The 404,092-nt window shown below is 50.4% G+C and overlaps 24 protein-coding genes and 3 long non-coding RNA genes across 74 annotated transcripts; 12 read left to right on the forward strand and 15 right to left on the reverse strand.

Moving 5' to 3' along the window:
- The first annotated feature begins 4,330 nt into the window (after positions 1 to 4,330).
- Positions 4,331 to 7,543, forward strand: LOC144584094 (uncharacterized). Its single transcript, XR_013538139.1, has 2 exons — positions 4,331 to 4,581; positions 6,561 to 7,543. It is a non-coding gene; the product is annotated as an uncharacterized LOC144584094 (long non-coding RNA).
- SDHB (succinate dehydrogenase complex iron sulfur subunit B) lies at positions 7,186 to 13,110 on the reverse strand. The gene is made up of 8 exons (XM_078379466.1): positions 12,959 to 13,110; positions 12,353 to 12,501; positions 12,136 to 12,221; positions 10,774 to 10,910; positions 9,821 to 9,937; positions 9,103 to 9,204; positions 8,402 to 8,524; positions 7,186 to 7,870 (listed from the first exon to the last, which is right to left on the reverse strand). Exons 1-8 carry the CDS (start codon positions 13,052 to 13,054, stop codon positions 7,793 to 7,795), a joined length of 888 nt encoding a protein of 295 aa, XP_078235592.1. The 5' UTR covers positions 13,055 to 13,110; the 3' UTR covers positions 7,186 to 7,792.
- An 881-nt stretch (positions 13,111 to 13,991) lies between these two features.
- On the forward strand, positions 13,992 to 34,569 carry ATP13A2 (ATPase cation transporting 13A2). 3 transcript variants are annotated; one of them, XM_078379457.1, is made up of 29 exons: positions 13,992 to 14,199; positions 17,020 to 17,093; positions 17,262 to 17,429; positions 18,003 to 18,061; positions 18,785 to 18,884; positions 19,324 to 19,403; positions 19,639 to 19,716; positions 20,321 to 20,423; positions 20,629 to 20,763; positions 20,947 to 21,013; positions 21,300 to 21,431; positions 22,321 to 22,488; positions 23,194 to 23,304; positions 23,706 to 23,752; positions 24,395 to 24,583; positions 24,706 to 24,912; positions 25,439 to 25,552; positions 25,872 to 26,028; positions 26,327 to 26,447; positions 26,540 to 26,664; positions 27,769 to 27,911; positions 28,182 to 28,295; positions 28,764 to 28,843; positions 29,416 to 29,568; positions 30,326 to 30,422; positions 31,136 to 31,359; positions 31,584 to 31,735; positions 32,210 to 32,382; positions 32,845 to 34,569. In XM_078379457.1, the coding sequence occupies exons 1-29, from the start codon at positions 14,190 to 14,192 to the stop codon at positions 33,013 to 33,015; spliced, it is 3,552 nt and encodes a 1,183-aa protein (XP_078235583.1). In that variant the 5' UTR covers positions 13,992 to 14,189; the 3' UTR covers positions 33,016 to 34,569. The 3 variants fall into 3 exon arrangements, with proteins under 3 accessions (XP_078235583.1, XP_078235584.1, XP_078235585.1); XM_078379458.1 differs by having other exon boundaries at positions 20,354 to 20,423; XM_078379459.1 differs by lacking the exon at positions 24,706 to 24,912.
- Positions 34,570 to 34,947: 378 nt separating this feature from the next.
- MFAP2 (microfibril associated protein 2) lies at positions 34,948 to 43,463 on the forward strand. 10 transcript variants are annotated; one of them, XM_078379473.1, is made up of 9 exons: positions 34,948 to 35,525; positions 38,990 to 39,076; positions 40,644 to 40,721; positions 40,934 to 40,966; positions 41,129 to 41,215; positions 41,430 to 41,468; positions 41,851 to 41,938; positions 42,269 to 42,342; positions 42,680 to 43,463. In XM_078379473.1, exons 2-9 carry the CDS (start codon positions 39,040 to 39,042, stop codon positions 42,781 to 42,783), a joined length of 540 nt encoding a protein of 179 aa, XP_078235599.1. In that variant the 5' UTR covers positions 34,948 to 35,525; positions 38,990 to 39,039; the 3' UTR covers positions 42,784 to 43,463. The 10 variants fall into 10 exon arrangements, with proteins under 10 accessions (XP_078235599.1, XP_078235602.1, XP_078235605.1 ...); XM_078379476.1 differs by having other exon boundaries at positions 40,647 to 40,721; XM_078379475.1 differs by lacking the exon at positions 34,948 to 35,525 and adding an exon at positions 35,686 to 35,710.
- Positions 43,464 to 43,617: 154 nt separating this feature from the next.
- CROCC (ciliary rootlet coiled-coil, rootletin) lies at positions 43,618 to 76,015 on the reverse strand. 6 transcript variants are annotated; one of them, XM_078379447.1, is made up of 39 exons: positions 75,646 to 76,015; positions 73,255 to 73,396; positions 71,798 to 71,949; positions 67,966 to 68,016; positions 67,333 to 67,416; positions 65,690 to 65,881; positions 65,094 to 65,177; positions 64,594 to 64,691; positions 62,168 to 62,333; positions 61,614 to 61,720; positions 61,105 to 61,332; positions 60,557 to 60,653; positions 60,249 to 60,353; positions 59,804 to 60,052; positions 59,445 to 59,644; positions 58,465 to 58,647; positions 57,870 to 58,014; positions 56,948 to 57,094; positions 56,217 to 56,447; positions 55,558 to 55,751; positions 55,146 to 55,273; positions 53,909 to 54,078; positions 53,543 to 53,722; positions 52,664 to 52,798; positions 52,224 to 52,367; positions 51,709 to 51,947; positions 51,349 to 51,508; positions 50,326 to 50,493; positions 49,211 to 49,595; positions 48,883 to 49,076; positions 48,598 to 48,718; positions 47,766 to 47,929; positions 47,183 to 47,398; positions 46,576 to 46,800; positions 46,279 to 46,428; positions 45,708 to 45,908; positions 45,146 to 45,277; positions 44,738 to 44,908; positions 43,618 to 44,531 (listed from the first exon to the last, which is right to left on the reverse strand). In XM_078379447.1, the coding sequence occupies exons 1-39, from the start codon at positions 75,913 to 75,915 to the stop codon at positions 44,454 to 44,456; spliced, it is 6,486 nt and encodes a 2,161-aa protein (XP_078235573.1). In that variant the 5' UTR covers positions 75,916 to 76,015; the 3' UTR covers positions 43,618 to 44,453. The 6 variants fall into 6 exon arrangements, with proteins under 6 accessions (XP_078235573.1, XP_078235572.1, XP_078235576.1 ...); XM_078379446.1 differs by having other exon boundaries at positions 60,249 to 60,349; positions 60,520 to 60,653; XM_078379450.1 differs by lacking the exon at positions 75,646 to 76,015 and adding an exon at positions 75,115 to 75,421 and having other exon boundaries at positions 60,249 to 60,349; positions 60,520 to 60,653.
- A 190-nt stretch (positions 76,016 to 76,205) lies between these two features.
- NECAP2 (NECAP endocytosis associated 2) lies at positions 76,206 to 81,949 on the reverse strand. 3 transcript variants are annotated; one of them, XR_013538135.1, is made up of 8 exons: positions 81,786 to 81,948; positions 81,361 to 81,461; positions 80,670 to 80,774; positions 80,067 to 80,148; positions 79,874 to 79,982; positions 78,734 to 78,911; positions 78,218 to 78,401; positions 76,206 to 77,628 (listed from the first exon to the last, which is right to left on the reverse strand). XR_013538135.1 is itself a non-coding variant. In XM_020782029.3 (8 exons), the coding sequence occupies exons 1-8, from the start codon at positions 81,878 to 81,880 to the stop codon at positions 77,580 to 77,582; spliced, it is 810 nt and encodes a 269-aa protein (XP_020637688.3). In that variant the 5' UTR covers positions 81,881 to 81,949; the 3' UTR covers positions 76,206 to 77,579. The 3 variants fall into 3 exon arrangements, 2 of the variants coding, with proteins under 2 accessions (XP_020637688.3, XP_020637686.3); XM_020782029.3 differs by having other exon boundaries at positions 78,218 to 78,308; positions 81,786 to 81,949; XM_020782027.3 differs by having other exon boundaries at positions 78,218 to 78,305; positions 81,786 to 81,945.
- A 585-nt stretch (positions 81,950 to 82,534) lies between these two features.
- SZRD1 (SUZ RNA binding domain containing 1) lies at positions 82,535 to 89,548 on the reverse strand. Of its 2 annotated transcripts, none has more exons than XM_020782031.3 (4): positions 88,538 to 89,548; positions 86,203 to 86,252; positions 85,538 to 85,795; positions 82,535 to 85,152 (listed from the first exon to the last, which is right to left on the reverse strand). In XM_020782031.3, exons 1-4 carry the CDS (start codon positions 88,706 to 88,708, stop codon positions 85,050 to 85,052), a joined length of 582 nt encoding a protein of 193 aa, XP_020637690.1. In that variant the 5' UTR covers positions 88,709 to 89,548; the 3' UTR covers positions 82,535 to 85,049. The 2 variants fall into 2 exon arrangements, with proteins under 2 accessions (XP_020637690.1, XP_020637689.1); XM_020782030.3 differs by having other exon boundaries at positions 85,538 to 85,798; positions 88,538 to 89,511.
- Positions 89,549 to 89,624: 76 nt separating this feature from the next.
- On the forward strand, positions 89,625 to 100,711 carry FBXO42 (F-box protein 42). The gene is made up of 10 exons (XM_020782037.3): positions 89,625 to 89,932; positions 93,794 to 94,066; positions 94,606 to 94,722; positions 95,029 to 95,163; positions 96,844 to 96,997; positions 97,154 to 97,264; positions 97,360 to 97,456; positions 97,956 to 98,012; positions 98,890 to 99,009; positions 99,397 to 100,711. The coding sequence occupies exons 2-10, from the start codon at positions 93,811 to 93,813 to the stop codon at positions 100,564 to 100,566; spliced, it is 2,217 nt and encodes a 738-aa protein (XP_020637696.3). The 5' UTR covers positions 89,625 to 89,932; positions 93,794 to 93,810; the 3' UTR covers positions 100,567 to 100,711.
- A 2,406-nt stretch (positions 100,712 to 103,117) lies between these two features.
- On the forward strand, positions 103,118 to 107,441 carry CPLANE2 (ciliogenesis and planar polarity effector complex subunit 2). Of its 4 annotated transcripts, none has more exons than XM_020782039.3 (5): positions 103,124 to 103,465; positions 104,494 to 104,646; positions 105,454 to 105,578; positions 105,775 to 105,911; positions 106,624 to 107,441. In XM_020782039.3, the coding sequence occupies exons 1-5, from the start codon at positions 103,354 to 103,356 to the stop codon at positions 106,889 to 106,891; spliced, it is 795 nt and encodes a 264-aa protein (XP_020637698.2). In that variant the 5' UTR covers positions 103,124 to 103,353; the 3' UTR covers positions 106,892 to 107,441. The 4 variants fall into 4 exon arrangements, with proteins under 4 accessions (XP_020637700.2, XP_020637698.2, XP_078235597.1 ...); XM_078379471.1 differs by lacking the exon at positions 103,124 to 103,465 and adding an exon at positions 103,509 to 103,672; XM_072977381.2 differs by lacking the exon at positions 103,124 to 103,465 and adding an exon at positions 103,689 to 104,041.
- A 1,161-nt stretch (positions 107,442 to 108,602) lies between these two features.
- Positions 108,603 to 123,417, forward strand: LOC110073153 (anoctamin-7). Of its 4 annotated transcripts, none has more exons than XM_020782033.3 (23): positions 108,603 to 109,461; positions 110,794 to 110,914; positions 111,186 to 111,358; positions 111,566 to 111,673; positions 111,835 to 111,971; positions 112,388 to 112,445; positions 112,611 to 112,721; positions 113,126 to 113,291; positions 113,610 to 113,700; positions 113,943 to 114,039; positions 114,593 to 114,736; positions 115,690 to 115,827; positions 115,937 to 116,035; positions 116,404 to 116,506; positions 116,786 to 116,897; positions 117,566 to 117,623; positions 118,097 to 118,194; positions 118,393 to 118,529; positions 118,757 to 118,962; positions 119,467 to 119,609; positions 119,703 to 119,793; positions 120,798 to 120,960; positions 122,476 to 123,417. In XM_020782033.3, exons 1-23 carry the CDS (start codon positions 109,315 to 109,317, stop codon positions 122,505 to 122,507), a joined length of 2,733 nt encoding a protein of 910 aa, XP_020637692.3. In that variant the 5' UTR covers positions 108,603 to 109,314; the 3' UTR covers positions 122,508 to 123,417. The 4 variants fall into 4 exon arrangements, with proteins under 4 accessions (XP_020637692.3, XP_020637695.3, XP_020637693.3 ...); XM_020782036.3 differs by having other exon boundaries at positions 120,798 to 120,932; XM_020782034.3 differs by having other exon boundaries at positions 117,569 to 117,623.
- Positions 114,679 to 201,355, reverse strand: LOC110073156 (uncharacterized). 2 transcript variants are annotated; one of them, XR_012080502.2, is made up of 6 exons: positions 200,492 to 201,355; positions 199,427 to 199,621; positions 197,815 to 197,967; positions 119,676 to 123,717; positions 115,426 to 115,534; positions 114,679 to 114,808 (listed from the first exon to the last, which is right to left on the reverse strand). It is a non-coding gene; the product is annotated as an uncharacterized LOC110073156 (long non-coding RNA). The 2 variants fall into 2 exon arrangements; XR_002299518.3 differs by lacking the exons at positions 114,679 to 114,808; positions 115,426 to 115,534; positions 119,676 to 123,717 and adding an exon at positions 157,958 to 159,974 and having other exon boundaries at positions 200,492 to 201,351.
- EPHA2 (EPH receptor A2) lies at positions 149,451 to 175,904 on the forward strand. The gene is made up of 17 exons (XM_020782032.3): positions 149,451 to 149,582; positions 158,251 to 158,318; positions 159,078 to 159,738; positions 166,517 to 166,672; positions 167,255 to 167,587; positions 168,301 to 168,425; positions 168,603 to 168,762; positions 168,878 to 168,980; positions 169,600 to 169,655; positions 169,992 to 170,117; positions 170,317 to 170,499; positions 170,614 to 170,675; positions 170,933 to 171,142; positions 171,751 to 171,900; positions 173,513 to 173,706; positions 173,904 to 174,059; positions 174,672 to 175,904. Exons 1-17 carry the CDS (start codon positions 149,492 to 149,494, stop codon positions 174,775 to 174,777), a joined length of 2,940 nt encoding a protein of 979 aa, XP_020637691.3. The 5' UTR covers positions 149,451 to 149,491; the 3' UTR covers positions 174,778 to 175,904.
- A 307-nt stretch (positions 201,356 to 201,662) lies between the features above and the next one.
- Positions 201,663 to 218,096, forward strand: FAM131C (family with sequence similarity 131 member C). 4 transcript variants are annotated; one of them, XM_078379469.1, is made up of 7 exons: positions 201,663 to 201,812; positions 202,677 to 202,751; positions 214,329 to 214,438; positions 214,735 to 214,837; positions 215,414 to 215,596; positions 216,087 to 216,197; positions 216,852 to 218,096. In XM_078379469.1, the coding sequence occupies exons 2-7, from the start codon at positions 202,724 to 202,726 to the stop codon at positions 217,133 to 217,135; spliced, it is 819 nt and encodes a 272-aa protein (XP_078235595.1). In that variant the 5' UTR covers positions 201,663 to 201,812; positions 202,677 to 202,723; the 3' UTR covers positions 217,136 to 218,096. The 4 variants fall into 4 exon arrangements, with proteins under 4 accessions (XP_078235595.1, XP_078235596.1, XP_078235594.1 ...); XM_078379470.1 differs by lacking the exons at positions 201,663 to 201,812; positions 202,677 to 202,751; positions 216,852 to 218,096 and adding exons at positions 212,686 to 212,898; positions 216,671 to 216,823; XM_078379468.1 differs by lacking the exons at positions 201,663 to 201,812; positions 202,677 to 202,751 and adding an exon at positions 212,689 to 212,898.
- On the reverse strand, positions 207,797 to 211,867 carry LOC110073163 (uncharacterized). Of its 2 annotated transcripts, none has more exons than XM_020782052.3 (5): positions 211,731 to 211,867; positions 210,803 to 210,848; positions 210,211 to 210,270; positions 209,533 to 210,057; positions 207,797 to 208,677 (listed from the first exon to the last, which is right to left on the reverse strand). In XM_020782052.3, the coding sequence occupies exons 1-5, from the start codon at positions 211,739 to 211,741 to the stop codon at positions 208,456 to 208,458; spliced, it is 864 nt and encodes a 287-aa protein (XP_020637711.3). In that variant the 5' UTR covers positions 211,742 to 211,867; the 3' UTR covers positions 207,797 to 208,455. The 2 variants fall into 2 exon arrangements, with proteins under 2 accessions (XP_020637711.3, XP_078235593.1); XM_078379467.1 differs by lacking the exon at positions 211,731 to 211,867 and adding an exon at positions 211,632 to 211,726.
- Positions 218,097 to 218,352: 256 nt separating the features above from the next.
- CLCNKB (chloride voltage-gated channel Kb) lies at positions 218,353 to 233,448 on the reverse strand. 6 transcript variants are annotated; one of them, XM_020782044.3, is made up of 21 exons: positions 233,281 to 233,448; positions 229,763 to 229,980; positions 227,859 to 228,001; positions 227,589 to 227,717; positions 226,851 to 226,979; positions 226,214 to 226,353; positions 225,773 to 225,850; positions 225,440 to 225,518; positions 224,647 to 224,772; positions 224,267 to 224,351; positions 224,053 to 224,154; positions 223,151 to 223,235; positions 222,500 to 222,673; positions 222,194 to 222,263; positions 221,903 to 222,013; positions 221,177 to 221,390; positions 220,815 to 220,948; positions 220,410 to 220,510; positions 220,046 to 220,129; positions 219,525 to 219,611; positions 218,353 to 218,554 (listed from the first exon to the last, which is right to left on the reverse strand). In XM_020782044.3, the coding sequence occupies exons 1-21, from the start codon at positions 233,446 to 233,448 to the stop codon at positions 218,507 to 218,509; spliced, it is 2,505 nt and encodes an 834-aa protein (XP_020637703.3). In that variant the 3' UTR covers positions 218,353 to 218,506. The 6 variants fall into 6 exon arrangements, with proteins under 6 accessions (XP_020637703.3, XP_072833491.2, XP_072833492.2 ...); XM_072977390.2 differs by lacking the exon at positions 233,281 to 233,448 and adding an exon at positions 228,864 to 228,993 and having other exon boundaries at positions 229,763 to 229,957; XM_072977391.2 differs by lacking the exon at positions 233,281 to 233,448 and adding an exon at positions 228,864 to 228,993 and having other exon boundaries at positions 227,866 to 228,001; positions 229,763 to 229,954.
- Positions 233,341 to 236,908, forward strand: HSPB7 (heat shock protein family B (small) member 7). Of its 2 annotated transcripts, none has more exons than XM_020782056.3 (3): positions 233,341 to 233,480; positions 234,573 to 234,709; positions 236,496 to 236,908. In XM_020782056.3, exons 1-3 carry the CDS (start codon positions 233,402 to 233,404, stop codon positions 236,685 to 236,687), a joined length of 408 nt encoding a protein of 135 aa, XP_020637715.3. In that variant the 5' UTR covers positions 233,341 to 233,401; the 3' UTR covers positions 236,688 to 236,908. The 2 variants fall into 2 exon arrangements, with proteins under 2 accessions (XP_020637715.3, XP_020637716.3); XM_020782057.3 differs by having other exon boundaries at positions 233,342 to 233,480; positions 234,576 to 234,709.
- A 3,813-nt stretch (positions 236,909 to 240,721) lies between these two features.
- On the forward strand, positions 240,722 to 250,032 carry ZBTB17 (zinc finger and BTB domain containing 17). 2 transcript variants are annotated; one of them, XM_072977386.2, is made up of 15 exons: positions 240,722 to 240,871; positions 241,772 to 241,978; positions 242,459 to 242,647; positions 243,130 to 243,336; positions 243,817 to 244,002; positions 244,349 to 244,635; positions 245,136 to 245,278; positions 245,543 to 245,843; positions 245,956 to 246,043; positions 246,534 to 246,650; positions 246,969 to 247,089; positions 247,301 to 247,431; positions 247,771 to 247,983; positions 248,591 to 248,680; positions 249,485 to 250,032. In XM_072977386.2, the coding sequence occupies exons 1-15, from the start codon at positions 240,865 to 240,867 to the stop codon at positions 249,724 to 249,726; spliced, it is 2,529 nt and encodes an 842-aa protein (XP_072833487.2). In that variant the 5' UTR covers positions 240,722 to 240,864; the 3' UTR covers positions 249,727 to 250,032. The 2 variants fall into 2 exon arrangements, with proteins under 2 accessions (XP_072833487.2, XP_072833488.2); XM_072977387.2 differs by lacking the exon at positions 243,817 to 244,002.
- Positions 250,033 to 251,366: 1,334 nt separating this feature from the next.
- Positions 251,367 to 307,182, reverse strand: SPEN (spen family transcriptional repressor). Its single transcript, XM_072977382.2, is given in 16 exon segments — positions 251,367 to 252,713; positions 253,290 to 253,448; positions 254,886 to 255,080; positions 255,428 to 255,841; positions 256,192 to 256,761; positions 256,763 to 264,095; positions 265,049 to 265,149; positions 266,559 to 266,672; positions 267,941 to 268,054; positions 268,525 to 268,650; positions 269,785 to 269,936; positions 270,839 to 271,039; positions 275,707 to 275,867; positions 289,398 to 289,877; positions 293,188 to 293,508; positions 306,336 to 307,182. Coding segments are annotated over 16 exon segments (10,656 nt in total). The 5' UTR covers positions 306,419 to 307,182; the 3' UTR covers positions 251,367 to 252,581.
- Positions 307,183 to 307,285: 103 nt separating this feature from the next.
- Positions 307,286 to 350,162, forward strand: LOC110073176 (uncharacterized). 3 transcript variants are annotated; one of them, XR_013538136.1, is made up of 6 exons: positions 307,286 to 307,811; positions 309,212 to 309,388; positions 334,805 to 334,907; positions 335,121 to 335,237; positions 347,187 to 347,294; positions 348,256 to 350,162. It is a non-coding gene; the product is annotated as an uncharacterized LOC110073176 (long non-coding RNA). The 3 variants fall into 3 exon arrangements; XR_012080515.2 differs by having other exon boundaries at positions 347,187 to 350,162; XR_013538137.1 differs by lacking the exon at positions 347,187 to 347,294.
- Positions 320,356 to 328,737, reverse strand: FBLIM1 (filamin binding LIM protein 1). 2 transcript variants are annotated; one of them, XM_020782070.3, is made up of 8 exons: positions 328,095 to 328,737; positions 324,972 to 325,218; positions 324,152 to 324,234; positions 323,514 to 323,622; positions 323,191 to 323,360; positions 322,797 to 322,975; positions 322,554 to 322,671; positions 320,356 to 321,703 (listed from the first exon to the last, which is right to left on the reverse strand). In XM_020782070.3, the coding sequence occupies exons 1-8, from the start codon at positions 328,140 to 328,142 to the stop codon at positions 321,590 to 321,592; spliced, it is 1,068 nt and encodes a 355-aa protein (XP_020637729.2). In that variant the 5' UTR covers positions 328,143 to 328,737; the 3' UTR covers positions 320,356 to 321,589. The 2 variants fall into 2 exon arrangements, with proteins under 2 accessions (XP_020637729.2, XP_020637732.2); XM_020782073.3 differs by lacking the exon at positions 328,095 to 328,737 and adding an exon at positions 327,764 to 328,084.
- On the reverse strand, positions 330,859 to 335,743 carry TMEM82 (transmembrane protein 82). The gene is made up of 6 exons (XM_020782074.3): positions 335,328 to 335,743; positions 335,139 to 335,211; positions 334,134 to 334,308; positions 332,907 to 333,315; positions 332,128 to 332,315; positions 330,859 to 331,761 (listed from the first exon to the last, which is right to left on the reverse strand). The coding sequence occupies exons 1-6, from the start codon at positions 335,407 to 335,409 to the stop codon at positions 331,648 to 331,650; spliced, it is 1,041 nt and encodes a 346-aa protein (XP_020637733.2). The 5' UTR covers positions 335,410 to 335,743; the 3' UTR covers positions 330,859 to 331,647.
- On the reverse strand, positions 340,283 to 347,696 carry SLC25A34 (solute carrier family 25 member 34). 2 transcript variants are annotated; one of them, XM_020782075.3, is made up of 5 exons: positions 347,292 to 347,696; positions 344,872 to 344,937; positions 342,921 to 343,073; positions 342,252 to 342,386; positions 340,283 to 341,216 (listed from the first exon to the last, which is right to left on the reverse strand). In XM_020782075.3, exons 1-5 carry the CDS (start codon positions 347,694 to 347,696, stop codon positions 341,040 to 341,042), a joined length of 936 nt encoding a protein of 311 aa, XP_020637734.1. In that variant the 3' UTR covers positions 340,283 to 341,039. The 2 variants fall into 2 exon arrangements, with proteins under 2 accessions (XP_020637734.1, XP_020637735.1); XM_020782076.3 differs by lacking the exon at positions 342,252 to 342,386.
- On the reverse strand, positions 349,969 to 370,459 carry PLEKHM2 (pleckstrin homology and RUN domain containing M2). 4 transcript variants are annotated; one of them, XM_020782067.3, is made up of 20 exons: positions 370,206 to 370,458; positions 364,897 to 365,003; positions 364,308 to 364,417; positions 363,055 to 363,154; positions 362,042 to 362,129; positions 360,999 to 361,185; positions 360,260 to 360,319; positions 358,611 to 358,848; positions 357,277 to 358,050; positions 356,619 to 356,688; positions 356,205 to 356,295; positions 355,779 to 355,843; positions 355,387 to 355,475; positions 354,895 to 355,027; positions 354,230 to 354,420; positions 353,331 to 353,396; positions 353,067 to 353,226; positions 352,752 to 352,931; positions 352,364 to 352,480; positions 349,969 to 351,451 (listed from the first exon to the last, which is right to left on the reverse strand). In XM_020782067.3, exons 1-20 carry the CDS (start codon positions 370,266 to 370,268, stop codon positions 351,314 to 351,316), a joined length of 3,027 nt encoding a protein of 1,008 aa, XP_020637726.2. In that variant the 5' UTR covers positions 370,269 to 370,458; the 3' UTR covers positions 349,969 to 351,313. The 4 variants fall into 4 exon arrangements, with proteins under 4 accessions (XP_020637726.2, XP_020637727.2, XP_078235586.1 ...); XM_020782068.3 differs by lacking the exon at positions 360,260 to 360,319 and having other exon boundaries at positions 370,206 to 370,459; XM_078379460.1 differs by lacking the exon at positions 362,042 to 362,129 and having other exon boundaries at positions 370,206 to 370,255.
- On the forward strand, positions 370,271 to 375,324 carry LOC144584092 (uncharacterized). The gene is made up of 3 exons (XM_078379482.1): positions 370,271 to 370,914; positions 371,459 to 371,580; positions 373,420 to 375,324. The coding sequence occupies exons 1-3, from the start codon at positions 370,562 to 370,564 to the stop codon at positions 373,485 to 373,487; spliced, it is 543 nt and encodes a 180-aa protein (XP_078235608.1). The 5' UTR covers positions 370,271 to 370,561; the 3' UTR covers positions 373,488 to 375,324.
- Positions 374,986 to 389,142, reverse strand: LOC110073169 (protein DDI1 homolog 2). Of its 3 annotated transcripts, XM_020782065.3 has the most exons (10): positions 388,816 to 389,140; positions 384,906 to 385,035; positions 384,282 to 384,554; positions 383,883 to 384,009; positions 383,537 to 383,664; positions 382,587 to 382,715; positions 382,340 to 382,443; positions 381,935 to 382,124; positions 378,190 to 378,252; positions 376,990 to 377,086 (listed from the first exon to the last, which is right to left on the reverse strand). In XM_020782065.3, exons 1-9 carry the CDS (start codon positions 388,951 to 388,953, stop codon positions 378,236 to 378,238), a joined length of 1,236 nt encoding a protein of 411 aa, XP_020637724.1. In that variant the 5' UTR covers positions 388,954 to 389,140; the 3' UTR covers positions 376,990 to 377,086; positions 378,190 to 378,235. The 3 variants fall into 3 exon arrangements, with proteins under 3 accessions (XP_020637722.3, XP_020637724.1, XP_020637723.1); XM_020782063.3 differs by lacking the exon at positions 378,190 to 378,252 and having other exon boundaries at positions 374,986 to 377,086; positions 388,816 to 389,133; XM_020782064.3 differs by lacking the exons at positions 376,990 to 377,086; positions 378,190 to 378,252 and adding an exon at positions 380,340 to 380,570 and having other exon boundaries at positions 388,816 to 389,142.
- A 704-nt stretch (positions 389,143 to 389,846) lies between these two features.
- On the reverse strand, positions 389,847 to 395,765 carry DDOST (dolichyl-diphosphooligosaccharide--protein glycosyltransferase non-catalytic subunit). Its single transcript, XM_020782078.3, has 11 exons — positions 395,540 to 395,765; positions 394,444 to 394,554; positions 394,258 to 394,344; positions 393,626 to 393,729; positions 393,034 to 393,128; positions 392,671 to 392,764; positions 392,179 to 392,327; positions 391,593 to 391,740; positions 391,365 to 391,485; positions 390,739 to 390,845; positions 389,847 to 390,336 (listed from the first exon to the last, which is right to left on the reverse strand). Exons 1-11 carry the CDS (start codon positions 395,724 to 395,726, stop codon positions 390,187 to 390,189), a joined length of 1,353 nt encoding a protein of 450 aa, XP_020637737.1. The 5' UTR covers positions 395,727 to 395,765; the 3' UTR covers positions 389,847 to 390,186.
- Positions 395,766 to 397,012: 1,247 nt separating this feature from the next.
- On the reverse strand, positions 397,013 to 402,781 carry SH2D5 (SH2 domain containing 5). 2 transcript variants are annotated; one of them, XM_072977403.2, is made up of 10 exons: positions 402,446 to 402,780; positions 402,097 to 402,287; positions 401,359 to 401,439; positions 400,972 to 401,046; positions 400,315 to 400,461; positions 399,724 to 399,960; positions 398,754 to 398,928; positions 398,337 to 398,442; positions 397,948 to 398,107; positions 397,013 to 397,664 (listed from the first exon to the last, which is right to left on the reverse strand). In XM_072977403.2, exons 2-10 carry the CDS (start codon positions 402,226 to 402,228, stop codon positions 397,443 to 397,445), a joined length of 1,335 nt encoding a protein of 444 aa, XP_072833504.2. In that variant the 5' UTR covers positions 402,229 to 402,287; positions 402,446 to 402,780; the 3' UTR covers positions 397,013 to 397,442. The 2 variants fall into 2 exon arrangements, with proteins under 2 accessions (XP_072833504.2, XP_078235591.1); XM_078379465.1 differs by lacking the exon at positions 400,972 to 401,046 and having other exon boundaries at positions 402,446 to 402,781.
- Between the last annotated feature and the right edge of the window lie 1,311 nt (positions 402,782 to 404,092).

Raw genomic sequence — 404,092 nt, forward strand, 5'->3', positions numbered from 1 at the left:
CGGTTGAGATTCCTGGGGGGCAGCTGTGTCGTCAACGTGGGGAGACGGGCGTTTCGGATTCCAGGTAGCCAAGCCTGACCAAGAAGCCTTTTTTCCCCGTCTTCAGATCAACGCTCAAAGTTTGTTGGGGGGGGGTTTGATACATTGGGTGTTCAGCGGGGCGGGGGGGGGGGGTGTTTCCATCTGACGAGCCCCTAGAAAAGTTTTCAACCACCTTGGCAGCCTTTTCTACACAACGTCAGGTCCTTTATTATCTTCCTTTAGTAGTCGCCTGCGGTAGTTTGGAAATCTAGGCTCTCTCTGATAAAACCTATCGTGGGGGACCTGTCTTACTCTACTGCAGTCCCCCCCCCCCAGTGGTTGCTCAGGAGGGTCTAATCTACTGTCTCCCCACCCACCCCATTCAAATAGCCAAACACCCCCCCTTTTTAATGGATCTTGTGCTCTGCAGAGGTTTCGGCTCAGTAATTTCCAGGGGTTAATGTTTTCCTCTTATTACTTATGCGTTGCTCACAGTGTTAAGCTGCAGCTTCGTTTAAAAGATTTCCTCTTGCCTGATAACAAGCTGCTATAATAACTCAACCGGAAAATGAAATTAAAGTGCAACAAAATGAATATGCATTTGTAAACAAAAATAGTGCTGCCTAAAAATACTGTACTCCAATTTTGACTTCTCTACTGAAACATCAATCACTGGTCAATCTTATTTTTCTTGAGCTGCGCTGACCAAATCTATTAAATAAATCGGGAACTTGGAATTTCTAATTTGGCCATTGTAAGTGTGCATTAAAAAAAAAAAAAACAGACAAAACAACAACTTATGCAACGTTGGCTTTATTTCAGGGAATCGAATGTTGCCTAAGGTATGTTCTCCCCCCCCCCCCAAAATCTCTTTCAGTGGGTGTGGCAAAAACAAACAAACAAAAAAATAGAAGACATTCCCAAACAGGAAAATAAAGCAGTGGATTTGTCTGTTCTAGGCATGTACTTAATAAACAAAAACTGGCAGCCACCCCTGCCTGTGTGTTCTGGATGGAAAAATTGTATGCAAGAAACATAATGCCTAGGTTTCAAAGTGAATGATACCAATTTTCATCCAACAGCAGAATGTTAATTCAATGCTCTTGTTTAATTCAATGTTACTCCTCTCGGTGGGTATTTGAACCCAGGCTTGCTGATTTATTAACGCGCTCTCTCTACTACAGCAAACTGGGTATTTTTGTTAACAATAATCATGACAGGAATAACGATGTTCTACAAATTTTTGGGTTAATGACTGATTTTAACTTTTAAATATTGTCTTTTAATGCTGTGAGTCGCCTTGGGTCCTATTTTTAGCAGGAAGACAGGGTAGAAAAACGTCAAATGAATAAAATCTTCATCGTCGTCTAAGTTGGAGGGCTATTTGTCAGGTTCTATGGATGAAGCAGATTTGTAGGAAGCGATCCGGTGAGACTAAATATTTTACTTTGCCTTAACAGGAGCATCGGAGACATGAGGAGGAGGTGCTTGCAGCTTCCTGGAGCCACTGAAAGTTCTTCTATGAACGTGTGGACGAGGAGCTTCCGTTTTCTCTATTAGTATTAGTGTTCTTATGCTTTATTTTCTTGTTCCCTGTCAAAAGAGAAAGAAACAAAATGCAAAGGAATGCTTTTCATGTTAATGTGCTTCTTAACGTTACTACGGCAAGCTTAGTTTTTTCTTTATTGGATGACAGGATGAAGGCAATCCCTTTGTGGGCTTTTCTTCAAGGATGCTTTGGTGTCTCTTCCTATATAGAGGAAGGTGTAGGCATTCTATAGCTGTCTTTTCGGCAGGGGAGTTGGTGCACGAGATTTAATTCTGTATTTTTCTTTATAGGATGACGGGATGAAGGAAATCCCTTCATAGACTTTCCTTCAGAGGCTATCCAAAACAGACAGGATACACTCTGCAAGTACTCACTAATCTTCACTTGGAGACAGTTGCTCATCATACATGAGAGTGGTCGTAAGACCAGATAGGCGGGATATAAAATAAATACACCCCTGCCTCTAGCCTTGGATCAGCATTGCTTCTGAAGAAGCCCGGGAGTCTGGCCTTCCGTGGGGGTGGGAGTTAATCATATACGGGCAGTGTATCATAAGGAGCCACTGTAGGCTCAAGAAGTACCCATTATTGTAGCTTAGTAATCAATCTAGATTGGCTAACACAGTGGTTCTTAACCTTTGTTACTCAGCGGGTGGAATTAAAAGCAGTAGAAATGAGCCACAACCCCAGGTCCCCTTGATGCTGAGAAGAAAAAGACGGCTCCCTCGCCTCTCCAGGGTGAAATAATAAAATCACAACACAAACAAACAGCCCAGAGTGGCCTTGGCTGCCAGATGGGCATTATATAAATCAAATAAATATATAATTAAATAAGTAATTAAATTAAAATATATAAAAGAAGGAAGCATGAAGAATTTCAAGTCGTTTAATGTGAGGGCGACGACTACTAGGCTGAGTCCTGCCCTGCATTTCCCATGGGGTTTGGAGGCAGAAAGAGGGAGGGAGGGAGGGAGGGAGGGAGGGAAATCCACCCAGACCCCCTTTAATCCTTTCCTTAAGGGCTAGCCTCATGGGTAGGAGACCAACCGTAACTCTGCACATGCCCAGAAACTTGGTGGCCTTTCCCACCTTGGATCAGATTCATCTCCTAAAGGACTACAAAGCCCATCATGGGGTGGGGGAGAAGGGTCCCAGCAGTCACCCCACCCTCCCCCACGGGCCTCCTTACCCACCCGCCGTCCCCGGTAGGAGCGGGGCACCGTCCACCGCAGGCCGGGTCTGCCACCGGCTTTGCAGCTGGAACAGCCTCTGGGTGCCGCAGGGGCAGGCCGGACAAATAATGGGGAGACACGGTAGGGAAGGAAAAGCGTGATGCACCGGCCTTTAGCGTCCCAGCGTCGCCATGGCAACGGGATAGAAGGGGCGGGCCCGGAGGACCTGGTCTCCGAGTGCAAAGGGCTAGAAGGTCCCCATGGTGACTTGCAGGAAGAGGCGGGCCCTGAGGACCTGCCCTCTGATTTCCATTGGCTGGGAGTGGCTCCATGGCGATGCGACAGGAAGAGCCGGGCCCGGAGGACCTGCCCTCTGATTTCAGAAGGCTAGAATGGCTCTAGGGCAACTTCCAGGAAGAGGCGGGCCCAGAGGACCTGCCCTGTGAGTTCTGAAAGCTAGAACGTCAGCATGAAAGGCCCTCTGAGTCCAAGCGTGCTAGACGGTGCCTCTACTCCCTTGGCCAGCCACTTCTCGGCTCCCTCTGCTGGCAGCCTCATGCCGGAGGACCCTAGCCATTTCAACCCCCCCCCCAGGCTTCCCGGCTGGGGGAATTAAAAGCGCGGCTCCTAAACGGCTCCTGATCTATGGGGGGGGGGGATATCCTGAGAGGGACCGAGGAGGAGGAGGAGGACGAGGTGGAGGTGGAGGAAGAAAAGGAAGGGCGCCTCGCTCTCCCAGGGACTGGGGAGGAGGAAACCTCCTCGTGTCTTTTTTTCCTGGTTCGTCTCCCAAGGTTCAAGAGGACGACTGCAATTCAATGGACTTTCGGTGCTTGTCTATTTCACCTGCTTTTTATTAGTAACCCCCCTCCCCTTTTCTCCTTTATCAGCCACTTGTAAAGGTGGTTTTAGATATCTGTAATTTCTCATTTGAACTAAGTGTCCTTTCTTTAAATTAAAATATTTGTGTGCCTTAATAAGATTACTGCATGAAACGGTAATAAATAAATATAGTTATAAATGGTTATTATTGTTGTAGTTATTGTTATTGTTCTTATTATTATTATTATTATTATTGCTTTTTACCCTACTGTCCACGCTGTAACAGGTGGCAATTTATTTCTTTATTTCTTTATTCTATTTATACCCCGCCTATCTGGTCATTTCGACCACTCTAGGCGGCTGTTTAATTGGTACACTGTTTAATTGGAAAGGTACCAGATGTCTGTGCCTGGATCTTCTTTACTGTTGTCCACGTCCGGTAGCTAAAATAAGAGAAGAAAGTCATGGTCCAAAAGCCTTTTCCTGAAGTCTTAAAAATAGCACACACTCTCTCACAAAAGAGAATGCGGTGGGGGGGGGAATGAGAAGTTTCAGTTTTTTTGGCAACCCCTTTGCGCATTCAACCGGAAAATTACCCATGCGAGTTCAGATGTAAGACCAGCCGGCAATGAACATACTTTAAAGAACACACATTACTAGAATATTAAGAAACAGATTAATTTTATTTTTTTATTCAGTTTGTATCCTGCTCCCGTTAGTGTCACAGAACTAGTCAGCCAGGAGGGCTGGGCGCCAGAAGGGGTGGGGTGGGGTGGGGGAGGGTGCGAGGGCGGGCGGGGCAGCAATATGACTCGCTGGCCTGGGTGCGGGCGGGCCCCTCAGGTGCCTCAGGTAACCGCCAGGGAGCCTCTTCCGCCCCCTCCCATTTAGGGCGGGAAGGCGTCCCATTGGCCAGGATGGGGCGCCGGCGAGGCTGTGAGGGAGCCATTCGAGCGGCGCTGAGGCGGCAGCGGAAAGGTTTTCTGGCGGTGTTTTCTTCAGTCGGCTGGAAGCTCAGGTCAGGCCTCGGACTTGGGTGGGGGTGGGAAGGGGAAAAAGGAGAGGCCGAGCGTTTAAGCCGTTGCCCCGCCTTCATGGCTTTCTCAAGAGGGACGCCATAAGCTTGAACCCCCCCCCCCTCTCAGCTGGGACTCCGGTGTGGCGGGAAGGGGGCAAAGCGGAGGGAGGGAGGGAGGGAGGGGGCAGCGGCCCTCGAGCCAAAGCCTTTACGCGGTCCTGAGGGGAAGGGAAACGGGGCCTTCAACCCGAGGCCTTCCTCCCTCACTTTCCTTCTTCCCAAAGGGCTTCTTTTTAGGGAGGGAAGTAAGCGGAGGTTTCTGAAGGGGGCAGAGAGAGAGATAGGGGAAAGGATGTTTCTGATTCTGAGGTCGGAGGTTGAGAAAGAAACTGCAAAAGAGACAACCCCCCTCCCGAAAGGATGAGGAGCGGGAACCCTCAATGTCCATTTCTCGAGGCAACCTTCTGTGACTCGGCTTCTCCAGTTGCGTGTGTGAGAGAAGCATAGGAGGTACGGAGGCCTTCTCTAAAATGCTGCTTGCACCCCCACCACCGCGCCGCTTGCCCCCGGGGATGCCCTCCCCCCCCCATCTGCTCTTTGGCCCGAGGGAAGCTGCCAAGTCCCGTTAAGAACCCCTTTCTTCAGATAAATGTTTTGAGAATGGGGATGGGGTTGGCATAGCGTTTTCATAGCCAGGTGTTGCCTTAACACAGGAAATTAATAGTATGAAAAGCCCCCCCCCCCCTGGTGTTGCAGAATGTCGGTGCCAGTCCTACGAGGAGCCTGATCCTGCCAAACAAAGTCAGCCCCAAAAGAGAAGGGAGAAAAGAAGGCCTCTTGCTTGGTGACCTCCTTGCTGGAATGCTCCCTTTCTCAGACAATGACAAGTTCCCTCCCCCAAACTAGCTGTTTCATAATATTTTTGTAAACTTTTTGGACTCCCCTTTTGAGCCAAAAGGGTCACAGAAGTCCAATAAAGGAAAAAAATGTTGAAGACAATATTATCTCACTCAAGCCCCCCCCCACCTCAGGCAGAGACAGATGAATTAGATTTAAATTGAATTAATTAAAATCACAAGATGAATTGCTGCGAAACAGATTGACTCAAATCACTGGAGACCTGCACTGCCCAAAAGTGCTACAGGTTTTAATCCATAGGTCAAATTGAGGTCTTTGAAATATTGCACATATTAAGTGAAAATTTTCCAGATCTCTGTTTTTAAAAATACATCCTGAAGCCTAGGAGGAGGAGGAGGAGGAGAAAGGGCGCCTTGCTTTCCCAGGGACCAGGAAGAACGCCCTCCCGAAAGAGAAGGGGGGGATTCCACATCCCATTCTTCCAGGCAAGCTCCTATTACTTGGCTTCCCGTTAGAAATACACCCTCCCCTCTCTCTCTGTGGGTGTGAGTGACTGAGTAACTGAGAGAGAGAGAGAGGAAGTGGGGATGCTCTCCCCAAAATGTTGCTTTCACCTTGCTTGCTAAAAGGTGCCCAGGGGTGCCTTCCTTCTGCTTTCTGGCCTGAAGGAAGTTTGCAAGTTCCTTTAAGACTTTATTCTCCCAATAACTTTTGCAAATTAGTTGGGGGGGGATGGGACATTGTAACAGTAACTCCCTCATATGTATTTAAAAGTGGGGAAGGAATAGGGAAGGCTTATCCCCAAAAGCAGCTGCCCCCCACTTGCTAAGGTATGCCCAGGGAAGCCCCCTCACACTCTTTAGCCTGAGGGAAGTTGCTTTAAAAGTCCATTTCTTCAGAGATGTAGTTTTAGAAGAGGTAGTTGTGTTAAGTGAAGTTGTCCACAAAAGCTTACATCAAGTCTTTGTGTGCGACATTTTTCTTTTTTTTTTTATTTTCTTTATGTTTTGTTCAGAAACTTGTTTTGGGAATGGGGTTGGGGGGCATTGCATATTCAGGGCCAGATATTTCTTTTCAAGTTAACACTATTATAAAGTACACACACCCCATTGTTCTTGCAGGATGTTCACCTGCCAGTCATCTTCGTGCTAGTCATGTGAGGAGTCTGATCCTACCCAGGAGGCAAGGACAGCCGAAAAGAGGAGAAAGAAAAGGAATATCAGAACTATTCCTGGCTAGGTAACCTCCTTGATGGAAGCATCCTCTCTCCACAGATAGCAGGTATTGTCCTTGCACCCCCATTAGTTCTATACTAATCTCTCTGTGAGTCAGAGAGCCTTTTTGAGTCCCCTTTTCCTCCAAATGTGTAACAAAAGTCCAATAAAGAAAAAAAATTGAAGAAAATACTGTTCACAAAGCCCTATGACCTCTTCTCAAGTTGTGGTACAGTTAATTTCATTTAAATGGAATTGATTAAAAAGAAGATGGAAGTCACTACTAAAAAGATTCTGGACCATTGAACCATCCTTGAAATGCATATTTCCTACTTGTCTGGAGTTGGGGGATACACAGGAATTAGGCAAAATATAGTTGCAAAGATAGGTGAAGCCACATGCATGTGCACACACAAAAAGTGGTTTCATGATTCTCATTTGCTAGTGTGGAAATGAGATTCTCCTGTGAACTATGAAGCTTGCTCGGGAAACCCATCTCTTTCACCCTGACACAACTTACAGGACCATAGAAGACACACAGGCTATACATTTAATAAACAAGTAAGTAAGTAAACAAACAAGCAAACAAACAACTAAATAAATGAGGATTTTTTGGATACCTTCTGATAAACCCTAACCCTTAACAAGCCATGAGATTAAACACTTTGTGATGAAGTAGACAGCAGCCATCCCAAAGAGATGGACTCAGTGCAATGGCAGAGCATCTTTCCCTCCACCTTAACCCCAATCCATTCTGCACCTGTGTGTTGCTCCTTCCCCACATACCTGGCTTATCTAGGAATGTTTTCCCCAAGAGTTCAACCTTATACTGAGAAATATGCAGTGGAACCTTAACCCTGCTTTAAGCTGGCCCTCCCGCATATGCTCTGGCACTGTCCAGTCTACATAGAACACAGTTGATAAGGCGCCCGTCTTAGGATAGTCAGATCAAAATACAATAGAAATCTAGGTCAAAATACAATAATGAAGCACTTTATTCACCTTTTGGTGTGTGTTTGAACCTTGAAAAGAAAACACACTAGAAGGCAGGATGTTACACCACCCAAAGTAAGAAAGTAAGTGAACTGACTCCCTGCTATAGAAGATCTGCGTATTGTGAAGAAAAAGTGCTGTCATGTTTACGCAGTGGCTGCTCGCTCCTTATAAGTGGCCATCATCTTTTTGATCTCAGCAATGGCTTTCCCTGGGTTCAGCCCCTGTCAAAGGAGAACAAAGTGAGCAGATGAAAGTAGAACAACTATAGCATCTTTATTTACTCAAACCCAAGGCTGCAGCTGTAGCTCTTGGCGACCAACACCACCAGAAATCAAGACATCATCATTGCATGACTGAGATGAAGGGAAATTAAACTGGTTCAGAATCTCTAAAAGGATGCAAAGGCAGGAAGCAATTCTCCTTTGTGTCGAAGTGCAGAATTATATTTAGAGCTAGAAAGAGGACTCGTGAAACAGTCGTTTCATTTCTACAATAACCTCCTGGTCCAACGGAACAGCCTGCAGGTTTGTCACTCGAGCAACGTCTGTCCCTTCCAGATGTTGCTCTCTGCACTGCATCCAGCATATCCTTCTGAAATAGCCAACTAACAGCAGGTACTGTGGCCCCACAGCACACATAGCTAAAGGCTCTTCATGAAGTTGGGGCATCCAAGTGCCTCACCCCCTTGTCCCCTAGAGGAGAGGCAAAGGCCTCGCCTACCCAAATCATGCAATGAAAGGAAGGACAATCACCTTTGGGCAGGTCTGTGTGCAATTCATGATGGTGTGGCAGCGGTAAAGAGAGAAGGGGTCTTGCAGCTGTGCCAGGCGCTCCTCTGTGTAATCATCTCGGGAATCAATCATCCAGCGATAAGCCTGGAAGAAAAGAAATGGCATAGGAATCCTGCCTATCACAGGACACCAAGATGCCCAGAACAAGAACTCCCATATTTTATTGTCTTCTCTTAGATAGGTATCTCACTGCCATGGATTTTTTCTGCCATGACGTCTTCTGTCTCCACTCACTTTCTTTATCTAACGAACCACCTCGCCACACTCTACAATCATGGTGATCTAGTAGGAGCTGTTCCTCACCTACCACTGGTGTGCACAATGCAGCCTATGGCTCCCCTACGGCTTTCAGATGAGCTGCCTCCAAGCTGGAAATAAATGCCTGCTCCACCTTATCTTCCCAGCTATCCTTGATCAGTTCTCTCCTGCCTGGTTCCATGCTGCAGACCGGCAGCAGTGCCTTGACCTGGCCACCGTCCCCGTCCTTATCAAGTGACTGTGAGGGTTCCAAAGGAAGCCCACATCATGATAATTTCAGACGCATCAACAGCAATTGCTACCCGACTGAAGAGCGGCCTAGAGGGTTAGGAGCTCTCTCCACCGTCCTTTGCTACAGTGCTGCAGAAATCCACAAACCCCTTTGACACCCCTATTCCTCTTACCTGCATAAGCACAGCAGGGCCCAGGTACTTATCTCCATTCCACCAATAGCTGGGGCAACTTGTACTGCAACAGGCACAGAGAATGCATTCATACAGCCCATCCTGGGGAGGAAGACAATAAGCTGTCAGGAAAAGGAAAATAACCATGCCATTTCAAGTTGGTAGGGTTTGCAGGAGAAAGCCCCTAAAGAAACACCATCACCAACACCGCACCCAAAAACATGGGTCTGCAGATCAGTCAGGGACCAGAGAGGTCAGGGCCTAGTCCACGACTAGGAGACGTAGCACGTTAAACCGAAATGCTTTGCTCCTCAGCAAAGACACACAAGACACCAAGGGAGGAGACCCCCAAAAATAAAAGAGGCTCACAGCCCTTTTAGGCACGCGTTGCATGCTAGGTTTACTTTTTGCACATGTGCTTTTAGTACATGGAAACAAGGGAGCTCTGCTTACACCAGGTCCTGGGCTGAATCTCTGGAAACAACCTTGATGCAGCAGGGACCTCAGACACCTAGAAGCCTGGTATGCAGCCCAGGTGCAAAGCAGAATCCCTTGCTGTGACATGGGAGAGCCCAGAGTTTCAGCAAAGTTTCGCTGGAATGACTGCCAGAGATGGCAGTCTGTAGGAAAGGGGACACATGCAAGCATTGATGTATTCCAAAACATTGCAGTGAAAGCTCACACCAAAAGAATAGAAACAAAAGGAAAAATTATTAACTAGCTTTTCCCGATCTTCTATGGACTGGAGATACTGTTCTTTGCCTTGATTGGATTCATCTTTTTTCTTCAAATAAGGCTGGATAGCTTTGTACTGGGCATAGAAGTTGCTTAAGTCCTGAACGGGAGAAATGAGAGAAAGTGAATGCTGATGTAATATGTTGGATTACAGTAGCTGATATCTGAGGGAAAGACTTTAAAAGATATATCTACAAAGCCCTATCTCAGCCAACATCTCTCTGTTGAAAAGTCTTGAAGATTCCGTCATTGGTGATTACAGGATGTGGGGTAGTGTTTCCATGTGCATGAAAACGGACATTTGATGTATTAAATAATGTATGAACATTAAGAACTGTATCCACCTGGTGTTTAAGGAGAAAGGCTCCCCTGTATGTGAGGATATCTGTGTGCTCCCTTCTGCTATACTGCTTCATCACTAACACATATCTATAGCATAAATTGTCTAAAACATCTGTGTTCTCCTGTCTTCATAAGGACTCAAAGAGCAAGAGCTCACTGGCATTCTGGCTAGTCAAATACTGCCAATTTTTAGACCCTGCTGTCTTGTAGACCCACACAAATGAGTGGACATATCCTAGCTGCACCTATACACACACAACTCACAGTGGAGCCATGAACTGCACTCTAGAGGTGGTGCAAAGAGGAATCACAGGGCAACTGTATGAATGGAAATTAGAATATCCTAGGTATGTATCCAAGTAGTGAAGTAAATAAATTGTCACTCTAATAAAACAAGTTGCATTGCATTCCAATTGCAATTTTTTGGCCATAACAACTATATTCCAGAAGACATTGAAAACATGGTTAATACTTGTCCTTGTTACCCCATCAGCCCTTCTTTCACCATTGAAATATTTCCATGATTTCAGCAAACCAGCAGAAAACTGAAGAAAAAGCTCCCCAATCTTGTCAATGGGCCACATGGATACTTACAGGGACAAGATCCTTCACCACATACATGTGGGGGAGAGGATAAATTTTGGTGACCTTGCTCAGGTCCGTATCGATCCTTTTCGTGCATGCCAAAGTATTGCCCCCACTAATGTTCATTGCACAGGAGCCACAAATCCCTGTGGGAAGAAGCCAGGTAATGGCGTGAGTGTCTCCCCTTCCCTGGTTCTACTCAGAAATTCCTCAGCAACGTCCTCGCCCTGTGTGCAACCCAGTCTGCACAGAGAACCCCCAAGCCTCCCACTTGCCTCAAGGGCAGTTTTAGTCAAACTTGGCTTGGAAGGAACGTTAAGGACGAGACAGAGCGTCCGACTCATGGCAATTGAAACAGGTGGTGCATCATCCTTCAGCTTCCCCACAATCCCTGCCGTGCCTATGGTGCACACAAGGAGCGCACCATTATAGCCATTAAACTTAGTTCCATTATATGTCCACTGACCAATGTAAGGAAAAAATTAAGCCATTACAGTGGGGTCTTGACTTAAGAACGGCTCGAGTTAAGAACATTTTGACTTAAGAACCACTCTCATAGGAAAATATTGACTTGACTTACATACTTAGATTTGAGTTACGAACTTAAAAAAACCCACGTGGGAGGCAGGGAAAGTGCAAAATTTGAACTTTCAGTTAACTGTTGGCCAGTGAAAAGGGTGCCTGTCTGCTTCCTCACTCCTCCCAGCGTTTAGAGAGTGGATTGGGAGACAGTCTTCAGACTGCCTGGTACTTGTACTGCCTGGACTGTATTTTCCCTGCCTTCCCTGAACCTTTCTTGACCTAAGAAAAAAAAGAAACAAAATATCCCCCTCTAGTGGTCGAAGGCAGAATAGCAGCTTCCCATTAGTTTCTATGGACGGAAAAGAGCAGATACGGATCAAATGGTTCTCAATGCATTCCTATGGGAAATGCAGATTTGACCTGACAACTTTTTGACTTGAGAACCACCTTCCAATACGGATTAAGTTCTCAAGTCAAGACCCCACTGTAAATTCTGGTCAATATACAAGACTAATATTAGCTGAAACCTCTTCAAAACTTTTTTTGTAACTGTTCCACTGAAAATAATGACATGCCACAAAACTGAAAATGCAACTACAGGTATAATATGTTGGCTTTCTAGTCTGGCCTTGCCTCAGCCACAAGAGTCTGTGTGTGACTGTTGCAAGTCAACAGAAATGTTGCTACTGAAAGTGGACTATCAAAGGCAGTCCTTGGAGTGAAATGAAACGCAAAACCAAACAGCCTTAGAATGGACCCGTTCTGGCAAAATTCTCACCCTGTTGAACCTGCTGCCTGCCTGAGTCTGTGGCTTCTCAGAACACCAGCCCAAATGACAAGCACATTTACCTTCTCTGCAGGACCGGCGGAAGGTCAGGGTGGAGTCCATTTCATTCTTAATCTTGATGAGGGCATCAAGGACCATCGGTCCACATCTACCATGTTTCCCCAAAAATAAGACAAGGTCTTCTATTAATTTCTGCCGCCTTCTTTCTACAGCATCTTCCTCCCTGCCACCTCCCGGAAGAAGGGAGCCCTACTTACTCTCGCCTGCACATTCACTCACTTGTTTAAGTCTATTTCGTACGTCTGCATGTGAGGTTTCTCCCCGGGGTTGTCCGGGTTCCAACGGTACACGGCGAACCTCTTGATGCGCCCAGACGCCTCGCGGGCAGGAGCGGCGGCGGCGGCGAGGTGGGCCGACCTCCGGCAGGCCTGCACCGGGAAGGGGGAGAGGAAGAAAAGGGCAGCCGGTGAAGCCTTCCCGCCGCCTCGGGCTCCGGCATATCCGAGCCAAGGGGGAGAGAAAGGGAGCCGAGGACGACCAGGGCCCTTCCTCCTCCTCCTCCATCATCCCTTCCTGGGCTCTCCCTTTCCGGCCGACTCGGCCCAGCGAGCGAGAGACCATCCCGGCCACTTCACACGCGCGGCCCACTTGCCCTCAAGCCGCGCTGCCCAAGCGGGGGAACCGGCATCCGGACGTGGGCCCGGGGCGGGCGGAGGAGGCAGGCAGGCGGCCGGCCCTCCCTCCCTCCCTCCCTCCCCCCCCCGCTACCGAATGAGCCGGAGGCCACCTTCCCGCCCGGGGTGCTCGGGGGAGGGGGGGACGCTGCGCGGCGGCACCCAAGCGGGTCTCCGGAAGCGCAGCCCGCTGGGAGGCCCGCCGCCCCACCTGGAGGAGCCGAAGCAGGGCCGGGCCGCCCCCGTCGCGGCCAAAAGTCCTGATCGCCGCCATCCCCGCCCCTCCGGTCACAACAGACGCCGCCATCTTGCGCCCTTGACAGTGGCCTGGAAGCGACTTCCGGCGAGGAAGGAACGGAAGCGTCGGGGCGTCCCGCCCCTGCCGCCATATTGGTTGAGGCGAGGAAGCGCACGTACGACCCTCTGCGTGCGCATGCGCTCCCCCAATCACGCTCCCGCCGAGCCGCGGCGTTCCCCCGCCTTGCTCGCGGACCGAGCGCTTGGGTCAAAGGTCACCGGGTGACGTTTCTTCATTTACGAAATGCGGGGCTTTCGACCAAGAAAATATTCTGAGGGTTGCGTGCTCGCCTTGCGTGCTTCCTGGGAAGGCTCTGCGTTCGTTTTCTAATTAATACATTAAATGGGTCCCAGTGTCTTTTTTAATACTACGTCTCCGAAGTGGTTGAGCGGCCTCTCTGCCCAAAGTTCGGGGTGCCTGTCGCCGGGGGGGGGGGCGAGAACGAGCCGGCCCTCCTTCTCTTTGCCCACGAGAGCGGGCGGCCGGCTCCTCTCTCGCCTGCCCCCCCCGGGCACCCCACACGTCGCCCCACAAAAGGCATCCAGGGCGGCGAGGGCCTCCCGGATGATGGATGCGTGTTCTAGGCACCGGGGGGTTCGGGGGGGGGAGGGAGAGGCGGCTCCTTCGGGCTTCTTTTCCCGTCCCTTTTGCCGAGCGTCGGCCCTCGTTCCCCTCCGGCCGGGTCTTGAGAGAGGGCCTGCGGGTGGAGGGGGGCCGCCGGTCCCCGTGGTTTGCCCCCTAGCCTTCGGGGACGCCGCTTCCCCTCCCCGCCCGCGTTGGAGCCCCGGGCAGAGGCTGCCCCCCCCCGAGCCCCACCCCCACTCCCGGGGGCAGGAGCGCCTCCTTCCTTGACCGGCGCAGACCGAAGACTCCTCAGGGAGGGAGGGAGGGGCCGGCGGTGGGGCGGGGCCAGGGAGAGAGAAACCCCGCCCCTTCCAGGCCCCGCCCACTCCGCTCGCCCGGCCGGCGCCCGACCCAACTCCCACCACCACCACCTTCCCCGCGTCAGCGCTCGCCGGGGGACCTGCGGTCGCCGCCCGCCCGCCCTCCCGGGCAGCCACTCTGGAGCCGCCACGCCGCCGCCGGGGAAGCGCGCCTTTGGCGAAGGGAGGCCGGCGCCGCAGGGCCGGCAGGTCCACCGGCCATGAGCTCAGGTGAGGAGGGGCGGGAAGGAGAGCCCAGCTGGCCCGGTCCTTCTGCCCTCCCTCCTCCTGCTTTGGAGGCGAGGAAGGCAGCCGGGGGGGGTGCCCCGAGGGGGGGCCCTGGGCCGTTCCTCTCGCCGGGGCTCGCTCTCACCCCCCCGGGACGGAATGCCCGCCTCTGGGTCGCGGGGGCCCCGCGGGTCCCGTCGGGTGGGGGGGCGCCTGGAGCTCCCCCTCCTCCTCCTCCCGCGCCCGCTTTCCGCCCGGGAGTGGCTTCTCGTGCCGCCCCTCCCTTGGAGACCCTCCGGATCTCGCCCCTGGACGGGCCGGGAGGCGCCTTCGTGAGGGCGACGAGGCACCCATCAGGGGCGAGGTCCGGAGTCAACCCCTGAGTCCCTCCTCCGGGAAGGAGAGGCGGCCCCGGTGGTCTGCAAGCGGAGCCCCAAAGAGGTGCAGAGAGAGGGAGAGGGAGAGTTCGAGAGCATCCCCGGCTCGGCTCTCGCGGCCCCCGGCGGAATCCCGCGCGTGCTCACCCGGGGGGGGGGAGGGAGCAAGGGCGGCGGGGGGGGGGAGTTGCGCCTGCAGCGCTTGGGCGGCCCCCCCCCCTTTCCATCTCCTGGCAGTAAGTAGGGCAGGGGCTGGAAGTCCCTCGAAAAGCCTCGCCAGAGCAGACCCGCCGCGCCCCCCCCGCCGGGGATTCGGGGAGCCTCCTCCGCCGCCGCCGACCTGCTCCGTACTACGTTCTGCATTTCTGCAAGTATTGCTGTGATGAGGATGATCAGGGTCTGGAGGGTTTATTGCGTCGATGCCTATGACTGCTACTCCTGCTTGGGAGTGGGGGGGGGGGGCTCCGGGCTCTGCCCTCCCCCTCTCTTGTTCTGGATATCATTTTGGAGCCCACCGGAGACTCGCCTGGGGAAAGCCGGCCTCTGAAGCCCAATGGGAGGTGGCCTCTGTGGGTCTTGGCCTCTGACCTTCTGGGCTTATTATGGTTAGGTGGCATGAAGGGTCAAGCAGCAAAAAAAGAAGAGAGGAAGAAAATAAATCCTAGGCTTGCGTAAGCCTGGGCATTTTCTGCCTTCAGCAAAAGCAGGGCAATGTATCTTGTGATGAGAATCCTAGCAGGTTTCACTTTTGTTTATTTTTAAAGAAAGGCTTGAAGCTGCAGAACCAGCAAAAGGGAACAATTGGCAGAGGTTGCTCCAGAGTTTTGGGGATTTGGTATGGAAAACAAACTTGGTTGGTTTTGGCACAAATCTATTTAATCTGGGGGAGAAGTGAATGCAGAGTTTTCTTGAAAGATGGGCTGCCACTTCTACCCAAACACTGCATACAGTTTGTCATGTTTATGTCAATCAGATTTCCATAATATCTTCTGACTTGAAGTAGCAACTAGCAAGGCCTTCAATAAAACCTGAGGGACCTTATTTCAGTCTTCGGAGATTTCAGTACACACTGACCAAGCATTTTTCATTTCCTGAGAACCAGGAACTAGAGAGACTGGCACCTACAGAAAGAAGTGTTCTTGGGCAGTTGAAACCTGTGGCAGCTCTTTTAATTTTTTTTTTCAATGAGGTTTTCACTCCCAAGAATGTGAATAAAATTTATTCAGCCTTGGTCCTTTAGGAGTCTCTGTGCCCCCCCCACCCTTCTACTGTCAAAACACAATCATAATAATAATATAAGGCTGGTTCCATTCTGTTACAAGGTGACCTCAGTTTAGGAAATTGCCTGAGTTCTCCCCAAAACCTGGCTTTGGTGTTGCTCTCCCTGATCAGTGGGGAACAAAAATCACTTTGTACACGCACGAGGTCCTCTTTGTAACATAATTCAGGCTTATGAGCACCCACTTGGGTTGGTCTGCAGCCATGGGGGGGGGGAAATGTAGGTTATCATCTGGCTGATTTCTGGGCCATGATGGACCACCTGCGTCTCCCCCGCCACCGCCATGCTGTCAGGCCAAAAACATAACTGAGGCACCTGCCGCTCTCCACCTGCCTCGTTGAGGGCAGAATGGCCAAGGAGGGTCCGTTGGCTCAGCTGCATGAGCTGCCCGGGAGAGAGGCCTGTAACAGGTCTGGTGTGAACACCGTTCCACACCCCAAGCGCCTGCCAACTCCTTCCCGTGCCTGTGTTTGGAGAAGAGGTGTGGTGGGCATCCGTCGCCAGGTGTCACTGGGAGTGCTGCTGCGTTGCCACCTCTTTGTCTTCTATCCAGAGAAGCAGCAAGAGGAAATCACCCAGAGGAGAAATGGCCCAGAATAAACATTACCCCCCTTTTAAAATTTTCTACCACGTTAGCAATGCCAACAACCAGGAGTAACAGGAGGAAGAGGGGAACGGCAGAAGACAGGAAAGGGGGCCTGGCAGCTCTGAGGGACAGCCTCCAGACAAACCCCGGTGTGTGCCACTCTTTGGTTACAGGCACACACCTTAGAGGGAATCTTGGTTGGTGCTCTTTTGAACGAAGGCTTCAGAGCAGTTTAGCTTGACGGGGAGCTGTCTGTAGTCGGAGCGAATCTGCTGGGAAGGCTTCAGGTCTAACTCCTTTTTGCCCCTTTGTTGAGAGTTCTGAGAACAAAATGAGTTTACAGCATACATGCCTTTAATGAAAGTACTCTGCTGGACCTTAATTCCTCTTTTTAACTGTATTTCAAAGAGCATCTTCTAATCTGTGATTGCATCAGACTTCAAGTTAATGAAAGTCAGTGGCCTCTGTAGGGAAAGAGCACAAAGAGTCTTTGAAGCTTCCCCTCCAGCCGGTGAGGGATCCTGACGGTGAGAGAGAGGCTATAAGGGAGTGGCTGAAGGTGGTTCTTCTTACGTTGTCAGGTAGCCGTCGCCTCCAAGCAGGCCGCCCCTCTGTGTACAGGACCTTCCAGCCACACCCGCCCAAATCCTGTATGGTAAGTACAGAGTTTGAGGGAAAGGGCACCTCTCTCTGGGCTTTCTGAGACAGGGAGAAGGGTGGGGGGGAAAGGGTGGCAGCCCAGAAGTGGGGCTTCTCCTGCACAGCGGCTTTTTCTTTGCCAGGCAGGAGTCAAAGTGCTCCGTTTTTTTCCTTCCCTTCCCAGGACGTGTGCGGCTACCAAAGGAGGCCGTGGAAGGTTGCGCTCTGCCATGTCTTCTCGGTGCTCATGGTGGGCTTGCCGCTTGTCCTCTTTCACTGGAAACCACGGTTCGAAGTCCAGGCCAAATGCAGCCGTTGCCCACTTCGGAAGGCCGATTGGGTGGTGATCAGAGTACGTGGAATTAAGGGAGGGGAAAATGTTTGGAAAGTTTTGGCACCAGGAGGGACGTGAAGGCAAATGTTGGACACGTGTAGTCAAAACGTCACCTTTTTACAAGGGGCAATCGACTGTGCGGAGAAGGGTCTAGCTGGAAGTAACCAGTCCTGGTCCTTATTTATCAGAGGAAATTTAGAATAAACTAAAGCATCATACAGCCAATCAAAAATGTACTTTAAACAGCACAGTAATGCTATTAGAACTGTTCCTTCTTTGTTTGCTTCCTGTCGATAAAAGCCTCTTGTATAAGAGCCGTGAAGGGCCTGCAGTCCAACAACTGTGTCTCGTGATGACCCAACATGTGGTGTTGTGGGTTGTCAGTTGAGGCCTGCCAGCATTTCCAAACCGCCCTCCCCTCGGGGAGTGTATTTAGGATTCCTCCTCTGAAATGTTCCCACTGGGAGGAGGGGAGGGGAAAGATTTGTGCTTCTGCAGGGAGGTTGATAGCTGGGGGTGGGAAGATTTTGCTTCTCTCTGTTTAACCATGTGAACCACGCTTCCAGGCAGCTTCTTCCTGTTCTTTCGTAGGATCCCTTTGGTCAGTATTTCACAGCCAGGGTCCAAACAGAGGAGATGGAGGAAGGCAGGTGAGTAAGGCACAGAGCCAGTTCCCAGAGGTCATGGGTACAGGGCCAGCTTTTAATACCCTCCCTGTAGAACCAAAAAAAGTCAAAATCATGGCAGGTTGCTGTCAGGTCAGGTCTGACCAAACAGCTCCCCATGAGCCCTGCAGAAATTCACACACCTCTTTGGAACAAGCAGAAGCTTGATTTCATCACAGCTCACATGTATTCCAGTTAAGGATAAAATCCAGAATGACATGAGGCAATTCGATCCAAAAAGATCTAGATTCATCCGGGCATGAAGGTATAGGACTTTTCATTGTTTCCATGATTCCGGACGATGTCAGTTTGTCTAATTTTGGAAGGTTTATGTATCTACATTGCTTCTATGTAACCGTCTTGAGATTAAATACCTAGAAACCATTCTTACAAGGATAAGAAAAGATATAGGTTGGAATGCTGTAAAAATATATGAAAGCTAAACTTAAATGGAAATTCTCAATTTGGAATTCTATCCAATATACACTCATGTGAAAAGTGTAATAAAAGAATGAGAAGAATGTTGAAATTACATTCTAAAAACACAGGAGTGTATATCCAAAAAAGACACATTTAGAAAGCATCAGGCAGACATTTCTAAACTTGCTTGGGTGGAGAGTTGACTGATTGCTTTGCAACTTAATTGTTTTAATGCTTTACACATGTAAAACTTTTTAATTTTTTTCTTTTGGCCTCTTCCCTGTGAAGCCTTGAGCACCAAAGAGATGACGGAAGAGGCAGCGTTGCTGTTGGAGTGACAGATGATGGCGAGGAAACCCGAGACACTGTTGGGCTCCACCAGGAGGCAGTGGGTGTCCTTCGTCTCTGACAAATGTGGTTAGAAATTGCCCCAATCAGCCGTTGCATTTTAACATAGTCACTTTCTGGCCGCTTATTAAAGTTTATGTTCTTCACTCTTGTGAGGAGTTGGACGGTGGGGGGGGGGGGGGAGAGATCCACCACGTGTGTACAAGGTTTGCATGTGACATCTTGTATTGTGACAAGTTCTGCTTGGAACTCTACAAGGTACGGCTGATGGAAGGGGAAACCCATCCAGTTGTATTGTCCGGGGCTAACTCTCTTTCCTAACTTCTCTCTCTCTCTCTCTCTCTCTCTCTCTCTCACTGGGGCAGCCTTCCCTCTCCCTTCTTAGCCTTTTGAATGTGATTTATCTATGTAACTTCCTTTTGCTCTTCAGTATCAAGGTTCATGAAGATTCTTTCTAATGACACTTCTGTTCTGTTTAGAAAAACATCCTTCGATACTATCTCTTTGAAGGTTTGCGCTACATCTGGATTGAGAAATGGCAGGTGTTTTGCAAGGCCAGGTGAGCGTGCCCCATAAGGATTCCTTCTTTGGATTCTTTGAAAATCACTGTCCTTCATTTTTCCACCTTTAAGTAGAAAGGTGCCCTCCCCCTTATGTTTTGAAATATTCACAAAGTTTGGTGAATTTAATTATGTGCAGCTGGTGGTAGGTGAGGTTTTTGAACAAATTGAATTGCTGTTTTACAGTGGTTGTCACAGGCAGAATGTGACTCATCTTTCATTCATACTTTGCAGTGTGTTAAATGATAACTGGACATGTTCAGATATCCACCTCTCGCACTGTGGGCTGAGTATCGAAGAACAGGTTGCACGGTAAGTAGGCGTAACCCTTCTGGATAAAGGAAGTTAGTTAAGCCTGTTGTGGAGCTTAAGGAAGCCTGGCATATTTGTAAACATCCGCAGTGTTTGGGTATCAGAGACATATGGATTTCATTGATTTCTCAACTCACAGGGTAATTTAAGATAGGGTTTCTAATGTTCTGATTTTTTATATAAATTCTTGTGATGAAATCAGGGGACACAAGACTTTCTTGCCGCAGTTCCTCTGTGTGCACCCCTTGCCATGACTTTTCCTATTACTACTGAGCTGTAGGAAAACAAGGAGGAGGTACGAACAGGTTATTTCCAGAGGACCTTGGCTCTGGAAAGTGTACATTTCCACGTCCTTTCAGGCACAACAAGGAAACTCTTGAAAATTACATGTGTTTTTCCATTTTCCAAAGTCCTTGCTTTCTTCATATTCCTTTCATTTAGCAGTGTTTCCTTTGAACCCTGTCTCCCCCATGCCCATGAAGCTAGGATTGTCTTGAAGCGTGAAGTAAGGTGGTCTTTCGTCCAAAACTGAGCTTGGGAGGGGCCTTCTTATCACCCTCCCTGTCCTAAATCTGCTCTGTATGTGCTTCTCTCCACTCCCCAGCCTAACCCTCCTCATGCTCTCCACCTTTTCCAGGAGAAAGCTCTATGGACCAAATTTAATTGATGTCCCAGTGAAGCCTTACATCCAGCTGCTGAGGGATGAGGTGCGCTGTGAGGAAGGATGGGTTTTTTTTTTTGGACGGGAGAGGGACTCTTTCCCAGCAGTAACAAATCCCTCCCCACACGTTCCCACCTCTGCCCCGTGATCCACCACTTCACGGAAGACCCTACAGGTGGGAAGGCCTCCACAGCCTCTGGAGTCTTTCTAAACTTGCCCTCTTCCTCTGCTTTCTCTCCCGGATTCTGTAGATTTTGAACCCATTCTACATCTTCCAGATATTCAGTATCATCCTGTGGTTGTGTGAAGAATACTACTCCTATGCCAGTTGCATCTTGGTCATCTCCGCCTTCTCCATAGGGATCTCTCTCTACCAGACAAGGAAGGTGGGTCACATGAAGGGAGGGGTGAGAACGGAGAGCCTCAGGTGATGTGCGGAGGGCACACGCCCCCTCCCGTCCCCTTTCGCTTTAGAGATCCTGCCCCTGCCACCTCTCAGAGGTCAGCTCCCCTTGCATTGCCCGGGGCAGGGAAATGGCGGTCCTGACCCTTCTTTTTGGTTCTCACAGCAAACGGTCACCCTAAGGAACATGGTGAAGATGTCTGTCTGTGTGAGGATCTGCAGAGCTCCCGGGGGTGAGTGAGTGCCTGCCTGTAGGTGGCTCTTATAAGAGGAGCAAGTCAACGAGGATCGGGGCCTCCCCTTTGCCCTGTGACAGGGCACACTGCTTCCTGCATCACTCCTGCAGGGCTCTGAGCCGGGGCGTGGGCAGCCACCGGCTTCCCTTTCTTTCCGGAAGTTAGACCACGGCCACCTGGGGAGAGGGACAAGATGAGCAGGAAGTGCTCCCCCCTCCCTCAGTCTGGGACCCCGGGAGAAAAGGAGAGCTGACTTGTTTCCATTAATTTTTTTTTCTTACAGAGGAAGTGTCGGTGAGTTCCATAGACCTTGTGCCTGGTGACTGCTTTGTGGTGCCCGTGGATGGGTTGCTGGTTCCTTGCGATGCCGTCTTGATCTCCGGTGAATGCCTGGTCAACGAAAGCATGCTTACTGGTGAGAAGCCATGAAGGGGGGGAAGTGGTCACAGAGATGGCTGTCCGCGGAAGGGGAGAGGCGGGGAGACCTCTTGTTCAACAACTGTTCCACACATGGGCTGTTTATTGCCTCTTCTCCGTTAATCAGTCGGATTTTATACCACCGGCCGTTCACTGAGTTGGGAGATGTTGTGCATGGCTCTCTTCCCACTCTCCCCCCCAGTCTTTACAATATTTACAAGAACCACTTTCAGAGGTATGTCAGGCCACAAGAGGGTGTCAGGTCAACAACGGTGGCCAGGTGTGCTTCTTCGCAGGAAGGGACCAGTCCTGGGTCTTTGGCGTCCTACTCTTATACTCTAGCCACTGAACCCCAGGGCTTTGTGGCGAGAAGGGTTAGCCTTACCTTAACAGAACAGTCAAGCTACAGTGTGCTTTTATCGGGTGGCACTTAGGTTTGGACTCTTACAATCCAGTCAGTGAAGAAAACCTCAGCCACCATGTAGAGTGTGTAATGGCTAAGCAGTGGCTGCTAAATTGCTGGAAAGGAGTCATTCAAAAGGCTTCTGTAAATCAAAAGCCATGTGATAGTATAACAACACATTACAGGAGACCACAGTTCATTTCCATCGGACGGCCACTGAGAAATTGTCCTGTAGTCCCAGGAAGCTTTGCCATTTTCCTTTGAGGAGAAGGAGGGTATATATAGTAAGAACTGATCTCAGCTCAGCTGTCAGGCCTGATACCTTTTTTTTCTGTACCTTAAAAAAAAAACAGAACAGTAAAACTTTGATCGCATCATGTTGTCATTTCTTATCGTATTACCCGCATCTTGAATAGCAGAGAAAGGTCAATAACGTCCATCTGTTCTTCTTTTCTTTTTCAATTGCCCCTTCCCCCCCCCGCAGGAGAGAGCGTGCCGCTGACGAAGACCCCTCTGCCCAAAGGCGCCCCGGCAGCCAGCCCCGTCTACTCCCCTGAGGAGCACAAGCGCCACACCCTCTTCTGTGGGACTCAGGTCCTCCAGGCCCGCTCCTACCTAGGTGCTGAGGTGCTGGCCGTGGTAACTCGGACAGGTGTGTTTCTCTGCCCCCCCTCACTATCTTTTGCATCAGGAGCTTTCCTTCTCTCAAGATCACCCCTGAAAGGGCTGCAATTAATATGTAAAAACCCCATTGTACCCCCATTAAAGAGCAAATGTGTCCATACAGATACAGGACGACCCCAAAGGACTTTTGATGAAGCCACTGGCCGCAACTCTATAAGGGTGGGCAGGGTTTAAAAGGACACCAGGATTCCTCCAGCAGGCCAAGGCCAAGCTGCCTTGAGGGCTGCAGATGAACTCAGTCCCCAGACAGAGATTTCTGACTCAAGGAAGCTCAATTTCTTCAGCTCTTCATGGCATCCTGGTTAGCTAGCCCATTCGTTTGGGCCTCTGGCTGTGCAGCCTGAGGTTGGGAGTTTGATTCCCCCCACTGTGCCTCTCCTGAGTACAGCCAGCCTGTCTACCTTTGGGCAAGCTGCACTGTCTCAGGGCGCCTCCAGGAGAAGGGGAGGATAACTTTTGAAATACCCTTCGGTATAGTTTTGATCTGGACTCGGCTTTGTAACCACGGCATTCACAGGAATGCACTCGTGTGTTTTTTTTCCCAGCCCTCCACCGAGGGGGCTGGTGCCTCTGGTGCTCGGCTTTGCATGTCTTTTAGGCAGCCTTCCCTGTGTTTTCTCTTCCTTCAGTGAGAGTCTCGTTACAGTTTTTTTGTTCTTCTCTTCCTTGCCAGGCTTCTTCACAGCTAAAGGAGACCTCATCAGCTCTATGCTTTTCCCCAAGCCAGTGCATTTTAAATTTTATAAGGATGCAGGGAAGTTTGTTGCCTTCCTTGCCATCTTGGGTAAGACATCATCCAGTTTTTAAAACTAAAAACAAAAACTAGCTGCATCGGGCACTGAGCCCAACTGGGGTGGGTCTGGGAGAGAACGACAGTGTTTGGACAAGGTACTCTGGCATTGGTACCCACAAAGGGGGGGGTCGCCCAGGTTCTCTCCCGCAGGAAGGACCTCTGGCTCTGTGACCGACTCTTTGCTGCTTAGGCTGACTCAGGGCAGCTCCCTTCCTCGGCTGCTGATGTCGCTTTGCAGAACACAGGTCGTGATGCTGTGAATAATAGCTTAACAGAGCCACCAAGGTTGCGTGTATTTGTTTCTCTCCCCCAATTTTCTTCCTTGGTGTCATATCTCCAGTCCTTGTACTCCCTTGTGAGATCATGGTGCTTTACATTTACCTCTCTTCCAGCTGCTCTTGGTACTACCTACAGCATTATCATCTTAATTAAAAACAAGGTATGTAACATTCCTGAGGACCCAGGAGGTGGGTGGGTGGGTGGTGGGTGGTTTGGTATTCTCCCACTATGGGCAGGTGATGGATGCTTCTCAACACAAAACAGAGGAGATCCTTGGTGGTTCCAAACCCACCACTGGTTCTGTTTCTGCCCCCAGATCTCTGCCAGCATACAAGGACCCACATGCAGAGTACCAGCTGGCAGCAAGGCAGACGGTCCCTAATGCTTTAGAGGAGGCAAGCGTTCATATGCTCCCTTGCCAAATTTTTCAGATCCTAAAAAACTTTTTTCACAGCCTAAAAACCTTTAGGGACAAGGCTTAGATCTCCACCGGCACTGCTGCCCACAGAAGGGCTTATTTGGAATGGAATGGCTTTGTTTCTAAAGCATCCTTTGATCCTGCAACCAGCTTATTCTCCTTCTCTTCCTTTTTCTTCTTCTCCTCCTGCATCCGGTGGCAGGAAGGATGGCTGCAGATTTTGCAGTCCCAGGCAACTCTTCCTGCAAGGCCCCGGGGTGGTGTGGCACAGCACAGCCCCTTCAGAGGTCAGGGGATGCCATGATTTAGGATGCTGCTGCTGCAGACAGAGGATCCAAAGTTCAGCCCCAACAACTGGTTCCCTTATATTTTCGTGGTGCACAGGTTCCCCTTGGGCAGATTATCACCCGCGCCTTGGACATTGTGACCGTGGTGGTGCCTCCTGCTTTGCCGGCTGCAATGACCGTTGGCGCCATCTACGCCCAGACACGCCTGAAGCAGGATGGCATCTTCTGCATCAGCCCTCCCCGGATCAACCTTTCTGGGAAAGTTCACCTGGTCTGCTTTGATAAGGTACAGATCTACTTTGATGTGGACCCGGGGGTGGTGGTGGTGGTGGTGGTGGTGGTGGTGGTGCCTGCCTTATTCACCTGCTTCTTTGGCTGGACTTTGAGTTCATTGGTGTCTTCCACCAGACAGGGACCCTAACGGAGGACGGACTGGATGTCTGGGGCGTCGTCCCCCAGGATAATAACTGCTTCCTCCCCCTCGTCTGTGAGCCGTACGGCCTGGCACCGGGGCCCCTCCTCCATTGCCTGGCCTCCTGCCACTCCATCTCCCTGCTTGGGGGTCAGCCTGTTGGGGACCCTCTTGACCTCAAGATGCTGGAATCCACTGGATGGGTGAGGAGGAGTCGGGAGAAGAAATTGTCAAGAGTTTTGCTCTGGAGAAAAGTATAAAAGTTCTCCTTGTTGTTGCCTCTCCCTTTGAGCACCACACGGAGAGACAGATATTGCAGCAGAATACCTTGGATTTTTTTTGTCCGTGAAGAAAAAGGAGAAGTACGGGCTTCTGGAGCCCACATCTGTGATGCCTCCTCAGATCTTGTCCAATTGAAATGGTTCTCTCCTAAGAGGAGGCGACTGCTGGCCTCTGGTAACGATGTGGCCCTTCAGGAAAGCCTCTCCCCCAATCCATCCCCATTTCCCCAACATGCCGTGGCTGGGGCAAAGGGCCAGACTCCCTCTGCAGAGCGCCATTCCTCACTTCTTAGGATGCGATGCTACCAGAGTCAGATCAGGATACGAGGCCCCCACGTTCTCCCTTCCTCCCCCTTGTGGCACCACTTGGGGGGCAGAGGGAAAGGGGGGCGGGGGGGAGGAGAGATGGCTTCGTTTCCTTCTAATCTCCCCCCTCTTTTCCATTCAGACCCAGGAGGAGATTGAAGATCCAGAAGGGGAGGCAGGAGTGGCCCAGCTTTTTGGGACAAGAGCCCAGGTCTTGATGAAGCCCCCAGAGCAGGAAAAGGAGCCTCACAGCAGGGTAAGCCTTCCAGATCTTGGCCCATCCATTGGCAGCCCAAGATGGGGCTCCATGAAGATCTGGACAACAACAACAACAACACGAAGAAGAAGAAGAGCAAAAAGGGGTGCCTGGTTTCCTGACAAGGCCGTCTAGGGCAGCAGCCCATGGGATGGGGGTGGGGTTGAGGGTTGGGTCATCTGGCAGAACAGGGGCCTCTTCCACCCCCCTTGCACCTGATGGGAAGGAACCAGAGTCCTCTTCCTTTCCCTCCCCCCCCCCCCACAATCCCTTTCTGGAGACCCAGGTGGCCACGGCCGTCCCGTTTCTTCTTTCGAAGGACTCCCCACGACCCCTGGCTGTTCTGCGCCGCTTCGCCTTTTCCTCCTCCCTTCAAAGAATGAGCGTGCTGGTGAGACCCCCAGGCGTTGGCCCCACGGAGGCCTACATGAAAGGAGCCCCAGAGACGGTGGCCAGTCTCTGCACGCAAGCATCAGGTCTAGCACCCCATGTCTCCCTTTCTTCAACCCCCCCCATCTCACCCCCCTCCTTCCCAGCAGGCTCCTCCCTTGGCATGGCTCTGCGCGTCACCCCCCCCCCCAGCTCTTCCTGCGGAAGGCCAGGGCGCACCCTCGGTGGCCTGCCATTCCCTCTCACGGGGGAAAGGGGGCGGGGGTCCCGTAGGGGCTGCTTCCCTTCTGGACCTGTAAGGTCACGCTGGTCATGGGGGCTTCTTCCCCATCTTTTGCAACAGCCCGTGGCTCGCTTTCTAAAGGTTCACACTCGGCCTTGCAGTCCCTGCAGATTTCTCCCCGACCCTGCGACGTTTTACCAGTGACGGGTTCCGTGTTCTGGGCCTGGCCCACAAGATCTTGGCTGCCACCAGGACTTTCGAAGATGCCCAGGAAGCAACAAGGTAACTGAATTACAAGGCATCTTCTACTTCTCTTCCTCCTTCTCCTGCTGCTGCTGCTGCTGCTGATCAAAGCTTTCTCCTTGAATCAACAGGGACTCTGTGGAGTGTGAGATGACCTTCCTTGGGCTTCTGGTGATGAAAAACGTCCTCAAATCAGAAACGGCTCCTGTGATCCACTTGCTGCGCAGCGCTCAGATCCGGACAGTCATGGTCACAGGTAGGAAAGGGAGGCAGGCCGGCCTGTTGCTGGGGGTGGGGGTGGGGGGGTAGTGCCTCTTTTTCTGCAAACCTTTGGTCTCCTGGTGAGACGCAGATCATGGAAGGGGAGCCTGTTAGGGGTCTTCCTCCATTCACGAGAGGAAGTGGAGAAGATGCTCAGGTCCAGCTGTAGCCAGAGAGAGGGCTGTGTGAAAGTCCATCCCTCTGGTCTGGTCCCGCCGTGAGGCCTCTCGGCTACCCTCTGCTTCAGTCAGATCAGGATCAAGGAAGACTTTGAGGTGGGAGCTGGAAAGTGGTGCCGAGGCAGTACTTCCTCCCCGCACGGGGCTTCTGCTCCGAAAAGCCTCCGCCAGCTGCCTCGTTCTATATCTCTTTGAAGGAAAGTTGTAGCGTGCCAGGTGGCGCTAAGAAGTAGAATTTCCCAGATTGATGAAGTCACCAAACAAAGAGACAGTATTGATAGCAGAAAATTATATTAAATCAAGTTTGTTGCAGGATACATACATACAGTTTTGTCCTCATTCAGTCCAGTGGTCATTCACAGTAATATCAACAGAGTTTAGGCATAAATCAGTTCAGAGTCCTTGTAAATCAGTCCAGCAGTCAGAGTCTTCTTCTCCAAGGTTTTCTCCACGACGTCATGTCAACACCACCACCACAACCAGAGCGTGCTGAGGCTTGCTGGTTTTATTCTTGGCTCAGCCAATCCTTGGCTTTCTTTCACAGCTGATACAAGTATCTTGTATCATCCCAGCTGTATAAATTGTTACATTTACATTCATTCTTAGCATGGATCCTGACAAATAATTACAGTATTTTAGTTCTTTACAACTGCCTCATACAAAACTGGATTAACAATTATTTTCAGGTTTACATCAAACCTGTCAAAAAGGGTAATTGATATTAACAGACGACCATACTGAAAACGGTCATTTTTCATTTTGGAAATAATTATGTTCAATTTGAGCTCTCTCGGTAGAATGTACGGACCTTATAAATCGATCCCTGGTCCTCTCAAGCTGTCCGTTTGTCAAAGAGGGAATTGGAAACAGAATGTTTAATGTCGTTGTTGTGATTTTCCTCCTTGCCTCCTCCACGTTAGGGGACAACATGCTCACTGCTGTGAACGTGGCCAAGAGCAGCCGGATGGTGGAGGTGGAGGAGCAGGTGGTCTTTGCCAATGCAGCCCCTCCTGGCCAGGGTCAGCCAGCGGCACTCAAGTTCATCCCTGCTGAGCCGCCAGAGGTGAGTGAGACGCCTTTCGGTGTGGCTCTTTGGCGGGCCGCAGGCTGAGGCCTCAGCAGTGGAGGGACCTCAAACCCCCCACCACCACCACCTGATGGCTCCATGGGCAATGGTTGGGGACCAGAGAGGGCCACTCCTTCGTTTTGGGGGACTCCCATCGGGAGACAGTCCCACTGCCGGTGAGCGGTGGCAGAAAAGTTCAGGGATGTGTGTAGAAAGGTAGGCTGTGGGACCGGAGCCTCCGTAAGTTAATGGTTGGGTTCTTTTCAGGAGTCATACCAGCGGGAAGGCGGCTGCTTCCCAAAGCAGAACGGGTGCCACTTCGCCTTGAATGGAAAGTCCTTCGCTGTGCTTTGTGAGCACTTCCCAGAACTCCTGCCGAAGGTAGCCCTGGGGAACAAACTCACAGGCCGCCATCGAGCCCCTCATCATCTTCCCTCCCCCCTCCTTCCCCCTGCAGACACTTAACCGACAATCGTTCCCCTGCTTGCTTTTGCGAGAGTTCCCTCCTGGACAGCAGCCAAGGGCACAGGTTGTATGGACAAACCAGTGATGTCCTTAAACACCAGTTGCAAGGGGTGGGAAGCATCCTCTGGTGCTTTCGGAGCCTGTTCCTGGGCCTGATGGTTCAGACTGGAGGCAGAGGCTGGATGGGCAGCAGAACAAAACCTGTAGGGTAGACTGGAAGCCTATTCTTTGCTGTTTGGGCATCTTAAACCTGCCTAGCCTCCCGGGAGGAACATCGTACATCTCTCCAAAGGCTTCTGCAAAGTTGTGGTTGAGATATCACACTGTCATTTGTGGCATCCGGCTATGAAACCAACAATGACCCAGCTCTCTCTATGTTTGCAGATACTAGTCCGGGCCACCATTTTTGCCCGGATGCTTCCTGATCAAAAAACACTCTTAGTTCAGAAATTGCAAGACTTGAGGTTAGTGTTTGAGGTTGAGGTACAGTATATATTTTTGCATAATGGCTCTATCATGTCTAATTTTGTCATCTGTTTGTGCCGTCTTTGGACATTCGCAGATGAGGTGTGACAGTCGCATCTTCTTCTTGGCAGAGTTGGCATTTGCTGTTAGCACTGATTCCTTGGATCTTAGCTTTCATCCCGTTTGTTTGGAGCACTTGTTCTTGTGCAGCAATAATCCAATGTTTGGTTTCTTTTTTCATGATCCTCTGTTTTAGCCATGTCCAAGTTGAATCATGCTTTCCATCGATATTCCTCAGGTGTGGTCCATGTAGTGGTTTATTTTTCCAACCATATAATTTATTTTCACATTGTTGCTGATGTTGTTAAATATTTAGGAGTGAGGTGTAACTCCATTGTGGGGGTGTGAGAGGTTAGGCAGGGTTAATTCAAGGTGGCCGCTTCGGAGCCCTGGGAGTGATTTTGCCCTCTGAAGGGGTTAATGGGGTTGCATTGCTGATCGTTGGGCGTCCAAAGGGGCAGAGAGTGGGGTAAGAAACCTGTATTCTGGATGCTGCTATTGCTTTTTGCAGCTACTGTGTGGCCATGTGTGGAGACGGTGCCAACGACTGTGGGGCACTGAAAGCGGCTGATGTGGGGATCTCCCTCTCCGAAGCGGAGGCCTCTGTCGCATCCCCCTTCACTTCCAGAACAGCCAACATTGAGTGTGTCCCAGTCATCCTACGGTAGGTCAGAGGAGCTGCTCTGTTTGGGAAAGAGCTCAAGGTTAAATTCTCAGCAAATTCCAAGCTTCTCTGGGAGAGGGCCTGGTGGTGTTTTCCGTGAAGCTCAGAACATCCAGCGCTGTTCATAAAGTGCGGGCGAGAATTTAGTTTGTTTCTTTGAAAAATTCACATTGTACACTTTTTTTGGCAGATTAAGTAACTTTGTAGGACAGCTTTAAATGCAGCAGCAGGCATTTTTCTCTCCCACACCTGCCCATTGAACAGTTTGTTTGCAAACCTCTAAAGTAATAAAGATGTTCCTTCTCTTTCCCTGTGGGGCTGTTGCCTAGAAAGACTCTTTGCCTGTTGCAGCTGGAACCTGTCCGGGTTATCCTCCTGCTGCTGGGAATAGGGATCGGAGCAGCATCGGAGGAATGGGGGTCTTGGAGTGCAGCTTCTTCTCCAGTACATTGGGCCCAGTGGTGTAGAAGCTCATTGGTACTTAAGCAGACCTCTGGGTACCTCGTGTAACAACAAGAAGCATGTGTTTGTTTTGTTTATTGAAATGCTTTCTAATATGCAAGGAGAGGATTCCGTTGAGTTCATGGTCTAATGGGAGAACCTAACAAAACTAAAACGACAACGGGTGTACTCTGGCACGTTCTCCTTCCATAACAGCTCAAGGTCTAGCCTATGAGGCTACGATGCCTCTTCCGCTCCCACTCCCACCCTCACTTCTGATAAGTATGTTTTCTTCCGGGTGACCTTTGCCTTCTAGGGAAGGGAGATGTTCCTTGGTCACCTCTTTTGGAGTTTTCAAGTACATGGCCCTCTACAGCCTTGTCCAGTTTGTCTCGGTGCTCCTACTCTATACGGTAAGCTTTGTGGGCCCAGGGGGCAGCTCCTGTCATAGTCCTCCTTTCGTGTTCTCCGCCTTCTACTCAGCTGTCCGGTATTCTTCCTTCTTGCTACAGATGGTAGAATAGCGAGTAAGACACCTGTGCAACTGTTAGAGTGAACATCTTCTGTCAGAAGGTGGGAGGAAACGGTAGGGAAAAATAAGGCGTGTTGTGTTTCAAGGGGCAAAACCACCAGCGCAAGACAGCTGAGCAGGCCTGATTTTCCAAGCAGAAATGATGCCAGTCAGTTCAGTACTTCGTTCTTCATTATGGTGGAATGTTAAATTCACACTTACTGTAATTATGCAGGACATCTTTTTTACAGTTGAGCGAATCTTTTTCTTCCAACATTTTTTTATAAAGCTACCTCTGTTGCTGCTTGTTGCAATGTCTAGAGTTACTGGGGGTTTCGGAGGTCATTGCGGCTGTGAAAATAGATTTGTACGGCATATGTATCTCCACTCAGGGTATTTTGTAAAAGATTATGGCAGAAATAGTTTTCTAAGGACATGATGAGAAGTAAGTTTCCAGGAAAGGGTCTGATTTCCACAAGAGACTCCAGTTCCTGGGACTCCCACTTCCTCCTCCTCTCTCTCTCTCTCTCTCTCGTTGTGCCTGTCTGTCTGTCTGTCTGTCCATGTTCAGAAGGATGAGAGTCTCCTCTCCCTGTCCGTCTTCCTCCCTCCCAGATTAACACCAACCTCGGCGATCTGCAGTTCTTATTCTTCGACCTGATCATCACGACCACCGTGGCTGCCCTGATGGGCAAGACGGCCCCCGCGAAGCACCTGGGCCCCCAGCGCCCACAAGGCACTCTCCTCAGCGTGGTTGTCCTGGGCAGCCTTCTCCTGCAGACGGGGCTCATCATTGCCATCCAGGTCATCAGCTACTTCATCACCGTCTCCCAGTCCTGGTGAGTGGCAGCTGCCGGCCCACGAGGCATGGCAAGGCTAGGGCGGTGCTGGCAGAAGCAGGGGCATGCTTTCTGGCTGGCTGGCATTCGCCTCCTCTGTAGCCACTAACTCAGCAGCCCATGCAGGCCGCCATTTTTCTGGCATGAGAGATCCCCTCGCTGTCTGCCCCTCAGATGCCTCTTTGGGACGCAGCCTTGACTCAGCCTTTCTCTCTTACACCCAGGTATGTTCCACTCAACAAGACGGTGACAGCCCCTCACAACCTCCCCAATTATGAAAACACCGTACTGTTCTGCATCTCAGGATTTCAGTATCTCACCCTAGCTGTGGCCATGTCAAAAGGCCACCCCTTCCGCAAGCCACTCTACACAAATGGTAAGCTCGCCCCTCTTCCTTAGATCCCCCCCCAACTCTTCCCCACTCATCTAGTCCAGGGGCAGCTGCAGGGTTGCGCAGACGGCTTTCTGAGCATCCTGACATGGTGGATTTGGAAGTGCTTGTATGTAAGAGAGACGCACACACCCTGTTGGAGGGCTGGTCACTCCCTGCTGGGCTTAGTCTTTCTTCCCCCACGGCTCTGCCCTAGGCTTCCCTCTTGCTCCTCCCCTCTCTTTTCTGACTAACTGCCGTCACCTGTGGCCATTGCCCTTTCTTTTCATATTTTTTATTCCTGTTCCCTGAAGATACGTGGCTTAGGCACACACGGTGACTCGCTTTCAGCATGAGAAGCAGGGCATGTTTCTGATCGATCTGCTGCTTCTCACCACCTCTCTGCTGTATGTTTTGTTATTGTGGAAACTGGGGAAATTTAAAAAGGTTTCTCTTTCTCAATTATCTTTCATTTTCCAGTGGTGTTCTTAATCGCCTTGATACTTCTTTTTGGCCTCATGATCTGGCTCACCCTCTACCCACTGAGTTTCATGAAAAGCTGGTTACAACTGAAGGACATCAGTGACCTCAACTTCAAGGCGATCTTGCTTGGGATGGCCACGCTCCACTTCTTCTTGGCCTTTGTGCTGGAGGTATGTAGGACATCAGTGGATGTTGAAATGGGGGCAGGGGCATCACAGAATTCACATGAAATGGTAGGATGTTAGAGAGGTAGAAGCTGCTTCTACGTAAAGGATGGCCCGGCCCAGCTAAGGAAAGACGCAGGCAGGAGAGGAAAGGTCGTTGTGGAATTGACTTCTGCCAACATTTACCTCTGAGAAATGGCTGGGTTTAAACAAGGTTAGGACAGTTCTTGGAGGGGTAATAAGTCCACTGCTGTTAGTCATGATTGATTTATGGCATCTGCATGTTAGGGTCTGTTTCCCCACAGGGCAGGGTAGTGGGCAGAGCTTGTTGGTGACCTTTCTGATTCATACATACATTAGGGTGGCGATGGTAGTGGTGGGGTATTTAATTAGATAGATTTACAACAAATCTTACCAGTACACAAACTCACACACACACAAACATCAACCCTACAATCCACCTTTCAGACTGGTTTGGACCATGGCCTGCTCAGCAGTTTACGGGCGCTGCGGCGTAAGAGGTCACCCAAGAAGCTCTTCAAGAGGCTGGAACGAGAGTTGAGCCACCAGCAGCCCCCTTGGCCACCCTTCCATGAAGCCCTCTTTGCCAACAGCAAAATTTCCATTGCTTCCAGATGATCACAAACCACACCACTGCCCGGCTCTGTTCTCGCTCTGTGTGAACTCCAGGGACTCTTGAGCCTGCATGACATGCATCTTTCCTCTAACTCTGGCTACTTAAATTATTTCCACCAGAAGCCGTGCTGTACATTGTGGCTTCTTAGCTCTGCAAGCCAGAGGCCCTGATGATACCAGCAGGCCTGGTGAAAGCCGGGGGTCCACTCCCCTCCACCCTTCGGGATATGGATTGTGCGCGTTCCCATTGCTCATTTCCCCTGCACGACGGCCAAAAGGCACTCTCCTCCCCATGGGAGAGCCAGAGGGAACAGAAATCTGCCATAGCAAAACTCCTGGCCTACAGCCCTCGAGCCTTCTCACCATCACATTATGGGTGTGGAAGAAACTGGCCAATTCTGTCCTCTTTGTAATGTTGGAGAGGGGGCTGGTTGGTAGGCGTTGGGAGGCTATTTCCATTCCTGTGCAGAGGCAGGGGAGGTGCTGATGGTAGGTGCAGAATGCGAACCTACTGTAGGGATGGCCATTCTCGTCTTGGCTTTGGGGATGGGCCTCCTGACTCTCCACCAGGTTCTGGAAGATTTGGCAGCCTTTAGAGATCATTCCAAGTTCAGCAAAGCTGCCCCAATTCTCCCTTGAGCGTGGGGATGCTCCTTGCCTGCTTTGGGTCTCTCTAGAGCCACATCCGTGGGAGCGTCAGTTGGTTCAGTGTGGCAGCTTTGGCAGGTGACTGATGGATCCTTTCCCAACTATGGCTGTCCCCAGACGTCCCCCACTCAGCGTGATCAAGAGCTTGTGAATCGTGTTTCTGGATCTGAGGCAGGCCCGAGTCCCCTGTACCTCTTCCAGGTGATCTGGAGGGGAGTGTGCCGTTTTCATGTTGCACCCAATGCACTGTCAAGAGTGAAAAGAAAAATGGGCGCTGCTTCATGACATCTGGGTCCAATCTGGAAAGCAACCAGCGGGGAATCCGTGCTCGTTGCATCCAGGCCTGGCTTGCTGGAGTGCCTGCTCTTTTCCAGCTCTGCGGCTTTTTGTCCATGCATTCCTGAAGTGTGTCGTCACTTTCTGAAGGCATGGATGCTGTAGGTGCCACAAAGCAACTTCTGCACACAGACCATTTTTTTTATTTAAGTGGAACATAAACTTGAATAGTTTTACTTGTCCACTTTGATTCCGATTTGCAACCAGCTTTGTTTTTTTCCGGGAGTCCACCAACATCAGCATAAGCAGCTGATTGCAGGGAAAGGGATGGGGAAAAAATTGCCACAACTGAACCACATCTGAGTGCCATCTCCTAATCTCCCTTTCACCCCTCTCACAAACCAGCCCAGAAAAGAACATTTATGTGAAAACTGCCCATGTGATGAAAGACAAATGAGTGCCCTTTCTCGTCTTTTGAGATTCAGGATATGATTTCCCCTTTCATAATGCTTTTTAATGATTTTATGTAGCTCTATTAATCCTTTTCAGCCCTCCTTGTGAAACAAATGTAACAGCACCTGTAATGTTTCAAAACAGCAGCTGTACAAATAAAAAAAAGGTTGATTCAAAAAACGGAAACACCCAATAGAGCTGTAGGGGCAGATCAGGACAGGTACGTGGGTGGTTTTTGCATGAGCTGGAGGTCTTCTGTGAACGGCGCTGCTGCCAGGCGGTGCCCCCTTCCATAGGCCACAGATGAGGCCACGCCGACCGGGCTGTTTAGTCTGGCCTCTCCTACCCCAGGGTGCAGGGACGGCCTGGCCTCCCTTCTTCTTTGCCTCCAGCGTTTTAGAAAGGTGCCTGGCCTCTGGGTGTGTAAGTGGAGGTAACCCATGGTGGCTAACAGTGGTCTGGCCAGGGCCTTTTCTTACCCCCTTAACTTCTGCAAGAAGAGCTGAGCAATGCAATGCTCCCCTGTTCCCGTTGGAGACCCCTGGCCTCCTCCTCTTTGTTCCCAAGCTATGGGCTTCCTGGAAATATGTCAGCCCAAGGGTCCTCCCGTCGTCGTCGTCTTCTTCTTTACAAATGCCAGTTTTCTCCCTTGTAGCAAGGGAGCAATTCCGCCACACACACACACACACACACATCCATATAGCTTTTATGCGCCCCCTCCTTATGAAAAGACAGGTACTCCCTATGAGGCAGCATTCAGACCTCCTGCTGGAGTATGGTGAGGGCAGGACAGACCAAGCAAGAAGGCACCGTCTGGGCAGGGAAAACAGAAAAGCAGAAATGAGGCCCAGAGAGGGAGCGTGGAGCTGCCGTGTCCCAGTCGTTTTTTTGGGGGGGGGGGCCGTCCAGAGAGAGAGAGAGAGAGAGAGAGAGAGAGAGAGAGAGAGAAGCTGCAGCCTCAAAGCCAGGCGGCATTAGGACCCGGGGAGGGGCTGCGTTGGAGGCCACTTACTCTTTTCGCCTCTTTTCAGAAGCAGTCTGAAGAGGTCCTGAGTTAGAGAGAGAGAGAGAGAGAGAGGAGAAGAACTGAGCTGAAAGAGAGAGAGAGAGAGAACAGGAAAGAGACCTCCTCGCGGGTAAGGGACGGGGCGCACCAGAGGAGGGGAGGGCTGTTGTGGGGGGGGGCTGCGGGGAGGGGAGGGGGCCTGCCCTTATACCAACTTTTGGACTCAGTGTAGCCTGTGAGGCACTTGAGCAAACATACAGCATCAACTTGGCCTTGCCTGTGGGATCGTGTCCCCCGTGATTGGGGCTGAGCCAGGTGGGTGATCCACTGGGCTTTTCTTTCCATCCAGGGACTGAAAAGGAGCCCCAACAAGCTCTGAGAACAGATTTGGGGGCTCTTTTTGGTGGTCAGAAGCCCTCCCCACACCTGCCGGCACCCTGCGATTTTTTTAATTGGGTGAGCACTTTTTTAAAAGTGTGTGTGTGTGTGTGGGGAATTTGTAGGTGGAAAAGCAGCCTCTGGGTGCAGCTTATGGGCAAGCCCCTGGAAGGGCTGATCCCGTGGGCTTTCCGGCGGGGGGGGGGCTCCCCCTTCCCTCCAGTCTGGAATGTGTGGGGGAGGAGCTCTCTCTTTCCTTTTAGGAAAGGGGCTCCTTGAAAATTCTCCAGAAGGAAAGAGGGAGGGAGGGAGGACAGCGAGAGGGTCTGTTTTACCCCTTGCGTTTTTGGTGTGTGTGTGTGTGTCAGGTTCCCCCTTTGTTTTCCAAAGTGTCTCAGCTTGCAATGACAAGGCCAAGGGGGGTGGGGGTGGGGGATAAACTTTTCCTGGAAGGTGGGACTTGCAAGATCTGCCTAGAGCGGTCTGCGCTTTGCCGGAGAGGGCTGATTGTTCCCAGATGTGTCTTGCAAATACATCTGTTTTTTCTAACGTGTTAATCGCCAGTGTTTGGGGGACCGAGCGTCTCCCTTTGCTGCTCTCAACAGATTGGCATCTTGGGCTGTGTCCAGCTTGAGGCTGCGAATGAGGACAAGGTCACTCCCCCATCCCAATTCCCAGTCATCCCTCTGTGCATGCTCAGAGGTCTTATGTGGTCTACTCCGCCCACCCAGATACCTTGCATTTTCAAGCAGGTCATCGACAGAAAGACAAGGGGCTGATGTTGGCCACAGAGTCCTGGCATTTTTCAAAAAGCCTTCTTATGCAAAGACAGGTACCCCTGCCAAGCAGGACACGGGAGTCCAGACAACCTGCTGGAGTTTGGTACCTCTCACCTCTGGAAAAGGCCAGAGGGAGGCTCATTGATCACGTCCTGCTGCCAGGCTAGTGAAGCATCAACCAATAGTTGTGCCTCTGAGCATATGAAGGGGACCTCCTCTGGACCGGATCCAGCATTTCTGGGCTGCCGTTCTTTCAGCCCTGTCACATGGAGGCCACTGACATCTTACTACTGGATGCATAGATATGTGTAAATATGTTTGTCTTCTCTCTCTCTCTGTGTGTGTGTGTGTGTGTGTGTGTGTGTGGAAGGGAGAGAGGTACCTTTGCATGAGAGTGCAAGAGGAGGATGTGTAAACTCACAACATCTTTGTTGTGGAGTTCAGTATGGCGTGGACATGCTGAGGCAACTCGCTGTAACCCATAAATGACTTCTGCAGAAATGGAAGAAAAAATTCCAGGAAACTTTCCTGAAGTGCAAACTGGGATCAGCTCCAGTCTTTGCAGGCAGTGGCTCGGGATTTGCCTTCCCTTCACTGCCAAAAAGCGCCTCGATTAGGTTTCAGACGTTGGCAGACACAGCTGGCTGGGCCCGAGTAGAGGACAGGACGGCGGTGTGTGTGTGTGTGTGTGTGTGTGTGTGTGTCTCTCTCTCTCTCTCTCTCTCTCTCTCTCTCTGTGTGTGTGTGTGTGTGTGTGTGTGTGTGTGTGTGTGTGTGTGTGTGTGTGTGTGTGTGTGTGTGTGTGTGAGAGAGAGAGAGAGAGAGAGAGAGAGAGAGAGAGAGAGAGAGAGAGAGAGAGACCGATCCTTACTGCTCCTGTAGTGTTGGACTGACCGTCTTGTTCATGCATGCAGAAATCAAAGCAATTGGAACATGGATGGGATGGTTGTCCTTCCCCAAGAGAAGGTTTTGAACAATGGCTTGGTCTGGCTGAGGCCTCAGGCTCCCCTGCTCACGGCACCCCTCCCTTCCCCCTCCCCAGAGAGAGAAAGCCAGCTTGAGAACAAGCCCTTCTTGGCACCCTGCTACCAAACCCAGCCACAAGGACCCAAGAAACCCAAAGGAGCTCCTGTCCTTTGATTGCCAGGTGCCTGTTCCTCAGAGATCGATGGTGCTGGAAGAGTTCAGTCCAGAGTTCTGTTCTGGAGACTGCCGGAGAGGCCAGACAGCACGCGGCTCTTATCCTTGAGCATTTTGGCAGGCTCAGCTGGGAGGAAAATGCACTTTGCACGTGAGCAGAAGTCCTGTTCTTTCATGAATTCCAGGGGCTCTGTCCCGTAGAGAGGAGGTCCAAGCTGACCCCATGTGGATTCAACTCACATTCAGGAAGATTACAAATATCACCAAGGCCTGCCTCTAAAGCAAGCTGCCATTCAAAAGAGAAACCGTGTTATTTCCTCCAACTCCAGACGTGCAGTTTGAAAAACAGATCCTAATGAGTGAAGCCTTTTGGAGATATTTGTCCCAGTTTTGTGTCTCTTGTTCAACTCGCCATCTGCACAATCAGCTTTGGACTGGCTCCCTGCCACCCCCAAATGCGGCTAACCACACATCTGGCAGCTTTTATCCTTGGTTCCCCCTCGGGCCCCCACAGACAGCCTCCCCCATTTGAGGGGGGGGGAATTCCTGAGCCAGTGGGAGGACTTTGTTAGTTCTGCAAAAGGGCACAGGATCAACACCAGCTTTGCAAAGTCTGCAGAAGAGGTTGTCAGCTGGGTTGACTTTGGAAGGGTGATGCTGGGGGCCGGCTTGTTGCTCTCCTGGACACACACACACACAGAGACACCGGGGGATGAGGAGGGAGGGAGGGAGGGGGAAGGGCCGAAACACCCCTCGCCAGCCAGAGTCTGGTCTCTGCCGGAGATCCTTTTGCGGTTTTGCTCCTCACTGGGAATAGCAGCGCTTTTCCTTCCGTTGGACCAGAACACACCCTGCAGCCTTCAGAGAGTCTGTCGGATGCCCAGCAAACTCTGTCATATTTACCCAGCGCTAGACGCTTCCCGCTCTCGATTTGAACAGCAACAACAACTGGATAGCTCCGAGGACATGACACGGAGGGCCTTGCATAAGACAGTGCTAAGATCGTTCAGACTGGCCACGGCTGTAGGAGGGATGAGCAACCTAGGCACTGGAGCCAGGGGCGGGAAGTGGAAGGCATTTGTCATGTACTATATACCTAACATCTGCAATCCACGGTCACACACTGACAAACCTACAAGGCGCTAGTGAGCCTCAAGGGAGGCCAAAATGAACACGGAACTGCAGTCGATCTCCAGCACGACCACCTTGTTCGAAGAGCAGTGTGGGTTCTTCTGCCCGCAGCTGAGTCTCTCCCGTCTGCCTGCCAATGGCTTCCCTTTGCTGTGCTTCCTTCCAGCTCCTGCTACCTGCCGGCTGACAGCCCTGCGGTGCGACCCCAGGCTGAGAATGGGTGCCCTCCCTCTCTTTCTCCTCTGCCTGCCAGGTGAGTAGGGGGTCCGGCAAGGGAAGGATTTCAACAGAGCCTCCTTAAAAACCGTCCTGCCAGGCGCCTCTGGCTTCCTGGCTGATCAATGCCAGGCTGAGCATCCATCGGAAGCAGCTTAAAGGGAAGAGATCTTTCATGGAGGCCTCCTCCGGGCCCTGGCAGCAGCCGGTGGGAGCCCTGAGCGAGGCTATGGGGAACCCTTCGCCCACCAGCCTCCGCCTCGGGGGTTCCCCAGACATGGAGATGGACACCACCGCAGCTGCTCCCAGGCCGTAGAGGGGCCAGAGGCAGCCTCCCCTCCCCTCCTCTCCGGGGTGGGCCAGTCGAGAGAGGGTCTCTGAGCCTCTGGGGTTCAAAGGGAGGGAAGCGTCCGGTGGGTTGTTAGGGCATGACTCAAAAATACCTGTCCCCCACCCACCTGGCATGACGCTCACCCTTGGTGGCAAGTCCTGGGAAGACAGGTGGACAGGGTGGGGCTCCCAAGGTGCCCTCACCCCCCCCCACAGGGAAGCCCTAAGCAGCCCTGTCTGCTGGACAAGGAACACCCCACGGCCACACTCAACTAGACTTCATGGGATGGCCACTCCCTCTTGCACGAGGGCTTTCTCTAAAACAGAGGGTGCAAGTAAGGGCTGGGGGGGGAACCACCACCCCACTCCCTGCGCTAAGGGGAATGGAGGTGCCCCAAAGGACAAGGAAAGGGCACCATGTTGTGTTGTGTGTTGTGGAGGGCAGGCACCTCTCAATGCTGGGCCATTAAGCATCACTGATTTCACAATTTAGTATTCAACACTACGTAGAAAAGCTGAGCCCATAGAGCCAATTTGAGAGGGTTGATTTAAGCATGCGGAGGCAGGCAAAGAGCGGAGAGAAAGGAGCGCAGTTGTTCAGCAAGGCTTGCCGGGGACCTTCTTTGTTAGCCACACCAGGAAGTGGGGTCGTGGTGGTGGTGAGGGGGGGGTTGTTTTCACTTGTGTTTATATTTCTAGGGCCTCAAAAGCTGCTTTCCCCCCCTTTCCCAAGGGGGAGGGGGGCCGCTTGGGTGTGAGTTTCTTTCTATACTCTTTTAATCATTGTCTTGTGATATTGTATTTATAGGACAGGCAGGAGGAGCGCAGGGGTGGGGGTGGAAATGTTAAAAAATTACATAGACCTTTTAAAGGGTGAGCGAATAAATTCCATCTAAGCAGGAGCCAGACGTAGTGTTGGCAAGTTTTTGGTAATGCTTAATAGCAGCGGCAGGAGGAGGAGGAGGTGGCAGTGGCTGTAAGGGAGGAACAAGGGTTTGCCACCCCCTCCAGGAAAGCTCCTCAACCTGCCTTCCTGACCTGGATAGAGGTGGGGGGGGACAGGAAGGCTTCCTCAAGAGCAACATCATGGCAAAAGAGGCTCTTGGCCTTTGGGCCACCAAGATCCCGGGGAGGCTGTGCAAGGCAAGGTTCTTCCTAAGACGGGGGGGGTCAGGGGAGCTCCCCGTGTGGGGCAGACGTGAGCCCATGACAGGAGGGGAATGTGAGCTAGGGATGGGAATGCTTCCCTCCTGCCCCCTTTTCTCTTTGAACAGCAGCCCTCCTTGCTCAGGGCCAGTATGACATTGAGGATCCCACTTACCATGACACGCCGTATGTCCCGTATGAAATCGGTGAGTCTTGCCGTCCGACCTTTCTGCCCTGAATGTGTCACATGGGGTGGGCTGAAGGCAGCCCTCGCGGGGGTGGGGATGCACGGCAGCAGCTCCCTTGGGTGCCCCCTCCAGGGGTAAAGAAGGCAAGAGGCTGGAGGCCAACGTCTCCCTGGAGAGCTGCTTTCACCAGCAGCCCCTTTTTCTCTTCCTGCTTTTTTTTTGTTTTCCAGAAAATCAAGACTACTATGACTATGCTGGCAACGGTGAGCTCCCTTCCCTTTCAGCCTGGCTTTCGGGAGGGCGGTTTCTGGGGAGGGGGAAGGAGGCTTCCCCAGACCCACTGGGGCTTTGACTTGGGTGTGAGAGTCAGGAGGGTTACCAGAGCCGTTGAATGAAGTACACTGAGCACCCCCTTCCTGTTTCAGACATCTCCCCACAGACCCCAGAAGAGCAGTATCAGTATCAGTCACAGCAGCAGAACCAGCAAGAGGTCATCCCGGCCCCAACCCCAGGTAAAAGGCACCCCCCCCTCTCCGGCAGGAGCCTATCGGGCGTCTCACACCTCCTGGGGGGCGGAAGGGACCCACCCTCATGGCTAGGGACCACCTGCTGGGGCCCTTGATCTGCTCCAGGCAGGGAGACGGGCCTTCCTCTGCTCCCGTCTCACCCTTTCCTCTCCATCCCTTTCTGTGCCCTCGCGTTCTCCTTCCTTCTGCCTCTTTTCAGACCTGCCAGAGACTGAGCCCACCGAACCTGGTCCTCTAGGTAAGGGTCAAGGCAGTTGCCATAAAAGGCTCTGGCCGGGGGGGGGGGAGGCATCCCCGGGGAGGAGGAGGGCCGCTTGTATCTCCTCAAGGCCACCATTCTCAACTGGGGAGAGCTCTTCATCCCAATGGAAAGCAACACAAAGCGGAGGAGTCCAAGGCTTCGGGAGTGTCACCATCCTCTCCGGGACAGCCCCCGGAGCGACTGCTGCATCACAGTTGCCAATTCTGCAGCCGAAAGCAAGCAGGCACCCGGCCCGCAGCTGACCACAGGGTGGGACCGAACTGTGATGGACCGGTGCCACCCAAGACAAGCCGGAGCCCTCACCCGGGGGAGACCTTTTGCCTCCCGCCGTGACCTTATGCCTTGCCTTCCCTTCTAGACTGCCAGGAGGAGCAGTACCCCTGCACCCGCCTATACTCAGTCCACAAACCCTGCAAGCAGTGCCTGAATGAGATCTGCTTTTACAGGTAAGCCACCCTTTTTCCCTTGGCCTTCACCTGAGGTCAAGCAGAACCCGAGACATGTTTCCCAACACACCACAACTATAGATACATCATCTATACATACAGACACAAACACAGTGGGTCTGTGCGTGTTGTGCCTACGCATAAACACATGCACACAAACCACCCAAGACAGGCGTAGCTTGTGCATCTACACCACAACGGACATCGACCAAGAGTCCAAGGTATCGAATCCTGGCCTTGTGCGTATCCACTTTGGTGAACGATTCCCATCCTCCTTTGATGGCAGTGGTCACGGCGATACCAACTGAGGTTTCCTCCTTTCACTTCCAGCCTCCGCCGGGTTTACGTGATCAATAAGGAAATCTGTGTCCGCACCGTCTGTGCTCAGGAGGAGCTCCTCAGAGGTAAGCAAGCAGAAAGCGTGGCCGTCACCCATGAGGCCACTGACGTTATCTGTGGCACACCAGAGTGCACGGGGGGTGGTGGGTGGCTGAGTAAGTGAGAATTGTTACTGCATGTTGGACCTGCTTCTGCCCTGATGTACACCAGGGACAGACCGCTGAACGAGTCAGGTTGCCTGAAGCCCGAGTGCTTCGAACGGTGGGCGAATGGGTGGCAGCTGTTGTCCCCCAGGGCACGCGAGAGTTGCCCATCCTGGGAGACTGGCTCAACCCTGGGCAGAGCTGTGGCCGGTGGCTGACGGGCAGTTCCCTCTGCCTCTCTCCCCCCCCCACTCCACAGCTGACCTTTGCCGGGACAAGTTCTCCAAGTGCGGCGTCATGGCGACCAGTGGCCTCTGCCAGACCGTGGCCATCTCTTGTGCCAGAAGCTGTGGTGGCTGCTAAGCTGGGACGGTGGATGTGGAAGCAGCAGCAGCAGCAGGAGGAGGAGGAGGGGCCCCCCTTTGCACCCCAGAGGCTGTGGAGGCTGCTCTGTCTGCAGCCACGGAAGGAACCAAAGAAGCCTCATCGGAACACCAGGGCTTGGTCCCTGCACTCCCTCCCCCTCCCCTTGGTGCTATGGGATCATGGCACAACACACAGGGCCACTGTGTGTTCATTAATAGCCTAGTGTGTTTCTTTTTAATGTGTGTGTGCATATTCGTGTGTGTACTGTTTTGTATTCTTGGGGTCTTTTCTGGAAGAGCTGCTGGGGAAGGGAGCAATCAAGGAAAAACTACACCCCCCCCTTCCCTGGAACATTCGTTAGGGAACCTCAAAGGACTGCTGCCTTGCCAAACTCCCTCCCTCCCTCCCCCCCGCCCAGGCTAAGCCCCCCCCCAACACACAGGTTGCTCCTGCAGTTTCGCAGTTCTGGGGGCCACACAAACAGAGGAACAGCCAGGACTCAAAACCCCTGTCAAACCACAGATTGCATTTAACCCCAACCAGCGAGTTGACACTCTGGAGGATGCTGGTTCTTTTCTCCATCTGTAATTGTGACTCTCCATTTTCTATGGGGAAAAAACCCTCTCCCCACCCCTTCCTACAAAATGTTTTACAACAATAAACCAAAAGTGTTACAACTTGGTTTCTGACACATTTGTGACAGAGCTGGAGAGCAAAGGGTTTCTGTTCCCCATGGTGTGGAAACGTGCAGGACACTTTTTGCTCACGCTTTCCCTCCCCCTCAAAGGAAGCACAGGTGGGTTCATATAAACTGGGAGGTGGGCAGGGGGAGAAGGGGGAAAAGGCACCTTTATTTGGGCTGGGTCAGCAGGGGGTGGGCCACAGTTCAAGCCTATCCATAGCAGGAATAAGTATGACTATAAAAAAATAGTTCTCTACTTTTCTTAAAAGTTAATTGTTATATAAAAAATAATCTAAAACAAAAAAAAAATATTATGATGTATATATGTACACAATTAGTCTCTGTATTAGGGTCAACCTAGCCTTGGTGAATTTTAAGGGCCATGAAGGGTGGCCTTCTTGTCTCCTGGGGTAGGGCTATGAAGAAATGTGCCTACTCCAAAGGAGACTTTTAGGCAGGGTGGCGAACACAGTCCCACCTCCAAATAAACCGGGCCATCTAGCCAAGAACTCCCATCCATGCTGAGAAGCCACGGCTGACGCAGTAGCAGCACAACAGACATTCCGGGGGATGATCTGGAGCAGGAGAGCCCCCCCCCGAAAGGCCACCAAAGAGGGGAAACGGTGTTCTTACAGGATAGTGGCCAGCAGGTCCCAGCAGAGGAGACTTTCCTTCCATGACACTTATCCTTCGGGGGCTCAGCCTTTCCAAAAATGGTTTTGACTGTCAAGCAAACTGGTGCAGGTGAAAGATCTAATGACTTCTCCCAAACTGTCAGTGTGGGGACCTCTTAGGTCCCTCAGGATTCCCTATGAACAGCTGGTTCCTTGGCCGCTGTCACAAGGCGAACCCTCCTCCCCTACCGAGCGAAAGCTGGGGGCTCCGGCTGGAGGTGGTGGCTTGGGCCAAGGGGCAGGCAAGGGGGAAGAAGGGTCTCTCTCTTCACAGCCATGCCGTTCTCAGCAACAGAAGGACGTCCACAGCCTTATTTTCCAGAAAGGATGGTGAGGGGAGCCTGGCCCTTCTGGGTCTCCTGCTGGAGCTGTTCCTTCAGTATTGAAATCTGGCAGAAAGGGGGAGAAGGACAGAGACCCTGAGCTGCACAAGGCAGGAACGGATGTTGAGGGGGGGGGGAGCGGTGGCAGTGGCAGCAGAAGGATCTGGGAAGGTGACATCTGGCCTCTAGGGCTGCCCTCCCAGGTCCTTCCGTCACACATGCGGGGGGGAGGGGAGAAGGGGGCTTGGATGGGGACAAGGGTAGGATCTCACCTGCTCCTCCAGGCCTTTGATGTGCTGCCGATGGGTCCGCTCCTCCCGGGCATCCGAAGGGCCTTCCGCCTGGAGCTGGGAGCCGTGCAGGCGTTCTGTCTCCACCTGCAGCTTCTGCCGCTGTCGGGTGGACGTCTCGGACAGGGCCTGCTCCAGCTCTGCCACCTGGGCCTGGAAAAGCGGGGGTGGGGGTGGGGGTGGAAGAGGAGCATGAAGGGAAAAGAGGCAGCCTGGGAAACACAGGAGAGCCCAGCCTGGCACGCTCGCCCTTTTTTGCCACCGCTGCTGGGCCGCCCAGGAGCTTCTCTGCCATGAAGCTACACCAGAAGGAAGCTCCGTTCCTTGAAGAGAGTAAAAGCAGGTGGAAAACATGTTGTGGTTTCTCTCTCAAAAAGGGAGGGCGGTTACCTCAAGCAGCCGGATCTGCTGCTGGGCCTCCATCAACTCCTGCTCCGCTCCATTGAGCGACCGGTCCAGGCGCCCCTTCTCCACAGAAAGCCGAACGGAGTCCTCGTGGGTTTTCAGCTTCTCTCGTGCCACCTGGCGAGCCGAGCAGAAGCCCACCAAAAAACAAGAGGGTCAAGATCCGAAAACAGACTCCTCCCCCTCGCAAAAAAAAAAACCTTTTCCTTGCCACTGGAGCATAAAAGGCAGCCCAGGGGTTCAGGACCCCCCCCCCCGGCACTCATGACGAAGCCACCGTCGCTCCGACAAAAGCCCTCTCTACGAGGCCAGGCTTCCCTCGTGTCGTTCAAATGACTCATTGACTTCTATTGTGGACTCCCATCCACATACCATCGGATTCCCATTTACTTTCCTGACCTTACACCGCCCAGTGGCCCAAAAGGTATTCGCCAGAGGCAGAAAAGGTGGCAGAACGGGCGCCCAATCCTACTGCTCAGGCAGTCCCTCTGCTGCTACTGCTGCTCTTGAGAGGGTGGGGGTGCCGCCGCCCCCAAAGGGGACTCACCTTGTCCAGAGTCTTCTTGAGGGCATTCTTGTCTTTCTCCAGGCGCAGGGAGCAGCGCTCGGCCTCCCGCTTCTCCCCCTCCAGCTGAGCCAATGCCCGCTGCAAGTGGCCAAGGCGCTCCTGCAGGAGACGCCGGTCCTCCTGCACCTTCTGCAGGCTCCGCAAGGCCACAGCCTCCCCCTCCTGGCGCTGGCGCAGCAGCTGCAGCAGCAGCAACCGAAGGAGAGCAGGGAAAGAGAGGAGGGGGCACGCACACACCCCCACGTGAGGCGGGTGAAGAGCCCGACAGCGCTTCCCATCCCCTCCCCATCCCCTAGAGAAAGTCTCTCCTAGGCTCCCCTGGCATGTCCTCTGTCTCTGACCCCCTCGGGGACCCTCTGGGCCTGAAGCACCACCCCAAACCTCCCAGGATGACTGTCGTGAGACCGGTGCCTTCACTCTGCATCGCCTTCCAACATATCACCCACCTTACCTTTCAAGGAACACAAGTCCTCGTTTCTACACAAACCCACTACCACCCTAAAGGCAATGAATAGGGGAGAGAGAGAGAGAGAGAGAGACTCGGACTCACTTCCTCGTGCTGCCTGAGGAGCCCCTCCAGCTCGTCCCGTTGGAGCTCGAGTTCTGCCCGCTCCCCTCTCAGGGACTGCAGTTGCTCCGTGAAGGCCCCGTTTTGCTTCTTGGCTTCTGAAAGCGCCTGGCGGGCTGCCTCTAGGCGCTCCTGACATAAAAACCAAGGGGTTGAAGGGGTTGGCACCCAGCGCTGCTGGCCTGAGGAGTGGCGTCACTCTGCCAGGGCCGTGGCGGTAGCAGTGGCCCACACAAAGCCCTCTCTGTGCCCTGCCTTCCCCCCCCCTCCAGACCCTACCTGTAGGACCCTCCGGTCATGCTCGCTGGCCGTCAGGGCCTTCTGCAGCTCCAGCCCCTTCTCCTGGGCGGAGGTGGCCCTGTGGTGGCTCTCGGACAGGGAGGCGGTCAGCCCCTGCACCTTCTCCTTCAGGGAGCTCTCTGCCTCCACTGCCTTGGCCAGGGAGAGGTGGAGACGATCCAGTGAGAACTGCAGGGAACTGGCCTTCGTCTCGGTTTCTGCCACCTGGGAAACGGGAGGCCGTGGGAGTTGGGTGGGCTCCCTGCAAGGGGCCTTCCGAAAGCCTGGGCCTGACTTCTTGGGGACCATGGCAGAAGGAGTGGGAAGCTCCCTTCCTCTTGTCCCAGAGGAGACCAATGGAAGGAAGGCTTCTTGTCCTCCCACCCTCTGGGAGGCCTTCCCAGCACCTGTGCGGGGGAACCAGACCCGGGACCTCGGAGACCTTTGGGCCTGGTTTCAGCTTCAGGGCTCCTCTGAAGGAGAACGAGGGCTCAAGGGAAGCCCCATCAAAAAAGTTCCCCCTTCTACTCCAGGGGTGTTCCAGAGTGGAACGGCCCTGTGGATCCCCCTCGCGAGGAAGCCTGCCAGAAAGACACGGGGCCCGTACCTGCCTCTGCAGGAGGTCCACCCGGTCATGGAGCCCCTTGACCTCGGCCTCGCGGTCACTCAGGGCCCCCTTGGCCCGCTGGAGCTCTCCCTCCAGGGACCGCCGGAGGAGCTCGAGCTTGGTGCCGCGGCTCTCGGAGGCATCCAGGACCTCCTTCAGGCGCCGCTTGTCCATCTCCAGCTTGGCCTCGTTGGCCTTCATCTTGTGGAGCTTCTCCTGGGGAAGCCGAGGGAAGAAGGAAAAAGGAGGCCTTTTAAGGGTCTTCCGTGGGACAGGGACGGGGAGGAGCAGGGAGCCTTTTTTCTCTCACAAGGAAGGAAAGGGGAAGAAGGACCAGGCCAGGCCAAAGCCCCTTCTTCCTGCATCCCCTCCCCTCCCACCTTGGAGCCTCATTTCTTCTACCCCTTCTTTTACTCCTTCCTCTCTGTCTCTTTCTAGAGAGTACAGAAACTTTTGCTGTATTTCAGGAAAGGACCAGAAAGGGTGAGGGTAGGCAGAGAAATCAACTCATCCCGAAGTGATTCACATACCAGTTTGAGGGCCGTTCAAAGGCCCCTTTCCACTCCCCTCCCTGGACACTCACTTGGGTGGCTCTCCGCTCACTCTCGTCTGACTGCAGGTTGCGCTCCAGGGTGGCCAGCTTGTCCGCCAGGGCCTTGCGCTCCCGCTCGTTGCGGCGCTGGGTCTCCTCTTGCAGCATCAAGGCTGTCTGGGCCCCGCTCAGCTTCTCGTCCATGAGGCGCCTCCCTGAGGAAGAGAACAGGGCTCTAGACAGTGACCGAAGCACGGTCTTGCCGGGCCACCACAAGCAGGCCAGCAATGCTGGAGCTCTGACTCCAAAAATATGTTTTAAGGTTCTGGGGGAAATCCATATCCCTCTAGAGTACACCATTTCCCCAGCCACAGAGCTGACTGACAAACTTATAGGAGGGGCCAGTGAAATGTTCTCCATTTTCCAGGTTTGAAAGGAAGCAACCCCTCCCAAATCGCTGGCTGATCCTCTGGAAAGAGGCATCATTTACTCCCAAAACATGCACCATCCTGCCAAAGGGCAATGGATCATTCAGGAGCCAAGTTGCTTCATTCATGATCAAACTTAGATACATGTACACAGAGAGAGACACACACAAAGGCACACACACGTTTTGTGGACACTTAGGTCAATGGTGGCCTGGACAAGGTGTTTTGTCACTTGCTTTGTAGTAACACACAACGAGCAGACCTTCCTGCACCCTGTCACCCTTTGGGACCAGCAGAAGCCTCCCTCCTGGGACAGGGAAGTCCACTCCTACCTCGCCCAACCTCCCAAATTCTGGATACGAGGCTAAAAGCAGCCACACAAAACAAGTCCTGTCCGGACTTTAGGGCTGGGGGAGGGGGAAGAGTGGGGCCTCTGTGGCCACCCACCCACCCACCTTCTTCACAGGCGGCCAACTGTTTCTGTAGCTGCTGCACTCGGGCGCTGGCCATGTCTCGTTCGGCTTCCATCTCAGCCAGTCGGCGGTTCAGGAGACCCAACTGGGAACGGGCTTCATCCTGGATCCCAAGCAGGCAGAACAAGAAGGAGCGTGGAGGAGACAGACAGACCACAAGGCCACCAAAAAGGGCTGGCGATGCCAGGGCCAGGGGCGGCGATGGGGGCAGCAGATGCCCCTGCGAGGGACGAGACCCCTCCCTCTGCTTGCTGCCTTGTCACCTACCCGGTCCCTCTGTGACTCCCTCAGCTCTTGGAGAAAGTCCCGGAGGGCCGCCCGCACCACATCTGGGTCGATGTCAGCGACCAGCTGCTCACTACGGGAGGGGGAGAGGGTGCGCTCAGGGGACAGAGGGCGGGAGGCCGGGCTGCTGGTCAGGGCAACGGGACTTCCTGGCCCCTCCTCTGGGCTTGGGTCCTCTACAGAGAGAGAGAGAGAGAGAGAGAGAGAGAGACAACCAGCCCTCAGGAAAGAAATTTTGCTTCCACAGGCCAACAATAGGGTGATGGCAGAACAGGCCCGCTCCGGCTCCGGCTCCTGTGGGGGTCCTTACCTTTCAGCGGTAGGAAGAGCCGCTTTGGGGAAGCGCTGCGGCCTCGGATGGCCGGGCTGGGGGCACGGCCACGGCACCCGATGCCCAGGGTGCGCCGGAGGGCAGAGTGGAGGCTGCCCAGCTTAAACTCCGCATCCCGCTTCATGGCCTCCACGCGGGCCAGTTCAACCTCCAGGCCGTGGACCCGGCCCTCGGCTGCGCTCAGGCCCAGGCTCAACGCCGCCACCTCGGCCTGGGCCTTCTCCAGCTTGAGTTCCAGGTTGTGGGCGTCATCCAGCAGCTTCTTCTCGTGGCCCCGGGCCTCCTCCAAGCTGCCCAGAAGCTCCTTCTCTCGCTGGCGAAACTGCCCCTCCAGGTCGGAGAGCTTCCGGTGCAGGTTGTGGAGCTGGCAGGGAGGAAGAGGAGGAGGAGGAGAGCCAGGCCGGAGGGGGCGGGTCTGGGTAACAAGTCTTCTAAAAGGGTCCCAAAGCAAGGCCACTGGAGGAATCCCCACGGAAGAAGAAGGAGAGGTTTATCCCTGAAGGAGAACTAGAACTGGGCTCTCCCCTTAAGGGCAAACAAACCGATGGCTCTCCAGTCAAGATCCCACAGCAGAGACCCTGCAGCAGGACAGACTGTGGAACTCATAGCACAAAGGCCTCCTTAGCCCCCGGGTGGGGTGGAGGGAGTGTGATGCTTATATACCACCCCATAGCACTTAAAGCACTCTCTAGGTGGTTTGCAAATGAATTTTACACCTTCCACTCCCCCTCAGCAAGCTGGGTCCTGGTTTTACCAACCTTGGAAGGATAGAGATTTGAGTCAGTCTTGAGCTGGGGCTACCTGGGATGGAACTCCAGGCCGTGAGCACCGGTTCTGGCTGCAGGACAGCCGGTTAGCCCCTGTGCCACGAGGCCCCTAAACACACCACAAAGGTCTCCACTGACTTCAACCTAGAACATCCCTGCAGGCCAAGGATCAGGGGAACCAGTGTCTGCCATGAAAATTTGATGGGAACAGAACAGCAGTGGCTGCTGAAGCAGCAGTGGAACCCCTACGGGAAGGAGCAGCCGTCTGCCCTGCAGGGCCTGGAGCTGGTCCCAGAGAGCCCTCCACCGGGCGAGACCGTCCCTCACCTCCTTCTTGGCCGACTCTCTACTGGCTTCGCTCTCCACCACCTTCTGCTTGAGACCGAAGGATTCCCGCCTGCTCTCCTCCTCCCTCTGCTCATCCAGGGTCACTCGAGCCTGCAGCTCCGCCACCTCCTTGCTCTTCTTTGCATTCTCGCTGTCCAGCATCTTGACCTGTGGGCAAGCCAGTTAAGCCAAGCAAGTGGGGGGGGGGGTGAGGGAAAGGGGAAAGAAAGTGCTTCCATGAAAGATTCCCTGGAGAGGAGGCGGGGAGGGTTTCATCAGAGGGCTGAAAAAGACACTGACGGGGGAATACTGCTGTGTTACTGTCTGTCTGCTCATCCCAGTGCAGGACCTGCTGGTATTTGTACCCTTTCAAATAACTGCTGGATAGCTCAATAATTTAGATCTCTTGTCTGCACACCCAGAGGTTGGGAGTTCAATTCCCCCTCGGGGCCTCCCTGACAGGGGCTGCACTCCATGATCCACAGGGTTCCTTCCGGCTCTGCAGTTCTAAGATGATGATGGTGATGATGGTGATGCTTATGCCACACAGCTGACAGTAGGACAAGATTATGAAAACAGTGATAGCTTTTTTTCAACCCTGCCTCCACACAGGCACCAAAAGAGGTGATGGTAGTTTAAAAAGAGAAAGAAATATCACAACAAGGGGAAAAGAAAATAGGAGGGAGAAGCAAGAGAGGACAAGGAAGCGCTGTGCTTCCTTCCTTCCTTCCTTCTTTCAAGGAGAGGCAGGTAAATCCCCCAGTGAAGGACAGGGAGCCCGCAGGGGTCCAGCAGCGAGGCTGGGAGACAGACCGCGGCCCCAGTCCGTGAGAAAGCCAGCGACCACACGCTGGGCCAACTGCTCCCCCTCGGCCTGGCCTCCCCTCTTCCTCTCCAGCTCAAGCAGGCACCGAGTTGAGATGGGGATCTGGCTTCTCCTCATCATCCCAAAAGAGTGACAAACCACTCAGCTCTCCCTCAGCCTCCCTTCCACGGTCCCCCTCCCCCCAATCCCTCCGGCACCTGTCGCCGGAGCTCCTGAAGTTCCCGACGGGCTTCCAGCCGCGACCGCTCCACCTCTTGGAGGCTGCTGCGCACATCGGTGGCCTCTTTGCCGACAGCCGCCCGGGCCTCCTCCAAGAGGGAGATCTTCTGGTCCTTCTCGTCATTGGCTCGCTTCAAACTAGAGAGGGAAAGAAAGAAGCCTCAAGAACCGGCCACCCCTGGTTCTGGCTCAGAAAGCTGTCAAACAGCTGCAAGTGCTGGAGGAACGCCCGACCGCTCCCTCCCATCGGTGGGTAAACAGTCCCTGTGATGAACCCGCGGCAGTTGTTCCTCAGGAGGCGCCGGTGATCCTAAGAGCAGGGGCATCCTCTTCCTCACCTGATGCGCTCGCTCTCGGCACGCTTCACAGCCCCACGCAAGTCCGCATTGGACCTCTGAAGAGCCTCTTTCTCTCTGGTCTCGTCACTCAGGGCCCTCCGCATGTCCAGGGCCTCCTTGCGCTGCAACTCCTGGGCCTCGCGGGACTCCCGGACCTTTCGATGTGCCTCCGCCAGGTCCCTGCGGACGGTGTCACGGGCCTCTTCCATCAGGCGCAGCTGCACTTTCAGTTCCTCTACCTGAATGACGAGACAGGCAGACAAGCGACCCGCGAGAGTCTGGTCCCCCTCTCTCCAGGAAGGAGATCCTGGACAGGCTGGGGGGCCGTGGTTCTAACGGAGAGGCCTGCTGTGAAACAGACAATAGATCCTCCGCCCCTCTAGGAGAGAAGGCCCTCCTCAGCACCACTTCAGCTCCCTCGTTCCGCTCCAGGAGGCCACACCGGCCCATGTGGTTTGGCTTCCTTGGCCCCCGTTGGCCTGCCTGTCTCCACCCCATGGGGCCCACTCACTCACCTCCCGCAGGGCAGACTCTCGCTGCTTGGTCAGGTCCCGGGCTTGTTCGTGGAGCCCTTTCGCCTCCCGCTCGTGATGAGCAATGGCTTCTTCAAACTGGGCGCGCAGGTTTCGGAGCTCTGCGTTCAAGGCGCTCACGGTGCTCTGTTGCGGGGCAGTAAAGTTTTTAAAATGAACCATGACGACTCAGGCCTAGACGTGCCTGGATACATCCCGCCCTGACTGGACCGTAAAAGCATGTGGACAATTGAGCCACAGAGAAATGCTGCCAAGTAGGTTCAAGAAGAGCCGAATTGTGAAACCTGGATAATCAATGCAAACCAGCCCTGTTTTCATAGGGAGAGCTGTGGGTAAGAGGGCCCTGCCGCCAACCACTCGCACGCCCTTCTCCGTCGCAGAGTGAGTCCCATCTCCGTCCCTCCGCCTTCCTGGCATCTTACCCGCTCCTGCTCCTGGCGGCTCCGGGCTTCACGCTTGAGCCGCTCTGTCTCCATCTGGACGCTGGCCAAGCTCTGCTGAGCCGCCGAGAGCTTCTCCTGCAGGATGGCCTTCTCCGACTCCTTCTCCGAGAGAGCCTGACGGAGGCAGAAGCCAGTGAGGGAGTCAGTGGGAGCCCCTGCTGGCTGCGCCCTGGGCTTCCTTGCCCGCAGAGGGCAATGGGTCCAGATAGGAAGGAAGATCTGTGGCTCCCTGTGCCCCTTTTTGTTGGTAGAAGAGGACCACCACAGCAGAGGCCACCCTCGCCCCAATGCCTCCCCTCTGTTAGGATTACTCCTTACGGAACAGGGTTGCCTAATTGTCCCTTTGCTCTGCCTTCACCGAAGCTGCCTGGCCTTGGAATCCAACCACAACCAAAGATTGTCTCCCAGGGTCACAGAGATGAGGTAGGAGGGTTAAAAGTTCAGTGTACCCATCTCCCTATTTCCATTCAGCAGCATCAGGCAAGTAGGCAGAATGGGGGGGGGAAATGTTATTTGCTGCAAAAAAACTGAGATCTTTGGCACTAAGATCAGCATGCTCAGTAAGGAGCCACTGTTTGGTGGCGCTCTAAACAAGACAGTTTCTAGTCCTCATCAAGGAAGAGAAAGAATCACACCCTTCAGATTCCCTGAAATGGGAAGTTTATCTTCCTGAATTATTTCCTACAGGTAAAAAAAATTAAAAAATAGAACGCAGCAGAATTCAGATTCGTGCATAAGCTTGTCACCTGATGACTCTGGTGCCACAATCACCACACACCCTCTTTTGCAAGTAACCCCTCCTGAGGTGTGTACGCACGCGCACGCACACACACACAAACGCAGGAGCCCGGCCTTCACCTGTTGCTTTTCGTTCTCGGCAAGCAGGAGGCTCTCGTCTCGCTCCTGCTGAAGGGCCGCCATCTCCTCGCTCAGCTCCTCTTTCTCGGCCTCGCAGCGGGCCAGCAGCTCCTCCCGCTCTTGGGCCAGGAGCCGCAGAACCTCCTTGTGCTCCGATTCCAGCTCCAGGCGCAGCACCTCCTGCCAAGACAGCCACAGAGCTCCGTCAGGGAGTCCCCTCCCGCGTAAAGGCCACCAATGGCATGCAAGCCATGGTGGCCAGTGAACAGCGGCACCCCACAGCCCTGCAAGGGGGTACATGGTGTCCCAAAGGGCCTGCATCACCCTCACAGCCCCAGCCACTGCGCATCCTTCGTTGGCACTCACCTTCTCCCTCTGGAGACGATCCACATCCTCCTCAAAAGCCAGCTGGGCCTTCTGCCGGGCAGCCTTGGCATCGAGCTCTGACTGAGTGAGCTTCTGAGTGGCCATCTCCTTGTCCCGCTCCAGCTGGCTCACCTCGGCCTCCATCTGCTTGCGGGTCCTGGAGAGCTCCACTGTGTTGAGAGGACAGGAAGGCAAGAAGCCATCTGTTCAGAGAGCTGGAGGAAAGGGACAGAGAGGGCCCGGAGGGGAGGGGAAGGTGCCCCCTCCCATTCAGAGCGTCCCAGGGTGTAAAAGAGTAGCATGGCTCCAATTCAAGAGCTGGAGGCAGGCTGGAAAACGGGGAAAGCTCAACCCCACACAGGCCTGCCTCTTCCGGGAGGAAAGCTCTGCACCCCCTAAGGAGAAAGCGGGTTGCGGTCTCCCTCCAACAGCTCTGCGCTCTACTGCTTCCCCATTATTCTCCTTCTGTTGCAAAAAGGCCAGCTGGATTTTTCCAGGGCTAGAAAAGCTGCCTTGATCATGAACTTGATCTTGCCCTTTTTCCTGGCTGGGAACCTTTGAAGTCCTTTCTATCAAACACTTTTGAAAGAAGCAGACATGTTAAGTCTGTCTCTGCCTGTGGGCAAAAGAAAAACAAAAGCCAAATGCTGTAGCGCTTTAAAGACTAACAGCTTTATTTTTTATGTGAGTGGTCATCAATCCAAATATATTTTCTAAGACATGAACAATGGAAATATCATACACCATACAGTCCTTCTTCTCCTTATGCCTGATGGAGTGGAATTGGATCCATAATATCTCACACTGAGATACATCTGTTTGTCCTCAAAGTGCTATGATAGTTTGCTTTTTTTTTTTCATTTACCAACAGTTTGTGGAAGAGACTCCTGAAAGGGACTCCTACCTTAGGAGGCAGGAAAAATAAACCCCTCTGCAAATGAAGAGGAACAAGTCCTTGACAGAGGAACCAACACAGAGACAGGTGGACAAGGTGAGACCCAGAGGCCCTCTCCACTCTTCAGAGGGGCCACAGAGGGAGCTGAGGGAAGAAGACAGGTCTTCCCGACACCACAAGACGACTGTGGTGCGAGGAGTACATGGGGGGACCACATAGCAGCAGAAGCACAGAGCCCCTACAAAGGTTGCCACCCAGAATGGGGCCACAGGAAGGAAGAGAGGGAAGAAGCAAGAAGAAGGATCTGAAAGAAGGACCTCCTTCTCCGAAAATCCCCCTTACCCTGCAAGGCTTCCTTGGCCAGAAGCAAGGTCTGGTTATCCGCTTCCAGCTGCTCCTTCCGGGAGTCCAGCTGTGCCAGATGTTGCTGGATCTCAAAGAGGGTCATCTCTAGAGTGTCCTTTTCAGACCTGGAGAGAGAGAGAGAGGGGAGGGCAAAGCAGAGTCTTGTGTTGGTTTTGCTACAGAAAACACAAGCAGCTCCTGCTTCAATGAGCGAAGCTGTAACACACCTTGCCGCACCTTCCTGCCAACTGTTTACAAGCACCCCTGCAGCTTGGTTACCATCTGGCTGTGCCCAGGGAAGCCGCTCAGAGGGCAGACTGCATGCATTGCCCCACCTGCCACCCCCACAGATCGATCAGGCTCCAAAGAGGACCCCCCCCAAGGGGCCTCCATTTCCCCCAACACCCACCTTAGGCCAGAACATTCCTCTAAGAGCCCTCGATTCTCTCGCTCGGAGGATGCCAGCTGTACCACCAGGCAGGCTTTCTCCTTCATCAGTGCCTCCTTCTCCTTGCCTGCCCGGAGCAGGGCCTCGCTGTGACCCGCCAGGTCCCTGCGCATTTGTGCCAGCTCTTCAACAGCTGAATTCCTCTGGCGGGACATCTAAGCAGGCGAGCAAGCAAGAAGGAAGGGATGTTAGCACCAAGAACCACCACAGGGTCTCCCTGCTGCCACAGCCACTCCCAGCCCCTCTTTTCATCACTGGCTCGCTGAACTTGCCCCAAAGACGGGTCCTCGTGCCTTTAGGACTGGTCCTCCCCCCTGCAACCACTCGTGAAAAAGATCACGGATCCAGGACTTGGGTGTAAAAAGGCTGGGTCAGAGGGCGGGGGGGGGGGGGGGGGAACCACGACATGTCAATACCAGGCTCCATTGTGTGGAATTTAAAGCTGACCCACCCAGCAGCCAAGGCTCCGTGAAGTTCAAACTCTGACCAACCATTCAGGTCCTGGTTGTAGTTCGGGTCTAGCAACACTCAAAAAAGCCACAACACACCCTAAGGTGCCTCCAGCCAATATCAGGTTGGCAAGGCCTGTTTTGCAACACCACCCCCACCCCCGGACGCACCTGCCCCAGCTGCTCCTGGAGCTGCCCCTTTTCCTTCCGCAGCCCTGCCAGATCCTGCTCCAGCCTCTCCCGGCTCTGCTCCACAGCATGCAGGGAGTGACCCAGCCCGTGCCGCTCGGTGTCCAGGTCCAGCTTCTCCTGTTCCAGCCGCACCAGCTCCTCCCGGAGGGTGGCCTTCTCCTGCTCCGCTTCCTGCTTCTTCCCCCACAGAGAGGATTTCTCCTCCTCCAACTGAGCCCCGTGAGAAAGGACAGAGAGAGAGGACAGGGGAGGGTGGCAGACATGAGGGTGGCAGACATAAGGGGTTCTGGTCTTCCTTCTGCCGTGGCTGCCACTGCTGCTCACTCACTGACAGAAGATCGGCGGACCTTTTTTTAACCTGGGCTCCAGGGAAAACCTTCCTGACATTCGACTCCTTCCACAGTGCTTAGGGTTAGCCCTGGGCTTAATCCTTTGGAAGCTGATCTTCCCTGGAAGCCAAAGGCTGTGGCCCATGCAAAGGCCATGAGCCAGATCTCCCTCCCTCCCTTTCGCCCCGACCCCCAATCCCACCCATTAGGCTCTCTCTAGACTCCCGGCAAGCCTGCTAGATTCCTGGGGACTCTGGAAGCCTCCCATACCCGCTTCCCCAAGCTAGAGGTCAGACACTGCCCCCACAAAAGGCCACCAATCAGAAGCATGCCAGACTGAGACACTCTCCTTGTGAGACGGGCATGCAGAGGCCTCCTTACCTGGATGATGATCTGGTTGAGCTCCATTTTGTCTTGTGCCAGGCCCTCATTGAGGGCACTCATCTTAGAGAGGGAGTCGTGCATGGAGGCCTCCTCGGCCTTCAGACGGTTCAGGGCCAGTTCCACCTCAGCCCGGCTCACTTCCGCCTGGACAAGAATTCCAGTGGTGAGGCATCAAGAGAGAGGGAGAGAGAGAGAGGGAGAGAGAGAGAGAGAGAAAGCATAAAGAGGTGGCTCTATAAGCAAGTCACGTCAAAGAACCCCTGTTCCATGGGAGGACAGCTTTGCTACCCACTTGGGTCTACAGAGGCACCTCTAGAGAAACTCCATGAAACCCTGATTCTCCCAGGTGACTGTCCTTCCTCTGGGAAAAGCACACGATGGGACAGAGGCCCACGGAAACTGTTTTGTTAACTTCTGTGGTTTAGGCTATATTTCCCAGACTTTGTCATGGGAGAATCTCTGCAGGTTTCTAGGAGTTACAGTCCACAGAATGCAAAAAGCCCCTGCCTCTAATAAACTCAACAGCTTCAATGGCAACCTAAAGTAGACACATGGGTGTGAAACAATTAGAACAGATACTTGTTCACTTTTCGATATTTTCCAAGGTCAAAATGATTTCTCTAACACTCTAAGAGGAGAGAAGTCCATGCCACAAACCAAGAGAAACATGAGCAATTGACTTCAGTATCTGAAGCCCCAAGTGATGCAGACCCCCCCCCCCATATGCCAGGTTCACCGGAATCTGCAGGTGCCTCCCCGGGTGTTCCCAAGCTAGAAGGCAGATGCTGAATCCTTGCAGGCTGGCGTTCCCGGCCACAGCCATTCAGGCGCACGCTGGTCCTACCGAGCGAGAGAAACATTGCAGATGGGGAAACCGACACCCCCTCCACACACCCAACCGACCAGGGACCCTACTGGCCTTGGCAAGGGCTTCCGCCACCTCGGCCTTCTCACTTTCTGCCACCTCCTTCTCCAGGACAGCCTTGCTCAGAGCCTCCTTGACCACAACCAACTCCTTCTTCAGGCTGGACTTCTTCCCTTCCAGCTGCTCCAGTTGCCTGTGGCTGAGAGGACAGAAATAGCTGGGAGTGTCACTGGGTCAATACGGAGTCAAGGAGACTCAAATGGGACACGATAGCGGCCAACCTGCTTTGTCAGCAAGGGGACATATATTGGCTACCTGACCAGAAGCCTCCTGCATCTTCATCTCTAAAGGGAGACAAATTTATTTTAGACTGTTTTGACATTGCAAAGGGAAAACCCCGTGTCAAGTCTGGCTCCTGAATGTCCCCCCAAAAGTGTTGAGCTCTCTTCTCATGTTTAGAAATACGTCCAAAAACACGCTTCTTCTTAGCTGCCGATCACCTGCTCATGAAATAAGATCCCACGGACGGGGAGATGTTCAGCCCAAATGTGGCGGAGGCTCCACAGCCTCTTCCAACAACAGCTTCTCTGCCTCCCTCGCCCAGAAGGGCCAGAATCCCCCAGCCCTGAAGGTCCCCACCATCACCAACCTCCGCTCCACCTCCTTCTCGGCCCGCGCCTTGTCCTTCAGGAGGTCCTCCTTCTCTTCTGCAAGGCTGTCACATTGGCGCTGGACGTCACCAAGGGCCAGCTGCAGCTTCTCCTTCTCCTGACGCAGATCTTCCTGCGCCTGCTGGGCACTTTGCAGGCTCTTCTCCAAGACAGTCTTTTCACTAGGGTGTATTGGGGGGGCGGAGACGGAAAACTTTAGCCTTGTGAAGGCAGGAACCCCAGCAGCCTCCACACACGCACACACGCACACACACACACACACAGACCTTGTCATGTGGGTCTGGAAAGGGCAACCAGAGATAACCGCTGAGGCCCAGTGGCTCTGCCCCTAAAGCAGGCTCAAAGGTGGATGGCTGCAGTGAGGAGCCTTCTGTCAAGACCTCTCACAAGTTGCTTTGTAACAGCCCAACAACAAGAAACCCCCATTATATTTTTCCACCCTCTGCTTCACGCAGAGAGTTCTAAGCAGCTGCGGGGGGGGGGGGGAGTTATCCATTTTAATACTTCTAACAGCCCTGCAACGAGAGACAAGGTTTGAAAGTTTGAAGAGGGACCAGCCTGACACTAAGCATGAAACCCTGGTGCTGGACTCAGAAATAGGAAACAAGGTTTCTACCACTGCCTGACTCCCCTTTCGCAACTATTCCTGGGAAGAATAAAGTGTATCTCAAAGACACGCACACACATACCTCCCCTTCAGGCAAGTCACCTTTTTGTACACCCACCCACCACTGCATAAAAAACAGAGATTGCCTCATGATGCTTGAATAAACACACTCACTGTATTGCAAGAACTAACGAGGAAAGAGACGGAGCCGAGAATCATCCGGAGAGGCAGAGAATCCCCTCTCCAGCCAAAGGTTTTTTAGAATTTTTTTTGCTAGGCATATTTCTTGGAAGTGCACAGAGCCTGGGAAAGAACAGAGACGCCCCCTCCCTCCCTCCTTCCTTCTCTCACCTGCCAAGGAGATCGGCCATGGAGCGGAACCGGCCGGCCTCGCAGGCAGCATCCTCCTTGGCCTGCGTTAGTCTGTCTTCCTCATCCTTCAGCTCCTGGACCTTCCGCTCAAGGGAACGCTGTTCATTGTCGCTTTCTGCCAGCTGCTTCTTCAGGGACAACATCAAGTCTTGGGTGGCTTCGTATTTTCCCCGGAGGTCCTGCCACAACAAAGACGGTCAAGCCCAGGCTTGAAGGGGGCGCCAGAAGAGCCTCCCAGCCTTCTTCCGCTCACTGCTCTCTCCAGCGGGTGTCCGTGGCCCTCTTGGGCTCCCTTCGCTCTTCTTGGCAAGGACGGGGGTCCCGGCTCCCTTCCTCACCTGAAGCTGCCGCTGCCGCTTCTGCAGGGCGGACTGCACCAGGGCCAAGGTGGCCTCTGAGAAGACGGGGGAGAGGCTGCGGCGGGGAGATGAGCCGCGCCTTGGGGAAGACCGCCGCCGCGGGGAGGGGGTCCGGAGGCTCGAGGACAAGCCGTGCAAGCTGAGGCTGGTGGCATCGCTGTCAGAAGCCTCCGTGAGCCGGTCGGCTGCCGGGAGGTGGATGGCGCTGTCAGTGTCAGAGATCACTGCCTGCAGGACAAAGCAGGGAAGAAGCCCAGGGTGGGGCCACTTGAAAGGGACTCCTCGCGCCCCCCTCCCAGCTCCCCAATCCACTTGACAGACAGACAGGCCGGACAGGCCATTTACGTTTGTGCTACTGATGGCCACCACCAACCAACGAGGAAGGCAAGCGTCCTTCTTATCTCCTTCCTGCCGCCCTCCGTACCTGAGCCAGGTCTCGAAGGGTCTGCTGCAGCATCTCCGACTCTGTTCGCAAGGCTTCCATCTCCTCCGTTTCTGCCGCCCTCTGGTCCTGGACACGAGATGCTTCCTAGAAGGAGAAACAGGAAAGCAGGCAAATTAAGATGGGAGTCTCTGGCCTCTGGATCTCCCGCCTGCCGCCTTCTGCACTTGCTCCTCCTGGACGGCCCAAACAGGGCCCAGCGGCAACTCCCTCTTGGACTGCCACTCATCGCTCCCCCACCCCATCCCCCGACCTGCCTCAGTCCTAGGCCTGGTCCCTCCTTCTCTCACCAAGGTCTCCAGCTTCTGGGTCAGCATCTCAATGGTCTTGCTCTTCTCTGCATTCTGGCCTTTCAAGCGCTCCAAGCTGGACGTGACCTCATTGATTCTGATGTCAGGACAGAAGGCCAAGAAGAAGGCTGGCATTAGCAGTACCCCACCGAGCCGGCTCTTGGGTGCCTCCCGCCCAGGGGAGCTAAAGTTGACTCACAACTCCTCTTGATCTGTGGGGGTGGTGGTGGTGGTGGTGGTGGTGGTGGCCTCTGGAAGCTCCCAGGAGCTTCAGCACTTTCCTCCCGAGCACTTTCCTCCGACGTGGGCTCTGCCAGCTGACTCGGTTTCCCACCTCTCAAAGACAGCAACAGCCTTTCCTTCTTTGGGACTTTGAACTTGGGAGCCCCTAGAGTCCCCTACTTGCCGGGGGGGGGGGGCAGAATCCTTTGCATACGCAGCCCCTTCCCCGGGAGCCTGTCTACGCAAAGCACACCTTCTGCCTCTCCATTCCCAGCCCTCCTGATCCTGCTGCCCCCCTCCTCCTGGTGCCTGACCCCAATTCCCACCTGCTGCTGAGTTCTGCCTTCTCCAGGTCACAGCGGACCTGGAGCTGGATCATATCGCGGACCTTGTCCTTGAGCTGCTCCTCCAGCTGAGCGGTCAGCAGCACCTGCTTCTCTAGGGCTGCGCTGGCACTGCTCTCCGAGAGGCGCACGTGGCTCCCCAGGTTGAGGCAGGCAGCGTGCACCGTGCGGCTGGAGCGGGACAGGTCGTGCCTCATTTCAGAGAGGTCCCTGCCAAGGAAAGAAGCCAAGGCACATGTCGGCAGGGGGACGGGCGGCATGGGCTGCACCGCCAACCTGCCAGGCCACACTGGGGAAGGGGCAGCACCGCTCTGAAGCCTCACCCAAGCTCAGCCCGGGCATAGGGGGTGCCCATTCGCTGCCTAATGGGCAGAAGGGAAGGCTCCCCCGGTGGTCCAAGGGACCTTTGGCAGGCGAGACTGTCACCTTCAGGCTCGCTTGAGTCGGCAGCAGGGAGGAGGGGCAGCCGCCCTCCCTGGCCAAGCACTGACCTCTCTGTCATGGTCTTCATCTCACTGAAATGCCTCCTGAAGCCCACCAACTGCCGCCAGAGGGTGAGCAGCCGGTTGTGTTCGTTGCTGAAGTACGTGTTAAAAGACTTCAGAGGGGAAAGACAGAGAAAGAAAGGGAGAGAGAGACAGAATCACACAGATCAGCAGAAAATCAAAAGAACCTGTGCAGACATGGCTCTGGGCAAAAAGAGGGAAAGAGTTAGAGGTCGAACAGATATTGCAGGTTCCTGCAAAGACCTGTTCACCTATCTCACCAAAATGCATGGAGGAAAGATCATCCTTGGAAAGGGAAGCCTCTCTCTCTCTCTCTCTCTCTCTCTCTCTCTCTCTCTCTCTCTCTCTCTCACACACACACACACACACACACACACACACACACACACACACACTTACACACACACACACACACACAGAGAGGTGCCAAAGACCTTCAGCCCTTGACTTCTCCACCCCACACATATGACTTATTGTGTCCCGCTCTCCGAAGGGAACCTGCCCCCCCCCTCTGACGCCAGAAGCCTTAGGACTCCAACCTCCTCTTCCCGTCTCCACTCTGCCTCCCGCTGCTCCAGCTCCTCCCGTGCTTTCGTCCAGTCCGTCGTCAGCTTCCGGATGTCCTCGCTGAGGGCCTGGTTAGCCGTGTTGGCTTGGTCCAGCTGTTCCCTCAGCATGGCATTCACCTGGGCCAGGCTGGCACTCCTGGAGGCAAAGGGGCAACAAGCAGGCCCATTATCAGTCTCAGGCTGGCACATCCAGAAAGGAGTTATTTAGGGACCAAGCCTGCCAGGCCAGGGACAAGAAAGATAAGAAATCCCCTGGAGTCTTGCAAGTGCCTGCACTCCACCACAAACGCACTGAGACTGAACAGAGCGGGAAGGAGAGAGCACAAAGTTGTGAATGGGCGACCAAGGAGGACGGTCGTGAGGGGTTGCGAGGCTGCCGTGGTCTCCTCTGCCCGCTCAGATCATTCTCTTTACAAACTAGTGTAGCGTTCACCCTGGTTATGTGATAAGTAATGTCCTGCTGATGAGTTATAAGCTAATGTGGTTAAGAGGTGAGGCCACAAGAGAGGTTCAAAGGCGTCGCCTGAGAGAGGAGAAGTCAGTTGAGTCGAGTCGAGTCGGGCTGTCTTAGGGATCAGAGGGAGGAGGCGGGGCCTGAGGAGTGATTAGTCTGAGTGAGAACTGTGGTAATTAGTACAGAAGAATAAAACTGAGGCTAGATAAACCTAAGGAATGTGCTTATGAATTGTTCCAGAAACCAACTGTAATCAAGAAACCTGTTCTATTAAAAAATCAGTACTAACTGGACCTTCATCTTTGCTGAGGAAAATAAGTTGATGAAGAGATCAACTGGTGGCAGTGCGTCAAGAGGTTTTGAGTTTGCCTTTCTGAGACCTGTATTTGGGGAGACGAAGAGAGGCCACGAGGGGCAAACGCCACAAATGGGTGTCCAGGGGCGGGATACGAAGCAATCCGGTCAAGCCAGAAGTTTGAAAGTGAATTTTTTGAGTCATGGGTACCTTTTTAATCAAAGGTCTGTGGTGAAGAACTGGGTGACCTGCTAGAGCTTTTGTGGAAAAGCTTAGTGGTGGGGCTTCTGATCCCAGATCTGGGGGAACTAAAGATTGGGAATGACTCTGAAGGAAAAACTCCTGTTATTTACCTCAGAATTTGAGAGAGGTAGCTTAAAATCCAAGGCTCTGAAAGTTAAGGGAGCGCTTGTGGATAAAAGTGGAAGCCAGAGGTCAGAACAGATCTGAGGGGATAGAAAAACCCAAGCAGAGGCTTGAGAAATAAAATTATTTTGGTGTCTGAGAGCAGGGATAGCTGAGACATAGAGAGACACAGTTACTTAAGGTTGTTAGCTGGAGAACAGCCAGAAAGAGCTCCTGAGGGAGTTACTGGCGTTCAAACAGAAAAACAGGTTCTTTTTAAAATCCGTACAAACACTCAAGACTAATTCTCTCAGAAGTACACATTCTCTTGAGCAGATGAAAAATGTATTAGAACAATTTTATTCTATTTTGCCTAGGGAATTTTGTTACTTAGTTAAACACAAAATTCCTAGAAATGTAATAGAAGCAGGCGAGAATTTTGTTACTTAAAGACAAAACTCCTAGAAATTTAATAGAAGCAGGTGAAAATGCAGATTCTATAAGTGAGATACAAAACCCCAGGTTCTCTGAGGTAAAATTTAACAGGCAAAACTAGGACAACAATAAGAGACCCTTCAATAAAAATTACCTCAGAATCACATCAGGGAAAGAAGGCCATAGTAGCGCCTCGCATGAGTTGCCAGGGCTTAGTCCATAGAAGTAAATGAACTCTGAGGAAAAGTTTAACAGATCTCCTCAGAATGAGAGAAGGACTTATGGACAGTGCTATAACTGCAGCAAGTTTGGGTATGGAAAAGAAAAATAAAAATGGAAAAGAGGATGGACAGACCATCCTGGTTACAAACTGTGGAAACCACTGAAGGAGACTGTAACGATGGTGGTTCTGTCTCCATGGCAACTGGCACTAGCCAGGGCCGTTCCATGTTTTCTTGTAAAGACAGAAAATATTTCACTACAGAACCCTGGTGAGGAAATTCTTATTAATGAGAAAGTCTTCTGTGGGAGTGGTTTGATACCTGCTCCAACATGACCCTGTGTCATCCTGATGTGGTTCCTAAAGAACAAATACTTCCAAACCAAACTGTTACAATCAAGGGAATAAGCTCTACCCCAGTGATTTTACCTACGGCTAAAGTAAAGATAAACTATAGAGACTGGGTTGGAATTTGGGATGTGGCAATTTCTGATCAAATTCATCAGGCTAGATCTCACTAAGCATGTGCAGAGTGCTTTTGGAGGTAACATGTATCCTGGGAGAGCAGTGTCTCAGGGGGTTTTTAGTTTGCCTTTTGTGAGCTCTGTGTTTCAGGAGAGCAACAGTCACAAACGTCACAAACTAGCCTTTGCTGCTCTTCCTCCAGACGGATCAAGGCGTTCTCTAGGTTGTTGCTGTGCTCCTCGTCCTGCTGGAGGCGCGACTCCGTGATGTCCAAAGAGCTCTACAGAGGTGGGAAAGGAGAGAAGCAGCCGCCAGTTAACACACACGGGGACCAAAGGGAGATTCACTCCGGGACCCGACACCCTACTGGATCACGCAAAGCAATCCAAGGGAGCAAAGGTGATCTGAGAAGGGATGATTCGAGCCTAGATGGTCTCTCCCCTTCCCCCATGACCAGAATTCACAACCCTTTCACGTGTGCAAAGTGGAGGGATTTTAAGCATGTGCAGAAGACTCTCTCAGACCCCTCTCTTTCCAATATCTGGAGTTACAATTTGGAATAGATTTTAAACATCCCCACGATCCTGTTTCCATGGTCCTTCACTCCATACTTGCTTAAGGAATGGCCTCCTCACCTCCCCCCCCCCGTGATCCTACTCCCCTGGAGGCAGGGAGCACTGACCACTAGCCGCTGCTGCTCCAGCTCAGAAGATTTCTCCAGCAGCTGCTGCTCTTGCTCCCCACATTTCTTCTTGTACTGGACCACCTGGAAGGAAGGCGAGAAAGATGGAAAAGGTGACCCTCGGGAGCCTAGAGCAGTCCTGGGTCTACTCCTCCCCTGGGCCTCCCTATGGACCCACCTTCTTTCTGAAAAAGGAAACAGGCTCTGGATACCTCCTGGTCAGGGCACCGCCTGCCTCAAAATAAACCCTGGGGGGGAGGGGGGGCAGCCTGTGATCACCCCATCCTTTCCGAAGACTGGCCGTGGGAAGGTCTCTCTGCAAGGGACCCTCCCAGTCAGAAGCAGGCAGCGGGAAAGAGGCCGGTCAAGCCTTGCCTTCCACCAGGGCTGGCCAAGCCACCTCGGACTCAGGTATGAACGGAGAGTCCTTTGGAACGGAGCCCATCCGCCCCCTCGCTCCGTCTCAGTGGGTCTCCCTTCTGCCATGGGAAAAGGGGTGCTGGACCCACATCGCAGGGGTGTTCTCAGGTGGGGAAACCGCGCAGGTCAGCCCAAGGGAGGGGAAGGGAGGGGGAGGGGAAGGGGGGGTTTCCCACCTTGACCTGGAGCTTCTGCACCAGCTGGGCCTGGCGCTGCTGCCCCTCTTGGTAGGCCTGCAGCTTGCGCTTGTAGGCGGCTTGCTCCTCGTCCAGGCGCCGGCGCAGCTCCAGGTTCTGCTGGGCCAGGCTCTGGTTCTCCAGCAGCTCCTGCTCCCTCTGGCCCGTCTCCAGGTGCAGGGCCTGCTCCAGCTGAGCAGAGGGCCAGCGATGGAGGAGGAAAGAGAAGGGGAGCAGAGTGAGGGAGGGATCGGCTGAACAACCCTCCTCCATCAAGGACTGGGGGGGGGGGTGAGCTTCAGGAAGGCAACTTCTGAGCCAAGGAATGGAAGTTCATTCTTCACTGAGAGGAGAACCTGCCCTCTTCCGAGTCTGAGAGAAAGAGAAATTCAGGAATGCTTGTGGAAAGCGGGACGACCCTTTGCCTTGGCTTAGTTCTCGTTTTCTTGGACTGACCAACTTCCCCGGACCAACCCCGGGGGGAAGAACCTCAGGCGCCCTCTCCTCCCCACAGGATGAGGGCCTTCTTCCCTGACCCCCCCCCCCGAGAGAAAGAGGGCCCCAAAGCGTCCAAGGGGTCTGTGTGGAAAGGGCTTCCCAAGCCCATTAACCTTCCCCTCCTGCCTCCAGAGCCACAGAGCCCACTCGCAACCCCTTCAGGAGCATCCAGGAGGCCAGAGAAAATCCAGGCTTTTTTTAAAGAAAGGAAAGGCTGGCCCTGGCCAGTCCTGTATCATCCAGAGATGCAGCTGCCAGAGGGTGCCCACCGGTGGAGAGGGGGCCTGAAAGACCCCACCGAGAATGAGCCTTCCCCCTGCCCTCTCGTGGGCTAGGGCTGCCTGAGGAGAGAGAGAGGGTGAGGGGGTTGGGGTGGGGGAGACTCTCTGTGTGTGGGTGGGTGGGGGTTGTCTTCCCCTCCCTTCCCCTCCCCACCCTCTTTCCTCCTATGGGTCCCAAATGTTTATTTTTCTTCACCAGGAGAGGGAGAAAGGGCCCCCCTTGCCCTTTTCTGGGCTCCTTGGAGTGTGGGGTGTGTGTGTGTGTGTGTGGGTGTCTTCTTTGTCACCCTGCTGGAGAATCCTGTGGCCAAGGCCCAGCCTGAGAGTGGGGCTGGACCCACGCAGGAAGAGGGAAGTCCCTCCCGTGGGCGTACCTGCTACCCCCACCCCAGCCCCCTGGCAGAGAAACCAGAGGGATTTGGGAAGGAGAGAGCAAGGAAAGAAAGGGGGAGGCTGGGTGGGTCTTTCCTGCCAGCTCTAGAAAGGGGGCAGTGGAGGGGCTGCTCCCACCCCATCTCTTCCCCTTCCCTGGTCAGGATGCAGGAGGAGACCCCAGGCGTCCCCAGCCTTGGCTTGCCTCTGCCTTTCCTGAAACGTTTTCCCCCCCACCCCTTCCCCATGGCACCGGGTTCTGGGGAGCCCTATTGGGGTACAAAGGCACCTACTCACCTACAAAGGCACCCCATATGTCCTCCCACAGGGCAGCAGATCCCTATCTGGGGCTGGGGTACCTTGCATTCGTAGCAGTCATGTGGAGAAAGACCCTCCAGTGCCAAGGCAGGGCCCACAGAGGGGCGGGGGAGGATGACATCTGAGGTTCCCTTGCCCCCCGTTTCTGCCCTGAAGGCACGGGGCACTGCTCACCCTCCGACGGCTGCTGGCGCTGAGCTCCGTCTCCCTTTCCTGGGCACCCCGCCCTGCGGCCCGCCAGCAGATGTCCAGCTCCAACTTCCAAACCAAGAGACATTGCCTGGTCAGTGGGCAAGGGGGGGGGGAGGAAGAGGGCAGGAGTTCTGGGGGCAGTGGAGGGGAAGGGCATGCATCTGGGGGTTAGAACACCCCCACAGACCACCCTCTGACTACCATGGGCAGGGGGGGGGGACGGGAAAAACAGGGCTGCTCTTTGTAAAGAAAAATGCCCTCCCAGTCGGTGGTGCCAGACTCTGCAGACTCATCCCTCCCAGGAATGTGAGTGCAAGACACAGGTTCGAATGACCCAGGCAGCACTTGGGGGTGTGTGGGGCTGCCCCATCCAGGAACCACACAGATCTCAGCCCGTCAGAGAGAGGTTCGGGTCAAGGGGGGGTAGGAAGAGGAGGGGAGCGTTCTGCAGGGGCTAAGTCATTACTTATGAGAAGTCACGCTGAATGTCTGAACTACTCTATTAAAACAAGGACCCTGCCCCCCCCCAGTCAACACTCATTGAGGATCAAGGGGACACTCCCGACAGCAAAGAGTTCCAGGGTGTGGAGGGAGGGAGGGAGGAAAAATACCCACATCTGCATTGGTCACCGGGTCAGGACCCTTGAGGCGCAGGCTTTCCTCCAACTGGAAAGCAAAGTGGGGCCAGTGAGAAAGAGGAAGGGGAGAAGACAGGAGCCCAAAGCAATTTTAATTCCCCACAACTAGGATGGAAGCAGGATCCTGCTCACCATCCCCATTAGGAGCCACAGGTGGTCTCTAGAGCAGTGGCTCTCAGTTTTTCTTCTTCTTAAATGCTCGCACCCCACCAGAGACTCTATCCCGGAACTACGAAGGAAACAGAAGGACCACTTTTCCCAGAGAAGGCCCATACAAGTATCCGATGACGAGGTTTTTTAATGGCCCATGCTGGGTGAAATCCAGTGGCTGACCATAGTGAAACAGAGTGCAGGAGGCCCCCTGAATCGATGGCAACTTGGGAATCTCCTCTGGAGGCCCTCTGGAATCAGCAGAAGCGCCTGGGTGACTAAATACTGTAGTTTTCAAAGCTAAGCAACAGGATTTCAGCCAGTTCAATTAAAACCATTACAGCACCTTTCGTGGAAAGTAAAGATATAAGACTTTTTCTTTCTTACCATGACAATCACCTGCAAGATTATTATTAATACGGAAGAATATACACGCACACACACCACACACACAGATTTCTCAGGGCTGTTGTGAGATCCCACCCTCCCACCTGGACCGCTGGCATATGTGGCACAGGATGGCGACCACTGGTCTAGAGCACCACCGGCTGCCTCCACCCACCCAAGCTGTTTTAAGCAACAAAGGCAGAAAGGGAAGTCCCACAGATCCAGGGAAGCCCGTAACCTCTGGCCGTGGCCATTACTTGCTGCTCCAAAAAGCAAAGGGCAGAGGCAAATCATTATTTCAGCCAACCCTGAAGATCACTGTAGCCCAGGGCTAAAATCCAACAGGGCAAATGGGGGTTGTATGGAGGAACACCTTCCCCCTCAAACCCGCCCCAGTCTCTCGGCAAAGAATCATCATCTCACGCACCTCTACCACCAGACAATCAGCCCCGAACATCCCCCCACCATCCCTGTTACTTGCCCGCTCCACTCGCTTCCTGACATACAGTCCCACAGGTTCTTCAAGGGGTGCTGAGGGGCCCAGCCCCCCAGGCTCCTCCATGGGGCCAGACATCAGCCTGCCTTTCCTCCCCGCCTAGTACAACACGGAAGCCCCGCAGGGGTATCCAAGGCAGAAACAAAGAGGCTCGGGAAGGCGAGGCTGCCGGGCAAAGCAAGCAAGCAAGGGATGCCCATTGTCTCCCTCAAGGCCCCCAGGAAAGGGGAAGGGGCCCTTTTCATCCTCTGAGGCAGGAGGAGGAGAGGAGGGGAGGGGAGGCTGGGCAGTGGTGGAAGGGGACCCTCCTGCCCCCCTCCTGCATCCCTGGGTGAGGGAGTGGCCAGTGGCCGGCTTCTTCTTTCCCGCCTCCCCCACCCCAGCCGTCTCCCCCAAGAGGACCAGAGCACGGGTGGGGCTTCCTCCCAGGGGCAAGAATCCTCCTCCTTCTCTCCTGGCCCTTGATATCCAGTTTCCTTTGAAGACTCGCCTGCATTCAAGGGGCCGCATGGACTCTTTGCTCTGCATGGTATCCCAGGAGGACAGGAGCCCTTGAGCAAGAAAAGTGCCCCTGCGCGCGCGCGCACACACAAACACACACACACACACACACAAACCCATCTCTATAGGGAAGGGGAACCCTCCACAGGAACACACGGCAGGTCCTGCACCCACTTCACGGGCAGGAGAGCCTCTCCAGGCACTACCTTCAAAGGGACAAGCCAGGGGGCATCGTTGGAAAAGCCCTTGCCCCCTCCCAGACCCCCTCCAAAAGAAAACCATGGAATGGGGCAAGAACCTTCTCCCCCAAAGACCCGTGAATTCCAAGCAAAAGAAAGAGTCCTGCAGCAAAAGAACAACAGTTATGGGCTGAATCCGGTGAAATCAGAGCTGCAGAGGGACTGCCACACACTCCCTATTTTATTTAACTGGATCACAGAGAAACTGGTTGCTCCAGTACAGTTCTTACTCCAGGCCCTCATCATTTCTGCAAAGCCTTTTTCAACATCAAGCCAACTAGTGTTTCTTTTATCAACCCCTCCCCGCAAACTAACAACACTGGTATGAGCAAATGTACCCTTTCCCCGGGCGACAGCTGCCATGGAAACCTGTGCCCCCTTGAATTTCTCTAGTGGGTTGCCATGCTCACTGGAACACAAGAGCCCAGACCCTCGTAAAGAGACAAGATGCCCCCCTCCCTCCCTCCACTGGCCACCCTGACTCCCAGCCAGCAAGTCATAACAAACAGTGTTTTTAACAGGAGTTTTGAAATTTTACCCCAGCAGCCCAAAACCTTCCTTCCCAGCACTACTCAAACTCCTGTGAAGTGAATAAGACATACAAAATATATAAACAGGTAGCCATGATCTCTAAGCAAGCAAGACACGAGCTTTTCAAAATTTTACACAGTTGTTTTTTCATGTATTCCTTAGCTCACCTTCACAGTCCAGATGAAACTGGATTTAATTGCTTCTAGCCTTTGGAAGATGAGACATCCAGAAGATGCCTGTTTCTGATTTTAGCTCACTGTGTTAATGTACAGTAAAAAAGTTTCTCAATAGAAAAAGAGAGGAGTAGGTTTTTGGCTTTACATAGATTGAGGATTGAGTATCATGCCAGCTAAGGGTATAAGAAAGCTGGCCATCCTTTGTTCTGGGGCCCCTGCTTTTTGGGCACCCACAGTTGTGATTTCTGAGTTAAAAAATATAATCGCATTTTCGCTCAAGAAACTCTCTGGTCTTTGCTCAGTTTCCTGAGGGATGTTCACTTTTTGGAAGGTTTTAGAGTGACACTCTCTTGCTGGTCCCTGTACTGAATTCTTCAGAAAAGCTTTCATGATTAAGGCCCAAAGAAGGCTTTAAGGCTTGTCCTATAGGTTTTGCAAGAATTCTGAGGTGCCTTGAGCTATGATTGCAGTTCTTAAACTCTTAAAAAGCTGCTTTTGATTAATCAAACAAACTGTTCTTCCTAAAACAGTCACATCCAAATAGGATAACGCTGAACATTATTGTTTATGACCAAGTGTTTGGTTCCTCCATTGGAATGGTTCCCCCAAAAAAGCACTTGCCCCCCCATGGTGCCTTTCACAGCCAAAAGGCTTGTCCTAACAAGTCCGGGTCTCATTCAGTCAACCAGACATGTCCAGGCAGGCTCAGGACCTTGGAGGTGAAGGAGGGGTGGAAAATAAACAGCCCAGAATGCTCATGTCCACCCTCTGCAAACAGCCCCCCCCCCGATCCCTTCCACTAGGGTAGGAACAAAATTTCCTTTCCTTCCTGCTGCTGGGAAGCAGGACGGAGGGACGCCTATCCATTCACTCAGCAGTGAGACTCAAGACAGCAGGACAATTGCCTCCACTCAGCGCAACAGGAGTGGACTTCTGCCTTGCCATCAGGCAGAGCATGGTCGTGCAGTCCTCCGAGAAGGGCCCCTTCTAGAGTTAACTGTGCACGTCCTCCAGTAAAGGGGGGACAAGAAACTGTTTTACAATCAGCATCTGGGAAAGATCTGCAGAAAGCGTGGGGCAAGATCACCACCACCGGCTGCCCCCTCAGGCGCATGGCTTACTCCTCGCACCTTTTCCTCCTCACCCCCTCGCTTGCTCAATGTACATACCCTGCAACCTGCTCCGGAGAGCACGAGCACGCTTTCCTGGGACCAAATAGAGATGACACGATCCTGCTTGACTTGGGTAGATGGATTCTAAGGTGGGATGGATCCTCCAAGCAGCAGGAGCCCCTCCCTGATCCCCGTCTTCCGGCCACGTCCCACTTACCCGTTCGCTAATGGCGTTGTATTTGATGGCCAGCTCATCGCGTTCAGCACGGCTCTGGGCTAGGAGGTCTTCCACTCGGGAGAGCTCCTGTTGCAGGATGTGGTTTTCCTCTTGAAGGGAAAGCAAGGAGGTCATGGTGCCGTGGCTGGCGGCTGCAGGGAGGGAAAACAGAGGTTCAGCCAGGGACGCTTCAGCATGGTCTGAAAAGCCCAGGAAGGAGGGCCTCTGCTTCTTGCTAGGCAGGCAGGACCAGGCAGGCTGGCCAAGTGACTTCCTGGCCCACTTGGTTAGGTCTAATGAGACAGGTCACAAGTATAGGCCATGTTGGCTTGAATATTTTTCTTTCTTTCTAATTCTCCTGCTAGAGATAAACTCGTGAACAGACATGGTGGGATGCCAAGGCAATCACAATTGTGCTTTTGCAGGTGGTGGCTTAAGCTATAAGGTACATAGACAGAAAGCTAATCTGTGAACACTGGCAAGCATGTGGTGAGGGCAGACAGAGGACTCATCTTCCAGAAGGAATTTTGAAGCGTTCACCTCTTCTTCCTGCATGTGAATATTCATCAACCGGGGTAAGCATGGAAAATGTGCTGGAATATCTGTTCCATGAAATGATGTTTTTTTTATCCAGAAACTTTGTCTTGGAACTGGTAATTATGCATTCTGAATGCATACAATACCTTGTCAAAAGATTTGGGTGAGATAGTTGTAGGCTTGCAAAACGAGATAGGCTACACTCTTTTTGGGGAGCACAATATTGGCTTGGTGGACTGAATTCGGATTGACCCAGTAGCAAAATTCTTCATAAGGACATATCAGTTCTCCGAAAAAAAAATGCATGCATCAATTTACACAGCACTCGAAAGGTGCCAGCATACCTAAACTGGGGCGGGGGGGGGGGGAACGGGACGGGACGTGTGTTGCTTCCTACCCCCCTGCCTTCTCTTTCTTCCTCTCTGTCCTCGTCCATCTGCCCAAAAACCTGTTCACTTCCCAGGCTCCAATTAGCAGAAGAATTTCAGGAGAACCAGCAGCAAGATGCTGGCTGGGTAAAGAAGCCCCGAGGCCACCTTGGCACAGCCTGAGCCTCTTATTCTGGCAAAGGCTGGGGGAACAAAGGAAGGAACCTGCAGTTTAATGAACGGGAAACAACGTGTTGGGTTTCAGATCCCTGAAGGGTGTGAAGAAGCAAAACAACATAGAGCAGGAAAGGCACAACCCATGGAGTCCCTGTCTCTCCTCCTGGGAGCAGGCAGAGAGCGAGGTCCTTCCTGCCAGGCCCTGCGCCTAAAAAGTCAGGCCAAGCCAAGGGCACAGGGATCTCAGCAGGATCTGGCTCTTCTTACCAGGAAGATCCAGGGAACTTGCAGGAGATCGGGCCACACTGGCTTCTGGCTTCCATTTCCCCAAGTCACCAAGAGGCTACCAAGACAAGTTCTTATCTCAAACGGTACCTTGGTGATCACTCTCCGAAAGATTCTTAGTGATGATCTCCCGGATCCGTGCCGGCAAGCGGGTGGGGGAGGATTCCTCAGATGTGCCCCGGACAGAAAAGTTTTTCCCTTCAGCGGAGACCAGAACGCTGCTCTCGAGTTTCTGCAACACAAAAATAACAGGCTGCTTCAGGCTGGAAGACAAAGTCCGAGAGTGCGACCAGGCATTTAACAACTTCCTCTGGGACCGTGGTTCTCCAAAGGACCTTTCAGAATTCACCCACTGAAATTCAGAGGCTGGGCCCGGGGGAAACCGGGACGGGGGGAGTAGTTGCACCAGCTGGTTCAGGAAGGGAAGAGGGGCTTATTTTTTTTTCTTTTTTGAACAAACTATGAAAATAAAAAAGTTCCACCGGCCCATTAAAAAACAGACACATGCACAATATATATATATATCTAATTCCCATGTGCTCAGCACTTCAGTCCTGGAGCTTAGGGAAGGAAAGTCTCCTCTCGACACCAGCCAGATTGAGTCTCCACTGAGCCAAACAAGGTTCAAGATGAAGCCCAGGTCTAAACTGCAACCGGAACCTTCTCTCTCTCTCTCTCTCTCGCTTTGCACTTGGGAGTCCCCAGTTGAGAGACTTACAAGGGGTGGGGGAACGACCCCCCCCAACCCGTCTCTCTCGCCTGTACCGGACCTTCAAATCAGACCCACCTGTGCCTTGGAGGCTCTGGATCTTCTGCATAAAAGGACAGACATACTGTATAGAGAGCCCTTAATGCCCAGGAATCCAATCAAAGGAGACCTGGCTGCAGCCAGGTTATCCCACCGGGAGGGTTCAAAGGTCGCCTGCAACACGGGGGGTGGGGGTGGTGGGGGTGGGGGTGGAGGGCGCCCACATACCTGCACGGGGGTGGTGGCGGGGGCGGGGTGTACCGAAGGCTGTTCTGGGACGGGCGGGAGGGCAACTTGGGGCCCCTTGGCTCCAGGGCCAGAGGGTTGCTGGCAAACATCTCAATGGCGTTCCCAAAAGAGCCATTCATCCATCCCATCTCCTCAACACACACACACGTGTATGTGTGTGTGTGTGTGGGGGGGAGAGTGATATCTCGGGTTGCTTTGCTAATCACGAGAGAAACCTCGAAGCCGCCGCCGCCGCCCAACCCCCTCCCGGCGCCCCCTCCCGACCTGAATCACCGCCTCCAGCTTCAGCTCTGCCGCCTCCGGGGCGCTCATCGGGGGACGGGGTTGGGGGGTCCGGAGGAAGGCGCCCCCCTCTCTCGCTCTCTCTCTCTCGCTCGCCCCGCTCCGGCCACCGGGTCGCGCTGCGGCTGCGGCTGCCGCCGGGAGGGGGCGCGCGCGGGCAGGCGGGACGGCCGAGGCTCCTCCCCCTTCCCTCCCCCCGCTCCCAGCCCAGCCTCGCCTCTTTCCAAGGCGGGCGCGCTCCGAGGCGAGCCAGGCAAGGAAGGGGAGCAGGGGGCGGGCTTTCCCTTCCTCTCCCGCCCGGAGTCCGGCGGTGTCTCTGGGGGGCCCCGACGCCAGTTCCTCCTTCCGCCGCCCCCCCGACAGGCTCGTCTCGCCCCGGACATGAGAGGGGCCTCTAGCAGCTGCTAAGGGATCCGGAGGCGTCCCCTGATCGCCGGGCGAAAGTTCAACAGGGGATGCCCAGAAACCGCGCACCGGTTGGGCTTCTTCTGCACCAGGCGCGCCCGTGCAAAGCCGACCCCGAGAAGCGGAGCGTGTGTGCGCGCGATTCCACGCTGCCCGCGAGGCCGGGGCATGTGCAGAGTGCTTTCCCTCCCGGCCCACCGAGCCCGCCCTGGCGCACCGCTTGCCCCTCCCTCCTGCCGCCCGGACCCCAGGCCCTCCGGCCGGACCTTCCTTGGCCTCTCTCCGCCGCCAGTGGAGACCGCGGCGCCCGGCGCTCCCCTCCCTGGTCGCGGCCTCGTCCGCCCCACGCGCCCCGTTGCTATAGCGCTGGCCACCGGCGGCGAGTGAGGCTGAGAGGAGGAGGAGGATGATGACGACGACGACGACGGAGGGGCCTCCACCCCTTCTCCCCCCCCCCCCAAGCAGGCGGCGTCAGGCAGCGCCGGGGTAAGCGGCTTAAAGCAGGAGCCGCCGGCCCGCCGGTTCTTCTCGCTCTGCAACCCTCTTTCCCGCCAGCCCTACTGACCCGGGCCGGGCGGTCACCCCCCTCCTCGGCGCCTCCCGGGCCTCTGAGCCGCCGCCGCCGCCCCCGCCCCCGGTGCTCTTCTGCCCAGACCCGGCCGGCCTGCGAGGGCAGGGGAGGAGGTGGAGGGCCCCGGCCCTTGGGGCACCGGAGGCTTCCCTTCCAGCTCTGGAGAAGGATTTACGGCCGGGGGGGGGGGGAGGAGGAAGGGCAGGGGATTGGCGGTCAATCCTACCCATCCAGAGAAAGAAGCCAAGCCGAAGTCTGGCGGCCTTCCGTGCCCCGGATGATGATCCCTGGCGCTGCTTTCCTCCGTGCAGGGCGCTGGAGATGCCCCCCCCCCCCGGCACAGGGCTGTCCTCTGCCAGAGAGAGGATGCTGAGCAACATGCAGATCGACCGACCCTCTGTATTCCTCTATCATGGGCTCCTCCCCCCCCCCCCCCGTTTGAAGAGAAATCTCTCCTAGGGAATTTGAAGCAGGGCCTCTGGGCACCTCCGGGCATGGCCTTGTCTTCGCCTCTTGTTCCAGCCCCGTTTCCTGCTACCTGTCAGGTTTGGGCTCTCAACGGGAGGTCAGAGTGGTAGGTGTCCAGGCAATGGGGTGACTCAGAAGGCAGGGCAGCCAAGTGTGTACCATGTGTGGCACTTGGGGGGGGGGGGACCTCTGAGTTCTCGTTTTAACAAGCCAGACACCCCCCCCTTCTCCTTTTAGGGTCCTTGGCCTAAAGGAGTCAGGCTTGGCCCTGCGAAAGAGGTGCTGCTCAACTTTATCACCAAATTAAAATAAAAGGCATTTGGAAAGATATTGATATCTATTTTAATTATGAACCAACTCAAAATGGATCACATAGAGAAAATCATTGAAGCCACATACTAATAAAACATATCATGAAAACCTATACCTAAGGTATGGATGTATCAATAGTATTTGTTAGACTTTGAAAGAGAATTCCACTCCCAAGCCTTAAGATAGCCTAGGAGACCGTTTGTCCTTCAACCCCTCTTAAGGCCTCAGTCCCATAAAAGGCACAGAAATCTAGGAATTCTTCAGAAAAGGAAAGGCTGGAAACACCAGGAACAGCCAGGAGTGAAACATTTTAGAGAAGGAATGACCGTCCCGTTAACTGCTCAAAGGATCTGTGGGAAAAGGCCACCAAAAGGAGCAGGAGAAAAGGCACCTCGCCACAGAGAGCCGCCTGTGATGCCCCACTGGGACCGTCCACCCAGAATGCCCACCCAGGCTCCCTGCTCAGGCTCCCTGCTGCAAATCCCCAAATCCCAGGAACCTAAAGCCTGCAGGTGACAGCCTCGAACAGAGCGACTTGCATTCTGGAAAACAGGGCAGAACTTGCAATGAAGGCAATGAGAAATCTCTAGGCTGCAGGCACATGGCAGTTCAGCCTGCTCTTGCGTGTGCAGTGAAAACCCACCCAAAGAGCCAAGGAAGGAAGCACCGCTGGTTTCCTTCCAGGCGCTGCAGTGCCAGAGAGCGTTAAAGAAAAAAACCCTGAGAATGGCAGAGGCAGACTCGGGCACAGCCAGGCTACCTCCACCAAAGGGCCCTGAGATCCCTCTGGACCAGGGAGCAGTCGGGACACTCCTCGGTCTCTCTTTCTGTCCCTCACACACACACACACACTTTCTTCATCTTAAGAACTTCCTCACTAACACTCGAGTTGAGTAGCACTCCATTCCCTCACTCTTGACAGAACATCGGAACAGCAAAGGGAAATGCTTTTTTTTTTTACACAAGCACCCCGCAAACCCTCCAAAACCTCTCACACCCTATGATCCTCAAATTAGTGGAAAAATGGCAGGGTATCCTTCATTTCCGAATAAAAATAAAAACCTCTGTCCCACCCCTTTTTTGCCACGAACCTCCAGCCGCCCCTCCTCTCCTCCTTCCAAGCTGTGAGGTGAATCAGTTGCGTTCTGAGTGCAAAAAAGGATACTACTTGGGGGTATTCTGGAGAAGGATCAGCACCAGATGTGGAGGTCCCCCTTGGGGAATACAGAGCCAAGGCCTTCGCTTCTCTCTTCCATGGCGCTCTCAAGACATGCCAACAGCGGAAGCCGTCCTCCAGGCCTCACTGGTCCACACCGAAAAAAGGAAGGAGGAGCAGTCCCTCTGGAGACTTCCCTCCAGAGAAGGACGGGGTGGCCCTCTTTAGAACTGGACCCAGCTGGAGTTCTGCTGAGCCTGGCTAGAGAAAGACCTGCAAAATGGCAGAGACAGACATCACCCATCAGCAGGTGGGATACAGGTCTTTCTCCTGAACAGGTAGTGATGGAAGATGAGGATGATTCCCTCTACGGGCAATGATCTGCACGTTATATTCTGTCATCACATGAAATACAGTGGCAACGTTTCAGCCAGCCAGAATCCAGGGCAAGAATCCCCCAGTATCCAGGGATATGGTAGGAGAGGGTGGTTTGCAAACAGAAGAGCCAGGAGGGGGAAATGTGTCACTCCCTCTAATATACAAATAAGTCCATGTTTTTCTCTCATAATTTGTGAATTGAAACAACCTTACGCTGCAACTGTCCAGATTTAACCATGAAGCTTGGCGTTGTTCTTTGCCATCATTCAACTCTGAAACTTAGTTTAGAAATAAAACATGAAGACCATTCCAGAGCAGTGTGTGAACTGCAAATAGCTGCCGTTTTGTTTGTACCTGCTTGCTTACATCAGCAGTGCTGGTCAACGTCCCCTTGAGAGGCGAAGGAAGGAGGAATCGCCTGGGAAGGGAAGCATAGTTTCAGCCATCCAAGCAAGAAAAGGGTTTAAGGGATACATGGACTCACCCAGAGGCTTTGGTGAAGTCTCCCCATATGTCGGCAGCATCTTCTCCTGTGGACACCAGGGACTCCTGAGGCCAAGGCATGGAGGGATCTGCTGACAAAGTGGGGGATGGGGTCAGGTTGATGACTGTCCCTGTGGTGAACCTTCATAAAACCGCTGGCCTTTAGATGAGAAAGGTGCCATTCTCTGGTGGGAGGGAGGGGAGGGGACATGAGCTTATTAGGCCACACATTAGGATGTTCCATAAATGCTCCCACAAACACACACACCACAACCTCTGTGATGGATCTGCTTTGGGACTACTAAGCAGGATACTGTTTTTTTTTGGGGGGGGAGGGGAGTCGTAAAGTTGAAACAGTGGACCATTGGCCAAGGAGGCAGCACAAGAGTTCCCTGGGCTCTCATCTCCACACAACCCCTTTGAGGATGCTGCTTGGGAGAATTCTCCAGGGATCCGTTCAGTGGTACAGTCAACCAGATGAGTTCCTGCAGAGGATGGAGTAAAAGGAAATACCGACCTGCTTCAGCACCACCTGCCTGGGAACCTGTCAGCTGGGGTGGTGGATGATGTTCCTCCCCAGGCAGTGGGACAAAGACCGGGGTCTTGCTTCCTGGTGGGGGTGGGATCAGGCCAGCACCTCCCAAGCCTGCCGACCGTGACCGGGTCCCTGAAGAGCCTTCCTTTTTCTTCACATTCTAGAAACAAACCAAAACACATTCAGCTTGCCCAGCAGAACACAGGAGGTCTCACCAATTCCCCAGGAAACCCCGTGTCCACTACGGAGGATTCCCTTGCCCCAAGGAAAGGCCAGCCCAAGAGCAACGAGACAGGCTGGATGCTGGCCCAGCCCTATCTGCAGAGCACAGTGAAGAAGAAACCACCCCTGCCTTCCCTTTGAGGCTTCAAACTCTCTGCACTCAGACTAGGCAGCTGAGAAGAAGCAACGACAGTCCTCTGGGCATTCAAGGGGTTCTCTTTGCTGGCAGCAGCAATCCAAGGTCTTCTGGCAGCCTCAGTGAGGAGCTTCAGGTGCCGCCCCCCCCCCCCACTCACTACAGGCCACACTCAAACAAAGGGTACCCTTTGGAACCAATGTATCTCAGGCTAAGAAATAAGTGTAGACACAATCTGTGGTGCAGCAAGTCATGTCACTTTAGGTCTCTACACGGACTTAACTCGAGGCACTTCAGGTACAGAAAAGTATGCCTCATACTTCATGCCGCTAAAGATACATACGCCTCTCCACACACTTTAAAGACAAATGCTCTTTCCTCCCCCACCATTTTCTAGATCCTTTGTTTGAAAAAAAAAAAACAAGATCATATGGGCTGGCTAATCTACCATGTGGCCAGATACAAAAAGGCTGTGTCCCCTCTGGGGAGAGGCTGGTCAGCATCTGAGAAAAAAACAGCTTTAATGAGTAGAGAATTTGTGAATGGTGCTTTGGAAATCAGCCAGACAGTGCCCCTCCTGAGGGAATGGCCATGGCACAGGGGGTTCCAATCTACTGCAGGCCTTCTTCCTGGACCATCAGGCCTTCTGCACACTGCCACCCACGATCATGTAGAGTGTTTCAGTCTCATAAACTCCTCCATCCTCTGACTGCCTGATCGCTCAGTGCTGAAGGCAGCAGAACCAGCCCCGAGATGCTGCTCACCGCAATGCTGAGCTTGATGGTCTCTCCTTCTTTGAAGCCTAGATCCAGTTTGGGCCCCTGGTCTGGATTCTGGGCCTGTTTGGCCAGCTCACTTTGCTGCTTGACCCACCTGCAAAGAAGACAACTGAGAGGATCAACACAGCCGAGGGAAGTGGAGGAGGGTTCCACCTTGAGCGGGAGAAGGAGCACTCACTTGAAGTGGTCCTGAAGTGCCACGTTGAAGTCAAAGGCATCCCCTCGGTCTACAAATCCAACTCCAATAAAAGCCCGTCGGCCTGCAAGGAAAGTTGGGTTCAGGCATTAGCTACAACATAATGACCAAACAGGAAGCATCCCGTAAAAAGGAGAAGGCAGGAGCAATGCAGCTGAAGACTAACTAGGAGGCAGGTGGGCCAAAGCAGGCTCTTCCCTCCAGCAAACCTGAAGACATCCCATCAGGATGGATGCAAAGTGGGGAGAGGTCAGTTATAAAGCTACCATTGAGGGAAAGAACTGGGAAGGAACATCCTAGCAAACAGAGAAAGGGGGAAATCACACACGTCCCCAAAGGCCACTTCTGCAATGCTGCAGTTGAGACTGTTCACCCTTGGTGCCACATGCCAATGAAAGAGCAAATTAGGCTCAACATGGAAAGGTCCCAAATCCCACCTACCTGCCCAGGCAGAGCTTTGAACCCAAAGGCAGGTGGCTTGTTTTGGACCACGTCAGACTCATCTCCAGCCCAGCAAAAGCATGAAACAGATGCACCCAGCACTGCACACCAAAAAGGACTAGATCCGAACCTCCACGCCCATACCATTCCCGTCCTCGATCCGGATGACAAAATACCGACTCGAGTCTGTCACACCTTCCACAGCGATGCTAGGAAACTGGTCTACGGGTGCCTGGGCAAACAGTTCTCCTGGGAGGAACAAAAACCAGAAGGTGAGACAGCCGTTCATCAACCACGTGTCATTACCCCCCCCCACACACACACACAGTGTTTTCTGCCTTGTAATCGCTCCAGGCGTTTCCCAGCAGTAAGGGAGCCAGTAGCTTTGTTTCCCTTCACACTTCCTCACTTGTATTCCAGTTTAATTTTGTAAAATGCTTACTTATGCACTTATTTAAAACAATAATAATACCTAATTATTATTTTTTATAATGCAGCAGTAGTTTTGCATCAACACTGAATACTATTGTACAGTACCTACAAAAACTAACGCAACTAGGAAATACTGACTTTCTTTCTCCTGGATGTTCGCCTTTTAACTGTGGGAAACACAGAGTGTTATCTCCAGTATAAGGAGGCTTTCCGAAAGCTCTGGATGTTCACTGATAAACTCAGAAGCTTCCAGAGAGCCCTCTGAGGAGTCATCAAAACCCTTTCCTCCATCATTTGCTTGGACCCACCGCTGCCTTCAACAAGGTTGTTCCCTGCCTCCCTTCCATCATCCTCGCGGGGCCCAAGCTTCAAGGCAGCTGCCAGGAGCTTCCAGCAGATGTACCTGAATTCTTGTCCTCCAGCTTGATGTAGGCCACGTTCCCTCGGGCTGTGATGCGCATCCGGCCGCTCCAGGCAGGCTGGTCCAGCTGCCATTCCGCAGCCCTGGAAGGGGGAAAGGGAAGGGGAGGCGGTCAGGCCCCCGAGGGCCGGCCGAGCCTCTGTCGGGCCCTTGTACTGACCCCCCACCCCCACCCCCACCAGCGAGGCCGGCTCCCTCCCTCCTTCCCTCCCTCCTCTCCTCGGCCAGGACTGCGGAAGAACGAGGGGTCGGTCGGTCGGTCGGTCGGTGGGTCGTTCCTGCCCAGCCCGCCTTTCGCGCCCCGTCCTGAGCGGTAAGAGAAAGGCTGCCCAGCCCGGCCTCTGGCGGAGCCCTCTGCTCATGCTCAGAGGCACCGTGGCTCTAAAGAGCGGGCCCCCGCGGCTCACCTGTAGCCCCGGTTGGAGGCGCGCGGAGGCACCCGGTAAACATGGACTTCCGGCTTCACGCACAGCACCGACTCGTACTCCTCGGGCGCCGCCATCCTCGCCCCCGCCTCCAGAGAACCCGGAAATACGGGTGCTGTTTCCCCCCCTCCAGGAGCGGCGACGCATGCGCGAACCCAGCCGCCTGGTAAAGAGGCTCCTGTTTCTCGCCCCTCACGGGGCTGGCTGCCACTTCCGGGCTCCCGAGGGTGCCTGCTTCGCACGAAGGAACGTAGCCTGACGGATGGGGCCGGTTTTGCCCCGCTTTTCGTATCCAGGGAAACGTGAAGGAAGATATTTATCTCCCGGCCTCTCTGATGCCGCTTCCCTTCTCTTCGCACGGCGCCATCAGTCAAGACTCCTACGCCGGTTCCTTCCCGAGGCCTCCGAAGGGGAGCCGGAAGTGCGAGGCGGCCCACTCGCTGACCACAGCCCCTATACAGGGAGGGAGGGGGGACCCGGCGGCGCCTCTCGCGGGTTCCCGGCCGAGGCAGAACCACGTGACGCGGGCGAGGGGAGGGGGAAGGGGAACGACGGGGGGGGCGCGCGGGCGACCAAGACCTCGCCCTCCCCCCCGCGCCCCCCCCGCCCCCGGAGGGCCCAAAGGTCCCCCCTCTCGCAGGGCTCCAGCGGGCCTCCTTTTCCCTTGCAGGGACGGCAAGCGGGTTCGTCTCGTGTCTTCAAATACCGTGGAGGAATAATGAAGCCGTTGATTTAAAATGTAACCATTTATTTAAAATACAATTTATAAAATGTTTTCCTCTATATGTCCAAATGTTTGTGGGCTGGTGTTGCTTCTTTGCGTACCAGACCAAAAGACCCAAACACTAAAGTGCCCTACGGGAAACACACACATACAGAGAACTTTGCCCGTCACTTTGGGAGCAGAAGGAAAGACCGACTCTCTCTCTACTCCCTCGTGGCAGACGGAGGAAAAAGGCACCCTCTCCCTACCTACAGGCAGGCAGGCAGGTCCACACGTGGGAATGGGCTGACAGGAGAGTGCCTGCTGTTGTGTGAAGAGAAAGAAAAGCTCCTTGGCAAGGAAGGAAGGAAGGAAGGAAGGAAGGAAGGAAGGAAGGAAGGAAGGAAGGAAGGAAGGAAGGAAGGAAGGAAGGAGGACAGTGAGATGATGAGGATAAAGCAGAGTAGAATGACAAAGACATGGTGAAAAAAAAGCCCTTCTTACATCTCTTCCATTTCATTTTCAGAAGAAGCCTCTCCTTCTCTCCAACTCCAAATCCACACATTTTTTTTTTAGAAGTCTGTTGCCAGATGTTTCCCAGGACAGTCCGGCAGGAAGAACAGACCCTTTTACACCTACGTGAAAGAAAAAGGAGACCCAGCCCTTGGCAGGGGCTCAGCAGGCCTTGGATCTGAAGGAAAAAGGGGAACACATTCAACACAGCAACAGCCGGTCACATCTTTTGCTTTTTGTACACAGGGAGCTTTATTATTATTGTTACTCTGCTGACCAGCGTTGTGTTCTGAAGTATTCTTGTACATGTCTTGTTTTGTCTTACAAAGACATTCCCTCCCCTCCCCTCCCACCCCTAGGCAAAAGTTCCACTTCTGATCAGAAAAAGAGGAGATGTTTCAGTGTGTCAGACACGCCACCCACATTAGTCAAAGTTAGGTCCTGTTCCACACCTAGCATGCCCTCCAAATTCAGAGAGTAGAACAAAAAGGCAGACTGGAAACACAGTGAAGCAAGCTAGCCCACGGTCCCTTGGAGGTGGTGCTGGAGGAGGGGGGCCTAAAGCCCACCCACCCAATATGGCTGCTAGAGAGGAAAGGGAAGGCCTGGCCGGTGGATCCACCTTTTTGGAGCATCTACAGCACAGCAGACCAACTTCACAACATGTGCCGTCTCTCCTGCTGTCCCAAAGCTTCCCCCCCCCCCCACACACACACATTTGGCTCAACCGCCCTAGAGCTGCCTGGCTTGGCCTGACCTGGCTCCTGTGCATCTCACTATTTCTGCCAGGGCAAGACTAGCAGCGATGCTGCCCTCAGTTGCCCTGCGTTGCCTATAGGATTCCTCAGTGCCCGCTTTCCAAATATCCCCGCACCAAAGAGCAGGACCCTAACCCTTGCCCTGGAACCAACCCACACTGAGGGGAAAGACATCCGTTCCTGAGCCACAGCCACAACCCTCGGAACGCTGCTTGGGGCCCCATCCGCTTCGGTCACAAGCCTGCCCTTGCCCAGGACCAGAAGGACTCCCAACAGACTTGGAGCGGCAAGGCTAAATGTCGTCGGGTCAAGGAGGGCTCACAGATCAACAGCCACTGATTCCGTTATCAGGCCAGCACAAGCAATGGGCGCCCACTGGGCGGCCTCGCCCAAGGGCACTGGTGGGAGAGGAAACTAGTCTACTCCTAGCTCACGTTCCTAGCAGCAAAAAGCACCCCCTCGACCCTGCCTTGCCCTGCCCGCCCCCCAGGGCTCCATGCGACATGAGCAGACCAAGCCACTGCCGGTCCACCTTCCCTTCGTCCAAAGAAAAACAAGAGGAGCAAGGCAGTCCCTTCCAAACCTCATCCCACAGACATGGAAGCCCTGCCCTTCGGACTGCCCTGCATCCGTGCAGGCAAGTCATCGGGGCTGCGCGAGGAGTTCCTCACGTGCCAATTTTACTTCAGCAGCCATCGTCCCCGACACACCTAGAGGCGCCCTGCAGCTGGGCAACTTCTACAGACTCTTGCTTCGCAGAGAAAGCCCTCCAACCGCTAACAGGGTCCCTTCTTCCCATGCCATCTCCTCCCCCAAAACAAACCAACGCAGAAAAAGAGGGGTGGCTGCAACCCCCTCAAATCCTTCTCAAAAGCCACAAAGTAAAGCACGCTTGCTGAAAGGCAGCACTCCGGCCACTCATGCCCCCAAACCTAGGCAAACCCACACGGATAAGTTATTATTGCTGCTGGGGCTGCCCTGGCCGGCTGGCGGGCACTAAGAGGGGAAAAGACACCAGCCCTGGTCGCCCTCCTGCCACCCTCACCAGCTGTCCTTGGTGCAGCAGTCCCCGCAGAACGCAGGGCTCACAGTGCAGGGGGCTGGAGGGCACAGCAGCCTGAGCAGAGGGGGCTCTTCTTCGAAGCACCCCAGAAGGAAGCCTCCTGCTCAGGTTCAGGTCGGTTTGTCCACTGTTGCTGCTGCTGCTGCCCCAGGGCAGCCCAGGATGGGGGAAAGAGCTGGCTCTCGCGCCGTGCGGCTGGCCGACCATTCCTATCTGCGCTGCTTGAAGCCATGCGAACCATCCGGGCCAAGTGGCTGCCGGATCACATTGCTGGCTAGACGAGCCTCTTCCGGATGGGTAATCCTGGTGGGCCTGTGAGAGCAAGAAAGAGAGACAGAAAGCGTAAGATTTCCCAGCTATGACGTTTCATCAATCCACATGCAGGTGGAGGCATCAGACAGGATGGTCTTTGGGTCAGGAAGGGCCACAGGGCCAAGACACAGGTCTCCTCCCAGAGGGTGCAATGGAAGCCCCTCCCCCACCTTGCTAACCCTGAGGGGGGCTCCCCAACATTTCATCTACCCAACACAGAGCTTCACGGCGTCTGCAGTGGGCCAGGCGTGGATGGAGGACTGGGGGTCCTTCAACAGCTAGGCCTGGCTTTTGGACCCTGTGCCCAACACAACCAGGCACACCAGAAGACGTTTTGAGGCTCCGTGGATAGACCCCACTGGGCCCCATCCTGGCTGCAGCTCACCTGTCGAGGATGGGCTTGTCCTGCTCTTCCTCCTCAGGACTGGCACTGCCCAGGATGCGCTTCCGGGCTTCTGCGTACTCAGCCTCCCGCTGGGCGAGTGACTTTACCGGGAAGGCAGGTCTGCTGGCTGAGTTCGGGTTGCTCAGCACCCCGTTGCTGGTTGGCCGTTTAAGGATCCGGATCTGTGGTGGGGGTCCTGTGGGAAGGCTGTCGTCCTGAATCACAATCGGCACTTTCGGGGGAGACTTGGATTTCCGGCTACTGAAAAAAAGAGAAAAGGTCAGTTCCTGACAAACCCAACCCAAATCGTTTCCCACTTTAAAGATCAATCAGTGTGGGAGATGGCTACCCTGGTTCCTTTTTCATAGCACAAAAAGACCCTCCCCCCTCCAGGCATAAGTATGCAGACAGATACACCCAGGTGTCGCTCGGCATGTGGCTCTCTGTCCCGCTTCTATAGTACTTCATGCAACATGAAATAAAACAGAAGGAAGACCTCTCCTCCCTCTGACTTCGTTTCATAGGGTGGCCAGCAGAACAGGCCAGATTTTCAAGCAAATCAACAGTGTTCTTAGTGGCAGAGTGCCATGCCCTGTCTCCTTCAGTCAACATTTCATTGTAAGTAACTTCTGGATCTAAGAGAATCTCCCCAATGGCTGTCTTACCTTTCCTTCTGGGTGATTTTCAGTTTCTTCTCCAAACGTCTGTCTATTTCCTGCAAAGAAACAGGACTGAGTCAAAATTCATTTCAAACATATTGAAAGCTACTTTGCTTTCAATTGCCATTCAGTCCAAACCAGTTATCATCCAGCCAGTCCAGAGCAAAGCTCCTTCTACATGGCTCAACCACCTTCCATGACCACAAGTTGACCTACAGCCTTGGTGCCGACCAAAATATTTCCAGAAAAACACAGAAGGATGCTGTGGCATTTGACAGCAGTTCTCACCTTCCAGGTATCATAGAACCTTTTTGTTCTATCAGCCACAGAGAAAGGCAGCTGCCCGCTTCACAGTGAAGAAGAAGGGAAAGGGGGAAAGGCAACAACGAAACAGCCTCCCCCCCCCCCCAAAAAAAGAAAATTATTAAGGCTGTCTGCAGAGGAGACGGGAGAGAGTCCCTGGAAAGAGAGCCCTGCTCTGCTCATCCACGCTGACGTGGCTCCAGATCTCTTGCGCTCGCCTGACATCAGATCTGCCTACGACTATTTCTGCCACTGGCTCTAATCTATCACCCTGTAACACAGCTGGTCACAGTTGGTTAAAATTAGGGTCTGACTGACTCACTGCCCGAACAGAGTAACTAAGACCCATTAAAATAAAATGGCTGCATGGATAATTGCAACACACTCATGCATGGCCACACCTTTGACAGGTAGATGGGCACATTGAGGGGTTCTCTGCCATATTGATGCACGCTAGCAAAGGAAACAACTCTCACCACCAGCAGAAAGAAATTGTGCCCAATCACTGCTTGCACATACTTCTCATTTTCCCACCAGACAGGCACCAGGCCTGTTTCCTGATGCCCCTTCCCCTTCATGCTCACTGGCGTGCTTATCTGTGCAAGTATCTCCAGGGAGAACTGAAATAAAAGCGCACAAAATACAAAAACAAATCCCTGGGACATCTTAAAGACTAACTATTCTGCTTCAAGATAAGCCTTTGTGGATCAAATCCACTTCCTCAGACCTTGCCTGTGGCTTCTTCTTCTCTCTCTCTCTCTGTCAGATAAAACAGCCATGCATCATCAGTCTACACAACCAGCCCCCACGTCTGCCACATGTGGGTCTCTGTCATGTGGCACTTCCCCAGCCAGACACCCAGAGAGACTCTCGCCCACCTTTTCTGATGTTCAGAAATTAAATCAGGTGTCAGACTTTGAACGAGGCAGCAATCTCAGTTCACCCTCGACGAGGCAGCTCTTGCAGGATGACTTCGGGGGAGCAAAAAGATCTCCTCTCCCGGTGTGTTCAAGCCTTCTGAAACCTCTTGCCCCAGAAGAGGCAGCTAAGCCTGTTCTGGGCATCTGAACGTTTGTCGCTGGGGCCTCTTTCCCCCCCCCCCGACACCCCACAAGGGCGAAAGGGAAAAGGAGGGTCCAGGCACAGGCCCTACGGCGGGGGATCAGGAAAGGCTCGCCCCTGCGAGGAGGCGGACACGCGCCCTCCCGCCCCCCCCCCGGCTGCCCCCGACCCCACGGTCTGGACAGCCAGGGGACGGTCGGTTGCGGGGACCGAGGGGCCGTTGGAGGGGTGTGTGTCGGGGTGTGTGTGTGTGTATGTGTTTGGGAGGGGGGGTGTCCGGCGGCGCAGGAAGGGGTGGCCGCCAAAGGCACCCTGCGCCCCGCCCGGCGCTCCGGTCCAGTTGGGGGCCTGTGCCGCCCGAGGAATGGGGCTGCCTGGGTGCCCCGGACAGACCGGCCCAGCCCCCCCTCCCCGGGGGGGGGACCCCGCGAACTCCCATCCCCGGCCAGGGAAGCGGGTGGGTGTCTCTGCCTGGGCGGCCGAGAGGGACGAAGGCGGCGGACAGGGTAGCGGCGTGCCCGGGGGCCAGCCGTCGTCGTCGTCCCCCCCCCCTCCGGACTTCTCCCGTCCGAGGCTCCCCAGAGATGAGGGGCGACAACTCCCAGGATCCCTCGACCAGGGGCGGCGCGCCCGGGGATCCTGGGAAGGGTAGTCCCTGCCCCAGCAGCCGGAGGGAGGGAGGGAGGGAGGGAGGGGAGGGCGGCCTTCTTCGGGGCAGGGTCACCAGCCAGCGATCGGGCCGGGCCGGGCCGGGAGGGAAGGAAGGAGGAACAGCCCCCCGAGGGGCCCCCCCGGTGCGGGGGCAGGAGCGGCGCGAGAAGCACGTGCTGCCGAGAAGGGGGCGCGGCCCCTTTAAGAGGCCTAGCCTGCTCCCTGGAGCCCGAGGCGCCTCCCCGGCAGCCCCAGGGGTTGACCCGGCCCCTCCATTCGCGGCGCCCACCCCAGCGGCGCCCATCCCGCCTCCCGCGCAGCTCACCCCGCTGTCCGCCGCTTCCTCCCAGCTCTCGGCGACCTCTTCATCTTCCATTGTAACTCCCCTCCGCCGCCAGCCTGCCCGATACGCATGCGCGCGGCCGTCCCAAAGCTGGGGCTGGAAACGGCGGAGGCGGCCGCCAGGCGCTGCTGCTCCCTTTCTCAGAATGCGCATGCGCGGCTCCGCCTTTGCCGCTTCCCGGGCATCTTCCAGCACATGCGCCCTTTCGAAACTTTGGCTACCCAGTGCGCCTGCGCAGATGCGTAGGGGGCGAGTGCCCTCGGGCGTTTGGGTGCGTGCCGGGCACGCTTCCGCCAGTTCGTTCGGTTCCCACTCCTGTTTCCCGACTTGGACAGGGAAGGCAGAGGCCTAGGAAATGACTAAGTTCCATTGTTCATGCCACCGTTAATAAAAGGCCAAAGGCCGACCATGTCAATTAGGAAAATAAAAAGAACACCAGAAGAAAAAAAATCTTGGCTGCTGTATTTTAATGACAGCTTTTGGAAGCCTTAGGTCCCCAATTCCATCATCGAAGGGGTGTTATCTTAAAATACCGGCGAAAGTATTTGGTCTCGTCTGCTTGCAGGGACTAACGCGGTTAATTCGTTGTAAATTAGGGATATAGTTTTCATGGACGCCTCCGGGAAAGCAGAAGCAACGACGGATCTCGCAAGAAACGGACAAAGCCCGAGTGTTTTGTGATCCTTGCAGAACCTAAGACCAAAGGCAGCAGCTCTCGGCGCTGATTTCCGAAGGGCGGACGGAGTCTCTAGACGAGCCTGCCTAATGAAAGGGGAGCGCTGGCGGCGGCTCTGCCGGGCGGCGCCCAACGCGGAGCAAGCAAGGGGCCGCCACTGCGGGGGCTTTCTTTCCCTCGGGCTCAGCGAGCTCCGCGCCCCGGCAGGGCGTCACATTCCCTCCCAAGATGGCGATCCTGGCCCTCTGCTCTCGCCACCACCAAGATGGGAACCTGTGTACCTCTCGCGGCACAATTGCGACAGTTCCGTTCTCCCTCCTCGACATGGCGGGCGGGGCGGAGCCTGTGACGCGCGGGCTCCTCCCGCGGTCACGTGACGGGAGACGCTCCGCGCCTGCGCCGTGGCGCCGCCGTCCCCTCCCTCCTACCTCAGTGTGTTCCCGTCCCTCGGCGCCCCCTCCCTTCCTCCCCCCTCCCCCCCGCGGCCGGGACGGTGGCGGCGGCGGCGTCAAGATGGCGGCGTCGATGGTCGCCCGGAGAGCTCGGGCAGGGGGGGCTTCGCTCCAAGGCGGCTCGGGCTTCCCAGGGCGGCCGCCCAGGCGGCAGGAAGGGCTGTGAGGCGGCGGCTCCGGCGAGGAGGACGAAAGGGAAGAGGAAGAGGCCGGGAAGCAGCCGCGGCAGCAGCAGCGGAAGGAGCCCAGGTGAGGGGCGCCTCCCCCCGAGACCCCCCCCCCACACACACACCTGAGACCGGGCTGGGCCCACCTGAGGGGATTTCACCGCCCCTCCCCGCCGCCTCTGCCGTGCCGGGGATCGGGGGGAGGGAGGGTGGTCGGGAAGAGCCCCTTCCCGCCTCGGAGAGGCGGCTCCCCCGTCGCAGCCATTGCTGGGGTGGGGGTGGGGGCTGGGTGTGTATGTGTGCGGGGGGGGGGAAAAGAGACAGGAAGCCCCTCCTGTCTTGGGGAGGGCTCCTAAGGAAAACCCCCCGCCGCCTCTCGGTCGTCGCCTGGCATCCCAAGGGAGGCTTTCCGGCCGAGGGAAGGGGCGAGGGAAGGGGTGGAGGAAGAGGAGGTGGGCTTCCCGCTTCCCTCAGTTGGCCTTCCTTCGGGGGTGGGGGGGAGCGGCGAAGGTACCCCATAGAAACGTCTCAGCTGTTTGCCTCAGACTCTCACAGGTGGAGGTGGGCGTGTGAGGAGGGGAGGGGAGGCGAACGGGAGGCCCAGTGAGTCCTCTGACCCTAGAAGCGAGGCTCCTCCTCAGACAGGACCGGGTGGAGCATTGCTGTAGGGTGGGGCCACAATACGGGCAGGGGGCACCCCCTTCTCAAACGGGGGGGGGGGGAATGACCCTTTCGGGCCCACCTCCTCCTGCCTTGCCCAAGGGGCTTGCCGAGGGCTCCCACTCTCCACCTCAAGCCGCCATCTGGGCTGTGGAGGAGGAGGAGGAGGAGGAGGAATTGGGGGAGGGGGCATGACTGAGCAACCGGCCACACCGGGGTCCCACCAGGCTTCCAGGAGAGGGAGGGCCCGGGGTGTAGAGACACCCTCCATTTCCTCTGACCAGTATTTGTACCTTAGGAATTTCTTCACGAGGGAGGAGGAGACACCCACCCGTCTCCTTGCCTGTCGCGGAGAAGCATGGCTTTTGGTCGGCTGCCACTGAGCTGATGGCGCACACTCTTCTCAGCCACTGCTGCCAGATCTCCAGACCAAACAAGTTGTGTCTCCTTTTACCGTCCGCCCCTTTGCTGCTGTGATGTGGCAGAGCAGGCCTGCCCTGGTCGGGAGGGTGCCTCTCAGCAGCCACTGCCACCACCACTAGGCTCAGCCTTCCTCCCACTTTTTTCATGGGGGATTTTTTGGCACCCCCTCCTCCTGACTTTTCCTTGCTAAGAATGGATTGAAAGAGAAGGGCTTCCTCTAATTCGGTAGCACTTTTACTTACAAATGTTCTTGGACCTTTAGCACACACAAAAAGATTTGCCCACTGTTTTCTTCTTACCAGAAGTTTAGGCTTTTGTGAAAGTGTGCAAAATTTGGAAAAAATCTCAGGACTTAATTTTTGGGAGGTAAAAATATTTTCTTCCTGTCTGTCCACATGCTGACCAAGATAAGTGTAGTTAGTGTGGAAGAGTCTGTCTGTGCAGACACTGTGCACTGTGACCCCAGTCTGTACACCCTGACTATCTGTTGCTGTTTCAAGGGCAGTTGCAGGAGAGGCCAATTCCCGTCCTGTATGGTTTGTGTGCCTCTGGATACAGGTGGCCAGCAACCAGCTTTGCCCCAGGTCACTATATTATTTTGTCAAGTGCTTCTTGACCACCTACAGTTGAGAAAAGTTCTTAGGAGTCACTGCCTGATTTTCATTGGAAGTGTAAATTAAGCACACACACACACACCCCGATTTTTTTCTATTTAGCAGATCACATATTGAGTGGGTGACTTGGCACACATTCCTCCAACAAGCCAAGGCTGACTCTGATGGACATTTCTCAGTCTGTCCCCACGAGGCTGGCCTGGTGCGCGGATCAGAGTATCTTGTCAGGCTGAGACGCTGGAGGTCTCCCATGATGAGCACAGCCAGGCAGACCGTTTCTCCAAGCCAGTCTAACTGTAGTAGTGGAATTTCAGCATGACTTTTTAAAGTGGGGAGTTGTGTCCCCAAAGAGTTCCCTACAGTCTTGATGGAGTTGTCTTCTGGAAGCATCTCCAATATGAGCATCCTCTACTGGGCAGAATGCAGGCTGAAGGTCCAGCTTTTCCCTCGGCAGAAAAGCACCTGCCAGCTGGACTTCAGTCTGCCTTTTTTGGTGGCTCTGAGCTGCTGCTTTTGTCTTGCTGGAGGAGAGCCATGTAGTTGTGGCTCCTGCAGGAGCTATTCAGCAGATCTTGTTTTTGCTGGCTGTACCAGCTGGGGCCTTTTACAGTGGCGCGATGGCCTTCATGGTAAGCCTTTGGTTTTTGGAACTGCTGACGCTGCAGGATCCATCCTTGGCAACAGTAGCACCAAAGAGCACTTTGTTCCTCTTACGGGCCGTATTCAGACAGTGAAGGTGCCTCGGGGAACTGGATTGGGCTAACAGGGACCCTGGACTGTTCAAGGCTCTGCCAAAGCTCAGCCAGCAGCCTCTTTGCAGAACAGTTTGCCACTTTGATTTTTTGCTGATTACATTGGAGTGAGACTAGTTTTTAAATTCATCCTGTGTTCAATACCTCTCTTGGCTCATCATTGGCCGGCAGCCGTTTCCGACTGATCTCTACTCAGTCTCTTTCTGGTCATCCTGGATCAAAGCTGAGTGGCACTTACTCTTGGATGGCCCTGATGGAAAAGGCTACTTACTTTGCAGCGCATACCATCTTTGCCCTGAAAAGGGAAGGAAACAGAGCCCAACGAAACCTGGGACGTGCCCAGTAGTTCCTTTCTGTGAAATGTGGAAACTGATCATATTTGCCTTCTGGGAGGCCTGCATCCCATTTCTCTCTCTCTCTCTCTGTATATATGTATGTTTGCCACTGTTAATTGAGATTCCAATAAAACCTGTGCAAGGTGAAAATTCATAGAATACTCCTGCTAGTTTCATGGCCCTGTAGAAAGAAAGCTCCTATTAACTGAAAAGCCACTGTCTGCTAGGTTAGCCAAAGAAGACAGGGCAGATTTATGCAGTGGATTTAACATCTAGAAAAATAAGACGAGTGAATACCTGCTTGTCAGGAAGCCCCCAGATGAATTCCTGCTCACCCAGAAAGGGTGTGTGTCTCTTTCTTTGCTGACGGCACTTTTCGGTTTCATGTCTGGGCAGGGATTTCTTTGAGGGTCTCTCTCAGAACTAATTAGCAAAGATGTGGTCCAGTTTGTTTGTTTCACTGTAAGAGGAAAGAATAAGAAAGTCCATGCAGCCTTCTTGAGTCTAGTCAGTGTGCTTTCATGCAAGCTTCTGTGACTGACAGAGCTCCACTTTCAATATGTGGAGGGGCATGTCCAAGGCACCAGTCTGGGCCCTTGCTGGCCCCTTCCAGGCCTCACTGCATCCCCACCTTTTCCCTCATCCTCATCATGCCATCCTCGTAGGCAGCTTCTGGGTAAACAAAATGTGCCCTTCCTTCATGTGTCTAGAAGACCCCAATGCCCCTCTTCTCCAGACACATTGGGGGAGGATAGTGAGGATCCAGAGGAATGCAAGCAATGCCCTGGCCTTTGCTCTGCTCAGGAGACACCCAGAACCTCTAGGCAAGTAAAGAGGGCATCCCCAGCGTGTCCTCAAGGGAGCACAGGAGCCCATGCCCCCACAGGTGTGCGCACACATGCACTTCCACCCCCCCACACACACACACAGAGGAACCCATGGAAGGAACCCTTTTCCCTGTGCTCTGCTCCTCCCTTCCTTTCTCATATTCCCTCCTAGGACAGGGAAACAGTGACGGCTGGGCCTTTGAAAAAAGGCCCACCTGCCCATATTGTCTGGTCCAGACCTTTGGCTGGTGAGCCGGTCCAGAGAGGGTGGGGCTTCTCCCCGATCACTTCCCACTGATGGGCAACCTCTTCCCCCGCTCTTTGTGTTGCAGGGCTGCAGTGGGATGCCATGGCGAATGCCTTGGGCAGCGAGGACGACAGCTTCATGGCCGTGGACCCTGATGACACCGTGGTAGGAGGCGGCCTGGATCCGGATGAAGGTCTGAGGGCCGGCGGCCAGGAGGAGCTGGAGGCAGCCCAGCCCTGCCGCTCCATGCAGGAGCTCCCGGAAGAGGTGCTGGAGTACATCCTGTCCTTCCTCTCACCGTACCAGGAGCACAAAACGGCTGCCCTGGTCTGCAAGCAGTGGTACCGCCTCATTAAAGGTACAGGTGCCCTTGTGTGGCCTTTACAACCTCCAGCCTGGAAATCCTCTGGAGAGTCCACCCTGTTTGCCAGGAGGGCAGCAAAGATGGGTGTCAGGGAAGGGGACGGTGTGTCAGGGATTGTGTGTGGGGAGACGGTGCGTCAGTGGATGGTGTGCCAGAGGACGAGAGGACGGTGTGTCAGGGACCATCCAAGGCTTCTGGGGCAAAATGCTGGCCAGTGCTTTAAACCAGAGTGACAGAAATAGCTTGTGATGTTCCCTCGGTTTAGATGCAGGGTCCTTTCCCAGCATAGCCTGGAATAAAAAGCCGGTCCTGCGGTCTTCGTTCTGTGGCGGTTCAGCTTTCCTGGTGAACTGGAGTCGGGAAGGACAGATGTTTTCTGAGGCTGGGATGGGTCGGAGGCCCTGGGGACTCTTCTGGCTCCCCAGGCAATTGGGGGCTCCTTCCTATTTTCCTGAAGCCCCCATTGGCTTTGTGGCTGGGAACCATTTCTGCCCATAACCTGTCACCGTCTTTGCCTCCTCCTCCTCCTCCAGGCGTGGCCCATCAGTGTTACCACGGCTTCATCAAGGCAGTCCAGGAAGGGAACATTCAGTGGGAGAGCCGCACATACCCCTACCCTGGCACCCCCATCACTCAGCGTTTTTCCCACAGTAAGTCCATGGTTAAGTGGGGATACCGGGGGGAGGGGAGGGGAGAGGAAGCCCCCCTTGGGGTTGCAGAGTTCCTCAGCATCTGGGGGGCTCTGGAGAGGAGTGATGGGCTGAGCCAGAACCTGTGTGGATGCCGTAACCCATACGACCGGAAAGCCGGAAGATCAGGTTGGGGCAGAAGGGCCTCCAGGCTGGTTTGCAGCCTGGAGGCTTTCATGGGGAGTCCTTTGTTTCTGAGCTTCATCCGGCTGTAGTGCTGACCATATGCCAGTATCCTTTTTGGCTCTTTCCCTCCCTATTTCCCAGGCGCCTGTTACTACGATGCCAACCAGTCCATGTATGTCTTTGGTGGTTGTACTCAGAGCAGCTGCAACGCAGCCTTCAACGATCTCTGGCGGTTGGACCTGAACAGTAAGGAGTGGATCCGGCCCCTGGCTTCAGGTGAGGTTCCCGGGGATCTGGCTCTTCTAAACCAACGAGGGCTGCTATGCATGCTCTTAGAGGCCCAGCAGTGGCAGAAAACAGAAGGGAAATCTCTCCCTGGCCCCCGGGATCTCTAGGCACCAGGAGGCTCTTTGGAGACTTATTGGGCTTGGTGGGAGCCCACTCTGGTCCGTACAGCCAAGAAGGTGAGGGTCTTAGGAGAGCTCAGGCTACTTTCCCTGAAATAGCTGGGGTGGGGGGGGCCTGTGGAGATTCCAGAGGACGAGAGGGCAGGGACCGCCTTCTTAGCTCCGTGGCAGTATCTCCCAGTACTTCCGGTCTTGGCAGAGGGCAGGAGGACTTGGAGCATTTCCATTTCCAAAAAAGGGGTGGGGCTTTCCAACATTGTTTCCCAACTAATTTATTTTCTATGTTGTTGTGATGAGGAAAGACTTTGAGGTGTTTGGGCTTCAGGGAACTTCTCATCCCCCTCTTCCTTATATCTGGTGGCTTACCTTACGCAGATCTTGGACTCAATGTGAGGCGCCTGCAGGGGAGAGAAGCCTACCCTGTCCAGCGTAGCTACTTGCCTCTCTCTCTCTCTCTTTCCCCTCAGGGAGAGGAGACCTCTCTTTCTCTGTCCCCATTTTCACCTCTCCTGCTTTCTGGGGAGAGGGAACAGGTGGGGCACCTGTCCGCTAATATTTCTGGGTTCTTGTTGCCATCCCTTTTTCCCTGCTGGGCACTTGGGAATGACAAATATTTCTGGCCCAGCATTTGGCCCTGACGTCTTCCTGAGCAGTCAGTTCTCCCCTGGGAGTTGCCAGCTTGCTGACTTTAGCCCCTTTTCCTCCCCACTCCCCAGCCTTCAGGAGACTAACTTTAGCTACCTCTTTTTTGCAAAGCCTGGCAGCCCTGTAGATTTTGCAGAAATGAGGAGCTGCAAATAGTCTTTCTAGCCCCAATTTTGGTATCAGAGCCTCCCGGGATGCCAAGCTCCCAAGGATCCCAGCCAAAATCTCCCCTCCCCCAAAAGGCCTGCTTCCTTGTCTATGTTTTGGGTTTTTGTCTTTCAGGGAAGGGGGGCAAGAAGGCACTGAAGTCTCTCTCCTAACCCCATTTTCACAGTGGAGGGGAAAAGGGAGTTCCCTAATGGAAATATGTTCCTCTGCCTCCGTCTCCTCTCCCCTCCCCCCCAAAGCTTTAGTGGCTTATGGAAGGAGTTTTTTGTCTGGGACTCAAAGCCACCCCCCCTCCAAGCCTTTCTTGGTCTTCCTCTGCCTGGTGGCCTTGGCCAAGCCCTTTCAGTCCTGCAGCTCCTCAATGCTGCACATGCTGGGGAAGGTAGACTCAGTGAGGGTACAATGGACCCACCGCTCCTCAAATCCCCCTTTCTGGCCCCATTCTGCTTCACTCCTTTGCAGAAAACAGAGGCGGTGCGGCAGCTTTTTCAGTTTCCACTACCAGCCATGTTACCTGTTCAGGGTTAGGGGCCTCTTGAGGCTCAGGTTCCCTGGATCATTCGTCGTAGCCAGCCGTGGTTCCTGCAAGCCAGGAAGGGAGGTGTAGGGATATACAGGCAAGCGGCCCAATAGCTGGCCAGCCCACTGCTCCAAGCTGGACCACTTTGTGTCCTTTTAGGTTTAGGGTCGTTTTCAAACTGGCCTTCTTGCCATCTCTTTCCCTCCTCTCATGCAGGCTCGTACCCTTCTCCCAAAGCCGGGGCCACCCTGGTAGTGTACAAGGACTTGCTGGTACTGTTTGGAGGCTGGACACGGCCGAGCCCCTACCCCTTGCACCAGCCAGAGAGGTTCTTCGATGAGATCCATACCTACTCGCCCTCCAAGAACTGGTAAGGAAGCCTCTGGAGGCCACTGCAGCCCATCTGCCGCTGCCATCTCCTGCTTCTGGTTTCACCTGTCCAAGGAAATGGAGGTGCTGCATGTGGCCAGTCCCTCGCTGATTCGGGGCTACTGGGGGCTTACTCCTGCTTCCTCTTTTTCCTCAGGTGGAACTGTGTGGTGACGACCCACGGCCCCCCTCCCATGGCTGGCCACTCCTCCTGTGTCGTACAGGATAAGATGGTGGTCTTTGGCGGGTCTCTTGGGTCCCGACAGATGTGAGTCTCTTCTCTGGCTTCACCCAGATGCTCCCTGTGCCTTTTCCTTCACCTTCTCCTCCCCTGGTGTCACTCTTGCCATTTGCCTCTTGCAGGAGCAATGATGTCTGGGTGCTGGACCTGGAGCACTGGTCATGGTCGAAGCCCACCCTCTCAGGGCCCAGCCCCCACCCGCGCGGGGGCCAGTCTCAGGTAAGCACCTTCTCCTTCAGCCTTGGCCTGCAAAGCCAGCATAACCTTGTCCCAGTGCCTGCCAGCTCCAGGAGAGCACCCTGAAGCTCTCCCTTGTGGAACGAAAGTTGAAAGGATCCAAAGTGCCCCCCCCCAATCCAGTCAGCCCAGTAGCCTGTCCAGCTTGGCTTGGGCTCCGCTGCCCAATGGCCATGACTCCTTCAACATCAGGGGCCATTTTCTGCTGGACCCCAGCCTTGCTCCCCATAGCAGCCCAGCCTTGTTGAGTCTGGAGGGGAAAAGGGTCTCACTTGCCATGAGCCCACCGAGCCATCCTCCTTCCTGGAAGGGCCAGGGACTGGGTGCTGCTTTCTGCAGACGGGCAAAGGGGATTGTGTCCGGTTGCCACAGGAGAGGCTTAGAGAGAGCAGAGTAGGACCAGCAGCCATTTTCCCACAGGAGTGGACCAGGATCCCCTGGGCTCCTCCAATGACTTCTGCCCTTTCTCTCCCTCTTACAGATAGTCATAGATGATGAAACCATCTTGATCCTGGGGGGCTGTGGGGGCCCCAATGCAGTGAGTAGACAAAGCTGGGAACTGGCATGAGTGTGTGGGTTGCATGGGTGGAGAATCTTGGAGGGCCAATCCTCCCCACCTTGCCTTGGGGGTTGTGTTTCCTCTTTCTGCTCCCCCCCCCATTTTTATTTAGCTTCCCCCCCATTTTTATTTGCTCAGGTTCTTCACTTTTAAGGCTCTAGTCCACATGTGAGCAGCCCATCACCGGGACATAGATGGCCCAACTAATCTCCCCTGATGCATCACTCCTTCCCTAAGCAGAAAAGCTTTCCTCCCCTGGCCTGCTGGACTTCATGGTTTCTCTCCCTAAGGATAAAACAAACCTTGTCCAGAGGATGAGCAAGGGCTAGAAACATGTTTCTCCCTATCAAACCCAAGCCAAGATTTTTACCAAGTTTCCTTCTGGACTTAGAGCCTTCCTGTGAATTTTGTGCATTTTTTAGATCAAGAGCCCTTAGTTCCCCAAAGCTGCGTTAGGAGCATATGGATCAGGCCAGCTCCTTGGTTAGAAATTGATTGGTCTCCTAGATGTTGATACTTTACAGTTGTTTGTAACAGGTGCCTCTTAACAGCTGGCCTCAGTTTCCATAGTCTTTAGGGATCTGCCTTGTATTTTTTCTTCTGTGGCTAAAAGATAGCTTTCTAGCCGATGAAAAAAATTCTAGAGGACAAGGCCCAGCCGTTGAAGGTGTGCTGCTTTTTTTCAGATAGCAGGCACAGCAGGGGAGCACAAGGACTGGACAGGGAAAAAACAGTAGTTTTAAGAGCTGGGCAACAGTGTGTTTTTTTTTCTTTCCTGGGGAGGGGTCTTCCTCCTCCCAGTCACGACCCTCAGTTTGTACCCCAAGTCTCATCTGTCCCCTTGTGGCATCCACAGCTCTTCAAGGATGCCTGGTTGCTACACATGAACCCCACCCCTCCGTGGACGTGGCAGCCCCTCAAGGTGGAGAATGAAGACCAAGGAGCCCCCGAGCTGTGGTGCCATCCAGCCTGCAAGGTAAGGGAGGGCCGGATGAAGTGTGCATCATGGCCTGTGGAGCCTTTCCATTGGGGCAGGGTGGAGGTGTGGGGAAAGGCTGTGTGCCTCTGAGCAAAGCCCCCTCTTCTGCTGCAGCCTTTCCATGGAAAAGGACTCTCTTTTCCCTGAACCAAAGGGGGCCTGGGAGTGGGGGCAGATACCATTTTGAAGGGAAGAGTAGCACACAGTCACAATCCAGTCCTCCAATGAGCTTGGGCCCTGGGTAGGCAGTGATCGTCCCTGGCAGCCAGCAGGAAGCAGCCAGGTAGCCTTGGTGAAGGGAGGCTGAATGCCCTTTCTACGCCCTGCAAAAGCCGGCAGCTGTTCTCTGGAGATGCAGGTGGCCTTTTTGCTTCTCCTCCTCAGGTGGGCCAGTGTGTCGTGGTCTTCAGCCAGGCTCCAAGTGGGAGGGCACCACTCAGCCCCAGCTTGAACTCCCGCCCATCTCCCATCAGTGCCACCCCACCTGCCCTAGTGCCCGAAGCGCGAGAGTACCGCTCTCATTCGCCAGTTCGGACTGCGGACGAGGCCCCCTGTGTGAATGGTCGGTGGGGCACCCTGAGGCCCCGAGGGCAGAGGCAGACTCCTTCTGGGTCTTGGGAAGGGAGCCTCTCCCCAGCCAGGGAAGACAGCTCCCCTGTGCTGAACGGAGGAGGCAGCAGCAGCAGCGGGGGCCTCTCTCCTGGCCCCACCATGCTTGGGGGCCGGGCCTCCCTTGACAGCCCCATCCAGGCCCTCTCTCCCAGCACCTCTTCTGTCCTGGAAGGGTATGACCTGAAGGTGGGCCTCCCCCTGCCACCACGAAGGGGCTCTCTCCCAGATCCGAGGGACCTGCGTCTGGCTGCTGTGGATTTGAACTGGGAGGCCAAGCCCCTTTCCCTGATCAACCAGCTGGACGGGGGCTCCGAGAGCAGGACGATCGGCTGCCTCGCCCTCGGGAACCCTCCAGAGCAGACAAATGGCATCCACACTCCGCCCTCGGTCAGCAGTTCTCTGGCAGGAGCCGTGTCGCCTGGTGCCCTGAGGAGGAGCCTGGAGGCAGTGAAAGCCCTCTCCTCAAAAGCTCCCCCCGCTGTGGCCGTTTGCAGCCCCCCCTCCATCTCCTCGCCGGGATCCCCAGGCAGCCAGGGTGGCAGCAGTAGCACCACTGAGGCAGCGGCAGCAACCGGAGTGGCACCGGCCGCCCCTCGCCCTGCCTCGGCCCAGGGCGATGGGCACGCCTTACCACCCATCGCCCGCCGGCTCGGCCACCACCCACCCCAGTCTTTGAACGTGGGCAAACCGCTGTACCAGAGCATGAACTGCAAGCCCATGCAGATGTACGTCCTGGACGTGAAGGACATCAAGGCCCGGGGCCGGGTCCAGTGGAAAGCCTTCAGCAGCAGCTCGGTGGTGGGTCCGCCGGAGACAAGCCTGCATACAGTGGTGCAGGGCCGGGGCGAGGTGATCATCTTTGGCGGCCTCATGGACAAGAAGCAGAACGTCAAGTACTATCCGAAAACAAACGCCTTGTATTTCGTGCGAGCAAAAAGATAATGCGGACTTGCTCTTCGCCGCCGCCCCCGCCATCCAGTCTCTCAGCACCTTCTGTGGAGCCAGTGCGTCCCCTCCCTTTGCACTCTGTGAAGCAGGCTGTGAACTTGGGGTCTTCCCATTAATAAATACTTCTGAGCAAATGGCAGCACCAATGGTTCCCTCTGGTTCCCGACATGACCCAGTTGCTGTGAGAGTCTCCGACAAGGGAGAGAGAGACCAGCAGAGGTCGGAGCAGGGAAAGCGCAGGAGCTGCCATGGCAGCCACTTGCTGGGCATGGCGCTTTCTGTAGGCAGGAGCAGCCAAGGGCCTTGGGCCATCTAGGCCCTTCCTTGTAGAAAGGCCAGGGGTGCCATCCCCAGGGATCCCTGCTTTGTTTCTGTCCCACAGGTGGCGCCACTCTGTGGGGCATCCTGCCATTAACACCTGCATTTTGCCCTCTTGTGGAGATGCTGGGCGGAAGCTGCATCAGTCCAAAGGAAAACTTTCTGGGGAGCTTACCTTTCCTTGCTCTCCTGCAGCGGGGAAAGGGGAAACCAGCCTGGCAAATAAGCAGGGTGGGGCCTGTTGCCAGGAGAGGGGGGAAGCAACAGCCACAAACTCTTGTGGGGTCTTTGACACGGGGGGGTGCTCTTGTGTAGCAGCGATCTGCAGCACCAACAGGGAAAGAGGACTGACCTGGCCACTGCCTCCGTCCCAAGGAAGACTGGCCTGGATGATGCATGGGACGTGGTGTTCTTGAGAAGCAACAGACGGAGCCCCAGGTGATGGGAAGGGCCTTAGCCCACGTTGGTGGCTGTGGCAGGAACGGACCTATAGGCCTAGGGAGTATTCCTTACTGGAGGGGGACGTCTGGAATAACAAAGAGCCCTGACTGCCCTAAAGCCCGGGGGGGGGCACCGGGTAGCCATGCAGAAGGTAGATGAGGCCTGACCAGCTCCCGGCCTCCACCCTCCCTCCTGTAGTCCTTGTGCATAGATGCACTCAGCATACTGTCATGAAGTGGCTTGGCTTAAGATCATCTCTTCAAGAAGAGATGATGGGCTGGGCTGGAAGCAGCTTCCTTCAGCTCCTGGCTGGCAGTGAGTGGATTCAGGGGAAGTGGCTGTTCCTGGCAATGCCATGTGAGACTTCGGCAGTTTTGCTGTTGGTTGTGCTGTGGTCCCGGAGGGGTGTGTGTGTGTTTCTCTAGTTCCACAGACCAGATGAGTTGGGGGAGGGGAGAGTTCCCCCCCCAAATTGTCCTGCCTTTACTCCTCTGCTCTTTCCACTCACTCTGTGGGTGACACCCTGAACTCAATCCTCCCCACCACATGTGCGGGTCAGTTCCCTCATTCCCAGGCAACACTTACCTGAGGGAGATGGGTTTGCCTTACTTGATTTCCCCACCCAAACATTTGCTTTGGCTGGCATGACGGGGGCACGAGGCATGTGTGTGCAACCAGGGCTCAGGTGGGTTTGATATGGGCTCCCTCCAAAAGTTTAGGTCCCTGATCCATTTTTAGAAATGGAAAAGTTAATGTGATATTAAACAATCATATTAAAAGAGATCTTTTGAAATCTCCCCCTTCTTTTTGGAGGTTAATAGTACTCCACTATCAGATTTTTTTAAAAGAAGAAATTTAACAAATAAATAATATTTAAAACTTATTTGCTGGCTGCACTCACATAATTTTGTAAAGCTCAGCCTACTAACACCCAAATCCCTCCATTTCCTAGATCCAAGGAGATGATGGCACAGCCTCCACTGCACAGAGCTGTTTACTTGCTGTGGAATTATGGGAGCTCTATTCCCAACTGAACAAATGGGCTCCAGGTTGGAAAAAGTGCCCTTGGCATCAGTAATGCACAAAAAAGCTCATTGTGTGCCCAAAAACCTTTACAAGAATGGGCACCACAGGGAGGGGCACTAATTTAACTGTGTGCATCATGGCATTTTTACAGCCAGGAGCACAACAGGCTATATCACAGATATGGCTCTGAATTTTGCACCAGGGTCAGACTGGCATCAGGGAAGACCAGTGTTGTTGTTGTTCATTAAAACACCCGACAATAATTCCACATGCATGACTCGCAACCCACAACTGCTGACCTGGTAAGGAGACAGTTGCACAGCTGAGTGGTTCCCAGTCACGCAGCCCCGTGTACAGGTGAATTGTGCACACACAGCTCAATGGGGTAGAAACCCATATCTTGTGACCTGGTGGAGGGTGTGATTGTTGCTCCCAGGAAATATAAGGCAGACTTCAAAGTCACAGGCTCCTCACTTTCGCCCCTGCTCCCGGCAGCTGCTCTGATGGCAGTGAAGCTGAGCATCACTCCCTTTCGAAGACATGCTTTTTTCCTAGACGCGAAAGGTAGTTTGTTTCTCTCCAAGTGCCAGGAACCTTCCCTAGAAAGAGAATTCTCGTCAGTCACAAAAAGGCACTCTGTCCGTTCTCTCTTGCAAACTCTCCCTATGATCAGCGGGGAGGGAGGGGGGATTTGGCTTTGAGAATACCGACCCGGGCTAGGAAGGGAGAGCCCGCAACGCCTTCTTCCTCAGTCTAGCAGAAGGCGGGAGGGGCCGGGCCACGCCCCTTTACGTCATGACGCCAGGAGCAAGGAGGGCGGAAATGCTCCCACGGAAGCTGGCCGGGCGGAAGTCGTGATCGAGAGGAGCGGCGCGCGAGGAATAGGGGCGGGGCGGGCATAGAAGCAGCAGCCACCACCGCCGCCGCCGCCGCCCCGGTCGGATCCCCTTGGCTGCCTCCTTTGCAACGTTGGGCAGCCTCGGCACCGGGGCGGAGATGGGCACGGTGGTCCCTCCGGGATCCGTGGTGGTGTCCGACTGGCACAGGAGCCAGGAGGGCAAAGAGTACTTCGGGACCCTGCTGCGGCGGAACAGGCGCCGCTTCTTCGGTGAGCATCTACCGGGTGGATGGCCGCTAAACCCCGACCCCTTCGGCGTGAGCAGCACACAAACCGGAGTGGGAAGCAACGCGGCCCTCTGGGTACTTTTGGACTGCGGCTTCCATCATCCCCTGCCGTTGCTCTTGCTGAGGCTGATGGGAAATGCGGTCCAGCACCATCCGGAGGGTCCCGCCTTCCCGACTCCGGCTTTAACAGGTTAGGGCAGAGATCGGGGAGGAGGAGCCCGAGGGGCTGGAGCGGGAACCGAAAGGCCTTCGCTGCCGTGGGGCGGCCTGGGCAGAGCGGCGGGCTTACCTCCGGCCATGCCGAGCCTCTGATTCGGTCCCGCCCCCGCCCCAAAGGAACCGGGTCCGTCCGAGTAGCGCGGCTTTGAACCCCCCCCCCCTCTGGTGGCTGATCCTTTGCACCGCAGCCGGCTGAACTCCCGTGTCCCCGGAGGGCTCCACTCCCACGTTGCGAGGGAATTTTCGCTGCTGAGAAGGCGCAAATCGTTCCTTAGTCATCTTTTCCAAGCCAGGCGAAGAATCCCGTTGTTTCAGGTGGGAGGGGGCAACACTCGTCTTGGTGAGAAGGCGGGATGGGGAATAAGGATGCTTGGGACTCCAGCCTAGAGCAGGGAAACACGAAATAGAGATGTGATTTATTCATACGGTGAACAAAGCTGGCTGCATTTTGCACGGCCATTGATGTCAACACAGCGGGCTCTTCAGTTAGAAAAGAGACTTGAAATGAAGCCAAGCCACCTGAGTCCTAGTCTAATGCTAACCACTTCACTGCCAAAATTATCACACTTGATATTGCCTTTTAGTAGAGAAGTTCTTCCACCATGCTCAGAAGCACTCTTGTCTTGCTTTCTCACCTTTACATTGCATTTCCCATATTTTCTGGATCTGACCTCTGGACGTTTTTGGGTTCGGGCTTTGTTTTTGGGTCAGACTGAAGACTGGGGAGGGTTGGAGCTGCAGCCCATAACATCAACCCCCCCCCCACTAATCTGATGCGATGATCCTTTCCAGGAATGATCGAGAGACCAGTGCTGTCCCCACAGCTGGCTGCAGATGTTGCAGGCTATAAGGTCTTTGTGTCGGGGAAGAGTGGAGTTGGCAAGACAGCGCTGGTGGCCAAGCTGGCTGGCCTGGAGGTTCCTTTGGCGCATCACGAGACAACAGGTGATGCCAGCCGGGCCTGCAGGAATGGGGTCTCCTTCTGCTTCTCCTTGCAACTTCAGTCATAGCGCTGAAGGGGGACAAGTCACTGCCGCCTTGCTTGACCTCGTTTTGCCTGCCCATAAAAAAAGAAATATTATAGTAACTCAGAATTAGGTGAAGCTGGCAGTGTTTCGTAAGTTTTTTTTTTCCTTTTAGGAAAGGATATTTTCCAGGTGTGATAGGAAAGCAAGGTCTGTTCTGTAAGTCACTGTCAGGTGGATGTGAATAGCTCCTTTGCTGAACCCTGGCCTGGTGCCTAGTGTTCTTGTTGCTTATCTATGTTTTAAAATACAAATTAGGGAGAAATATGACTTTTAATATGGCTCAAACATGTATAATTGGCAAATTCACAGAACTCTTCACCTGATGACACTTTCTGTGGTATTCAGAAAGTTACAGAATTCTGCAGTGGCTCCAGCAAGAAAAAAAGTATCACCTTTGCTTTTTTTTAATACTGAGACCAACAGAGCAGTGCAGATACCTTCTTCATCCACATGCCTGGGCGGATGGAATGGAAATGCAACAAAGGGATATGAATAACCTGCCATTACCATCTGAACATCAGATGTGGTGGACTGCCGTCCTCAACAGGCAGCAGCCACACGATAGCTCTTATGTTTTTAAGGGGCATGAGACACGTTGGCTGCCCTTGTAAGAATGACTGCAAATAAATCTCTGGAACCACGAGAACTGTAAATTGGCTACCTTCTAGGCAGAGGGCCACCGTGCCTGCAATTCCAGCTGAGATGAGGCTGTTCTGTGTTTCAGGGATCCAGACCACCACCGTGTATTGGCCAGCCAAGCTTAGAGAGAGTGGCCGGGCCCTCTTCTTCAGGTTCTCCATCTGGGACTGTGGGGATGCCGTACTCAAAAAGTTCGACCACATCCTGCCGGTGAGGGAGCCTGTAGGGGCACAGGCTGGAGGTGGAGGGGAGCCACACACTGGTATATGTGGCCAGGCTGCCTTCTGCCAAGCCAGATGGGTGGACCTTGTGCAACCCGCTAAGAGAGGTCCCAGGGCCTTTGCCAGAGCTCGGCACATCCTGGTCAGCTGCCAGTTGCAGCCGGTGTTTTTTGTTCACCTTGCAGTCTTGCACAGAGAAGGTGGACGGATTCCTTTTCCTGTTCTCATTCACGGATCGTGCATCCTTTGAAGAGCTGCCTAGTCAAATCTCTCGTGTGACAGAAGGTGCCAAGAATGCGGTCAAGATGGTGATTGGCACCAAGTATCCTTCAACTGTTGTGTGGGGTGGACTGATGCTCTCGAGTTAGGACGTTGTCTTTCAGCAGAAGGGGGAGGCAGGCTTTACATGCTCAGAGGCATTTTGCTTTAGGGATCTTCTTATAAAGACAGCAAATTTCTTGTGACCCAAGGAAGCACTTGGCATATCTTTGAAGCCTTTTCCCTCTGAGAAGAACTCTTTCTTCAAGGGCAAGCCAGCAGTTTTCATTTAAAAAAATGGAGGGTCTGAACTGGGCCTCTGGCATCCATTTTTCCAACATAATCAAGCTTTAAGGAAACAAAATGCAAGCATAGTCTGGACCCTCATATACACTCAGATAATATTTAGACTTGCACCAGCTATTTAGTTTTCTTTGCTTCGCTTTTTTGATTCACAGACTGGTTGATTAATATCCAATCTTCACTCAATAATTAATCTTCAGGGAGGTTCACAACACATTCAGAAGTATTGTTCACAAAAAGACAGATCCTACAAAAACACAGCAGAGTATCCCATATCTGTTATACTGTCCTCTTAAAACAATTACTCTTTGGCCTGAAGGCTAGGGACTCAAAAGTGCGGAGGCTTTGCTGTCCTCTTTATGATCCAGTGGAAAATAATTTTGCTGGACCCAACATTTGTGGGACAGTGGGAGATCCTCTGTGGGTTGTGTATCAGTCACTGGTGTTCCATCTCCTTAACTATTTCCCTCCAGGTTTGATCAGTTTGCCCATAGTGATGTGACTGAGCATGATGTGGCTGCATTCTGTCACACCTGGGGACTGCCTGTCTTGCGAGCAAAAAGCATTAATGCACCACTGCTGGCTGATGGCCAAAGCTTGGATGGCCGAGCTGGATTGTCCGACATGGCCCACCTACTCAACGGCCTAAGCGAGCACCTCTGGCGGCAGGACCAGTGGGCGGCAGGACTCCTCCCACCATTGACAAGCCCTGGGTCCTCAGAAGAGCCAGCATTCAGCTGAGACAGTACCCCCAGAAGCACACACATCAGGCAGGCTTGTGTTGTCTAAGAAACTGCTGGATGGCACTGGGATGGTATTTGAATAGAAGCTTCTGACAAGTCTCAGCACAGAGGCTGATTGGCCAAGCATTAGACCAGCACTGTCGTGCCAGTGACCAAAAGGCAGATTGGGCCGAGCCAGGATGACAGAGAGAAGCTTGGTTGGCCAAAAAGCAGCCCTCAAAGACCTGGTGGTCCTTTAGGAAAAGAGACGAAAAATATTGACTCATGTGCTTTTGAGGCCCACAACACCCTTCTTACTGGTATTCCCCCCCCTCCCAGAATTGTGGGATAGACAAGGGCTCCAGGCTGGCTTGAAAACAGGTGACACCTGCCTTCTTGCCTCACTTCAGTCTTGACATCATAAGTCTCTAAACTGAATCATGTCTCCTTCAGATGGATATGCCTCACATCTAGAGAGTAGCTAAACTTGGGTCATGTCCTCGTGCCTTTTCCGTCCCTTTCTATATTGTGTTCCGGAGAGTGGATTTAATAAATACCTTGAATTTGGACCTCAGAGAATGTGAATATTTGTATTTGGATGCCATACATAAATCATGCATCCTCAACGGGACTGGCATTGCCATTATACTAAGCACATGCCAGGCCTTAGCCCCCAGACAAAGAGCCACCTACCCCTTTCCATCCAGGGGGTGGAGATGACCATAAATACTATGGAGATCCCATTTCCTTCCCATGCCAATCTTCCACTGCCATTCATCTCCAAAGATCGGTCCCAGGCAGATCCAAGGTGCTGAGTATGAAAGGAGAACACATGCTTGGCATCTGTGAAATGGCTCCGAGGCCAGCTAGTATTTAAAATCAGCATTTCCAGGGTGCAGTGTTTATTTGTGGGCGGAGACAGCCCACATTTCTTAATTTCAGGCCATTCTTGCTTCAAAGCAGTTGGAAAATTCTGCTGTTCGGCATCCGTGCCTGTCTCTCAGGGCTGAAATCCACCACCTATGTTTTCCTCTTGCCTTCTGTGGATGGTAGCATACCATTCCAAGGACTTATAAGACATTCTCCTCCAGCAGTTGTGCAACAATGATGTCATGGGGTGTCCTGTCAACACAACTGTCTTGTGTTTGGAGGAGAGCACAGTCTAGGCCATCAGAGCTGTCAGGGAGCACCCTTTCCTGTTCCACCCAGGACGTGCTGGCTATATGCAAGGGCTGCACGAGATCAATCCATTCTCTGCCACATGGGTCTAATTTCGGTCCCCTTCTGTCTGGTTTACTGCAACTCTTTCATCTGGGTCTGGAGCAGCGGGAGGTGGATTTAATGCACCCCAAGTGGGCCTGGTTTCCTGCCTCAGCAGAGAACACCCAGCCTGGCCTTCCACTTTTTCCTTCACTCTTCTCCTTAGAACCAGAGTAAATATTTAATGGGCCAACAGCTCCCCGGGGGGTGGGATGGGGGTCTGTGTATAAACTGGAGAGCAAAACAAAAGGATGCTTTTTGGAATAAGAAGTAACTAAGTGAGGAGGTGCTTAATGAACTGGTTAGCACCATTAAAAAAATCTAATATAACTTAGATTTCTTTTCTCTAAAAGCTGTGCAGGGTCTGACAGAGTTCTTTCGCCAACTAACTCCCCAGTTGCTGGCATTACAACCAGCATCCCATGGCATCACAGTTAGGCAACACTGTGACCCACTGGCAGACCCCTGGTGCTTCCCTGTGCCTGGCCTGGCCTCTGCACTTCAACAGGACAGAAGGAGGAAGGGTAGCTGAGTGTAAGCAGCTCAGTGCTCCCCTTCTAGGATGGCTGGTGGAAACGTCCCTGGAGGAGAGGGCAGCCAGGCTCTGTTTCCAATAAGTCTGGCACAACAAGCCCCAAAAGGCAAGAGAAGGAAGGGCAGCAGGTGGAACAGGGCGGCCTTAAATCCTAATCCCAGCACTGGGGCCCTCTTCACCTGCTGCCCTTGCCCAAGGGGGGAATGGAAGGAACAGCAGCTGGGCAAGCCCCTAGCAGCAAAACAAACCAAGAGGCCAGTGTCGCCTGACAGGCTGACTACTTTCTCCTCGCCTCCATTGTCTGGCCACTGAACTCACCAGGAGGAGAAAGGCTGTGTCTCCGCCTTCGCCTCCTGCTGCCACTCAGCGACGCAGCAGGGAGGCCGGCCGGCAAGCGAGGGCGGAGGCTGGGGAGGCGAGGCAGTCGACACCCCCAGCCCGATCCGCCCAGCTCACCTCCCTTTGGCAGCTGGACCACAGATGCCATAAGCATCCGCCGCTGCCAGTCCCCGCCCGGGACTAAAGGCTGCTTCTCCTCCATTGCGTCCTGGCTGCAGGAAGAGCCACCGCCGCCGCCGCAGCCCACTCCCCCACTTTCCCTCAGATGCAAGGAAAGCCGGGCCTGGATCCCCTCCTCCGCCAACCCCATGATCCGCAAGAAGGGCTCCTCCTCCACTTCGGATGCCCAAGACACTGGCTGGCTGCTCGGCCACGAAAAGAGCCCCTCGGGCTTCCTCAGCGCCCCACTGCCCAACGGAGGCCTCAGCGGTGGCGGCGGCACCAGCTCCAGCTTCGTAAGTCCCCTGACCGACCGGTGGCCTTTCCTCCTCCGCCAAGAAGCGCTGGGAGACAGCGCAGGATGGGCTGGGGTGGAGCAGAATGGAATGGGACAGTACAGGGTTAGTGCTACTGCTCAGCACTGTCAAGTTGCCACCGTTGTACGGCACCCCTATGAATCATTGACTTCCAAGCAGGCTTTCTTTCACAGCCCTCAGGTCTTGGTTGTGGATTCCTTTATTGAGGCACTCTCTCTCACCTCAGGTCTTCCTCCTTTCCTACTGCCTTCCACTTTTTCCAAAGGCAGGTAGGACAGGACACTTTGAGTGCCTATTTCCTCAGCCCGTGGCTTTTCCTTTGGGACACCTGATGGCAATGAAAAAACACTCTGTTCATGCTCGGAGTAGCATTCTGACAGTGTCCCAGCTCCAGAGCAAAGCCCTCCTTGATTTTCAAAAATTTGGCAGAGTCCCAAAAGAGGACATAAGGGGTTCTCAACAGGAAGTTCCACATTAAATGGGAGATTCTCGATCTTTGATTGTTCTCCAGAAAAGGAAAAGATCAGCAGATGTTGTGGCCATCAAGCAAGACCGGCCCAAATGCCCTTGGCCACACACTGCAACCGAAGGTGGAGGCGTCCCTCTCCTTTCTTCCACGTTGTTCTGTGCCCTCAAGTAGCCTCCAATCCATGGCAACTCTATGAATGTGTGACTTCCCCAATGCCCTGTCACTCACAGCCATGCTCAGGTCTTGCAAACTCCAGGCTGTGGCTTTGCTTCTTCTATCACTCCATCTCTTGTCTGGTCTTGCTCTCTTTTCCAGCTGCCTCTTCTCTGATGGCACCACCCTAACATTGAAACTCACACAACCCAAGCATAGGTCCTCTGTGTGGTCCGTTATACTCATCAAATGTTTGTGCAGTTAGGCAAGGCAGGCGCAGGAACCGCAGCACCCAAAATGTTTGCTCTGGTGCCTCAATACCTAATCTATGCCTAAATTTAAAAAAAAAAATGAGAGAAAAAGGAATTAAAAGAATGACTGGGTGGGCTGAGGAAGATGGTGCATCGTCTCCATCTCACCAGGTCTCTGTGGAGGGCGGCATCTCCCATCCCGCACCTTAAAGTGAGTGGCAGCACGTGGCCTGAAAAGTCCGGACAGGGAACAAGGCACAAGGGGGAACATCAGATCATATGGAACAGGAAAGAATGAATTAAATGACTTGGGAAGGCCCAGATAAGTCTCCCATCAAAGTCAGGCATGCACTTCCCCAAAGCCTTGACTGTCAGTTTGGGGCCAGACTGGACCAGTCATGTGGACTCCTCTCTCCACCTCGACTGCTCTCTTGCCAGGACATGGGCGGGAGCGATGATGATGAAGACCCAATCTACATTGACGGCACAGGAGGTTATGATTCTGCCAGCGACTGGACTGCCAGGGACAACTACTTCAGAGACGGGAAAACCAAGATTGGTAAGCGCTTCTCCTTAGTGATCTCCCGGCCAAGGTCCTCGGTCTTTTCCTCAGTGGCCCGACTTCTTTGCATGTGGAGATCCCCTGGTGAGAGCCGAGCTCTTGGTGTGTGCCAGGGGGGTAGGGGGTGGCAGCATGGGCTGCTGGAGAGAAGAAAGGGTTCTTTTGAAGGAGGGGAGAGGATGACCTGCACCCTCCAGCCTGCTCAGTCTGAGACAGCCTTGGCCAGCCCTTTCTCTCTCTCTACTTCCTTCTCCTGCTGCAACTGCAGACTTTGTGCTGGTTTGGGAGGAGAAAGTGCGCCCCTCAAAGAAGCGTCAAAGCAAGCAGCACCACGAAAGAAGCAGGACAGGGGACAACTGGGAGCAGCCCCTCAGCAGACACGAGAGGTGGAGGCGAAAATTTCTCAAGAACCTGCACAATGCCGGACTCTTGCTGGAGAAGGTAAGCAGCCGGGGGGGGGGGGGGAGTGTCTTCTTGGGCTGTGTTCATGCTGCAAGAGTGACCTCTGAGCTGAGGGTTCTGGTAGCAGCAGAGGGCTTGACTGACAGGTGGGCAATGGGGCTACCCCTTGGGTGGGCTATCAGCAAGCCCTCATGGGCCAGACAGACCACCCCTGCCCACCCACACTCCCGTCTGTTCCTTCCATAGGAGGAGACACTAAGCGAGCGCAAGACCATTCACTACTTGAAGCTGAGCGCCCCCTGGGAGGTGCTGATGTATTATGCTGAAGAGCTCTGCATGCGTGCCCCGCTCCAGGTGGGTCCTTGGGAACAAGGCTGAGCCCTGGAGGAAAGAGGGGCTGCTGGCCTCCCTTGTTCTTGTTCCAGGCTGTCCACCAGGCCCCTGGTGCTAGAACACCCTGGCCTTCTTCCCAGAAGCTCTCTCCCCAGTGGCTCCTCCCTGTCACTCCCTCGTAGGCCCACCCCAACCCAGACAGGAACCGTTCGGCCGACCTGCTCCAGAAGCTGCACATCCCCAACGTTATGGAGCAATGGGTGCCAAACAAGCCCATGGACTACTACACCTGCGCCTTCCGCAAGTCCAAGCTGGATAAGTGAGTGAGGGACGTCTGTGGCTTTGGGGGGCACAGGGAGTGACCAAGGCTAAGCGAGGGGGCGGGCCCTTGTGCTTTTGCCTGACCTGCCAACCCTCTAGCCTCGGGGTGGGCAAAGACGTCCTTGCACTCAATGCCCAGCAGCTCCCACCACTGCCTCGGCTGGCGACAGTGGATTAATGCCCATCTTTCCCCATCTCAGCTGCTGATCTGTCTTACTTTATAAAATGGGTGCATTCCTAATACAACTATTTTTTTCATACAATCCATTGTGTTGCAACCTCATCACATTCCTGTTGTGTGGGCCACCACTATTGTTTTTAGCCCTGTAGTAAGCTGGGGCTGAGTGGGTGTGGTTATCAATTGAGACGTCTCCCACAGTCCCATTTTCCAGTCCAGGACCCTCTGTGTTGCAGGTTCCTGGGCAGTGACCTGCATGACTCCTACTTCACCAACACCCAAAGGCACCGCATTGTAAGTGCTGTTGCAATATGGGGTGGGAGAGGAGATGCGTAGAGTGTTAAGCCGACACACATCCGTGGCGCTGCAGCCCTTGACACCCTGGCCCCGCCCCCAACCCCTTTCTCACTGGATGGTGCTGTGCCCTGACCACCCTACTTCTCCCTTTCCCATGGTCAGGTGTACGAGATCTTGGCCCGAACTCTCTATGGGAAGCGGAAGCATGCTGAAATTGGCATTGACCGCCTCCTCAACGAAGGGGTATACTCGGCCGCCTTCCCACTGCATGAGGTAAGGAGGGCTCAGCTTGGGAAGGGTGGGAGCAGGATGAAGGGCAAGGACTCTGAGAAGAGCATGAGCCTGATCAGAGTCCCTCGGGGTGGCCAGAGGAAAGGCACTCTGCACCTGCTCCTGTCCCCAGGCACCCTCGAGTCCTGCTTCTCCTACTTTCCATGGAGAGTTACATACGAACTGCATGGAGCAGTCTGTGTCATTGGTCACCAATACCCTCCCAATTGCTCTGTGATGTCCCTCCTCAAAGACAAAGGGCAAGTAGGCCATGTGATTCTGCTCAGGTTGTACCTCCACTGCTGGACCATGACTCTGGGAAACTGTTCCAATGTGTTCTTGCCTCTCTGGATTGTAGGTGATGGTACAAAGTTCCCTTTATCCTTTCCCTTCTTTTCTCCCCCCAGGGGCCCTTTGAACTTCCTGAATATAATGTGCCAGGTGAAGAACTGAATCCCCGGCAGATCCTCTTCTCTTTCTGGGCCCAATGGCGCTGTTGGTACAAATACCAGCCCTTGGACCACATCCGGGAGTACTTTGGAGAGAAGGTGGCCATCTACTTCGCCTGGTTAGGTGAGATATGCCCAGACCAGGGGCCCTCGACTCTCCTCTTCTTTCCTTGCTTAAGCATTTCCCTATGTCAGCTTAACACCCTAAGTTTCCTCTTCTGAGCACTGTCTGGAAAGAAACGTTGCCACTCTGTATGTGCTGACAGCAAACCTTTCCCTTTCAACAAAAGAGACTCTGAGGCTCAGGCGAGTCCCAGCAGTTGTGGCCCAGGAAAAGGCGAGGTGGCTGGGGGGGGGGGATGAGAGTCTTTACTCACCTTCCATGTAGCCTCTGGGTGGTGCTCACCAACATCCCTTGGGTTCTCCTCCTCTTCCCTGGCAGGATTCTACACCGCCTGGCTGCTCCCAGCGGCAGTCGTTGGCACACTCGTCTTCCTGGCTGGTCTCTTTGCTATGGGGACAAACACGCCTGCGTGAGTTAGGGAGACAGCCAGCCATTGGGTGGTGCCAGTCTGCTTGCCAAGACTGGGGTAGAGGGAATGGGGCAAGTTCAAGGGTGTGTGTGTGTGACTGTGTTCACTGGCTCTGCTGGTCTCTGATGGAAGGAGAGACCTGGGTCCTCTTCAGACCCATCTGGCAGCATTTCTTACATTTTCACAGCTCTGACAGTGGGACTGAGAAAAGCCCCCCCATCTCCTCCTTTCCCGCTTCCTAGGCAAGAAATCTGCAACAGCGCAGAGGAGTTCCTCATGTGCCCTCTCTGTGACACCTGTGGGACCTGGCACATCTCTGAGATCTGCCCCATGGCAAAGGTGAGGGGTTGAGCAGAGGCTGGGTTGCTCTTGCTGAGACAGCCATCAACAGCCTGTGTCCAAAAGGGACACAGTGAGAATTACTGCAGGTTCGAGCCCCATCTCTGCTGGGAGTGAAATCGGTACAGGCTGGGCAGCCTGTTTCTTCACCTGTAAAATGTCAATGAGTGACTCAAAGAGCAATGCAAAGACTATAGCAATAGATTAGTTCATTGCTTCCTGAGAAAGGGGTGGCACTGCCTATCCATTCAGTGGCTTGGTACTTATCTAGGAAGGCAGATCTGAGACTTTCTCCTGTTTTAAGTTGAAAGTCCATGGCAGGGGCTGTCCCGTTTTAGCTTCACAACCACCCTGGGAAGGTGCCTGCCCAATACTCAGCAGGCCTTCCCCAACATCTGCCCACTTGGCCACACTGGGTTCCTACAGGACAGTGGCCAGGAGGTACTGCCGTGTTCTACCATTTCCATGTGAAATCACAAACTCCTCTGTTCAGGGAAGGCAGTTGCTCAGGGGTCTCTCTCTCTCTCTCTCTTTCCACTGGGGGGGGCCACAGGTGGGCTACCTCTTCGATCACCCAGGGACCGTCTTCTTCAGCATCTTCATGTCCTTCTGGGCGGTGACCTTCTTGGAGTACTGGAAGCGCAAGAATGCCACCCTGGCCCACCACTGGGACTGCACGGACTTCCAAGAGGAGGAGGCAAGTGAGGCTGGATCCTGGCTAATATGGTTCCCCCCTCCACCTCACCCTTAAATAGCAGAAGGGGTATCCCTGTGGGAACAAAAGATAGATACCCCTCAATCCTGTGTGCTTGTACCTCTATATTCCTGCCCTATATTGTGTGCATATTCTGTGGGTTTGTGGAAGTCTGCTAAAGACAAGTTATACAGCCAAATGGGTACAAAACTCTGAGGGTGTTAGTGTTAAAATATTTCAGATGAATTTTTTTTCATAATCTACCTTTCTGTGGCACATAGACAATCTCACAGACACTTAGGAAAAAGGGGAAAGGATGAAGATTTTAAAAACATATAAAGCTAGGAAATAAACAAACCTAAAAAGCCAGAAACCAGCAGAAAAAAAAGGATAAACAAAGAAGATGGACCATATGATCCTTGCAAGTAATGTTGCTACAATGGACATTCTAATCCTGGAAACAACTACATCTGAATAATTTGTAAACCTTCTCTTATTCCACACTGGACTAGCCATCCTTATTCCCATTATGATCCTAACCATATCTGTTTGGAAGTGAACAGACAGGAATGGAGAGTTGGAAAGGATCCCTGAGGTCACCGATTTATCATTCATGTAATATTTATAAAGCCAAACTACATGTCAGTAAGAGAATCTGGTGCTGAAACATGCCTAGCAGATGGCCAACCTACCTGTTTAAAAACCTTCCAAGGGAGTCCTCTCGACTGTCATACAGCAATGATCTCCTAACCTTTGGCTGTAAACCTTTTTTCTTATTGTCGGTACCCACTGGTTTCAGCTCTGCAATATGCATTAAAAATAAAAAGATTGTTTCATTTGCAACACCTCTGACTCCCTCAGTTCCACTTGGGGTTGCTCTAATCCCCTTCTCAACCACCCTCACTTACCATCAGGGCACATGTGTGTTATCGGTTTGTGTTTTCCCCTCGCTCCAGGAACGGCCCCGGCCAGAGTTTGCCGCCATGGCTCCTCGCATGGAGCAGAACCCAATCACAGGAATGAAGGAACCCCATTTCCCCAACCACGACCGAATCTCCCGCATCCTGACGGGGTCCATGGCCATTATCATCATGGTGAGCTGGCTTGCAGCGACCACTGGGCCTCCGGAGGAGGACTGAAGGGCATTCTTGCAGTAATGACCTCTCACCCTGCTCCCATTTCCTGATTTCTACCCCCCTCCAGCTCTGCGTAGTGATGATCTTCTTGGTATCAGTGATCATGTATCGTGGGATAGTCAGCACCATGATGTACCACACAGGGAACATCATCCTGATGACACAGGTGAGAGGCAGGATGGAAAGATGGGAAAGACATACGGCAGTGCATGCATGACCTAGAGACTTGGCTCCCATTTTCAGGAGAAAGGGCCCTCTCGGGAGAAGGCACGGGGCACAGAGAATGGTCAGTATTCAATGGCTCTTTCTGTGATGGCTAATGCTTTGGATTCTGTAGAAAACACACACCTCTCTTTTGCACACTTATTTGCGCAAATGTAGAGAAAAATGTACAATCATATTGACTTTTAGCTTCTACGTACAGAAACTGTCAATGGGTGCCAACAGCTCTGGGGCTCCACAAAGGCCTTCCCTCCTTCCTATAGAGTGGTTAACTAGTTAACTATGGTCAACTAGCAATTCTGTCTCTTGCAGGCAGGAAACATTGCCAACATCAGCAGTTCAATGGTGAATCTAATACTCATCCTCCTCATGAGTCAGGTCTATACATCCCTTGCTGAGAAGCTCACCACATGGGGTGAGTAGTAGGAAATATATGCATGCCCTCTGCTCCTGGTACCATGGCCAGTGACTCCCTGTCCTACCATGTGGCCATGGCTGGCTGGCTGAATTTGGGTCATTTTCACACACCCTGGCCTGTGGTACTAACGCCCTGTTGGCACTTGTGGGGCAGGGCATTAGCGCCTGCACTTATGTAAAACTGATGCTGAAGCCTTCTCCTGTGCCCAATAACTGGTGGTGCTCAAGGTGGCTCCACCATTCCTACGAGTCATCCACGCCTGTCCCCTCTTTTCAGAAATGCACCGCACACAAACACAGCATGAGGATGCCTTCACCTTCAAGGTGTTCATCTTCCAGTTTGTGAACTTCTACTCCTCCCCGTTCTACGTGGCTTTCTTCAAAGGCAGGTATGGTGGGTGAGGAAGGTGCTGTTTGTGGGGCAGGAATAGAAAAGGATTTCTGAGAAGAGCCCAGCCCTTTTCAGACAGCAGCAGATATTTTGACTCCGGGTTGCCTAGCCAGGATAGCCAGTGGTGAGGAGGAGGGAAGTAGAACTGCAAAAGCCTCTAGAACAGCCATAACCTTCCACACTGAAAGAGTGTCTACTCAGCTACAGGCAGCAGGAAGGGCTTCCCAAAGGGTATGTGCCAGATATTACCCAAAAGGTGCCCAACTAAGACAAATACCAGCAGGATTCAGCTCTCTTCACTCTTGCCTTTTGCGCAGGATTGTCTTGGCTTATGCTGGCCAGGATCCTACCACACAACTTTGCAAAAATGGAAGTCAGTCAGAGGAAGCTGCACTTCCTGGCCTCCAAGTCAGTGTAGTAGTGGTGATCTTCCTGGTGGCCACACTGCTACCAGGTGGGCCAAGAGGCCCTGGCTATACACAAGGCTTGGCCCATTCCTTCTGTCTCTCACCTGAAGGGCTGCCTCCATAGTTCTCCATCAGCTTGCAAGTTTCCCGTGCCACTCCCTGCTTTGTTTTTGCCATCACTGGCCTCTTTGATTAGCCAGAATGGGACTTGCTGGCTGGAACTGGGTTTCTCATATTCAGACAACTCCCTTTGTCTCAGCAGGTTTGTGGGGTATCCTGGTCAATATGGAAAACTCCTGGGCATGAGGAATGAAGATGTGAGTATTTCTGGGGAGGGTGGGCAGAAAGTCTCCCTCATCCAAAACTCTGCAACTTCTGTAGCTGAAGCCAGTCAAGCAATTCCCAGAAGAGAGACTAGGAAAGGGTTGTTGTTGCTGTTGTTTTGCTTCCTATGGAGCGGAAGCTCATTTTGGTCCATCCTACTGTCACTACTGATCAAATGGGTAGTGCAGAGTTTTGAAAAGGAAATGTTATGGCATCTGCTGAAACTGAGGCAGGACTGGGATGAAAAAAAAAAGTAGAGAACACCATTTTCCTCTCTCAAGTTGCTCTGCAACTCTATGCCAGTGCAGAGCTTCCTATGGGAACAGGCAGTTGCCATCTGGGTTTCCGAAGAGACCGCTTAAATGTGAGCAAGGGTGGCTTCGTTCGAGTGTTCCTGCGCTGAAGGGGGACAGCTCCTTAACTGGTCAGGCCTTCACTTGCCCTGCCTCTCTTCTCCTCCCTGCAGTGCGGTCCTGGTGGGTGCCTGATAGAACTGGCCCAGCAGCTCTTTATCATCATGGTGGGGAAGCAGGTGGTCAGCAACATCCAGGAGTTTCTTGTTCCGTGAGTGGAAGGGAGGAGCAAAGGTCTGCGGGGAGTGGGGGAGCTGGAGGCTTCTACCTCACAGACTTCTTCGCCTTCTCTTTGTTGCACCTGGAGAAATGCATGCTCTACATGCGGACCAGGATGCAAGGGACTCATGGTCCAGTCCCTCCTCTCACGTTGCGCGTCCAGCATCTCCTCCACTTTCCTCTGCTGCAGGAAGCTGAAGGCCTGGAACCAAAAGAGGAAGTTGGCCCGGGTGCGAGGCTCCCAGATCTGCCAGGAGACCAAACGATGGGAGGAAGACTATGAGCTCATTGAGTGCGAAGGCCTCTTTGAGGAGTACCTGGAGATGGGTAAGTGGACAGCAGGGGCAATGGAGGGGTAAAGAACACCTGGTTCTGCAAAGCTTTATCCGCCCATCTTCGTCTTTTACGAAACAGAGGCAAGAGCAAGACCACAGTTATGAAGCAGCATCTTCCTTCTTGCTCAGAAGCTTCTCTCCTGCCTGTTCCCCAGCAGGAGACGGAGGAGGCATCCGCCTTATTGCTCCTCTTTGCTTTTCCTTTCCTTTCTTTCTTAGTGCTCCAGTTTGGCTTCATCACCATTTTCGTAGCTGCTTTTCCACTGGCACCACTCTTTGCACTGCTGAACAACTGGGTGGAGATCCGCCTTGATGCCCAGAAATTTGTCTGCGAGTACCGCCGCCCTGTGGCTGAGCGTGCCCAGGATATCAGCGTCTGGTTTTTCATCCTGGACGTCCTGGCCCAAATCTCTGTCATTGTCAATGTGAGTCTGTGGAGAACTCGGCTCCAGCCACCCTCTTCTATGAATCAAATCTTCTCAGTGCCCGGGTGGTGCCTTCTCCCATGCTTATTTCCAAACTGCTCACTCCCCTGTCCCCAATCCGAGACTAGAATGCCTCCATCATAAGGCACGAAGGGCCCTTCTGTCATTGGCCATTTTATGACAGACCAAAGTTATCCAATGCTTGAGTGGTGAGAAAAGTTGCCAAGATGGGATTTCTGACTCTTTACCTGAGCAGAATGTCTGTAGGAACCTGAAGCCCAAATGTGGGAGCTCATTAGTTCTGCAAACCTCCTTTTGTGTGGCTAGAATGACACTGTGAAAAGCACACGATCTGAATGCAGGCGTATCTCCAGCCCATGGGACGCTGGTCTGCCTCAGCAGATGTACCCTTTTCGTGCCAAACTGACTTAAGAGGAAATGCCTTGTCTGCGTCGTCCTCCCTCCACCAACCTGGTGCCTGCTGGGTGTCTTCTCTGCCCACAGGCCTTCCTCATTGCTTTCACATCCGACTTCCTGCCACGCCTCCTGTATCAGTACGAACACGACAGCCAACTCCGTGGCTATGTGAACTTCACCCTGGCTTATTCGCCACCCAGCTATGTGGACAGCAACCACACCATGTGCCGGTGAGTAGAGGGGGAGTCACTCTCTCCACCACCACCCCAAAGACCCCCCCCCGTCTTCTCACTGACCTGCTGGGATGGCTTCTCCCTCTCCAGGTACAAGGCCTTCCGCGACACCCATGGCAACTACACCCTCTTCTACTGGAAGCTGCTGGCCATACGCCTGGGTTTCATCATCGCTTTCGAGGTGAGAGGCATGGCATGGGGGATGAGGAGCTGGAGCCTCGAGGAGCTGGAGCCCAACAAGCACATCCATTGGTTCCCTGGTGGAGTGGCTGAAAATAAGAGGCGGCTTATTTTCACCTCAGACCACCCTCACACCGCAGAGGTCACCTAGCTGTTTGCGACAAGAGTAAAGTGTGGCCACAAATGAATAGCTCCTCATCATTCATTTCCCCGTATCTGTTCCAAAGAGAATGGTTGGATTTTCCTTGGAAGGAATTCTCACATCTTGGGGCACAAACTCTCTCCCCAGGGGATTTTTTTTTTAAAGAATAAAGACAAAAAATGCCACTTTGGCTCCTCTTGTCCAACTTAATACTAGCTGGTGCAATTTTCACATAAATTGTCTTGTTTAATTGACCATAATTGGCTTATTTAATTCAATTTGCTTGATTTTAAAATTTAATTAAATAACCTCCTGGATTCCTCTTCATGTCTGGAGGCAATATTTGATTTAAATCCAGGAAATAAATGTCATTTGCTTTACTTTCCTGCCAAGCTCATAGATTCAGATATGCAAGTGGAAAATAACATTCACCGTGGTGCAGTTTAATTTTAATGTGCCATTGAAGACTCTTTTTTTTTCTTTTTCTTTTTGCTGGGTAGGAGGCAAATCCCTAGATAACTTGCCCCTCAGATACACCTCACCTCCCTGAGACTGAGCTACAACTGAGGAAACCATCCAACTACATCTCACTGAAAACTAAAACTCCCATAATCCTCTAACCAGTCCCTGTATATGACAGGTAGAGGCTTATGGGAGTTAAGAGTGCTCACATTAATGCTTCCAAGACACCCTTTGAACTCACGCAGGGATTTAAAAGGAAAACACCATCTCTTAGCATCAGTCATTCCATCTACAAAATGAGACCAATAACATTGGCCTACTTGTCCAGGTTGTGCTAAGGCTAGAAGGTTGGGAATGTGAAGCTCTACGCTCATGTGTCTTGTCCCATCTCCTTTGCCCAGCATGTGGTCTTCTTCTGTCTGCGCCTCATCGACTGGCTGGTTCCAGACATCCCAGAGTCCTTGGACTTGAAGATCAAGCGGGAGCGCTACCTGGCCAAACAGGCCCTGGCTGACAACCAAGATGTGCTCCTGACGGTGAGTCACGACTCCTCTCCCTCACCAGGTTAGTGCACACAAGTAGCTCCACAGAGGGCACCTTTTATATCTGTGTGCATTTCTGTGAGTGTGTCTTTTTTTGGTGCAAACACCCAGCAGCAGGGGAGGAAGACAGGGTGCTCGATTCCTCTCGCCCCAGAAATCCATCTTGGGCTTCTTCTCACTGTCACTCCAGGCAGGTTCAGTCTTGAGAAGCAGTGAAGTCAAGTAACTCATATCTTTAACTTTCACGAGTCTACAGAGGAATCACCTTCCCTTGTCATAATCCAAGACCCTGAACGCCTGGCTTCCTGAAATTGTTATGGAGGCAGGTGTAAACCATGGCATTTATTTCAATCTTCATTTTTAAAAAATACCAAATTTAAGTCCTTCGTTTGAAGGTCTTCACCATCTATCACTGTTTCTGGGTAGCTTTCAGCTGTGTACATGTTTTGTTATCTCAGCATGTCGTCTTGTGGTGCAGCATGGGCAGTGTTGTACTTCCGAGGCTCCCTCATAGTAGGCTTCTCTGTAGTAGCATGATTGACTGGTGTTCTCAAGGCGAGAGGAATTATGGAGAGAGAGAGAGGAAGAGGAGGAGGAGGAGAGAGAGAGAGGACTGAGTTTGTGGCCTTGGAAACAGTGGAAGAGGATGACTTGAGACCAGAAGAGCAGCACCTCTATCGATGCCCAGCCAGGATCCAGCAAAGATATTGTGAAAGACCAACCAGCTGGTCTCCAGACACCTCCCAAAAAGGAGTCACGTCTGACTGCCCTTTCCAGAGGAACTTCTCATCCTTTGGGGGAGATTGTCTGTGCACAGCAAACCAGGAATTGGACGGTGCAACCAAACTTCTGCTCATTTTTTTTCAGTGGAAGAGCCATAATGAACCCATGCTCACGGCCATGTGTTCAGCAGCAGATGGGAAGAGAGGGGAAAAGAGAAAGGTCCCCAGAGGCTGGCAATGTAGAATGCTATGGCAGAGGGAAGCTGTGGGTGGCCATGGCTTAGGATCCTGCTTCCCAGGCAGAGGCTTCCAAAAAGCCCCAATGAGGGAGTACTCGCAGTGTTCTTTCTCTGCTTTTTTTCTCAGTAGCAGCTGGAAGGTGGCTGGTTCCATCTCTCTTAAAAACAAAGGCTGGGAATAGCATTTCAACTAGAATTCATCCAATCTCTCTTTGCAATTTAATTCTGCAAAGCTATTGATGCTGGTGGCTGACCAGGACCTTGTAGCAATGAGTTTTCTTGCCCGCCATGGCCTAAGGCAGTTTTCCTTGGGCTTGGTTCCGAACATAAGTGCACCCTTTCCCTCCTACTGCTGTTTTGATCTTGAGGAAGCAGCCCCTAGGACTTGGATGTTCTGTGGTGGGAACCCAAATGCCCCTCCCTCTTGCTTCTTCACACCTCCTCCTGGTTTCCTTACTGAGGTACCATTCCAAGCCTGATCTCCTCAACACTAACTGGTAAGATATCAACCTTCTTCCTAGACGCAATGTACTAACTTTGCTGCCTTCTTGGATTTTTATTTTTCATTCCATACAGCAAGCAGCTTTTTATCCAGCAGCATGATCTAGTGCAGTTGGAAGCGAGGACTGCCAGCACTGGTTCTCCCTCCACTGTCAACCATGTGGCTCGGCTCCAGTTTATAGTGAAAAGGATCCCAGAGGATGATGGAGACACAGAGAGGCTCTTCCTGTCTCTGCATAAGGCTGAGGAAGACTTCAAGATGGACAACAGCCCCTGTTGTGGTGTGCCACCGGCAGGCCTTTGGGCTACGTCGTGCTGCTTAGCCTCCACTAACACCCTTGAAGGAACTGCTTTGCTTCCTGGCTTTCCAAGGACCCTCGCTTCCAGCAGCAAGAGAGGTCCGAGTCAGTTCAGCAGAGAAGGCGCCAGAAGGGCTGGCAGAGGCAAGGCAGCAGGTGCGAACAGGTGTGGACCAGGAAAGGCTGGGCACTGGCAATCTGCCTAAATTGGAGGGGGGCAATGAGGGGAGGACTAAGAGCACAAAAGAGTGAAACCTGGCTGCCCTTGGATGTCCAGCAGTGGGTCCACCCTCCTTCTGCCAGCACGGGGGGGGGGGGGATGCACCACAAAATCAGGAGTGAGGAAAGCCTTTTGAGGGCTGCATGCTTTGTGGAGCAACATTCCAAATCCGGCGTTCCTACCCACTCGCACAACATTGCTCACAGCTCCGAGTCTCCGTCCCAGACCATCCTGTGACCTGAAAGCAACTGGGGTGTTGTGGACTGCAACGCAAGGAGCGAGTGTCTCTTCCTGTGCCCATGTGCCACTCCAGCTGCACCTGTGGGGTGGACAACTGCATGCCTGCCTTTCTATTGTCAATGCCTGCCATGTGTTTTCTCTCCCTGGCATGCTCTCCTCCCAACAGCCTCAGAGTCCCCTCCCCACATTGCCTGTGTCACGTCCCTTGGTTGCCTTACGTGCCCTGGAAGCAAGAATAAAATGTGGAATGATACCTACCATATGCCTTTGTTCCCTGAGGGAGTTGGGGGGGGGGGGCAGCAGCAGACATCCAAGCAGGGCTGCTCCCAGTTGCCATGGGGATTCCCACCACGGGGGGGGGGGGGGCTTTCCTACAAGCAAACAAACAAGAACTCCTCCCAGAATAAGGACACTTAAAAATGGATTGTTCTAATGAGACACATGTCCCTGGAAGTCTGTCACAATCCTTGGTTGAGTGTTTTTCAAATATACGTCCTGCACTTCCAAGACATGAATCTGAGACTTTCAGCTGAAGGAAGAAAATCCCATCAAAGGAACCTGGACGGAAGGAAAGAACAGAATAATGTTTAGCTTTTCCTTCTTCGGTTAATAAAGGGACCCCCTCCAAGTCACTCCCGGGGCACTCGAATGCAAGACAGGGCAGTTGTTTGGAACATGTCACAAAAACAGAAACGTTCCTCCTGAGCATATACCTCAACATTAATACTGAGTCACTTCAGCCAGTATATATATCTATACACACAGTTAGAGAAAGACAGAGAAGTCCCATAGACCAATCCCTTGGCTGGCCAGCCCTTTGTGCCAACATCTCTACGAATCCATCTGTGGACTGGAGGAAAAGATGGGTTGGGAGGCGGGACCTAGGAGAAGGCAAGAGGTTGCTAGACATCTCAAGGGCCCTTCCTCGGTTCACCAGACCCTTTCATCATGCCAGCAAGGGGCTGGGACAGGGAGATGGCCTGTTGCATATACCAGAAAAATGATCTAGCAGATCTATAGTGCTTCTGCCCACGGAAGCTCATTTTTTAAAAAGGCATCTCCCTAGCTCTCATATTGATCCTCTAGAATAAACATTAAAACGCCAAAGACGCCAAAGCCAGGATGCGATCACCTGTGGTGAGATATTTAAAAGACATGCTTGACATGACTTCCTGCATGTTCTGTGCCACTAGGAAGCTACTTGGCTAACCAAGCATGGTGAACTGCTGGGGAGGCCAAGGTGTGTTGCCTACGTTTTCACAAAGCCTGTATCCTGAGGCTGGATCTGACTACCAAAACCAGGTCAGGCCTGGAACCAGTGGAAACGGATGCTGGCCTCCCCCTACTCTTTCTGAGCCAGGATCCTCTCCCTGCTCCCCACACCAGCCGAGCTATACTGCTCCTTCCTGAGCCCCAGGTAATCCCTTGCCTCTGGGGGCAGCTTTCCTTGGCTAGAGCCTCAGTTCCTCAACTGAGAGGAGAACAGGACAAGGAAAAAAAAAACACACCCAACACCTGTTATATTTATTCCCCCTGTGCTCTTCTGGAACTGCCTCACATACCCGAGTCCATTCCTCTCCACTACCTGCCAAACCTGTTTTTATGACTGTTGGGTGTGTGTGTGAGGAATGAGAGGTAACCAAGGGGAGCCAGCAGGCAAGTCCATACAGTTTGCACATTCTCTACTTCTTCTCCCCCCCCAATGTCTGCATTTTAACGTTAGAACTATTTATTTCAAATATTTCACCTTTCTCCTTTAAAAGGATTAAAGGCAGCTTACATGTTTAAAAGAAAGAACAGAGCAGGGCAATCAGAGAGTAACTGAGAACAACTGCAGTGCAAGGAATTGGGTTAATCAGTAGTACTGCAGTCAGGCGTCTCCTCAAGACCTTTACTAGATCCCAATAGATTCAGGCAGGCAGCTCAAGGTTAATTCAACTTTCTGTCCTTCAAAGGTCAGTAGAGTGGTGCCCCGCTTGATGATGATAATGTGTTCCCTTAAAATCGCTGTTAAGCGAAATTGTCGTCAAGCGAAAAACCCCACTGAAATGCATTGAAAACCGGTCAATGTGTTCCAATGGGGAAAATACCTCATCGTAAAGTGAAGATTGTCCATAGAGAACCACCAATCAGAGTGCACATTTGAGGTTGTTGTGATGCTATGGGAGGCCAGTTTCTAAGGCAACAGCAAAAACTAGCTTGAAGCTGGTGTGTGCCCCTCTAAGCAAATGGTACCCTTCTTTTCATGAACACTTGAGGGCAGCATAAACCTTCCAATGTGACACACCCCTGAGATGCCTGATGGAGAATCTCTCTCCCAAACATCATGCTAGTCACTAACACATAGGAAGCTTGCAGGATCTTTGCTGTGGCTTTGCAACTGGCATTTCAACTTATCTTTTTCTGGTAAGTGCAACCTGTTCCACCAACAGGTGTCAGCTGATGATGGAGATTTTGGGACGGGATATCATTAGGGTCTTACACAATGGATACTACAAGTAGTAAGGGGGACAAAGGCAAGAAGGCAGCCAAACCCGCACACAAAGTGAGGCCCATTTGAAGCAGTATCACATACCTAAACACGTGATGTGCCACTATTCTCCCTGCCTTACATAATGCCTGAATTTCCCCATGCCTACATTTACAGCTCTCCTCTAATTACACTTAATTTTTAGTCTCTTCTTTAAAATTTTAACGAGGCAGGCAATAAAAGGGGGCTGGGTTCCACCCCACCCAGTTGCGGATGTTACGACGCTGTCTGTGTTGTTGTCTAGCTCCTCTGGGAAGAGGGAGAGCAGGACCTGAGCACCCCAAGGAAGCAGAACAGCCATTCCTTTTTGGCCAAGTTGCAAGTGGCAGAAGGTTTCTTGGCTTCCGGGTTCTGTCTGTCATCATCCTGGCACTGAACAAGACTCCAAATTGACTTAGGTGCAAATGCCTTCATCCTCCCATGGGTGCAAATGAGGATACCATAATTGGTATAAATGCAGAAGAGCATTTAAATGGGTTTCCCAAGGACACATGTCAGGACACCTTACAACAGTCCTGACAGGTAGGCCAATAGGAACAGTGTGTGCTTGGGGCGAGGGAGGGTGGCGGCATAGAGGCTGGAACCTGGCTCACTGTGTTTGAAGCAGAAGTGAGATTTGAACTGATGACTTCCTCTGGTGATGGTCCCCATCTGGTAGACGGAAAAAATAAATCCTTCTATGTCTTCCTTTTGAGTTCCCTCAGTCTGGCCAGAAGCCCTTTGTCAACTTGGGTTTATCTTTTTGAAATTTTCTTCCCTCTCTCCCCTACCTCAGCTACCTCTTTTTTTCCTGTGGTCCTGGAAAAAGGAGAAGGACTAGGTCAGTTGTCACACAGGTCTAGACTCTGCCATCCTTATGATGTTCTGGCTGGAATTGAAGTTCTGGTTTGTTCGGAATCACCTGCAACCACTTTTCACTGATTCATCTGACACTCACTGTGCTCTTACATCTGGGGTCAGAACAGTGGTTCTGATAGGGGTAGATTTCTGAATAGAATTGTGATGGAGATGACTAAATATGCCCTGTGTTTGGAGCAGGAAATGTTGCACTGGCATTTTTGTGCCTCATTCGTTCTAGTTTTCCACTCTGCTTATGGGCAATAAGTGCATCTTCTATCAGCATATGACTGCTGGAGATAACAAAGACTTTCCTGAATTATAAGGCATAGATTCTTGGGCAGGGATCAGCTGAGGTACCATCTGGATGAGAAATAAAGAGCCAAGGGGACCAAGGAAACTGTAGGTTTTCACAGGAATAAGTCTTAATCTCTTTCTTTGAATGGATGCAGTCTTAGAGCAAACTTTCCTGCACTACAATCCACTTCTGATGGAGTCCTGAGCTACACAATGTCAAGTGTTTCTGCACATGGAAGGATGAGCAGAGAATGGCTAGGAAGCATAGAAATTCTCCCCTTGGCCCATCCAAAGGTCTCCAGCAGAGAAAAGCCCTTTCCATTTTCTGCCCACTAAGCTCTCTTCTTCATGGCAGAGGTTTCCAGAAAGCAGGCACAGGTCCACCACTGAACATCACTCCTTGAAAAATTCTAAGATTGCTTGGGACAGCTTTGGAGAGAACATAGGAAGTTTAAGTCAGCCATTCTGGTCTCTTGGAAGTGAGCAGAATCTATTCAATATATTCTGGTAGGGAATGGATGCTGTCTTGTAATGTTGGGAGAATGGGGGGATGGGCAAGTGTTCCTGTGGCTTGCGGCCAGACCTATTTTTTGCAGTTCAGTGATCATCCAGGCCTGTCCCCTTTGGGAATGAAGTGGCCGTTGGACAAACGGCTTCCTTAAGCCTCCCATCCATCTTCTTAGTCGTGTTTTGCTGCAGGATAATTGCAACAGTTGTTCTCGCTAAGAAGAGGAAGAACCGGAAAGTGGCAGGCCAACAATAGAAAGGAGACGAGAACCTTGACGAATGGGCAGATACGCCTTGGATTCTGCAGGGGAGGCAAACAAACCTGCCTTTGATCTTGAAGGAGGGGTTGGCAGCAGGCCAGGGCTCTCAGATGGGCCCTGTGAGAAATAAGAATCCCAAGTCCCTCAGTGCCATTCCTGCTTCTACCCAGGACCCAAGCGTAGCACCAGAGGAGAGTGGTATTTCTAGAGGGACAAGCTTGTTTTCAGATGATTCCCATAAGTCCAAAAAAAAAATAAAAAAAAAATAAAAAATAAATCAGGAGGCCCTTCTAATGATGATACATTCAACCTACTACACACTTAGTACAAGGCATTTAGGGTAGTGGCACCCATTATGGGGAACAATCTTCTCTCTCTCTCGTATTGCAGCAATTCTTATTTCTTTGGTCCATGCTGAAGACTTGCCTATTTTTGCAAGCTGGGGAGGTTTAGTTGAACTTCACTTCAACGTAATCTTTACTCTTTATATATTTATGCTGCATGTTTACTGTATACATTTTTTAAATTTTCAGATATAAACAGTTTATATAGACTTGCAAGTGAATATAGCTATCCTGTTCCAGAAGGAAAATACTAAGATCCACCATCAGGCAATATTTTCACTAGTCATACAAATCTGTGGGCAAGCTTGTAGGGAGGGAAAGACGACCATTCTTGCTAGATGTGGAAGGCTTCCCACAAGGGGACACGTATACACTGTGAAATTTCTTCACCATAGCCAACTTCCACCCACGCCCACAGAACAGTTTTCACATCCCCTTCTTCAAATAGTTATCTAGCTCTGGTCAATTTCATCGTCTAGAACACACCTGTCCCGGTGATGATCAGAAACAAAAGCTTGCAGGATGTAGCAAGCTTTTTAAATCTTCCTTGGACTAAACAAGTTGTGTTCAGCACTTCCCCCACACCTGTTTCCTCCTTGTTTTGCAATGACAGTCAAGAAAGTTCTCTCCATTCCTCTTTGGCTTTTTTTCTCACTGTCCCAAGTTTTTGCCATGATACACCAGGGGACATAGATTTTATCTTGACAGGTGAAATATGCAAGCTCACAAGCCATCATCTGGGTCAAAATGAAAAGGTTGGAGAATCTGTAACATATAGTCCAGTCTTACTTCTTAAGATGTAGGATCCACACCCACCAACATGTGGTCCTGGGTTTGTAGGACTGCTTTTCCATTAGGTAAAGGTTCCCCTTGACAATTTTGTCCAGTCGTGTCCGACTCTAGGCGGCGGTGCTCATCTCCGTTTCCAACCCAGAGAGCTAGCGTTTGTCCGCAGACAATCCTCCGTGGTCACGTGGCCAGCGTGACTAGACACGGAACACCGTTTACATTCCCACCGAGGTGGTACCTATTTATCTACTCGTAATTTTGCATTTTGCATGCTTTTGAACCGCTAGGTTGGCGGGAGCTGGGACAAGCAACAGGAGCTCACTCTGTCGCATGGATTCGATCTTACGACTGCTTGGTCTTCTGACCTTGCAGCACAGAGGCTTCAGCGGTTTAACCCGCAGCGCCACCCACGTCCCTTTCCCATTAGGGCACCATATTTAGCATGCACACAGAAATACCCATGTTTCTCTGAATTCTTTCTGAAAAAACATTTTCCCTGCATGCCTTTTGGCATTCAGGATCAGGTAGATATTAAATTCAGCTTGTTCTGTTCTCTGGTTTTTTAATAGTTAAGAAATTGCAATCCTTTCTGAGGCCTGACTGTAGTCAAGACAACCTAGGTGGATTCAAGGCACCTGGTAAGTCTGTCTTTCTGTGCCCCATAGTAAGATTGGGGAGCACAGTTTCCCCCCAAGTGTATTCATTACCCAAGCTCTAGCCTCAATTGCTAAATATTTATTTTACAGTAAATCATGACCTCATTGCATTTGACTGAAGAACTAGATGCCTTTCCATACTAGTTTGGTCAGAGGTGAGTTTCTCAACCCTTGGATTGCAAAGCAGTGCTGCTCCCCAAGGCGGGTAACCTAGAAGCTTCCTTCTTTCCCACATGGCCTGATTTCAAAGGGTGAGAAAGGCAGAGGTAATTGACAGGAGGGAGGAAGAGTCACTGTGGAGAAAATCCTGGGGCCCTGAGGAACCACAACTAGCCCTGCCTTGCCTCTTCTTAAAAAGAATTCTGAGGCTAAACCTGACTCACGGGCTGCCTGGCCAGCCCACTGTGTCCACCAAGTGTGTCTGAGAAGCCCATGAGCAGAACCATCTACTGTACTTACTCCCCAGCAAGTGGTGTTCAAGGCAGACTGCTCTGGCTAAGGATGATGCCTGCCTTCCCCCCGCCCCAGAACACTGACCAGGAGGGGGGCTCTTTTCAAAGACCACCACACGTTTGGAGAAAGATCTAGGCATGCCAGCTTTCCCACCTAGCAGGCCAAAACCATCCTGTGGAGCATTATGGAGACCGCCTCATAGAAAAGTCTTGTCATTCCAGACTATCTTTTCATTTGTTAAATTCAAATGTGGCAACATTAAGTGGCAGGAACCAACCACAAATATCTGTCAGCAGTCCAGTTCTACCCCCCCCCCTTTAAATTCCCTGTCATGGGCCCGTTTTTTTTATTTGCTTGTTTAAAATATTTTTACCCCACCTTTTTCCTTAAAAAGGACCCAAGGAGGCTTACATCATCAAAGACACATAGAAACAGTAAGTATATACACACTAGAAAGGATTTTGTTATATATACTTTTAAAAGGCTGGCCACCTTGGGTTTTCCTGTTTGCTTCTTTTAAGTTAAGGAATTTTTTTTTTGGGGGGGGGGATGTGAGTAGGCAAAGTTGTCTACCTATATGTGAGAAGAATTAGCCCACAGAGACTTACTTGGTCAAGCAGCTGGGCTAAAGTTTAACAGGGATGGGCCTGGTGAGGCTTTTTTCAGACGTCTTACTGTGAGGTGGGCTGCAAAATAGAAGTTAAGATGGCATTTCCTTCTCCAAAAGGGGCTACATTTTGCTTGTTCCCTCCCTCCTATGCCTCAACATGCTAACTATCCTGGAAATGACCAAATATGTCCTACAAAGTGTTCAAAGCTCATGTTTCCTCAGAATTGTAAACAGCCTGATAACTATTGATGAACTTCTTAGGGGGATGTGATGCTGCAGAGAAGAAAGACTCTGAGGGCAGCTACTTTTTTTTTAAGATAAGGAAATCCTCTCCTTGACATTGGCTGCCTCTTTGCTGGGCACAAGAAGGAATGGGTGATAACGACACCTGCTGCTTATTAGTCCAGAAACGGAAGGCGTTTCTGCACCAGCAGCTGCACTAAGCCTGCTAGATCTGGGATTCAGCCGTGGGGGCTTAGTTCCTTGCAACTGCTTTGAGCAGGTATCCCCCGCAAGCTTTCTTGTGGGCAAGCAGCCCATTTGAGCACAGTCTGTGTGTGTGTGTGTTGCCCACTTCAAGAAGGGCAGATCAGAGACTCCCTTTCATGTGGCTGCCTGGCAAATGGCAGGAAGTCCCAGAGAGTTGCTTGAGCTGCTCATTCCAGGGGCTGCCTCCCCAAGGAAGATGAACAGAGGCAGTTTTTTAAAGTTATACCATGTATTAAAAAGGAAGGGATTAGCAAAAACGATTCCTGTGAATCATTACCTTGATTTGCTATTCCTGTAAAGTTGGGGTGAGCTGTCACCTGGGTGTGCACACCGCATCGGGTTGCTATTGCCAAACTAGGCAGCCACCAAAAGGCTGGCTTGAATAGGAGTCCTGAGGACAGGGAACACCGTATGACGTTACGCCTATTTATATTACTACCCAGTGGGCTTGAGTGTTCATGTACTGATAAACAAAATGCAAAGAACGTATCTTTGAGCAGGTACCTTTCCTAATTTGGCAAACTCAGCATACCTTGGGCTTCACAAAATAACAGCAAAGACAGAAGCTCTTTTTAAAAAAAAATATGAGACAAGTTCTCATCCTTTTTTTCTCTAATACTGAATTACGGCACCCTGGTCCCCGTGGTATTCAGGGACCATGCCAACCGAGTTTGAGATCCCAGGATTTCTCTGGAGTGCAATTCTGCAAAAGCCGGCCAGCCAGCTCCTCCTCCTCCCTGTCCACTTTTTCCTTGTGTGCAATCTGTTCAGGCTGCACAGCTCAGCTCTTTTCCTGCGGTGGAAACAGAATGCAGCTGCTTGGCTATTGTTCGATTTGTTCTTTTGAGCTTTCAGCACGGCAGCCTCTCAGCAAGCTTAGACGGATGTCCGGCATGCCTACAAGCCAGCACGCTGCCCCCATCCTGATCCACATCACTGCCACCTCCATCTCCTCTGAAGCAACAGGGGGGAGACCAGCTGTGAATTTCTCTTGTGTTGCATTCTTCGACTCTGCTGCCAGCTGCTGATCAGGAGTTGGCTCTCATGACTTGTAGCTGGTAAATCCCATCCAGTAAGGTTGGCACGTGGCATTTTGCAGCCTGAGGGAGACATCCATCAGCCGTCCTTTGCCCCCTTCTGGCAATGAATTCAACAAGATGTGATCCTGGAGCTGGCTGTTCTTCTGCATCAGTCTCGCTGATGTAAGGAGGAGAAGCTCAACAGCATATCACTTCCATGAGTCATCGCAACAGTCCTGTAAGGCAGGCTGCTGTAGCAGGTGGAGATCCATCCACTGTGGGGCAAGGATGTGTGCTCGGTACCATAGAAGAAGACCACAAAGAGCCATTTCTGTCAGATTGTTGGGGCTACATTTGTCACACCTTTCTCTGTGCTTCTCCTTGGATCAAGGCACAGCAGTGGGGAAGAAGGGAATCTGCCCTTACCTCTCACACCAATATGGTTATGGATCGGCCTCCTAAAGGAAGGACAGACATTTCCTTGCTGTCTGCTGGCTTCTTGTTCAGCAGGTTGGGAGAATAACTATTCCTGCTCTGGGGCTTGATTCTGAATGGACCGTATTGAATTTTAATGCAGTTGCTCTGAATGATCTTGAAATATTTTCTTGTAGTTAGGAAGTGTAATACTGTGGTCGTAAACCCCGTAAGCTGATCTGAGTCTTTAAAACAGGTACAAAAATAAGTTATTTGCTGAGGTATTTGGTCATGTCTTCATCTGGCACGACTATGCCATGAGACTGGACTGATTGCAAGGATCCAGACTAGAGGTGGTTGCCTGTCTCCCGAGCAACCCAGAATTCTCATACTCTGCATGATATGTGGAACGGCCTTCCATGGCTGCGTCTGCTCCACATCCCTCCCCCAGTGTAAGTCAAGGGGCTTGCTAAGGCTCAGTAGCTATTTTTTAGGCCCTCAACCCTTGAACTTCCTGTTTGTGTTGCTAAGGCCTGTTTCCAGGACTGAATGAAAAGGAAGTGCCAACCTCATCAGGTCTGGACGATAATGCAGCCTGGCTACATGCTCCTGGCCCTGGCCCAGGCCTGTGCTGGGAACCAGCTCTCGCATTCAAGCCTAAAGTCCCTGAGGCTTTGAATGCTTTATCAGCCAGACAAAAAACAGGAGGTGGGCTTAAGGCAGGAATCCCCAGCCTTCCCCCTCCTGACTCTATTACTGCAGCTTACTCTGGTTATTCTGACCGACCATCATCCTGTGGGAAGGAGAACCCTGTATCAAGGTACTCACAGAAGCTCCGTTGAGAACCAGCAGGGAGTTAATGGAAGAAATATGAAATGTACAGCTCACAATCCATCCACCTTGTGTTTTCCAGAGGATACGCATGGAGAAGAAAGCAAAAACCTTTTGGAAGAGCAGAAAAGAGTCCTGGCAAGAACACTTTGGGAAGAAAGAAAGCACACCTAATAAGAAGCAGTCCCGGAGAAAGGCACTGACTCTACCATTAGTTTTAAGTTCAGACTGCAATTACAATCTTGAGTCACGTCTCTGACCGTGGGCCTGCTTGAAAACAGTGGAACATATCTCTGACCACAGGATTGTGCTGTTAGAAATTTTTCTATGTTTTCCCCAATTCAGTCAGCTATCTGCCACTTTCTTGCATTATAAGGAACAACTTGTGTGTGTGTGTGTGTGTGTGTGTGTGTGTGTGTGTGTGTGTGTCATACACCTATATCCATAGGATTTATGCAAACCACTGCATGTTTCCTAAAAAAGGACGGTAGGAATCAATAACAGTGGTACCTCGCTAGATGACGACCTCGTAAAACGATGAATCCACATGACGATGAGGTTTTGTGATTGCTATAGCAATTCCTGAAACAGTGACTCCAATGGGAGATTTTCGCTGGCCGATGATTTGGTCCATGCGTCACTGACCATTTTTTCGCAAGACGACAATTTTTACAGCTGATCAGCGGCTTCACAAAATGGCTCCCCTGTGTTTTCGGGACCCATGCTTTGCAGGACAGGCATTTTAACGGCTGATTGGCACTCGCAAAATGGCTTCCCTATGGGCAATCTTCGCAGGACGACGATGTATTTTCCCCATTGGAACGCATTAAACGGGTTTCAATGCATTCCAATGGGGAAACGTTTTCCGCATGATGATGATTTTGCTAAATAGTGATTTCTATGGAACGGATTATCGTCATGCAGGGCACCACTGTATACAATAAATTATGCCTTAACCCTCTCTCCATTGAGGAACCCAGTAACCAGCTCCCCACCCAGCGCACAACTCCTCCCCTTCTCTGGACTGCCTGTGCTCAGCTTCTGACCCTGAAGGAAGAGGCAACACGGGGCCATGCTTGGCCTCCACCTCTCAGGGCTCCTGCCTGGTCCTGTCTGCCTTCCTCACACCTGCAGGGCATCCTGCTCCCTCAGGCTTTGCTGCAGGTGACACCATGCCCTTCCCGCTGACTCACACCAGCCTTGTCTGGCCCTGGCTCTTTCTCACCTCTGCGGCTTCTCTGCTTAGCAACCAACCAGCTGCCTTGGGCAAACAGGAGGAAGGAAGCAGTACAGTCCACTTCACTGAGACCTTGAAAACTGACACGCCTTGGGAAGGAATGTGGTCTGCATTCTTAGCCTGTGTGCGCCAGAGAAGGGAGGGAGGGAGGGAGGGGGTAGCACCAAGCTCAGCAGACGGGAGGTGGGGTGGGGAGATAAAATGACACCTCCTTCCTGCCATGTCACCCTCACAGTTATAGGGTTCTTCCAGCAGTGTTGGACACTGGTATAATTTTATAAGGCAACACAATAATTATCTAAACTTGTAAACTATGCTCTTTTTTTAACTACCAGGCCAAAGCAAACAGATTGCTTTTAAAGGCAACAACATGAAAGGAAGGCAGAGGAAATCCAAAATCCTGAGGAAATATCCCCTACTTTTACTTGGTTTGCAACAAAAAAGAAAGTATTCGCATTCCACTAATTTCTTTCTAAACAACATGGAGACAAACTCAATTAGATATCATCACCACCACCCCGTTGCTAACCAATAAGCACTTTCACCAGTCACTATACTTGGAAGAGCCACGTACCTGGATTTCACTGCTTACTATGAGAGGAGCCTTGCTATCAGAAAAGGTGGCACCCTCCAAGAGCTCACAAGCAACAACCCTGTGCTTTGTACTGAACATTAACTACACAGGGTTGCCAGCTCCTGCCTTTACCTAGAATGTCTTCTGGCTGCTGCTTCCCTACGGGGATAACATGGAACCAGTGGGTGCTCCTCATGCATCAGGAATCCAACTGGGTGTGGGCAGAGATGACACAGAGGGAAGTTTCCCTCTACTCGGCTTGCCTTACCTTGCTAAGCATTCCTCTCCCTTGAGATGTTCTGGGGTAGCTTCTGATGCAAGACAGCTTTTGCTCAGCTAAGAAACAAATTGAAAAGGCAAAAGGAGCCCCCTCTGCCACTACATAAGGTACAAATGCAAAGATGCCCATTTCCATTGCAACGGAGATACTTCCAACACTGTTCTCCAGTTTGGTTTTTTAAAAACAGCTATGGAATCTCAGTTGCATTTAAACATTTCCAACAACCAAAGGCCCCCAAAAGTGTACCCAGTAAGTACTCATCTACCCATCTGCCTCTTGTTCATTGTCAAATCCCAGGTAGCCGGCTCAAGGTTGACTCAGCCTTCCATCCTTCCGAGGTCGGTAAAATGAGTACCCAGCTTGCTGGGGGGGCAATGTGTAGCCTGTATAATTAAAAATTGTAAAACCGCCCGGAGAGTGCTTGTAGCGCTATGGGGCAGTATATAAGTCCAATAAATAAATAAATAAATAAGTAATAATAGCCATACATCATACTTGTGCTGCTATGAAAAGAAAACCATGTTATTTATTTATAACGATTTCACAGAAAAGTAAGTGTGAGTTCTAGGAAGCTGGTGACACTAAGCATCTGTCACAGTGTTAATGGTTTAGCTGTGCAAAGACTCTTCAGGGCTATATACTGTGCACAGCACTCTGGAGCATGTGCAGAGTAAGCTGATTTGTTCATTCACCAGGTGAGAGTGTTGAACCAAGACCTTTTCTTGCAGCTGTCCTGCCTCAACCAAATGTTTTAAAAACAACATGCAGAGGAAAAGAGACATCAGCGAAGCTCACTTGAAGAGAAAGATAAGATATATGCTTCATGAGTGAATAAGCAAATGAGGAAATCACAAGCAGCCTCCATACATCAAAAAGTTACCCAGGGGACCACCTTCAGGCTGCCTGAAGCAATAGGGACTGAAGCAACACCACCAGCAGCAACTCCACCACATCCAGTGGAGTTCACCCCAGATGCTTCTACTTGGTTACTTCAGTGTTGAACCCCAAGGACTTGTTAGCGACTGACACAGAGAATGAGAGGAGAGCCTTGTGGCCCAAGGCAGCAATGACTGTGTCATCTGCGCTCCGGATCCCTGTGTGAGGATCCAGCTCTGGCTTTGAGGGCTGTTGCACAGCTCTGCTGCTCCCGCCAGGGAACCCAGCCTAGTGGCTGAGCTCCGATGCTTCCTGTCATCTGAGATCAATTCAGATGAGGCAAGCAGGCAAAGGCCTGAACACCTGACCCTGCCAGGACGCCAGCTGCTCTCTTTTCCCTGCCCAGGCCATCTTCAGGCCCAATTGTTTTTGAGCTACCTTAAAAGAGGAGCGGAACAGCAGATTAAGCTGACCCCAGCGCCCTCTGTTCTTCTACCACCCAGATTTTGGCCCCGTCATGTTGGAAGGAAACGTGCTATTCCTTCCTTTGACGCTGCCAGGACAGGAAGCCCTCTCAGGAACACGCAGCACATTCCAGACAGTTCATTATGAGCTTCAACCTCCTTTGGCAAGTTTGCCACTCAACCATTCTGGCTCACTTGGGAGATTTCTGGGCCAGGTTTCAGGTCCCTCGATCCATTTAGGATCCCAAAGTGGTTTGTAGTAATCATGTTACCACATAAAAAACGTAGGTGTTTAAAACTGAAGTGAATCACAAGTAGTTAAGCAGAAAACACTGTGCAAGGGAAGGAACAAGACAAACCTTTTGCTGTCATCTGGATATGCCTAAAGAAGGGAAAACATGAGCCTCCCCACAGCGTGAATTCCACCACTTTGGAGCCAGTCTTTGGAGGGTGTTATCCCTGTCCTCCAAACTTTTCATGGAGGAAGGACCTGTGATAACATCATGCCGAGGCCGCAGGAAAGGAGCCAAGGAGCACCAGCTGCCTCTCCCATCAGCCCAAGGAAACTGTTGCCCCTGCCCTGCCTCCGAGAAGGAGCACCAAGGTAACTACTAACAGAGAGCTCTTTCCAACTCCATGCATGCCAAAAGCTGCCTGCCGACGACAGCACACAGCTCCAGCTGCCTACAGGTCTGGAAGAGAAGGCAGCGGCGTAAGGGGAAAGAAGACGCCGCATCCTCCTTCTCTCCCTCCATCTCCCTGTTGCTGACCAGTGTGAGGACATCAGCCAGGGAAGCTCACACTGCTCACATGGAACCGAAAGGCCTGCCTCTGGCTCATCGTTTTGTTTTGGCCTGGCGGAAGGAATGGATTCTCTTCCAGACATTTCACTTTGAGACTGCTAAAACTAAGGATGGAACCGCTCTTCTATTTTTTTAAAGTTGATATGGGGTGCCTCAAGAGACAAGCGGTACTTCAAACGCAGAAAGTGCCCCACAAGCACACAACCATGTGTCCGCTCCCACAGGGGTTCACCGTTTGTCTTGAAGGACTGCCCAAAGACAGTCCTCTTCAGGAAAGAGACTTCTTTTTGAAAGGCTGGGGTCCAGTCCATGTCTGACTACAGACTGAAAGACCAGGAAAGAGGAGATCAAAGACTTTGATGTCAGCAGTTGCTAGACAGCAGGCTCAGGGGCAGGAATACCCATCACCTGGTCCGCAGTCTTAGGCACATGAATGGGATGCCTTGAGAAATTCAAATTACAGAACCATTTCTCATTTTGCATCTACATATTTGGGTAACTCAGCATCTGTAATGGCATGCAATTGCTCCTTTGCTTTGGTGATGAGCTCAGAGGCCACTTCAACCGTCTGTAAGGCACACAGCTATCATTTAGTGCTTTAAAAGCTCAAACTGGCAGCTTAAGCCGGTGTCACCAGCAATCGTACATCTGTTCTCAGAGGGTGGCCACATTCTCCATGGGGGTAGCCCCTGTCAGCCATCTTCTAAAAGCAGACCCATGTACAGGAATTCCCTTTGACGGTCAGTCCGTCGGGCCCATGACATGGAGGGGCTGCCTACAGTGCAGAGAGACATCCTAGGCAATGCTCTGTACAGGAACTTTGCTGGACCGCCCCATCCTCAGCTGGGCGCTAACACGAGGATGGACCCACACATCACCACGGAGGTGCGCGTTCCTCCACCAGTGGAAAGCTAAGCTTGGCTGGGGTGATAGAAAACATCTACCTCCTGTTAACTCTCTGGCCCTAATGGGGGCACCCACCTACCTTGGAGAGGGTGCTTTTTTTCTCATCCCACTTTACAGAAAGCCCTATTAAGAGGGATACCATTTTTCCAATAAATCTTGCTTTCCAAGCCCTTCAGATCCAGCTGCCTGGATGGATACCCTCCCCATCACCCTTTCCTGCAAAAAAAATTAAAACAAAATAAAACATCAGAGCAACAAATCCTTGTAAATAACACACTTGGACCAGACCTGGTTTTCTAACCATCAAAATTAACACAAGAGTCTTTTCCTTACTGCTTATATACGGGATGTTACATTTATACAGTTTGTGAAGTGTCTATCCAGATGTAAAACTAAGCCTCTCCTCTTTGCCAGAGAGAGAGAGAAAGGTGAACAGAGATGCTTTCCATGTGAATATGAGGGAGGGGAAGCTGCCTCTCGCTTTCTCTCCTGCCCATCAGCCAGGTCACACCTTTTGGCCTCCAGCAGAGCTGCTTTGTGGCTATTTGATGATGAAGGAAACAGCTCTCCCTGTCACACACTAGCCCTCCTCCCCACAGCAGGCCTGTTTGCTCCTCCGCCCATTAATAAGGATGCTTCCTGGCCTCCCACTTGTCAAACCCTCTTAATAGATTTACAAGGGGATGAGGGACTTTCTTCTTCTTTTGAAGAAAGCCAGGCTTGTAAAGTGCTCACCTCCTGGCCCCTGGCAGCAGCGGAATTTCAAAGTTAACTTGTTACAACCAAAACTGAGAGATTCCCCCCCCCCCCAGGGAAGACAGACAGTGTTTAGGGACGCCTGAATGAACGGAAAGACCCCAGCAGGAAATCCCTATAGAACAGAAACCAAGGTACTCGTAATGGTGGGAAAAGAGAATGACCAACGGCTGAAATGGCTTTGGAGGCTGCTTTGTTGTGCAAGAGTAAAGGGGAGGATTTTAACCCCCTCAAAATTGGGGAGCAGATATCCTGTAGGGCTGAAGAGAGTTTGTTACAGGCCTACATCAGGGGCCTACACAGAAGGACAGTTTTATGGGCAAGAATGTCATACCTGAACTTGTGTTCCAATCCTCTCACCTAAGATACTCAAGAGTATGGGTGGTGAGATCTGTCAGTTTTGATGATGTTGTCTTCCTCTTCAGTGTTCTTTTACATTTATCTCTCTTACCCCCCCCCGCGGCTATGGCTATATTTGCATATTTGGAATTTTAAAAAACCCTCCTTCCTCAACCATCTGTGTTGGTCAAGCTCAATAGGTTTAACTATCCCCAGAACAAAAACCTTAGAACTGTAGAGGAGAAGGGGCCCAAAATATACTTATCTTAGTTATCAGCAGATTCTGGAAGGGATAAAGTATAGGGAAGATTATATTTGATCTTTCTTATTGAGTAGCTGTCAAAGGGGAGAAGTCTATCAGAACAAAATGCTGATTTTTAAGAGGTAAGTACCTAAAACCTGCAACTGCAAAATATAAGATTACTCAATGTCATCTTACTTTTTTATCTCAAATTATTATTTTTTTAATTTATAGGAATCTTTCTGAACTTTAGAATGTTCGTATCAAAACTGAATGAAGCAAACATTCATCCCTGGTCACCGAGTAACTGGGCAAGTCAGCTTGATGATTATTAACCTTGTTGTGAAGACTGAAATAATTAGGAAACTGCAAAGCACTCTGATCACGGAGAAGAATGGCAGGAACAAGTTGCAAGAGCCACAAAAACAATATGTCACTCAAAATTCACCCCAGAGCATCCAATCTTTATGATGCTTGTGCAGTAAGAATATGTGGCCACTTGCAAGGACCACATCATTTATACAGAATGGTATTTTGCGGAATGGGGTCATATTAAGATTTGTTTCTCCTCTGAAACAGGGCCAGGAAAGTTTCCTCTTGTCAACAGAGAGACCTGGCACCTGATGGGGATATAAGAGAAGGCAGCCACTCTGCTTCCTGTGTACAGATCATGACAATAACGTGGTGACGGAATGGAAGAGATTTCCAGCAAATGGCCCACGTTTGCATTCCAGCATTAAATACCACTACCGTAGTACTAACACTATAAATAAGAACCAATGCATGTTGATTCATGATACTGTAAAAGAGTATTTGCCTGTATATCTTTAGTTGGCTAGCATTACAGACATCAATGAAAGATATCCAGAAAGAGTACCCAGCCTGAATACAGAGAGCTGAAGAGAGAGAGGAGAAAAAAAAAACATTTATCCAACTGTTTAACCCCAGGGCCTCCCTCTCCTTCCTCTTCCTCCACCTATTTTATTGAGAGCAATATTGTACTGCAAAGCCTCTTGGGATGGAGACTTGTCCTTCTGCGAGGCCCCATCCCCATGTAGTCATCCTATTATTGCCTAGAGAATGTCCAGTGTGGCATAGTGGACAGAGCAATAGTCTACGACCAAGGTTCCCCCCATGCATGGAAACTCACTGGGAGATGTGGCGGAACTAGTAAAAAAAAACCCTTAAGCATCTTATTTAACTTTGAAAGCTCTATCAGGTTCACCTTGAGAATACCTAACCTCATCCATGGGAGTTCAGCTAATGTCTTCCATTTCAGTGGGTCTGCTCTGGAGTTCAGGATTCAACCAAACTCACTATATCTTACATACAGAAGATTCCTGCATGTTAAAAACTTTATATAGATTCTATTAAATACTTGTCACACTATGTCTTTTGCCAAGTTTTATCCTGACAGTCTTTAGCTACTGGTAAGATTGTTTATTATTTGAAAATAATAATTGGGTATTTTTAAGGTGGGGTAGCAATATTTTAAATGAATGAAATAAATAATAAGATTCTACTCCACCTCCAATATTTGGCTCACACAATTATTACAGAAGCAGTGGCACTAGAAATCTTATTTCACAGGGAGCATCATGGTGCAGCGATTAAACTGCAGCACAGACCCTGCTCACAATCCGAGTTCAATCCTAGGCTCATAGCCAGCTCAGGATTCACTAATCCTTCCATCCTTCCGAGGTCGGTAAATTGAGTACCCCGCTCTTGGGGGTGGGGGTGGGGTGGTCAATGTGTAGTCTGCATAATCAAAATGTAATCAAACCACCCAGAGATTGCTTTAAGCACTACAGGGTGGTATATAAGCAGCACACGTTTTGCTTTGGTTTGCTTTCCCTCCAATGGGCCCCAAATAGTGTTATTTGGCTCTCCTCCAAGCTCACTTCACCCCCAGAACAACACTGAAGACTAGATCCAGCTGTGATTGAGAATGACCAGCCCAAGGTCACCAAGACAGTTTCCATTGCTCCGCAGGGCCTGGAAGCTGAATGACCAGAGTCCCAGTCAACTACACTCAGCACTCCTTTAAGAATCTGGGGTTGTATCTGAACGAGAGAAAATGAACAGCCCTGGGCATTTCCCTCCACACTTGAAATGGAAGGCACATTTTTTCTCCTCTTCAGGTTCCATACTGGAATCAGGACTACCTAAAGGACAGGAACAGATACAAAGAGGAGTCCATGCCTGCAACTGCTTGCAGGCCTTGCAGGACATTAGGATCCAGGACCTGCTGATGATTCCAGGATGTTTGTTTTTCTTGGAACCTTAAAGTTGGGATGAACAACCAAGGTGAAATACACCCAAAAAAGAGAAAAAGCCCAAACAACAGTAGGAGAAACAAAGAGTGGGTGGAGGAACTGGAACTGCCCCAAAGGCCGCTAGTCTATCTTTCCTGCCACCTACCCTTTATTCTTAGTCTTGGGAGCCTAACTTCCTCCTCTAATGATTTATCACCCTGTTCCTGGTTATCCACCAATTAGAACTAATCTGCTCCTGTCAACTTTTCCTCTTTTTTTAATGTGGATCTGCACCTTCCCTTGGGGACATACTGCTTTCATTGGTCAGCCCACGGACACATTAGAAAATCTCACCCCACCTGATCTACCACTGCTGTGTAGCCCTTTGACCTGTCTTTACAGGTCACAACAAAGAACCAAGTTTTCCCAGCCAGTCATAGCTGGAAGCCATGGAAGAGGCCTCTAGGAAGATGGATGCTTAGAAGCAAGCAATGCTCTACCCAGAAAACGGATTTCACAATTAGATTATGCAAATATTCATTTGACTCAACACCTTACACACAAGCCACAAAATTCCGTATTAAAAAGAGCCAGCTCCGAGGACAGAACTTGGAAGCTCATCAATATGAAAAGCAGTCAACTGAACATAAATTATATGCAGGTCTTGAGTTTGTCTCAAAGGCTAGAAGTTCAAAAGATCAAGCCTGTTTGGCAACCATACTCCCTTGTCCTGGAAGCTCTGCCTCCCTATCCTATTGCATGAGCAGAAGGCAAGCTGGTGTTATTGAGCAGCAGCAAGTCCTCAATATGTCCTCTGCTCATCCTCTTGAAATGCTCCACCTGGCATTCCAAACAGGCTCTGGGTCTGAGCCCAGCTTATGGTTAACCCCTAAGAAACATACTGAAGTCCTCTGTACTCTCTGATGCAAAGTAAAGAAAATGACATAGCTGAGGGAAAAGGGATCTTTAAAAAAGCAGAGGTTAAGAAGCTGCTAAGGACACCACGTGCTCAAGCAGTGCTTGTTGTTTCAATGGCACTTTGCACTCTACCTAAAAAGCAGGCCTTTGGGGGCAGCAGCTTTTTTCTTGCTGTCGCTCTTCAGAAGGTAGTGATATCACTGGGGCTACAAAAAAAAATTCACCCTTGTTTTAAAAGCAGTAGAACTGTGGAGCTACTGCGGATCCATTTCACTTGGTCCCCCTCATAAGGGCAGGGTTTTTTTGGTAGACAAGCAAACACTTGCTTTGGCTCCTTCCAGGGAAAATTCCTAGGATCTTTGCTGGGTGACTTGCTCTGTGGTTGCACAATAGTTCTGAGGGACCACTGTGTCCTACGGATATCTGGCTGGATTGCACCACTCACCTCTCTTGAAAAACACTGATAGCAAGGGAACACTTTTTCAGAAAAATGTATTGCCTTCTCTTTGACCTTTACCTTCACCGCCCGAAGGGACTTGGTATCCTACCTCAGAATTAGAATGCCTGGGATCTGAAGCGACAACAGCACAAACATTATTAAAGGCTGCCAGGGAGAAAAAAAACAAACAGACCTGTACAGTGTGGCACACTTTGCCCTCTAAAAGGAACTGGAGATGGACAAAAGCAAGACTATGTGCTGTCTGGTGCAAGTGAAGGTCCTGGTTGGCAGGGCGAACTCCTAAGCCCAGAAATTGTGAACTGAATGTTCTGCCTGCTTTAGGCACCAGAAGGCCTTCAGTCAGTCTTGCTTGGGGATTATCCTGCAAACCACTTCAATGTTTCTGGCAGAGCTTTAATCCTATCATCTCAAAAGGCCCAGCAGAGCCCGTGGGCACAGCGGCTGGCAGCTGCCGTTTATAGCAAAAGAACAGCAGCTGGAAAAAGAACTTGTCGGGCCTTTCCTGGTCTCTGCGCCTTGTTCTGGCTGCCTCTTGGTTGCCATCTGCACTCCTCAAACAATTTGGTGTTATGGCTATAAGCTGAACTTTTACAAGCTACTGGCTCACTTTTGTCTGCCGGGCCCTGCCGTTTGGCCTACGGGCCTCTCCAAAACTTTACAACCCTTTCCCATTCTTTGTGAAGGTTTATGATGGCAGAATACCAGACAGGTTTAGATTTTTATAAGAGTCGCGGGGGGAGGGGGAGGAAAACAGAAGGAAAACAATAATTTCCCAATGTACGCTTGGCATGTAATACCAAAGGAGTCTGCATTTGACACTGAACGTCTTTTAAATGAAGCATTAGATGCTCAAGGGAAGGGAGGCGATCATTAAATATAAAAACACAAATTGCAAAATGAAAAAAAGGCAGGGGCAGACATATGAGGAAAAAGTAAACAGAAATCCCAGATGTAAGCAAAATGATCAGGCACATTTTCTGTGCAACAAAACGGAAAAAAAAACCTATTTGAGACATTTCTAGTTTAGAAAAACATTAAGATTGTAAGATTGAGGGAGCAAGACATGGTTTTATGTCTCATCGATATAAACATATCCATGTGCATAATTAAATACAGTGTGTTGTTAGATCTTTAATTTATTTCTAATCTAATATGTAAGGCTGAGCTTATTTTATGTTGCTCAGAGCAGATTTGGCAGGGTTCAAATCTAATGAGTTTTAAACAATGCTGCCAATTGCTGGAGGAAGATTTTTCTTCCAGTCTCATGATACTAAAATCTAATGAAACTGGGGTGTACATTCAGGACAGTCAAAGAAAGCATGTCTCCACAAAACATATGCAGAGCCGTAGTTGTAGTCCTGGGTTTAGAAGCAGGGGACCTGAATTCAAATGTTCCCTTGGCCATCAGACCAACTGGGTGACCTCAGGAGAGTCACTGTCTCTTGGCCTGACCTACCTCGTAAGGTGTTGTAAGACTGAAACGGGCGGGAGGAGAAACATGCATTCATCTTCAGCTCAATGGAGGGAAAAGCCAGACACTGACGTAATAAACATAATGTTAATGCTTGGAAATCAATGCCACCAGAAGTGCTGTTGTAAAAATGTTGGTGTTAATATATGATTGAATTACTTTGTTTTCTTGTATACTTCATCAATAAACAATGCTTATTTTCGGTATTTACAGTCCTTTTTTTCAACAAACATGTATTAACTATGCACAGTTTCATCATTTCCAACTTACAGTGACCCCTCATAAGGTTTTCTACTTATACAGTACAGTACTCAGAAGTGGTTAATCATGCTACTTGCCTAATCCTACCTTAACCCTGCCCCTTCCCTAACTCCTTTCCCATGAAGCACAGTGGGCGTCAAGCACTCAACCAACCAACCTAAGTCATGCTGGTTAAAGAGAGGCAGCAGTATCACCAAATACCCTACTTACTGGGCCGAACAACTGCCAATATGACAGGCATGGGCTTTTTTGCCCCCACAGGGCTCCGTCTGTAGACTTCTTGAACACATCCATTTTGGTTTCTACAGGCAGAGGGATCATGGACTAGAGTACACCTTCGTCTGATCCAGTTTCACAACCCCTCTTGATTCAGATTTTTGTAAACGAGAAGAATCTGAAATTCTGCAGAATTCAACACACTGTATATTTTCTGAATTTACTGTTTAGTCTAATAAGATTTTACCCATCTGAGAATTTTGATCAGAATGATAAACAAAAATACTTCATTTCAGAAGGTTGAGGGAAAGCAGTTATTTGGCTTCATCCAGCTTAGTTATGGAATAATTGTGAATGATGGAATAACCAGTACCAAATCTATGGCCATATGAGAGTAGGTGTGGTTGTATGGGAAACAACAGCCTAAGGGATTGATACATAGATAGATAGATACACTGACAGACAGACAGACAGCAGACAGACATGTTTCTATTTAGACATATAAATATTAAAATTTGGCCATGTATATATTTCAAATTGAATAGCTCAGCCTTCCCATTGGCAATGTCTATAATAGCCCACTTTGTACAGTTGTTGCAAGTGAGGATTACTGAGAGTATGAAACTTTTTAAGACAGACATACTCACTGGGCAATATTCCATGATTTCAACTCGCACCTTTAGCTCTCCCATTCTGACAAACATCTGAGAAATCATTAGCTTTAGAAATGCAGAAATATCCCCTCACCTCCACTAAAGGCTGCTAGTTCTCAAACTTCTGTTGCTGGAACTTTGTTCTGTCCCCCCCCCCCCCCCCCGGACACAGAGTCTAGTTGCCAAATTTGAACAAAAGTGGTGAAAAAAATTCTTTCCATACCTCCCCTTTGGCTGAATTCTTGGGGAAAGGTTTCTGCATTAGGTCACTGAAGAGGAAGAAAAACGGAAGTTTTTTTTAAAAAAAGAGGTGAATAATAGATTACTGATGTCATTGCACGTGTGTGTATAACAGGGAAACATAAGCTGTTTATGCAAGTTACAAAGAGGATTCCATGGTCCTCATGCACTGACTTGTGGGCTTCCCAGAGGAAATGGTCTACTTGATGTGTAAACTGGCCTATGTCCACTTTTGGTCTGACCCCATTTAAGGGTGTGTCTTGGGTTCACTGATATTGGACATTTCATGTCTGCTTTTGGCTGAAAGAGGTCCTCTAAAACAACAAAGAGCTTTGTGGCACCTTTCAGAACAAACAAGTTTTACTTTGCACATTTATCCTTTGATTGACACATACCCTATGCCTCAAAAAAAGGGTCTGCCCTCCACGATAGCTGATTTCTTCAAACAAAACTTAGTAGCCTTTTGTGATGCAGCTCCTCACTTAGAGATGTCTCTAAGCACAGACCTTCAATGATCAGAGGCCTTTTAAAATTATTACCGTCAAATGACAAAGGGGGAAGGGGAAGCTCTGCAATCTGAATAAGATGAACTAATCCCACAACATTTGCCATTATTATCCAAGCTATGTGGTTTCTTATGTGGTTTCTCAATTACCGGTAAGTTACGTATGGTATTTTTGCCAATTTTGCTTTGCAAGATTATGTGCATATTCTGACTACTGTTGCTTTTAAAATGGTAACAGGATGTGGAGGATTCTTCCTCCCATTCCTATCCTACTACAGGACTGTATTGACCAAGGTTTTGTGGTATCATGGAATACTCGTAAGTATTTTAACTACTCATACTGAAGCTGTCAGCTCCGGGGAGGGGGGGGGGAAGTTGGTCCATGTAGAACCCAAGTTATCGCCATGGCTGGGAAGACTAAGCACAGGGCCTAGGAACACGAGAACCCATGCACTTCTGGCAGGAAAAGCTGATCAGCAAGAGGATTTGGCCTGCTGATCAGAAAAGCCAAAGAAACTGGGGAGATCTCTCTGAGTCACATCAGTCTGAACCTAACCACCAAGCGTTTGGCCACTCGTCTCAAGGCAGGCTGCTAATACAGCACACCTCAAGTGCCCAAAGTAATTGTAGCACTTCCAAAGCAAAGACTGGGTTGTATGCTCTGTTATATGACTGAACAATTAAAAACAGGAAAGCATGCATTTTCTTCAAGATGGGTGTGACAAATAACCTGTAAATGAGGCCCATGCTTTCTTCTGTTCCTTCCTGCTTCCAGCTTAAAAGTTGCTTAAATATCAGCTTTATTTTGATTTATTCTATGTCTTTTTATGTTGAAACCCTCTTTGAGACTCAGGAGAAGAACTCATTCCCTCAATATCTAAATAAATGCTTAAGCAACACTTCCGTTACGCACCCCAATTACCTTTGGTGCAAAATGGGTGGGACGGGACCAGCCTTTGCCTTTAAACTCTTGTGATCAGTTTCCTTGCAAACACACACCACAGGCTTCCAGTCAGCCACCAGAGAGATGAGAATGTGGCAAAGGGTTGATAAACACTCTAAAGAAGGAACCCGCATAATAGAACTTCTTCCTAAGCAAATATTGTATGTTCCAAAAGAGAGATTCTATTTGTATTTCCTTCTATCTATAGGGATGGGAGAAGCACAGCACCCACTTGGATTGCTTAGCTTTGTTGGGTTTATGACCATAAAACAAAGACTGCTTGCTTATATTTCTGATCACAGTTCAATGTAAGCATAATCAGGCTATGGTTGTTGTAGGCTTTTCGGGCTATCTGGCCGTGTTCTTTAGGTTTTTCTTCCTAACGTTTTGCCAGTCTCTGTGGCCGGCATCTTCAGAGGACAGAATATACATATACATAATCAGGCTATGTTTCACCACAAGTGTCCTTTGGGAATAATTGGTCAGGATAATGCAATGGAAGTGAAAGTAGAACTTCTGGTGGGATGGATCTACTTTCTGTCCAGACTTGCTTTCCACATCATGGTGCCCTCCAAATGTGTTAGATTAGAACTCCCTTGGCAGCTAGATGATTATGAACATTGTTGTCCCACTGTTTAGACAAAAAAAGATTAAGCTAAAGGAGGGGGCCTTCTCTGTTCCCCTCCCTCCCATCCTTCAAGAGGATGCTAAAAGACTATGCTCAAGAGACATTCAAAGCTATCCCCTCCTGAGCTATTCTATCTGTGCCCTCAGTGTTGCCATAATCACTTGTACACCATTTGTAGTATCTATTGTTTATTTGAGACGTTTACTGTTTGGTGGTAAAGTCACTGTGAAATTATGTTGCTATAAATCACTTAGAATAATATTCTGCATTAAGTTAGTGTTATATAAATGCACAAATATATAAATAAATTTGAATCTACATGGACCCTAAGACGATCGTGTACGATCTGTGGGGCCAGCAAAGTCTTTGTATGTCACCTGGTCAATGTAATGCACTGAATGTAAAAGCCACACACAAGACACAAGCAGAAAAAGCAGTGTGTGCACGAATGGGGCAGTATATAAATCAAATAAAGAATAAACAGCACCCTTCTGCTCACTCATATTCTCCAACTAGAAGAATTCAGAAAAATGGTGTGAGCTTGTTTTCCTCTGTATGTATCACATGCCATCAGGTCACACTCAACTTACAGTGATCTTGGTAGTTTTCAAAGTGAGATACTGTATTTAAGTGGTCTTATCAGTTCCACCCACTCTGCTCCCCATGAGCTTCCCATTCAAGCACAGGTCTCCTGAGTCCTAATATGTTTGTTTCCATTGCACCAGCCTAGATACTGTTCCTTTACTGAGTAACAATAAAGAGAACTACATTTCTTATACAAAATATATTTCTTAGTCCACAGTATGGTCTTGGTGCTGCGTTCTGAGCAGAGACTATGAATGGTCACTTTGCCATCCGTTTGCTCCCAAGTACAAGAAGAGTCCTTAGTTGGGTGGGACCCAGGGGCTCCTCCACCTTCATTACCAGGCTGGTACTCCGTTTATAACAGAGACGTCCTAGAAAGCTGGCTGAAGAGGAACATAATCCAAGGAAATTGTCACTGAACCTGGAGATCTCCTTTCCTGTCAACTTCCCTGCGAAGCAGCCCGGGACGGATGCTCTTTTCACCAGGGCAGGGCGGGGGAAGAGCCACTCTGTCTGGGGGCGTGGCTTCCTGACGTCAGCACAGGGCATGAATGAACAAGGCAGGAACTTTCCCACCAGCTCTCATTGAGCTTTTCTGTCGAAAGAGGTACAGCGATTCCCTAAAGAGAAGGAGGGAGCAAGCGGCCAAGCAGCAATCTGTTTAGGCACTCGCTCAGGCCACGGCATGGCCAGTCTCCGTGGGGTCAGCGGCCCCCTCCTGTCCCCCCTCTTTGTCCTGCTCCAGGTGACGCTCCAAGGAGTCCAGACCCGGGAGGGTAAGTCGTGTCTAGACTCCGCTATCTCTCCCTCCCTTTTCACAGGCATACCCTGGGTGGTGGGTTTCTTCTTCTCTCCGATCAAAGGTCTCGCTGCCACGCACTGGCTGCCGGGTACAGTGTTTCAGAGGAGCCCGTAGGGCCACGGGGCTGGGGGGGGGGCGTGGGGGGGAAGAGAAAGCCTGTGAGACGCCCATCCGGCTCTGGCTCTGCCATGCAAGCTGCCGCTGACTTGCTCACTCACTCACATGGCTGGGAAGACTTGTGGCGGCAGCAGTGACCAGGCTCTGCCATCTGGCCAACATTTCTCCCCTACCTGCTTGGCAGGCTTTTCCCAAAGCAGCTTTTCAAACTTTCTGCCCCCCCCCCTTTTGCGAACAGTCCATGTGAAGAAAGAAGTTTTCGCGGGTGCTCTCAAAGACAGAGATACAGGAAAGTGACCAGCGGAGGGTGTGTGGGTAAGGGTGGTTTGGAAGTGCCAAAACTGAAAGGAGCTGAAAAGTACCGAGGTCTTCGTAGCCTTGTGGAATCAAACTAACCCTGCTCGATTCCAGGGCCAGCCAAACTGTGAAGTGGCTGAAGAAATCCATCAAAATCCATTGTAGCTCTCTTTTAAGCCACAATGAGCCTGGAATCAGTGCACACATGTAGAGGGATCACTTCTTCATAATTTGTCTTAAATTGTGATAAACTGCATTGCGGGCAGTAGAATCAGGAAAAAAGTATCTTTATCTGTAGGAATAAATTGCTTTTGGCATGAGCCTCAGGGTAGAAGGGGAAAGGGCAGCTTCTTCGGTGGCACTGGTAGACCTGTTGAGGAGGATCCGTGGTAGGTTAATGGAGCCTACAGGGCCAGTGCCCGTCTATCTGTGAATTCCACGCATTGGGGAATAGCACAGGAGGGTCTTGTCTTGGTATCTTATCTGTGGGCTTCTTAGGAACTTCTAGCTATCTGCTGTCAAGGGAGGGCAGCTTAGGTGAGCCGTTGATAGAAGACTCCATTACAGTATACTTCTCTTCCTCTCGTTCTGAACTGTGCGAATAGGAACGATCCTGAAGTAGTTAGTAGTCTTACAGGTTGAAGGAGCATTGGGGTATTGGGAAATTCTTTCTAAAGATTGCTGAGGCACTTCTGAATCTTCAGTAGCACTGGGAAGAGACTGAAAGCTCAATTATTCACACAGCATTTTTAAAATTCCAGACTTGGTTCAATAGATACAGCTTTTGCATGGGAGATACCAACTGATTCAGGGTTACGGAATGCTGAGACTTGGGCCTAATGGAAGTCATTTTTCTTCCTTGGAAGAGATCATATAGGGGGGCACTTTGGCAGGTGAGGGATTGTGACTGAATAAGAGTTCTGTGGAATTCAGAAAACTGCACTCAAATGAAGATGGGGGGGGGGAGGGAATCCATTGTCCATTTCTTTTCTACAAAACTAACCACCACAGCTCAAATAGGAAACTGCACAGCCCAGATCGGAGACTGGGTGGAATTCTGATTCAGCACCCTGTCAAGTGAGGTGATTCACACACCTTGATTACACAAATGCACAGTGCCAGGTTGGGCAATGGAGGCAAATATTCCGGTTGCCACAAAAGAAGGGTGGGTCAAGGGGGGGCAGTGATTCACCATTAGGGGCTGGATGATCAATTCAATTTCAAAGCTTAATGGGATGTTCTTACAAATGCATCAGCAATGGTTCTTCTAATGCCATGAGGTTTAGGCAAATATATGATCTCAGTGCCCAGGCCTCTGCCTTCTTTTCCTGTTCCAGCGTTGCCCTTAAAAAGTGTCTGCTCTTAGATATGCAGTTGTTAGGGCTCATCTCTCCCAGTTCCTGAATGTGCCGCTGCAACTTGGGGGCTCGAACAAAAGCTAGAGCAGTTTTTTTCCCTCATTTCCCTTGCTCAGAAACGCAGAACAACTCTTTTCAAACACATACATCTTTTGCAACTTCAGATTTTGAGGGCCACCCATTTGTATATCTGCCATAGTAAGAATCCCCCCATGTCTGAAGCAGCCAGTCCACGGGCTTGAGTATTCAGGACTAAAAATCATGGCCAGTCCCCCTTGCCCAGCACTCTGGCGGGGCAGAGGCCAAGGATGGGAGCAAAGGCTGATTTCCACTGGGCAAGTCCAGACACATCCTTGGGTGTGCAGGGTTTTTTCCCCTCCAACCTGAAAGCCAAGATTTAATGGAGCCAGGAATCTTATCTCACAAGCAGGTCTCCTCTCGGGGAGATGTGTTGGGTAGCATTTTAGCAGAAGTGGTGAAAACAAATCCTTGACAAATGTACAGAAGACTTTTTCCTGTCTTTATTTATTTTTTGCCAATGATGCGATGAGTTACAGACTTTGTTGCCAGAGACTATCGACATTCTTTTCCCCAAATCAGTTACAAGTGCATCTTTCGAAAAAGGCTGGTAGCGTACAGTAACTTATTCTTCTTCTGTGCAAACAGGGATGTTGTTGTTCAAAATACACAGAAGTTTTCATGGGGTGTTGGAGACCCCTAAAATGTAGAAGTCCAAAAGGTGGGGGTATACTTTCCTAGCCCACAGTACCATCCATGATAATTTGACATACATAAGGCTAACAGTTTTTCTGATTTTTGAATTTCGAATGACATCTTTTTCATGATATATAGAAAACTTGCTAATTAAACCTTCTAAAAAAGAATGAACTGAGGTGGTGTCATGTACGTACACATATGTTGTGCACGTATACAGAACAAAATTTGAATGGCATATACGTCTGGATAGCAACTAGCAGCCTTGATCCAAATCGAGTCCCTATAGCTAGCATCAACGCCCCTCTCCCCTTGTCTTGCTGAAGCAGTAGTCAGAGTGCGGCAGAAGCCAGAGAAGTGGCCGATGTCTCTCCTACTGTATTCCAAATGCATAATGAAGTTGGGCTAACCAACAAGTCGTCTGGAGACAGAAGGCTTGCTGAAAAATGTGGGGTTTGGCTGCAGAATCGCTTCTAATCTCAAAAGGGCAGATGCTGTCCTTTTTTCTGCACATCCATCAAATTGCTTTAAAAAGCAACAAAAAGGGAGTGTAGGGTTGTCTGAAGAGGAGAGGCATCAGTGGTGCAACTAGACTGAGTCAAACATACTCTGTAATGCCATGCCACAATGCTGCTTCTTCCAAACCTCAAACCCAAAGGGCCCCGCTTGGCTTGTTGGAGAGAAGGCAGGAATGTTAATGAAGAGCCATGGATGCCTGGGCTTTAATTACGCTGGGGAACTAAAGAGATGAAGAGGGTTCTATCCAGTAAACAGCTCTCTCCAGTCTGATTGTCTTGGCTCTGTTAACTGTGGACTCGTGCCTCTACTAATGGAACTGGGAGGTCTGCAGTTTCAGAGCAGCACCCAACATTCTAAAAACATGACTATGGGACAATGAGACAGACAACTATTTAAGCCACCCTTTGCATCTCTCTGTTGCTGTAAATGCACCTTGTTCATCCATGCAGATCTCAATAGCTGAAGACACCAAGAGATTAGACTCATGGAGTTTCTGCCTATCTGGGGCACATGTGTGGCATTCCTTCTTTCTTTCAAGGTGCCTAAAAGATGCCAGCATTTCTCCCTCAGAACCACAACATCTCTTTTCTTGTCTAACACGAAACAAACTCCATGTATTATGACTGAAGTTAGTCATTTGCCTCTTCAACCAGCCTGTGTTTACTTGCTGGAGAAAATGCCCATAGTAGTTATCTTTTTATCCTTGGACTTTGCTAACTCCAGATCTGCAGGAGTTACTTCTGGCCATTGATGCTTAGGCAAAATCACAGAGGAATGTAGGCGTTTTCAAAGGTTGAATCCTGGGACTGTATTCACCCACTCATCAGCCTGTCCGTTTTTTCCAACGTAAGCATTGAGGAACCTTGTGCCTTGAAATGGATAAATAAGGTAATAGATACAAGGGAATTGTAGTACAGTGGACCCTCGACTTACAGACGGCTCGACTTACAGACTTTTCGAGTTACAGACTTCTCTGGCTGCAAAATTTAGATTCGACTTGCAGCCGGAGAATCGACTTACAGACCAGAAAAAACCCAAAATGGAACAAAAATAGAATAAAACCCGCCGGTTATGGGATTAATTGGTTTTCAATGCATTGTAGGTCAATGGAGATTCGACCTACAGAATTTTCGACTTGCAGACACCATTCCAATACGGATTAATTCCGTAAGTAGAGGGTCCACTGTACTTGTTAACCCTTCTATTTAATCAGAATTTCCAGAGCTCAAAGTTGGATCCACTGAAGGATCCTCTTCACCTCTAGCTTTCCCCTCATCTCAGCTGGATGTTTGGGGCTAGCAGAGAGAGAAAGAGAGAAGGCAAGAGAAAGAGAGAGAGAGAGAGAGAGAGAGAGAGAGACCGAGACATTTGATTTTGGGCTTCATTATCATTGAGCTCAGCTGCTGACTGTGAACCACTTTGTCAGGAATCTTCAGTCAAGCATAGACTGTGGTGTGGTTTTCTCTTTTCTCCCCATCTACCTCTGGGTTAGGCTTTCCATGCTACTGAAGCAGACAGTTTAAAGAAATTGAAATACTATAGTGAAGGGTAATATTTAAAATTAACTCTGGAAATTGGTGGTAAGAAAAGCTGTTCCAGATGCTGCTTGCAAATACTTTGAGGGAGAATCCAGGGAAACTTTGGACAACACACAAGTGCTGGCTTTGGTTTTTTGATTATAAGTAAAAGGAGAAGCATTTCCTCCTTCTTTTAACATTAAATAAGCAGAAGAGGCTCTGATCTGGTATTTGATTTTCTTATTTCAAGGTAGCTTGGAAGAGACAGCAACTCCAGTCCAGCTGTTAAGAGAATATATCAGAATTATGTCCGAATTGAGTCAAGCAAACACAGATTCCAATTCCTTTTTAGCCATGAGGTTCATTGGATTGGTGGTCACTCTCTCTCCGACAAATCTACTTCACTGGGATGTTGTAAAGGTGAAACGGAGAGATTGAAATCATGTATGCCACCTTGAGTTCACTGGAGGCAAATTTGAGTGACTGCAGATGCACCAAAGCAGGGTTCCTGCTTTCTGCCTGCCACAGGATCTTGGCTAGGCAGATGGGATTCCTACTTCATCCATCCAAAGAGATTTTGCATTAGCTGCTGATCTCAAAAGGTACACAGAACCAAATGTCTGGAGGAAGCTGGAAATGATCTTCATTCCTGCTTTGGAAGCCTGACATGACAGTAGCTTCTGCCAGGTTTCTTGACCCAGAAGAGGGCAAAGACTGAAATCCTGCCACATCAGGATTTCACATGCAGAAATTTCACATGTGGCCGTCAAAATGTCCTCAGTTCACAGGATAGGAAGCATATTCTGGATGTCTACTGGGAATCACACACTAACTACAGAGGTACCAACATTGATAAACTACAATTCCCCATGTTCTGGGTGGTAAGGGTAGGTTTGAGAGGTTTCAAAAGGCTTAATGCTGCTGAGTAGGCACACACCCTTTTGAGAGAAAATAGCTGCCATTGATGCCTGTTTTCTCTGTAGATCTAAATGCAAACTAGAGCTTTAAAACAAATTACAGTAAAAGATATGTACATGTTTCTGTCCAAGACTTGGATTTAGCTATCCCCATTACAGTTCTTAGGCAATCCTACCAGCACCGGTCCCTGCTTTTAAACAAAGGCTCAGTACCGCTCTATTCCCGAGTTGGGAATTCCCTTCTGGAATCGACTGACATCTCTTGGAGCCATGGGTGCCTACCTCTTTAGCACCAAGACCTCGGTGACCACAATGACCTCAATCCTAGTGGAGACTCACATGCAAGAGGGACTCCATTCGAACACAAGAATGGGGCAGAGTTATACATGTTCAAATGTGTCCTATGCTAAGCCTACAGGAGCAGCAACAGGACTAGGGTATCTGGGAAGGGATATCTTTATCTTCAAAGAGCTGTAACTCTTGAGAACAAATTGCTAGAATCATGACAGGATACTGGGCTAAAATACAATACAATAAATTATAAAAGGCATATAGGTATTGTATTATATTGTGAGTCTCCAGTCTCTCCCTCTCTCTTTTTAAAGCCTTTATTAGGAAGAGTCTAAGCATTTTGGTGGCATATGAAATGAAATGCACATAAAAAGGATGCCAACCTTTATCCGACACACAGGTATTGCTCACTCTGCAGAGCCTGTATGTGCCGCCTTCAGCTTTCTCCTCCCCAGTGTCAGCTGTTATTTCACTTACTCATCTCTCCCTCCAAGCCTCATCTATCATTTGGACAGACTGCAAGTTTTAAAACAGCATGCATCAAGTTTAGCAAACCAGAATCTAAGCAGTCTTTGCCTCTTACAAGCAGAGCTCATGTTGCCAGAGATCAGGCTGACTTGTTTTCAACAGGAGTTTATGGCACTTATTTCTTATCTATTCATTTATTTTATTTATAGGCCACCTTTCTCTTTCTAAGGAGATCCAAGGCAGTATTCAGATGTATTCTGGCTCAGAGTTTGCTGAGTGTGTATGTGTCAAAGGGAATTTTCACAGGCACAGGGCAAACACTCCAAGTGAAATTTGGTGTCTGCTCTTGAGAGAAGACACAGAACAGTGGAATAGCCAAGAAGGAATCCTCATTTTATCTTGGTCCTTAAATGTAGAGCACTTTAATGCCAGTGCTTAGATCTGCAGGAAAACAGTGGTTGCGTTCAGTCGTTTAGTCGTGTCCGACTCCTCGTGACCCCATGGACCAGAGCACGCCAGGCCCTCCTATCTTCTACCGCCTCCCGGAGTTGTGTCAAATTCATGTTGGTTGCTTCGGTGACACTGTCCAACCATCTCATCCTCGGTCGTCCCCTTCTCCTCTTGCCTTCACACTTTCCCAACATCAAAGTCTTTTCCAAGGAGTCTTCTCTTCTCATGAGATGGCCAAAGTACTGGAGCCTCAGCTTCAGGATCTGTCCTTCCAGTGAGCACTCAGGGTTGATTTCCTTTAGAATTGATAGATTTGTTCTCTTTGCAGTCCAGGGAACTCTCAAGAGTCTCCTCCAGCACCACAATTCAAAGGCACCAATTCTTCGGCGATTAGGCAGCAGGAAAAGAGGAAGACCAAATGTGAGATGGATTGACTCCTTAATGGAACTACATTACTGTGTTTGCAGGGCTGTTGAGGACCAGCCATTTTGGTAATTGACCATTCACAGAGAGACACCCACAAAGACCAGTGAAAGCTGAACCCAAAGAGGTCCTTTGGTGGCCAGACTCTCAGGTCTGTGGGCTCCCTCTGGAGAGGTCAACAATGCACTATTTCTTTGTGTTTTACATTCTGCCTAGCTCATCCGCGATGCAATTGCAGTGCCTCTCTGGCAGCCTTTGTGGGGAGGGGGCACTGCCTTCTGCTAGTTCTAAATACAATAGTTATTCAGGTGCAAGTAAGAGGAGAAAGGCTCCCCCCCGCTCGAAAGGGTAAGTCTTGCTTTGTAAACGTCTGAAGCAAAAGCAGGCGGATACCAGTCCCTGCCCGCCACTGGTGGCATCCGCCCACCTCAAGATGCACCAGGCTTGTTCTCTGTGCTGGAATCTGACTTTAATGAGGGGTTTGGAGCTTGGCAACAAAACATGGGTGTTTCATCCAAAAGCTGTGTCTGGAAAAGATTTGTGGAGGAAAAGAATCTCTGGAGAGTGGAACGGAAGGCATAACAAACCCCAGAGACTGGCAGGAGTATCTGTGGGGGAGAAGGAAAGGGCACAGACACTAAGAAGGATCTCTTCCTTTTTAGAGCGAGGTAGAGCACATGTTTGTATGCAGAAAGCCCAGATTCCATCTCTGGCAAGATAGGGCTTGAGAACAAAGCTAGGAAAACACAAGAGAGCCACTGCCTTTGTAAGCAATACCAGGTTAGACTGTAAGGGATCTCCTTAGGAAAGAGGTCAAAGATAATCAGACAGTGTGCCTGCTTCACCCGTGGGAAGTTTTCTGGTTCAGACCCTAGCTGCATTTTCAGATTTTGGGGATAGAGATATACTCGTGGTCCGTTGTTTTGTTCCATGAGCTCATGGACTATTTGTTCTGAAATCATTCACCCCTCCCAACAACCCTGCCTTTCTTTTAGCCCAGGTAACCCCACTTGCCTCCAAGTGAATGTTCTTTTGAAGAGTACCTTGTGATTTCTGCTCCAAGGTTGGGGAACATGGTCCTTAGACTATGTACTTCCTCGTTCACAATTCCCTGGTGATCATCCACCTCTCTGTTTGCAGTTCTTTGCCCTTCCATCTTAGGGCTCCTGCCCTGTTTCCAAACAACTGGCCTCTGTTTTTACAGCCTCAACAGGTTAGTCAGCACCTTCTTCTTAGCTTGAGGAAAAAACATGATATACAGTAAACCAAAAGACAAACTTTACTGTGAGATAAAAGCCAGATAACTGGACTTCCGGGGTTTTTTAATGGCACCTTCCTACCATCACATTTTGTACAGTTAAGTACCGTGCAGTTAAGGTGGTCTTGCCTACGACAAGAAGCAATGCACAATCTCGTTCAATCTGATAATCAGCCACTGTAGACCAACAGCTTCTCATCCTGACATCCATTTGCAAGATTTGCTTGGTTTCCTTTCCTTTTCTATGAGGTGTTTAGTTGGAATAGGATTCTGCTAGGCAATAACCCTCTTTTGTGTTTCTTTTCCTTTCCAGTTGTCCTGCTTGATTTTGCCAAGGCACAGGGGGATCTGGGCTGGCTCAATCATCCCTATGGGAAAGGTGTAAGTTTGAAATCTTTTACGGCATACTGGTTCTATTTTAATGGAAAGACAAGTTCCTTCAATATTTTGTTTTGGGGTTGAAGATCTAAAACTCCACTTACAGTGATAAAATATATAATTGACAATAAACTACCCTTTTAGTGGCACTTGAAACAGATACCTTTAATTGTTTAAATATATGCATAACAATTTTCCCGGGATTCAGGAACTCCAAGTTGAATTATTGCACCTAATGCAGATGGTTTTGTACACACCAGAAAAAAATAGAATCACGGAAGGGGAAAGATTGTGTGTATTTATTTTTTGTAAGCAGATGTGCATTTTGGGGAAAAAGCTCATCTAATGGGATTGATTGAGGTGATTACTGGAAATAACTTTTTTCAAAATATTCAGCAACTCATGGAAAATAAACCAATCACTACGAAGTAGCCAGATTTGCTGAATAAAATCTCCATGTAATATCCCTTGGATGTAAAGTCAGCACGGAATTCTGTGTCCACTGTGTCCTCCTTTTTTGTTTCCCAGGACATCTAACTGGCCACAACTGAAAACAAGATCCCAAATAAGAGTGATTTAGCTTGACACTTGAACCTGCCCTCCACTTCTAATTAACTGTACAGAAAAGTAGTCACTATCAGTTTAAGGGTTAAAAGCCACTGTAGACTACATACTGTTCCCAGAGGAAGTTATTTCCACATCTTTGTGAATTTGCATGAAAGAACACTCAATTTAGTGACTATGCTCTTCTCCTTCTACTAGTGGGATCTTCTCCAGAACGTCATGAATGAGTCGCTTATTTACATCTATTCTGTCTGCAACGTGATGGAGGGAGATCAAGACAACTGGTTGCGGACAAACTGGATCTACCGCAGTGAAGCTCAGCGCATCTTCATTGAACTCCAGTTCACGGTTCGAGACTGCAACAGCTTCCCCAGTGGGACAGGCACCTGCAAGGAAACCTTCAACCTTTATTACGCTGAGTCGGACTTTGATTACGGCATCAATTTTCAGAAACGTCAGTTCCGCAAGATTGACACCATCGCTCCAGATGAAATTACCTTGCGTGAGGACTTTGACACACGCAATGTCAAGATCAATACAGAGGTGCGCTCAGTTGGACCCCTAACTCGCAAGGGTTTCTATCTTGCCTTTCAGGACATTGGGGCTTGTGTGGCCCTCCTCTCGGTCCGTATCTATTACAAAAAGTGCCCAGGAATCTTCCACAACATGGCAAGTTTCCCTGAAACCATTGCTGGTGCTGATTCACAGCCCTTGGCCAAGGTGCCGGGGACATGCGTGCAGCATGCTGTGGCCCGAGAGGAGCCTCTCATGCACTGCAACTCAGATGGAGAATGGCTGGTGCCCATTGGTGAATGCCTCTGTCGTGAAGGGTATGAGAAAGACGGGGATAGCTGCAGAGGTAAGTCTGCTCTCATTTTATTTTGTTTTTCTGTTGTATTTCCAGCCTGCTTTAGTCCTAGGATTCTCAGCAACATTACAAAATTAGGTCCAGAGTCCAATAAAAGAGCCAACAATTGAGATGAAACATGGAATTTATGTTACTTCACACCTTTCCCATTCTTGCTCTTCAGAAGCACCTCATTAAAGGCAAGTCACTGGTTCTCCCTTCTCCCTCCACAGATCTGTCTTCTTGTGCTGTGGAAAGAGGGAAAATACTACTCTTAAGTGGTTCACTCCTTCAATTCTTTTGACTTTTCTTTGCATTTCCTGTGCAGATGTGGAAAGAGCAAGAGATGTCTCCTGATCTTGGTGGTCAAAGTGTGGTTTGTTCCACCTTGGCAGTTAGATATTTTGCCAGGATCAGTTGCAGGCAACTCTGAAAACTCAGTGCAGTGGTTCTCCTTTAGGTGGGCTGCTATAGGCAGCCACACAGAAGCAAGCAACTTCTTCCTTATGGGCTATTGGTGGTGCCAAAGCAGAAAGGGAACACCATCTTCTGCCTTGGATGTGCTACCACCTGGCAAACTTTTCACCTGTCAGGAACAGATCAGGAAGGCTTTGGATGCTGCAGGTGCTTGACAGAGCCCAGGTAGGCATCCTTAGGGAAAATAATTGTTTTCCAGTGCTGCCAGTGGTTATTTGACAGGTGTTGTTCAGAAGTGAGGCGGTGCCACTGCTGCTAACTTTCCAGGTTTGAGTATAAACCAAGGGTCTTGGGTTTAATTAAGTAAGGGTTTAATTAAGTAAAGAGAGAATCGGGTAGCCCCGAATGCTAATGGTACAGTACTTACTTAGGCTTCACCTTCCACTTTTATTGAAAGTGAGCCAAATCTCCAGAGAGAACAGAAAGCAGAAAGATGTTATCCATCCCCACTCAAAGCCCTGTTTTTGCCAAGTGGGGAGCCAAAGGAGAAGAGGGAGGGCAAGAGATAAGAGGCAAAATGCTTTGCTTTAGGAATGTGTCTGTATTTTGCAAGAAGAAAGAGATAAGGAATCTTTAAGGTTATGGAGCAATGCAGGCCTCCTGAACAAGCATTTCACATCCCTATCTACCTGATAGAGGATACGGTCAGACTTCCTTCCTACCTGCTGCTGCCAGACAGCTATGTTCTCAGGAGTGAAACGGGGGGCCTGAAACACAGGCAAAGGAATTGCTGACAACCTGCTTCTTGAGATGCTAAATGCCTTTGTTTTGAGGAAAAGCAATCTTTGCTTTTTTCACAGTTCTTATTGCGGATGGGCAAATAATTTGTCAGAGGTCCATTATTCTGTGCGGCACTACCTGTTTTCTATCCTGAAACTTTCAGCATTTAATCAACACATTTCTTAAGCTCACTATGCATTATTATTTTTTTGGGGGGGGGGGAATGTGCAAAAACTCATGTGTACACATTTTTAAAATTTGCCCTGCCAATGCTGTTAAATTCATATGAACATGTGCATATTTCCATGTAGGAAAAACATCTCACATTTCAAAGTGGGAATGCCATATCTCACGTCATCTATGGAGGAAAAAAAAGACACCCCAGTATTAGGGCTTTACTCCTGCCTTCTTTGATTCAGGATTTGCAAAGCATGAGTACCCTCCTCAGCTGACCCATCTACCTCTTTAGAGTGTGAACTCCAGGAGGCCATCTTTCCCTTACACACTTTCTTTCCTGGATCACGTTTATCTCCAGTAAGCAACCCCTCTCCTTCCTTCCTTCAGCTCAGCTAGAAACAGACTAGAATAACATTATCCAGAGCTTTTCACTTTCCCTCAGACTATTATGGAAACAAGTGGTGTTCATACACAAACTATACACCCAGCATTCCCCATCTCACTGTATAGGAAGGGTTCTAAAAACACTGGTTCTCTGTCCTGTCTGAATGGAGGCATTGTGCCCCAGGAATGGGTGGGTGTGCGTGCGTGCATGTGGGTAGGGACCCCACTGCCTAATAATCCTCCTCATTAAACCCGACAAAGCTGTTGGAGCTGTGAATAGTGAGGGCTGACACTTCCCTTTGTCCCATTCAGCCTTCCTCCCTCGCATGTCTCCTCACACCTCCAATCTTGATTCACATTTTCTCCTCATCAGCCACAACTGAGTCTTAACTTCAGGTTCCTAGAGATAACATATTGAACAAAGAGAGTCCTATTTACTTGTCCAACACCTGCTGGTACCAAAAGTCCAAACACTTTTGTAGTTACATATACATATTTAAGATTTCACCTAGTGATGAACTCCGCAAGACTTAAACCTGCTTTCTCTAGTGCTTTGAAAGCAAAGTCACTCATACGTTCTTTACTCTGCTCAGTTTGTAACTCTGCATAAAACATGTTTGCCTGAAATATAAAATAGTCTACTTAATATATTCATCTCTTTCACGGCATTACTACATGTTTCCTAGAGTTTGTAAGCTGCCCCCTAGGAAGAACTGAGAATCTCCCAGTGGTGGCCAACAAGGTAGCCAGTTTTTAAAGTTGGAAAAGTTGCTGTTGACTCATGAAATTGCATTTAGACAAGGTGGCAAAAGTATCTGTATCCTTCATTGGCAACCCCACCCCTTCCCAATTCTGGGAAAATCCCTGGCACAGCAGAGAGCAATACTAGAGTAAAGGGGAGAAACCAGTCTTGGGGAGCAGACAGGCTGCTCTGCCATGTGGGGCACTTTCTGTTAACCTGGCTGTCCCCACCCACCACATACCATCCTGTTCAGCCTAAAGCAGCCGTTTCCTCCCGCCAGTGGGGGGAGGGTGTGTGTGTGTGGAAAAAGGAATTTGCCCTTTTGTGTAAAGATACTCTGACCTTCCATCCTCCATGGGGAGGCCCATAGGGAGGAAACAAAGGCAGTTTATCTCCAGAAATAAACACAGATACTCTTTGCTTCCTGTGCACAATCTCCACCACCACGCTTTTTTACCTCCTGCTGCCAGCAAATTCTCTTGGGCCACCAGCAATTCCCTCTCCTCACCCCTCTTTTGCCTCACCCTGTTTCGGCTTTCAACAAAACACATGCCGAAGGGAACACTATTCCTTGGGAACCCACTAAGGTTGGCTGCGTTATCCTCCCAGCAAAGTAAGTCTCTCTAAAGCCCTGCTCCTTCAATCAAGCCCCTTGGCAGGCATGCCATACCACCGCACACCGACTCAAGCCTTATGCCAGCAAGAGTTCAGCACTGATTAGTAGTCAAGTGGTATAATATCTAAAAGATGAATTATTCAACAGGGCCTGGTGCAGTCAAGCTCCATATGTATGCACAGGGTTGGGGGGACGATGTTCTAGTTATCAGGGTTGAAAATTTTGTCTTTTCATTTTTACTAAGGTAGCTGCAAGTTGGAATTGACTTTAAAAAAACACTTTGTTCTCCTTTTAAATGGGCAGCAGACTACTTATTCAAAATTCAAGCAAGTGTTTTCTTAAAATAACAGGTGACAAGAACCAACTTTTAAAAGTGCCTCTTTGGAGATTATGCATCTGTGCATCATCTGAAAACAGACAATGCACCACGACTTGCTTGAGAACTGTTGGTGACTTCAGTACCGCTTTAAATTAACAAACTAATCTATTTCTTTTCCTTTAACTCAGTTACAAAATTCTCTTTTAGTCTTCAGTGGTTAGGAAAAGGAAATAGTCCCTGTAGGGATACTTTAGACATTACTTGAGTTTTATAAAGAAGAGGGAAATGTTTAGCCTACAACATCCCCTCTTTAATGCTGGGACACAGCTTATGGCAATGACCTGTCCCAGCAGGCAGCACTCCAAAGGCATAGAGAGAATCCATCTAATCCAATTTTTCTAGCCTAAAATTATGTGGGACTGGTTGGGTCCATGTTGCTACGAAGACTCCACAATAGGTCAAGAGGATGGTGTGAGTACGCACCTGTTCAACATCCCGGTCCCCCCCCCCCATCTTCACCACGATCACCACTCCCTTTTAATATCGGGGAAGCAGCTGCTGGAGTACCTGCTGGTGGAAGCCCCAGGACAGCCTCAACATGCCTGAATTGCTCACCAAACTTTCTTCCCGGAAACAGATTTTGGCCAAGGAAAGGGGGAGGGGTGTTATATGTCTTCAGATTGATTGGAAACTGATGCTTATGAGGGCAGCTAAAGTGTTCCAATTTGTTAACAACCTAGGCAGCCTGCAGGAGGTCTCATCTTGTGATGGGGTCTCCCCATCCCACTGCACAAGCTTGAACGAGCTATCCCACATCCCTTGAACCCTATTCTCATCAGGGAGGGAGGGGAAGTACCCACCTCTTCCTTCTCTACCCCAACCGGGTTTAGCACTGTGGATGCAAAAGGGGGGTGGGGTGGGGTTGAGGGCATCCCCTCTTGGGTTGTTTTAGGGGATTTACCTCTCTGCAGGATGTGCCCCATGTCTCCCAAAGTCTAGGGTGTACCTTTTCAACAGCTGTGCTAGATGCACTGGTTCTATAAAACTGGTCCTGGGACTTATGCCTACTACTAAAGTATATTCTCCAGTCAGCAAGAGATTCTCTCCCCAACAATGAAGTGGCAGTGCTTTTCCTTTATATGCAAGAAGTCCTTGGCATCTACAGGTACGGAGGGAAATACCCCACCTCCAAAGGACAAAAAACTGTTCCTGTCATTCAGTGTACACAACTCAAGAGCTAAATGAGCTGAGGTTCTGGCTCAATATAATGTAGATTCCTGAGTTACAAATTGCCTAGTGAAGGAAATGCATTGTTCACAGGTCCTAAAGAATGCCTCGTTACGGTCTGTAGGCCCTGTTTAAAACTCTTATTTCATTGTAAGAGACATATATTTCTGTTCTAAAAATGGAATATTAAATCACCCTAATAATAAGTATTTCAGGGACTAAATGCCGGCATTGAAACTGCCAATTTCAGGGTTTGAGTATGGTGTTACCTGCCTTGCATATGTTCTTTTTTCCTTTTGCATATTATTTTCTATCAACATCCACACACTTATTGTCTTAGTCCAGACAAGACTCAACACTGAGCACCTTGTGTTAGTTACACAGTGACAGTTTGTTCTAAGCAAGAGACCACACACAAAATATTGATGGAGGTTTACATGGGATGCCATTTCTAAATAATCAGCTTTCAAGGACTAGCCCTCTCTCTCTCTCTCTCTGTAACTTCACCAATTAGATATATTGGTGTGTAGTTAAAACTGGAGTGGAACTAGAGACATAGCAGAGGCAAAAGTTTGGAAACACCAAAGATTAAAGCTGATAAGAGCAGGAGTTAGTTGAATGAAGGGCATTTTGCAACTCCCCTTCTGGAATCTCAGGCATGACTGAGTGGAACTGGGAAAGCTCCCCCCCCCGCCCGCCCTCTGTATATACATGTGGCTGCAGCCATAGAGAACTCATACATGTTTCTCTGCCATTTTAACCTTCTTTTAGAAGATTTTTATTTTTCCTTAAGTCACTCCAGGTCTGATGTCCTGGAATATGGTACAGATTGCTCTCAGGCCATACTAGACCACTAACCTGTGCTTGGCAAGTGTCATGAATATGTGCTTCTTCACTAGCATAATTCTTCCTTTGGCTTACCCTGGGCAAATTTTCTGTGACTGTGGAAAAATTCAATCAATGCAACACCTAATGCACATCCAACTTATGTCCCATCCTGTGGACAAAGGAAGATTTGGCAAACGGCCAAGAATACTCTATCATTGTAGTCTACTATTCACGCTATTTATTTTATTGTATTTATTAGGTCTCCTATTGTATTTTATGGTATTTTGTTTTGCACTTTTATAATTTATTGATGTTGTTATGTTTTGTGATTCTATTGTTCTTACTGTTTAGTTGTTTTAAACCGCCCAGAGTGGCCTTGGCTGCCAGATGGGCGGTATAGAAATGAATATAAATAATTCTGGTAAAAATAATCTAATTATCTTAACATTTAAAATTGTTTTTAATTTAAACTATATTTCATATATTTCCATAATTTGAAATTGTGTAACACTCTAATAGGAATAACAGAAAGACCCTGGGCTGGACAGGGCAGGAGGAAAGTTGCTGCTCCCATTGTCATGTTAGCAAAAGAGCAGTTAGGCATGTAGTGAATCTCTAAGGAACTTAGCTTCTTTGTATCCCAGTAAAAGGGAAGAGATAGAATCAGAGACTTTGTGGGCAGAGCTTAATCCTGTGGGAAAAATTATTCAGCTCGAAAATACTGTGTGATGAGTAACTCAAGTACAGTACAGGCAAAGGCCAGATGTTAATTTCCTCTATAGTCATGGTGCATGCATGATGCATGTGATATGCTATAAATACTGAAATAGCACCAAAGAACTGGGGAGCTATGTTCCATCTACATGGGAGCTGGTATTTTTAAGATACGTTTGTCCAGTTTTCAAAAGGGTATTTATAAATAGGTATAGAAACAAAGTATGTATCAGTTTAAAATGTATACAATTCACTTTGCTGCTAACAGTTAAGTTCAAATCATGATGATGGTCTATTGCTTCATTTTAAAACACAGCTGAAGATGTGATTTCAAAGCATGTACACAAGAATACCTTGAGTTTGGTCCTTGTGACTTGTCCTTTCCCATTTTATATGCAGGGAGAATAAACAGTGAGTTTTGTTCGTGATCAACTGTTAATCCATGTCCATCTTTCAATTTACATCCTGATCTTTCTAACAGAAGCCACTATCTCCAGTTTGTTGGCCCATCTTTTCTTTTGTTCATGTGTCCTATCATTATAAAGCCCAGGAAGATTAACCCACTGTCTTCATGCTCTCTTTGCAGCTTGTTCTCCTGGGTTCTTCAAAGAGAACATCTCTAACAGTGCCTGTTCGAAATGCCCCTCGCACACACTGCCCTCTTCCGAAGGCTCCACTTCCTGTCCTTGTGAGGAAGGCTATTTTCGGGCCTTGAGTGATCCTGTCTCTATGCCATGCACACGTAAGTGAGATCAGAGTAGCAGCGCTGCTTATGTTCCAAGGAAACGTAAAGGCTTCAAGCCCCGCTCCAGTTCCTATTATTATCACGAACTATGACCACTTGATTAAATTAGGACACCCAGCTCATTTATGGGTCTGAATGTGCCTACTACATATGTGGATATGCAACTGGGGATCCAATCTGACGACACACACTCATGGAAGAGTAATAGCTGCACGATTCTTCATTCTGACTGCATAGACCTTAACCTCCACATGCAGAGGCATTTTGTCAATGATTATTAAACAGCAACTGGGGAGAACTATGGGCACCTTGCTCAGTTTGAATTGGTTAGAGGAGGGCAGATAGAAAGTGATGACAGTGAGATGCTCTCATCTGGGCAAGGCAAGGGTTGTTATGAAGAGCAGAAATCCACCAGAGGTAGAAGAAAAGAACCACCAAGTCCAAAGGAAGGAAGCAGGGAGAGTACTAGCAAGACAGATATCAAGCTAAGCAAATGACTAATCTGGTGGGCGACCTTCCACTCTGTATCAAAGGGGATCCTGTTTTTTTAATAACACTTCTCTGTTCTCTGCTCCGCAGAGCCGCCTTCAGCTCCCCACCGCGTCACAGCAATTGGCCTGGGTGCCAAGGTGCAACTCCGGTGGTCAACACCCCGGAACACAGGAGGCCGCAAGGATATCACCTACAGTATTACATGTGAACAGTGTTGGCCAGAGTCGGGGGAATGCCGCCCCTGCGACTCCACCCTTCGGTACTCAGAAAACCCAGACCATTTTGCTGGCACATCCCTGACCATCAGTGACCTGGAGCCACACGTTAACTATACCTTCACCGTAGAGGCCCACAATGGAGTATCCTCTTTCAGCACACAGCGTAGCTACAGCGTGACCAGTATCAGTGTGAACCAGACAGGTAAGAGGCAGACACATTAAAGGGACCCAAGCAGCTGGTGTGGATTGCAGGACTCAATTATTTAGGATAATGTAATTTTTCCTGAAGGCATGATTTCTGCCTTCAAGTCTTGTCTGAAGTCTTTCCAGAGTCTACTGAGATCTACTACTGGGATCAATTAGGCTCATCTTGGTATGACCCAGCACAGTTGCAGACAGTTTACTGTGTTTCTGTAGTTTTTTAACATGTTGATTTCTTAAAAGCAAAGAGACTGGTGCAGCCATATATGGGGAAAGTTGCACAGCCTTATTTACTTATTAACTGATATATTTCTAACTCACCTATGTGAGTGGACCTCACACATCAGAGAGTAATCAATAAAAGTTATTACAGATTACCTTTACAGTACTGGAAAAGGAACAAATTGATATAAATTCAACTAATAAATGAATAATAAAATAAAATACAAATGGCCTATCAGCATGATAGATGTTTCCCATCTGCTGTAATATATGTAGGACGATGATATTCAAATAAGTAACTGCCTTGTGACCACTGATGAGTCTTTCCAGTCTGGACATTTTATATGAATCTATGGCTATTCACTGACTGTTTATTATGGCAAATCAGGTGACTTGGCAAAAGCAGTCACATTACTTAGACGGGGGTGGGAATGGTGGGGACAATTCATTGCACATTAGCCTTGCCTAATCTTTCTCTTTCTCGTTATTAAGAACCTCCACGAGTGACTTCAGTGACAATGGACAGCCGTACTGCCACCAGTCTCACCCTATCCTGGACTGTACCTCCACGGCAACAGAACTATGTCTGGAAATATCAGGTCACTTACAAGAAAAAGGTACCTCTGTCTTGTCACTTCGCTGTATTTAATTTGCTTCTTCAAACTACCAGCAACCCTGCCTCCCTACTTCTCTAACATTCTTGCATGCTGTAGGAGGTTTTACTTGCTACTCTATCAATGCTGATTTTTTAATCAGCTCTGTGCATTTACATTTTTTTTTGTTTTTTTTGGCAGAAGGACGAACACAGCTACTCTGTGTTACGCTGTGATGAGAATTCTGTGACCCTTCCTAAACTTAGCCCTGGAACCAAGTACTTGGTGAGCGTCCAGGCACTGACCCAGGAGGGTCAGGGGGCCCACAGTGTGGAGCAAGAGTTTGAGACACTTCCAGAACGTGAGTTTTTGGTGGGCAAAGAGAAGAGGGGCTGGGGCAAAGTCCCCAGGAGTGAATCAAGGCGCAATAGCAGTCACAGTTCCCTAATCACAGCTATCATTCCTTTTCTCTACAGACTCTGATGGCACTAATACCACAGTAGTCCTTTGGGGTTCCATTGCTGGCTGTCTCTTTATGGGTTTGGTTGTCCTAGCAACTGTGTTCTTCATTCGACGAAGGTATGTATTTTACTCTCCCTCCCCCCATTTATTTACAGATAGAGTCAGATTTTAAGAAAGCTGAGAGAGGCTATTTCCAAAGTCAAAGACATACATGTCACTGAGTTACCTCCGATTAATCAGTCTTTGCAGATTGAGAAACAAAACAGAATCTTATTTTCCAGAGGCAACAGTAGATGAGCATAAACTTCTTCAAGTGCCTTCGGAGTACTGTCTTTAACCTAGTTTCCAAACAATACATTACCTGATCAACTTGATTCTTTTCACTTGTATTACTAGTGGTTGCGTGACAAAATGGGAGAGGACTGGACCTTAAGCTCAGCTCCCAAAGCACCTGATGCTGATTAGACACTTTAGAAATCAATGCAAGAAAATGGCAATTTGTAGCTACAGTACATTGGTCTTTGTCTACATTTCAAGATAGATAGATAGATAGATAGATAGATAGATAGATAGATAGATAGATAGATAGAGAGAGAGAGAGAGAGAGAGAGAGAGAGAGATGTGTATATGTGTGTTACAAGGCTTTGATAATGAAATCTCTTCATTGTATAGGAATGGTGATAGGACACACTACATTGTCTTTAATACTCTCGGTCAAACCCTTTTTGTCATTCAGGAAGAAGAAGCTGAGGTCCCGGCAAACATCAGAGGATGTTTACTTCTCTAAGTCTGGTAAGTAATAATTCCAGCCTAGATCAGTGCACTTGATGCATAAGCAACATTTCCAAAAAATTGAACATTACAAAGAACAGGAAAGGCTCCAGAGCCACAATGTGGTGGCCAACTTAGACCCTGAGGATGAGCATTCACTGTTAATTGGAAGTAAACTTAACTGAGCATTCTTCCTTGCCCTTGGTATTCTGCCCCATATATGGAGCCAGGAAGGAAAGGAATAAGTGGTGATACTTGGTATGAGAGCCTAGTGTTGGTTCAACTTTTCTACAACTTCTGTCTTTGAAGGGAAGAGTTCCCCTTGCTGAGGAGATCCTCTTTATCTTTTCACCCCAGATCAGCTCAAGCCCCTGAAAACCTATGTGGATCCCCACACATATGAGGACCCAAATCAGGCTGTGCTGAAGTTCACCACTGAGATTCATCCTTCTTGCATTTCACGGCAGAAAGTCATTGGGGCAGGTAAGATATATCACAATAAGCTCACACTTAATTAATGTGTGTGGAGGGTTCTATTCTCTTGGTCCAGTTGTGACTAGCTCAAAAAGGTGAGTGAAAGCTGAATACTGTCTTGAGCCTTTGGGTTGATGCCCCCCCATCCCCAAACTTCTATCCTTGACTGAAAAGAGTTGTTTAACTCTCCCTGCTTTCCTCCTACCAGGTGAATTTGGAGAAGTCTATAAGGGGACCCTAAAAAGTGGCAAGAAGGAGATCCCAGTGGCCATCAAGACACTAAAATCTGGCTACACAGAGAAGCAACGCATAGACTTCCTGAGTGAAGCAACCATTATGGGCCAGTTTTGCCATCACAACATCATCCACTTGGAGGGAGTAATATCAAAATGTAAGAACCTGTAGTCGGAATTCCATGAGACAACTGATTCTAAAATGCCCGCTCTTGAAGAACTACAGCAAGGGTCTGATTTTATGGATTGTTTCTTCTTCTTTTTCTTTCCAGATAAGCCTTTTATGATCATCACAGAATACATGGAGAATGGTGCTCTGGATAAATTCCTACGGGTAGGTCCAAGATTTTCTCTTTGTCAGCCCTCTGCTCATGCATACAGTGAGAGGCCTGAAATGCATACAGCAGATTGGCTGGTCTCAACTTCCTAAGCACTCTTGACAGAAGCTTGCAGATTTCCCCCTAGAATTTCCCTTCAGAGGGGGATAAGAAGCTTATTCTGTACCATAATTGATCTTCTGTTTTAAAAGCCTGTCATTAGTTGTTTAGCTCACATATGTGGTCCTGAATTGCTTCCTTCTTTTCTTAACAGGAAAAGGATGGGGAATTCTGTGTTATCCAGCTGGTAGGCATGTTGAGGGGCATCGCCTCTGGTATGAAGTATTTGGCCAGCATGAACTATGTCCACCGCGATTTGGCTGCTCGCAATATTCTTGTTGACAGCCAGCTGGTCTGTAAAGTCTCTGACTTCGGCCTTTCTCGTGTCCTGGAGGATGATCCTGATGCCACTTACACCACAAGTGTGAGTACTACCAGCATGCTGGCCATCATCTTCAGTTCTGACTATTTCTCAGTATTCCCAGTGAAGAGAGGGGATCCATTTTTGCTATGAATATTGTAGGGAATGGGATAAAAAGCTGACTAAATTACATACATTATTGGCATCTGGAGGAGGTATTAGAAACAGAGAATCCAGAAGCAAGTGTGGAATTCAGGAGTCCAGACAGAGGAAATTGTTGGTAACACGTGATCAATGGCATAACTGTGCATTGCTGCACATTCTCCATTGGTAGGAATTCTGGTTGAGATCCAGGCACAATGGGGACCTGAGAAGAACCAAGCAAGGCTTGAAAAACATCTGAAGGAAGAGAAACAAAGGAAAGAAGGAACAATCCCCAGGCCTTCTAAGATGGATGGCTGTGGTTTCTGTCCTAAGAGGTCAAACTCCTAGTCATTGGCATCCATGATTTGACTAAGTCTGGTTTAGACACAGCCTCCTTATAGGCCATTACACAAAAGTAAAAATACACTTGGAGAGCCAGGGAATTTGATTGGTCTTCTCTCTTGTACATCAGAGTGCATTTTTTGAAACAAAGGTCTGGATACTCATTTCCTTCTTTCCCCTCCCAGGGTGGGAAAATCCCTATCCGATGGACAGCTCCTGAGGCTATCTCTCATCGCAAGTTTACTTCAGCCAGCGATGTCTGGAGTTATGGAATCGTTATGTGGGAGGTGATGTCGAATGGTGAACGACCTTACTGGGAGCTTTCCAATCATGAGGTGAGGCCTTGGATGTTCCTTTGTGGATGTTAGCTTAGGCATCAGTGATGTCCTCATTGGGAATGTTGGTGGATTCCTTATTCCCACTTTCAGGGAGAAAATAGTTTCAGTCACCTAATCCATTTGACAATCTCACTTTCAATTCTTGATGAAAGCTTTTCATTCTAACATACCAGTGTGAATATTTTCTTTAACTTCCATTAGTCCTGGTGATGGGCTTTGTGATGTGAACTGTACCTATCCGTTATTCTTTCTGACCAGTCAAGAATGAGTCATCCATGAATCTTGATTGAATCTTACATGCAAAGAAATGGAGAATGCTAATGTTGTCATTATGTGTTACCAAGTCACCTCCAGGTCATCTCATAAGGAGTTCTGCTCAAGTCTTGCATACTAATGGCTGTGGCTTCCTTTAATGGATTAATCCATTTTATGTAAACACTTCTTTTGAACTTCTGAGTTTACACTTGATTTTATTATTTGTCTTTCTGCCACTCCATTGTATCTTTAAAGTTCTCCACATCCATTTTTTAAAAAAAATATTTATCTCCTGTCAGCTTTCTCCATTGTTCAGCTTTCACAACTGTACATACTAATTAAGAATTACTATAGTACTAATGATCTTGGTTTGGTTTCCAGAGATACATCCCTACATTTAATAATATTTTCTAGTTCATTCATAACCTTCAACTTTCTTTTTCTTTCCTGGCTGAGGTTCTTGATTGATACTGGATGAAGGCACAAAAAAATCTAACTGTCATCCTCACATCTCTTCTAGTTCTTCCAGTCTCTATTAGTTCTCTCACTCCAAGTACTATCATATTTAAAATTTTCTATTTCTTGATTTCCCATTTCAAACTTACTTTGACTTGTACTTCTCACATTCTTTGTCCCAATTATGTGTCATAGAGCACAATACATCACAACTAGGTGTTATTTCTGATTTAATCCAGTGGCTTCATTTATGACAGTGCTATCATAATTGCCTTTGTTCTTCTTTAGTAGCTGACTAAATGTGGGAGTGCCTTCCAACATTGTCTCTCATTTCATTTTGGGTCATCTTATCATAGAGTTTTCAAAGTATAAATATTCAGATGTGAATCCTGATTTCTGCTCACTAATAACAAGATAGCTCGAGCATCGCTGCCACTGTCTGTAAAATATCCTCCTGCAGTGTTACCTTCCTCTTTCGCTGCAACCCAGTATCTGCTTTCTATGTTAGGTTGACAGATCGCTCAGAGTTTCTCCTCACCCATCACTACTACAACTATTAATTCTTTGCTGCTAAAGAAGATGGGTACATCTTATTCTCGTGTTTCATCTTTGACCATGCCACCATGAGTGATCCTGCAAGGAATCTAGAATTAGAACGGATCTAGCCTTCCAAAAAGTAGTGCTTTAAGGTTCCAAACCCTCTTACTAGTTTTAGGTATGCATCCATGAACGGAAGTGATTGTCTTAGACAAGATTAAAGATAAGTTATCTGTCCTGCAATATCTGTCTCTGATACAGCTTCTTGTGATAGGCTGACCAATTAGTACTCCTTCCAGACTGACATAAGCTGAATCGATTTACTGTTGTTCAATCTTCTACTCTTCTTGTTCACAAACAGGTGATGAAAGCAATAAACGAAGGCTTTCGGCTTCCTGTACCCTTGGACTGCCCTTCTGCCATCTACCAGTTGATGATGCGATGCTGGCAACAAGACAGAAGCCATCGGCCCAAGTTCACCGATATTGTGAGCATCTTGGACAAGCTTATCCGTGCCCCTGAATCGCTCAAGACATTGGCAGAGTTCGATCCTCGGTAGGTATCAGTCTGAGCAGAGCTACTTCCTTTCCAAATATCCACTTTCTTTTCCAGTTCCTTCATTTGGAAATTGATTTTGCCCTTCTTTGCTAATTATTCCCCTCAAATTTTTGCCAAATGCCTGCCCTCCACACCATAGAAAGGAGCTAAATCTAAACAGTGGGGTGTGGCTCTTTTTTTTCCCCCCTCTGAAGGATCTCCATCCGCCTACCCAGCACCAGTGGCTCAGAAGGGATCCCTTTCCGAACTGTGGGCGAGTGGTTGGAATCCATCAAAATGCACCAGTATACGGAGCACTTCACAGCTGCGGGGTATAATGTCATTGAGAAGGTGGTGCAGATGTCCAATGAGTGAGTTTGTCTTCACAAATAGTGCCCGTGGCAATTTTCACTTTCTCCATCCTGCTTTACCTAAGTAGCAGCTAAATAAGATTGTTTTTCTTTTTTTTTTCTGGTGGGGGGAGGCAAAGTGCTTTTTCTTTAAAAGACGTATCTGTTCTCCTGACAGAGGAAATAGCTGGATTCCATGGTTTTATTTTAAAAGGATGTTCTAGAGTCACTGAGAATATTATGATCCAACATGACCTCTTCACCATCCGTTTTAAAGAGAGAGGCTCTTCTTGGTTCCACCTTTGAGACAGAAGCTCATGCTCTTTAATTGTACATGGACTTCACGGAAGATAATCTATAGCAAAATGCAGATGATTAGGCACACCTTTCTCTTGAAATCCCTGCAGGAGGTCCTAATGCTGCTTAACCTTTTTCATATGAATCTGGCCTTGGAAATTCCTTGATACTGCTATATGACGTATGGAGACAGCAAATGTCAAGATAAATATTGGAGGCAGCAGAGAAGACAGATATTTAAATTAATAGAGATCATTTGCTTACCTCTACCCTCATCCTGCATATCACAATATTGTCACCAATCTCATTAGCTCTCCCTTTTCTCTCCATTTCCAGTGATATTAAAAGAATTGGAGTACGTCTACCAGGACACCAGAAGCGCATTGCCTACAGCCTGATGGGATTGAAGGAACAGGTCAGCACCACTGGCATTCCAATTTGAACTGGGCAAATCTTACCCTTCACTTGTAGTAGCTCTGTTGCCTGATTTAGCTACTCAGTGGTCAAGCCAAGGACAATTTGGCAAACATAATTCCTGGCACATACTTGAAATGAAGAATCCAAGTGACCTCTTGCAAAGGATGCCAACTTACAAAGAACGAAGCGGACGTCTGTTTTCTTCTGAGTTTCCTCAGCATCCCTTAATATTTATTGCTTGGCCTCTTATTTCATATGCCTGCTGACGTCTGCAAGCATTATTCTGTGGTATTGGAAGGCTCCAGGATGAGGCGTCAGGCTCTGCCGCACATTCTAGCTTCACACTGCCAAGCAGAAGTGCCAAAAGCCACATTTCATTCATTCTGCCGTGTCTCTAGCTTCAATAGTTCCTGGGGCTACCAGAAGAGCATTGCCACGCTTTCTGCCAGTTCACTTTCTCCTACTTACAGTCCTGCACAAGACCAACCAAAGTACTGTACCAGAGAGCTGTTTGTTCCATTGTCAGTATGTCCAAACCTGCTTTACTGTTCCAACAGCCTACTCTTTTCCACATTCAGAAGCCTGAAAAAATGTTTTTTTCTTATAGACATGTTTTCTCTGTTGCAGAGATGGAAGAGAGAGGACTCTTATAAACACAGCTTGTCTTTAAAAGCAAACCTCGGCTGTTTCAGCTTCTGCACATTCTTGATTTCCCCTTTTTTGTTCAAGCACTAAAGGACTTTTCCTTCAACCTTCTCACTTTTTAAGAAGCCAAACCAGGTTGAATGAAGAATAAGGCCTTAGACAGACTGTTCTTGTAACATTTGAGTTTCAGCTTTGAAGTGTTTTTTCCAAGGATAACCAACTATGACTCTCCAAAGAGTTATTTCATGCCTGCCTGCCTTTATTCCGTTTTTTTTAGCCCATCCCTGAAATGCACTCATGACTTTTACTGTCAATTATTTTCCGTTCATTATTATTACTTTCCCTTTTTAAAATATGTTAATTTATTTTTTATATTTATTGATTTAAAAGCAGATACAGTATGTTGCTAATAAGGATAATCATGCACCATTTATACATGTGAAGTTTACTTTGTGTGTGTGTGAATATTCTCCAGCTTTAATTAAAAAAGTGTTTTTTCCTTTGTTATTGTTCCTACAGTGTATGTTTATACATGTTGAAAAGACTTTGTTTTCCTTAAGAATCCACCTACTGAGCATTACCAAGCCTCACAACCAGAATCAGAAAGGTCTGGTCTTTGTGGCTTCCTCCAGTTCAGGCAGGAGACAAGTGGAAATAAAGGAGCTAGAATTAAGGATGTCAGACACAAGATAGGGCTTTGGAACCCAGTACATGATTAATTTTATGAACTCTTGTTTCCACAAGATATGGTCAGAGCATTTCATCTAGCTGGATTTCAAAGGGACCTGCTTCTGCTGCATTGCTCTTTTAGTCCTTTAGCCTTACAGTCTACGAGCTATAGAAATGGGCAAGACTCCACCTGGACTTGAGGAGATGACTTATAAGCATAATTTTCTTGCTTTAAAAAACTTCCCCAGCAGTCCTCATTTCCAGCAATGTTTTGCTTGCCTCCATGCCATGCTCTTGTGAGTCTGCTTTGCATTATTGTCAAATGATTTAGCTAGCAATATGCACTTTCCTTGATTGGTGGGATTGTAAAGAAAAAGGAGGAAGAATTAGAACAGATGTTAAAAAACAGTATGAAGGACACACCTTCCAGGGACTGAGGCACTTCAGGAGGTAGCATGGGAATCCCATCTCCAAGAGCACTGGATTATTACATCTCTGCACCCTGGAAACTACGTTGACTGGAATCTTCTTTCTCCCCAGTATGCCATCTTACAACAGGGTGGATGTAGGAACTTTCGAATCAAGGGAATGCAAAAACACCCTCTTGCCTCTTCCCTCTCTGCCCATTGTACTGACTACAGTCAATATTATGTGGACTACAGTCCCTGTAGGTTAACTCAATGAGTCTATCTGTTAAGTGCCTAATAGTCATTTTAAAGTAGTTACTCCTCCTCCCCTGCATGATAATGCCTGTCTTCTAAAGGTTGCACAACAATGTTAACATTTTAATTCCATAGTGAATGCCAGCCCCAGAAGGGAAAAAGATGGCAAGTCTGATAAAGAGAGATGTGGATGCAGCTCAAAAAGCCAAGCTACAAATTAGTTCTCAGTCTCTCTGTAGAGGAGCACAACAGCAAGGCAAACTATCAAGCAGCGTCCCTGGTCTTTGTTGCCGAACAGGAACAAGCCTCAGCTTGGGCTCTTGACTAAGACAAGGCTGCAGAGCAGGTCCTCAGCTTGTTGGTTCAGATTTCTAAGGTGGTTTATCCATGAACTGGTGGTATGTTCACTGGGAAGTGCACATTTTGAGGGTGAAGGAAATTAAAACTGATGTTTGCAAATTACTTAGAAGTCCCTTTGGCCTGCTTGGGATAAGGAGAACATCTAGTCAGCCAAGACAGCAAGGCTTCAGCTACAGTGGACCCTCGACTTACAGACGGCTCGACTTACAGACTTTTCGAGTTACAGACTTCTCTGGCTGCAAAATTTAGATTCGACTTGCAGCCGGAGAATCGACTTACAGACCAGAAAAAATCCAAAATGGAACAAAAATAGAATAAAACCCGCCGGTTATGGGATTAATTGGTTTTCAATGCATTGTAGGTCAATGGAGATTCGACCTACAGAATTTTCAACTTGCAGACACCATTCCAATACGGATTAATTCCGTAAGTAGAGGGTCCGCTGTACCTTTGTGATGTTGATGCTTGCTCTGACTGGCAGCAGCTCTTCAGAGTCTTGGAGACAGAGAAGGCCTCTCTTTGTTTGTTTAACTTCACCCAACAGGAGCATGTGATCTACCACTAAACTATGATCACCTTCTTTGCAAGAAACATCTAAAAATTGGAAAGTGAGGGTGGATAGAACAGGAAGAAAGGTACAAAGATAGGCAGCAATTCTGGCACTCTAGGAGGAAAAACAGAGGGGAGGGGACTGGAGAGGCTCTGCTGAGGGTACAGCTAAGTACAAATCCTTTTGATTGAAGCCTCCACCTCCTAGAACAAATGCAGAACCCTCAGGACTGGACATCCCCCCCCCTGCACTGTAGACAACTAAGGAACCCTCTTTGACCACTGGGGTTAATGTCTTAATTGAAAGTCTCTGCCCCACCCCCTCTGCTCCCTTCATCTCCTTCCCATCCTGCACAGCCCAAAGCCTCTCTCCTGCTAGGGCCACCCCTTCATTGTCCTTCTAACTGTCCTGTGATCCCAGCATGAAGGTTGTTTCTCTCTGAGATCAAGAGGCCCATTTTCTCTAAACCCTCTTTTGTCCCTCTTTCAGTAGGCGAACAGCTTTTTTGCATTTTAATGCCCATTTCCAGGGAAGCATGTGCCACTTGCAATTAAAAGCCCTGTAACAAAGATCTAAGAGACAGAACAACACATTTTGGCACATGGAGGGGGATGATTATAGCAGTGGGAAGGAAACTGGGGGAAGATTTCCAATAAAAATCACACTATCATCATCCTGTCTGTTGGTGACTGCAAGATCTGTTCTTTACTCTGCTTGCCCAGAATGGGAACAAAATGGGAAACCCATCACTTCATTTTTTAAAAAAGAAATATATTCTCAGCCATTTCACAAAACTGATCCTTACCTCCAAAACTTTCCTGATCTTTCGGCTTGAAGCTTAGATCAACACGGATGTAGCTTCGAAAGAAGCGCTTATATAAACTACAAGAATGCAAAATGTATGTTTAAAATTCCCAGTCACTTTAAGTTATATCATTTAGTGAAAAGGTAAAGAGGAGACTCCTTTTCACAACGAAAACAGGATGAGGTCCATCCCAGAGATTGCAATGCCTTTGTTTCATTTGCTACCAAAACTGCACAGCTGAGCAAGGGCTTGGGTCACCCACAGACTAGAGGCCCTACCACCTTCACTTCCCAGGGATGTAATAAGTGCTGTGGCAGACCCCAACATTCATGTGGTGCAGCATTCTGCTTTCTGCAACGGGCAGCTAAATACTGAGTGGTTTCACTTGGCAGAACCAGCTGGGCACAATATTTGACACATGGAGGGATTACATTTGGAACTGAAGGAATACAGACTTAAGTCTCCAATGAGTCATGGCAATTATGAGGCACCTTGGGTCAGTCATTCTCTCTCCGTCTGGCCTTTCCTCCTAGCTTTACTGATGCTAAAGCACAGCAAAGGAGGAGACACGAATGCTGCCTTGAGTTCACTAGAACAAAGTCTAGGTATACATTGAACTAACAAATTATACAAACATACATCCTGCCCTTTCAGTATTATGCCTGACGCCCACTGATAGGTCAAATCTGCCACCCATTTCCACCACCTTTTAAAGGCAGTCATGAAATTGGATGAGCCCCCTGCTGTCGTTTTTAGCCCAGTCTTCTGTTCATATAGTGGCTACACACAAATGCCTCAATGGGGAGCCCATAGGAAGGACACAGAAGTTATAGCCCTCCAACACTCTCCCCCTTGCGGATTTTCAATGGTATACTGCCTATGAAAGTGGAGGTTTCATCACCGATAGTGGATAATAGCAACAGACAAATGCCCCCCATTCATCAGTCTCATGTTCTGAAATCAATTACTGGGCATCACTACATCTTATGGCAGCCAGTTCATTTAAAAAGTGCAATCCATTTAGAATTTTTAAAGATTTGATTCTTTACAAAATACTGTAGAACTATCGTAATGTGGTGGTTACAGTGCTGGGATCAGCATTAAATTCTCCCCTTGGGAGTGAAAGTCTCTGGGTAATTACCTCACATGCTTGCTGTAGCTGTGAAGAGAAGGAGAAGGAGAAGCAGGTACACCACTCTCACTTTTATGGTGGAGAAGATTGGAACCTCATGTGACCTATATGGCACAGCCAGGTAAAATCCTATTACATAAAAATTAAAGGCAGCAATGATTAATAACTGTGTGGTGTCAAGTCAGTTATGACTTCTAGCAACCATTTTCAGGGGTTTCCAAGTAGAAAGTATTCAGAAGTAGTGTACTGTTCCCTTCTTCTGGAGGAATTATGGGACTGTACAGCTTGCCCAAGGCCACATAGGCTGGCTATTATCACAGAAGGCACAGTGGGAATTGAATTTCTAATCTCTGACTCCCCAGCCACACACCTAATTTACTGAGCTATCCAGCCAGAGGGAATTATGCTGGCTAGCTATTTGCTAACCCAGTCAAAATGTGAGTGCTTAACTTCCAACACCCTAAAAAGTATGACACCGAAATATCTGTAGGATCACCTCACCTAATATTAATCTGCCCATGACATGAAGTCATAGAGGAAGGTTGTTCTCTAAGCAGTTTTGGGGTACACATCAAGGAATTGTTCATTTGTTGCACCCTCAAACATGACGCAACCTCCTCATGAAGCTATGAATGGCACCAATATTTCAATCACTGTGCCACCAGTTCAAAACCGATTTTAAATCTACTTTGCAGTAAGTCTAATGCTTAAGATGTAGCTATCTCAGACATCATTGCTAATTCTTCTGCTTTTCTTTGTTTTGGTGCCATGGCTGGACCTCCATTGGCCTAGTTTCATTTAACTTATTTATGCAACAGCCTGGTATAGGTGTTAAAATGTGGCTTCAAAATGATGTAATAAATATATATATATTGGTATCAGAAACATTTAAAAGGCATCCACTAAATATAGCCATTTCGTTATCATGCAGTGAAAAGGAACTGCCACAGCCTACCCTGTAAGTATCAGCCCCGTTTCAACCTGCCAGTCAAGGGCATTTCACTTTTGAGTGCTCTTTTTCCTTTGGTGAGGTTGAAGCCAGGGCAAGGCAGAGCAAAGCAGGAAGGAAAAGCTCAGGGAAGAAAGACAGAAGGCAATACTGTCCAGCGTCCATGCTTCTGTATTCCCACACTTAATCACACAAATTGACAAGAGTGCAAACTAAAAGAAAATATTTCCTATGTGGGAGTATTTTAATAAGACTACTCAGTAGGCAAGGAAGCCAAATCTAACAGATTATTTATTACAATTAAGAGTCACAATGTTTAATGGTTAAGAGTGAAACAATGTTGTGAATAATAACCTATATCATTATAAATCAATATACTTTAGTAGCTTTAGTATCACAATAGGAAAAAAATTCTGCTAAAGCAACTTATCCCTACTTCTTTGTTAAATTTTGTTGTAAACTAAAAATGTGCAAGTTAGTTTCCCCTTCCTTCTTGTGAACCCACACTTTTCTGTAAACTAAAATACCCTGAAATGTGCTCCCACTCCATGCTGGGCCATTATCCTCCAGCCCCAGCTACAATATGCTGCCATAGCACTGATTCTCAACACATCTGGAATGAACTAGCACAATAGATTAGTGAAGTTCCGTTATTTGATGTTAAGCAATTTAGCTTTAGAAGCTGTCCATAGATAGCTCTTCCAAGTCTGAACCTATTCCCATATCACCACTTGTCAGAAGGTGGGTGGCTCAAGAGAATTCTCTGCCAGAGCCCAAGACAAATACTGGAGTTGAAATGTACTATGATGCAGAAGTCTCCCTTGGGGCTTGCACCCAATCTAAAAATAACAGGCTATAAACATTACTGGGTCTGTTTCGCCTGATTGCTGCTGTGATAAGTGGTACATCTGGCAGAGAAATGCAACCCAACCCAAGCAGCAAGAGCAGACATCAATTTATTGAGGAGCTCGGGAAATACTGGCCTGGCCTAACTCAAACAAGGGCTTCTCTCTGATCTCATAAGCCAGCCAGCCAGCCAAAATGCAAGTGCAGCTACTGTCTGGGAGGGAGAAGACAAGAAAGGGACCTGGGCATTTACAGCACAGTGAGCGTCCAAGGTTTGTGACAGCCACTAATATACAAAGAGAGCCCATTTGCTGGGCACCAAGTCACAGTGCCTACCCAGTTAAACTTCCTGCTTCATTTTAACGACTTCCAGGTATTAAATGTCCCCTTCAACTTTTTGTTTTCTGCAGTAAAGCCAACACACTCTTGCGGGACCTTAAAAGACTAACAGGTTTATTTGGCTTAAGTTTTCATGGACTGTAGCACACATGTTCAGAAGCATGAACTACACTCATAGAAAACATACATTTATGAATATGTGAGAAAAACAAGAATGTGAAAAGTAGTACAAAACGTATTGCTGGAGTTACAGCTGCTTTTGCTTAACAAGTACAGATCTTGATCAATCAGAGGTGACAAATACAGATCTCTATCCCCATTGTTAAAAGTCACTCAAAGATCATTGATACATTAGAGGTATATCTAAGCACAGATAAGCAGATTAAAACGTATATATGGTGAAGAGCACCCATTGTTTAAGCATAGTACAAAGCACCAGTTTCACCTAGCTACATAGACAACTGGTTCTGGATTTAAATATAAGGGTGTAGAGGGAAGATAAACGCAAAAATTACAAGAAGGGAAGATTTTCCAAATGGTTGTCATAGATATAGGAATAGTACAGAAAGCTGACTTATATGTGTGCAGCAATACAGTCTCTGATTTGGGTCAATTATAAAAGTATAAACATCTGCCCGCCTGAGGACATAAACTTGTCTACAGACACTCATATTAAAACATAGCAGATTGTCTTTAAGTTGCCACAATATTTTTGCCTTCTTTCTTTCTTTATTTATTTTCCTTTTGTTTTTGCCCAGTAAGACTTATACTGAGACTCTGGCTCCATCCAGGTCATGTTTGTCAACTCCAAAAGGCAGCAACAACTCTCCAGGGATTCTGGCAAGATTAATTTTTTTGGCCTCCCTTGTATTACATGGTAGCCTCTGATCCAAATATTAACAAGGCCCATTTAACTTCTACAAGCAAATAGGGCTGAGTGAACTCAGTGTGATATGGTTAATACAGCAGTTTTGTGGTACGACAAAGATAAGCTGATTATTTTTACTAGCGAGATAAAAAGCTCCCAAGCCAAAAGAGATCAAATAGATGCCCATCATGTTTTGTTTTGTTTTCCTTTTCCACCCACTGAGCAGAATTTGAGCACTCCAAGGCTGGAGACATATTCATAGTAAAAGCTGGGCAAAGATCTGTCAAATCTGCTTGTATCTGGATTTGTGCATTAAGTGGGGGGGGGGGGGGGTTGGGGCCTGATGGCCTTAGAGGCCCCTTGCTACTCTATCATTCTAGGATGTCATTTCTGTAGCTTTTAATGTTGTAAGCTACCCGGTATCCTTTAGGAGAAAGGTGGCATATAAATGTTTTAAACAAACAAACATTCATACTATTCTTTGTAAAATACACACAGATTATTCAAATATATTTAAATATCTCTGTTTCTAGTCATATTGTGCATATGATACATATTTGTTGCTTAGCTTTTGGTAATGCAATCACAGATCATTTCTTTTTAATCCCTGCATGAAGCAGGAGGCTGGACTTGACAGCCTTAGCGGCCCCTTGCAACTCCATCAATCTAGGATGTTATTTCTGTATCTTTTAATGGTGTAAGTCATCTGGGATTCTTTAGGGAAAAGGTGGCATACAAATGTTTTAAATAAATATCTAAAATAAACACAGAGGTTACCATTCATATACATTTAAATGGAGTTGTATTGTGCATATTATGCATGTGTTGTTCAGCTTATTTAACACAACTGCAGACCATTTCTTTAGTTTTATTCCTGCATGAAGCAGGGAGGTGGACTTGATGGCCTCAAGAGGTGCCTTGCAACTCCATCTTTCTAGGATTCTATTTCTGTATCTCTTAATACTGTAGGCCACCTTGGATCCTTTAGGAGAAAAGTGGTATATAAATATTTTAAATAAATAAATATTCATACAGTTCTTTGTAAAATATACACAGAGACTGCCATTCATATATATTTAAATATCTCTGTTTACATATTATACATATTTGTTGCTTAGCTTTTGGTTACACAATTACAGATTTTTTTTCTTTTCCTATTCTTTTCTAAAGTGTAAGTTAGCATTTTGCTTAGGGTTTTTTCTGTAACATTGTAACATTTTGTTTGGTAATACATTTTTCCTGGGTTTGGCACGGCCTATTTATTAACAGTATCAGTGTCTGATTTTGTCAAACAAAATACATTTGATATATTACAGCTTCAATGTAACAGTGAGTGTTGTCAATGTTTCTGTCATTACAGCTTAGTGCTCTTTTTCCTGCCTGTAGTTCCGAATGAGATCAGAGATGGAGTTCAGTGAGACTGGTGTGATCTCCCCCTGCTTTTTGAATAATACTGGCTTTCATGTCAGATTTGTGTCTGTCTTTCCTTCATGGGGAGGGGGAAAGATCTGTCTGACCAAGGCAAAATGCTGTGTAGCATTTCCATACTTCAGTCTGGACTATTCTATCCAACAGTTACAATTCCTAAACATCACTGCTCAATTACATAGCTGACAAATAAACACAACCATGTAGCAGAAAGCAACAAACAGTTAGACATGCTTTCAGGCTTCCAACTTCCACACAGAAAATGCGTACTATAAAATGCATTACTTACAACCACAATCAACTATTTAAATAAGGCATTTCTCAGACTTCAATACAGAACAAGATGGGGTGGGAATGAGGGGAACCAGATCAACAGCGCTGGACTTGTACCAAAGAAAGCAATTTCTACAAGGCAAACCCAAATCCAAAAATGACAACAGAACATCTTCAGTTCCAACCTACACTTGCCAGCTCAAACCACTCAAAAGTACCATCTGCAATCTACAACAAGCCTGGACAATGACACATCTTTTGCCAACAACATTTCACAGCATTTCACAGAGGACAAACAGATCAGCTTCTTTCTGAAAAGAATAAACTGACACAATCTTACATTACAAGCAGTGGGATAAGCACTTCAGCCTCACTGGACAAAGCAGTCTGGTTTTTTTGTTTGTTTTTTTGGGGGGCGGGGAGACAACATGATCATGTTTTAATTTATTGTGATTTTAAACACATTTTAAATTGTTGTATGCCTCTTTCTGTATCTTTTAGTGAAAGAAAGGCAGACTATGAATAAAGTAGGTAAATAAATAGCTGAAGAGGAAAAAAAAATTAGAGGCTCATCTACATCTTCCTTGGTCCAAACAGGGACAGCTGCTTTTTATCTCTAGCCATATGTTAATCAGCTCATCCATTTCTGGGGAAGTATACTTGGTCCACAAAACTTTACAATATAATACAGAAGTTCAGTCTACGTTTGTTTGTTTTTTAATTTCCTGCAATACAGTTGCACAAGCTAAGGTGGCGATCTTCAAAAAATTTTCCAGTCAGATTTTTCTGTACTGCCATGAACTGCTACACGTTGTAGGACCACCATTAACATTTGCTTATCCGTTTTGGAGATGTATTTATCTTTCACAGACTCTTAACAACCACTTTAAAGATCTGTGTTTGTCAATATTATGAACACTATCATTTTTTTGCATTTTTACTGCCTCTCATGTTACCCTCCTTCCCTGCATGGGTATAACTGTACCTCTGATGAGGCTTTTTTTATGCACGCCAAGAAACAGGCTGTTGTCCATGAAACCACATGTCAAAAAAAACTTGTTATCTTTTAAGCAGCACAAGGATCTTTGTTAGTTTTGCTACAACAAACTACACTCTAACAGGACTGCCTTTCTGGAGTTTCTGCTTAAAAAAACAACAACACACCAGGGATCTCTCTTCTCTAAACTCCCCTCTGTGTCTGTTGCTGCATCATTAGGAGGCTTACATGCAAGCAGACACTGGTTTTATCCCTGACATCTCCAGATAGGGCAGGGAACAACTCCTAAGGAAACCCTGAAGGGGATACTGCTATTCTAAACAAGACTTGAGATGTCTCAATAGAAGACTCAGCTCCCCATGTTCTGTTGCTTTCTGTAAACTACTATTTGGTGACTATGACTGGTTGGTTAAAATATGGTTTCCCTCTATATTTGTTAAATTAAATTTACTGTGAACTTTGGGAGAAACAGCGCAGAAGCTTGGACAATGTGACAACCGTTCCACGATTTTTAAACATCCTTATGGAAAAGAAGTGGACATCCTAATACTGTATGACTTAGAGCATTTCTGGAACATTTAGCTCCTACAGTAAAATTTAAATGTGTGACGGACAAGCATCCACTTGGGACCCTGAAAAGGGGTAACGGAAGCCAACTGGAATGTGTGTATGTGTGTATATTAAATATATCACTTTTTTTTCAATTGCCTGACATAATTTGTCAGTTTTCAGCTGTTTGCTGTTCTTATTTTTGAGCATGGATATGGGAACCCTGCTAAGTTTCCAGAACTCGCGTGTTATTTCCCTTCCCACAGTTTCCAAAAGGGAAAGGGAAGAGACTCAGTGACCCACATGGGTCACTTGGCACAAAAAGTGGCTTGGAGGAGCAGTGACCCTTTCAAACTGGAGCTTGAGAAAAATGAGTCAGCATGAGAATACATTCAGCTTGGCTGCAAAGAACACCAAATGCTCAAACCCCCTACCCCCCCCCCCAATCCTCCTCAGCATGTGGCCGAGCAGGCTCTCCGGCAATTCAGCTTCTAGCCTGGCTGTCATTGTTTGATATTGCGCGGGGGGGGGGGGGGAGAGATGCCTTGAGGTTGAGGGTAGAAGCAATTAATGGCCTAAATTCAGGGGCCAGTAGCTTCAGTACTGTTGTCTAGCTAGGGATTTATCCAGCAAGACAGGAAGTACTGTATACGACTAGCAAATAATTCACACAGACCTCAAGCAGTAAAGATGAGTGTAAATAAGGCCAACTGGATTAATAAGTAAAATGTGTCCCAGTTAATTCTCCACAGGCAACGGCTAGCAAATTCTGTTGTTACATAGTCTGCACCCTGTCCTGCTTTGATTTCCATATTTGTCAATTCATTTTTAAGCATGAAATCAAGCATCATATTAGGCACATTCATATTAAGCACATTCTTTAATGAACTTTATGTTTGATTCAGTTCTCAGCACTGCTAGGTGAAAGGATCTCCAGCAGGAAATGAAGATAAAGGTGTATGTCTCTCTAGGGGTTTCAGGCAGAAGGCAGAGACACTATGCAGTACAAAAAACATGCCAGAATGAAGATGAGGAATTCCAGCCATGATGTTCCTCCTTCTTAAGTATGCATACTAATGTGGGTTTGAAATACATATCTATGCATGTATTACTTAATTAGGATATGAAATAAATTTAATTTACTGTTATTTATTATTTAGATTCCATCATTCCCTTCGTGAGCACATGACTCTCGCTCTCCCCTTTGTGTTAACAACCTTGTGAGCAAAGTCAGACAAAGTGTAGAGACCTGTTCAAGGTCACTCAGAGACTTCCATGGCTCTGGAATGACTTGTACCTGGATTCCTATTTTCCCTAGTCCCACTTCACCACTCTAAGCAAAATTTTCAAATTATATAATTCAAACTTTAAAAAAAATTATTGCTCTCTAATACAGTTCAGTCTTTTGGTTCATCATTCTCTGTCTTATGGTTTCATACATAGGGTTTATTGCAATTCTGCTTTTTTCTTTACAATAATTTTACAGAACCACAAGCATTTAAACTTCCTACATTCATCAAAAACACATCTCAGTGAATATTTTCCTTTACTGTACTTTGGCAAACTGAGAAGGTTCTTGGAACTGCAGAATGGAATTTTAGCAGAATCTCTGGTTGTCTGGAGAGATGTCTATTTGAAACAAGAGTCTTTGGAAGCAGAAAATACCATTACCTTCTTAAGGTCTGATCTGGGGTATTTTTCAACTCAAGTATGGGAGGGAGGGAGGGAGGGACACAGCAAAGGCTACCATGATCCTCAGAGGAAAGCCATTAGTCTAAAAAGTGCAATGAGCAGTGGAGCAATCTCTTGTAGAGCTGCCAAGTTAAGGTTGAGCACCTGTAAACAAGCCATGATAGCCACAATGTGGAAGGCTCAATCCTTTCCTCAGGGCATGGGACAATGGCTTCTCTGCATGCTGCCGCAATCTCTTTTTATCCATTCACCTCCCCCCCACTTGGCACCTGTCCATGCGTCTGTGACTCATCTCCATGGCTCGTACTCCCTGGAGTCTGGCGCCTTACTGGTGGTGTAATTTGCTCCCATTTTATTTCACTAGCTTTTCATTCTTCTGGGGGCAGAAAGAGCAGCCTCAGTAATCACTCCACTGGTTTGCTTGCTGAACAAAGCATAGTATGGGAAGGTATGTAGGCCACATCCCATGAATAAAATAGCTATAAAACAGACCTCAAATGAGATAGCCCACCACCTCAACAAGGCTTTGTAAAAGAGAGTAGGTAAAGAAGTGTAGGCTTCTGAGCAGAAAAATTCCCTTATATGCTGCTCCATTCAACCTAGAAATCCTGGGTACTTTCAAAACTAGGATTCTATAAAGAGAAGAAACTGTTACCATGGTACAGAGGAATATAAAACTCACCACGGTTTTAAAAACAGGCGGATTTCCCTGCCACTTGCCCCCACCCTCTGGAACACAAAGGCTGAATTCATGCAAGAGCATGCCAGCAGCTCAAGATTCAGGTGCAAGGACACACTGAGATTTTAATAAAGGCATGTCCTACTCTTGTTTTTGCACTATCTACAAAGACCACATGTTTTTACATTTTCCCCTGAACTTCTGTCCTCATAAATTTGCATTTATTTATATCTACTTCTGCCAGGCATGTCCCTCCAGAATGTCTATGAGGATTAATATGAGACAGCCCTCCAAACAACTTCATTTCAGTTCTTATACGAGGGATTCTTTTTTTAATAGAAAAAGTGGCATTTAAATTATTGACTGACAAACACTGACACAGTAACATAACCCTCAGAGAAGGGGACCTACTCTCTATCCTATTAGGCCATCCTATGTGTTGTAGGATTCTTGCATATGGACCAGTGGCACATGAAGCCTCAAGTTTAGTTTAACTGAGATTTTATTGCAAAGCTATCTAGCCAGAGTTTTGGATTTGCATATTTCTTACTCCCAGTTTTCCTTCTTATTAAAAAAACCAAAACATTTTGCCTGATGGGAAGTTCTAGAGAACACAAAAGCTTTTCCATTATTGTGGAATTATAACTCATATTGTGTAAATATAATTGCTCCTAGTAAGACAGACCCTGCCTGTGGGTTTTCAAGGTTATTGTCCTTATAGGCCAACACAGTTACTTTATTTCTCACTGCGGCTTATTTGAACGGAGCACATGCCTTTCTTTCACACATAGTACATCTCCCAGGCTTGCTTCATCCCACAGACTTTTCAATGGCTTTAAGAGCCCAGGTCTGGGTACATGTTGAATACAAAGCATGATGTTCTGACCATGACCTACAGTGCTACTAACAATAACGGACTAGATCATTGATCCATTTAGTCCAGAAAAATCTATTCTGACAGGCAAGATCACTGCAGCATTCCTGGCAAAGGGAGGCCTTCACCAGCCCCACTACCTGAGCGAACTTAAACTGTGGGGTGCCATAGACCAAACACCTGGGATTTTCCGCATGGAAAGCACGTGGTTCCCTAATGAGAGATGGGCCTTCCCCATAAGGCCTCTCATCCTATTACCTATAATTAAAAAAAAACCCCACACAAACAAACAGGTTTCACTGGCGAGCCAAGGCTGCAGGAGTGTCACAACAGCTCCACGGTGGAGTCTGAAAGATGCAATGCAAGTACATTGAAAGTGGGCTAGAGATGGGACACAAATCTGGCTCCCTTTTCCTCACTTTTTCAAAGCACAAATCCCTTTGCCTATTCCCTCTAGTAGTCCATGACTCCCACTTCTCATCCCCTTGACCTCTGCCTGACTCAGCCCTGACAGCCACGGGGCTTAGAACCATGGCAGCTGCCTGCCCTCAGGAATGCTCCGGCAGGATCCCATTTACTGGAGAGATTTATGAGGAGGCTTCTTCTGTCTGTGGAGTCACAGAAGGACAAACTAGGGAGAAAGAAGGATATGCATAAATGCATTCTTTCTCCTGGCCATCTTCACATTGAAGGCTCCTTTCTCTTTCTGTCCTACTCATATCAACCTGCTTGTTTTCACCAAGCTTCTGGCCCCCCCCCTTCCTGAGCATCTAAAGCCCCCAGCTGAATCTGCTGCCCCATGGCCAAATATCTAATGAGGATTAGGGATACTGTATTCCTGTCATGTGCCTGTTCATTCTTTGAGTTACATTCCAAAGATTCAACCATTTCAGTTTGTTGGTGCAAAAACCACAAAAGCCTGTGGCACCTTAAAGATTGCACACATTTATTACAGCTGAAGTTCTTGTAGACTGCAACCCCTCTCATCAGATGCATAAAGAGTAAATTAGAATGTCAGCACCCATGGGTGATGGAGAGGTGGGACTGCAGACAATGGGAGTCAGTTAAATTAAAGGCTGCCAGTACCTTTAAGTACAACAGGGAAAGTAATGGCAGTAACCACTACGAGAATGGATTAGCTATACTTGATTAGATCAAAGGCCTTTCTAGCCTGGCATTCTGTTTATTTATTTATTTTATTTATTTATTGGACTTATATACCGCCCCATAGCGCTACAAGCACTCTCCGGGCGGTTATAGTGGCCAATCAGTTAGTGATTGGTTATAGTGGCGGTTATAGTGGCCAATATAATATAGTGGCCAATCAGTTGCCATTAGGGAGCTTGTTAGCAGGTCAGGGGTGCAACCTCTGCCTCATGCTCTCCAGTAATGGATAGGCAGAGGTATACATACTGCCTCTGGTACTCAGCACGATTTATAGCCATCCTGACAAATAGTCACGCCTGGTCCTTGTCTGTATCTCTTTATTCAGTCCCCTTGTAAAGTCATCCAAGTTGGCAGCCACTGCAATACCTAGTAGCCCTGAATTCTAAAGCTGGCAAAGCTGGCTGGATAGCTCAGTGATATAGGGCTCTAGTGTCAGAGGTTGGGAGTTCAATTCTCCACTGTGCCTCCTGGAGGTAGAGCCCTGGGCAAGCTGCACAGTCCCAAAATACACCCAGAAGAAAGGAAGGGTAAACCGCATCCAAAATATTTTCTAACTAGAAAATCCTGCAAAGGGTCACCATACATCAGAACAGACTTGACAGCATATTATTATTATTATTATTATTATTATTATTATTATTATTATTATTATTATTATTATTATTATTATTATTATTATTATTATTATTATTATTATTATTATTATTATTATTATTATTATTATTGTTGTTGTTGTTGTTGTTGTTGTTGTTGTTGTTGTTGTTGTTGTTGTTGTTGCTGTTGCTACTACAGACAGCAAGAGCCTGTCAGAGATCGGCCCCAGGCCTGCCACATCCCCCCACTCCCATCTGTGAATATGGTATCTCTCAACAGAGTATGGGCCCATAAACTATCCCACTAGGGAACACTTTTGTAAGGGGCACATGGCACAGCTCTTCCAAAAGTTAGAACCATTTGTATGGTTGGTACAGAGACTACATGTCTAAGGCCCTGAAACGGATAATTAAAAGAGGAAGCTAGAATTCTCCATACTGATTACAGTGAGAAAGATGGTTCCCCATGTTGTCTCATGAAGAACAGTAGTCTGTTTCCTATCATTAAAAGTCCAACACATAAATTAAACAATGGGCAAAGAAACAATGCATAACGTCTCGCTGTGTCTCTCCCTGCCCACCCAGACAGACATTGCCACGACAATGAGATGCATTCCACATGCCTCTGTATTCACACCCCTTCAGCTTCTGGGGTGTCTTGCATAATTTCTTTCAAGTATCATTTTAGGTGATAGACCTCTCTCTGGGAGCTGACCAGCCAAAGCTGGGTCTGGAGAAGTCATAATGTACAATGCAGGCCAGAGAAAAGTCCCAACAGCTCCAGTACAAAATTAGGCCACTGTATGCAATAAGTAAGGAGGCAGCCGCATTTAGCCCCTTGCCACTTAAATGTTTGCACAGAGCCTTCCTGGTGTGATGCTGGAGTACATCACCTTTCCTCAGGAGAGACCAACTAAATTAAACTTCCTAAATGCGGGTGAGGGGGAGGGGAAGGAAGGATAAGGGGGACCAAGGAACAAAATATACTCCAATGAATATGCTTTTGTTTTTTACCTTATTTCCTTTTCTTGGCTGAGTCTCATGCTCTGCCAGATGCTAGGACCTATGGTTCTTGTGTGATGTTGTCCTGTGTAATTACTACTAGAAACTGGAGTTTTGGGTTAGTGCATATCCAGGCAATGAAGTGGCTTCTGAACACCAGCATGACTGTTCGCTCTGCTCAACTTGATATGCCTTGGGTCCATTTAAAGGAGAAAGGTAGGATAAAAATATTTTTAATAAATAAGTCATTAAGGCTGCCTGTTCAGGCTAAGCAACATATCCCTGGCAGCAGAGCTTAATTATTTACAGACTAGTTAAGTTTATATCCCTCCTTTCTTCAGTGAGCTTATGGTAGCATATATGGCTCTCCTCTGCTGCACATTAACCTTCTAATAATTCTGTAACATAGGTCAAGCTGAGAGAGGGATAGAGAGAGGCTGGCCCAAGGTTACCTAAGAAAGTTGGAGACTTGAGGGGGATCTGCAAAATCCCAGTGGAGTACACTAACCACTACACTGTTCTGATTTTGCCACACAGTTCTAGACCTGGCTAGCTGCTACTGAAAGCAGAGGTCCTTCATCACTCTGTAGTACAGCTTCTATTTCTGCAAAATGAGCAGAGTCCACCATGAGTGATGAGACTCTCCTGAATCCAAATCCAACATACGATGCACAAACTCCAATCCTGCTCCTCTTAGCTGCCTCTCACATATCCTCTCCTTCCCATATACTGTATATATATAAGCCCCATATCTATACCCTGGAGACAATTCCAGAGAATCAATTCTAGTCAACATTTGTTCACTGAAGCTTGGTTTACTTATTTACTATAAAATCAATATTCTCCCTTTTTCTTTAACCTATCACAGAGTCACATTTGTACCTGTTTTCCTGAATCTAATTTAAGAAGACCAATTTTTACCATATAGCCACAGGCTAACTGTGAAGACAATGTAGTTGATAGTGTAGTCTGGTATCAAGTCACTGCCTGTCTAAAGGCTACATTTTGATATTATTCAGAGAATATTCTCAACTCAACCATGGTATAGTAAGAGTTGACATCCATGTATATAGAGTCTCTTCAGGGGGTTTTCAGCTGCAGCTGACTTTCACAATAATTTAATACTGATTCAGTATTTGCAACATTCACATCCCACCTTTTGTCCAATCAACTGGAAACTGTGTGCATGGCTCCCTTCTTCCCCACTTTACTTGCTACAAACCTTGGAGACAGGCTGACACGCTATGCTTGGCCCAAAGGGGCCCATTGAGCTTCATGGTCAAGTGATTTGAACCCAGATTTCTCAAGTCCTAGTCCAAGACTCTAATCAGTACAGTACACACAACTACAATACTTAAGAGGAAAATGTGGACACCTACCATTTAAAATCCCTGATGTTTGTGCTATAGAAAGGCAGTCAGTGCATGCTTAGTGACTTGAGGCTAGATCTGCCAAATCCTGCTGCTTTTGCTTTGTAAATTCCCTACAATTACACAAGTTAACATCCCCAAACACCCTGTGCCAATAATTTGTGGGGCAAAGAAAGGCTAAGTAGGAAAAGGACAACTGGCTTCCAATAGAGAGTGTGTCCCAATCTAGTTGCCAAGACATGCTGGTCAGTCATCAGAAAGGATCAGGAGAAAACTTGTTTACCAGCCAGGTTTAAGCCCACTTGGCACCTCCAGGCCCAGACGCATCAGGAATCCTATTCTCCTGCTAAGTCCCAAATGAATCTCTGCACACACGCCTTACTTTGATAACCTTCCAGATCAGTTACAGGTCAGTGTGGCCCAAGCCGGAAGGCTGACACATCAGCAGCCACAGATAAAAGACTTGGATTAATAGTCTCCTTACAAAAGTGAGATTCTCATAAACATTAGACAATCTAGCTCCTTTCTCTTCCACCTGAATAATTTTCTAAGTGTGATTCATTCTCCCATGTCTCTACCCTCTCTATCCAGGATGGTTTGGATCTTGTGCCAAAATGGTCTTCTTTGTTTTGCTTTTCTGAACATTAACACCAGCATACTAATAGCTCTATACTTCCACCCACACTTCCTACCTTTCTAACAGAGCTTGTGCCCAGAAAGAAAGAGGTATGTGAGCAAAGGCTGTTTCATATTAATGCCACCTGCACTACAAGTTCCACTGTGAACGTGTGTGTTTGTAGGGGGAGCTTCTGATGGAGGCTCAGTTACACCTTGCACATTTGCCTACTTTGGCCATCTCCATTAATTTGCCCACAAAGAAATTAAAGGCGAGATAGTGGTACACCAACTAAATCAAACTAAATTAGCTACTCCTTGTTTCTTGGTTTAATTCTTTTTAAATACTTGCATACTTTCTGTTTTAGCTTTGAAATATTGTATTTTTAATTATGTAAGCCATTTTGGGTCCTTTTAAGGAGAAAGGTGGGATGGCTATCTCCCAGGCATAGTCCATAGTTGCACCACTTTTCCAACTTAATTTGGTCATGGTTTTATTACTCTCCACAGCTTTTCTATTGATCTAAGCACTCTCTACTTTTCAATGCCAATAAAGGTTTGTATGTAAAGATATATAGACAGATAGATGGTAGGCAGGTGGGCAGGCAGGCAGATACAGTAGAAAGTTGAATTAACTTCTAATTTATTTCACCCTGATGATGCATTCTAACTCTCATTTCTCTTTTTGGAAAACAAACCTTAAAATAATAAAGAAGCACATAAATCTTTGAGTCAGATTCTGGCTAATTAGCAACTCAGATTTTAAGAATTGTCTTCATTTATATACAAGTGAGCTCGAAGGTTTAGAGGAAAGCTGAATTGTGTTCTTAAGAGCATTTAACTAAAACTTAACACTTGCAGTACCTTGAGCAGAATAAAAGAGGGTTCATGATTGCACATCAGGTAACAGGACCTGATAGCCCTTTAAGAGCTATAAGCCAAATGGTGAAGCATAACTTTGCGCACAAAGGCTTCATGTTCAGTATCTAGCACCTGAAGGTAGGATTGCTGAAGAGTCCCATGTGAAACCTTTGAAAGCCAGTTTTTGAAAACAGGATAGCTTTAGATGTGTCATTCCCACCAACAGCCCACTTCTACATTTGACATGCGCCTCATGTATGGAACAGACAATGCCATTCCTCAGAAGTACCTTTTTCATACTGCACAACTTAAGAGGAAAAAATCATGAGGCAAGGCAGTTGTTTGCAAAGCTGAAGAATAAATAAAGGCAACAAGGGGAAAAATGTTTATTTGAAATGTCATGCTAGAGAAGAGCTTTAGGGATGTCCATGGTCTGGCAGGAAGACAAATATATTTGTTCTAGAGTAAATCAACCAAACTCTCAACAACAGCTAAATGACTTTGGAAATACCCTAACACTCATCAGAAAATAAAATAATGTCATGAAAAGTTGCAAGGCAGAAAAAAAAAGGAGAGGTATAATATGGATTGACTCCATAAAGGAAGCCTCAACCTTTAGTTTACAGGGCTGCAAATGATAAGATAGTCTGGTCATTAATTTATACGGCCACTATAAATCTGAAGGAACTCAACATACGTAATGGCAAACCAACAGTTTGATTCAATGTCCGGCCATTTTATAAAGCAGTGGTTCATTTCCTGAGGGTCCCAGTGACAACTGCTGGCCTCTCTAATTAATAGAGGGAGATACCTCACCTGGATTAAACAACACTGGACTACATGAACCAGTCTTCTGGCACAGAATAAAGTAAGTATGCAAGTTCAAGCATAGGATTTCAGAAGGGAGGCTTGAGCTCAAGTAATTTTGACAAAACTCTAAATGGATCTCTGCTCTCGGAGCCCCACTGGGATTGAAGTGGTTTATAAAAAATTGTGCCGCTTATATACTGCCCCATAATATTAAAGCACTCTCTGGACAGTTTACAGTTTATTTATACAGGCTACACACTGCCCTCCCCAGCAAGCTGGGCACTCCATTTACCAGCTTCAGAAGGGTGGAAGGCTGAATGAACCTCAAGCCGGCTACCTGGGACTGGGAACAGCAGAGTTCCAAAAGGACACTCACAGTATGCTTCCAACACATCACCAACCTTTTGCAAGCACAATTCTACACATAACTGGCCTCCCACATTTTGCTTAGCCAGAGCTGTTTTGATTTGGATCTGCTTTGATGTGGATTCCTGCACTCAGCAGGGAGTTTGTCCTACAGAAAAAATTATTCTACAGTTCTATGATCCTTTCAATTTCACAAAGCTCATCAAGCTCGCATTGAACAATTCTTACCTCACGCTGCAAATAAAATTAAAAATTGAATCTATTTTAATCTTTGCTAGTTGAAGGCTGGGAAGAAACGTACATTGCCTTGCTTGGTTCCAGCGGCCTAATATTTATATGAATCATGAATCCATTAATCCATATGCCGGCGCTGCAAAATGGAACAGGAAGCGCAATGTGCCTGTGACTAGCATAAAGACCGGAGGTTTCAGCCTTGGGTGAATCATCCTCTCGGTCTTATCCAGCGGGGAATGTATTTGCACTGCAGTGGGTGGGGATCTTTTCCACACATTCTTGTGCCCCTTCCTCAGCCAATCCTAGCTTGTGCTTTGATAAGATCAAACAGAGGAAGGAAGGAAGTTTGTGGTTGAACTGTTGTCTCTCCAAACACACTATACTCTGTTGTCAAGTGAGGGATATTTCTCCTACAAGTCACACCTTCCTATGGGCAAGCCTCCCAAGAGGTTCCAGTTTTGATAAGAGGGATAAGATAAAGTCTGTGCCATGAAAAGACGAAAAGTGACGAAAAGATAAGAAGCAACTGACACACGACCAATGATTGAAGCAACCATGAATACTAGGATTTTCCCACCAGTAAAGGCTACATGTGAGACACAGGCAATTGCCAAAAGTTGCCAGGGAGTACCTACCCCAGCTGTTAACTCTCACGAGTGATGCACAGTGGCTTTGAGGAGAAAGATGTGCTCTCCATCTAGAGCTGCTATATCTTTCACACACAGGGGTTGGGAGAAGCAACAGGGTATGGCTATGACAATTTAGTATTAATTTATATAGAGAAAATATAGAAAAGACATAGCCCTCAAAACGCTGAGGGACTGATTCCGCCACCATCAGCTATGTTGGCTAGGACTGATGTGAACTGAACTACAACACCCCCCCACAGGACCATAAATTCTTTATTTTCAATCCCAAAATGTATGATTGTAACTGTAAGCTTCCTCTCTTGTTTCATATTTACATGAAAAATATGTTTTGTAACATTTTCATTTTTGTTTCCTCCTCTAAGAACAAAAAATATTAAGTCACTATGATTCACCTTTAGTCACTGGAATAGTGTGTAGGAGATAAAACATACAGCAGAAAAGATAAATAAACGGAATGGATTTAGAGAAGTCAAGTTCCAGCCTACCCACCCAGGCAAATGTTCAGAAGTTCTTCTCTGTTTATTTAAACCTGCTAAAACAGGTCAAGCTGTAATTATGTTCTCCAAGTCCTTGTGCTGCAATTTTTAAAGAAGGGTGTCTGCATCTTCTCATTCAGTAAAAGGCAGAAGGCCCATTCTCTTTGGGGTAAGTCCTGACTGAGTTCGATATAACCATTCTACCTCAAACACCTTGCTGTGGTAGCTTTCAAACCTACTATTTCCCTAGAGTTGGGAACATCTTGATGTGGCTACTTTCTAATAAATGACCACAATGATAATGATTTAGATGTTTTCTAAGGTACAGCCAATGAGAGGAAGAAAGCTGTCCAAATGAAAAAAACACAGACTGTAAGCAGGACGTTTTTGGTGTGATGATATGAGCCTGCCCATAGTTCTGCCTCCATACGATCTGACGTTTTGGAGATTCCATGATGTACAGCCCTACAATAAACTAAGCCACTGTTATAGGACATCCAAATTATTACTGCATCCAGATGGCGGGGCTCTTTGCCTTTGACATGTGTCTGATGCTACAATGTGGTAAGCATGAAAATGTGTGTAAAATAGCATAACATACCTTCCAGGGCGATTGCAGAACTGCCATGCAGCTGAACCACAGCAGGTGGAGTTTTTTTCATGCAGGGAAGAATCATAGTGGATCATCTTAGCAATGAAACCACAGGACTCACCAAACTTGTTACTGTAGTTCGGGATTTATACAGCTCATATTCTATAAATTACAAGAAAAAAAGACATGAGCACACCTCATTCAAGTGGACGTACCCAACCATCTCAGCTGACATAACACTGTAATCTGATGGTGAGGTTGTAGAGAGCCTGAAGTCAGTTTTTCTGACTAGAACCTTGAAAATGCATCACGCTGGCTATAGGATCTGAGAACTATAGATCCAAAAGGTAACTTGTCCAAACACCAGTTTAGAGCTAATCTGTTTCTGTTCTTAATACTGAGTTCATAACAGTAACTCCATTTTGCAAACTGAACTTTTGATTACAAGCGCAATTTTAAAATGCATGCGTAATGGTCTGCAGCAATCTTACTGAGAACGAACCACACTTAAAAGGAATGTAGCTCATTTAGAGAATTACAGAGCAGACAATCATCTCAAGAGCCTTTCCTTCTTGTGGAAAGAACCTTGGTATTTCTGAGATTTCCTCTTCCTGCACAATATTGACCTGCTTTGAACTTACTTGGGCAAGGAAGGAATCTACACAGAACAAAAGGATCTCTGCATATTAAGTCTAGCTTGGAACACAAAAATGTGTTTCGATAACAAAATTTTATCTGATTGCATGGTGGCAGCACCCATGTTGTGTCCCTCCAGCTGTCATATGATGATACTCTTGCTACTTATCAGAGGGTAAGTTATTATGCCTTCAGACTAACAAGAGGAATTATGCTTACCTTACATAAAGGAAAGCAAAAGTATATAGGGCAGTTCTGACACTGCACAAGTCAGATTCACCAAAATGTCAAATCACACACTATTTCTAGGCACACACTATTATAAGGACCCTTATAATTTATTACCAGAGAATGGTCTCAGTTGATGTAATGATTCTAAATGTTTATCTCCTTGATTATATCTGAATTATATCATTCATATGGTTGAATGGGTTTCCAGTTTTAGACAATGTGCCCATGAGAAGCCGCTTCAGAAATTGTACCATTAGGCCCTTGTTGCAGCAACCCCACTCCAGAGTGTCTCCCTCCTCTCTGCTTTTATACGGTATAAAACACTGTCTTGAAAAAGCTGGTGCCACTTGGCTTGTTGAATGTAGGAAAGGAATTTTTTGTGTTGTTTGTGTCTGCATGTGAATAAGGGAGGAAAAATTAAGACAGAAAAAAAACTGGTGAGCTAGTCAGATGTTCCCTAATTAGCTTGAATAAATATAGATGTTTCATCTCTTTGATTTATGCCAGGAATAGCACTGCCAAAGTTTTCTTTGTGTAACCACCGGGCAGATTTCACAGCAATGCTCTAGATTTATGTGTATGAACAACAGAAAAGGGCTGTTTTGGCAGGGACTCCTTAAAAATCTTTGCATAAACCCCCAACAGCCGATCTCAAGGGTGTGATCACCTATTTCATGGCTGGGTGCCATTTTTAGTAATCAAATCCATGTACATGCAACAGTGGCCTTAAGGCTGTAACTATATTTTTACCCACCCTGCTGATGCTCTGCAAAGCTCTGTTTACACGTTGCTGCCTACTCCTGAGACGTAGTCCAATTCCTTTGAAGAAGAAATGCCAGCCGTTCTTGTAATAACCTAAATAAGTAACTTTATATCCACTGAGTAGAGAGCTATTTTCTTTCCCACGTCTATCTGCAACTTCTGTAGACAAGAGGGCACTGGAATCAAACTGGAATGACATGGGTGTGGAAAGTAAGGAGACAGGCCCATAATAATGTTCCTGCTGAGGTATTACAAAACATTTTATAAGCTTAAAAAGTATAATTATTGAAGAAATGAATGATGATGCCACAAACAAAAGTGCTGCAGTTATACACGGAGTGGCAGTTTGCACTATTGGAAGGCATTCACAAGACATTCTTAAGAATAATTAATGTGGATTAGTTAGTGCTTAATAATACCCATTAATCACTCTATTGAGTTCACCAGGAGTGTGGCTAAACGGTGGTATTTTTCCCACAGTTTCAAAACATGTTTATAAATGTCACAGAAAATAAACAAAGAAAGGAAGTGGATGGCTACATCCCCCTCCTTCGTCCTGCTTTGGGGCCGGGAAGGGGCGGAGAGGGGGGAAGAGATATGTAGGACCAAATGCTGCAACCACAGGCTAGATAACGACCTCTGGGTCATTTCAAGGATTTCTTGTACAGTAGAGTACTGTATTTTACTTAAAGTTTCCCTTCTCGAGGCAACTGAACCCAGGCTATGTTTCTTGGGGCTTTTTATCCCCACCACCTTCTGGGAATAGTCTCCAGCTAGCATCGCTTCCTTTTAGCTGGTTTTCGCTTCCCTGACACCTAGAAAGGCAGCTCTCCTCCTCGAGTCACAGAGTTTGACTGAGGGACCGAGGAGGCCCTCTTCCTTCCCACACCCTTCCCAGTGCCTTCAGCTTTCTGGGAACGCCAGCCCCGGCCATAGGAGAGAGCGGGAGACCCCTGACCTCCCTGCCCCTCTGGGGTGGCAATGGGGTCCCTCCTGGCCCTTTCCCCCCCCCCGGGGCAAGAGGCTCCCCTGGAAGCCCTCCGGCTCCTTCTCTCACCTGTTCACACACCACCTGCCTTGCCGACCATCCGGCTTGTGGCTTCCCCCTTCGGCCCTTCCCTAGGCCTCCCTCCCCATTTCCTTCTCATAAACTCCCCTTCCACCTTCCAGAGTGCCGACCTTTATTTTAAAGCTCTCTTCCCTTCCACTAACTTTCTTTCTCCCGCCTTTCTTCCCTCTCCTATCCCCTTCCTCGGCCCCTCCGCATGGCCTCCTCCCTTTCTTCCCCAAGGTTTTTACCCCCCTCGGAGGGCTGGCTTGGGAGGGAGGCCACGGCTTCCTTGGTCCGGGCTGGCTGAGCCCTGAGCGCCTTGCTCTGCCTTCTCTCAGGGCCCGGGTCTTCTTTAGCCCTTCGTCTTCCGTCGGAAGGGCCTCCAGAACTGGGAATAAACTAATTATCTCCCCCCCCCCTTTACAAACAAACAAGCACCCGTCTTATTTACGGCGGGTCTGCGCTTTCTCCCCGAGCCTTCTCTCCCTCCTCCTCCTCCTCCCGCCCTTTCCCTTTCCCTCCTGAGGCCCCGCTTCTCTCGCCTCGTCTAAATAAACGAAGAGGCTTCCCCTCAGGGGATGCTTCTCTTCTCTTCCCCTCAGGGGATGATCCTCGCCGCCTTTTCCCCCCTTTTCGCTTTTCCTGTGGACCTCGACCTCCACCTGCCCCCCCTCTAAGAAAACCCCTCAGAAAGGCGACCTTCCTCCCTCCTCCTCTTCCTCAGGCTCTTCCTGGCGTCTTTTCCTCCTGTTTCTTCCTCACATTTCCCACATTAAAAAAAAAACCTACAGCACGTGGGCTTTCCTTGGACCCCCGGCTTAGTTTTCCCTCACAGATAAACCCCCTTCCCCTCCCCCTCACCTCAAAGCCACCCTTCCCCCCCTCCTTCCCCTTCCCGCCTTTTTTTCCTCCCTCACGCGCCGCTTCTCTCCCTCCGCGAGGGGAGGGGCTCCTATTTATCTGCTTCGCCCCGCCCCCCTCGGGATTGAGAGAGAGAGAGAGAGAGAGAGGTGTGACGTCACGGCAGAAAAATGTAGGAAACAGGTGAAGAAAAAAAGGAGCCCTAGGAGAGAAGGGTCGTAACTCGCATGCGCAATAGCGGGTGTTCTTTTTTTCCCCTTCCCGCCTTTTCTCCTGTCCCTTAGCTCCGCCCCCTTCTCCTTCCTTCCCCCCTCCCTCCCGGAAACTTCCCACGAGGAAGGGAAAACGCGGCCCCCTTTGTCCTTCCTCGGGGGCGCTCCTTGCCCTAACCTAGGTCTTTTCCTCTAGGCGGCGCCCCTGGCTCTCCTCCCCAGCCGGGGAGGAACCTTCACAACAGCCCTGCAAGGTAGGCCAGGCAGAGACCCAGGTTGGTCCAAGAGCACCCATGGGTCCCAGGGCGATTCATAGAAGCCAACAGGGTGTGTGTGGGGGGTCTGGTGGGGTTCCCCGTAGGCCAGCCGCCCCCCCCTGGCCTCCACCTCACCCCGGCTGACTCAAGGCAGGGCCACCTTCCCTCCCTGGATCTTCTTTTGTTCTCTGTCTTAACAGGAGGAGAAGGAGGAGGAGGTGAGAAGGAAGCAAAAGTGGCCGCTGCACTTCCTCCTCCCTGGCAACAGCAGACTTCTTTCCATGGCTTGGTTACAAGGGGCATTTCTCACTCAGGGTTAAGATGGGCCTCCTGGCCTCACAAAAGGCGGGCGACGCCGGGTGTCCCAGGGCCAGGGAGACCCGAGAGCCCGGCCTCCTCCTCTTCCTCCAAAGCGGACGCCAACACCGCCGAGAGAGTGGTCGATTAATAAACGCATAAACAAGCGGGCTGGTGTTGTAACCCCGAGGGTAAGAACGGGTTGTTTCCTGAATGTCGTAGGACCGGCCAAGGAAGAGACACAGGGAACTGAACAGATGTCCCTCTTCAGGGGTCCCCACCGGCAAGGCCAGGGCATCTGGCCCCCCAGAAATCGCAGCAGGATGACTACTTAGAAGCCCACAGCAGGATCTGGGGGTGACGGAGGAAACCCACACCTCGTTTTTCATTCCTCCGTCAGCCCCAGCTGCCTGTTAGGGGCCTTGTAAAACAGGCAGCCTGTTGCAAAGGATGCATATATATATATATATTGGACCATAAATAAAGCTCATTTGATATTTTATTGTCCTCTCTGGAGTTTTTCCTCTCCGTTTTTTTTTAATGAGCCCTCCTTCTTTCTGTTAGGTGATGCAATCCTGTGTAAGAAATTGATACTCGCGGCAGCTGCTCCAATGGTGCTGGAAGAATCGGAGGCATCAGGTGGGGGCAACAAGATTTTTTTTAAATGTCTTTGTGTGTGGGGGACTTACTGTATTCTTTTTCCAGGAGGGAGGAGGAGGTGCACACCCTTTGTTAGCTCTGAAAATAACCCCTCCTTTTCATTTCTGGTTTCTGACTCAGACGTTAAGTTCTGAGAGAAGCCACAGAACGATGAAATTTAAATAGGATTCATTGGGGCTGTGCTGTGTTGTCCAGATCAGTTCATTCCGCTTAACTGCTTCCATACATTTGTAGCTGGGATGACGGCTTCAGTGATATGATGGCCAAAGAGAAAACTGGAATCAATCTGTTTGAAAGTAGGGTCTCATTATGAGGTGGTGGTAGACTCTCTCCTTTGGTGGAAGCTTTTAAACAGAGGTTGGGTGGCCTTCTGCTGGGAGTCAGTTTAGTTACTGTCTAACCCCTGCCTTGCCAAGGCATAAGTGGCTCCCTAAAACTCTGCACATTGAACAAAATGTGAGTTTGGGGGGGGGAATAAGGTGGATGTTCTCTTCCTGTCTTAAAAAGAAGTAGCAGAGTGGGTGCATTCGGAGGAAATGGGTTTCCTTTCCCCCTCCACATGTGAACCAGAGGCCTTCAAGTTCATCTGCCCATCTTCCCGGTGAGGATATTTGTGGCAAGGTTATGCCACTTATGCATCCCAGAATTGAGCAGCTAGAAGCAACCCTAAGGCTCATCTAGTCTAACCCCATGGCAAGGCAGGGGTTAGACAGTAACTAAGCTGACTCCCAGCAGAAGGCCACCCAACCTCTGTTTAAAAGCTTCCACCAAAGGAGAGAGTCTACCACCACCTCATCATGAGACCCTACCTGTTGCCATTGGAAATAAGCCCACCTGCAGCCCCAGTGAGCCGTGCCTGCTGCCAGTCCTAGGCGGTGATGGACTGAGAAGCTGAGCCAGTACAAGGCAGCTCCCTACACTCTTTTAAGTACATTTTGGAGAGTTTCTGCCTAGCAATTGAAAAGCTCTCTCACACACACACTCCTGCCGTGCATGGGCGTAAATATGCCGGCTGAGAGCTAAAGAAGTGGCATGACCTGGGAGGGACACCAAAGCCAGTGGGCACATCCAACAGGTTTCCCCCCTTCTCTTAAAAGGTGGCATTTCCCCCTGGCCACCCCCCCCCCATGTGCTGACAGATGTTAGATTGGGCACCCCTTACTTTCAAAAACCAGTTTGCTTTTCATCACCTCCACATCTGGAAAAGGGAGTGGGAGGCCAAGAGGGTGTCACAGAGGCTGGGGAAGTGTTGGAGAGAGATTGTAAAAGAATGATGGCTTTTCCACAGACACACAACTGCTCCCTGATGCTTCCTGGGGTGGTGGAATTTTGCTGCTGGCTCTGCCAACCGGGACTCTGGCAGCTGGCCAAGATCCCTGACACTCTGGTGGGGGAGGGAGTGCTATGCCAGGGCATCACCGTCTGCTCCACAGAATGGGCACCCTGGCAACGGTGGCACTTTGACTGGGGGCAATTGGACTGTATTCAATTCCAGGCAGAAATCAAGATCTCAAGAGTTCTTTCTTTGTCTCTTTCACTGTCTGACACACACCCAGAGGGCGGCACCCTTATAAATGGCAGTGGAGCTGCCGCTGCTCCTGATGCCTTCCCCCCCCACCCCACCCCCAATGCCCCTGAAACAATGAAGTCTGCAGGGCTCCACACAGGGCAGGCAGGAGCCGTGGTGAAGTGGTAGCAGTTTTGCCTGGTTCAAGACAGCGCGGCCAGTGGCTTCATCAGCCCCGTCTCCGTCTCCAGCCTCTTTCCTCTTTGCTGGGCCCAAAACTAGCACTGGCCAAAGGCAAAGCAGCTTAGAGGAGAATAAACCAGGACCTGTCAGGCAGAGGAGAGGGAGGACCACCTCCTGCTGCCACCAAGGCATCACTTTCCGTCAAGCGGGGCACCCATTCCTCTCCCGAAACTCTTGGTCTGCAACTCCTGCAATCCCTGCCCCTTTGGCTCTTTCGGCTAAGCCTGATGGGAGTTGCAGTCCTGGAAGGTGGCATGTGCCTGCATCCGTGTCAATCAGAGAGAGTGCCAAACCTTAAGCCAGTTCTCTCCCAGTGGTGTGTGTCTTTGCCAGCTTCTGAGACGCACTGCTCAGCTGAACCGCCACATTGGCACATGGGGTAGCCCCAGATCCTTTGCTACCATGAGAACACAAAGAGACCGAGGCACCTCTTCCTCTCACACAAGTGGCTCAGACTAACAACAGAGATGATGGGCAGCAGCAACATATACATATATATATAAGCCTTTGATGGTTCAGCAGCTCCTTAGAAGGATATATTTAAAAAGCCCAGTTCTGTTGGCACTGATCAGCAGCATTTCAGGCAGAAGCCTTTCCCAGCTTTGCCAAGGAATCTTGTGAATTGAACCGGATGGGCTGAACCATGCGCCAACTTCTGCACACAAAGTGGAGGGCATACAGCTGTGCCGGGGTCCCTCCTGTGTGCCCTCATCCCCTCTCTCTCCCCCTTGCAATTCCCCAAGAGGCCCCAAGGATGCCAAGGGCTTGGGCTGCTGTGTGCCATCCATCCAGCCTCCAGGCAGGCCTTGAGAATCCCAGCACAGGTGGCTAACTAGAGCCGTCCTGTTTGGGTTACTTGGGCGGGTGACCAGGTGCCATGTCGAGGTACATGTATGGATGCGTCTGTGGTGCTCCTCACCAGTGGCAAACAAACCGACACAAGAGGCACCACCATGGGCTAATTTGGGCTGTTGTAAGATCTGGTCTGGAATCGCCCCTCATGGAAGAGACTCCCACGACGGGTGTAGGCCACTGATCTTCCTTTGCTGCATTTTTAAGAACAAGGGAAGAGAAGGCTAAGAAATGGGGCCTCTATCTAGGTGGATGTCGTGAAAGGCGTGTCTGGTGCTCCTGAAGCAGTGGGTGCTACCAGGCGGGAAAGAGGAGGCCTGGGGGTTATGGTTCAAGATTCCTCATCAGGTGGAGCTGCCAAGCTCATTCTGTGGCAAAGAAGGTGGTTCAGCAGCTCCTTAGAAGGATATTATTCTGTAATCCATCAGGGTGAGGCATAACGAGATGCTGGTCGGCAGGTTCTGACACAGGGCAGCCACATTGTTCTCTGATGACACACAGCAGGGCAGTTGTGCCATCATCCCCTTAAGGCAACATGGCCTCAATTGGAGGGAGGCATGAATGATTAATTCCTGAAGAAACAGAACACCCGTGGCCTCTTCAGAGGCACTCGTGTCTGTCCTTTCCTCTTGCTGAGTGGGAAAAGGGTTCCTCGCCCTTAACAGTTTGGCTGCCGTCTGTGCCCCACAGAGCAAGGCACCTCTCAGCCTGCTATTACAGGCAGGCGTCCAACCTGTACAGCATCCGGTCCTGTCTATAGCAAAGTGGAAACCCTAGAGAAGGAATAGGGAGGGATGAGACTGGGAGTCCAGGGTCCTGCTTCTTTAACAACCCTTCAGAAACCCACAAATGGAGATCCTGCATTTTTGAGGAGGGAACAAGGATCATAAAACAAAGACTACGAAGCCTGCACAGAGTGCACTCAATTTTCTCACTGAAGAGTTACAAGAACTCACAGCTGTCAAGAACTAAGCAGAAAGTCAGTCATCTCAGCACCAGATTCCTTTCTTCTTTGCAGGCAAGGCCACGCTCCACACCAATTGCTCCCTTCTGTTCTATCTGGGAATCTCATTTGAACAGCCCTCCCTTTAAGGCTGAGTCTCAAAACACAGGAAGTCCTAGCTCACCGCCTGCCCCCCCCTCAGACGTGAGCCCCCATTCCAACATAAGGCTTTCCAAACACCAGCTCCTGTGAACAAGCAACACACTTCTTCTCATGCAAGAGGGGAGAAACCTCTTGTAAAAACATTCATACTTGTGTAATAAAGAAACTTAGTCACATAACCCATAAGCAAAAGTTAAAAGCACAGGTAAGTAATGTTTTTATTGGACTGATAAAACAAAAAAGCAAACTTTCTGGTTCCTCAGAACTCTTCGCCATTATGTGAAAGAGTATAGAATGACTCTGAAAGCTTGCTTTTTTTCTTATCCAGTACGACACCTCCCTCTGCTGGCAAGGTCAGACAACTACACGTGTGTCTTTAGACCTCTCAACAGCTATACAGCTGCCGGGAGCACTCGTGTTTTCCCACACAGCCTCCCTACCAAGTAGGATAGTGGTTGCTCGGTTTTGTGGCTCTGCAGGGCACATGTCTGATTTGCTTACCAACCAAACAGCAACCTGAGGACCATCTAAAATAGCTTTGGCCAAATACCGCCTTTCTGTCAAAAACAATAAACCAGAGGTTCTGCTGCAATGACACCTCTTGCTAAGGAGAGACCTGCATCTCTCTCCAGCTCCAACTATGCAGAATGGATGTTGACACACAGCAGAGACTTCTGCCCAGCCATCCTCTCCACAGAGAACACAGCACCAGAAGAGCCCCAGTGGCAGAGCCCTCCTCGGCCTATGTGTGACCATGATGTGATTGGGGAGGGGAGGCAGACCCCTTTACTAGGCAGGACAAGGTACCAGCAGGGGAAACAGAGACCCCACAGGCGAGATGTTTTGTGCTATTAATTTTATGGCAATGCTACAGTTTCTTTTCCAGGAACAAAAGTGGTTCCAGGAGAAGTTTACCATGACCACCACTTCCAAGTCAGTTCCCAGGTAAGGATTTGAACACAATCCTTCTGAGCCCTAGTCTGCCACTCTATCCATTATACCACACTGTCTCTCCCACCCACAGTCATGCAGAGAACTTAAATAATACCAGTTGGGCCAAGTAGAATGAAATGCAAACAACCACTTCAGAGCTTCAAAAGGCATCAAATGAATTTATGTGGCCATTTGTGGAAACAGTGTTGATAATTAACTGAACAGTGCCTAGATTTTGTAATGCCTGCAAGCAAGGTGAACATTGCGGTGGCTGGGGATTTCCCTGCCTGGCTACCTGGAGACCAGGTCCAACTTCCACCCTGCCCAGAAGTGGCCCAGATTTTCATCCACATTCCAGCTCTCTGAAGCAAGAAATGATTCAGCAACAGTACCATCTATTTATTAAACATCTAACATAGCTAAAGTGTCCACAGCAGTTTGAGAGACCGCATAACCACTATAGCACTTATATGGTTTGGGAAACAGGCTTATCAACAGCATGGAGTAGAAAAGGTGGCCTATCTCACAACCAGAGATTGTCTAGAAAACAACATGGCGCCAGGAGGGTGTCAAGCCCTGCCATGGCACACTTTCACGGAAGCAGGCAAGAATCCAAATCATGCTCAGCGGAAGAAATACTGTCTGACACAAAGCCTCTTTAGCTGACGAGCGCTCATCCAGTCTCCAAAAGGGAAAGGCTGGCGCAGAAGTCTATTGCCAGGAGTTTGTCAAAGTGTAAAACAGCCCAGCAATTGTCAGCTGCTTCTCTGATTGCTTCAGAGAACTTTGTGGTGGAAGAAGCTTCTGAATCTGGGCCGAAGTTAGATCCTGATTTTGAAGAACTAGTTGTAGAAAACCTCAGGATTTCCCTTTGACCTCACAAGGTCAACATGCCCGCAGCTGAGTGGAGACATGCAGAAGCAACCCCAGATTACCACTCGTGTTGATCGCTTGGCGGCCAGAAGGTGTTCCCAACGGGATGCTGGATCTGTTGACTATCTGCTCCAGATTCCAGTCATTTTGACAAAGTGACCTCTGCTAATCTATCCAGAGTGCCTTGTTTCCAAACCTGGCTGGCCCTGCCTTCTCAAACCCAATAAGGGCCCTTCTGGGATCACTGGAGGTTTGTATTTTAACTCTTCTGCTGCAGATTCTCCCACTGCCAGATTATGGTGCACAAATGCAGAAAAACTGAAGAGGAGTTGGAAGAAAAGACAGTCATTGAATTCAGATGAAGCGGCTGGTCTGAAGATCCCTCGATTTGCCTGCAGGAGGGAGAGAGAAAGAGACAGACTTCCATTAGAAGTCAGAAAGGCTTTCAGCTGAAGCTGGAAACTCAGCTGGCACCAGCGCACACACCCCACAGCCGACAATTTCGGCAAGAAGAGCTCAGCCCTTGCACCCGTGACCCTTCTATCCTTTCTGCCATGCCTGCCCCAGGTGTCGTTTCCCCACAGATGGTGCCTCTTGACCCAATCCGAGAGTGATCCCAGCCTAGGAAGTGAGAGATGTATCCCCATTCACACAGAGCTGGTGCTCAGAAATCATGCACAGGAAGTGAGAAGTTAAACTCCCAGTGGAGAAATGGAATAGGGTTTCATACAGGCCTGGGGAAGAAGGAGGGCACTCAGCCCCACTCAGGCAGACTTTGGTCCCTGCATGAGAAAGATGATGTAGCTTTAAAGGAGTCGGGGAGAAGCAGCCCAGTCATGGGTGGTCAGCGTCTCATGAGCCCCAGTGGCAGCAGAGCCTGAAGCGCTGGCCAAAGGAAAGCATGCGGACCTCAGCAGGTGAACCCTTTCACCGCTCATCCATCTAGAGGCATCTCTCTCGTGGTCCAGTACACTTTAAAGCAAGGCCTTTGGGATCCTGAAAACTAGCCTGCTTCTTAAAAAGGACAATTCCTTCCAGGACTTTTTTCCCCAGAAGGAGCACTCCAGGACCAATGACTGGAGGGCTGAAGGGAAGCCATAAGCAACTCTCTCCAAGCTGTGACCGTCTGCAGGAACAGGAGCATCTCCCCCCCCCCTTTTCTCTTGACCCCCAGACTGTCCTGCAATACAGAACTCCCATCAGCTACTTCACATCCTGGCTCCTCCCCAAACACACACAGAACTCGCCTCTTGTGGAGGTGGAGGAGGAGCGTCGCCCAGGCCAGCATCAACGGCGTCCTTCCGCAGGAGCACCCGACTGTCATCCTTCCCGGGGGCTTCTGCTCCTCCCCCTTCATTCTCCTCCAGATCCACCACATCCTGGCTATGAGGAGCCACCTCGCCCCAATGCTTCTCCACGGTGGCCTCTAGCGCCATGTGTTTCTGCCTAGTCAGCTCGGCCAGGGTGGCCTCGAGAGCCAGCCTCGCCTCATAGGCGCCTTTTTCCAGCCGGGCAGCGCTTTTAGCTGCCTCCTGGCAGGCCGCTTCCACCTTCCGCTCCAGCACGGCCACCTTGGCCCGGAGCTTCTCCGCAAGGTCTTCCTTCTCCTTGACTTGAGCCAGGGCCCGCAAAATGTCTGCTTGCAGGGCCGCCTTGGTCTCTTCGTGTCTGAGGTTCAGGCCCTCGATCTGTGCCTCCAGCTCCGTCACTTTTGCCTCCTCTGCTTTCAGGCGTTGGTGGGTCTCCAGCCAGTCCTCACTCAGAGCCTTCACCTGGTTTGACAAAAACAAGTGAAATGTTTCTGGGCAAGCTCAAACCAGCACGGCATGATGTGGTTTACAAGGATTTATCTTCAAAGTCTCTTCCTTGCCCTGAAAACTAGAACTGTCTCTTTCTTCTGCCCGCTTCCCCCATAAATGTCTTACCTTCAACTGAACACTTTCCATTTGGGCAAAGTCATCCTGAAGCTGTTTCTGCAACGTTGTCTAGGAAGGAAATGGGAAATGAACAACAAGGCATGGAAGCAAAGTCTCCCGCCAGTGGCGCTTCCCTCCCAGCATTCCCAGGCCCCTTGCAAAAGGAGACTCCGCCCCTGCTGCCTCTGGAGAGACTGAGGAAAGCCAGAGGCTGCTGCAGGGCCGCCAAGCACCAGGCTTCTGCAACATCCCTTTTATTTGGAAGCCTCCCTTGGGGGGCTTCTCAGAGCATTCTCAGAAAAGGGAAGGGTGGGTGGCTGCCATGCAGGGCTCTGTCTAGAAGTCTGTCCAGCCACCAAGAGAGATAGGGGAGACAAAGAGAAAAGAAAAGGTGAATCGGAAGGAAGCAGCATGTTGAGGGACTACAGCGTGTGTGTGTGTATGGGTGGGGCTCTTTTCCCCATAAAAGGATGCAGCTGGGCTCCAAAGAAAGCACTGCAAGAGATAATTACACAGATAAAGAGTGCCTGAGAAAAGAACAGGCCCTTCCTTCCAGAGGAACCCAGAGCCACACCAGCAAGCTTACAAGACAGATACTCACTGTATTATCTTCTGTGCATTCAGTTCCAGAAACATTATCTTCACACCTGGAAAAAAGAAAGACAGCCAAAAGGCCTAAGAAAAAAGCAGATTTTTCATCCAGAGGAAATTGCCACCTCTTGCTCTAGCAGAAACATAGACTACCACCACTTGTTAAAAATGCTTTGTAAGAAAATAAAGCTGTGGTTTTCCTTTGTTTCTTATCTGCTGTGCATCACAGCTGCGATTTTTAATCCATTACATATATTCTTGGCATTTTAAATTGGCTATTACTGTGTTTCCCTGAAAATAAGACAGGGTAAGCATATTGAAAAATTCTACTAGGGCTTATTTTCAGGCTAGGTCTTATTTGGGGGGAAACAGGGTAACAACAAATGCAAAAACAGCCTGACATTTCTGAAAAGGTAATGCTTACAAAGTGTGTAACAGAAGCAGCTCTACAAACCTGCAAATTGTGGGGCTTTACACAAAGTACTCTTTACAAATTAAATTAAATTATTTATTTGCTGATTTAGGAGACACTTTGCTCAGTCCAGCTTTCAACGAACACCATGGCAATAAAGCCACAACAGATAATACAGTATTTAAAAAAACAGGCAACAGAAAATGTAGCAAACTCTTGTGCTAGAATGTTACAACAGCAACCTAAAAGGCCAGAATAATAACTTTCATAGCTACTGCATTTACGGCGGGGCAGGTTTTTAAAAACCACATTAGGAAGTTGAAGTCGAACTTAATGTTAAGTTGAACTTAGCATTTACTTTTCCCGCCACCCAAAAGTCTCCACGTTTTGCATGGAGTGAGGCGGGAGAGCCTTCTTATCTGCCAACCTGAAGCAGGCTTCTAAAAACCACGGATTTTCTCCTGTCCTCCGCCACTAATTTTGCTCCGTCCTGCTACGGAAGTTGACCTGCCCAAACCCTACTTACTCTTTGGACATTTTGACGCTCTAGCCCATTGACTCTTCTCTCCACGCGTCCATCTAGGCTTCCATTTAAACCATCGACCTCCTGCGCCAGCGCTCGTGATTGGTGGGCTGCTCCGCCCTTCTTCTCCGATTGGTCAATTCGAAAAGCACGCGATTGCGCCGAGAGGCTACCGGGACGCTGGAGGGGGAGGTACAAAACATTAAAGTGGTCTCGACGCGGGAGAAGATTCCTAGAGCGGCGCGACGGCAGAAGAACACGTCTTTTAAGTAATCCTAGAGAGGAAAAGAAAGGCGGAGTTGCCTTTCCTGGCGCGTAGTGGGGGGGGGGAGGTGAGGGCGGAGGCGGGGCTCGATCCGGGGCCTGGACGGAAAAGGGAGCGCTGATTGGCCGGCGTGTCTATTGTTTTTAAAGCAATTAGGAAGCCTCGCCTTCGAAATCTGGAATCTCGTGGCTGCTTGTTTTTATGACAAGTCCCAGATTGTAAATCCTTTTCCCTTTCAACATTCCTTGGAGGTTCTCTGCCCGGTCTGTGAACCAGGCGACAGCTTTCCAATTCCAATCCCTTTTTCTTTAATAAATACACGAACGCAGCTAACTAAGGAGCAAGTTTGCAACAATCTGGTTTCCATGGGGGGGGGGGAGAGGGGCGGCCTCCCGCGTGCATTTGCTTTTCAGCATTTTTATTGATTGATTTGATTTGATTTGATTTGTATTCCCCTCCCCCCCAAAAAAATCTGGTCTACGCGACCACTCTGAGCATCACGGCGACCTGGCTTATCTCCGGGAAGCCCCGCTGCTGTGGGAGCTTTTTTTTGTGCCCTGTCGGGTCCTGGCCCAGCCTTTCCCTTCCGCATTTTTTCTCTTCCTGGAGGGTGGGGGTGGGGGGCACAAAAGAGCCTCCCCAAAAAGGGGGAGGAGCGGGGGGGGACATAGTTGCCCCCCCGGGACAGCGGCAGCCTCCTCTTCCGGCTCCAAAGCACCACCGGCGTGTTTGTGTGTGTGCAGGAGAGCCCCCCCGGCCCCCGGGGCGCCTGCCTGCCTGCCTCTGCCCCGGAGATGCCGCCTTAGCCGGCCCCGGGGCGCCCCCTGCTGGCCATGGGCTGCCAGTCCTCGACGGAGCGCGCTTCTCGCCGGCCGGGGCCGGGCTGGCCCGGGGGCTTCGCGGCAGGTGAGCAAGGAAAGCCCCCTCGGGGCCACGAAAGGAGGGAGGGAGGCCGGCCAGCCGGCCGGCGTGCTTTGCCTGCGCCTCGCCCGCCCCTCCCGGCACCAGCGGGACTCGAGCCGCGGGCAGGTGGGAGGCGTGCGCTCGCCGGCGGCTTCCTTTGGGCTCCGCGCCCCCCCCCCCCGAGCAGGAGAGCGCGCCCCTGACGCCCGAGCCGCGGGGCTGCAAGGCCACCGTCGGGGCGAGCCGGAGCCGCCGCCGGGTCTCGTGTTGCCGGGCGGGGCGGACAGGGCTGGGCTGGGCAGGACCGGCCGCGGCGTCTCCTCCGCCTCCCGCGCCCACCATGGGCTTGTGCGTGACCAGAGGTGAGCCTCCCCCAGCTGCCCACCCCCCACCCTCAGGAGGGATCGGGAACGGCGGTCCTGCCTGGGGCCACCCCCTCTTCCCTGCCACGCTGCCTCCCTCGGCGGGACCGCTCCGGCCGCCCCTCGCCCGTGAATGAAAGCGGCGGCGGAGGGGGGGGCGTCTCGTGGACAGTTGGGGCCGGGAGGGACCCCCCCCCCTTTGGACCCCGGCCGGGCAGAGGTCAGGGCGCAGGAAAGTTAGCTGGTCGGCCTCCCGACGGCTGGCTAAGGTCAGATTTCCCGTCAGGGCGACTGGTTGCTGATGGTGGCTAAGATAAACCTCCATGTGCAAGCACTGTCTATCTCTTAGAGGCGGCACCTGCCTGGCTAATGTGGGGCGCGCGCGGGGGGGGGAGCATCTAGTCCCACCAGCGGTCCCTGACCTGCAACGGGACTGGGGTGCCTGGCGCCTGACCTCTCTTTCGTCCTTTTGCCAGGCATGGGTGGGATTCTGTTCTACACCTCAGGCCTTTGGTGGGTTTTAGGACTTAGCATGGTTTGCAATAAATCCTTTGCACTCTGCACATCCTTGGTGGCCCTCTCATCTCTTCGGTTAGGATGTGTTTTTGGCCTGAGCTCCACAGGTGCCAGAGGAAGTAGGAACCCAAAAGAGCAGGATGCCTTTTGAAGCCGGCCCCTGCGAGCACCAGCTTTTGGGCGACGAAGGCCTTTTCTTCAGCCCTTCATGTGGCTTGAGATCTAACAGGGCAGCCGGGAGGGGAGGGGAGGGAAGCTCTCCTTCAGAGGAAGCGCTGGCAAGATGCCAAGAAGGCAGCGTCAGTGCAGTCTCTTACCTCCTCTAAAGGAGGGAACCTGGTAGCAACATGGAGAGCAGCCTAATGGGAACACCTGCCAACACCTGGAGCAGCAAAAGGCTTCTCTCTCCACTCCCTGGGACAAAAAAAAAAAGGGGGGGGAGGAGGAACCAACCCTGGGTTTTAAGAGGGGCAGGAGATGGCGGGCACAGCAGTGCCACCTAGTGGTCTTCCTTGGGCCTCCTGGTGGTCACTTGTTCTGCCTGCTTTCTTGCAGATTTCTTCACAAGCAGCCATAAGGAACAGCCAGTTCACTCCCAGGCAGAGGGCCCCCTTGTGGCCCCCCAGGAGAGCCCCAGCGCCCCAGAAAAGGACAAGAGCAAAGAGGTAAGGTTGCTGAAGGGACCTCGGGATGGCCCCTCCCGTGGAGATTGGGGAGGGCTTCAGGCCAAGGGGGCTGGAAAACAGGAGTGACTGGGGTAGGAGAGATTGTTCTCCCTGAGGGAGCCCCCCCCTCCCGAGAGCTGTCATTGCCCCTTCCTTTAGACTGAGGACAGATTGGAGTGAAGAAGGCAGCACCCCCCCCCCACCTCCCCACACACCTCTTTCATGGACAGAGACATCATCTCCTAAACGGCAGCAGCCGGGCCCTTCCCACCACCCCCTTTTCTTCCTTCCAACAGAAGAATGGCCAGGTCTCCTCCAGCGGCCTCCTCTCCAGGGCCAACCCAGGCTTCTCCTCCGGGGGCTACAACGTGACGGCCCTGGCCACGTCCTCCCTGGTGGGTAGGTACCGACACCGGTCCTCTCCGGAGGCCAGTGGCTTCCAGCGTGGGCGACTCTGGTCTTGGGACCCCTTGGAGGAGGGCCTGCCAGCTTGCAGGTACACAGTACCTGTTGAACCGAGTGGGGAAAAGGGCCGGCTGAAGTCCGATGGCCGGCCGGGTGCCTCTCCTTGCTTTCTCTGGAGCACAGGCAGGAAGGGGGCAGCTCCTAAGCAACAGGCCAAGAAGTCTGAGGAGAAGAGGGCTGGAGAAAGGGAGAATGCAGCGGGGTGTGTGTGTGTGTGTTGTGTCCTGAGGCATTGTGGTCTGCAAGCCAAGCCTTGGCCTGTTCCCAAAGCAGCCTCCCTACTTTCGGTTTGTCTGCGCTGCTGAAGCCATGAGACCTTGTGGAGATTAACAGATCTCGGTGTGTTTGTTTCCATGGCAACTTCCAGCCCTATTTTGGCACAGCCGTGGCCAGGTTCTTCTGCCCTCCCTTCCCCCTCCCGCCAGCCTTTCCATGCCTCCTCAGAGCCTGCACCCCTGGGCTCCCGGTTCCTCCTCTTCCTCTGTCTCTGCCGCCGCTCCCCTCCCCCAGGCCTCGTCCAGACCATCAAAGACCACATCACCAAGCCCACCGCCATGGCCCGGGGCCGCGTGGCCCATCTCATCGAGTGGAAGGGCTGGAGGGCCTCCCAGGCGGGCTGGGATCCTACCCTGACAGGCGAGGAGCTCTATGCTGATCTCACGGATGAGCTGAAGGAGGCTCGGTTCGCTGCAGGTGAGCCAGGGCGGAAAGGGGCGGGGGCCCCCTGGGGGAGCCCCCTGGGGCCTGGGCAGGGAGCCCCTAAAACTGCACCTCCTTTCCAGGTTGCATGCCGGACAGAGGGATGGTTCCCCTCTTTCCCAGCCAAAAACACCTCATGGAGTCGTGGCCTTGCTACACTGGGCTGAGGTGGGGGGGGCTTCATTTGCCTCCCACCTGAGTCATCCCTTGCAGTTACCTTGCATTCATCCCCATTTAACTCAGTGGAGCTGACATCAGATGAAACCTGCACAGGTTTGCTCTGGATGTTTATCTGTCTCCCAAAAGCCATGATTCACTCCTGGGTAAGGATGGGAGGCCTCATTCCTGCTGGAGCAGGGAGCTCCTTTCAGGCCTGACCTACTAGCTTCAGGGCTCCCGGTGGGGACTTAAGAGGACGACCAGCCACGGCTGCCTCCCTTGCCCAAAGCACCTCTGGCTATCCCTTTCCTCCTCCCCCCCCCAGGTGTTGCCGAGCAGTTTGCCATAACGGAAGCCACCCTGAGCGCCTGGTCCTCGCTGGAGGAAAGAGAGATGGATTACGGAGGGGCCACCCAAGAGGTGGTCCAGCTGCAAGGTAGGTCCTTGCCCCTTCGGCTTACCCCCGTCCCCTTCCTCTGCTCTCTGTAACCCTTGAAGGCCTGGGCAAAATGGGGTGTGCGGGTTGGGTGCTCTCAGGAGGGGAGCAAGTGGAAGCCCCCCCCCCTTGGTCACAGATGGCCACAGCCTTCGCATCTGGAAACCAGCCTCACTCCAAGGAGCTTCTAGGTTTCAGAGGGCATTTGGGCTCCTTTCTGCCTTACTACTCTGTTCAGGCTCGGCTCTTCTTTCAGCTCTTCCTCCTCCTTTTTTCCCCATCCACTCCCCTGCTGTTGAAAGGTAGCTCCTCAAGGTGGGAGACCTTTCTGTCTCCATTTTATGTCTCTTCAAGTTCCCACAAGTGTAACTCAAGAAAGCTTCCCGACTCTTCCTCCTAGTCAAATGCTTCCAGTTCTGAGCCTCATTTGATTCAGGTACCGCAGCTGCCCTGTGTATTCCCTGCCCTTTCAGCGATGAGCTCAAGGTGGCTTACGTGGCTCTCCTGCTTCCCAGTTTATCCTCATGACAGTGAAGTCGACCAGGCTGAGCGTGTGTAGCGGTCCCAAGATCACCCGAAAACCCGAGGGATTCAAACTCAGGCCTTTAGAGTCCTAGTCCAGCACTCTGACCTCTGCCACTCCTTTTCCTCTAGACCTGGAAAGCATCTACCTGCAGGGGAACGTCCTTTGGGGCTCAGAGGGCACTGGGGGCCCTCACGTCACAGAAAGCCTCCCGGTCTTCTCCCCGTCTGGCCAGGAGTCCCCCGTTCCAAATGGACATGTGTGGCCCAGGTGGGGGGAGCTGCCCCCTTCCGCCCGAGGGGAGCAGCAAGAAGAGGAGAGCATGCCTGGATCCCTCTGGCTTTGGCGCAGCAACACCTCCCTCCGATACGTGGACAGCAGCTCCGTCTCTGAGGACGACGTCTTCTATAACTAGAGGATGGCTGCACTGGAGGCCGTGGGTGGACGGGACGGGCTGGCCAGAGGAGGCCGCTGTCCCCCTCGGTGAGCTGGGCTCCAGCCTCCTCTCCCCCCCCCCCCACCCCAAAAGAGAAGAGGATGCCTTTTCTCTCAGAAGGCTGCAGTCCCTTTGGAGACAGGTTCCAGGAAGAGACAGGAACGGGAGAGGCTCCTGTTTGCCTCAGCTGCCTCTCAGTGAAACTCAGAAAGGGAACTGTTTTGAGAATATTTTCTCCTTGAGGGGTGGGGGCAAAAAAACAGAGATGGAGGTTATTGTTTTTTGGACGACCATTCTCCATCCCATGGCTGACGTAGTTTTAAAAAAAGCAAAACCAAAACCAACATTGTAGCCCCTCGCCAAACACGCACACAAAGCAACATCCTTGGCAACCCCACCCGCTCTGCTTATGGCAAGCAAAACCCGAGGGTCCTTAGGCGGCCATCAGCCCTGGGGTGTTTGGGCCGACCCCTCTCCTGGCTTTTGGTGCCTGTTCTGTGCTTTTGGATCAACACGGACACACAGGCAAAGTGGCTCCTTCTGCACTCTGGGCGAGGGTGTGAGAGGGTGACCGTCTCCGCTTGGAAGCTGTCTCTGGTGACACAGCCTTGGGAGCACTGCCTTCCTCGCGCCTGCCAGAGATTCTGACTGCAGAGGGTTCAGGTCAGCAGAGCAGGACCGGGAAGGGATCGGAGCAGCTGATGATGATCAGGCTGCAAATCCTGGCTTGGTGGGATGAGCCCGGCCTCCTCTTGTCCTATCTGGCCGGTTGCTTGGAGCAGAGATCCACTGACCACTGTCCAGGCGTGTATGTGTGTGCTAACTAACAATCCAGAGGATCCCTTGATGTTTGTTGGCAGTTTGCTGCTCACAGGCTGTTGTCTCTCTTTGGTTCCTTGTCACGTGTGTATATTTGTAAATAAAAGATACGCCGTGCAGAGTCGTGGCTCGTCACCAGATGGGTGGGGTGGACATTTCATATATAAATAAACAAGGCAGATCCTGATCTGAAGGGCCCAGCCCCTCCTGCGTCGCCCCATTCAGCCCAGGGGGGCCATTGTCCGGGCCCCTGGGGCAGGGGGGATAGCTCCCCAAGGAACGGGCTTTGAAGGTGGACAAAGGGCACCGGGTTTTTAAAGGGGAAAAGGCATTGTGTTATTTCCACGTCCCCTGCCCCCCCTCCAGTCACCACAGGCTTATAAGAGATGGAAAATATTTGCATATTTAATTTGCAGTCAGACTAAATCACAGGCACCTGAGTGAGTGAAGGAGCCGTTCTCTCCGCTTCTCCGTCATGCTCGGCGCTCCCGTTTCTGCCCTTGTGAGGAAGCAGGGGCTCCGCCCATCATCCTACTTGGTGGGTTTGGGATTTGCCAGGCCTTCAATGGCTTTCCGGAGCTAAAGGGGGGGGGGACCAGAGCTGCCGTCAAGACCCAAAGGGCTGCACGGACCTTTACCCGGCCAGCCCCTTGGAGCTGGTTTGGATGGGGGGGGCTCTCTCTCAGCCCCTTTCCCAGGTTGTTGCGGACAACCCTGTGAATGAACTTAAAACTGGGGGGGCCAGGATGGGGGAACTGGCCCCGGCCAGCGAGTTTCCCAGCTGCAAAGGGGGGGGGGCGTGAGAGGGGTGAACTCTCCTGCTTACAAGCGTCTAGGTCAAGGGCTTGTTAGCAGGTCATGTGATTTGCACAAAGCTGAAAACAATGCCAGGGCAAGGAAAGCAGCCACCCTCCACCCCCACCAATCAGAGCTTTTTCAAACAAAAGGATTGATTCTTGGTGAGAGAGACCCATTTGGGAAGAGGAAGGCGGGGGAGGGGACTCCCTTTTGCAAGGGGGGGGGTATTTTCCCTCCCACCTTGACTAAAGGGCACTTCCCTGGGTGCTAGAGCAGGGCCTCCCCAGAGGATTTCAGAGACATGGAGGACGTTCCAACCCCCCCCCCCCCCACACGCTTATGCTGTTTGGGGAATATGCCAGGCACTTTGCCTTAAGGTTTGGAGACAGTCTGCAGGCAAGTGAAGGAAAAGGGCTGGGGGGGGGGGGTTCAGCCAAGCCCCAGCCGGCTCTTCCCTGCTTACACCTGTGGGGGGGGGGGCTCACTCCCGGGAATGTGCGGCCTAAGGATCGAGGGTAGGTGTTTGCGTGCACAGCCACCTCTCCGTTGCCTGCTTCCTCCCTGGGGCTGCCTCGAATGACCTTTTTGCGGGGGGGGGGGATCAGGGGTCCCCTTCTGGCTCAGCCATTCTGGGTCTGTGGCCGTCCCTTCCCGGAGAGGGCGAGGCTCCCCAACCAGGGCCCAGTGAGGGCAAGGGGATCCAAAGGACCGGCCCTCTTCCCGGGTCCCTCAAGCGCATCAGACTCCTTACCTCGGACCTGGAGACGACCCCCACCACTTGGCCCAGCTGGGTCACAAATGCCCACTGGAGGCTCAGCAGCTCAAAAAGGTTGTGGGCCTGCCAGAGAGAAAGAGGTGGTTGGGAGGGTGAGCCGAACACCCTCTTTTGGGACTACAACTCCCTGGATCTCCCAGAAAGCTCTGGGCAGGATCATGGGCCAACGAGCCCCTCAGCCATGGCAGGATTTCTTGTCTGGTGCCTTCTTTTCTGCAGCTGTCCTCTGCCACAGGAGACGGGGGGGGAGGGCTGTTCTGAGCCTCTCCCCTCCCTGCCTCCTGTGCTTCCACTAAAACGTCTCCCTCCTCCCCCCCTGTGCCCGCCCCCCCTTCAGACCACATTTTCCTGCCAAGGACAACCAGAGGCCGGCTGGAGTCCAGGCAGTTGTTTCCCAGCAACTGGTAGACTGCTGTTGCACAGGGCAGCTCAGCTCAGCCACTGTAGGCAGAAGCTGCCCCTCCCTGAGTGCTGCAGCCCCCCCGCCCCTCGATCACCTGGTGCAGGGATGTCCAAGGGGAGAGCTGGAGGGTCACAGGGCTGAAAGTGCAGACTTCTCCCAAGGTCTGGCGAGAGGGAGGCTGTGAGAGGGAGGCGCTGCTGAGTGTGGCTGGAATGGGGGGGGGGAACGAGTCTCACGTCCCCCTCTTCCCCCCCCCCCCACACAAACCCCCGCCAGATGGGAAGGGCCTCCAGCAAGAGCTTCGAGAACCTCCCCTTGGGAAAGAGGAAAACTCCCAGGCTGGGCCATCCGGAACAGGAATGCCTCCAAGCTCCTGGGCCAGTCGGGGCCCTGATCCTCTTCCCCCCCCCATCATCTCCCCACTGTTAAGTTGGTCTCAAGGCCCTGGCAGGACCCACCTGTTCCCCGTCTTCCTTGTGGGGCAGGCTGGCCTCATCGTGGGTCTGCAGGAACTGGATGAGTTCAGATCTCCGGATGACCCCCAGCAACATGGAGGTCTCTGTGTGTGGGAGGGAAGAGTTGGGTGAAAGGAAGAGCCCCCATGGGTTATACTGGGAGCGGGGGAGGGAAGGGTGCACCTGCATAGCAAATTGTAGTACCCTAGTCTTTTGAAACAAAGCGAAGGAAAGTTTGCAAAGCACAGGAGGTGAGAGAAGTCCTTGTGGTGACATCCGCATGCTATCAGCACCTAAGGAATCCCTCTTCCGATAACTGGTTGTTTGCAATGGACAATTTGGCCCAAAATTGGGTGCCGCACCTCTGTCCGCGGTGGGGAGTGCCCTCTCTCAGGCCACCTGCCTCACCTCTGCTGTCCACCACGGGGTATTCTGGATCTTCGGTGGAAGTGATCACTTGGAGGACTTCCTGGAAGGAGGCGTCCTTGGGCAGGGTGACAAAATGGGTCTTCATGAACTCCTGGGTCGTGACCTGGTAAGAGCTGTGTAGGCAAGGAGGGGAAGGCGTGAGTCCCACCGCTGCGGCAGCGGCTGCTGCTTTCGGGAAGGTCCCAGAAAGGGCGTAAGAAGACTTGGGCCTGGTCAGCCCCCGGGTGCCCCTTGTGGCAAGGAGTTCCCCAGGGCGACTGTGCAACAGCAATCCTAGCTGAACACGGCCACTGCTGGCGTTTCGGGGAGGAAGCGGTCTTGGGGGCAGGGGAGCTGCTCACCCGATGTGCCTGCTCCGGATGCGAGGCAGGTAGGGAAGCTTCTTGACAATGATGGTGCCGTCGTAGAAGGAAGGCTGAGACTTCTGGGCAATGGCGTTGGCCACCAGGACGGCCAGGATGACCGGCAGAATGTGGGCAATCTGCCCCGTCATCTCAAAAGCAAGCAGGGCCGTGGAGAGGGAGTGGGTGACCGAGCCGGAGAAGGCGGCTGCCCCTGTGGGGAGGAAGGCCGGGCTGAGCCTTGGGACCTTGGCCACCGACACGGCCCTGCCCCAAAAGGCCAAGCTGGAGGAGGCGCTCGCAGCTGCTGCCCAACCAAGGAATGTCTCCCCCACCTTCGGAAAGGAGGCACCTCCTCTTGGCCCCCTTTCAACCTCAGGGGGGCTGAGAGGGGGGCCTCTGGCAGAGACCGAGGAGGGACGGACTACGAGGTGGACAGCCCTTTGGGAAGCAGAGCTCCCTTCAGCCCAGAAAAGGTGCCGGTGTCTCACGGGACTGCCTTTTCCTCATCTCCGTATCTTCCCTTCAGTGTGCCCTGTTTCCATTTGGTCACTGGGAGGCCAACATGGGTTTAATTTGCGAACCTGATGGCTGAGGAAGAGGTCTCGGAGGAAATCCCATTAAAAGAGGGGAAATATGAAACTGGCAGAGAAAATGCAATCCCCTTAAACTCTGATCCTCAGCCTCCGCGCCCACCACCTTGCCCCCTCCACTGGGCAGACTCACCTGCCAGGGCATACGCTCCCGGGGTGATGGGGCTGACCAGACCTTCCGACCAGATGCCCTCGGGAAACAGGAGGGCGACCACTTCCCCCACCAGGCGCCCGATGGCAGCCCCTGCCAGAAAGGAGAGAAAAGCACGTCACCCTGAGTGAAGCGCCTTTACACCACAGCCACCGCAGACATTCCGAGCACGTTTTAGACAAGATTAACCATTTTCTATCTTCAACTTTATATATATATGAAGCTAGCCAGAAGAGAGGAAAGGCGGGACACAGGGGTGCTGGAAGCGCTTACCATACACAAAGACCGGCATAAAGTACCCAGCAGGCATGGGCATGGTGGTGGCTAGTATCAGCATCCAGAACTAGAGGAGGGAGAAGAGGGAAGGGGCAGGAGGTCAGTCCCAACCAGCCTGTGTCATTCCGTTTCATGACTTGATTTGCATGCATCTATCTTGGAAAAGGAATACCATCCTCTTTTAAAAACTCCCTTATGTGCAAAACTCAGCAAGGATAAGGCAGGGCCATCAAGCAGATGCAGAGAGAGGGAGACGGGGAGAAAGGGGGGGGGGAGATTCTGGCCAGCTGCCGTCCTGGATACCTTCATCCCCAGGAAGACCACCAGGGTGCCAAAGATGGAGAGGTTGGGGTCCCACCACTCAAGCCACAGGTTCTCGGGGTCGACCTGGAGGGGCCTGGTTAGCGAGGCATTCTGGGAAAGGACCCCCCAGGTGTGGTTGTCCAGAAGGGAGTTGAGGAGTTCCTTCATGGTCAGCTATGGAAAGGAAACAGATGGATCAGTTGTAGGGCTCCCCCCCTCCCCGCTGCCTAGTCTCCAATCACCCTAATGCCTGCCTCTCCTCTTTCCTGTTCTATCTTCACAACAGCCCTGTCCGCTGGGCCAGGCCGCGAGAGCGAGAGGGGCGGCGACGGAGGGATGTGGTCAGTCCGCGATCACCCATCAACCTCCCCTTTGGGTATCCAGACCACCATCGCGCTAGACCCAGTTGCCAAGGGGTGGAAGGGAGGCCATCCCCTCCTGCACCATCAGCCAGTCCGTCTCCTGCCTGCGCACTGGTTGTGTACCACACTTGGTGCCTCACACGCACCTACAGGCACACACCCCTGCTCGGGCGGAGCGGCAGAGGACCAAGCCATCCGTAGCTATGTAGCCTTGAGAAAAACAATCCTCTGTGTATGCTCCGATGTGCTCTTTCTCTGGCAGAATGGGTAGAAAAAGAGTATTGCTTACCCTTGAGGCCATGAACTGCCCCAGACTAAGTGGGAAGGTGATGGATGCAAGCACGAGAGCGACCAGAGCCGAATAAAAGGGTTTCCTGGGTGGGGGTGGGGGCGGGGGCAGGGGAAAACAGATCAAAGAATAAACTTGGTGTTATTTTTCAGAATGCAAGAAAGGAAGCCCAAACTTCTCTCTCCACAGATGTCTTGGCAGGGAAGCCAGAAACCCACAAGCCCAGGTGGAAAGAAAGACTCCCTGGCTTGGGACAAAAACAGTCTTCCTTGCACTTCGTTTGTGGCCCTGGTTCTATCAAAGCTGGGATCAGGGAGCTTCAGAAACGTCACATGGCCCTTCCATCGGGCAGGGGGAGGGGGAGGGGGATCAATGTAAACCGGTACGCCTAAATAGACCCGTTGGTTCTTGGGAAGACTGGCTGTGGGGATCACGGGAGGGTTAAACTCTGCCCTAACATGGACTGGCCTGGGTTGCCCTCCACTTTCCGCAACACTTTCAAAAAAGGGGGCAGAGCGTTTGAGCTTTCTCCGGGCATTCTGCGCCCTGCTTGGTCGCCTTGTTTGGGTCTCTCCAAGCCTGAACCTGGGCAGGTGTTTCGTACCCCTTGTGTTGTGTTGTGTATCAGTCGAGGAGGAAGGAGGTGCCCCAGGATGCCTCCAAAGGCAGAAAGGAGAGACCAGCAGCTGTTTGTCGGTAGCTTTGCAGGGCAGGGCAGTGTGGCTCCTCCCCTTTTGCGAAGGGTGGAACAGAGGCTGACGGGCAGGGAGCCTGGCAGAGCTGATCCATGGCATGGGCAGAAGCCCTGAATATGCCCCCAGAGAGAGAAGGGCTCCCCGTCTCTCCACAGAACCACCCTTCGCACTCTCAGCAAAGCCGCCCCCCTTTTCCCAGAGACCTACTCGGTGGCAAGGAGCTTCGCTGTGAGGGGGTTGATCCGGACGTAGCCCAGGAGCCAGCGCTGGCAGTAGAGGTAGGCGCAACTCACCACCCCGCAGATGGCTCTGCAAAAAGAGAAAGATGGCAGAGGGAGAGGCGTGGATCTGGTGGCCTTCTCTTTGGTGGCCGGCCGGCCATCTGCCCTCTTCTCCCAGCACCCCCTTTCTCCAGCCTCACCCCAGGATCACGAAGAAGAAGGTCTCTGGCAGGTCAAAGGGCAGATCAATCTTAAAGCTGGTCTTGAAGAGAGCCATGATGGTTGCTGAAAGAAAGAAAGAAAGAAAGAAAGAAAGAAAGAAAGAAAGAAAGAAAGAAAGAAAGAAAGAAAGAAAGAAAGAAAGAAAGAAAGAAAGTCCCGTGTTAAAAACCGGCTGCAGGTGGAGGGGGATCCCCCTCCAGTTCCTCCCCCCCTTTCTCTCCTCACCCCCTCCCCGTCCCTCTTCCCCAGTTCTCCCACTCCTTCCCTCTCCCACCAGCTCCATCGTTCTGTGTGTTCTCACAATGAACCTCTCCCCACCCCCGGACTTGTCTGTTTCCCCTTCCTGCTTTTCCCTCACCTTGTTCGCTGTTGAAGACAGCCAGGAGGCGAAACATGAAGGCTCCGCAGGTGGCTGAAAAAAAGCCCCTCCAGTAGTCTCGGACGGCAAAGTGGGAGGACACCACCTCGATGCTGAACAGGACTCCTGGGGTGGATGGGGAGAAGGAAGGACCCGGCGCTTGGCCATCAGAGAGAACGTGGAAGGGCACAAGTGGCATCTCACGAGGAGGGACGGGCCAGCAACTGGCCCCCGGTGGGCCCAATCCGGCCCCAGCGGCTAGACCGGGACCTGCCAGTTCCCCCAGTTCAGAGGGGGCCCCTCTGAAAGCTTAGGTTGATCTACCGCCTTCCAGCAGGGGGCGGCACCCCGAACAGCAGCACAGTTGTAACACCTTCCAGGAATGAAGTCTGAGAAGTCTTTTCAGCTTCTCCCGTTGGAGGCTGATGGGTGTCCTAGCGAAGGAAGGCTGGCCTAGAGGGGCAGATTTGGCCCCAGCGCCTCAAGGGCTGCACTGCTCTACTGAAGGCAAGCCAAATCCCCTTTTCCCCCTTCGCTACTCACTTTGCAAGTGTGTCCGCTGAGTCTGAGCCATGGGCAAGCTCAACAGTTCTCTTGCTAGCCTGCACCAGGCCTCCTGTCCTCATTCCCCCCCCCCCATATCACACCTGCTCGCCTTTTGCGAGGGGTGCCAACCCCCCCCTCTCTCAAAGGGAGCTTCACCCCACGTGCCCTGGGTCATGGTCTCATGCTGAACGCTGGCTTCAGCCCCTGCCCTGCGTCCCCGAAGGGCTGCAGTCACAGTGACACTTACCACTAATGGGAGCCCCAAAGACCGTGGCCACACCCACAGCCGCCCCCGCCACCAGCATCTCGTTCTGCTTGCTCTTATTCTGGAAGAGAGAGGAGGAGAGGAGGAAGAGAGAGTGTCATCCATGCCAAGAAAAGCCGCCTTCCCATCATCCCCATGTTTTACTCATGTTAGTACCATCTGGGAGGTGAGGAAGGAGGATCTGAAAGGAGTGTCCGGCTCAGATTCTGGAAGAACTGGGAGATCTTTCAGTGCATGAGCCGAGGGGGTAGAAAGGGTGGCCCTTGGTCCCCCTCCAACCCCACGGTTCCCAGATGCAACGACTTTTGGCCATACCTCGTACTCCCCCGAGACGGTGGTCCGAGCCTTGCCCAGGTAAGCAGCCAGCATGCTGGACAAGTGGACAAAAGGGCCCTGGAAGGAAGTCGAGCGGTTAGAAAAGCCCCCACAAGTCCCTCCTGTGCGTGGTGGGGCAGCGGGCAGGCACACACGCACACACAACACGCACGGAAGACTTGGAGAAGGTGAGACAGGTGGACGGGGGGGGCGCTTTCGGCATCAGAGGTCGATCTTAGCCAAAAGAGGAAGAAGGCACTTATCCCTCCGGCTTCCCGGAAGCGCCACCCTGATGCTTTCCGTGTCTGCTCTCTGCTGCGCTGGGGAATGTGTAACTCCTTGCTTCTGGAGCTCGGACTCCCATCAGCCACAGAGGAGCATAAACGACTGGCCATGGGCCACCCTTTCCCTGATGACGTTCTCCGCGGCTGGGCCCCTTACCACTTTCCCGAGGAAGATGGTGCTCCCGCAGGCCAGGGTGCAGGTCAGGCCCACCACTTTGGCCCCAAAGTTCTCGATGGCCAGGTACTCCTCCAGCATCACCCCGGTGAGGATCGTCTTCAGCTCTGGGATGCCGGACCCTGGCCGAGAGAAAGCTGGTCAAAAGGGGAGGCAGGAGGTCCGGGGGTGGGGGGTGGGGGGGGAGCGGCCCTGGAGTCATCCTCTCCTCTGGAGAGGATCTCCCTTGCCCTGGCTCCCCATTCCTCCCACACCTCTGCCCTCCCCGCTTCCCAGCTGCCCGCAGGGGCTTCCACAGACAGGAAGACTCACGGGCCAATTTTCCTTTCTTAAAGAAAATAAAAGAAGGAACAAGGATTGTGAAGTTACTGGTTGAAAACTTTGTAAGGAGTAACTTCCGCACGTTCCTTTCTAAACTCTAAAAGGGGAAGGTTCAAAAAGGATCTTCCCTGGTCCCTGGGGCTTCTGGCACTCCAGCCTTGCCCACTGCTGTGAAACAGTACAAATCCATGGGGCGTCTGCTTCTGGACAGAGATTGGGGTCCCCTGCTGGGACAGGACAGGCTGAGCATGGTGGCTGGCCGTTGCTGACCCCCCCCCCCCGGTCCCTCCAGACTCACCTCCCGAGTGTGGGGTGATGCTCTGTGCAAAGCCGGTGGAGAAAGCTGAGAGCGCAACGGGGTACATGGTCCAGGAGAGGAACTTCAGCACGACGTAGTCCCCCACCTCTTCGTAAAGCCACATGTGGGCTGTGGAAGCCAGAGCAGAGAGAGGAAGCCATGGAGACCCCGAGACCTCTCTTGGCTCTCGGGGAGGCTGGCAGGGCAGAGAGCGCTTCCCACCCTAACTCCTTTAAGGGCCTGGCGGGAAAGCTTGGTTTCTGAGGAAGGCTTTGAAGAAATACAACCGCTCAAGAGCGACTCGTCACCGAGTATAATAAACAGCCTCTCCAAGACTAGAGCTCTGAGGGAGGGCTCAGAACATCCACTTTTTGGGCCCTACCGGCTGGGGGAGCCTGGGCAAGGACCCCCACCCAGTTCCACCATCCTGCTGAGCTTATACTCCCTGCTCCATGTTGTGCACCCAACCCCACTAGACCTACACCCAAGAGCGGAAGGAAGGCCGCGTCACCCAGGCTCACCTTGGGGCCCCCAGAGGTCCCTGGACTACAACGCCCCAAAAGCCCAGCCTGCACACCTGGCCGTGAAGGCTTCCGGAAGGTGTCGTCGTCCACTCCTATCTGGGGGCCCAAGGATGGGAAGCACGGCTCTGGAAGTCAGGCCTCAGGGGCATGAGGAATCCAAGTCAGATCGGGGCCCGGGGCCCGGCCGGGAGAGGCTCAAGGGCGAGGTGGTTACCGTTGGACATTTTGGCGACGGTGAAATCCATGGCAAAGCTGACCAGGGCCATAATGACGCCCAGGGCGAAAAGGAAGTACCAGTCGTCGCCCACGCGGAAGAGCTGGCGCTTGAGGCACGTGAGGCAACCTGGAGGGAGCAGCAGCAGAAAGGCCCCAGTCAGGCCAGCGGGTGGGGGGGCAAGTGGAGCGGGGCTGCTTGTCACTGGGATACCCTTCCCCTCCCCCTCCCCTCCCTGCCCCCCCTCCGTCCGCAGGGCCCTCCTCTTACCTCTCACCTTCCTCCGTGTTCTGGGCCAGGGCCGCCAGCTTCGTTCCAGCATCAGAAGCCCCCCAACCTCCTCATCCTCCTTCTCTTGGGGGGCTGTCAGGGGCTGCGCTGGGGCCATGAGGTGCTCCCTGGGAGGCCAAGACCTGCAGAGAGATATTAAAACATATATACACTGATGAGATCTGGTGGTGTGCATGTGGGGAGCGGGGAGGAACGTGGCACACCATGGGGGCAAAAGGGGCTGCCTGGGCCATTCCCACCCGGCTCCCTAGAGGGCCGCCGGCTCCCTCCACAAGCACCACCGAGGTGCCACAGAACAGCTGGCCTCACCAGTGTCCCTCCTTCGGGATCGGGACAGGGGGGCCCTTTAAGCCACAGCAGAGGGGGGATCACCATCCTCCCCCCCCCCCCCGAGGCCTCAGCCAGGCAACAAAAGCCAAGGCTTCCAGGAGAGGGCTTCCCACCCCCCCCACCCCCAATCCTGGGTCAGGCACTCTTTGCTAAGCTCAGAGGTAAGCACGGAGGAGACCCTTCCCTTTCCACGAGGCTGGGCTGTGGTCCTTTATGACAAGGCATAGAATGACCCTCTCTGAAACAAAGGAGTAACTAGTACAGCAGTCCTGAAGGCTTAAATCCTAGGTATGTTTGCCAGGATCCAAGCCCCAATGGGCACGCCAGACCTCCCTCTCCCTCCCTCCCTCCCTCCCTCCCTCCCTCCCTCCCTCCCTCCCTCCCTCCCTCCCTCTCTAGTGATTTTTATTTGAAAGAAACAGCATTTGTACAAAAGCAAAGTACCTATCAATTATTGTTTTTGACTCAAGACATCTTAAAGATCCACAACAGCAGGGAGAACAGAGTGCAAGCCACCAAACTAGCAGGGCGGAAGACAACCTCAGCAATACGGATTCCAGCTCTACAAACATAACCTTTGGCTGCCTCTCCCCCCCCCACCCTCCGCGCGCACCTCCTGCAACAGGCCGACTCTTCCCTGCAAACCACGCTTACTTGGGAGGAAGTCCTGTTGAAAGCAGGCAAGTTGGCTTGTAGGTCCCGGATGACAGGGTTAGAAAAGGGCCCCCCTTTGTTGCTTCGGCTGCCCCCTCTGTGCCCGCGGTGGGCAGTGAAATCTTGTCACCTTGAAGGAAGCCCCTGGATTGAATGGGGGCCTGCCTCCTAGGTGGGGAGCGCAGGGGCTGGGAGACGCCGCTCGCTCGCCGAAAGAAGAACCGTCGGGCCTTGGAGGCGTCAAAAGAAGCAGGCCTCTCGTGTCCGGGGGCCCACCATCTCGCCAGAGGTCTGGCTTTCCTCGCCCACTTGGGCTGGCCAGGTTTGCCTCCACCCACCCACCCACCCACCCCCGTCTTTTTCTCTCTCTCCACCACACCTTCTCTCTCTCTCTCTCTCTCTGACCTCCACCTGTCACAGGTGTTGTTGTGGGTTGGCAAGAACGCCCTTGAGAGAGAGAGAGAGAGAGAGAGGCACGCAGGGAGGAAGGCAGCCCAGCCCACGCTGGACACGACTGGCCCAGCAAACCAAACAGAGGGACAAACCCCTGAGGGAAGGCGGCTCGGGCCCAGACTGGACCACACTGGTCGACTTCGCTCCCTTCCTCCCCCCACCCCTGATGCACACCCACCCCTCCCAAGGTGCTCGCTGATCCGAATTAAAACACCCCAAGGCCACGCTTCAGTTCCACGGAGCCTCCTGGGTTCCTGCTCCCAGAAACCTGCCGTCCCCCTTTCCGGAGGCTGAGGTGACGAATCAAGAAGCCAAAAAACTGGCAGGAGCAGGACCTCTGTTCCCTCTCCCCCCCCCGTCCCCCCACCCCACCCCCAAGATGGAAGCCCCTGCCTTGCTGGCTGGCTGGCTGGCCGATTCCGTGGGTGGGTTCGATGCCTGCTTACCTAGGTAGGACCTGTGTTGTGGATTCTACATAATCTCCAACCGAGGGTTTTTCCATGAGGCCAGTTTCTGCCACTTGGGGAAAATGAAGTGCTTTTAGAGACGCACAAGGTTCTTCGTTGGGCAGAACTCTCAAAATGCCCCCAGGCTGCACCTTGGAAACAAATGTCCTGGAAGTGGAAAAGATGCAGAAACCAAGGAGTTCTTGTTTCAGGTTCATCTGTAAAATATTTTGAAAAAAGAAAATTAAGGGGAGGAGGGCCAAATGGAATACAAGGGACCCCCTCCCCTCCCCTTTCCCACACAGCCAAACCAAAGTGTGGGGCTCCTTCACTGAAAATGGTGGTGGTGGGGGGGGCTGTACAGTATTCCTCCCCTCCAGAGCCCCTCTGCTGGCACAGATGGGGATGTCTGTCGCTCAGCACCTTCTTCTTCCGGAGGGGAGGCCAGGAGCCCCGAGGGCATGGCTCTCGGCCAGCTGAACTGCCTCCAAGAAGGGCCTGAGAACTGTTCCAGGATGGGAAGCGGTGGGGGGGGCGAGAGAGTTTCCAATCTCCCCCCCCCCCCATTTGGTTTAGGACCCGTGATATTCTGGGCCAGGAAAGGAGGAGGCAGCGGGTCAAGAGCGGCAGGAGGGCTTCCATTTCCGCTTGCTTCCACTTGGGGGTGAGGGGGGGTGTTGTTTTGTGTGACCAAGGGGTAATCAACACCTCTTTGAAAGTGTAGTTTTGCAAATAAACAAACATTTCAATGTATTCTCGAAGGGATCTGATGGTTGTTGTGGGTTTTTCCGGCCCTTTTGGGAACAGCTTTTGTCCTTTTCAGGAGACAGGGTGATCAGCATGAATTGATCAACAATACATCCACAATAAAAACACGCAGATCAGGACAAAAGCTTTATCCCACAGCTATAAATACTCAACTGTCCAACAATCAGCAACAGAGCATGGACAAAGTTCCAACTCCAGTCCTCTGAAGATGCCAGCCACAGAGAAACGTCAGCAAGAACAACCTTCAGAACACGGCCAAAGAGCCCGAAAAACCCACAACAACCATCAAAGAAGCATTTCACCTTTAATCGAAAGAGGGAGCATTTCCTAGAGACTCACCAGGCAGCCTCTCAGCCAGAAGGGGGCTGGCGGTTCCCCCTCCCTTGAATTTCCCTGGAGATCCCTCGGTTCCATTTCACGGTCCCCCTGTTCCTACCCTCACCCCCACTTTTCACCAATCCTCGCCTGGGGAGAGGAGGCTCCGCTCCACAAAAAAACTGGCAAGTCTTTTAAGCTGGCGCTATGGGCTAAACCGCAGAAGCCTCTGTGCTGCAGGGTCAAAAGACCAAGCAGTTGTAAGATCGAATCCACGCGACGGAGTGAGCGCCCGTCGCTTTTCCCAGCTCCCGCCAACCTAGCGGTTCGAAAGCATGCAAATGCAAGTAGATCAATAGGGACCACCTTGGTGGTAAGGTAACAGCATTCCGTTCAGTGTCGCACTGGCCACGTGACCACAGAAGATTGTCTTTGGACAAACGCTGGCTCTATGGCTTGGAAACAGGGATGAGCGCCGCCCCCTAGAGTCGAACACGACTGGCCTAAATGTCAAGGGGAACCTTTACCTTTACCTTTAAAGAGAAACCAGCTTTTGGATGGGGGTGGGGTGGGGAAACAGAGGTCATGGCCATTGTTTGGGATCAACCCACATATCATCCCCCTCAAGCAGGGCTGGCTCCCATCAAGGCATTCTTATGATTATTATGAATGTTTCCCAATTCCGGTGTGTCTGTGTGTGATTTCTTTTTCACGTGTTTGCTCAACAGTGGGGCTACCTTGTTTTTGTGTCTGTTTATCTGCTGTGGTTTTAAGGGAGTGCTTTTCTTTTCTTGTTGTTCTTTTGCATTCTTGGGGGGGTGTAGGATGTGGCATGGGTGGGTGGGTGGGGGACCAACATTTTGCTCTCCCACTCCCCCCCCCCCCGTGCAGCTTTAGGGCCTCCAAGGAGGATTTGCCTGCCCGCCCACAGCTGCTCCCAAGAAGATGGGGCCCGGAGGCATCAGGTGGGGCTCCGACAGACCTCCTGGGGGAGGGTGGGTCCGCCTTCAGAGCCCTCCCCCCTTGCAGGCAGACAAGCTGGCCCGCCCCCAGGGGCAAAACGTGACTCAGGCTGGCGGAGCTGCCAAGGGGAAGGCTGAGCCAGCAGATGCATTTAGACGTGAGCCTGTCCCTTCCACAGGCCCTGGGACAGCAACAACACATCACGCGAAATGCCTTTGGGCCCAGCTCATCCCTCCTGGGAACAGTCAGGAGGGTGCCATTCACGCCTCCCCGTCCCCGCCAGCCCAGCCCACCTCCGGACAGCCCAAAAGTCCAGCGTGAAGCCAAAGCACATTCCAGACATCTCTGTTTTGGTGCTGGGCCTGAGATCAGAGATGGGGGCAAAGTGTTGTGAGCAGGCTGGAGAACCAAACCTTACATGGGCGAAGCCTCGGGGAGGGAGGATCGGAGGGGCCGGGCGTGTGGGTGGACACGTGCCGGGAATCAAGGGGTTATTAATAAACAGCTGGTCAAGACCCGGGCCTGGGTCTGCCTCCTCCCCATGTGGGTCCAGGTGCTGTGGCCCAGTCTGGCCCCTGCAACGGGGGGTGTTGGTGGTGTTGGTGTTGGGTGTCTTCCCCCCCTCCTCCTTCCAGGACGGGTCTGGTGGCTGCCTGGCGCCCGGAGGCAGAGGCGGGGCCTGCCCTGCCCCTCGGCCCGTCCCGCTCCTCCCAGGGTCTCCGCTGGGCTTCCCTCTGCTAGAGGCCTGGGCTCTGGGGTCTCTAAGCAGAGGGGGGGGTTCGTCCTTGGCCCCTGGAAGCCAAGGTCCAGCTGGGGCCCTCCCCCGCTTTGCTCCCTGGCCCTGGGGACCCCTTCTGAGGCCACCGTCCTTTGCAGCAGCCAGGCCCGGCCCCGTCTTGTCCCCAAGGGCACCACAGCCACACACTTCCGGCCTCCAGGGGACCTTTTCTATTTTCCTGTCAGGCCAGAAATTTTCCACTTTGGATTTGGAGAGGTTCTACGCAGCAGGCTGACTCCCAGCCGGCACACTCACATTCTTTTTTTGGAAAGCCAACGGCGGCTGAGAGAGTTCGGCTGAGGAGCCAGTATTATCAAGGCCGGCAAGAATGTGAGGCACGAGAAGGCTGACTCCTCTCTCTCCCTCTCCCTCTCTCCCCACATACTCCCTCTATTTGTTTGCCCCCCACCGCCACCCCACAGGAGAAACTTTCCACCGGGAGGGACAGAGTGATACTGGGTGCCCTAAATTTAGACGCTGTGACAAGGGCCCTGGAAGGCGGCCCAGAACCTCCCAGGGCTTTATAAACGGGGCTGCCACCGAGGACCCCACAGGGCAGCTGAAGCTGCTGAGTCCCAATTCCAGGAAGGGGAAGATAACGCCAGATCTCGCACACCGCTCCCCATCCTCACTGAACGGGGTGGCTGGCTCTGAGGATCACACCTCCTGCCGAAAACGTTCTGCAGCCACTTACACATCGGAAACGGCCCTCTGTGTCGCTTGGTGCTGCCGCCGCCGCCACCGCCGCTGCTGAGCTCTGGTGCCAACATCCCCGACACCTTCTTAGCTGAACTTGAGCAGGCAGGGCTCCATCCATGGAGAAGGCCCATGGGCTATTTGGCGACAAATTTGGAAGCTTCATGCGGCCATGCAACGAGCCCCTAAGCTTCTCAGGCAAGTCCTCTCTGTATGTGGGGGTGGTGCAGGGCGGGAGAAAAGGTGGGGAGCAGCAGCCAGGAGCCCCAGGGGGAAGGGTGAGTTTCCTTTTAAAAAAATGAAGCACCACAAAATGTTTTGTCTTGGTTCCATGCAGCAGGATGAGAGAGAACCTGGTAGCCCCTGAAAAACGTCCATTTCTTTGTTTGCTGGAAGCCTTTCCACCTCAGTCCTCAGCCAGATAAAGATCCCTACCCACCAGCACCCAGCCTTGAAAGATGCAGCGCCAAAGGGAAAAGGGGAAAGCAGGCCACCTGTAGAGTGACCTGGGTGGGGCCTTGGGGTTCCCCAGGAGCGGCCTGAGAGCATTGCTTCGGGCCCGGTGTGGCCCCTGCTGATGGGCATCGGGGGTTCTCTGGGGCCGGAGGCAAAGCAGGGGGAGGTGTCGGTGACCCTTTGCCCGACTCTTCTGCCTGGAGGTGCTGGAGAGCTTCTGTTTGCACCTGTTCTTCCTCTGGCTAGCAAGGCTCCTCCTCGGCTTCTCTGGCCTCAGGTTCTCAGGCGGCTGACGGGACCCTCAGGGCATTGGCTGCCTCTCCAGCTTCTGGCAGTGGCATGTGATCCTCCTGTGGCTGTTCATCGGCTGCATTCAAAGAAGCGACTCTGTGGCCAGCTTGAGCCTTCAGAACAAAAAAAGAGGTGGGGGGGGGAAACGGGACTTGAGGCCAACCAGCAGCGCCAGCCTCGGGCTCAGCAGGGCCTCCCTCTGGAGCCCAGCCTGGCTGTGCTGACTTGGTGAGGATCAGGCCCAGACCCTTCTTCGCACACAGGGGCCTCTCCTGGTTGCCTTTTTCCTTGTCCCAGGCAAGGGCCCCCAAAGAGGAGGTGGTTGACAAGAGGATGGGCCATTCTGGTCTTGATACCCGAAGGCACACGGGGGGATTCTGGAAGTGGCCCTCCATTAAAAAAAAAAAAAAAAGGATGACTTCTCCTGAAGGCCGCAGGGCCCCAAGCAGCGCTGGGGAGGGAAGAGAGAGGCGGACGTGGATGGGGGGGGGGAGTCCATGGGCTGAGTCACAGCTTCAGGGGCTTCTCTCTCTCTCCTCCCAGCAGGCCGAGCCAGTGGGATGGGCAACATCAAGACCCTGGGGGACACGTACCAGTTTGCTGTGGACGTTAGTGACTTCTCTCCAGAAGACATCATCATCACCACCTCGAAAAACCAGATTGAAGTCCATGCAGAGAAGGTAGGGTCCCCCTCCCTGAGGCAAACCCCCCCCCACACACAGACACTTTACCATGACCTAAGAACAGAAACATTATGTCTCAGAGAGTGGAGTGTGTTTTGGGGTGGGGTGGGGGGCTCTCACCTGCCATGCGATCGCTTGCTTGGCCACCTTTTGTCTCTTCTACCAGCACCTTCCCGATGCGACGCCTGCACGCCCCTTCTCCTCTTCCTGCCAGTTGCCTGCCTTCCTGCTTCCTGGCTTCCTCTGAGCCCTCCACCCCACCCTCAGGGGAAGAGGCTGGAGAGCCATGAAGGCGAGGGTCTTTGAGGAGAAGACCGGAAAGGAAGCTGGACTCAGGCATCTGTTAGGGCAGCAAGAGTGACACATGTTATCATTCATTCACATGTTCATTTTACCTATGTTTCAACGTACTTATACCAGTATCTCAAACACAGCTAAAACAGCTCAGATTATTTTCAAAAATGTAGAAGACTTTTAAGCAGTTGTACAATTCCAACCACACAAGATGAGAAGAAAGGAGAGACCCAATTGCGGTTTTGCAAAGTGCTGACCCCTCCTGGGGAACAGCCGCGTTTGACCTTGGTTCCCGACCCGAAGGCAGGGCTGGGGCCCCGGCCAGGCCTCCAAGGACCTGGGAAGTGACAGGAGCAGCCAGGGGATTCTGGGCGCTGGGCCTAGCTCGAGGGCCTGTCTCCATGGCCTCTCCTTGGGGGAAGAGAAGGCCTGTCCAGTTCAGAGGGTCTGGAGAAGGTTCTGGACACCGACTGGGGAGGAGGAACTCCTGTCTTGAGGAAATAAAAGGGGGGGGGGACCTGAAAAAGGATCAGGCCTGTGGGCGGCCCTCAGCTTCTCCTAAGCCACAAAAGCTGAAGCTGGTGCCCGTCTCCTTTCCAAAAGGTCACTGAGGTCCTGGAGGAAATGGCTTCTGGGGTGGCCTCTAGGCGGCCATCAGTTAGAGAACAGGCCGTCTGTGGTCTGGTCAGCCTCCTCCTCCTTCCTCTTGCACTTGAGCAAAGCCCCACAGCAGGAGTATTGAATCCTGAGCAGCGCAGGCAGCCTCCAGCTGGCCTGCAGCCCCAGTGACAAAAGCTGGGTACACACCGATCTTTCCTGCCACAATTGGACTTTGCCTGGCCTCCTGCAGGGAGAACGCAATGTTCTGGATGGTAGCCATGGCGACAGAAACATTCTTCACTGAGCCATTTTCCTTGGCCACAGCCTTTCCCCCTGCAAAAAAAAATATGATTGGAGTGGAAAAGACCAGACGGGGCAGCAAACGATCTGGGCTCCTGGCTTTTTTTTTTTTTTTTGCAGGGTGGGATGGGGGTGAGCTGGTGGTGAAATCCCCAGGCCAGTCTTCCCCAGGGAAGAGGATGTTCAGGGAGAGCTTCAGGCCAGCAGAAAGACTGGAAGCCATCAGGTCAGGCCCATTTTTACAGACCAGGTAACTGAGGCTGGCAGCCAAGGTCTTCTCCCAAGGCCACAGGCACGGATTAGGACTTGAACCCTGGGCTGATCTTAAGAGTCTAAGTCTCTCAGAATGGGGCAAATATTTATACCAGAGGGGAACAGACCGACGGGGCCTCCCAAAGGGCTGAAGCAGAGGGAAGCTGTTTATAGCTGTGAAGGTGGCAACAACGCAAAGGGTCCCCACGAGGCCAACGCCCCCCCCAGGTGGCATTCCCTGTAGGGTCCACCCTCAAAGGGTTAAGGACGAAGGTGGGCTGGGGTGAGGGCCAGGACTACCAAACCCCCACTGGACACCTCTCTTTCCTCCCCCCAGCTGGCGGCTGACGGGACCATCATGAACACGTTCACCCACAAGTGCCAGCTGCCAGAGGACGTGGACCCCACCTCGGTCACCTCCGCCCTGGGCGCAGACGGTGCCCTCACCATCAAGGCCCGGCGGCGTCCAACCAAGGCCCCGGAGCACCTGCAGCCCCAGCCGACCTTCCGGACTGAAATCAAAATATGAGCACCCTGCCTGCCAGAGCGCAACACATGGGAAAAGGGCTGAGGGTGGGGTGGGTGGGTGGTGTCAGGAAGCCTGGTACAAAGTTGGGTGGGGGGTGAGGGGAGGGGGGTCCTGGAAGGCAAGAAGAGGGAGGCCTTGTCTTCATTCCTCGCTGGGGGTCTCCCTTGTACATAAGGGCTTGTCCTGAGTTTGTTATAAATGATTGCTGAATCTGCCCTCCATTTTCTCCTCCTCTTCCTTTCTTTCCTTGGAGAAGCCTCCCTTTGCAAAAATCAGCCCCCTTATGCTGTGCTTCTTCTATTAAATACAGGGAGTTAGGAGAGAGAGCGAAAGCAAAAGAGAGCAAGAGAGAGAGAGCATGGGTGGAGGGGGAAGGTTGGAGGGGAGAAGCCTGGTGTTCTGCTGGGTGCTCTCTTTTTCACAGTCCTGTTCTTCTGAGGGCAATGAGGACTAGAAACCTGTACTTCCTTTTTTTCTCAAGACAGAGAGAGAGAGAGATTGTGTGTGTGAGAGAGAGAAAAGAGTTACCAGGTCTCCATATGCACCGAGTAGAAGAAAATCCTCTGCCAGCCCAGCTCTCTAAGATAGAGGACCCCTCCCTTTCTGGAAACGAGGAGGGTCTAACAGAGCCCCCCCCCCATCCACGGGCAGCTCATGCCCTGCTCTGCTCCACAAGACACAGCCCTGGAGCTGCACCTGATTTAAGGCCAGGGCTACCGGCCTTAAATATGTCTCGGGCCGAGTTTATTTCTCTTCCTCCGGAGAGGGATTGGAGACAGCTTGGGAAAGCTTGTTTTGGAGGTTGCAAAAACCAACTTGGGAGGATCCTGGGATCTACTGTTCAACGTGTTGCAATTCCCCCGGTTCTGCATTTTGGGGAAGTGAGGACAGCCGCCGCTATCCGGGGGGAGGGGGGCGATCTTCCCTCGGCCAACATCCACCTGCATCTCGCCGCCTGCTCAGTCCCACTCCCCTCCTCCTTCTTTCCCTGCTTTCCCAGCATAGGCGAGGGGGAGATCCTCACTGGGACTGGGAGGGCACCCGGCTGAACCCCTGCAGGGCACAGACGATCCACGAGCGAGATCCTGAAACAGAAGACTGGACCACTACATTAAATCAAGCCATGAAGGCCACAACCCAAAAACGCACTCCCTCAGCCCTGGGGAGGAAGTCTGGGGGTGGGGTGGAGGTGAGGGCATCCTTCCAAGCGAACCAGCGAAGGCTCCTGTTGTTCTTCACCAGGGCAGATGAACAGCCAGGCCTATCCGCTCCTGGCAGCTTGGCCGAGGGATGGCAAGGGACGATGGGGCTTGAGGTTCCCCTGACTGGTGCGACATCTCGTCCTGTCCTGGTTTCCTACGTCCATTACTACGCAAATACCTGGCCACTTCCCTCAAATCCAGCAGCAGGAAAGAAAAGGCTGCTGGGAAAGGCAGGCAGGGGGTGGCGGGAGAAGGACCCCCAGCACAGACCAGCTGGCAAGCCCTGCCCTCGGCTGGGTCTCAAGAAGGGGAGCTTCGTGGCCCAGGGGGAGACTCAGCACAGGGGTAGGGGTGGGGGGGGGCTGGTGTTTGTCCTGGGTGCCCCGTCCCGACGTTTTCTCTCCCCGGCCATCCTTTTCTGCAGGCTGAGGGCCAAGGGCGTGGAAGGAGAGAAACGGCCAGGGACAGAGTGAGTCACCAGCTGCAAATAGACGCCCCGCCTGACAAAGGACACCAGCAGTCACTCTGTCAGGAGGACGCAGCCTCCGCTGGGGGTGGGGATGGGGGCCCGCTTTCCCTTCCAGAATCTAAAGTTCTTTTCCCCAATGAAAAGGCTACGTACCCCTGTGGGCAGAAGACCCGGCACCCCCTGCCACGGCCGCCAGCAGGAAAAGCCACATCGGCCCAACCCTCTCCCATGGGTATTCCTTTAAAAAGCACGTGTGGGGAAATCTCTTCTGTCTTGTGAGAGATGGCAGTTTCTAAACGGCACCAACCACCTTCAGATGCTGCAGCAAAAATCCTGATTCTTTGCCTTCCTCTCCCCCCTCCACACTGACAGCGGGTACTTTCACTGTGCACCCCCCTCCCTTTGCTATCCCTTGCCAGTGCCCACCCATCCGCCCTGCCCCTTTCACAAAGAGTCTGAGCTGTCCAAAGGTCCTCACGCTGACACAAGAGCACCAAGGGCTGCGGGCAGACCAACAGCCTGAGGTGAGACAGAGCGGGGAACAACTTCAGACTTAGGGAAGGAAGTGTATACACCACACCACTTCCACTATGGAAAGGAGGAAAGGAAGGGGGGGGGGAAATCTGCATGCAGAAAGCTGGCAGGTCAAAGGGAAGGCAAGGTTAAAACCCTGAGACACTGACTTTCTAAGTGCGAGGGTTTATTTATGTATTTTTTGCAGGGAGTTTTCCAGGGCCATCGGCTGAGTCTCTACTTGCCCTCTGACAGGCTACAGCCCAGATTCAGACCGATGGGCCTGTCTGGCACCTTGGAATGGATCCTGTACTGTCTGCCTGTTTCCTGGGGATGGGGGTCAGCCGGTGGTGCTGATTCCCTCAGGAAGCTGGAATTCAGTAGGAGGGGAGGGGAGCACACCCCTCCCCACCGAGAAAGATGTTCCCTGGCCTCCTCGCGCCTGCCCAGGTAGGGGGCTGAGCTGGGGGCCAGGGCAGTTGCAAACCCATCCGGCCTGCCTCCCGAGTGGGCAGAGCAGTGGAAGCCGCCTCGGTTCACCCTGGTTTTGTCTGCAAAACAGCACAGGTGGTGCCATTTGTTTGGCCCTGCAACTGGGCTTGTTTGTAGTTACCACAAGCTCTCTTGTCAGGTTTGTTGGTCCAAGGCTTGGATTAGCTCAGAGGTCATCCTGCCCTCGGCGGGCTGGCTGGGAGAGGCCATAAATCGGGGAGGGGGGCAGGGGGAGAGAGGGGGGCAAGGGCATCAGGAGGAAGCCCCCCCCCCGTATCTGAGCCGGAAGGGTCTAACCCGGTGCCATTCAGGGCCAAGCCCCTCCCTCACCCCTGGCCCCAAAAAAGAGGCTTCTGCAGTATAACCTATATAAGGTCAGTGAACAGAATGGCAACCCATCAGTCCTGGATGGAGAAAAGGTATACAGTATATGAAATAAGTAAATAAATATATAAATACATAGGTTTACGCCAGTTCGGGGTTGATGGGGCGGCCCTTCCCAAGACTGGGGGGAGGGGCTGCCTTCGACTTCCCCTCCCCCGTTAATGGAGAGCTGCCCCCCCTTCCTACCCAGGGGGCCCCAAACCAACCTCTTGGACGGGTCCTGGGGGGGGGGGGGAACGAGGCTGGGACCCCCGGGGCCTTTCCTTTCCCGGCCGCCCTGACCTCTGGAGGGAGGGCCTTGTGTTGTGTCGTGTTGTGGGTGCAGTGGGGCTGGAGGGGGGGGGAAACTCTCTTTGTCCTCCTCCTCCTCCTCCTCCTCCTCCGGGAACGATTTCCTCTAAGCTCTCCTCCAAATTTAGCTTCGCAAGCCTCCGACCTTGGACTAGGAGTCCCAGAATCCCGATTGCTACAGGGGGATAATGGGAGTTGCCGTTTTTAAAAGGGGGTCTGAACCGCTCGCCGCCCTCCCCAAATCCCGCTTTGCCGGAGGGGGGGGCTGTCGTCGCCTCACCTGACGAAGGGCTCTGCACAACTCAAAAGTTGGCGCGTTTGGCGAGGGCGGGGCTGCTCCGTGTCAATCAAACGGCGAACGCTCCGCCCACTCGCGGGTTCCCCTCTGGTCCGCACCGTTGTTCGGGGGGGGCGGGTGGACGAGCGAATCAACGCCGCCGAACCGGTCCTGCCCGCCCTCCCCGCCACCGCCCCTCACGGGACCCTTCCTCCCCCCGAAGGGCTCCCGCCCCAGGCCTTGTCCCTCGGGCGCCATGGCAACGGCGAAGCGGCCCTTTGGTCGACGTCGGCATCACGTGCCCGCGACGTCACCACTTGCCGTAAAAGAGAGAGGAGGCGCATGCGCACAAAGCCCCAAGAAACACCGCGCCGATGTATCCTTCAGTACGCCTGCGCCCTCGCGCGGTGTTTCGGCGCCGCGCCGCCGCGCAAGAAGGCGGTGACCAAAGCGACGCCGCTTCCGCCCTGCCGCAAGATGGCGGTGCCCTTTGTCTGTTCCGTGTCACTCTGAGCGCCGCCGGCGGCCGGGATTATGTGACGCGGGGGGATGGCAGGTGGGGGAGGGGCGTGAAACCCGGTGTGTGTATGTGGGGGGGGGCAAGGGGGGTGGGGGGCACAGGAATGGGGGGGGCGAGGGCGGGGGCTGTCAGCCAGTCCTGGGCTGGGGCAGGTGAGGAAGAGGCCCGGGGAGGGAGGGGGGGTCCTGGAGGGGCGGGGCTGGTTGGGGGCCGGCAGGGCGGGAGGAGGAGGGGGGCTCCGTCACGTGGGACCCGGTTGGGGGGGCTGTGTTGGGGGGGCAGCCGGCCTCTGAGTCACCCATTTCGCTCGGCCTGGGCCTGGCCTCTAGATGCCGCCTGAGACACCTCCGCGGGGGGTGGGGGGAGGAGGAGGGCAGGTCACCCAGGCGAGGGGTCTCCCACCTCGCCCCTGCCTTTTGGGAAAAGGGCAGAGGCTCACCCCCCCCCTCCCGCTGTCCTGGCTGAGAGATTCCTCTCAGGGAAGGATCGAGGCGACGGGGGCGGGGGGGGAGATCCATGGGGGGCAGAGGCTGCTTCTGGGGTGGAGGCGGGGGCTTCAGGAGGAGACCGGCCAGAGTTGCTGCTTTTGGTCTTCTGCCTGCCTGCTTATGAGTCGGTGGTCTTGCCTTGAGCAGGCGGGATAGGAGGGTGGAGAAAGGGGGGGGCTCCTGGAGAGGAAGGGGCTTCCAGAGGGTGTGCGCGCGGTGGGGCAGGCACGGAGGCTGAAAGCCGGCACTGGACATGGAGCCAGAGGGGCCGACACGTGAGCGAAGGGGCCGGCAGCGGTGCCGTCTTTGCTGGGCTTCTGGCTGTCAAGCGAGCGAGTGGCAGGACCTTTGAAAAGGAAACCTCAAGCCGAGGGAGGGTGCGATCTATGGAGAGAGAGGTGGGGCACATGGGATGTGCTGACGGGGGGGCCTTTGGGTCTCTCCTCAGCCATGGACTTCCCTCAGCACAGCAAGCAAGTCCTGGAGCAGTTGAACCAGCAGCGCCAGCAGGGCCTCCTCTGTGACTGCACCTTTGTGGTGGACGGCATTGACTTCAAGGCCCACAAGGCGGTGCTGGCCGCTTGCAGCGAGTACTTCAGGATGCTCTTTGTGGACCAGAAGGACGTGGTGCATCTTGATATCAGCAATGCTGCAGGTGGGTCCAGGAGAGAGGGGCCAGGCCAGTTGTGGGGACCCCGGGAGGAAGCCGGTTGCCTTTGTGCCCGGGCTCCTGTCTGCCAGGAGGGATGGATGCACCTTGTTCTGCTCCAGCCACGTGGATGCCTGTGAGTCCAGTAACAGCACAAAGGGCAGGGAATAAGCAGAGACGGTCTTTGAGGACCAGCTGCTCTCCATGATGGGGTGGGCAGATGGGGGTTATCGCCTTTCTGCAGGGCAGGGCAGGCATCTGTCAGGAGCCCTCGCCATCGGCCGGGAGGGTTGGGCACTAATGGGGGGCTGCCACAGGGAAACCGCCCCGGGCTAATGCCCCTTTTTATGCTAGGCTGCCTAGCCCGACTGGACTGTCAGGTCCTGGAATCCTGTCCAAAATGGGCTCCGCTCCATCTGGGAAGGGAGGAGGGTGGGCTGCCCCTCCGGTCCTCATCGCCACCCCACCCCCCGGCCTCTCTCGCAGGTCTGGAGCAGGTGCTGGAGTTCATGTACACGGCCAAGCTGAGCCTGAGCCTGGAGAACGTGGAGGACGTCCTGGCGGTGGCTGGCTTCCTCCAGATGCAGGAGGTGATTGGCGCCTGCAATGCCCTGCGGGCCCTCTCAGCCCCCGCGGGGAACAGCAGCCCTTGCCTAGAGGCCCCGGTCGCAGCTGGTAAGGAGAGGGCTTCCTGCTTCCTCCTGGCATCCTTGCCTTTGCAGGGGCATCGGTCGGGCTTGGCAGGGCTGGGCCTTTAAGGAGAAAGGGAGTCATTCTCGCCCTCAGGGAGCCTTCCTTGGGTTGGGCTTCAGCCAGGCTCTTCTGATGCCCTCAAGGGTCAGGTGGGGCGGTCCCAGCAGCTGTGAGACCTGCCGACTCAGGGAGGCCCTTTGGCTTTCTTGAGGCACCTGGAGAAAACCTCCCCCCCCCCCACGGATTCCTCAAGCAAGGCTTAGGCGGCTGGGCATTTCTTTGCCCTGATTCCACGCCAGGGCCTCTGTGATCCTTCTGCGGAGGATTGCCCCCCTCCCCGACCATTTCCCAGATGGGGAAGGTGGGCCACTGACAGCCCCCTTTTTGTGTCTGCTGGAGAGGATGGGAAGGCGCAAAGGGCCACGAGTGTGTCCTAGTTGGTTTGGGTCCCCTTTCTTTCCCAGGGCCGGAGAAGAGAGCCTTTGGGCAGAAGGACGAGCCAGAGCCCTCCTGCGAGGCGGGGGAAACAGGGCCAGGGCCAGAGAGCTGCCACAGCAGCCGCCACCGCCACCCGAAAGCGGAGGCCATGGAGGAGCCCCCGGAGGCGGCGGAGGTGGCAGTTGCGAGGGCAGCAGAGGGAGAAGAGGGCAGAGCCCTTGGCAAGGGGCCAGGTGAGTGCCAGGGAACCAAGGCCTGCGAGCAGATCCATGCCTCAGGAGGGGCAACTCTTTTTCACTCAACCTCTGCCATTTTGTGCCTTTTTTTTCACCGCTCGGTGCTGCAGCAGAGTTGGTGGAGAATGGAGAAGGGGTGGCTTTCACCCTGCCTCCTGGAGGGGGTGCTGGGGGGGTGGGGTCGCCCGGGTGCCCCTGTGTGTGTCTTTCCGGTAACCCTGTCCAGAGGCAGGCATCCTATCGCCAGGCTTTCATGGCTAATTTTTTTCTCCTTTCTCCCTTTTGGTGTGGCTTCGCTTTCCAACCAAGGGAGGGGCTGCCACCCTGGCCGCAGCGGGGGGGGGCCTGTTCCCCACCGTGGGACAGGATCAGTTTCCCTTCCCTTCTTTTCCTCGCTCTTGCCGCCCAGGTGCCTTGCTCTTGTTTCTCTGGCCCTTTTTGAGGGCTCAGGTTGCCACGGCTGCCCCTTCCTTGCAGGTGCAGAGAAGGCTGTGGAAGGTGCCGATGCTACTCCTGCCGCCCCTTCCTCCTCCTCCTCCTCCTCCTCCTCTGCTGCCGCCGCCGCCGCCGCTGGCGTCCCTGAGACCCTACGGCTGGAAGGGGCCTCCCCGGGTGAAGCCAGTGCCACTTCAACGCACCTTCCCGTAGGGACCGCCGAGGCAGGTGGGTGGCTGCAGCTGTGACGTGGAGCTTGCATCCTGGAAGGGGGCAGGGTGGGGGAGGGGGTCCGGAGAAGGGCCCCAGGATCCAGCCTCTTGCCTGCTCACATCAGCTTCGTTCCTGTCTTCTTTGCTGCTTTTTGAGCTCTCTGTGCTGGAATCTCTTGTAGCGAGATCTTATCGTTTATGAGTATATCTTATATACAGTACCTCCATCTTGTGTTTAGTTTAGAGCTGGTCCCTCCTGCTATCCCCCCCCTTTTTTTTTCCTTTCTCCCTCTACTATCTTTGACCCTCTGGCTAGAACTCTGCCCAGCTTCTTCACCTTTCTGTTCCTACTGGTCCTCCAGAGCCCTCCGCCTTGAAGCTCCCAGCAGAGATGGAGACGGAGAGGGAGACGGGAGGACAGCAGGAGGAGGAGGAGGAGAGGGGCCTTCCCTCTGAGGCGGAAGTGGATGCCAAGCCCACAGAGCCCAGGCCAGCCCTGTTGGCCAATGGCAGCGCCCCTGAGGAGGTGGAGGCAGGGGGCACCGACCCTGGGCTGGAGAACCCAGGAGAAGCCAGGCTGCTCCGCTCAGGAACCTACAGCGACCGGACGGAGTCCAAGACCTACGGCTCCATCACACACAAGTGTGAGGTGAGAAGGCAGCCTGAGGGAGAGAGAATATGGGGCCCCCTTGCGGAGACGTCCTTGGCCCTGCCTTGGGCAGGCAGCTCCCCAGGGTGGGAAGAAGAGTCGTGCCAAGGGGACGTGGCTTTTCCACGGAGGGGCCCTGGCCTGACTCAAGGTGGGGAGCAGAGGGTGGGCCAGAACCGGTGGCTCACGGGACCAAAATAACCTCACATTTCTCGGACGGATAAGGGAGGGGAAGATGTAACGCCTCCATGACGTTCAAGCAAGGTGTGGAGGGAGGAGGGCCACTTGGGGGGGGGGAGCCTTGTCCCCCACCAACTTCCTGCCTCACCATTTGGATAATGCAGAATGAATCCCAAGCTGGCTCTTGCATCCAAGCCAAGCTTGCTGTTGAGCCAACATGCAACTCTTGCGGTGTGTGTGCGGGGCTCGGGGAGGTGGTTTACAAAGATCTGACTTGGAACGGGGTTCTTGTGACTCCCTTTCTTCCGCCCCACCCCCAGGACTGTGGCAAGGAATTCACGCACACTGGGAACTTTAAGCGCCACATCCGGATCCACACGGGGGAGAAGCCCTTCTCCTGCCGGGAGTGCAGCAAAGCCTTCTCGGACCCAGCAGCCTGCAAAGCCCACGAGAAGACACACAGGTGCGTGGGGTTTGCGTGTGCATGCATGCGCAGGGCCAGAGGCCAGCAAGGCTCATCTGGGGCATCAGGCGATGACTGCGTCTGGCCTTGGCAGGCGGTGGGTTTGGGGGCGACGTCTCAGGCCTCCCGAAGGCAAGGTGGTGAAAGGGCGCCTAGCTGTGTTGTCTGGCTGCTCTTTGGGTGTGTGTGTCTCTGCCTGTCTGTCTGTCTTGGGGGGGGGGCTGGGGAAGGGCCTTGTTGAGTGTGGCTCCTGCCCCCTCCCAGCCCACTGAAGCCGTACAGCTGCGAAGAGTGCGGGAAGAGCTACCGCCTGATCAGCCTCCTGAACCTGCACAAGAAGCGGCACACGGGGGAGGCCAAGTACCGCTGCGAGGATTGCGGGAAGCTCTTCACCACCTCGGGCAACCTGAAGCGCCACCAGCTGGTCCACAGCGGCGAGAAGCCCTACCAGTGCGACTACTGCAGCCGCTCCTTCTCGGATCCCACGTCCAAGATGCGCCACCTGGAGACCCACGACACGGACAAGGAGCACAAGTGCCCCCACTGCGAGAAGAAATTCAACCAGGTGAGGAGAGGAGAGCCCTCCCCCCGCTTGGAGGGGCTGGGAGGAGCGCCTCGCCGTGGCCTCCCCACCCCTCGGCTCACGGCCTGCCTCCCCCTCCCCCATTTGCTGGCAGGTTGGGAACCTCAAGGCGCACCTGAAGATCCACATTGCCGATGGGCCCCTGAAGTGCCGGGAGTGCGGGAAGCAGTTCACCACATCAGGTAAGGGGGCAGAAGGGGAGGGGGGCAGCTGCCTCTCTTTCAGGCGGGGGCAGACGCTCTGGGAATCCACGGCTGGGCAGGGATTTCCTTTCCACTCTAGGAGCCCCCCCCCATCATACAACCAGTGTGGACTATCTGCTCTAACAGCGGCTGGGAGCTCCCCCCCCATTTTAGAGGACAGCGGCCTCTCCTTGAAGTGTGGTCCTTCGTTTTGGGGCCACCCGCTCCCGTTCACGGCCCTGGGGCAGGGGGGAGGAACCACGTCATCCCCTCTCCTGCTCCAGGGGGTGGTGGGGAGGTTTCTTGGCACTGCCCCCTGTGCCCTCCGAGACGGTACCTTCCACAAGCCCACTTTCAGTTGCAGGGCCATCGGTCTCTGCTGTGCAACGGGGACCGAGATTCAGTCCAAGGCCCCCCACCCCACCCCTGGCGCATGCCTCCCCAGCTTTTCATGCCTCTTCCTCTCAAACCCCCCCTCCACACCATTCAGGCAACCTGAAGCGGCACCTCCGCATCCACAGTGGGGAGAAGCCCTACATCTGTGTCCACTGCCAGCGCCAGTTTGCAGACCCCGGGGCTCTCCAGCGCCACATCCGCATCCACACAGGTCAGCCTTGGTCCAGGGGTGGGGAGGCAGCCAGGAGAGGAAGGGGGCTGGGCTGGTGGTGGTGGTGGTGGAGGGGTGCTTGAGTTTGGGGCAGAATCTGGCTTTTGCCCCTGGGAGCAAGCCACCCCCACCCCACCCCACCCCACCCAGATTGGGAAACCTGCTTCCACCAGAGAGCAAAGTTTAGCCTTCAGGTTAACGTTCCAGCCTCGGCAGGTGCTCGGAGGCCTCTTTCCTTTGAGAGGCCTGGCCTGGCTGGGCTCTGGCTGGGGCTGCCGCCGTCCTCCTCGCTTCCCTTCCCCTGTCGTTTTTCTGTAGGCGAGAAGCCGTGCCGGTGCCTGATCTGCGGCAAAGCCTTCACCCAGGCCAGCTCCCTCATTGCGCACGTGCGCCAGCACACTGGGGAGAAGCCTTATGTCTGCGAGCGCTGCGGCAAAAGGTGACGGTCTCCTGGGACCACCGTCTTGGGCAGGGTGGGCCGGCGCCTTCCCAGCTGTTGGCTTGGCCAAGGATGGCTGCCGGCTGATGTGCACCATGCCTTCCTTCCACACCGGTCGGTGTTTCTGAGATATGACAACAACTAGGTAACATTACTGGGCATGGCCTCCTCCTCCTCCTCCTCCTGATCTGCCCCCTTTCCTCCTTGCCAGGTTTGTCCAGTCCAGCCAGTTGGCAAACCACATTCGGCATCATGACAACATTCGGCCCCACAAGTGCAACGTCTGCAACAAAGCCTTTGTGAATGTGGGCGATCTTTCCAAGCACATCATCATCCACACAGGTGAGTCACGGCAGCTGCGGGGAGACATTTCCTCCCTTCCCCGAACCCCAGATGTGTGTGCAGGGCGGTGGTTTCCGGCTTGTCAAAAAGGATACTGGAAAGGTGAGGGAAGGCCCTGGAAACAAAAAAACCACCAGAGGACCAGGAGAGAAGCAAAGAGCCAAAGGTTTGTCGTCTCGGGCGCTTCAAGAGTCCCGTGTTTTATCGGGTACAAGCTTTCACATAAGCTTGTGTAAAGGTTTGCCCACGTGGGCAACGCCTGGTGACCGGAGGAAGCAGGCGGCTCTTGGGGGAAGGCGATGCCTGAATGGTACCAGCTCCGTTCCTGCTCTCGTGCAGGTGAGAAGCCCTTCCTGTGCGAGAGGTGTGGCCGTGGCTTCAACCGGGTCGACAACCTCCGCTCCCACGTCAAGACAGTCCATCAGGGCAAAGCCGGGATGAAGCTGCTAGAGGCCGAAGGAGACGACGTCGATATTGTCACGGTGGCCTCCGACGAGATGGTGACGCTGGCCACGGAGGCCCTGGCGGCCACGGCCGTCACGCAGCTCACAGGTGAGTCAAGGGACAGGAGCTCAGAGGGAGGCTGTCCTTGGGATTCTCGGGCGGGTTCCAGGGTTGAAGATCCGCATGTTGTCGCCCCCGGGACTGGTCTGGAATCTGTGCAAGGTTTGCCCTTTCCCTCACTTTATTCGGCCTCGGGCATCTTGGACAAATGAATCTGGCGCCAAGCAGTCACAACGTCTCGCTTCTGACATCACACTCACTGCGTGCTGAGAGTGTTGGATTTACACAAAGCTGGACAGGACCTACCGCTCCTGGAGGCCCTTCCTGGGGGCTGCCCTCTGTGGAGCTGATGTGAATTAAAGCCGAAAGCACAGAGGAGAGCCAAAACCCCACTTCCCGCAGGGTGCTGGTGGTCTTGGGTCTCTTTGCCCTTCCAAAGGTCAGGGTGGACACCCCTCCCCTGCAGGACAGCCTTTACTCAAGCAATAGCTTCCCCATCCCCTTCCATCTCTTCCGCCCCCCCTCCGGCCCCCAGTCCTGTCTCCCTGCTTTCAGCTGCTCCCGATCCTGAAAGGAAGGGCAGCAGTCAAAGAGGGGGCTGGCCGGCTGGCCCAGGTGATCTCTAACTCCCCCCTCCCCTTCCCTCCCTCGGCAGTGGTCCCTGTAGCGGCTCCGGTGACGGCAGACGAGACGGAAGCACTGAAGGCTGAGATCACGAAAGCGGTGAAACAGGTGCAAGAGGCAGGTGAGTTTCCTGGCTGGTGCCCTGGGATGGTTCCCTTGCCGGTGGGGAAGGAGCTTCCTGCTGCAAATCTTCGGGGCCTGTCTTCTTTACAGATGCCAAGGGCCTGGCAACATAAATGTTGCCACAGGGGGGCAGCACATCCCAGCCTGATGAAACATCCCTGCTCTGTGCTCTCTCGCCCCTTTTCCTCAAGAGCCCCTAAGATTGCAAGGGAGGTCCTGCAGGAACAAAAACCAAGTGGGTGTGTTTTCTGCAGCATAAATTTTCATGGCCCACACGAAGCTTCCTTCAGTGAACTCGGGCCTTTGGTCCATTTGCCCAGAATTGCCGAGAGGCTTCTCTGGTGGTCACTGGCCACCCCTGAGCCGCCTGGCGAGCCTCTCTCAAAGACCGCCTGCCTTGGTTAAACAGCCTCCTCAGTCGCACACCCACACCGCCACCCGGTGTTCTCGCCTCACAGCCCTCTTTGGGACATGGCTTTGAAGAAACAGGAATGACCCGACCCCCCCTCCCCGTGCTTTGCATGCCAGCATTTGGGATTTTTTGGGGGGGGGGGGAGTAAGAAGGCAAGTGACGACTGCTCTAAAAGGGGAAGAGATCCATTCCATGGAGGTTTGTCCCTCGGCAGCGCCTGTGTTCATTCCCACCCCAGTAGCAGAGGAACACTAAAGGGAGGGTGCGGTGGTGCCCACATGCTGCTGGCAGTCTTTTCCCCCATGTGGCCTCTTGCTGCCCAACTGGGGGCACAGCGTGCAGCCTTTGGCCCCACCCAGCCCGGGGGCTGACCTCCTTCTGTCTTTCCAGACCCCAACACCCAAATCCTCTACGCCTGTGACTCCTGCGGAGAGAAGTTCCTGGACGCCAACAGCCTGGCCCAGCACGTGCGCATCCACACCGCCCAGGCCCTGGTCATGTTTCAGGCCGACACGGACTTTTACCAGCAATATGGGGCGGCCACTGCCTGGCAGGCAGAGCAGGTCATCCCATCGGGGGATCTCCTCTTCCGCACCCGGGACGGGAGCGAGGCCCCGCAGGCGGCAGAGTGAAAGTGGCCGTGCCGCCGTCTCCCCCCAGCACCTGAGGGAGCAGAGAAGCAATGGGGCCCTGGCTTGATGCGGAGGCTGCAGCTCAGGTTGCCTCCCCCCCCCAACTCCCTCAGACCGTGGAAGGGAGGAGGGTGGTTTGGTTCGGCGAGCAATCAGGCCCTTTCTCCTGCGCTCCGTCACAAGCTGTTCTTGAAAGGAGAAAAAAAAATGCTGAGCAGGATTGCTATAAAGAAGAGACATTTCTGTATGGGAGAGGATCACCACCTGTGTTAATATGTAGAGGAAATAAATGCCATTATTTTCTAAGCTCTGTTTAAAAAACATTAGCCAGGTGCAGCCTTTGTTCAGACCCAACTGGATGCTCAGGCTTCAGTGTGAGGGTGGCCTTCACTTCCAGTGCATGCTTGAAAATATGGCACAAAAAGGCAGAGGAGGGAAGGGAAACAGCCGTTTTGGGGTCTTTTCATTCCTGACACTCCAGTCACTTTTTTTTGGGGGGGGGGGTGTTAACCTGGCCAATCCCCCCCCTGCAGCCTTGAGCATTTGAAGACCATGGTTCCTTCTGAAGCAGAACTGGATTATCGAAAGCCTTTCTTCCTCTCATCTATGCCTATCCCACTTTGCTATAGGAAAGGACTCCCCAATCCCCATTTGCTAACTGATCGCTTAGGAATCAAGCAGCAAAACTACTGAAAAGTCCCAAACTACTGAGTTCAATGCATTAGCTCTCCTTCATCAGAGTAACGGGACACTTGCTGGCTGCACCACCTCAGAATCATGGACACACCAGAAGCAGCTGCCTAGCTGGCACAGCAAGAGGGAGGATGCCGGAGTGAGGGGAGGGGGGGCGCAATTCCCAGGTTTCCACCAGCCCATAGAAAGGCAAGACAGGGAAAGTTTCTGCTACTGCTTTGGCACCAACTGCAGTCAGATTTCTGACCGGCACCTTCTGCATGCAGAGCATCTCTGGATCTGTTCTTTGAGCCCTGGCCCTGGCCCTTCCTCTACCACCTGCAGGATACACACCCGGGTCGTTCTAAACCGCTCTACATTTTGATAAGCAATTTAAACAAGCCACACCTTTCTGCTCCAGAAATACAAAGGGGAAAACAAAAGGCACCGCTGGGTGAAAACCAACTTGCAAATGGTCACAACAGCCAACACAATTCTGTTTTTGAAGAGCTACACATTCAATTTCTCAGCGGCACTGGAGCCTCATGAATAGCAGGTCCTTCACTGGGATCCCAGTGGAACACCTCTGGCCTAGACGTCACCTGCACTTTGGAACACTACTATTGAACTGATCCTTGGAGGGTGATTCAAAAACTGAAGCCACCATGCCCAGGCTCCCACCTGCTCCTCCCACTTTTTAAATTTTATTTTAGTGCAGATCATCTGCTGTCTTCTTCCTCACGCACCTCAACAGATCACCTTTCCCTGTTACAAGAAAGGAGTCCATATTTCAGATTTTTTGCTGCTATGAATTCTTGATACACGAGCCCTAAAATTAAGAGGATGGAAATCGGAAGCTAAACAAATTCATTTCAAAACTAATGTTCAAAAGGGTTCAAAACTAAAGAGGCTTCCACAGCCAAAGCTGGTGGGACTGTGTGTCGTTAACCACACGGCACCCTTACTACTGGAATGTTTTGTATTTTTTAATAAAGTTTGTAATCCAATGGACACACAAAACAAAACTGCGCTGAGAAAACAGTTCCATAAATTAAGTGTTAGGAGGAGGAGGACAGGGCCAGAAAGATAAAAAGTCTGTACAAGTGTATAACACTTCCACATGTTGAGAGGCAGCCGCAAAGGTGGGGAGGGAACCATGTCTAAATGAAGCGCACTTACAAATGAGTGACAAATACAAAGTCTGAGTATGAAAATAAGATTTTCTCTGAAAACACATTTTTTTGGCACAGATTAAAAAAAAGTTATGTTGTGGGGATCAGATTTCTTTTAAGTCAGTTTTATATGTGTGTGTATATATATATATACATATACATATACATATATATATATATATATATATATATATACATATACATATATATATATATATATATATATACATATACATATATATATATATATAGTTTATATACACCCACCCACAGAGTCCTGCAATATCCTGCCGAGAAGGAAAATATAGCTCTCCCTTTTGTGTTTTGCTTTTGGTGTAAACTGCACATCCCAGACGGAGGGGCACGAGGCAACTGCAGCATCGGGGTTGGGTGGAGGCTGATGGGGCAGTTCAAGGAGCAAGGGAGGAACAACTGGGAGAATCAAGCACTCTGTGTATGTGTGTGTGTGTCAGGGAGGAAAGGAACGGTGTGAAATGCTCCTCGACCCGCTGACAGGTGCACCACCTCCCAGGTCTTGCATCTCTCTCACAAGTCCAGTGTGTCCGTCCGCCGGCTGGATGAGTGTACTGAGACTGCCACCCGGGATGCCACAACACACCTCTCAGCTGTGCAAAGGTCCAAAGCCACTAAACTAGTGCAAAGGCAGTTCTGGTTCCTTTTCCGTGCTTTTGAAACTTATTCCCTCCATGTTGAAAAGACTTCCTTTTGTCTCCTCAAAGAGGAGGCGCGACAAGCCCGGCTCGGGCTGCCTCACTGAGCCCCTCGGGTGACCGCCTTCGCTGAAGCAAAATGTAAACATACAAGCCAGTGGGGGGCACCACCCCATGAGCATTTGGCCAAGGCCCCAGAGGTGGGGGTGGGGGCCGGAGGAGCCCCTTCCTCTCTTCCTTCTTTCCTTCTACTGAGTCCACCCTTCCATCGTCCGTTGCCTCTGTTTTTGCTATAGGGCCTTGGAGGGGGGAAAAGACAGGTCCACAACTCATCCGCTGCTCAGACCGAGGCAATGACAATCATGAGGTGAGGAGAGATGTTGGAGATGCTGGCCAGGAGGTCTGGGGCCAGGCGGGAGAGGTGGTTCTCTGAGAATTCGCAGGGCGGGAAGATCTGCAGAACATACGCCGGCTGAAAGACAGCAAGGAGCAGAGTCAGGAAGGGGGGGGGGACCCAGCCCGACCCTGGGCCACTGAGAGCTTGAGGCCCAGAGGGTAAGAGGGAGGGACAGAACAATGAACAGAGCCCCCCTTGCTCATTTTCAGGCCCTCCCCCTCAATAACTCTCCCATAGAAATGTCTGGAAAATATTGGGGGAATGTTGAAGCATTTAGGAACCTTGAAAAAAACTGGATAACCTCCTTTTTTCATTGAAATGAGGAAAATGCTTGCTGGAGTAAAATGCTTTTACTCACTCAAAATGCCAAGAATCACAACGTGAATGTAGGGTGATGTACCAAATGAGAGGCCATGGATGCCCGTGCAAAGCCAGTCCCTCAGAGAAGCAGGGAGGGGGGGGCTTCGCATTGCCCGTGGACTGCCAAGCCAGAGGGGGCAGGTGTTTGCCCTTCGGCAGGCTCAGGGACTAGGCGCTCTCTCTCTCTCTCTCTCTAGACAGTCGAACAAGGCAAGGGTAGGATTGAAAGCCTGCCTACCTGAGGGGCAGGTAAAATCCCACCCAAAAACAAGAGAGACCTGTTCTCTGTACCTGGTTGGAGCCTGGATTGGGAACGTTGATGATGCCGGCGGCTTGCTTGGCCTGTAGGTAGCTGATGAAAGCGGCCTTGAGTGACTCCGTCTGGCTCACCACATCCTCTTGGTCTCGGCCGCAAGGCAAGGCCAGCAGCAGGCAGTAATCACTCTCCACCTAGAAGACACGAGGCCACCAGCTGACGGAGGGGCTCAAGGGGCCCCCCATGGTCTGCCTACCCGTTGGGCAAGGGATGCTGCTCCTGCCCGGGCTGCAGGGAAGGTCCCTCCTGGACCACTCGGGGAACCAAGGTGGGCTCCTCTTCCGGGGCACAGCCCGATCAGTGGCCAGCACAGACTTTGGACTATACTTGCAAGCAACCACCAAGAATGCCTACTCCCACCAAGATCTACCTGTGTCACCCGCGCGAGCCAGGAGGTGAGGCTGAGGAGCCTAACGCCGAGGGAGGCCTGGAAGGAGAAGACAAGAAATCGGGCCTTCTCGGCGGTGGCTCCTCGCCTCTGGAATAACCTCCCTCCTAATATTTGCGCGGCTCCCTCGCTGGGCATTTTCAAAAAACAACTAAAAACATTGATGTTTCGGCAGGCCTTCCCCTTTGTCAGTTCCTGACTTCCCCTTTCCTTCCACTCCCTAGTTCTGTCCCATCTTGCTATAAGCTTTCCTATGTAAAATTGCTTTTAATTATATCGTTGTTCGTTTGTATTGTTGTAAGCCGCCTAGAGTAATCTTAATTGATTAGAAAGGCGGGATAAAAATAAAATAAATAAATAAATAAACGTATGGCTCTTATCGCAAGGGACGTGGTGGCGCTGTGGGCTAAACCCCAGAAGCCTGTGCTGCAGGGTCAGAAGACCAAGCAGTCGTAAGATCGAATCCACGCGACGGAGTGAGCGCCCGTTGCTTGTCCCAGCTCCCGCCAACCTAGCGGTTCGAAAGCATGCAAATGCGAGTAGATAAATAGGTACCATCTTGATGGGAAGGTAAACAGCGTTCCGTGTCTAAATCACACTGGCCATGTGACCACGGAAAGATTGTCTTCGGACAAACGCTGGCTCTATGGCTTGAAGAGCGGGATGAGCGCCGCCCCCTAGAGTCGGACACGACTGGACAAAAATTGTCAAGGGGAACCTTTACCTTTACCTTTATGGCTCTTATCTAACCTTACTGGGCCCTCTTCTGTTTGTTGACCACTCCAACCAGTGGCACACATATTCAACCTGATGTTGCCAATCCAGGGCAAGGAGCTGTGTGGGGATACCTGCCGCCTTCTTGGTGACACGTAGGGCAAAACACACGGTTCCCTCCCAAGCTTGTTTTATCTTAACGAGCCAAAAGAGGCAGAGAAGGTCGTCCTGTGAGTGTGGGTTTCTGCAGGAGCCTCCTCTTCCCCATTCCTGCTCCACCCTTGAGACAAATCCTTGGCTCTTTCCTGAAACCACCCAAACCCTGCCCACACTTCCAATGGAAACGGCCCAGGGCGCAACAGCCGTTCTCTTCTGCCAACTAAGTGGGGGGGGGGGGGCTGAGATCAACCTCACAGGAGCACCTCGGATGGCCAGAAGGGAAACCAGGGCACCAGAGGGGGCCCCTTACCATCATCCTGCGGGCCACGCCTTCCAGCTGTGATGCTTCTAGTCTCATGCGCTGGGCAATCCTCAGGGGGGGCCCTCCCTCTGGGGCGGGCAGGGAGCGGTGGGCCAGGACGTTGTTGCCGGAGACAAAGTGCAGCTGGACGGCCGCCGTGTCGTTCTTCAGCGCCAGCAGCCCTTGCCACACAATGGGGTACTTCTGCAAAAGGAGAAGCATGTGAAGGGGGAGAAATCTCAGAGGCAACAGGAGGACTCAGGAGGCCGGCATAGGAAGACAGGCAGGACACAGCACTGGGGGGGGGGGGCAGGGGAAGCCACCCTCTCTTCTCCTGGCACCAATAGGCCATGGCCTAGAGAGAGCCTGCCCCCTTAGCCATGGGACCTACCAGCTCCCCCTCTGCCTGCAGTAAAGTCCCAGTTCATGTCCCCCTGCTTCTGCCCCATGGCTGCTGCCCTCCTCCCAAGGAAAGTGGGAAAGGATTCCTGAGGCTTTGCCCTCTCTGCCCCGGCCCCTACTAGAACATCCACAGTTAAAAGCCGACTCACGGTCAGAAGCTGGACCATGTCCACGGGCCTCTGGGAAACAGTGTGAGCGGCTGGGTCGAGTTTGAGCACCGACTGGGGTTCGGGCCGTGAGACAAGCAGCCCTGAAGGAGCGGCAGCGGGCCCGGCGGTGGTTGGGACGAACAAGGAGGTCTTCTGCAGGGAGGCCTGGTGGGGCGACGGGAGCTCCTGCTTGACCGAAACAGCCACGGGGGACGGGAAGGAGGTCTGGCTCGCTTCTGCCTGGCCTCGCGGGAGGTGCAAGTGCGGTTCCATCTGCTGCAGGTGCCGGCTGACGGCCGAATGGTGGGTGGGGTCTGGGCCTGCCGCCTGGGCCCCCTTCGGCTCCTGGGAGAGCTGGGGAGTCTTGCTGTGAGCCGGCTGGTTGGGGTGCGAGTGTTCCCCTTCCGGAAGGCCCTGCGGGGGGGGGGGAGAAGCAGCAGCAAAAGCAAGTGGGGTGAGGGGAGAAGGCCACGCAGGGCAGGCCCCCCCATCCCCCTCCCTCAAATAGAGCTGGAGGAGGGTCTCCTCTGCCACCAGTCCCTCCCAGAAGGAAGGAGGCAAAAGACAAGGGTTTCTGGTTTTGGCTCAGCCTGATCCTTCCTGTCTGGGAAGAGCAGGGGGAACAAGGGAGACCGTGGTGGCCAGACCTCCACGGCCTCTGGGTTCCCATGCCTCGGCCTTCAATCCTGGCTTACAGAAGGAAGGACTCTACGAGGGCTCCATGGGGCTGGCGTTTTTGGATAGGATGAGGGTCTTCCCCTTACCTGAGAGGGGGTCATGCTCCGGGAAGGCAGGCCGATCGGCGAAGCCCCAGAGAAGGGTGGGTGGCCCAGCTGAGCGGCCGGATGGTAGCTCCTCATGTCGCTGTAGACGGTCCGGTAGTCGTGGAAGGAGCTCCCCGTGGGATGCATAATTTGTACGCCATGAGGGACGACCACTGGCTGCGTCAAGGGCAGCCCCGGGAGCTGGCTGCTCAGGAGCCGAGATTCACTGTGGGGAGAGTGCGCCATCTTGACCTCCGACGCCTTGGGCGTCTCTTTGCCCGACTGCAGCGTCTTGGTGGCTGGAGGAGTCTTCACTGACCGCCCCTCTGGCGTCCTGGACTGCCGGCTCTCCGGGTGGTGGTCGCTGCCCACGGCGGCCATGTGCGGGTGCATCATCATCCTCACGTCCCGGGGTACGTTGTATTGGTCGAGCCGGAGACCCGTGGGATGCATGCGGTAGTCCGGCTGCATCACCAGAACGTCCGACTGCACCGGGGCTGATCCCCGGCACACTGGGTGGTGGTAGTGCATCTCCTCCTCGGAGGAATGCTGGGAAGACAGAGATGGCATGACGATGTCCCGGAGGGGGGGCCGGCTGGGGGGTGCTGGAGCGCTGGGGCTGCAGGGCCGCCCGTGGGGAGTGGAGCGCCTCCGGCCGGATGCCATAGGGCATGCCCTGCAGCGGAGGGGTGTTCATCCTCACTTCACCCTGGGTGAGGTGGCCCAGGGACACCGTCTGGGTGACGCTGTGTGGGGGCATGATCACGGACTGCTCTGGGTGCATGCTGGAGATGTACTGAGGCACGGGGATTCCCGGGCACGGAGACCCCTGGATCCCCAACATGGCGCTGTTCCCCGACAAAGCAGGGGAGGAAGGACCGCCCGGGTGACAAGCCCTGGGGAACTGAGACGGAGAGTGGCCACTGGTCCGTGGGGAAAGGGGCTCCTGCTTGGTGGCACTCAGGTGAGGCCCAGCCCGCTCCCCGGGGCCTCCACCTCCGGCACTCACATGGTTGGCCTCCGGATGCATCTTGACAGACAAGGAGGCGTGATGAGGGCTCACGCCGGGGCTCAGGCTGGCTGGCTGGAGAGTTTTCGCCTCCCCTTTCAGGGCAGCTGGGTCTGGAAGCTTTTTGTTGGTGGAAGAAGCTATGCCCTGAGGGAGGACCATCTGGTTGTGGATGAGGATGGAGGGTGTGTTGGCCGACTGGGAAAGGACTTTGACTGGGCCGGGCTGTGAAGTAGGGGCCTGGACCGAGTGGTGGGCTGGCTCTGACTTCTCCAGACTACTGCTCCGCTCTTGCTTGATGGAGGTGAGGATGGGGGAAGGGCTGTATGGCTGGGTTCCCAGTGCCAGAGATGGGGCAGATACACTCCCATACCCCACCACTGGAGCCTGAGTGCCCTTCTGGATTGCTGGAGAGGAGCCGAGAGGTTCTTGCTTGATCTGAGACTTGGAGACAGACTGCTGGAACTCAATGTCCACAGCGCTCGCTGGCGGGATCTGGCTGATCTTGGCGCTGATCCGCTGAGGGCCTTCCGTTTTTTGCCCCGAATAGCTCAGGAGGACTACGCCTTCAGAGGTGTTGACACGCAGGCCTGAGCTGGATCCTGTTTCCACGGGACGGTCTTCAATCACAGACATAGACCCGGGATGGAACCGACTGTTGTCGTTGGTACTTGGCCTCTGCTTGTACTTGGGCGAAAGGGCGCTGACAAGGCAGGTCTGGGGCTGAGGCGCTTGCTTTACCAAGGTGATCCTGGGGGTCTCTTCAAGGTCAATGCTATGGGGCATCCTGCTGATCACAGAGGTGGCTTTGGGGGCAATGACTGAAATGATCTTCTCTTTCTCTGGGAAGACCGGGGCCTCTGCGGCCGCCAGTTCCAACGTGTTGGGGGCCGGGACTGCTGGCTTTTCATCCGAACCAGCTCTAACAGCCTCTGCGGGAGGATGGACAGAGGCCTCCTCCAACCGAGGAGCGCTGACAGGCTCAGCGATGGCAGCCGTGACATGTGTGGAGGCTACGCCGGCAGCACACACATACTTGGGCTCCATCAAGATCTTCCGCAAGGTGCTGGAGTTTGTGTCTATGTCCGATGCCTTTGTGTCGGGAGGCAGAGCCGGCGGTGGGGTGGAGCGGGCCCGGGCCTCCTCGTGCTTCACAATCCACTCTGTCACCTTGGTAGTGCTGGAATGAAGTGGAACCACCCCGGCAGGGACAGGCGCTGGGAACTTCATGGCGGCCAAAGGCGTAACGGTCTGCAAAGGGGCGCTGGGGAGAGTCACAGGGGTGTTGTCAGGTGTGGAGCGCAGCTTGAACCCACTCGAGCCCACTTCGTCGGCTGGAGGGGAGGGAGAGTGACGATCCAACGGATCAGGAGCTTTGCGCAGAGGGCTGCTCTCCGTGGTGGGTTTGTGAGGCATCACATCTAGGGTGGCCACCTTGCTCACGTCAGGGACACCCACTGGGGAGGCCGTGGGAGGAGAATGTGCCCCCTGACTGTCCTCTTTCATGGCCCCTTCGGGTTTTCCTTTGGCATCACTGGCAAGAGGAGATTTGCTTGAGATGTTTTCCGGCTCCACTGTCCTCATTTCCGGAGCCTCGCCTTTCTTGCTCATGCTGCGCTTGCGTCTTGCCCGGGTGACCTTCTGGCGGCCACGCTCTTTCCGAGAAACCTCGGCCTCCTGGATACTTTCTGCTTCCTGAGCTGAATTTGAGGATTCGCTGAAGCTCACTTCTGCCTCCTTGCTTTCAGTGTCTGCTGCAGATCCGGGGACGGGTGGGCCAGGCGGCTCCACAGACCCTGCTTCTGCCTCAAAGATGTTGATAACCGCTTGATCCGTCTCGGGCTCCATCACCTCCTCTCGTGGAGGCGCCAACACCAGCGGTACAGCCGGTATGTCAGGTTCTGGCTCAGCCGGATACGTTGGGGGAGCAGGGAAGTTCTCAGCCTCTCCGGAAATGTCGTTAATGATGGACCCAATGGCGGCAGCTAGTTCCGTTTCACTAGCCTGATGAGCAGGTTTGTCCCCCTCTTCCTCCTGGCGTACCTCTGATACTTCGGCCGCCTCTGATACCTCGGCCGCCTTGTAGGGGGTGATTGCTGGGCTTTCGGTGAGCTTGGCTATGTTCTCCACTGCCCGCTCCAGCTCGATCTGCTTGGCCAGCTGATCGGCCTCAGGGGAGTGTGTAGATTCACACTCTCCTTCTTGGGCCACTTCCTGAAAGTGGTCTTCGGGATCATTCTTTACGAAGGAGGGCGACAGTTTGTCTTCCTTCAGAGGGCTTCTGGTTTTGGGGGGTGAGGCTGGCAGAGACTCCCCCTCCTCCTCGCTTGGCCGGAGAGCACCTTTGACTTCATCCACGTTGAGACGGATCTCAATGTTCTTCAGGCTCTTCATCAAGGATGCTTTGTCGACCGCTTTGACGTTCCTGGATCGTCCCCTTTTGGCCTTTGTCACTTTCTCTGGGACAGGTTTCCGTTCTAAAATCTCAACTGGGCAGGGGTCAGGTGGGCTTTTGTCCACTTCAACATCTTTCCTGTCTCGCTTCGGTTCGCTGGCAAGAGGCTCCTTCTCCACCTTGGGCTTCCCGCTGTTTTCACCCACATTCAAGCTTTGGCTGGGAGATTCAACCGTCTCTTCAGGCTCCGGGGAGATCTCGGCCTTCAGCTCGTTCTTCCCTCTCTTGCCTGAGGGGCCGCCGGCAGCTGATGAGTGGCCGTGCATTAGCTTCTGGGATCTGGGGGACCTCCATCCCTCCACAGGCTTAGGGATTTCGACCGTCTCTTTCACTTCTGTTTCTTCGGCCTCTGGCTGTGCCGGTTCGGCTTTGATGGGGGAGATCTCCTCCTCGGGCTTGCGGCGGGCCTTGGGAGGTCTGCCTCTCCTCGGAGGAGTTGGCACCGTTGTGGCATCGGGAGGTTCTCGTTCCACTCTTTTCCTGGTAGACCTGGTGATCTCCACGGGCTCCTTCACAGGGGAGGGTCCTTCGTGATCCCCCGTGGTGGCATAAACAGACCTGACGTTTCGACGTCTGGTTCGGCCTACCAGCAAACTGGGCTCAGGGGTCTCTGGTTCTGTGGCAGCACCTGGGGATTTTGAAGCATTCCGGGATCCCTTCTCGGTTTCTACTTTCAGTTCCAGAAGTTTCAGGGCTTCCCCACGGGGAGAGCCGGACCTTTTCAGCTTCTCGCGATCAATTCTTTCACTCTTCCTTGTAACAGGCTTCTCCGGAGCACTGGCCACAGACGACTGGACGGGGGTCTTGCAACGTTTGTTCTTCGACGACTTCTTGTCTTTTACAACAACAGGGGGCTCAGCTTCTGCCTCCGTATCAGAAATGGGAGGTAAAGCTTCAGACGCTGCTTCCGCCTTCTGGCCCGCGGATGGCTCCAAGTTCAGAGTGGGTGACAATTCTTCCTCTTTCACCTCAGGCACATCCTCGGACTTTGTGACCAATTTGGGAGGTGGTGAGACTGTTTCCCGTTCTGGGTCAGTGCTGATGTCTGCTTGGGAAAAAGAAGATCCCGGTGTTGGTGGCTTGGTATCCAAATAGGAAGGATGTTCCACAGATACAGAGTCACCTTCAGCAGCTGCAGCTGGAAGAACCGTCTCTGTCCTGTTGCCCTCTGCGCCTGGCCGGGCTTCCGCCTGCACTAGAAGTTCTGTTTTCACAGGTTCCAGGAGCTCCGGAAGAGGCTTTGGCTCTTCAGCAACAGGCCCGTGCTCTGGTGGCTTCTCATCTCTTGAAGAAGAGGCCGCCTCCACCGGGAGCTTCTCATTCACCACCTTCTCAGGTATGACCAGTGAGGAGGCTTCCTGTTGTGTAACCATCACCCCGGCGGCTAGCCCAACAAGCAGTGGAGGTTTATGCTCTGGTTCTTTGTTCTCAAGCACAGCTTCAGGGGTCTTGGGCCGATTTTCCTTCTCTTCCTGCTTTTCGGCTTCTTTGGGCTTCTGGTCTTTCTCCTTCTTCTGCTGCATTCGAGTGAGTTCCACAAATCGGCTGTGAAAGAGAACCACTGGCTCTGGCGTGAAGTCCGACAGGCTGTTGGTACCATCCAAAGAGGTCTGCCTGCCATACAGTCGGCCAGAGAGGAAGTCAAGGTCATCTTCTTTTCGCTCCAGATGCTGTAGGCGCTTAGAATCTTGTTCAAAGATTGAGCTGTGCAAGAACCGAGAGGCAAACAGCTCCTGCCTTTCTTGCTGCTCCTCCTTCTGGTCTTCTTTTTTATCATCCAGCTTCCCTTCGGAATCTGTCCTGATCTTCTTCTTTTTCATGTACCATGAAGGGATAGGCCTTGGCGCTGAGTCTACTTTCTCTTTGTCCTTGTTGTTTCGAAAACTAGCAAACCTCGAGTCCCAGTCGAGAAAAGACCAGTTCTCTTCTCTAGATGATGAGAGAGATTTCGCCCTCTCCAGCAGTGCTTTTGTGTCTGGGGTGATGGTCTTGTCCAGTGCAAAAGAATAAAACTTATTCCGTTCTAAAGATGTTGGCAGCCTTTCCTCTCTCTCCCGGAGCTTCTCTTCCCTGTCCCGCAATAAAAAAGATAACCTGGAGTTTTCCAGTAATGAAGAGGTCTTAGGAGAATGGGGCTTACTATCACCATCATCATCCGAGTCTGAAGGCACCTCCCCGGGCTCCAGATCCCTTACGGACCGCTTCCGTATGCTTTTCCTTTTGACAATGCTGCTCGGAAAGCTAATCTCCACTCGGTTGGGCTCCTGTTTCACTTGGGCTTCCCACCGATGGGATTCCTCTTCTGTAGTCAGGGTAGATAGCTTTATTTTAGCCATTTCGGCCATCTGCTCTCGTCGACTGGAATCGTAGGGGTTAAATTTCAAGGCCTCTTCCCTGACAGCCACATTGGAGTACGGAGGGCCCTTTTCTTCCGTTTTAGGCGATTCTTTGGTTTCTTTTAATGGCACTGAACGCGGGGAATCCAGCATCTCCTCTTCCTCGTGGAAGTGGAAGGGCCGGAGACCAGGGGAACAGGCCGTCCTCTCCGAGTCTTCGCTCACCTGCCGAGAGCTTCGGTAGTTTCTCTCTCTCTTGGTGCTGATCTCAAAGTCAAAAGCATCGGAAGATTTCTTCCGCTTACTGGGAGGGGAATCGTCGGTCACATCCTGAGGGGGTTTTCCCACTTCGTGCACCAGGCTGCGCCTCTCGTACTCGTCGAGGTCTTTCTTGGGGCTGCCAAACTTCTCATGCTTCGCAATCTCCATTTCCATCTGCTGCTTCAACCGGCGGCTGAGCTCCATTTGCTTCCGATAACTCTGAGTGTGGTCAATGTCGATGGGGATTTTCTCCTCCATCTCGGAGGGGGGAGGCTTGTCTTGGACATGCTTGTGGTCAGATGCTTCCTCTGGAAGGCTGCAGTAGCTTTTCCAGGTGTCCTCTCTCTCTGCTCCTGGATCTTCTAACAGCTGTGTGTGCTTGTGCTGCAGTTTCATCAAATTTGCCTTTCGAGAGGGGATCTCGGGAGCTTCTGTGGCCTCCTCCATTGTGTCTCCCAACCGAGCGGCCAGGTCCAAACTGGGACGAGAACCAACGCCTCCGGAAACACCTGTCGGCTCTTGAGTATCCTTGGGACTGGCAGCGATGTTGAGCCTTTCCAGTTTGATCTTCTTGGACTCCCGTTTAAGCATCTCTTTCCTTGGGGGTTTTCTTTCCGATTCACCCATCGCATCCATCTGCTTCTTGGAAACCACCCGTGCGTCCTCTTCCTCTTGACTACCTCTTTTGATTTCCATTTTTTGCTGCTTCTCAGGCTTGAGGTTGGCATCAGCAAAGCGCCTCTTGCGAGCCTCCAGCTTTTCCAGATCGACGGGATTGGCCACCTCGCTGGACTGATCCACTTTCAGGTGCTTCTTGGGCTTCAGCTTCCCGTCCTTGTCCACCATTTCAATGTGACTGGCAAGCACCTTCTCTTTGGGTACCTTCGTTCGGACGGGTTCCAGTTTCAGCAGATCTGACTTGATGGGCTCCATCTGAGAAGCCTGCATTTTGGGCTCAAGGGAGGGAGACTTCACGGCATCGTTCTCCGGCCGCCCTCTTAGCTTCTCCAAAGCCGGCTGGTCCATGACTTTCCCTTCCTTTTCTTTCACGCGTGTCAACACCACGCAGGGCATCAGCTCCAGGCGGTTCTTTGCCGTCCCATCTTTGTCCAGTCTTTCCCGGCTGGGTTTGCTGCCACTGCCTTTCACTTTCTCAGGACTGGGCTCTTCTTCGTTCTCTTCAGCCTCTGAGGATGGAGAGCTGGGAGAAGGCACTTTGGCCTTGCGTTTCAGCTTCTCTGCCTTTTCCCTTTCGAGTTTTTCCAGCTTCTCTTTCCTCGCAAGGCGCTTCTCTTTGTCAGGTCTCTCTGGCTCAAAAGCACGCTCTTTTTCTGTTTTTTCATTTTTGGGATATCGCTCGAGGCGTGTTTTGTCTGGCTTCTCATAGCGCGGGGGAGAAAGCGAGCTGCAGCTGCCACTCCGCTCGGAAGACCGGCTGTAGATCCTCCGCTCAGAGTCACTCTGCAGCCGCTCCGACTGCGATGGAGACACCCCAGGACTCTGCGGCCGCCGAGAATGAGTAGGACTCTGGCTCCTCTCGATGGGCCTCCTTTCATGGTCACGGTCCCGATCGGATTCAAACCTTTCACGCTCCCGCTGTCTGTAACTGTATTCCCTTATGTCCTGCTCGTAAGGGTCTCCACGGTAATCTCTGTACTCCCGTGGATCGTCGTAATACCGTGGGTCATAATAGTCTCCTTGGTAAGGATCCCAGTCTGCATAAAATTCCCTGCCACGGGCTGGATAGTCTCTCCGAGGGTCTTCTGGATAGGTCCCTGGCGTCCGAACAGCCTCGTAATAGGTACGATCAGCAGCATAATCATAAGAACCTCTTCTTTCATCCCTATCAAAGCAAGAGTCATTAATATTTTAGGTCAGCCAAGGTGGCTGCAAATACAGGCTCCATCAAACAACAAATTAAAGCATGGCTCTTTTCTAAGCTGCCAGCAAAGACTTTAGTTCTCTTCCTGCTTATTTCACCATGGAAGACAAGATGTCAAGGTTTTCAGGGAAGCTTGTTATGTGACTTTTTGGGGGCGGGCGGGCAGGGGGAGGTCACTCTTGACAGCAAATTAGGGAGGAGATAAGAGCTAACTTCAGCAGGAGATGCTGAGCACCTAAAAGGGCTGTGCAGCACCAGGTTCTAATCAGAGAATGTGGAGCAGTAAAAAGCAGCCAAAGACAAGGTATACAAAGCCCAAGGAAAAAAAACTGTTTCTGCTTTCTATAAATCAAGATTCCTGGCCATGGAAGAAGAACTTCATCATCATCATCATCATCATCATCATCATCATCATCATCATCATCATCATCATCATCATTATTGTAGTAGTAGTAGTAGTAGTAGTAGTAGTAGTAGTAGTAGTAGTAGTAGTAGTAAAACAAACTGGCAGCAGAATAATGATATGTTCTGAGCCTTATAAATGTCTAGGCAAAGGGAAATGGTTTGTAGAGACAAACAGCACAATCCGGCAATTCTGACACCCCTCCCCTTTAAGAAATGAGAAATATTTAACTGCTCTGAAAGATAAGAACTGCTTTATATACTGTTTATAAGAAAATAAATAGCCAACATTCATAGACACTTCTCTCCTTAGAGAAGCACATGGTATTACACTTGGGGCTTATTCAAAATGGTCAATATTTTATTTTTATTATTTATCAAATGTTTCAGCTACTTGCCCACTTAAAATTCAGAAGCCACAAGTCTCTCTTAAACTAGGGATGGTTTTTAAGGCCCTCAGCATAAGGTGACCCACCCAGTCCTCCAGCAGATGCCCCGCCCAGAGCACTTGCCTCCTCTCGGCCAGCATTTCGTAGAAGTCTCTAATGTCTTGACCCGTTTTCTCCATGGAGTGATAGAAGGCCAACTGGCTCTCACGGTTTGCAAAATCCACCTGAGAAAAACAAGGATATTTACAGTCTTATGACATAAATGAACATCCAGTCATGGAAAAGTGCTGCCATACGTCTTTAAAATAAGGGGAAAGGCACTCAAAATCCCATTAAGCAAAACTTTTACATCAGAAGAACGGCCCAAATCCAGGATGCAGGCTAATTTCCATGGGGTACAAATGTCCCCCAAGCCAGATAAGGGCATGGTCAGGCTCTATACTCACATGGCATGGCATTTATGATGGCAGGAGTCTTAGGTGGCTACAGAACCCCCATCTGACCCCATCATGGTCAGCCATCAAGCAGACACTCCCGGGCCTACAAAGGCAAGCAGCCACTGTCGACTTTCCAGTGGTTAAAATTAAGGTGGTCTCCTCTGACTGCCTTTTGTTAAAAGACCCACCAGACAATTCTCTCTGTGCACACAGATGCCGGGCAATTTATGACACATCCACTTATTTCTCAGGAAGCTTCATAAAGACTGCCATGCCCAGTTTCCCATTGCAAATCAAACAAGGCATCCCAGAACACTACCTCACTTCCTCTGAACATGGGAGTCTGAAAGGTGCTTGGTAACACTTCTGAGGTTTTACCAAAAACCTTTTGCAGTTGCTGACTCTCCAGGAAAAGCACAGCAAAAGAACGGACAGTCTTTGTGTTGGGGCGTATGCTTCAAAATTACCCAACCATGTAGATTTTGGGTCTACATTTTGTGTAGTTTAACAATTGTGAAGCACAGAACACATCTTCCGTCTGCCCGCCTTGTCACTGGCTTTCCATGCATTTCTGACATACTCAGCAGCTCCTGTGTGTCTGCGTGCGTACACACCCGCACAAACAGAGCCACAGGAGAGACACCTTCTCCAAAGTGGTTTGACAAGCTGGGCAAAGTGCAAGGCCACTTCACAGCCTTGTCCAAGCAGGGAAGTCCTCTCCGTGTAGGAGAAACAGGCCCTGCCTTAAATGAGGAAAGCACACAAACATTTACTGAGCCACACTTTGAACTGGCCACACACTTAGCGACACCCAGGGACTCCCCCTGGCAAAAGTCCTGGATCCAAGGCAGCCCACAAACACAGACGGACATGTTCAGGAATGGTGCTGGGTGCAAAGCAGCCGCCCACACACTCGTACACGTGCAAAGATGTTAGTGACACAAAGAGCAGCAGCCAAAGAGCTTGGAAAGAAAACAAAAAACCAAGCAAAACAAATGACAGACAGGAAGGAAGGCCTACAAGGGGCAGCTGAAGGTGCCCTCACCCCTCTGTGAAGCAGAGACGGGGGCTGACCACAGCAAAACTAATTGCCCACCCCCACCCCTGGGGAGTCCCAGGCAAGGGACCCTGGGCCATTCCCTGGCTGCCCTATCAGGTTCTCCCACTTGCTCCTGAAGAGGTTTAATTTTGCAGACCTTAATTTTATTCCCACCGATTTTCCGCCCCTTGGTGTCTTTTACAGCTGCTTGCGCATATTCAATCTCTTTGTAGAGAACGAGAGCCATGCCTTTTAAGCGGTCAAACACCACCTGCAAGAACAAAACAAAAACAAAAAACAAAACAAACCAAAATAAGACCCTCATCCACAGGACGGAAAAATGAGTCCCAGTAAATGGCGGTGGTTTGATAGGAGGGGAGGGGCAGGGAGGAGAGGGAGACCCTCAACGGCCACAGAGGAGAAGGGAGTCTTCGGCGTCTCCCGCCCAAGGCAGCCTGTACGGCAACCGGGACAGCGTGAGGGGCCAGCCTGGATGGGGCATTTTGTGGTTTGAGGAGTTTTTATGCCTTTATTTTGTTTTCGTGCAATTTGCTAATTTCACCTGGGAGGAGAAGTGAGGTTTTAAACATCCTTCAATTTGTTCTTTCCCCCCCTTTTCCAGGAAAAGGACGACAGGGATGGCTCTGCCCAGGGAGGGGTTCAGCATCCTCTTTTCAGAGGCAAGTTCCACTGAGACAAGGCAAGAGCTCAAGCGGCCATTGGAAGGGAAAGGCTCGTCCAAGCAAGCCACCAGGCTCCTCCCTCTTGTGCGGTGCGAGGAGTAATGTGGGGCTCTGAGCTGGGCCCTCTGGCTGAGGGCTGTTGCAAGATGGCCTGGGCAGGTCCCTAAGACTTGGGCAGAGGGACTCGTACCAGGGGCTGGGAAAACCTGCCCCAGGGGATTCCTGCTGGCTGGGCGCAGCAGAGACCTTTGCCCTTTGTCCTCTCCCTCCCAATTTGCCCTGGGAGTCAAACACCACTCGAAGAGCCTTTTGAGTGATTTTACACCCCTGGACTACCCCACTCGTGGCTTTTGGCTGGCTGTTTTGCTTTGTTTTTATTATGATCTTGCACTGTTTTTATCCTCTGCTGTTGATTCTACCGTAGACTGTTTTGTTACCATTGTGTGTGGCTTATCTGATACCCTTTTTAATGTACTTCGGACTCATCCCAGAGAATGTTGCTACTGGGCAGCTTGAAAACATGATACATGAAATATGCCACCTTCCATAATACAGCATGCCCTGTTCCTTAAAGGATGGTGTGATGCTCCCTCTGTTTCAGGATCTACCCAGAGCCTTCCCTGCAAACTGGGCTTAGCGCTCGGGGAACTTTGCATTTCTCAGGTTGAGAAAGGGGTGTTAATGCCTGCGCCATAGTTTTTAAAAAGCCCTTGGAAGGAAGGACAGGTTCAAGCCAGACAGAGACAGAGAAAGGACACAGCTGGAATGGGGCTGCTGGGAAGGACAGGGATGTGTCGAAGAGGAAGGAAGGCAGGAGAGACTCATGCTGTGTGTGGACCTGCTCCTCCCCACCTACCTTCACCACGGGACCGTAGCGGCAGAAGTGGCGTGTTAAATACTGATCCGTGATGTTGGTCGAAAGGCCGTCCAGCCACACGCAGTTGGTGGGCATACTCTTCCCAAAGCCCAGCTGGACACAAAAGGGCAAAAGCTCCAATCAGCTGAGAAATTCACATTCATCTCACTGAAAACCCACTAACTTTCCCACTGCAGGAAGGTGGGAGCGCGCGCTAGGCTGGGCTGGCTTTAATTCAATGTCAACCCTCGAAGCGTCTGCGGATACAAAGCCCTGCCTATCCCTGCTTAGGAAAGCATCTCACTCTGCCCAGGCTACAGGCAGGCCAGGAGGGCTCACCTGCCTGGAGCCTGGAAAGGGAAAGGATCAGGGAAAAGGCCAAGACAGCCTCAACTCCCCTCAGGCTGCAGGAACCTGGCCAGGCCAGGCCACTGAGAGGCACTCGCACCTCCTCCCCCCCCCCCACCAGGATCCACAAGGAAAACAGGAAAGGCCCTTCAGCGATAGAGGCAAGGGACTGCACCCTCGCATTTTCTGAGGCTCCACGTCACGGTCCAGCAACCTCTTGGAAACAGGGGGTTTACCTTCAGCCGGTTGTTTCCCAGATACTCTCCATCCATCTTCTTAATGGCTTTGCACACACTTGCAATGTCACAGTACTGCAGAAATGCATACAGAGGCACGCCGTTCACCTTCTTGATGTCAATATCCTGTTGGGAAAGGGAAGCATTGTCTAGCTTGAGACAGAGGCAAGGCACGGGGAGCGCTCCACCGAGGTGGCAGCTGCGCCAGGCGGCAAGGGCCTGCTGGCCAAGGAGAGCCACAGGGAAGGCCTGGCTTCTCGCCTCTTTGAGGGCAGAGCCCCTCTGGGGATGAAGCTGCCCTCCTCCTCTTCTTGGTCCTCCACTAGAGCAGGTATCAGCATATTATGACTGCGCTTGTTGGGAAAGAGGGGAACCCTGACCTATCATATTTGGAGGACATCAAGTTGGAGAAGGCAGGCCTCATTCGGAACCTGGCAAGACAAGGCAAAGAGCTAAGAGGGCTCAGCAGTGCCAGGTGTTAGGGAAGCACACCTACAGGGCAGGGGAACAGCCACCATTCACCCTCAGGCACAGCATCACACTTTGACGAACAACAGCAACAACAATATAACAGTAGACGGCTGCTCAGCAAGGTATCTCAACGTAAACGTGGGTAGGCACTCTTTCTCCAGCAATCTGGTCTGAGGACTTAAACCTTTCTGGCCTAAAATCCTGAGGCTGGGATGAGTTTAAGTGGGCAGAAACTTCTGCTCTGCCCACCTGCTCCAGAAGCCAAGCCCCTGGAAGAACGACTCCTCTGCCCAAGCCAGAAATGGAAGCCAGACAGCTTCTCCTCTGCTTTCAAAGCAACACCTCTGCCCTCCTTGCGAACACTAGCCTAGAGATTCAGGCCTCTTAAAGAGGCTCCTCAAGGAAGAGGACATTCGGCACTGGACTGTTCTGGGAAGATGAGACACTCATTCCAGGAAGGCTTCTTTCCGCAGAAGCATTGCATTTGTTTCAGGCAATGGGTAACTAAGACAAGCCCTGTCCACAGAGGCTCACCTTGAGAAAATAATCCTTTCACCCTCTCCGACTGCCAATTAAGCAGCCCTTATATACTGTGCTCACAACCAATATGGAGAGGACTTCCCTCCTTTTTCCTGCCTTGGGGAGGGAGCAGGGAGGAATTAAAAGGCTCAGCCACATTTGGCACAGAGAAGTGGCAGCCCAAAAAGGCCACTGGACCCAAGGCCCCTGCTGGACACACCAAAAGGAGGAGCCCTCGGCCTGTCCATCTCTAAGACCTGAGGCACCCACCACGATCCCTCCAAAACGCTGGAAAATGTTGTGAAGGTCATGATAGGTGGTGGTTTTCTCCAAATTGCCAATGAAGAGAGTTCTTGTTGCTTTCGGGTGGAATTCATCAAACCTTTCATCCAAAGGTCGAAATTCATTCTCACTTTCTGTTTCTGAATGTAAAAAAGAAGAGAGGTTATCTCAACTTCTGCAACGTTTTTTCCAGATCAATCATCTCCCCAATATTCCTGTGTCTCCTGTGTCTGTATCATTCACATCAAATGGGTTGCTCTCCCCCTCCCCCGCCCAGCCCGGAAAACAACTCTAGGTCTAGTAATGTCAGGAAATTAAGGGCTAGGACAGTCCGCCAGTCTCTAGGAAACCATGGCAACTTGAGGAATGCATTCCATTAGTGGCCCTAAATTGAACAGACTAATCTGGAAGGAAAGCTGGTAGAGCAAATTCAGACTTGATTCGGCTGTAATATGCGATTTTCAACTATAAAAGCAAATATCTAGATGTAACTGGTGCAGACCGGACTGCACCAACTAACATGTGGGCTAGAACGGGAAGCCTCCTGCTGCAGCTTCTCCCCTCCCTCCTTTAGTCCTCTAAAAAAGAAGCACACCAACAATGGGTGCCTTCTTCCCTGACCCCACCTCTGAAGGGCTGGTCTCAGGCCCAGCTTGTGCTGAGGGGCTCGAAACCCGAGAGGAACTCTCCATCTGAAGGGGCTCAGCAGGAGCCAAGGTAAGCCACAGAAGGATGGAAAGGTGATCCTGCGGCTGGCTTTCCTCTCCTTCTCAAACAAGGTTTTCTCACAGATGGGGCCTGAAACAACAGCTAGGGAGTCTCTGTCTGGGCTACTCCAAGGATCACGGCACAAAAGTGAGCTGGTTCTAGAATTCTCCGAAGCTGCTCACCCCCCCCACACACACACCCCAGGCCACTGGGTGGTTCTAAGTGTTCTTCCTGGTGTAGCTGTCCTTTGGTCACACTACAGCTTCCTTGGCTTCTCCTAGGGGCCCCAATCGCTGCCATTCCCAAACAACAGCAGTCCCTCCCTTGCACTCACCAGGCCCGATCCAGGCCGTCACTTCAATCTGCATGCCAAAGAAGAGCTTTCCCTTGGAAGCATTCAGGGCTTTCTCCTGGTCTTCCTGCTGCCGGAAGAAGACCAGCCCGTAGCGCTCTTCGGAGGCCCCGTGGATCTGCACCGAGGTCACCTTCCCATACTTCTTGAACTCATGGAACAATCCATCTTTAAGGCTGGTATCTACACCCCAAGGAACAAACCAGAAGATTCATGTTTGTGCTTAAAAATGATGGCCCAGCCCACGCTTCTCTTTCACCTTAGATGTGGGTTGAAAAGCACACCGGTAAAGCTGCTGGTTGGGTTTGGCCAGCACCGCTCTCCAGCACAGGCCCAGAATTCTCTTCCTCGCCGAGAGCCTGTTACGTTCTGCATGCCTCTAGTGAGTCTGTGGGTGGCACCAGCAGGGAGAGGGGCCTAGAGAAGCTTTTTGGAGGCCAGAAGAGGGCCTGAAGAAAACTTCTACTGGTCAGAAAAGGCTCTGAGCAGATCCAGTGATTCTTGCCCCTCCCTTCTCTTGATATAAAATTATATCAATTATTTGGTGGGAGAGGGTCCTTTCCCTAGGATCCTGCCAACACAAATTTACAGACATGCTCTGTAGAGGACCTTATCTACTCTGGATGTTCAGCCTAAACATTCAACCACGCTTGGGCGTAACATAGCAAGTCCCAGTGCTGGCCTGCAATTATCTGGTTTGGGGTAACCTTGACAATGTTTCACTTGTGGGTCCCCTAAGACGGCCAATCTATTCCAAAAATGGGACAAACAGCTCCATAAAAGAACACCAAGTTTTCTTTGCAGAGCGATTTACCATCTCATTTTTTTCCTGAAATTTCTGAGCATGTATCCCAGGAAACCAGAAGATTAGGCCCATCAGAAAGAAACCTAATTTGGCGGCGGATGAAATTGGCAACTATAGGCCTGTCGCCAATGTTTCTTTCTTAAGCAAAGTGGTTGAGAGGGTGGTGGCCGACCAGCTCCAGGCGCACTTGGACAAAACAGAAGCCCTGGATCCATTTCAGTCGGGCTTCAGGCCGCACCATGGTACAGAAACGGCATTGGTCGCCCTGTGTGATGACCTGTTGAGGGAGGCTGACAGGGGCAAAGTGTCCCTGCTGGTCTTCCTCGACATCTCAGCGGCCTTTGATACCACTGACCACAGTATCCTCCTGGGGAGGCTCTCCGAGTTGGGAACTGGCGGCCTGGCATTGGCCTGGCTCCATTCCTTCTTGGAGGACCACCCCCAGAGAGTGCAGCTTGGGGAGAGTGTCTTGGCCCCGTGGAGTCTCAATTGTGGGGTTCCACAGGGGTCGATTATCTCCCCAATGCTGTTCAACATCTATATGAGGTCGCTGGGGGGGTGTCATCTGAGGGTGTGGAGCTCGGTGTCATCAGTACGCTGATGATACTCAGATCTACATCTCCTTTCCATCTACAGCAGGAGATGCCGTTCTGTCCCTTCAGCGCTGCCTGGGGACCGTACTGCAATGGATGCAGGAAAACGGGCTGAGGCTGAACCCGGACAAGACGGAGGTGCTAAGGGTGGGTGTCCCCACAGTGGGGGGTTTGGGAAACTCCCTCTCTTTTGGGGGGGTGACCCTCCCTGCCAAGGATGGGGTCCGCAGTTTGGGGATCCATCTGGACCCGGCGCTCACTATGGAATCCCAGGTGGCGTCCATGGTCCGAACCGCCTTCTACCATCTTAGGCGGATAGCCCAGCTGTGGCCCTATCTCAATGTGGGGGCCCTCACTACCTTGGTACATGCGCTTGTAATCTCAAGATTAGACCACTGTAACACGCTCTACGTGGGGCTGCATTTGAGGCTGCTGCAGAAACTTCAGGTGGTGCAGAATGCGGCGGCCAGACTTCTCAGTGGTGTGAAAAAATACCAACACATTTCACCCACTCTGGCCACATTGCATTGGCTGCCCATCCGATTCCGCATCAACTTCAAAGTGTTGATGCTCATGTATAAAGCCCTAAACGGTTTAGGGCCTCGATACTTGGCGGAACGCCTGCTTCCACCAAGATCTACCCGTGTCACTCGCACGAGCCAGGAGGTGAGGCTGAGGAGCCTAACGCCAAGGGAGGCCTGGAAAGAAAAGACAAGAAATCGGGCCTTCTCGGCGGTGGCTCCTCGCCTCCGGAATAACCTACCCCCTGATATTTGCGCGGCTCCCTTGCTGGGTATTTTTAAAAAACAACTAAAAACACTGATGTTTCGGCAGGGCTTTCCTCGTCAGCCAATTCCTGATTTCCCCCTTTCTCCTTTTCCTAGTGTCTGTCCCATCTTGTCCAAAGTTTTCCCCTTACATAACATTGTTTTTTAATTATATTGTTATATTTTGTTGTAAGCCGCCTAGAGTGGTCTTAATTGACTAGATAGGCGGGATATAAATAAAATAAGAAGTAAGATACAGTGAACCCTTGACTTACAGACGGCTTGATTTACAGACTTTTTGAGTTACAGACTTCTCTGGCTGCCAAATTTAGGTTTGACTTGCAGACTGAGATTTGACTTACAGGCCAGAAAAAAACCAAAATGGAACAAAAACGGCCTGTTACGGGATTAATCGGTTTTCAATGCACTGTAGGTCAATGGAGACTTGACTTACAGACTTTTTGACTTGAGAACCGCCTTCCAATACGGATTAAGTTCTCAAGTCAAAACCCCACTGTAATAAGAGGAAAAGCAGAAACAGATGGTGCATTATGCTAATACATGACTTTTCTGCATTACCTTATGCAGAATTCTGATACATTTTAAAAAGAAACACACCTGTACCTACAGTGGTGCCTCGCACAATGGGTGCCTCACACAACGATGAATTCACACAACGATGGCTTTTTCTGATAAATTTGCCGCCTCACACAACGATGTTTCCTATGGGGGATTTTCACACAACGATGTCTCTTTTCCCTCATTTAAAAGTGCCTTAAACTGTTTGAAACCTGTTTTAAATGCTTGCAATCGTTAGCCCACCTCCTGAAACCTATGCAAACTTAATTTGGTGTTGTTCTGAGTCGTTGTTAATTTTTGTGGATTTTTTGTTTTTCCCTCATTGAACTCTATTGAACTGTCCGTCCAATACATTTCAATGAGAGAGAAAACAAAAAATCACAAAAATTAACGAAGACTCAGAACAACACCAAATTAAGTTTGCATAGGGTTCAGGAGGTGGGCTAACAACAGCAAGCATTTAAAACACTTTTCAAACAGTTTAAGGCACTTTTACAGGAGCGAAAAGGCACATCGGAAAGAGCTTCAAAAGCAGGGAAACGGAGATCAAAGAGCCCTTCCTCCATTTGATCCAGTAGATCCATATCATTATTTTCTGGGATGTTACGAAATCTCAGAATATTTGATGCTCTGTCCATTTCTATTGTCAATGTTGCTTCTTCGTATTTCTTTAAGATTTCTTGGGTTTTGTCCTTTTCTTGTTTCAATGCTTCTATTTGTTGGCTATTTTGTGTGCTTTTCTGGACTAGCTGTTGGATTTGTATTTTATTCTGTTGGACTTCCTGATTTATTTCTGAGATTTGGTTAGTTAATGTAGTTATCTGTTGATTAATCTCTTCCATTTTATTCTCTAACCTGGCTTGGTTTGTGCCAATCGTTTCTTCTATCCTTTGTTGATTTATTTTTATGTCTGCAAACATCTCTAGGATAGATTGCATTTCTTTACTCTGTTGTTCCTTTCGTATCATATCTCCTAAAATTTTCTGCTGAGCTGGACTTGCTGTTGTTGAGGATGCATTGGAGGAGGCTCCTGATGATGTCCCCGCCTTTTTTACACCTTTGGTTGTGCTAGTACTCATTTTCTGAGACTCCTTGCAGTCCTTCCTCTTCAATATATTTTTTCCAGTATTATAAATCCCACATATTCTCAAATATTACTTGAGAGGGCAAATCATAACCCAAATCAATTTTCTTTTAACATAGTATTACATAGTATTACTAATCTGTCCCTCTTATTACAGTCAAGTATTTGTTTATAACCTTTGTATTGCTATCAAGTACAGTATTTATTTATGATATATATCCAGGATTCAGTTTAAATTTCTAGTTCTTTGTGTAGGTCTCCTTTTAGTATTCTTTCAAGAAAAGTTTTATTTGTACAGTTCCAAAGATCCCAATTGGATCTTATTAATGGCTTTCAATGGAGAAAACAAAAAATCACCAAAAATTAACAACGACTCAGAACAACACCAAATTAAGTTTGCATACGTTTCACAAGCTGGACTATTGATGCCAAGCATTTAAAACAGGTTTCAAACAGTTTAAGGCACTTTTAAATGAGGGAAAAGAGACATCGGAATGCCATTCAAATTCATTGAGTCGGCTTCAATACATTTGAATGGAGGAAACATTGTTTCACTCAACGATGTTTCCTATGGGGATTTTCGCTCAAGGACGGCAATCCGTTCCTATTGGAACGGATTAACCGGTTTTCAATGCATTCCTATGGGAAATGGTGTTTCACAGAACGATGTTTCACACAACGTTGATTTTTTTGGAACCAATTAACATCGTTGTGTGAGGCACCACTGTACATCTGGTGCCTCTTGCAGGCTAGAAATATCTTCCAGCTCTCAGTGATCACAGGAGGCTCCTGATAAGACTGACACTGGGACACAGCTGAGGAAGCAGTGCCAGCCCAAGGGGTCCTTCTCTGGAAAAAAATTGCAGGCTCCTGCACTGGCACAAGGAGGCTTGTCTGCAACAATTGGATCAGCACCAATCTATAATTGCAGTTCCAGGTGAGGCAGGCAGACAGTTCTGAACAGACACTCCTTCCATTTAAGGTAGGGACACACAATGCTGACATTCATCCCACGCCCTTACCTGTGGATCGTACTGGAAGATTCTGGACCTTAATCCCAAAACTTTTGCGGGGCTCATCTTTCTCCAGAGATGGAAGCAACTGGGAGGTGGGTGCCGGAACAGCCGTGGACTGAACAGAGCGGGCGGGGGACTCATCACTTGAACTGCTACTGGAGTCACTGCTGTGGAAACAAAAAGAGCAATGAGAAAGGGGCATCAGACAGCATAGCAGGCATACTGCTTTGGCAAGCCGTCTAGGACTGGTGACCAGTTCAGAGTGAGACCCATGAGACACCACTGAATGCTAGGTTCACCCTGAAAACACAGCAGAGGAGGACAGAAGAGTCTTCCGAATAGTATTGTGCAATCGGATGCCTGCCGGTTCTCATCAGGGGCAGAGCTGCTTGAATCCACTATACCCCACTTTTGCAATTATAAGCAGTTGGGTTATTCTCATTTCTCCAAACTGGTGGAGCCACTTTTGCTCTCATTCTGTGCTCCAAAGAAAGGCAAGGGAAAACATGTGGCAAAAGGAAACAACGGAACAGGTTGAGAACCCCAAAAGGTAAGAGAAGCCCATCCCATCCACACCCCATTAATCATACTAGGAAAGAATACCACATTTCAAGACTTAGGTTTCTGAATCCGAAGTGCCTTTATTAATGGAGTGAGTGGACACTTGTCTAGCAGAAATCCTCCAGTGACTTCTGAAGGAAAAAGGGACCAGGCCAAGGTTCAGAACCACATCTGGGCCAAGAAAGCTGGAAGCCTCCTGCCCCCTGAGAGAGGAGAGGAAGACACATTCAAGACTCTCACCTTGGCAAGAAAGAAAACTTTCTGGCCACCAAATCTGCACCTCCAAACAGCTAAGAGGAGACGAAGGAGACAAAGAAGTGTGTTTGGTAGAGGGTGCGCACGTACAGGACAAGGAACTAAAGACCAGAGGCATTCTCATGTTGAGTGAGTGGAGGGGGCAAGGCCTGTAATGAGGTGGCCCCTACCACCTACTGTTCTTCTAATCGGGGTGGGGTGGAGTTGGTTGGACCACATGATCCCAGCTACCAGCCATTCCAAGAAGTCCCTGTAGACTGCCTTCTGGATGAGTAGAGCAGGAGGGTGTTGTGTCCCTCCCCTCCTGCCTACGAGCTTCCCACAAGAGCAACTGGAGAGCACCTCAGGGGCACAAATGCCTTTAGTCTGAACAATCACCATCATTTTAGAACTACAAACTGTAAAGCTGCTCCCTCAAGGGGATGGCGATCAGACCCCCACCACAGGCACTCCTCTACCGACTCACCAACAACAGCTCTAGTTCCCTCACCCAATTCACCACTGATTCGTGGCCTCCAGCAGCAGGCATGGATTGGACAGAAGGAAGAAGCAGCTGCACAGGAGGCTGCGCCTAATCTGCCATGTCCTTGCTTCTTCCAGTCTGTACCTCATGGGGTGAGGCCAACACAGCTGCAGACCCTGCATGAGGAGGATTCAACTCATAGACCAGAGAGAGCTGAGCCACCAAATTACACCGATCAGTGCGAGGAGGGGCATTTATAGGCCCACCAAGGAAGAGACAGCGACACACAGGAGTAAGATCAGGGCACAGCGGGAGCTCTTTAAGCAGGCAGGGCCCTGTGACAACGGTCAAGGAGAACTGGCCTCTTCCACTGGGGCTGAAGCTGCCCCAATTATGTGCCTGTTGATCTTCAAAGTGTGTTTTCTAGTATGGAAGACAACAGTTCGTTATCCCTGTTTTACACAAGCAGACACATGAAAGATAAACGAAGGGAACTAGGGAAGCAATCTGAGACTACTGGTGACATCCCTCAGCATGCTGGGGCCACTTCACTCAAGTCTCACATGTTCCAGACAACAGGCTGGGCAGGCAAGCTTGATGACAGGTTGGCAATCCAGGCTTTCTCTCCCCTTTTCCTGAGCTGCTCTCTCTCCAGCTCTGTGCTCACGAGACCGCTCATTTCCACAGAATAAATTACAGCTCCCCCAAAGGCCAAACCAAAGCTAAGGGAGCCTTGGTGATCCACCAGACCAATATGGGTCTCATGGCAGCAAAGAAGAGGAAAGTGAACAGATGCAAATGCTTTCTCCTCTCTCTCTCTCTCTCTCTGTGGTTGGACTCCAACATCTGCCAGCACTGGAAGTAGGAGGCAAGAAGCTTTTGACACAGACCTGGAGACCCAGATCCAAACTCCTTTTCTAACAGGAGCATCATGTGGCAGACACTGGGCTATACACAGTATTTTAAGATCAACCCATGAAGGGTTGCTGTGGGAGTTCCCAACTGGGCTTCACTTACTGCACTCTCTGAAAGCAATAGGATCGGACCTCTTCAGCAAACCATGATGGCAGGAACAGAAGGCTGGATGAGAGATGCCCTCGGTCTGACCCAACAAGACCACCTTTATGTTATTCCATATGCATTAGGTGGCCAATGAAATAAGCTTTCCTGAACTGAATACTGTAGTTTAATGGGCCAATGTGGGCACATGGTCTATGAAACTGTGAAAAAAGCAAAACAGACTTTATTTGCAAGGGTAAAAATCTCCACTTCTCTCTCTCTCTCTCTGCCCTAGAGGGCTGGAATGAGGGAATGCAGCAAAAGGGCCAGCTTGGCTTAGTCGTTTGACAAACCGCCATCCTGTTCAACAACATCAGCAAAGTTCAAGTATCCTAAAAGTGCTGGTTGTTGAAACAGGGACTCAGAGCAGCCCATGATTGCAAAGGCTCAGTAAACAGGCCAGGAGAACAGGCACCAGAGAGGATCTGAAGTCATCTTTCTTTTGTCTTGAAAAGCAAAGCGAGTGTGCTCTCTAGGAAACTCAGTTGCTAAAAAATAAGGCAGACCTGAGAATGAAACACTTAAATGAAACAAGTAGCACATTAGAGCAAGCTGTGCTTGCAGGCAAGAGAACACTTTGGAAACTGCAAACTGAGCAGTAGAGGAAACCGTGCAGCCCTCCCCTCTGCTGCCTAACTGGTACCACCACATGTGACTATTGGAGGTTAACAAAGAGAGAGGGGCACCAAAGGGAAGTGTGAAGGAGGAGAGGTTTCTGCTAAGCCCAGGTGTTCATCTTGTTCTAGAGAAGGTCAATGGGAGGCCCAGACAACTGTAGAATAACTGTCCCAAATGCATCAACAATATGAGGGTAACTATGTGTATGAAACGAGGCCTTTCTACTCCTCCTGCCTGGATGACTCCCTTGTCAATATTCTCCCCCTGGAGCAAGTTCCAAACCTCATGAACATCCCATCATCAATATCAATCATCTATCTGTGAAGTTGCCAATGGAAATGCAAGTTTATCCCACATGGAGCCCTTTTCCTGCCTTCTTCCTTGAGACACCATTTCAACTGGTTTCTGGCAGAGGGGACATATCCTGCTTCGGGCTGGTTTTCAAAGAGAGGCGGCAAGGTTTACACCCCCACTCCCTGAAGTTCCTCAAAGCCAAGATGTTTCAAACCAAAAACAGGTTTGTAAAACGCCTCTTATGGAAGATTAACATTTCACACCAGTGTATGCGGAAAGGAACCCCCTCTGACATTTCAGAGCGACTTTATTTAGGTGGCTTCCAAACAAACTGTAATCTGGTCAGCCCACAAATTATAACAGAGCCAACCTCTAGTGAACCCTAATCCACCCTCATTTTTCAGACACACGTAGGTGGAAATCGTAACAGCTCATTCCACCCCTGCCCAAACATGGCTGTTGAGGAGCCAGAAAACACAGGGAGCAGGAGGACGCCAGAGCCTGAGGGCAAGGGCTCCTCTCTAGCAACATCAGCATCCACTCATATCTCGAGCACATAGCTCTTCCTCAACTCGTGTCTCTCCAGATGGAAAAAGGGGAAAACCAGTCGCTTACCTCAGGAGGACAGGGAAGGGTGAGGCCCCTGGCTTGCCTCTGAAACAAGGCAGAAGGCAAAGTTGGGAAGGAACTAACTGAGCTGGGCCCATGGATGGGGATTGCCTGAAGATTCAGCATATGCTTTTACCAAGGCCAACTCACTCTGCACTGACCGCGGTGACCCACATCAGGTGGGGAATCAGCTGACGGCCCCTGTGTGTCATGCCCTGCGAGTAAATACCGGCATGTGACTAAGCATGTGTCGATAAACAACTCCTGTATTTCCTCCCAAGGTAAAAATAAGCACAGAAGAAATTACTCTGTGCTCAGAGCTGCTTAGTTAGCCCAGCACCACAACCGGCTTCTTGATCTGCCTGCTGATTAGAAGGCAGGAGCAGAGGAAGACCGGCTGTGGGCATTAATTAGCCTCCTAACTGCACCCCTCGTAGTCAATAGCATGAAGACTTTGGAAAACAGCAAGTCCTCCAGGAAAACATGCAGATCTTCATTTGAACTGGGAAGTGAGGGCCTAGGAGGGTGCATTTTAAAGCAGCACAGAGAGCTGTTCCTGCACTTCTGACACCTGCCTACCAACTCTCCCTGGGTGGGAAGGAGGATGGAGAAGCCCTCAAGACATCTTGCCTTCCCCAAGTAGCCACCTCAGATGTGTGTGTGTGTGTGTGTGTGTGTGTGTGTGTGTGTGTGTGTGTGTGTGTGTGTGCCCGTGTGCGTGTGGGAGTGGGGGAGATCTGACTTATACTTCATGTTTACTCATCAGCCCAACACAAAACTGCACATGGAACCAACAGGCGACTGAGATTTTAAAAAAAGAGCAAAGCAGTCACAACAAACACATCCAAACCATGAATTAGAAACTGAGGGCACCTTTAGAACGAACTGGCGTTCTTTGGCTTGACCTTCCCTCAATGGCAGGCAGTCCACATCCTCGGACCCATGGAGAACAACATTCAAGCCATGGGTATGCAAGGATAACTGGTTCTGGTTCCAGGGGTGGGGCAGGAAAAAAGTTGATTCAAAAATGATAATTACATTAATTAACATTGATCAATGCACTTCCAGTGGCCTCAGTACCCATGTTAATTCAATTGTCATTTTCTGTATCACATTTCATTCTACCACACCCCCTTAGAAAACAGGAGGCTTGGGCAGAGTTCCTTCCCCTGCTGCTGCTGCCCTGGCACATTCCTGGTTCCTAAAAAGCAGCACCTCAGGGCACAGTCAGGTCGACCATCCTCACAGGTGCCTCAAATATCTCCAGCTGACCAGTTTGTGGAAGCTTTCCAAACTGCTGACGACTTCCTCTGACACAGATAATCAGATGACAAGATAGTGACCAATCCAGCCCGGTTATCCAGGTGATCTCAGGATAAACAGTATCATGGGTGAGGTGGCAAAGAGGTGTTTGGGTGGATGGGTATTTTTGGGACACTCAAACTGCCCAGGTCCATACAAGGTCCTTGTATGAAAGCATTATTTCTAAAGGTAAGTTTCAAGTCATGCCTGTCCCAAAAAATTCTGCAGCAGACTGTGTGCTGAAAGCACATCATTTCCTCTGATTTAACAGGATAGCTTTAAAACAACATCGGAAATATTCTTGGATGGCCTGTAGAAACTGGGATAGCTTCCTATTTCTTAGACTGTTATGTTTCTTCCCAATTCTGCCTCTCCACTAAAACTGGCTTCTGATCACATGCCTGTTTAATGGGTAGAGATGCTAATCCACCACTCCTATAAGATTTGTAACCCATGAGATTTTCTTACAAATTCTTGTTGTGACCCACACTATATTAATGTCTGTATATTTAGTTACTAGTTTGTTTTCAATGGATATTTTGGATTTATCAGCTTTATCTATTCAACAAACTGTAAGGAGCAAACAACTCTTTTCCAAAAGGCTAGTTTAGAAGCTACCCTTGATTGCGGCTACCCGTTCGGTTCAACCTGGTCTTTGCAGATGCACTCCAGCTGAGATTTGGAAAAAGGAGCTGATCACTAAACATCACGAAGCAACAAAATAATTAATTAAAATACTTATATCTTTCGCTCTGTGAACACAAATTGGCTAACAGCATAAGCAGAAACAATTTAATTTTATAAACTATTTCAAAAGAAGCAAAAGAGAAAGCAAAGAAAACCAACAACCATGAACAAATAATAATTTAACCATTACAGTGAAAACTGCATAAAGAAGCAAGTGCTTGTTTTCTACATTGAAGAGAAGGTTTCAACTATCCTCTGAAGACCACTAGAGCAGGGGGGCCAGGTGAGTCCCCTTTAAATGGAATTTCACAGCCCCCATACGGCTCCCAAGAAGACAGCCTCCTAGTAGTAACCGCCTGCCTTTCCGGAGATGCTGGGATACAGCTGCAGGTCCATAATAACATTTTCTGTAGGCCAGCGAGTTCATCTAAGAGAAGGCCAGCCTTGAAAGCAAACTAGGGACACTCATGTGGAGAAAGCTACAGAGCTGGCAGAACCTGACAAACCTCCATGACTCTTCCCTGGTCAGGGCACACCAAGCAGGTCAACCAATCAACCCGGCAGGAAACGATGCAAGAAGACGCAGGGCACACACATATGCCGCATAATTTCCTAGTCTTGACACACCCCAGCAACATCCTGCTAATCAGTTGCCAGGTGACATACTAAGGAAGTACAGCTATTCATCATGCCACATCTTTTGGCACACGCTGTGAAAGGCAACTGGAGGCTGAATATTATTCTTTTCCATAGGAGTGGCATGAATCACAAGGTACATAGCAGAAGCATAAAATACAGGAGAGGGTGCTAGTGATAAAACCCATCTTGCTTTTTGACAATGATCTCCTCATACCATCTACTGATTTCTTAGTCACTCTGGAAACTGAGGCACAGAAGGTTTGGCCTGATCCAAAGGCACTTCCCAAACGTTCACCAGGCCATCTGCAGGTTTTGTCCAAAAAAGCCAGGTGGGCTGCCATTTGGGAACCTCACATCACACCCTCTACATTATTTCCTATTCTCGGTCTGAAGGAGGCAGTACCACCCAAAAAGTGCTTTGTACATTAAATGACCTGTACTGCCTCACCTGCTCTAAAAATTTATGACCACAAAATGCTCAAAACATGCAAAAAGCACAAGGGATGTGAAGGATGCTGTCAACACAACCAATTGTTCCCCAACACAGATTGCCAGCCTCTGTGGGAGTTCTTGCCGCCAATCTGATAACAAGACAAAGAACAAGATTTCTTTCTTTCTTTTAATGTTTCCGTAATTCACACATAATATCTCTCTCTCTGCAAAGAACACAGAAAACAAGCGGAGAACTGGCTGATGCATCAAAAAGATACAATGTGCCCATCAGAGGCTTTGGAATTTAAAACATCAATGCAAAGTGCAGCAGGCATTCTCGTTTTCCAAAATCTGCATGCAACAAAGAACCTACCCTTTAAAAACACATCTGAAAAACACTTGTCATGAATACTAGCAAATATCTCGCCATCTTGCAGGTGGGTACAGGGGAGCAGTGTTTCTTGTTTTCACCTGTGAGAAAAGATGAACTAGGATTTCCATGCACACTACAACCTCATTAGGAAAAAATAAATGTCCAGTTCAGGGAGGCTCCTCTTTGCATGAAAGCACCTGCGGACATGGACTGGCAAGAAGGATCTGCAGGGTGAGGGGCAGAGGTGGGCTTCCGAGACTGTCAGAAATAAACTATTGGGAAAAATCTTTTGTTCTTCTCTTGATGAGCATGTCAGTGAATGAGAGGCGACGCTACACTTTACCTGATCGAACAATTTGATTTAGATATCCCTTAATCCAGATTCTGTCACCACAGGTACAATAACTTTGTTCCTACCCGAAATAGCTGATTATCCTAAAGGTGTGATCTGAAATGTCTCCACCACAGGAGACTAAAACAGAGTTTATATGCTGTATGTGTTTAAACTTCAATGCCCAGTACTCTATAAGTATAGGAGAGATTTCCTGTGATCATTTTCAAGCTAAGGAAGACAGTCTCCTTGGGACTGAAAGGTTACAGACTGCTCCATTCAAAATATATATTATTTAAATATATATATTTTTAAAAGTTTTTCCAGGCTGTAATCGCAAAGCAGAGACTGGGAACAAAGGGCCCCCCAGGTGTGGCTACACAGTCACTTTCAAGAGCCGTACCCAGAATAACCCATGACAGAGGGGAGATGCAAGGCCCAACAAGGTCTACAGAGGTTTAAGTTGTCCCTGAGGCAAAGAATGCATTACAAACCTGAATGCCAATTTAAAGACTGAATGCTTATCGTCAAACAGTTCTTCATGTCAGAATAAGCAGTGAGAAGGCCAAGTTTGCAGATTACACAAAACTTTTCCAGGTGGTGAAGAGCAGAAGGGATGGTAAAGAGCTCCAGAAGGATCTCTCCAAACTGGGAGGATGGGTAGCAAAATGGCAAATGTGTTTCAATATAAGAAAATGTAAAGTAATGCACATTGGGGCAAAAAATATATCAACACTTCAGTTCTCAGTTAATGGGTTCTGAGCTGTCTGTGATGAATCAGGAAAGAGATCTTGGTTTGCTGGTCGACACCTCAATGAAAGGGTCAACCCAGTGTGTGGTGCCAGTGAAGAAGGCCAATGCCATGTTAGGGATCATTAAAAAGGGGATTGAAAATTAAAACAGCCAACATTATAAGGCCATTGTACAAAACACTGGTAAGGCAGCACCTGGAGCATTGCATACAGTTCTGATCACCGCATCTCAACAAAGACATTGTGGAACTGGAAAAGGTGCAAAGAGAGCAACTAGAATGAGGACTGGGCTGGGGCACCTCCCTTATGAGGGACAGCTACAGCATTTGCGGTTCTTTAGTCTAGAGAAAAGGCGCCTGAGAGGGGACATGATTGAGACGTATAAAATGATGCAGGGGTGGATATAAAGTGGATCGAGGGAAACTCTTTTCCCACCAACACAATACCAGAATCAGGGGACATTCACTCAAATTGAAGGTTGGGAGAGTGAGAATAGACTAAAGAAAAAAATTCTTTACCAGCGTGTTGTAAATCTGTGGAACCCCTTGCCACAGGATGTGGAGATGGGCATATGGCCTAGAATGCCTTGACAAGGGGACTGGACAGATTCCTGGAGGAAAAGTCCATCGCAGGTTACAAGCCATGATGGGGATGTATAATCTCCAGGCTTAAAAGGAAGGTACCTCAAAATGCCAGATGCAAGGGAGTGGTATCAGGAGACAGGTCTCTCTTTATCTCGTGTGCTCCCGGAGGCATCTGGTGGGGCCACTGTGAGATACAGGAAGCTGGACGAAGAGGGCCCTTGGCCTGATCCAGCAGGGCTCTTCTTCTTACGTTCTTAAGGACACTAAAAAGCAAACCCCAGAATATCTTAACCCCTCCTTGAAATCAGCCAAAGGCAGCAAGAAACTCTGTGAAGGAATTAGAAAAGCAGCACTAAAACCCAGAGGGGGAAGGGACAATGAGTTCTAGAAGCTTAAAAACAAGCAAAATTTAACGTAACAGGCAAATCAGGGAAACAGACTGCAATATTTGTCAGAACCTTTCCTCAGATTAGCAAGAGACTAAACATTACTTCTTAATATAAATAACTCTTCAGGAAATTTGAAACTGCCGAAAGTTGTCATTTACATACAGAAAGGAAAATATTATGAAGGCACCAATTCCTGTCATGAACCAGGATACAAAGGTCTTATTTTGCTGTTCTTTTCCTTTGTTTTTATCTTTTGCCTGCTTATTTGCCCCTCATTTGTGAAGTAAAAATGAAAATTTTAAAATACACAGGAACTAATTAAAGAGCCTGAGGAAATAAATAAGAGGGCGAGCGAGAGTGAGCACAGTCCTAAAAATCGAAGAGTGAAATGAAAGGTGCCACGGAAGCAGCCCTTCACGAGACCCGGGCCTTCCCAAGAGGAGATCAGACTCTGCGGGAAGGAAGGACTGTCCCGGAGGAATCAGCCACCTCTTCAGACCTGGGACGCTCCCAGCATGCGGCCCGGCCTGCCTGAGTGCTGCCCAGAAGGCACTGCCCATCACACACACAAACAGAGCCCAAAGACTTGCGCATTCTCCCACCCTGACCCACACACCCGCCTGCTTTGTATCTCTCTCTCTCTCTCTCACACACACACACACACACACACACACACACACACACCCCACAGGCAGGGAGGACGCACATCTCACACAGCGCCTCCTGGGAGGTGGCAGGCAGCCAAATCCAACCGGATGATTCCAGCTCAGACTGGTTCTGGAGACACAGACAAGGAGCTCCTCGCCTTGCCAACATGATTTGGACACAGCAGCGGCAGCAGCTCCGTCCCACCGAGCACAAGACGCCTACCCCCCCCCACCTAGGACGGGGCAGAGGCCTGCTTTACGGCCTCCACCCCATGTTGGTGGGGAAAGGGAGAAGGCTAGGGCACCCATCCCCTGAACCAGTTTGTCTCACAGTGGGATGTTTAATTGTTTTTTGTTTCTCCTCTGTGTTACTGTAATGCCAGTGTTTCCTAAAGCATATTTGGGAAAGGACAGAGACTGAAAGGTTTAAAGGCTTGCTCTTCTAGCCTTTCCCCTTTCTCCCCCCCCCCCATAAGGATCTACCTGATTATGAGCTCCTCCTCACCCGCAATTGCCGGCACACAGTTTTCTGTCCCCCAACCCAATTGGGCTTGTTTGGCCCAGTAAAGATCTTGCCCTAGCCATGGCTCTTGCTGTAAAAAGCATTTTGTACATTACTTCTTTCCTCTGGGGATGTGCTGAAGGTTGAAGAGAAATACACAAATTCCACAAATGCCAAATTAGCAAATGTTCTTTGATCTGCACAAATGCTCGTTCCCCCTCTTACACAGGCGTCTCTACTTAGACCGAGGAAGGGGGGGGGCACAGACGTTTTTGGAATAGAAAACTTGATACAAAAACTTCCTCCTGGGTCCTGTCTCCCTACACGATTTCCTCTTAAAGCAGGGAACAATCTTCTCATAGAAACAACACATCCGAGGAGCCTTGGAAAGGAACCCTGGTTTTTTTTCTCACACATACATACATGCATACACACCCTGGCAATCTACATTCCACACTGCTGAGCAGTAGGGGATGGCTTAAGGCTACGTAAGGGAGAGGAGACGTGGAACCAAATGCAGGCAAGCAGACATGACAGGACAGCTTCTCTCTCTCTCTCTCTCTCTCTCTCTCACACACACACACACACACACACACACACACACACACACAGAGAGAGAGGGGGGGGGAGGTACTTCTAGCAAGGAGAGCCTAACATGGCACCCATAGAAGAAACACACGGGAATTTCTGCCATCAGGGTCCATCTGAGTAAGGTTTCACCAGAAAGGAATTTTAAAAAGTGAACAAGGCTGCCTTCCTCTGAAGAGTTGTGGGGAGGAAGGAGAAATCTGCATTCAATTAGGAAAGTAACCCGATAAGCTCCTGAGGAAAACTCTCAGAGGCTGCTTGGCCCGGTTGCTTGAGATCAGAAGGTATCCCCAAGCGTGTGAGCCCGCTGCCTCCTCTGGCTCCCCCCTGCCCCCCTCAGCACCCTCTGGATGGACAGAAGCTCCGTGGTCTGCTCAAAGCCCTTATAAGGAAGGGCAGGATAACAAATAAATCAAGGCATAGCTTGGTGCTGGCGGGCCACTCACACTGAAACTGCCGTTGTCGAGACTCAATTCTGGAGCTCCTTCCCCAACTGTCTCCCCCCCCCCCGCAACAAACAGGAACCTGCAAATCCACTCGTGCCTTCACCTAAATACCATCGGAAGGCAGTGAGTCACCCCCAGTTGGCAAATGCTTGAACAGGGAAAGCAGGGGGGGGGCACTGCAGGGAAAGGACAGCATTATGTAAGGAAATTAAGTCTGCCAGCATCTGCTTTCCCTCTGGGAGACGAGTGGGACAAGCAAGTCGGCAACCCGACAAACAACAGCAACAACAGACAAACTAAAAAGAAGGCCTTGCAGCATCTCAAAGGTGAACTCACAAGCCAAGTTTTAGAAATCCCAAATATTTAAGTCACATTGTTTTATGGTCTTTTTTCTAGTTTTCATTATGTATCTTTTCATCTTTATGTTTTGAGACAGACACAAGAAATTGACAAAAAGCACTTTCTATACAGGCTACTTCTTGTATTAAGGATAAATTTAACTGGAAAAGTTCATTTAGCTCAAACATAGTATCTCCGCCACAAATCACAGCAACTGTGTTATAAAAAATAATTAATTCAAGTGTAATTCAGTGGATTATTCCACAATTCTCAAAATATTGTTCTCGTTTAACATTTATATAAAGGTACATTGATTCTCTGAAAGTAACATGATTTGAAAGATAACTAGTCTCCACGTCAAGAACCAATTACCTTCAAAGGCCAAAATGACAGAATGGCCTTTAATACATGAGAAAGTTTTGCCAAATTACTGTATGTCAGAGTCATGTTGATGCAAGTCATGTTTAAAAGCTCAAATCCAGAAATTTAGCATTGGAAATCAAGCATTAAGTACAAAGCAGAAGGGCCTTGTGACTTTTGATTACACGTTGAAGGCATGAATGTAAGTTAGTTTGGGCTGGTTGGTCAGAATTTATATCTTTCCCTACTGTAGCAGTGTTTGATTTGCACCCCTTCCCTCCACAAGCCTAATCTGGATTCTACATGTAGGTCTTGCAACCTGATAGGAAACAAGGGCAGGTTCACTCGCCACCTTCTGTACTCATTGTTTCAGTAAATCTTGTGTTTAAAGGCTGTAAGCCTCCTTGGGTCCTTTTCTAAGGAGAAAGGCCAAGCAAAAATATTTTAAATGTATAACTAAATAAAAGTAACTTTGGGTTAGGGTCACATTCTGTTCCAACCCTTTTTCCATTCTCCCACAGTCAGAGTCCTTGCAAAGTTCAAGCCATGTTATTTTCCTACTCCAGCAGAAAACTAGGCAGCCAAAGCCAGAGGTCGGCCCGAAGCTCCAGCCTCCTTCGATCTCTTTTTCTAGCCATAAACTAGGCACTGCAAGGACATGTGTGGCCACAAGAGAGGCTGCTAGGAAATATGCTGGATGGCCAGTGACAATGGGGTCCCCAATACGGAGTCCATCCCGCCCCTTGTTCCTTCAGGAGGGTGGCATTTAGGATGCCCAGTTTAAATTCAGGAGCTCAGATGAGGAAGAGGAGCTGATTCTGTACTGGATGCTCAAATACTGCAATTTGGGCACTGGAAGAGGTGAACTGTGAGCTACAGAAGTTCAAACTGAAAAAAAAGTCATTCGGTCTTTAAGGTGCCACAAAACCCTGTTCATTTTTAAATGAACACAACTTTTTTTTGTTTATTATCATTTAAGTTATCTATTTCCTAAGCAACAGTTCCTCTATATTTCTATTGAGTTTCTATAGGCAATAGCCCCTGAGAGACTAGGAGGGTGTCATAAGTGAATCCCAGTCCCTATGAATGGGGCCTCAGGATGGCACCTGGGGATGAAATGGGGTATTCTTCCATTAGCTATGCATAGACAGCATGGAGGAGGCAAAAAGTGTATGTGTGGGGGAAAGGAGCCAGATCTTTTCAGAGAGTGTCCTCCAGAGGTTTCAGACCTCCACTCCCAGGATATCTGATGACTAGTGAAGCTGGCTATGGTTTCTGGGAAATGAAATCCAAGATACCTGCAGGGCCAATGATGGATGACACTGGCTTGAGAAAAGGTATTGCTGAGGAAAGGGATGTTTTGATCAATACCAGGAGGAAGAAAGTAGCTCCCAGATCTGGGGTCACAGCAACAACATGCCAGCATTAGCATCCCAGGCAGTGGGGTTGGTGGGGGTGTTGACCTACCTGTCGCTGCTGGTGCTGCTGCTGCTGCTGATGGAATCACTGCTGGAGGACCTGCTCCGGGGCCCGCTGCCACTGGGCGACCGGGTCGGCCGTGACGCCTGGCTCGCCAGTCTCTGAGGGGACTGGGTCCTGGACTGAGACGAGTGCGGCGACCGGCTCCGGCTGTGTTGGTAGCTCCGCTCTGGCCTCCTCCCTCGGACCTCCCGGGTGAGATCGTCTCTGTAGATATCCCTGTGAACCACGCTGGGCAATGTAAACTGTTCCCGGGCCCGAGGTTCGTAACGGGGATCATGAGCGTCAAAACGGCTCGGGCTGCGGCTCCGAGAACTGTAGTAGAGTCCGTGTTGCAAAGTCCGCTCCCGAGGGTCTCGGTAGTAATCCTGATCGTAATGTCTTGTCCGATCAAATCCTCCTCCTGTCCCCCGTTCATGGTGTCCATAGGCACTGTGTTCATAAGCACGCTCCCTGTTATCTGAAGCCCTGCATTGGGAGGGAAGGAAGTGGGGAAACACAGATGTCAGTCAGGGTACAAGGAGAACATCTTGGCATCATGCAAGAAAGTAACATCTAAACATTTAATTGGCTCTCTTTGCAAGGAATGCAAATGCCACATGGCTGCAATCTGTTAAGCAGGACTGAGGAACTCGTCCTCTCACACAACTCCTCACTTATATCCAGATAATGGCAGCCTGGGCATGGATTGTGTTTATCTGATTAAACAGGGCTTTCATGACAAGTGTTCTAACCCCACAGTACTTAACCCCAGCCTATATCTTAAATTTGGCAGATTCAGATTTACTTCTAGGAAGACATAGATCTGGATTCTGAAGAATGATTAACATTATAGGTAGTTTTATTGCATAACTCTGTCCAAGAGCAGTCTTACAATGTCCATCACTAGCCATGAAAGCCTCTGTGACAAGCAAGACCCCAGAAAATGCAGTTACTATTTTTAAGAACACACTAGGATATCTCACATTCTTGACAGATCGGTCCTGGTGACTATCAAAGTCAAGGTATGGACCACTGTTAAGTGTTACAGATAAGGAGGAGACAGAACCGGCCCTATGAAGCTTTAAGATACTGAAGCAAGATAAATAGATCGATTGCTGATTTAACGAAGAGGTAGAGCTGTTTTTATAACCAGTTTGGAATTATTAACATATTATTTATCAGCAGAATGCTGGAGTTTCTGTACTTGATATCTGGGATCACCATTTTGCGCTGAAGCAGGCTGGGCAACTTTGGAAGTTTTGGGAGCTTACTTGCTCCCCCACCCAGGCTGCACCAGAGTCCCCAAATAAGAAAAATGTTTTCCCCCTAAAAGGACACTTGCAATTCCTGTAGTTCCATTTCTAGTTTTGTTTTTTAAACTTAAGGGCCCTTCTGAGATTTTTTTGGAGGGGTTGCACCTCACTTTGTTATGAAACAGCTGCCTTGTTTATTAAAAAACAAAAACAGGTCCAGTAACAATGTCCTCAGAGGGCCACAAAAATGGCCTTGGGGGCTGGGGCGTACTTTGCCTTCTCCTGCTGTGGTATCTATTGTGTGCACCAGACTTTAAAGAGATGACTGGCAACATCTATGTCCCCAACCTCTCTACAGCCTCAAATCCTGATAGCTTTCACAGGATTTAAAAGGGGAGGGGGGGGGTCTGGAAGCTCTGGCTCCTTTAGCATTCTAAAGGATCATCGGATGGCCCATTTTCAGTGGCACTGCATGGAAAGAAGAGGAAATAAATCTGTGCTTGCTAATTCCATAATAGAATCAGGGCCTGTATTAAATTACAAAAGTGGAAGAATCCCCCTTTGATTTTCCCTGACATCCAATTAGTGGCTACTTCATTCCTCTCAATGTGTGGGTACAGATGTCTTCCTTTTCTTCTGGATTCCTGTGTTCCATCCCACCCCCATCCTGCAGTCTTAAGAGTGGATTAAAATCTTCCCTGGGTATGAACTTGTCCTCTGCTCTAAATGCACCCCAGACTCTTAATCCCTGAGAAAGTCTTAAGACTTTTGTCTCTCCGAATTCCTGCTTCTCAAACAAAATGCAAAACAACATTCCAATATCAGTGTTTAAAATGCATAACATACATTTTCAATTATTTGCAGCTGCATGCAAATATGATAGCCAACTATGTGTTTGTGTGTGTACATCTTTTTTAAAAAATTATTTCAAGAGCTCTCTTCCTCTGCCTTTTAAAGAACAAAATCAACAAGCACTCTGCACTTATAGAATGCTAAATCAGTGAGTGCGGATATGATAAAATAAGAGAAGAAGGAGCACTCCTCACAAAGGTTACTATTATAGCAAAAGAGCTCCTAATCCATTAGAAGGACACAGAAGACAGACAAAAGAACTAGCAGAGCTGAAAAGCTAATGGCTACAGTAGCACTGAGTATCTATTAGTACTAATTGCTACCAGAGTTAGTGGAAAAAGGGATGGACTTGGGTTAGGAGAGGGGCTAAGATACACAGGGCAGGACATACCAACCTTTTCCAAGTGTGGAAACACGACCTATTTTCCCAATTAAATCTAGGGAGAGAATTGTGAACATAACTTCCCCAATTTTGGCCCCTCTTACAGGGGGTAATCCACCTTCTTAATGGGCAAGGGTGTCAAAGTTATATTTTAGATGAGCGAGCAAGCGAAAATCTGAGTGACAAGAGGAAAAAAAGAATTCCACCAGACGCCAGTAGTCCCAGGTTGGCTGGAGGACTCTGTGGTCACCCCAAGACTTGGTTCTTCGGAGAGCAGAAGCTTCTCGGTACATCCAAGGGAAAAGAGAATCTCCAGCAGCTGGTAAGAAAAGGGAAAAAAAAGGCACCAAGGCAGGAACCCAGGCCTTGTGCGAGCAGGACCTCCTCTCCTCCATTTTTGTAACCATCCAGTCAAGTCCAGTTCCTTTGATGTATCCACCAGGTGATTATCAGCACCAAGTCTTTAGAGCTAAAGTGTTTTTTTTTTTATAAATGTTCACGGGAAAAGAAAGGTCCAGCCAGAGTAGGTAGTAATCCACTCTCCTCAGCCACTGGGAAGGTACCATCCCGCAAATTCAAGGTAGCAGCCATTATTCCAGCACCTAAACAGGTGCCCTGTAATTTCCAAGGCTTGGCCATGCGTCCATCTCCTTCACTTTTGCCCATACCATGAGGAACAGTAATCCCAAGATACACGGAAGTCAGGTAGATCCCAACGTGGAAACATCAAAAGCTGCCTTCTGCTGTCTTCACCACACCATATGTATCCCCATGGTTAGAGAGTGTTTGTAGAATCCGATTTGGTGCATTTTTAAAAGTCTCTAAGAATTTTTTTTTGAACAATCCAATTTTATTTGTAAACTATAGAACCAACAAAACCCTGAAAAACTTGGCACGAACCTTTGCCAAGACTGCGCAGGTCCTACAATTCTGCAGATACTCCACCCTGGGTCGCAAGGCTTCATGTAATAAAATAGCTCCATCTGACAGTAAGGATAGATCCGAGTAAGACCTTAAGGTTATCCAGGAAATGGGACCATTAAGTCCTAGAAGAATAGCTCCACAACCGAAGCTGCCCACCGGAAGGCTTCCATCTTAGGATCAGATATCCAATCAGCTGCAGGAAATATCCTCCATGGATCCACAAGATCCCGGCCAGTGGGTTGGGAATCACTTCCGTTTCCAACCCCAAATAGGAAACGCAGATAATTCCCAAAATTTTAAATCCATCTGGGGGCCCTATACAGGAGTTTGTGTTTCTCACCACATCAAATACAAAATACCTGCCTAGTGAAACCTTGGAACTTACCCATCAAGTCTCCGCTCATAGCGTCCTTCCCGTGCATGAAGTGATGGAGGTGGGCCATATGTGGGCCCACCACCACCTCCTCTGAACCCAGAAACCTCTCTACTACGAGACGCTATGGAAACTGTATCATCCAATCCACGAGCAGCGCTAGGAATGGTTCCTGGTTCATTGTAATCCGTCCGGAGGTCTCTGTCTCCCATTTTGTTGACTGAGTTATGTGCCTTCTGGGCACTCTTAATGTCCACAAAATCCACAAAGGCAGCCACGCCGCCTTCCGATCCCCTTTTGGGGAGAATTTTGACACTTTCAACACGTCCATATCTAGAAGAGAAAGAGAGAAAAAAATCATATGCATTAAGGTGGAGACATAAAGCAAGTTTACATATTACTATGCTGCAATTTTCCAGCAGTGAGGATGGAACCCTAAGCACGCTTACTTGGGATTTATTTCAGCAGATCTTACAGCCATGTAGTCAAGCTTCAGATCCAGGCTTTTGTTCAACAGAAGCAACATGTCAAACAAAGCTATTCCCTATTGAGCAAATTATCCTCACTTTGGGAATATATCCGCCTTTACTGAGGTGCTAAAATCCTATCTCCCTCCCCCTCCATTCTATCCTATATTAAAAAACAAAAAAATACACCTTGGGTCACAAAAGCATGGTTCTTTGGTTTATCCAACATATGCAAGATTGTCTAATCAAAATTTAAAAATGATATATTAAAAGTTGTGTTTCCATGTATTTATCACATTGCTGCAGTGCATGTCAATTCAATCAATGTTAAAATAATGAGAGACTGAAACACCATTTTATTAACAGCACTTATTTGCAACCTGTATGTACTTTGTTCAGCAAAAACCTTTGATCTCTTAAGCAGTCGATGCAAGTAATGGTACGGTTTTGCAGCCAAGAACAAATGACAGAGCCGTGCCTGCAGGCTTCCAAGCTGAATAAGGTCAATGGCTAAGGTCGGAAAGAGGGACTCATTTAGACTACCACTCCTAGAATCTTTAATTCCCCTTTAGGCCTGGACTTCAAACTGTAAAGACAAATACTTGGTATTCTGACACCCTGGATGACTGTCCTTCAACAGCTAGACCCAGAATCTTAAGGCAGAGATCCTAAAAAGCAACCATTAGCACCGCAGAAACAGTGGGAGTTTTTCCTCAACCCAATGACTGTCCAACCAGTAAAAGAAAGATTAGACAGCTTAAATGAAAACTAAGGGATATGAACCACTTCTGACTACTTGCCAGTAAGATCTATGCTTTACGCATGCTTGGATTTATCCTTAATTTTTTTTCTCTTAGAGTTACAAGGTCTCCAGGTTTAGATATGAGTGCAAACTATGGGATTTGTCAACATTTTTGTGTGAAAACTGGTGGCAATAAGAACAGGAGCAAAAATCCTGCCAGCACAGAATATTACTGGATGTTGCGAGGAAGCATCACCAGGAGTCCTTGTGATCTTGCCACATGGAAGCAAAGGAGCCACTCATAAAACAACACACCCATGTGGGCTGAGCACACGATGCCTTTGCTCATGAGAGGAAACCCCACCAACAAGCTCTGACAAATACTGTTTTATGAGTTAATGTTCACCGAAACAAGCCAGCACACAACACAAGAGGGGCAAACAAGCTAGCACAGTGGAAGAGGCAGATAGTAAGGTCTGAATGGCTTAAAAAAAAAAACACTGCTCTGGAGGGTGATGAAACAATTCCAGAGATAAAAACTGCTACTCAACCATAATGGTCACTGGCTACGCTCCTGCTGTCTCTGCAGAAACAACACATTTGGTGGCAGTGAGATATGTTTATGGGCCCAAGACCAGGGCCAAATGCCGGTGGCTCCTGGGCAGGTGAGACAGGACAGGCACTGGAAGCCCTGAAGACCAGGAGAGGACACCAGGCTACCAGTAACAGCTTTGACTGTTTGGGATGATGGGAGCTGGAAAGTATAAGGATGAAGGACAGACGGGGAAGAGGGGCAGAGGCAGAATATTGCATGTGACACAGAAGGAGAAAAGGAAATCCACACAGGCCAGCTTTCTCTGTGAACAGCTTTTCAAGCCTGAGATGACATAGACATGTGTTGCCAGGTTTCTGCCAGAGACGGCCCTGCTTTAGGCAGCTCCAGCTCAGAGGAGACAACACTCCTCTGCTCACACTTAGAGGCTCCAAAATGTGCCGCCATTGGGAGGTGGAGAAACAACTTTTCCCAAAGGGAGGAGGAGAGAGCAACAGTCACTTATGTGTGCCACTGTGTCCTCCCCAAAAGGAAGGCCCTGCAAGGTGCTTGGCTTGCAAAAAGATATTTTTTTGGGGGGGGGGATCTGTGCTCTCGCCCTGCCTGCAGCTTTTTCACTGTGCATAGCCTTCAGTCACCCACCGTGAAGATTACTCTGCCTAGTGATCCGACCTGGCCCCACCCATTGGCCACTTTCCCAACAGCTCCGGTGGTGTTGGCAGTTACCGCTGGGAGGGGAGCTGCATTGCTTCATGCTATCTGATCTGGGAGGGAGGAAGGGCGCGAGAGAGGGAGGGAGGGAGAGAGAGAGGGAGAGGGAGGGAGGGAGGGGGAGGGGAAAAGATCTGCAATGCTGCATCACGGGATCAGCGGCTGCAGCAGAACAATGCGCGCACCAGACGAGGAGCTGCTCCAAAGGGCTGCCGGAGGACAGGCAGGCAGGCGGCAAGAAAGAGAAGCCGGTGATCTTCTTTGCTGGGAGGCACGGCCAAGACCCCTCCCACCACCACCACCACTGGCACCAGCCGGATGGGGCAGAGAGCTAGAGAGGGACTGCGGAGGGGACAGGGTGGAACCCCACTTTGCCTGGAACCCCAGGGTGGGTGGGGAGAGAAGACAAGACAAAGAACAGGATGATGCTGTGCCGCCCTCCTGACTTTTACCGAGCCCTCCTCCAAGGCCCATTCCCTGCCTTCAGACCCCTGTCAGGCCTTTCCAGGAAGGCAGCTGAATTCCCAATCACCAGCAAACAGGAGGAGGAGAAACTCAAACCACCAGAGGGAACAACAGGGGTGCTACTCACTGACAAAAACAAAGTTGTCTCTGTGCCCCCCCCCGCCTCCTTTAAGCTTGCACCAGGAATACCAATCAATCAATCAGTACCTTGCAACACCTTGACCAGCTTGTGATACTTTCTGCTTTTTGATGGCACCGTAGAAGCTACCTCTTTCAAGGACAGTCCTCTGGGTTGCCCAGTCCCCTGCTAGTTCTTGAACAGATAGAATTTCTCTCTCTCTCTCTCCCTAAGGTACCAAGAAAACACTGCCAGAATGTCAGGGGTTAAAACTAGAACCCAGGCACATCTGGAACAGTTATTCAGGGCATGTTGTTATTGGTTTCTCTCCACAAAGCTAGGCCACAAGCACAACGATGCTCAAAGCTCAGTTGTATGCTTTGCCTCCCTTGTACATATCTATTTCTCACAAAGGGCCCTGGAGGCAGTGGGTACTTTTCCAGGCCATGTGATGGCTAACATTTTATTGAAAGAGAGGCTCTAGCTGAATAGAGAAAATGAGGAGACCCAAGGAAGCTGGCTGCCAGAGCCTATCCTCGTGATCTGTTAACAGCCAAAGTTCCTCTACTCCGTACTGGCATTTAAATTTGTTAGTAATGATGAATAAGCTGGTTGGAAAAACTGCTTCATGGGGAAAAAAAACAGAAGAATCCATAGTGCATGGCTGGGCGGGATCCTCATCCTTCCAAGGAAGACTGACAGTAAACACTAGTCCAATTCTGCATCTACATTAAGACTACACTTGCATTTTATGCTGCTATTATTGGTCTATTTAGTCTTCTTTAAAGAAGGCAGTGAGACAAAACTTGTGGTCTGAAAAGGTCTGGAAAACCTCTCTCTCTCTCCTCTACAGAAAGCAGAACTGAACTGCTGCTGCTGCTGATTTGCTGGCAACAGACTCCCATGGCCCAAGGCCGAAAACAGTTTAATTAACAATGCTGATTAGGACAAAACCATATTCACAATGGTTGCAAAGCATGCTTAGCAAGAAAAAGGGTGCACAAAATACAGCTGTGGGAGGAGAAACCTGCACTCAGTGGCTTGACAAGTATTTATCTTTAGACAAGCAGAAACTTTATGCAGATCTGCACAGCAGGTGGGGCCAGGGAAGAATAAGCAGGCACACTCTGTGCTGTGGGGCATGGCATAATCCCAGGGATGGACAACCACAGAGGCTTCAGGTGCACCTGAGGAACATGAAGAAGAGAGAGGCTCTGTTCAGTTCCATGCCGGATCTTCAGTCTCTCCTTTCTTTAAGCTGTCATTCTGCCCTGAAAACACCCATCCATCACCAGATTTGGGAGGCTAAGTGAGCTTGGGTCAGTTCCTGGATAGGAGACCTCCAGGAATCTCCAGGAAGTTGGGGGGAAATATCAAAAAGCCCCAGAGAGCCATTGCTACCAATCAGAGTTGATAATGCTGTGTGAGAAAAATGGAGGATCTGAACTGGTATCGGGCAGCTTCTATTGCCTACAAAAATATCAGGGCAATGCTGTAACTTCTCCTGGAGGCTGCCCCTCCCCCAAAAAAGAGAGGAAAAGCCCACTGGCTGGATTTAATTCTCCTGCTAGGCCCTCTTTGGCTTTCCCTCCAAGATGGTGCTTCTTCAAAGCGTCAGCTGACGAAATGCAAGCCGAGGGCAAAATCAAAGTTCAACATCTCTTACAGGGCAACTCCAGTGCCCACAGACCACTGCAATACACTAGAAATTGCACGCTCTGAGTAACGGACATTTGGTCACAGAGGATCAGTACCAAAAATATAATACCAGTTTTAATTTTCAAGTGCCTGATGCCCCCCTTCAATATTTTCCCCCAAAAGTTGTCTGTTTTAGAGGAATTCATACACTGTAACTGAAGTCCTATACTGTCAATTTATGTGGATTAACTGATGGATTGAAGCTCAGAGACAAAGCGAAGAGCTAGCACTAGGGCAGCAATGACAGAACAGAGGAAAACAAATTCACAACCCTAAGTCCATATCAGCAACAGGATGAGGGGCTTCTGGTCTCATGAATTCCACAACTGAGGGAGGCTTGTAACACTAATAGAAGGGGAAGGGTGCTCCTCCAATGACAAGATGAAGTTAATTGATAGGTTTTCACTTTGAATGGTTACATAACCAAATGATTATTTATAATATGAAAGGCACCCAAGACAGCATTCAGCAAAACACAAGACCAGACAACACCTGAGAATGATTTGGCATACCCAGTCTTCAATTAACTTAAGGGAAGTAATTTTAAAAATAAACAGTTCCCCAAAGCCCTATGGATAGGTGAGCATGTCAGGGGAAGGGGCATGAGGGTCCTACTCTTCCAGACTCCCCCCCAGCAATTGTCCAGAAGAGTCAAACCCAAGCATTAATGTGTCTAGTCCACGAATGCCAGACACATTCTAAAAGAGCATTAAAGGGTTCACCCTGAAACAGCAAAACATCATGTAAAACAAGTTTGAAAATGAGGCCATGGTGGAACAGACGCACAAAAAAATCCAAAGGTGCTCACCATAAGCAACAGACTTACACCAGTACCAATAACCCTCTGCAATACAAGGACTTTAGCTACACTTTCTGAGCCATAGCTGCTGCACGACTGAAGCCTAATAAATAATTAATGCATGTAATTAGTGGTCAAACTCCTTTTATATAGAGTCCAAGTATCCACTAGTCATTTTCCCTGCCGTGATTATAAGAAATGTTCACTGACTGAGAATGCACAGAAGCCATGGACATAAGACTTTAAAACAAGGAACTAATTAAACTCAGCTTTGCCAACTCCCAGCATTTGTGTGTCTGTTCTACAAGCATTCACGTGGACTTATGGCGCAGAGTCTCTGGGGAGACCCATGTTGGGGATAGTCTGCATCAGCCCATTGTATCATTCATGAGCACTACCTAAGCTTTACATAGCACTACTCACTATTCAAAAGATGTTACTGATAACTCTACATTATAATCTAGTCCCTGTATAAATTTTAGATTTCCCCAAAGTTTTATAGCTAACAAACAACAGCATCATGAACACTAAAGTTTATGATTTTTTTTTTGCTCTCGTTTATTTCTTAGTTGTTTTTATTTTCTCAAATATGTCCACTTTCATGCAGATCAGCTAAGATGCCTGGAACAAACTTAATTCAGATTTTCTAGAATATTTTTTTCAAGACAAACATTCAAGCACCAATGGCTAGGAAGGAAATCCTATACGTCTGCAGGGCTACCTTCCATGAGAAGCTTTGTGAATGGTTACAGTCAAGCCCTCAGAAAATAAGGCAGAGGCTGCAGCATAGAATATCTGGTGCTGCATCATTACAGCTTGATCAAGCACGATAGAAGAATCCTATGAAAAAGAGCAGACAAAGCTCCTTCTCAGTCAACCCGGACAAATGATGAAGACTAAGGAAAACACTTTGTAAAATGTTTCACTCTTTCACTAAAACTTTCAACAGGCCTGACTGCTTTGAGGCTCTTACTTTTTTTCCTCAACTGTTATTTATAGAATGCTATCAAAGTGCAAAACGCTCTCAGTGTGGTACGAAACGTCCTCCGCAAAGGAGATTCAAAAAATAGGTCATGACTACTACCACTTTAAAAGAGAAAGGCCTGCTTAAGGTCATCCAGAAACTCATACCCACATTGGATGTTGCAAAGGGAATTCTCTTCATCCCACAACATTTATCTGCCCACTTGTCCGGCAGGCTATTTAATGGAAGAAAAAATGCTCAATGAGTCAACTTGAGAAGGCCACCGAGTCTCACCCAGAAACATGAAGACCTCTTGTTTCTCACAAAGGACAGAATCATTCTGGGAGCATGAAAGTGGTGATCCAGCTCCTGCAACCTAGAAGCCACGGCAACCTCCAAATTTTCAAGGAAATGTGACACTGAGGGGGTGGGGAGAACCTGAGGCAACAACTGAAACAGTCCAACAAATCAATTTCTGCTAATATTAAGTACTGTACAGTCATTTTGTCTCACAGGAATTCAGCTCATCATGAGAAAGGAAAACTCTACATTTTCTGTTACATTCTTCCCAATGACTCATCCTTCCTTCTCTGCACCAAACCCTCCTCTCCTCTTCTCCCTCCAGCTGCAAAGCAGAGTGTGCATGCCAGTGCACACATGGAAGGAAAATGGCATTTTTAAAGGGAAGTAGCAGCTTCTATCCTGCAGGAACTTCAAAGCACCTCTAGCTCTCCTTCAAGCTTTGAAAATACACTTAGGACTTCCATTCACCACACAAAAGCAGAGTAGCTATCAAAGGGAATAAATGACAGGTTTCCAGCTGTACACAGTGGTTGCTGCAGAGGACAGGGAAGTAGAAAGCCCACAGCTTGAACCTGCTTTTCCTGGTTGCTGACTTAGTAGCAAATGAAAAAGGAGGAGGGGAGCAGAACTTGTGTGCTGGGAAAACATGAAATGGAAGCTGTTAGAAACAAAACCAGGAATCTACAGAACGGCCATTTTTCTTGCAGGAAAACATGCCCAGAAGGATATCAAGAGTAGTGTGATGGGTGCACGTCTTCCTCAGAGATTTAAACCACAAAGACAGATGTTTTTCCAAGTATCTTCCGAAACACTCATGTTTGCGATGCCGCTTTTTAACTTTGCAAACATCAGCTAAAATGCTGGTGAACATTACCTTCATTTATCCTTTCTAGTCAAACAATGCAGAGAGGTGCAAGCTCCTATTTCCCCTCTTTAAGGAAATCAAAATGGAAACCTCTACACTTGGCATTTGTGAAGAGGACAAATGTTACTATATTTACCAACCTTCTCTCACAAGCTGCTGCACATCTGTTTCAGTAGTGGGAAATCAAATTTTATAATAGCTAAGGTACAATTATAGCTGTGAAACACTTAAGTAACAACTAATCAACTTCTGAGGTTCCTTACAGAATCCAAAGGAAGAGTACCTAAGATGCCTTAAGTGTATTTCACGGAAAGCATGGAGAGAAAGAAATTAATCTAGCCTCTACTCCCCAAACATTCAAGAGCATTAGTAAGGATGAGGACAGAACAATTAACATTGTGCAGAATTGATATGATCAATTTATCATGTCCTAGAGATAAAGAAATGCATGATTCAAGAATTACTCGTCATCCTCTCTGTCACATCCATCATCATCACCTTTTAACATAGTAACCTAACAGTAAATTTCAATAGTAAACTCCTTGAGAACACAGACTCAATTTTTCACCTTTTGAAACTCTGTAAAATATTTAGAACAGAACATTTTCAAGAGGTATTTCAGCCCACTGTTGCAAAGCCAATAAAGGCCCCTGCAAGTACCTTAAAGAATAATAAAAAAGAACTTTTAGTTTTACAGTATTTGGCATGAGCTTCCATGGACCTTAGCATCTCCCACAGAAACCACACTTCAGGGCTGTTTTCCAAAGAGGATCATGTTTACTTGAGAACTGACAAAAATACTGGATAAACCTTCTACATGTTCTGCATGCATTTTCTCCGACAAAGAAACAAAGTTACAAAACAAAATAAACATGGCATGTAAGTGACTCATGGTTTTGCAAATGCATTTATCACCAAGTCTGGCAAAGACAATGAGTTTGCTTATATGTGATGCTGTGAAACGCATTTGCCACAAGCAAATAAAATTCCCTTCAGCCTTCATACAGTATCTTAATACCCTTGACATTTTTTTCTGGAAGTGTATTTCATTCTAAACCACTTTCTTCTTCACCTTCAAAAAAATCAACATCTCTAAGGAAGTTTGTAACCCAGAAATATGGATCTTGTTACAACCAGAAATATGCATGCAATGAAAACATCTTGTTTCAACCTATTCTCCTCTGATGATTTTCCAGCAACTCTTATTGGGCTACATTCTGCTAAGGATCGGTTAATTTGAGAGAGCTCTTTGCTTCTGTAGCTACAGGATGGTAATTACTGCTTGCCTGCCCCGGTGCTCTGCGTATTCTTTGTCCTATTCACAGGCTGGGGGAAGGGTGGGAACTTTATGCCACAGAGACCAGCTTAAATCTGAGAAGGATTTTTCCCCTCCTAAGGAAGGACAGCCTTTTCCAATCATTAACCCTTCCCCTGGACAGGCAACTGCAAGATGTCACCTTTCAGGTGGATATGGAGAGCCCAGTAAGGCAAAGCAAAGGAAGCTGCCAAACCATCTCTGGCAACTGATTCCTTTCCCTACCCATTCTAGGGACATACAAAGGGAGGTTTGCTCTATTGTGAGGATGCTGTACCAACACAATGGCCCTCTGCCAACCAAATCTCAGTTCAGCAGATATGAGATATTTAAAGCATCTGGTAAACCAAGTGGCCGGATGCTGAAGAAAAAATGTTTTTAAGTACAGGATTAATTCAGCAATAGGCAATTGACTCATTTACTGATGTTTTCCACAGCAAATCCTAAATATGAGAACCAAATATATCCACATGGCCAGCTTTGGAGACTAGCAGTTATACTAAAAACACATTCAGAAAAATGAAAGAGAGACCCAGTTCATTCAGGCCCTTGTTTTCCTGATCTATCACTAAAGCAACAGCACCACAGCAACTTTGCTCAGCATAAAAAAAGCTCTGTGAAAAGCAGGTGAAGACGACCGGGGGGGGGGGGGGGGGGACAGATTTAATTCTCTGCTGAGGAATCCATCCACAATCCTAGTGCTTAATCTCAGATAATCCAGCAAAAGCAAACCACAACCATTTTTCTATCACCACCACCCCCAACATATTTTAGCAGAAAAAATTTTTTTGCCCAATAGAACAGAATTATATTTGTTTGAAGCCTCTGGCAGTCAGTATTTCCAAACAAAGGTTTCAGATTCTTGCCAAAAGGGGGAAAAGCTGGAGGGGGCATTTTCAGTTTTATGCAATAGCTACCAAGAAATACCTTGCTGGACTTGTACTAGACTTTAACCTAAAATTAAATCTTCTCTGTGTTTCATACCATACAGCACAAGCTTGATCCTGACAAAACTGAGAAGGGAGTAGTACTTGGTTCTTTGCAATGGATAAAGAGCTTGCTCAAAAGAGGATGTTCCACATGCAGTCTCGTGTGCATGTGTAAGAGAGAGAGACACACACAGAGAGAGCACACGATTACACTCCACCACAGCAACTGCTCATTTCTAAGTCATCTCTTCTCTTTGCACATTTCAAGAAAGCTCAGGCAGCTGTAACAAGGGAGCTGGGCAAAGTCTCTGGTTACATTGCCTGCTTTACAAAACTCCCCCTGAGATGGGCTCTGTTCTTTCCTACATCAACTGGGTCCTGGCCGCCATTTTAGAAAGGCATTCACACCAGTTAAGCCACTGCACTCTGCACCACTTGGAAAAGAAACCTCCAAACACGCTTCTCCCTCCCCTCCCCAGCCAACAACGTACAAAGGAACATATTTCCTCTTTAAAGCATGAAAATGCCTCAGAACAGACAGGGCTGCCAAGGGACAAGCCAGGCTACAACCTGCCAAGGAGAACAAATGCTGCAATACACAGCCTGCGTCCATGTGCGCTTCTCTCAGTGCATTCCCCCCCAGCCAAATCACAAAAACCACAAGGAAAGAAAATTGAGCCTTTGCTCCTGCACATTTCAATTTGTAGCAGGAGCACCAAGAAATGCAAAGCTGCTGTGTCCACCCTTCCTGCCCCAACACACACCATTTTAAATATTAAGGGCTGAAATAAAATTGAATGCCTGTCTTCTAATGCAGCACAAGCTGCCTGTTCTCTCTTGCCCAACCCATGAGATTAAGCTGCTAGGTGGGGGACGAATGGAGGCAGAACAAAATATTCCTCCCCCCAACCTAAAATTACAGGCTCTGGTCATTGTCATAAATTTATACCCGGTCTGGGAGCAGGCATAGACCAAGGTATCTGACGGTCTTCACAGTTTCTCCCCTGCTTCAACCACCAAGCTGGTTTCTCTCATTAGCTAGTAATAAAGTCTATTTTTCCCATGGTGACTCATTAGATATGCTCAATAATTTCCCCACTCCAGACAGCAGTAAGAAATCCACAACTCTTTTCAGATTCTTGAATGGGAAAAACAAAATTAGCTGACCAAAGCAGTTCCCTAGAATTCAGTGTCCTGCTGCTCTTATATAACGCCACAAATGCTACAGCCTGAAATTACTCCCACAACATGGTGTCCTTTTCTGCAACTTTTGCCTCCCCCCCCCCCAATGTATCCATTATTACAAAAGTCACAGACACAAAGCTGGCATTATTAGGCTAACTATCATTAAAGTGTCCAGAGAACCATGATTAAGATTCCTTGTGAATAAAAGGGCATTCAAATATAATTTTTGCTTCAATGGCTCTATAAAGCAGAACAACAGAGATTACGAATTCAAATAACAATACCAATTTAGACTTGGAGTCAGCCATCCAAAAAAAAAAAAAAAAAAAAAAAGAGTTCCACAGCACAGAAGCCAAAACAAATGGGGAGGATGATAGGTTTTCCTTGAATTTCCAGGTTTGTGCCTTTTTTATAACTCCTTTACTTTGTCTCAAGAAAGAGCAAATTGAACAAAAATGTAAATAAAGGAATGATGCAGTCACTGGATCATGAAACAAAAGCCAACTAGCCAAAACTCATTAAGGTTAAATCCATGTTGTAAAAGCAATATGTATATGTATATATATATATATATATATAAAGAATAAAACCTCCTTAATTCCTGTAATGTACACTGGCAATGTGAAAACATGGGAAAAAAACAAATCTCTCTGAAGGTAAGAACAGTTTCCATTACAATCCCTGGAGCTGACGGCACTGGAAGTGTGTCCTGGCTCTGAAAGCCACCCAACTCTCCCATCTTCCAGTGATCTTGAGCCCTGAAACTCTGTCGTTTCTTTCCTTGATGTCCAGCCATATTCCTCAAGGTCCATGTGAAGGAGGCGATCCTTAATCCTTCCATATGGAGGGGTTTTTTCTCTTCTCCAAGAGCAGTTCCACTTCCTTCTCTCAAGAATCCCAGATATTTCCAGTCCCACCAAGTCCACAAGGCTGGAACTGCGGTAAAGCCGAGAGATATTTTCCCAGGCACCCATGGCTGCCACTGCTGCTGCCGCTCCTCCTCGTCCTCCAGCCTGGCTTCGTACTGAAAGGACCGTGCCCAAATCAGGCCTTCTTTTCTGTTCATTTGTTCTGTCCACACAGCCCTTGGTGGATCGCTCATTTCCCCCACCCCACATCACAACCACATGCTTTTCATCCATGTAGCCCCTGCCCCACAAGCCCTTCTCCAGGTAGGGCCCTCTGTATTTAGTTTTGTTTTTTAATTCGTTGACAAATTAACATAACCTCCTTCCTTCACTTCTCCCTTCAACTTCAAGAGGAAAAGGCCCTCTTCTTGGACATGAAAGCTCCCTTGTACATATGTGGCATTTCCCCTTCTCCTTTCACCTCTTGACCCCCTCCCTCCAGTGTCTAAACTGAGTTTCCCTCCTTTTCCCTGGGCTCTTTTGTGTCTTTCCTCTTCCTTTCCCCTAAGAAGGCAGGGTGCCCTTGCTTCCTCTGGCCCTTCCCAAACCCTCTCCTAAGGCACCTTCCCGATTTCTCTGTCCTCCCATTTCTGGACTCTGGAACTCCCTTCCGCTTTAACCAGGGGGCTCAGTTCCCTGTGTCACCCCCACCCCCTCTCAGATCATAGCTTGGATCCAAAAGGCTCTCCTCTCCTCCTCCAAACACATGCAGGGAAAACACCATGGCCTCCCAAGGTGTTTCAGGCAGAGGGAAGGGGGGGGGGAGAGGACTCCTTCTCCCTGCCTGCCCACTGGCCAACTGGGCCTGACACTCAGCTGAGGGGCCTATTTTTAACATCTGCTTTTGTCCCCATCCCAGCCCTCTGAGTCACCCCTTTTCTACCCCAGGGGCCTCCTTTACTCCTTTACTCCCAGTCAAGACTGGGGTACGGGTGGGGCACAGGACCCCTCTTTCCTCCCCAAGGCTGTCGCAGGAGCCTCTCCTTCTCCTCTTCCCCATTTTAAGGCGCGTGGGATGCGAATACCTCCCCTCCTCCCGTATTTGAATCCTGGCCCTCTGATTCTGGCGGACCCCCCATCCCTTCCCTTCCCTTCCCTTCCCTTCCCTTCCCTTCCCTTCCCTTCCTGCCAGACTCACCGCTTGAAGTGCTCGATGATCTTCTCCTCGCGGACGTTCTCCGGCAAGTTGCCCACCCAGAGGTGCCTGGTCTCCCGGACCATGCTGCTGCTGCTGCTTCTGGGCGAGCAGGCGGCCGGCACCGAGGACGACGACAACGACGACGACGAAGAAGAAGAAGAGGACGACGACGACGACGACGAGGAGGAGGAAGGCCCGGGCGACGACGACGAGCGGGGAACCTCGGGCCTCCGCGGCGGCGGCGGCTGGTGGTGGTGGTAGTGCTGCTGGAGGGGATGCTGCAGATCGGGCCTTCGCCGCCGCCGCCGCCTTTGCGTTTGCTGCTGCTGCTGCCTCCGCTGCCGCCGCCGCCGCCTCCTCCTCCGCCGCCGCCTTCTCCGCCGCCGCCGCCCGGCCGCCTCCCCCGGCTCGGCTCGGCTCAGCGCCGCCAGGAGCGGGAGCTGCTCCTTCGCCGACTCCCGCCGCCGCTTCTGCCTCGCCGGCGCCGCTGCTGCTGCTGTTCCCGGCCTGCCGCTGTCGAGGCTCCGGCTCCCGTTGCAGCTCCTTCTCCGCCGCCGCCGCCGCCTCCTCCCTCCGCGGCGCCGGCGGGGGACACCATCCCACCGGGGCCCCCGGCCGCTCTCCTCCCGCTGGCGGGGTAGTGGCTGCGGCGGCGGCGGCGGCGGGGGGGGGATGGGGCCGCTCCTTCGCCTCCCGCTGCTGCTTCTCCTCCGCCTCCTCCTGATGCTGCTGCTGCCCCGCTGCCGCTGCCGCCGCTCCCGCTCAGGCTCCGCGGCGCTGCTCTTCGCCTCCCTCCGCCTCCCTAATTTCTCCTCAGCAGCAGCACCAGCTGCCCTCACAGCGTCGCTCGCTCGTTCGCAATCGCTGGCGCGCAGGCGCACTCCAGCCCCCAGCCTGCTGACCAACCAGCGGGCTCGGGCGCCGTCCTCGCGCTTTGGAAGCTGCCTCCTGATTGGCCGCCCGCCTAAGGAGGGGCCTCGGAGGGACGAGGCTGAGGGGAAAAAAGAGGGAGGGGGAGGTTCCCCCCCCAAAAAAAGAGAGAGAGAAAGAAAAACCGCACAGATACACACACAGAGAAAAGGAAGCCGCCTGCGCATGCGCGCTGGGACGTTTCCGCGCGAGCTGAGGGGGAGAAGGAGGGAAGGGAAAGGGCTCTGTGGGGGAGGGGTGAGAGAATCCCGCTGTCCCCAATACGCCTCTCAGCGGGGAAGCGCGCAGGCGCGCGACGCTGCCTTTGCTTTCTCCCACACGCAGCCACTGGAGGCCCTTCCGCGCGCCTTTCCGTGCCACGCATGCGCAGCCGAGGCTGAGGCGGCCCAGTCTCAACGCTTCAGTGAGGTAAAAAAAAAGGAAAAAATATGGCAATGGAGGAGCAAGAAGGAGGAAGATTGGGTAGGAGGTTTCATTCCCTCCGTAAATAAGGGATGGGAAATGCCTCTCCCCGCCCTCGTCGAAGGGTCACAAAGCGCGCCTCAGGTATATACCCCAAAAAAACACACGGAGGCTCGCGGGTTTATTTCGAGGGCCCTGAAAAAAGGCTCCTCGGCTCTCCCCTCAGAAACGCTTCAGCATTTCACATTATCCGTAAAAAGGGACCGGTGGGGGGGGGGTTATTGGGCGGCCCTCGGCCGTGCCTCCCTTCTGGGGCCACGACAGATTTTCAGTGATTTGAAAAACTATTAGGTCCATCGATAAAAAAGACTTCTAAAAAAGGCTTGTTTACCTCAGAACACTCGGAAGAGTGGTTAAAAAGAGCCAAAACAAAGCAAAACCCTACCGCTGTGTTGCCAGTCCCGGTGGTGGTGTTAAAAAGAGAAGAGAGGTGGGTTTCCTGCCCCAAAAGGGATTTTTGCAGGCTGCCCCGAAAAAAACGGCACATTTCCACAGTTTTCATTCTTTCCTCTTGTGGGCCCAGAGCTGTGAGAAAATTGCGACGAATGACTATGTGACACCAGAATGCTTGTACTGTACAGAATTAAAGCCTATATAAATATTTTGCTTTCATAAACATACTTCTGTAATTATTTTATACCCATGTTTATGCAGCACTTTGCTCTGGGTTGTGTCCAGAAAAACACACCTTTCTCTCTTGGCCCTTAATAATAGCCTGGTGAGGTGGACTAAGCAGAGAGATGGAGGTGGGGTGGGGTCTGGCACAAAGGATTTCAGCCACCACACAAACTACACTCCTAGGGTTATTCAAACTGCCATATTATTACATTTTCTCTCCCCCCCCCCCGTAAGAGTTGAAAGAAATATACTGTACTGTATATATAAATCTTGGGTCCTCAGGGTTGAAGTCAATTAATGGATAAATTATACACTATATGAAATATTTTCATGGTCTAAAATGTGTCCTGTTTATTGAGGTACAGTTTTATTTTTATTTTTCTAAAATACAGGTAAAAGTAGATACATTTATTGATTAGAAACTTTTACCTTACCTGTTTCCTTAAAAAGAACCCAAGGTGGTTTCCTTCATTACCATACATTATTTAAAGCTACAAACAATGAGTATGAGAAGAGTAAAAAGGATCAAGCGAATACCATATTAAATTAAGGTCTGTCTTAAAAGAAGCTTTAAAGATAAACAGACATTTTAGGTGGTAGGTTTCATGTGAGGTAGATACACATACAAAAGCAGTTTTCTTTTTAACGTTTTTTTAACTTATATATATATATATCTGCATGCAGATTAATAATGCATGTCTGCTCAGAAGTAAGAATAGGGCTAACTTCCAGGTAACTCAGTTAAGACTTAACAGTTTCTTAGGACCTAAGCATTATTAAACATGGTGTGGGATTTTTTTTTTTTAGTTTAAAAAGCATGAAACTGTTCATGGACTGATTAAAGATTGTGGTCTAAATTCATGCAGGGCAAAGAAGAAGTCTCAGAGGCTCTGCCATTGTTCCTCCACAAGAACGGGGCATGCATCTTAGATGTGTCTAAGATTCTTTGGCAATAGAGAGAAAGGTCTTGCCAGAAAATGCTCACATGGAAGGTGTTCTACACAGGCAGACGATACAGACAACAGTGGAAACTCTATATTAAGGTAATAGTTGTTGGATTATATGCAACTTTTTTCTTGGGACAGGACTTACAACACAGTGTTTGTCATGGCTTTTCAGTACAGATTTACATGAGTGGTTGTTGGGCATCAAGCAATGAGCAGGCTGATGGGCTTTGTGGTGATAGGATAGCAAAGAGTCTCTTAGCAATAGATTAAAGAAGTCAGCCACACACACAGATGGATGTCTGCCAGCAGTACTCCTGGTGGGCGACTCAGCAAGGAAGCAGAATGAGAAGTCCTCTGTCCCTCATTAACATTACAAGGTCACAGGTAGTGACAGCATTACAGATAGTAGACAGGGTCCAGATAGGACAATGGTTACATTAGGGTTGGTCTGGGGAAAGGCAATTAATCCAGCCCTTTGATTGGCCTAAGGAAAGGCTTTTATGCCAAGCTCTCTATGATAATGAGAAGGAGGGAGAATGATGGCAGCTCCTTCCCTCAGAATCAGCCACAGGATGCTAGGAGAGTTTTCCCTCACTAGAACACCCATGTGGCTTAGCAACCTTAGGAATGGTACCCCCCACAAGTGGTCTTTGTCCAGTGAAGCTATTTCCTTTGTACTCTGTTTTCACCCCCTCTTCCCAGCACACAAATTGCAGAACATTATGTATACCAACAGAAGGGACACACAGGGAATCCCTCTCCTAGTACAGTATTCATCTCCAGCAATTTGGGATTAGCAGTATCCTGAGCATTAGAACATAGTTTCTGACTAGTTTAGTTTCTGTGATTGAAAGGTACCTCCAGGCTATTATTCATTAGTCATATTACGTTCTAAAAGCTCAGTACAGTATTTTTGAGTGAATGGGATATAGGATCATTGCGGGTGGGGGGTAAACTCTGACTTAGGCAATTACATGTGGTCTCTGTATTATATATCCCTATTGCTGGAAATATCACTTAAAGAGTAGATAAACATTCTACTAGCTGGCAAAGTTTAACATAATAAATGTATCGGTCATGAAGGTGTCAGAACATGCTTTACTTTTATTGTAGCAGAGAGAGAGAGAGTATATACATACTGCATACACACACACTGCATATGTATAAACACACACACACACACACACACATGGTGTCATTATCTGTATACTTTGTCATATATATAATCTGACAAAATGAACCACTGTAGAAAAAGACCCCAAAACAGTAAAAGAGTAAATAATCTATTACTATTTGTAGCCTATAAATCAGATGAACAATGGAACAGTAGGGAACATTCTTAATAGGACCTTAATAATAACACACTTCCTCTGAGAACAAACAAAGTGCAGTTCCCTTACTAATGTGCAAAGATGCCCCATCCAGGATTAAATGGTCAAAGGGAGTGTTGGGCTTGTGGGCTAGAGGTGTGATTGTTTGAAATGGTATCACCCTTCAAAAACTTTTAGTTTAGAGACGTTTCTACAGAGGCCACCCTGTTTGTAGTTTGTAACATAGAGTGGTTGTGAAGCTTTCCACAGAGCAGGTCCTTCTGGGGACATAAGTGTTTCCATTCAGAAGTTAATTACTGTGCCTGGTGTCCCAGTGGCGGGTATTGCAGCATCACTAAGGTTTGAATTCCAAGCCAGATGGGCCCCCAGCCTGTTCCCTGCTGAAACAGGGCATAGAGGGCATTCCCCAGCTCCCAGACCTCCCCCCATTTGCCTTGGTGTATAGTTACCAGAGGCACCCCAGGTGGCAGAGAAATGTCTCCCAGATCGAAGACAAAACCCACTCCCAGTAGTGTAATTGTTGCCAGCAGAGGGGTGCCTCATTAAATGTACCAGAAGGCTTCATTAGCTGTGCAGTTTAATTGGGGCTCCCAGACCTCTCCCACCAGCCTTTCCAGCTCTTGCCTTTCTTCTTCATCTTCCCACTGCCTGGCTGATCCTGTTGCCGATGATTGCAGGAACAGTCGGTATTTTGTATAGAAATGTGGCATTCTGAATTGTGCCTGACAGAAATCCACCAATTCAGTGACAAAACAGGGGAAACATTAATAACCAGTGCAAGTCTGGATGCTTTACTTTCTTGGCTCCTACCAGTCTGGCAGCCTGCATTATGATAATTCTACAATTTAGAAAGGGCTCTTTAGATTGCAGTTTTATTTTAGTCTCAGAATGGCCCAATCCCTGAACTTTCGGGGGGGGGGGATGTGTATTTATCTGAACGATATCTTCAATTTGCAACCCCCATTCTCCCTTTGTTTCTTCAATCCTTTTTCTTAGGAGAGAAAATTATTTAAAGAAAAGAGACAGAATAACTGCATAATGCCAGAACCATTCAGTCCAGTAAAATCCCACAAGTACAATACTATTCTCAATGTCACAAAACCATATTTTCACATAGATTATCCAGATATCCTTGGCCATTAAGAGAAAGGAATCTAAAAGTGGCTTCAGCCAATACTAAATCGTAGGATAATAATAGGTTGGAAGAAATTACCTTTTCTCCATTGTTATCAAACTGCTGGCAATCTGATTAGAGAGAGCATTTTAGAAGAAAAATGTGTATTTAGAATATTTGTATCCCACCTTTCTTCTGTCCCTTTTCTCCTCAATAAGTTGTAAAGTAAAATTAGTTTTTCAGAAAACCACTATAGCTATATGCCTGAGCAGTTAACTTCTGTGCTTCCTCTCTCAGCAGAGGGAGAGGACAGTAGCCCATTCCTGAAAGTGTGGTTTGTGGTGGGCCTTGACAGAGCCCAACAAAAAGTAACAAAGGAAAACACTGAGTTGCTTTCCACGGCATGGCAGTCAAGGATGACAAAGGTGGAACTAGGGGCCACTTGTAGTGGTGGCAGTCTACTATATTCAGGCCATGTGTATTTGAATACCAGTTGCCATTGCTGTCAGGTCTTGCTTGTGGACTTCTGGAGGCATATGAGCAGCCACTGTAGGAACATAATGCATAATGCTAAACTATGTATGCCTCAGTCCAATCCAGCTGTCCTGTTCTTATTTATCTGAATATGTATGAACAGTGTTTCAGGCGCCAGGGTCTGCAAGCGGTGTAGGAAATACCGTAAGTATCAAAACAGTATATAGAGTGGGCGCTTCCAGACAGAGGCATAGGAGCTTCTGTGTAACACTCTTCAAAGCTCTCCCCTGCATTTTATTCTCCTCATAAAGGCAGAATAATCCTAGAGGCACATAGAGTTCTACCAGGTTGACAACCTACTAAGCAGAAACTGAATTATTTCAGAAGAAACAGCTTGGAGTTCACAGAGCTAGTGGGGGATTCAAACTGTGGGGCCAAGCAACTTGGTGCTCATTAAAGAAATCAGCTCATTAAAATAATGCCCCAAACTGTTCCTTTAACAGCTACTTATCTGCTGAAATAAGCAAACATTAGGGATAAACATTATCAACCGTTACTTAGTTACTCCTGTGAATAATAAACAAACTATTGTTTCTTTATTACTTCCCCCAAGGTTCTCCCCATGTGCCCTTAGCCCCTGTGATTTCTGTATCATCTCAATGTTTTTATCCTCACAAGGAACCCACAGGGTGGACTAGGCTGAGAGAGGGGATTTGAAGGCAGCCATCTCTGGCCAGCCTTCAAACAATATCTTGAAAAAAATAAAAAGTGCCAGTTGACAAGTTAACACCCTGGCCATTAACACACAAAGTGTATGTTGAAGGCAGAGGTGTTCTGAAATCTGAAGACAGCACTCTTGACTTCCAGACCCCTTTCTCTTTAGCCGGAGATGCCTGGCTGCTGTCTCCGCTGACAGGGAAGAGAAGGGCACCTTCTCTGAGGCAGTTCGGTCTGATTTCATCCTCCTCACTCAGTCCACTCACAACAGACGGGGGGGGGGCTGGAGCAATCAATTGTAAAATGGAATTTAAAGCCAGCCTGTAATCCTAAACAGGGTTACTTGAAACAGGGGTGGGGAAGGCTTTCCAAAAGTACGTGCCATTCATTGAGTTCGTTTCCTCTACTGGGGTAACCTTTGTTGGGCTTTTGACGTGTGTGATATATTCAGACTCAACATAGCTACTCCCTCCACCCCACGAATTTCCACTGAAATTAATAGGACCTTTTTTTTAAAGTGTAAAAATAGCTCACTAGCGTAAAATATATGGGTGTTTTATTTTCAGAAAGCCTGCGTTAGGGACAAAGGCATGTGTCTGACCCCCTTGCAATCTTTCTCTTCCTTCTCTTTCCCATCTTTATTTTCTGGTGTCTCTGTGTTGCTCGCGGGCATAGCAAGCCTGATAAACTTGAAGCGGGGGGGGGGGGATAAGATTAGTGCCAGCCCTCCGTCTGTGATCCAAAAGAAGAGTAGCACTGTGGTTTACACCGACTGGAGAGTGGGGGTGGCTCTCAGATATGTGCAGGGGGGCGTCGAAATGGGGCTGGGGGAGGCAAGGTAGAAACAGTGGGCAAGGGGGAATGGAGGAGGACGCTTTCTTCCGGGCAAGTGACGCCTCCCGGGCCCTCCTGGTGCATGCTCGGTGGAAACACCAAAACTAACCGCCGAGCCCCGTGGCTCCGTCCTGCCCCTTCCTTTCTTTTCCCCTGGCTGGCTCCCCTCTCCTCCCCTCCCGTGGGGCACCTGGGCTCCCGCCGGGTAGGAGCCCTTAGCCGCGCCCCCCCCCCCAGCATCCCTTGGCTCCCCCGCCCTCCCCCGGGCTGGCCAGAAGGGCAGGGGAGCGAGCCGGGGCAGCGAACCCTTCTGGTGCGCGGCACTGCCTTCTTTGGAAACTTCTCGAACAAAGCGGCCAATCTGGGGAGGGGAGGAAGGGAGAGGGTGGGGGCAGAAACTCCCCAGCCCTTTCTCCCGGCTCAGAGAGGAGGAAGGCCGGGAAAAAGCACCAGTGTGGGGAAGGCTCGCTTGCTCGCTCGCTCTGCCGCCCCGCTAGGCCGGCTCGTCCTTCTCCTCTTCCTCCTCCTCCTCCGCCACAGTCAGTCGCCATTACACGGCAAAACAAAGCACACACCCGCGTTGGGGATGTGCGGGAGCGCTGGCGTGGTGGAGACTGATTAAAAGAAGCCTCTCGCTCGGAACGGGAAGGGGAACACTATGAGCCTGCCACTTTTAAGCTTTTGTGCTTCATCCTGAACCCTTCTGAGGGTTTGGCTGGTTTGGAAGGCATCATTTTGCTTGGCATCTCCCGGGAGGTTTTGCTCTCAAAGGCGCTCGCTCGCTCGCTCGCTCTTAATTTTTTTTTTTTAAATATAAACGCTTGCAAGTCAAGTCTTTACCCTTAATATTTCAAGGAGAAATCTGCATCGCTGTGGATTGAGCGTGAAAAATATAGACTAAATCATTCCTGGATTGTTTTTTTTCTATATATTTTTATTAAGCGAGAGGGTAGCCCTTGCATTTTTGCTTTTTTAGGGATTGGCTCCCCTTCTGCTTTTAGGATATACAGTACAGTACAGTAGTTAAATGCGAACGGAACTATACAAAGGTAATATATGCAAGCAAGAAAAAGTGTATCTGCGTGAGATAGTGTTCCGTTAGGAACTTTGTTTTAAGGCAGGGGTTGTGTTTGTGTGTGTGTGTGTGTGTGTCTTGAGTTGTGAGTGCAGACGAGTGGGGGAGTGCATTTCTAGGGGCCTCGTTGAAGGTTTTTAGAGGATGGATGCTTAGCAGAATTGCAGCTGTCGCGGGGAAGGAAAATAAAGGACGTGTTGTTTAGGCGAGGGGACGTGGTGGGCCAGAGCAGACAGAGGGGATCCCAGATACGGTTGCGGGGCTGACACCGAAACGCCTCTCTTCCGATGTCGCTTCATGGCAGCGGGGAAGATCTCCCGGTAGGGAAGCAAGGTCGTTTTTGCGCCCACGGCTCAGGGCAGAGGGATCCGGTGGGCTCGGCTGGCAGATGGTTGTCGCAAAATGTCATTGCCAGAAAAGGACTTTTCCGGGAGGAATCGAGTGTGTTCCGAGCGGCCCCTAACGGATTGCCGGTTTTGATTTGACTTGAGTGGGTGACAATTATAAGCCTGGGGTTCGGCGGATAAAACCAAAGGACGAAAGGCTTTGTGAAGGACAGCAACCCACTGGGAAAAGGAGGGGGCTGGGAGGAGAGCGCCTGGCTCCGCGGTGCTCCTGGATGGGTGGGTGGGAAGGAGGGTGGGTGGGAAGGAGGGAGGGAGGGAGGGAGGAAGGGGAAGTCGATGGCCGCCGTCATCCTGCCCAGCGGAAAGAAGGCAAGGTCGTGCGTGGGGCTCCCGGCTCCGGAGGGAGGACGGCGAGCGGAGGAGTGCCTGCTGCTGCAAAGGGGCGCGGGCGCGGGCCAGCAAGCCGAAAGGGGCCGGGCCCCGCCTTTCCAGAAACGGGGAGGGGAGGTGTGTGTCTGGATCGCATCGAAGGGCATACCTTGGCTCGGGTCAGGGGTCGGATGCTGGTGGCGGGAAGCAAGCAAGGGCGCCCGCGACCAGCCTTTCCTCCCAGGGTTGAGAGGGAAAGAGGGGTGCGGAAAGGCGCGCCGTCATGTCCCCTTCCTCACGCTCAGGCCTGCTTCGGTATAAAGTGAGAGCAAAGGAAGAAGAAAGAGGGGCTATGTGAGCTCGGCTTCCCTTGGTCCTTCTCTCAGTCCCCCGCTTTCGTTTTCCTTTGTCCCTTCCACGGGCGCCATTTTGTAACCTCTGCCTGGCGGGGCGGCCATTTTGTGGCGGCGGAAGGCGGGCTGAGAGGGGTGCGGTGCAGTAGCCCCGAGCGGCCACCGAGGGCGAAGGGGGCGCTGTCCCCGCGGCCTCGCCCGGTCCGCCTTGTCTTTCGCGCGGCGCTGCTCCCAGAGGCCGCCCCTGGATTGGGCCGGAGCGGAATGTCCTGCTGGGTCCATCAGCCCCGGCCTCTCGTTCCAACCGGGCCGCTTGGACCGCGGGTGACGTGTCATATTTGTGAGTCCGAGCCACCACCGCCCTCGCAGCCGTGGCCCGCGGGGCGGCGCACTTCGGGCTTTCTTGGGACAGGAGGCTTCCCGGCGAAGAAGCCTCTTCTTCCGAGAGGGACGCGCCCCAAACAGGCCGCTCTGCCCATCTCAGCAGCCTCTCAGGAGGGGGTTCGGCCTTCAGCCTGCGGGATCCAATTAAAGACAGGAACATAATCTGTGAAGATACTGTACTCAGTGATCCCGGAGAAGTTAGGGTCGATGACAAAGATGGACTCATTTTGGACGGAGAAGATAGGTGGTGTGAGAGAGGGATCAGGGAGGGCCATACATGTGCATCTGCCTCCTATTTATCGTGCGGCCCTTTCATTTATCCTCAGATTAGGACCCCCCACACACGAGAAGGACCACTGTTAAGGTCTGTTAATTATCCATGTCAATGGGTGGAGAAGGACTGCAGGAGTGGGATTATCCCTCACCCCCCCCCCCCCCCAGTTCTTTGTATTTCTAACCAGCCTATATCTGATTAGGGGGAAGTGAAGTCAACATATATCAGGGATCTCCTACCAACTCTCCTCAGACTGAAGAAGCTACTGTACTTGGATGAGTAGCAAAACGTTTCAGCCCAACAAGAACAAGAAAGAAGTCCGGTTGCCATGACTCAACTTCCAAATCCAATACAATTGTCCCTGTCTTTATTTGGAAGTTGAGTCATGGCAAACTGGACTTCTTTCTTGTTAGGTTGAAATGTTTTGCTACTCATCCAAGGAGCTTCTTTAGTCACAAATATATTCATAGGGGAATTGCTAATAGTAGTAATAACAACTACTGTACAACAACCTTAGTAGGGACTCCATGGATCATCAAGTCCAGCTTCTGACAAGGAGGCCCTGGGGGTGGGATCAAACTCCGAACCTCTGGTCCCGTTAAGCATAAAATGCCTTGTTGGGAATAATTTAAATTGAACCATGAAAGAGGCAAACTCTGTACTACTCGTTAATGTGCCTGGCATACATGCATTAGTAATGCAGTAAAAGCACTTTTAAAAAGTAGTGTTAGTACATTTAGGTTGGGTTTGTTTTTCATTCATGATTTTGGACGGCTACTGGAAGTTGTCTCGTCCCCTATCCTAAAGGTTATTAAGGCATATTTTGAAGATCCAGTTTACTCTATGTACCAAAAAAAAAAAAAGCCAGGAAGCTTTCAGATTAAGCTTAAATCAAACCCGACGTGATGATTAATAAAGAGAATTCCTAAAGATTAAAAAAAATCAGAAAACAATGATGAAAAAAATAGAATAACTGAGAGGAGAAACAGATAACATTGCTCAGAGACTAGAGAGTCCCAGACTTGGCTTCTTGTTCACCATCCCCAATCTCTCCCTCCCTTCTCTGTGTCAGTAGTGAAAAATTAATGTGTCCACGGTAATATTTTGTGTCCTTTCTGTGTCTGGAGATGTATGAGCCATGTTTCGCATTGTGTATTTCAAAGGAAATAATTGCTATTTAGATTACCTTTCTACTCACCTTTTGCAGTACTAAGTAGTGCTCAAGGGCCAGTTTGCAGTCGGCATAAAACATAAAAACAAATTAAGCAATAAAATCATTAAATTAAACAACACCAAATAGAACAAATCAGTTAGGGCTGCAAAGTTGACTTAGAAGCTCCTAAACATTTTTATACAGTACTTCCTTTTCTTGTAATAAGGGTCCAGGATGGCTTACATAATGAAAAGACAATATTTAAAGCTAAAATTAGTAAGTATATATAAATACTGCAAAGGATCAAGGACTATTGTATATGAAACTTCCCACTTTTTATTTTATGTGACAAGAACTCTGTAACACTCTTCCTAGGAAGTCTTTGTGTTGCATAAATATTTTCAAATTAGATAGTTTATTTGTATATAATTAATGACTGTTAACAGCAGCAGTCACTTATATATCTTGTTTTTTTTATAAAGCTTCAATACAGTTTATGGTCAGGCAGAATTAAAAATATTGAAATATAATTGTGTAATTTAAGTAGATACTGGCCACTAAATACTGGAGAGATACTGGTATGCTTTAACGGAAGAGTGCAGTATTTTTTAAATGTGGTAGTGTTTGAAATACACAGTTGTTCTTTGGGGGAACAGGTGCCTTATAAAGGAGGATGTATCCATTCAAAAACCATTTCCAATTCTCAACATTTCTTCATTTTTGATTGTATGTTTTCAGATTATTTGCACATCTCTTTTCCTTGAATGAACTCTTTGCATGGCCTAGGTCTCAAAATAGTTCTCTCTAGTTAATAATGAAGTACGGCACTGTTTCTGCTCTCAGAGCAAGTTTATGTAGTGAACAAATAAGTCACAGTTTTTTCCTCTTTGCTAGAGGAGGAATTGAGGCTGACAGAACAGTTTTTTTCTCAAGCCTGATTTTTTTTGGGGGGGGGGGCGGTTAGCTTTTGAAGCCAGATTAAATGTACAGAGAGTACTGTATAGCCATGTGCACTCAACCTCTCTGCCTTTGTGCATATTCCAGCAAAGTCTGCACAGAAAGTCACTAGAGGAAGAAGTTGGAAATCTCACCCCTTCCCTGCTATATCACATCTCTGGTGTTTCTTTGGCACTATTAGCCCAGTTTGGTTTTTAGTGAGTGAGTACCCATTGTTGGGTAATAAAGCAGAGAATAATTAGTTCTCATCAGCTTTTTGTATGAACTCTGAAACGACCAATGGCACCTCACTGTCTACATGAAAGAGTCAGTCACCATCTCTCTCTCTCTCTCTCTCTCTCTCTCTGTCTCTCTAAGAGATGGTTTTAAGGTAGAAGGGTATTGTTCCATTTTGAAAACAGAGGTTCAATGTTTATTGCTTTTTATGTCACTTCTTGTTTCCAGTAAGCCTGGTGGCAATTCACTGTGAAACCGAACACATCATGACCCTCACAACTTCTACGTATATGTTAGGAAACCTGGGTTTGAATCCCGATGGGGCTGTGGAAACAGTCTTTGTGTATGCTGCGGTGGTCATAGCAATAGTAAAACCACTTTTTAAATATCTCACTAACCTGCAAGCCCTACAAGGACCACTGTGTATCATTCCTTACTTGATGGCAAATAAAAAATACATCTACACCAGTGGATTGTTCCTACTGCACATCTTGGATTTCATTAATATTGTTTTTTAGATGTCTTCTGGAATTACTGTATCAGGGAAGCCAAGAATTACTCTCCAGCAGCTAAAATGCAAAATGTAAACGATTTTCCTTCAGTGAAAGGGTAACATTTTCAGAAATAAAAGGAATTGAGTTGTTAAAATATCAAATATGGGCTAGCAAGCACATACTCATGTATTATTTTTCAGAAGCATTGTGAATATCTCCTTCTGGTGTTTTTTTTGTGAAGTGTTGGACACCTAGGTCAAGTATGAGAGAAAATGGTACACATGCTTGTTAGTGCACGCTTAAATTACCTCATTCTTTCATCCTTGGATGTCAGTGGTGTGTTTCTTTTTGTAAGAAGTGTAGAAACACCTTTAGCCCCCATGTACAATATTATTGGGGCTAAATATAAAGTTGTCAGAAGTAATACATGATGACCTTTCCATTTTGAGAAGTATATGTAAAAACTTTAACGTAATATTGTTTCACATACAGTAGTGCAAGAGGACAATTTAAAATTATGGAGCTGTATTAGCAGTCTGTGGGAGATTCTGTGTCCATGTCTTGGCACTTGTATGCTTTTTTTTCTTATATGTGTGTCTTGCCCTTTATGCAAAATGGAGTTTTCATCAGGGTCTTCACAATGGATCCTACACAGGATACAGTTCTAGCAGACCTGCTAAACAAATGGCTTTGAGACATTTTCTCCCCCCCACCACCACCATTTGTCCAAATGTGATCTATTCTCCCCTTTGTCTGGTATCTTCCCCCCATTGTCCATTTTGCTTTGCAGATGAAGATCAAACAGCTAGACCCTTCTGTCCACAAATTTAGAATGCTTGGATCCTCACGACATTCCAGCTTGGTGCATATTAATGACTGATTTAATAATGCTAGTCACATGACAACATTATATAACCTATGTATACATTGTTTGCAGTAGCTGGAATCACAAAGAATCAAAACAAAGGCCCTTTGGGTTTGATTCAGATTTTAATCAAGTGGATCTAAAGATGGCAGAACTGTCACAGGGTTCCATTACTTTATTTTGCCAATCTTTACAGCAACATCAGTATCAGCTGGTTGTTTTGTGTCTCATTTCTGGATGAGAAACCTATGCAAGCATTAAAAATGAACCTATGAATGGGGGAGGGGTTATTGCAACAATTAATAGGGAATGATAACCACATTTGCTCCTATGTGAAGTGAGTAATTGTCCTTATATCTGGATGTCTCCCAATAACATCTTAGTATTTTGAAATAATTTTTAATACATTTAATTCTGTTTCAAGTCAAGACAGGAAGGTAATTGTTAGGGTGTTTTGGACAGATGGAAGCTTGTAGCTGGGGAGGAGAGGGGCTTGGTGCCCACACAATTTCCTAATCACTGCAAAATTGAGAGTGTTAAGTGGCCATAAAAAGGAAGAAGAAACCTGTGGTTGAGCTATTTAGTTTTTACTATAAAAACTGGTGTGGTTTTTGCACACAATCTGAAGATAAGGGTGGGTAGCTGGTCCCTTCTATGTGAGATTTTAGTGGTCTCCTAAAGGCATCACCCACTCACTCTTGTCTTCAGATTGTCTTTAATAGCCTTTAATTTTAAATGCTGAACAATGGTGTTGCCTTGTTCTGCCCCCTGGTGGGCACAACATGCTTTAACAGAAGAGTGGCACCACATTTTCAGCACCAAAACCAACTGACATTTCTAATTTTTAAAGAAATAGTGATGTTAGATTGTTCGACCTTGTTGACCAAAGTAAAATAAAATAAAAAGCAAAAGGAAGAATAGTGTAGAACTTTCACCATTTAGTACAGTTTACACTTACATGGGTGAACGTCTGTTGGCCACTATTCACATATGCCCTCTAGTGTAAAAATAATGCAGATAAGAAGGCCTTATTGCTCAGTCACTTTCCTAGGATAGTGTTGAGTGTGTTTAGTTAACCATAACTGTCTAAGAATTTCCCTGCAGTGCTCAACGGCACAATGATGTGAAAGAGATGATAATTCTGTCCTAGAGCAGCAGCCCAACACCAAGCATTGCATTCCACTCCAATTATACTCCAGGACAGAAAAACGTTTTTATAAGACTCAAAAGGAAGAAACCAGAAGAGAGAAGCAGGGCATCAAAATACTGAAATGTGTTATTGAAATCTATCTGCACTGAACTGTCAGAGGCCACAGGATGCTTGTTTATGCCTTGTTTGCTCAGTAGGATGTTTTTTTGGTCTGCTGGACGTGGCAGAACTTGCAGAGAAGGCAGCTGCCAAGAGGATAACATCCATCTTCTGTGGGTTCTGGGCAGAGCAAGATGTGGCATTTCTGTAGGAAGCACAAAGGAAGTCAATTGTTAGATTGTGAGAAACCCCCAAAACTGGTGGAAATAATAGGAGCTGCATTCATGCAGCAACCCCCTTAACCCTGCCAGCAGGCAGGGATGAGAAAGGCCTACCAAATCTTCTGTAGGGTAGAAGGGTAGGTTAAAGGCCCTAATACCCTAACTGCCAGAAGAAATAACATTCTTATGTTTGTTCTTGAGAAACATTTATATTCATTTTGTTCTTACTTTTTTCTTTTAAAATTTGTATTAAACTAATAAAAAGTCAAATACAAACAAAGAAAATAAAGCATCTAATTAAAAAGCAATCTATATGCATAGTGCTCCCCACCACCTAGACCCTTTGGGAGTAACTGTATATTTCCTTTCCTTTGCAGAGCCTGATTTCCCTTCCAGAGTTGTATAGACTCCTATATTGGGTGTTTTCCCCCTTCTCCTTTATTAATACAAAATTCAGTGAATTCTCCCCACAGGTCTATAAACATGTCTCTGTCTAATACACCTCTTAACTTTACTATTATATGTAAGTATTGTTGATTGCTATATCCAAGACTTCCCTCTATCAAAACGAAAACATACCAAGTCTTGACTCCATTCTCCATTCCCTGCCTATCTCCCTGCATAACTTATCTCTTTATTAGCAGTTTCTCAATTGACCCATTCAGATTTTCTGAGAATTTATCTAACTCTGTCAACAGATATAATGGGGACACTGATGAGCTAAGTAATTTTCTATAGCTACTCCAAATTATTAGCATATTTTACTATTTTGTTTTAAATTTCTTCTGTTGCATGGCCTCCAGAATTCAGCACCATTCTTTTTCCTGGACTTACTTCACATCTATAGCAATCTTCATGGAAGTTTCTCCCCATGCACTCAATCTTATATAAGTCCCTCCCATCACTTGGGATGATGGGTTTCTCACAGGAACCGCACACAGAAGCAAACTTCCTGAAAAACAAATACAGTGCTATGTTTATATGTTAAAACAACAAAAACACACAACAAAACAAAGCAATGGCAGCTCATACGGGGACCTACGTCCAAGAGAAAGAGTGTAAATCTTATTGCTTTACCTGTAAAAGTCATCCAAGCAGTGCACCTGATTGCTTTCATCCAGTGCAAAAGTCTCATCTCCGATGGCCCGAGCACACACCACGCAAGTGAAGCACTCTGGATGATAACTATTGCTCATGGCATGCACAATTTGGGTCAAGATTAAGGCCTGGCATATGGCACACTTTTCCAGGGTGTTCTGTCCAAGGAGGAATGCAGGAGGAAGAAGACAGACGAAGTTAGGTGAAACTTACGGTGACTTCACTCCAAGCCTCCCAATTCAGAGGCTTTCTGCTGTATTTAACACACATGATCTCACAATCCTTATGCTGTTTGGGAAAGATGTGGGACCAAAGAGATTCTGAGACTGTGGGCAACCACTTCAAGCCATGAAGCAAGGGGAAGAAGACCTACCTGATAGCAGGCGACACACAGTGGCTGTCCATCTTTCTGGTAATAGCGTTTTCCTGCCAGGGCATGCTGACATGTTCGACATGTGAAACAGTCAGCATGGTATTGTTTGTTCATCGCCTCGAGGGTAGGAACCCAAGGGGATATTGCTTTGTGGCAAAAAGCACAGATTTCTGTAAAAAGAAACCATTGTGCATTTTCAGTTTGTGCCCGTGATATTTGTGGAGTCTGTTTCCAGCTATACGTCTTTGTAGCTCAGAATTATAAGCAATCCTGAACCAGATCCTTTACCCTGTCTAGCATCTTGTTGTGTATTTTGTTGTTACCTGTTGAAACAGCGTTCTCCCTTTTCTTTACCGTCTGTTGCTCCTCAGCCCCATTGAGTGTCAAGGGCAGAATTTTTGATTGTCTCATTTCAACTGGAAATGAAGAAGTCTAAAGAGCAGAGAGAATGAACCAAGACAAGTTTAGTGCTAAATAAGGTGGTTATTTCCAAGTGGACCTTGAACTTGGCTTTAAGGGGAGGCACCACAAAGAGATGCATGAACATGCAAAGCACTTCTTGCCCCTGAATAGTTGCATTCCTTTATTCTCTGTCACAGCTTGTAAGGGTTCCTAGGCTTTTTAAATTTTCTTTTTGCTTAGCTCATTGTAGGACTTACGTGTGACTGGGGAATTAGTGGTGAAGAATGTCTCTTCATGGTCTCAGAAATTGTTTTTGATTCCATGGGATAAGAGCTTTTGTTAGTGGGTTGTTTTATTTCCTCATTAGTTATTACTTTCATCATAGTTTAAACAACAGGACTGGAAACTTAAGAAGAATGATAGAAACAAATGATGATAGTGCAGAAGAGAAGCAGTTCTTGCCTGGCTTGCATGTAATGCTTGAGTATTCACAATTACATTTAATAACTTTTAAGGTGATCATTTGGAAGGACAGCCCTTTAGAAAAATGACAGATTACCTGCAGAGATTTGGGCAACGCTTCAGTTTCTTTCTGAAAATCAGGACCAAATACCTCTGCTGAGAAGGGTTTTGAATACAGGGCTGGAAGTAGAAGAGGAAATAAATGATCCAGGTCAGTGTTATTGAGACTGTTGGGTGGGGGCAGGGAGGAGAAGCCAGTGGTGACAGCAGGGAAGAGCAACCTAAAATTAACAGTAAAAACAACAACATTGCCTGAAGGTACAGTATAGGAAGTTAACTTTTTTTCTGAAATAAAAGCTTCAGGGACTCAAGGCTGCCTGGAGGGTGTATCAAAAACAGTCTGCAAGCCCATATTGCTTGGAGAAGTGATACTTTGAATTACAGCTCCCAGAAACAGCCATCAGGGCCAATGGCTATATTGGCTGAGGGGTTCTGACAGTTGCAATCCAAAATTCAGGAGATTCCCACTCTCATGGTTTCTGCGCCTTCCAGTTACATCTGCTTGTAGCAAAAGGACCCCTGGTGGTTACAGGGTGTAAAAAATGTTCCGCAAACCTTCAACAGTTGTCCATATTGGCTGTTTATGTTCAGAAGTTGACATGTACTTGTCCTCACAATGTATTCACATTTTCAACAATCCAGACTGCTCATGATGTAAATGAGAGCTCCCAGACCTCATGCCATCTAGGGCATTCTGGGGGTTTACAGTCCAAAAAAGTAACATTTCAAGCTTTGTGTGTGAATCCTGGCTGCTATTTAAGCCCGAAGGAAAAAGTTTTGCCCAGCTGGCCTCCTGCCCACATTCAGTTCCTTTAGAGCCCTGATAAGAGTGATTGCTGGACTGTTGTTCCTCTCACCTCTGTTGGGCATGTTTGAATCTCCTGGGCAGTGGTCTTTACTCCTCAGATTGGCACTATCAGGTGTTTGGGATGGGATGGGGCCCACAGATGTCCCAGATTCTTTGGGAAGCTTGTTGTGGGGGAGGATAGGAGCCTTCTGTGGCCTTGTTTCCGTTTTAGCGTAGAGATCTCTCCTGGGTGGTACAAGGGTGATGAAGACGGAGGATGCCATCCGTTTCTGCACCTTTTCTGATAGCATCTTCACCTGGAGGAACAGAGAGAGAAGTGGAGAAATAGACCACTGAATGAGGGCAAGATACAGGTTTGCTCCATGGTGGGCCTGTGAGGTCATGTGGAAGACCCCAATTCTATTGTAACCTCTTTTAAGATGAATAAGTCTCCCACCTCAGTTTTTCCCTCTGTAAAACTCATAATAAGCTTTGTGAAAAAGATAACTTTTCAATCTGCACAAACTGTGTGGGAGCCAGTATGATTTAATAGATCGAGCAATGGACTAGGACTCAGGAGACCCGGGCTTAAGCCCCTGCTTGGCCATTGGAGCTAGCTGGGGAGTGGCACTGGCAAATGTTTCATATGCCTTGGGAAAAACGCCTATTAGGGTCATTACAAATTGGACGCAACTTGATAGCAAGTAACAATGCCATAAACTGTGCAACTGTTGCAGCACATCTCCATACACTGGGAAAATTGTAATCTCTTTACGGCTAGGAGTCTAGTTGGGTCCCATCAAGCATTGCTTGCACAGAGTGCCATAAGTAATCTACAAAAGTTTGAAGACCAGAGACTGCATCTGAACTGAGAGTCTTAGAATGCTTAACTCCACAGTCTCAAAGGCCATCTTCATGCTACAGAACAATTTATACAAAATAAGAATATTCTCTTTAACTTGCGCTTGCAGAAACATCCACTGTCTTGCACAACATTGAGACACACCCACCCTTCTCTGAAAAAAAAGAACACACATACAAAAAAAAAAAACACCCCTCATTCCTGGTAGCAAAGGAAGAAAGAATACCTGCTCCTCCTCAGGACAAGAACTAACAGACCAGGGAGGACTTAAGCAAGAGACAGCAAATTACGCAGTTGGGAGCAGTTCTGAGCCCTGCAGTCTGCGGCTTTGCCCCATTCCACAAGGAGGGAAGCAGGAATGACGAGGCACGAACAAAGGGCAGCCCAGCCTCAAGCAGCTTCATATTCCTCCTCCTCCTCAGGGCAGCTGGGCAGTGTGACAGTCTGATGGGCAAGGCGATACACCTTCTGGATTGTGTTGATACACGTTTTTTTCTCCATGCCCTTCCAGCAGCTTGCTCTGCAATATGCCCTTTGCATTCGCAGTTCCACTACCTTGGGAGGCTGGCACAAGGCCGCCTCTGCTAAAGAAACTAGAAGTCCAGGGTGTAAGCTGTGTTTTTAAAGTTGTGCCATGTTTGTGTGTAGCTAAATGTGCACTCCTCTCTCACAGTTTGGATGTGTCTAGGATGTGTAGGCTGTTGGATTAATTCAAGACCTCAGCTATCCCTACCTGAATAGTGGGCATCATAAACCTTTAATGTAGCTGGGAAGCCAGTTCATTCCTTCACTTAAGATCACCCTGGGTGATCCCCAGCACACCGAGCTGGATACCTAGGCTCTCCCTCCCACCCCGTGGATATTTTAGTTTGTGTGACTTACATTCTGAACCCTTTTGCCTGAAACAGTGTTTCTTGCACCTACAGCCATGTTGCAGCACCAGCCCTTCCATTAGGGAAGATAGTGAGGCCCCTCAAGCAGCAGATGGAGGGAGTCAGGAAGGGGACATGGGTGACTTGAAGGATGGAGCTGTTTGGCCCATCCCACCTGCCCTGTGCCACTGCATCTCACTTGCTGCCCAGGGCTGTTGTGCCACCTGGTCAGAGCCTTAACACCAGTGAACTCTGAAGAGCCACAGGCATCTGAGCTGGTTGCAGACTTCTTTTTTCCCCCATCCTCTCACCCCTTTGCCCACTTATTTCCAAGAGGGATGGTTCTAAAGACTGTGCCTTCTTAGAGCATCTGTCTGCCTGAGCCCCATTGCACTGAAAGGCCTTCCCAGCTGAGGGCAGGGAGATTTCCTTGCGGATAGCAATAGTGGCCAGGCCAGCATAGCCTCCTGAAGGATCCACGCCACATCCTTACCTTTGCCCTTGGCTCAACAGAGGCTTAGGAGGAAAGAGAGGGCTTTCTCTTCCACCACCCAGAGGACCAAGTGCCCTTGGGTAGAGGGAAGGGCTTGTTTTGCCAAGACCCAGAAGGGCTGGGAAGAGAGAAAAGTCAAGGGGCAGAAGGGTGGAGACTGGCACACCTTTGGACAGGGAGGGACCCTGCTGATCAAGCCTTGTCACAGATCAGAACAGCTGGCGGCGGTGGCGGGGGGGGGCGGCGAAGCGGCTATCTTCAGGTGGGCGTGCCAGTGTTCCAGGTCAGTCCCAGCAGGGGATGGCCCATTCCTGCCCAGTCCCACCATCCCCTCCTGGCCGGGCAATCAAAGCCCCTTGTGTGCTAAAGCTGGGCCCCGAGGAGAGAGATAAGAGCCTCCTTTCCCATATCAAGGCTTGGGAGGAAGGCTTCTCCCTCCTTTGGGAGCTTTGGTCCCCACCCCACCCTGACTGGGAGGTGTGGCAAAGGATTTGTGCCCCCTGCAGCTCATCCTGCTGCGCCCGGGAGAAGAGGAAGCCAAAGGGGTCTCTCAGGAGGGCACCCATCCGCGGTTGCGCACCTGGTCATCATGCTACCCCCTTCCCAGGCGGCCCCCCACCTCACCCTCACCTCACCTGGAGGAGCCGCTCACAAGTGCAGCGAGTGAGTGAGCGAGGAATTTTCCTTGCCTGCCAGCAGAGGTGGGTGAGCTCTGCGCGGAAAACCCGAGGCACTCCGCCGTCGCCGTCCCAGTGGTGCTGGAGTTCCTGCTGGGATCGGTGGCCAGCCCAGCAAAGGAAGGAAGGAAGGAGGGAGGGAGAGAGGGAGGGAGGGAGGCAACGCCAGCGGTGGCCACCCCGCCCTGCTGCAGACCCTGGCCCACCCCTCCCCTCCTCTTTTGCTCTCCCCTCCCCTTTGTCTCTCTTTAGCCATAAAAGGTGAGTATGCGGGACCGAGTCCCTTTACCTGCCCAGCGGGCTGCCGGGCTTCCGCCTCCCAGCGCACCACCCTCATGTCTTGCTTGCCTCGTTTTCCACTGCCCAGTAGGAGCGCCTCTGGGTCACCACTGGAGATCCTTTATTGAGACACGGAGTCTGAAGTGGCTGCCGCCTCTCCCCCCCCCCTTGAGAACAAAAGATCCCTGCGATCCTCTGCCGACACCCAGTTCTCAGAGCCTGGAGGCAGGGAGGCAGCTGTTGGAACTCTCCCCTTTCCGAGTTCAAGAGACTGGCTGGCTCTTGGGTTGATGGTAACTTTCTATCTGAAAAGGAAACTATTTTTCCTGTGGTCCAATAAAAGGATCGCCTGCTTATGCATTTGTGCTCTTTCTGGGTAAACATCCACTTGGATGAAGAGAGGGAGCCCGACTGTTCAGTATTCAAGTAGCATATTTCTGCCTGGGGTAGCTTTTGTATCCCCTGCACTGACCCACCCCTTCATTGGGAGGTTTGGAAACTGAGAGGAGCAGAAGTGTAAAGAGTCCTGTGTTTGCGCACCCTTAAACTATCTAGCAGCAATGACAACAGGAGTTGCCCTTCAGATGTTAAAATCCACAGCTGCTGCCATCATTCCTTGCAGGTGATTGTGCTTACTGTGGCTCCTGGGAGTTGAACCCTCCCCCAACATCTGGAGGGCTGCATCTCCCAATCTCCTGCTTTGGAGGTGGGGAACTCTATGCTACATGATGTTGTCACTTAAGAGGCACAGGCATAAGATGATGTTGCAAAGCAAAACAAAAGGTTTGTGGTGGAGCAATGTATTGATGGTGGCCCTGAGCAAAAGCTCTTGAATCTCAGAAGGAAGTGGGACCTTGCCCATGAAAGAGGGTAAGGCAGGAAGTCTTCCAGGCAACTCGGACAGATGCCAGATGCAGGGAAGTAGTATCAGGAGACAGGTCTCTCGTTGTCTTGTTCCCAGAGGCGTCTGGTGGGGCCACTGTGAGATACAGGAAGCTGGACTAGATGGGCTCTTGGCCTGATCCAGCAGGGCTCTTCTTAGGTTTTTACATTCTTATGACTTCCACCTACAGAAACCTCAGTCCCAAGGCCAGAGATACAAATTTCTGCCCCAAATCCATCACTACCACAAGAATTTCAGCCCCATGTCAAGAGCAGTTAAATGGGGCACTCCTCTTTCCACCACATCATTGCTTCCTCTACAAGACAGAGGAGTTTCCAGAATATCTTTTTTATGACTCCTCAAGAGAGTCATGAAGTTTTTTATCTCAACCCTCTGACTCACTGCCCAATGTTGTTAATGCCAAAAGAGAATCTGTGTAAATCTGCACCACCACAAACCAACCTCAGACCCTACAGAAACAAACTGTTCTTTCTGTCTCTTGCCAGCCATTAGGCATCCAGGCCTCAATTGTGGAAGAAGAGGATTTTTCTGATATTATTTACATTGAGTTACAAACACTGGAAGCCTCATTCTATTATTTTCCTCTCCAGCCACCTCAGTAATGTGGAGGAACCTTGGCAGCCTATATCTTTTCTTCGGGTTCCCTTGGCTCCACTTGCACCCTCTTTGCTTGGCTACCCTCCACCATTTTGCAAACTAAGGGAACTGCCTCTGGTACAAGACATTGGCAGATAGATAGCAGTGCCTCTCTCCCAGCTGCTCTTCATCCCCTTCTCTTGGCAGTTGTAGCTCGCCCCTTAAACTATTCTGGCCCTTGGATACAGTTGAAGATCCTGTCTCATGGCTGATGATATTTTTTTAGTCTCAAGCAGCAAAATGTATTCAGGCAGCCCTCCTGCCAAGCCCAATCTTCCTCTTTTCCATTCCAGTCCTTTTAAAAGAACTACATGTATACATGATCTGTCTTATTTATTAATCTATTTAATATTGTAGTTTTAATTTTCCGTTCCCCATTTCACAACTTTTATTTATCCTTTTTCATATCCATTACCATATTAAAATCACCTGCTAATATCACTGAACCTTTCCTCAGTTTATCCAACCTTCTCAATATATTTTCAAAAAATAAATCCTCCTGTCTCTCTTTAGGTGCATAAACACTTACAAGTGTAATGTCTTCTCCTTTTATTTTATTTTGCAATATCAAATCTCTACCTTGAGTATTCTTTTCCATTTTTTCAATTTTAAATTCACATTTGTTAGTCCTTAAAAGGACCATAGGACTTTGTTATTTTTCCAAGACTACCACTGTCTCTTCCTCCTCCTCCTCTTGACCTTCTTTAACCCAGTTGATGGACTTTTTTCGGTCAGAAGCAGTTGTGCTTCATCAGCACTTGACAAAAGTTCCTTAGAGACTGTCTGTGAATGTCTGAGTCAGCTCGTACTGGAGCACGGAAGAGGGAGGGTGGCACTGGTGAGTGTGTTTGGTGAAGGGAAGCAAGCAGTGCTCAACAGCCCTGCTAGCTGGGCAGGGAGGGCTCTGCTCAGGAGAAGGAAGCACAGATGTCCCAGGAGGCTGTCTGCAAAATCGTCTCATGGTAACAAGAAGGAAAGGAAATGGAAAGGGTGCGGAGGCTGCTGGGAGGGGAAGAAAAAGCCAGGAAAGGCCAAGGGAGGGTCAGATATGTTGCCCTTGCCCACAACAATGAGAATTGGGTTTCTACTCTAGCCTGGCCCCACAAGTCCAGGCCTGCAGTGGGTCTTGCACAACTCAATATTTTTGTGGAAACAGAGGGGATCCAAGAAGTCTGTGAGAGATTATGAAATAAAAATCTATGAAAACAAGGCAAAAATAAACAAGAGTCACCAACCTAGTTAATGTTTTATTTATTTCATGTTGGATATCAGGAAAAAGAAGAGTTACACAGTACAAAAATCGGAAGTACTGTAGGTCAGAAACCATTCTGAGGATCATGGCACAGTAATTTTATTTTTAAAAGTAATTTTCCAAACTCTGGTAGAAAGTGAAGAAACCTAATTTCTCTTTTCTCCAGAGCCTTAGACTGGACAAAGTATGGTGGCTGAAAAGGCTAGCTTTTTTCCAGAATCCATTCTGGAAGCTATAGCCCAGAAAATGGATTCTTCGATGTAGGAGTAACAGAAGAGGAAAATACTCCCTAGCATACTTGGTGCTAAGATTTGCCCTGTTTCCATTCCAGGGAATTCCCTGAATTTTTGTCTGATGTTTTGCCTTGAAAATAGTACTATTGGACCACCAGCAACATCTGGTTGTCATATATTATTTCCTTCTTCAGCCTGGCACTTTCCATCCTTTGGAAAATGGTCACTGGAGACTTACTGGTATTTTATAATACAATATTTAATTTATATGTGTACATGTAAGTTGAGCAGAGGCGAGACTCAGCCAAAACACACCAAAAGATAGCCAAACTCTATTGCAGTCAACATGCTCAGCCATGTCTTACAGTGGCTAGCTTAGAGAATACAGCTCTGCTACCTTTACTGACTCAGATTGTAGTCTTTTACTATAAGACAGCAAAACCATGATCATCAACTCCTCATCCGTATCTTACAGTCATACAGATCATACTGGCTTTGCCCTCTGAGCATCTCTGAGTAGTAGGATAGCTTCTCTGCTTCAGGATGGTGCTGCTGGTGTTGCTGATGATAAATATTTGTCAGGAAAGTCTTCATGCTGTTTCGAGGGTTTCCAGGAGGCAGAAGTCAAGTGGGAATTTTTTTGATAATAGTCCTGGAGAGTCATAAAATAAAATAAAATAAAATAAAAAGTAAGTAAATAAGTAAGAAAGAAAACGTGATTTGGTGGTAGGTAAAAATACACCTTTCTTGATGTAATTGTTATTTAACTGTAATCCACTGACACAAAGTGCAACTTTTTAAAAAAAAAACTTTAAAAATATTCATAGATTATGAGTTGTCCAGGAGCAATGAGATGGGGAAATGGGATAAATGGAAGAGTAACCCCATGCTCAGAAACCAAAGGATCAAAATAGCACATAAAACACACATGCTGGCTTTCCCCCTCTTCTCTGAAGACAGTAGTAAATCCACAGGACAATTTCCTTTCAAAAAGCAGCTGCCTCTGCTAAGGTCGTACCTGCTTTCTGCACACTTCCAGCAAGACTCCGGTCCGTACCAAGCACCAAATCTCCCCAACCAGTGAGACAACAATGTTGACGATGTCCATCCAGCGACCCACTGTCATGAGCAAGATCAAGAGCCCCCCCATCCTGACGAAGACAGTCTGGAAGGCCATCTGCTCTGTGGGATTTTGACGCTGCTCTTCTACCATTTAAATAGCGAGAACAAGTACACAGTTAAAAAAGTTGTCATGTTTGTCCTGTCCTGTCTCAGAGCAAGTAACCAAAAAGTTGTATGGATGTCCACAGCAAGTGTTTTGGTCCTTCGAGCTCTGTATTTTTGACTAGCTGCCTTCTAATGTTACTTCCTTTTAAAAGAGGATGTTGAGGATTATACCTGGAACCTCCTGCATCCTAAGAGCATGTTTTGCCATATCAACCTGCTTGGTAAAGAAACCCATCTAAATATAGGAAGGAAAGATCTTATCCTGATCCATGTGTGCGCAGAAGATGGCTTACCATTGGTTCCCCAGGGTCTCCAGCAGAGAGAGAACCTTTGTTTTATTTAACACCTGATATATCTGAAACCTAAAGTGCCAGGAACTGAACCCTGGGCATTCTCATAGATTTATAGAATTGATGTGCCATCAAAAAAAAAAAAAAAAAAAAAAAAAAAAAGGGCTCACAAACAATCAGAAAACTCAGGATGGGTTTATGTGCCAGAAGCATTTAACTCTTGTACTGCTTCCTTGGGTGCCAAAGATTTCACAGTGAATGAGGAGAAAAGAGAACTCACCTTGCATGTAGATGACCAGGAGTGTGTAGCAGATTGTTAGTGGAGTCCAGAAGCGGACAGCTTCTGAGGTGGTGAGGAAGTCCCGGTTGATCAGAGCCACGGCAGCCAAGTCAGCCACCAGGAAGGTGACCTTGAGAGCATTGCACAGGAGTCTGGGAATGCCATGCCAGGTGGTAAGAAGGAAGAGGCACACACCACAGTAGTGCTCTTTGCAATGCAGTTCGTACATGGCGAAGACATGGCGGGCCAGGCGCCAGACATACACGGTCAGAAGGGTGGCCAAACCCACACTGAGAAGCAGGTTCCACGTCCGATGGGCTGCCCCTTCTTGGAGGTAGCTGAGGCTGCACGAAATGCCACAACCCAAGGAGTACTGGCAGAGCAAGTAGAGCTGGCTGTTGTGTGCCCCCTGCAAGGACCAGAGAGCTTATGGCTTGAGGCATCCCTTGAAGAATTGCTCAGCCAGGACAGCCAGCCAGCCAGCCAGCCAGCCAGCCAGCCAGCCAGCCAGCCAGCCAGCCAGCCAGCCAGCCAGCCAGCCAGCCAGCCAGCCAGACACACACACACACACACACACACACACACACACACACACACACACACACACACACACACACACACACACACACACACACACACACACACACACACACACACACACACACACACACACACACACACACACACACACACACACACACACACACACACACACACACACACACACACACACACACACACACACACACACACACACACACACACACACACACACACCCCTCTTCATGAACAGAAACATATTCAGTATTTATTTATTTTATTTATTTATTGGACTTATATACCGCCCCATAGCGCTACAAGCACTCTCTGGGCAGTTTACAATTTTTAATTATACAGGCTACACATTGCCCCCCCTCGGAAGGATGGAAGGCTGAGTCAACCTTGAGCCGGCTACCTGGGATTTGAACCCCAGGTCGTGAGCACAGTTTTAGCTTGCAGTACAGCGTTTTAACCACTGCGCCACGAGGCTCTTGCAGTAGAGTAGGGTAGAGTAGGGATCACGGCCAATGCTTGAAAAGATTACTTTTTAAGACTAAAATGAACAGATCCATGATGTGGCTGATCTGGGAAGCAGAGACTGGGTGTCATGGGATACTTTGGACCTGGGTGGGATGTGGTGGGGGAGGGACTAAGTAGCTGCCTATTGATACTGTATAAGGAACACACCTTGTCAAGGGAGAGGATGGAAGAGACAGCCCGGAGGGAGAACTCCAGCACCACCAGGGCAGCCACACGAGAGCCAACCACCATGAAGGTGCCTGTCAGCACGAAGAGGTGCAACTGATCCAGCAGAGCCCACTGTTGCCGTATGGCCTCCTTCTCTTTCTTGCGTTCTGGATCACTAAGGGAGGCAGAAACAAGGGACTCAGGAACGAAAAGGCGAGGTTGACAGGCATGTGAAGAAAGGAACTAGGTCTCGCATCAAAATTTCAAAGGGAACCAATGCCGGTCTGGATTCAGTTTATATTCACTCCTGGCTTTCAGGCAGTTGCCATCTGCCCAGATGTTTTCTGGATTAAAGAAAAGGCAACACAGTGGATTCTCCTGATTTTTAAGGTCTAGAAAGTTAAAGGAAGGCAACTACTATTTTGCTCCAGGGATTTGATGGATGATGGGCATTGCAGCTCAAACCATCAGGAGACAGAAGGGTAGGAAAGGGCAGCTCTGGAGACCAGACACACCCAGCTTTCATTCTAGGAATTAGGTGCTGTAGGACTACCCTCTTTTGCAATGGGAGGAACCCCAGAGGAATTCTAGCTCCACCAACTCACTTAAATCCATTTTGAAACACAGGTAATCGTTTTTTACAGGACTCAGTCTCCACTGTCTTCCCACAGGCAAAACCAGGACCAATCTGTGGGAGAGATTGAGGACCAGTCTGTGGCTCTACAAAACAATAAAACCTGTTAAGGAATCAAAGCAGTGGAAGGTGGCCATTGGGTAAGAATCTAGCTTCCTGAAGGTTGGCTTTTCTCTACTATCCTTCTCTCCTGTCTATAGTCCCTTATTAAACCTTTCAGGATGGCTTTCTTTAGCCAAATGTGTCAGAGTACAATCTCCCTTGGTCCTACTAGTTGGGGTGATGGGTCTGAAAGTCTTGAGGGCCAGAGTGGACAAAATACGAAAGACTTTTCTCTCCTTATTTAAATAAAGGGAGGCAGAGAAACTCACTTCAAACACTGGATATAGAGGTAGATCTTCATCAAGCCGCACAAGACGGAGACAGCACAGGCTCCCACCAGCCCTGCAGGGAAGCCAAGATCAGAACAGGTATTGGTTTTGGAGGGAAGGGGAGATTTAGGGGTGCAAACCCCAGGAAGGATTGGCAAGGGGTGGAGAAGGATAGACACCCTGGCTCACCTTGCAAGAGGGAGTCCACCAGGTTCGAGCCCCAGGCCAAGCTAGGGAAGCTGGGCAGCCAGGAACTTAGATAGGAGAGCATGTTGCCACCCAGGTGTGAACAGAAAGGCCGTGGCACTGGCGCTGCTTGTTCCTGGCTCCCTTCTTCTCTCAGAGCTAATGAGGAGGCCCCGAGCTGTGGGTTCAAAGGTCCTGTGAGAGGGAGGGACCAGCAATGCTGATAAGGGCTGGCAAGAGCTCTCGGGACAGGGCAGGGACCATTTCTGGCCGGGGTGAGTAAATCATTGCTTCCTTTCCCTATGGTGTCTGGGAAGAGAGGAGGTAGCAGCAGGAAGGGAGTCCTTCTAGGCTTGCACAATCCAGCCTTTCTGCTTTGCCAAAAAGGGACCCCATCCTGGGCCAAGGGCAATGCTCAAGGACTCCGCAGAAGAAGCACCTGCCACTGCCAGCTTGCTGGGGTGGGTGGGATGGGATGGGCATGCTGTGGTTAATGTACACACATCGGGACAGGCCATGATGCCCTGGCTGGCCAGCAGGCTCTTGGTAAAAGGTGGTGAGGCAAGGGAAGGAAGGAGGGAAGCATTGCCTGTTGGGTTCCCCCTAGGACTTTCTCCTCTTCAGTGGGAAGACAGCACATTTGAACATGTGCAAAATGTTTCCCTTCTGCTTTCATGCCCAGCAACTGCATTTATTTATTTATTTACTGTTATTTGTTGATTCACAAATAAAAAACCCTCCAGCTGTTCTACAAAACAGTGTAAAGCCTAACCCTGACATGATTATCTCCTAATAAGAGCTATGGTAGTGTTGTTCTGTGTAGAGGATTGGGCTCTTGTCAGTCCACTGGATCTGCGGCGGAAGAGTAGGGTAGGGGAGTTGGTTGTACCTTGATCCAAGCACCTGGTTCCCACCCAGCCCTGGACAGGAAGAGAGGGCTGAGGCTGGAGGAAGTGGGTATTTCTGACACCTAGGTGGCTGGGAGTTCCCCTTGCGCAGTGGAGCTCCCTGCCCAGAGAGACTGGGCTGACCCTTCCACAGACGTTTTGAGTCAGGCAGGACTTTAGCTCAGTGGAGTTGCTACAGAAGGGTCTTCTCATCAAGTGGGTGTGCTGTTTCTTTGACTGGTGCACTTTTATTTGTCCTCTTAGTTGCTTTTGTACAGTATATTTAATTACATTGTTTTCTTTGACAGTGGTTGTTTTTATTTAGTTTTATTTTATCATTCATCAACAAGGGGTACCCTTCTTTGGAAGAAAGACAGGAGATATATATATATATATATATATATATATATATATATATATATATATATATATATATATATATATATATATATATATATATATATATATATATATATATATATATATATATTAATAAAATGAATTATAAATCGATATATATATATATATATATATATATATATATATATATATATATATATATATATATAATAAAATGAATTATAAATCCCAAACAGTTAGCCAGGACGATGGGAATTGGAATCCATCAAGGCCTGCAAGGCCTGTCCTAGAACGTTCACCGTGAACAGGCACCTCTCTTGCCAAGCCCATAAAACTTTTTTAAAGCAGTTCCTCCTTTTACTTGTTACAGTTTGAAAAGTAATGAGTTGTTACTATGTTGTAACTACTTGTTGCATTCTTGTAACATTTTGTAACCGTTCAATGAAAAAGGAAAACAAATCAAAACTGTAGTTGTACTAGAGTACGTATGACGTAAAGCTTGAAAAAAATCAAGTTAAAATGTCTATAAAGTTGCTTTTATCAACTAACTTTAAAGTATGCTTAGAACAAAAACATTTTGTTCCCATTAATTTTATAACTTTTGAAATGTAGTTTTGTTGCTCTACTTGTGTGTGTGTTTTTTAAAGAAGGCAAACCATTACAAGGACCTCCCTTTATTGTAGCTTATTATTCCAGTCTCTGCCCACTCCTGGCCTCTCCCCACCTCCCATGTTTCCTAACCTGTTAGACATTTTGCCACGACTAATAGGAAAGCAGAAGCCAAAGCCGAGGAGATGGGTAAAAAGATCTACTCCTTGGTAAGTTAAGGGGGCCTCATTCTCTGAAAACATGATGTAGGGCTACAGCCTTTCCTGAGATTTTGCATTTCTTCAAATGATGGGGTTTGCCAGATTACCATTTTTCATTAATGTCCCAATGATTTAAGTGAGAAAATACACCCTGTGAAAGCTTTTCAGAGTAGTTACAGGAGGGGGCAAGTGTGACAGTGAAGGCCGCTTTGTAGGTGACCATGTATTTTCTTTCCAGAACTTCCTAGGCCCAGAATGTTCTGAGATATAATTTTGGCCCCTCCACTAATGCAGTCACTCCAGTACTTTAGAATATCCACAGTGTTCTGCTTATTAACAGCTTTCATTATGCTGTTGATGTCTACCATGTCCTCGAGCACTAGCCTGGAATAAAAGTCCTGCATGCATTTTCCTTCACTTCACTTATACCCAGGCAGCCCACAAATGAAAATTGCACGAGCCACTTACAGCAAATCAATATGGGTGGCAACAGATATTGTACAATATTCAGTGTTGTATCAAGAAGAGAAAGCAGGGCAGAGAAGATGCAAAGAGCATTGGATCAGGAGGACATTTTTTTTCATGTTTAGAAATTTATTTATTTATTTATTTACAATATTTTTAGCCGCATATACCATTATATACAATATAATGGTATACTGTATTGTATTTTACATTTATTCTTTGGTCTGAAACACATTTGATCTGAAATATGCTCTCCTGGTATTGATGAGGCCAACTCCCTTTCAAACTTAAAAGAGCTCTGCCAAGGTTGGTTTATACTTTGTTTGTGAAAACTGCCTTTCTTTCAAGTCTCTATAAAGATCTAACAGTGCTCTCGAGTGGCAGAGAGGCCATTTGTTATAGGACGGCTGCCTGAACTCTCCACCCCTACCCCACACATGAGGATAGTCACTCAGTGGCTAGGGTAGCTCTTTGCTGTTAACAGCATTAAGGTATAAGGCTTAGTTTGTGTGTTGTTGTTGAAGTCGAAACCGTGAGATATTTAAGCAGTGGTTTTGAAAGTTCCACACCCCCAGTGAGTTTCCATGGCTGAATGGGAATTCGAAGCGAGGCCTCCTGAGTCCTAGTACATTACTCTCTCTCTCTATTACGCACACTGGATCATGTCTTGTTTAGTTGAACAGATCCTATGAGGAGACACTCCGCCCTTGGGATGGAACCATATTGTTGGCGGGCACTAGATGGCGGTAGGGGTACAGTAGCTGCTCAGCTTGTCCATTTCAAGGAAAAATCCCAAAGCCACCGCCTGTCCCAAATACATGGATTAACTGAGCAAGTGAAAAGAAGGGAGAGAGCCTCTCAGTTGATCAATGTTTGCAGAAGATGTTTGGGTATGTAAGAAAGCATGCTTGCCTATTTTGTATAGCAATTGTATTTTTATGATTATATATATTTTATATTGATTTATTTTATGTTGTAATCCGCCCCGAGTAGACATGGTCTAGAGGGGCGGGGTATAAATTTAATTAATTAATTAATTAATTAATTCCCAAAGAAGAAGCCCTGCTCAGTTTTTGTAGGAAATGTATCTCAGGAGCTTCTGGCTAAAGATCTCATGAATTAGAGTCCAGCGGGTCAGGTGTATGAAGCATAGGGCCAGTGTGGTGTCAGAGCACTGGATTAAACTTGTGAGATCATGGTGGTGGGGCTTTCCCTTGTTCTTTCCCTGCCTTGCAGGGTGGTTGTTTTGAGGACAAAGTGCCTTGAGCTCTTGGAAGGGGAGATGGAATAGAAAAGTAACGATGAAGTAAATATTAATCCTACATTGGCAAAGAGGTGTATAGTTATTTACTTGGGGTGGGAGAGTTGTAGTTCAATGCATTTATTTAATGTCTTCTACCCAAGTAGTGAATTATATGAATCACTTCTAGGAGAGAAACCTGCTGGTCATCAGTTGCTGGTGAAATGTCTTGGGCTTATTCCACTCGAGAGGAGAGAAGGACTGGCTGTCCCTTTTCCAGGCAGAGAGCCCTTGTGGGCAAGAGTGACCTTCCAGGGCTCCTGTGCAGCTTTTGGTTTTACTTGTATGCTGGTTGCAGCTTCTTTTCCCTTCTCTGGCCTGTCTCCATGTCCTGATTGGTCAGTTGATATGCATTGGCACCTCCTCCACAATGACATCTCAGTGGCTGTGAAGAGTCAGCCCAAAGCCCTCTCCCCACCCACCTAAGAGTGTTCTCTTGCAGGGCGGCACTATCAGCTGATCCCAAGTGCTCACAGATGCCCATGTGGCATATTGTTGCTCATCCACATGCCTCTTCCAGGCAGGTAACTTTGGCTGTTCATGACAAGTGCAGAGGAGGGATTCACGAAGGCATCCTGGCCATCTCTGGCTCCTTTTCTCCAGCACCTGGTAGAGGGCCTCTTCCTACTTTCAGATCTTTCCTCTCCCTAATACCCATTCTCTTATGCCAAACTCTTCTGTTGTTATTAAAACAAACAAACAAACAAAGATGAAAGCAAGCTTGAGCTAGGACTTTGTGCGCGTGAAGTAGAGATTGGAAGCCTTTTTCGGGGGGCAAGAGAAGGGACAGGACTATAACCCTTAGACTCATTTTAGTCCAAAAACTAACTCTTCCAAGCTTTGTTGTTAAGCTATAGTTGGTGCTAGGGCAGGAGTACACCAAGTTGGAAAGCAGTGTGCCAAGAGCCACATTGTTTATATGACTCAGGTGAAATTTGGACTGTGGCCTTTCAGCTCGAAACTTGCACCCTTTTGCCTCATGTGTTTATCTGCGTTTAACATAACCAAGAGAAGAAAGAGAATAGAGGAGGGTGAAACCCCATTCTTACTGACTTCTGTAGACTTAAACTCTGGCCATAAAAAAAAACTAGAAACAGCAACTCAGAAAGAAAAAGCAAGAACTCTAGAAGCATCCTGTAAATGCAACAACTTAGGAAAAACATCTTTTATTTAGGTAGAGCCAGGAGAGCTCATTGGCAGGGCTCCAGTTACAGCAGCTGGTGTGAGGAAAAAGTAACACTGCTTAGCCGAGCAATTGCTTCAGACTTTCTGCTAGCAACCCTCTTTTCTGCAAGATGCAAGAGCAGAAAGGAGCTTGGCAGGGCCCAAATGTCAGAAGCTCAGCAGCAGCATGATCTTAGTTCCCTCTGATGGTTTTGGCCTTCTTTAACCAAGATGCTGTGGGAAGATGTCTGCTGTCAGGACCTCTTCTCTTCCCTTCTTTGCAGTTTGATGGCCTGGAGAAAGTAGTCCCCTCATTCCATGCCAGTAGCCTTCAGCTTGTAAGCAGCAGCAGAGGTGTCCTCTGAACCCTTGCCAGATACATTTACCTGGTTGTTGATTTGTCTATCTCTTTATCTTTCCTCTTCCTCCTCGTTTCCTCCTTCATATCTCTCCACGTCCTTTTCGCTGTAGCCTATTTCCCATATCCTTTGTCTAATTATACGGTAAGGAAGGGACACCTTACTCTGGAGCAGCAGCTCTGGCTGGCATTTGTACAGAGAGAGAGAAGGACCCATTCAATGGAGCAGGGCTGCACTGGCCAGAACATCCCAGGTCTGTCTGGGAAAGTCAGGGTGCCAGCCACCTCACCCACAGTTTTCGTCCCAACCCTGTGAGGTGGAGATGGTATCTGTCGTTGTCTTTCAACAGCACACGGAGAGGGTTATCCTTTTCAGGTGCCCTGGTGCTTGTATGTAAATTTCCGCAGTTCATCCCAGAAGAGGAGGCTGAGAATGGTATGTGGTCCCAAGCGGAGGTAAGCAGGTCCAATTCCTTTGTACAGGGCCAGGAGGCCTTCTTTACTGGAGATCTGCAGGAAGCAGTCAAAGAAGCCACGGTAGTGCTTGCCCTGGTGGTCACAGGAAGGAGAAGAAGACTGTGGTTAGCTCCTCTGGGTGTATGTTTGTCTTTCTGTAGGCATACACTAAAAGCCCCACGGGATTAGACAAAGGCCTATGGCATCATTGTACACCATTTCCCACAGATGTTCCATATTCTAATCCACAGAGGAAGCCCACATACAGGATTTTCCTTGCCTAGTTGCTATGTCCCTCCCAAAGGGTTATTAAGCATTACTGGCACAATAAGGTCCCATATAGCTGGCATTACTCATATTCATGAACAGTCACTCCCCTTCTTCTATCCATTTATTTATTTGACTTTTCCAGTAATCAGTTGCCACTATCTGTTCACTGCTGCAAACTTGGAAGCTTAATTCCACATCATCTGAGCAGTCATGCTTCAGACCTAGTGGTTTTATCTAGAACAAAGCAGTTTTGTTGCCTGACTCCAAGTTCTAGGGGAAGGAGATATGAAAAAAAAAATGTGTAGCATTTTTCTCCCTGCAATGTGTAATTTTATGAAAGCTTGTCAGGTTTTGTCACTGTCTTTCTAAACGAGAAAGCCCACAAAATTAGAGTCTGTCTTGGATGGAACCGTGCCCTAAGCTCTTGGTGATCCCAGTTGTTCATGGTCTTTTTTTCTGCTGAGGTATCTCCTTTCTGAAAAGAAGAAGCAGAACTGGCCATTGTATTCCAGGTGCAGTCCACCATAGAGTTGTATAAAGACATTTTTATACAGCTGTCTTGTGGTATTTCTCCCACTTTTCCAAGAGCTCAGGCAGAGTTGAAAGAGCCACACCACCCACTCACTACCTAAGGGTGGGTAGTCCTTGGTCGTCCAGATGTTTTAGGCAACCGTTCCCATAATCCCATGTTGGTTGAAACTTCCAGGAGATGAAGCCCAGATCATCTGGAGCATTAAAAGGCCCCACTCCTGGGCTAGCAGCTTGGAAGGGTGGAGGTTCTCTTTGGCTATTATGGCCAAGAGCCATCCAACAATGCCTTTTTTATCCAGCCATTTCTGGGCCTCCGGAAGTCCTTACCATCCCCTTCTCATCCACCGGCTGGTTGTAGAGTCTGGTGCTGACTACATCAAAAGGCGTCATGGCCACAGCCACAGCCACACTGCTGATCATGCCTCCCGACAGGGCCACCAGCCAGCTGTCTTCTTGGAACCTCTGCAGACGGGAGAGGACAGCCATTACTCGGCTGCTATAGAATCATCGAACTGCAACACTGGAATGAATTTGATGGCCATCCCATCCAGCTCTTGCCAATATAAATTCACAGCTAAAGTATTCTTGATAGACTGCCATCCAGCTCCCATGCCAGCAACCTCCAGGGAAGGGAGAATCCACCTCTTTCTGAGACCATTCATTCCTCTGCCAAGCACTCCCTGTTAATGGGTAGTCACCACCAGTTTCCTTGTATTTCAGATCCATTGGTTTGGGCCCTGTCTTCGGGAGTAGCAGAACACCATTTCCCATGTGATAGCAGCATCAGGTATCAGAAGGGCTGTCTTACTGTCTCTCTGCCATCTCTTTGCCAGGCCACCCATATCTCAGTCCCCTGACCTCGAACTGCCAAGCTCACCTACCATCTGAGAGGCAATGCTGACCATCCAATAAATGTGTTCTTGCTGGAATTAAGGGGCCCCAAGCTAAGCCTCGTCAGGCACCTCGCCCAAGTTGAGAGCCCCTCTTCTTCCTCACCTTGTGCTTCCTGACCCACTCCTTGGCGGAAGCAAAAGTAGCCAGCTGCACAGCCGAGCCCACCATCACCCGAGGCACAGCACCGCTCACCCCTCGCCACAGTCCCAGCAGTCCTTGCTTCTTATATATTGTTTCAAAAGCACTGGAGACACTCTAGAGAAGGAGGAAAGTAAAGTGCAGGCCTTAGTTTGGGGCAGGAAGACGAAGGTAGCAGGAGTGGTGCTGGGCACAATAGTGCCAACACTTGACTGTGGCTTCCCTGCCTTCCTATCCAAGTTCTCCTTAAGTGGGTAAACCAGAAAATGGCCACAGGGCTATCAGGCAGGGCTGCGATCAGTGCCATGGAAGGGAGAGGGGCAAGAGCATCTGTGGAGGGTTTGAACTGGTGGAAAATCCACAGAACTTGGAAAGTTGCTTTTTAACATCATTCTCACTCCTCATTAGAACATTTGAACAGGTATTGCTGCTGCTTGTTGCCATGTTTGAAAAGTAACTCATTGTGTGGTTTGTTTATGATTGATAGGAGTGGCATACAATTAACAAAGTTCTGAGAATGCTTCTAAGCTTATCTAAAAGTACCCTTGAATAGTAACTTTAGAAAGTGACTAGAAAGTGTGGAAACAAGTGTGTCTTGCGGCGTCACAAAGGCCCACCGATTTAACGTGCCCTAATTTTGGGGGACTCTAGTGGTGCCCTTCCTCAGCCACCTTTTTGTTCTCTCTTGGGATGTTCCCTTGGAACTGTGTTGCCTTTAAAGGGAAGGGCTATGGTTGGCAGCTCCGCCCCTCCTTGCTCTGAAAGTGGAGGCGGTTTCTGGCTCATGGGGCAGAAGGGCAATGTCCAGCAAAACTCTCAGGGACAAGGTGGGATGCCTGAGGAAGTTGCCTCCAGGTAAGAAGTCCACTTCCTTCTTTGCACCACAGGAACAGAGCATATTCAAGCTCAGAAGTCTCTCCCCTGCCCCTGGAGGGCCCGGGGTGGGGTGGAATAGGTTTCTGGTGTTGTGGGCTTTATAAGGAGAGAAGCCCTTGCTGTGATGCCAAGGACAGAGGCAGCTGCCCACTCTGGAACCTTTTCTTCTACCTCTCTAGCTAGGAGAGGAGCCAAGTGGCGGGAGCTCAGGGGGAAGGGACTGTGCGCATGTGCTTTGCAGAACAAACTTGCTGAGATGGTTGGAAAGTGATCCGTGCAGAGTAGCACAAACAGCTGACGTCACCAGATCCTCCCCCCCCCCCCGGCTGGATAACAAGGGAACGTCTCCCTCGCCTCGCCCGCTCCCTTTCCCTCTCATTCAGCAACTTTGAGTGTTGCAAAACATTATCTGTGTCATCAGGCTGGGGAAGCTAAATGGCTAAATGGACCTCTCACAAACAACAGCAAACGTTGGGCGGGAGAGAAGTTGTCGAGGGACGAGCATTCTTCTGGGGGAGGGAGAAAGTCCATGGCAAATTTTGCAGCAAGCCATCCAGGACCATATGCTCAGCCAGAGTAGAGGCACCTGCAAGCAAGGGCTACAGAGGTGGGGGAAGGTGCTTGGGGTGGGTGGGGTGGGGGGGTGGATGACCCAAACCGTAACCTCTCAGGATAGGCAACACCACACATTATGAACTCCTTGGAAATGTGACCATGGCCACCTTTGTTCCTGGCTTTTGCCTCCAGAGGAGTCCCTGAGCTTATTCCCTGAAGCACCCCAGGATCAGGCCAGTGTGTGGCCTTGCAATGGCTCCAAATTGAGCTCTGGATAGTTACATCTTTTGGATGAACAGAAGATGCCTTCTTGTTTTCTCTGAGAGAGTCACAGGGCACCTGCTTTGCCTGCAAGAGGTGGTCATAACGCCTCAATTTACTCAATTAACAAGCAGTGGAAAAGAGCCAAGGAGTACCAGCTTGCCACAAAATGTGCTATAGCCAGGCCCCCTTGCGCACGCAGCGGTGCCCATTGCCAGCTCACCTGGTGATTGTGTTGGTGTCCCACAGCAATGGCCGCCACTGTCTGGGCTTGGAGATGGGTTTTGACCTGCAAATTAGAAAAGGAGAGATCCTTAGGGACAGAGGGAATGGCCTTGCTTCAGAACCCTGAAGCCTTAGAGGGAATAAAAGGGGCCTGTTCATGCCCATGGCAGCAACAGGTCCAACCTGCCTCTGTTCTTCTCATTCCGGAAAGGCACTTGGGGACAGTTACATAACTCTCTACACCCACCTGTTTTTCTCTCAGAGTTTGAGCCCAGGGCCCATTGCCATCTCTTGCTTTATGGACTTGCAAATGTCTTGGGACACTGTTCCTCCTTTGCACCGATCCCAGCCCACACGCTGTTTACAAAGTCTAAAAGTCCAGTTCATCTTTGGAATGTGGCACTGAAAACCAAAGGGACTGGAAGCAGAGGATACAGCTGCTCAGTCCCAAGGAGGGACATGTACTGATTTCTTCCAGGGTGGCAGTTTCCCCACAAGAACAGGAGCAGGACAGAGCTGTTGGGCTTCTGTCTGGCTTTGCAGGCCTTCCCGTAGATGTTGTAGGCACTGTGTGGGACTCAAAAGGCTTTTTAAAAAAAAGTTGTTTATCAACTTCTTTTCCAAATTACGTCCAATAGAACCTAGTTTGAGAACCAGCATGGTTCTTACTGTTTGTTTATTACCCAGATTTGTATCTTGCATTTCTTTCAGCGAGCTCACGGCAGGGCACGGGATTTCCTCCTGTGTTATTCTCACAACTGCCCTGTGGGTCACCCATGGGTTTCCTAGCTTTGTTCAGATTGCAGCTTGGGTTCCTCGCATCCTAGTCCAGCACACTAACCACACACCCTTACGGGCTACAAGCCCAAGTGTACTCGAGGCAGAAAAGGCTTTGAGGCTGTTTCACAAAACACAAATGGGAACGGAATTATCACTGGGGTGGAGGGAATGGCTTGGCCTTTCTTAGAAGGCTGTAGGGATTTGTTCACCCCAGTTCTATGTGCAGAGGATTTGGATCTCTGAACCCCCTGCATCCAGGGGCACATTGTGGCTTACAGGGGATGGAGAAAGCATCTGATTTTGGCAGGAAAGTGTCATGGGCCCATACGGACGGTTCCAGAGGAGGCTTGTGCACTAACCATGTGCTGTGTGGCTACGTACTGTGAAGAGCAGTGGTCACAGAACTATTAGGAAGCTATTCCATGCAGAGCCGGATTCTGCACCCTGTACTCAACTCAGAGAAGTTGTCCAGGGTTGCATAATTGAAGGGTAAAGAATACAGACTGAGTTTCTCCCTGCTTCCATATGCCCAATTTTGTCATGAGTTGGTCAAACCCACTTTCGATGGTTGTCTTCACAAAGACTAGAATCGGGATGGCTGTACAGAGGGCAGGGAGCTTTTCCAGAATATGGCACGCTGCATCCGAAATAAGTTCAGTGGCTGAATTACAGCAAAGCATCCGTAGGCCTTTGTGTAGCTGGCACGTTGACTTGAGTTGGTTAAGAATGGGTCGACCACCGGCTGTCCTTTCTGGGCTGGTAGAGGGGCTGGGAACTGTTTATGGGGAAATCACATAGGTAGTATCTTATCTTTCATTTAGAGTCTGTCCTTCTCCAAGATGCTCATGGCAACGTATAGGGTTGCCTCTTAAGTGTTCTGAAGTCACTTCTGTCTTACAGCAATCCTAATGGGGTTTTTGAGGTTTGTGGGATCTTCACAGAATGATTTACTCTTGTCGCACCCTGGTGATTTCCATAGCTGAGTGGGGATTTAAACCCAGGATTCTTGTGGATCTAGTCTGATACCCTATCCAATACACACCATGCTGATGTCCTTTCATGGTTTTCTCCCTGTTTTTCCTTATAAGTGCCCTATGAAGGGGGCTAGGGTGACCAACTCTCTGTGATGGTCATCAGCATTGATGAGGGACTAGAACCTACATCTCCATAAGTGTAGCAGGAAACTATGGTGACTGCACACCAAGTGAGCTTTGAGGAAGTAAATGAGTTTTCATTAGGGTACTTATTACACTGCCATCCTGCCAAAAATGGCTGTATTTGAAAGAAGGGCAGCACACGTAATGGTTCAGACAGGGGCTGAAAAGGTGCTGCTGATGCTGGTGGAACCGTGGGGCTTCCGACCATGGGCAGTTCCACTGCTGTTGGTATCCCGCTGTCTTTATAAAATGGGGATAGCCCTGGACAGCATTGGAAGGGAGAGTTGATATGGGGTCAACCAGGATGAAAACATTGAATCTCAAAGCATTGCAACAAGTGGTGCCTTTGCTCTGTCTCTGTCTGCCTCCGTTTCAGTTCTGACACCTGGTGGAGGGTGCCAGGATGGCCTTTGGAGGAGCGGGTGGAGGTGGCTACCCAGGGCTAGACACAACCATGGCAAGACACTCAACACAGACTTACCAGGTAGGCTGGGCTGCCTACGAATGCTCCCAGTCCCCCAGCCATGGCTCCGGCCACGATGGTCCCCCCTGGCTGTTGGGTCAAGCCGAGATCTTCCGCGTAGGAGTAGAAGCAGAAGCGGACTCCGTTCATCAGCCCCTGGTAGAGGAGCCCAGCTGTGAGTCCCTTCTGGAGCCCCCAGATCCCATCGGCCTGACTGACGGCCACCATGGCCTGCAGCACCCCTCGGTAATGGCGGGGGTAGGTCCCCCGAGAGCGGAGCTCCCCTTGCAGCTGCAGGCGCGTCTTGATCACCTCAAGTGGGTTGGTGAAGACACAGGCCATGCAGCACGCCGTCGCTCCTAGCACAAAATCCACTGGTGGGGAGACGGAAACCACGACGGGAGGGGTGTGGGAAGGATCCATGCTGTGACCCCACTAGCCCTGCTTGTGCAAGGCACCTTAGGTGTACGAGAGGAGGTGGAGGGAGAGCTGCTTGCCCCTCTAGCGATGCACTGAAGAGAAGCCAGGCTCAACACTTGATTCCCAGGGTTGCAAACTGGCACGCCAGCCTGGTCCAATGGGGCAGCAAGCAGCCTCTCTCCCCTCTTGCAGGCCCTGTTGCCGGCTTCTCTTCTCCCTTGTGGCTCAGCTTGCTCTGTGCCATCCGCGGCAGTGCTTGCCACTTTTGGTGTTGCTTTAGTGTCCTCTGCAGGCGCTCTCCTTCCTGTCTCTGAATGAAAAGGAGGGCTGAGCTTTCTTTTTATTAGCCTCTGTGCCAGGGAAGGGGTTGGGCAGGGGAGGGAGCTGTGCTGAATATAGGGGAAAGTTCACCCCATGTCTCTATCAATCTCCTCCCACCACAGTTCTGTTGACTAAGGATCCTCTTACTCCTGAATTTGCAGGAGCAGAGAGTGCAGGAGGAGGAGGGTGGGAGAGGGATCCAAGCTCCTCCTGTAAAGAAGGTGTTTGTTTCTAAAACTAGCAGCTGGTCTGCCGGGCTCCTTCTCTGAAGACAGCAGATGAAAGAAGGGCATTCTGCAATGTGAGACAGAAGGTGAGATTATGGGAGAGACTTGAGTGCCTAAGGAGGAGGCAGATTACAGAAGGAGAAGAGAGATCCCCTCTTAGAACTTCCTATTGGGGAGAAGCCGATTTACCAGGACCATGGGATAATAGTTATGGTAATCCGTTCCTGTTTGACAATTGGAAGCCCCTTCTGGACCCGTTGGGAGAAGGAGAAAAGACTCACAACCGTGTCACAGACACTTGTTTATTGTTAAATGCACCAATAAATGTTCCACCTGTTTTGAAGCAACAAAAATCTACTGATTTCTTTGAACTGAATGTGGAGCCGAAAACTCTCACATGCAGGAATACTGCTTCTGTCCCATGCACACCTGTATATCATTGCAGCATACCCACACAGAAATGTGGGAACAAAACATCTCATGGAAGTGGCCTTCTTTGAAAAGAAATGGCCGACTATACACAGAGTGGAAGGCGTATCTTGTCCTAAGTCTGCAGGGGCAGAAGGAACTGGTGCAAAGCATAAGGACTGAGAAACATTGCCAACAATGTACAGAAGGAGGAAGAAAGAATCTTGTGACACCTTAGAGGTGAACAAATTTTATTTGGCGTAAGCTTATGAGGACCTCTGCTGTTCATGGCAGCAGGTTTGTGTTGCTATCCACTGAAGATTTCTGCAAAGGAAGGCTGATAACCCTGTTAGCAGGGCCAGCCCTTCTTGGAAAGCCTTTAAGAGGGGCTCAAGAGGTCATGCGCCGAGAACGTGTCCTTGCTGGACACAGTCACATGCAAGGACGATGCCGGCCAATCTGGGCCTTTTGGGAAGCAGTGAGTGGATATGGTTGTAGCTGAAGAACATTCCTTCCCCACACAGGCTCAAAGTGTGGTCTGGATGGTTTGTGAACAGCTGTCTCCGTCAGTGTCCTGAAATTTCATATCTCAGGCAGGGGTCCGGTTGCAGGAGGCAGGACAAAGGATCAAAAGGCTGGTTGGGAACTAGGTCACAGAGCCTTTGGCCTTGGCAGGGCACCTCTTGCATACCATTAAGTTTTTTCCCCCCCTCTCCGCTGCCATCCAGAGAGCTTCTGTTCCTCAGAGGCCTTTCCATGTCAATGAGTGCTCCGTTCTGTTCCGTTCCTGGCATTGGGTTCTCAAAAAAATCAGGCTTTGACTCCCGGGCTGCAGAGGGGAGAAGATGGGGCCCCACATGGAAAGGAGATGGAGGAAATCTAGCCTTCATACTGGCTACAGTTTGTGCTGGGCTGCTGGACCTAATGGTTATCTCTCAGGCAAAATCCCCTCCTTAAACTGGAGAGGTGGAGATCAGACTTTATTTCTCACATCCTAAAGTACAGCCAACAAAGGGAGGAAGCAGGGAAGAGAAGCTGGGATTAAACAGAGAGCTGAGAGTCATTGAATCTATGATGAGAACAATAAAGAAGCCAGAAGGAACAGGCGGCAGCCTTTTTTTGTCCACCCAGTGCATTGCAAGCAGTTTTATGCAAGCTGCCTCTGGTGAGCTTGGTATGGCAAGAAAAGATTGGCACATGTCACGTCCTTCCCGTCAAAGCCATGAGATTGGAATAGAAAGGAATTCAGGACATAAAGGAGACAGCAGGGGGCTTCTGCTTGTCCTTGTTACTAGCGCAAAATGTGGACGCACTGCAAATTAGCAAGGACAGTTTATTATTACAGGTTGGGATGGAGACGTATGTGCAAGTACATCCTGTCTCAGAGGCCTCACTTCCTGGGGAAACAAAGGCCCCTGACTGAACTTAATACATTAGCAAGTATCTAATTTTTTTAAAATACAGATGTTTTGAAATATGAAACAATTAAAAAAACCAAACCAGGCAAATAAAACCCCCACCCCACTTTTAGAGTGACTGCATGACTTGGGATAAGTGGCATGGCCCCAGTTTGTATGGATTTGCCTTTGCAAATGGTGGCTTCAAGATGTTCTGTTCCATCGTAACCACTTCACTCTTCCCACCTCCAGCCATCCAGCGCCTTGCGACTAACATCACAAGCAAAGCACGTTGGCATACCCTCTGCAGAGCCTTCTCCTTCGAAATTTCTTCGAACAAGAGTGCCACCTTCTGGCCAATCAAGGTTACAGAGATAAGGAGTTCTTTGCATCACACAAGAGTCCTTTCCATTGCTCTTTCCGAGCTGAGTCAGAGGGTGACAGGATTTGACCCTGCATTCCAGCTTTGCCCATCAGGTTACTGAAGTCATGTTAGATACCTCCTTTTTAGAGTGACAGTAGCCAAGGAAGAACTAAGGAGAGCAGCTTAACAGGCAGACAGGGAGGGCTGTTCTGTATCTCAAGGTGGATGAAAGCTGCACAAAGGGGGTGATTACTTAAAAGAAGGTAAAATGCATGCAGGGTGCCCCTGCGTGTCCACTCTCATTACATTCTCAAAGATGAATGACCAGTGAGCATGGGCATTACGGAACCTCCTCTTTGCCATACACCAGAGTGCTCCCCTTTTCACTACCACCTGACTCCCATTAGGAGGAAGAGATCCGCTTTCCTTGTGGTCAAAGACCAGCCCTGATGCTAAGCTCTCAGTTTAGAGAACTGTGACACAAGACCTTCCGCCAAGCTGCTACCAACACCAGTGGGTTGTGTACCATATGCTGCTGCTGGGATGCATCAAGAGAGGAAGCGTACCATGACACAATCTTGGTAGAAGTTGCTTAAGGATCACAGTGCCTGGATGGCCTATTTGCAAAAACAAACAGACCCATTGGTTTCCACCTAGGCGTAGAGTAGTGGGACACCTAGAACGGGTTCCATCTCAGCAGTCATCAAACCAAATGTAAACAGCAACTAATGGAGTTCCTTCTACACCTTGACCCTTCAGCTTGAAGCCCAGTAGCCCCTGGGAGGAGTCTTCTCCCAGAAGCATGAGTGCCTCTAGCCCATGTCAAGTTGTTCATTGCATGTCAGAAGGCAGAACAAGGCTCCTCCTCCTGCAGAATCATGTCCCTCTTCTTGAGCTGGAAGGCTAACACCAGGGGTCCCGAGAAGCCCGGCCACGGCAGAGGCTGTCACTGCGCTGCCATGCACTATGGATCAAGCTCAGGGCATCCTCACATTTCTTCCTGATGGAACTGTCCTCAATCAGCTTGTGTGAAAGGTCAATCTGTACAAACCAAGAAGGGGTAGAGGAGAACAGGTTTGTGGAAGGAAACAAAGCAAAAGGGGCCTGACAGGTTGATCTGCTGGCTTTAAGAACAGCAGGAAGCATTGAGGAGAAATCCACCATCCAAACCACAGCAGGAGCAATGCTTGGAATTCATCAGGGTTTGAGGAAAGGATATACAGTGGCACCTCGCTTAACGATGTTAATTGGTTCCCAAAAAAACATTGCTATGGGAAAACATCGCTAAGCGAAACACCATTTCCCATAGGAATGCATTGAAAACCGATTAATCCGTTCCAATGGGAACGGATTACCATCCTTAAGCGAAAATCGCCATAGGAAACATCGCTAAGTGATACAATGTTTCCCCCATTGGAATGCATTGAAGCCTATTCAGTGCATTCCAATGGTTTTGCGATGTCCATTTTAGCTATTTTTAAAGTGTCTTACAATGTTCAGAAATGGTTTTAAATGCTTGGGATCATTGGTGCACCTTGCAAAAAACTGTGCAAACTTAATTTGGCTTTGTTCTGAGTCTTTGTTAATTTTTGGTGAATTTTTTTCTCCCCCATTGGAATGCATTGAACTGTTGGTTTGACAAACTGTTGGTAAGGCACACTTAAAATTGCAAAAACGGAACATTGCTAAGCGAAACAGGGGACCTAAACTGTCATCGCTGAGCGAGGCAAGGTCCCGAACATCGCTATGCAAAATTTCCCCATAGGAAACATCGCTAAACGGAGCGTAAAATCGCTCAAAAAAACCATCGCTAAGCTAATACGTTGTTAAATGAGGCAATCGCTAAGCGAGGCACCACTGTAACATGCAAAGGACTAGACATCATCAGACATGAGCCAGCTCTCCTGGGCAGGACGACAAGGCAGTAGCCAAGCATAAGACAAGAGATGCTACCTGGTATGTACTTTTCCACACAGCATCCAGAGTGGAAAGGAACCGGTCTAGTTCTGCAGTACAACTAAAATAGAGGACCCACGGGGGCAAGTATTGCTTACGGTCTTGGGCAAACTCCTAGTGGCAGACAGAAAGAGAGGAGAAGTCAGTGGCCCTGCCCTTCTTTTGCATTCAGAAGCTTCTAGGTTCAACCCTTGGCATCCTCAGGTAAGGCTAGGAAAGCCTCCGCTCGTGCGCCCCCCCACTTGAAATGCTGGAGAGCCATTGCTGCCAGGCAGTCCTGGGCAAGATGGAGCAAAGCCCTTGCCTGGCAACAGGCGGCTGCCTAAGTCCTAGGCAGAACTCGGGCACAACCGCCTGGCACCTGGGCAGGCCCTCCTTTACTCACCACCATACAGTACTCCCGGCCAGCCTCTGTGGAGACAGAGGCTACATCTGCCAGCTCGGCTGTGGCCAGTGAGCGGAAGAAGCTAGTTTGGCAGTCCTCGTGGCAGGTGAAGAGCTTCTGCTCTGTGACCACCAGGCAGCAGGGCACACAGGGGGCAGGAACCACCCCTTGGGGGATGACCTGGTGGAGGGAGGGAGGGATCGATTAAGCCCTGTGAACCTCCAGCAGAAGCCTCTGAAAAGAGCCCTCCAGACCCGCTCCAATCCTTTGCCTCCACTTTTGCACAATGGCTCTCAAACCAGTGGCTTTTCTTACCCCTTTGGAGACGGCTTGGCACAGATACTGCATCCAGTCGGCCATCTCTTCCTCGTTCTCAGCACTCAGCTCCAGGGAAGGTCGGTCAGTCAAGATCACCTGGAAGGAGTGGGGCCGGTCCGTGGTGTTTGACCTCCGACACCCACCACACTGCTCTCCCCTGTCAGGAGGAGAGAGAGAGTTGGCTGTTGTGTCTGAGATGCAGGGGTTAGGGCTGAGGGGCATGTGAGCACTCTGGGCTATGGGTGCATGGCTGATACTCACCCCATGTTCACAGAGAGCAGAGGGGTCACATCTGTACGGTCAGGGTACTGGTACAAGATGCCATTGCTGCAGATGAAGGGGAAAAACCTGCTGTGATTTCTTGCTTCCATCCTGACGTCCCCAGTTCAGGGATACGGCCTCTGTTACAATCTAGAGGCAAAGCTGGGCTAGTACTTGTTTAGGGTCCTATTTGTGCTACCTGCTTGTTCCGGGCCAGACAAAACCCCAATGAGTAAAGATTCTTTGAGTCCTGATGAAGACAGAAAGCCACAGGTGCCTTAAAGAAGTGTCTTGTACAGACGGTGTACAGGGAGGAAGCACAGTATGATGAGAACAAAAGGAACGGATGCAGGTGCCTTTCCATGTTTGGGAGCTTCCCTGGGTCCAGCTAAGCACTGAACAGACAGTTGGCTCTCCCTCGTCCCCAGGCAGAGGGACTCCCTTGTCCTGGGCAGCTGAAATGGTTCTTATAGCCTCCTCTGCCTGTTTCAAGATAGCAATACCTCCTCCTCGCAGGAAAGGGGAAAGTGTTATGTGCTAAAACAGCTTCTCTGCCCAGGTCAGCTGGCTGTCGCCCTGCAACTCCAGGAAATGATGCTGAAACCATACAGGAGGCCACTTGCCATTTTTTTTTCTGTACTTCATGCCTCCCACTAAGCTGGTGAAGTGGCACCCATGGAAGAGGATATCAGTGTGCGGTTCCAGAACAGTATCCTGCCCTATTCTAGGGTTCAGGGTGAGCACACGAAATGCAAGGACCAGCTAGCTACCCACATGGCAGTCCTGCTCGTGCTGCCACTTCCAAGAGGATTACCTTTCTCCAGCTGCCCTCCCCGATCCCAGCCCTGTCGCAGGAGAGCCTGCGTTCCTGTCAGCTGCGCCTGTCCTTGGGGCCTCACCTGAGAACCACAAAACAAGGCTTCCAGTTCTCCTTGCCCAGGTAATTGGTGCCGGCCTTGTAGTACAGGATGCCTTCCTTGGTGATAGAGTTTTCTGCCAATGTGTAGTGCGAAGGGGTGGGTCCCAGGGTTTCATCCATGGGGTCTTCCCAGTGCACAAGGCCGTAGAAGCGTACAACCACCTCAGAGGTCTGCAGGGGACAAAGCCCATTCCCAACACAAGCATTAACGGCCTCTCATGGCTACAAGAGACATAAAGGGATGAAAGCGCCCTGGGAAGCTTGTGATTGACACCGCGGGATTTAAGAAGAGGGGCCTCTTTTTGGAGACAAACGGCTCCCCTGGGGCCTGCAACATTAGGGGTCTTAGGCACCACAAGATCCCCAACCCCATGATAGCACCGCTTCCTTGGAAAATGCAAACGGTAGAAGGCAACAAGAAGTATAAGATCCAACAGCTGGAGCTGGGGAATCTCTTCCGCTCGATCCCCAAAGACGAAAGGAGAGAGGGAAACATGCCAGCAGGATCATGAGAGGCTCGCCACACTTCCCTGTGGCAGAAGAAGGGCTTCAGGTGTGGTATGTTAGGAAAAGGAGGGCTTGGCTGTGCATTTATAATCTTCTTGCTCATGTACACGAGAGACTTAACCACAGCACCCGCCTCACCTCCCGCTTGGATTCCTGGGCCACAAATTTGGCCAAAGCGAGCTTCTCCATGGTGGCATCAGTCAAGATGCTTGGGTAGGGTGGCTCCCGGCATCCTTTGATCATCGCTGACTTCAGAGCTGCCAGGAAGAACCTGTGGGGCATTGCGGGAGAAGAGGGAGATCAGGCTGCCATAGAGCACCTTGTGGGAGCTGCATATTAGACCCACATGCAAGCAGAATGTGACCCGAAAGCATGGATCCAGCCTGAGCCGTGCATGCAAAATCAAGACAGCAAAAGGAGGTCTGAAATTGTGTTTCTCCCTGAAGAAGGCTTTTTTTTTCTGTCCTAAATGTTGCCAGAAATTGAAGCTTATGGTTTCCAAAGCAGGTGGTGTGAGACCCTAAGAGAGTCAAGGCACACCCAGCTGTGGGTTTATGAAGCCACATTAAAAGGCAAAGCAAGAACCCAAACCATGTCAATTTCCACTCCCTTGCGAGCGCCTTTACTCACTCAGTCAGGCTGGCGTCAGATGTGTCCAGAAGGAACTGCTTCCTACGGTTGGTGCAGACCAAGGTCACTGTCTGCTGATCTAGGCCTACCTGTGCCAGGGGAAGCAAAGCATGCTAGGTAAGGAAGATCTCTTGGCTCTGGCACTCCTTGGAAAAGGTCTGGACAGAAAAGCCTCTTGACTGCCACTTTTAGGGGCAACCAAGGTGGGCTCTGGAGGCAGTGTGGCACCCTACATGTTTGTGCAAGTCCCCTGGGAGCCTGGAGTCCTCCATGCCAAATCCACCCCTCAGGGGGTCTGCTCTCATTCCAAGAGACCCCACCAGCACCAGAAGAAGCACAGGCCATATCTGCCCTTAGGAAGAGGTGTCTTGACGTAACCTGGCCAGGCTTACCGAGACATAATCCAGCTCATTATAGGAAACAGCTTCCTCCACCATGTATGGCTTCTCTGCGGCTCCTGGCAAAATATGTGGGGAGGGGGAAGAGCGAGGAGGCAGTCATGCCTGTGCAGTCCCAGGGCAAAGGACATTCCCCCCCCCCAGGGACTCTGGCTGACCCAATCTGGCTTAGCAGCACAACCCATGGTGAGGCTTAAACTTCTTGTCTTTCCCCTTGAGAAAGGGTCCGGAGGCGTCCCTAACAAAGAGCTTGGTGAGTCAGGGCTGCCATTGAAAGCAGGCAGTGCTGCTCCTTTGGATGAAGCGGCCTCTAAGGCACTGCCCATTCTCCAGGCAACCAAGGGAAGGCGTGCGGATGTAACTCGCAGGCTCTCATGGGGAACTGCACTTGGAAGTGAGGGGGAGGGAAGGGCAGAGTACCTTTGCGGATGAGATACACATAGCAGTCCGTCAGCAGCACGTAGACCAGTTGGAGGTTCCCCTCCATGTGCCCAGTGCTCATTCGGATCATCTGTCCAGAAAAGAAAGGAGACCCCAGTTGAAGCCCTGTTGGAGAATGAACTGCCGACAGGCCACACCTCTGAGAGCCACCCTCTGTTAAGAGACCCGTCCTGTGTCTGTCTCCCCCCTCTCTGGCTCTTCTGGTACTGCTGAGAAGGAACTGGCTCCCTTGCCAAGTGGGCTTCATGACAGCTGTAGCCTCTTGTCCCGCCCCCTCTTCCTCCTAACACTCCACTACGCTCCTTGCCCTAAGAGAGAAAGCAGGATGAAGAGGGGCAACCTCACCCCCACCACGAGTCGCCATAAGGAAAGGCCTCACAGACTGGGACCTACTCGAAAGAGTTGTTCCTCATTCTCCCGAAAGACATGGATCATCAGGAGAAGCAAGTGGTTATTGTCTACCCTGTATAGGAAGAAGAAAAATAGGCTGTTTCTGCAATCCTTCCGGAAAAAACAGTCGTGTTTTGTAATCTAAAGAAGAGGATAATGATGTCAAGGTGAAGCTTCAAGAGTCTTCCGAAGCCTCAGCAACTTTTTGCCAGCCCATACAGGAAGGCACTGCAAGAATCTGAAAAGTTGCCATAAGCAAGACCTTTGAAAAGGCCAGTGAGTCCATCATCTGGCAGGGATGGTATCTGGATTCTGTGCAGCAAGTGAATTACAATGGGTGGAAATTCCAGACTGAATGGCCAGTGTGGACGTATCCTATATTGGGATAGCATCCAAAGAATTAAGACTCTGACCTTCTGGATCACAGTTCTGCTAGGAAAAGCAGCCTAACACCACGTTGTCCTCAAGCACAGAAACACGTGTATTGTGATTTTAAGAAGGGAGTTTTGGTGAGTTAACTGTTTTCCTTTTCACCTCTTTCCCTTGACCTCCTCTGAAACGGGGAACTACCGGCCTTCTTTTGCTGGTGAACCAAAGGCTCATCTTCAGACACAGGCCCTCAAGGTGGACTTACAGCCCCCGGGTCCCAACTGCCCCTTACCTGAACTCTGAGGGGTGGGCTGTCTCAGATGGGCTGCCCTGCCCCTCCTCCACCCCTGAGTCCTCGGCGCTACTTGGGGAGGGACTTTTCTGGTCCCCCTTTACCCTGCTGAGGGCCTCCACCCCGGCACTCTCAACTGCCTCCTCTTCTTCCTCCTGTGAGTCCGTTACTGTTGGCCCAGATGTCTCTCGTCTTCTCCATCCTCCTTCCTCCTCTTCCTCAGCAGCTTCAGGGCCACCAGGAACATGTGGCGGTTGGCCATTCCCTGCAGGGTCATGGTGGCTACCACTTGCTGCAGGAGTGTTTGGACTCTCGACGGTAAAACGGTAGAAGTCCATGGGGGCTGAAAGCCCCTCACTAAAGCCGCCAGGGGGTGGCCCCTCCGATGAGGGGGCCTCCCCTGGAGAATCGGTCCGAAAGGACTGGTCAGGGGACTCGAGGTGGTGGCTCCATCCACGGCCTGTTGCTGGAGCCGAGGCACCCAAATGCCTGTCCAGTGAGTCCATCACTTTGCTCAGTGACCGGCCCACCCGCTCCATGGAGGTGTCCTTCATCTCAGGGATACACAGCCCCAGCTGGGAGAGCGCAGAGGCCTCAGTGCTCAGCTCTGGGATTGCCTCGGGACCGGATTCCTTCCCTCTGGCCCCGGCACTTGACAGGTTCCCCTCATCTCCATCTTGAGGCCCAGCCTGGGTGGCCGGAATGGAAGTGGGCCCAGCGGCCTCCTCTGATTTGACTTTCTTCTTCTTGCCCGTTTTCTTCTTTTTGGCCAACCTGCAAAGGGGAGTAGCCACGTTAGGCTCAGGACACCATGAAATAAGAAGGCACCTCAGGAGGCTGCAGCACCTGGAGGAATGCAGGCAGGGGGCGTGTTGGCCCTAAAAACAAAGGACAGACCCCACCCCCTTTTTTCTGAGAGACAAGAGGCATTTCACAGAACCTGACGGGTGGAAGCAATCTGGGAAACCAGACAGTCAAACCTGCTACTCAGTGTGGGATTTGTAACAAAAGCAGCAAATGTGACGGTCCTGACAGACAGCCGCACAGCCTCTGTTGAAAGACCTCCAGCCATGCAGAGCCTCCCACCCACTGAGGCAGGAAATCTCACCATCATGCTCTCCAAGCCTTTCTTTGGCTGCTTGGCTCCCATCCACCAGTAACAGGCAACGGTGTTACTGGTGATTTCAAAGTTGTGCTCCGGAAGTCGAGCAGGGAAAGCTCTTGAAGAACGGCTGAGCTGGGGCCACCGACACCTATGCCTTTGCAGCCTGACCTGGTGTGATGGAGGCCTGAGTTTCCCATGACTCAGCTTGCTGGAAGAAGGCTGTACGCACCTGATGACTTCCAGTTCGGCACAGCTCTCTGACTGGTCCGTGCCTTCTGTTGTAACAAGGTCGGCCTTCTCCTGGGAGGCAGAGTGCAACGGGGTCGTTTCAGTGGAGGACGGGGCTTCTGCTTTCTCATTGAAAGGGTTGTAACGTTGCTGTGTTGGGCTCTTGGCAGATGCTCGGCTAGTGTTCAGCTCAGAAGTAACAGAACGTGGGCAGCTGAGGGTGTCTGTGAGATCTCCGTCTGGAGAAGGAAGAAAGAGAACACCTAGTGATCTCCCACAGTAGAGTAACGGGGGTGTGAGGTAGAATACAGATGCAGAGAAGGGAAAGAGTTGCCCACAAGGCCCAAGTGTTACTCTGTGGTACCTCCTGTCAGTTTCACTCCACTGGCACATCCTGATGAAAAAATCCTTGCTTAGGACCCTTGGGTGCCTCCACCAATCTGATTCTTAACTAGTTACTTGGTGAGGAACCACGTGCTGGTCTCAAAGTTGTTAAACTTCAAAACTCTTTTGACTGTTTGTAAATGATAAAACAACCATGGAGATGATGCCTGTCAGAATACTGCAGGCACCAACCTGACAGAGAGCAAGCAAGGATGGCCACAGGCAGAAGGACCTCTGTTTGCACCGTTAAGCCCAGGAAATGGAGGTCAATGGCAATTCATGTTTGAGACTGCGGAGAACTGCCCAAGTATGTCCTTTTTTTTTTTTTACCAACTCCAGCATATTCTTGTCATCAATGTGTGATAAATTTAGATTCCCTTTTTTAATGCTTTCCATTAGCTTTACTGCTTTCTCTGAGGCAGATGGAGGTCAAAGAAACATTCTCAGTTCTTTTCTCATTTGCAAGTTTTGCTTTCCTGCTCTTCCCTTTGCAGTCATAAGAGCTAGAAACTTAAAATACAGCGGTGAGATTGAATGCTAACATGAGTCGATGGGTTGTCTGCAGCCCACACCCCTTTTACAATCGGTGTGGAAGGAGGCCCTGAGTTTGGGCAGCACTGGGACCTTGGTAAGGGGAAGGCAGAGAGAGAGAGAGAGAGAGAGAGAGAGAGAGAGAGAGCAAGTTGGCGGCTGTGGCCACTATCCCAAGCCGGCTTGGAAAGAGAGGCTGTGGGAGCAAGAGTTTGCGGCCATCCCATCAGAGAAAGGCAGAGCATGGCAAGGAGAGGCGGCTTCATTCTGGCCTGTTTCCATGCACTGTCAGAACAGAGAACACGGTTAGTTGCCTCGGGCGGAGGAGGGTGATCTCCAGGGCCTGCACAGAAATAGTTGGGCGGCTTGTTAATTGGAAAACTAGAAAAACAAGTGTCTCATGCCTGAAGAGGTGAGGCTGTTAAGACTCCCAGAGACCCCAGGTAGGCAGTTCAGGTGGGCAGACAGACACCAGCAGCTCAGGGAGAAAGCCCATCATCCCCTTAAGGCTAGTTGAGTCACTATCCATACCCTTGGTTAGGTCTGGAAAAAAAAATTAGAAAGGAGGAGAGGGTAGGGGAGACCCTTGCCAAGAGCCCTCGGGCCCAACTGTCTCTGCCCACGGGGCAGGCAAATGGTGTTAGGGACCCACAGCGGCACATGCAGCAAGCTCTGGTGCAGGAGGAAGAAAAACAGAGAAAAACAAATACGGAAAACCAGGCGAGCTCATCCCACCTTCCCAGGCTGTGGTGGGCATGGACGGCACTGCGGGAAAGACATCTCCAAAATCATAATCTATAAAATGAGGGACAAAAATGAGGGTTAGCTCTGTTGGCTCTAGACAGGACGGGGGAGAAGAGAAGGGTTGGGTGGAGCAAGGAGGCAGAGATTGTGAAGGATTTCCCTGTGAAACCTGGTCCCTTCCTGTTTTCCACAAGCCATCGCTCAGTGCACGCAAGCAGACAGCACTGGGGTGCCCTGAGCTGCGGAGCGTCTGGAAATCTTGTTGAAGTTCTTTCTGCAATTTGGGGACAGCCCAGGACACTGAATGGGAGACCTTCTCACTCAGCTGGAGCAGAAAGGCCTGCCCTAGAGAAGAGCAACCCCGATTCCACTCCAGTCTTGTTCATTCACCTCATCATGAACTCCAGTCTCTTTCTATCTGCCCACCAGTGCCCTTGCTCTGGCCAGGAGAAGGTTTGCCTTCCTTTTGTCCAAGCAAGCCAAGGAAGCCCCGCACTCTCCTCACACAGGCCCTTTCCTCGCAGAGAGGCAGAGGCTTGACAGGAACCCAAGCTGCTTGGGCAAGGCTGGCTTCTGCTTTCCATGAGGTTGTAGCCGAGAGGCCTCTCATACAGGGCCACTGCTCCCGGGACATGGCTGCTTCCGGGGAGGGTCCCAGCAGACAGCCGTAGCTTCCTCCCACTCCCTCCGTAGACCTGCTCCAACCCCGGTTCCTCCCCACACCGCTTACCCTCACTGGAGGGCGCAATGGCACTGTCGTCCCACTCCAGGTTGGTGGAGGTGACAGAGTTGAAGGAGTTGAGCGAGAGGCTGTCCGAGCCTTGGACAGAGCTGGGCAAGCGATCCTCAAAGTCCAGCAGGTACTGAGGCTTGTAGTATTCCGGCATGTAAGGCGCCAAGTCCAGATAAGGAGCATCCTGCAGGTATGTGCCCAGGAGAGATGGGGGTGGGGAAGAACAGAAGTTGTGACAGAGCATCTCCAGAACCACCACCTTTGGATAGCTCATTCATCTGCCAGGTTGTTCCAGGAATGCCAGCTAAAATAATGGCAGGGTGAGTCAACAAGGACTCCCTGCTAGTGTTCTAAATCCACTGCCAGTTTCATGTCCCCAACCCCTCCCTTCCCCCCCCAACCTCAACTTGCATGGTGGGATTCAGTCCCTGTCCCTTTCTGAAGGATTTAATTCCTATTAGGGGAAGGAATTAAAGCTAAGAGAAGGAAAAAAAGATAAGTCAACACACTATCTTTTTTTTAAAGAGATAGGGTGGGGAACAGCAGTGGGGCAGGTTTGAACAGCAGCAGAATGGTGTCATTTTTGTTTCTTTACTCATCATCCCACTCCACTTGCTTGCCACAAAGTCTTCTTGCTTTTAGCATCAAACCCATAAATGCTGTTAACGCAATATGGGCAGAGCGAGGGCTATTAGTATTTTATAAAAAATCAATGTGGCCACTTTATATGGTTGACAGGCTATTCAAATCAAAAGGAAGGAAGAAGGGTATGAGAAAGGTGTGGCTGGGGGGAGAGACAGACAGACAGACAGACAGACTGCCACACTGCAGAATCCAAAAAGAACCAGAAAATTCTTCAGGAGTGTTTGTGCATTTGGAACATGGTGGGCTCTGTGTTGGCAAATGTCTGGAAGAGTGAATACGGGAAGTATGGAGGAGGGCTGCTTCCAAGCTTGTACCACTTCTCTCTCTCTCTCTCTCCCTCCCTCTCCCTCCCTCTCTCTCTCTCTCTCTCTCTCAACAGAGGAATGTCTGCTCACCAGGTCCAGGTCAAACCGAATAAACTCCAGGCCAGAGACCAGGGTGAGAAAGAGGGTCAAGTGGTCATGGCTACAGACAAGAGCATTCCTGTGGGACAGAGAAGCCGGTCATTCAAGGTTTCAGAGGTCCTGTGACTCTTTCCCCATGAAACAAAACTTCCCCAAAAGGATTTTCCCAAAATTGGTCCTAAATCCCATTCCTATCTTTCTCGTATGATTGGAGTCAAAAGGAGCCAATGGTGTGGAATTTCAAAAACAAACTGAACCAGGACATGGTCTGATGCCCTCCATTAGTTGGGATCTGAATCAGCATATTGACATGACTTGTGTTTAATAAACAATACTACACAAGTAAGGCAGGTTTAATGTTATGTGCCCTATAAATCTAATGAGACTTTTCCAGTTACTAAAAGGAATTTCAGTGATGTGGCAAGCTAGAAAGAAGAAAAATCAATAAGGCATACTTTATGTGTTTGTTTCAGATGGTGTTTTGAAACAGTCTGCCAAGCAAAGCATTTAATGGGAACACTTGTAAATATCTGCAGATATGACAATTCAGCAGCACATACTGAAGAACAAAAAAGAAAGCACTAAAACTGCCAATGCAGAGAGTTCAGTATGCAATACCACATGGAAAAAAGGTAACTTAAACACATGTCCCAATTTGACTGTTCTTGTTTGCATTTTGTTGTTTTTGAAAAACAAATACACACAAACTTGTGAAAAAAAATCCAGGTGCGAAAGATAAGCCTCCTTTTCTCAGACACCTTCAAATCTGGGATACACTGCAGGCATTGTCGCTTCCTCTTAACAGTCAATTTCCCATGTCTGTCAGGACTGGGAAGTTTCAATAAAGGAGTAAAAACAGAAAACAAGCCACACATTGGTGTAGTTGGGTTTGGGAGCTTCTCTCTAAATGCTATCTTTGTTCTCCCCCACCCCAGGCCAGAATGGAACGTTTTGCCCCCATCTCTTGCTCATGGAGCAGAACCCTCCACCTCCATCAGACTCACTTGACGTAGTACTTGTGCAGCAGGCTCAGGTTCTCCTGGAAGAGACGCAGGTAGCTCTCCAAGGAGTTCTCATTGAGGGCCAGGTACAGCCACGCTCGGCCTGCAAAAGAGGGAGACTTTACAGGAACTCATTCCTCAAAGTGTGTGTGTGCGCGTGCTGCAGGGGTGGTGGTAAATCCATCTTGAACCCTCTGCCCCCCCCCCCAAATTCAAAGGCTGACCAACTGACCATGCCTTCCCTGGGTGTGTTAGTACTGCTTCAGTATGACCTGAAGCTGGCTTGCCACCAAGAGTAGCTGAAGCTCATGTCTGCTTAGGTGGCCTACCATCAGACCTCCCCAAGCCCTTATCCTTCGAAATTTGCAGAAGATGCTGCCTCTGTCATACCAGGCCAGAGCCTTGTTCCCCCCTCCCCTCCCCAGGTCCAGCAGTGTTGGCTCTGCCTGGCTCTCCATGGTCTCTTTTCCACCACCTGTTCTAGCTGGTCCCACTTACAGGCTTCCCCAACCTTCATCTGAACCTAAAGCATGAGGGAAAGGGCTCCCTCTGCCCCCTGTTCTTGGTCTGAGACAGGAAGGGAGGCCTTTCACCATCTCTCAGTGTATCTGCAGTTAACTGGACAAGCAAAGGGGAAGCCTGACTTGTCCCCTTTATTTCTTCACAGCCATGTGCCGCTGAAGGTTTCCAAGCAGCGCAGAACCATAACACAGCATACCAGTACAAAACCATATGTCCTTCTTTGAATGTGTTGGGACAAAGCAGAGGGAGGCAGAAGGAAGGTAAGGAGCACAACTGTGCAATGAAAAATAACACAAATCAAAGTGGAGGGAAAATGTATGCTTTATCTGGCATCCTTGAAACTGTTAAAAGGCTTGAGGAACAGAACACCTTGGGGAGGAGCTGCCGTCAGCAAATTCATTCTGCTGACTGGGCTCCATGGGAGAGAGAACAGGAGAGGCAGGGAGCACCCTCTGCCATCTCTCAAAAGTGCTACCAGCAATATATCAATCAAGGGAGCGCCCCCGTTTGGGGACAAAGAAAACTCTCTCAGGCATCTCAACTGGTCCAGACTCAGCCACAACGTGGAAACAGAGGCCAGCCTCCCACTCTGATCTTTAAGAGCAGGCAGGTTGGAAGGGTGATGGGAGATGGACTGGAATTTCGTCAAGCCACATGGGACCCATGCAAGGCTCCTTTGGCATCAGGCATGCCAGAAGCACTGTTGCCGCCTCCAAGCCCTGGCCTACACTTACTGCGCCCGAGATTTGTGGACACGTGCTCAAGCACCTCTATCTGCTCAATCGCTTCTCGACGGGTGAAGTGGACCACCAAGACCCAGTAGCCTGAAGAGAGATCTTGGAGCCTGTGAGAACAGAAGAACAAGAGAGAAATGGAGGACAACCACCTTTTTAGCTTGCTCACATAGCTGCTGTACTAGACCACAGACCCGCCTGGACTACCTCTCCCTTTCCCAGACTCCAGATGGCTGTGAAACTGGTTCACTCCATCCCGAATTGCATGCCCCAGCTTGCCTATGAAATAAGCTCTACGTAGAACCCTGTTGACATCGTTTCTCTTTACAAAAGCTGAGCAGGTTCTCCCAGTCTGTTACTTTAGTAATAAGAGTCACAACCTCTCAAAGTGAGCCATTCAAAGCAGGCCATTCAGCAGATCCAGCTCTTCTTCAATGATGTGCTTTGCCTTTTCAGCCTTTTAAAGAGGGGAGTTCCCATCTACCAGAGTGGGACCTGAACCTAAGCCTCTGAGGGCCATTCCCCACTTTTTCCACAGTGGTCAGCAATCTTCTTCCCAAGGCCAGGGCACACGGGAACGTTTCCTTACCCATAAAGCAGTGCGTGGTCGAGGTGTTCGCAGAGACGCTGCAGGACTGTGTCGTGGTTCCTGATGGCTGGTGTCTCGTCCTCACAGGCAGCAAAATAACTTTGCAACTAAGAATGAGAGAGAGAGGGAGAGAGGAGAAGAAGGATGTCAGCTAATGAGCTAGGAGTGGCATGCCCGTATGATTAACACTGCCTCACAGTGCTGCACTCCAGAAGGGTCAGAGAGACCACAAGGAGTTGAGGCATCTCTCAAGGGTTGATGTGCTCCTACCAGTTCAAGAAAATGATACCCATATTCCTGTCCCAAATTGATGCAAAGGCTGGGACTCCCTGCTCTCTTTAACACTTTTTTAAAAAATCACCATTCTGTAATACTTTTTCTGCAGATGTGCTTGATTCAAGCGATGCCTTCCAAACAGCAAACAGATTAATTTTAAAAATCAGGATTTGGGAATGCAGTAGATCAGATTACAAGGAAGGCTTTGATGACTTAAAGTAGCCATGATGTTGGCAGACGTTACATTTTACATTATTGGTATATGATACCTGGGCAGTTTCTTAAGCCTCTTTTCAGATATCAGTTGCATTTTGTTTTGGAATCGATTCCGGTCCTCCTGAGGCAAGTGCTGTGGGCATCGGTTTCCCCTCCTCACTGTCATGTGATTGGGATGCAGCAAGTTGAGGGCACCAGGAGGAAACGGAGAAAATACAGAAGGAACCAAGTGCCCACACTCCCAGCATTCCCTATATTGGGATGCTGTGCTTTGATGCACCTGTGCAGGTGGAGTTTTGTCCCAGGAAGACTCCACTGTAGGCCCCGAAGGAACTGAGGAGGGGGAGGGAGAAGAAGATAGGGCTCTTTCCCAGGCCAGGGTTTTCAACTACACCACCGACTGAAAGAAAGGGAGCGCCCAAGCAAGGTGCTGTTATCAGCTGCCGGATCTTCGAACAAGCCAGCAGGACAGCCTGGGGCAGAAGAGGCCATGCACCCATCCATGGTGGAGCTGCTTACATACCATGAGAAGTGCTCAGGATGGCTAGAGCGCTCTGGGAGCTGTAGCCAATAATGTACAACTTCGAAGTGCTGGTCAGAAGCAGCTAATGCAACAGAGGCAACACCAAGGGACACCAAGCAGGAACCACCAGGAGAGGAGAGGACCATTATCACCAAACCAGTGGCACGAGTGATCCAGTATAGATTTGTGGACCTGGGCAGCTGTTGCCACCCGCAACACTGCCTCAGTGGATGCTCATGTGGCACAGAGCCCGCAAGACCCAATATGAAGTTTGCATACACCCAGGCAGGCCCTGGGCAAGCCTTTCCCCGTGTGGAGGCTCCCTTGCTGAATACTCGCAGAACAAAGAGTGATGCAGGTGTATCACAGCCACCCCAGAAGTCTTTAGGAAGGGCAGGAAATGAAGCCAAGCAAGTTCAGGAGGTCTGTTCACAATCTTCTGTGGACTTTCAGGATTCCTTTTCCTATATTTTACAGTCTCATGTACAAGAGGAAAAGAGAAGACTGGGAATATCCCCATCTATATAGAGATCTGGAGAAGCAAGAGGCCCTACATGGACCACAGGTCAAAAGGTCTCCCCTGTGGTACTTAATGGTGCTGAGAAATTCTGGCAAGCAGGAAGGGCGCCCCCCCCCCGTTCCATTCACATCAGTGGCTTCCGGGCAGCTTTTCTGATCAATGGATTTGGGTCCTACCAGTGTTGTAAGAGAAGCCGACCCCAGGGATGACAGGGCAGCCTTTCCCCCTTTGGGACTGTTTCTGTTTGAGTCATGGCACTATTTATAAACCTTTCTGTGGTCAAAACAAACAAGGTTGTGTCAAGAGCCATGCATGTGATCGCCAGAGTTCATCTGCTGTGGCACCAGCAGCGTCATGAATGAGTCCCCACTTGGGATGGCTTGGAGCGGACAGGGTCATTCCATCTGACTGGTGGGAAAGTTCTCAAAGTGAACGTTGGCAGACATTTGGGCTTTGTTATTTAAACTTCCCTCTGCAAAATGTGTTTCCAGAAGCAAGTGCTCTGTTCACACAAAGTAGTTAATCCTTGTTCTCTTTGTGGGGTGTGCGTGACATACACAATTAATCAAAACAAGATATGGGGGACCGTTGGATCTAAGCTCCATGCCCCATGCTTGTAAACCCTGTTCTCACAACTTGTTTCTTCTCTGCTTCTAGGGTATCTGGTATGAACACAAGATCCTCTTCCCCTTGATCCCCTAGTCTGAACAGGGGCAGCTGCAACCTTCGCCCCATATCTAGGGTGGCCTACAGACACATCCTCTCCAGGAGGAAAAGCAGGCAGCTGTATGGGGGTCCTTTAACATCTGTAGCCCCTAGAGAGCAATATCCTTGAACCTGGTGCTCCCCAAGCCTATTTATATATATTTTATTCATTTATTTCTTTTTGTCTCATTTATTAAGTCACCTTTCTCCCTCTAAGAGGACTCAAGTTTGCTTGTGACCAAAGATCAGAACACAGCGAGGTCTAGAAAGGCTGCTCATCCATACAGCAGGTGAAGGTGGCTGCAGAGGCTGCTTCCAGAGAGGAAGGCCTGTTTGGCCAAACCCGCACGTACCCTGCCAAGACACCGGAGGGGACAATCCAGCAGAAAATCCTGCCACACATGGATCACTTGCCTGAGGGAGAGGTTGAGAGCCCCCACCCCCGGCATCAAAGCTCCTGGAAATCAGTTCTCTCATTGATGTGAAACTCCTCAAGGGTAACAAGAGGAAAATGTCTTTGCAAGCTTCAGTCACGCTGCCACCCAAAGAAACACCGATGATCTCAGAGGAACTGGAAAACGGTTCTTCTCCATTTCATTGCACTCTCTGGCTTCCCTTTTTTCCTGGTGCCCATCAGGCTCTGCTTTGTGGCCAGAACTATGGCTTTTAGCAGTGTTTACTGCCACAAACAGATGAAGCCTTCCCACTGGTGCCCTGTGCTTTTGCCAGGCGCGGCTCACTTCTCTGCCTGCCAGTGACAGTCTCTCCCCCCCCCCCCCAAAATAGCACCACCACCACCCTGTCCAATGGAAAATTTCTAGGCTTTAAGTTCAGGCAGGTTCTCCGATCTTGAAAGTTGCTCACTGTCTTTCTGCTCAAGATGCAGGCGGCCTTCATCCATTCACCAGATGATTGCCACCAAGCACAACTTCTGATACAAGCTGGGCCATGTGTACAATCCCTGGAAGCTGTTTTAGAAGTTAACAAAAAGCTGGTCAGTGAAGATGGCTTAAAAGAGCTAGTTAGAAGGACAGTCACAGAAGTGAAGCTCAGCAATCTTGAGCGCAGCTGATGAGATGGGAGTCAAAGCCTTTCTTGTTTATCATCCTTTATTTCACTCCCCCCCCCGGCACTCCTTCATTCCCATGCGTCTCCTGCCCATACAGCAGAGGGGAAGGGAGCAGATTCTGAATCAAGGAAACTGAAGAAGCAACCCAAATGTCACTAAGAGTCACTTCCAGCTACAGACTTGGGGCAAATCATTTGGAGCAGAGAAGATGGTCTCTCCTGGAGGAACTCGCAGGACTGTCTTTTTTAAGCCTCAGGCCCTTCTGGAGGAATCTTCCTTGGAGATGGATCTGGAGCTGCCCAGCATGGTGGAAGAAAGGAAGAAAACCCTGCTTCTGCTGGTGCTGAATACCATAGTGCACCCTTCTACCTTGAGCACGGTTCTCCTTGACCACTGGAATAGTTTCTTTTAGTAAGTCACCTTGAGAGAACAGTTGAAGACATTTAGAATAAAGAAAAATTTGTTTAAAATAGATTTATAACACCCTTCAGCAGCTGAAGTATTCATCCTCCATAACACCACGCCTGGGATGGTGTTTGTGTACAAGTCGAGTTCCCAGAATTCTTTAGGTGAACCTACCAGAGTGGAAGCACATCTGTGATCTTATGGATAACAGGACAAAAACAGCTCTCTGCAAACCACTTGGCGAGTCTTCCTCATCCGCTGTTCCTGCCGAACGCAACCTGTGACCACCCATGAAGGACTACAAGGATGGAGTGATGTTTTCCTTGCAAGGTGAGTCCCAGAAAAGACATTGGCTATTTCAAAGTGCCTCATTTGATAATTGCAGGGCATTCTGTTTTATGAGCAAAACCATGTAGAGCAGAATCGGCCGGAGAGTTGTGGGTGGGTCTTTGCCTCCTGCTTCTTCTTGAACTTGGCAGGGTGTTGGTGGAAGAATTGCAGGATTCCTGCATTTCTACAGACGGGAACCAGGGCAGGAGACCTTTGGCCCACCAGGTGTTTTAGACCTCAACTCCTGGGATCCCTTACCGCAGGCCACACTGGCTATGGCATCTGGGAACCCAAGTCCCCACATGACCTGGAGGGCCCAAAGTTCCCTATGGCAGGACTGGGTTCAAAGCCACCTGCCTACTTTTTGCAGAAAGGGGAGGGAGGGTCAGCCACTGCACTCTTGACCGCTGGCGCCCCCCCCCCCACTGTGACAGAAGCAAAGGCCAATTAGCCTGGGGGGCAGGACAGCCCCAAAAAGCGCCAGTGGGGCCTGGAGGTCAAGCAAGGGTCCAAGGGATGGATGGGCAGCAGAGTGCAGAGGAAGAGAGACAGGAGGAAGAAGAGAGGGTGCATACTCTACGTTTTCAAAAAATATAGTCAGTGATGTTCAAACGTAGGGTGATCCAACAGGAAGATGCCAAGACGGCGGAAGGCCAACCAGGAGCAGTGGTCCAGGGGAAAGGTGGAAAGAAAGGATGAATGGAGCAGGCTTGGTAGCTCAGTCGGTTGGAGTCAAGAGTGGGATTCCCTGGCCCCCAAGTGAGACTGAGCCGCCTGCTGGGCTGGATCCCGGTTCGAGTCCTGCTTCCAAAAGAGCCATCCAGAGGTAGGCTAAATGCTGGCCTGGTCTTGATCTTGCCCTTGGCATCGGCCTTGCCCGAGACATCGACAGACAGCAAGAGCCCCGAGGCTGTCTCCCAGTGACGGCAGCGCGGGGAGGGAGGGGGGGAAGGAGGGCCTCCCCAGAGCCGTAAGAGAAAAAGAGGGAAACGGGGGGGGGGGGTTTGTAAGGACAAGAGGGGCAGTAGGACAGCCCTTGGGAAAAGGGTGGGGGGGGAAGAGAGAGCTCACCCCGCTCCAACCCTCCTGCCCTCCTCCCTTCCAAGAAGAAAGGCATGGATCGCCTCCCCGAGTTCGGACTCGCCGCTTTCCCTCGTCCCGCATCGCTAGCGGCGCCCCCTCCGCCTGCCCGATCTCCATCACCCCCACCCCGAAGAATCCCGCCCGAGCCTGCCTGCCTGTCTGCCTCCTCCGGCCGGCCTGACCTTTTTGACGGAGAGCGAGATGTTCTCCAGGATGCGGTCCTTGACCTGCCCGGGGGGCTCCATGATCTCTCCCGCCGCCGCCGCCGCCTCTTCTTCCTCCCTTCTCCGCGAGCTCCTCTTCCTGCGGGGCCCCCTCCGAGGCGGAGGCTGCGGAGGCCGCTGCCGCCGACTCCCCCGCCGCCCCCCGTCGGCTCCGCTGCCCCGGGAGCCCTCCGTCCTGGGCGACTTTGGCCGGGGGAGGGGGCCCGGAGCGGCTGCGGAAGCGCCCCACCCGCCGCCGGGCTCAGCAAGGACCCTCGGGCGGCGCAGAGAGGAGAGGCGGCGGCGGCGGCGGCGGTGGCGGCGACGGGCCGGCCATGGGGGGGGGTTCTTGCGGGGCCGACGCTCCGAGATGCGGCCGAGGGAGAGGCGGGGCGGGGCGGCCTCCTTCCCCCGCTCGTGACAGGCGGCGCCCAGGAAGGGGCGGAGGCAGAGGCGGCCCCGCCACCGGTCTCTCTTGCCCACGAACGGCGGCCCAGGGGCGGGAACAGCCGCCGACGGGTGGCCGCCCCGCCCCCGCCGGGCGCGCAAAGGAGGCCGGGAGTCGTAGTCCCGGCGCCCTGCGGCGAGCCAGGAGCCCGGTCGCCAGTGGAGTCCCGTCTGTTGCCAGACGGCAGCTCTGCGAGGGAGGCCGGAGTCGCCGCCTGCAGAACCGCTGGGGCGCCGAGAGGTGGGTCAGCCCCAAGGGCCGTGGGGGGGGGGGGAGAGATTTGCGCTCCTGGTGAAGCGAAGCTGCTTGGGCGGGGGGACGGGGACGGCGGGGGGGGGGCTTGGTGTCTGCAGCTGACCAAAGTTAAAAGAGTTATTCTCTCCAGGAAGGCAACAGCATCGCCCTTGTTAAGCCCGAGTTCAGAGATGCATAGGCCTCCTGAACATGGAAGCTTCATCCTTTCGTGCCTTCTGGCCATTGGCAGAGGACGACTACTTCTGCAGGAATTTGCCATAGCTCTTCATTTAAAGCCAGTGCCTTATTATCAAACTTTTTAGCAGGAAGTCCTATAGAGCTGTTGCAAAACTAGTGGTTTGTTTGCTCTGGATTTACAGCCCACCAATTTTGGTGAGCAGCCCCAAATCTCCAGTGCACAAAGCCTTCCATGTCAGTGCAGAAACGGCACAACATTCCTCTTTCCAAAAGTGTCTGTACTTCATTTCAGGAACAAAGTTGAGAATCCTATCCTAGATGTATCTGAGATCTCTCTTTCCTCTTTCTCTAGCTTGACCTTTTTCCAAGGGAAATCCCTGGTTGTTTCTACAGTAAGAGCTGCAGAGCGAGTTCTCTTAACAAAGTCCTGGCCATCAGATCTCAGAGGTTTGAGACTCCCTTGTCATCTGCGAGGTAGGTACAGTAAAGCCTTTTTCCTTTTCTTTCCATTGAGGAAACCTGACACAGAACTGAACTTCCTTTGTACAGGAGGACACATAAATAGGGGTAGGGGTGCTATCAAGAGGAGGATTCCCTGGCTACTCAGTCATACTGGCCACACCATAAATGCCTCCCAGATCTCCTCCTTGGTGCCTGGAAGCATGCAGGGTACACTGTAAACATCTGAACAAGCAAGGTCTATCAGAGAGAATTCCCTGGCTGCTCTGCCACACTGTCTAGGGATTGAGAACAGACTCCCAGGGTGGTGGTCTGGATAATCAGCAGGCTGTAGAAGTCATCTTGTGACCTTGCAGCAGTTTTTGTCTTAAGCAGAACTTTTGCCTGTTGAGGAGCTGTTCTCACCCAATACACAGGACTCTGCATCGGGTGGAATGAGATAAGAAATTTAGAACATGTTGTCCTTGGGACACCCTTTGCGCCCTCTGAATTGCACTGGGCCGTTGCTGGGAAGAGCCGGTGGCTCGAGTTCTAGATGGTCTCTTGAAGCCCAGCTAAAATGGAGTGCCCAGTGGAGCAAGGCAGAAACTGTTCAAACTGTTAAGCAGAGAGGGGACACGTTCCCAAGGCAAGCATAAAGATTCGTGCTCCAGGACTGCTGCTCCCAGACTTGCATGTATTTTTGTCAAGAGGGAGGTAGGTTATGGTCCACAAAAGCTTATACCAAGCTGAACGTGCTGGCCATCATCCTGTTCAATATTGTGTGTGTGTGTGTGTGCACACCTGCATGTGTGTGCCAGCCTTGACTGTAACATCACGGCAGCTTCTGCAGCTGGAATTCAACCTGTGAAAAACACGGAACAGGACCCCGGGTGCTGTTCTTTACGGTGCCACAGGACTATCTGTTGCTAGTCTTAAAAGGCAGCAAGTTAAAACCCTGTTCACAAATAAGGGTTATCTTTCTACCACCACCATCCCTGTACATTTTAATTTCTAATTTGGTCCACCGACATTTCCAATGTTTTAAAACAGGATGTCTGTTGTTACAAGAGCTGGGGAAAGGCACCGGCTATTCACAGGCTGGCACAGGGCCATCGCTGTTGGAGAACGGACACAAATCCTTTTGCAAAGAAAGAAAAACTTTTATTTCTTTCACCAGAAAACAACATCCACCCTGGGGGGTTCATGTGGGTAAAAGTCCCTCCCCAAAGATGAAGTTGTTTTCGTTTTTAAACATTTAAATACCATCTAACAGGCATTTCCCACCAGCCTTGTTTTGCCACCACCGTGAGTGAGCTGGATTACTGACTTTTCACTCAAGACTTTTTGTGCCTGGCCAACAATGGACGAAACACCCTCTACACCACAGATACCGAGAAAGAGCCATTCTGAAACCTAGCAAAACTGCCAGAGAGGGCTGAGAACACTGACCTGTACCAACTGACTCAGGATAGGTCAACTTCCTGGAACAGGTGCACACTGGCTAGCCTCTTAATCTCAAAGGGACCGAGTACTTAACTACTCAAGACAAACCTTGATGAGGATCAAGTACACGGCTACTGATTTGTCAACAAGCTTTTATATTCTTAGTAAAGGAGACGGAAAGGCAAAAGAAAAGCCACATAATTCCTGCCTGTCTTCTTGAAGGTGGAGGCAAGGAATTGTTAAGAGTCCAAGCAGCCAGGTAAACCTGTGTACAAGGCACAGGCTGATTTATTTAAAATCCTTCAGGGTGGTTACACAGCATATAAGAAGAATATGTTATGTACCTGAGTGTCTTACAGTGCAAGTTTGAGTCATACAGACAGAAAGATGTAGTGACTCCACCTTCTGAACCCATAAATTTAATTCTAGGGCCAATCCAAACATGCAGTGCCCGTCGTGAGCAGAACTTAGGAAAACCGGGTGAGTTTTCAGTGTAGCACCACTTTTTGATGTAGCTTGTCTCTCTGTTGCACTAGGTCTAATTAGCGCTAGGAACAATAGCTGCTAAAACAACTAAGACTGTTATGTTATATTCTAGAGAGCAGCAAGTTCTGTTAGTCTTTTAGCTACCACAACTCTTGGTGCTGCTCTTGCTGTTACAGACCAACGCAGCTACTCCCATACAAGAACCACTGGCTTCTGAATTTCCATCCCTTTCCTTTCTCTTAGTAGTTTTCAGTACTGCCTGGGATTGTTACGTTGTCTTTTGGACAAGAGCGTTCTTCTGTGCTACATACTGTAAACTATAGATTAGGATTATCTTCACCTTGTCAGAGAACATCAAGTTGTTTCCACCCCACCCATGTCACACCCTTTTCATTTAATGCTGTTTTGGAACTTGTTCATTACGCAACAGCACCCTGGAGCACTGCTTCAGATTAATGCAACCACTCACTCCCTGTCGTATTCCACTGGGAATTAGGTTTCACAGTTGCACTGTAAACAGATCACAGGGCAGTGATGATGCAGCTACACACTCCAGCTGCAAAACAGCCAAAAAGTACAGCATTGGATCATGTCAACCTGACTTGCTTGTTCTCTGTACACAGTGAAAACAGTGTCAGGTTCTTGCAGGGCCTAACGCGACTCACTCAACAGGCCTGTAGGAGATTGACTAGGGTCTCCAAGCATGCCTTTCCGGAGCAGGTTTGACACTACTTCTACTGAAGCAAGTTTTGAGTTGAGATTTATTTATTTGATTTATACCCCGCCTATCTGGACTACCAGTCCACTCTAGGCAGCATATGTTTGTTTACACAAGGCAGGGTTTCTCCTCAGGATGAGAGAGGACATTATCTAGAGAAATCCATCTTGTCCAAGCAGTGAGAATCCTCGACCAGGCTAACACCATAGCCCAGAGACTTTTGGGTAGTGTGGGCGGCATATAAATAAAATAAAACAAAAAATAATTTAATTGAAAAATTCAGCATAATTCACTTGAGGAAAAAGGACAAATTTCCAGGCTCGGTGTTGTTTGTGCCAGTGCTGACTTGCATGGGGGCTCCAGAGAGGCCCCATGAGCTCAATCAAGGCAGCAAAGGTGAAAGCCAGATTATTCACCCACGTTGCCTCAAATACCCCTCAACGCCCCCAGATGCAAAGCATGTGCACCACCATGCTTAAGGCAAATCTTCCAGTCTCAGCAGACTTGTGGCATGTTCCCCATCTGGAGCGGCTCCTGTGTGTCTCCCTTGGCAAAGCAACACGTGTCACCCTTGAGTACGTGACTGCTGGCTTCCACACCTATTTGCTAAGCAGGTGGCAGTTCCAAGAACACTGTGTATGTGTTTACCCTGCTGAAGCAAACAGGAACACAACTGCTGGTCCTGCACATTTTAGTGGGAAGGGAGAAGGGAAACTCAAGGTGGGGGGAGTCGCATTCAGCAGGATCAGCTCCTTCACACCTCTAACCTTACATCTGGTTCCAGAATCAGGTACTTAAATAAAGATTCTTTATTCCATTATGCATTGCTTAATAATAAAAGCCATTGTTGATACAATACCAGTATTTGCGTCTTTAAAAAAGCTTAAATTCAACAAGGGAAACCAGAATCATGGTACTTTGGCTGAAAATAAGCAATCTTTTCCTCCTTTCTCTTAAAGAAAAGAAATAAGAGTTCAGGCTCCATCATCTAAGCAGGGTATTCTGTGTAGTCAAGACAGACTCTTCAAGAAGGTACAGTCTAGTAGTCAGGCGGATGTTCTTCTCACAGCTATGTAGGAACTACAATACTCTTGGCTAGCAGAATGAGCAGAGCAAGCTCTGCATTCCCACCTGCGTGCCCTAAAGCCTCAACAGCTTCCTGGGGTGTAAAGCCAGCCCTCACAATCTGAGCAATGTCTGCAGCACAAACCGCGGGAGGCTGAGGAGAGTCCACAAGCAGAGACGGTGAAGACTCTACGAGTTCGTCCACAGACCTCTGAAATTCGGTGTCAGAGACATCTTCGGACGTCTCCATTCTTTCTGAGAAGGGACTCTGGCCGCTCTGTGATTGACGCTGCCGGAGGCTGAAGGAGGGAGGCTGGTTCAGCTCTGAAACTTCGCTGCTGAGAACATGGCTGGAGGAGAGATGCTGAGACAAGATTTCTACACATTCATCCCCTTGAATTTGAGTTGAAAAGGCCATAGGGCTAGGAAGTCCAGAGCTGTTCAAAGCTGAAGTTCCCTGGCCTGAGAGTGTATCCTGCTCATGGCTCACGGCCAGTCTATGAATTTCTCTCATTCCAGGACTTCCCATCTCTTCCTCAATCCCCGGCTTCTTCCCTGATGATTCAACACCTGTATAGCCAGGGAAAGTGAGCTGCATGGCCTGGCAGTCCAGGGACGTGTGTTCGTGTTCCTCTCGATAACCCTCACTGTCTGTAGCTTGTTCTTGAGGGACAGCAACTGAGTGGTGGCTGTCTTCCTGCTGGGAAACATTGAAATCCTGCTTGGAGTTGACAATCAAGAGCTGGTGCAGCTCCTTCAAAGCAGAGGTGAGAGAGAGACCCGGTTCTTCTGCCCAGCTATTCAGCTGGCCTCCGGAAGGAGACTCTGTCAGGCCAACCATGGCTGACATGTCTGTTGATTTACAAGCCACATTTCCAGTTTGCACCAAGTCACTGACAGGCAAAGAAGCAGGGTACTTGGGTAACTCCACGTTCATGGTAGAACATTCGGCCTTTGTCACTGGGGATGGGATGTTTGGGTTATCTAAAGGGTTGTTGGCAGCAACAAAAGCCTCTTTCATGACATCCATTTCCAACAAAGTTTCCCCTTCCTGGTGCTCACATTCTATCTTTTCTAGCCTCCTCTTCTCTGGAGAGAAAATCCTCCTCTCCCCTTCGGTGCCTATTCTTTCATCAGAAAGGTAATAATCCAGGCTTGGCTCTGCAGCAGCAGCAGCAGGTGATGGGGGAAAAGCCATTGTGCCCAGAGGCTCCTCACTGTCTGGCTCATTCAGTTCATTTTCAGGTTTTCTGCATGTCTTGAGATCTAAACAAAGTTGATGTGTTGAATGCTGTTCCACTTGCTTCAGAAGCAAGGGTACATCCAGCTCTTCTGTCTGGCTGTGAGTGTCAGATACGGTACCTTGTCCTCCTGGTTCAACAGGAGACTCCAAATCAAGAGTATCATTTTTAGCATCCGCTTCCTGCAGGCTGCCACAAGTGATGGCTTTTTCAGAGATCATTTGCGAAGGGAGACTTAGACTGTCACAGGACATTTTTCCAGTTTCTTCAGCTGGAGAAGCACAGATATTGGCAGAAACAATGTGGTCAGAAAGATCCAGCATGGATGGAAGCAGCTCTTTGCTTTCCAGAGCGACTGAGTGTTCATGAAGATAATCCACAGACTTTACCGCCCTAGGCTTAGCAGTCTCAGCCTGGCTGCTCCCTTGAGAGTAAACTGAAGGGGCAGAGACTGAACGGTCAAGTAATCGGCTTGCAGGGTCATTGCTTTGGGGACTGACCTCTGGAAGGCGGGCTGGATGTCGAAAGCCATCTGAAGATGGTACGGATGGTATTCCTAGTGAGGTAGTTTCTTTGTCACTATTCTCTGTACATGGAAAAGGAGAAAGAGAGAGAGAAAGAACACATCAGGCTGGGATCGGTTGCACTGTATTATCTGGAAGCGCCTGCTGCAGGCCCCATCTTCTCCACCTAGCCATCCTTCAGCAACCTGAGAGAACTAGCCCCTGAGCGTGTTCATTTTCCACTTCCCTCTTCACCACCACACTCTTTTTTCTCCATCATCGAGCCATTTAAACCCTGCCCACCCCTTTTGGCATCAAGTTTCCAAAACTGTCCGTGATCTTCAGTCCTCCAGTAGAGAAAATATATACAAATGTACAGTAGTGACTAAGGGTGTGGGAGAACTGCTGAGAGGAAGAGAAATGAGACTACAGAAGGCTGTAACCTTTTTCCTCATTCGTCAAGAAAATTCAATGAGAAAATGTTTAGGGGAAACTTTATCTTTAAGCATTTACAAATAGGCTATAGATATCTTAGTCTGGGCACTTTATCTCTTCCTAGAGCAACAGGACAGCTCAGTTTCAAATTAGCTTGAGATGGTGTAAAGATTCAACAAACTGATCCTGTATGTTTTACTGGACTAACTGATGAGAAACAGGGTTCCACTCAGCTCGACGTAAACCTTTAACAGCCTGTTCCGGCATGATCACGTATAGTTCATCTCAGCTTATGAAAGTGTACAGCACAGGGTTAATCTCACCCTTTCCTCTCTAGTTAATTAGCTTTGCATTTTGAACCTGATTCATTCAGCAGAGAGCAGATTTTATAAGCAACCAGTTCTGAGGACTGCCTTCAAGAACTAACTACTCATATGAGAGCCTAGGATTGTGCAGCACTGGCATCTTACCTTTCTCCTTCCCACACCAGATGATCTGGATAAAGATCCAGGGAAGATTTTTACCTACCCAGTGGTACATTAACTAAGATGGCATACTGAATCAAGGCCCTCTGTGGATGCTCTGAAGTTTCTGCGCTCTCCTTTCCTCTTCTCCCCTCAGCAGATGTCCGAATTGCACAGTGCCTGTAAGCCTGCTTGTTTCACAGTGACCCGGCAAAATGCCCCTTGAAAATCCACATCCCACCCTCTTCATCCAGGAGCAAAGAGATGGGAGGAGGAGCTGGCAATACCTGGTCTGTAGCCCATTCCAGCGGCAGCAAACCCATATTGCATGCATCAAGGCTTCTGGCGTTCTGTTTGGATTAGGAGACAAACACACCAAACTCGTGTTAGCACACACTGCATGCAGAAAGTGCTGGAACCCGCAACCTCTTGTGCAGTCACAACCGCCACAGCAACCCCTCCCCACTTGGAAGTCAGTCCCTCCTTGAGTTGGCACTTCCTCCATCAACAGTGTTCAGCTACTCTCCTCTCCTCATCGCTTCTGCTGAAACGTGTTGCTGCTGCTGCTGCTCTCCTGCCAAGGCTTTGTGCGTTCAGGCCATGATGCATAGCCAGGTGAACACCAGTGGGGCTGTTGGTTTCTATTCTCAACTACCATTGGCAACTTCTGCTTTCTGCCTTCTTTCTGCAGCTTTCCTTTCATCTCTCTCTTTTCTCCAGGTGGCCCAGTGGAGACAAGGCCAGCCTCAAAGGAAAATGTACAAGAGAATAGAAAACTTTAAGAGGAGAAACAGCACTTTCAGGCCATCAGCTCTGCTGCATAAATGTGGGGTATTTCACGTACAACAGGATGCCAGATGTCAGAAAAGAATCTTGGACAATCCAGCCACAACCCTCATCTTTTGCTCCATCTCCAAGACACTCCGACACAACTGTTTTCTGTACAGAAACAGTGTCCCACCAAGCTCCTGTGCTAACATTAAATACCCCAAAGGGAGGCCAGCAGATTGTCGGCTTGACTGAGAAAGGCAGTCTTTCTGGGACATTTGCCTCTTCTTCTGGGCTGGCTCGGCTTCCTTCCCTGCCTTCTTGCCCTCTAGACTTGCTGCTCTTCTGAAAAGAAACTCTCTCGGATGCTTCAAGAACTCCATCATCTTCCTCTTGGCTAAGGATCTGACTTTGGCTGGCTGGATGTGTTCAGACATGCAGGGCGTACTTATGTTTCTCACTGATATCCCTAATGGACTCGTCTCCATAATTTGCTGCGAAAGATCAAGATTGAGAAGGTGTTCACGAAGGGGGCGGGCGGGCTGTGTGTTAATATTGGCAAGTTATGGGATTTAACTCCCTGCTCCTCTGGTTGTCAGTTTAAATGCCCAGTCTCTCTTTTTCTGCTTTTCTCTCTCTCTTTTTTGCAGAACAAATAATTCAAAAGGAACATGCAAGATAATTTTCTCCTTATTTGCTGAAAACATTGTACAAGGCAATCCCAGATCTTTAGAGAGCAGGCAAGAAGGGGGGAAATCATCATAACATGGCTTTTGGAAGATGACAAATGTAAAAAGTCAGATTTGGGCCTTAACTCATTAAACAGCCTATTAATGCTGCAGAATGAAGCCCATGTGCAGGATTGCAAGATATAGGAAGAATGAGAAATAAACACAGTTCTTTATGCTTACTGGAACTAATTAAAAAACACCCTCCCTCCTAGTGAGCAGGTCATGCTAGGTCAAGTAACCAAGCCTCCCTAGGGCAATCAAACTCTTTGCTGCTGCTCTCCTAGACAGAAGCAAGGCGGAAAGTTTTGACTGGACTTGGGAACCCAGGAAGCTGCCTTCAACCAAGCTGGACACCTGGTCCAACTTCCTCAATAGAGCCCACATGGCCCAGCAGCAACAGCAAGTAACCGGACGTGGCTTCCCTTGAGGCCCAAAACAAGAAAAGACTTGGATGCCTTTGAGGTTGCACAGTGGCGCTGAGAGTTTCACTCCACCAAGTGGAACACAGTCCTAGGATTTCAGATCATTGCCCTAGCAACCAGATGGGCATTGATGCCAAGACTGGGCCAACGCTGGGCCCTCTTGCTGCCTAAGCTGCACCCTCGGGCTTTTCAGTGAACCCCCTCTTTGTTGATCCAGAATGTTAGGTGTCGAAGTACTGTGGATGAAAACTGCAGCTGCTCCCAAAAACCTATGACAGCTGCTAGAAAATTGAGGTGGGGTATGCCCACACACTGTGGACACTGGCACAGGATAGCACCTAAAGGTCCCCCAGCCATGTGGCCACAACATCCTGAGGTTATCTTATTGGTTGGACCTGCTTCTATTCTGCAGAGCTGATGGCTGGCTCGCCACTCTTGGCTCAAAGCTACTGGGCCGAGTTTGACTCCTCAGGGTAGCCTAGCGAGGTCTCTCAATAAAAGTGGAGGCTAAATGAGATCAGTTAAGAGGGGAATTTTAATGGCAGAACAAAAATACAGAGCGATTTCCTGGGCCCTCCATTTAGGGCAAGACCGCAAGAGGTGGGAGAAGCCCCATCGTCTTCTCCTAGAAGAGGATGCATGAGACCCTACGGCAGGTCAAGAATCCTGAAGTTGGGCGACGCGCCCTCACCCTGGTCCTCTCTTCTTGTTGTCTGACTTGTTCCTCAGGGATACGTCTGGCTGCAACTTGCATTTGCAAAAAGGAGACGGAAGTGGGTGAAATCATGTTTTGTTGATCTCAAATGAATAGGGATGGTCAAAGCTACTTGCCCACAGAACTGCCTTTATTAGAGTGTGCTGTTTATATACTGCTGCATTTAACTGAAAGCACTCTCTGGGCAGTTTACAAGTTAATTATGCAGGCTAAGCTTTGGCGTCTCCCCCCACCCCAGCAAGCTAAGTACTCAATTTACCAACCTGGAAAGGATGGAAGGCTGAGTGAACCTTGGGCCGGCTACCTGGGATTGAACCTTGGTTGTGGGCAGTTTTGGCTTCAGTACACTGTGCTGCAAGACTCTGGCCACAAGGCTCTAGGCAAACAAGTCCAGGAGTGAGGCACCCCTGGTTTGTGTGTGTGTGCTAAATGGGTCCCGGCCTGTGGCAATCAGCTGCTGGTCTATGGGTGGCCGCTCAATAGGTTGTGGGCTAGAGCCAGGGCTTCTCTTTCGAGCTACTGAGCCTGGTGTGGCTTGTGGTTGTGGTGGCTGAGGCCTTTTGAGAGTGGTACTCCAGAGCGGTCCAAGTGCTGACTCAAGCCATGGGTCCACATCCACTTGAGGGTTTCCCAAAAGTCCTTGTCTTTCAGTTTGAAGTACCCTACAGTAACCCTAAACCAATACTTTTTTCTCAGGACATAAAAACAAATAGAGTTGCAGTTTAAAAGATATTAATTTGTTAGAATAGAAAACATTTTTCAGTGATTAATCAACTAAGTCAACATCCTCAATTAGGCACTTTTTAAAAAAAAGTTAGTGTTCACAGAAACGGTTATAGCAAGCACCATCTGGAAGAGCTGTTTGTCTCTCACCATCCAGTCCAAAAGAGCACCAATGGCAAAACTAATGGGCCGCTCAGAATCATGTTTTTTCATAAGGAAGTTTATTCTAATCACTGGAGATTAAGCTGACCAGAAGCCTTCTGGTTAACTGGTAAGGTTTCTTCACTTGACTAATTACCAAAGACACAATGCTGGTTTCAAAACAACTGTTATCATACATCCGAGCCCAAGCCTAAGACTACAGAGTCTCTTTTGGACTGACCAGAAATCTCTTGATCATTCTGTTTGCCTATAAGGCCCGGCTTTGCTTTGAGCCTATTTGCCTATTCCTATCCGTGGTGCAGCCACACCCTCTTTGTGTAGACTTTGGGAGGCTCCTAAGCTACGGGCTTTCGGCAAAGCCAAACGGTCTTCACAAACAGCCTGAGCATATCCAGAAAATAGCAGCCTTGCAAAAAAATCTGGAAAGGGAAGGATCAAGTCTCCCCTCCTGTCCATGTGCCTCTTCTCTCTACCCACTCCTCCTCCTCCTCCTCTAGCCCTCCTAGGGTACCTGCATCCTCAACGGACTTCTGTAGGGCTTCTGCCAGCTCCTGGTCTGCAATGTCCTCGGGACGTATGTCCTCCCGCCCGGCCCCATAGGCCAGCCTGGCACACTCGGGGAGCTCCCCCTCAGGAAGGAAGGTGGTCTGTGAGCCCGTGGTACCAATCACCAGGACGTTCTTCTTGAGATCTATGGAACACTGGGGGAAAAGATGCAAAGGCAGCCATTTCAATGGAGCCTGGAGGGGCGCAGGACAAGAGCACACCCACACCCACAGGAGAAGCAGCAATAGCTCTTGCCTGTTCCTGAACAACTCTTCCTCTTGTCCTACCTCACGGAGGCCAGGAAACTGTTTGGCTTTAATAGAAGCCACCTTCCCACAGCTGGCAGCCACACAAAGTCCCACCACCTCACCTGGTGCCTCTTCAGCATATCCAGTCCCAGGAGCATATCCATGGGCTGCTCCTCCAGGATGGAGAAGGAACAAGGCAGGAAGTCCCCTTCGATCTGAACTTGAGCTAGCAGCGAAGGAAGAAAAACAAGGGGGAGGCCTGTTACGTCTATGTGAAGGCTCAGCCAGGGCAAATCCTGCCAGGTACGAAGTGGTGGTGGCAGCGTGCAGCTGTGGGATGCCCCCCACCCCCGTTCACCAGCTACTTACCAAGGTGCACCCTTCCAATGATTTTCTGGGTACCCACACCCTTGGCAATGCCTGCCCACCGCCGGTCCACCAGCCGCATGATGTTGCACCGCTCGGCACATGCTTGGCTCATTATGGTCATCTGGGCACCTGCCAGTGGGAAAGTATAGCATGGTGACAACCCCCACACACCACTTCTATTAAAACCCTTCTGCTGGGGAGGAGAGGACATAGAAAGGAAGCCTGTCCCTGCTCCAACTCCACTTGGGAAACATTTTACTTTGCAGATCCAAGAGCAGGGAGCCACATGTGCAGGCATAGAGAAGAACCCTAACTGAAAACCATAAGAGGGGGAGCAGTGGCTGGCAAACACAAATCCTTCCATATCACAGGGTGGCAGGAAGAAAGAGATGCACCTATCACTCAACACAGCCATCTTCCCAACAGGGTTCACTACAGATTCCCTGGACTACAGCTCCCATGAACCCATGAGGTGACATACGTTCTGGTCTGGCAGGGGCCTTCAGGTTCAACTGCATCAAGCAGAGCATCTTGAGGGTTTCTTCCACCATCTGACCACTGGAGATCCTGTCAGCTCTGCTCAAATTCATCACCTCTTCCTGAATTTATGGCCCCTCCCTCCAGTAAGGAACAATATGGAGCTATCCCACCCCCCTGCAGCCCAAGAGATCCTTTCTGACTTGCAGCCACAGCAGCCGCTCTCTCTTCCTCTTTGCCTACTGCTGCTTAGGCCTTTTTGCAGGAGGTGCAGACACTGGGGAAGCCTGGAACTTGTTGCATGCAAGGAAGAGGCCCAGCTATGTTGCAATGGCTCTTCTGAAAGACAGGCAAAGAGGCTGAACATGCTCTATGGGCCAAGGCCACTCTGCATGCCATGCAAGCCAGAGAAGTTAAAAAAAGGAAATGAAAAAGGGGACCCAGAGCAAGGCAAGGAACTAGGAAAAACAGACCTGAGTCCACGAATGCTTTCACCGGATGGCCGTTGACCTTGCAGTTGATGTAAAGCATCACCACCTGGCCAAAACTCTCTGGAGCTTCCTCCATGGCGATGGTCATGTTCTCCTCAATGTTCTGCTGCCTGGACCCAACATCAGAGCAAGACTGAAAACTTGTCCCCCATCCTCGGGCTCCTAGCTGTACAGCCAGCCAGCTGGCCTCCCTCCCTCCCTTTCTCAGCTAGAAGGAGATTCCAAGGAATGCCACTGGCTGAGAGTGTCAGAGAGCAGGAGTGGGCGGTGGCAATCCTGCTGGACTCTTCCAGAACCACGGCAACCTCTTTCCTCTGGGATTTCCCACCTGATGTCCTCTTCAATCTTGGCCTGAGCTTCAAGGTCAAAAGGGTCAGCGGAGAACAAACGAATTCTCTCCTGCTCCCGGCGGGCTCTATCCTGCTGCTGCTCTACTAGCACCCGAGTGAATCGCTCTAGAACAACAAGAGGCACTTGCACAAAACAAGATCCACCGGCACCCCTACTAGTTCATGTGAGTGTTCACACTCCTTGTCCGGAAGACTTACAAGACCTGCAGCATCCCAACAATCGCTACCTGTCTGGAATGACACAGATGCCAGAGGCCTAGAAGATCAGGGCTCTGACACTCCTGCCTTCCTGTGCCTGGAGAACCCCAAGCAGCTTGTCTTCTGCTGCTGCTGCTGCTGCTACTGCTCCACAGGCCCCCTCCCCACGAAATACTCACCCAGGTCACCACTGAGCAAAGCCTCTGCAAGGGGTGGGTTGCGCTCCTTCAGCAGGGAGAGTTCGTGCGGGTTGGCCAGCAACATGTCTCGCAAGAGAGCTGGGTTATCCAAGCCCTGAGGGGAGGAGGGCAGCTCAGGAGGAGATGGTCGAGGGCGCAGGCCAGGCTGCGGCTGCTGCTGCGGCTGCAGTGGTGGTGGTGGTGGCGGCTGGGAGGGTGTGCTGGAAGAAGTCCCAGGGACTGTGATGCTGCTGAAATCTATCCTGGGCAGGCCTGGGGGAAAGAGAGGTTAACAGGGTGGTCACATGACTAGTGACATTTTACCCCCATGGAGGAAGCCAGGCTGCTGCTGCTGCTCCCCAGGTGAGCCTCAAGCCTCAGGTTAACAAAACAAGGGTTTTGGTCCATCGTTTTTTACAGCTGGCTCACTAGATCTGACTCCTCTCTTCAAAACACACAATCGGCAAATATTAAGGGCAACACCAGGCCATTAAAGGACTCCAAACTCTCCCCCTGCCCGACAGATGCTGAAATTGGGGGTAGTTAGAAGGCCCTCAGCTACTCAAAAACATTAAGAACCCATTCCCTTTTTTCCTTCCAGGTCTGCGGCTGTTAAGGTCTCACCAGGAAATGGGACGGGAGGCCGAATGTTAGCATTCTCCACTTGCTGCAGGATCACCACGTCTCCATCTTTCAAGCCATAGGAAGCCAACGATCTATGATTGTCAGTCAGGGGCTGCTCTGCGTAGACAATCTAGGAGAGAAAAAGCAGCAGGTGAAAAAAGGCAGCCATAGGCGACTGTTCAGAAGGAAACACCAAAGAAGCCTGAGTTCATAAATTCCAGTGCCAGGGTCCTTGCAAGAAGGGAGATACATCTCACTGGGGAGACTCAAAGAACTGGTCAGGTTTGGTTGTCGGAGAGAGGATTTTTTTTCTGAGCAAATATCCTCCCTGCTGATAACCAGAACACAGCAAAGATGGGTGGAAGGTACATCTAGCTATAATGGAAGAACTCTGGGTGGCTTCCAATAGATGAGCAAAGACTTTTGGCTGCCAACTGCAACAAAACAATGCAAGCCAACACATGAGCAACAGGAACAAAAACCACTGTATACCTGAAGCCAGAATTGTACCATGTTGCTCCGAAATGGTACTTGTTTTATTTTATGAAGAACAAGGCCCTGGTGAACACAAGAGAACATTTTCCCTTCGTCCCATGAAACCTCAGTTATCAAGTGGGTGTTTACACAGACAGATACCCCTACATCTCTCTCGCGCCCGCCCGCCCACCCACCCACCCACACTGAGACAGCTGCCCTTTCACAGCCACGTTACCCAAACCAGTTTAACCAGCCATAATTGCAGATGAGGAAAGCACAAACCTTTCCACAGCCTTCTAGCTCCAGACACTATTGCAGAACCATATATGCCAACCACAATGCTGACCCCCTCCCAACAGTTAAACAGAAAGTGCCAGCCTGGATTAAACCCACAACTGAAAGGAGAGGAGGACCTGCCTTTCAATTTGCTGGAGGTACAGACTGGGCAAGGCCAACCCAGGGCAGAAAATTGCACCCAACTTACATGTCGCTTTCAGAAAAAGGGCAAGGTTCAAGATAATCAACACCGGCTCAGGATGTAAGCAGTCCTCCCTCTAGGAGGTGAGCACCTCTACTTCGGGGAAGTGGCCTCCCACACCAGGCCCAGGACACCCCTGCAACCTGGCACAGCAAACCCTCCCCCCCCCCGAGGCGTTTGCATACAGGCACCCTCCCTGAGATCTGCTGCATCATTAAAGTGCACGATGGGAAGACTAATGGAGCTCCTCCGGATCCACCCACACACTTAAGCAACCCGGACAGGCTGGCAAGCCCAGCGGGGTTTCCTGGCCCCACAAGGAGGGGCGGGGCCAGGAAACCCCGCCAAGGCTGCTACGGGTTCAGTGTTCTTCTGGGAGGCCTGGCCAGCTCCCCGGTTTGGCTAGGAGGCACCCCCTTGATGTTTCAGGGGGCCACCTTCCCGCAGCCTCATTTTCCACCCTTCCTCTGACCATCAAGAGCACACAAACATTTCTCTTTCATCAGGCAGGCACCCTCCGGTCACGTGTGCGTGTTTGTGGGTGGGGGGCAGAAGCAGCTGAGACACCAGAGAGTCCCAGGCATATGCAGAGGGCCCAACAACACATTGCTCAACCCAGGAAGCCGTTGAGCCAGGTAAGGGAGGCTGGACGAACAAGGCCGAGAATTCACAGCCTCACACTCTCCTTAAAAATAGACAGACATGATACTCTGGCGCAAGAGACAGGAAAAGGTTGTTCCAGGGCGACTGGAGAGGAGCTGGACTTTGGCCACTGGCGCCCGGCCACCTCACAGCTCCTGCTGCTAAAACATGGATATCTGTTTCATCTGGAGAGGACTCGCTCCAGGCCCGGGGGCCGACAGGAGGGTTCCTCTCACAGATCAGCAGCTGCAGCCCTTGCTTGAGTCAGGGGTGGGCCACGTCCAGGCCTCCAGGTAGTGTTGGGGCTGTACCTCTTGGCATTCCTCTTGTCCTTGGCTAGGCGGGCTAGCGCTGCTCCAAAGCATCCCAGCACGGGAGCACACCTTAGAGAACACTGTTGGACTACAGCTCCCATCATCCCCCACCACTGCCTCTCCTTGTTAGGCCTGACAGAAGTCATGTCCCAAGAACAGCTGGAAGGGACGCCATCTGTTGCTTCCTCTTGCTGCACTCCGAGAACGGAATTCATCCTGCACTCATCCTGGATGAGGAAAGCCCTTCCCAGAAGATCTGGCAAACAAGTGGCAGCCGAGGACACACCCCGGATCGTACGACGCCTCGGCCCTCACAAGACCAACCCCACAAAAACCAACAGCCTCTGTCTGCTTCACAGGGTACAAGAGCAGAGCCCAAGGGGGCACAACAGCTAAGCCGACCAGCAAGAGCAGCTCGAGCGTAGTGGCTGCGAGGCACCAGCTACGTTGCCCCTTCCCCTCCCTTATCAGTCAGCAAGGGTAAGGGGTGTTGCAAGCACAGAGGCTGCTGGCACTGGAAAGAGTGGCCAGTTCACACCCTCAGGCACTCCCAAGGCTACATAACCCTGCCCAGAGTCTGGAACCTCTTAAACACTGAACAAGGCAAGAGGTATTGAAGCTTTAGGAAGGAAAAGCAATCCCTTAAAAGCAAAAAAAAAAAAAAAAAAAAAAAAAAAAAAAAAGTTAAATGGTTGAAGCAGCCTGTAGACTTCCAAGTTCATTTATAATAAATCCTCATTTAAAATAAATCTCTTCCCAGCAAAACCACAGCATTCATAGCTGGTCTGAAGGAGACGCTTGAGGAGAGACAGGACTGAAGCAGCCAAACACAGTAAGACTGAGGAGTCCGTAGCATCCTTTGGCTTAAGGGAAAAAAAATCTAATGGAGAGGATGAAATCTCGGCTTTGCTTGTCGACCTCCTGGCAACCAGTGGGTTTCCCTCACCTGATCACGGCCCAGGCTCTGAAGCCAAGGCGCACAGGCGGCAACACTGGAGAAGGGAAAGGACACTGGCTGGGCCTGGTCTAATGCACCCCTCTCATCCACCACGGGCAAGAGGGGCACCAAGGGCAGAGATACACGGGGCACCTGCCTGCTCACCTGAGGGCTAGTGGAGCCAAGGGCTACCCCCCCACCGTCCATCTCCCTTAGCCCAGCCTGCTCCGCAGGGCAGTACAGTGGGGAGGACTACCATGAGGCCACGGGACAAAGATGATGCGAAAGAAGCTGGCTAGGCCTTGATCCCGACAGACAGACACCCACCCACCCACCAAACAGGGTAATCATCCATTCCATACCAAGGGGCAGAGAACAAATGGAGGCAGCCCCCCCCCGCTTCATTTTATGGACCTCCAGCGACCACCTCTCTCAACTGGGGGCCCAGTGAGAAGCCCCCTCCTTCTGTCCTTCCTTCCTTCCTTCCTTCCTTCCTTCCTAGCCGCCTCCTCAAACAGGTCTCGTCTCCCCCAAATTGTTCAAGTGGGATTTCTGGGTACGTGGGGAAAAGGATGAATGCCCAGGGGATTCTGGGAATTGTAATCCAGCCCATGAGGGTGGTGCTGGTAGGGTTCTGGGAGTGGTGGCCCAGCCACGAGAAAGGTGCCAAGTTAGGGAACGGGTGGCCTGGGGATCGTGGGAGTTGTAGTCCAAAAGGTGAAGCGCAGATAGGCGGGTGGCGGTGGTGACAATGCTTTGCAGTATTTCGGGGCACCGGCAAAGTCTCGCCCTCCTCGGGTTCGGCAGCTAGGGCTGACGGGTGCTCCTCTCGCCCCTCTCCCACCCACCCAGGCTCCCCAGGCCTCTTACTACAACTCCTCCCCCCCCCCAACAACCGGGTATGGAATCTGGGCCTTGTAGCCTCGTCCGCCCGCCCGCCGGCCAGGCCAGCCCTCCCTCCCGCTGCCCGGGGGAATCATGGAGCCAAGAGTAGCCCCCTTCTTTCCCCTCTGCTTCCCTCCCTCTCTCCCTCCGTCCGCCCGTCCCCGGGGAGGCCCCGACCTGGCTCTCGGCGGCCGGGATGCCGGACTCGAGCTCGCAGAGGGCGCGGAAGTTCTGCAGCTCGAAGTCGGCGTCCACCTGGAGCGAGAAGGTGAGCTCGGAGCGGTCCCGCCGCAGGCAGAACACCGTCAGCAGCATCGCCGCGCCCGGAAGGAGCGACGGAAGAAGGCAGGTGGGAAGCGCTGGCGGCGCCGGACGACGACGACGACGAGGACCGCGGCAGGAGCGACGACGCCCGGGCGAGCCCAGCCCGACCAGTCCCGCCTCGGCACAGCAGAGCACAGCACCGCCGCCGCCGCCAAACAGGCTTCCTTTACGGCCGCTGCCGTCGCAAAACGGCGCGCCCCACGGCGCGGGCACGCCCACGGCCTCGCCACGCCCCCTCGGCCAAAGAGAGAAGGCGGAAAGGACGCTGGCCACCGCCTCCTCCGGTTCTCATGGGAGACCCGCCCAGACCTCGGGGAGGGAGGCCTCGGTCGCCCCCTGGCTCCCAGCGCCCGCCCCCCAAGCCCTCCAGAGGGCTTCCCCAGCATCCCCTCCAGGCCCATACCTCTGCCCCTCCCTGCACCGGGCCCACGAAGGCTTGCTCCCGAGGAGACCCACAACAGAACGGTGGGGCACCCCAGTCAGGCTGGAGGGGAAGCTGAGGGGAGCTTCTCCCTGGGCCAGGCAGAAGCTTCCGCCCCTCCTCTGCACTCCAATCCCATCTCTGCCTTTTGCCTCTGGGCCTCCTGAGATCTTCCTGCCCCCTCATTCCACTTAAAGGGTCTTGGACACAAAAAAGATTTTTTTTTTTAAATTGAGGTTCTATTTAGCTAAATAAGAAAAAAGGGCAATTTTTTAGTTGCCAAAGGTGACCACAGAAAATCAGTGAGTTAACAGGTCTCTAGTTGGGACCTACAAGCGGGATTTAGCAGTTCAACAGAGATCCCCGGCTCCCTTGGGAAGATGTGTAAGAATGGGGTGTCACCTTTGCCGTCACACCAGCTCTTTATTCCCTCAGGACCCAGTAAGAACAACTGACAGGAGGATGAGGGGGAAGCCAACTTCTTTTATTTGGGGAAAAACAAGAACAAAAACAGAACGACCCAGAGACAAAACTAGTAGTGATGAAAATGCTTCCACAACACGGAGAGAGGGGCTGGCCTTGAGTTACAGGTTGCAGTTCATCCAGGCCTGATCGCCGCCGCCGCCCCCCCACTGCAAGAGATGTGCATTCCCCACACCCACCCCAAATCAGCTTCTGGTCCCTAGATCCTGAGGTCTCCAGTTGACCGAGCACTTGTCCTGTGGCCCAGCACCAGCCACCCTCCTCAGCCTGACAGCACAGTCTTGGAGGAGGTGGCTCCCACTTTCTTTCTGCCCCAGTGATCAGTCCGACTTCTCCTTCTCTTTCATGTGCAGGAACACGATACTGAAGAGGAAGAGGCCCACCATCATGGAGAAGGCACTGGCGTAGTAGGGGTAGGCTGAAGGGATGAAGCGCTCGTACTGCGTGTGTTGCAGGGGGCGCACAGACACCTGCCCAAAGAGAGCAACACAAAGTGCACTGTCAGAGGAACCAAGCCCATACCGAGCCCCCAGGGGTAAGGACGGCTAAGGGTCTCTCCTCCAGACAGGGATCTTACACAGCAACCCAGCCAAGCCACGCAGGAGAAGGCTCTTCCAACCACAGGAGGTGGGGCAGACCTCCCTGTACCTCTTACTACTACACCAACTAAGCCATCATCCTGTGAAAGGGGATGGGCCTCCAAGCAAGTATCCCAGCCCACCCAGGTGGCACATTCTTTGAGAAAGAGAAAGACAAGGGCCCTTTACTGATGATGCTCACTGGCAAGATTTCCTGAGAGGATACCAAGAGTAAAGCCTCTGACCTTGATGTTAATTCTTGAGCTGCAAAGCAGGCCCAAGGCACCTCTTTACCTGTGTAGAGGAGTACAGATGGGTGTAGCCCAGCCGGTTGTAATCCACTTTGAACTGGAATACTCCATAGACATCAGGAAGTTTGAACTGGACGCTGTACTTGCCTCCTAGAAGCCAAAGACATTTCATTTTTGATGACCGAAACCCCAAAGGAAGTAAAGGTTTTGCCCATGAAACTCCCAAGCACTTATCCTGTCTTTGTGCCAAAGCTCCTGGGACACCTGTAGGGAGATGCAGCAGCTTCTGTTATCCTCTGGCTCATGTCACTACAAGCCAACCCCTGTTCTCAACCAACGTTGCACCCATTTTATATATCAAACTAGAGGCCATCTTCTAATAAGGGGAATTCAGAGCTCACAGATGCATTAGGAGACAACGTTCCTCCCTGTCTGGCTTGCCTTTGTCGACATGTCTCAGGTCATGCACAGAATGCCTCTCCATTCAAATTTTACCCAGATATTCTGTATCTGTACTCACAGCTTGCAAACAGAAACTTCCTTGAAGAACAACAGAAACTTTTAAAAGATAAGAATAGAGAGGTTTTCCTTTCCTTTCTGTGATGAACATTTTGGGTAATAAAGGTTACAAAACAAAGTGTAACAAAAAAAAAGCAAAGGCTTGCTCACGGTTTCTCTTGAGGAATGTCCTCACAAAAGGGTCAATGCGGACAAACTCAAGCTGAATGTCATCGCCATCAAAGGGGACCCACTTCCCATCAGAGAGCTTCTCGATGACTATGCTGTATTCCTGCAACACAGAGACCCAGCTGGGCAGTTGGGAAAGGCGGAGAGAGGAAAGAACATGTCTCTGTTTTGCATATGCGTGCACATATATTAATTAAATAATAATCTCACCACAAGGTCAGTGACAGTGTAGGCACTGGGGGGTTCTGTCTCTCCCACGCGGTGGTGGGACACCTCCCCCACGCGCAGAACCCCCTCCTCCTTGAATACCCAGCGGGACAATGCCATGGCCAGCTCGTAGTTTCCAGTCTGGGAGTACCTGGATTGCAGGGGAAGGGACAGGAGTCAGAAGCCAAGAGGGAGCTTCCTTTGCTCAGCAGAAACAATCTGGTCCCATCTGCCCTGCCCATCACTGACAATTTAGGTCACATATTCAGCACACAACCGGGAAATCTGCCACAGGAACCGTTCTGAGTCTGGATCGCAACAACCAAGGTGCCTCGGGCTGGGATGCGAAGGAAGTGGTTCTTAACAGCTGCAGGTGGACTGAGGAACTTCCCCACTCAAGACCCTAACAAATTCTATCCACCGGCTGAGTCATTCATTCATTGCCACCGTTAGTTCATCTGCTGTTTTGCTTCTTGGGGTAATTTATTTCTGATGCCTTTTTAACTATAATCTGACAAACTGCCTCTACTGCACCAATAAAGGATACAAATCTTTTACACCACCAAGTCTACAACTGAACCCCACCCACCTCTGAGAACCTGGTGATGCTTTCTGTACAGCTGAGTTGAAGAAGGCATCGCTGAAGAAATCTAGAGAGCCACTGAAGATGACACGGGCATTATTCCGGGCCTGGAGGCCAGCGATCAAGAGCGTGTTCTTCCCAACAGCATGAGGATACTATGAAGAGACCGTGATAGGAGAGGCGGTGAGCAGTTAACTTGGACAGGACTTTCTCTGGCCCTGCTTTCCCATGCATGGCCAACTGTCACACTCCCAATATTCTTTCTTTAACGTGCTTCCCATCCCGTCTAGGACCTCTGAACATACTGTACAGTTAGAGAAACCTGGGCATAGCACAGATACTAAAGTGAAACAGAAACCAAAGGCAACACCTCTGCGGGCAACTTCCCACAGTGCAGGCAATGCAGCACACAACACGTTCCCATGCAAAGGAAGACATCTAGAACCTAGCACTGAGGAATGTTTCAACTGACCAAAAAGTGAACATCCAGTGACCCACCTGCGTGATGGGCTTGTCAGGAAAGAAGGAATAGGATGTAGACGAGCCGGTCAGGATGTCCAGAACCAGGGGGTTCTCAGGATCAGCCACCATCCTGTGGGAAGAGTTAACTGTGACTCAAAGCAGCAAGAAGATATTCCCCAGTCTCCAAATGGTGAGGATCTCCAGCAAGGGAGGAGGAGCGTGCGCGGGGGGGGGGGGTGCCTTCTGCCCTTGGAATAGGGCTGGACTGGAAAAGTCATTGACACATTCCTCAATGCAAAACCCACATTTCTTCTTTGTTTGCATTTGAATTTACAATTAAACCCAGAATGGGTTGCTTCCCAAACCCTCTTGGGTTTTCTGTCCTTGCACAAGACTTACCCAACTCCCCTAAAGAGAATAGGGTTCAGCGGTTTCTTGCCTACGATCGTAGGAGCCTTCAGAAGGTTGTCTCCATCTGCCACAATGAGGGTGTGCTGCAGTAGGATGTCAAGACACTGTTGTTCAGCCCCTTTTACAGGCTACATATCCTGACAGGCAGGTTCTGTTAACCATGCATCCAACCTGGACTCTCTTTCAGCTGCAGCCTCCACAACCATAAAAAAAGAAAAGCTCTCTCTGTTCTCATTTTTACAATACTTGTCTTGAGACAGACTATCTGACTATGTTGGCTGCAGAGGGTCCAGCCATGGCAGGAATACCTGACACCAATTATCCAGGCATCGTAATGCTTTCCATCTTGGTTTCTTCCCTGACACCGACTTTGTGTCACACACAAAAAAGTGTGTGGATGCAAGATGCACATGACTTTTGCTCCTGCAGCCTCTGCTCCTCCATCTGCAACATCTAGGGAACTAGGACTACCAGTTCTGGAATAATCAAATAACTTAAAACACAGCTTGATATGAATTTGAGGGTGCAACTTATGCAGGGATATGTCACCAGTAAAAAAAAAACACACCATGTGGCTTACCTGGCCTAGATCTGAGACATCGTAGTTGTGATGGTCAATGACAGCTGTCTTCTCTTCATCAAATTCAATTCCACATTCACTTCCTAGCTCTCGAAGAGGATCACCTAAAAAATGGGAAGGACAGCAATTATTACGTGGGGTGGGAAAGAGTTATGTGGCTTCTATTATCACCAGCAAGCTACCATGATCACAGTTCATTTTCTACAAAAAAAAACCCTTGCATAATAAAGGGGAAAATGGAACTGAGCCTCACTTAACACAGCAGCATTTATAAAAAAGTCAAAGCAAATACAATAAGGAAGACTGGCTGAATTTTTCAATCACAACACCAGACAGGAAAATAAAATGGTCACTCTTATATGACAGATTCTTATTGAGATTGTGACAATTTCTTATTGTCTGTAAAGCAGACCTGAAATACTGGATGCTGATTAGGAGGAACACTTCACTTTACTTTTATATTTTCCATTTAATTAAAGTAACCTGAAGTTGCAGGACAGCTATGACCAAAGCAATTTAAGTCACAAACACAAAGTGAAGTCTCTGATCCATTAAGAGCTATTTGTTCACCGTATGTTAAGGGTTAAACACTTTTTAAGGGCCTTTGATGTGATCAACCCTACTTTACTAACCAATATCTGAACTGGCAGCCACGAGGACACTCCCACCTCCATCAATGAAAGCAGCAATGGTCTCCACATTGATGTTGCCTCCAAAATCTGAAACGAAAGGCCCAAGATGTTTGCAACTGCAGATGCAAGAGCTTTGTTATTTACAAGATCAGTCTACAGCATAGTTTCATGGAGACAATGCCTTACCTTCGACCGAAGGAGAAAATATAATCAGGTTGTCATAGAGGAATTCACCATATTTAATGAGGGAGAGACCAGGGTCATCTGCAGTTCTGAAGGTAAGATCAAAGCCTCTATCTGGATATGAGAAAAAGAGACAAAATCATGGCAGTTAAGAACACAGGGGTACAACATGGCTGAGATCTTACAGCAGGGACAGTTTGTACAACTTAGACTTCTGACAGCTGCAAAGTCCTGTCTACAAGACCATAAAGCAGAACATCTGTTTCATCTGCTAGTCTCCTCCATTACTTGAAAAAAAATCAAAACTAAGATGGGAGAATAAAGCAGGCTTCTTTGCATTCAAAGTATGTAGTCCTCATTGAAAAAAGCACCACTGAGCCATAACCACTTAGTGCAATGGCCCCTACTCTGACGAGCAAACATTTTGAAGCCATGCAATTCTACAAGGAAGTACATCTGGAATAATCTGCATGCAAAACATATTCTCTACCATTCAGTATCATTCCTCCTTAAAGACAGACACCCATTTCCTCCTAATCATGCAAGCAGAAAGCTGGTGCTGTGGGATCGCCTCCAAATGCAAATTTGCAGGAATGTATGAGGCTGTCAGCTGGTTTTCGAGCCCACCAAAGTCTAAGTATGACAGTCTAAGACAGTGAGAGAGGAGCCCCTCTACTCCACATGCAAAAGCCGGGGAAAAAACCACTGTTTTAACAGTGCTTCCAAAGCAAAGAGGCAGCATCCTCACAACACCTGCAGGCAAAAGACTGGCGTGCTGGGATCTACTGTTGTTCTGCCTTGGCGGGTCCTCAAGACACGCTACCCCAACGGGCCCAACAGCAGGGCCGGCCCTGACACTTCTCCCAGCCCTGCTCCCGCCTGCCCACCCCACCCCCCGCCAGGGCTGCCCAGCTTCGATCCCAGCCCTTTCCACTCCGCTCCCATTACTGCAAGCCAGCAACAGCCCCACGGGCACTGCGGCAGGACTACGGCTCCCATCATCCCCTTGCAACAGGTCAGCGATGGGCTTTGCAGTCCAGCCACCGGGATTCGGGCGGCCCTTCCTCGTGAGCCCCCCTGCCCTCCTTCCCCGCCGGACCTGCCAGGCTGCGCAGGAACAGCGAGTGGGTGTCCCTGAGGTTCATGTTCTCCAGCAACACGAGCGTGCGCGACCCGCCCCCTCCGGCCGCTGCGCCCCGGGCCAAGCCCAGCAGGGCCATCGCCCACACGGCCGCCACCGCCATCCTTCGCCGGCTCAACCCAGGGACACGGGTAAGCGCGGCCATTTTCCTTTCCTCTCTGCAGGCGACCCGGAAGTGGACGCTCCGCGGGCGCCAATGAATTAACAAATCCTTCCGTGGGGAGGCGGGATAAAGCCCTCAACCCAGCCAACCAGGAGCAGGAGCCGCCACGAGCTGCGCGCGCGTCGGATGGAAGCCCGGCCTCTTTCCCTCAGGGGCGAACCAATGACAGAGAGACAACTCTGACGCTCTCGAGCCACGCCGAGCATACCGCGAAGTCTATTCCTCCGGAGCCAACCAATCGCCGCTCTCCTCCTGACTCCGATAACCAATCATCGTCAACGCAGGCCAGTGGCGACCCCTGAGCGCCGCGATCGTTGCTACAGCAACGGAGGCGCCGAGGCCTGGCCATCCCGGAAGGCTTGAGTCACGTCTGAACGCTCTCAGCCTCGTCTCCAAAACACGCACCGAAGAAAAACAGTGCAGGTAAGAATGTTGTATTTGCAGCAGTAGAGCCGCGGGCAAGCGCTCTTAAAATAGGCTTTTCCTCGTTTCCTCCTTTTCCCGGAGACACGTGTTCCGTTTGCCTTGAATGCGGGCGGAAAGGCAAGCCTCGGAAGAGGGGAGGCAAAAAGGGGGGGTTGAAACCACGAGGTTGCGTCCGCCCCAGGAGAGAGGAAGGCGCTCTCCTTGGCTGCAGAAGAGGGCAGGGCCTGGGGACCCCCTTCCCTGGAAAGCTTGCCTTCAGCTACGGGTGGGTCTTTCAGGGGAACACACCCCCCCCAAAAAAGGCCTCGGCCTCCCCCCCCCCCCCCCAAATTGTACACTTTGTTTTTTCTTTCGTGTTTCCCGCTGATGGGCTGTTGGGCTTTCCTGCTTTCAGTTCGGCTGGGGTGGGGTTGGGGGGGGGGTTGACCCTTTCCCTCATGTTGTATACTTACAGGTTTTAAGCTTTAAATCTTGCTTTAAAAAAAAAGATTTAAGCCCTCTTCAGTCCTTCTCAAGGAGAAAGGCAGGGTAAAGATATTTTAAATAAATAAAGGAAGCACAGTCCCATACGGTGGCCACTTCGGAAACCCTGCAGAAATGTTTTTTTCAGCTCCATCTGGGCAGCCCCCCCCCCCAGGGGGAGCTCCCATATTCTTTGCTTTTCCCCCCTCCAATCTTGGAAGTACTACTGTAGATCATTAGATATGACTAGTTATGTGTTAACAGAGGACCCTCCCCCCCTTTCCCCAGCCAAGGGTTAAATCTGTTAACCAGCACGAGTTTGTGCATTGCAGCCTAGCCACCTCGGCCAACCCATCATTAAAGCCCTAAAAATACAGGAATTCCTGTTATGGATTTTTTTAATGCACTTGTAGAACACTTTGAGCTGCGTGGCTGGAGAAATGCAGCAAATATAAATAAATAAACAAACAAATAAATAATTACAGCCATTAGCAATCTCTGGCTCTCTGCGCATTGTTTGGCTGCAACTCTCACGTCCGCTCCTCGTTGGCTGTGCTGAATGGGAACAGGCGGTACTTCAGGCCCAGCAACATCTGGAGGGCTTCAAGTTGGCCGCAACTGCAGTAGAGCCTCATAACCTTCCAGGGCAAGACCGATGCTAAAAAGCTCTACAGAGAGTAATATCCATCATGTCAGAACAAGAAGGCAAGCGGATGAGCAAACGTGCAAGGCAGCTTGGACACAAAAAGCGTTAGAAGGCTTTGCCACAGACAGTGGGGGAAATGAGCCCCGTCCTCCTTTGCCAAGTGTTTACCCCAGTTCCTGGGGGACAGCCAGAGATTTACTGGCACCATGGAGCCACGAGGCCTGCCGGCGGCTCCGCTCATCCCGCCACGCATCCTCAGCCACGCTGTCTTGTTCCTCGTAGCAGTGGTTGATCCAACCTGCTGCCAGGGAGCAGAACAGGCCCCCTTGAATCCCAGAGTAATGGTCCAAAAGGGCTTCCATGCTGGAGAACTCCACATTCAGATCCTTGGGGAGGAAAATAACCAGTTATGATGGGGCTGAGAGCAGGAAACGAGTGCCTAGAAGAGGAGGCTGAGAGGTGTGGAGGCCATCATAATGGATCTCACCGTGTGGATTTGAAATAATGACCTATCCAAGTTCACCCAGTCACTTGATCTGACTGTCCTGTTTGTCAAAGTTGTGATCTAGTATTTTAGCTCTCTGTCTAGCAGGAAGTTTGAAAGTCTACTTGCAATACGTAATCTATCAACCCATGGTAAGGTAGCTGGATACCTTTCTCAAGACTCACCTCCACAGAATACTTCCCTAGCTGGCTCCTGTAGATCTGGTAAGGGATAACTCCACATCGGGTCTTCACTGAAAGACACCACTGATTGGTAGACCCCGGTTCCGCCCAGAGAAGAAAGGCCCCGAGGATGTCCTTTCTTAGCAGTGCCATTCCAGCGTCCCTGAGAATCAGCAAAAGAGGAGAGAGCTGCTCAGGAATCCACGCTACAGGATTGTCAGCGCAACTTGATACCATGTCAGGTGGAGTCTTCAAGCTTCCACTGTCCATCTTTGAATTTTTGCTGCAACTCCTGCAGCTTCAGCCTCTGATAAGAAAGGACTTTTTAGTTTCGTTCCCTGCCCTGAGCCACGGTGCCAAGACTGGGCGAGGGACAGTCCCCTCCTCCTCACCTGTCGATGCCAGCAAAAGACCAGACGCTCTCCATCAGGCTGCTCTCATTGTCCAGCAAGTGAGCCAGGCTGCCTCTGCCCCCTTTGCCATCGCAGCTGGTGGGAACTGACACCAAAATGGAAAGAGAGTGGGTGGGAAAATGATACTGCCATGGACCGAAAAAGGGTTATCCCGCTGGGCTCCATCCACGGGAACCCTACGTCTGTTACCTTCAAACAGCTCCACAGCTTGAGGTCAGATTACCTGCAGCTTGTTTGGGCCCCACAGTTTTGCCTGCTCCCAAAATCTATTAGCAGTGACCTCTTACACGTTAACCCCATCCTCACAGAATGCTTTACTCCACCTGCCACGTAATCCAGTTGAGCCGCCACGTGCTTGGTCTTCCGTGCTCTCTTTCTGATGCCCTAAATACTCACAGAGTTCCCGAGCGCACTGCTGCAGCTGAGCTTCAAATGTGCAACCCCGATAGGCTCCGGAACGGAGGATCTTGCTCCGGATGGCCTTCTTGCGCACCAGGATGGGGGAACAGTACGGGTTTCCAGGACGAAAGCTGCCCACACGGCCCCTTTCCTCCAAATCCAGCCTCTCTCTCTAGAGATGTGAGCCAGGAGAGACACTGAACAGGGGCCCACCAGCCATATGCAAAGCACGCATTTCCTCTTGATGGATTTTAACAATAAAGTTGTTTATCATGGCAGGAAAGGTGAGGATAAATAGAGTGAACCAAGACAGGAGAGCCTCCACTTTTCTCCCTTGGTGATGGGTGTGCCTCCTTCACCCGGGCACTAACTGGGCCCTTGATTTTTGAATCTGCCCTTGTGCACCTCGGAATCACAGCTGTGGGCCCAACACAGTCCCTCAGGTTTACTTAAGAGGTAGTGAACAGAGTTAATCCTAAGCACTGCACAAATGTAACAGCTTCTCATTGAACTAACATTTAGAGGAGAAGAGATCAGAAATGCTGACTTAATGTGCTCTAGTTGCTCTATTGAAATCAACTGCAAGATTAATGTGGATATTATTTTTACTCAAACTCCAGCCAATATCTGGAAATGTAACAGATAGCTATGAAAATTAATACGTTATTAAAAGAGAGGGGGGATATTTGGGCTTTTTGGACCATAAATCCCATGGCCTGTATGAGCTACCTGTGGATACTGGATGTTGTAGTATCAAGAAAACCAACAACCCAAATACCTCCATATATTTCCTCCTTTTCTGAGGTAGCTTCTCCTGTCAGCTACAGTGGGAGCTGACCCTGGTGAGGGCAACAGATGTGGCAAGAGCAGGGTTGAAGAGGAAAAGGCATGTCTCCCATCATGGTAAATAGCTTGGCTTACTGGCAAGAGAGATTCAAAAGGAGAGTTTGAAAGAGGACCCACTCACCACGCTGACAGAGGAGCCAAAATCGGAGGGGCACGGCAGCCTCTGGAAAGACACCAGAGCATTCACGTTTTGGGAAACCTCTTCTGGGCTGAGCGATTCCCACACCACCTGGCTGTCCAGCAGCTTGGCCGGCTCCCGTGGTGTGGGGGCCCCGGGGGGCCAGTCTTGCTCCTCCGGGTGTATCAGGAGGTAATGCAGTTGGAAGGAGCGGCAAAGCAGGAAGTGCAAAGACTGGACCTGGGAGACCGGGAAAAAGGCCAAAAGCATCTGGAGTGCCTTGCTTGAAAACCACCCTTCTCTGCTTTAAGGGTTCCTTTCCTTTAGCATCTTCCAGTGGGCGGCATTAGAGCCCTCCAGCTGCCTCCCCAAATTAGCTTGCCAACATGGCCTAGCCCGCCAACCTGAGTTCAGGAGGTGGCCTGGCGATACCAGATGTGGATGCTGGGCTCTGAAGAGCTCCTCAACAGCCACAGAGAGAACAACAATGGGGGGGGGGGGATTAGAGGCAGTTCCGTCCGTAAGCACACAACAGAGTTACGTATGCACGCATGCCCACAAACACATACACCCCATTTCCCTCCTCTCGGTTACCTCGCTCGGCTGGCTGCCGACGAACAAATGGCAGAAAAGCCGGCTGTGGGGGCTGCGTGGATTGCGGGCCACGAAGGCGAACTGGCAGTCGGTGGACCTCCAGCCACTGTAGAGGATGCGCTTCAGGGCATGGGCCATGAGGAGGGTCTGAGGGAAAGAGGCATCGGGGCAAACCGAGCACAGCCTGTTCGCTCATCGGCCGCCCCCACCCCACCCCAGCAGCTGTCCCCCCAAGCAGAGCTGGCTTCTCCAGCCTCAGGAAGGGCTGCTCTTTGACTAGCCTCTTGCAATAGAGGCCAGCTGCACTGGCAGAGAGGCTGTTCCATCCCCACCCCCCCGTCTGCCCCCTTCTAGCATCAAGCCTTGCTCTTCTTTCTCTACGGGTGGAAAAAAAAAGAAATCAACCCAAATGTCAGCTCTGCAGTTAGAAACATCGCGTCTTCAACATTCCCCAGTCTCCACCCTGGCCGTGAGGCTTCCGCTTTTGGCAGTGGGCATTTTCCAGGTCGATTTGCTCCAACATTAAAGTGTTGAAGCAGTTAATGTTCAGAGGTAATGTTTTGCCACCTCCCAAATGCCAAGCTGGGGCCTTTATTGCCTCTGCCCTGTGAAGGCCCAGCTTTCATTCCCAGGCAGCCGACCACAGCCTCTTCCTACCTCCCCTTCCGTGTTGTACATCTTCACGCCCTGGAGACAAAATTTGAGGAGGACGGACCGCCTTCTAGGGCAGGCCTGTGTGTGCCCAGAGATGATGAGCCCGGTGGAAGGCATGGAAAGAGAGGAGAAGGAGAGCGCCTGCTGTGCGGAGGCATCCCATGACCAGGGCTTCCTCAGAGCTTTGCCCTCACCCAGCCTCCTTCAAATATAGTTCCCAGCATTGCTGGCCAGCTTGGCTCAGACAAGAACAACAACTGGGAGACAGCATGGAGCCCTTTGACCAGCCACCCCTCTGGGATGTCAGGAGAGAGAGGCCTCTGAGAAGGGGGCCACAAGTGAGACTGACACACACACACACACACCATGCAGCATCCCACAGTTCCTCACCTTCAGCTGCTGAAGCTGCTGATGGATCAGCTGAACTTTCTGTTGCAGTTCCACGTCGTCCACCACGAAGGAGCCCACGTACTGTCAGTGAGAAGAGAGCGAGGGGGAAAGTGACACCCTATGTCCCTCTCTCTCTCTCTCTCTCTCTCTCTCTCTCCAGGGTGCCACTGATTCAGCTCAGGGAACAGGACTCTGGGCATCTGGAAAGGAGTCTCCCCTAACCTTCCCCCCGAGCAAAAAACAAACAAACAAAAAAAACCCCACAAAATTCTGGGAAACTCTTGTCGTCTCCCAGCTCTGACTACATTTGTTTCTGGCTGGACATCCATCCAAGCTCTGTCTCCACACCCTTTCTTCCTTCGGAAACTTCTGATCCTGGGAAAGGACCTTCATCTGAATCCGCAACTCCTTCCTCCAGCCCAGGACGACCCCGGTCGCCTGGCAGGGATGGCCACCTGGGGCCTTTCCCTGCTCCTCCCAGAAGATGCTCCAAGACCACACCTGGGCAGGTCCAGCCACATAGCTTTGGTGTTTGGGGAATTTTTTTTAAGAAATTTTTTTTTAACTGGCTTGCTCTAGCAGGGTTTACCTATTTTTGTTAAGACGCTTTAAACACTCTGCAGTGGGACAGTGCCATACAAATCGTAAACCCATCCCCTCTCCTTATCCCGGAAAGAGGGCATGCAGCCCCTCCTCGTTGCGGCTCCCCAAGCCCACCCTGACCCCTGCCCGGATCACCTGGGCCGGCTTGGTGATCACCCGGCCGCCGCCGCCTCGCAGGGGGTGTGCCGAGGCTGGCGGAGCTTCAGCCCCCCTCCCGGGCCCTGGCGACAGGAGCAGCGGCGGCGGCGGCGGCGGCCTGGGCTTCATGGTGGCGGCGCTGCGGCGGCTCCTGGAGGGAAGGGGGCCTCAGGCCTGATCCGCCCCACCTGGGGAGGGAGGGAGGGAGGGGGGGCGGTCAGGGACGGGTAAGCCTTTGGGAGGAACGACAGCGGTTGGACCTGGAAAGGGGGGGGGGGCGCGGAAAGCAGGGGGTCGCTCTGCCGCCAGCCAGGCGGTCCTGCCTGCTGCGGAGCCCCCCACCCACCTGAAAGGGCCAGGAGGCGGCTGGGCGCAGGGGGATCGGGGAGGGGGGGGCAGATCCGGCCCGCCTGCTCCGCCTGGGGAGGCGCTCTGCATGTGCTCAGAAGGGGCCTCTCCCTGCCAGCCCCTCTCCCCGCAAGAGCCACATGGCCCGGACAGCTCTTCCTCTCCCTCCGCCCGCGCCTCGATCCCCGATCCCCATGGGCGCCTCTCCCTCCACGGGCCCCGATCCCGGCCGGGGGCTCCACTCCACTCCCGGCGGAGACAGAGAGGCCGAGAGGATGATGATGCCGCCGCCGCCGATGCGCAAAGCCGGCAGGTTGTCTCTTCTCAGCCGCCCCCAAAACGTGGGCAGCCAATCAGCAGCTAGGAAAGCGTGACCACGCCCCCCCACCGCAAGGTACTCGCCCCGCCCGTTAAGAATCGTTCTTTTTTAGACGACCAGAACTCCTAGTCAAAGGCGGGGGGGGGGGGGCTAGGGGCTGCTGGGAACTGTAGTCCGGATAGGCGAACGTTTCCAGGGTCTGGCCCCTTTCGCCCATTATTTGACAACTTGGGGGGGGGGCAGAGCTGTTATTAAGGCCAAAACTTGGAGAAGTTCCTTCCTCCTCCCCCCCCCCCCGCCGCAGCCACCTGAATCTGCCAGGCTGGCCTTGAATAACCCCACTGGGAGAGGCGTGGGGGGTGTCCGAGCTTTCTTCCAAGGTCAACGGGTTCAAGCCACCCATTGCAGTTTGAATTTTTTTTAAAAAAAACATACTTTTAAGATTTTTAAGCTGGCTGGACTTGTGTCCTAACGACCTTACAGGGTTGTTGTGATGATGGGGGGAGGAGGGCGCCCTCTTTTGTTCACTGGAGGAAGGGCAGCCTTTGTGTTTGGCCTTTTCAACCACCTTCTGCAGAACTGGAGAGTCAGATGCAGCCTTGAGGATTCTTCCAAGAACAGCAGAATTATTTTTGGCGGCTTAGTCAGGGAGAGGGCAGAAGATGTGCCACCTCGCCGGAAAGAACTAGGAAGAACAAAAGCACCACCAGATTTAGGCTGAGAACAGAGTGCGGAGGAGGAGGAGAAAGAGACAGATGGCTCTTGAGGTAGGGGGAGAAAATAAAAGCCTTGCAGGCATGGAGGCAGAAGTGAGAGAGAGAGAGAGAGAGAGAGAGAGAGAGAGAGAGAGGGTGAGGGTGAGGGAGAAAGGAAAGGAAAGGAAAGGAAGGAAAAGCAAGAGAGAGGGAAGGAAGGAGCAAACCAGAAAGGCAGAAGAAAAACTCCAGCCACAAGCCAAGCTCCCCAACGGTTCTCTGCAAAGCAACCCAGAGACGATCCTGATGGCAAAGAGCAGGTCGAAAGGAAGGCTCAAGTGCCAGTGGGGGTGGGGGTGGTGGTGGGGGTGCAGACGGGAGGGGGTGTTGCGACTGGACTGCCCGCCTCTCACGCCCCGCCAGGGCTGTCCTCCAAGGGCCTCGAGGGGTTTCCCCACTTTCCCAGAGCAGGTCCTTGTATTGCAGCCCACCGAGCGGGAACGGTTGCCGCTGGACTCCATCCTCTTTGTGGGACCACAAGGCACAGACGGCCAGGATTCGTGTTGGAGGCAGGCTCCACCCTGTCAGGATCAGTTGAGCTGGCGAGGCCCCTTCTGGATCAGACAAAGGC

The sequence above is a fragment of the Pogona vitticeps genome, chromosome 7 (genome assembly GCF_051106095.1).
Source record: "Pogona vitticeps strain Pit_001003342236 chromosome 7, PviZW2.1, whole genome shotgun sequence".
NCBI lineage: Eukaryota > Metazoa > Chordata > Lepidosauria > Squamata > Agamidae > Pogona > Pogona vitticeps.

Excerpts from the sequence above, each read along its gene's own strand:
- SZRD1 (XM_020782030.3), bottom strand. The coding sequence starts at position 88,708 with ATGCGCATTCTGAGAAAGGGAGCAGCAGCGCCTGGCGGCCGCCTCCGC. Across the intron at positions 86,253-88,537 it reads AGGAAGCGGCGGACAGCGGG|GAAATAGACAGACGTTTGGA; the intron begins GTGAGCTGCGCG and ends GTTTCTTTGCAG. Across the intron at positions 85,153-85,537 it reads GACAAGCCCATCCTCGACAG|GCCCACCAGGATTACCCATC; the intron begins GTGAGCTGCAGC and ends TTGCTCTCACAG.
- CLCNKB (XM_020782044.3), bottom strand. The coding sequence starts at position 233,448 with ATGAAGCTTCCAAATTTGTCGCCAAATAGCCCATGGGCCTTCTCCATG. Across the intron at positions 225,851-226,213 it reads CCATCTTCCTCGGGAAAGTG|GGCCCTTTTGTCCACTTGTC; the intron begins GTAAGGGGCCCA and ends ACTTCCTTCCAG. Across the intron at positions 224,352-224,646 it reads TGTCTTCAACAGCGAACAAG|CAACCATCATGGCTCTCTTC; the intron begins GTGAGGGAAAAG and ends TCTTTCTTTCAG.
- LOC144584092 (XM_078379482.1), top strand. The coding sequence starts at position 370,562 with ATGGGGGGGGGTTCTTGCGGGGCCGACGCTCCGAGATGCGGCCGAGGG. Across the intron at positions 370,915-371,458 it reads AACCGCTGGGGCGCCGAGAG|CTTGACCTTTTTCCAAGGGA; the intron begins GTGGGTCAGCCC and ends CTCTTTCTCTAG. Across the intron at positions 371,581-373,419 it reads ACTCCCTTGTCATCTGCGAG|GGCCAATCCAAACATGCAGT; the intron begins GTAGGTACAGTA and ends ATTTAATTCTAG.
- PLEKHM2 (XM_020782067.3), bottom strand. The coding sequence starts at position 370,268 with ATGGAGCCCCCCGGGCAGGTCAAGGACCGCATCCTGGAGAACATCTCG. Across the intron at positions 356,296-356,618 it reads ATGAGGAACAACTCTTTCGA|ATGATCCGAATGAGCACTGG; the intron begins GTAGGTCCCAGT and ends TTTTCTGGACAG. Across the intron at positions 354,421-354,894 it reads CCCAGGAATCCAAGCGGGAG|ACCTCTGAGGTGGTTGTACG; the intron begins GTGAGGCGGGTG and ends TGTCCCCTGCAG.
- SDHB (XM_078379466.1), bottom strand. The coding sequence starts at position 13,054 with ATGGCGGCGTCTGTTGTGACCGGAGGGGCGGGGATGGCGGCGATCAGG. Across the intron at positions 12,502-12,958 it reads CCCTGCTTCGGCTCCTCCAG|GCCTGCCGGAGGTCGGCCCA; the intron begins GTGGGGCGGCGG and ends TTCCCGGTGCAG. Across the intron at positions 12,222-12,352 it reads TACGAAATAGACTTAAACAA|ATGTGGACCGATGGTCCTTG; the intron begins GTGAGTGAATGT and ends GAAACATGGTAG.
- SLC25A34 (XM_020782075.3), bottom strand. The coding sequence starts at position 347,696 with ATGGATCCTTCCCACACCCCTCCCGTCGTGGTTTCCGTCTCCCCACCA. Across the intron at positions 343,074-344,871 it reads GACACCAACACAATCACCAG|AGTGTCTCCAGTGCTTTTGA; the intron begins GTGAGCTGGCAA and ends CTCCTTCTCTAG. Across the intron at positions 341,217-342,251 it reads CGGTGGATGAGAAGGGGATG|GGCAAGCACTACCGTGGCTT; the intron begins GTAAGGACTTCC and ends TGTGACCACCAG.
- SH2D5 (XM_072977403.2), bottom strand. The coding sequence starts at position 402,228 with ATGAAGCCCAGGCCGCCGCCGCCGCCGCCGCTGCTCCTGTCGCCAGGG. Across the intron at positions 401,047-401,358 it reads AGCAGCTTCAGCAGCTGAAG|GCCTGCCCTAGAAGGCGGTC; the intron begins GTGAGGAACTGT and ends GGGCACACACAG. Across the intron at positions 398,108-398,336 it reads TCTTTTGCTGGCATCGACAG|GGACGCTGGAATGGCACTGC; the intron begins GTGAGGAGGAGG and ends GCTGATTCTCAG.
- CROCC (XM_078379446.1), bottom strand. The coding sequence starts at position 75,915 with ATGCCCGGAGGTGCCCAGAGGCCCTGCTTCAAATTCCCTAGGAGAGAT. Across the intron at positions 60,053-60,248 it reads CCCTTCGAGACCTGGCTCAG|GCAGTGATCTCTGACACTGA; the intron begins GTACGGAGGGCG and ends TTTGTCCTGCAG. Across the intron at positions 44,532-44,737 it reads TCAAAGGCCTGGAGGAGCAG|ATTTCAATACTGAAGGAACA; the intron begins GTGAGATCCTAC and ends CCTTTCTGCCAG.
- NECAP2 (XM_020782029.3), bottom strand. The coding sequence starts at position 81,880 with ATGGCGGCGCCCGAGGAGTACGAGTCGGTGCTGTGCGTGAAGCCGGAA. Across the intron at positions 80,775-81,360 it reads GCTGGAGGACAAGAATTCAG|GAGAACTGTTTGCCCAGGCA; the intron begins GTACATCTGCTG and ends TGTTCCTCCCAG. Across the intron at positions 80,149-80,669 it reads CCGGATCGAGGACGGGAATG|GCCGACGGGCTTTTATTGGA; the intron begins GTATGGGCGTGG and ends CTTTCCTTGCAG.
- LOC110073163 (XM_020782052.3), bottom strand. Across the intron at positions 210,271-210,802 it reads AATGCACAGAAGATAATACA|ACAACGTTGCAGAAACAGCT; the intron begins GTGAGTATCTGT and ends TTTCCTTCCTAG. Across the intron at positions 208,678-209,532 it reads CTCCTCCACCTCCACAAGAG|GCAAATCGAGGGATCTTCAG; the intron begins GCGAGTTCTGTG and ends TCCCTCCTGCAG.
- FAM131C (XM_078379468.1), top strand. The coding sequence starts at position 212,826 with ATGGGCTGCCAGTCCTCGACGGAGCGCGCTTCTCGCCGGCCGGGGCCG. Across the intron at positions 214,838-215,413 it reads GGCCACGTCCTCCCTGGTGG|GCCTCGTCCAGACCATCAAA; the intron begins GTAGGTACCGAC and ends CCCCTCCCCCAG. Across the intron at positions 215,597-216,086 it reads GGAGGCTCGGTTCGCTGCAG|GTGTTGCCGAGCAGTTTGCC; the intron begins GTGAGCCAGGGC and ends TCCCCCCCCCAG.
- MFAP2 (XM_078379472.1), top strand. Across the intron at positions 40,967-41,128 it reads CTATGACTATGCTGGCAACG|ACATCTCCCCACAGACCCCA; the intron begins GTGAGCTCCCTT and ends TTCCTGTTTCAG. Across the intron at positions 41,216-41,429 it reads CATCCCGGCCCCAACCCCAG|ACCTGCCAGAGACTGAGCCC; the intron begins GTAAAAGGCACC and ends GCCTCTTTTCAG.
- LOC110073169 (XM_020782063.3), bottom strand. The coding sequence starts at position 388,953 with ATGCTGCTGACGGTGTTCTGCCTGCGGCGGGACCGCTCCGAGCTCACC. Across the intron at positions 384,555-384,905 it reads GCCTCCCGTCCCATTTCCTG|GCCTGCCCAGGATAGATTTC; the intron begins GTGAGACCTTAA and ends TCTTTCCCCCAG. Across the intron at positions 383,665-383,882 it reads AAGATTGAAGAGGACATCAG|GCAGCAGAACATTGAGGAGA; the intron begins GTGGGAAATCCC and ends TGTTGGGTCCAG.
- TMEM82 (XM_020782074.3), bottom strand. The coding sequence starts at position 335,409 with ATGCTCTCCTATCTAAGTTCCTGGCTGCCCAGCTTCCCTAGCTTGGCC. Across the intron at positions 334,309-335,138 it reads CTCTATATCCAGTGTTTGAA|TGATCCAGAACGCAAGAAAG; the intron begins GTGAGTTTCTCT and ends TGCCTCCCTTAG. Across the intron at positions 331,762-332,127 it reads TGGAAGTGTGCAGAAAGCAG|GACTATTATCAAAAAAATTC; the intron begins GTACGACCTTAG and ends ATGACTCTCCAG.
- ATP13A2 (XM_078379457.1), top strand. Across the intron at positions 18,885-19,323 it reads TTGGGCTCCACCAGGAGGCA|AAAAACATCCTTCGATACTA; the intron begins GTGGGTGTCCTT and ends TGTTCTGTTTAG. Across the intron at positions 28,296-28,763 it reads TCCCAGAACTCCTGCCGAAG|ATACTAGTCCGGGCCACCAT; the intron begins GTAGCCCTGGGG and ends CTATGTTTGCAG.
- FBLIM1 (XM_020782070.3), bottom strand. The coding sequence starts at position 328,142 with ATGAGGGTGGTGCGCTGGGAGGCGGAAGCCCGGCAGCCCGCTGGGCAG. Across the intron at positions 325,219-328,094 it reads CCCGGCAGCCCGCTGGGCAG|GTGAAGATGCTATCAGAAAA; the intron begins GTAAAGGGACTC and ends CTGTTCCTCCAG. Across the intron at positions 323,361-323,513 it reads GGAGAACGCTGTTTCAACAG|AAATCTGTGCTTTTTGCCAC; the intron begins GTAACAACAAAA and ends TTCTTTTTACAG.
- DDOST (XM_020782078.3), bottom strand. The coding sequence starts at position 395,726 with ATGGCCGCGCTTACCCGTGTCCCTGGGTTGAGCCGGCGAAGGATGGCG. Across the intron at positions 391,741-392,178 it reads GCATCACCAGGTTCTCAGAG|GTACTCCCAGACTGGAAACT; the intron begins GTGGGTGGGGTT and ends CCTGCAATCCAG. Across the intron at positions 390,846-391,364 it reads GACATTCCTCAAGAGAAACC|GAGGCAAGTACAGCGTCCAG; the intron begins GTGAGCAAGCCT and ends TTTGGCTTCTAG.
- FBXO42 (XM_020782037.3), top strand. The coding sequence starts at position 93,811 with ATGGCGAATGCCTTGGGCAGCGAGGACGACAGCTTCATGGCCGTGGAC. Across the intron at positions 94,723-95,028 it reads CACTCAGCGTTTTTCCCACA|GCGCCTGTTACTACGATGCC; the intron begins GTAAGTCCATGG and ends CCTATTTCCCAG. Across the intron at positions 97,265-97,359 it reads TCTCTTGGGTCCCGACAGAT|GAGCAATGATGTCTGGGTGC; the intron begins GTGAGTCTCTTC and ends TGCCTCTTGCAG.
- LOC110073153 (XM_020782033.3), top strand. The coding sequence starts at position 109,315 with ATGATCCGCAAGAAGGGCTCCTCCTCCACTTCGGATGCCCAAGACACT. Across the intron at positions 114,040-114,592 it reads AGATCTGCCCCATGGCAAAG|GTGGGCTACCTCTTCGATCA; the intron begins GTGAGGGGTTGA and ends GGGGGGCCACAG. Across the intron at positions 119,794-120,797 it reads GTTTCATCATCGCTTTCGAG|CATGTGGTCTTCTTCTGTCT; the intron begins GTGAGAGGCATG and ends TCCTTTGCCCAG.
- CPLANE2 (XM_020782039.3), top strand. The coding sequence starts at position 103,354 with ATGGGCACGGTGGTCCCTCCGGGATCCGTGGTGGTGTCCGACTGGCAC. Across the intron at positions 103,466-104,493 it reads GAACAGGCGCCGCTTCTTCG|GAATGATCGAGAGACCAGTG; the intron begins GTGAGCATCTAC and ends GATCCTTTCCAG. Across the intron at positions 105,579-105,774 it reads AGTTCGACCACATCCTGCCG|TCTTGCACAGAGAAGGTGGA; the intron begins GTGAGGGAGCCT and ends TTCACCTTGCAG.
- ZBTB17 (XM_072977386.2), top strand. Across the intron at positions 243,337-243,816 it reads AGCCCTTGGCAAGGGGCCAG|GTGCAGAGAAGGCTGTGGAA; the intron begins GTGAGTGCCAGG and ends CCTTCCTTGCAG. Across the intron at positions 245,844-245,955 it reads GCGAGAAGAAATTCAACCAG|GTTGGGAACCTCAAGGCGCA; the intron begins GTGAGGAGAGGA and ends ATTTGCTGGCAG.
- EPHA2 (XM_020782032.3), top strand. The coding sequence starts at position 149,492 with ATGGCCAGTCTCCGTGGGGTCAGCGGCCCCCTCCTGTCCCCCCTCTTT. Across the intron at positions 168,981-169,599 it reads GTGTTCTTCATTCGACGAAG|GAAGAAGAAGCTGAGGTCCC; the intron begins GTATGTATTTTA and ends TTTGTCATTCAG. Across the intron at positions 169,656-169,991 it reads TGTTTACTTCTCTAAGTCTG|ATCAGCTCAAGCCCCTGAAA; the intron begins GTAAGTAATAAT and ends TTTTCACCCCAG.
- HSPB7 (XM_020782056.3), top strand. The coding sequence starts at position 233,402 with ATGGAGAAGGCCCATGGGCTATTTGGCGACAAATTTGGAAGCTTCATG. Across the intron at positions 233,481-234,572 it reads CGAGCCCCTAAGCTTCTCAG|CAGGCCGAGCCAGTGGGATG; the intron begins GCAAGTCCTCTC and ends CTCTCCTCCCAG. Across the intron at positions 234,710-236,495 it reads TTGAAGTCCATGCAGAGAAG|CTGGCGGCTGACGGGACCAT; the intron begins GTAGGGTCCCCC and ends TCCTCCCCCCAG.